General features: G+C 37.1%; 6 protein-coding genes and 1 long non-coding RNA gene across 11 annotated transcripts; 4 read left to right on the top strand and 3 right to left on the bottom strand.

The window, feature by feature from the left end:
- Positions 1-286: 286 nt before the first annotated feature.
- On the bottom strand, positions 287-119,022 carry LOC139977424 (uncharacterized). Of its 2 annotated transcripts, none has more exons than XM_071986740.1 (9): positions 118,940-119,022; positions 106,474-106,572; positions 105,251-105,562; positions 45,554-45,640; positions 42,121-42,453; positions 35,865-36,128; positions 23,824-23,922; positions 3,368-3,454; positions 287-2,017 (listed from the first exon to the last, which is right to left on the bottom strand). In XM_071986740.1, exons 2-9 carry the CDS (start codon positions 106,535-106,537, stop codon positions 1,938-1,940), a joined length of 1,326 nt encoding a protein of 441 aa, XP_071842841.1. In that variant the 5' UTR covers positions 106,538-106,572; positions 118,940-119,022; the 3' UTR covers positions 287-1,937. The 2 variants fall into 2 exon arrangements, with proteins under 2 accessions (XP_071842841.1, XP_071842842.1); XM_071986741.1 differs by having other exon boundaries at positions 118,874-118,993.
- On the top strand, positions 63,109-88,227 carry LOC139977272 (uncharacterized; the record flags this gene model as incomplete). Its single annotated transcript, XM_071986558.1, has 11 exons — positions 63,109-63,157; positions 64,740-64,902; positions 66,031-66,226; positions 67,154-67,231; positions 68,525-68,584; positions 77,090-77,149; positions 77,948-78,007; positions 79,114-80,986; positions 81,425-81,487; positions 82,023-82,100; positions 83,007-88,227. Coding segments are annotated over 11 exons (2,922 nt in total), but the record flags the coding sequence as incomplete, so codon positions are not given.
- A 14,959-nt stretch (positions 119,023-133,981) lies between the features above and the next one.
- LOC139977512 (uncharacterized) lies at positions 133,982-165,238 on the top strand. The gene is made up of 16 exons (XM_071986866.1): positions 133,982-134,072; positions 134,268-134,352; positions 135,241-135,555; positions 150,811-151,140; positions 156,134-156,184; positions 156,967-157,068; positions 157,781-157,805; positions 158,580-158,623; positions 160,487-160,657; positions 160,939-161,046; positions 161,267-161,469; positions 162,075-162,194; positions 162,399-162,507; positions 162,797-162,893; positions 162,993-163,092; positions 163,319-165,238. The coding sequence occupies exons 2-16, from the start codon at positions 134,277-134,279 to the stop codon at positions 163,337-163,339; spliced, it is 1,872 nt and encodes a 623-aa protein (XP_071842967.1). The 5' UTR covers positions 133,982-134,072; positions 134,268-134,276; the 3' UTR covers positions 163,340-165,238.
- On the bottom strand, positions 137,002-142,015 carry LOC139977513 (uncharacterized). Of its 2 annotated transcripts, none has more exons than XR_011796580.1 (4): positions 141,553-142,015; positions 140,289-140,439; positions 139,576-139,697; positions 137,002-138,754 (listed from the first exon to the last, which is right to left on the bottom strand). It is a non-coding gene; the product is annotated as an uncharacterized lncRNA (long non-coding RNA). The 2 variants fall into 2 exon arrangements; XR_011796581.1 differs by having other exon boundaries at positions 137,003-138,754; positions 139,576-139,654.
- An 8,563-nt stretch (positions 165,239-173,801) lies between the features above and the next one.
- On the top strand, positions 173,802-194,996 carry LOC139977569 (uncharacterized). 2 transcript variants are annotated; one of them, XM_071986968.1, is made up of 17 exons: positions 173,802-173,859; positions 178,067-178,408; positions 178,902-179,168; positions 180,039-180,226; positions 180,472-180,565; positions 182,464-182,757; positions 184,517-184,828; positions 185,483-185,730; positions 186,034-186,117; positions 186,776-186,947; positions 188,805-188,915; positions 190,851-191,038; positions 191,410-191,532; positions 192,056-192,167; positions 192,983-193,079; positions 194,025-194,124; positions 194,577-194,996. In XM_071986968.1, the coding sequence occupies exons 1-17, from the start codon at positions 173,817-173,819 to the stop codon at positions 194,640-194,642; spliced, it is 2,841 nt and encodes a 946-aa protein (XP_071843069.1). In that variant the 5' UTR covers positions 173,802-173,816; the 3' UTR covers positions 194,643-194,996. The 2 variants fall into 2 exon arrangements, with proteins under 2 accessions (XP_071843069.1, XP_071843070.1); XM_071986969.1 differs by having other exon boundaries at positions 190,851-190,948.
- A 1,802-nt stretch (positions 194,997-196,798) lies between these two features.
- Positions 196,799-202,491, top strand: LOC139977497 (ATP synthase-coupling factor 6, mitochondrial-like). Of its 2 annotated transcripts, none has more exons than XM_071986847.1 (4): positions 196,799-196,936; positions 199,096-199,263; positions 200,961-201,085; positions 201,705-202,491. In XM_071986847.1, the coding sequence occupies exons 2-4, from the start codon at positions 199,103-199,105 to the stop codon at positions 201,734-201,736; spliced, it is 318 nt and encodes a 105-aa protein (XP_071842948.1). In that variant the 5' UTR covers positions 196,799-196,936; positions 199,096-199,102; the 3' UTR covers positions 201,737-202,491. The 2 variants fall into 2 exon arrangements, with proteins under 2 accessions (XP_071842948.1, XP_071842949.1); XM_071986848.1 differs by having other exon boundaries at positions 196,894-196,912.
- A 4,205-nt stretch (positions 202,492-206,696) lies between these two features.
- On the bottom strand, positions 206,697-470,870 carry LOC139977004 (roundabout homolog 2-like). Its single transcript, XM_071985943.1, is given in 28 exon segments — positions 206,697-207,583; positions 208,367-208,522; positions 209,390-209,497; positions 210,162-210,890; positions 211,498-211,615; positions 212,685-212,724; positions 212,726-212,930; positions 217,001-217,227; positions 217,545-217,584; positions 217,929-218,072; positions 219,142-219,447; positions 219,927-220,143; positions 221,244-221,582; positions 222,784-222,890; positions 224,302-224,451; positions 224,985-225,179; positions 226,055-226,182; positions 226,658-226,811; positions 228,033-228,195; positions 229,866-229,987; positions 239,435-239,562; positions 246,928-247,066; positions 247,865-247,961; positions 251,507-251,694; positions 289,072-289,243; positions 292,892-293,025; positions 454,531-454,774; positions 470,650-470,870. Coding segments are annotated over 27 exon segments (4,611 nt in total). The 5' UTR covers positions 454,622-454,774; positions 470,650-470,870; the 3' UTR covers positions 206,697-207,569.
- Positions 470,871-509,355: the final 38,485 nt, after the last annotated feature.

Genomic DNA, 509,355 nt, shown 5'->3' on the forward strand with positions numbered 1-509,355 from the left:
GGCTGCCCTGATGGACTATACCAAACGTTAGGTACATTTTATACAAATAATAGGTAGGCAAGGAGGGAGTAGCTTTAGTGTCCTGGCTAGTTTGCTTATGTCTGAACGGCGGATTTTATCAGGGTCAAAAGGGGTTACTCCGGGTCGTGCTTGTTGAGCGGCTATCAATTTATCAATATATTTTAAAGAAAATCCACCTATCCTCCAAAAGAAAGTATAATATTAGAGAAAACCAGACAAATAAGATATGATTCATAATTGACAAACTAGGAGTATTTTTTTCAAAAAAATATATTACAAAATTAAATACATAATAGTAGACGCAATATAGTTTTTACATTCATCATAAAATTATGTAAAGTAGAAAAAAATTGAAATAATATTCATTATTAAAAATGTGACGTACAGGACAAAATGTGATGTACGGGAAATAGTGTGGGGAAAACCATGTATTTATACATAATAAACATGCATGAACTCCAATGGGGACCTCTACTGGGAACCTTCCAATGCTTACACACAATGCACCAAAATATATTATAAAATTAAATACATAATAGTAGACGCAATATAGTTTTTATATTCATCATAAAATTATGTAAAGTGAATATATAGTGTAAAGTAGAAAAAAATTGAAGTAATATTCACTGCAAATGTAATTATCAAATTTAAAAATGTGACGTACAGTTATGTTATGAGTATTTGATGTATGTGTAGAGTAGATTAATACTTTACGCATTCAATGTTTCATGTAGTGGAATAATCTCACAAGTACAGTCACTGCTATTTCTGTATCCCCGAAAGAAGGAAATATGGCATGAAATTACCAATGTCATTGTTCTGTCACACCATTAATGTTTTTATGTAGAAATCAGCTTGTTATGGTATATTCAGGAATAAAAATATGAGTTTTCATAGTCAATTTGTATATGCACAAATTGTCCTGTACGTCACATGTCCCATACATCACAGGGCATTTTCATTTGTGTAATCATTGTAATGGAATTACTTCATATTTTTTTCTAATATGTTACAGCTTAGCCCTTGGAAGGTTAGGCTATTCACTAGTTATCACAGCTTGATCACTGCCTTCCTAATTTCAGAGGGGTTTCAGCTTTGCTCTTTAGTAAAAAAAAAAAATTCTCTGGTCCCATACGTCACACTGTATATTAATTGGGATGGGACCTAATTAAAGCAAGTATAGGTAATCTTCATGAGTTTGTAATAAAGTAGCAGCAATAAAACATGAAAACCTGTAAAAGTTTCTGGAAAATAGAATTTTTATAACTTTGAGAAACACATTTAAGTCTCTGAAATATCCCGTACGTCACAGTGCAAATAGCTTGGACCTGCCCCATAGAGTACAAACAACACAGCCTGGTGCAGTCTTATCTTTCCATACATGGTCCATACTGGGCTATTCTCTGGAAAATGAAACTGTCATGCAAAACCTAAAGTGTTCATTAGGACCAAATGTTATATTTTGAGAAGGGTTCCCTCAAGTTTTCTATTTCATATTAATTTTATTGAAATTACAACCATACCATACTAATTTGCAAAAATTGCATACTATGGAATGAAAATTCAGAATGTCACACACATGACCCAACAGTGTCACACACGTGACTGGATTTTTTTTAGCCTATGGCAGATTTCACAGTAAAGGGGTCCAATTATACTTTTCAAATATGAGTTGAGGTAATGCAACATATTCAATTTAAAAAAAATTTTTCCATTTAAATTTTATGAGTTTTGTCCGTCCAAGTCCTTAAAAGTCTTCATGCTCCAGTAAATGGTAAACTTCAGCTGTACAGATAAATCTGATGTTGATATCAGATCCATAGTACTAATAGTCTCCTCTAATAACTAAACAATTATCAAAAGTTCCTCCTCAAACATGAAAAAGAAGAAAGTATGATTGTGCAAAAATGCCAGTTTCAGTTCAAGTGACCTCCATCCACTGACTTCCTTGTATTGAGGGGCTGGGTGGGGAGAGCCCCTTCGTCGCCTTGTTCATCTGAAAAATAACAAAGTAGGAACAAGTACTCAAGAATGCTCAACTATACATATGGTTAGAGAATTAAACAATGCTGTTCCTTTTGAAAACCATGTTTATGCAGAGGCTATGTTAAAAAATAGTACAAGTTTTCAAGTACTACCAAAGCATCCACATGGAATTTCTCCCCCTCATCCATCCAACACAATCATGAATTACCACCCACCCACTGAACCTACTAGCAACCACAAAAGTAAAGTTATAGAGATGGAGTTAAAGGAGCACTTTTACCCATATGACAGATGTTGGTAAAAATTTAAAAATCAGAATTACCAATTAAAAAAAAGAATGAATGTAAATAATGTCAACACTAATATGTGCATGAAGGCCTACCTAAATATGATGAAGACACTGCTGTTGCTGATAAAAAATATGATTTAATGGACAAATTCAACTATAATAGATCTAGTTGCATTGAAGACTCTGTTGTAGCCTCCGCTGCGGACAACAAGATATACTCGGGCCAGTGTGCCAACCATACATGTCATAATTTTTCCTGTGAGAGTCTTATGACTGACACTTTTGGAGGCAAAACAGTAACAATTCGCAGTTAACTCATCAAATTCCCATGCTATTGCTTTGTTTATTAATATCTGTACTGTCATAGATTACATAGTGGGGAACAATTAAAATTTAATCATAAACCTTCTTGTATTATTCTTTATAATTTGCAATGGTTGTTCAGAGATCTCAGTCAACTAAATGCCTTGATAGAAATACCAAATCTTACTTTGCTGTCTTCTGATAGATAGAATGTCCAAGCACTTGGTCACAGCTCACAAAATACATTAATTGTAATATCGCTGAAAAACCAAGTCTGCTGTTTCGACGCATATTTTCAAAAGACAAACTTTTTCATGGGCAAAAATAGGAGCAGCATACAAAACTGCTCACTACTGAGTCAAGTGGTTTGTTAACAAGTTTAGTTTCTCACAAGAAACAATGTGCATGGTCATAATACAGAAAATTGAGGGGGGGGGGGGCATGAATGGCCAACTTGTCAGCTATCCAATGATGGGTAGGGTTTAATAGCTACTGAGACCTACAAAAACTTGGAGACCACGATTTAGTGTGTACGTCAATGGGGCATTTAATTATATGGAGTATGTTGCCAAGAGGCATGATGTCAAAGGTCAACTGACGTTATAACTTTGGAGGGAAGAGGGCCATGCCATGAATCTAGTTTGCCATTGATTCACTGGATCTGCCTTCCTCTACATAAAAACCACTAATCCAGTGACATCCAATTAAATGTAACAAGTGTCCATATTTCAACTTCAACCATTCATAAATTTAAAAGTGATACAGTACCTGTTCCGATATGAGTAACTTCTGGTTGTTCTGCTCCATCAGTAGTAGGGTCCTGCATCTCATGTTTTTCAATTCCTGGTTCGTTTCCTTCAAAAGAATATGGTAGCAAAATAGCTTATTAAGAATTTTAACAAAACCAAACAAACCTTGATCTCGACTTACTTTACACACAAAGGTTGCAGTGGAGTCAACATATGGACAATTCAAATCGGAATATGGCCACGAAAATTCAAATTACTTGAAAGAAACTAATACAGGTCACTCGCGGTCAACCTGAGGTCAAAAGTCACCCTAATGCAGGTTGACTATTGGATTACAATAGCATACCTACCAACCTTGAAGGACATTTGTTCTCAAGTTATTGCAAAAAAACTACTTTGTGACTCCTAATTGACCTTTGTTGACCTTGGATAACATGAAAGTTATGTTAAAAACGATCCCTTACCCCCACCCCCATTCACAACTAGTCACAAAATACAGACCCTGTCAGTGGGAGTTTCACAAGTTATTACCAAAAACACATTTTGACCTATAATTGACCTTTTGTGACCCTGGATCACATAACGGTTATTTTCGAAAACGTGCCCCTAACTACATTTACAACTTGTCTCAATATATCAGCCATGTCAGACTTCGGGACTAGAAGTTGTTGCAAAAATTAGCAGTTTTTTGCACTGCATATAAGCAACCTTGGTTGACCTTGGATGTTGTTCCCCTCGATGATGTGAAATCTGTCCTAAATTTTTTATGTGCTCCAATGTACACACACAATGTTATTGCTAATAAGGTATCAGAACCAACCTTTGGCAAGTTTGGCCCCTCATAACTTGAGAACTGTGTGTCGGATTGAAGCAGGAGTTGGTTTCCTCTATAGAGCACAGGGAGCTCTATGGTATATCAAAATAGTGACCAACTTTTTTTGTTTTGCCCCGTATCTCCTAAAATGAGCATACTTTTCAAGATTAGACCTTTGACCTTGTGACCTCATGGTCAGATGCAGTTTAACATGCTGATTCCTAAAAGCAACATGAAAAGTCTGTACGACCATCCTTACTGTACTAATTTAAAAAAAAAAAAACTTGACCTCTGATAAATTTGCACACCATAGCATTACAGTAGCATAATTCACAACCTTGACGGACATTTGGTTCTCAAGTTATTGCAAAAATACTAGTTTTTGACCCATAATTGACCTTTGTTGACCTTGGATCACATTCGACCGTTACGTTTGGAAACAATCCCATACCCCATATGCACAGCCTGTCTCAAAATATTAACTCCATCAGACTTTCGCACTGGGAGTTGTTGCATTTTTAATATTTTGCATTTTTTTTACCCTAACTGACCTTTGGAGACCTTTGCGGGCACCAAAAACAATATTAGGGATCTCCACCCACCAAGTTTGATCATGATACATCATTTCCTTTTTGAGATATCGTGTACACAAGCCAAGCGTCACAAACACACATACACACACATACATACACACACACACACGCCAAGTTGAATGCAAAAAGCAAGGAACCAAAAATTAATACACCAATATCACCCCTTTCAACAGCCGCCTCTCTTTGCCCTCTATACCACCTCCCCGCATCGTATTCGACCCCATCCATGCCACCCAAGAAAACATACTAAAACACGTATACGGTTGATACCTGCGTATAACCCATGCAAATTCCTTGTCTATTTTATACATTGTAGTAAACCGTAGACATTCTTTTTTAAATCAATAAGACCAATGTTCCACCGTATCGATTATTTTCTTCTATCCATAAGGTTATCCCACCTAACAACCCCGCCCCCCCCCCCACCGCTTTTTTCTATTTGACAGTGAACATTCACGGTGTACCCTATGGCAACTACACACTTAAGTGACGAATACTAGTCTCTGAGAGGAACAAACATCAAAATTTAGTTCTAGCACTAGCTACGAATGTGTGACGAATGTCTAATACTAACTGAAAAGTGACATGTATGACATAAGGACGAATATATATATGTTTACACTAAAATTACTACTTTTTAAGAAATTTTTCAATGAGCAATGAATATGAGAACTCAAAGTTCTATTTGTTATATATTTAATATATTGACAACCTTCGGTAAAAAAGATCCTTTTTCAATTACAATATGGTCAATTCCATGATAAGGTTAACATCATACCCAAAAATTTAAAATCATTGTACATTAAAATTGTATAAGTTTCCAATAAATAGAATACTTGTAGACTTTACTAAAAATATTTGTTCACCCCCAAAAAAATCATTTGTTTGATTATGGGGGTCGGTAATAACAAATGGTTCCTGTAGTTACTAAATTATGAAAAGTACAGCGAAATTTCATTTTGTGCAGATTTGTACATAATAATCATAGATATCATCAGTTTTTTTGACTAATTATATTTGCTATAGCATAGTGCTTACTTAATAGCTTCAATTTTTTTTCAACATCACAAGTCACGTCAATTCAAGATAGTGCTTCTACCTATTTACTGTGTGAAAATTACAGGGGTGTTATAGTTTGATGAATGAATCACTGATTAAAGATATCATATGCATTCCCCTTTAATAAGGCAACTTGAATAATATGGGCAAACACAATTAAGCTAATTATAATAATTTCATTTGAAATATCAGAATTTAAATTCATGAATATTTATTGCAATATAATGCCTATTTTATCACCACAATTGGAAAGTTAGCACGTGTCATTGATTTTTTAGTAATATACAAAAACATAATCTATATTAGTATCTGGCAATGCCATGTGCTATGACTTGACAACCTTAAGGTTTAAACTGCTCAATCATTCCCAAAATCCTATGAGTGCATGTATCCTCTCAAATATTACACTTTTGGTTTATTCAAATATGACAAATGAGAATGGTAATTTGAATCACATTCTGATAGATGTTTCTTCGATAACTTTCAAATGAGTGACTTCAACAGACTAAATATTGTTATAAATATTAATTGACAAGATATATTGCCTGAACGACTGTACTACCTGTACAGTATATTACCTACTGTCTGCAGTCATGAGGGTAACCCGGTGACATTATTATCATCTGGACATTCCCAAGGGAAGAACCTTTTGGACACTTTCTAGACCAATGAATGTTATATTTCACTATGCAAGATTTATACCTTCGATTCACTACTGCATTTGGCCTAGAACTATCCGAAAAGTGAACTCGTCACGTTTTCTTGTCAAGAGAGTTACAATACATCTTTATCGTTATTTTCGTGCGTTACAACATTTCCTCAAAGTTGCATAGCAATTGAGGTAGAGGTGTTTCTCAACTGTGGTTAGATTATAAAAAGTTATTGGGAACATTTTAATAAGACATAAGAAATCAAACATTTGTGTGTGCATTCTGATTTTTACTAATAGTGCAGTAACTGTCACACGAGTCACGTTTAGTTTTTCGCCAATTTCATCCCCAATACTTGAGGTATAAATATTGTTGAATGCTTTCCGCCTCCCAGGTAATTTCTTTATTTGTTTAATGATATCAAATAAAGAGGAATTTTAGTAAAATTGTCACGAGAGTCACCACGAAATTGACAATATACTTCAGTCCAAATGTGAAAATCTTAACAGCGCGATTTCTCAAAACTCACATTTTGCACATTCGTCATAATGCCAGAATGGGAACGATGTGATAGCTAATGGCTTGGGATATCACAACACATTCAACTTTTGCCACCATGACCATTTAGATTTTGAGCTAGAAGATTTTCTAAAATACCTTAAATCACCTTCAATTTTCCAGATTTTTTAACAACTTAGAATGCTTAAAAAGAGGATTTGTGTGGTCCCGTGGTTTGGCATGTATTATATGGCGTACTACTCTCTTCTGTGTATTACAAATGGGATTTGTCTGATTGTAGTCTGATTGTTGTGATACCTAAAGATGTCCAATGGTTACATCCTCTGAATCTTAATTTTACCCCTATTATTTATGTACAAAGATTAGGCATTGAATAAAATGTGAAATTTACTGTGGAGATTGATGTGTGATTAATGTTAAGAAATGGACATGTTTGAATCATTGCATTTATACTGCATTGCATTATAACACAAATGGTAATGCAGGGAGTTGTTATGGAATGGAGTTGTGTCTTCCAACCTCCTTTGAACTCATGAAGTTGCTGACAAGGCCATACAAATAAAACCCGTCACTGCAGCACAGCAGGTGGACATCGCCTGCAGGCGTAATTTGCATAACTCGGCAATATTCGTGACCGGACTCGGCAAGGCCACTTCGGGTAACCAGGGAGTTGTAAACAAAAGCCTCATATACACACGCGTACAGACCAGGGAGTTGTTATGGAATCTCCTGTACAGACACAGCATTATACATCTTTACATACCAAAATGGACACCAAAGAAATACTAGAATCATTAGATTTAACTGAATTCTTCGATTGGGAAGAGTTTGAGAAGTTGTCTGTGACCAAAGATGACACAAATAGCGACACAGCATTTTCGGTTTGCAAGTGTAAACTTCCGTCCACTGAAAATTTGTTTCGGTGCAACCGTGAAACTTGCCAAACTAGCCTATATGGTTTCACACAACATGTATACTGAAGGTTAGGCTGGTGGACTGGGCACAGAAAACGCTGGAGGAGTGGATTTGTTCCTCAAGATTGCAAAGGTACGAGTAAAAAACAGGCATTGACAAAGTATTTGTAACTGCGATTGATAAGATCCAGCATGAATTATTCGCATTTTATGTGCATTGGCCTAGGTTTATCTTAGGCACAAATGCACCTTTCTGTCATTTCCTTGCCTCATTCATTGTTAGTGTTACTAGTACTAGGCCTATACACCACTGTATGTAGTTCGGCGTAGGATTAATGTTACTTGTTGTTAGTCCCGTTGTTCCTAAATTTAGCGAAATCCGAAGTTAGGCTATGCATTGTTATGGACTAGCCTACTCTTCTTTATGTGCGTGTGTAGCCTTTTATTCACTGAGGCCTAGACCCTGTCAGTTAACTTGGAATTGGAAATATGGTTTCCTTATTGGATAGGCCTACTGCTGGGCCATCAAAATATCTGTACAAAACATAGATTACAAGTTAATTGTGTAGCATGGTAGGCTTGTATTGTAACTCTGCTGCAAATAGTTTTGGTTGCCCGCTCTGTCCTTGCTATGTTAAAATTTAGTAATATCTGAAGGTGCAACAATTATGAAACCATTACTATATATGACAAAAAATAAGCCCCTAATTGAAGTTGTTAATATGACAGTGTAGCCTAATGTTGAATGTTGATATTTTAATCTGGGGGCGGAATATAATTTTCTTTGAAGAATATTTGTTTTATTATTTACATAATTTTTATTATGATACGTTAAGAAATTATTCGAATCACAATGTCCAGCACAGAATATATAGTGATGTTATTTCTTTCTTTCTACTATGAAATTCGAAGGGCTTTTTAGAAGCTCAATTTTAACTGAATCATGAAATGCATACTCGTGAATATGAATTCCCTTTCAAAGTTAAAAATTGCTGCAGATTCTTTTTTTTTTTTAAAGGGATGGAAAATACTCCTCACCAGTTACAAGTTATGTTATTTATGACTGGTGTTTCTTTAATATTGTGAAAAATAGCCTGTTCCTTGAAAACTGTCATAACTCTTTCATTTACAGGAATGCAGTATCCCGCAAAGAGCTTTTAGGAAGGCTGATGCTTCAGTGCTTGCCATGGATTTTTTTGAAGCTGCCATCAACAACATCTTTGAAGACGACCTATTCAAACTGAAGACCCCACTAACATCAAGTGTCATACATTTATCAAGAAGAGTAATGCTTCATATAAAAGATGAAAAATTTGGCAAGTTTGCTGCAGAAACAGTAGAACAATTGTGGTCGATAACTAAGAACATAAGAGGGACCACATTTTCTGATAAAGTGAAGCGTGAAATGTGGCATGAATTCCACAAGTATAGGTCAATGGATAAAACATTAAGAAGATGGCAGAAACTACTAAATGAGGTGGATATTCAAAGGGAAGCAGAAAAAGAAGTATTCATTTTACAGCATGCCATGGAAAAGATATTTTCCTCCCTATTAGCAACCTTGCTGGAAAGTGACATGCCAGCGACAACCTTAGACGTGACCCCTGAAGCAATGACTCAGACAGAGGACCAGGCATTGCGGTACTGTGCTGGTTATGTACCATATAAATTAATAAAAAAACACAATAAAAAGCAAAGCAATGAAGTTGCTGTTCAAGTGTTCAATATGTCCAAATTTTATCTAAGTGGTGTCAGGATGAAAGCCCAGCTGCAGACTCATTTCTGGCTTATTCAAATAAGTGGATTCAAATACAGAATAGAGGTGGCTTATTTCTAGTCAATGATAGTGTATTTATGTTTTTCAAACGTATGGAAGAAATTGTAAGGACAACCGTACAAACTAAAAATATTGTTTGCTTACAAGATGTAAACCTGCAAGGTTAATTAATGAAAAAAATGGAAGGTAATCGGCAACTGTTGTGTACGTGGAATACTGTTTGTGACGTTCTTTCTCAGGAAGCTACTTCTAAACTTCGTTCTGAAGTAATGAAATGTTACATCAACATGAGATGTAATCCTTTATGAAAGTATATGTAAATATTTATAAGCAACAACAGACAAAATATCAAAAAAATCCGACAAAGGACTTAGACAAAGTTTAGGGAAGTAGAGAAACCATTGTTCTAGTTGAAATGAATAGTGCTAGATTATGAAGGGAGGGAGGATGGCTGCATATGGCTTAACATTAAGTTTTGTTCTAATTATAACAGTTAATTTGTCATGCTGATACTTACACTACAAAGATTTGTGAAACCACTACTGATAATTTAACACTCAAGTTTGAAGGTTTACATCTCTTTCGAATTTTGAGTATGTGGTTTTAAGATGAAAAGCGACGTGGGGGGGGGGGGGAGGCAGGCTCTGAGGTTAACAAACCTAGGGACAGTAATAACTAACCCATAGTTTATCTCATTCCATATCATGTTATTCATTCCTTAAATTTCTTCTTTTGTCCATTTTGATAATTTTGTGTACAAGTTTTATGTTAACAATGAAGACTTTACAACAGTCATTGCAAATTCACATTCTTGTTTTGTGTACTTTTTTTCATTTAACCTCTTCATGCTCTAGTTCAAATCCAGCATAAAGCATGCATTTGTATCACTGTATGATGTTTTCACTACAAATTTAACAAAAAAGCGATGAAGATAGCATCGTGAATACTACTTCTTCAAGAATAATTTATACAGCATTCTGATCATACCCAAGGTGTACTCTACCTACAGATCAATATTGTGCACTTTCCAAAAATTTGTCATTTCTACATTTATTTGAATTGTTGAAGGAAATGCTGCTACATACAAAGAAAGGTGCCATTTACATCAGTACGAGTTTTAATCTGTGATGTATCAGTATAAAATCATTTTGGAGTGGACATAATGAAAATAAATCAGCGAAATGGTGACAATTCATTATCCTGAAAAACATATTGTCTTTTAGAAGCATTAGGCAAATAATCATAAGATATGATCAAATTCGCGGCTCACTTGCACGACTTATGGACCAAAATATAAGCAACTGTCTGAACTAAAGGCTTAAGTATTCAGAAAACAGTAGGCTATTCATTTAGCTAATTTTATCTATGTGTACACCTCAGTCTTGACTAGGGGGCCAAGCAGTAACCATTCTCTCGATTGAGACTTTCCGTGAATAATATCCTGTAAAAAGTACTAAATTCCCCAAATATACGAGTGAAATGTTGTAACAACTTAAAAATTTAGAACTAACATTAGTCCTAGCCCTACCACAGTACCACTACCACATAGTACCACAGTGTATCATTGTATCGTGAAACAAACTACACAAAGTAGGCTATACTGGTTTCGCCGTTATTGCCAACAAATGGCGCCAAAATTTTACCGATCGTGAAATTACCATGGTAACGGCCCACGAAATACTAAATTTTGACATTAGACTTTCCAGTTTTTCTCCAAATTGGCAGTAAGTGCCATGACTTTACGATCCAGTTTTGGGCAGCTAAGTGATTGATGTACACGACAACACAATAACAAAACGCCGAAACGATGCGCAAATTTACTAAAAAGTCACTTCTTTCTAGCCTAAAATTCCCAAAATTACATACAATATTCGACAAAAACATGGAGAACAATTTGGCATAACTTCTCGGAAAAAAATCGGCCGAATTTCGGGTTTTCACGAAGAAAAAGTTCACTGATTCTTCTTCAACTGCACATAAGTTTCGGCCATGACACTACAAGGAATAACTACTGCGCATGCGGTTTATATCAGGGGAAGCCCCATGAAGTAATCGGCTAGATACGGTCGAACGATAGAGGGCGTTTTGAACAAGTCGCCTGAGTCGGCAACTTCATATGGTTCAAAGGAAATCTGATCGCTCTCTGGGGATGCCTGACCTTCGTGTTTAGTCATAGGGTTTACATAGCCTGCGTGGTATATCCTGAGGTGGTTTTAAGGACATGGTGATAAAATATCTGAAGACAGAACTCCATTCCATAACAACTCCCTGGGTAATGTATACCGCAAGTCATACTGTGTGGAAAGGAGTACAACTTTACACAGTCGGCTGTAATACCAGCTTGTGTGTGTGTGACAGTGTAGAATACTCCCATGTAAACAAAGCTGTCCTTATGATGCAGTAGGATTTCTGCAGTGTGCATTGTGTTGTGCCATTGATGTTCATTCAATCAAGACAAGTCTGACTATAGAATCAATGAAAAAACTGGTTAGTCATTTAGAGCATACAATGGGTATAAATCCTGAGAACTTACTCAGGGTCACCCATTCACCAATATTTGCAATTTATGATTCAGAATTGACCAGACCTTAAAGCAGCATTTTGCATTTGGTCGCCGTTCTCTACTTTTTTGACATGTCCATCAAGTTTCTTACATGATCAATCTCAAAACAGCAAACTAAGATATTAGCCAAGTTTTTACCTGCCAACTACGTTAATATTGGCGAGTAATTAAGGATATTTGCAGATGATGAGAAAAATGTCCACGACAAATTCCACATTTAAAATTAATGGCATACAGTTCCCCTAAACCCACTAGTTAATTTGAATTCAACCAATCAGCGATGCAGGATTAGTTATGAGCCGTTGCTTAAAATAGATTCAAAACTTTATGTGTTGGTACAACCAGGGAGTTGTTATGGAACTCCCTAGTACAACTGCCATATAGACTGTACACAAATCTAGCATGGTGTTATATTACGTATTGGTCAACGACGTTCGTAGTGTTTAAATATTCATTTTATGGACAAGGCTTATTGGGAACCCAACATAAAATATCTTGGAGAAAAACAAAGCTGAAAGTTGCACATTTTTCGACTTTTATGCCACCATGCTCTTACAAACACGGCCGTAATTAACTTCATTATTTTACTTATACGCAAATATCTTGGTCTACAAGCATATAGGGCCGGGGCAATGTCTACTTGAAATACACATCAAAATTGTTTCTAGCTCTATAAAGCAACGTAGGAGAACGGATTGAAACAAGACGGCAAATCTCTCTGGTAGATTCTTTCGAAAACTGGAAAATGCTGAAGGAGGTAGGTGATTGCAATCCCCCAGTCGAAGTAGCTTAGGCCTAGGTAAGTCAATTAACTTTCATTACCGATTCAACTACAGTAAGGCTGTTGATCATCATAGCTACAAGCACTGTGGGATAAGCCTGTAACGACTTTAGGCTTTACAAGTTACATTCAGGTCATCTTAGTTAGTGTCACTGTCCGGACACATGGTAAAAGTATCTGTACTAATACCGTGACTATAGCCAAAGTATAAGTAGCGATCTTTATTTTCTGTTGGTTTCTGCTTACTTTGAAGAAAAGATAATGCCTGGCCCACATGCTTTATAAAAGCATAAAGAAAGTGGATAATTTTCAAGTGTTTCCAAGGAATATTTACTACATCAGGAGTCCTCATTTTGAAGGAAAACGATGCAGGCACTGTACATGTGGTTAATATGCATTCCTAGCTATGAGCAAACATTTGGGTGCTAAGTTAGGGAACATAGACTAGTAGTCTGTAGGATACTAAGGACAGGCCTAACTAGTATTACTAACCTGACTTCTTTTTTATTTCCTTCTGATTGATGTATAATTGACTCATGGCCCACTGAAAATTCAGAAATTATGATTGCTATACTGTATAATTGACACATTGCCTGCTGAAAATGCATGAAGTATGACCAAACTCAATGCAGCACTACTACTCACCCTTAGATATAAAGCACCTACTGTACAAAACTAATGGAAAGTAGATGGCGTTTTCTTGCCTTCTCCTACTCCCCAGGCGACTAACACTCTAAAATCAGAAAAAAGAAGTCCCAACAAAACAATGTTCCCAAAAATAGAAATTTTGGCGGTTAACTCCCGGCATATTATTCTGCCTATAAGGGTCCCTTTTGAAATAATAAGTAAGCAACAAGTAAGTTTTTAGCAGAATTTTTGCAAAAGCAAACTTAGAAAGTGTTCATAATGATGAAGAATAATTATCTGATTGCAAAAAATGGTTAAGCTAGTATATTACTATGGACATTATAGAATAATTTAACATACATGTGCATGAATTTAGGACAGTTGAAGATACTATAACCATGGAGCCATATTTTTTGCCCGTCATTTCGACTTCACCTTTTACAACATCTGCGTTGAGAGCATTGCCAGGAAGTCATCCTACATATGACAGTATTGAAAAGGCACACCACTTTCAACATTTATTATTTAACCCAAATCTAGGCCACTCACAAATTGGGGTATATAAATGTGGACGGAAAAAGTGATGTCCAAAAGACTGGTAGGATTTCGCAAACAACTTGCAAATTCATCGGTGAAATTTTCTAAAATATTTATGAGAGGGCACCTATAGCCACAATGATTGATCATGACATATTTGGAGTAACCCATTTTGGAGTTAAGAATAGCTCCAAGTTAAAATAACATAGTTTGAAAACGACAACATTTTCCGTCCACATTTTGGCAGCTCTGGGAGAATAGGATATATCTCAGGTAATTGTCTATGCTATGGTGGACTCTCTCCATGGGGATAATATTTGTAACTCTAGAATCTCTAATTCTTTTGTTACAATGCTCCTAATGCCTTGTATGCTAATTTGGGCACTTTAAACCCTATTAAACCCTTTAAACCCTATTATGATAAAGTACTGAAAGGACTGTTGAGTCATTCATATTGTAGAAATTAAATACCTAACTATTTCGTCTGCAAATGGTTGCTGTGCATCAGTTGTTTAGTTCAAAGGGCAGAGCTTATCCTTTGAATGTCTCTAATAACATGTGGTTTTATGCAGAGCATGCATAACCTTAATATACCTAACCCCCACCACACACACTGCATGGCATTCCTGAGGCAAATCACACTACTAACTGTGAAAATTCTGTGGATTGCCTAATATTGAACAAACAAGTGCACTGCACAACAACACCAGGTTGCACAAAAGATAATGCAGTAATATAGCTTAAAAGTTTTTTTACCAGCATAACAAAGGCACATTAACAGACAGAGCATGGGGGAAGTTTTTGAGGTTGTTAAGTTTCTGATAATTTTTGATGAAAATATTTATTTTTTATTCCAATCGATTAATTCAGCCACCTTGCAGAATACAGTCTCCATATAGGATCTTGCTAACTCAGTAAGTATTGACTCCAGGGAACCACAGATGCCCTATATTAGAAATACGGTCAACAATTCCAATGAACTGGTCCAGTAACAATACCTAGTATACTAGGTACGATAGTCTCCTGTTTTTAAATGCTTTTTTCTTTAAACAAAATTAATATCTGTCTATATATTTATGGAATTATGTAAAAGTAAAATAACAGACTGGAAAGGTCACAATGCAATGAAACTTCAATGGCAATGCCCCCAAATTAGGTTGCAAACGTATAGTCTAGTGGGGTAAAAAAAAACGGGGTACACCCCTCAGTTCGACAAGTTTTCAGTCCGAAAATAAAATACACGTTTTCAGTCCGAAAATGAAATACACGTTGTCAGTCCAAAAATGAAATACACGTTTTCAGTCCGAAAATAAAATACACGTTTTCAGTCCGAAAATGTATTCAGTTGGGGAATGAAAGCAGTTTTAATGCCATAATATCACCAATAAACCGCGACAGCCCGAACTGATAGTAAACAAATCGATTGAATCTTTCATATATACTCATAATTGACAAATAAGGAGTAAAGTTATGAAAATATATTGGAATTTTCGGTCCCCCTTGGACCTTCGTCAGCAATATTGGCAGTCGAATGAAAAGTAGAAAATGTAACACAATGGAAGTATGACGCTAGGTTTAAAGTGTAAATTGCATTGATGGAATTAGAACCAAACAAACTATGACTATACAGGAAGCTGATTAAGGAGCGAAGAACGGATTACATATGTTTGTAGAACTGATAGTTGTTAAGGGGTCCCAAGTCTTTGTGGTGGCCGGTGATGTGAGACTAAATTCAAAAGATCCAATCGATTTTTTTACTATCAGTTTGGGCTGACACTGTTTATTAGTGATATTATGGCATTAAAACTGCTTTCATTCCCTAAATGAAAACGTGTATCTCATTTTCGGACTGAAAACGTGTATTTCATTTTCGGACTGAAAACGTGTATTTCATTTTCGGACTGAAAACGTGTATTTCATTTTCGGACTGAAAACGTGTATTTTATTTTCGGACTAAAAACGTGTCGGACTGAAAACTTGTTTTTTCGGACTGAGAACGTGTATTTTATTTTCGGACTGAAAACGTGTCGGACTGAAAACGTGTACCCTAAAAAACAAGGGGTTATTTGGGGTGAAAAAAACAACCCCCTATAGGCCAGGAAGAGTGGAATTTAAACTTGTTGTGTGGTGTATATTATAACTACATGTCTGTAGTTGTTTGTAACATATTTTGTAGACCAATAACTACCCCCTCTGCTGCATGAGCACTGGTACTTTGAACCTGCAAACCCGGAAATCAACAATGTTGAACTTCGCACCACTCCTCCGAAACTTTTTATTTCATTAAACCTATATGCCAAGTTCCTAAATACATTTTTTTCACATTGGAAGATGTTTCTACAAGATGTAATAATGCAAATAACCTTAAGTGTTTGAATGGGGTAATAAAAAACTAGTTTTTATTTACCACACAGTTGTTTTCATTTATCCCAAATATCTGTCATCTAGCTACTGAAACAAGTGTTCAAGACACAGAATATCATTGTTGTAATTATTTTTTATTGATGTTTACCATTAAAATGTGGAGGGTCAGGCTAGACCCTAAAAGGCTCAATACATCATTAGCTCAGCATTTAGACTGGAGTAGCCTAAATTCTAGGAGTGTATAGGCCTAAGATAATTCTTAATAAGGCTGGTATATATTAGGAGGGTCTCCAGGACTGGAGTAGGGAGGCGGGAAGGGGGTGGAATTGATGATGGAAAACCTATAATCGTCATAAAATGTTGCCTTTTGGGGATGTCAGTGTCTGCCCTACTGAATTAAAACAATATACTAGAGCACCAATGGTGCAGAAGCTCATACCTTTTCGAGCTGAAAAATGTAGGGCCCACAAACCAATTTTGGGCCCGTGAGGGATAACCCCCCCCCCCTCCGTTAGCAGAATCCTGGCCACACCACTGGCTATAATTCCTATTTTCCCCTTTAAATCCTATTTTACCCACTCTCTCAAACAATACCACTGGCCTACCCTATTAAACTTTCTCCCCTCTACCTTAGCAGACATAACAAGCACTCCCTACAAGACATAACTTCACAAGCTGCCTACATACCTCAGGCTCAAAGACTTTTAAGAATCGGCAAGTGCTGATTGGCTATAGGGCTCTCATGCTTACAGTTCAACAGTTAATAACAACTCCCAGTCTTGCTTTAATTCCACTAACAGCCTCTGCAGAGCTTAACCACAAATGTAAACAAACACTGCAGGGATTGGGAGACAAATTAAAGGAGCTTTGGCAAAAAGTGAAGGCTCAGATTTTTTTAAACAATGGGGATTAATTGTAATTAATTAACTTTTGACCAAAATTTTTTAGGCATCATCTTATTCATACACAATCCAACAATCATCAGTTCAACTTTGAATATGATCCATCAAAATCTTGAGGAGATTGAGATATTTAAAAATATTACAAAGAATGACCCCCCATGACCCCCTAAATGACCTTTGACCTCAATTTGTCGAACACCCCTCGTAACTCTCATCCCGAGGAACATTGTGACCAAGTTTCATTATAATTGGCCATACACTGTACGAACAGGAGCAATTTGAAAATATAGGGCCGCGGCCCGGGCCACAAAAGACCCCTAGTTGATCTTTGATCTCAAATTCATGAACACCCTGAAGGTAAAACTACCATAGCACTATCGTGACAAACCCTCAACATTGTACCATGGAATCTGTAGGAGAAGAAGCATTTTGCGTATTTCCACAAAATGGCCCATTACAGCCCACAGGTGACCTTTGACCCCAAATTTTGGACCATCTCTGATGGCCCTATACCCAATGGTCCTTGTGTCCAAGTTTCATGAAATTCCATCAAACACTGTGCGAGTGGGAGCGGTTTTACCAATTGTTGACAGATAGAGTGATAGAGTGATAGACGCCGCACTGTAACAATAGCTCACACCAGCATGCTGGTATGAGCTAATAATCCATTTGCAACCCACATGTATCATATATAACAGACCACTTTAAAATGTATGTACATCAGTAAGGCTATATACAAGTAACTGTAGCCATGGAATGATAAACAGCTTTGGCCTATGGGTAATTATGAAAATCTATGGGTAATTATATCTGGTCGGTTTACAGTACTTAGCATATATGGTTTACAGCATTTTACAGACATTCATATTGTCAGAATACAAGGTTTCCTGTTTCCATGTTTATAATTATAACACTCACCTTGAAGAGGATGACCTTGTTATCATTTAATATACAGTCTAACGTTCAGATATTCCAACCCCTAACAATTTTATGAGGGAGAGCTTTAAAATTCATGCAGTTTGTCATTTACAGATCAACGATCGAGCTATAGACATTACAAATACCATAGACCTACAAATATCTAATATCAATGTTTTGACAATTTTTATATTGAGCATATGTTTATACACACATCAGTTGTATACCAAACATGGAAGGAAACCTACCACAAAAAGGTTGATGTTTCAAAGTTGACACCATACCATTTAGAGTGAAATGGCAAGGAACCATGCTGCAGAAAAGCAGTCTTTACAACATACCTTGAACTACACTGAAAGACCAGGAAAATGGATTTTCATTCATACAATTTGACTTGTTCAATTTTCTAGAACTATATTCTATTATAACAAAGTTTTTTTTTTACCCCCACAAAGTTTTTTTTGCCCAAAAAATGGGTAAATATGGGGGTAAAAAAAAACAATGTTTTTTTCAAATTTTGTATTTAAATTCTTTGCAAAAAACAAAATTTCTGCCAGTTATGTCAGAAGACGTTCCTACTTGCCAGTTGAAAAGAATAAAAAATGATGAAAATCATAAATGTATCTCTTGCTATATCAAACTTTAGGTAGACTGTTTTCTTTACCCCACCTGACTATATGTCAAAATCTTGTTAGTAGTTAATAATTTTCTGCAACCTTCAAAAATTCTTTTCCTTTTCTTATAGCTTCATATTAATTCACAATCCTCGATAAAAGAAGAACAATTTGAATGATCAGAGCCTGCATCTGGACTGATTTTAATGCTCAAATTTAGAGACAATATTGATAACCTTTAAACAATGCAAACACTGTGCCTATTCCAACATTAATCCAAGATTTTAGTTGGAATACTTTCACAAATACAGTCAGAGATAGCAGAAAGTCAGTGCCCACAACATCTCGAAAAGGGCAGTTCATATGAAATGCCACATTAACCTGGTCAAAATTAATCTTGTTAAAAAAAAAATCAGAATTCTTTGAATGTTATTTCTAAATATATTTGAAACAAACATGGGAGTCAAATTTCCTAACAGCAATGTCAAATAATGGATAATGTTTATGCATACTGGTAACTTGAAAGATTTCCAATGCAATGTGTATAGAGGATAGAAGTATACATGCTACTGTTCTTATAAAAAACTTGTAGATTAATTAATACTTTAGGCCAATGGATTTGTCATTCCTTGCTGCAGTTTGTACGGTAAGAGAAATTTCAAGTAACCTTCCAGACAAAGATTTTCATTATCGAGACTTCAAGACCCTGGTTCTAAGGGATCAGGCAGGTTCATGCAAAACAGTATATGCAGTAGTACTTAAGTGAGTTCATCAATGCATTACTCTTGCTATTATTAGATTGACAAAATTTTCAAAATTTGACCTTTCGCTGCTTTTCAGGGGCGACCAGGCCCACCCCTGCTTTTCGACCACCCTGCCGTTCCAATCCATTTTACCCCCAGCCCCCTCCTCCATCTGCCCTTCTACTTCCCAACTCGCCAACTCTGTAGTAGCTAGGGCTGTGAGTTTTCGTTTAAAGACCTAAACGTTTAAACGGCCGATTTTTTGTTTTTATACGTTTAAACGTTCGCAAATATCGCGAGAAAACACTGAGCATAAAGGCGTGGGGTCCAGGGGACCGCCCTAGGGCCCTGGTGGGGCGAAGACCCCGGAAAAGGAAAAGGAATTTTTTGCGTGTCTGGCGATAAAAAAATTCGCAGTTGAGGATGCAAAATACTGACAACTTTTTTAATTTAAATTGTCACGAAGCTGATGAAATATTTTAAATGACAAGTTACAGTAGCTGTATTATGTTATAAATAGAAAAGAGATTTAAAGCAGCATTTTGCGTCCTCGACTTTGGTATTTCTCAACCTCACTGACTCCACTATGCCATAACGACATACATAACTAGCTTATCTATTTATATTTTACTTCAAATGGTGGCATAAAAGTCGAAAAAATTGCAACTTTCAACTGTGTTGTTCTCCAAGATATTTTCCGTTGGGAACCCAATAAACCTCGCCCATAATATGAATATTTAAACACTACGAACGTCATTGACAGATACGTAATATAACAACACGCTTGATTTGTGTACAGTCTATATGGCAGTTGTACCAGGGAGTTGTACCAACGCAAAGTCTTGAATCTATTTTTAGCAACGGCTCATAACTAAACCTGCATCTCTGATTGGTTGAATTCAAACTAGTGGGTTTGGGAACTGAATGCGATTTAATTTTGTATGTGGAATACTCGCTAATTAACGTTTGTGGCAGGGAAAAACTTGGCTAATATCTTAATTTGCTGTTTTGTGATTTGATGTATGTAAAAAACTCGATGGACATGTCAAAAAAGTAGAAAACGGCGACCAAACGTAAAATGCTCATGAATAAACATACTATTCACTGATTGGTGGAATTCAAACTAGTGGATTTGGAGATATGAAAACTTTGTCGGGGACACTTTTACTCATTATCGATATAAATCGTTAATTACTCGCTAATTAACGCTCTTGGCAGGATGAAACTTGGATGGTATCTTAGTTTGCTGTTTTATAATTGATACATGTAAAAAAATCGATGCACATGTTAAAAAGGTGGAAAAAAGCGACCCAATGCAAAATGCTGCTTTAATCTGTTTTACAATCTTTAAAAAGTTTAACTTACAGAACCTCCGATATTATGAAACAAAAAACGTTCGGCAAAGGCCCGTTTCTAGAATGCCTAACAATGAATAGCGCGCACTAAACGTACATCAGTTTACCAACTGCAGTACGGTTTAACTTAACTTAAATACTACGGTAGGATACTGTAAATGTGCTCAGAATTTTCCCAGGTACCTTGCCAAACAACTGCGCGCTCATCTGTCTAACACCTGTTTGTTAACATTTTTGGCACGTTTCCAAGAAACGTTTCATGGAGTATTCCCCATGATACACGAGGCACAGTTCATACACGCAGCACACGATATCAAGCTATGGTCATCTTTATGAAGTAAACCTTGTAATAAAATGTTTTAGGCCACACGGCATGATTAACTAATGCTTAACATTATTTCCATGTTCTTGTAGAAAACGTCAAGTTCGCAAAATACGATTGGTTGTGTTTTTGTAGTTACGTGAGATCCGTTACAGACGAGGTGGTTAGGCTATTTGCTATACACTTAACTATGGTAGGACATTATTTTTCCGTATATTTGGAAATTCTAGAAAATACTTCCCCCCCCCCATAACACCAGATCTGGTATTACAGTTTATTCATAAATGGGTGTACTAGAGCCTTGTATACATGACATTAGTTGCATTTAGCACGATTTGCCAGTTTCGCGTGAATTTTTCGAAAGTGTTTTACTGAATCTTTCGTAAAATTTGAAAGGTGTACCAACTTAGTTTTCGTACACAATTGGTAATTTCTCTACTGATTTTCAGAGCTTTTTTTTACGATCTCCAATCGATACATTTCCTTTGATCATGTATTTGAACAACTATTACCAAGTCGAGTATTCCACCCGGTATTATCTGTTCGGAGAGTTCAACGTGATGGACAGGGATTGTAATCATTTCGATCGAGCATGCATTGACTGGATTATCTGCGCCGCCGCTGTCGGCTCGATATAAAGTACACTTGTGCCGCCAATCAGGAAGTTTTCACAAAAGGATAACAGCGTTCAAGTTTAAGCCATTCATATCGCCGGATACATCGGGGGGGGGGACAAAAGTAGGATTACGTTCGCGGTTTATGATTCGACTGATCGTAAGTTGTGTTGTTATTTCTCGTAGTAGACAAAATAAACACGGGAATTGATACGCGATTTTTGCCAATAATTTAATTTTCAGTTGATATCATAGTTTCGTTTAAACGTTCATAAGGTTTTATTAAACGTTTAAACGATGTTTCGTTCGTTTACACGTTTAAACGTGTAAACGGCACAGCACTAGTAGTAGCTCCATGCTTTGACCTTGCAGCGATTCCAACAACCAAATCTTCAAAAATACCAGTACCTACAGTGTGAATATATCATCTCTCGCTAAATTCCAGTTCACTGTACTACTGCATGTACATGCCTGTTCGAGCTTCATTTTCAACTACACATGCGCAAATCCTTAAAATCTGATCCAACATTTATCCTGGGCTCTTTGCAAGCAATCATCTATACGAAAATTACAGTAGGTCTATGTGAATAGCTTTTTACGCAACGTAGATTAAAACAAAAATCAGTTCAATGTTCCAAAGTACAGTAGTTTACACACGAATGCTGGGCCAAAATAACATTTACTGAAGCACATTGTCATATGACTGCAAGAAATGTTTGCAACAGAAACTACTGATGGTAAGAATGCACATTTTACATTAATTAGCAACTCTTAATGCTGAGAGAAGAAACATACTGTGAGCTGAAATATCCTGTTCAGGATCAGAGATGTTAGCTTCCCACACAATTCATAGATTTTCTCCACTCATTAACATTTTGTTATCAAAACAATGATTCAAATATTACGTGATAGTCTCAGAAACAATGCAAGTGCATCTTTGTTGTCAAAATGTTTACGTACTGTATGTGAAAAGGCCTAACGTTATGATATTGGAGTGCACACACATGATAGCCTTTACCGCAAACTTCACTATCTCTACACAGGGGAAAGTCAGTTGCAAGTAATGTTCATTGAGCACTACAGTTGCAAGTAATGTTCATTGAGCACTACAGGTGCAAGAATATTCAAAGACAATGGATGGGGACTATTAACCAATCAAATCACAGGAATTTTGGAAAAGCATCATTGTCTATTTTTAGCATGAAAATTTCTGTAATGGGGTGTTGTTAACCCTGTACCTTGCAGTTGATTGTTATGATATATTTATTTTCAAACAAATTCAATGATCTGTAGGAATAGGAGAACTTTTGATTCTTTTCAGAAGAAGTGTTTTTTATTAAAGAAATAATGAAAGATGTTCATTCAAAAATGTGTTTTGTTATGTTTTCCGTTGACCTAGTTGTGAGTGTGTATACTTGGGGTCTGTTTCTCAATAAAAAGTTTGCATCCCTGGCCAAACATTGCGTCCTGGACACAGAATCCTGAGTTCGTAACAATGCTGTACATGTCTTAAGGGTATATTGAATTTGTTTATATGATACTGTTTATATTATCCAAGACTTTTCTCCATGCATTTAGCGTCCAACACATTGCTTACATTCTGTAAATTATGTATATGGGGCATGTTTACCAAGAAAGGCACAAATAAATGGAAAAAAAGGAAAACTAAAATATATGAACAAAATTCAATTGAACGTTACACAAATTCAAACTTGTACTTTGAGCATTCCACTGATTCCTGTGTACATACATGAAAAGTTTCATTCCTTTAAATATATTTTCAAATGTAAATGTGAAAGACAAACTTACCACGCTTGCACGTCATCATTGCTATTACAAGGAAAACAACAACTACAATCACCGCAACAATAGTGCCAACAATGGCCCCTGTTGTTAAACCACCAGATTCTGCAATAAACAAGAAAAGAAAAGATGTTTACTGCTAAAGACAATTTCTTTTTGCTTCATTGTATACTGTAGTTCTAGAGTTACTTGAGTTTACAATCATATCCAGGCATATAGTGATATAACTTGCCATGGATCATATGAAGTTAAATACTTACTGTAAGGTAATAAACTTGTATGCCAGTCTGAGCTTAAAGCTTAGGAGATTGATTTTTCCTTCCATTAACTCCAGTTTTCCTCCCAAACTGCAATAACAACTAAGTACATATTGCTCCATGGGAACATTCCAATGGCACAATTTAATAATAAGTACAGTATGTCAAGTATGATGTATAAAAATATGGCAAATTAATCCCTGGGCTTGTGAAAAGATGCTGATGAAGACATAATATCAGTAGAATGGAAAGCTGAGTCATGAAAACTTTCCCATTCCACCTTCCCAACAAGGAATGGAAATTTGTGTGAAGGAACTGATTGTATACTCATTTAATTTGTGCAATGACATTTTCAGAACTGTGTATGATCTTCAAAATTATAGATACTTAATCTTGTAACTCATATTTTTGATTTCATAAAGGTAATGAACTTCAAACTGTTGTAGAATATGAATTTTTCATTGGAATCAAAATACAGTAAGTCTTACACAAAATGTTCTATATTCAAATGTTAATCCACAAACAAAGAAAATTATTTGCTTCACCGAGAATACAGGCAGCCATTGATTTACAAACAAGTGAATGAACACCACCTTAACAAACCAACAGAGAAAACAATACTTGGCTGAACATCAAACTAAGATGCCTGTACAAGAAATCAACTAAAATTATGAATAATAATACAGTGGATTTATATACCGCCAAATCTGAAACAAAAGTAGCTGCTCTACAAAACAAGCCAATTGCAGTAAGTAAAGAAATTAATCTTTTAGAGAACTCTTAAACCTATATGGACACAAATGGTTAAATTTAACCAGTAATTCACATGAATTCAAAATTATTAAAATCTTTACAAACCATTGAGTACTCAAGATTTACAAGAAAATGTGTATCCAAAATTAATGAACTACTTTAAGTTCTGTGATTGATCCTTGTCAGTAGTGCTCCAACAACAATTAAGTTTGTAAGATAATTATAAGTTAATTGTCACTATTTAGGTATCATATTCCGCATTACAGTAATTTTATACACCAAGATATGATTTCCTTAGATCTCCTTTCTCACAACTGCAGAATGGTGGGCAATTCTGCTAAATTTCAAAACAATATGATATGAAAACTAATTGCCCATATTATCTAAAAGGATTATGTTCATTTGACAGATAAAAGTTTAATCTTATTCCTGTTAACATCCTTTCCAAGATTTAAAGTATTTACAGATATTTTGCAGTGCATTCAAGACAAACAGACCTGTGTGATGTCACAGAAGTGCACTAACAAATGTTTTGTGTTTTTCTTCAATATCAAATGACCTTTTTTAACTACCTGTACAAGATTGGGATGCATATGAATATGACTCACAATATCACTATTGAACATGTTTAAGTTTCACATCACATATGTAAGTTCCAATCCAAGGAAAAAAGAAATAATAAAGCAGACCATACATTTCACTATCAGTGTATATGGAAATGGAAGCAACTTTCACCAGGACACTCAGAATGTGGTGTTCCTTGCATCAGTCAAAACTATCCAGCATTGTTGGTGAATTCCAGCGTGACTGATGGGACATTTGATAGAAAAGTTCAACAAAGAAAGTTATATTGTTGAGAAGTGGGAGAGGGCAGAAGGCTATAAATTGCAACATTCACTTGGGCAACCCCCAGTTGGTCCATCATTGAAGAACTGTTCACATACTGTAAGTGTGTTCCTTTTTGATAGGGAGCACTTAGAGTAGCCCTGTGACTGATGGGACATTTGAGGACCACCATTTTTAGGTACGTTTAGTTAACTTGTAAGCGCTATCTTAGAATGGAAAGAATGAGTTGGGTATATACCCCTCCTGGTAGCTACTTAATGTAGCTACTGTATATCAGAGCACCACCATTGAGAGACTATTGGCATTAACTATTTTACACAGTTGCGTTTCCCTTGTGACTGATGGGACAGAAGCTCTGTGACTGATGGGACGCTATCTCCTCCAAAATTATGGCAAATTTTGTTTTGCTCTAACTTCAGTTTGCATCCACATATGGTGCCAACTAGCATTAAACTTGGGTTATCTGGGCTCTAGCCAACCATAGTCATAACAGGTAGGGCCCACTTGAGTTGGCCCATGGGGGTATGGGTCCCCCATTGGTTTGCCATATGAGCATCCCATAGAAGCAACTGGCATATGTAGAACAGACACAGGCCCATGGGAAAATGCTGTTCCATTCCACACTTGCTGTTTCATATAGCCCCATATGACTGAGTCATGGGTGTGTGATTTGTTGGGGCCTCACTGGGAAAGCTGTTTGGGCCCATATTTGGTGAGGTATGTTGCCCATGTATGGGACTCATGTCATCCCACTTCTGTGTATCAAGTACTGACAACTGGAAAAATGAAACACAATCCATATGCATTTGAAACTTGCATTTTATTTATTAACAACAACAGAACGAGCTGAGCCTTGAAACATGCAAACATTGATAATGAACAGGATACTAATTATAACATTGATGAAGTCATTTAAGTCACATGAGCTTTTGACAATATGCTGAGCTTAACCCTGGGCAGCAAAAGTACCGAGATACTGTACTTTCAACTGTGGATTAGGGTCCAATCTGCCCATCATATAGTGAAAGTCTAATACAATTTTTTTTAGCCATGTTTCTCCATTTTCCCCAAAATACTAAAGTGATCAATATCCCATGAAGAAAGAGCCAAAACTAATAGGCAAAGGGGCATACATAGACTATAAAAAGGATCCACCTGGCCTTACCAATGATTGGATTGGACCTTACATTGACCATTGAAGTTACAGCCTAGTGGTTCTGTGGGTACTAATTCACTTGTGTGATGGGTACTCCTGTGGTGATACTGCCAACCAGGAGTGTGTTGTACAGTGCTTCAGGTTCTTTTTCCCCCTGATAGACCCACCAGTTCCTTCAACTCGGCCTCATTGTTCTGTGATCCAAGAACATTGCATTCCTCAAATTTTGGACAGAAGGGCCTGTATGCAGTGATCCAGCCCTCCTCACAAACCTCTGTGCATGTCACTGCTGTAGATGATAATAGTTGTTTTGTCATTTCTTTTTAGGAAATTAGGTATGAATGGAACGACACTATTCTTGTAGTACTACTACTTTTAGGCATTGCAAACTGTCCAATATAGGCTGTACTATCTGAACCTGTGACTGATGGGACAGTAAAATCTGAAAGAAGATCTGAAAAGTATACCAATCTTGATTCAGGATAACCGTCACAGGTCAATAAACACTTCATCATGTCACCATCATGTCAGTGACACAAGCTGCTTTCAATAACATGATCTAACAAATTAATTTGAAGAAATATACTGTACCTGTATTCTGATTTGCGTTTTCGTTCACGTTCTCGGCGCTCTTGTTTCTGTTGTGAAGACATCTCCCGCTTCTTCTTGTGGGCCCACTGTTTGCGGTATGCTGATTGTGTTTTTTTGTATGCATCATATTTCCCCTCTGCTTTCAAACGTTCCCTCCTGTTTCGCTGTCTTTCAGCACTGGATTTCCCCATTTTGCATTACACCACACATGCAGCCTAATTCTGTGACTGATGGGACAGAAGTTTCAGGTTGTCTAGCACATAACCCTAAACACAATTGAAATATCTCTGCTCATGCCAGATTAGGCCCTGAGTAGTACTAGATAGATATACCCCCAACAACAGCTGAAATCATTCTGTTGGCTTGTGACAAAAACAAATGTTAAAAAACTGTGACTGATGGGACATGTCCACACTCATTATTTCAAGAAATCACACAAAGACTTATATTCATATAGACACCTGTAACTTTGCAGAAGGTGAAAGGTCTCAAGGTGACTTCATACTCAGTACAAAGTTGGTCATTTCTGGAATCATGCCAACTATTAAAAGGGATATCTGAACTTTAGGACATTTTGCTAATTTTTCGTTCCCTGCAGCACTTGACGGTTAAATGCATGCTGCAGTAAGGAGAAACACGTTATAAGCCAGGTGAAACCTGTTTTGGGTAGTTTAACTGTCATGTATATCAAATATCTCCCTCAAGTGACTGCAACCTAAAGTTGATTTTTAGTGAAAAATGCATCAATTCCATGGAATTCACCTGTTACTAGAATTTTAAAACCTAAACTGTGTACCTGGCATTAGCAATAATAATAATGGGCATTTAGAAATATCCCCTACAATTTTTTAGTGACATGACTCCCATTGATTTCGGTTTCTTTGCAAAGAAGGCATTGCTTACAGTAGTACCATGTAATAAGTCAGATGCATAAACTGTGACTAAAGACACAGCAAAGAAATGTCAAATTCTGGACAATGTGCAATGTATGCATAATATGCAGTAGGATGCCCCACATAGCCTCTATAGGCAAATGGTAGGCATCTATGCACCCTGTGATGTAAGTTGCAAATCCATCCAAAAACAAGACCCATTCACATTTCAGAACGAGTAAGTTTCGTCCGCTTGCGTGATTAATATAATGCTCAGGTGTGAAAAGGTCATATCAGCTGTTTACATTCCCCCTGTGCTTTGCCATTGTCTTATGTTCTGTACTAGTATGTACTGTACTCCGTACACCACTGCACGGCAACGTACAATCATCGCACATAAACAGTATACTGTATTCAAACCATTCCGTACTGGCATTACCATAACATGTTAACCCAGATTTGAATTTCTTCCAAACCCTTCAAATTCATGAGCGAACGATCTTGCTAGTCACTGTTTTACTGCTGATGTCATATTTGAGGCTAATCCAACATCGAAGGCATTCAAAGATAGGTCTTAAGACCTAGTAAGGTCTATGCATATAGGCTATTGTAATTCCATTAGAGGCAAGGCCATATGGTTTGAGCCTTTTAGTAAACTGCCGTAGCAACCGATTTCTTCCGTTTTGAAATAAATATCAAATCACAGATGAGTTTGGCTTATAATGAATTCAAGTTTATTCGATAAGGTGGACTGTCATTCAGTTTTAGTCGAACAACCTTAACGGTGACTTTTCTGCAGTGTTGGTTGAATTGATGCAAAGAAAAATGAAATGGGTGCACTTATAGTGTCGCTAGGTAGTGTTGGTTAAGAAAGGCAATGGTCTAATACTTGAACAAATACAACATTGGTTTACCTCACTGATCTGGGCCCTATTTCATAAAGATTACTTATGAATCTTTTTTAATATTTCTTCGTAAGTCACTTGAGAAGTTTTAACGACAAATAGTTTGTATCTTACGAATGATTAATCTTCTTAAGTTACGAACGATTATTTAAGAATTTATTAAAAGTTTGTATCTTTTATAACTTTGAAAATGGCTAAATGTGACCTTTGACCTGTAGCGCCAACTTTGTCTGAAACTTTTTCTCTTAAACCAACCGTCTTGCTCACAAAAGAAAATAAGAAATGGTAAGTAAATGACTAAAGCTTTCCTTCTTTGCAGTTTTTTATCCAAAATAATGAAATACCCAATAAAACTGTTCACAGGTAGTTTTGTTCTTATTAAATACCATCAAAAAAGTGTTTTTTTAGAGCAGAAAGGTGTACTAAAACTGCTCGAGTGAAGCATCCATACGGTAACTGTGTGTAGGCTATGCCTACTGTAGTGTTACTGTTACTGTTAGACTACGCCTACTGTAGTGTTAGGGCTACGTATTATATGTAATAGAAGCTACGCATAGGGTCATTGTACTCACGGTAACAAATAGGCTAGGCCTAATGTTAGTTAGGCTTGGGCGTAAGTAATGATGCGCACCACTGACAAAATGAATACCGTAATCACGACTTGACAGTTGACATTTGTGATCTCTAAATGAGTCTTGAAGTGGAAATGTTCAAACCACCTCGACTTCACAACGAGAACAAAATAGAGGATATATGAATCATAATTACATATAGGCCATCTAGGCTAACTGTTGTTAGAGTTGACTAGGCTAGGCCAAATGAGGTAACCAATGTTGGACGATCACTTTAGTAGAAAAAAAGGAACAGGAGGGACACTCAAGTCCCTATCAAGGACCCCTGTAAGTTAAGCTAGGCTAATTCTTTTACTTTATATTATATTTTGTGCACCCAGATTTTTTGTCGGAGATCTTAGCCCCCTGTCGGAGACCTTAGCCCCCGTGTCTGAGACCTTGGCCCCTGTGTTGGGGAAATCTTGGCGCCACACCAGTTTTACCGATAACATAGATATATGAGGAAAAAAAATGTATGGAACTTAGAATGTTATCATCTTTTTTTCAGGAGCACAATGGTATAGGGACTTTCTGAAGAGATACCGGATTGTAGTGGAGAGAGTTGGGGAGACCCTGGGAAAAGAAAGAGCTATGATAACAGTGGAGCGACTAGAAAATGGTTCTGAGACCATAAGGCGTACATATCAGTTCCAAGGTGGTGGAAAACTGGAAAGCATTGAGAAAGTATTGGCCCCAAGAGAGACAAAGAACATAGATCTACCAGTTGAGCAACACGGACAAAAGGCAAATCACCGTCCTGGCCTGTATGAACGCTACAGGGTTTTTCTTGGAGCCTACGTTAATCTTCCCAAACAGCCGCTTCTGTTATGACCCCCTGTAGGGTGCTCCAGAGGAATGGTGAGTAGGACAATCCTCGAACGGCTGGATTAACACGGAAGTTTTTTACGAATGGTTCTACATTGGACACAACATTTTGAAAGATTTGGTAGTCCGACGTAATTTCTAGTCATTCCAGACGACCTTGAAAATCCTACACTGCGTTTATTTGAGTCATATATGGGACGAGAGGAATTACCCTTTAATATCTTTTAACGTGAATGCTAAATTGTAAAAGTCAACTTATGTTCATTACAATATAACAATTTTACAATTCACTTTAAAATTTCTATTCCAGTATCCAGTATTCCAGTATTAATTTGTAATGTTCTTGCCAAATAAAAATGAAGAAAATAAAAGATTTCCTTTAAAAAAAATCTGACAGAGCCGACAGGGGGGGGGGGCAAAGTTTATATATGTTAAAATATATTTATGTAGGGAAATCTATATATAGGGTGAAGCACACATAAACAATTTCGGAGCGATAATTGCATTTTTTTAGAGGGGTCCCCAACGATTTTTTTAATTGAAAAATCGTTGTGCAGAATTTCGTAAATTTAAGTATTTGCAAGTTTCAGTTAAAATTGACCAAAAATCGTCCATTTTTACCACGTTTCACTTTAATAAATTGTTCAGGGGGTTGGGGGGGTTGGCATTTGGCAAGAAAATAGTTTTTAAATTAATTTGCTTCAAAAGTTGCAATAGCACCAGATTATATCCCTATTATATCCTAGGACCCTTAATTATTCTCACAAAGTTGAGGGGAACACCCCTCCACTTAGATCACTCCCCCAGGGCGACGGTCTGAAGTTGGGCAACCTTTTGGGGTATTTTTTTTTTGTAGTTCAAGTTATAATTAGTTGCCTAAACAGCTATGATTCAGTTTGTGAAGGGAGGGTTATGGGCACAAATTTATCAACGAAACCACAAACGTACCGACCATAGGCGTACGAGGTGGGGGTGTCTGCCCCCCCACCCGCAAAATTCTGAAGACTTAAGATACAGGTAAAAAATCTGTGCAAATTAGGGCAAATGATAGCACCATTTTGCATATAATCCCTCATATATATAAACCAAAATTTTCAAAGGGGATGGGATCCATACCCCCTTAGACCCCTCCCCCAGGAAGACGGTCTGAAGTCTGGCAACAGTTCGACTTTCCGTCAAGAATCGTTCTTCCCCCTCCCCAACCTTGCGACTAGTAGTTCATCCCTTCCCCCTCCCTCCCAACCCAGTCATAAATGAACATTTCTATAGTTACCCCATTATAGTAGCTGTGATTGCCATCCCATCACCACCCCCACCAATATTATAGCCTATTCTATATTAAGTAGAGCATCTGTCGGTCTGTCCATTGATGTAGTGGGTTGGTTCTGTCCCTAAATACCCTTTCCCTTCGTAGAGCTCATTGGTTTTCTCTTTCAAGCAGCCCAAAAGCCATATACATAGCCATCACTGGCATCCACATTAAACACCTAAATAAGCAATGATGTGTTTGATTGAAATTTCCCGCCTAATTGACATGTGACACTTAAGAACACACTTTAGAATGATGCTGATCATTCTTAAAGTTAAGAACGATTTCAGGACAAAGATAAGAATGGATTCTTCTTAAGTTGCTTTATGAAATAGAAGATGAGAATGTTCTTAAAGTTAAGAACAATTACAGACTTAAGAAAGATTATTCTTCTAAAGTCCTAGATAAGAATGTTCTTAACTTTTATGGAATAGGGCCCTGTTCACTATGACATATCTGTGCCGTAGATCTACTCAGTGCACGTTCAAAACTACCTGTCATATTACAACTGGATAGAGCAGATATTACAACTTAACTGGAAATCTTGGGTCACCATAAGTCCGCAACAGTTCACATTACATTTATTAAGAACGCAAGAGGGATTAGAGAACCCCGGTAGGAGGATTATTTTAAGAAGGCACGCAGATTTGAAGTATGAGTACGCAGGCGTTCACACTAAGGAAATTAATTGCCATTGCGGACTTGAAGTAACGTTAGTTCGTAAGTGTAAACAAGGCCTACGAGACCATCTGGAGCAACAATCTTGAATTAAATGAGAGCTCACTCTATACACATCAGTTGTTTGTAATAGGTTGTTAAGAAAAGAGTGGCGAGTTCCCCTTTCAAGTTGCATGTAGTTTTGGGAAATCTCTTTTCAGACAGTTGGTACTGTGGTAAACTGTGGTAAACAACAGCCCATTAATAAGCAATAAAATACTTTGTATTTTGGTCCAGGAAAATACACACACAGCTTGTTAACGTCGGTGTATAGACACTAGTGTACAGTCAATACATACAGCTACAGTCAATACCCACAGCACAGTGTACAAACGATACAGCGATGGACATCTCAGGTCCAGCTAAAGATAACAATGTATCACGTTTCATTACTGTCTGCATTTTGTACCAACAAGCAGAAAACTTCTCTTTCAAGCAACGGAAAGTTAACTTTTTCAGAGCAGGGCACATGGTTTGGGGCGAGTCTTCAATGCCTTTAAGAAAACCACAACTTACAGAAGCTAAAAAGTGCCATCAACATTACAAAACTTTGCCCCATTAAGACAACATTTTTCAGTAAACTGTTTAGATAACAAGAGAACATTCTTATATTGGATTGCTCAGTTGCTTTCACGGAGCAATTGAACATTTTCCTACAAAATGTTTAATTGATAACTTACCATATCTCGTCAATTCAACATATTTCTGCAAGATATTAATTGTTCCCTTCATTCCAAGTGAGCACTTTTCTGTAAATGTTTAATTGGCAACTAATCATACCTCGTTAATTCAACATTTTTCTGCACAATGTTTTTTAATTAATTCTAATAAAAAACAACTTTCTGCAAAATGTTTAATTGACAACTAATCAGATCTCATTCAACATTTATCTGCAAAATGTTAAACTTATCAGCTTTGTCAACTTATGGGGCAAAGTTATTATGTTGATGGCACTTTTAAGCTTCTGTAACAACTTGTTCTGAAAAGAACCAAAATTTCTTCCAATCCTACCAATGATATTGAATTTGTTTGAAAACAAATAAATCACAACAATCAATGCAAGGTACAGGGTTAACAACATTTCCATGACCGATATTTTCATGCTAAATATAGTCAATGACATTGCATGTACAAATTTCCAGTGATTTGATTGGCTAATATTATTGTACCCATTGTCTGCAGACATATATGCATCTGAGGTGCTCAATGAACAAAGTTTGCAACTACTTGTAATGTTACTTTCCCCTCTGTAGAGGTCGCAAGTTTGTGGTGTAGGCTACTGTACATATCATATGTGTGTGCACTAAAATATCATAACTTTAGGCCCTGTCCTCACATACAGTAGGTACAGCATGTTTTGACAACGAGCGCTAATGTTAAGAACTTGATGGCCTTGAATTGTTTTTGAGACTATCATATAATATTTGAATCATTGTTTTGATCAGAAAATGTTATGAGTTGCAATTGAGACAATCTATGAATTTTGTGGGAAGCTATAAGTCTGCCCAATATATTGTGTAGAACATTGACATCTATAGTATAGGGAGTGATACCATCGCATCTTTACAACTACACTTGTAAAAGTAGGTCATACAATAAATGCAATTGGTGTTGGAAAAGGGACGCAAGCTTTAATAACGGGACTCAAACATTTTGGGAGACTTGCGTCCCTTGAACGCAAACTTTTTATCTCTAGTGACATTACTTCTAAACCCCATAAAACTGGCCCAAATTGTCACAAAAATATTGGGCCCCACAAGTTTGGGTCCGAAGAATGTGTCCTTAATGCATTTGAGGCGGAAATAAATCTGGGTCCACCTGCCCCACAAATGGGCCTGTGCATTTTGGGGCCCAGATGGCCTTCATGTACCAGTAACCAGTAACTGTATACCAAGTGTGGATTCAATCCGACTTAAAGTTGCAGAGTTATTGCAATGTAAACAAAAAGGGCCCAAATGGTCCCAAACATCTTGGGCCCACAAATTCGGCCCAACGAATGTGTCCCAAAATGCATTTGAGGTAGAAACTAGAGTAGCAAAGCTACAGCGGTTCGACCCATGGATCTGTGAAAGGAAAACCAATTCAGTAGAGGGCTGCCATGAGTCTAGATAGTAAGTGTTGTATACATTGGGGTCACCAGGGGACAAATTGTGAAGACCTTGTACTGTGATCACGATATCTCAATATTGGAAGCTTGGGCCGACTTCACATTTAGTGTGTAGAGGTAATGTATGCACTGTTAATGACCTAAACTACTGTATACATGTATCTCAATGCCGATGTGGTAGGCACTGGTTGAACAACACATGGGAATCAGGTTTCACTGACTAGCAAATTCTGCCCTGAAGTAATTCTAGCAAATTAATCATGGTCACAAAGCTAGCTTCTAGACCACTTCCCAGCTTAAACTGTGATGGCATCAAATATAAATTAAGGGTAATGCATGATACACCTTCACATACACACGTATATGTACTGTATGTATCAGGATCTGCCTTTATAATTAATAATATTTAATTTTTTCTCTTTTTTTTTATATTTGCTTTTAAGATATCTAGTGCTTTATACCAGCAATTAGGTCTCAAAGCGCTTTACAGACGTCATAATTACCCCTGGTCAATGATAACCGATCCCAGAGGCAAACCCTCCAGTCGGCAGCAGTTATATACTGCCCCCAATGACAAGTTACCTCACAGGTACCCATTTAACCCCTGGGTGGAGAGAGGCAAGTGAGGTAAACCATCTTGCCCAAGGACAACGTACAGGTAATGAACTAGGCAGGAGTCGAACCAGCAATCCTTGGATCACCAGTCTGACGCCTCAGCCAATATTGGCCACCACGCTCTCATTTCTGATATGCAATGGCTTATGACTTTTGGCTTTGCCACCATTGATGAGCTTCCTCCTTCCCTGATATTAAATGCACACAGATTGGTAAGCAATTGAAATTTGTTAATTTATCAATTAATTCCAATTTGAAGCTCCACCCAAATTTCTGGTAAAATACCTTGTTCTTGCCCATGCAAAACTGAACAAAAGTCTACATCTACTGCAGTCACTGTGCATTATAGCAACACTTCAAAATTGCCCTGCACATTAAAGAGAACCATAGCATTAGTGGTTTAATAACAAAATTTAACCCCATTACCAAATTGATAATTTTAAGGGCACCTGGGTAATTGTAGGATATCTTGTAAAGACTCACCTACAGGCATGCGACAATCATGATCCTTTGCATCTGCCTGAACACCAGGACCAATGTCATTGGTAGCACTACAAGAGAATTCAGATGAGGTTTCATAGGCAACAAGTACAGTCAACGTGTTGCTAGTTCCATCATTTCTATTATTACTTCCGTTGAAGAATGAATATTGAGTTATACCATCAGGTACAGCATCACATTCGCAAGTTAATGTGACTTCTCTACAGTCTTCCCAGTCCAGTATACTCATGTTACACACAGGTGCATCTTCAAAGGGAAAAAGATCAGAAGTTTTACATTACAATTGAATTAAGTACAAGGGTTAGCACCATGTGCCTGTGAACATTAGACCTCATTAGTAACATATATATAACTAACATATAATTATAATACATCTAACATCACAACTAGATTACAGAAATACAACATACTTTCTTGCCTATGTCCCCCTAAGTTAATTTTTTTTAATAAGGCAGGATTTATTTCTCCTCTGTTTTATCATAATTCGCACATGTAATTTATGTGACTTCACTGTAACTTTTCCAGTGGGTCGAATAGTTCTAGCATAGTTCTAGCAGAAAATATCCCAGGTTATTTTGTAATCATGTTTTATTTCAAAATAAAACTAGAAATATGGTCACATCGAATGTCCATTAAAAATACACATTTGCAAGTTAATTTCACTTCCCTGTAGTCATATTTACTTCAATGCTCAAGTTACACACAAGTGCATCAACAGAAACCAGCAAGCTATTAACAGTAGTGAATTCTTGCCAAGTTTTACACAATTTAGAAGATTCCATGTAACACTGCCACAAGAATCTGCACAACTAACTATGAATTCCATGCAAGCTTTCCTCTTGGCATTAGATATTTTCAGATGTCTGACCTCTGGTGATCTCAAATGTGTCAACTTTACAAGGTTTTACAGACTTTGACATTAATTACTGACCATTACCCTCTATAGAAAACAAAGGGCTATTGGACTCTGTAGGATGGAGAGATGAACTCGGCAAGTACAGAGTTAACAAAATATGTAATTCCAAAGTTATCAAAGGAAACAATCTTTTGAACTTTACACTAGCTGGTTACTTCAAAGGATGTTTGACCTCTACAGAGAAAACTAGGGTTCCAGTACTCAGTGACAGGACCTACATTGCCAGTAAGAGGTTGATCTCTTTGCTTTGAAGTCAAGATGTTAACTTACACAGCTCCACATAATGTACAGTAAATTATATCCTTCAAAGAATTGTCAGTGCAATAAATTATAAATTCAAACTTAAATACAAATATATAAGTTTCAAATGCACTTTTCACCCAGAATTTTATGAAATATCTTTCATCTGAGATTCACAAAATTCAGGGTGACAACCATGTTTTGTGAATGACAACATTGCAGTAGTCATGCAGAGACTTTGAAAATGTCAACATTTAAATAAGACATTAAATTCCTATGAGGTGCTGTACAGCAAGGGGTAAGGATAGCCCTTTGAGCTGGTAAGAAGGAGCCTTTGGGCTAGATGGAAAACAGACTAGATTAAGTCTCTAGAGTTTAGTAATCCCCAACAAAACTCTACAGTATGACAGACTCGCTCATCATGAAGGGAATTTATTTTAATTCCCCTTTTAGCTTGAAATGTGTCAGTAACCCCAACGCTTTATAAGGCAAAGACTTGGAAGAAATAAGAACTGTGAACAGTAAACGTTTAAGACAAGAGAGGGATATTCATGTGAGACTTCCCTACAGATTTTATACAGCAGTATGACACACATCAACTGTGCTAAACTTATCTGGTAGTTTGTACTGTGTGAAGAATAAGCTGGTTTCATCTGGATTGGAATGATAGGGTTCAATATGTCGCCATATACATGTATCAAAATAAATCTGGTCAAAGCTATAAATTGCTTTCAATAATATTTCAATAATATAGTCAGTAAATAATACATGTCATTGCAGGGATGGAATAATGGGCAACGGACATGTTAAGTTCCTTTTAAGATTGTCTCATCAAATAATGATCAAGTTACAAGACCTATTAACTTTTTATCATGATTCAATCGTTCTTCTATGTGTGAAAATATATTTCAAAACATGAAAGAAAGATGTTTTTTTAGGCTAACAAAGGTACCCCTTGTTGGTAAATATTATCTACCTAGTGTGTATGTGTGTGTGTTGGGGGGAAGGGGGTTGCAAATGTTTTTCATTTGAAGTTGATGAAGACAACTAGAATGTCAATTGAGCTTTGAGATTCCTTGCAACACTCTGTATGAAGGGTTTGGTTTCTTCCATTTTTTTTCTGTTAGAGATTAGAAACCAACTTTTCAGAAGACAATTTATAATGGGTACACACTATTACTGTCTCACTAGCTAGGAGGAGAAGTTTTATCCAGGAGTGGAAGTAGTAGCTCTCTGGAGACCTATTAAATTGATGACCACAACTGATGTCAGTTCTGGACAGAGTACTTGTAATGTCTTTTGGGGTCACAGTACAGTGGTGTTCCGTCGAGGTTGACCTAGTCGTCCGATTTCAAAACGTCCGAAAACGTCCGAAAACGTCTGAAAACGTCTGAAAGTGTCAGAAAGTGTCTGGTTCCGTCCAAGCGTCCGGTTAGAAAAAAACCCATCATACCCAGTATTCAAAGCCAAAAGCGTCCGAAAACGTCCGATGTAAAGTTTACTAGCCCAATAGTAACAAAAGAGTGAAGTGTTTATCTAGAGCATTTGCGGTCACACGGCCGCGACCATTCCTCAGCGTGATAACAATAGCCTGTAAGGATTACAAGTTCACTGAAAAAACTCTGTGCAGAAATATTTACTCACTATCATTTACTATTTTGAGACTTACAGCTACCAAGGAACATTTTTTCCTGTCATACGACAATTTAATATCGGTAAATACATACAGCACTTTTTGTTAACAAATATTATTAAAAGCGTGCTAAGTTCAAAGTTCGATTCCCCCGCGAGGTGGTACAGTACCGTCTCGTCCATTTTGACACGAGAGACGGACGAAGCTCTGTGTCTAAATTGAGATTGTAAAGGTTACTAGGAAAAATACTCAGGCCAGGAAAAAAAGAGGTAACATGGGAACATTGTTCCCGGGAAATTTTAGTGACCCGCGGGAAATTTTGGAGCAGAGATAAAAGAAAAATCTTCGTCACTCGCGGGAAATTTTGGAGCAGAGATAAAAAAAAAAATAAAACAACAGACAGCACATACATGGAGAGGGAGGAAAAAAGAAAGAAAGATGGGAAAGGGAAAAATGAAAAGAAATAAGATGTGTCCGACAATAAAACATCATATGTGAACCATTAAATTAGCACATTAAACTCTATTATTACCGATTTACCGTTAGCCATTATATCTGCGGGTCAATATAGGCCTACGTGCTCTATGTGACCTCGGCTACACCAAATATCGAACGTTACTTGGGCTCAGCATGTTACGGGACTTCAAAGTTATTCTGAAATTTTCGTTATTTATTTTTCCTTCAAACGATGATTGTGAAGGTTCCCATGTACAAAATCTTACCCTTATGCATTTCACCTCATTTTGTTATAATAATTATAACGATTTAATAAATTTTGAGCCAAAACCGCAGGGAGTATATCCAGTTTAAATCCATCTTCGCACGGGACTGTATATTATAATAGCCTAGGGAAGGGTACTGGTACACACTGCTTGCGGTACTTGAGAGTTGATGCTGTAATGAAATGGATTCGTGTATTATTGCGGGGGGTTCCACGATGTCATTTATAGTTATATTTCGCCACTTTTTTAAGTTTTAAGGTTTTTTGTACGAAAGATTGATATTGTACGTATTGAAAGTTTATTTTCTGGAGTAAACAACAGCCGATTAACGATATGAATAAATCTGTACTATTCTTATGAATGTAGTTTATAATCCCGTATTTACGTAGCCCCCATGTTACATTCTTATTGTCTGAAGTTCCAAACACGTGGTGACATTTAGGATCCACAGACTGACATGACAAAAGTGTTCGAGCACAGTTTAAAATGGCGCTAAAGATGCTTACCAGCTCCATTTAACTTGACATTGTAAGAACCAGTGGAAATCGAATACAGAAGAGTAAAATCCACGTAGTCCAACAGTAAGTTTCATTTGAGATTTTCGTTTTCCCATGTCATGCGTACAAAAAACGTGATCACTAAATATCCCAACTGCAGGTGCGCGCACAAAGTATTGACTACCCTGGAAATCTAGGTCATGTCCTGGTTTCTGGTCACAAGCCTGACACCTGTTAATTTGCATTCTATTCTGACCTAACAAGGAGTTGTTAAAACCCTGGCAAACTGCCAAGAAAACGTGCAACACTATATTAACCCGTGTCGTAAGAGAAGGGGTGGCCCAAGCAGTCTCCCAGGTACCTTGCTTAGCGCGTGTGAGCTCAACCTTTGCTGCAACGTGCTTTACCCTGGATTCCTGGAAGTAAAATTATGTGCGCGAGATTTTACGCCCTGGGGTTTGTTTCTCAAAATGTTCAAATTTTGCGAATAACATTTCCTCATCGTCCAAAAAACAAACTTCGATAAACATTGAAGAAAAAAAAAGGAAAATAACCGGACGATTGAACGGTGAGAAAAAATACACCGTAGTGGTAAAACTTTCGTAATATTTGCATATTACTAGTACTTTCAGATGTTTCCGACTTTTTAAACTGTTACATTTCGTGGCGCCTTGTGTGTCTGGTAATGAGGGTACGTTCGGCGTTACCAATAAAATGCTTAGCAACTTTGAAGGAGCTACGGGGGTGACATGTTACATCATTGAAATTATTTAAAAAAGTTTCAATACGTGTTACATATTAAACATTTTCGGTTGTGTCGGCAGGAGGAGGTAAACAATAAAGTAACGATGCTGTAGTGTATTTATATTCGTTATTCAGTCTGGGATTTATTGGATTACTTCATGTGTACCGTTGTTTTGAAAATGTTTTGGCCGACGTTTTGAGCCTAGAGGTAAAACGATATTTTTGTTGAACGGAAGCAACTCAGAACCAGGATAAGACATAGTGGGAATGGTTGGTTGTCGCCCAACACCGATGGGCATTATCATCAATATGTCGTTATTTCTCTTATTTCGTGTTACTGTTCCCCACTCATTCTGCTTGAATTTTTGTTTCAAAAGGTTAGTAAATAGTTGTTGTACATTGCATGCTTTTGTCAAAACATGACGTTACTTCAATATATTTCTTCGCAGTTATATTTTGTGTTCAAACTTGTATCACCTTTGACTTTGTTTGTAGCAGAAATACTACCCAGTACTGAAAGTTTATTCCGTCCGGATTATCGGACGGTTTCAGACGTTTTGCGGGCTGATAATAGAACTGCCTCTAAAATCGCTTTTGAATAGAAACATAGTTTAGCTTTAAGCGTCCGGATTATCGGACACATGACGCTTTTCTGAAATGAAAGGGTTCTTGCCTCTGTAATCCTTACTGTTTTGTTACTTTGAGTCGGGCTAAAAACGTCCGGATTATCGGACAGAATCGGACATATCACCATTGTAACTTCTATTGTAACAAACTGAGAAGATCGATTTAATCTGGTGTGAAAAAGTAGGCAGTAAACCGCATGTTCCGTCCGGATTAAAAGTGAATATTGTTGGAGTAAAATGTACAAAAGCGTCCGACCGTCCGGAGGTGTCAGAAAACGTCCTAAAGTGTCCTAAAGTGTCTGGAAACGTCTGAAAACGTCGCGTCCGGACGGTCGTGTCAACCTCGACGGAACACCACTGTAGGTGTAACCACTGTGGTTGTCCATGAAGGAAATCACTTTAACAATCTGTATTAAACAGCATGTACCTGATACTATGTTTTGATGCATGAAAATCCTACATCATTTTAAAAATGTTATCAGGATTAAAGTTTAAACCTGATTAAATTTTCTGAACATTGTGCTAACACACATGAAATTCTAAGTTTTCAAAGTTTACAAACTATGTCTAATGGTCAACTCAAATGCCCTTTGACCTCTGCACAAAACAAGAAGGGCTTGTACTCAATAAGGCACATGCACATACCAAATATGAAATATGGAACCATAGGCTGTCAAGTATGGAATTGATTAAAGTTTTAATTAAAAACACAAATAACAAACTAATCATGTCAATGTTTGCTGGTAACAATAATGCAGGCCGATAATCATGGGTACAAAAATAGATTCCTATATTTGTCTTTCAAAATGGAGAAACATTTCTAAGTAAAAATAGGAGAAATTCTAGAAATTTCTACTTACACTGAACATTAAGATTCACTGTATGTGATATATGTTCCATACGTTGGTCATTGATTTCATCTTGCATCACATATCCAGTAAGCTTACAGGTGATATTACTGTCGCCTCTCACTGCAGTATATGTAGATGTTATGCTGTAGTCTTTGTAGTCGTCACCATTAGGTGTAATGCTAAGAGGAGTTTTCACTACAAGTGAAGGATCCCACACCAAGCTTAAGTCACTCTCAGATCGAGCTCCAGTAGCAGAACAGGTTAGATCATACGATGTTCCAGCAATGACATTCAGTGCATCTACATCTTGTGAGCCATTCATGACTGTTGGTTTAGCAAGCACTGAAGAAAATAACACAGAAATCAAAATATTATGAGTTTTGAAATAACATCAGCTTGTGGTGCTTACTACAGATAAATGTTTGTGTGAGGTTGAGAGTGGGCAGGGAAGTTCAACCGAAGGGCTTGTCTAATTCTTCTCCAACTGAATGGCAGTTCCGTAAAGTCGGACGTACATTTCGGACAGTTTGTTGTTCCATATATCAGTGGCTATATAAAGAAGATTACTTTTCATTTCGGTTTTATGGATCATCTGCCTTTTACAATTCTTCTATGGAGTTTCAATCCTTGTCCATCCAAATAAGATACAAAAATACTGAAAAAATCCATGATGGACGTACCCAGAGAAATTTAATTTTTCAGATTGTATTAAATTGATTTTGCATATTTCTGTGAATAGTAATGCGATATACAATTAAACACTGTTGTCAAGAAGACTCTTAACTACACATATCAGTAACAAGCTGTTGAGACCTTTATCACTCGCAATTTTTTTTAAATTCGATTGTGACGAACGTACATTTTTTTGTGACGGACGTACATTTGTGCAATTATATAGTAAATCAAAATTGTTAGGAATGCAGGATTCTGTGTCCGAGACACAATAAATATCCAGGGGACGCAATTAAAATCCATTTTAAGGTTTTGAGAAAATGACTGTAAGGATTGTCATGTTTGGAAACGGGGGATCCAGCAACAGTATTTTAAGGATCCCACATCAAGCTTAAGTCACTCTCAGATCGAATTCTAGTAGCAGAACAGGTTGGATCATATGGGCATTTCCATGAAAAAGTGGACGTGGGCTCAAAATATAAATTCTGCAATGACATCTTGTCATTGGTTAAATGTTGTTGTAAACATATCCAAGTTTGTTGAATCAATATGATACCTTCCGAAATATTGATTTTTTTTGTAGAAATTTGCATATGAAGTGAAAGGATGCTGCAATGCAAATTTTGTACACAAATTATGAACAGAATTGTTTTTGTTCTCCTAAGAAATTAAATGGTGATACTTTACTGATTTGTTCATTTATTGCTTACATAGGGCACTAACTTCAGATATCACTACCAACCTTTTGAATATATTATCCAAAATAATCTATATTTTGCTTTATTCAAACCTCTATTAGGTGATGTAACGTGAGTTACCGTAATAATTATTTTTTCCCCATACATCAAATATGTGACTATTATAAATCTCATCATTGGATTTTGGTTTCTACTCATCATCCCAAAATGTAAATCAAGTAAGGAAATGTTGTGCACCCCACTATGTTAAGTAGGGGAGGTGATGCAAATTGTAACGTGAGTTACCATGTAACATGAGTTACCATGTAACGTGAGTTACCATACATACAATCATGCTTATAATGTAGACAATTATGCTACCAAGTCAAACTGAAGCACCAAATGTGGTGCATAAACATGGCTAGAATTGAATTGTTGGTTTTCACTGTTTTATAATAATTGTTAATATTAGTGTTTACAAGGGTCCAAAAATCAGGAACCTGGAACTGGAAAGCCGTTACCTGTCGGGTATCCGGGTATTGCGGGTAACCGGAAAAATATTACCCTTGTGTATTGCGATTTTCAGGAAACTACATATCGGATGCTATAATAAATGAATTATATTCTCCAATGACAATGTTTTCATGTCCAAATAGGTGTAAGATAAGGTATAAACCCTTCCTCAACAATTTCTATTTGCTTTTGTTTGTTTCATTAACTTGTTAATAAATTAACATCACTACTAACATCGCACTGCCGCCGCTGCTTATGTTTGCTCTCGCATATAAATATCCAATTTAGCTCTTAAACAGTTTTTACTAAGTACTACTATCTATTATGCAGGCCCAGTGTTCGCATTAGCTGCGTGATTGCTTGATTCCCACAATTTGATCCAATTTGGAATAAATGTTTAAACCACTTGCGATTATTAATTTTTAGTTATCCCGTCTATTATCCATTAGTAACATCTCGTAAATGTCAGTCTTTCCTTTTATGAAATGAACGAATGAAAAAATAGCAATTGTGAGGATTCTTTCAATTTCTTTTAACATGGTAGCCTAACACCACACTAAGTCAATGGGGTAATCTAGCCTAACCATCTGTTTACTCGCTGAAATTGTGACGCAGTTATAAGATATCTACAGTATGGAATACTAATATTATTGTTTTTATCTTCGACCACATGGTAGCCTCACACGTACTCTAAGTCAATGGGAAAATCTTGCCTAACCATCGGTATGCAAAAAAAAAGTCAAACTTTGCATACTGTAGGATTCGGGTAATAAGTTAGAAACCGGGTGGTATCGCGTCAGGTGGGTACCCGGGTACCCGGATACCAACGGTAGCAAGCTGTGTGTGTTTTTTCTGGGATCGATGGTGGTGTCTAACACTTCTGTTACACCTCATTCGAATCTAGGTCAGATTACCGGTATGAGACGTTTCTCTTTGCGCGAGTCTTGACACCCTTTAAAGGGAATTTTGATTTTTGTACATTAAGCTAGGCCAGATATAAGAAAACAGGGGCTGATAACGCTGTTAGACAGTGAAAGACCCCATTCTCATAATTACCCATAACCATATTGATACATCCATGAAATATTACTCTATACTATTACAGGGCCTTCAATGTCACACAATCTTCATCATTGATGTCAATTGTTTTGGCTGTTTCCGCCTGTGTTCATTATATTTTATGAACTGTTATGCGTGGACAAATTGTAACGTGAGTTACCGTAACGTGAGTTACCGAGTCTTGCATCATTTTTATGCAACTGGAGAATGATAAAGGATTTTTTTGGCAACCTATAAGTTTACTAGTAGGTAAGGTATAACTACCATATTTCACTTTTCTTTGTGTTCATTTAGTATGAGGACACTTTTTGAATAATATTTGTTTTCCAATTTTGGCGCTTTTAGAAATGTAACGTGAGTTACCGACTCTTTTTGCCTTATAAAATCTACAAGAAGCAAATTTTAATAAAAAAACTAAGCATTGTGGTAACTACTGTAGAAGAATTGATCAAACTCAAGTGTTAGTAAAATATATGGTACAAAGAGAAGACGAAAAACATCAAAAATATAACGTGATTTACCGTGGAAATGCTCATATGATGTTCCAACAATGCCATCCAGTACATCTACATCTTGTGATTCATACTGGACAGTTGGCTTAACAAGCACTGAAGAAATAAGACATAAATCAAAATATAATGAATTTTGAAGTACAGTAACATTGAGCTTGTGCTGCTAACCACAGATAAATTTTTGTGTGAGATTGGAAACGGGGCGGGGAGTTTTTTGCGGCAAAATCAGTGTACAATATGCATCGCGAACTACTATATCGCAATTACTGTACATGACAGTTCTTCAAACCTTCGCAATCGAAATATTCACTGTCAATACTCCACAAGTGGTTTAGAAAGGAATCCCCACGCTGTCTGTTAGATTTCAGACATGTTTGCTTCCACAGGCTACAGTGTACGTATGTATTGTTTGTGTGTATGTAAACAGGCCACACATGGGCAAGCTGATGTTCTTTAAGCACAGAACTTTATCCCAGAAGAGCTAATTTTTTAACAGGGTAAAAATCTAGTATCTTTGTTTGACTTGGAGGTGAATTACAGTATGTGAGTAAATGGGTCCATGGAGATGAATTAGTACATGAGTGGGCCAGGTTGTGGTTTACGATAAACTTGTTTTCTCACTTGGTCATTGTAAATCTACTTGCAAATCTTGTAACCAAGTTGTTTTGAAACTCTAAAAGTTTCACCTTTGCTTCATTATGGCTATTATGGGAACACTCACAGATTTCTTTAGCAAAAACAAAAAGAATCTTGAGTAACTTAGAAGGCGATATAAGTGAAAATACGATGGAAAACTTAAATGCTGTAAGATCTGCAGGAGAACAACAAGGGGATAGTTGTAGCACTTAGAACTGTATCAGAGAACTTGCAGTTGTTGCCACTGAGGCACCAAGGACCTTCCAAGCACTAAGGACCTTCCACTTCAAAGACTCTTGCTGCAGTTTCCACACTGAGAAAGTGTGATTGTTTTTGTGAGAAATGGTGCAAAGACTTTCCATGGCTTGAGCGCACCATAAACTCTAGTGGGAAAGGTGTTTCCTCTTGCAAACTTTGTTGAGATGGTCAGCAAACAAATACCCTTGCTAAAGGTTGCAACGGTCAGTTTCAGTACACTACTTTTACCAGACACGAGATAAGTAAGGAACACCTCATGATCGTCAGCAGCAGAGAGAAAGCAAAAGCAAAAATACCAGATCTGTATTTGAGCAGCAAGAAGGAAATCAGTTGGAGAGACAGAACTTAATGGAAGCAGAAATGAGAACTATGTTGTTCCTAATGAAAAACAGTTTGCCACTCTATAGTTGAAGCTGTTGAGTCTTTTGTTCTTCTTTGGGCGTGTGTGCATACATGTGTGTGTGTTTGTACCTTTTCTTACTATCACGATAAGTTTTAAACTATTTCTTAAAACTGCTAAGTTTTGTTTCTAATGATAAGTAACATCACAGTTGGGTGTCTGACCTCCCTATATGACCGTTATTGCAAAAATTTTGACAAGAGCTCTGTGACCCGGAAACTCCACAAAAATAGACGTCCAAGTCTGTGAATGGTTCTCTCAACGTAATGTCACCAAATATGCATACATATGCATATTCAAAATAGTTCCAAATTAAGCAAGGATACAACCAAATATGTATACTCTACATCGAACTTTGTTAAAAATGCAAGCCATGTCATGAATTATTAATTAACACCGTACTTCGTGCCTCTGTCAAAAATGTTGGAGACGGATCGCGGTAATTTTTGGGATTTTTGGAACTGTGACACTTACGTATTAGAACATATATTCTAGTAAATTGTATCTTTCTTTGTAGGGAATGGATGATTATACATGATCAGAAAGTTTCATTCTTGTTCATGAAGTAGAAAATATTGAAATAGAACTTTGTTTTTACATCAATTTTTGCATCATGCAAGTGTATGTGTAACTCCAGTGAAGTGCTTAGGCTACTACTACTACTTGTTGTGTCGGTGTGTCGGTGTGAACCATTAGCTGTGTCTTTAATCTTAAATATAGACTCAATAACAAAACGTTTATGATGACAAACTCAAGTATTTGTACTTCATGTCAATAGCTGGCAGTTAAACTTCACATCTCATGTAAATATGACTAGGCCTAAGTAGTATAACTACTGTACTTAGTAAGTTTGGCCAAACTAGCCTTTAGAGTGTAGATTACTATGTACTAAAAGTACTAGTAGTAGTACTGGGTCAGATCCAAAACCTGTCAACCTCAGGGCTAAAATTTAGATGATCATAGTTATCAATTTTGATATGGTTTTGTCCAAAAGAAGAACAATTTAAGCTTGCTTGGCAAAAAAATTAAAGTTTTATGTTCCTTTGTTAACGAGTACTGCTTAATTATATCGACAATGCACTTTTAAGCCAGCGTTATGGACGGAAACTCCAAAACTTACTGGTTTGGATATTTACGAGTGACGAGCTTACCTGTCTCCCCCCAACCTATGCACCTCATTTACCGCGCCTAGAATGTCCTGGTAACTTTTTAACACTGTGCACCCTCTGTGACCCGGCTTCACGGGTCACCAACCTTCCTTCTCATGAGACCAAAGCCCCTCCAAAGTGGTCTCTGCCTTGGAGTCGAGTAGTAGTCCTTCCCGACAAGTGGGAGGGCTACCCCCTCGACTCCTAGCCTAACATCAAATTTCTGACGCTTCCAACGGGAGGGGTAGTACTCCCCTTCCTGTGGGGAGGGGGGCTACCCTCTACGACCCCGTCCACGCCTGTACCCCTTAGCTCTAAAAAAGGTAGCCGAAGGTACTCTACAAGTTAGGCCCAAGGCCCTGAACACCGTAGTGTTTAATGGAGAAAGACAAAGGAAAGGAGTATCAACATTATAAAGGAAATATATATATAACGCTTCTCCATATATATATAAAACACTCTAAGACACTCTTCCCTAAGTCACTCATAGTGGCCCTCAGTTACTACGAGGTACTACAAGTTACTACCGATTACTACAAGTTACTACCAGTTACTACCGGTCAAGATAAAACTATCTTTGCAACAAACTCGCTGGTAACAATAGGTGATGGTACGGGGGCTCGTACGGTAGTGGAACCTCCTTTCCTCAGGTCTCTTGGCCTGTGCTAGAAGGTGTTTTGTTAAGTCAATGCGACCGCTCCTCCGTCCGGCTGTGTTCCACTCCCCTCGGGGGAGGGAGGCGGGAATGGAGACAGGTAAGCTCGTCACTCGTAAATATCCAAACCAGTAAGTTTTGGAGTATTTACTTCGTTCCTCGCTTACCTGTCTCCCCCCAACCTATGCACCGAGTGGCACTGCCCGATGGTGGGAGGACCGAGGGGTGGGACCTAGTACCCGCCGGATCTCGCATCCCCACGCTACAAAATGCCTCCTCAGCCTGTAATGAGTCTGAAAGGTAACAGGCGACGAACGTCGTTGGTGTCCGCCAAGCTGCTGCCTTAAGGATGACCTCTATTGGGACTCCTGCAAAAAGAGCTGTCGAGGCCGCTTTTCCTCTAATGTCATGGGCTCTCGTTAAAGTTGTGCCAACTGCGAAGGGGCGAATAATCTCCGTCAGCCACCGAGAGAGGGTGTCCTTAGACACCGTTGAAAAAGGTGCTCTGGGTAGTATGAACAAGGACATGGTTGTTCCTCTCAGGGGTTGAGTCTTGTTTAAGTACCATTTGAGAGCCCTGACTGGGCCCCACAGTTTGTCCTCTGCGACTGAGGAAAGCGTCTTTATTTCAGGGATAAAGATGTCCCCCGGCAGGAAGGAAAGGACCTGGTTCTTGGGTATGAAGGACGGATCGGGGACCATTCTCCCGTGGTTCTCAAACCTAATATGGTTCTGCTTTGTAGGCAGAGCATGGAGACAGCTCCTTCTTCTTGCTGACGCGAGGGTGATCAGGAAAAGGGTTTTCTTACTAAGGGCTGCCACAGGGCTGAAGCCAGTGGTTCGTATGGTGATTTAGTGAGTGCCTGCAGTGCTGCTGATGGACTCCACGAGGGGGCGAGCCGTCTGGTCCGAGGACGCCTGTTTGCCTTCCCCCTGATGGGCTGGGTGATGTCCCCGTTGTTGCCCGGGATGGACCCATCTGGAAAGCCGCAGTGGATAGCGGTAATTGCCAACCTGTAGTTCTTGATGGTTGACGCTTGCTTTCCCTCCTCGAAGAGGGAGTGAGGAAGTCTACCACTTGTGCCAGAGAGGTCTCGGCTGGCAGTAGACCTCTGTTCTGGCACCATTCCCCGCCTAACAAAATAACCCTGATCAGCGATAACCTGTCAAACATAGAGACAGATCCCTCCTCATTGCGGTAGCCAAAAAGCCCCCGACTGACAGTTTATCTTACAGGTCCCCCTTAAGAAAAAGACAACACACACACGTGAGGATATCAATCAACTCAATTCTATTATCAAACAATTATGAAGTAACAAAATTCTGTTCTGCACTCTGCTGTTGATGTACAAGTCGGTTGCCGAAACTTCGAGGCTGTCCTGTAAAAAAGTCTTACAGAATCTGATAAAAATTAATACACAACATGTGGTATATTTGTTTTCTTCTTTATGAATCAAATCATCTACTAAGAGAAAAGAGAGATGGATCAGTGTTAGTGAATGAAAATACTTTGTACAGGAAAAGAAGTCTGAAAGTATTTTGAAACATTCGATACGAAAATAGTTCATGAAGATTTCAACTCGTTCTTGAAATAAATCTCCTGCTACTGTGGTCAGAGTGCCATTGTTACGGAAAAACCACAGACCAGGAAAAGGCAAGTACCGCTTTTGTTTACAAACAATAGCAGCGCTTCTGTGTTGGGAGCTCAATGCTCATTACTTTCACGGAGTTACTGTGGGTGTGTGCACTCAAGCGTGAGCGATATGCAGGCTGGTTAAATTTGCGAGGCTTCCCTTATACACCTGAATGGAAAGACGCAATGGAGATAAAATGCCTTGCCCAAAGACACAACGGGATGATCTGGCCAGGACTCAAAATTGCAAGTCTTAGATCACCAGTCCACTGCCTTCACCATTTGACCACAGTGCTCTCGAAAAATGGGTACTGAATGGATAGTTTGCTTCATCAGAATCTTGGTCAATGCTACAACTGTTATACTGTATGTGACTCCTAAAACTATATATGTATTAATGTATACATATGTATTTTAGATCATCCTGCAAGCAGGGACTTGTGAAGAAACCTCATTGGCCTATCAAGGCCGCAAGTTGACCGAATTCAGTCTCTTACATTCGTATTTAATGTCCATGATAATGAATTGTCAACAACTCTGTGACTGGACGACATACATTAATCTTGGAGTAACTCCAACTCGGGACCTAATGATTGAAAGGCACCGGCCTTAACCACTGAGCCACAGTAACTGGGCTATAGATCTACTCATCCGAAACAAACTCCCAACAGGGACCGTGAAGTTGGTGAGAGGGTGGGTTTGTAGAAATTCCACCTCATAAATCCCTGGCTGCTTTAACCGAGCCCGGGGAGTTACTCATCGCACACAAACGCGTTATTAAACGCTTCGTCTTTTGTTATGATAACGTTATTTGCGGTGTAAAAAATATGTCACCGAAACGTTTTCAGGCTAGTAAATCCACACAAATTTCGTAAGGACATGAATATGACATTAATATAACATTAAAATCTCATAGACCGTTATGTCGACGTTTCAGCAACACCACATTTGATGTTATAAAACGTATTAAATGTTATGCTAACGTACCTGTTACTTCTCAAGTCTCTTCATGTCGAGATGAGAATTGTATCACTATCGTAGTACAGTGAAAGTTTCCAACTTCCTATTGAAACCAGCTAGCGCATGGTCACGGCCAGCCTATCAGGTGCTACGAAGTGCAACTCTGCTTAAAGTTTTGGAACATCGAACATTACTCATGGAGCGTATCCCGTATGTTCGGAGCGTGATAGCCCTTGTAGCTTTGATGGGGTTCTATCCCACCCCTTATTCAACTTACTAACGCGTATGTCTTGGTAATTCACCAGAGAAATAGAGAGGCTTATTCCATAGGATCGCTCACATAGTCGACAGCTCGTTGCAGCAAACGTTGAGCTCACACGTGGCAAGCCAGGTGACTGCCTGGCCCCGCCTCCTCTCTTAACAAATGTACTGCGTTATACACATTGCTGGCAGTTTGCCAAGGCTTAAGAAGTTTTCGTTTTCCTGGCACTTTGCCAATGTTTGAGATAGTCCTCTTTTTGGCAGTTTGCCAAGATATTAAAGCAGAGAGAGTACGTCACGAGAACCGTTTGAAACCATTCAGTCTTGCGCATTTTAACATATTCGGCTTGCGCTTTTTAACATGTTCTGAAAGTGGGTTCCACAAGTGTTCTAGAACACAAGTGAGGTTTTAAACCTAGATAAATGGCGATGAATTATAATTAGAGAGGAGTATAATTAGCGAGGAGGATCTGACCCACTATATCGACGAGGCTGGCCATGAGTCCCAGGGCCCGGAGCCATGTCCCCGTTGGTGACCCCCGGTGTGCCAAGATCTGTTGTGTGGTCGTCTTGACTGCCGCGACTCTTTCTTCTGAGGGTCGGGCTACCCCGGTGGTGAAGTCCAGTATGGCCCCGAGGAACTGGATCGTCTGGGAGGGTGATAGCCGTGATTTCTTCTGGTTCACGATCCAGCCCAGTTCTTGAAGGGTCTGGAGCGTTTTGTGGACATTGCTGGTTGCTTCCGATAGACTGTTCCCTACTACCAACCAGTCTTCTAGATATACGTAGAGGGTGACCCCTCTTTTTCTGAGGTAGGCGACTACTGCTCCCGCGACTCTCGTGAAGGTTCTGGGAGCCGTGGCTAGGCCGAATGGGAGCGCCCGGAACTGGTAGTCTTGTTCTGCGTACCGGAACGCTAGGAATCGTCGGTGTTCTTTGTGTATCAAGATGTGCAGGTAGGCGTCCCGTAAGTCTACGGTCGCCGCCCACATGCCCTTTCTGAGTAGGGGTAATATTAAGTTTAAGGTCTCCATACGGAAGTGTTTTGGTCTGATGTGTTTTGTGTTCAGGGGTTTCAGGTTTAGAATGGGACGCCAGGTGCCGTCCCGTTTTTTGGTCAGAAAAAAGGAGGACCGGAAGAGTGGTCCCGTCTCTTCCGGAACTCTTGTAATTGCCTGCTTGGCCAGCAGGGCCAGAATTTCCCCTTCTAGGGCTAAGCGTTTGACGGGGTCCGTGGGTGTGAGTGTCTGCCTTCCTCCGACCCGAAAGGTGGGCTGGAGGAGAATTCTATTTTGTACCCGTGTTTGACTGTGTCCAACACCCACTTGTCCCCGCCAATAAATTCCCATTGCTGGGAGAAGTTTGTTAGTCTCCCCCCCACCGGCGGAATGGCCGCGGTGAGGTGGGCACCCCTAGGGCTTGGCGGCGAATGCTGGTCGGGTGGAGGAGCGGTCACTGTCCCGTCTGGTCGACGTCGAACCTCTGCCTCCTCTGGGGGCCCAAGGGCGGGTCGGACGGAAGGCTGCCCCCCGGCTTCTGCCTCTGAGAGCTCCTCTGCTCATAGATTTGGCGGGTGCTGCTCTCGTTCCCCTAGGTGCTCTGCTCTCCCTCGGGCGGAAGGGTCTGGTTCTCTGGGTAGGTGGGGGTCGGAATTCTGATTTGGCCAGAGTCTCCCTTCGGGCCACCTCTTCCTGCAGTTTCTTTTGGAAGCAGCCCGCAAAAAGGTCTTCCCCGAGGATTGGTAGTTCCAGCATTCTGTCCTTCGCCTCCGTTGAAGGCCAATGGATGGCGGAGACGATGTTTTGTCTACGGGCCTTTACGGACCTGGTAGCGACCCTTGCAAATTGATCGTACGCGAGCATGACGAGGGGGCCCAGCAGCAGGAGGAGCTGGCCCGCTTCGTCCCTGGATACTTGGCTGCTGTCCTCAGGGAGCTGTTGGTGGTGTCGCATGAGGACTTCGGCTGATAGCATTAGTACCGATGCGAACTTCATGCCCGAACGGGCTGCCATGTCCACCTCTACCAAAAGCTCTTCTAGCTTCCTCTGGTCCGGGGTCTTGAACACGTGTGTGGATGAGGCCCCTTGTTCAGCTTTTAATCTCTCCTTGGCCTCCTGGGGGATGGTTGGGCATCTAAATAGATCCTTCCAGGCCTCGTCAGGTACCCTGACCGCTCTATCTGCCCTGGCCGGGAAGGCCGTCCACTTGGTCTTGTTGGCAATGGCCTCAAATCTGTCATAACAGGTTGCGTCTACTGGTATGGTAGTTTTGGGCTTATATGACGCTTCGCCGGTCGCCGTCAATTTTGATACCCGGCCCGCCTTCTGCGGTTGCGTCTCGGGTTCCTCGAACCCCAGGTGTCGTCTGAATATGTCTGCCGCCCGTGTTATCAGCTCCTGTGGGAGGGCTCCTCCTGTCACGGGCGCTTCCTCCGGTTCGTAATTGTGACCAAAGCTGTCCTCCATAGGATCGTAGTCGACAGGATCTGGATCTATGGGCTCCCCTTCGTCCTCCAAGCCAGAAAGATTCACCGACGCTCTGCAATCCAGAGCGTCCGGGTCAGGGGCCGGTTGCGGGGCCATGGTCGATACGGGGCTGGTAGGGCCCGGTGCCACGTCGGCTACCGTGGACGTCCTTTGCTCCAGCAGGGGCCGTAGCAGGCCGGTGAGTTTGGATAGCCAAGCTGGTTCCTCTTCCTGGCGCCGTCTCGGGGACCGGCGCCTCCTCTTGGATCTTCTGTATCCATCGTCGGAAGAGTCCGAGGACTCGTCGGAGATTGGAGAGTATCTCTTCCTCTCTCTCCGTCTTGGGGATCTTGTATGCGACCCCGATCTCTCCCTTCTGGGTCGGCGGGAGGACTCTCTCTCCCTACTTTCTCGGGCCGGGATCTCCGTCGGAACCCGCCTCTCCGGCTCCCTGTCCGGCTCCCTGGAACGGGACCGGCTCCGTCTCCGCGTCCCCTCGGTTGCTCTCTCTTTTGAACCCGAGCCTCCCACGGCCGGGGGGCCGCGCTCTGTGGGTCTGTTTAGCTGCGGCCTGGACTGAGACGGAGTCTCCAGCCCGGCCGAGCTGTGCCTCTGCTTTGGAGGTCTTTTCTTGGCAGGAGCCTTGCCTTTGCTCCTGCCCTTCCCTCTGGCCGTAACTGATCCGGACGTAGCCGGGGCCGTTAGGGGAATTCTTTCTCTTTCTCTTTCTCTTTCCTCTCTCTCTACCTCTTTCTCTCCTTCGGCCCTCTCCTGGCCACTCTCCTCCACCTCTCTCTCTACTACTCCCTCCTCCTCTCTATCTCCCGTTATTCCTCCGGCGCCCCGATTGCGCTCGGGATCGAGTCCAGCCTTCCCTGGAGCTTGCTACGTAAGCCCTCAAGCCACAGGTCGATGTCCTGCCACTGAACTGGTGTAAACTTAATACACACCAGGCAGGGGTCTTGTCGAGTGCAAGATCTGCATTTTGGACAAAGGTCGTGTTCGTCCCTGGCTCTGCCTGGGCGAAACATAGAGCAGTTGATGCACTTCAATGGATTGCGTGACATGCTAAATAACCGGATTAAGGAAGATTACTTCTTAGTGATAAATGAACAACAATAGGAGCTTAACGTAAGAAGGGAGAACTAGGGAGGGAATTAGGCTTAGGTGGAGCGTAGCGTAACCTAGCAACGGTAAACAAGGTAACGCTACGGGGTGGCCTAACAAGAAAATGCAAGCTGAAACGAAAATGAGAGAGCGAGAAATACATACGAAAAGAGTGAATATAAGTGAGCATTATGAATCCCCAAAAGGGGGACGAGAGAAACTAATTGGGGGAAAGAAAGCTAGTAAACAAGCTAAGAAAACACAATAATAACAACACGCTTTAGCGTGGGGAGGAATAGGGCGGGAACCTAGGCAGTTTCGCGGAACTGCTAACCCCGCCGCAAACCAACCCGAGGAGGAAACGCACTACGAAAACAGTCCCCAAAACCCTCCCTTTTTGACAAAAAGGATACTTATCGGTCAGGAAAGGACTGTCAAACTTCTAAAGATCCGAAGCTAAAAAACTTCCGGCGATCGTCGAAGAAAACCAAGACAATTTTCCAAGGGAACTATCCACAAGAAAAATATGCGTGTAGGCACTTGGAATGGTAGAATGAAAAAGGAGGAGGGACCGGAAGGGGGGTCCGGTCATAGAGGGCGCACAGTGTTATTTATTTACCAGGACTTTATAGGCACGGTAGAATGAGGTGCTAAGGTTGTGAGGAGACAGGTAAGCGAGGAGCGAAGTAAATACAGCAATTTGTGCCACTGAACTGCAAGGAATGATGGAATTCACAGGAATCTGCACCTGAATAATTGTTTATGGTACTGATCTCTCCAAAATAGTTTTTGGAACAAGAGCCCAAGGGCACTGTGGTTCCTTGCTTGGGGTATATATATGACAATACACATAATATTATGAAGCAAGATTGGGCTGGAAAAGTCCAAGTAATTGTGGTCCTACATGTTCCCATAAAGTAACCAACACTACAGCCAACACTTTTGTGATCACAAAATGTGATCGGATTTTTTTATCAAATGGCACTTTTGAGATCTAAATATGGCGTCGAAAGTGTAAGAAATATAAGACACCTACAAGCGTGTCAACAGATATGATAACAATGGTGACCTCAGATGACATGACCTTTAAGTTTCAAAATGTTCCACCACCCCATTCACAACTTGTCCCAAAATATCAACCATGTCACACCTTGGCATTGAGATTTAATTGCATTAAATGTCAAAAAATTAACTTTGAACTTGTATGTAACGTAAAACACAAAGGTCACCCTGAGGTCAACATGTTGACATTTTTGATCGGTGAGACGTGAATATAGCATCAAAATATAAAAATTTCAAACATTTTTTCTTTGCCCATTTTCTCCCCCCATAATACTACTTTTTTAACATTAGCTGACCTTTGGTGACCTTGGATCACATGACCGTTAAGTTTGAAAATATTCCCCTATACCATTTGCAACTTGTCCATAAAAATCAACCTTGTCACACCTTGGCACTGGGAGTTATTGCATTAAATGTCTGAAAATTAACTTTGACCTCAAATAACTTTGCACACGAAGGTCAAATGGGGGTCAACCCATTGACATTTATGATCAGAAGGTACCTTTAACATCTGAAAATAGCATCGAAACTGTAAAAATCCCCAAAACACGAAAAGGTCACCAGAGGTCAAATTGAGGTCAAGGGTCACCCAGATGCGGGTCGGCAATTGGATTACACTGAAGCAACTCCCAACCCTAACGGACAATTTGTTCTCAAGTTGTACCAAAAATACTAGTTTTTTATCATTAATTGACCTTTGGTGACCTTGTATCACATAACCGTTAAATTTGAAAATATTCCCCTATACCATTTGCAACTACTCCAAAAATATCAACCTTGTCACACCTTGGAACTGGGAGTTATTGCATTAAATGTCTGAAAATTAACTTTGACCTCATATAACTTCGCACACGAAGGTCACACGGGGGTCAACCAATTGACATTTATGATCAGAAGTTGCCTTTAACATCTGAAAATAGCATCGAAACTGTAAAAATCCACAAAACACTAAAAAGGTCACCAGAGGTCAAATTGAGGTCAAGGGTCACCCAGATGCGGGTCGACAATTGGATTACATTGAAGCAACTCCCAACCCTAACGGACAATTTGTTCTCAAGTTATCGTAAAAATACTAGTTTTTTATCATTAATTGACCTTTGGTGACCTCGGATCACATGACCGTTAAGTTTGAAAATATTCCCCTATACCATTTGCAACTTGTCTCAAAATATCAACTGTGTAACACCTTGGCACTGGGAGTTATTACACTAAATGTCTGAAAATTAACTTTGACCTCATATAACTTAACGTACAAAGGTCACCTTGGGTCAACTTATTGACATTTTTGATTGATGAGACCTAAATTAGAGCATCAAACTATAAAAATTCAAACATTTTTTTCTTTGCCCATTTTCTACCCCCAAAATACTAGTGTTTTGACATTAATTGACCTTTGGTGACCTCGGATCACATGACCGTTAAGTTTGAAAATATTCCCCTATACCATTTGCAACTTGTCCAAAAATATCAACCATGTCACACCTTGGAACTGGGAGTTATTGCATTAAATGTCTGAAAATTAACTTTGACCTCGTATAACTTCGCACACGAAGGTCACACGGGTGTCAACCAATTGACATTTTTGATCGGAAGGTACCTTTGATATCCAAATCTAGCATCAAAACCAAGCATTTTCTTTTTTGCTCGTTTCCTCACAAAATAAGCACATTTTTTCTAATGTGACCTTTGACCTTTTGACCTTGGTTTCAGATGTAGTTTAATCTCCTGATTCCAAAAAACAAAACGAAAAGTCTGTACAACCGTCCTAACTCCGACCGAAAAACTTTGACCTCATATAACTTCGCACATAAAGGTCACACAGGGTCAACCTATTGACATTTATGATCAGAAGGTACCTTTGACATCTGAAAATAGCATCGAAACTGTAAAAATCCCAAAAACACGAAAAGGTCACCAGAGGTCAAATTGAGGTCAAGGGTCACCAAGATGCGGGTCGACAATTGGATGACATTGAGGCAACTCCCAACCCAAACAGACAATTCGTTCTCAAGTTATCGCAAAAATACTAGTTCTTTATCATTAATTGACCTTTGGTGACCTCGGATCACATGACCGTTAAGTTTGAAAATGTTCCCCTAACCAGTTCACAACTTGTCCCAAAATATCAACCTTGTCGCACATTGGCACTGGGAGTTATTGCAGTTTTAATATTTTCGGTTTTTGGACCATAACTGACCTTTGGTGACCTTTGTGAGCACCAAAAACAATAGGGCACACCTTCTCCATATGGCGGATCTAAAGTCCAAGTTTGACCTCAATCCAACATTCCCTTATTGAGATAGAGCGTACCCAAGCGTCACAGACGCACACACACACACACATACACACACACACACACGCATACTTACAAGAGCTACCCTATGGAGTCATCTACTTGAAACATACTTCAGGATACACATTATGCCCAGCATAGCCTTGTGAATCATCCCTAATGGAGACGACATGGCATTTCATACAGCGCCCTCGATTTGTTTAACCATGTTAACCATCAACTGACTGTGCATCAACCTTACAGTGACATACCTGCAGTGACATTGTAGTCTTTGTAGGAGTCCATTCTTCAAAATGTAAGTACTTTCAAGATCTTGTTTACAATTTGGTCTTAGTAACGATAACTTCCTTAGATGATACACATTACATTGCTGCATGATTGTAGACCAGGTTAGTCCACTTTAGTTACACTTGATAATATAGGCCTAGCCTATAATAGGCCTGATGTATTACTAGGCATGATGAGTGTGCTCAAGCCTAGGTTAGGCTAGGCCTAGTCTGCTACTTTAGCACAGCCGCAGTACTTATACATCATGTTAGCCCTTCATTTTTCTGACAGTTGCGACCTTCATGAGTATATGTTTGTATCACGGTTAGCAGTAAGTTAAATACTACTATACTAGCTTGCAGCTAGATAAATTACTGAAGGCTACAGTAGATGTATGCCTAGGCCTAGGCTAGGTTATATATGCCTACCCTAAAATTGCATGGATCTAGGCTGATGCCAAGTCCAGCCTTTTCTCTAGCTAAGCTTGATAGGTATTCGTCGTAGTGACTCATAATCTACAGAAGGCACAAGTTAACTCCTTGTCTGGGCTTTCATTGTAAGTCTTCTAAGATAGGCTTTTAATGCATTGTGATGTAGCCTACTAAAACTTTAGTTTATAGGCCGTGGCTATTCTTACGACTAGTCGTAACAATTATTTATAAACTATTCTTACGACAAAGGCGAATTCAAGCGCAGTAAAGTAAATAAAGCAACTGGGCATGTAGTAGGGGTAACCCTTACCCTAAACATAACCCTAAACCTCAATCCTAACCCTAACCGAAAATTATTGTTACTCCTCGTCGTAAAAATAGTACTCCTGGTCATAAAAATAGCAACTGCGCATGCAAAGTCGGAAATTATTCTTACGACTAGTCGTAAGAATAGCCACTTTGTAGTTTATAAGCCATTGGCAAAGTTGATAAGGGGTATAATAGTGTAACTGTTGTTAGCCGTAGGTCAGTTATGCATCTTACATGTCATACTGGTGTATGCACATGATGGTGTAAGGATCAGGAACAGTCAGCTGTTAATGTGATGTGATTTAAGAGACTTCAGTTGAACAATAGTTCAATTCAAGCCTTTAGGCCTGTCATAGTTGTCCATTCTCCTAGGACTTTCAATTAAGTACAGCAGGCTATGCATATGTAACAGGTGGAGTACAAAGATAGTCTAAGACGCCATCTGTGGTGCTGTGATCTTTATTGTGGAACTTGACTTTGTTCCCCGAACAAACTCCTATTAAGAAATGAAAAGATGAAACACGACCATAAGCAAAAATAGAAAAATAGCTAATGTTAAAGGAATAAAAAAAAGAATATGAAATGCAAAATGGGACGGAATATCATACGTTAATTACAATGGAGTCAAAGGTCCTAGTAGAAAGCTCCTACTGTCATTACCTACATGTATGTCATACCCGTGAACTCAATATGAAGCTTATGAATCGACTATGAACCCAGAGTAATCTACGGTTTAATCACGGCCAACTAGGTATACACACTGAGCCCCCAACAACTAAGATTATACCGCACGCACTCTAGTGAACTGATGGCAACTCTTGAGGGACCCAAATAGGGCTACGAGGCATGCCACCTCCAGAGCAACCTATCACTTATACACTATAGAATGGGCAAATTATCTAATAAAGACTAGCATTACCGACTCAAGGAGAAATAATAATGCCTATCTGCCTGTAGGTTAATAACAACTCTCTCATATAAGGAACCCCCCACACAGCTCTGCTCCAAGCTTAAGGTTCTATGAGAGGTCTCATGATGAGTTTTGCTCTCACTCCCTTAATTATATACGTTAACAACTTGATTGTCTTGTAATCCACCTTAACTACATCACTAATAATTATAATGAAAACTTGAACCAAAGCTGTATCAAATACTGTAGCTATTCTACTTGCAATAGCCAAGATACAGTCAACCAAGCATGAAAATGAAAGTAAATGACTACAGGTACATATATAATGAGCCTAACTTCGCAATACATGTAAATACTGCTGTACAAGGAATCCCTGCATAAAAGCATGGCAATGATAAATAAGCTTAACCCTCTTCAAACTCCTTAAAACTAGATGATCAAGTCTTTCTGAATACACAGCTTGTTACCAGGTGATCATCTTCATTAAAATGTACCCTTAGAAGAGCAGGATACGGCAAAGTAGTTAAAGATAAATGTTTGCGATTTGTTTAGCACATGTGTTGTAATAAAAATACAATGAGATTCAGCTTTTACCCTAGGTTGAAGTTCCCCAAATCCCATCAGCATATTCAACTTGGTATTAAATATGGGTTGGTATTTACAATCTAGCATTCTGTGCCTGTCACACATAAGAGTAAGACTTTTGTTGCCAAGGATGTAAGATCTACAATGTTATAGAAAGCAAATGGTGTTCCATTTGCCACTTGTCAGTACACTATAGCTTCATGCCCACTATATTTATTTTCAAACAAACTAGCTAAATACATTTGCATTTTAATACAAAAATTCCAACTAAATTGGCAAAGGTCCTGAATCATTATATAATACAGTATAGGATTACCAAAACTTAATCTTTAGTTACCAACAGTGTTGGAATGTTTAATTCAGCTCTAAATACTGGTGGAAAGCACAACTATTTGCACAAGCAACATTGTAATATGATTGGAACATATAGATCACATCAGTATGATAAATGTATTTTTGGCTTTATTCTTATGAGGATCTGTTAAAATGTCTAGCCCAAGTACAATGAATATAGCAGAGCTGCTGGCGCTCTAATTTAGACAAGTTTGAAGGTAATGAAAGGGATGCTGGATATGGGGTTCTCGTCAGCAGCTAGCTGACCAGCACGCTTGTTGGGAATCCCCCTAGTGGTTACGAAGTGTGAAGACAGCTAACCACTATATGTTAAATACAACAGGCTAAATAAAGAATAAGAATTGAGCAAGATTCAGTATGTAACTATATAACCCCGCCACAATATTTAAGTAATTATGCAACGTGAGAAACTTGGCAAAGTACTCTTCATATGAATGCACTGTTATACAATTACAATTAAAACAGGTATCAATTTACACTTAATTGTGGGATAAAAGTTACAATTAACTAGGGAGTGTCAAGTGGCCACAAGACTAGTATATTGTGCACATTAATAAAATAAGAGATAGGCTTATCTGGGAGGGGGGTCTGTATCTTCCAGTAGCACTGTATTCCTATCAACTGTTTGATTTGTTGTTGCTGGCTAGAAACCTCTTGACCATGTGAATTAATCCAATAGAACATTTTATGTCCCAAAGTTATTACATTAAAGGGTAGACACCCTATGACTGGTATCCACCATAAAGGATAAAAAGGGTCAATGAATGTCCAGCAGATAACAGCAAGTATAAAAAGGTACCGTGGCTGATAGCGATAAATGAACTTCCAGTAAATACAAATCAGTTCGAATGATGTCCTTACCAACGAAAGTAGAAGATCCCGGTACAATAATATAAAAACAGCGACGACAGCTCTCAGTTCTATCAATTCCATTAGTGTGAATAGGCACAGTATCAAGATGTAAATACAATTTACAAATAATTCCTCCAACATATAATTCCTCCAGAAAAGTTAAGATACCTTTTCATCAGACAAGTTTGACAGCTTAGTTAACAACAATTCTATATATCTACATAGTGGACAGACTTTAACCTCAAGAGTGCCCAGATTCTACTCATGCCCTGTTGACTGGCTCACAAGAAACTGCAACTCTTCCTATAAGACTCCTGGAAAGGAGCTCCCAAACTACAGCATATAACCATGTCACCAACTTAACTTCTCTCATTGGCCCAACTACAACCACCAGTAGCAACACTATGAACCAATCAGGTTTAACCATCCAATACTACATTTGCATAAGAAGTTGGTAAGTTGTTTACTACAGACAAAGCAAACAGGCACAACTAAGAAAGTAACGTTTTCAAAGTCTAACAACTACTTATCAAGAGTAAAATGAACACAGCAGATGAAAGAGAGGAAGAAGCATAAATATATCTATTTACAGTAAGTCACTATTAAAATACCTCAATAGTCTTAGCTACGCCTGTTTCCAATGCAACCTAACCTTATGTGTTATTGTTTAAGTACTCTCGTTAAAGTTTTCCCGTACCACAAAAGTGTGCCCAATCCAATGCGAACAAGGTAATATTTGCAAGTGAAAAAAAAATTATTAATCAAAACAAAACCAGACGGTGCCATTATCAAAACATATAAAAATTCAGTCATAGCATGGTAATTTTTCTTATTTAGCTATGTTATTTCTATCTATAAGTTAACCTGTGAAAGGTTACTGGTATAATTTTGTTGCTCATATCACAGGAAGCGATGGCCACGTCGGTTGATGAAGAAGCCTGTGGAAGAAGCCACAAAGTTTTGTGAGCTTGGGGTTATGGGGTAGATAAAGCTGGATTTGATGTCCGCTACATAAATGATTTCATTGGTAAGGTACACTTGTCTTTCATAAATTGCTGTATTTACTATTCATAGCTTGTGACAAAAAACGAAAATGTTAATGAAATTTGATATTTTTCAGAGGTAACTCTGGATACAACACATTCCTAGATGTTGGAATTTTGCCCATATTACTAAACTTCCGTACCAACCTACAAGATGAATGATGTAATCCTAGTTACCTTTGTCAAATGCACCTGAATGAGCTGAACAAATAATATGTGACATGTGCATGAAGCAGGCCATATCATCTTGTGTAGCTACATGCACAAAACTAGTCAGCTAAACTTAGAACACAATTGACAGATTGGCATAGAGAACTAGGGGCATAGCAGCCCGCAATACATTTATTCAAGCAGGTAAAAGTATGACTTCACAGAATTGAATGAATGGAAGTGGCTGTGTACATCAGCTCTGCATAGGTTCCATAGTTCCTGTTTCTTCCTACAAATTAATTTTCTTAGCTGTTAACACCAATTAATTGAAAAAAGCAATGGCAACTATATGAACAATATGTAGGTACTTACAACTTAAGAAGTTTGTACCCCCCACCCCCCCCCCCTCGGTGCATGCCAGTAGCCAGTATTTAAAAAGTCAAGTAACATTCAGCTTTGGTGTAACCAGCAAGCATGACTCTGATCTTACATTTTCAATCGCTTCAAGTTTGTAAAATGGCAAAACTTCAACAAGAAGTATGGTAGGAGCTGCCTAATATAGTATGTATGTGAACACTCCTCACAGATGGTATAGCAATTACAGATGTACTGGTTAATGGTTATGTAACATTACTTTCCTTCGTCACTACTTGCCTTTCGATGGTAGAGAGCTCATTGGAAAGAAATTGCTAACTCATATACTATTGTGGTCTTGAGCTTGAAGGCTTGCACAGTTCATAGAGATACTGTGTCTATACAGGTCTGTATGACAATGCTGCTTTTGAGGATGTCCATATACATGTTTATAATTGTCATATTAACATAAAAACATATCATAGGCCTTCAGCTGCTATGATATGGTGGGCCATTGATCATCAGTGAAGACATTTTGCATATATGCAGGTGGCATACATATAAGTGAGTGTTCCATGTAGGAAATGCAAATTTATCTATTGATCTACATTTAATTTAATATACTGAAGTCAAGTACACCTCAGATAATATCCTATATATTGATATGTGATATGTCATATCGTTTTTGCTTACATTGCAAATGTAGTAAATGCCCTATACTGTAGCTTATAATGGAACACTTCAGATACCACAATCCACATAGATATAACCAAGGATTATCCCAAATTTCAGAGAAGGAACAGAAATGTAGCGAAAAAGGAATCTTTAATCATATACCACATTTTTCAGCCAGTAAATGCTCCAAAAAAAAAAAAGCACTATGTCAGGAAGATTAATTTGCTTTCACTGCTCACATCTATCAAAATTAGATAAGCAACATAGAGCCTGAAATAAATTACCATCATGATCTAAATAGATGCAAGTGCATTAGCAATAATTGTTTTAAAGTTAATGTTGCTGGCAAATAATGATGCACTGTCCTTTACACTTTTATATTGACAGGTTATGGTGTATTCACTTCCAGGGACTTCAGCCAGAAAGATTTTTTGCTGGAGTATCGGGGTGAACTAATTTCATCAGAAGAAGCAGTGAAGAGAGAAAAAACTTACCCACTTTCAAAGGGGAGTTTCCTTTACTTTTTTAAGGACAAAGGTGTTCTGAAATGGTGAGTTTTTACACATAAGTACAGTATCTTAGCTTAAACTAATTATTGTAAATAAATTTACAAGGGTGCAGTATCCTGCATTGAAACTTTGATAAATATTTCATGTGGCAGCTTGAAATCATTTGAATCAGTTTCTTTGCAATTCCATAATAACTATAGCTGTTCATGACAAGTTGAATAAAGGTGCTACACTAGATCCTGATCAGATCCACTGATGTTATTAGACGATTATCCCTGCATGTGGTAATAAAATGACTGATCCCGACACGTTCATACTTAGTTCATACTCTGATCCTCCTATACTTTATACTACTTAGTGTTGATGTGGTATGGAGCATTATGGAGGCTAGCAACTAACCTACAACTTAAAACAAACTGTTCACTATTCAGAGCTTTTGCTGTTGGGACAGCTTGTGTCGTATCACAAATGTCTATACAGTTACAAGCACCAGTATTCGAAATTCTTAATTAGTCAGGACATTGTCGATATAAAATGGCTTGCAATTCACTAAAGGTTCCTCTATATTCACAGTCTTAAGGCTATGAAACATACATATACCATTAACTATGTAGGCCTACCAGAATATGCAGCAGGCTATGACCAGGGAGTTGTTCACTAACAACTCCCTGCTATGACAAGGAAGGCTACTTCAACACAGTCACAGTTGATCCTGAAGGGTTAACACTACACACTTGATCTTGATATCAGGATAAAATCCTGGTCTCTGCCAGCATCAAAATAGGAGGATCAGGTCCGGATCTGAACTGCATTTACACTACAGCTGTGATGTCGATAGTCGCTGATCCTGACGTTGAGATCTAATCCAGATCTAGTGTTCAAGCACCCTGAACATTTTACTTGATTTTGCAACAAGTGACATATATATTGCAGTACTGCACTTGATCCTCATTACCAACTGTAATGTCAAACCACGTGAATTTTGTTAGACTACACTTCATTCCTGCATGTGCACTGACCTGTACACAGCTGCCTAACCATTTCTATAACCCCCTTAGTTTGTGATACATCTATTCTTGGTGCTGTCAGCTGAGGAATGTTATACTAACATAAATGTCTCTTCTTACATGCCTGTTTTTAAACTGTCTTTCTCTTACCTTTTTATTTAGTGTGGATGCTACTGATAAGCATGGGAAAGGAAGGCTGGTCAATGATAACCACATAGCCCCAAACTGCAAAATGATCATTGTTTGCAAACTACACCAGTCCAAACCCTACCTATGTCTGTTTGCTACTAAAGACATCCCAGCTGAGACAGAACTGCGGTTTGACTATGGTGTAGCCAATCTCCCATGGCGGAGAAAGGTAAAGATGTCCTCATTGCTAATAGCTATCCTCTTTTCAAATAAAGTAAAGTAAATTCTTCTTATCTCATTAAGAGAACAAAATGTGTGGCCACATGCAGCAACTTGCAATGACACGTTGTAAATAAGTTTGTATTACTGATAATATTATGCCTGTTTTAGGTTACAGTAATGCAAACAAATGCAGTTAATAGCTTATTTTAGCCAAGTGGAGCATCAACTAAGCCCAACCCATGCTGTTCCTTTGCACTTGTCTATCATAAAGTCTGATTATGGAAAGGAACGTTATTACAATGGTCAATAAATTCAATTAATTTCTTTCAGTGCTCATAAATACTATGTATACAAACACAAGATCCCAGTGATGTTCTTTCTTCGCAAAATTTTGACTAATCCATACACTAAGAGCAAACTTAAAAATATGAAAGCCATTTCTTTTTTTCATATGATGCAGACCAAGAAAAGAGTCCAAGAGGCCCTTAGGAAATGACCAAAAGGAAACGTCTTCAGGACACTTCTTTTCCTCTTAAATTGTGAAATGTTTTCAACTCACCTGCTAGCTGTTGTTTCATTGAAGAAACAAATATATAAATAAATGGTTACAGGCATGAACAAACAAAGACTTGTACGGTTACAAGCATGAAAATTCATTATTCTAATGTTATATATATACATGCTTGAAACTTTGTACCTCAATGGTTACGTTGGTAAATGAGAGCCCTATATGGTTTGCAAATAATGGGAATTATTGGTTGGTTGAGGGGGAGGGGGGGGGGGGGGTTATCAGGACTGGTAACAAATTCACCAAGTCTACCATTAACATTTACAACACCATACTCTCAATGTGGGGAGTGTGGACATAATATTTTGTTTGGATGTAACTGGTTAAAGGAAGAATATTAATAATTCCTGACAATTTGCTTTTCAGCCACTGGAAGGAAAAGAAAATAAGACAGTACCATTGCATCACAGCCTTGATGAACTTTCTTTCTGTGGTTTTAAAAAGGTTGGTCATTACTGATATTTCTTTAGCCAAAGATAATTTTTTCCATTAATAAAGCTTATCTGCAGTGGAAGATGGTCTGAAATTAGTATAGTTAAATTTTTTGAGGTAAAGGTAATGCCAGGATTTAGAGAATGCTATTAAAGTCTGTGCCTCTACTATGATTCTTCTCCACAAACTTCAAAAGAGAAACCATTGTGTAGTGTTTCTCTGGTATATGGTTATAGTCCTCAAATAAACTGTGATATTAGAAATGTCAGCTCCACGCTTCTTTCCTTTAGTTCTCAGGAAACCTACGATAATGGAGTAAAATGTTTGTGTGATGATATGGTTAGTCCTCAGATAACCGTTTTTGAAGAAATAATTCTGGTGTTTCTCTGGTTTGGCTGTCCTCAAGAAACTGTGATTTACAGAAATTCATAATTTTCCTGTTTTTCATAATAACTTAATTTTCATAACAATTAATCCTTCAGACAAAACTGTGAACAAAGAAATAGATCACTGCAGTGTCCAGAAAAAAAATTATGAATGAAAAATGTCATTGCAGTTTTCCTCTGGTATGAAGCATTCTCAGATACAGCATGTGGCCCTGAGGAAAACTGCTCAGTAAATATGTATGATTATCATGGTTTGCCATTTTTGTGTGATGAAATGTATTTAAAAGAAACACTATTTACCAGTCTATGTATCTGTGGTAATGTTGTCCTCAGGAAAATTGAAAGAGAAAATACATTATATCCATGTTTCTCTGAGAAGGTTATCCTCAGACCAGTTGCTGTGCATGAGCTGCGTTGTTACAGAGCTTCTGTGATGTGGTAGACCTCAGGAAACTATTTGTTAGCAGAAATACCCCATTACAGAACTCTGCTGATTTGGTAGTACTCAGGAAAACTGCTATGGAGAAAAACTATATGCCATTGTACTGTGATATAACTGTGATATAAGAAAAAATATCATGGAAATTCTTGTGTGCTCACTGCTGATATATAGTCATCCAGTTTACTTGATTTAAAGAAAACACTTTGTGCAATATTTTCCTGACATGGTGGTCCTCAAGAAAACTGTGATATCAGAAAAGGTCATGAAAACACCAATTTCTTTAGTGAGAATTATTTGTATCATCCTGTATCAATCTTTATGGGACCTTTACTATTGCATTAATGTCTATCTGAATGTTTCAACATCATTAATGTCTCTAAGAAATGTTTTAGTAAACTTATTATTATGAACTTATGTATAAACCCCCTTCATATAAAATAGGAATGCAACTACATTGATTTTGCTGTTCTGTTACAGTTGATTTCTGAACCCCAACCTGACGAAGTGACTAGTAATTCTGGAGAGCAGTCTGAAGTGGTATGTATAGGCCATTACATAATAATTTAGCCATGCAGTTTTATCATAGTTCAAAAGAGCTTTAAATCAACTAAGTGAACAAAGGAAACTCTCCATCAAGTGATATACATTCGGGAAATCAAAATGGTTCAACATTGGTTGCCAAGTGTTTCACGAATGAATAAGTTTTTTTTATATGACTAAATTGATGAAATTATTGGTATTTTCTTGTCAAAAGGAGGTGTTATAAAGCCTTCCTTAGTAATGGTTTTGGAATTGTGCTGTCCAGGCCTACACATGATGAAAAAACATCTTCCTTATTAACATAATATACCAACACACAACCAGTATTGTCTCCACAAGGCAAGGCATGTGTATTAAATCACAAGTCATCATATTTGTAGCAATGTTCATCCCTTCAGCAGCATCGTCAGTGAGTGTTCAGGAAACAATTCTAATGCATTCCTAGTGTCAGCTTGACCCAATGAGTCAAAATACGTATTGTCTCTGATGATAAAATGCCAATAGTGCTACACACACTTGTTCCCTATGGAGACAATATAGACACTGTATACAGTATTCACAAGGAATACACTTGTACATATCTACAAATGATTGACCAATTGGGGATCACAATAATGCCTCAAGTATTAGTGTTAATTGGAGGTTTGCTATTGTTCTAAAGTCTACTTTAATGTTTTACCTGTATTCATGTTTCTTGGAAAATTTCCAGCAATTGATAAACTGTATCGGAATCTTTAAAACCCCCTTCACATAAAAGTGGAATTAAACTACATTGATTTTGCTGTTCTGTTACAGTTGATTTCTGAACCCCAACCTGACGAAGTGACTAGTAATTCTGGAGAGCAGTCTGAAGTGGTACGTATAAGCCATTACATAATAATTTAGCCATGCAGTTTTATCATAGTTCAAAAGAGCTTTAAATCAACTAAGTGAACAAAGGAAACTCTCCATCAAGTGATATACATTAGGGAAATCAAAATGGTTCAACATTGGTTGCCAAGTGTTTCACAAATGAATAAGTTTTTTTTATATGACTATATTGATGAAATTATTGGTATTTTCTTGTCAAAAGTAGGTGTTACTTAGCCTTTCTTAGTAATGGTTTTGGAATTGTGCTGTCCAGGCCTACACATGATGAAAAAACATCTTCCCTATTAACATAATATACCAACACACAAACCAGTATTGTCTCCACAAGGCAAGACATGTGTATTAAATCACAAGTCATCATATTTGTAGCAATGTTCATCCCTTCAGCAGCATCGTCAGTGAGTGTTCAGGAAACAATTCTAATGCATTTCTAGTGTCAGCTTGACCCAATGAGTCAAAATATGTATTGTCTCTGATGATAAAATGCCAATAGTGCTACACACACTTGTTCCCTATGGAGACAATATAGACACTGTATACAGTATTCACAAGGAATACACTTGTACATATCTACAAATGATGACCAATTGGGGATCACAATAATGCCTCAAGTATTAGTGTTAATTGGAGGTTTGCTATTGTTCTAAAGTCTACTTAAATGTTTCACCTGTATTCATGTTTCTTAGAAAATTTCCAGTAATTGATAAACTGTACCGGAATCTTTAAAACCCCCTTCACATAAAAGAGGAATGCAACTACATTGATTTTGCTGTTCTGTTACAGTTGATTTCTGAACCCCAACCTGACGAAGTGACTAGTAATTCTGGAGAGCAGTCTGAAGTGGTACGTATAAGCCATTACATAATAATTTAGCCATGCAGTTTTATCATAGTTCAAAAAAGCTTTAACTCAACTAAGTGAACAAAGGAAACTCTCCATCAAGTGATATACATTCGGGAAATCAAAATGGTTCAACATTGGTTGCCAAGTGTTTCACGAATGAATAAGTTTTTTATACGACTAAATTGATGAAATTATTGGTATTTTCTTGTCAAAAGTAGGTGTTATTAAGCCTTTCTTAGTAATGGTTTTGGAATTGTGCTGTCCAGGCCTACACATGATGAAAAAACATCTTCCCTGTTAACATAATATACCAACACACAAACCAGTATTGTCTCCACAAGGCAAGGCATGTGTAATAAATCACAAGTCATCATATTTGTAGCAATGTTCATCCCTTCAGCAGCATCGTCAGTGAGTGTTCAGGAAACAATTCTAATGCATTCCTAGTGTTAGCTTGACCCAATGAGTCAAAATATGTATTGTCTCTGATGATAAAATGCCAATAGTGCTACACACACTTGTTCCCTATGGAGACAATATAGACACTGTATACAGTATTCACAAGGAATACACTTGTACATATCTACAAATGATGACCAATTGGGGATCACAATAATGCCTCAAGTATTAGTGTTAATTGGAGGTTTGCTATTGTTCTAAAGTCTACTTAAATGTTTCACCTGTATTCATGTTTCTTAGAAAATTTCCAGTAATTGATAAACTGTACCGGAATCTTTAAAACCCCCTTCACATAAAAGAGGAATGCAACTACATTGATTTTGCTGTTCTGTTACAGTTGATTTCTGAACCCCAACCTGACGAAGTGACTAGTAATTCTGGAGAGCAGTCTGAAGTGGTACGTATAAGCCATTACATAATAATTTAGCCATGCAGTTTTATCATAGTTCAAAAGAGCTTTAAATCAACTAAGTGAACAAAGGAAACTCTCCATCAAGTGATATACATTAGGGAAATCAAAATGGTTCAACATTGGTTGCCAAGTGTTTCACAAATGAATAAGTTTTTTTTATATGACTATATTGATGAAATTATTGGTATTTTCTTGTCAAAAGTAGGTGTTACTTAGCCTTTCTTAGTAATGGTTTTGGAATTGTGCTGTCCAGGCCTACACATGATGAAAAAACATCTTCCCTATTAACATAATATACCAACACACAAACCAGTATTGTCTCCACAAGGCAAGACATGTGTATTAAATCACAAGTCATCATATTTGTAGCAATGTTCATCCCTTCAGCAGCATCGTCAGTGAGTGTTCAGGAAACAATTCTAATGCATTCCTAGTGTCAGCTTGACCCAATGAGTCAAAATATGTATTGTCTCTGATGATAAAATGCCAATAGTGCTACACACACTTGTTCCTTATGGAGACAATATAGACACTGTATACAGTATTCACAAGGAATACACTTGTAAATATCTACAAATGATGACCAATTGGGGATCACAATAATGCCTCAAGTATTAGTGTTAATTGGAGGTTTGCTATTGTTCTAAAGTCTACTTAAATGTTTCACCTGTATTCATGTTTCTTAGAAAATTTCCAGTAATTGATAAACTGTACCGGAATCTTTAAAACCCCCTTCACATAAAAGAGGAATGCAACTACATTGATTTTGCTGTTCTGTTACAGTTGATTTCTGAACCCCAACCTGACGAAGTGACTAGTAATTCTGGAGAGCAGTCTGAAGTGGTACGTATAAGCCATTACATAATAATTTAGCCATGCAGTTTTATCATAGTTCAAAAGAGCTTTAAATCAACTAAGTGAACAAAGGAAACTCTCCATCAAGTGATACACATTCGGGAAATCAAAATGGTTCAACATTGGTTGCCAAGTGTTTCACGAATGAATAAGTTTTTTTATATGACTAAATTGATGAAATTATTGGTATTTTCTTGTCAAAAGTAGGTGTTACTTAGCCTTTCTTAGTAATGGTTTTGGAATTGTGCTGTCCAGGCCTACACATGATGAAAAAACATCTTCCCTATTAACATAATATACCAACACACAAACCAGTATTGTCTCCACAAGGCAAGGCATGTGTATTAAATCACAAGTCATCATATTTGTAGCAATGTTCCTCCCTTCAGCAGCATCGTCAGTGAGTGTTCAGGAAACAATTCTAATGCATTCCTAGTGTCAGCTTGACCCAATGAGTCAAAATATGTATTGTCTCTGATGATAAAATGCCAATAGTGCTACACACACTTGTTCCCTATGGAGACAATATAGACACTGTATACAGTATTCACAAGGAATACACTTGTACATATCTACAAATGATGACCAATTGGGGATCACAATAATGCCTCAAGTATTAGTGTTAATTGGAGGTTTGCTATTGTTCTAAAGTCTACTTTAATGTGTCACCTGTATTCATGTTTCTTAGAAAATTTCCAGTAATTGATAAACTGTACCGGAATCTTTAAAACCCCTTTCACATGAAAGTGGAATTCAACTACATTGATTTTGCTGTTCTGTTACAGTTGTTTTCTGAACCCCAACCTGACGAAGTGACTAGTAATTCTGGAGAGCAGTCTGAAATGGTAGGTATAAGCCATTACATAATAATTTAGCCATGCAGTTTTATCATAGTTCAAAAGAGCTTTAAATCAACTAAGTGAACAAAGGAAACTCTCCATCAAGTGATATACATTCGGGAAATCAAAATGGTTCAACATTGGTTGCCAAGTGTTTCACAAATGAATAAGTTTTTTTTTATATAACTAAATTGATGAAATTATTGGTATTTTCTTGTCAAAAGTAGGTGTTATTAAGCCTTTCTTAGTTATGGTTTTGGAATTGTGCTTTCCAGGCCTACGCATGATGAAAAAACATCTTCCTTATTAACATAATATACCAACACACAAACCAGTGTTGTCTCCACAAGGCAAGGCATGTGTATTAAATCGCAAGTCATCACATTTGTAGCAATGTTCATCCCTTCAGCAGCATCGTCAGTGAGTGTTCAGGAAACAATTCTGATGCATTTCTAGTGTCAGCTTGACCCAATGAGTCAAAGTATGTATTGTCTCTGATGATAAAATGCCAATAGTGCTACACACACTTGTTCCCTATGGAGACAATATAGACACTGTATACAGTATTCACAAGGAATACACTTGTACATATCTACAAATGATGACCAATTGGGGATCACAATAATGCCTCAAGTATTAGCGTTAATTGGAGGTTTGCTATTGTTCTAAAGTCTACTTAAATGTTTCACCTGTATTCATGTTTCTTAGAAAATTTCCAGTAATTGATAAACTGTACCGGAATCTTTAAAACCCCCTTCACATAAAAGAGGAATGCAACTACATTGATTTTGCTGTTCTGTTACAGTTGATTTCTGAACCCCAACCTGACGAAGTGACTAGTAATTCTGGAGAGCAGTCTGAAGTGGTACGTATAAGCCATTACATAATAATTTAGCCATGCAGTTTTATCATAGTTCAAAAGAGCTTTAAATCAACTAAGTGAACAAAGGAAACTCTCCATCAAGTGATACACATTCGGGAAATCAAAATGGTTCAACATTGGTTGCCAAGTGTTTCACGAATGAATAAGTTTTTTTTATATGACTATATTGATGAAATTATTGGTATTTTCTTGTCAAAAGTAGGTGTTACTTAGCCTTTCTTAGTAATGGTTTTGGAATTGTGCTGTCCAGGCCTACACATGATGAAAAAACATCTTCCCTATTAACATAATATACCAACACACAAACCAGTGTTGTCTCCACAAGGCAAGACATGTGTATAAATCACAAGTCACCATATTTGTAGCAATGTTCATCCCTTCAGCAGCATCGTCAGTGAGTGTTCAGGAAACAATTCTAATGCATTCCTAGTGTCAGCTTGACCCAATGAGTCAAAATATGTATTGTCTCTGATGATAAAATGCCAATAGTGCTACACACTTGTTCCTTATGGAGACAATATAGACACTGTACACAGTATTCACAAGGAATACACTTGTACATCTCAAAATGATGACCAATTGGGGATCACAATAATGCCTCAAGTATTAGGTTTAATTGGAGGTTTGCTTTTGTTCTAAAGTCTCCTTTAATGTTTCACCTGTATTCATGTTTCTTAGAAAATTTCCAGTAATTGATAAACTGTACCGGAATCTTTAAAACCCCTTTCACATGAAAGTGGAATTCAACTACATTGATTTTGCTGGTCTGTTACAGTTGATTTCTGAACCCCAACCTGACGAAGTGACTATTAATTCTGGAGAGCAGTCTGAAGTGGTACGTATAAGCCATTACATAATAATTTAGCCATGCAGTTTTATCATAGTTCAAAAGAGCTTTAAATCAACTAAGTGAACAAAGGAAACTCTCCATCAAGTGATACACATTCGGGAAATCAAAATGGTTCAACATTGGTTGCCAAGTGTTTCACGAATGAATAAGTTTTTTTATATGACTAAATTGATGAAATTATTGGTATTTCTTGTCAAAAGTAGGTGTTACTTAGCCTTTCTTAGTAATGGTTTTGGAATTGTGCTGTCCAGGCCTACACATGATGAAAAAACATCTTCCCTATTAACATAATATACCAACACACAAACCAGTATTGTCTCCACAAGGCAAGGCATGTGTATTAAATCACAAGTCATCATATTTGTAGCAATGTTCCTCCCTTCAGCAGCATCGTCAGTGAGTGTTCAGGAAACAATTCTAATGCATTCCTAGTGTCAGCTTGACCCAATGAGTCAAAATATGTATTGTCTCTGATGATAAAATGCCAATAGTGCTACACACACTTGTTCCCTATGGAGACAATATAGACACTGTATACAGTATTCACAAGGAATACACTTGTACATATCTACAAATGATGACCAATTGGGGATCACAATAATGCCTCAAGTATTAGTGTTAATTGGAGGTTTGCTATTGTTCTAAAGTCTACTTTAATGTGTCACCTGTATTCATGTTTCTTAGAAAATTTCCAGTAATTGATAAACTGTACCGGAATCTTTAAAACCCCTTTCACATGAAAGTGGAATTCAACTACATTGATTTTGCTGTTCTGTTACAGTTGTTTTCTGAACCCCAACCTGACGAAGTGACTAGTAATTCTGGAGAGCAGTCTGAAATGGTAGGTATAAGCCATTACATAATAATTTAGCCATGCAGTTTTATCATAGTTCAAAAGAGCTTTAAATCAACTAAGTGAACAAAGGAAACTCTCCATCAAGTGATATACATTCGGGAAATCAAAATGGTTCAACATTGGTTGCCAAGTGTTTCACAAATGAATAAGTTTTTTTTTATATAACTAAATTGATGAAATTATTGGTATTTTCTTGTCAAAAGTAGGTGTTATTAAGCCTTTCTTAGTTATGGTTTTGGAATTGTGCTTTCCAGGCCTACGCATGATGAAAAAACATCTTCCTTATTAACATAATATACCAACACACAAACCAGTGTTGTCTCCACAAGGCAAGGCATGTGTATTAAATCGCAAGTCATCATATTTGTAGCAATGTTCATCCCTTCAGCAGCATCGTCAGTGAGTGTTCAGGAAACAATTCTGATGCATTTCTAGTGTCAGCTTGACCCAATGAGTCAAAGTATGTATTGTCTCTGATGATAAAATGCCAATAGTGCTACACACACTTGTTCCCTATGGAGACAATATAGACACTGTATACAGTATTCACAAGGAATACACTTGTACATATCTACAAATGATGACCAATTGGGGATCACAATAATGCCTCAAGTATTAGCGTTAATTGGAGGTTTGCTATTGTTCTAAAGTCTACTTAAATGTTTCACCTGTATTCATGTTTCTTAGAAAATTTCCAGTAATTGATAAACTGTACCGGAATCTTTAAAACCCCTTTCACATGAAAGTGGAATTCAACTACATTGATTTTGCTGTTCTGTTACAGTTGATTTCTGAACCCCAACCTGACGAAGTGACTATTAATTCTGGAGAGCAGTCTGAAGTGGTACGTATAAGCCATTACATAATAATTTAGCCATGCAGTTTTATCATAGTTCAAAAGAGCTTTAAATCAACTAAGTGAACAAAGGAAACTCTCCATCAAGTGATACACATTCGGGAAATCAAAATGGTTCAACATTGGTTGCCAAGTGTTTCACGAATGAATAAGTTTTTTTTATATGACTATATTGATGAAATTATTGGTATTTTCTTGTCAAAAGTAGGTTACTAAGCCTTTCTTAGTAATGGTTTTGGAATTGTGCTGTCCAGGCCTACACATGATGAAAAAACATCTTCCCTATTAACATAATATATCAACACACAAACCAGTGTTGTCTCCACAAGGCAAGACATGTGTATAAATCACAAGTCATCATATTTGTAGCAATGTTCATCCCTTCAGCAGCATCGTCAGTGAGTGTTCAGGAAACAATTCTAATGCATTCCTAGTGTCAGCTTGACCCAATGAGTCAAAATATGTATTGTCTCTGATGATAAAATGCCAATAGTGCTACACACTTGTTCCTTATGGAGACAATATAGACACTGTACACAGTATTCACAAGGAATACACTTGTATATCTCAAAATGATGACCAATTGGGGATCACAATAATGCCTCAAGTATTAGGTTTAATTGGAGGTTTGCTATTGTTCTAAAGTCTCCTTTAATGTTTCACCTGTATTCATGTTTCTTAGAAAATTTCCAGTAATTGATAAACTGTACCGGAATCTTTAAAACCCCTTTCACATGAAAGTGGAATTCAACTACATTGATTTTGCTGGTCTGTTACAGTTGATTTCTGAACCCCAACCTGACGAAGTGACTAGTAATTCTGGAGAGCAGTCTGAAATGGTACGTATAAGCCATTACATAATAATTTAGCCATGCAGTTTTATCATAGTTCAAAAGAGCTTTAAATCAACTAAGTGAACAAAGGAAACTCTCCATCAAGTGATATACATTAGGGAAATCAAAATGGTTCAACATTGGTTGCCAAGTGTTTCACAAATGAATAAGTTTTTTTTATATGACTATATTGATGAAATTATTGGTATTTTCTTGTCAAAAGTAGGTGTTACTTAGCCTTTCTTAGTAATGGTTTTGGAATTGTGCTTTCCAGGCCTACACATGATGAAAAAACATCTTCCCTATTAACATAATATACCAACACACAAACCAGTATTGTCTCCACAAGGCAAGACATGTGTATTAAATCACAAGTCATCATATTTGTAGCAATGTTCATCCCTTCAGCAGCATCGTCAGTGAGTGTTCAGGAAACAATTCTAATGCATTCCTAGTGTCAGCTTGACCCAATGAGTCAAAATATGTATTGTCTCTGATGATAAAATGCCAATAGTGCTACACACACTTGTTCCCTATGGAGACAATATAGACACTGTATACAGTATTCACAAGGAATACACTTGTACATATCTACAAATGATGACCAATTGGGGATCACAATAATGCCTCAAGTATTAGTGTTAATTGGAGGTTTGCTATTGTTCTAAAGTCTCCTTTAATGTTTCACCTGTATTCATGTTTCTTAGAAAATTTCCAGTAATTGATAAACTGTGCCGGAATCTTTAAAACCCCCTTCACATAAAAGAGGAATGCAACTACATTGATTTTGCTGTTCTGTTACAGTTGATTTCTGAACCCCAACCTGACGAAGTGACTATTAATTCTGGAGAGCAGTCTGAAGTGGTATGTATAAGCCATTACATAATAATTTAGCCATGCAGTTTTATCATAGTTCAAAAGAGCTTTAAATCAACTAAGTGAGCAAAGGAAACTCTCCATCAAGTGATAAGTTTAGTGAAATCAATATGGTTCAACATGTACGTGTGTTTCTTAGAACAGTATCAGTTAACTTATTGCCTGTACCACAGTGTTTAATAACCCCTTAGTAATTTGTTTTGATTACCTGGATGAATTCATTGGTATATTCTTGTCAAAATCAAGTGTTCATTAGGCTTTGCACATAATGATTTAGCCATGCATGTTTAAACACAAGTCTAAAAATGAACTTTCAATCTACTAAATGAACAAAGAATAGATAACTCTCCATTAAGAGATTAGTTTATCTACAATATTATAAAACTTACTGGTTTATATATTTACGAGTGACCCACTTACCTGTCTCCCCACAACCTATGCACCACAGTCTACCGTGTCTAGAATGCCCTGGTAATCTTTTAACAAGTGGGGAACGAAGTAAATCTAGAATTAGTATGTATTAAAATCATCACATAATGATTCTAGCTTATCATTTTGCGGGGTATGTTAGCTGATGAAGGCATTTGAGTATCAACATCTTGAAACGGAACAACAAATGGTTAATGTACACTGATAGACATTTCCTGTTTTAGGTGATAGTGCTGTGCACTTGCTGTTTACACATGTACCGTTTAGGGACAACACTTCCATCTCCCCAACAATTGCAACAAAATGACTTTTTTACACCTAGATATCCTCCCCAAAAAACAATTGGGAATTAACTGTTACGACATTTTGTTCCCTATGAAGACACCATAGAAACTTGTGACATTACTGCAGGGCAGCTAAATGTGTGTAATTTTGTTGATGTATTTTGAATGATCACTGTTCATTACCATTATTTTGTTGACTCCTTATGTTGTCACATTAGTATTGTATATGCCAGCAAGACTCCTATTAAATGAGGGGCTTAAAAATCCCTCTGCTTTATCTAGTGTAAGTTGGTGGTACAAATAAATCTGTATCAAATGATGCAGCACCATATTGTTTGTAAGCTAAACATTTCAGCTTCATATCTACTATTATACTTTCAGATTATTCTGAAGCCTGAAGTAATGGCAGCTATTGAACAGATGATGGAGCAAGGGGGTATTGTGGAAAACAGTGATGATGACGATACCGCAACCAATAATCGCTTCGATAACTTGAATAACTTGAAGAGTGAAAGCAAAGGAATTTACATCAGCACTTACCAGAAAAAGAAAAAAAGAACTTACAACAAACAAAACGCCTGTGTCTTCTGTGGTTGTCTTGTGCAAGTTCTTATTGGTAGACACCTATTAGCAGTACACAAAGATGAGCCTGATGTTGCTGCAATACATGTCCTAAATGATCAAGCAGAGAGGAAAAGAAGGCTTGACCTCCTTCGCAACAGAGGCAACTTCCTTCACAATCAACAAGTAATTGATGCTGGTGTTGGGCAAATCATCTTAATGAGGCGGCCTCACACATTCCATGATCTGGATTATGAAGACTATGGACCATGCCCTCTGTGCCTTGGATATGTGCTTTTAAAAGACATCTGGAGGCACACTCACTACCGTTGCATTGCAAGGGACAGTGGTCAAGCACAAGGTGGGAGTGGAAAAGGGGAATTACAAATTCAGTCACAAATCCTTGCAAACAACAAAAAGATGTCCGGTGCAAGCGAGGAACTGAAGAGGCATGTATTAGCAAAGATGCGGAGTAGCAACATATCCAGAATTGCAAAAAGTGATGGTGCCATATTAGAATTGGGTAATGTTTGGTTAAAGAAAGTTGGAGGACAAAGGAAATCGATTGTCTCAAGTAAGATGTTATCATCATCAAGGATGGTGGATGAACTTCGCAAGCTTTGTCCAAATGAGGGTGAATTTATTAGTGATTTTCTGAAGCCAAAATGTTTTGATGCCATACTGGAAGCTGCCAACAACCTTGGTGGACAGGATATTACAGAAACAGGTAATTCCTCATACGAAAAGCCTTCAACAGTACTCAAGCTGGGCCATGATATGAAAAAACTTGCCACCATCAAGATGTGCAGGGCACTGAGAACAGGTGATCAAAACTTGGAGAAGGAGGCTAAAGACTACCTATTCTTGCATGAGAAAGAGTGGGGTGTAAAGATGTCTTGCACAGCACTGACGACACTGAGAGAAAGAAAGTTTAACAAAGGTCAAAATCTCCCCCAGACTTCAGATCTAGTGAAGCTTACAGAGCATGTGTCACAACAGTTGAAGCTGGCCATGGAAGAAATTGTAGAGAACGTGTCCAATCAAATCTATAAGAGGCTGCAAAAGTTGTGTCTGGTGCGGTTGCTTCTTTTCAATAAGCGTCGACCAGGTGAGTTGTCACAACTAACCATAAAAGCGTACAAAGAGCGACCAAACTGGGCAGATGCTGGAATTCAGGAAGTGAAGGACAGCTTTACCTCACTTGAGCAAAAGCTTTTGACTGCCATGGACTTGGTGTATATTCGGGGGAAACGGGGAACCCCAGTCCCAGTTATCATTCCAGAAGATTGCCAGCAGGTTTTCCAACAGCTAATCAAACTGCGAAGCAAAGTATCAATCGCCCATGAGAACTCATTTTTATTTGCTGCCATGGGAACATCATTGTCATTTATTCGTGCAAACGACTGTTTATCAGAAATTGTCAAGGACGTTGATCTGGCTGAGCCTGAGAAGATCAAATCTACCAACATGCGAAAGTACTTGGCAACTGTCTCCCAAGTACTCGCTTTGAAGAAAAATGAACTTGACTGGTTAGCGAGACATCTCGGACATGATGTCCAAGTTCATCGTCAGTACTACAGGCTCCATGAATCTGCCTTAGAACTAACCAAAGTCGCAAAGCTGCTTATGCTCACTGAGAAGGGAAAGGTGGGCAGATGGACTGGAAAGAGTTTAACTGAGCTTACTCTAGAAGGTAAACATGCCTTAATATTCAAATGCTTTGTCTTTTTGACATTAACTGTAGAAGTGTTAGTACATTTCACAATGTTGGTACTTGATAGCAGTTAAGTCTTAAAAGCTAAATGTCTACAAATTTGCAGCTAATGTAAATTATGGAGGGGGGGGGGGTTATATTAAAGACTCTGAGATACTTTTCTATTTTCTCATGTTTGCTCCAAGTGTTGGAAAACCTCACCAAACACTGAAGTATAAACCAGAAAATAATGTTATTAAATACCTACTGCAGTATTGGTCAAAGTTCGATACAAAACTATGTTTCACTCAGCCTTCTTTTATGTTGTCAGGAGTGCTTGTTTACACTCTGTAGAATTAAGTTACAAAACTTTCAGCAATTCTCTTAAACAAGTCAGCTTTCATAGCAGAATTAATTGATAACCCATTCATCTTGCAGATTTTCCAGAGGAACAATTGCTTGACCTTGAAGATAATGAAGATGAGGAGACAATATGCAATGGTATAAATTTTCCTACTATTACATATTCAAATCATGTTGCTAATGCCTGATTCAGATATAATTTGTTTGTTCGCAATGCAATACTTTCATAATTCTACTGTAGTATACAAGATTGACACCCAAGAATGAATTTAGGTGCCAACCCTTCAATCCTGTGAGAGGTATTATTTTTCACATTGAGGTTCTCAATAAAATGAGCTATTAATGATCATAGCATAAAATTAAGTACATGAAAAGAAAAAAAAATGTAGCTGATATGAGGTGGTCATGTGCAGACAACATTTAGTGCTATTGGTGGAATAACAATTTCTCATGAATTGAATTGATGATGGGACACATGAATTCAGTTCACATTTTAAGACAAAGTGTACCTAAGTCATCAGCCACACTGCACACATATCATGTGCTGGCACGTTTTTCCTGTGACAGCCTTCCTTGACTTTACAGCATGCAAAGCCTACAATTAAAAATAATTAAGAATAAATAATTAAGCATTAATGGCAAGAAACCTTTGCAATTTTCACATTTACTGTAGGTGAAGTTGATGAAGAAAATAGAAGTAAGCCAAGTTCTTCCAAGAGAGTAGCTGATGAAGACATCAGTGCTTCTTCATGTAAGTGTAATATTCATATCACTGGTTAGCATACTTTTAACTGGCTTGTCACAACACTGGGGCTCAACAGAAAGTGAAAGACAGAAACACTTAGAGCTACAAAAAGAGGGATGTCTTTGTGTTTAGGCATATTGTTTATGGATAGGAACAACAGAAGGGTCATGATGACAAATGATCAGGAATGTTTTATTGCCTTTGATTGCATGGCTGCTGAAGACTTTGGCAAAGCAAAAGGTGTAGCCACTAACATATTATAAAATCCAATTAAGGAACAAAAGAATGGACTTTCTCAAAACGTGTAGCAGACTTGTGAACTGCTAGCAATAATCACCATATCAGTAACTATTCAGAGAGCAGCGCAGAATAGTACCCTTGGATTATCAATTCTTTCTGATACTGGCATATCAAATTATATTGCAGTGGCAGGCTAATAAATTGTTTTTATATTAATTGTTACTATTTGGCAGATCCAGCAAATGCTAATTACTAAAAGGAAATAAGGAATGCTCATATTTCTAAACATAAGTGCATGATACTTATACACTATTATCATGCACAGTACTTGCATGTTTTATCCAAAGACTTGTCTATTTAATCCTACATAATATGTACTTTGTTTACACTGGCTTGTTACTTCTAACATTTAACTTTAATAGTCTTTTGTACTACACAAACTGGTCATATTCATTCAAATTTGCACCCAATGGAACTTCAAATGTAATGAGGTGCAGTGCCTTCCTTCTGTGTCAGTCCTGTTTGTCACAGTTATTGCAAATGTCAGTTCAAAGTTCAAGTGGTGACTTGTACAACTTATGTCCACAGACTGATCCTTAATAGAACTTAAGAATTCTTGGTGTGTAAAACATATTGTGCATTGAATTTCTATCTGTTTCTAATCCTAAACAGATCCCTGCAAGAAAGCTAAAGGTAAAACGTCCAAGACTTTGTGGACAAAACAGGAGAACCAGGCTGTGTGGAAACACCTTGGAACTTACATACGGGCCTCAGAAGTGCCTGGGAAGGATGCTTGTGAAGAGTGCATCAGATTAGCGGAAGGGAACTTACAAAATAGATCATGGAGGCAAATTAAATTTAAATGCTACAACATTATCAACAAAGTGAAAAAGCAAACACAAAATGAAACATAAATCTTACTTCTAAACACGATATCTCAAGAAGGGAAGCTAGGATCAATCTCATATTTAATTAGTAGGTGTATCACATTGAGTAGAAGAAGCCTATTGTTTGTAGAGGTCCAGGTCATTTGAGGGGTCAAATTGTGAAAACTTTGTAAACACATTATCTCAAGTAGGAAAGCTTGTATTAATCTTGTATTTCGTGTGAAGGAGTACCACATTAAGTAGAGGAAGTGAATGTTTATATGGAGGTTATTTTGGGTCAAAATGTGCAAACTTTGTATGCACGATACCTCAAGAAGGGAAGCTTGGACCAATCTCATATCTAGTATACAGTTGCGACACATTCATTATAAGCATATTTGTTTTTATGGAGGTCAATAGTCATTTGGAGTCACCAGAGGCCAAATTGTAGGGGTACTCAAAAACCGTGGGGGGGGGGGGTGGGAAGGGATCGCACCCATTATTCCTCCCTGGCCACATCTGCTACTGTGTTACTTAATTGGGTACACTGTATAACCATACAGTGCCTAGAGTATACTAGTGGAGCCCTAATGTAACAGGAGCCACCCTATCTTCGTTTTTTTTTTTCAAAATGTAATATTTTTATTTGTTTTCCTTAGGATGTAATGTCTATGTAAGTATTTTTGTAATCACTTCTTTGGTGAATTTTGCGTTTTGGCGAGTAGATGCTTAGTAATGATTGCCAAATAGCGAGTACATTTAAAAACATTTGTCGAGGCCTGAAAACCTTCAAAACATTATTTCTTATGGTAGAAATCACAGATACTTTTTATAGGCTACACGGTATATTGATTTTCCATATTGAGTACAAGAATCCTGATGCTTGTGAGGTCAAATCTCATTTGAGGTCAACAGAGGTCAAACTCTGAAAAGCCTTTTACATGATATCTAACAATTGGAATGATTATATTTCACATACTTGGTGTGTGGATGTATCACATTAAGTACAAGACCCCTATTGTTTTGGTGGAGGTGTGTATTGCCACGTACAGTGGAATGAACTGTGTTTACCATGCCATAGTGTATTTGTAAATCAACAAAGTGGTTCGGGCCATTATATTGTAACAGCTATTTCTGGTTCACAAGCAGAAGTCTAGTGCAATGAAGCCAGCAAAACCTCATTGTGTTTCTTATTCTGCTTGGATATGGACCTGCATATTCTGATTTTGAAACCTACTGAAACTTACTGAAAGTTATCCAGTGTACTAACACAAGCAAATGTCATGTACACTGTAGTGGAAAGACAGCTTATTAATTTGATTAGCCCTTTCAGTACGCCTACTGTAAGTTGCATAATATGCCAATTTCATGCAAGATATGCTCACCAAACAATGCCAAAATATGTTTAGGCACTCCAAATTAAATTATCTCAATACAGACCATATTAGTTGGCACTGAGACCTCTTTAGTGTATAAACTGTAACTCTTAAATTTACTTGTATGTGAATGAAAGTGTGTACATGTCCTTAAACGTGTTTCTTACAATAGGGGAATCAACTTGCAAACCATCTGTTATGTTGTTTGCAAATATCAGTGACTACCCACAAATGTATCAATAGAAAGTTCTTCATATAGTCAGCGCAGTCTGATTTGTGACCACAAGTGTCACATCCCCAGTTCACATTTTTCCAGCATTACACATTTCTGTTAGACTTACCAATATATGATAATGCATCTAAACTTGGATTGCTTGAGTTCAACAGAGTTAGTATCACTTTGAACTATACAGTTCTAAGATTTTCAAACTTAACAAGCTGTTATTTTCAGTTTGCCTTTTTGTACCTTTCAAACTTGTCAGTGAGAAAGATCACATGAATGTTCTGTGATTTTATGACTGAATTCTGAAATAAGCTGATGGTTACAAAATGTTAGATATTTTTTTAAATTTGATATATAAAATGTAGTGATTTACATTGTAACAGTCTTCAATGAAATATTTTGTATTACATAAAAACCTTGATATTCAATGGGTACAAAATAATTGTATTTGGGTAAAATTTTGCATTATTTGAAAACATTTTATTGTAACAAATTAGACTAATAAAGTACTATTGTTTATTGTACTAAGAATTTCAAAGTTAACAAGCTGTCATTTCCGGTTTGCCTTTTTGTACCTTTCAAACTTGTCAGTGAGAAAGATCATATGAATGTTCCTTGATTTCATGACTGAATTCTGAAATAAGCTGATGGTTACAAAATGTTAGATATTTTTTTAAATTTGAAATATAAAGTGTAGTGATTTACATTGTAACAGTCTTCAATGAAATATTTTGTATTACATAAAAACCTTGATATTCAATGGGTACAAAATAATTGTATTTGGGTAACATTTTGCATTATTTGAAAACATTTCTTTTGTAACAAATTAGACTGATAAAGTACTATTGTTTATTGAAGCTATTGTAAATATGAATTACTGAATAGAATTTTTGCTCTGTGAATGAATTTTAATACTGTTATGAATTGACAATTATTAACTTTTAAAAAGTAACCTTATTGGAATTATGTCCTCTATGAATCACGCATTGGATTTATCCATATATGATTTGCTGCTCTTTAAAGTCATCATCATAGCTACTTATAAACTGTATCTACAGCATTTGTACATTTCATTGCAACAGGTGTTTTGTGTGTTATTAGAATTGGGATATACTTGGTATATTTTCTGCTTTAAGCTTCTGTATACATAGGTCAACATCTGTTGTCCAGTGTATGTTCATAATGTGTTTGGTATTGCTGAATTCTTCCCATGGTTAAATATCTCTTTTCTCCCCTGTGTATCTTCATGTCACCATTATAATTCATGCTTACAGAATCCAATCATGGAGTACTGTAATACACAACATATTTCATAACATGTAGGTTATGTTTGGTTCAAGAAAATAACTTCAGACTGGCTAAAAATTTGTTACATTGTTTGGTTCTTACTTCGAATGAAATTAAATCAGCCACTTCTCAAAAATACCATTAAACCAGAATCCAGACTGCTAAATCACTTACGTAAACATGTTAGTTCAGACAAGTGAAGTACTTCTGGCCTAGTTAAGGACATCAAAACCCGCACTTGCATCATGATTGCATTTGCAGAAACTGATACACTACAGAATAGAGCATTATGAAATTGTTGAATTGATTGTATCATTTTAAAGATATTAAATACTATGAAATGCAGTTCAAACTCAAATATGTGATAAGCTTGTTTTACATAGAGGTGTTTGCAAATCAAAATGTATTCACATAATCAAAGTTGAACTTGTTACCATTACTGTTAATGGCTAAACTTACTGCCAACCAGAGTTGTTTCATTCTGTACAGCCAATTTCATTGTAATTAAATGTCACCAATTTGGAAAAATAAATTAGAATTGTGTTGATTTATATAAAATATTGTTCCTTATAAAATGTTCTTCCTTGAAGTTATTTCCTGATCATTTGAGATTCAAACTGAAATATGTGATAAGCTTGTTTTACATAGAGGTATTTGCAAATCAAAATGTATTCACATAATCAAAGTTGAACTTGTTACCATTACTGTTAATGGCTAAACTTACTGCCAACCAGAGTTGTTTCATTCTGTACAGCCAATTTCATTGTAATTAAATGTCACCAATTTGGAAAAATAAATTAGAATTGTGTTGATTTATATAAAATATTGTTCCTTATAAAATGTTTTTCCTTGAAGTTATTTCCTGATCATTTGAGATTCACAGAATAAATTGGGAAAGAAACATCATGAAAGCAATATTTGTGTATACTTGAGTTTGGTACCAAATGAAATGCATTCAAATTTTTATTGTAAGGAACTTTCAATAAAGTACTGTAGGTACAATCCTTGAAGTAGCTTTCAAAACAAAATCATGTTATCATACATAAGGATATTTAGATGAAAAGAATTGTTAGATCTGTAATGAAAATCAGGCATGACTAAAATATATTGGGGACACATCCATAACTGTTTCAATTAGTTGATTGACCTCCGTCTTCTTAGGCTGTATATCACCAAAGCTGCTAGGGCTACGGCATGGCTCAGAGTGGTGGCCTGTTAGTTGATCTCTCATGTATATTTTTTAATTAAATATGTACCTTTCTCCTGGCCCTGGGTATATTTGTATGTTCTCTAGACTGGTATGAAAATACTGGAATGCAAGGTCAAATACCAAACAGTGAAAGAGCTTAAGAAAGACAAACCAACTAACAGGCCCAGACAAGGGTATTAGAAGTGTTGGAAAACTAGCACAATCTGATATGGTCACTTATGAACCTCCTTTTGATATGGCTCTCATGACCTAGCAGGAGTCAAAAAAGTTCATATTCAGTGTTGCTGTGTCCTGGCAAAAAATTTGGTAAATGAATTGATTGTTTCAAATGTTAAACTCAAACAAAGAATTGTCAGCCACAAACGAGAACAAACAGTTAAAATTCATATTGGTGAAGTATTACACTTCCAAGTAAGCTCACCAAACGTGTCTCCATAAGGAAAGCTAAATTGAGGGCACTGTTCAATAACAATGGATTTAGAAATTTTCCAGCTGATACACAGATACACACTGATACACTCAAAGTCTCCATTAGGTTTGCCTACTGGAGACATTTTTTCAAATGCTTGTAACTAATGTCATTTCCAATATTTTAGCATCCCATAGGACTCAAAATGGTAAAGTACATCAAATATACATATTAATTACCTAAATATGCAAATTTCTTGTAAAACTGGCTTGATTATCGTCACTTTCCCTGTGGAGACGGCCAAAATGACTCCACAGGGAAATGTGTCTCCACAAGGCTATGTTAGGACACCTAACCGTCTCCATAAGGTAGCTGTTGTGAGAACACACACACACACACACACACACACACGCCAACCTGACTGCATAGGTTCCTTTTGCTAAAGCAAGGAACCAAAAATTAAGTAGGGCATCCCTAATTAAGATGCTAATCGAGACGAAAATCATTAATTCCGTCCATAACGCTACCTGATGTCATTAATCTCCTGGCAATTTTAATGTTCACTTCAGTGAAAAAATTTGCATGTAATCTTCTGAAGGTAATCAATGCCATTAAGCATGAAGTGAAAAATTACCAGATTTTTGCATATATAGATAAACTGGGGTTCAATGAAACATCTGTGTTATGGATGGAATTAGGAAAGCGTTATGGACGGAATGTGAATGTTATGGATTGAAACTACTATCTTTGGAAAAACTATGCAGAATGTTTTTTAATAAGTTAAATCAAAGTCATCAAATGTGAATGAATGTCATTTAGGATGGAAAACCCTTTTTTACATGTACATTACAGTATTTTTCTAGGCTTTCAGGTGATGTTTTCCCTAAATTAAAAAAAAAAGAAACAAAGAAATTATTGTAAAAATCCTAAACTTTGAGGATTTTTCATTTCAAAATAAGGCAAAACACCCTCCTGAAATCGTTTGTACAAGCAGGGTGGTACTATATCTCTCTTCCAGAAAAAATTATCAGATTTTTTCAACATGACGAGTTTTGAGTTATTGGCCGTCAAAGATGACCTCTTTTGTACATCGAGCAGCTTAACAACTTCATAAATTATTATTGAGAACAGCTAGAACCCTGAAATTTGTTTAGGTGTAAGAACTTTATACTTATAATTAAAGTATAAAACCCTGACAGCTCTAACATGGTTACTGTGGTAAAAAAATTGGCATCAAAACTTCTACCTCATGCTGAATCGCAGCATGAAATAGCAACTTTAGAGTTGCACAACTTGCAAACATATCATAGGAAAGCATTGTAATCATTATTTTGTAATGTTTGTACCAGACATAATAACCTCTGAAAGAATCAAGTACCCTGAAGCAATCGTTTAGGAGCAAAAAATAGCACATTTTTTAGTGAAAAGTACAAAAATCGAATATTTTGACAGGGTTTTTAAGTTGACCTAACTCCACAAGACAATATTTTTGTAGCCTAATTTTTATTTTCCTATTCTATGGGATAGACTCTATAGGCATCTGTAATAGAAAGGTAGTAGAATGGTTAATTTCTGAGAAATGAGACCTCAAAAGTCAAGAAAATGCCAAAATGCCATGGTGGCGACAAATTGCGGAATTTCAAAGTGTGATAAATCGGCCAATTGTAAAGCAATGCAACTGAAATTTTCAGAATATGCTTATTTCATGATGGTCCAATCATACAAAACAATTGGGAATTTTTGGAGAGGGTGCAGCAACAGCCATCCGTGATTTGACACAGAATGACCCTAATCCAAGTTGTCATCCTCATGCAATATGGTTTTTGTGTATGAAGGAGACTGATGGTTGGAAAAGGTGGACCAAATATCAGTTGACAATAATTAATGATGTCTATGTCTCCTTCTTACACCCTAATGGCTCTACCAATACTTTTTTTCTGGCCATCACCTGAAGACAAATCTTGGATCCCACTAGGAATGATCATGGGGAAACTAGAACAGCCTGTGCTCCCAATTTCAAGTACAGGTAGCAAAGTGGGAATTGCAACAAAGGTGGTTGAATACTGTATTAGGGACAAGTTTCAAAGAGATTGTGAGCCGTGATGGTGACGGAAAATTTTGACAAATATGAATCGATGTATTTTGTTAAGATTGCAAAGTCTATTTCAAATTTTCATGACTGTTCAACCATACGGGCCTCCCATGTCCACAGTTTTTGTGGTAATGTTAAAAGTGTTGAAAGTTTACTGATGTTCTCGTTCATGACCTTAATAAAATGTTTAAAAGAGGGCTATTGCTGTCCATGTACAGGTCCAAGGTTTAATTTTTTTTATGAACAATAAGGTCATCTTGTTCACTGTTACAGCTGAAAGTGTTTTGAATTAAAAAAATAAAAAATATTTGTGTTGTTTTCTTTGATACAAGTTTTGCAGACTGGTGAAACTTTGATTTCATTGGCATTGTTTGAAGGAGGTGAAGCCGCAAAAGTGAAAAAAACAAATGGGAAAAGTACTGACAGCCTCTGCTTATAGTGCTGAAAGCCACCTGATGAGTACCTTCAGCAAGAGTGAAACTTTTCATGTGCTATAGCAATTCATTTTGGGCTAATTCAATACTTTCCGTCCATAACATTCCGTCCATAACAATTCCTATTTCAGGACTAGCTCTTTCCCTTCTTATAATAAATTCAATTTTATTTGATATTATTACACATATTGGCCATAAGTATTAACTTATAACACACACTTCACAATTCAAGAGTTGATCCTAAATCAGGAAGAAACCTTCCGTCCATAACGTTGTACATTCCGTCCATAACACAGAATTTTGGTTTGGGGTAGCGGGTTAATAGAGGTACATTGAAGATTATGAGTGGGAGTACTGTATGATAAAGCTTAGGTACCAGGCCTGTGATGTAAAGTACCTTATACTTTGAAATCCTGAACACTTCACAGAGTTTTGACCCACTATGAAGGTTGGTGGGAATTGATCATTTTTCTGATTCCGTCCATAACAAACACCTAATTTGCATATTCAGACTAATATTGCACCACCCAATTAATTTTTTTCTGTTATATGGTAGAGGTACAGTATCCCAACTTAAATCAATCATGCATACCTCACCAAATACTAACTCTCACACTATTTTTGATGGGACTTTATCTCTGTGAATTCCATGCATAACATTGGCAGAGGTTTTGGATCTGACCCTATTATAACAGAGAGCATTTTACTGTTATCACAGGAGATCATCCACACTGTAACCTCCAGTGTAACTTTCTACAACCAAAACCCTACACCTGTTTGTGCACCTTTTATTATGTAATCTTCAGCAGGATGTGTGGTTAGCGTCACACTAGCTTAACCACTGTTTATGTAGACAGAGTAACATCCTGTCCCATCCTCTTGTAATCCATTGTTAAAGAGTATATAAGATGCAACTTTCACCATTTGTATTTAGTAGCATACATCCAGCCAAGGAAGATACAATATACTCTGCATTAAACTCAACTACTTGTTTGTGCCTTTATTTTCTTGTTCACATACCGCTGTGACAATTTGGTGGAGGAGCAAAAATTCCTATTTTAAGTTTTACATGACACGTTCTCCGTATTTCCTTCGTTCATCTACTCGTTTCACAATGGCTTCAACTGTTCCAGCAATTGCACCCACCCCTTATCATGGGTTATCTACAGAAAATGCCAAGCGTTGGCTGGCTCGCTTAACCCAGTTTGTAACACTTAAAGGCTGTAAAGATGAAGATGCCTTAGCTATGTTTGGACTACTCCTTAGAGATTCTGCTTTGGATTGGTTTACTTGTCTTGATGACTCTGTCAGGAAAGACTTCATACAAGTCAAAGCTGCGTTTTTGTTACGCTTTCAGGATGTGGTGCCCACTTGGCAAAGACTAAGCTCGTTTTTTACAGCTAAACAGGAACCAACTGAAACTGTTAATGATTTTACATCTAGGATGAGCATGAGGGGTTCAGATCTATCTCTCTCGTCAGAACAAATTGTCCAGGCTACTCTGGCAGGCCTACTTTCCCACATCAGGCCCTTTGTCCTACAAAAAGACCCTACCACTGTCGAGGAAATACGTAGGGCGGCAAACCAACTCGCCACTTCTGTGGATTCGTCACGACAGGAAGAAGTGTTGATGGCTGTCCAAGGATTAGCAGACCAGCTCCAACAGCTAACCACAACCCAGGAGAGCTTTGCAGATCGGTTACATTCCCTATCCACTACGGTAAATGCAGCCTCACTGGACCAGTCTCACAGTGGAAGGAGAGGTCAACCACCACCATCTCCGCAAAAACAGGGGAGACGGACCTGGCAGAAATCTTCCCCTCCATCACAGGATGGCCCGAGTCCTTGGCATCGTCAACCATCACAGACACAGCGTGCTTGTTCTGGGTGTGGTGAGTACGGTCACTTAAGGTCTTATTGTCATGCTCAAGATCTTAGCTGTTACAACTGTGGTAAACTAGGACATATAGCTCGAGTATGTAGGTCTAGCCGTTATGTACCCCCCTTTTACCCAACCAACCCCTTCCTCCAATCTTCTGGGCAGCACCAGAATGATCAACAGCCCCAATAGCAATTACTGTCACACAGGCCCTCCTCCCCTGTGAATAGTTACTGTTGTGAGGCATCTTGTAGGGACTCTGTAGCAGCCATTTCTACCACGCCCTCTGTGACTTTAGTGACCCCACTTCAAAAGAATTTGGTTAATGTGTCCCTAAATGGTTGTACTTCTAAAGCCCTTGTTGACACAGGAGCTTCCATTTCTTGTATATCTCTGTCTCTCATACAGAGATCTTGTATTCTCAAAGTGTCTACACTTGGTGACTCTACCATTAGTCATATTAAAGGGGTGTGTGGTGAAACTCACACTGTTCTTGGGACAATCAATCTGCCTGTTACTATTAACAAGCTGTGCTTATATCAGACATTCTATGTATTTCAAAGACTGCACCACCCACTTATACTAGGTCTAGATTTTCTAACGACAAATAAGGCTTCCATTGATCTTCACAACCATTGCCTATCTCTTCATGATGGTATGACCGAAGTGTCTTTCCTTCAGGCTGATCGTGAACGACATGAAGTTATAAGATTGCAGACTTCAGTTACTGTCCCAGCAAAAACTGAAGTTATTTGCCCTGTTAAGGTTATTAACCCTGACTTTTCCCATAGTGTTTGCCTTTTAGAGCCAGCATCGTCTTTAGCTAGTAAGTTCAATATTTTCACGGCCAGGTCTGTATGCTCGGTTGCCAATTCTAGTGTTATTGTTAAGCTTATGAATCCCACTAATTCTGCTGTGTGTATTCCTGTCAATACTACCGTTGCTTATGCACATGAATATGAGGACATTCGTGACTTTTCGGGTTCTGAGCCTGATCTGTCCGACTTTAATATTTCGTCATTGTTCGATAAGACTTCTCCTGATGATGATGACCAATACGTCACCATAGCTCAGGATATGGGTATAAATTTAGCAACTTCTGATCTCTCTGAGGTACAACAACGAGAGCTTCTTATTTTAATCGGCAAGAACCGTGATGTTTTTGCCACTGACCTGTCTGAACTTGGTGAAACTAATCTTTACCATCACAATATTGATACAGGGAGTGCACCTCCCCAACGACAGCGTTTTTACCGCACGACCCCTAAAATCAAAGACGAAATTGAAAAACAAGTCAATGATATGCTGCAAAATGGTATAATTGAGCCCAGCATTTCAGAGTGGCAGAGTCCTGTTGTTCTGGTCAAGAAAAAAGATGGCAGTTACAGGTTTGCTGTCGATTATAGGAAACTCAATAGCGTTACTAGGCCAATGCACTTTCCCTTACCTCTATTGGAGGATGTTTTTGATGCGGTGGGTGAATCTGAAGCACAAATCTTTTCTGTGTTAGACCTCTTTTCAGGGTTTTGGCAAGTCCCTATGGACCCTGACTCAAAACATAAGGCTGCATTTGTGACTCATCATGGGGTCTACCAATGGAAAAAGCTCCCATTTGGCTTAATGAATGCACCTGCCTCATTTCAATTGGTCATGGCAGAAGTACTAAGAGGCTTGAATTGGAAACATGCTCTTGTGTATGTTGATGACATCCTTATTCTAAGCAAAAATTTTCAGGATCATTTAGACCATCTTCAGGATGTTTTTCACCGCCTCCGAACTGCCAATATGAGACTCAAACCTTCTAAATGTGACTTTGCTGCACAGAAAGTTACTTATTTAGGACATGTCATCACAAAAGATGGCGTTCAGGCTGATCCCTCTAAAACTGAGGCCATTTCTCAATTTCCTTGTCCTCGGGATGTCTCTACTTTACGAGGTTTCCTTGGCCTTTGTAATTATTACCGTAGATTCGTACACGGTTTTGCCAAAATTGCTGCCCCACTAAACAACCTCCTAAAAAAGGATGTTCCCTTCACCTGGTCTGAACAATGTGAAGATGCCTTCGAAAGTCTCAAACATGCTTTAACCACCCCACCCATACTAGCTTATCCTAGTATGTCTAAACCTTTCATTGTTTCAACTGATGCCTCAGGGAGTGCCATCGGTTATATTCTTGGACAGCGTGATAGTTGTAACAGGGAACGTGTGATTGCCTATGGCGGACGATCTCTTAACAAAATGGAAAAGAAATGGTCTATATCAGAAAGAGAGTGCCTTGCTCTTATTGAAGCAATTCAGTCATTCCGTCCGTACTTAGCTAACAACAAATTTACTGTTTTGACTGATCATATAGCTCTTAAGTGGTTACATAAAATTTCACATGCGACTAATGGTCGTTTAGCCAGGTGGTCTATAGCGCTTCAAGGGTATGATTTCACTATTGAACACAAGGCAGGAAAACTACACCAAAATGCAGATGCCCTTTCTAGGAGAAGCTATGATTCACAACAAATTCCATCAAAGGCTGAGGGAATGTGCATTGAACAAACTAAGACCAGTCACCTTGATCAGGATACCACTGTAGAATATCACATTGAATATGCTAGCAATCCTAGTGTACCTTCTGTAGGAGCTGTTTCAGAGAAGCCAGATATTGATCCTGTGGCTGTTAAATCATTTCAGAGGGAGTGCTCAGACTTTTCTTATTTGGTTAAGTATTTAGAAACAGGTGAGCTACCTGAGGACCAGAAAGTAGCTAAAAAAGTTGTTGTTGAAGCTGAACAATATGTGTGTCTTGATGGCACTCTTTATCATTTATTTTACCGTCGAGCTAAAAATCTTTCACAGGCGGATAGGGTAATTAAGCAACTAGCTGTGCCTAAGGTCCTTCGACCTGACGTTTTATTGTCATATCATGACTCTATTGCGGGAGGGGGTCATCAAGGGTTTGATCGAACTTATCATTCGATTCGTTTAAAGTACTATTGGCCAAGAATGTATTCAGATATTTATGATTACGTTAAATCATGTGATGCCTGTCAAAGAGCTAAACGTCATTTTCATGGCCACCCTGCCCCACTGCACCCAATGCCTGTTGAGGATGCATTTAAACGGTGGCATATGGACATCCTTGGTCCACTTACCACCAGTTCAGACGGTCACAAGTATGTATTATTAGTTACAGACAGTTTTACTCGTTGGCCAGAAGCTTTTCCTCTTAAGTCTCAGGAAGCAACTGTCATTGCACAAGTATTGTACAAAGAAATTTTCTGTCGTTATGGTGCACCACATACCCTTATCTCAGATCGTGGAAAAAATTTCATGTCAAAGTTAATTCAAGCATTGTGTGAGTTGTTTGACATCACCCGTCACCATACTAGTTCCTATCACCCACAGACTAATTCGACATGTGAGAGGTTTAACTCAGTTATTGCACAATCCATGAGAGCCTATTGTGGGGGAAACGATTCCAAATGGCCAGATATGCTACCTGGTATTTTAATGGCTTATCGTATGTCCCCTGCGATCAACTCAACCCAATTTTCACCTTACTTTCTTTTGTTTGGTAAGGATATGCGTACTCCCTTGGATGTTAGTTTACACCCTACTGACACCATGGGTAGAGATGCAAAAGAGCATATCACTTCTGTTATGGACAAGTTAGACACCTTTCGTAAGGTTGCAAAGGAAAACATTGTTCAGGCACAACACAAGAACAAACAAACTTATGATGCTAATGCCAAGGAACCATCATTTCATTTGGGACAAAGTGTACTAGTTTTTAACCCTCAAGTACCACAGGGCCATTCATCCAAATTACATCGTAAATGGTGTGGGCCATATTATGTCTGTGAGTTAGGTCCTAATGACACCTTCAAACTCAGGAATTGCTCTGATAACAAGGAATTGCAATCTCTGGTTCATGCCAATCGGCTGAAGCCCTATCATGACCCGAGGGACAGGAAAGTGCCTACTGTGCCACACCCTACCCTGTCTTCTGAAACTAAAACAATTCCTGGGACTAGTCCTACTGGAGCTTCCCAAGAAACCCAACATATAAGAGAACAAAGTTCATGGAAAGATGTTGATCGAATTCTTCAGGCAAGTAAATATAATGGTGCTATGTATTACAAAGTTAAGTGGGCAGATAAAACACCATCTTCATGGGTTCTTAGTGGGGATTTATCTTCTAATCTTATTAGAGAATATCACATCACCCGTACTCTGCAAGGCAGAAAACGTAAACGTCCATTGAAACGACATAAGTTCTTCATTTAGAATACTGTGTACTATTAAAGTTGATCGTGTAAACAAATATGGTTAGTCTGTTGCTTCCATATTTATCAGACTCTAAGAGTAAACCTTCTTTCCATGTCAAAGGCTTTTTCATTGTTTATAATATATTCATTCCTTTGTTTTTATATCTTGAGCATGACATTATTTTAACAGTATGTGACCGTACTGCCACAATTTTCTATTTTGATCATCATTGATACATTGCTTTTGTTTTTTAATGTTGTGACAGTAAATGTATGTCATTATTTTCTTTCAGGTTTTCCTGTAATTTTTTTTTTCTTGCCTTTGTCGACAACATTTATAGATGTATATGTTATTATCATTTGTTTTTTTTTCTCAAACAGTGAGACATTACTGGTCATGTTTCTTTTATTGAGTTTCATCACTATTTTCATATATCAATGGTTCACCTTACCTTTGAAATTACATTCGAGCATTTTATATACGTTTTTGTTAACGTATTCTGTAAGGACTTTTACTTTCTGCAATTCTTAGTGTTTGCTGTTTCTTCATTCTTTCTTTTCCTTTCAAATTTGGGGACCAAACTTTTTAAGGGAGAGGCAATTATAACAGAGAGCATTTTACTGTTATCACAGGAGATCATCCACACTGTAACCTCCAGTGTAACTTTCTACAACCAAAACCCTACACCTGTTTGTGCACCTTTTATTATGTAATCTTCAGCAGGATGTGTGGTTAGCGTCACACTAGCTTAACCACTGTTTATGTAGACAGAGTAACATCCTGTCCCATCCTCTTGTAATCCATTGTAAAAGAGTATATAAGATGCAACTTTCACCATTTGTATTTAGTAGCATACATCCAGCCAAGGAAGATACAATATACTCTGCATTAAACTCAACTACTTGTTTGTGCCTTTATTTTCTTGTTCACATACCGCTGTGACACTACTATAGCCTAGAGGCTACCACAATATACCCATTTTTGTAGGTCTTCTGCCTGTATTAATATTTGGCCTACTATATTTGTAGGCTTATAGGCCAATTAGTCCTGAAGAGTGTTCTGCCCCAAATTTCCAAGATATTTAGCAGCAGAAAGTGAGGGGTGGGAACTACAGTAGTACCAGGGGGTTGGGGTAAAGTACAGAACTGTAACCCAGCTGTGCTACTACAGTACTAGTAGTAGTACTAATACGAAGTCACAGTTAGCTTATCGATCAATATGTCAGATTTTTTAGTATAAAGGAACTTGACTAGGCAAAGATTTTGTGGGCAACTTCTGTTCCATTGAATTTTGTGTAGCCTCCCCCCCCCCCCAAAAAAAAATTTGTGATCATTACATTTCTGAGGAACTAGGACCACAGTACACATGTATCACAAAAATAAATGCAGTGGGATGATTTGGGTTTTTCCTTGATCAAATCTCTAAGTGCATCAATTTTTAAAATGAGCCCTCCATGCTGCTAGAAGTTCAACTAGTAACAAGTAGTACCAGGCCTAGTAATAAATATGGTGGAATATTTGCAAGATTGGAGAAATTCTCATTATTCACTGGGGCTAGGCCAGCTACAGTATCTTTAACAGTATCAGTAAAAGGATAAGATGTTTAATCAGCCTTAAAATGATTGTATGCTATTTCTTTATCAATTGCCAAGACAGATCGGTACCAGAATATGTTACTGAAATAACTCTTCTACCAAGCACAACACCTACTGTAAGTGTGGCTGAAACATTTGATCCCAATGTGTGGGAAGATTGTTCAGATGACTCCTCTTGTTATTTAGGACATTTACCATGAAGAAGTTAATCTCCCTGCTGAGCATGAAATGTTTGATGATGAAGAATTGGTTGAAGTTGAATTGTAGTCATGATCATTTACTTCGTTATTTGCCAACAGATTTTTATGGTAGCTGTCCAGCATTTCAGCTTCCAACTTGGCATTCAAAATCTCAAAGTCCATTAAAATTGTATTAATTTGCATCCCCTGTCCTACATTTTCTCAATTGCAGTTTCCATACAACTCTACCTATATTTGAAAAGCCAGATTGATTGATCAGATTATTCCATTCTTACCAGGTTTTTCTAAAAAAGTGAACCCAACCTATGGGTATACATTCTTCAGCTAAGACTGCTACCTGCTTTATCACTCAGTCAAGGCAATGTTGTAGATTTGCAGAGTCAGAAGTTTAGCCAACCATGTAATTTGAATCAAAATTAGATTTACAGTAATGTGTCTTTAACATTACATTTCCATACACCCCAGCAATAAACAGGCGAGATGGTATGTTTAATTTGTGATGCTGGATGCCAAGTTGGAACTGTGTAAGTATTTTGAAGATTTTACCTGACATCTGTTATACAGGAATGTTATCCTACCATTGTAAGGTTAATGTTCATACTGCACATTAGGTGGTCCTGCTTATTTGAGACTGTGTTGCTAAATTGATGAAATTTCTTTTTTATTCGAGGGGGGGAGGGGGGTTGGTTGGTTATAAGCCTTGAAAGTATGTGAAACTAAAACTTAATTCTACCTTGATGATATGGGTGTGTCACCTGGCGCTATTAACATTCTCATGTTCTATTAACCATTGTGGTTAATTTGCAATTGGCAGCAAGTAACATGAATGCAATCCTGTTCATGGTTTGCTTGATAATATATTTTCATGTGAAAGGTACAGTATGTTTGTACTGTATGAATTTACCTTTGTGTGCATGTCATGTTCTACATTTAAAACATGGTGTATAACGATTCGGAAACTTGTTTGGATCTTGTACATAGAATGTCATTTCTCTAATGTTGTACAGTAACCCTATTGCGTTTGGTTCAGGTCACATTAAGTAAAAATGTGAAAGTCTAAAAATGTTGTCTCGTGTCCCGTAAGTTTATGTAAAGAGAATGTTCATCTAATGTAGGCTGCTTCAATTACACAGCAATAAGAAAAAAGAATCACCATATTCCAATTTACATGAATTCTGTAGTAGTTGGATTTGTACTGGGAAATCATTAACATCTCCGTAGAGGTATTCAAGAGCCAGTGTTTCTTTCATGACAATTCTGCTTTGAATTCTTTGTAAACAAGACCAAAGCTATATGAAAAAGCAGCTTTTGAAGCAAGTGTTTATTTTAAGGGAGTTAAATGCATTCTTTAATTATTTTTACATATTCCATCCTTCATATTCTTCTACCATTTCATTATAATTCTCTTACTCGCCTGATATGGAAAAATGTTAGTGCTCACAATGAATTTCCAAAGCAGTTTAAATCTTAAAATCACACAAAGATTGTTGCTTTCAATTTTGCACTTCCACCAAACCTTTCTTAGTACTGTGTGTACCTTGCCCATGACAGACATTTTCAATTCAAAGTGTTGTTGTATGTTGATGGTTCATTCTATTATTTGCTTTCATTTGCTTTATCAAATTCAAATATAAACACATATATACTTATCAATATATTTTTTGGTTGGGAGGAGGGGTGGGCTGTTGCGGGTTGATGAGAGGTGGCAATTCTGTTATCAGAGTATAACAGTGTTTCAAAGAAAGGAAGACAGTATTCATCAAAAATAACAAGAGCCCAAGGGCACTGTGGTTCCTTGCTTGGGGTATATGACAATACACATAATATTATCAAGCAAGATTGGGCTGAAATAGTCCAAGTAATTGTGGTCTTACATGTTCCCATAAAGTAACCAACACTATAGCCAACACTTTTGTGATCACAAAATGTGATCAGATTTTTTATTAAAAGCCACTTTTGAGATCTAAATACAAGCGTGTAAACAGATATGATAACAATGGTGACCTCAGATGACATGACCTTTAAGTTTCAAAATGTTCCACCACCCCATTCACAACTTGTCCCAAAATATCAACCATGTCACACCTTGGCATTGAGATTTAATTGCATTAAATGTCAAAAAATTAACTTTGAACTTGTATGTAACTTCACACAAAGGTCACCCGGAGGTCAACCAATTGACATTTTTGATCGGTGAGACCTAAATAGAGCATGACTGTAAAAATTCAAACATTTTTTCTTTGCCCATTTTCTCCCCCCATAATACTACTTTTTTAACATTAGCTGACCTTTTGTGACCTTGTATCACATGACCATTAAGTTTGAAAATATTCCCCTATACCATTTGCAACTACTCCAAATATATCAACCTTGTCACACTTTGGAACTGTGAGTTATTGCATTAAATGTGTGAAAATTAACTTTGACCTCATATAACTTCGCACACGAAGGTCACACAGGGGTCAACCTATTGACATTTATGATCAGAAGGTACCTTTAACATCTGAAAATAGCATCGAAACTGTAAAAAATCCACAAAACACGAAAAGGTCACCAGAGGTCAAATTGAGGTCAAGGGTCACCCAGATGCGGGTCGACAATTGGATTTCATTGAAGCAACTCCCAACTCTAACGGACAATTTGTTCTCAAGTTATCGCAAAAATACTAGTTTTTAATCATTAATTGACCTTTGGTGACCTCAGATCACATGACCATTAAGTTTGAAAATATTCCCCTATACCATTTGCAACTACTCCAAAAATATCAACCTTGTCACACCTTGGAACTGGGAGTTATTGCATTAAATGTCTGAAAATTAACTTTGACCTCATATAACTTCGCACACGAAGGTCACACGGGGGTCAACCTATTGACATTTATGATCAGAAGCTACCTTTAACATCTGAAAATAGCATCGAAACTGTAAAAATCCACAAAACACTAAAAAGGTCACCAGAGGTCAAATTGAGGTCAAGGGTCACCCAGATGCGGGTCGACAATTGGATTACATTGAAGCAACTCCCAACCCTAACGGACATATTGTTCTCAAGTTATCGCAAAAATACTAGTTTTTTTATCATTAATTGACCTTTGGTGACCTCGGATCACATGACCGTTAAGTTTGAAAATATTCCCCTATACCATTTGCAACTACTCCAAAAATATCAACCTTGTCACACCTTGGAACTGGGAGTTATTGCAGTTTTAATATGTTCGGTTTTTTGACCATAACTGACCTTTGGTGACCTTTGTGGGCACCAAAAACAATAGGGCACACCTTCTCCATATGGCGGATCTATAGTTCAAGTTTGGCCTCAATCCAACTTTCCCTTATTGAGATAGAGCGTACCCAAGAAAGTGTCACAGATGCACACACAGACACACACACGCACACACACACCCACGCCAACCTGACTGCATAGGTTCCTTTTGCTAAAGCAAGGAACCAAAAACAAATAAGAGAATATTTTTGGATTTTTTTTGTGTACAGTTTAGTCATTTGGCCCATGAAGTTCAGTTTTTTTATCAGCATTTGATACCTGTCAGGCTTTTTTGCTGTATTTAGTACCCCTCAGCAACCCCACCACTCCACCAACCTTTCTCCACTGCCCCGCCCACCCCACCACCACTACCCCTTCACCACCCCATATCTTAAACTCTGCTCCAGCCTGGTTCACTGAAATCTAAATATCTTTAAGAAGTGCCCTATACAGCTACACTGTCATTTTGACTCTCCAATTCAAAAGGCTACCATTTGAAAGGATTTGGGCATATTTTTGTGAATGTTCACCAATAGAGTTTACCAGACCAATATTTTGAGGGTCACGATAACGTGTTGTTTCTGTGTTTCAAAATCTCTACGTAAGTTTCGTTACTCATTTCTACGATGGTGTGAAACAGGAGATGTGTAGGGTTTCCTTGAAGTTAACTAGGTGTTTGATTCTGAAGGTTTATCTCAAAGAAATATCGTTTTGAAATTCATGTTCCAGTTTTCTGTTTAGCGGGCAAGATTTGAATTTTCGTAATGTCAGAAATCGGCAAGGTCACGGGGTCACATTCCCAACTGATCAGTAGGATGTAATGACAAATATTAGTGGCAATGCGGTGGTTGTTAATACCAAGAGTTAGTTGGTTGCAAATAAACATGCTTTAGCATTTTTAAGTGTGATGCTTTGGTGTGTGTGTGCTTTCAATGAAATTTAAACATAGTAATGAAGGGTGATGTTGTTTCTGTATGGACCAAATACATAGATTATTATAGGCTAGCTTTGAGGAATATCAATGTGCCTTCCTTTCAGAAACTAAATGGAGCCTTTGTGTTCGATGTTGACAGCAGTAAGCAGTACGTAAGCAGAAAAATTCAAACAAAAATGATGGATGCTATCAACACAACCATTGAGCGAGGGGTAGATAGAGAGATGAAAGAAAGTAAAATTGTTGGGATCATTGTGGATGAGAGCACAGACATCGCAATCAACAAGAAATTAACAGTCTTTGCACGAACTGCTTTGAGAGGCATCCTGGAAGTTATTTATGTTGACCGTGTGGACATAGAGGATGGCCGGGCTGTAACAATTGTTAAAGTTTTGCAGAAGCTATGAGAACAGAAGGGAACTATCAAAGGGCTTGTGTCATGACAGGCTGTCAGTATGGTGTTGGGGCAATATTGAAGTGGCTGTACAACCCCCGACTTGTCCATATCTATGTATTGTGTAGTGCATTGACTTGCACTTGCTGCAGGAGATGCTTGTCGAGTAGTAAGCAGCTTCGAGGACTACTTGGCGGTGGTACGACAGTTCTGTGTATAGGTTCACTACAACTCTTTGCAAACTTCAATTTAAAGTGTTGTTCAAATTGACCAATCAGTGTCCATGTGGGTATTTTCTGTCACGTCCAATTCATGATTGACAACAAGTTAAAGTCATTGCCGACTTTGAGCTTGAATTTTCCATTTAAACTAATGATGGTTTTTAAATTTAATACTTAACAGTAGTTTTCATTTTAAAATGATTGGTATGTGTTTGGAGTAGCGTAAGGATTTAACAATTAATGGTATACATGCTTCACTTTGGGGAGATCCTTAAACACAATATGCTTCTTTAACACAAACAATTCTGGCAATCTGCTAATCTTTTGAGCCTTAAGTGCACATGAACCAAAACGGGGCAAATATTATGCTTACATGAAGATAGTGGGCATGACCATGACAAATCAGCTTAAATGATTGGACTAGACCCAACAGATATATCTTGATGAACATGCCCAGGGTGAAATCAAGGGCAGCCTTAAGACATGTATGCAGAACTGTATAGCAGTGCATGCTGCGACTTAAATAACTGGTTGAATTTGCACACTTATAAAAGAGAAACAAATTGCAGAACAAGTACTTTACACACTAATGATCAGCAGAAAGTTTCTCAAGAGAACATTGAACATTGTAAACTAACTCAGGAATATCAAGGCTCTTGTGATTTTTATAATACAAGATCTTTAAACATCAGGGAAGTTATGTTGTTGCTAGAATAGAGACAATGAGTAATTTGCCATTTATATTGTACAGGATTTCTATTTGAATTTTCATTGCTGCGGTGAATCCTCCACTTAAATAATAAGCCTTGCAATGCCACTTGTTTGTTCTAGATACTTAAATTCTGTTATCACAGAATGAATCTAACGATCGTAATATTGGTTGTTGTGTTGTTTTAGAATATTCTTGAAATGAACAGCTGCCATCCACAATCTATGTTTCAGTTTAGTATTGATAAATGATTTTCAGCAATCTCTTAAAATGTGTAAATCTAGATGACCCCTTTCACCTCTTTGTAAGCTATGTATACCACAAACATCATATATACTTTTTTGTATGAAAACCTGATAGTTTGTACATTTGGTTCAATTTTTTCTACTGATTTCTATGACCGCATGGCTTAATTATGTTAAAATTTATATATATATTAGAAAGAGTTTCATGGAACTGGTACATGGAATTTTATCTTATTATCAGTTTAGTCCAGACAAACTTAGAAATGGGACAGGTAGGTAGATCTGATGAAATAACATTTTTGAAACCCTATATTACAGATAAGTGAACGATTTTGTAATATTTTTTGCTGAAAGAGAATCACACACTTCAATTTTTTTTAATATCTTTGACATAATTTAGTGATTCATTGTGTTCCTTGCATATATGCCTACAGTAGTCAAAACATTGCACACACGAACCACCCAGAAATACTGTATACAGGATGTCGGATGTTCAGGCAAAGAATGTGAGGTATAGACAAGCTTAAAAATACTCTTTTTTCTCATGCGGATGAAGTTTCCATGAAATTCTTCATTACATCAAATATGAGAAATTTCTGTATGCAAAATAAAATATATTATGCATCACATCTAGTCAATAGTTAAATTTGTTTGGAAAAATGGATTACATAGGAACTATTAATGGAATGGGTTCGTTTATTATTACGGAGGGTTCCATGATGTCATTTATATATAGCTATCTTTGGCTACGTTTTTAATTGTTAAGAACTTTTCGTACAAAAGATGGATATAGTACGTACTGAAAGTATATTTTCAGCAGAAAACAACAGCGGATGAACGTATGTCAGACTTTGGTTGCGGAGTTAAATAGCATTAGAAGATTATTACATTTGACCCTGTAACCTCATTATTATTCATGAGATGAGCACCAAAATCAATAGGGTTCTTCTACTCAGTATGACGCATCTATGTACTAAGTATGACTTCAATCCAACTTGGCATTGTTAAGTTTTCGTGTTTAACAAGGGCGTCACATACACACACTCACACATGCACACACACCCATACACACGCAATCACCATCCCATAGATCCTTTGAGCCTTCAGGCAAGGAATCAAAAAGGTTTAACTGGCCTTTTTTTATATCTCATTCCAACAAGCTGACCCCAAACACGTAACAACTCTATATTAAAAATCTCTGACTCAAGAGTGTGAAGTTGTTTAAACAATTAAAAATTTGGTCAGCAATGTTCTCAACATTTGCTTTATAAATTAAACTGCTGAAATAATGGGGCTTGTATTGGAGTAAGTGAGAATCTTACCTTCTACACTAACGTTGTACACATTTATGGTATTTGCTCCAACAGTATTACAAATATATTTCCCTTCATCCTCTGCTTCAACAGGCTGGATTTCTAAAGTGAATGATGTACTACTAACAGCATAATGGAAGTTGTCATGCTTGGAATCTGGTGGACCAAATTCAAAGTCAGATTTTTCTTGCCTATAACTTGCTAAGATATTCCCAGTGATTGCATCAGACCATGTAGCACTAACTGTCAGATGAGTTATTGGACATAGCAACTTTTCAGAATACTTGGAGCTGTAGGTAACCACAGTCTGACACGATGCATCTGGTAAAGAAAGAGGTATAATTAAATATTCAATACTGCTGTGTTGAAGTTAACACAAACCTCTGCTTAACATTGCATTTTGTTTTAATAATTCTGTTTTGTGTGGATTTGACATTATTAACTTGCTGGGAGGCAATGTTATACAATTACTGGAAAGGAGTTTATTAATAAATGTATTAGAATGACGGGACAGGTGATTAGTAAGGTACAGTACAGGAGGAGGTGGACTGTGTTTATCACTGCCTTGTTCGTAACAAGTTGGAGTCCTTTCAGTAACCACCCCCACCATGTCCAGCTTATGAGACAAGTAATCCTGAGCAGTGGTGGGCTCAGGCAGCCTTCTTCTGTTACCAAAGCTCGCTAACCTTTATCTTTCATTCCTCAGGCTAGTAAAACTCATATTAATTATATACATTAGGTTGTCTTGTCTTTTCTGTACTGCCTGCTGCTTTTTCATGTTTTCTTTGTTTTTAGTGTTATTTCTTACTCTTTTATGTTCTACAGTATTGCCATGCTATTACTGTAGTTTCCTTTTAACTTAAGGATGAATAAAGTTATTCTTACTCTTTTACTCTTCTTACTATTGCCACTGCTGAAAATGCCTTAAAACATCAACAAGTGCAACAATAGTGAAGTAACTCACACTGAGCTACCAAAAAGTACATGAGATAAAGTGGTTTTATTTCATATACATCTTACTGTACTTCCAAACCTTTCTTACAAATCAAATATTTCTTATAACACATAATTTAAGAGAATTACCATTATTATAGTTCTTTAAAAAACACTCAAACATGGCATTATTAGAATATGGTGTGATGCTTCAAACAGTATTGTGAAGGATATTATCACTTGGTTGTACTTATATACTTTTGGTAAGTATTCAGTTTGGGTTAAAAAATAGGCCTTACCACTTGCAAAAAGCAAAATCACAAGACTAAAGAACAACATTTCTGTTAGCTGGAAACCAGTCATTTTGCTTTTGGACCTTAAATGATCCAAATCTCAATCTGTAACAAAAGAAAATGGATAGTGGAGTATAAAAATATTTCAATCTTTGAAAACAAATCTGTCATTATTTAGGATAGATATTAAGCTGGGGTATTAAAAGATAAATTTCTGTCACAGATGGGAAATTCTTGTGACAGAATATTTATACTTTTTTTATTTTTTGCTGGATCTATCATTCATTGACTATTGGAATATCTTTGTTAATATGAAAGCAATAGGGTCATTCCGTGTCAAATCATGGATGGCTGTTGCTGCACCCTCTCCAAAAATTCCCAAACTTTTTGTATGATTGGACCACCATGAAATAAGCATATTCTGAAAATTTCAGTTGCATTGCTTTACAATTGGCCAATTAATCATACTTTGAAATTCCGCAATTTGTCGCCACCATGGCATTTTGGCTATTTCCTGACTTTTGAGGTCTCATTTCTCAGCAATTAAACATTCTACAACCTTTCTATTACAGATGCCTATAGAGTCTATCCCATAGAACAGGAAAATAAAAAATTAGGCTACAAAAATATTGTCTTGTGGAGTAAGGTCAACCTAAAAGTGTCAAAATATTCGATTTTTGTACTTTTCACTAAAAAATGGGCTATGTTTAGTGATGAATTGCTCCTACTGTAAACCATTGCTTCAGGGTTCTTGATTCTTTCAGAGGATAACACTAACACTAATATACACACTGTACATAAACACCCAGTACAGTGTATGTATTGTACACACTGTACATAGATGTATGTACTAGTTGAAATTCATTTTTTAGTAAAGTCTTCTAATTTAACCATATGTACAATGTGTATATTAGTGTTAGGTTTAAACGTAGTCTTCTGGCACTCATGGCACTCCGTACATATACACCCAGTACAGTGTATGTACTGTACACGCTGTACATGCATATGTATGTACTGGTTGAAATTCATCTTTTAAGTCTTCTAATTAAATGAATTCAACCAGGAGCAGACAAACTCATTGCATATATAGTATTTTTTTAATATGAAATTAAAAACTGCACAGTATTGAATTGAATGACCTTGAAGTACAGTACAATACCCAGGCTCGAAACACATGGAACAGGCAAAAACGTTTTTTGTAAAAATCCCAAACTTTGAGGATTTTTCATTTCAAAATAAGGCAAAACACCCTCCTGAAATTTTTTGTACAAACAGGGTGGTACTATATCTCTTCCAGAAAAAATTATCAGATTTTTTCAATTTGACGCGTTTTGAGTTATTGGCCGTCAAGGACGACCTCTTTTGTACATCGGAGCAACTTAACAACTTCATATAATATTGAGAAGTTGAGAACAGCTAGAACCCTGAAATTTGTTTAGGTGTAAGAACTTTATACTCGGGGAAAAGGTGACCCAAGATCAAGGCAAACGAACTACATAACACCATTGCTGTTTCAAGCACTATTAGGCAAAATAACCATGGACATATACAGTATCTATTAGCTTCAAACTATTTGTTTGTGTACAACATTGTTTCTTGTAGTTCTGCCATCTATTCTTCCCTCTGACCATGAGGTTTCCTTTCAATATCCAACATATATGGTCATTTTCACAATCAGTGGTGTAAATTCCAATATTGGCACTTATTGCTTTGTAACTCAGTGACCAAATACCAGAATTCTTAGATTTTTTGCCATTTGACTATCCTAAGTGATGTCTACAGTACCTTGGGTAGCTTAACGAACTTTCTCGGTTTCTTCAGGTGGATTTGGTGGCCATAAATGCTTAAAATATGCCAGTTCAGCCGTACACTCTCAACTACAGTTTTTGTCAGAGCCTGTACTTTTTGGTGGAGGGTATTTTCCAGTTCTTATTTGGTTGATATTATAAACAAGTGTCCAAGCTAAAATGCAATTGTGTTCCCCAGGTTTCCTCCCTTTCCTTCTCCAAGGACCGGTGGCTAGATTTTGTCGTTTCGGAGGTGACATTTTCCGTTAACAATTGGTACCTAAGTTTGACTGCAACTAAGTTCTAGTTAAGCAGTGTAAATTTTGTTAAGTAAGGTTGCATTATTACAATAACTAATGTGTCTAATATCTGGGCCCTAAAATATTTTTCATTTGGATTTCTTAAAAAACTTACGTAAATTTCAAATTTAATGTTAACTTTTCCGTCACCTCCAAAACAAAGCATTCTTCATGTTTTATGTAAACAATAGTATAGCCATACTATATAATATACTATATAATATAACTTATTAAAATATACCTCACCCCCTAACGTAATATTTGAGTAAAAGTTGTGACAACATGACCAGTCGTTTTAATTTCTGGGAGATTCTTAACTTTCCGTTAACATGCGTCACCTCCGAAACGCCTTGTCACCTCCGAAACAGGTTAGTTGGAATATGTGATCTCTACTTATCCAATAACATCTTCCTTGGCTAAAACTCATATTACAGTAATTCTGTACAGGTGTAACAACCAGTATGATAATTTTTGAAAGGTCCTTTATTATTTATGTTAAATTTGATTTAAACTGTAAATTAATGTTTCGGAGGTGACACAATATTGTTTACACTACATTTTTTACATTTCTGCTGTTTGCGTACCATCATACAGAATGATAATGGATGGCTTGATCTCCCTTAGAAAACACTGTAACAAACTGAAGAAAGTATTAATGAAACTCTCACATGCATACTGTAGTTGATGAATAAATTACAAATATGTGTTTTTTTGCCACTTTTTCCCCCTTCTGGACAAGAGATAGCGTAACCATTGCTTACATTAGTGCTATTAATATACTGGAATGAAATGATTGATTAGTAAAGAAGTTCTGTCCATAAAAGATCACAATCACCACACATGCAGTTTTTAAAACTTTATTAACATGGGACAAATTTATCAGATATTAGCTTTATCTGCCTGTGGTCTTTGCTATTGTTTCGGAGGTGACATGGATTGTTTACATGTAATATACTGAACTGTCCCTTTGTTTGAGCATACTGTATTTCTGAAATATTCTGCTAGTGCATAAATTTGTGCTGCAGTTGTATGTTACCTTCTGTGAGTTCTACAGTGCTGTTGAGTACATGTTCACAGGTTTAATCTTGCACCATGTTGACCTGTACCAGTATACACATTAATTTGCATGATTCCCACAATTACCACGAAGGGGTCTACTATTTGGTCCAGGTAAATATCCTACAAAGTTCAGAATATTTGTTTACAAAATGTAGACCTGCTTCTGTAGCATTTGCAGCAAAAAGAAAGTATCTTATTGCTTCTTTAATGAGCTTTTGTTATCACAGCAAATTGTCTGAAAAGAGATTTCCCAAAAATACATATTTGAACAGGGAATTCCCCTCCCTTTTCTTAAAGGGTGTGAAGACTGGCGCAAAAGAAACGTCTAATGCCGGGAATCTGACCTAGTTTCGATGAGGTGTAACAGAAGTGTTAGACACCAACATCGATCGCAGAAAATACACACACAGCTTGCTACCGTCGGTACTTAGACACTAGTGTACAGTCAGTACATACAGCTGCGGTCAATACCCACAGCACAGTGTACAAACGATACAGAGATGGACATCTCAGGTCCAGCTAAAGATAACAAGGTATCACGTTCCATTACTGTCTGCATTTTGTAGCGACACGAACAAACGTCACTGGCAAGCAACAGAAAGTTAACTTTTTCAGATGGCCGCACACGGTTTGGGGCGAGTCTTCAATTCCTTTAACAACCAATTACAAACAACTAACGTTTATAGAGTGAACACTCATTTAACTCTAGATTGTAGCTCCAGATGGTCTCTTAGGCCTTGTTCACATTTAGGAATGCAACCTGGGCGATTATTGTTATTATGTCCACGAGGAGGATCAACTAGTTAAGAAACAAGACCCATTCACATTTCAGAATGAGTAAGTTTCATCTGCTTGCAAGATTAATATACTGTGCAGGCGTGAAAAGGTCATATCAGCTGTTTACATTCCCCCTGTGCTTTGCCATTGTCTTATGTGCTGTACTAGTACGTACTACTCCAAACACCACTGTACGGCACCGTACAATCATGAGGATAAATTCTTAAGACTGCATACGGACTTGAAGTATGAGAAAAGGAGTGTTCACACTAAGGGAATTAATTGTCCTTGCGTACAGTACTTGAAGCATGGGTGCATTGTTAAATGTGAACAAGGCCATAGTAGCCAAGCTGCAGTTAGATGTTTTTAGCCCATCATTTATGCAGTTTTTGACAAGTGTTAACCTAACTTTTCACTGAAACTTTGATAGACTGTGGTTAGGTCATGTTAATGATGTGTTTTTTCCAGAATATTAGACTGAATGACTACTTCAAATTTGTAAACGGTTACAGGAATGTGACAGTAAGTTTCACTGCCAAAAGTGTAACCAACATAAATGATATTGTAACTAGCAGTCAGAATGGCTAATGGCTATAGATGCAATGTTATTCATTTCTTTGTGGTATAATATTTCATATGCAATTAGCCAAAACAGTGTGAATTTAACCAAATGATTTTGAATGGATACAGTATTGTCTCCAAGTTATCATGAATGGCAGCAAAAGCAGTCATAGTTCTAGTTTCATGAATGTCATTAAAATATTATCAACATATCCTTCTAATGTTTTTTCATACTTTCCAAGGTAAGTTCTATGTGTTTTAGCATAAATCAAGCCTTCTGGGTTGTGTAAACGTTTAGCGTCACCTCCAAAACAAAAGTGACTGATATATACAATATATATGTTGTATGTGAGATAATTATTTGCAATATGAGTGCTACAGTAAGAGACTTCAACCCAATGTTTACAATTGCTTTTTAAATGTCCATATTTGCTTTACCTGACATTTACCTATCTTTTATAACATAAAACTATTGTATTCTGTGTTCTGTATTCATTCACTTGTTTCACTAGTTGTACAGGTATAGTTGACGTACATTCTCTACTACTTGGCATAAATATTTTTATGTCAATCAGTGTTTGATTAAAGATGTTATAAATAAACATTGAGATGAAGTGTTTAATTCTTTGTTATTAGCAAAAAAGCCTTTACAACAACTTGTAAACATTTTTGTCACCTCCGAAATACACGTAAAATGTTAACGTCACCTCCGAAACGCATAAGTGGGAAAATTACAACTTTTGCAAAACTGCATGGATTTTTGTGCAACTTGGATTGGATATTAGCCCTCTGTGAGGAGACATTATTTAGGGTGTTTGACTTGACCTTATCTTTTTTTTAAATATTTTAAAGTTAAAATTAAGAAAAACAATCCTTGATTTCCAATAAATTTTTAGTTAACATGGAACTATCTGCAATAGTATTAAAAACTTTCTGCCAAATCCTTTTCATTTTTAAGTAACATATAATGATATATATAAGCATTTTAAAGTTTACTTGAATCAGAGTACTGTTTTAACACTGCTTAATTATGGTTGCTTAAAAATATATCTTTTTGCTTAAAGTTTCCTACAGTCATACAGTCACCGAAAAATTACACCCATAAATGTATATGTTTAAGCCCCGAAAAGTTGAAGTTCCAAAAACTTGAACCCTTTAACATGTGATGTTAGTAAAAATTTCAATATGGTGTTTGAAATTTTGGCTCTCAGTGTACAAAAGTTACACCACTGATTGTGAAAATGACCATATGGTCAATTCCATGATAAGGTCAACATCATACCAACAAATTTAAAATCATTGTACATTAAAATTGTATAAGTTTCCAATAAATAGAATACTTGTAGTTACTAAAAATAATTTTTTCACTCCTGAAACATCATTTGTTTGATTATGGGGTCTGTAATAACAAATGGTTCCCGTAGTAACTAAATTATGAAAAATACAGTGAAATTTCATTTTTGGCAGATTTGTTCATATTAATCATAGGTATCATCAGTGTTTTGGACTAATTATATTTGCTATAGCATAGTGCTCACTTAATAGCTTCAATTTTTTTTCTACATCAAGGCATTAGAAAATAGTGGTGAATTGAAAACACCCTCGATTTACTGTCACGCGAGTCACAAAATTTACTGTTTTTGTTTTTTTTCTCCTTGCCTGCACAATAGTTTTACTCCAAATAATGAATATCAAGTCTTCACATAGATACCAAATGGATTACTGAATTTTCCTTTCCAGAAGATATTCAAATTTTGCGGAAAATCACCCTTTACGAATGTCACGCGAGTCACGTCACGCGAGTCACGTCAATTCAAGATAGTGTTTCTACCTATTAACTGTGTGGTGGACTAATTATATTTGCTATAGCATAGTGCTTACTTTATAGCTTCAATTTTATTTTGACATCAAGACATTAGACAACAGTGGTAAATTGAAAACAGTAAACACCCTCGATTTATTGCCACGTGAGTCATAAAATTTACTGTTTTTGTTTTTTTCTCCTTGCCTGCACAATAGTTTTACTCCAAATAATGAATATCACGTCTTCACATAGATACCAAAAGGATTACTGAATTTTCCATTTCAGAAGATATTCAAATTTTGCAGAAAATCACCCTTTACGAATGTCACGCGAGTCACGTCACGCGAGTCACGTCAAATCAAGATAGTGTTTCTACCTATTTACTGTGTGAAATTTACAGGGATGTTATATTTTGATGAATAAATCACTCATTAAAGATATCATATATGCAATCCCCTTTAATTAGGCAACTTGAATAATATGGGCACACATAATGCAACTAATTATGATAATTTCATTTGAAATATCAGAATTTAAAATCATGAATATTTATTCGCAATATAATGCCTATTTTATCACCACATTTGGAAAGTTAACACTTGTCATTGATTTTTTAGTAGTATACAAAAACATAATCTATATTTGTATCTGGCAATGCCATGTGCTATGACTTGACAACCTTAAGGTTTTAACTGCTCAATCATTCCTAAAATCCTATGAGCGAATGTATCTTCTCAGTTATTACACTTTTTGTTTATTCAAATATGACATGTGAGATTGTTAATTTGATTCACATTTTGATAGATCTCTTTCTTCTATAACTCTCAAATGAGTGACTTCAACAGACTAAATGTTGTTACAAATATTAATTGACAAAATATGTTGCCTGAACAACTGTACTAACCGTACAGTATATTACCTGCTGTCTGCAGTCATGAAGGTAACTCGGGGACATAATATCATCTGGACATTCCCAAGGGAAGTACCTTTTGGACACTTTCTAGACCAATGAATGTTATATTTCACTATGCAAGATCTATACCTTTGATTCACTACTGCATTTGGTCTAGAACTATCCGAAAAGTGAACTTGTCACGCGAGTCACGTTTTCTTGTCACGCGAGTCACGATACATCTTCATCGTTATTTTCATGGGTTACAACATTTTTTCAAAGTTGCATAGCAATTTAGGTAGAGGTGTTTTTCAACTTCGGTATGATTACAAAAAGTGATTGGAAATATTTTAATAAGACATAAGAAATCGAACATTTGTGTGTGTATTCTGATTTTTGCTAATAGTATCTGTCACGCGAGTCACATTTAGTTTTTCGCCAATTTCACCCCCAATACTTGAGGTATAAATATTTTTTGTCTACTGTTGTAAGCATTAAGGCGTACCTTACTGACTACATGAATGCTTTTCTCCCAGGTAATTTCTTTATTTGTTTAATGATATCAAATAGAGAGGAATTTTAGTAAAAATGTCACGCGAGTCACCATGGAATTGACCATATATATATTACACTGTGTTCAACTTGTTTTGAGTAAATAATAAATCAGTTTTGGAAGGAAGATTTCTGAAAGTCATCAAGAACTGTTATTGCAATTGTTAGTATTTTGTTATTGCTGTAGTATGCATTTTATTGTTTGGATGTAAGTTGTTCTACATTTGCATTAGGTTCATTACCTTTTATGTTGGGTTTCAAGTATCATTATGTGGAAGAAAAGTTAATTTTGAAACCACATGTGCTCATAGTTTTATGTGTTGGTGGACAGTTACCAGATGGTTCTTCCTTAACTTCACAGTGTTTGTGTGTATTACCTTCATACATGTTTCATAGTTGCTATATACTAACCAAGGGTGTGCCGCTGTATCTCTGTATCTTGAAATGAGATATTTAACAACTACAATATTACCAGTAATTGCTCTCACTACTGAATAGCTATTTGTAGTATGCACACCCTGGTTAACACTGACTTCTTTCTCCCACTTTCACCTCAATCTTGAATACATTGCATGCAGAAGTTATAATAATATAATATAATATATACCATATATTAAAGTGCTGTTATCATGAAATAAAACATGCTCAAGAGCACTGTACAAAAGAACCAATACCTTGTATATAAAATTACCAAACTTAAGAAAACCTTAAAGTAATAACAACAGCAATAAAAGTAGAAGTAAAACATGCTCAAGAGCACTGTACAAAAGAACCAAATCTTGGAATATAAAATTACCAAACAAAAGAAAACCTAAATGTAATAACAACAGCAGTAAAAGTAGAAGTAAAACATGCTCAAGAGGACTGCACAAAAGAACCAAAACCTGGAATATAAAAATACCAAACTTAAGAAAACCTAAAAGTAAGTTAGTGACACTCATCCTTATTAGAAATTTGCCATACACTTTGTGCATTCGCACTTTTGTGAGGGTCACCCTACAAATATTGTAACTTCCTGTTCATTGACTCAGAGAGGGCAATCAGAGCTGGAGCATGAGTTCAAGTGTAAACACTATAGGAGATTTTGGTATAACATATTTGCGGTTAAATTGTCAACACAGGACCAAGAACTGGGAATCCAATGTGAACACAGCCTAAGAGCTCCTGAAGCAATGCAGCATACTGTATCACACATCTGAAATTCTTGTTTGCTGAAAAGTGCTGTTATATCATCCATACAGAAGCTTGCAGTACATGTATTTTAATAAACAAAAATTGTCAAGTAATTAAACAGGGTGTCAAGAAAAGTGAAAGAAAAATAGTTTGGTGCTCATACCATCTTAATGTTAATAAAGACCCATCATTCTGACCCGCTAGAGAACTTCAACACCCTAGGGGTTTAACATCTGTATTGTTTGAAATGATGCACACAAAATTTAAATGAGCTTACCATTATCATTTCAAGTGATGATTTGCATACAACTTAAAGTGAAATTTAGATTTTCAATGGAATAGAAATTTTGTGAGACTGTAAACCTTCTTTCCACTATTACTGTTACCTAAGTGTTTCCACAAGTAAATGCTGCATTATTGTGTACAGCTGTCAACAATGGAAACTCTGGGTGAAAATTGAAATTTTAGGGATACTTAGTAGCACTTTTGTTTGTGACGGACGTACATTTACCATATAATTTCCCACGTGTACATCCGTCACAAAGAATTGTACGTCCGTCACAGAGGAATTTTTGAAAATGTTGCAGTGGAGTGATAAAGGTTTCAACTGCTTGTTTACTGATATGTGTAGTTAAGAGTCTTCTCCATAACATGTATAGTTTTTAATTGTATCCCATTCCAATTCACAGAAATTTTCAAAAGAAAATACGATCTGAAAAAGTCACTTTCTCTGGGTACGTCCGTCACAGGGAGGTTTTTTGAGTAGTTTTGTAGTTTATTTGGATGGACAAGGAATGAAACTCCATACAAGAATAGTACAAGGTAGATGTTCCTTATAACCCAAATGAAAAGTTATCTCCTATATATAGCCATTGAGATATGGATCAACAAACTGTCCCAAATGTACATCCGACTTTACGGAATTGCCCTGAACCGAAACTGGTCGGTTGAGCATAAACAAAACCACCGTTATTAAGACCTTCATATGATTCACATTATCTCGAATGTTGATCCTGCTACTTAACTTCGTAGCGAAGCTTCTAGAATTTTGTGTCTTACAGTGCAAGGAAAATTTGACATTCTGTTACAGTGCAACCCTATAGTAGTACTGGTAACATGGCCCTAGACCTAACTAATAGACGTTGTATAACAGGCTAGCCCGTGTAATTGTATCATCCAACTGTTACGTAAAATCACAACAACGCCAGTTTAACCACAAAAGAAAACTTGCAGATCTAGAATTGATTGTTCTCAAACCAACTGGCTTTAGGTTATGTGCAAAATATTAGGTAACCAACAAAATATCGTCATTTGCTGTATCAAGGAGGCCTAGGCTATGGTCATAACAAGTAATTTGGCAACAGTATAGGCCTACAGGTACTCATAACGTTTTGTATGTGTAGTGTTTTGAGCGAGTCGTGTTCAAATTCTTCGATTTCTGTCATCTTTTGGAAAAGCTTGCAGTGGAAATTCGTCTTTACTTGTGGTGGAGCAACCTGATACCACATATCGGTTTTGCATATTTAACAGTAACGAGATAAATTTACGTAATAACAAAACTCCTAACACTAAATCTCAATTACTACGGAGCGCTGCAACAGTGTAATGTTGTGTGTTCTCAGATGTTTAAGAATGTAAACATAGCGTCTCGGAAGTGAGCTGAGTTCCTCGACTGACGTCACGCCGCATTACCGTAAATACAACAATTTTCGAAAGTTTTTATTACCCTCAAATTTTTTATCGTTTAATCCTCGAGGATGCAAGCTTCGTTTGACACAAATTGGGTATTATTGGAAAGCTACAAGTATACAGAATTCGATGAGAGAGAATTTTTTTTCCATTTCATAACCTCTTTAAGCTTCCGTTTTATCAGTTTTTCATGCTCGTTTTGTATGCGTTTGGCATACTGTATTTCTCCGTTAGTCTCTGGTTATTGCTATTGCTCACCGGATCATTAACGGACAAAGAACGGATGAAACTTAGAAGTACAGTACTGTACCTATACCAAATATTTGACGGACGCTAACGTAGAAATAACGGAAGTGTAAAGGAACATAACTGACAATGAACAGATACGTAATGACGTTACATGTAAAAAACGGAAGAAACTCAGGCCAGAAAAACTATAACAGTCCATATAAAAAGAAGATGCAGCGTACTTCCACCTTGTCCTCTCCAAGCCTCCCACTCCTCATTCTGCTCATATAATCTTTACCGTCAACACCTACATCATGGACCCTTCAGAAAGATTTAAGCTTCAGACCATGCGTGTCAGTTTTACAAGCACATTTGCTTATCATTGAAGCCAACATCAAGAACTATGAACAAGTCAAGAAGGGAAGGAAGAGACATGCTTGCCCCAAATGCTGGTCTAGGGCCTGGCTTGGTTCACAGAGAAGACGGCAGTTTGGTCTTTATGACCAACTAATGAAGGAGCTGCGAATGGAAGACCAAAAATCCTTCATCAACTTCATGAGGATGCCCCCTGATTTTGAGGCACTCCGGAGGCCCAGGTTTAGACCATTACTTCTCTGTTGCTAGTCTGTTTTTTTTTTTTTTTCGTTACTATTCGTTGATGTTCTTTAGTTCGTTCGTTGTTCTTCCGTTGTTCATCTGTTGTTTGTCCGTCCCTTGTACGTTTGTAATTCGTTTTCACTGTTAAACTACCAGTACTCTGCAAACCCCAGATGCATGCGCAACAACTTTTGCCAACGGAAATATCCGGAACTGGATGAATTTCCCACGTACTCTTGTCCATTCGTGCAATCCAGTGATATGTGACAGGGCCTTTACATCATGCACTGAGCTATGAATTATATTTTTACAAAGTGGCTATTCTTACGACTGTTCGTAAGAATAATTTCCGAATACGCATGCGCAGTTGCTATTTTTATGACAGGCGTACTATTTTTACAACCAGGAGTAACAATAATTTATCGGTTAGGGTTTGTCTTAGGGTTAGGATTGGGGTTTAGAGTTAAAGTTAGGGTTACCCATACTACATGTGCAGTTGCCTTATTTACTTTACTGCGCTTGAATTCGCCTTTGTCGTAAGAATAGTTTATAATTAATTGTTACGACTAGTCGTAAGAATAGCCACGGCCATATTTTTAATGCTACTGTCTAAGAACTATCTGATATCTCATTGACATTGGCTAAGGTCTAACAAATGCAATAAGACTACTAGGTACTATTGCCTAGACCTAGATTAAGTTTCAGAATGGAATAACCTAGGAATGACGCTTGAGTAATGAATGGGTCTGTAGTCCCCCCCCCCCCCCCCTCAAACGCTAACGCCCAAAAACTCCATCATCCATGACTAACAACCTAGGTTGTTACTTACAGTCCAGTAGGCTGCACTGTAGCGTAACTTACAGTGCAGTAGGCTGCTATCCTAACCGGTTACAGTTATTCACCTCACACACACACATATGGACACTGCGAAGTTCGGAAACCTTTGACTTAAAACACCCCAAAAACTCTACCTTATGGTATAAATCACCTGAAAATATACTTGAAATGGTGAAAGAAGTGTGTTGTTGTACGATACACAGCCAAACTTTATTACCTGCACAGTTTTCAGGTTGTATTCCAAGAGATGATTCGTGAGTGTGGACAGGTACTCCAAGTATTGTTCTAGAAAGTTCGGACACCACACAGTGTGGTGCACTGCTGGTAAAGAAATTGGTGGCGCAGTTGCTCTTTCAGTTATTATAACAGACTTAAAGGCGATATCGCTCGTAGACTTTTTTTTGAGGGCGCTGGCATTATCGAGGTTTCAGCGAGGTTTAATGGGACCCCTAAAACTCACGTGACCTCGGTGGCAAATTTAGATCAGTGAATAGCACAGGCAAGCGTATGCGTAACAAGCCCGTACCCATGCACACATAATGTTATAGCACAGCATTTCAGATTATTGTACTGTTTACCGCAAAGGATTTTCGTACGCGATAGTTTGTTGTTTGTGTGCCTTTTGAGTAAAGAATACTGTACGATTTTCGTACAAATACATTCGATTAGACTAGAGTATAGTGACAATCATGGAAAAGGGATCAGAGCAAGGAGAATCGGGCGAAAGAAAACGACCTTATCCTGGAACGAGCGTATAGGTTCAAGTGGAGGAAAGCCATTGTTGCATGGACCTGACAAAAACAGCAGTGCAAAGGAACAACAGCGACGAAGAGATGCCACGAAGATCTATCTTCTACGTTCCTACGTAAACTGGCAAATGGAGAAAGAACTCTACAAACATGTCCACGATTTGACTTCTGTTAGCAACGCAGATTTCGCAGAACATTTGCTTCAGGATCACACAAAAAGGTAATGATTTGCTAAGCTAGGCTAAAACTGTATAGGGTAATACTAGTACATAGTAGTACTACAGGGTATTGTCCTAGGTAACTGTCAGTATCTCCGTTAGGGGTAATGAGAAATTTTATGTTACAAAGTGATTAATCTTTGATTTTGAAAAAAAAAGAAGAAGCTTATTTTTCTTGAACTTTATAATCGAGGCAGTAAAACAGTTGGGAATGAGTTAGATCGGTTTTTGTTTTTTCGTGTAGAACTGGACCCAATAATGACAAGCACAGTACTGTGCCCAATCTACAAATTTTATTTCAGTTCCAAGAATATTTCTTATTTCTGGGGGTGAAAATCTACACACACAGCAATTTTCCTCTTCCGTGGAGTCATCTGTCATTTCTATTTCTGTAATTGGAGGGTTTACACCGAGACTAGGGTTATGAAGATGCATGGGCGGCGATCATGGGGGGGACGGGGGGACATGTCCCCCCCAATATTTTTGTTGGGGGGATATAGTATCTAATATCCCCCCCAATATTTGGTGGCATAATTTTTTGTAAGCATATGTTTTGTATTTTTTTATGATATCGCTAGTAATTTCAAAATAGAAAATGCTTAGATGCAACTTAAAAGGTCTGGGAAGTGCCATTTCCAGCAATCTGGGAGGCATTTTCGGCCAAAATTTTCTTTTGCGCTTCGCGCCAACTTATGGTGGCGCTACGCTTAGACAGTCTGTGTAAAAGCTTTGCCCCTCCCTTGGCAAATTCCTCACATGGCGCCTGTTTAACCGTGTCACAATTTGTTACTATATATGACCGAAAGTAGTTTTTACTTTTTTTCTCGAAATGAATAGCTAGACGGACCGCATCCGTAATGAAATTTGGTTGGCATCTTGTGTATGAGTGTAAGTACGTACAATCACACATATGATCCACATCGATATGGGTTCACTGGGTTTCCATTTGGCCTGTTTCCTACAAGATTTCTAACCGCAGGTGCTTAGCCAAGGGAGGGGGGGGTGAAGGGTGGAGACCGCCCTCCCCCTCGAGCATATTTTTTGGGTATTTTCTATGATATCGAAGTTTTATAGTAGCTGTTATAAGAGGTTTCAATATTTTTACACCAATAATTTAACTGTCTGAATTTTCGAAAATTCTTTGAACAACATTCTTCATCATACTTCCCTCTACTCGTGCAATTTTGACCGGTCTGTTAGGGGTTGAGGGGTTTTTCTATATTGGTTGTCCATAGATCAAATTTTGTGCAACATTATGGGTATGTTTTGAAGTGAATTTATTATTCAAATTCTGAACAAATAATGGGCTTAAAACCTTGAAAAGTGGGGCTGACGGGTATTGAGGGGCGTTATGTAGAATTATCTACAAAGCAATGATCCACAGGAGATGCAATGAGGTCGAACATGATGTGTGACTGGTGAAAATCTTGAAAAAAGGTTATGAATGAAGAAAAAAAACTATTAGGTAAAACTTGGTTCTCAGGCAAAAGTGTACATCTGGTTGGTCATTTTCAAGCCCGAGAAGTGCTATTTCCAGTGATCTGGGGGCTATCAAAACCAAAAATTTTCTTGTACGCTGCGCGCCAACCAATGGTGGCGCTCCGCTTTGATAGTAATTCGCCTGCATCCAAGCAAATGTCCCCCCCAATATTTGAAACAGATCGCCGCCCCTGTGAAGATGTATTACTGCGGGGTATCTGTGCTGGTGGTAGGGATGTCACTTGTTGTAATTAATGTACGGATAAAAGGGGGGATTAGAAGATAAACGCAAAGACACCGGGAAGAGAAAGAGGAACAGTAAAAATTTACAGCATTGATCCCTATTAACAGAGTAGCCAGTGACGGATCGAAGATTTCGGAAGGGGTGTGCGCCTCAGCTTACCCCTTACACCGACAATTCCATTTTTTACGTTTCCGTTTTCCTCTCTTACTAATGTATAAACTATATATATGGTCTATCATAACGCGTGTGTGTGTAATTGACGCCTTACAATTGTACGATTGTGCTATGAAACCAATTGTGGCTGGTCTCGAACTCGACCGAGTCGTCGGAGAACATGACGTATTTCGGTACAAGGATCTATATGCGAACTGCAATATATCTATTTCCTTCGATGCAACACTGCCATCCACGGATCAAATGTTATACACTCCGACCTGAATGCTAATTGTTACCCCAAACCTAGTACCGTAACACTTACAATGAATCTAAAAATAAATTCCACATGCGATTGGAGAATTGAGCACATCTCCTGTGAATATCATGTAGTGGACCCAAGGGCGTATCATGGGCGGGGAGAGGGGGTGGGGATGGACGCACTCATCACTTCTTGAGATTGTTCCCATCTGCATGAAAACGCGCACCCACAACCATACGCACCACACCTCTAATCGCTTCCCGATGAGTTACGAAACTTAATTAATGACCTTCGCCTTAGGACCAAGACCTTAACAAAATCCGCCATCACACCACTTTATCGATAACAATCGAGTTGTGTATTAGTGACGTCTAGAGGTCGTGCACTGACCTACATGGAGTGTGACCACTCCCGATTTTGCAATTTCCCAAGATCAAGCCCCGAAAAACCCAAGAAATCCCAAGGACACTGTTCTGTATGGATATCTAGCGATATCTTCCCGAAACTGAAGGCAGATAGAACTTACAATATTGTCACGTGATACGGATACGGTCATCATGATCATGGGCTCATTGGGTATTAATGTATGAATCGAGTTAGTTGTGTTATTTGTTATTATAATGAAAACAAAGTATGTAATTTAAAACCCAATTCCAGACAATGTTTTACTGAGTACAACATCGGGACATGAGTTTTAGAAAAATTCTAAACAATAACCAAACACTCCACAGACTTGTAACTGCGTTCATTTGGGGGGAAAAAGCAGGGCTTTCATATAAATATAAAAGGTAAAAATAAAGATGCCTTCGGTGTATCTGGTAAGTAAAAAGCACAGGAAATTCAGCTTAGATGGAGACAAAGTTCAATCGAAATAGGCCTATGCTTAAGGGTTGAAGGAGGTTTTTCTATATTGGTCGTCAATTGATAATATTTTGTGCATCATTATATGGGTAATTTTTTAAGTAAATATATTCACGAAAATTGTGAATTTTCAAATTCTGAACAAATAATGGGCTGAAAACCTTGAAAAGTGGGACTGAAGGGTATTGTGGGCCGCGACGTAGAATCACCTGTACTAAAAGCAATGATCCACATGAGATTCGATGAGGTCGAACATGATGTGTGACTGGTGACAATCTACAAAAAGGTTTTGGATGGAATAAAAAATATTAGGAAATTCTTGGTTCTCAGGCAAAAGTGTACATCTAGTTGGTCTTTTCAAGCCCGAGAAGTGCCGTTTCCGGTGATCAGGGGGGGGGGGGGTATCAAAATCAGAAAGTTTCTTGTACGCTGCGCGCCAACCGATGGTGGCGCTCCGCTTAGATAGCAATTCGTGCCTCCCGGGATGGAATTTTCCTGGACACGCGCCTGGATAATATTTCGGTTTGTTAGAAATATTCCTGTAGGCAGAGAAAAAGTTTGACGGTGAAATTGCGTTTTCATAACTACGCGAAATAAGTTTTGTCATGTTATATCGCGGAGTTATTTCTCCTGGGTTTCTCTCATATTCGGGGAATGCTCTTCAAGGTATGTCTGAAAAATATCGCTGTTGCTCCACCCGATTTCAGACATGTGGAATTTATTTCCAGGGTCATGACACAAAAATGTCAAAGTTCTATCTTTTGGAGATCCATCTAGAGCATGCTCTCTAGAACATATATCAACCATTCTGCCAGTTAAAACTTGATTTTTCCAGTCGAAAATTGTGAATGAATTGACCCTCTTCCGGCTTGAAAAGCTCGTTCGCCCGAAATTTTTCCTAATCTTATGACGTCATGTGACGTCTTAGGAATAAGATTTGCTCTCGCATTTGCCTCCGAACATGTAAACACATCAGTGGCGGCGGAACCGGGGGGGGGGGCTTGGGGCTGACCCCAATGAAAAAGTTGATGGGGAAATGCATGATAAGCCCCCCGTCCCCAATGTTTACCAAGGCTCCGAAAGGTGCATCTGCCCATTTTTCAATGCATACTTGTCGATCTGTCCGATGCACAGGTATACTATATAGGTGTAATAATTTTAGTAAATGCTGGGGGGGGGGGGGGACCCTCGGCGTTGATCGACGAGAGTGCTACTTCGGGAAACGTGAAAGTCTAAGGGATGACTAGATGACTATTTGGTATTTTGGACTTTTTGGTACCTTCTACATTGAGGAAATCTAATCTCTGTTCTGAAAGAATTGCAGTCGATACGAGGGTTAAAAACAATGGGATAGTGGGATCAGTGGCGGAGCGTCCACACAGTCAGAGGAGGCGAATGCCCCCTGACGGACTCAAATGGACTGCTGGCGCCCTTTTAAGCTTTCTACCACTTTTTACTTATTCGCGATTATTGATTTTTTTATTGCGCTGTCAAATACCTATCGACATTTGTCACAATTTGTTTGTGTAATTTTCTGACAAAATGGCGATGACACCTATTTATTCTTCGTTTATCTGCAAATTAGCAAGGCCCGGAAAGGGTCATTTCCGCCGATCTAGGGAGTGTCTTTACTCAAAAAAATTTCTGTACGCTCCGCACCAACCGGTGGCGGCGCTCCGCTAACATAGTAGGTCGAAAGCGCCCCTAGAGACCATTCTCGCCCCCCCCCCTGACCAATACCCCTAGCTCCGCCACTGAGTGGGATGGTGGTTGTCTGGGTAAGGAATCACAAAAGGGCTGAGTGGGAGTGGTGGGGAGCAGGGCGAACATGACGGGGGGGGGGGTAGGTGAGGATTATTGCAGCCAGAGCATTCAAATGATATGATAAATGATTTTCTGTATCATGCCTCATCGAAAATTAGTGTTTTAAATAAGAGTGTAATAAGCTAAACGCTTGCGTTTACACTACGAGTACACGCAAGGCGTGGAACATGGCTCTATGTTTAAACGAAATCAATTAACGACCAAAAACACAATATTAGCATTTCACCTGTACTGTATAGGGTAGATGCATTCGTGACAGAGACAGTGACAGTGCTTGGTTCATAGAAATTTGTTGGCAACTGCACATGGTTTTGGAATTACCCATTTGTTGACATGCTTTATGTTTTTTCTGATGACATATATTTAATTATTGCATTTACTTGCAAGTAGTAATTTACTACACTCAAAAACGTCTTTGCGAGTACACTACGAGTAATAGCTTCTCTCTTAAAACACCATCGAATATACAAATTACAATGTTTTTACAGATTTCTACGTTCAATCTGAGAAATTGCAGGCTTGAGACCCATATTTTAGAGCTAGGTAATCGCAGCATAAAACACTCGGGAAGTGCCGTTTCCGGCCATCTGGGGGTTTGAAAAACCCAAAATTTTCTTATACGCTCCGCGCCAACCGATGGTGGCGCTCCGCTTAGATAGTCTCCACACATTAGCCCCACCCCCCCCCCACCCCCACCCCCCAAGAAAATCATTTTCCCGTTCCGCAGCGCCTGAAACACATACTTACACTACGCCAAATCTACATAAATACACACCAAAAAAAAGGATATAAGTCAGCGCGAATCAAAATCTTAATTTCCCGTGGAATGGCAGATTTAGAACCAAATGCGGCAACCGAAGTTCAAAGTGATAGTGGTTCTTCACCAGGCAGTGCAATTGGGCTAGAATTAGGAAGCCCTTTCTCATAATCGAAGCAGAGAGTGAAGGCGATGATCATGCCCATATTGAACCGACGTTGAGGGTGGACCTGAGGTGTTACGGTTAGGCATAGGATCCTCTGCGATTGATATGGGGGAGGGTCTAAGAGGAGGGAGATTTTTTTGAACAATTGAAGGTCCTTAGATGCGATCTGGTGCAATGTTTTGCCAGTTTCATCATTAACATATGATATCATATTATCAGCAGATTTGTTTCCTGTTTGAATTCCCGTTTACATGTTCTTTTACATATTATATCAGGAAGAAAAACATAGTGCTATTTTTCAAATAGGATGATTCTTGTTTGTTGTCCAATGTCTGGACTTTAATACATTTGACGAACTTAACCGATGGACAATATAAACTTTCATATTTTGTAAGACGGCCAGATGTGCAGTGGCCTTTAAACAAATATCGTTATCGCAGTGTATTAGCAGTGTAATAATTAGCCTATTTATAGGAAGCGCGTATCACGTTTGCTAGCTTAGCTTCATAACATATGCTGTTCGTGCAACACCTTAATACGAATCATAGAAAGGATGAGAACGAACGCTGATGACGTCTTTGTGCATACGGTTCGTGACACTCCGTCGAGTGCGGTTAGGTAGGCAATATGTATTTTATTACGGAGTGGCCAACTGTAGGTTTGTAAAAGGCTATATAGGCTATATTAAAACTAAGTAAGTAGCTGCATCAGTAGGCCTGAATGTTACTACACTTATAACCAAGTTATCGGAGCTGACGAGTATTTAAGATTAAAAGAGCACTGACAAAATACCATGCTAGAAAACCAACAGTTTTTAACATTTTCCGACACTGACTAAGGTGGGGGGGTAGCGGTCGCTCCCCTTGCTCCCCCCTGGCTACGTCGATCCCTGGATCCACAACATATCGAAGAAGAAAACCGTTCGGAACTATTGCAAGGAACATACACCGTGGTGAGAATTTTGTAACGAAGAAAAATATTTAGAAAATCCAGTCCATGGACTGGATTTTCAGAATGCATTCTGTGCATTTGTCGTTGGAATTCGTGGAACTGCCTAAACCGTATTGTGCTTTGTGTTACCGTGACGAACAACCATAGAATCTTTACAACCCATATGTTTATACAGTGTGTTGGCTATATAATGTACTACTCGGTGCTGCACATGAGAGTACATCATACATGTACAGTATGCTGCGTATTACTACTAGTAGTAGGGTTGGTTGAATACTGAATGTTTGGCTCGGGATGTAAACTGCATTATGTAGCCACGTTAGGTAGGCATATGTGCCATTTTATACTCATTATTAGGCCAGTACTTAGGCCTGGAGTTTTGCAGATCAATTGTCTGAAACTAAATAACATTTCATGAAACATGGAGGGTGTAGGCTAAATTTACAACAAACGTAACCATAACTGTTCATTATATCACTGCTTGTTATTGTGGACATCATGGACCGACATTAATACATTTGAACTTTCATTTTTCTTTTCAGGCAGTACAGATACATAGCCTACCGTCAACAGGTTCAAATGGTGCTCGGGGTTCCTAGCAAGACATGTCAGGGCTGTGCTACCATCATGTGCAGTCTAAAGGATCAGAAGTGAGTTTCCAGCCAATGGTCAGTTCACTGGATTCAAGTTGCCAGGAGAACACTCAATTGTATAGGAAGCCTTGGTTGAGAAACCCCTTCAGAAACACCTCTTCTATTCTAAGGTTTTGTTGCATTGTGTCAGGATTCCCTCAGTGATATATTGAAATTCAAGACTTTTAATTAAGGATGAAATAGTTATTTTCCAGACCCAACATCAACAATGAAAAGAAAAGGCATGTTTTCAAGCATTTGGACACATGTATTGGCATGAACGTGATGTCATGTAATATGTGCCTAAGTGAACGGGTGTTGACCTTTTTCGGAGCATTTACCTCCCAGACATGTTTGATTCGTACCTTAAATCTGGAAGCCAAAATATCCATATATCAGATATTTGACAGAAAGTCATAATAAAGACCAATGGAGGCAGCAAAACTCTTGAATGTTTAGACTTTGTTTCTTCAGCAGCAGGTGGTTTGTTTTACAATCTTTCATCAGAAACTCAGCAGTACACCATGTTAATGGTCTCCGATTATTTTAATGTGTGATGCTGTGTTTCACGTTGCACGTCAGTGTTGTACGTGTCGTCGTGCGTGGGTAACATTGTTGCATGTGAGTTGCGTCTGCAGTGTGTCTTGATTTAAATTACCCCTTTTTTCTATTTCACAACAACGATTGATAGCGATGGACATGCATCTGTTTTGTAGGATTAAAGCCAAAAATTCCAGGTAAGTTGTTTTCCTTTAACCTCCTTTGCTGTCACACATTACATCAGTGTAATTTAAGGATGATATTGTCTATGGAAAGTACAGTTTAATTTTATGTCATATAATACAATGATAGTAGTTTACAGAGACTTTGATAAACAGTTAATAGAAATGGTACAGGAATTGTCTGCATATACTTAAGCGGTAACGCAGTTACGCACTTAGGAAGTTACGCAATTACGCACTTACGCAGTTAGGTAGTTACGCACTTACGCAGTTACACTAACTCGTGGAGGCATACCAGATATTTTGTTGGGACTCACTCAGCAACAGGCTTAAAGACTTAACAATTTTAGATTACTAAATAAAACATCTCTTTTCGAATCACAACCGAACCAGTACGTGGGTAAATGTATGTACAGATGAAGAATAATACTTGCGTTTGTTGACACTACTCTTTCTCACTACTTGCTTTGATTAAGAAAACATAAAAGATAAAATTGACGTTTTAACGAGATAACGGATCTCGTCAATGCAACAATTTTCTGCAAATTGGCGAGTTGCACACTTACTACCATCTCGACAAAACGACAAAATTCAGAAAATTGACGTTTTGACAAGATAACGGATCTCGTCAATGCATCAATTTTCTGAATTTTGTCATCTTGTCGAGATGGTATACGTAGTAAGTGTGCAACTCGTCAATTTGCAGAAAATTGTTGCATTGACGAGATCCGTTATCTCGTTAAAACGTCAACTTTCTGAATTTTTTCATCTTGTCGAGATGGTAGTAAGTGTGCAACTCGTCAATTTGCAGAAAATTGATGCATTGACGAGATCCGTTATCTCGTCAACTCGTCAATTTTCTGAATTTTGTCATTTTGTCGAGATGGTAGTAAGTGTGCAACTCGTCAATTTGCAGAAAATTGATACATTGACGAGATCCGTTATCTCGTCAAAATGTCAATTTTCTGAATTTTGTCACGTTACCATCTCGTCAACTCGTCAATTTGCAGATAATTGTCGTTTTGTCAAGTTGGTAACTCGTCAATGCAATGTCCCTTCTACGCTTCCGTACGGAATACCTCGTGAGCGTGGTGAGCTAAAACTAATTAAACAATCCGCGCTACCACTAACAACGGGGAAAATCTCCAAATTCGGGTGCTGATTCAACAAAGTTTATAAACAAAACAGGGGTAAGATTTTCATTGGCTGTCCCCACCTGCAACTCGCAACAGCTCTATACATATTTTGGGAAAGATACAATTACAGACTTCTGGGGGCCATCGACGGGTAGAACTGAGGGAACGCTCAATCCTAAAACGATCATATTACACTAACAAATTACTTAAAGGGATATATTTCCGTTACACTATCAAAGATATGGTCTCCATGCTGGTAAAGGGCTGTTCTGGAGAGATAATTAGAGGCACATAACCTTTGACATCTCAGTTGTTGCTATAACTGGAACAAGGTTACGACAGTAACGTAGGACAATGTTCAACCAAATGTACGCCCATTTAGTACTCTGCATTGTACCCCTCTGCACAACACAGTATAATCACTAGTCCCTCTATCAAGGATGTGACAGTCTCTGGGGGGGGGGGGGGGTGCTGGTTGTTCATCACCAGTAGTGCCAACATCTGCTACGGGGGAGGTAGAGGAATGAGCAGGTCTTCCTGGTAAGGTAAGCTTTAACACAAAACATATTTACTATACAAGGGGGGAGATGAGTTGGTTGAGCTTAGGCATTCTTTTTTATACACTTCCCATTGTTCTCATGATTTTCATGAATGTCAAATGTATCTAACTTAGGAAGAGTACACAAGGCCTATGGGGGTGAAGAGCCTGTAGACTGCAGCACTAGTTTTCATTTGTATGCATTGTGTGGACTGAAACACCAATTGCTCTTTTCCCTTCAGTTGCAACAGGGCAACAACCCAATCAACTTGATCATGAACTTTTTTAACAGTAGACCAACTATACGCTGATGATATCTCTTGGGCATCAACTGGTCAGCATATACTGCAAGATATCAAAAAACGTTTCTGAGAAACTGATAGGAAGGAATCTGAAAATCAATTGCAGAAAAACTGAGACATTTTGAATCACAAGAAAAGGAAATGAAAGTTGGAAGAATTGTAAATATGTTGGAAGCTTGTTGGGGACGAAGAAGATATATCAACCGAAGAATTGGTATAACCAACGGTGCTTTCAACACACTGTCAAGCATTTTCAAAAGCAAAAACATAAGCCGAAACATTAAGCTTAGGATTTTCGAGGCTTTATTGACGAGTATTTTTTTCGTTCAATTGCGAACTGTAGGGCACAACCATGGAGCTATAGCTCCATGGCACAACGAAGGATCTTGATCGCAAAATTGACACTTTTCAAGGAAGACTACTTCGTAATATTCTCAACATTAGATGGACCAATAACAATTGGTTATCAAACGATGAGCTCTACAATGAAACCAACCAAACACCTTGGTCATCCATAGTCGCACATAGAATATTGAGATTTTTCGGTCATGTAGCAAGACTCCTGGAGGACGTTCCAGCAAAGGTTGCCTTAAGAGAAACATTGAGACATATTGCTACACCAGTAGGAAGGCCCGTGACTACCTTGCTTTGAAAAATAAAGTCGCAATTTAAGGACGTTAACATTAACAATTTCGAGGAAGCAATAAACCTTGCGCAAGATCGTGATAAGTGGCGGAGGTTAAGCACTGAGCAAGTCGGAGAGACGAGACTGCACTTACTACTACGCGATCTCAACAATATAACTATATGCGATTTTACAAACTATATATATATTAATTACAGATTGGTCTACACAATGCAAGGGCGGCCTTATATGTTCTTGGGATCTTGCCAACAACATTTGAAATCATGCTCATAACTGTCATCGTGACAATGTAAGATCCTAGTTCATCTACATAGCAACTATTGAGCAAGAATTCAACAAACTTTGATATGACTCACAAAGAATCCATCAAATAATTAATGAAGGTTACCTGGACAGGCCTGACAATACTTATTATGTACAAAAAGAATAAGTTCAATTTCTGTTCTTGATCATAAATGCAAGTTAAACTAGATATTTTGTTTGTAACGCGATATGCTGTATGGTTGATCGAATATAACCTATTTTGCTAGGATTAAAGTCCCCTTGCTTCAAAGGGGGATCGCATTACTATAGGGAGGTCTGTGATATCACTGTGGCAGATATTCTTTAGAAACTATTCTTTCCTATTCCCATATCTCTAGGAAGATTATCTATCATAACTGTGATGCATTTCGGATGCTTGCTTAGCTGTCGACGTTTATTTAAAGAGTATATGTTTTTGTTAGAGGGTTTAACGTTCTTCCAGGTTTTCTTTGCACAGGTGAAATGGAACGAAAACATACTAAAAGAGGTATAAAGTAGACATGTGTCCTTGGTCGGTCATTTGTATCAGTTCCTCTAGAATCAGTAAGATCCAGATAGGAGAGACAATCTAAAGTTTATATTCTTCTACACAGGCCTAATCGAGTAGGTTGTCCGATTTTTTACAACTTGTTTGCCCCTGAACATTTATGATTTCATCAAACGCAGCGTTACTTAGAAATATTGTGTGATTTTTTTTTATCGTGGATGAGGGCTTAAATGATATAAAGAAAAGCATACAAATGTTCTATTTTAATTTCCATAATGACACCATACACAGTAGTGCTGCCAAATGCATTTACAAGGAAACACACACTTTGAAAACAATTATCTTCGCCGAATGATTCTTGGATAGCAGGCCAGCCTCTGGTCACGGCAACATCGACTCGGCAGTACTCTACCGTTTGCAGGCGCGTATCCAGGGGGCGTTGGGGGCGCGCCCCCCCCCCGGGTAAGAAAAAGAGGAGAGGGAAAAAAAGAGAAGAAAAAGGGGGAAAAGAGGGGAAAAAAGAGGAGGAGGGGGAGGAAGGAAGGAAAAAGAAGAAGGAGAGAAAGAAAGGGAAGAGAAAGAGGAACAGTGACATCATTACAGCACTGATCCCTATTATATACACATGGCCAGGTAGTCAGTGACGGATCGAGGATTTCGGAAGGGGCTTGCGCCTCACCCTACCCCTTACACCGACAACTTCATTTTTGATGTTTCCATTTTTCCTCTCTCACTAATGTATCTATATGGTCTATCATAACGCGTGTGTGTGTATGGACGCCTTAAACAATTTATTGTGCTATGAAACCAACTGTGGCTGGTCTCGAACTCGACCGAGTCGTCAGGGAAAATGACGCATTTCGGGAAGGGGGCAGCCCCCCCCCGAGCATATTTCTTTTATGATATCGCTAGTAATTTCAAAATGTAAAATGCTTAAATGCAACTTACAAGGCCTGAGAAGTGTCATTTCCAGCGATCTGGGAGGCAATTTCGGCCAAAATTTTCTCCTACGCTTCGCGCCAACTCAAGGTGGCGCTACGCTTAGATGGTTTGCCTACAGGCTTCGCCCCTCCCTTGGCAAATTATTCGCTACGCGCCGGTTCGAATTTGTAAAGCAAACAGAAGATTTCACATCATATCAGTGAGCATGAAAATGGCGGTTCCAGATTGAACCGCCTCAAAACTGTCGATGTGTGTAGTCATAGGAACCCAATTTCATTTTTTTTGTGGGGGGGGGGGGGGAGGCTGTAACGACTTGCTCGAAAAATATAACCTACATTTTTCGCGCGCTCCGCGCGCGTTCAACATTTTAATGTCAATATCATATAAGCAAGCATCGGTTATTACATCGCATGCCATCATGTACCGCACAGTCCGTGGAAATTACGCAGTATACCGCGGGGTGCTAATGTAAACAACGAAATGTCTTATGTAGATGGAGAAAAAGCATGGCGGTCCAATTATGTCAAATTCTCTTTTACATTAGTAATGGCGAATTAGTCGGCCAAGCTTAGAACTTCATTTTAGTTATCATGGAGATATTTATTAAACTATTCATTTCCTTTAGCTACATCATTGCAATTTATTTCTCTTTGAGTAAGAGCCCCCCCCCCCCCCCGCCTCCTACGCCTATGTGTGTAGTGTTCGGTTCCGAAAATATCTGGTATTTTCTCATTTCCTTCAACCAAGTTTTATAATAGACGTTATAAGAGGGTTTATTATTTGTACACCAATAAATTAACTGTGTCTGAATTTTCGAAAATTTCCTGACCAACATTCTTCCTCATAATTCCCTCTAGGTTTTTCTATATTGGTTATCCATAGATGACATTTTTGCAACATTATGGGTATGTTTTGAAGTGAGTTTATTCACGAGAAATGTGAATTTTCAAATTCTGAACAAATAATGGGCTGAAAACCTTGAAAAGTGGGGCTGTCGGGTATTGTGGGCCGTGACGTAGAATCACCTACAAAAGCAATGATCCACAGGACATGCGATGAGTTCGAACATGATGTGTGACTGGTGAAAATCTTCAAAAAGGTTATGGATGGAAAAAAAACTATTGGGAAATACTTGGTTCTCCGGCAAATGTGTACATATGGTTGGTCATTTTCAAGCCCGAGAAGTGCCATTTCCGGTGATTTGGGGGTATAAAAACCAGAAATTTTCTTGCACGCTGCGCGCCAATCGATGGTGGCGCTCCGCTTAGATAGTAATTCGCGCCCCGGGTTAGAAAATCCTGGACACGCCCCTGGTTGGACCAATAGCGTTCAACACACCGCATTCAATCCGCGGCAGAAAAGCGGCGTCCTTCTGCGTATTTAATCTGTTCATGTCACCGAGAAAGGCATTGGAGAAGTGACATGCCAATATCGGCTGTACAGAAGTATTACGCAGTTGTGGATATGCTGGCAACGTCACTGCGGGTTGTCCACTGTACCAGGGCATCGAATCACCAGTGGTATGCGCTGCTATCCGGGAATGTAAGTTAAGGGAACTAAAGCTACATTATTTTGCTTTTATAAAGTAACATTCATCTTACATGAATTAGCATATAGAACTACGTATATGCAGGGAGTTGTTATGGAAACAACTCCCTGGTATATGCATTTTAACTTAACTTGATGGTTGCTTCTGTTCCTAGTTCTTAACATGTCTCACTCTTAATGTGATAGTCCCTTACTGCTGGGGAAAATGTTACTGCAAGGCATACGCTTATTTAAATAAATACGATTCTCTGTAGCACTTTCTAAAATACATAATACCCCCTCTCTTTCAATCAATATGCCCAACGATAACGTATATGGACCTATTGCGTGTGACGAACTATTAGTAGCATTGCATTGTAGTTGTAGTGTCTTTCCCCCGAGCGAAGTAGCTGTATTTCTGTTTTATTTCCTAGGAAAAAACAAACTGAAGGTAAGAACAAGATTTCACAATTTGACTCTCTTAAACTAAGCAGTCTCAATGAGTTTGCTAGATGGTCACTGAAATGTTGGTTTTTCTATCTTTTTCATATACTTAATTTCAAAATAATTCACTTTGCCTTATTTCACTGGTACCTTACACTTTTTAATGAATTCACGTTTGCCTTTGCCTCACGTCTTTTCATAGAGTGTGAAGATGTCTGGCTCTGCAAGCAGTATTAAACTTCGCAAGTTAAGCCCGTTCCTGTTTATTCCACTTTGGTTTGCTATCGGTACGTTTGTTATTTTACAAGTCAAATATTTTACAATGGTCACAATATATATTTCTTATAACTTGCCAAGCGCTCATAGTATTACGAAGTAATGCTTATGCCGCTATTCAGTCACGTTGAAGAGTGAATGAACGGTCAATGAATGGATGGATGGATAAATATATACCATAAGCAGAATGATTGAAAGAAAGTTTTTATGAAGAAATTTATGAGGAACAACAAATTAGAAGACAGAACTTTTGCATAAGAGGTTTATGTTTTAAAGCTTATGGGTTTAAAGTAAGAAGTGTACTATCTAGAACAACTTATGTAATATTTTATGACAAAATGTTGAGTTGCGGATACAGCTACTAGTGCATCTTTTTTACAGCTCTGAATTTCAGCTTTTGCATGAGATAAGGTATCGGTGTATTAGAAAACTAAGTGTGTGTAGTTCGGCAAATCTGCCTACGTTACTTTGAATTGTAACGGTTAAATTACTATAATGCTGTGCATAGTGACTCCGACGAAACAAATTCATGAGAATGTTACAACAGGCGACATCAAAGTTACAGTGAATAAAAAACGCTATGTAAATGGTTTCAAATAGTGCACCAATAAGATGGGAAATACAATATTTGAATGTGAATTATTTGTTACTATCCTAATTATCTATATTTGCCATCAAATTAAGATCGTAAAATGATCAAAAGATCCTAATTTTTGGTAAATATTTTTACATGGTCTTGTCAACATCATGAAAAGGAATCCCAAACCAACTCAAAATGCAGCTTAATCAATGGGTTCGTCATTAACAGTTTCTACTTGTACTTTTTTTAGTAAGGAACAAAGGAATTATTTACCAATTTTAAACATAAATTAATTTTCAACACGAATCTTGATTTTTAGGTGCATCATGTCAGGCTGTGGTTACCTACAGCTCCAAGTCATCTGAAGAGTTGCTATGTCCATTAACCGATCAGACATTTACTGCTTCATGGACTGATGAAACTGCTGGGGATATCTTATCTACCTATCAGAGAGAAAAACCTGACATTGATATTGTACCGTCAGGCTCCAAACATATCAACTTTATGTATAATGTTAGTGCTTCATCATTCAGTATATTTATCCGGGATGTTGAAGCAGAGGATGGAGGAGAATATGTATGTATAACTGTTGGAGGAGGAGGCTCCAGAACTGAGCACACTGTTGTTGTAGAAGGTAAGATTCTCACTTACTCCAATACAAGCCCCATAATTTCAGCAGTTTATGAAGCAAATGTTGAGAACATTGCTGACCAAAGTTTTAATTGTTTCACACTCTTGAATCAGAGATTTTTAATATAGAGTTGTTACAGGTTTGGGATCAGCTTGTTGAAATACGATATAAAATATAGGCCATTTAAACCTTTGTTTGGTATTTACATAATGACAATAATGTACAATTATGCTGCGCCCCTATGACACAAGTGTCGTCAGAAGTGCCTAACAATCACAATAATACCCTGGTCGACGATAACCTGTCAAACATAGAGACAATCCCTCCACATGGCAGCAGCTAAATAGCGTTCAGCTGACAGTTTTATCTAACAGGTCCTTATTTATACACCTGGGTGAAGAGAGACAATAAGGATAAAGTGCCTTGCTCAAGGACACAACGCAATGATCTGGCCAGGACTCGAACCTGCAATCCTAAGATCACAAGTCCACTTCCTTAACCACTCGACCACAACGCTCTCTCAATTGCAGAACTGTGCTATTATTTAGTGATATTAGAATCCTTCTTCTTTATACTGCACGTTCCTTATATAAATTAATTAATATTCAACAACCTTAAGGATTTTGAACTTCACAGTCGTTCGTCACCTTCTAATAATGAACAAAATTTCAGTAATACCTAACAATAATAATAGTAACAATATACCCTAGCTACTTCAGTCAGCGGAGGTATCTGTTGTATAAAAATGAATTACATTATGCATAACATAGTCAATACTCTCTTAAATTTATAGACTGAAATTTCAGTCTAATAGACTGAAATTTCAGTCTAAGAGCGGACGAACTGAGGGACCAGTTCCTTCAGACTGAAATTCAGTCTAAGGAAGGACTGAAAATTTTCAGTCTGTAAAACGACTGATTTTTAGTCTAGCTAGACTTAATGATTTCAGTGTAACAGGACTGGAATTTACCCTTTCTTAGACTGAAATTAAGCCAAATTAGATTAGAATCCAGCCTATAAGGTTTAAATTATTTTATTCAATTAGACTTTAAAAAAAAAGTGGCTAGACAGAATATCGTCATTTTATACTTTTAATTCAGGGATTAATAGTCCAATATGCCAGTCAAAAAACTGCCCAAAGGCACTAAACTGGGACGATTACAGTCGCCCTCCAGGCAGGTTAAAGGAAATTTCCCCGTAAAATTGTAAAAATTCCTAAATGGAGTATAATTTTAGAAACAACTGGTTAAAAAAGCAGGTTGATAGTTACATGTTTTTAACTTAGATTTTGCTTTACAATATACAATGAAACAATAATTCATGGGAACATTCCATTAACTATGGAAATAAGAAAACAAAAAACCTGTTAAAAGTTTAAAAACTGTATTAAAACTGTCTTTATTTATTTTCTTGGATACATTAAAGAAATATAAACAAAAAATAGTACAAAAGCTAACTTTGTTCGCTTGGGTTTTATTTATGATATCTTAGGTCTAAATAATGGTTATTTACCTAAACTACAAAAATAAATTAAATGTAAAGTTTTAGTTATGAAATATTCCAAAAATTAAAGTTGCAATTCCAGTGCCGACGATTTGACATGCAAACTCTATAAATGTGGTCAAGTTTACCAGAAATTTCTAATTTGACCATAACTAATTTATTTTGTGTCCTAAAAATTTAAGGATTGAAACATTTATTTTTATAGTTTTATTTAGTTTTAATTTAGTTTTTATTTAGATTCATACCTTTAAGTGGAACCCATGTGCAGCAGTTGCTGCAAATATAATAATAACCAGAACCAATTATGACAGGGCAAGTTCGTTTATCATACAGATATCGATATAAAGAATATTAAAATGTAAAACTAAAATTGTACTTCAAGAAAAAATAATGGCAAAGGCCACTTGGAAAGTGACCAACAATGAACGGATGCTGGCATAGGCCACTTGGAAAGTGACCGACAATGGACGGATACTGGCAAAGGCCATTTGGAAAGTGACCGACAATGGACGGATACTGGCATAGGCCAATTGGAAAGTGACCGACACTGGACGAATACTGGAAAAGGCCACTTGGAAAGTGACCGACAATGAACGGATTACAATTGACGGATAACAGATTACACTCAACTTATGTACAGAGAAGGCAAGTTCCTAAATAAAAAATAATGTATATTAACAACTGGAATATTTTTATATAGTGTCCTAAAAATGTAAGGCTTGAAACATTAATTGTTATGTTTTAATTTAAATTCATACTTTTAAGTGAAACATATGTGCAGCAGTTGTAGCAAATATAATAATAACCCGAACCAATTATGACAGGGCAAGTTCTTTATTATACAGATATTGGTATAACGAAATTTAAAATATTAAACTAAATTGTACTTCAAGAAAAAATAATGGCAAAGGCCACTTGGAAAGTGACCAACAATGAACGGATGCTGGCATAGGCGACTTGGAAAGTGACCGACAATGGACGGATACTGGCAAAGGCCACTTGGAAAGTGACCGACAATGGACAAATACTGGAAAAGGCCATTTGGCCAAGCCCTTCTTCCAAGCTCCAGCCTCTTGTCACCCCAACATTTTTTATACTCCCAACCTCTCCACCTACCCTTCAGGGTTTTCATTTCTGCTGCTTATTCCCAACCCCATCTCTTACCAGCCCACACCATTCTGACACTCGTTTCTCATAATTGAACCATTTTTGGAAACTGACTGACCCGACAATGGATGGATTACAATTCAGAATTGTACCAAACTAAGTTATAATACCGATAGTACTGGTGTTTAAATAAACAAAACAATTGTTTACATGACACAACATCAAAATGAAAATACAGCATACAAATAAACACTTGCAACACCACTCTAAAAAGCTACTTAGGAGAAATTAATTTAATGTTAGATGCCAAGCTACGCAATGGTGCCTTTACTGACGTAGCAGGAATCACTCCATATAAAAAGGCAGCTAAGAATTCACAGAATTGATGAAGTGCCAAAGCATAATGCACATTAAATGTGTAATGTGCTTTAAATAATCTATCCACTTGTTACTTGTTCCTGCAGGAATTGGAATTCTATCCGCCAAAAATAAAGAACTGTGACGGATTTTGGGCAGGTCCGAGTGAAAGTATGTACAGTTGTACATACTTTCCATCTATTCCGGCAGAGGTAGCATCAATGCTGGTGTCAAGCTAGAAAGAAATGACAAAAAAATATGTATATTTTACTCCATACTATTAAATTAACATCTGAACATTAGGCAAACTGCCAATCTAAATATTCCATGAGACTTCCAGTTTATTCATACGAGAATAAAATTTTACATAAACTAAACTTCTTACATGATCTCCCTAGAATGTCGCTAAAAATTCACAAACCTTTGACAGACAACTTTACAAAATTTGGTTATTACAAACCCTGGACAGACTGGCAGAGTGTACCTTCAGTATCAATAATTGTACATCTCAGACACCTGAAGGGTTCATAAGTCAACCGTTTTTCCATCTCTATCTTTGTTATTCCTTACTAAAAATGGCATATATATTGGTTGGCTTTACATTTAAAAATATTATGTCACTTTACTACAATTGTGACCACAATGGGCATTCTCCCCCCAAACACCCCTATTAAATTCCCTTTTTGCCGGTTTTCCGCCTTGCTCCACATTCTTGTCAGTATTGCTGCCAATCAGACAGTGCTGAATAAATTATTCCTGCTTTACATTGCCATAATAAGTGTTTTTTCCTACTCTATACAAGTCACTTCCATTGAGCCATGATGATTATAGAGCCAGTGCCTATACCATTCAGTAGCACCAATGGAAAAGAGCCATAAGACCCAGTGGATATGATGCTAACCTTAATATACACCAGACAAACTTTTTTCCACATAACAAGCCAATTTTTGTTTAGCCAAGCAAATTTTGTAAAACCAAAACTTTTCCACTAAACGCAGGGGTGTTTATATAGCATTGAGCAAGGGAATAAACAGTATATTGTCATAAAATACTCACAGGTTTGTTCTGAAGGAAGTACAACAGTGCCCCTGCTCTGCTAGTGGACTGCTGCTTCTGCTTTAACATAGTCACTGACCTGTGCAGTATATATATTAATGTATATAAAGCACACATATCCTCTGAAAAGAAAATTGTGTTTGAAGTTTTAAACATAACCTCCAAGGCATAGTATGTGGCTAATTAAATGCAATAAATCATAGAACAAGTAAATGTGAACAAATGGCACATTCCATAAATAAACTTTTTGAATATAATCCAGATAAGTTATACATCCAAATAAATAATTCTGAATTTTCACAAACTATAAAGTTATTGATATATTGATTTTTTAAAGTTATAGTTCATTGAATTTTGGATGACAATCTGCTCAAATTAAATTGTGTCATATTTCTAATCGTAAACAGGAAAAAATGTTTATAGTACTTTAAGTGCTTGATTTCAAAGAATATTCACAGAAAATTTAACTATGATGTTTATTATTGCCTATATGGTAATAAGAAAAAATAAGAACAATTAAGTTTTCGGTCTTAATTTTAAACCTTTATCTATCAAGCGGCCACAATTTGCCCAAATTGAGAAAAAGAATAAAATTTAGAACTTTCCAGCTTCTTACCAAGGGGTAATGCCCAAAACGTTATTGATTGGTTAGCTAGAAAAAGGCATACAAAGAAAACTTTGAAATATGATAGCTATATACTAATTTAACTTACTACTATCAGTTTCCTCAAAAGCATCAATCATATTTGCGATAGCTGGTGAGGTTTTCTTTCTCACTTCTATGATGCGTTCTCTATATCCATCCCACTTTGTGATGAAGTTATCCCTGGATTCGGCAAACATTAATCGAAACTCCTCATTTATCTGAAAGAAATGTAAACATTTTATTACTGCAAATCAGAATGCTAGGAGATTTTTCTAGTATCACAATTATGAAACTTACTACATCAAATCTGAATTTTGCTTCTTCAGTTATCTTTTGACTGAAAAGAAGGTTATGATTATTAGAAATGCTTGATATAGCGCATTATACGTAAACCGGTCTCAATGCCCTTTACAATGGAAAAATGCCAAGCTAGCCTACAGATAACATACTTAACTGGCTGCAAAGCACATCTACCTGCAATAAAGCTACTGAAAAATCGCTGGCACAGGATTCAAACCTGCGACCTTCAGCATCTCAGTCTGGTGCTCTACCAACTGAGCTAACCCGTAAAAGGGCCAGCGGCCTGTCATGGACGATTTGATTACCCACGCCCCACTGGCTTGAATTAGCCAATAATGTCCAACACTCCTATTTTAGATGGGTATGGAAATGTGTTATTATTTTTGTTTGCTACTAATAGATGTGTTAGGCATTTATCTGAAACATATTCAAAGAAAAAGAAAGCATTTTCAGTACTTTTCTTTTAAATTACAATTAAAGAAGTAAAAATTCTAGTATTTCTCCATTGACTGTAATGATAAGTGACCCCACGAAGTGACCAAGTAGAAACCATACTGAACAGAGCCCTATAGCACCAGTGCCTAACGGCCGGGTAAATAGCCAATGCCTTTTCACTTAGGCTAAGTAAACTTGTATGCGCAGCCTGCAGGGTAGGAATAAATTTTCTTCAAAAAAAAAAATCATTTATTAAGGACTAACGTTAGGGGCCTAACGTTAGGCTAAGCCTTTTTTTTTTCGTTTTAACCGGTACCTATTAATTTCAGTTGGCACACTCTGAATAGGCTTGCCTAATTTAGTAATAATTAGTAAAATATCACTAGGCCTAGGCCAACACTAAATTACTCGTAACCAGTGACACAATAGACGTACATGTACGACAGTCTGACAGTACAGTGTATACCGGGCCATAGTATAACTATACTAGGCTATAGCCAACTGTACTACTACTGTACTAGGCATAGCATTGTTCATGTTAACGCTATGACTGCGTATGAGTATGAATCGATTAAAACGGCCTTTTTTAATATTACCTTCGAGCAATGATATTACTTCTTCTGCATATCCTTTACCTGCCAAACACGTTCTCAATGTTTCTGCCATTCTTATACCCTCGTGGAAAGCTTAAAAAGGTTAGTTTTTACCCATAAAACGAAGCGTAAATTCTCTCGGTATTCAAGGTAAGTTCAGCTAAGATGGCGAGTCGATTCAACGTTCGTACGTACCTACGTACGCGGCCGGGCATATGTAGATTAGAATACGTCATTAATTTGGACAGACCGGATTGGTTTAACTGTTCAGTCTTCGCATGGACTGAAATTAAAATGAGCACGTGACAAAATACAATGATTTTATTGGGTATTGCATTCAGTCTATTGTAGGCTGAATTTCGTTCGGAAACAATTCCAGTCTTAACGTCTGGAAATCGGTCTTATGGACTGAAATATATTTCAGTCGAACCTTAGACTGAATTTTTCAGTCTTCAAATTTAAGAGAGTAGTTCAAGTTGTTTAGAATAAACTATTTAACACAATAATTATATCTCATGGTTGATGTTATGAATGATTTCATATTAATTAACTTTAACAGAATGTTTTCTGATTATTTTTCAAATTAAATGAACGAATAAATACATTACCCAATCCTCAACACTTCAATAACAATTTGTCCACAATAGAGCGTTAAACAATTATTTTCTAAAGTTAAAGCAGCTCGAAATCTCGGAATTTTAACTTCTGATTTTATCCGTTGACAATTTTACTTATTTAAAGGGCAATTACAGACAGGCACGCCTTCCTTGTGGCAATATAAGTAAACCATTTTTTTCTGATAGAGGTTAAAAATGAAAAGAATATTCCGTCATATTCAAAACTCGGTGAACCTTTGGTAGAGTCAAGCATTCCACATACACATGACAGAGTGTCGTTCAGTACACTAGCATCATTCTGTAGAACCATTTGTGTTTGTTATTTGCACGAGATGTGAAAACAACTCAAAGTTGTCTCGTAGCCATTGAAGGTGAAGTGTTAAAGTCAAATTATTAAGTATTCAGTAACATTCTAAACTGCCAGTTTCATCAATTTGACCACTGCTAGTATCACAGAACATGGAATCCGATACAAAATTGCATCACGTAAAACTAATTAACGTACCGTAACATGGATGGTGACAATATTTCAGTTTTACAACAATGTAAATGGCTTGATCAGTTTATACTGTGAATAAGAGACATACCGTTAATCAGTATAAACTGCATATGCTACAGACGAATTCTTTATTAAATGGCTGTTTCAACTAAGACAGTTTATGAGTCTAAACAACTGTCCCTATGTTTGACTAGTAAATATAACTTGAAAAGATGGTTCAAATTGCAGATTTTAAGCGTTTTACAGTAAACTTTGCATCCACCTACTGTTAAAATGTGGACAAAGCTATTGGCGAAACATTTAGAGCATTCTGATTAGTCCAGCTTATCATTGTCCGTAGGATTGTTTTTGTCTGTATATGTTCTGTTTGTAAATCTTCAGTAGCAGCTGATCATAAATGTAACAAATGTTAAGAAATTATAACAGTGTCACATTGTTTTAACTGATAAACGGGTACTCACCCTTACTAGTTTTAACTGATAAAGCCAATAAAATTGGCTGAGTTATGAATTACAAATTGATATCGTTATGTACTGTAATGCCGATCACGTTGTCTCATTATGTATCTGCAATATACCATGATCATCCCGTTCATATACATTTAATGTACTAGGGATGAATATTGTAATCATTTTTATGTAAAACCCTATAAGTGCTCTAGCAATTCTGACAACAACAATTGCAATGGAGTATCGTGCCTTCACACCCGATTCACCTAGTCAGTACAGTAGAAACTGTTCAAACTATTGATAAATTTGCCAGTAGAAACTGTCGAAAACGACATATGTATTATATGCACGTATAGTATCTACTGTAATATTGCTTAGCAGTAAGCATGACAAAGCTTTGTTAGCCGGATTGTTTTATGGCTGGAAGGCGAAGTCACAGAAATTAATACTGGTACTCCGACCGACAGTGTTCAATGGTTACGCGTACGTAAAGTATAATTAAACTTTCACCAAAAATGTCTCAAACGAGAAGGGAAACACTACCCATCAAAGACGTGAAGCAAAATTTGTGCCTATCCTAGAGAATTCGCATAGGTTTAACATTCGCCGAATTAGCACAGAGAATACCATAACCACTGTAAAATCTTGAAAGTTTAGACCACAGTAAAACAAATAGTTCGCGATGATACCAAGATTAGAGGACTCAGTAGTCAGTAGGGCGAACAGCTGAAGAGAACTGTAATTCCAACGCCTGCATCAACGAAAGCTTAAATGTAAGTTACGATGCCCCAAGTCGTAAGTTCTGATTCATTTTAAAGTGACATTATATAACAAGGAATCAAATATGATGGTGGATCCATGCCTGGCCAATGCTTGGTAGATGTTGTCTAGCCAAACGTGAGGCCTAGCCTTGAATAGACATAGCTAACTTAGGACTTGCGTTAACGTAGCATATACCATAGCACGTTCTAACGTAGGCTAGGCTTGCTGTGGCACTGGTATAGGTTAGTCTAAGGCAGGACATAAACTTAAGTCAAGGCATATCTTGTCAATCTGTATGCTATAACCTAGCTTGTTCCTTTCAATCTAGAGTTTGTTAATGATAAATGGGCTTAGCCGAGGTTAAAAATTAAAATAGCCTAGCCTGTATAATAAACTAATACCTTTTTCTATATGCGACAAGAACTGCCTTTAAGTTTAGGTCCTAATATTAAGGTAGCCGTAGGCTAGGCTATTTTTATAAGGTTTGCAAAATGTTGGTCCCAAAGAGTAATGTTGAAAACGACACATTATCAAACATATCTGTGTAGCCAAATCAAACTGACTATCTCCAGCCCAAATTTGGTCAGAAAGTCACATAAAACCGTCAACGCCCAACAATGACTTGAATGACAACAATGGGAGACGATCCAATATTCCACGACACATATCAGTATGAAGGGAGAGGGGGAGAAGGACGTTACAGTAATTAATCAAATAATTGTTATTTTTAACAGCATGGCCCACAAACAGAAACCGTAAAAAAAAACTGTACAGCAAATGTTAAAAAATCACGCAATTGTGCAGAAAACCGGCCACTAGACAACACGACCATATATGTATCCATACATCGTGTGAAATCTAAAATTCAATAGCCTTATCCGCACAATAATAATATTAGAAAAAGATATGGTAACAAGATCTGACACATTAGTAGTCCTGTTACTTACTATATTTTCGTGCAGCCCTATTTTCATGCCGTACTTATATATGGCATTAATCCTACATCTAATTTTAACTGGAATAACTAATGGAATAGGTGTCCCTGTCATACTTATACTCAACAAACCAAATACTCACAGTTTGTGTAGTGAAGGCTTGAGACAAAGGTACAGTAGTATCACATATATATTCATTTCCAAATACAAAAGGTGTAGGCTAGACTTTATAGCCAATACAAGGGCGTAGGAACCGGGGGCTTGGGGGCACCGGCCCCCCAGTGAAAAATATGGGGGCGGAAGTATCATTCCGCCCTCCCCCCTCTTCGCAAGTCAGAAAACCCCTTTTTCATTTCCAAATGAGAAAAACAATCTCATTTGGAGCACCAAATTGCATCTAAGGCCAGGTGAAAATGCAAAATTATTTACAAAATGGAGTGGGTGTTGAAGTGTGCTATATTGCACCAAATTGCATCTGAGGCCATCAGTCTTCAGCTCCCACCCCCCCCCCCCCCTCAAAAGTACCTTCCTACGCCTTCTTCACTTACAATATTAAAGCCAGATAGTTCAGTCACTCGAGAGCCAAAAGATTATTTAAATCTTTCTGGTGCCTCAAAGGCAAGCAGAAGTGCAGAATTAAGAATGTGTTAGGAACAGTGTATCCCAGCCTGCCAAACAGCACCTGCAATGATCATGATGGGCGCATTGCAGTGGGGGACTTGGGCCAGAAGGATGAAGAAATCAACAATGGCAGGAATTCCGCCCAAAACTTTACCGTGTATTGTTGATGGCCTGAACATTGTTTCTTCATAAGACAATTGACAAGTTGTGAAAACCTGTCTTCACCACTTTTTCTTTTTGTTTGTAGTTTTTATGACTGAACCTTCATACCAGTGATGAGTCCGCAGTGCACGGTGGACCACCACAAAGGACTATGGTAAACGTGTTCTGATTGCATTTAAATTGTCACATCAATCTAAGTAAGATTTTTCTTTCATCTTCATTTTCCTAGCATAAAATATATTATATTGGTGTAGATCAAGTACTGAGGATATAACTGCTTTCATTGAGGGTAGTTCAGATTCTTTTTGAGTCGTATATGAGAAAATCTACACTATTTTCTTTTGCTGATGACGTCAAACTATTTGTAAGTTTAGATGTCATGTTTGGCCTTAAGATAGATTGAGATTCCACATTCTCTCCAGAGACCATTTTTATGCAGGCTTTAGATAGGATTCAATAGTTGGTCACCTAATTGCACTCAATTATCTAGGTAGATATATCCTAAATTGTTCATTTATGCAAAGCAAATATCATCCTTTTTCCAAAATGGGTGAAACATTATGTTGTTTAGTTGACCTAAAACGTGTAACCTTTCAGTTTGCAAATATGCAATGGAGCCTAACAGGACGATTCATGTCAAAATAATGATCTCTAACATCGTTTACATGTACTGACTTGTAGTTCTTTTCCTTTCCTTTCCTTTCACTTAGAAAAAAATGACACAAAACCTCAAGCAAGCAAAGGGACAGAACATGCACTGAAAGGAATGTTCATTACCAATTCTGTTTTACAAGTACCCCATAGTTTCATGCACGGTACAGTCATCAAACTGACATTTTCAACGTGTGGGTTGTCATTTCAAACACAAATCTGCAGTCCACTTCAAGCAAGATTGATGAGATGAGGCTGTTAGATGCCACTTATATACAGTGACTACAATGGCTGACTTTCATGTATATAAAGATCTCATACTACATGTAGTGGATCCTCATATCAAGTATGATGTTAATCCAAGCTTTACCGGTGCATTGTTACACCATGGACACCGCACAGTCTCTGGGAGAAAGAGGACAAATGCGATATATTGTGCAGAAAACAGTACTTATGTCGAAGGGGACAAGAATGGTATTGCCCCATTACACCATGATGTCACTGTGAATTTGTGTACCCTGGGAAGGGCAGACTCGGTTCCAATTGAGATTATTCGAACTCATGCAATCAGTTAACTACTTTGAATCTCTTTTAGACAATCTATAGGGGAAGGTTACGCTGCTTACAGTGCTATAAGTTTGGTGCAAATAGTATAATGGTGCAGACTAGTGACGTGGAATCATTGCACAGTTTAAGATTTTATCATTGAAATATAAACTGTTTGTTTTTTAAAGTTGTAGTTATTTTAAACCTTCTTAAATGGTACAAATGTTTCATTGTCCTACACAATTCATGTACTTATGTTTAAATAATTGTTGTAGCAAGTTTGAAAACTATTGTTCAGGCAGGCATTAACAGCTTAACAGGTGCATCTTGATCCATTGTTCACATTTGTTTGATATTTTGGTTAAGACGATTTCGCTACATTGAATGTCAATGGTTATAACCACTTCGGCAGTTAAAAAGGATTTACTGTGACACAAACTTGCTGCTCCATAAAATTGGTAATATACAATATAAATTGCTTAGTTTCTAAATCATGAATAAGAGCCCCATCGGGTGGCTATACCTGTGTATGTACTCTAGCACACCAGCCAATATCAGGTGTTATGTAATTTACGATGATGATAATTGTACAATACAGAAGGGATTTGGAAATATCAATACAGAATCAACTTACATATCATTAATGTTTCAGTGATGAGCTCTGATGGTATTGGTTCCTTTGTGTTTTATCCTTTTACACTGCATGTAACTTCTGTCGTAGACTTAGGTACTGTTGCTTTCAGGCGTAAGTCAAAGCGGTTACCATTCGTAATGCTTTAATTTTGCTGCACATTATAAGCAATGGAAATATCCAAGTATATTGTTCGTGGACGCACTACGTTAGCTCCACAGGTACAGATCAGCTCCGATGTAGGAATCTCATCTTGTTTTCAGGACAAGTGACATTAGGGGGAATGAAGCAATCCAGTGTAAATGGTCCTGGAAAAATTGAAAGCAAACCGAAATATAAATTAATTAAGAGCAAATTTCTGACTTTGTTACTTTGTTTAAAGTGAATATACCATTTTTAAAAAGTATGATTCAACCAAATTAAACAAATGCTGTATTACTTGTCAATGTAGAGTTAATTAATAATCAATGCTCAGCATGACACGAAATCTGGACCTTGATATACCTATATATATAAATCTGGAGTATATTTACTATTTTTGGTCAATTTCTTTGCCGAAACTACATACGTGGTATGCAGATCCAAAATAGTGAAGACAAGAAACCTTTTGAATTGGCAGAAGACGAAAAATATTGAATTAACATACATCAAAGTATGTAACGTTGCAAACGTATAAACTGCAATGTACCACTTAGATGAACATCATAATCATACTTGGTTCGTGGATTCACCATATTGCTTAAAAGGCCCCGATTGTTAACTGTCGAGTTCATCTAAAGTCAAGAAAGGTCATAGTCTGAAAACTTGTTAGCAAGATAAATCTACAAGTAGAGGTTGGATGAAGTTCGTACGTTAATATGGGAATCCACCTTTATGACTACAAATAAGCTTTACCTCCATGAACAAAACAGGATAAGTATACATGAATATACATATCAAGTATGAAGTTCATCATGATATTTAAGTGATCGTCTCTACAAAGATGTTTCAAAATTTGACCTCTAGACCCATCTACTCGCGAAGGTAATTCCACATTCTTAATAAGAACTTGTAATGGCTTGCCAAATTATACCATTGAAGCAATGAGTCTGATAAACTGCACTGTCTTGGTTTGTTGCAATCTTGTACAAAACTTCGAAGATGAATCATAATGCTATCATATGTATGTCACAGATCTTCATTGACTTTAAGCAACCTGTTGTGCGGTGCATATAATCAAATGGCTCTCTTATCACTAAAGATGTATCCATATATGAAGTATTGATCCAACCTTAGCCGTTGAAGTTAGAATCACTCAAACTCAAAGAAGATCGCATAGAATTCTTTCTCTTCCGACAGTAGAGCATAAGATAATATCCTCTTTCCTCTGTTTCAACATTTTAGATAAACTGAATATCGTGGCAGGACTTGGGTTATTCACGTTGTTAACACGTAGCTCGAGACACACGTTTATGCACTAATTCAGGAGGGTTTGACAATATATCTCCATTGATAACGTGACCTTTGGTCATTTAGTTTTCAAAATGCGTTGTAAACTAGTAGAGTTTGATATCCTACATCAAGAAGTTTCTTTTAGCAACGTTTAACAATTTTTTGTTAATGTAACACTCATGTTTTATAAACTAACATAGTATGAATTCCACAACGTTTTGAGGGTTTCGGCATATTTTACATTTTGGTATGCGCATGATGACAATACAATTGTTTGTTGTTGTTTTTGTTTTTTTTATATTTGACATATGATGTTCTTTTGTCCCTATGACATCTTAGGTCTTAAACCTCTTACATAAAAACTATTAAAGTTCAAAAGTACATATTTCATATTTTGGATGTTATCCTTGCTTTTGAGGTGAAACATGCCCACCAGAAATATCAATGGTATTCTTTTGACTACAATTAATTAATCTGAGATGAAGCAACATCTATAAGTATCTCTTTTATGATTGCTGCAATGGCTTAGTCCAGTTCACATAGAGTACAAGAAATGACACCTTATTTTTAATGCATTAACGTTTTACCAGTGATATGAAATATGATACACCAAACCCGATATATACATATATATATATATATATATATACATATATATATATACATATAAATACATATATTTATATAGGTATGTATATATATATATATATATATATATATATTTATATATAAATATACATGGTATCCATTTTACCTGGTTGTTCTAACGTCGGATACCCCATTCACTTAATTAGACAGGGTTTTAACTGGGCCGATAAGTTGAACCGTGAGTCCAAAAGTCCTAACACACGCATTCCGTTTGTTACCAATAACAACCCCCACATCGAATCTTTTATGAACTCTATCAAACAGGATCTTGCTGTGTTCCAAGTACCTCCATGCTAGCAATTCGTCAACCCCCCAACCTTAGATTTCTACTCACTTCCGCCAAACTCTCTTACTCAGTTTCCACCTCCGCAGCTTATTTATGTTGCAGTAAATCTCCATGCCAAGTTTGTCCCCATATTACCCCAGGCACCTTGGTCAAAATTCCCAATGTTGACTATAGTCTAAGATCCCCTTCCCTCTATTGTGATTCTAATAATGTTATTTATATTTTCTTCCTTGTACTTTGCAAAGAGAGCCATTATGTAATTGAAACAGGTTCCTGGTTCCGCTTACGTTTTAATAATCACAAACAAGTTATTCGTAATAATGTTGCTGGATCCCCTGTTTCCGAACATGACAATCTTTATAGTCATTCTCTCAAAAACCTAAAATGGATTTTAATTGCGTGCCCTGGATATTTATTGCGTCCCGGACACAGAATCCTGCATTCCTAACAATTTTTATTTACTATATAATTGCAAAAATGTACGTCCGTCACAAAAAAAATGTACGTTCGTCACAATCGAACTTTAAAAATATTGTGAGTGATAAAGGTCTCAACAGCTTGTTATTGATATGTGTAGTTAAGAGTCTTCTTGACAACATAGTAGTTTTTAATTGTATATCCCATTACTTTTCACAGAAATTTGCAAAAGCATAATACAATCTGAAAAATTCACTTTCTCTGGGTACGTCTGTAACAGGGATTTTTTTCAGTATTTTTGTACTTTATTTGGATGGACAAGGATTGAAACTCCATAGAAGAATTGTATAAGGCAGATGTTCCATACAACCGAAATGAAAAGTAATCTTCTTATATAGCCACTGATATATGGACCCACAAATTGTCCGAAATGTACGTCCGACTTTACGGAACTGCCATTCAGTTGGAGAAGAATTAGACAAGCCCTTAAGTTGAACTTCCTTGCCCTCTTTTGAACCTCACACAAACATTTATCTGTAGTAAGCAGCACAAGCTGATGTTACTTCAAAACTCATAATATTTTGATTTCTGTGGTATTTTCTTCAGTGCTTGCTAAACCAACAGTCATGAATGGCTCACAAGATGTAGATGCACTGGATGTTATTGTTGGAACATCATATGATCTAACCTGTTCTGCTACTGGAGCTCGATCTGTGAATAACTTAAGCCTCATGTGGGATCCTTTACTTGTAGAGAAAACTCCTCTTAGCGTTACAACTAATGGTGACTACAAGAACTACAGCATAACATCTACATATACTGCAGTGAGAGACATCAGTAGTGTCACCTGTCAGCTTACTGGATATGTGATGCAAGATGAAATCGATGACCAACGTATGGAAATTATATCACATACAGTGAATCTTAATGTTCGTAGTAAGTAGAACACAAAAACTGTATATCTCTTATATGAACTTACAAATATTTCTTTATTTTTATAGACAAGTACAGTAAAATCTCTTTTTGTACCCATTATCGGCCTGTATTCTTTTTACCGGCAAACATTAAACATTTCAGTTTGTTATCAGTGTTGGTACTTAAAAATTTCCATCTACTCCAACCTTGGTATCCTATGATTTTATATTCATATTTGGTACGTGAATGTGCCTAATTTAGTACAAACCCGTTTTGTTTTCTGCAGAGGTCAAAGGGCAATTGAGTTTACCAATTACCATAGTTTGACAAATTTGTAAACATGATAGCTCAAAAAGTAATGCGTTGATGGACTTTAAACTTGAATTGTGGCTCTATCTGATTGAGTATTTAAAAAGACTTACCTTTGTTTCCTTTTCTGTAGAGGTCAAAGTATGGAAAGGAAAACTATTGCATTTCATATGTGGTATATGGATCCCTCTTAGAGAGTGCAAGAGCCCTAAATAATAACAGCTGGGTTTGTGTTAACACATGTTCAGTAAATTTAATCAGATTTAAACTTAATCCTGATTAAAACAAAATTTAATCATACGACTTTTGTGCATCCAGACATAATATTAAGTACTTGCTGTTTAATACTATTGCTAAAGTGATTTCCTGGCAATGCAGGGGAGGAGGGGTAGTAGAATGATGGACGCAGTTGTCCAGAATTGTTGTCCAATATACATACTGTTGTTGTAATCCAGGGGAGTAGGGGTAAAGGAATATTGGACTCAGTTATCCAGAATTGTTGTGCAATACATTTCGTTGTGTAATGCGGGGGAGGAGCGGTAAAGGAATGATGGGCTCAGTCTCCAGAATTATTGTCCAATACATACCGTTGTTGTAATGCAGGGAACGAAGGGTAGGATAATGATGGACTCATTTGTTCCGAATTGTTGTCCAATTCATAATGTTGTTGTAATGCGGGGGAGCAGGGGTAGAAGTATGGTGGACTCAGTTATTTAGAATTGTTGTCCAATTCATACCCAGGGGCGGAGGGGCAGGGGAATGATGGTTTCAGATGTTCAGTATTGTTGTCCGATACATGTAATATGCAAAAAATCCAATATTGCTCCACTCCACAAGTGTACATAGATCACTACAATATTTTAACACATTCGAAATGTAAAAGTTTCTCAAGCTGTCACATTTTATCAAAAGTGAGAATCTGAATAGTCTTTTCAAAGAACAGCAGACAATAAAAGTAGAGTAGACAATGAAAGTTCTTAAATGGGCTCATTCGTTTTCACATTGTTCATGTAGTTTTCATCCTTAGACAATAAAGTTCTTATTGAATCGGCAAGGTTCTTGTCGGAGAGTTATAATTTCGGAATGAAAAAGTTTCTCAAGCTGTCACATTTTATCAAAAGTGAGAATCTGAATATTCTTTTCAAAGAACAGCAGACAATAAAAGTAGAGTAGAGAATGAAAGTTCTTAAATGGGCTCATTCGTTTTCACATTGTTCATCTAGTTTTCATCCTTAGACAATAAAGTTCTTATTGAATCGGCAAGGTTCTTGTCGGAGAGTTCTAATTTCGGAGGATGTGCAAGCTAGTGTATCTATTCATGTTAATTCCAAAGGTTTGTTCAGAGCAATACCAATCAATCGTTCGAAGATCGACTTTGTCACAGCGCTTTTACCATTTCCCCAATCTTTGTATTACAAAACGTGAGGAATTAAAAACAAACTGTTAGGGGCCGAAAGTCACTATAACCTCTTAATGGGTAGACAGTATCAATAGGGCAGGCATGGATAGGTCAGTACCATATGGAAATAAATAACAATACCATTTTTTTTTTTACTCCTGGCGGTGATGGTGTATGTATATATAGTGTGTATACATGTGTGTATAAGAGGGGGGTTGTGGTTGGGTTGGGGGAGGTGGGCGTGTGCGTACGTGACACTTGCTGGTAAACACCATTACTTGGATTAACCTGGTATTTGAATCCATCTTATTGATTACAAGAACAAAATTCCTTTTTATTAAGTTCACAAGTCATTTGATGTCAAAGGAGCTTAAAGTATGAAAACCTTGTAAAAACAATAACTCAAAAAAAAAACATCTCCATCGTACTCAAGGGTAAACATAAGCTTGTGAGGATTTCATGGAAAATTGGTTCTTCACTCGGCTATGGTAGAACTATCAGCCACTTTTCAGGGACCAAGAGCCAGTTTGTTATTTAAACGAAGATACTGTGTTTTTTTACCTTGACGATAGTGTAGGGCTTGTTCAGCCCACGAAGAACTTTCACAAGAAAGGCTACCAGATAAACTTGTCATGTATGAGAGCCTATTCATGAGCGAAGACTTGTTTTTAAATGAAAAAGACAATAACCACTATTTGGCGAGCGTAACCACGATTCAGTGCGCCATTACCATTTATTTACTTGTCACTAATAACGCTACATTGTAGTCTCTGTAAATGTAGCAGGTAGTACAACATATAAACACTAATATCCAACTTATTCTAGGCACATACATTCTGCATCGTAATGCACTTTGGAAAATGACAATTCTGTGCAATACAACATTTCTCATAAAAAAAGTGATGAATAACCTAAACTATATCACATAATCATTCAAATGCACTGCACCCATGTTGTCCGCAACAAATCCCAAAGAACATTAGCAAGTACTGATGCCACTGCTTTGGCTACAAAGGTAGCTTGTATACAAAAACTAAATAGCTAGCATGGGAGAACCTGCACTGTACCTCTGAGCTGTACCTAGCTCGAACACCTTTAAGTTAGCAGTCTATTTATCAAAAATATTGAATTGCCATCTTCATTGCAAATAATAGTTCTCCAAAATCTACTATGTCGCGTTTACGCAACTTATGTTTCGATGAGAATCTGAAATTGTTTGCACAAAATCACGATAACAAAAGTGTTCAAAACTCCTCAAATAGTGTAGATTGTGTGCAAAAAGTAACGTCAATCATGTAGGAAATACCCCGGTGAATCATTAATAAGATCTTTGACCACCTCTAATGTATTTGCGTTCTGACTCCAAACTTTTTTCTTCTTGACTTCTTCGTGTAACCAAACCAAATTATATTTTAACGTTGTAAGTTTATGTCACCAACGTGAAGATCCGATTCGAAAACTATTTAACTTTTATCATGTATATTGTCCTGTATGACAAAGATATTGGGTCCCAGTATTCCAATTCGAATTATTAATCATCCAAAAATTGAACGATTGTCAGATTACATATGTGAAAGTTAATACACTTGTCACTGGTTCAGTCCTTAATATTCAAAATCAAAATATGTTATAAAAGTATAAGATACAGTTATTCCCACAAAATATACCTACAAATTTGACTCGATCAAAAATTAGGAAAAAGAAGGTAAGACAAGTATGCACACTTACACATTGTAATGCATTTAATGTTTGATGAAAGTAATTGTATGAATTCACACATGGACCATAGGATATGAATCGTTAGTATATTTTTAACTTAAGAATAACCCACTTTCATATAGAGACTAGCCTGATTATCCTCATTACATATAAGAAATGCTGCTGCACTTATCGTCGGTACATGTATTAGTCGTTGAAGAAGTAAACAGATATTATTTTATGGACATGAACGCTGCATTAAGTAATTCAAGTCTCTTACATATCTTTGTGCATACATATCTTAAAAGTTGCTTGAAACAAAAACTGAATACATGAAACACAGGAGTACTTTTACAACACACTAATAATACTTCTGTTTAATCAGTAGCAAAGCAACGAGATGTGTAATTTGAAAGCAATTTCAATGCTGACACTTGTATGTTTTAACATTTCTTTATTTTTATTTCATTCTTTTAAATGTTATGAAAAGATAGCAACTTTAAGCAAATTATGTATTTCACTGTAAGTATTTTTATAGAAAAACTTATGATAACGTAGTAACTTACTGTGATTTTGTCTATGTATTTCCTAAATGCGCTACATGATATGTAAGGCCGACGTTTCATGGTTTCTTTAACTTTTAAGTTATGTTACTCAAGGGCGGCGGAACCGGGGGGCACAGGGGGCACGTGCCCCCCACTTTTCCTCAGATTAAAAATGTGCCCTTTTTCTACATAAACATTTCTAAATAAAAAAAAGAGTTTACAAAGCGAAACCCACGTCGAATGAAATATTTCGGGAAGTTTTAAATGTTTAGTACCACAGGCGTAGGAGCCCAATTTGATTTGGGGGGGGGGGGGGGCTGTAACGACTTGCCCTAAAAATATTACCAAAATTTTTCGCGCGCTACGCGCGCGTTCAACACCTTAATGTGCATATCGTATAGGCATGCGTTGGTTATTACATCGCATGCCAATAACATACAATCATTTGCCGTATTATAACCCTTCCAAATTGGTTATAATTATTCAAAAAAGTCGTTACAATAATAATGATCATAATCATATCAGTTTAACCATTGAAAAACACATAGAAAATTACTTTTCTTTCAGTATTTTGACATATTTCATTTGCTTTCATGCATGTATCGATCGCGTGTGCAGGGACTTAGACTTCATAATGATTTCACCTCATTTTGTCTTTTTCCTTGTTTCCCAATTTGCACATTAGATACTGCAGTGCTAGTATGCATTGTTTCCTTGAGGGGGGGGGGGGGGGGGGTGGCGTTGATGGAGTGATGTGTATACGCAAATAAGATAATACAATAAGAGTTATGAAGGGTACTAAATATCAGGCTGCATCAGTCCAATCGAATTTCTGCAAAGTGCCCTTCGACGTTGGTGCCCCCCCCCCCCAGATTAAAAGTGCTTCCGCCGCCCTTGATGTTACTTCTACAATACCGACATGAAATAAGGAAATATGCTTCTTAACGTTCTACTCCACAATTCGTGTTTTCTATACTGTTTATTATGACTTAGTCTACGCGAAAACATGCGAATTCACATATTCATATCATTTTTCATAAGTTGTCCATTCCAACACTTGCAGCTAACACATTTACAACTGAACGACCATCTACTACTGATCCTCAGTCTACAGGTATGTTTTTTTTTTAAGTATTTCATATTTAATTAGCTTTCATTGATAAGAATCGGGTTGGGAAATTAAACTCTCATCTGGTTTATCGGATTGGTATTGCAATGAGTATGTTATGTTTACAGAACTTCTGCCTCACTATGGACGGTTTGAATACCAGAATAATTTACTAATGTTAGGATGCAGAAAGAGGTTTTAAAGTTTTATCGGTATAGGTTGTTCGTGTTAACGGGGACGTGTTAGTGTACATATTTATTTCGATTTAGGAACTTAAAGACTCTTAAACATATCCCCGTGCTGTTCTGGGCCTTACAGTCACTATAAGTTAAGCAAATAAATTGAGGGTAGAGACATATGTTTCTGCATTATTACAAAAAGTACTCAAACAACCATCAATATCCCCGAAACAAATTTAAATATGCCTATTTGTATTCTATCATGAATTTCGATGATATCATGATAAAGATGAATAAAAGAAAGTATTAATAATTGAATTTCCCAAAAGGAATAATTTTTTTCTTGGCTGTTTCGGGACATTTTTCATCATTTGCATCATATAAATATATGATGATCATTGGAAACTAACTGTTACATAAGTGAGTAAAACCAATCACCACGTGACTTATACTCCGTCTTTGTGGAAGAAAACATACTTCAGTAATTTGTTTTAAATGGCAAAGTTTCAATATTGTAATGTGTAAATAAAGCAAATTATGTTTGTCAACTTTCTCAATGGTAGCGTGAATGTTGTTACAATCATAAAAGTATTCTTTGCTTAATTTCAGTATGCAACAATACGAGGCTGATGACAGTGTACATAGTGGAGGCTATCATCATCATGGTGTTAATCCTTGTAATAATTTATTTCATCGCACGCGACCGACTTGGTATGATGTTTACTTGTTGTCCTAAATACCTGTTTGTAGTCCTGACTAACATTTTCTAAGGTAACAAAATTATCACAGATCGTCACAGATATAAGGAAGGTGTCAACATTAAATATATTTGTTGAGTGTCTATTTTGTCTTTATTTAACATTGTTTTATATTGTTCAACGTAGATCGAAGCAATATATAAAACATGGAGCGATAGTAGAAGTTAAAACAACAAATATTTTTTTTAAATATCTTGCATAGAGAATCGGTTATTGAGCACTGATTCATCCGCTTGTGATAGGCGACTCAGAATAGTTTAGTAATCCTACATAAATAATGACAAAATATAATAAAACTATTAGTAAACAGTATCACATTTTATATATAACATGCAGTCTAAAAATAAATTATTAGGTTCTGGTAGATTTTCATCTATCACACTACCAAATTAGGTATCAATAATTCGAAACTATTATTGCAACTATTTTTTAATCTGCTCCTTGAAATCCGTACAAAATGTTGCGCCTGACAAACTGGCCGATTCGGATATTGAGCTCCAACGGGTGGCAGTAGAGCAATGTCTTGTTGTTTGAAATAAACCCATATGCATGTACATTCCCCTAAGTAGCAAACCCAATGCTTGGAGACATTTTATCTTGAAATAGTTTCAGATATTCAATGCACTAGCAGTTTCAATTTATTTTCTTGTATTTGTTTGATAAAGGACACGGAAAGAAACTAGAACCCAGGTAAGAATACTCTGTTCAATGTTATAACCCTTCCAACTATGCAGGGTAAGGACAGAACCACTAGTATGGGTTTAACCTCTCCGTCGCTCATCCCTTCCCCCTCCCTCCTTTTCAACCTCACACAAATATTTCTTAGCACAACCTTGAGGTTAGGGCTACTTATGTAAACCTACCCTAAATTCTAAATATGTCTTAGAATGTACCATCTGACATCATAGTTCTACATTTTCCTTCGGGGAGGGGGGTGGGGGCAAAGTCCTTCACAGGAGCTGACTTGAACGACCCCAGGGTAACACCCTTCTATTATAATAATTCATCCCGTCCACTATTCCTCGCTACCTAAATAAGTTGGGAGAATTTCGGAGTATTATTTATTAGTACAATATTTCGTTTAGAGCTACTTGTAAAGGCTTAAATGTATGGTGTCGGAATGCAACATTTGAGGTTTAATTCTTTATTTTTTTTTTCTGGGAGTGGACCCCCAGACACCCTGCATAGTGGTCGGCTGTAAGTGTAGCCCCCTGCTTTGTAAATGCCTTTATTCGCCTCTAGTCCTTCCACAAGAGTTCAGCCTCATACCTTAATCAGCTGGGGGAAAGTTCAAATTTGCCCATCCTCCCTACATTTAAAATCAGGTGCACGCATTTGATCGAAAAAGATCCTACAAAACCTTGGTTTGATTAATAGACATTGCACAAACTAGTGTTTGCTATACTATTAGTTTTCTTAAAACGGAAAAGGTCTATCAATCTGGATTACTTCTTTTGTTTTTAGATCTACTAATCAAATAGAGGAGTTGAAAGGAACTGAAAATAGAGGTATTTGTTTTTTATGAACAATGTTGAAATTCCGAGGATGTTTATGACTTAATATGACACTCTACTTGTTATTATGGCATTCCAGTTGCTGATGGACCCAAAATGAATGGTCCAGCACTTTCTCGGAAAGCGATCCTAGTTTGAAAATATGAAATGGGAAAGAAAAATGTACCTACTCCCAATATTTCACCTTTTTTACTGCATGTTGTACTGAACGTGCAACAATGTGGTTGTAACATATAAATTCAACCATTAAAAAGAAAAATGACGTAACCTGTAATCATACAATACACAAAACTGTGATCGTTAAAGCGGTATTGCATATGGTTAACGTTGATTAGTTATTAAAGTGCTGGATTTCTTCTGCATTTTTTATAGAAATATCATCCTAGATTATTGTAACGGGAAGATATTAGTTATATTTTATTGATTCATCTGACCAAAACAGATTGAATGATTTTATCATGGTAATTTAGCTGAGAATGTGTTTGCAACTGCTAGTAGAAAGGGTTATATATGCATACAAAATTTAAATTGTGTTTGCGTTATGCTCATTGATGATATTTAAATATAATATCCGACGACGTTTCTACAACCCCGTCAATTGATAAGCGGCAGATGTGTTTAAGAATCCATTCTTAAAACTCTTAAAATAAAAAGTAAAAGTAGATCGAACATACTGTGGATTGATAGCAGCGTTGCTTAATGATCAAAGAAGGTTATGATGCATTTTATGTTAATTCATCTGCCATCGGAATATCTCCTTACCGAGGTATAAAATGTAATCGCTGACATATATTACTGATTTTTGCAGATGGAAGAATTTTTGTAAAAAAAAAATGAATGATGGAAATTCTTTATGGAAGGTTAAGTTTAGAGAAGGTTAAGTTAGAGTGATGCGGTATCAAATTTTATTTACCTATATATATATATATATATATATATATATATATATATATATATATATATATATATATATATATATATATATATATATATATATATATATATATATATATATATATATATATATATATATATATATATATATATATAGACATGTCTGATGGCGTGTGTTGGAAAGTTAAGAATATCCAAAAGGGAAAAAATGGAAAAAAAATGATACTTTCAATTCCAACTTTATTACTTAGAACGTTAAATAGGTAACAAAATATTTTGAGCGTTTACACGGCTCTTCTTCAGTTGTACATTCATTAGTACAACTGAAGAAGAGCCGTGTAAACGCTCAAAATATTTTGTTACCTATTTAACGTTCTAAGTAGTAAAGTTGGAAATGAAAGTATCATTTTTTTCTTGTGGATATATATATATATATATATATATATATATATAAATGAAAATCGTAATGAGTTGGAAAATCAAGAACAGTGAAAAAACTTTCAGCCTCCACCGGGATTCGAACCACGGGCCTTCCGCTCTGTACGCGGACACCCTAACCACTAGGCTATGGACGCTGATTGTATGTCCAGAGGTTCGAAACCGGTAAGGAAGGTCGTAATTCCACTGTAGGCATTTGTCACCTGTATCGAACAATACTAGTTCTGTTTTTGGTGACATATTTTGCCTTACTCTAGAGATCAAACATGATGCTAACCAACTCGAAATCATTTGTGATTCCTAAAGCCGGATCTCGAAATATATATATATATATATATATATATATATATATATATATATATATATATATATATATATATATATATGTTTCCAATCATCATCGGTGTGACAAAACCCTGCGCGAATGACAATTTTTTCAAGAAGTCTTATACCAGAAAATGTCTTAAGCTTTTAATATTGTATTTGGCTCTGATATCACACAAAGTCATGCTCCCGTCTTTATAGCTAACATGGATCTACAGGAGTTTAAAGTTAATAAGAACAAGAATCTTGAAGTCCCGGAGAAGAATGTGCAATTAGTTTCACTTTTACCTGGAAAGGGAATGTTGCAATATCACAAGGCTTTAGTTATGAGAGCAGCAGGAAATCTAGAAGCTGTGGTCAGAACCTTGTCAGGTATGTAATTTGAATGATATGTTAGCATTCTAAACGGAAGTAACTACTTCAGTAATGTTTAACAATAAAATATAGAAAGCATAACGCGTGAAAACAGCATGGTATTGTAAGGATGATGACTTGTGTTAACTTTGTGTCCTACTCAATATAATGTTATATAATATTATGTGATTGAAGTAAACAGCAAACACGATAATTAACTCAACTGATCAAAGTGTATAGTAGATGAGACAGTGGTAACATTTGTGCGCTCTATACTCTATTCACTGATTGCTTTACAGGTGATTCATCTTTGAAGATGAATAAAGTTCAAAGTTCAGAGATTCAATACATATTAAATCTACCCAGCGATAACAGTATTGTGAAGCTTCTCGGATGGTGTGATACAGGTACGAATAGCCACGCTGGTCAAAATGTGGTATTAACTATCAACCTTAAAAATTCAAACCCTTTCTTTTTATATATGTTATATTTATTATAATAATGATAATTTTAGGTAAAGACATAACATAAATTGATTTAAAGGTGATTATGTCTGTTCTTTTAAACTAGCAACATAAAACTGAATTTCATTCAAGTAGCCTTCAATGGTTAACACTATATTTTCAGTACCGAATTATCTGATTTGTGAACGTGTAAGTGGAAGAAACCTCTCAGATCACCTAACTGAAGAGTTCAGTCCCCAGAAAGTACATATGTATGGCAATACTAAACAGAAGCGTTTTAATGTTGCTGAGAAGGGAAATGCTGAACATCTACCAAAGTATGCACTTCAGGTGGCGAGAGGATTACAGTTTTTGACCAAACATAGGGTAAGTTAATCCTATCCAAGTGTGCTTATTAATTGGAGGAAGATATGTAAATTTGCGGGGAAACTGTGTTCATATTAAATACAAGGATACGGAAATGAAACCAATGATTTCAAAGAGCATTGGTCAAATCAGCATCAGATGTAGACCGTGTTGGATTTACTTAACAAAGTTAAATGTCAGGCAATTAATATTTACTTCTGTTAGATGATATTGGTTGTCTTAATCTGAATGCTAGTTCCATTAACGACTGCAAATTAATCAAGAAGCAGGTGGCTGACTTTGTCAAAACGTGTAATAAAAAACGGACTGGCGATATTTTGTTTGCGTGAAGTGTAGGTTTCTATGGTATGATCTAAATTTAAACTGCTTAGACGACCTATTAAGAGCCATCTGGCGTGTAATTATTACTTCCAAATAATATTTTGTTCAAACCTTTAAGGGGCATTTGTCTGATAATTAATGACACTTTAGCATCTACTGAGAACATTGGGAAAGGTAGTAACAGATTAGCTTTTTTCGATGAAACTTAAATCTGAACGATTCCTTTAATAATCGATGTAATACTTAATCACTGTAATGAAAAACATTTGTTTAATCTTCAACAGTTCGTCAGCCCCGGTCTACGAAGTAAGAAAATCTTGCTGGATGCTGCTGGGAGGTGCAAGTTATACGACTTTGTGTCGATGGAAAACGCAAAAGAGTGGACTAAATTATTTTGGAATGAGGTCATTATTTGCTCCAAATGGTTGTTTATAAGATAACTATGAAATTAAGTTGCAAGAGCTATATATACAAAGAGACTTTCTGCTCCCTTATTAGCCAATTGAGGTCCTCATTTATCCATAGAAAATGATATTTTAATTCGAAGTATATAGTCATTTTAAATGTTACAGTTTTTATTAAAAAATCCATACGTTTCTATCGCACAGAACGTTCCCTTTCAATGGATGCCTCCAGAGTTTCTCTTTCTTGAAACAATTTCTTCAGCAGGAGATGTATGGTCCTTTGGTGTTCTCCTGTGGGAAATTTTCAGTTACGGTAAGCACAGTTGACTAATATAATCGAATTTTGTAGTCCACAAACGACTGATTTACAAGCAAAAAGTAATTCCTGCATTTTCTATCTAACTTTATTTCGCACAATTTTCTGATTGTAAAATGCTATACTTTTATTTTGTTGTGTCTTAACATCAGTACAAACGCGCATATCATGTTTTCCCTATATGTGATGTAGACAAATATTAACCAAATATATTTTTGTATTTTGAAATAATGGAAAAGGAGATAACTTATTCTCACGGGATATTAAATTATTTACCCATGTGTAGGATTGGAACCGTACAAAGGACAAAACCAATCTGATGTCGAGAAGAGCCTTCGCGCTAAACGGCAGCTCCCACTGCCCGATAACTGTCCAGGAGCCATGTAAGCAAACTTTATATGTCCTTCTACTTACTGTGCTATCTCTTAACTCCCTGTTTATGTTTGTCATGTTTACATTGAATCCATTTAATCTCATCTCAGCTGGCAGGTGATGATAACTTGTTGGGAACCAACTGTAGAAGAAAGACTTAATATTGATGATGTCACATATAAGCTGGCTGCAATCTGCCATGAGGATAGGGTAAGAACAACAAACTAATAAAGTTATGGTTAAAATTAAATAAATTTTGCTTCAACCAAGGATTGCTTGTAAAACGATTGAGTTCTATCCCACATGAAACTTTTCGTAAGTTAAACAAAGCTTTGTTATCAGCCCTGTAAAAAATGCACGTTTTCTTCCTAGATAAGATAAATACCTCTGTGGTTCAGTACATCATTTTTATCGACTTCCTAACTTTTTGTCAAAGGAATATCAGGAAATCAGATAAGAAGACCTTTCATAGACGCAGGCATTTATCGCCGACTATCAAACTTGAACGGTGCGTATTGAAACCTTATTTGGCGGAACAACTACCGAAAAGAAATACTTAATATTGACTGATATACTTTGCTATTTTCCATCGTTTTACTTGTCTTCCTTACATTAATGTATATATTGATTTAAAGTGTCCGTACTTGGTAAGATTAAGTTTTCATACAGTAACATTATAGTGAAGATTTCTTAGAAGAACATTTTGGTAAGTGGAATATGCAAATTATTTAAATATTTAATTTAAATAGAAATCAACTAATGTAATCAACTCTTATAGTGATAATCTCTGAAAAGCAAATATGACGAAAGAATATGTTCGCTTGTGAAATAAGTGATGTGAAATAACTAAGTCAAACTATGAAGTATTATTACATCATACTAGAAATTATGTGAGTAATTAAACTTAAATTGTAACAGTAAAAGATGATAATGTTTTTTATTGCAACTGCGTGTAAAGTGTTAATTTAAAAATTAAACACAATGTGTTACACAGTGCTCATACGGAAGAATAGTTCTTTGCTTTCTTTTGCCCTCGTGATGTTTTCTGCAGAGTATAAGGCTCAACGCTAGCGTTAGTCCATCATGGTGTACTTCCTCTTGTTAACCTCGCAGAGAAAGAAAAACAATTGACATGTTATCGAAACAAAACACTGCGATCGTTTAGCTGTTGTTATGCACGAGACTATCGGGTAAAGATTAGGGGATTCCCTTAAGTTGTCAAAGTCGTATAAACGAAACAATTTCATTACTTTCAAAGGGAACCAGTCTATGAATTCACTTGTACGAAAATAGTGTTCGTTGAAGAAAAAGTGTGTGGTGCCCTTTAACAAAGATTACTGTTGCAAATATGGTGTTTTGCTGGAGCTGTTGGTGCTTACCCGATATCAAAATATCCATAAATTCAGATATATGATTGTTAATCATATATAAAATTTTGGTTTACTTTTTCAATACGAATTGGTTTCCGATTTCATCCAGCTTTAAATTGTTTGTTTTAATGGTATATTTAATTGATGGTAGCTAACAGCTCATAAAAAACGACATAAGTGGAGACACTCTGTATAACAACAAGAAATAAACATATGAAAATGTCCTTTTACTTAAATCGGTATGTAAATAACGAACTCAAAGTGTGATGAATGTCAGGCAGATAATCTGTCAGCCAGGTTAATATCCAATCAGAGTCACGGATATTGTTATATGAGCAACAAAGACAAGTAGTTGTATGTTTAACGAACAGTTGCATATGATTGTAGATGTCTCTGTGTGTTTACTTTATATAGGCCTACTTGATATATAGTTTTACGTAGTGTCATGTCGGCTAGGTATGGTAAGATGCACCTCAAGTTCAATCTGTATGAGATGACCAAATTGCATATGCCAGATCACTGGTTTTACGTCACCTATAGTTATTATCTTTGTGTATTTCTACATGCATTAAATAACAGGGTCTACCCATGCCAAATTGGGCTTGTATATATTAAAGCATATTTCCTACTTATTTTACTTTTACTTGTTAATTTGTTTACTTATTGCGGGAGATTGTTGACCCATTGTCATGGTTTATATCATTTATAATTATTATGTGTTGTCAATCCTATCAATGTGTGGTGACCATTCACAGGATGCTCCAAACTGCTTTACATCTGCAGCAGAGACGTGTTGAAAGAGATATTTTGAAATTAATTGTATTAATTCCCACAAAGTATATACTAAGGTTATGTTAATGTAGTCGACATCTTAGTGTGGGGCTGGTCGATGTCTGCACTAGGCGACGCCCGTAGGAGAGGTTGATAAACGCCGAAAAACCCAACTCATGTCCATCGATCCGATGGAAGATGTGATACGATGACGACGGTGATAATGATGAATAAATGAAAATTAATTTAAGTCTGTTAACAAGAAATAAATTGTCTTTAAATGTCTATAAAACTAGTATATGATATTTCCCCCTTACATAACAGATATAATATCATTTCTTCATGGATTACACTTAAATATCGTGAATTAAGAGAACCTATCCATTGTGGTATTGCGATTACTTCACAGCAGTTGTACGATAAAACGTATCATACAACAGCTTTGTGACAATTAATATGTAAAGTCAGTCAAAGAAGTTTTAAGAACGGGTTACAATTATTAACATTCAGTCACCTATAGTCGTAAGCCTACAGTACTACCCTTTTCCTTTATTTACTTTACATTTGCATTTGTTATTGCCTATTTACCAAGGTCTTGGGTAGCATCTTCTGTGGTTTACCTTAACTTTAACTTAACGTAGGTTGTAAAGTGCAATGATGAAAACATTCACATTTGGAAGGGATCTTGCTGGAAGATGACACATGAGACCATGTGTACCAAGAAAAAAGGGCAAAACCAGGGTATTGAAAATAGACGCAACACATTTTTTCCAAAGCCACAATCGATTCGGTATGTGTCTTGGAAGTGTCAGTCACTAATGGAAATCCTGATATGGGTATACGAAATGCTTGGACGACAGGTTGGATCAAACATTCTTTTCAGAGGGTATTGTTTTGAGCGAGGGTGGAAGTGAGAGGCAGCTGGAGAGAGGATGAGGGCGCAATGTTTATTAAGCTGTATGTTTACTGATCTTGGTGAACGTTTGTGTGAAACAGCAGCCTTCTGTTTGTATCCGAAACCTTTGTCAAGTATGTAATTAATAGGAGCACAAAATATGTTCGCTTACATTCGTTAATGAAGAAACTATTGTTATTATGACCAGTGGGGAACTTATACCGCATTGGAAATTCATAGTTACAAAATTTTTTGACGCCCGTCGATTTTTGAAGAGCCCTAACTACAGTTTTTAGTTTGCACGTTAGCGAAAAATTCTTGTAAGGTATTGCAAAGTAATATCTCAATATTTCATGCAACACGTTCTTCATCTGATGACCTGCAGAATAATGTATCTGCATGTCGCACAGAAATACCGTGGAACAGGAAGCCAAACCAAACAAATTGTCAGTTCAAGTCAATGAGAATAATTTTGAAACAACCAGTGTCTAGTTAGAAAACGTTCGAATAAATTTAGATTAAATTAGAATAATTCAATATCATTTAAGATAGATGGATGGATGGATGGATGGATGGATGGATGGATGGATGGATGGATGGATGGATGGATGGATGGATGGATGGATGGATGGATGGATGGATGGATGGATGGATGGATGGATGGATGGATGGATGGATGGATGGATGGATGGATGGATGGATGGATGGATGGATGGATGGACGGATGGACGGATGGACGGATGGACGGATGGACGGATGGACGGATGGACGGATGGACGGATGGACGGATGGACGGATGGACGGATGGACGGATCGACGGATCGACGGATCGACGGATCGACGGATCGATCGATCGATCGATGGATCGATGGATAGATCGATAGAGATTGATTTCGTCCATAAGATATGGAAATGTGTCGCCCTGCAGCAAAACACATGAAAAAAAAAGTTTTAAAGTTTCATACAGAATACAGTTAAATAGTAGTATTAACAAAACACAATGAAGTTGAATGAAAAGGTAAGAATATCAATAGCAACAATATCCATACATGTGAGAAAATATACACATATATACATATATATACAAATAATTTAAAAAAAACAAGATTATAAAACAAAAGAATCCTATCTAACAACCCTTAGGTTGAAAAGAGAAACAGAATTGGGTACAAAAGAAAACCTGAATCTGTTATGTTTAGACCGTGGCATGCGAAGTCTGCTGCCTGAACGGCAGAATACATAGTTCTGGAAAAGAGGATGTGTATGGTCTTTTAATATTCCATGGGTTTTCTGGTGCACCATATCAATGTAGAGTTCATAATATAAACAGTTTTCAAACAAATATCCCTACCAATAGTACGGCTGGCAGCCCTTACAACCTTCTCTAATTTAAACGAAGAATCCTTTGTAAGCAGCCCGTAAAAACAAATAATACTAGAACAACTAGAACAAGTCTAGAACAATTTAGAATACTAAGCATTAACATGCTTAGCATTCATATGGACTATTCTGTGTTAATGCACCATTGCATGATATCACCGTACCCTGCACATTGTTCAGAAATATCAATACAGCTTCGCTTTTAATTGCAGGCGCCTCATCAAAATTGATTGGGTTAATCAACAGTCAACCGTGCGTTTATCGCAGGATAATGCACGAACGGGGTTATATAATTCCAGTGATGCACGAGGTTTTCGAATGAGTACATCCAGCGATAGGCTTATACGCCCCCCCCCCCCAGTGAGTAATGTGGTTAACAAATCATCTCTAAAACCAAACACCCCTCTAACGTACTTTACTGAAGAAAATGTCATGGCATTGTTTTTCATTGTTGTATCATTTTGAAATCTTACGTCCAAAGCCAAAAATCATCTACCAATATTAGAACGAATAAAGCCATCCTGAGACCATTTGAGAAACATTTTGACCAATGTAATGCTCATTGTGTGACAACTGACCAAGGCAATTTATGGTTAAGTCACCCACCAAAAGGATATTAACTATGATGTTACTTCCATTTACTTACTGAATGAACATGCATTCTTCAAGAATACGTAGACATATTTTATATTGAGCCCCTTAAAAAGCTGCGGTGACCAAAGTTTGTTCATACAAAAATTAAATTGCAACGGATGTCTCACCATGAGACACGGTCACACTAAGTATGAGGTTTTTCCAAGCTTCACCTTTGGAGTTCTCTTGTTTACAAGGTTTTCAAGCTTGAACCTTAATCCCTCTTAAGTAACCTTTAACCCCTTCAAAAGCAATACAGTTCATGTAAAGAAATGAAGGTGGAATAACATTCGGAGTATGATGGTAATCTCTGCGTTACTGTCGTTTGCAAGTTTTGGAAAATTTTCTTACATGTTAATTACAGTTGGTCGAAACGTTATATTTTGACCACAGTTGACTTCAAATGACTTTTGACCTCGCTTAATAGCGAACGCACGGAATAAAAACTATCCAATATCACTTCAATATACTTTTACTACATTTTTTCAGCTCAGAGTTCTACGAGTTCAAAAGCTTTGCAATTATTTTTTTTCGGATTTATTACTTTTCGATCAGCTGCGGGTATCAACGACACAGGGGCGTCAATCCGTAGTAACAGGTAGGCGGGACCGAAACTATACATACAAACGCACACGCACACACACGTACACACCCATGCGCCATCATGAATGCAAAGGTTACGATTATAATCGAAACCAAAAACGAGGGCGTGTGAATACTTTCAAATATGATGAGTACTGAAATTTACAGTACACGTAAATCAAGTTTGTAATACTCGTTCTAAACAACCAGGATGAGTACAGTAAAATTTACTAGACTACGAGTACCATTACATAAAGGAATTATTTGCCACAAATATAGCACCAATAAAAACACCATGTAGTTATCAGCCACCGCGAAGACTTCTGGCAATTAATTTCAGCGAGTTCAAGACCCAAATAATGGCAATTTTATGAAATTCTCTTCAACAACTCTTTCTGTTTACGATATAATATCAAAGTAAGATGTATAAGATTACTCTTTTAGGACACATATACTCTGTCGATCTATGCATTACCTGTTAGTACGATAGCGATGACGAGTTAGGCCGTGGTTACTAAAAGAAACCAAAATCCTATAATTAACATTACCATCATACCTTTGGGACCGGAAGATTCCAATGTGCATGGAACGTCTGTAAAAAGAAAGGAAACTCATCTTTACTCCAAGTGATCACTTTGAATTGAATTAGCGAACAATTCATTAAAAAACTTCCATTCAGCTATTACATATTCTTTTTGCTCTTTGACCACTATAGTTCATATGGTGAGGCAAATAGTTGCACTGCTTGGTAGGTCCACATCAAAAGGAGTTATTTTGAAAGCGAGAATTTTTAGCTGGGTAAGAAAGGGTAAAGAAGACACAGACCCAACCATTATCGTTGGTTCATGTGATGGAGATAAATTTCATGAATTCCGTCTCCAAACTGCTAAAAATATTGGTATGTGTTTTAGAGATAACATAGGTTTAATCTTCCTCCACTAACAATACAACTATCCTGCTGATTGTGCATCTCTGAGGAGCGGGATGTGCGGAGGGAAATGAGAAAACGATTAGCAGATTCCAGCTGATGCAACCACCGGTATGTCCAAAGACTAATCTTAAATGATACATGGTATCGTATTGGTGGCCATTACAATCCTCGCGTAAAGGTGTTATATCGTCCTTTTGTGGTTCCTTGCAAGACTCAGCGAATAGGGTCCGAATAGGGTTTGCTTTATAAAGAGTGGTAATCGCCATCTGGAGAGCAAGGCATTTTCATAGTCAAGACGGTTTTGATAAAAACATGAATTCATTCAATACAAAAAAAATCTTAATCTAACAAGAACAGTGTTGTCTATAGACTTATTGTTGATTGTCTATAGGCTTATCGTTCAAAGCGGAAAAATAGAAACTATCTACAGGAATGTTGACTTAATTCTTCCATTGTTTATCTGGTAGCAGCAGAGACGTGACGTTGAGAGCAGAACACTAATAATGATTCACTGAGTGATTTCTGGTCAAGTTTTCAGGATGAAGAAAGACAAGTTGCAACTTATTTATATGAAAATATAATTGAGAAACTACGATATAATTCTACATACCTGTTTTCCAGAGTGACATAGAATATTGACAGTATGACGTTTACAATTATTTCATGCTTGGTATTCAACAAGTATAATTACTTGATGTAATTTTCACTCCGGTATATGTTATAAAATGTGTGGGAATCCGGTCCATTAGCAACACATCGTAAGCCACTATATTCATGGCAATGTGGGGCACGTGTGATCTCATCATCCACAGTCACTCTAATATCAACGACCGTGTCTTTCTGCATAATATGTCTCGAACGTTTGTTAGTTCAATCGACGTGGTTTCTTCACATGTCCAATACAAATTGGTTACTGGTCTAACTCCAACGAGTAATCATTCCAGAGACCCATGGTTTCTATAGACCGTGTATATGGCAGCATATAAGTGTAACTGGACACAAAGTAGAAATGTTGCATTGCGGTATTAAAATATGTAAGATGCTTTGAAATTCTAACATTAAACTGAATATACATCTCCCAAACTAAACATACGCCCTCTCATTCTAACAAAATGCAGACAAAATAACAAACATGATTCAACTAATGATTCTTAACACTCATAGAGTAGATCTAAATATTTTTTTTCTTGAATTTGAACAAGTTAATTCTTATTCAATAATTCAGCAATTAAATGCTCTTCTTTTTAAATTTCGTTGTAATTTCACGGTTACTTTGCCGCTCATTTTGTACTTAGTCACTTAAGGGTATTAGTTGAAACTGTGGATGTGATAGCATAGCAAGCAGCTAATGGAAAGTTACAACTAAAATCAGATCTACCTTATACATTTTAATCATAATCAGGCAGTTATTTTTAGGATGCTAAACAAGTACTTCCTTATGGCTTCCTTATATTGTGGTTTTTAACAGAAACTGCTGCACCAACTGAATCGTACTTAACTTAACTGAACTGAAGCGTATTTCCCAAATGTGCAATAACTCTAATGGTCTGTAACAAGTTATATATGTGTAAACGAAACGTGCTGAATAGTGGATTTAACTTCATCGCCCTTCGTGTATGAAAATGAAATATTTTAACATTTTGAGGTGATATATGGCAATTTTAATAGTAAATTGTGAAAATGTTGGTTCTAATTATTTTGGTGAACAGTGAATGCTACAGAACAATTTGCCAAGGCATTCCTTCTTTAATTCGTTAAACATAAAGTCTCAAAGAAATTAAAACATAAATGTGGCTGGATATTGTGAATGTTTACTCCTCAGGGTCAACTAAAGCGATCCTTCTGTAGAGATCCTTTTAGCTTATCTTTATAGTGAGTAGAGTTGTAAAGGGAAGCAAGATACGTCACAACCGCTTAGTCTACTTTTCTTGGGAAGGACAGGTGCTGCTTAGGGAAAATAATATATCAAGATAAACGATGGCACAAACTATGCCTCATTGGTTTCCTCCTGCCTTCCCATCATCACTTCTCCCACCCCGGCCCTCTCTAACGCAGACAACGCACACTCATTGCCTTGAGGCACTCCATAATGAATACCAGGGCTTAACAAAACATGTGTGACACAATTTCCTCAAAAGGTGATTTGAAGGTTTAAAATATACGATTATCAATCCAGTAGGTAAAATAATAATTTTCAATATGTTGGTTGATCAACGTTGGCTTGGGTTAGTATCGGTATGAAATGAGCTATATCTTCTATAAAAAAAAATTCCCAGTGGAGTGCCTACTGAATAAATGCACTTAATAAAAACACCAAATTACACAAATGATAATACACTAATATGGATTAAAAGTGTTTTTTACTAGCACAACAACTCGGGCACATTAACAGAAAGAGCATGGGGGGTGTTTGAGAGTTACACTTAAGTTTCAGATTTTTTTGAGGTTGTAAGTTTCTGATAAATATTGATGAGTATATGGTTTTTAATATTCCAAAAGATAAATTCAGCCACCTTGCAATTGTTGCAATTTACATCTGGTACACAAGTCTAACTTCCTTCTTTAGTATCGTACAGCTAGTTTTCATTGGAGAACAGATTATCATGATCAGCCAATTTTTTACAAACGGAAGATTGAAGAACTTTGATTTAACAGCTCAGTCTAAACAAACACCTGACAGAGCCATAGCAAATATGGCAACCAGGGTCTCCAACTGGAGAAGAGATGAATGCTTGTATAGCCATAATATTCGCCAGCATATGAGCCAGAATTCTCTGTTCCCCCTCTTTAACCCCGTAATGCTTAGCAATAAGATATTTCGTGCCAATGTGTGAAGGAATAAGAGAGCTTGATTCCCAATGGGTTAAGCCTGTAATAATTCACTGTTTTATTAGTACATGCATGGCAGCAAGGCAACATATAATGGTAGATAACTTACTCTGACATGCGTTATTGCACATATACTGTACATAAACCTGATGGTTTTGTTCATGGTGAAAAGCACCCAAATAGTTGTTCACCATTGCACATTGAATAGGAGTAAGCAATCAAGCATAGATCTCAGTTGCTTTGTCAATAATACGAGTCACTGCGTCTGGCTTTTGGGTGTTTGTGCAACAAAACAATAGAACTAGAAGTGCAGTCAGTTAATACGCCTAGTCAGGTGTGGCCAGTATCAGCGCTCTGTAATATCCAGTATGGCTAAGTAGTAGCAGAGACCCCATAGTAAACATTTGTTGGGGTCCTTACCAAGCTTAAAGAAAAACCGTCTGGGAGGAGGTTTTTTCACAAAATTATGCAGGCAAACAAACATTTAATCTTTGACCTCAGTTACCACGATAACTACATATTTTGATGGACCGTGTGCATTAAAATTGTGCATGTGATGGTTGCATGTTAATTCAATACTTCCCACATGGATTGATAGCATAAAATCACTTTTCACTTAATAGACATTTGACCTCTGATTACTTGAGCTTTCGGTTCTAAGAGTTGGCTGGTTCCCAGGACATTCCTGTTCTCTAAGAATTCCCTCAGTAAACAACAATCACTGTGACTTCTTGGTATGAAATCGCAGTTGTTGAAAGCAATGTAACTATTAAAAGGAAAGTCCATGGGTGTATGTTTGGCTTTTTACTGATGAAAGCGAAACATTTCTGGGAAATTTTCCCTCAATCCGTAGTTGCTGAAATTCTGCGTCGACAATTTTTGTAATAAAAATAGACTTGAAGCAATCAAGTGTGATGTCATAGAAGTTCAAAATTGTTGTATCACAATATGACTTCATCCCATTCATTATTTTGCCTTCATATTCCCATAAATTAAAATCTAAACCTACATAATTAAAGATCAAAGGCAATATCAAAACAAATAAAGCGTACAATTTACCGTTTTCAGCGTGTAATTACTGTAACATCACACATGTTTGCTTCATCTTCACGCGTGGAACAAACTGTGACAATGTCAACCATATATCTCAAACAGATGGGTACAACATGAATGCGATCTTTTATCCAATGCTTGGATTTCGTTCCATTTTCACTTAAAATCATCATCACTTAAAATCATCATCGGGAGACAAATATGCAGCGTATTTATGTACGCAGTGACTCGAAGTGTCGAGACTTCTATAGTGACGAAGCAAAGGCGTTTTGAGGTCTTGCTACTGATATGTTATAAACCATTACCTCTTTGAATTACCATTTCCTACGACACATTAAAAAGCCCTGGGAATTGTCTGCGAGAAGCGACAGCACAGGGTCGTCTGATACAGACAAAGGAAGTTCTTAATTAGCTTAGAATGGAGTTGAATAATTGCTTCTCCTAACACTACTTTAATCATTCAGTGTAGTAGGAACAAAGTTTTGACGCCATGCTTTGGATACTTGGAATAACAATACTATGTGCCAGAAGAGGTAAGAATTTATAAGTATTTTAAATGCCAGAATAAGAAGCGAGTGTCGCTGAATACTTCGACAAGTAGGAGACAACTTAATATATTGTTAAAAGTACATTGCATAAAGTACAATAACTACGTGGTACATGTTTTTGTCCACATATATATGTATTGAAGGCAGACCGAGAGTAACTTGTGTCGCTTACTATATCACTTTGTATGAGCTATTTTAATTCGTATTATCAAATGAGTAGCCAGAGACGGAACGAGGTGTACGTATATGGGTCAACACACTTGTATTTACAGCAAAGTGCGTCAGCAAATACATATCCCAGGAATTAGAGGTTTTACGTTGTGTTCTATATCATGGATATGCTATTTCTATATCAGCAAGGGAAGTATATCACAGTATCTTTATCTCGGTTAATCTCTATAGTGGTCTATGCACTTTGTTTGGGTTGGCGTGTTGATTGAACGCCTGTTTCGCTCTCATTTAATGTCTTTAGCCAACATGTTAGTCTATCCTGGTTTTTGAGATATTGTCCTTCAAACATTTAAATATGTTAAATACTTAGAAAAAAGTAAGGTTTTTGATGAGTCATGTCTCAAAACTTATATAGCTATAATAAAAATTTCGCTTGTGTAATACCTTACAGTGGTACCTACAAACACGATCGAAATGATGGCTCTTTGAAGGATGCTATTATAGTAAAGGGCGTGACCAGATCATTCTACATGGGTGGGGGGTTGTGCCATGTTTTGCCGACAGAAAGAAAAAATATCGCCTGGAAGTGCTGATAGACGACTGCGACGGGGAAGGGGATCCAGTGGACAGGGGTAAGCTAAACCTTTAGGGCAGGGACGTAGCCAGGGGGGAGCAGGGGGAGCGACTGCTCCCCCCCTTTCAGTGTCGATTTTTTTTTTTAAGCTGTCGTTTTTTTAGCATGGTATTTTGTCAGTGCTCTTTTGATCTTGAATACTCGCAAGCTCCGTTAAGTCGATTGTAATCGTAGTAACATTCACGCCTACTGATTCAGCACTTCCTTAGTTTGGCAGATGCAATTAGCTAAATTTAGCCTATAGCCTATTACAAGTATACAGTTGGCCACTGCGTAATAAAATACATATTGCCTACCTAACCGCACTCTATGGAATGTCACGAACCGTATGCACAACAACGTCGACAACGTTCGTTCTCATCCTTTCTATGATTCGTCCTAAGTTGTTGCACGAACAGCATATTATGAAGCTAGCTAGCAATCGTACGTGATACGCACTTCCTATAATAATTATTACACTGCTAATACACTGCGATAACGATATTTGTTTTTAGGCCACTGCATATCTGGCTATATTACAAAATATGAAAGTTTATATTGTCCATCAGTTAAGTTCGTAAAATGTATTAAAGTCCAGACATTGGACAATAAACTAGAATCATCCTACTGGAAAAATTGTAAAAGAGCGCTATGTTTGTCTTTCTGATATATTATGCAAAAGAACATGTAAAAGAATTCAAACAGGATACAAAATCTGCTGATAATGATATCATATGATCAGGGGCGTAGCCAGTATGTAGCACTGTAGGCCCGGGCCTACATTTGTTTTGGCCAAGTTATCTTTTTTTTTAAAACACCCATAATTCAAATCCATAAGCTTGCTGGACGAGTTTAAGAGTCTATAGACAGGAAAAACTATTGAAATGAACGTAGCAAGAACATGGCTAAATTAGGTGACCTATTCTTCTGTCATCTAGGCTGTCATTTCTATCGCGTGCTGTTTCATTCAACACTCTAACCGCCGAAAAAGACTAGGATCCGATCTTGTCAGTTTTTTAACATGTAGTTAAGAACCCGTTTACGCAGATAATACGTCAGTTGAGAAAACAGTTGAGAAATTTGCATCAGATGGCAATCGTCGGATAGCTCTCGCCTTCTCTTATTAGGCTAACTTAAACATTTACTAGCTACAGTTGTATCAAAGACAATTACTGGCTATAGTTGTATCAAAGACATTTCTGGCCTATCTTTGTATCTACAAGTATCAGAAGTTGAAAAGTAAGACATACTCTGTACATGTACCTTGCTAATTTTAATACATTATGTAGTATTGAATTACGTACTATTTTCAATCGTTTGTTTTTTGGGTTTACAAGTGATATTGAATGAGGTGTCTCAAGTTAGCAAGAGGCCAGGGAACCAGAATGAACACTCGGGAAGGGCTGTTTCCGGCCATCTGCGGGGTTTGTAAAACCAAAAATTTTCTTGTACGCTCCGCGCCAACCGATGGTGGCGCTCCGCTCAGATAGTCTTGCATACAACTTTGTAAATCCATATCAATCGCAAAAAGTGCTCCCCCCCCCTTTCAAATTCCTGGCTACGTCGCTGCTTTAGGGTCCTCTAGTTATCCACAGAAAATACTGAGGTTTACTGTTTTTTGCGCTAAAATGGCGCTATACTTTGACCTGTAATATAGCATGTAAGATTAAGGTAATAGAGTGTTGTCTACAGTGTAAATTATAACTTCCTCTCCTAACTGCACCCCACCCCCTCTTTCGTCATTCTCCATCTCCCTCCTAGTCTTCAGTGGCGGACCTAGAATGGTTGGCACCCGGAACGGATCCTTCCTTGGCTACCCCGTGAGGGGATAGGGACTTGAGATGTGCCTCTCCCCTTTGAGGATCTTTGTTATGCAAGTTGGCTGAGATGCAAAATAATGCTATCTTTGGCTAAGCTATGAACTCATTATACGTTTAGGAATACTCATTTTTTAGTATTTTTTTTTTCTTTAATTTTTCCTATTGCTTGTTCAAAGTATTCATTTTAGTTGACAATTTAGATGCATGCATAAACCACTACCGTGATTTACGAAAATAAGGTGAATTCCGTCCTTTCTTCTAAAGCTTGCCGCCACTAGTATCCCCATGAATAATAAATGCTTTGGAGGGGGGCTGTTGCATGGAATGTCCTGACTGGTAACCGGGCAGACCTACCCCTGCCCCCGCTCCCGCCCGCTTAGTACGCCACTGCCTTTCTCTTCTCTCTTCTCTCTTCTCTCTTCAGTCCTCGTTTTATTATTTCTTCCTCTTTTACTTTCGTTCTTTCTCTTCTTTACTCTCTTCTTCCCTCTTTGTTTTCCCTTATTTTCTTCTTTCCTTCAGTTTGCCGACTGGAGTAGAATTTTGCCGACTGCATGGGTGAACGGGTGGTGAAACACTCGCCCCTCCCCAAAAGCAAACATATACCCCTCTATATACTGCCGTAGTTGTGGTAATTTTGTTTCTTTTTCTCTGCGATGTCATTTCGCATTGTGCTATAAAAGTCTAGTATATGATGATGATCACAACATGACAATTGATTCGACAAGCTAGATATTTCTTAGAAACAGAAAAGTTTCCCTTCTAGTGCAACATAAACACACTTACACTACCCGCTTTACAGTGACCTCGCATAGTAAACTACTAATGGAAATAAACATACACCTTGTAAATTTAACTATGAGTAACTTCCTAAGGGAAGTTTAGGAAATTGATTGAGAGTCCAAGGAGAACAGCAGCTGCACTAGTATTTATTATACTCATCAGTTAATAGTCTGAATGATTGGCTTGGAGGCCTTTCCTTGCACTATATGGATATAAATACTACTTGTCATATAACGAACATAGCAACAACAACTAGATGCCTACCGTTTAATCGAATGCAGAAAAATTGTTTTAACAATGTTTATCTCTTGCATGTCTCCGTTCTAGATATGTACACAAATCTACATAGCTTATAAACGTTCGTAACATATAAGCAATGTGCCCTGACTGACCTGACTGACACAAATAAATGTAATATTCAACATTATTTTCTGTAATGTAAACCCTTTGTTGCTTATACTGTATTTGATAAAGTGAAACAAAGTAGATGGTTTGTGATTTCTTCGAGGTAGATGTTTTTGAAATATTTATTGAGGTAATAAAATTTTCTTGTTGATGTTTTTTGAATCCTGACATCTTTTATATGGAATAATTAATTATATAGCTGTCAATGTTCTCTGTAGCTGTAAATTTCATCAATATGAAAAACTTCCAAAGAAATATTAATTTCCTCTGTGGATAAATGATTTGAAATATTGTAAGGAAAAGGAAAGATAATTTCTATGACGCTGTAGTTTTTATATCTCTCAATCAATTAGAGCAAATTTTATTGTATCGTTCTCATTGATTCTTCATTTTCTCTCAGGTTATGCGCAGTCACATGTTGCTATCCAGGCATCTCCAGACGGTGCTGTATCATCGGGCACACCTGTTAGTATTAAATGTAAATTTTTCAACACCACCATAGAACCAGCATCCATGAAATGGAGTCATGATGGCGTTGAAGTTGAGTCCAACCTTAACAATGCCAAATACAATATCGTGCTACAACCAAAAGAACCACCAGGAACAATAATAACAATACCTTATTGTGACGAAGGAGACGCAGGCATTTGGCAATGCACAGCAACTTTCACAAATGGACGAATGATTGGCGTGCCAAGATCGTCCTACACTGCCGAGAGTCGATATCATCTTAAAGTTGGAGGTGACAAAAACTGCTACCATAGTAGCTATAATATGTTTGCTATAAAGTCTAAAAGTTTAAAATTATAACCTTTTATTCAATAAAGTTGATTAATAACTACACAATGATCTACTAGATAAGCATTAGTGTCCTAAAATTTGGTGTTGCTATTTGTTTATTACATAATTATGTGATCATAGACAGAGTGCGGTTAGTAGCCTACATAATTATACGAACGAAGTGTTGCAGGGAAAATGAGAAATCAGAAGTGGGATACTTTTCAGGTTTTTACCCCTTACTTCATGTAAAATCATTTTTTGGTGGAACTACACAAATGGAAGTTCAAGTGTTATACTTATCATCAAGTGAATTTCAGAGTTTGACCCCTTGTTCATACTTTTCATTACAATTTTTTTCTTTGTTTGTAATTGTATTTGTTTGGTACTAGAAAAAAATCGGTTAGAAAGGAAAGTGGTAATGACCTTTAGCTGATATATTTTTCCCACGCCCCTAGTTCCCCGGATCCAGAACATATCCAGAGAATTGGTTACTTCCGTTGGACAATTGGTAAACCTACAATGTAATGCTACCGGTGACCCCGAACCAAGAGTAAGCTGGACGACGTCATCATCCAGTAGCAACCATCCGTCAGGGAACCTGACCGTTCCCGACGAGGAGTTGTCTTTTAAGGTGATGGAAGTTTCCGATGGAGGGATTTACCTGTGCACTGCTGTTAATATCTTAGGGAGAGACAACGCCACTGTACGAGTCAATGTAAACCGTGAGTAGGGTGTAATTAATGTGCAAAAGACAAAAATATATGTAGCCCCTCTCCAACCGGTGAGATGCTTAGTCCCTGGTATACATGAAATATCATAAACATGTAACATTTCACTAAGATGTGGATTTAATCGGGCGAAGGAGTGACGTGGCACAAACTTCAGAAGGTAATGGGACATCCTACTTTGATTTACACTCACCTACAAAACGAGCTGATAATCTCATGTAAAGAAAATCACGTTTACCGACATGTTGTATATTCTATAATTAGCATGGGAACAAACACAAGTGTCGTAAAATTGGTTTGAGTCCTGTTGTAGCCTTTTCCTTTGTTCGAATGCTGTTTATTATTTTTTTTACTAATTTATGACCTACAAATCAAATAAAATTACGAAGTTCACAAATTTGAAAAGTATTATGCATATTTAAATATGTTCTATCACTAATAGCAATATCAATATTTTGTATCTGCCGTAAAGCAATAACAGAGTAACTTCCAACTTACCATATACTGCTGTGCCAAAGCTAGAAGGATTTTGAATTCCTTGTACATTCCTGTCTTTCTAAGCATAATACAAGTAATGTACCGCGAAAGGTAACAAGATATTTGCATTTCTGATTAACAGCTTTGTAATAGCAGAGAATGAACGAATCGTTGAATATGTAATCTATTAGTACAGGCTATACTGGCCATTGTAGTTGTATTCATATCTTAATATGAAGCTATTTTTTATGAAATGGTCTATTACTGATGAACAGCATTTTGTGAGGGGAGCGGGTTTCGTTAAAATAAAACTTATTACAAAATGCCTAAATACATAGTATTCCAGCACCGGTGTCTTTCTCTTCCATATTTTTGTTCTTTATACAGATGCTCCCACATTCCCTGCCTCCCAACAGCCATCAGTTATCCGGGGCAGGGTAGGAGTACTCGTGACACTCTCGGTGACTGTTAGCGCCTATCCATATCCTTCGGTTACTTGGTACAAAGAAGGAGTGCCGATCACGGACGCAAGTTTACTTACTTCAAATAAAGTAGAGGGCATCTATTCCTTACAGGTAAATTCAGTTGCAACATTGACAGTTGTGCGCATATAACATGCAAGCGAGTGTATACTCAAAAAAAGCTTGGGCGAGACAAGAGGTTCAACTTTATATTATTTTATGTGACATCATTATTACTTCATAAACTAACTAAACGTAAACCCTTCTCCAAATCTGTTTAACTTTAAAGGTAGTTTTGATTTATAATTTCTTTAGAATACAAATATATCATTCTCCCGACAATCCTCTGTTTGTTACAGTTTGTACCAGATGATACCAATTTCGGTCGTTATTCCTGTACCTTAGAGAACAAATTTGGCAGAATTAAGCAATCGATCTTACTCATCCCAGCTGGTAAGTAATTTAAGCAGCATGTTGAGTTGAAATACTTTTGTACCTGGAATTACCTATAATATACTTTCTATAGTTGCATACACGTCATTCTTACTTAGGTAACTGCGTGGCTACAGCTTTGAGCTGTTTCTACCGAGTTTATGGAAGGATAGTCCAAAAAATACATTATTTTGGATTTAGGGAAGATGAAAACATTGAAAATATCCTAATGGTGTTTGAGTTCGCTTCATGTACCGTTTCTTTTTCTTCCTTTTCCCCTTCCTTTTCTATTTTAAGGTGGGTGGGGGGGGGGTATGGATGAATTGCCATAATTTTTTTACCTTTTCATCATAAAAATAGATTAATTTTTTATGGGCAAATAACTTTGTAAGAGTTGTACAATTTCAGTATTGTTTTAAGACAAAATAAGAAATTTCGATGAAAAGACAGTGAAATGAATATATGTCTTTCTCAAAACAAACAAAATACGTTCTCTTGGGGTGGTTCGGGTGTGACCGCCAATATGTTTAAGTGCAATAATGTCCATGGTGATGTCTGCATTGCTCAGCATTGATCTGGCTCCTGCCCTTACTCCTACGCCATAGCAAACATTTGTTGGGGTCACTACCTAGTTTGAAAAGAAGCGGCACAGTCGTTTAGGAATTTTCACACAATAGCAGGCAAAATATGTATTTGATCTTTGACCTTAGTCACCGATAACTACATAATTTGATAGACTTGACATTCCAGGTGCACATGTGAAGGTTACATTTCAATTCAATATTTCCACATGGAGTTATAGAATAAAATCACTATATCACTTTATAGAAGTTTGACCTCTGATTAGTTGCCTTTTTTTCTGAGGGTTGGCGAAACACAAAATCCCAGCAAGTTCTTAACAAGTTTGGAGAAAAAAATTCATGCACGAATGAAGCTGTCACTTATCCATTCCACCTTCGAAGGTGATATCTCTAGTCCCTCGTACACAGAAATCCGATAAATTCAGAACATTCACTAAACACTAAAACTTAAACACTGTAAATTCATTTTCACAGAAATTATGACCGTCATAACTCAATCTTATCCGCCTTGCTCCCCCCCCCCATCCCCCACCCCTTCTTCACCTTCTCACATCAGTTTCCTGCAGCACCGACTGAGGTGAATAACACAGACCTGTACATGTTTGGGTAAAGTTCGAACAAATAGCTATACAGTGTTTTTACCATGAGCCCGAGTTGCTTGTATACCTCGTGGGAACAGGCTGTGGGTATGCGACAATGACTCACATCCTGTATAGTAAAGCATCCTGATGAAATTGAATTCGCTTCTGTGAATGGTATTCTTTTCTCTCTTTTTTTGGGGGGAGGGGGGGTTATTGATAAATGTTCACGGTTTGTAACTTTTCATGAAAAGGAGATTCATTTTTTTATCGGCAGGATGCACAATTTAATTGTAAGAGGTTGTAAACAATTACAATTTCTCTTTATGGCAAATGATGTATTCCGATGAAATGAAAACAACTTAAAATGAATATGTTTTTTTTCTCAAATGTTTCTTCCAGTCTCCTTTAAAAGGTTCTCGAAAGTGTCGGAACGGTTGGGGTATTTCCCCAATGTTTTATAAGAGCAATCATGTACATGTGGACGTCCCAATCCCCCGCCCTGGTCGCGATTTTTTTCCCAAACAGGTTTGCAACTATGTGAAAATAGTCGCTCATGATTGGTCGGAAAATTACGTCATACCATAGAAACCTTCACTTCGAGGTTACCAAAATTCGTTCGTTGCAACGAAGATATACCCGTCATATTCGCGTCCCGTTCCCCTTCCCAACTTTATAGAAAAACTGTTTTGTGGATCTCTGTTACAAAAGTCACATACTTTATCATTGATGACCTTCTCTTATCTTTCTTCGTTTCCAGGACCTCCATTAACCCCCTTATCTGTTACCTCGTCAAGTGTGACCCTTACCTCAATAATATTGCACGTGGACAGTCCGGTTATAGCCGGTGGTAATCCAACGACTATGTTTAAGATTGTATACCGTGAGATTGGGAGAGTGACAATGGTATTGAAGCAGTTCCCAGCTACCCAAGAGATTTTACTCACTGGGCTTCGAGAGACGACGACATACGCCGTCTCTGTTTCCGCTGGTAATCAAGCCGGATGGAGCGATTATTCCGAAGTATTTTTCGTTTCAACGCGAATGGCATCAGGTTGGTGCTATTTACATATATTAAGTGTCATTTGGGGATGACCTGAATAAGTTTACATACATGGGTATCAAGTCATGGTAAGTCATTGTAAGCTCTTTGCAAGCCTTTAAAATGCACGAAGCCATGATTTATTGTGGTCCTTTCTTTTCCCGGTCCCACTGTTACTGGGTAGTGGGGAATGATTGGATGGATGATTTCCAGGAATATTTTGAAAGTCATTGAGGTGAGAACAACATCTCATGCACGGGAGATACAATATATGTTCGGTATTATTAATTACATATGACAGAGAACAGTTGATTAATGTCGAAATAATTTATAACTTTCAATTTATTATTATGCTTGTATTTAAAATGTGTGTGTGTGCGGGCTTCTTGCAGTTTGCATTTAATGGGGCACTCCAATCCAATACAAAATCATCAAAGGATTCTCTAATATATAGATTTTTTTAACATTTTGCGTAGTTTCAAGTCAGAATAATTATGTTAATTACTTTAACACGTGTATGCATACGCGTTTTTGTGCGCTTTCAGCGCTTTTGTGCGATCAATATTACTGTGGTTCAGTGATATGTAAAAAGCAGTAAAAATAATGCGCATTAATACCGATATGAAAGTGCCCTCTGCCAAAGCTGGAGAGTGCCATCGAGTATTTATTTGTACAGTAACTGTAGCTCAATAAGTATATTTTATTATTTTAAGTATATCTTTACGTACCCTAACGATAATAGTCATATTGACATATACTGAAGTGCAAAAACCTATGTAGAAGTGTATTAGCGTTTGGACATACTCAGGATATAGCTTGTCAGTTTGTCTTATAAATTGACAGAAACATCTGTCCTTACGTCATCGGTGATGAAGAGTATTCTGACATAGATAGCTTCCGATATTGTATTCCTTATGTGTAGCTAACGTAGCCTACCATACTCGGGTGCATATCATGACGTACCCTAGTTTTATGTTTTCCTGCGTATTACATATCGTTATATTGGGTCCCCAAAGAGAGATACTAGGGCCTAGCTAGGATTCGTAAAAATAAAACGGATGACAATAATACATATTGGTAAATCATGCAAGTATATTGTATTAAATTGATCAGCATAAAAGCTTACTTTAATGGTCACGAAGCGAATACCTTCCTATACCACGAAACAGAACCAAATATTACAGAGAAAAACTGAAGTTCAAAGAATTAAAATAATATTTGACCGTCAAGTTACGTAACTGAAATAATAAACAGGTGTAGTTAAAGAAATATATGCATGCCTATATGAATACATGCATCATAAAAAAAAATGTTTCTAACTTGGTACATTCAAGCTGATGTTGTTGTAACAGGGAAGTTAATTTTTGTTATGAATTTATCTTATAACTTGTAGAAACGTTGACACAACTTTTATTCATTACCTTCCGAGCGCCCCTTTTTAACGTCTCGTCACATTTCACCATGTTTCGTGTCTAAGCCTGTCAGTCGAGGCAACACTTTATGTGTTGTTGTTAGTGGTGGAATATTTTCTTATGTTTCTTAGTGTTATTGTTTTCGCTGCTATTGTTGATATTCATATTGTATTCAGTTTGAATTTTTGTTGGCCATACAACAAAAAATGGAACATTCAAATGCGCTTTCTGAAATATCATTTCCACATGTCGTATTTGGTTTGTCTATTTAATAATGTTACGAAATATATGCCCTAAGACAGTTTTCTTCACTACATCAGACATGATTATTGATTTCATTCACATTGAATCTCTTTCAGTGGTAACAACATCATCGCCAAGAAACGTACCCACCACCTTATCACAAGGTCCGTCACTGAATAATACGGACACCAACAACACTCTTCCAACAGCACCATCTGCCGATTTCACTTCAGTCGTCAACCCTCCAGCCACCCAATCAAGCAACCCAACGACCCTTCCTGTCCGACCAGGCAAACATAATGAATCATTCACTCAGACGTCTGCGCCCGGTCAGACTGTTGGCAGAATGACTTCCAAAGCCGTCGTCATAGTAACCAAATATCCACTCAATACCAGACGACATAGCACAAACGGTGACAGCAATCAAGGTAGGAATAAGTCACTTTTATTGTTCTTCGTTGTTTACCATTTGTGTTTACCGTTATTTTATTTCCTTCTTCTATATTGTTCTTCTTCATTTTAAGTAAACAATATGGTGATGACATTGATTTAAAATTGTTTGCAAACTTAAGCAATAATATTATATCTTAAATGTTTGTGGATTGTAAAATGAGGAGATTATACCATTGTAGTAGGCCTAATAAATGGGAAACAGTGTATTATGTTTTGAAATACATACCAAGGTATAAACTGCTCTCCTTTTCGATTCGTATATAAACAGTTACTCTTGGTCGTGGGGGAAGCAGAGGGGTGGAAGTTTTAATGACTAGCTGTAAAAGTATTAAGGACACCCGAGGTCTAAACGAGGTATTCCTTTCCCTCAATGTCGTACGGTACTACGGGATCACAACAATTCATAGAATATCAAATGTGTATGTATTTAAATATCACTTGTCTTTATCTACTTACAAATGATATTCACTATAATCACAATCTCCGAATAAAAATATAAATATATTGATGAACAATCATATTTGGTGTGGACACGTACCAATGCACTGATTGTATTTGTGAATAACCTGCTATAAAACTACCTATAATATAGCCTAGGTTAATATTCAGATTTTACTCATCTATAAAAGGTCAAACTGCGTTGATTGAAGTTATACCTGATGTGAATGCCTCACTACCAAACTCCAGTAATTCACAAGACAACGTAACCGAAGGTGACTTGACACCGTCTCGTCCTGCCTCTCAGAAGTCAGCCATCGTCATCATTTGTCTAGTGTTGGTATCTATCGTTTGTATGATGATAGTGGGATTCTGCCTCTTCATGGCCTCTACTCTACCAGTGAATCGATGGTTGAAAAGACGGAGAAAACCAAATGATGTTAGTACTACTTTAACGCATGCAGTTAACATTTGGATCTCACGATATGGGAAATGATTGCAATATTGGTATTATGGATGAGGGTTGGAAGGGTTGACGCATTTCATTCTATCAGGTTTTTTTTCAAAATAGAACTTCATTATTATTTTCGATAATTCATGTTTTGGGCATTGAACCACGAAGTTAAGAAAAAATATGGTTTTCTGTGGATACCTTTAACACTCATGTAGAAGTCTTTTGAGTTCGGTGTTTGTCACAGTTTTGTTGTGCAATGATCAATTGACAACTACTTTCCCGTTATAGAATATGAGAGATTCTTTGTACGAGAGACCAACTTCCCTTACCAGCGATTGCTCCATACAATACAGAATTAGACCTCTCCCGTCCGTAAGTTTACTCTCCTTTTCTTTCCAAGCATTTATTATTATTTTTATGGGAAGGGGAGGGGAGGGCAGGGGGAGGGGGCATGAGAGCGGGAGGGAGGACTTGTTCATTTTCTTTTTCCTCTTTCTCTTTGTTTTGGATTACTTTCTCTTTTACTTTCTCTTTTCCGTTGTACAATGAAGTTTTACTAACAATATTGCAAAGTTGTTTACACTCGCTAAGCAACTATTTGGTCTTCTCGGTGATCCAAGGGGACCAATTGGCCTATTAACATTACACGTATAAGGACCTTGGCATCTCCCTGCACGAATTGAGATAACGGTAAGGTCCCCATCGGTTTCCAAATCGACGTAAATTGTAAGTATAAGCCATTAGGCTTTCCACTTTTAGACTCACTGTTGTCGCAAGTTTGTTTTGTTTGGAAGTATAATGGTACAAACTGCCATGGTTCATCCATTTCGATGCCTCACGAAACCTTCTCCTTTAATATCCCTTCTCTGCCACATATTGCCTGACCCCACCAACCAACCCCCCCCCCATCCTTCCCCGGTCGGATACCTCCCCTTTTTTGCGTCTTAAACTCTAGAAAGAAACTTGATTTTGAGAAGTTTTATGTAGGCCTCAGTAAACATTTATTTTCTTGTTTTTCAATCTTCCACAGCTTATTAGTTCTTTCTTTATGACGCCTCCTGTAAACATTGAGTTTCCTCGTGAACGACTCCATCTTAAAAATTTGATAGGTCAAGGGTCATTTGGCGTGGTCTACCAAGCGGAAGCCGTGGGTATCGTCCAGTCGAATGTTTCCACTAGCGTTGCAGTCAAAATGTTAAAAGGTCAGAATCACGATATTTGAAAGACACCTTCACGAGTGAAACAGCTTCAATACAAACCAGGGGCGCTGTCGTACTACCGTTTGTTTCTGTCATAAACTAAACAGTTAACCTTTTAGCACTCAAAAATATGGTTAATAATAAATTGCACTACAGGTTATTACTTATGAACATTGAACAAAGTTGAATTTTGTTCATAACGATAACAGAGCAACATTATCTTAGTTTTTGGGGCAACATACCTTCTTGGTATTTTTTCGATGATTGCAGCGTCCATACAGCTTTCACCGTAAAGGTGTCATGTCACACTAAAAACTACAAACATATAAGTTTGTGACTTAGTAGGCCTATTGGATATCCATGTTCGTTGTGGTGGCATTTAAGTTAGGAACAGTCGGTTCATTTAAACGAACATAAGGTGTTATATGTCGACCCTAACCGAATGTGTGATAACATGTAAAATACGTTAGCTCCTTGTTTTTCATTTTTGAAATATTATGAGTTATAATAGGCCTTTGTATGGGCGCAGAACAAAAAGCTTCGTTTTCTGTAAGAAACAAGATTTGTGGCCATACGACAACTGAACATTTCAACACCTTTTTCACCTGTTCAGATGATGTGCACTGATGATCTTTTAAAAGTTGAGTTCATACCGGTCGTACAAAACAAGGTTCATGTTTGCCAAACACCCCGGTAAAGAAGCTCGGGTAGTTCAAAGTCGAATCCCAAATATAGGTTTTGAAGCTCATATCATACAGAGAGATATTGAAACACCGAGGTTTGTGTTGGACTTGAGATTGCTATTTCAATTTATGACGTAAATGTAAACTATAAACTGAAACTATCAAGAACAATCAAGCACACTGTGTAAACTTGTGACAAAGTACAGTCATAAAACTATATCTGGGGCGTCGGGAGCTATTTGGGATTGGTACGGCAGATCAGTGTTTGGCCATCTATGATAATTATCGGGGGGGCGTTTGGTAGGTGAAACTACGCTTCGCGCTACCATGGTTGGCGCGTAGCGCAACGGAGAAAATTTTGAAAACAAATGCCTTCCAGATTGCAGGAAATGGCACTTCTCGAGCTTTAAAACAAGACCCTGCCACTTACAACTTTGGTCCTCATAAACAAATAAAACAGATTCACGAATTGCGCGTAAAAGCACTGCTGTACCGCATATTTATGCATTGCGAACTGGTGTTATACACTGATCTATATATACTAGATCAAAGGCGCTATACCGTAATTATCAATAGAGGTGTCCGGTAGATCAATCAGCGAATGCGTTGCTGGTGTAGGCTTTTCTTCTGTGCTCTTTGTCTGTTTTTGTACCCGATTAATCTTCTGAAACACATTTTTGAAGTATGTTTCATTTTGGTTCTTTATTTTATGCCATTTTTTTCTCAGTCCTACTTTTTTTTCTTTTTTTTGGCGCCGTGAATATGGTCCGGCGTTCTCCGGACCTGCGGTACCGGCTCCGACGCTCCTGTATATATGCATATGTGATTGACTTATTGATCGGTGAAATATTTCAACATACGCATGTATCATAAACAGTGATTAATCATTAAGCTGACATGCCTGATAAATTTGTTTTCACTAATCGATCACTATCAATAAGCCAATCGGTTAGCACAACACTCCACCAGACCACTCCAACAGACAGAAATCATTAATTGCAACAATTGTTTTTGTTTTGTTTTTTTCATTTCTTAAACAAACACGTCACCACACTCATGCTGTGTTTCTTGGTAAGTATTTTGTTATTGATGTTGTTGTTGTTGTCTTTCCTCTTTTCTGCTTGTTTCTTTCTTTGTTAATTGCTTGTTTATTTTTGATTGCTTGTTTGCTTTGCAGAGGATTACAATGAGATTCATGAAGTCGGTTTCCAGAAAGAGCTTGAGGTGATGATGAGACTGAAACCTCATCCTTTTATTGTTACCCTTTTTGGATGTTGCACGACATCAGGTAAAGTGCAAAGTCTGATCATTATCCAATTAAAAGTTTAAATAATAGTTATAGGTTAATTAAAGCAATTGCGAGTTTCAACGTGTTACACATATCTACCTCCATCAGTTACATAGACACACACTTTGTGTAATTAGATTGTCTTTCAGAATGAACTAATCTAACTAAAAAAAGGAAATCTGTTCTTTTTCTAACAAAGGGTTAACATTTATGATTTTAAGAAACTAATGCGATTTCAGCTCGTACTGCATATCTACCGCTTCAAAAACATGAAGAGAAAATAGGTAAATTTAGAAGTTAGCTATTACAGAACGAACAACACGGGACTGTTCGTGTCTGCAATGATATTCTCGTTTAAAATAATGTTGTGAATCAAATTAGCACAAAGTTTGTGAATTAATTAAGGCCACCAAATAAAAGTATATTAAAATCGATATGAGTATGTCGAAATTGAAATGATAAGTATTAATATAAATATAACAAAACCCATTATAACTTTCAAATTTTTATTTCAGTAAGATCATAGTATAATTACTTTTTTTTATGATATTCACTTTGTCGTTATTTTGAAGAACTATAATATCAAAAGTTGCAAAATTATGTCTCCAAAATGAAACCAGAATTATATTGTAATGTCACTTCCCTGTTTGGTGGTGCAGTCTTTAAAGCTGGGGTTGGCGAAAGAGTCGCGAAAAAAAATATGCCAATGGAGAAGACATTGAAGTGTCCGTGGCACAGTGGTACCATTTATTCAAACCTCCTGAAGCTTACAAGGGTCACAAAATATTGTGCTTACAATATACGGCTCTGATTGTTTATCCTTACATTACGCAGAACGTAATGCCGCAACGCAGCGCCCAACGTAGGCTTGGTCTAAAACTAAGGACGCACTTCCACAAAGCTGCTTGAATTGTCAGGGAAATTAGGCATAAATGTTCGAAAGAGGATGTGAGGGCGCATTCATATTAACTGTAACAAGCCAAGAAATAGCAGAACGCCAGGGTCTTGAACAAGACTACGGCCAATGCAGCGTACAACGCGGTTCCAAACGCAGCGTACAAAGATAAAATCAGATTCAGGGCTACATAGATAATTTTACGATGTCAACAACGCCGTTAACCGAAGTAACTATACATGAAACAATCGATGGACTAAATGACTGTCATGTGGATCATTTAACCTATATAGCTTCATTTCTGATAGCTTAACTAGCACTAATGCAATAATGCAGCTTATTACGGACTTTACTGAACTTTATCCATTCACTGCAGTTGACTGATACTTACGACATACAGTTCACGCAGTTCAGTGAACAAATAAGTTACGCTAATAACGTGCACGTGTAAATCGGTTAAAAAAGTTAATCCTAAATAACTAGGCGTAATCTCTATCAGTGCAGTTTGCTGCCAATTATTCATACGACTCACAAATGTATCATTAATTAATATTCTGAGCACTTAAAATTAGACACGTTGCCGTGGTGTGAGAAATATTTACCAACTTGGTTGATAGAAATGATAAGAAAATGCATCGTTCGTAGACTTGTAGCTTGTCTAGTGAGAAATTTTGTCAAAGGTTACCGCCTTGCACGTTACCAACAGCTCATTTTATACTAGCCTGGATATGAGCCTAAGTTTACGCGCGTGAGAATTTGCTACTTCAAAGAACACCGCCTCTGAGTGGTGATCACAAGTCTTCCGGAGACCGGAAAGTTCAACACTTCGAACAAAGGCCAGGTGCACGATTGCTTACGTCATAGTTAACAACTTACGGGGAAAACAGGGCTTCTCGGCAACTTGAAAGAATTGCAACATTACTTCAAGCTTAAACAGTTCATACAGCGTAACTTGTGGCATTCCAAAGTTAACGTCACTTTGGTTTCTGAATAAAATTTATTAACATTATAATATCCTTGCATTGTCCCTTTTTTTAAAGAACCACAGATGATTATAATGGAATATCTTTCCCTGGGGAATCTTCTCACTCATCTTCGTCAAAGCAGACAACACGTGACCAATCAGATAACCCAAAGAGTAAGCTTAAGAACAACTCTCTCGCCGACGGATCTGATAAGATATGGATATGAAATTGCTAATGGAATGTCATATCTTGCTTCAATGAAAGTAAGCCAAACTTTTGTAAGAGAGTTAATTTTTTGGCGTAAAAAACTTAGACTATGCATATTGAGATGTTAATGACCGGTTGACTAAGAGGTCAGACTAAAACTATGGATATATAACCGACTTTTCTCAACATTTTTTCTTACTTTCCTAAAAATGTTAGTGGATGAGCGCCCTCTTTACAAACAGCACTGCCAACACTTTACTGACACAAAATTTGGTACTTGAGCACTTCATTCACTATCAGACGAGCTATATGTAGATCTCATCCAACCCCCCCCCCCCCCCAACCAAAATATCCTTAACAGACCAAAGAACAATTCATAACAATCCAGAGCAAAAACAAAAGTTTTGTTTTGTTTCCTTCCACACAGTGCATTCACAGAGATCTGGCAGCTAGAAATATTCTACGTTCGGGAGAAGACGTTTGCAAGTTATCGAATTTTAGTCATTCTCGTGACGTCATTAAGGATGGCATTGCCCACAGGAAGACCCAGGTGCGTCTCAAAATATCCGTAAAATAATTTACTAATTAATCGCAAAATTTCGAAGTACTGCTGGTCCTCGTGAGAGAGGTGGTGGGTAGCAGGAGGGCGTTAAAGGGAATGATTATAGTTTGTGTATTATCCAGATATAAGATAGGATGGTAAGATTGCAGAGCCCTTCAGAGGGCGCAGAATGGAAGGAGGGTATGGGGAACAAAATCTCCTACGTAGGCTATAATGCCCCTATCAGTATATTATATCTAAACGTAAGCCATTTCTCGATTCCACGCCATTGATCGCACTATGCAACTAAAACAAAATTCTGCGGGTAGCTGTGTGTGACGTGTGTATTGATTGAAGATTCCTTAGTTCATAGAAATTTTTTAAACATTGCGATTTTTTTATTCTAGAATCTCTCGTTATTTTTCTACTGACCATCGAAATATAAAATTATACTTTACTAATATAATTTTAAAAGCATAATTGTTATGATTATATTTGTTTTATTATTATTTTATTTGTTTTTGCTGTGTAGGGTCGGTCGTCCATCAGGTGGATGGCTACAGAGTCACTTCTCGAGAATGCCTTTACGATCAGAAGTAACGTTTGGTCCTTCGGTGTTCTACTCTGGGAGATTGTTACGATAGGTAAATGGTTACGGGACGATCACAGTTAATTTTGATGTAGATGCCATTCATAAAAACACTGTTAACTGGATGGGCAGTTATGCCCTCTAACACTGTGTTCAAACTAAGAACAAACATATAAAATATGTTAGTCTAATCTTTTCTAATATATTTGTCACAAGTAAGGTTTCCAATCTCATTGCCTTTGCTAACTTTCTTAACTATAGTCTCTCTTTCAAGCCGGATGCCATCGAATTTGTTTGTTTGTTTGTTTGTTATGTTTTAATTTTTGTTTTGCTTCTTTATTCCTATCTTTCTTTTTCGTTTCTATTGTTTATATGCTAGTCAGTTCTTCTTCTCCATCCCCCCCTTCCTTCCCCGCCCCCTTGGAATTACTGCTGATTACAGTTCCGTCTGACTGGAGTCGTTTTGTCAATTTTGTACAGAAATTGAGAATCCTTCTTTACATGACATTAATAGCTTGTCATATTTCACAATATTTCACATATCGTCAAACAACATCTAGTGAACCAGGGAATTTCTTCTGTAGCAACTTCCTGGTGGAACTAATTTTTAAAAAAATGTCATCACTCATAGTTCACAGCTGGTACCACTAATATATTGTCATGAGCAAAGTTATTTAGAGTATCCACAATAAGCTGAAAAAACTAAAACAAATACGATTTGGCCGGGGCTTTGTTAGTTCTAAGTTAGTCAAATGAAGTCAACTTCCTATAACTTTCTACTTCTCTCCAGAATTATACATTGGCCTACTGAATCAACTTCAAGTTCGCTACTTCATTACGTCACTTCCGTCTAATGCATATACATTTCAGGTTCATATCCGTATGCCGGCATTACAAGTGGGAAACTAACAAGATTCTTACAAGATGGGAAGAGAATGACCAAACCAGATCACTGTAGTAACGAAATGTAAGTATACCGTACCAAGTACTAGACTTATAGTGAGTACGTATTGGTACTTATATTCAAGTCGAGTTACCTGTGTACCTAGTGGAGTTGTACTTGTATTCGTACTCGCGACATTTCGGAAACCTAGTACATAAACTAGTGAAATAACAAGTACTCGTACTCGGGACATTTCGGTAAACTAGAACATAATACTAGTACAATAACACGTACCCGTACTCGGGACATTTCGGAAACCTAGAACATAATACTAGTGCGTTAACACGTACTCGTACTCGGGACATTTCGGAAACCTAGTACATATACTAGTGCATATAACACGTATACTCGCGCTTAGAGCCTTGTACTCGTTCTTGTACTCACACCAAGTGGAATCCTATACTCGCACTCATCCTTATGTACTCATACTTCCAGTCTACCAAGTACTCTGTCATGACTAAATCAACTGGTTGCAAGTTTCAGTATTCAATAAAGTTCTTTCATCATTAAAAAAGGCTCCATTATAAACTTTACTAATTATCTGTTGCAGTTGAATGTCACAACATGCAGATCATTGAATTATGTAGATAGCATGAGTCTGCGTTTCAAAACGAACATCATTAACACATTCACATAAACTCTCACAGGTGTGTTTTACATTCAGGCTGAGGACCCCATTGTTTTTCCGATTGTTCAAAACCTACTACCCCTAACCACAATACCCCTGAACAAAGAATTCATCTGAGGAAGTGAGAATTCTTTTGAATTGAAGCCCGAGGACTTGGAATTCCTTTGTCCAAGTCCTCAATAAGAATACAAAACAAGTACACCGTAAACACACCAACATCCACTTCATGATACAGAGGGTTAATTTACTAATCGCTTATACTGTTTATGTGGCAGTTATTTGTTCAGTAAATATGCCTTTGACATTGTTAAATTTTTAATTGTTGATTTTTTTGAACACAGATATTCCCTAATGATGCAATGCTGGCAAACAGACCCGAGGAAAAGACCAACATTCGAAGATTTGAGCCGGAGACTAGAAGCCGTATTAAGCGAAAGCAGGGTGAGCAACACAACATAATATGTAGAAAAAAGGGTAATTTTGTTGTTGTCCCTCGTATAGTTTTTTTTTTTTGTCATTCAGTCTCTGAAGAAGATCACGCTAGGATCGAAACGTCAGACCAACTTACTTTTACACAAAAATTAAATTTATAAAAAATAAAAAAATGCTTAACAATTATTCCATGAATTTTTTGGGAGTCAGAGCGGAGGGGTGGGGCTTTAAAAGAGAAACTTTAAAAGAAAAACTAGTCTAAAAATTCTGGTTATATTCAATGAGTATACTCTACACCCTGAGTTTTATACGAACATATATAAGCAGACGCCCATGCACGCCCAAGCACAATTATATTTTCTGGGTTTAATTGCTTTAGGTTCAATTGAATGAAATATGATCTAATCTGAACTGCAGTTAAATAACAAATACTTCTGTTTCTTTTATTTTTCTATTTACAGAATTATCTGGTACTGGAAGGTTTTGAAGATTGTATTTATGAATGTGCGGAAAACCTACCAAAATAGGAGTGATGAAACAGTCTAAGAACCTAGCAAGATATGAGTAAAGAATGAGTCTATATAAGAACTGAACATATCGAGGAATGTTAGCTCAGTGGTTATAACGCCGGTTCCTTTCCATCATAGGGTCACGAGTTCGAGTCACTCCAAGATTAAAGTATGTCGTCCAATTACAGAGTTGCTAACAATTGACAATTCATAATCATGAAAATATATGAAAATAAAAGACTGACCTCGGTCAGCTTTCAGCTTTGATAAGTCAATGATGTTTTGGTGACATATTTGTCTTGATCTAGAGATCAAACATGATGCTAACCAACTCGAAATCATTTGTGATTCCTAAGGCCGGATCTCCAAAGAGATACTTTGAACAAACTTGTAAACTATATATATATATATATATATATATATATATATATATATATATATATATATATATATATATATATATATATATATATATATATATATACCTATTTCCTTGCATTTGGGGCTCCCCGAAACTTTTTAAAATTAAATACCTATAGATGGGGTTCCTGGCACCTGACACCCAGCAAAAGTACATAAGTGCCATCCTCAGTGACCCCCTCCCCCTTAGCCGCGCCACTGCACATAACTACAAACAACCTTTTTCGTATTTACCGTATTACATTATTTTATACCTCCAAACCTGGGGAGCTCCCCCTCCCTGGCGCCCCTTGCCTCCAGTTCTTACGCCTATGGGAAGTAAACTTTTACAAGAAAAGTAGCAATTTCTGGCAAATTTCTTGCCATATATCGTCAGTCAACAATAAATGTTTTACAAACTTTTCAATTTAATGCAAGGAATTCTATTTATTTCCTTAAAAGTTGATTTGAAATTATTGTTATTTGTTATGGTATTACTTGCAAAATTAGCTCACCATGATTGAAACTGGAATACATGTAAAAAACGTAAATCTTATGAAATGCGTGCATTATGTTTTTTGTGTGAGTATTTGTTGACGCAGCATCATCCTGATAAAGTTTACGATGCGGATTAGTTTGTTGATCGCAAAAGTTTACTCTTATGTGAGTACCATGTGCCATCTTCTCATTCCAGAAATATCCTTTAGTTGATAACTAAATAAAAAGAAGTTGGCGACTGAAACTGTGCAATTCTTTTGGTGACCGATCAAATACGTAATATTTAAGTAGGTTTTGTGTGGATCCACTTTGTTGGAAACTTTTGAAGTAACTTTGTGGTTTGCCTATATGCAAATCAAAATCACAAGTCCCATCACTGCCTCTCCATGTAAATACCCTTTCAGGGTGAACCTTATGAAGCCAGGGCCCTTGGGGTGGGCTTGGAGCGCTTTTTGGAGACCTTGTCACAACAGAACCTTCCCCTCCTTCCGGTCCTTTAAATATTTCGTTAATACTATAGCCCGCAAAACAACACACAAACAAGTTAAAAAACGGCAACTCATTGATTAGAACACCTTTTCTTAATGTACGCATTCGGAAGACTTTGAAAGTCCTCTGGAAGGGCGCAGAGAGAATAAATTTCCCGTTGGCAGCGTGGTTTGCCCAACTGTGTTGAATCAATCCCTGAAAGGACTCCATGTTATAACTGTCCCCTCCTCAGTAAAAAAAACACCCTTTGAGAAGCAAATCGACCCAAATGAAACCAGCTAATTCATTAATCTTCTAGAGATACATTTCACGAATAGGCCGGATAGTACCGGAATACTCCTGCTACGATCATTTAGTCTTTTGAATTCTTTCTCATGGGTTCAAATGAACCCTACCACTTTAGGCACGACGACCACCAATAAACTGACTTCAATCCCCTTCAGGTATATACCCCTTTTCGTTTTTTTAAACCAGGACTGTGTGAAAGAAATATTGACTTCTACCTCGAATTTACCAAAACCATTATCATTTCTCCATTGAGATATTCCATGCCTTGCATGAAAAGAAAGTGCAACTCAGCAAGTAACATGTGGTTGATTTTCCATTTTTAAATTTTGTTTTAATTTATAAAGCAACCAGGCGTTCTCTGAATAGTCATGGCGATCGCAACCAAGTTTGGGCGATAGAATTTTCACCAACTTAATTGGGTGCCATTTGTCTATGTAAATATAATTATTATCATAATTTCACATGGGATTGTAAGTTTGGATTGTTGAATTTCGAATACCGCCACCTATTTATCTCAATGACTGTATTCTAAGCACATCGTGAAGTAGCCTACCATTGTAATACTACATAACTTTAGCTTAGGCCCAGCTGTACGTGAATTACTAGCTTTCACGGTGCGTCGTTCATAGGGTCCTATTGTAAGTGGATATTTTGTCTGTTTGGACATATAATAATCAGTAATGGTTGATACATTTTAGCTGTTCATGTCATTGTGTTATTCTCATTCATGCAATCCCGATAAAATTAGCGAACTGTCCCATCGAGCTTCAGATGGACTCGAGTGTGTGCCCTTCATAGCTTGTGTAGCCTAACGCTAAGTTTTAAGTAAATGTTATAAAGGCTAGGCCGAGCCTAAGCCTTACATTAGTTGCATGGTTACATTCTCAAACCTACGTTTTTTCCTGTTATATAAGTTCCTAGTCAAAGGTAGTCTACACCGTTTGCAACAAATTTAAGCATTATCTGTTGAGTGTTGGGCTAGGCTTGATTGAAGAGGAAATTTGGCTAGGCTACAGTCATGCTAACACCAGGATAACAAAAGTTTAAACCAAAAGTTATTAGAAGAATGCAAATGGTCAGTTTCTTCTGTGTCAAACTTGATCAGTGAATCAGGAAGAAAAATACTTACTGTGCAACCAAAATTTTCAGAAATTTCCATCAAACTTGGTTCAGAGTAAAACCATAGCAGCTTGATTTAGGCCTAACTGTTGGTTTTCTAAATACATCACAGGAATGAACTTGCCACTAATTTTTGGTGTTAGTTAGACCCTGTCATTCTCAGTTCTTACCTATCATCATAATTTTTTTCTAAATGATTCTCGATCCCAGTCAAAAATCAAGGTACTAATCAAGAATCTGTACCATTCCTAAACCCTACTTCCTAACCCTATTCCCTACTTCCTAACCCTAATTCCTAGCCCCTAGTAAGCTTTCCCATTCATATGGTACGGATTCTAAAGTTAGGCCAAAATAAAAAATCATGTGGGATATTTGTGAAACAACTATAGGGATAATTCCAATTGGCATTGTGAGCATCAGTAAGGTTATTGGTGTTGTTAATTTTTGGTTCAGTAATTAGTAGTAGCATGGTGACTTCGAAGTTCGGACACTTAAGACTTAAAACACCCCAAAACTAAATCTTCTGGTATAATTCACCAGAAAATATACTTCATATGGTGGGAGAATTGTGTTATAGTACGATACACGGCCAAACTTTCTTTCCTGCAAACTGTTTTCACGTTGTTTTCCAAGAAGATTCTTCGTGATTGTGGAACTGGTATTTCTTTGCTAGAGTATTGCGAAGTTCGGACGCGCAACCCACAGTGTGGCGCTGGTGATAAAATTGGTGGCGCAGTTGCTCTTTCAGTAATTATAACAGACTTCATAGATCTTCGTCATTTTGTTGACAAATATGTCAGTAATTTCTTGCACACGGGTCATTTTGGAGAGAAAATAACTGTAGCTTCGTACTTTTTGGTGAAATTTGGCTCTTCCTGTAGTTTTTCATGGTGAAATCGTGTATTTCTTAGGGTGTCCGAAACTTTGCAGTATGCCGAACTTCGCAATACTGACTATATAACTACCCAGCTAAGTATGCAGGTCTTGTAGTCAATAATTTACCTGATTGTGGTGACTTTATCATTGTAATTCCAGTAGGGTAATGACATTTCAAATCACTTATTGTTGATTTTATTATTAGACTTACTGATGCTTATTGTTTAAGACATTTTTTACATGGTTGTAATTTTGACCACCCGTCCATTGATTCAATTTCACTAACAGCAGACACATAGGCCTACATTGATTGCTGGCAGTACTATTTTGTGTTAAGTAGCTTAAAGTATTTGAAAATTGATGGTGAGCAATGCACCTGTTCTGACACATCATCAAGCTGTAAAATCTGTGAAAATTCTTCAAATAGGATTTCTATTGAATTGCAAAACCGTTCCAACATCAAACATGTAGTTTGCAGAACTCTTAAAAGCTAAAACAGGTCACAGAATTAATATTAAAAGATGGACATTTCATGAAAAATTAGTCATGGGCTCAACAAACACCATTGTAGACGGGTATACCATAAATTATGAAGGAGTGTTATTACTGAGAGAAGCGGTTAGTACTTCATAGACTGTGACTATGTGAAGAGTACATGCCTCCTAAAACTAATATTGTATTGAAAAAATGTTCTTTGTTTTCTTTTACGAGCTTGGTAACTGATGCAGATGTGGCAGTCTGGATAAACAATTGATAATGCATTATAATTAATTCCAAATTTAATGTTATTTATTTCACATAGATTCACCATGCAGAACATCACCAGAGTGGCACCATGTGCCAAGACACTAATCAGCCACAGTTTAAGAAGAAATATAGGTGTTACAAGTGTTGCCATGGCTAAAACAAATGCTCCTACAGATAGTGTGCAGAAGCTCTACATTGACAAGATTAGGGAATATGCAAAATTGTAAGTATATACAGTACAGAGGTTCATTAACGTTTCAGATTCTTGTATCAGACCCTGTGGCAGTGATGGTTTATTAGCATCTATTGATAGGATACTGTAGTATACAGAAATTCTATGTGGAGAAGATCAGGGAATATGCAAAATAGTAAGTATGCAGTGCAGAGGTTGATTTTACATTATTCAAAATTAGTGTGATGAGACCTTGTAGCAATGATGGTAGTTAAGCTTGTCTCTATAGATAATATTGCATTCAGAAATTTTCTGTGGAGAACATCAGGAAATTGAAGCAAACTTGTAAGTAAGCAGTGCAGAAGTTCTTTTAACATGTTCAATATTTGTGTATGAGACCTTTCGGCAGTTTAAGCATGTATCTGTAGGATATTGCAAACAGAAATGCTATGTGGAAAGATCAGGGAATAGTGTACATACATAACTGATTGTGTACTGTACAGGGGTCACTGTCCATTATAAGTTACATGTAGTATAGACCTATGGTATTTTGGCATGCATATTTATTAGACTTGTAGTTGAGTTCAGCAACATAAGTACAAGCAGAGGTTCCCTTTGCATGGATTAGACTACAGGCACATGGCACTAAGAGAGAGTAAGAGAAATAAATCTTGAAGTATAAGGTAAATACTAGATTTCAAAAATGCCTCAGTACGATTATGGGTACAATCCATGAAGGCAAGTATGTGTACAGGTACTTTATATGATGGAGTACAAGTACCAACTCGCTGCAAAGCCTGTAGGAAATTAAAGCATACAGAAATGCAATCGGACAAAGGTCATTTTATATATGCATTTATAATTGTGATTCTACAGTATGTTATTCACTGATTGTTTGAGATGTTTTAGACAGGTTTAGATGTTTTAGACATGTTTTAGACAGGAGATCATATTACTGTAAATTTTAATTTGTAAAGAACCCAAATGTGGACAAGAGCAGCTAATACTCTTTGCTAAACCATACTGTATATAAATATCATTGTTAACTAACAAAATGAAATGCATATACAGGGATGTGCACAGGATTTCCTGAGTGCTGGGTATACTGATCGCCGTCCGATTTTTGAAGGTGCTCAGATGCCAAATGCTGGCACTTGTGTAGCTTTATAAGCACTTACACTAGTTTTGCCAACAATTTACAATTTTTTATATTTTATATTTTTTTAGTGACATATATTCCGTACCTGGTAAAAGTTATTAGTTTCTTTCAAAGAGATTTTACAAGGGACTGATTGAGAGCCATAAGTAATGCATTATTAGTCTGTATGATTTTGGCATAGGCTAGGCCCAATTTATGTTGAAGATATGAATATATTGTTAGGAATGTCAGGATTTTAGGTGAAAAAACTGCTGGGCGGGATTCACAATTTTTAAGACACTGCTGGGCGGTAATTTTTAGTGCTGGGCGGGGCTGCCATGTGCCGCCCAGCGTGGGCACATCCCTGCATATATATATATTATATATATATATGCCTTTCATTATTGTTAGTTAACCATGATGTTTTAAAGGTTTGTTGAGATCTGGTAAGGATCCCATCAGACTGAGGAGTATCCAGGTATTGTAATCGTAAACATTACACAAGCTTGGTCAGCTTGAGGTAAAACATAACACATTCAGCAGTTATGTAATTTGATATATATTGATTTATATATTTGTTTGACATTTCTGACATTTGTTTTCCCTGTAGGAGTGCTGCTGGTAAAATTCAGATGGATGCACAGAGCCAGAAAGACTTTGAAGCTGAATCAGCTAAGTTAAAAAAACTATATGGAGGAGGAGACTTAACAAAATTTCCAGAATTTCAGTTCAAAGGTGAGATTTCACGTAAATTGTGTTTAAATCCCTATGTCACTTAAGTAAAGGCAGTTAGGCTGTGAAGAAAAACCTCATTTTCCTTCTTGGTCCCATTTCCTCCTTTTTCTTCTCAAAATAACTACTTCTTCCTACCATTTGGTTTTTCTTTGTTCTCTACCATTATATTATTTCAAAATGCAGCAAATTGCTGGGAAAGTGTATTTTAAATATCACATGTGTGAGTGATTATGATAGTCGTTAACTAGAGAACATTAATCTGCTTAAATTGTAAACTTTGTGTGTAGCATTGTGGCCAGTTTGCATCTAGGATGCCATACCAGATCAAGTTAGCTTTGGGTGAGTATACCTACTTTAAACGAAAGACAATAACACCTAGTTTGAGTTAACAACTGGATGTGTGGTGTCTGTTAGCCTGCCATATCTGTGTGTGGCAGTGTAAAAAAAAAATTCTGTTCTGTTTTGTAACCCTCCATTCATACATATTGGGAAAAGTAAAAAAGAAAAGAAAAAGGAAACAGCTTCCCTTTATTTCTAAAGGAGGACTGAGTAAATATATATGTTTATGCTCATTGTTTCTTTATTTATTTATATATATTTATTTATCCATATTTTTCAGAAATTGACTTTGAGGCCAAGAAGGATGCCTAAACTGCCTCAGAATGGAGAATGATGTGATCAATATTCATGGACACTTTTAAAATCTATATCTAGGTTGAAAAGAGAAAGAAAAAATACCAAATGTCTAAATATAGTTTGTTGAGTTCTCTCTTTTACTCACCACGCCTGGCCGAGAAGAATGACAAGATTGAGAATAGAGTGCACAACGATCGAAACACCTGACCCCTGATCTGTATGACCCCTGTACCTACCTACTGAAGATCAAGAAGTTTATAGTAAAGGAGTTCCAATTTGAAGAACAGAATATTATAGCAAGAACTTTTGATTTAGGCCGCATTAAGTGTGTACAAAAGCTATGATCATAGCTTGCTGGAGCATTATCTTCTTATGTTAATGATTAATATGGAGAATGAACTTGTACAAGGTGCTGTTGGCATGTCTAGTATAGATAACCAGAGACATAGAGATCAAGTTGGGATTTGTTTGTATGTATAATATTTTCATATCTTGCTTCAAAGAATCTGTACTGACACTTTGAACAGTTTAAATATTGTTGTTGTTTATATTTGATAACAGTACAGATGGGTATCAGCATTGAAGAATTGTCCTAACTGGTAGGATTCGAGCATCATTCAGTAATTGCCCTATCCTTTCTGAAGACTCATTAGTGTATAGGAAAAGTTGGTGGTGACAATGTCAATATTTACCGTAATAGGAAACTTCTTGGACAGATTGCAAACACTTTATATTGTAGCTTCAGTTGATGAATAAAAGAGAGAATAAAAGTCTGTATGTGTTGTCTATTCTTTGGGATATGTATTTAAACTATTCTTCTTTACACTCATCATTCAAGTGCCAGGTTGTACCAGTTGATGAATCGGAGTGACCAATAGGCCTGTCCGCAAGAGTAAGTGGTGCAGTTTCAGCATCAGCCCAATAGCTGTTTCCTTGTAATGCAACATAAAGGATGAATTATAAATCTACAAGAAAAGTCAGTAATCTTGCTATAGTTAATCTGGTCTTCAGGATAATCTCCTTTTAAATGTTACATATTTGGCAAGCTCGTTAATGGCTAAATCGAAGACGACATCAACAACTTGGTGCAGACCTAAATTGTGAAGTTGATCCATTGTTTAAATAAACTCTAAGAACCAAGACAAGTTCTCTTTAGATAAACTTTAAACCACAAAGCATCCTTGTATGCCACTCATCCCCATTTGTCCTTGACATCTGACCACAGCCAACCCTACCCCCTCCCCCTTACAAAATAATTTGGTCAAAGTATGAAAATTCTCAAATTTGATTTTGGATGTCCACTACGGATTTCTAGTGCTTAAGTTCAGTCACTTCTATGGAACTAAATTTTAAAATATTTACTATATTTTCATTAAATTTTGTCTATCATTTAATAGGGACTAAAAGATTGTTATTGAGTAGCAGGTAATCAGAACTTGGGCGCCACTGACCCCACGCATGGTTTGGAAACAAAAACGAACACGACTTTGGCTTAACTTCCGAATATTAAGTCATGATGTTGGAGAAAAAAATATCAGTTTTAGTACAGCGAAGGAGTAACCCCATGAGGGAAGAAGGTTGGATTCCACTGATGTATAACTTCTGTTTTCACAAGTTAAAGTTCTTCATTTATCTATCATACAGAAAAATAACGGCTAACCTGTCAGCTACCCAAATAAGCAGTGGCGGAGCTAGGGGTATTGGTCAGGGGGGGGGGGGTCGAGAATGTTCTGTAGGGGCACGTTCGACACTATCTGAGCGGAGCACCGTCACAGGTTGGCGCGGAGCGTACAGAATTTTTGTTTAAAGATACTCCCTAGATCGCCGGAAATGACCCTTTCGGGCCTTGCTAATTTGCAGATAAACGAAGAATAAATAGGTGTCATCACCATTTTGTCAGAAATTTGACAAATGTCAATAGGTAGATGATAGCCCAATAACAAAGTCAATAATCGTGAATAAGTAAAAAAGTGGTAAAAAGCTGAAAAGGGCACCAGCAGTCCATTCAAGTCTGTCAGGGGGAGGGGGGGGGCTCCGCCATTGCAAATTAGTTTGAAGATCTTATGGATAGGCCAATGGGGAAATTATGTGGACCGTGAAACCTTAAAGGGAGGGAATGTAAAATGGCATAGTATGGCCTAGTAAAAAGTCAGTTTATTTTTAAGGAAAAATTCAGACAAATACCAAACAAAAGACAAACAATTGGATATATTTTTCATGGATACTCATTTACATTTTAATATTTCCATCAGGTAAATTTGATACAACCCCAATCATATACAACATACAAAAAGCTGCAAAAACTTTTTAACTTTTTTTTTTATTAAATATTTTACATACTTTTGCTCAAACTCTACTTTTTTTAATTAAGCAAATACAAAAAAGAAAAAAAAATATATAATGAACAGAGACAAACACTTTTTTTCTTTCAAAAACAGAATGCACAAAAGCAATAATTAAATAAGAGATTGTGCATAAACTTGTGCTGTAGAATTTAAAAACTTTTCTCTTTTAATATAACCCTATACCTATATATCATAAATGCAGGTAGAAATATTCGGTAGGTGACAAGTGCTTAATAATATAATATCGGTTTTTAAAAGTTTTATAACTTTTCTTTGGATAGCATCTGACTAGATATATATTGGAAGCATAACCTTGCTTGATAGAAAGCAAAATATAAATTATTCATATTTTTTGGCATTCCAGTATCTTCAAATAGCTAGGACACCCCATTCACTAGGACACCACACCCCTCCTAAAGATGACATGGCAGAATATCATGTTGTTAAGGTTTTTTACAGATAATACCACACTTTAGTTTCAAAGTATTCTGTCCCATTTCGATTCCTTTCCAGCATTGCTGGTGTTTGGTTGTTCGGTCACTCAGGACCGCAACTATTTTAATTCAGTTTTTCTCCATTATTTAGACTTCCATGGTATTTTTTAACGAGGCAGTGTCTGTAACAAATCGTTTCATCCTTTACTAACTCAGAAAAATAAAAAGAATCAACCCCCCCCCCCCCACCCTTGAACATTTGTTTGAAATAATTTTGCAATTTGTGACCATTTTTCTCATGGTTTACAATACAAGACTTAAAATAAAGAGTAAAGGCCAGCCCACTCTGTATATCTGTTCTCACAAAAAAAAAGATCTCCCTCAGGCCCACCCTTGCTTGATCCTCAGTTTATAAATAAAACTCTGTTTACTTCATCAACATAACAGGTGATTACTACATTGCTCCCTAAATTTAGAATGGGGCAAAATGCAAACAACCTCTCCAGTATGGGTAGCACTCATTTATAATTATTTCATCGTTCAAACTACATCTAAATGTGTAGCGAAGAATTTAAATATGTTCAGAGTTTCATCTATTTTACCATATTTTGAAGGTATTACTGCATTCCTTTTAATCTTGTGAAATCAGTGGATACAGATAAATTTAAGCACATTCATTCCTCTACTACACTTTACGACTAGCCCAGTCTGTAAAACAAAGCATCATCGCTAAGCACATCTTTTCTCTACAATTTAAGACTACCGCAAGCTCAACATTTTAAATTTAATCACGCTCAATAATCTCCTACCAAATGTTATGGATAGGTAAAACTTAACTTAATCTGATCTTGGTAAGCAAGAACCCATTTCAGTACGACTTCTTAAAAGCAGGAAGCATATGGAATATAATGATACCTGGGTGTAATACAAACAATATTTAACTTGCTCTGCTCTCTTCTCCCAACAAAGCAAAACATCGACAACGTAATCACTCTTTTATTGTACTTCTGGTTTTTTTTGGTCTTTTTCTTGTCAAAATCTAAGATGAACTGTGTGAAAGAGACATCAATGGTGCGTATTACACGATAAAACATTGCTCTACGCACCTAGACTCCTCTCATCAAGGCAACGATTTAAAATTTAAAAAAAGTTAACGAAAAAGTGACATCAAAGTGCATCAAAGAAACCGTTCAAAATTATGCAAGTAGCACCTGCAAAATCACTAGACTAAAAGAGGCGTGTTACATACATATCAAAAACAAATAAACAGATGGAACATATTAAAATAACTTGTCTTTTAAAATATTATTTGTTGGTAATGGCAAGTGAAGAAATAACTTTTATTTTTTCTCTCTCTTCTCCTAAAATTTCTCTACAAACGCTTCACAAAAATATAGTTAATACAGGCAACGGCAGCATAACATTATTTGTTTTTTATTCATCTTGTCCGTTCTTCGTCGTTCACACTTTTAATACTGCTTTTTATCGTTAAAGACGCTCTCAACATCCCAAGACTACGATTTAACGTTATCTTTATACCCTTAACACTAGGCTATACTAAAGGGAGAGGTACAGAAAAGTAAAGTATGTATCCTAACATACACGGTTAACACAGTACAACATACTTTGATGCAGCCTACACTGATCTTGATAGAAAAGAAAAAAAAAGATGCGAAAACCGCCTTTCCAACAAAAGCGGCCATTTGTAGCTACTCGTGGAATTGACAGATACTCAAGGCTGTCAGATGAAAGAAAAATACTGAGGCAGGGTGAAAGGTCATTTTGAACATAGCCTGCACATTAACTTTTAAAAATAAATATCTCGTTTTCTAAGTTTCCTTTAAATAATAAGAAGTTTATAATGGTCCCTGATGTGACCAGATACATTCTCCTCACAAATTAAAGACAACTAAAACACTTAACATGATAGTAAACACAATTAATATGCTGTCATGTATGCAGAGTATTATGAAATTCCTTTTCATGAAATGTATTCTTTGCTTGTTATGGCTACGAAAATATGCTAGAAAGAATATTAATAGCACAAGCACTGCTTTTCATGTTTGCATGTCCCAATCGTACAGACATCTTGGTCAGAAGTCACTATAAACTTTTATTTATCGCAAAGAGCCTCTTCACAAAATGTTATGAAAGAGGTAGCCAGCTTGACTTGTGCCTTAACTAAACTAGGATTTATTTATATACAGATATATCATTTTTTGTCACTTTTCAACCCAATCTTTGATTAATGCCACATTTAAGCACTCTACGTTACTTGTGTAACTCTTTCTTTTAAGAAAAAAAGATTTTGAATGTGCTATGTTTGTACCTCCTTCTCTTCCAACTGACACCCCCCCCCACCCCCTCAGCGCCCTCCCCAAAAATCAATTGATGAAAATTACATTTTCATTCAACTAGTATAAAAAACAGAAGCTCAAAATGCATGGCTGAAGTAGATTTCCCATGTTCAACAGCAATATGATACACATGTAATAGGCGCAGATGCAATTGAAATCCCCACTTTTTCCTACATGCACTTTAAGTAACTGTGATTTCTGACTAGTATATAATAACACTACGTAAGGAACTCAAAGTTACTCAGAGTGCTGCTGTTAGGAGGAAGGTGATGGATTAATAAATAATTATCTTTGGTCAACAGCACATTCTGTATCATGTATATATACCCATGTGATCTACATCAAATATTTAATTTCACTTGGCATATGTACAGGCGAACAAAAATTTTAAAAAAAAGTCAAAAAAATAAAAATGGAGAAAGAAAAAGAACGATTCAATCCTGTTTTGTGATGTATTTTCAAAGAGACATTTTTTATAAAGGAAGGAAAATGAAAACAAAAAATAAACAGAATAACGGAAAACATTGGATTTAAATAACATTTCGCTTGCATAACTCTTCTTTGTATCTGCCAAAACTTGAAAATGAGAAACAAGAAACTTCAATATATATATGTGTTGTCCTATGCAGATGCCGACAGCGTAGGGAGATACCTGGGGTGGGGGAGGGTGGGGGGCTTTAGATGAATACATCATTGCACAAAGACGAAAGGTTCAGACCTGGCTACCTGGAAAAGAGAAAAGAAATGAAAAGGAATTTACGACTTGGATTCACACATTTGTCTTGTCTATGGTGAACAAAAAAAATAGTTTCACACTTATTTTAGGTTAATTTCACAGATACTTGAATTTCAAAAAAATACAATTTCACAAGTTATCAAATAATTTCCATACATTATTTGGTCAAAAATTTAGGGTCCAGACTCAGGGTTTGAAATACATCAAAGCATGGAATGGCAGATGTTTCACTGACCACCTTATTCTTCCCTTGAACTAGCACCATCCCCTCCCTTCTCTCCCCTCCCTCACCCTTCCCCTCACCTTACTTGCAATGAACCAGTTTTGTTATTTTTCACGACAGCTCTGTCATAGGCTACAGTAAGTTCCGAAATTTGCAAGTGTTAGCATTGCTTTCATCGTCCTTTCTCCCACCCACCCAACCACCCCCCCCCCCCAAATCCACTCATGCTAGTTGAAAAAGAATCATGCTCTGAAGCTTTTCTAAACATTTATGTTAAATAAATTGTTGTGAAAATGTTCTCAAAGTGTGAACTCAACAATTCAAAAATTCCAGAGAGAGTTTTCAAAACATTTTATTCTAGGTCTGCATGTGAGCCACAGCTACGAAGTTTGAACAACCATTGGATTGGCAGAAATCACAAATCTTGTCTGATTTGATATGCGTGATACATTCAGTGATCAAAAGGATAAATATATTTGCCAAGACAAGAAAACTGATGGTACCGTTGTCGTAGCTAGCTTTGTTTATCTGTCTGGTTTCACCGACTCACCTACTTGTATACCATTACCAATGGTGACCATTGGAAGACTGTTGGTAGGGTGCGTAGGGTACCCATTAAGGAATCTCTCGCCCTCCTCTGACCCCTCAGAGGCCTCATCTTCTGCGCAGCTTCCACCGATTGAGAGACCAGAAGCCATTAGTGAACCTGGATGTGGGGGAAAGAAAGAGAGAATTGTTTCATTTAAAAGAGTTTATTGCTTAATTTTAAATTTGAACATCCCCATGCAAGATAAATTAACAAGGTAATTTTGCTTGTGTGATTTTTTCTATGCCTTTTGATGACCAAAAAGATGCTTTATCACATCTATTTGTACTGACCTGCCAATGTCTGGAAATTAATAAGCAAATCTTTCAAGAATTAATTCTCAAATTAAAATAAAATAAAATAAAAGTTATTCAATGCGTTCCATTCAATTTAAAATGAACAACAAATTTCACCCACCCACAAAAGTTTTCCCGCAAAGATGTCAACCAAACTTGTAAACCAGACAACTAGCAAAAGAAATTTCTTTTTTTCCTTTATTTAAACTGAATTTTTTTTCCCTCTCTTTTCTATACCATTGAAACGTTTGATTGAAGATTTGGAAATTTGAGTAAAACTTTTTTTTTTTTTTTTTTTTTTACAAAATCTTTCAAGAATTAATTCTCAAATTAATATAAAATAAAAGTTAATGAATGTGTTGCATTCAATTTAAAATGAACAAACAATTTCACCCACCCACAAGTTTTTTGTCTGGCAAAGATGTCAACCAAAATTGTAAACCAGACAACTAGCAAAAGAGTTTTTTTTCCTTTTTTAAAACTGATTTTTCTTTTTTGTTTCTTTCTTACACCATTGAAACTTTTGATTGAAGATTTGGAAATTTGAGTAATTTTTTTTTCTTCTTTTGAAAAAAACTTTTTTGTTTAATTTTTTTTCATTTTTTTTGGATAGAAATTCCTTGAAATGGAATGTGACAAGTCATTCTTAAATGAGGACTGCATATCTACCTATATGGTTAACAACACTCACCTGTACAGTAGCTACTGCCATCAAAGTCTGTATCTACCTCTCCCCTGACTGTATCTAGATCAGATAGTTCTGATACCGCTGGCATGGATCCACCTTGTTCAGAAATCCCTGCAACAATGGCCAAGATGACAAACAAATTAGATCCACCATTGTGAATGAAGAAGACATTTTTTGAAATGAAGAATGGATCACTTGGTTAATTTTAAATTTTTATTATTTTCTTTCTTGGCAGAAGTTTCAAATCATTCCAAGTCATTAATGCATCAGTATTGCCTTTTCTTTTTCCAAGAGGGTGAAGTGGTGGGGTGGGTGGGTAGAGTGGGTGGGTGGCAGTTGGCGATGATTTTGTTTAGAGTACATGATTGAGGTGGGATCAGCGCTTTGTTTGCTTTTTTCTTTCTCTCTTTTTTCAATTCAAGCGTTTCTAATGAGCACAAGAACAGATATCAAGAGAAAAAACTGCTTGTCACAGAAAGTGATCTATAAACTGGAAAACATTAAATAATTTATTTATTGGGATTAAATTCTCCACCTTTGATTCTTTGATTGATAAAAAGCATATTTTTGTTGGTATTTAGCAAAATTTGTTCAAATTTTGCTGCAAAACCAGAGATCATGTGCAAAACATGTTGCTTTGAGCCTGAGAAAGAAGCAAGAGGAAGTGTATGTTTAATGGTATGATGATTCACACTAATTTTGATATTAAGCACCTCTATGGGAGGGGAGGGGGGAGGGGAGGGGGGGTGGGACGGTGACATGTACATATTTATACCTGGAGTTATCCTTGGTAGCATAGGGTGACCCTCTTCATTATCTGAGGGTGCTTCGCTCTGAGACATTAAGTCATTGTACTGTAAGAGTTCTTGTCCTATTTCAGCGTGCCTGGGATCCTCAAAGACCTGTTTCGGTGCTAGATGGTGGCCACCGTTCTCCGACGGGTGGTGGCCGCCGTTCTGCGGGTAGTGGACCCCTTCCTGCGGGTACTGTCCGTTAGGCCTGGCGATGGGCTGAAATACCCTCCCCGAGGTAGGGTCTATCCTGGTGCCGGGCGGGAGACCCACGGGTCCTCCTCCACCCCTGTACGCATCGACATGCGGGAAAGTTCTTTGGTTGTAATGCATGGAGGATGGGTACTGAGGAGGGGGGTAATGCATTGCGGGTAGCGTCATGTTTTCTTGCGATTTTTGCATGCACTCGTGGCAAGTTACTGGCTGTGAAGGAGGAGGAGGAGTAGGGTACTGCTGCTGCTGCTGCTGTTGTTGGTGAGGGTGCTGATGATGGTGCGGATGGCTGTGGTGAGATGACTTACTCCCGTTGGATGACCCTGTGTGGTAGTTATATGGTGGAGTTTGCATATGTGGTGGTACCCTGTTGTCAGTGGGCGGTTCCTCTGGGGGAGGGGGCAGTAAATCTGACCAGGTGTTTGCTGGCCTCTGCTGGTGTTGTTGTGGCTGCTGTAGACGCTGTGATCTCTTCTTCCTGTGCGGTTTACTTTTGGCTCCTGCGAAGAAAGAAAATCGATATAAAAAATAATCAGTTTTGAGTCAAAAATTTACATCGATCGAAGAAATTAGGATACTGTACGTATTCAGGTTAGATAACGTTTGATAATCTGATAGGAATTGGCCAATTACCCGTGATTACGCAAACGAATTCCAACAAAACTGACTTTGTTTATCTAACGGCCTACACGCTTGACAAATCTCATAATAAGTCCATTCCATTCAGAATTTCATTCTGTTTTCTTCTTTCCATTTCTGTTTTTCAAACAGAGAAACATGTCTATAAATCAATATGACAATTCTTCTTCTTTTTTTCACTTTTACAACATTTTACAATTTTCATGTTACTCCACTAGGTGTCCAATGTTTCCATACAGATAATACATGTATTCAATTGATGTTGCTCAACAGAAACTTTAATATACATTGCATGAGGGCAGATATGACAAATGCCTTCTTGTCTTCCACGGTAATCATCACTTCAACTTGCTAAACCAATCCATCCACTATTGATTACACATTTCTTTCTTTTATTATTATCTTATTATTATCTTCATTTCTATCAAACAGCATGAGTGAACCACATGCCTTGTTGGTTAGACTCACTGCTTGGTTTACTGGCAGTTCCATTGGGGCAGGGTTGTGATCCAGATGTGCCCGAAGAACACCCTGTGTCGTTGCTACTGCTACCACATGTGCACTTAGGAGCCGTCGCAAAATGAGTCTGGAAAGAATATAAACAAAGTAAATCAATTAATCGATCAATCAATACAGCTATTTGTGATTGACCGCAGACGTCCAAACCATTGCAGAGTTACTCAGAATAAATTGTACAATCGATCACACTAAGATATCAATCTCTCCTATTAAACTATCAAGTGATTATTATTAATATTGAATAATTCCACTTACAGGAAAGGAAACATGCCAGCAATTCCAGCGTAATAAGGTTTAACTAATCTTTCATATAACATAAAATGTGGACAAAAGTTGTTTTAAATTCTGCTTTATACCAGCAGTACAAACTCAAGCACATAAATCACCACAATGATAAACTCCAAAAGTCACAAAATAGGATTAATATTCTGCATAACTTTTTTTCTAAATAGGATTGTGAATGAGTGGAACGGTTTGCCTGAGAAAGTTGTACATGCAAGTAGTGTGAATGGATTTAAGAATGCTTTGGACAAGCACTTTCAGCAGTGTAATCGGGTCGGAGTGTTTGTGTCTTCAGTGTTTTTTTCCTCTTCTATAGGGTCCTTGATGGGGACTTGTGTTTCCCTCCTCAACCTTTTTTTTCTACTACTATAAACTAAACAAGTATACCATTTTAAAAAAGTTCTTTTTGAATGAAAACAGGAACAGACCAAGCAAACATGGTAGAGGTATCACAAGTAAGTTGGGCCTTGTAATAAAGCCCAAAACTTTTTCAGTTTGGAAACAGACTTGGGCATAACAGAAGTCACAGGAAAAGAATGACCAGATTGTTGCAACGGTCCTAGCAAGAGGTGGGCTAGGCCGGGTTCTACATGATTCATATAACTATTTTTTTGGTGGTAAGCTTCTGGTAGTTGGGGGCAGACAGGAAAATGCTTAAGTAAATTATTCACAGCAGGTAAGGAGTTCCCAATGTAAGACAAAAAAAAAACTTTAATAACATTTTCTTTTTTCTTTCCATTTTACCCCAGAGGCACAGATCTCAGTAAATTTGAAGGTCTTTTAAGATTTTCTTTTCTAAGATTTTTCATCTTAAGATTTAAGATCTTCATATTGTAGAAGGATTTCTGACTTACATTTTGTGGAGGACACAATTGCGTAGATGCGTACGGCTGAGGGGGGTAGCGTGTTGACGGCCGGGTTACTGACGATGGTACACTGGTGCATGGGGAGGGTGTGGGGACAATGTGGGTCCTGGGTGAGGTCCTCTTCGTCCACCACTGCGTAGACAGGCGATCGTGCTCTATGGCCGCTCAGCGTGCTGCTCCCGGAGCTAAGGGTGGCTTGGTTGTGCATCCCTCCCTGGGAGGCATACGAAGGATCTGAAACGACAAATTTGTTGATAGAACGATGAAATTTAAGAATATTCTGTTTCAAGAATTGAGTGGATGGGACTGTATTATCCAAGTGCTGTATTATCCACAGGCTTATGGTACAGTCTGATGGTTTGTATGAAATACCAGGAGATGTTATTATTAAAGGCATGATTCTGCGGGTATGAGAAAGTTTTTCTTAAGGTGTGCCAAGTTTGGTAGGATCATGATAATCTATATAGTACAGAATGTGTTATATCATGACGTTACTGAACCAGCTAAATATTGAAAAAGAAATAAATTTAAAAAAAAAATAAAGCAAAGTGTGCAACACTCTTGTACAAATGAACAGGAAGATAGAATAATATGAACAATACGATGCAAGAGAAGAGGAACTGATTTAACAACAATGACAAGAGGGTTAGAGAAGATTTTAAATTTCAAGATTTTTCTGTGATTAAATCTGTGAATGACATGGAATGAAGAAGATATAAAGAAGTGATTTTAAAATTCAAGCCATAAGTTCACTTTTGTTTTACACCAAGTTTGTCACAAAGTCAGTAAATTTGCTTCCACCAAGGGCGGCGGAACCGGGGGGGCACAGGGGGCACGTGCCCCCCCACTTTTCCTCAGGTTAAAAATGTGCCCTTTTTCTACATAAAAATTGAGGTGTCTCAAGTTAGCAAGAGGCCAGGGAACCAGAATGAACACTCGGGAAGGGCCGTTTCCGGCCATCTGAGGGGTTTGTAAAACCAAAAAATTTTCTTGTACGCTCCGCGCCAACTGATGGTGGCGCTCCGCTCAGATAGTCGTGCATACAACTTTTCAAATCCTGGCTACACCCCTGACTGTTTAATGAGTTTCTGTGGGTCAAACTCAAAGCTATTTCGAATGGAAACAATTTGTTAAGATATTAACAAGAAATAAACTCTAATTCGGAAGATTCCTATACATTAGCAACTTGTATGATTTCACCTCAGTTTGTCTCAAAAGAAAACTTGTTCCTTGTTTCCCAATTTGAACATTGGATATTGCAGTGCTAGTATGCATATTTTCCTTCAGGGGGGGGGGGGGGGGGTGGGCGTTGATGGAGTGATGTGTATACGCAAATAAGATAATACAATAAGAGTTATAAAGGGTACTAAATATAAGGCTGCATCAGTCCAATTGAATTTCTGCAAAGTGCCCTTTGATGTCGGTGCCCCCCCAGATTAAAAGTGCTTCCGCCGCCCTTGGCTTCCACACACTGGTAAAATTCTGAGAAATTGATTTTGCATCAAGATTGATGCTGTTTACATTTCCATTATAGAGAGGGTTGTGGTCAATTGGTGAAGGCAGTGGACTTGTGATATAAGGTTTGCTCAGTACTCTGTGTCTTCGGGCAAGGCACTTTAATATCCATTGCCTCTCTTCACCCAGGTGCATAAATGGGGACTTGCTAGGTAACTTGTCAATATTGTTGTGTGCGCCGGTTTGTGGCTGCACCCTATTGGAAGTCCCCCATGGGACACATGGATGTGGTGCACTGTCTTGCCCCAGGAGAGATCGTTTTAATTGTGCACACTTTCGTGTGTGGATTTCACACATTGCCAAAAACCAGGGATTAAAAGTTGTAAAAGGAGGGCCTTGGCCTCAAGCAAGACTTCAAGTTTAACTTTAATGGTGATAATAGCAACTGTTGTTTCAATCTATGAAGAAAGATCCAAATTAAAACAGCATATATCTGAAATCTCAATAGCAAAATCGAATTTGAACTCACTGCAGATGAGAACTGAATGTTCCATAACAGATTAAAATACTTGCCAACCTACAGTCTATATCAAACCATATCAACAGGTTAAATAAGAAGGAACAAAGGCAACACAGCATACTGAGAATGTAAATGTGTCTTGAACCAAACCCCACCCAATCCCCCCAACCCCCCCACCCCGAACAATCAAACTCAATTCAAGGCATAATTAATGACTACCTTATGCAACCACAGTATATGTTCTCTCCATTCCATTATTCCAAAACCACTGCTCATAATGTTTTTGTTTTTTATCCACAAGGCAATAACACAGTATTCAAATAAGTTATGGTAGACATTAGATTATTAATCACTATAGCCTAAAAATATGCTAGATGTCAGATAATGGTCACATATTTTTTTACTGCCACTCACAAAGTAGTTATCCATGCTGAGATATTTAATTACCTATTTCAAAACTCCTAGATGGCTAGGACTAATTTAGAGAATTAGCCAAACGGGAAAGTACTCTAGTAAAACTTCTAGCAAATTGTTAGCTACAATTGTGGTCAATACTGATGACCCTATAAATTGCTCAAGAAAAGAACACGGTTCGTTTGTAAAAAAAATAATCTCTGGAAATAGAGAATAAAGTATTCTGCAAGGTCAGTGTACCCTATCAGTTTTACTACACATGTCATTCACCAAAATATTACGACACCAAAAAAACAAAAACAAAATATAAAAATTAATTTAAAAAAAAATATATATATTTATGCAGTACACAATATGCTAGTGGAACAGGAGATGTAACTCTACACATGGTATTGGAAAGTGTAATCTAGCTAACGATACAAGCACTAACTACATTCTTTCCTACTTCTTCATCATTTTGCTTTCAAGGTTAGGGTTCGTTATTTTTTTTATTGCTAAAGAAGCATTTGGAGGATGGTGGAAGCAAAATTTCATGCACGCCCTCAGCTATCGGACGATTGAATTTCATCGTCGGCCTGCGGGCCATTTTCTCAACAAGTATCTAATGACTGGGCTTAGAGCTAAGCCAGTAAACAACTCAGTTGAGAATTAATTACATGGAATAATTTTTCTTTCAATTGCTGCGAGTTTCAGAAAGCTTGAAGGTGATTTTATAATGACGCTTGAATTTCTTTTTCTTTTTCCTTTTTCTCTTCCTTTAGGAAGTGAAAGATCTTTTAAAATAATTTCATGAATGTTCAAAACTTTTTTGTTTCCGTTCAGCTGCCAGCCTTTTGAGTTGATGGGGGAGGATATGCAAAAAAATTCAAAAACACGAATCATTTCAGGTTTTAACCTGGGGATGGATTCCGGCGATGAGTAGCTAAAGCTTACTATTAGTCTAGTAGGATGAGGATATGTCTTCAGGATTTGGAATTCAATAGATGCAACTAAAGAAAGATAAGAAACGGGATGTACTTCCCTTCTTCTCACTTCAATCGACTACAAATTAGCAGGATTACCGAGGGGAGGGGGTGGGGGAGAGGTGATGCCAATTATGACGACACAGCAAAGCGGTACACTGGAAATGGAAATCATACACTTGCAAGAGGAAATGATTTTCTTGGTTGGTTGGAGATGGTTTGATTTAAATGACATGCTCGCAAAGAACTGCAATATCATGAAGTTGCCTAATTTATCCACAAATTTAAGGTGGCATGGTTTTATGGGGTGATGTATTCTCTCCAAGAATGGAGTTCTTGCTACCACGTTTCTCAATTAACCCCTCCCTGCCAGAGATCAATCTTTCTCCTCACTACCTCATGTCAACCACCAACTCCTCACCCATCAACGATCTCTCTACTGCCTTTCTAGAAATGCAAACTGGAGAACACGAAAGATACTATATTCATTGAGTTCCCCTCCCCCCACCCCCCACCCCCAACTTTAGGACATTTTTGTCAGTAGGTTCTAAGTTTATGATAAACTTAGAAAGGAGGGGGGTAAAAAGGGATAAAAGTTTCAATGTTGACTGCTACAGAACATGTTAATTCTGTGGAATTTAAATACTATACTTTAGGAGTTATTGAAAGTGAAATGCCAACTCCACCCCCAACCCTCCCCTCCCCTGCCCTTCCTTACATTTATTCCTTCCTTCCAAAGGAAAGCAAAAGTCCTGTTGTAAGGGAGCCTTTTTTCACCCATTTTATACAAATACAAAAGACAAGAGAGAAGACTACAATTTTGTGAAAATGTCCATAAATGTCTGCTGATTCTAACTTTTCACAATAAAAATAAATAAATAAAAAAAGTGGAAAAAGCTAAGGAAAATGAGTGAATGTGTTAGTAGGATGATGATGAAAAGCTGTTAGCTAACCCTGTTGCTCTAAGAGCCAATAGGCAGGACCAGCCTGATCATGGTTTAGTGGTGTATGTGCTGCTGGCCAATATCTGCCAACGGTTGAGCTGAGGGTGCCATTAGTGGTGGAGAAGGTCGTCAAGAGGGAGATGTTACCGTGACATGACTCCGCGTCGTCTGTCGGGATGGGAGGGAGGGGCTGCTGGGCTCCTTTCTGGTGGCTGTGAAGGTGCGGTGCTAGGGTCCTGTTTAAAAGAAGCAGAGAAATTTAATAGGATAATCTTTTTCGCAAACTTGACATCTATTAACGTGATTTAAATCAAACTGAAGAGGAATCAAGTCTGTCCAAACTTAATTCAAAGATGTTCGTACAATGTGTCTTCAATTTTGCCAAGGAACACATCGTAGGCAGGTATGTTCTTGTGCTCTCTTTAAATCATACCCAACCAACACTCGGTTAGACCAAAATGAGTTAAATTGAATTTTGAATGAGCCAGTTTTGTCAATTTGAAGACCCATTCGCTCCAGGAATCAAATTCGAATAATAAAAAGTTTCACTTACAAGCCGATGCCTTCTGATGTTGGTTCGTAATGTAACGATCCTACGGAGAGAGGGAGACAATGAGATGAATTTGAGATATGTCACCATAAGTTATTACTTGTAAATCTTCAAGCAACTACTGAAGAAGATTGAAATACTTGTGATGTAACCATCCCACAGTTGAAAATTCAATGATCATTGCTTGTGTGATAAAACATTTATAAATTTATAACGGATCTAGTATTTTCCAATCTCATATCCCCATTTCACACCACCCACCCCCCTTGCCCCCCCCCCTGCCAAGTGCTATTTTAAGTCATCAGGTGCATCACGTTACCTAGGTACTGTCAAATCTTTCCAGCAGTAACTCCCTATTTATGGTTTTCATTCATCAAGCAGTATTACCTTTTGTAACAACCACAGACTTCTCGTGCCGTTTCCTACAGAAGACCACCAGTAGAATCACTGCACCGATAAAAGCAATGAGAGTTACGATTCCGACTACCTTGATAATTAGCCCGTTCTCGTCATCACCGGTCGGAGGTCGTACTGAGGAAGAAGGATCAAAAACAGAGAGAAGGTGAAAATAAAGACTAATGGCAAGGTCACTATGTGTCATGAATATGCGCATATGTAAATTACCAGCCACCCATTGATTTGAAAATTGAAATCAATAGGGTTAAAAGAACTAAGAATCAGAATGGCCTTGATAACCTTTAGCATCTAACGATTTTTGTCCTGAAGTGAAGTGTCGTTATTGGCACGGGGACAGGGACAGGGGCGATGAGTAAATTAATGACCGAACCCGATAAAGGCTGTAGGGTTGATCAATCATCAAAGGTTGATCAGTCATCTCCCTTTGTGACTTTCACACCCAGTTTACTGCATAGTATTAAACTCCAATTTTTGAAGAGTCATCTTGACATACTGACAAAAACTACTAACACTGCATGTGCAGCATTGAACCTGTCTTTTATATGATGAAGTGGTAATAACTAAATGTTTTCAAGAAGTCCATCCACGATACAGCTTACAAAAGAAGACTATTAAAAGCAAACTGTCAAAGGACTGCTAATGTTCTGACGTGCTGTGTTCCATGCATCGTTGTTCCTGAAAGTGTCTTCAGAATTTAAGAGTCACAGAGATAACTTCCCAAACAAAATCCTAAGAATTATCTGATTTTCATGATAGAGGATGGCTGAATTATGTAATAACAAATGGACTGGGTAGGATGTGTTCTGCTTCCTATGTTCTAACTTCCCTTAACTGTATTTGTATATATTCTCTCTCGACTTATTCCACACCATTGCACCTGTTCAACACCATCCTTGCAATTTCTTCCCTTAACTGGATTTGTATATATTCTCTCTCTAATTATTGAACACCATTGTACCTGCTCAACACCATCCTTGCACTTTCTTCCCTTAACTGGATTTGTATATATTCTCTCTTGACTTATTCAACACCATTGCACCTACTCAACACCATTGCACCTACTCAACACCACACTTGCACCCCAAAATAACACTTCCCTGTTAACTATATTCAAGCCTTTAATCACATGTACACATCAATTACACCCTTATTGTATCCTTTTGGTTATATGACCACAACTTACTTGGGGTACTTGGTGGCATCTGTATGACATAAGGTGCACTGAGAGGTCCCATGCCAGCTGAGGTGTGGGCAGCCACAGATACTCTGTACCATGCAGATGGTGTCAGTTGGGTGATACGGGTCACCACCACGATGGGGTCGTTAATGGTCTTATTCTGGCCTGCATTGCTGCTGTTACTCAAGCAGAAGACAGAGTACCCGGTCACGATACCCTTGACCCGACTGGCAGAGGGAGGGGTCCAACTGACGATGAGGGATGTGGACCCATTAGGGCTGACCTGGACAGAACTTGGTGATACCCTGGGAACTGTCAAGTGAGGTAATCCAATGTTCATTTTAGAATACATGTATGAATGACATCTTTGCATTGAATTTACAACTTATAGCTATACTAGGGATAAATGTAACCCTCCAATAGAAGCACACATTATGTCCTTCTTTCATCACAGACAGATCAAAGGAGCAGTGCAGCCCTGGGTTTGTTGAAAGCAACTCTCATGTAATGGGAGGGGGAGGGGGAGGGGGAGGGGGGTGGTCTGGGATACTCTTACCCAAGGAAAGTAGAATTTTAAAAAGGGGAAAGGCTGCATCCTGAGACATATTTCGACTATAAGCTTAGGACTACAGCTAGGTCTTCACCTAAGGTTGTGCTATACTTTAGAATTTTTAGGTGACAGAGGTTGAAGAAGGGATATGCACCACCACCCTGGACCCACCCCTCGCCTACCAACTGATTCAGGCTTCCCCATTCATCAATTACCTTACAGCACATCACTTAGTACTTACTATCTTCAGCTGTTACTCCAATGAGAGGGTCGCTCTCTGTACCCTTATAGAGGCCATTGAAGGGTGTAACTACGATGGTATATGAATTCCAGGGATCAAGGTCTGTAAGGACCAGACTGCGACTATCTGTGACTGTCATGATCTTTTTCTTGGTAATCTGGTAAGTTGGATAGTAAGAGATGTGGTACCCGTCGATGTAGGCTGCGTAACGGTTCACCTGCGTGATTAAAGAAGAAAACGATCACGTATGAAAACAAACTAAAATACGGACAGATATCCGGAAAAATGAAGATATGTCAGTGTTATACGGACAGATATCCGGAACAATAAAGATATGTCAGTCAAGGTAATACCAACTAAAATACGGACAGATATCCGACACAATAAAGAATGTCAGTCAAGGTAATACCAACTAAAATACGGACAGATATCCGACACAATAAAGAATGTCAGTCAAGGTAATACCAACTAAAATACGGACTGATATCCGGAACAATAGAGATATGTCAGTCAAGGTAATACCAACTAAAATACGGACTGATATCCGACACAATAAAGAATGTCAGTCAAGGTAATACCAACTAAAATACGGACAGATATCCGACACAATAAAGAATGTCAGTCAAGGTAATACCAACTAAAATACGGACTGATATCCGGAACAATAGAGATATGTCAGTCAAGGTAATACCAACTAAAATACGGACTGATATCCGACACAATAAAGAATGTCAGTCAAGGTAATACCAACTAAAATACGGACAGATATCCGACACAATAAAGAATGTCAGTCAAGGTAATACCAACTAAAATACGGACTGATATCCGGAACAATAGAGATATGTCAGTCAAGGTAATACCAATTAAAATACGGACAGATATACAGTGGGTCACATGATTTTTCCTTGCATGGATTTTATTTTCCTTACAGTTCTTTTGTTACATGCTCATCAAGCCCACAGCCTAAGTTAGCTCCTGTGGATTTTGAGCATTACTTCTGAGGGAGGTGTGTGTGTGTGGGGTGGGGGGTGGGGATATGGTGTGTCTGGTGGCTCAGTCTTCATGGAAGATCCTGGGCCATGGTCCTTAAATGTTCCTGGCAGACGATGATTTTCATGAGCATAATCTTATTTTACTAGAAAAATCGTTAGTGTTTATCTTCTATACATACACTATGAAGTACTACTACATGCACAAAAACTTCATAAGAAAATTATCAATTTTAATTATCATCAATTCCATTTCATCTTTTACAAAAAACGACGGAAAATTTCCAAACATTAGAAAATTGTTTAAATTTTTCTGTAGAAAACTTACACTCCATGTGAGTTGAAGTTTAGTAGCACTGACTGGATAGGCACCAGTGACGGCCAGTCCACACAAGTTCAATTTGCTCTCCAACAGGGAATTGGGGATGGACGGAGGGGGTGCCAGATGGCCCTCTGGTAACGTCCTCACCGCCTCTAGTGAGGACTCGGTGCCGTCTCTCTCCCTGTGAAACGGCTGCACCGACACTGTGTAGTCTTCGTCTGGTATCAGACCTGTCACGATGTGAGAACTGTCTCCCATCACTGTCTTGAGGATGGAGTTTCCCTGCCCGGAACTTGGACGGCATTTGATTTTAAACCCGTCCAACGTCACATCGGAGCGTGAAATCTAGGAAATATAAATATTTGTGTTTACTAGTTATCTGCGGACAGAATTACACCTTGGTTTGACGCGAAGTACTCACGAACTGCGAGTCAAATAAAAAGAGCCTGGTTTTCTTTAAGGGAGAAAGAAAGGCTTATGATCGGATGCGTCGAAGCAAACCCTACATAGAAAGTAAAGCAATTTCACAAGAAAAATAATTTACTCAAAGGTTGACTTGCAATAAATAAAAGATAATGTCCATTAAGGTCGACTCTGCTCTGATGCCTGAGAGAGTGAAAGCTACATGTCATTAAGATGCCATAGTTAATTGCACTCTTGGCAAGGGAAGGCTAAAAGTGAGAACATTTTTCAACATTTGTAGAATGACCTTGAGACACACATCCTCTCTAAACCTTGAATCTGCTCTAAATAACATCCTGTCAGAAACACTGACGAGGAAACCACTTAGTTTACTCTCATAGCAAAATAAATATTGAGGAGGGCTGTGGAGGGGGGAAGGAAGAAGGGGAGGGAGGGATGGGAAAGGGGAATATTTTGACCATCTAACTTCCACAGGCAACTCACACATCCTCTAATTTCTTCCATGGACACTACCTTCAAACACACTCAAGATTGTTTAACCAAATCAAGATTTTATCACTATCCATACCAACAAAGAGCATTTTATTTTCAAAATTAAATGGTATATGGTTCTTCCATAGAAAGGGCCATTACTTGTGGAACTAGTCCAGAAGATCAAAGAAGTCGCACATTGTTGCAACAAACCATTGGCTCCATACAAATGTGACCTATAACCTTTGGTGGTGACTATGTGTACACAATACAAACTTATCATTCCCCACAAGAATGAGGGATTGATACAAATTGGATAGTGTCTGTTGATGTATCTAGAACAGATCTATCCTTTGACCTCAGAGTGGTAAAACTCTTACTATTAAATTCAACAGGGGCACTTGCTGGCCCTCTATGGAATGAACAGCAGTAGGGAACAGTAAAGCATGCAGGTTTTTTTTTTTTTTTTAAAGGAAACAAAATGAACTAATGTTTCAAACATCCAATTGGGGGGATTGCTAATGATTATGCATTATTTTGTTAATGCAAATGCATGTCCCTGTGAATACACCCTTAAATTGATGCCTAACTACATGTGACGTCAGGTGACGATAATAAATAGTCCTAAGACCGATGTTTCCGACTTGCTTACCTCCCACTGTAGAAGGATGGACGTTGGACTCAGAGGGACAGCTTTGGTGATGTCCACAGAAACTGAATCGATGAAGGCTGTTCCTTGGTCATCCCCTGTATAAGCAGCTGTTAAAACAAGAAAAATAATATAATGATTGATAGCAGGAAACAAAATAGCAAAACAAATAAAACAGCACAACCTCCCAGGGCTCCTTTCCTCCCAAAAATGACAACAAGTCGATCGTGTTTACGTACATAACATGACTGAAGAATGGAAAACGTGTGCTTGTATCTTTACAGCTGATGAACAGTTCTCCCTTCTCCACCCAACCCCCCCCTCCCCAGCCTCCTCCCCCATCATCTAGCTATCCCCTATGGAGTATTATAAGCAATGCAAGTTCTCCAAGAGTAAAGAAATGTAATACACTCTATTAGTTTAGCTGCAAACTTTTGTCAGCTTTCTATAAAAACTGACTCAAAAACTTTTCTGCCAATTCTAACAAGACTTTAACAAATATTGTCCACCTTCAACGAGCACATTTCAAAATTTGTTGTAGAGAGACTGACAGTCCTACGGTCAGTAAAATTTGAATGAAATCTTTTCTTTCATTAATGTGATCACCTCCCATGAGTATTCCCATGCTGCAACGTATATCTAAGAGGGACTGATTTTATGTTAAAAACTTTTTCTTTTTTTATTCTTGAAAAGTATCTCCTTCTGATTTCTGTCGTACTTAAGTGGCTTGCTTGCCCCAAGGATCAGATTGTGAATATTCTTTCTCCGAAGAGGAGATATTTAATCAAGAGGGGGAAAAGATCTTATCTCTCTCTCTCTCTCAAGCTTACACGTAGATGCAAACTAAGATACTACTTTTTATCTCTGTATTTAATGCTGCTGTTGTCTTTATATTGCTGGAGTATGCTGAGAAATTTATTTCATTTCGTTCCAAACCTGTTCTTTGAAAGTCATCTGCGATGGCAAATGCAATTCAGACTAAATCACAGAATATAATCAACTGCTCTCTGTTTGTATTAAGTAGTAAGTGCCCTTAAAAATTGCTAATTTATGATTGAACTTGCCTATAAAGTTTCATACATGAAAAATATATTTCCGAAATAGAATTCCGATAGGTATTACAATCTTCAAAAGTCTGGATAATATGCCAAAGAACAATCTATAATTATTTTGTACTTCAGAATAGGCCAGTTCATCTTGCAAAAGGAGTTTGAGGTGATGTCAATTCCAACATGGCCATCTACCTACACCTGTCAATTAACCCATACCCCCACCCATACCCCCCACCCCACCCCCCCACACACATATTAATGAAATGTTTGAATTTTATTACTTAATATCACCTCAGTCCACTGTCAGTTATTCTGTTATTTGGTGGACTACATTAACTAATTACATTGCCATCTTCCATTTTATCTTCCTGTCTTAAAAGTCAACTTGGGGGGCACTATCAGACTTTGAAAATATCTATGCAAAATTTGCTGCTTCTGAGCATGCTCAGTAAGTTAACTCTCAACTCACCCAATGTCACGACAGGACTGCTGACTCTACTTGGAATGCCGACGCCATTAGAGTTAATACCCCTCGCTAAGAAGACATACGGTGTCCCTGACTGCAGTCCAGTCACTACATGAGTTGTAGCTGCTATGATGCTATCCACCTTCACCCATCCTATCATGAAACAGAAAATATACAATACATTCTTAAGCAAAAGCAATGTGTGATGGGAATGACTTGACGATTTGCTTCAAAATACCCAAAAGATGGGGGGGGGGAGGTAATTCAATATACAAATGGACAACTATTAAAGACAAGTAAACACTTTTAGTATCATTATCAATTTATTCACCTGTGATTCACATACCCCCCTCCCCCTCCCCGGCCCCCACCTGCTCTCTACTCGAGATAATAAAAAATAATGACATAATCACTGTGGCTTCTTGTTGTCTCTAACATTCCCAAGTACAATATCTAAATACATGCATCAAATCAACAGTAACAGGCAACTTTAGACGCAACAGACAGTAGCTTATAGAGACAGGGGAGCGGATGATTTCAAAATTCTTACAAACCACAGAGGTCCGTCTATTAATTCGTTACATTCTATTTTTAAATAAAAAATAAAATAAGAACCAAACAGAATAGGAAAGGAAAGAAAATGTCAAAGGATTCCTGAGGACAGGTGTTGGGTGTTATATATATACCTAATGCTGTGTTAGGTGTAAAGTACTCTAGCCTGTACGATGTAACCGGTGGCCTTCCCGCAACGCCAGCGGCAGGACTCTCCCAACTAAGCTGGACAGAGTTCCGGGTGACGTTGATGGCCGATAAGGATGAAGGGGCCCCCGGAAGATCAGGGATGTTGGGAGGTGGTTGAACCAATGAGGGCTGGTTGTTTCCTAGGTAGAAATAACAGGGGAAAAAAAAACATATAACAAGTTGAAAAGAGAAAGACCGAAATCATTACCAGCTCTAATAGTAGTAGGCCCTGAAAATGAGATATTTGTTCATCACATGGGATATCCAAACTTTGAGTGAGGCATTACAAAGGTTTTAAGCACATAGAGCAAGAATTAGCAAAATAAATTCCAATTTTTCTGAAAGGTACACACCAAACCGAAAAGTACAGAAATAGAACAATAGCTATAAATGGCTTCTAAATAATTCCTTACCTGCAGGAGATATTTGTTCTAAGTATAATAAAATCGCTAAACCGGTGAGATCAAAATGATGTGTGCTTGTTATCCTCTGGTCATTCGTATTTTTAGATTTTGACTTTTATCTTTTTACTTTCCAAAATACTTTGAAGAGTTCTTTCTCCTGGAGGTCGTGACCTATTCTTTGAATTATTCCCAGGCTTACAGGAAAGATTAAACATGAGCATAGAATGTATCTGCGATGGCAAAACACTTGTTTGATTATACAAGTACCTCTTACTGTTTGAATGTAAGTGACCTTTTCTTTTACATTTTATTATTACACTATTACTTTATTTATGGCCAGCGATAATCTGATGCTGGGTTTTACCCTTCCCTTCCCTTCCGCCGCCCCCCCTCCTTTCGAAAGTTTTCTAAAATACATTTATGTGCACTCCTTTAAGACTTTAACACCCCCCCCCCACACCCATATGCAAGTTGACCAGATTTAAGTTTCATTCTTGATAACACAGCTTTAACTTTTGCATGCAAGATTTTGGAACCACCCCTCCTTGAGTATAAATTATTGAAATTGTTGAAATTAAATTGAAAAGATAAATTGCAGGCCAAACACTTACTGATGACTGTCAAGGAGGCAGACCAACTGCTCTCCCCGCTAGCGTTTGTTACCATGCAGCTGTAAGAGGCGGTGTCCGCAGGCTGGACCGACAGGATTCGCAAAGTATGCGAACCATCCACCGAAAATCTGACACAAAGAAACAAGACAGGAATCAGGAGAGATCGACGCTAAAGACATATTCAAACACATCTGATAAATTTATGAGAATATGAAATTTATTTTGTTCTAGTTTTAAAACTTCCCTTGGCACATGTGCAAGACCACCGGGCGACACACAATGTATCTTCCCTTTAGTGTCAGTTACTTCATAGTTCTGCAAGTTTATATAAATATCGTTTGAGGTTAAAACTAATGTGCTTTGTGAATATTTTAGAATGTTCCATATTTGGAGTATTAATACTTCCGAGAATTGGTTAATACACTCGTTGAGATTTTGGTGAAACTCTTTGATAGATTGGTAAAGTCGTAATACCTTTTACTGTAAGAACAAAATAATAATAGTAATATATACTTTGAAAAAATTGTACAAATTGTTGACTTCTCATACTGCAAAAATCTGTTATTCCAGAGATGGAAGATTGGAATCTAAGAGGTTTATTACCTGTTCCTTTCTTGGATGGGTTCCCCCTCCTTGGTCCACTGGACTTCACCTACATCGTCCACTAACAAGCAATAGAAGACAGCAGTTGACCCTTCCATTAATGTCTGGTCAAACGGTCCTGTTCTTATAACTGGCGGTGGAGAGAGACTTGACCCTACCAAAGTGAGAACCAAAACCAAGATATTGTTTCTCGTGTTATCAAGTAGAAAATGTGATCCAAATGCCTACATCGTATTAGGTTCTTCCAAATTTTAGAGAGACGGATGAGGGCAGGGGTAATGAATGACGGATGGAGGGAGGGGTAAAAATGATGGATAGAGGGAGTTCGGGTAAGAATGACATATGGATCGAGGGAGGGGTAAGAATGAGTCAGATAACGGTAGAGGCACAGAGGCAGAGTAGTGGGGGGGGTATGGAAACTCTTGTGCAAACCTATAAAAGTGAGGGAGAGTGACTGTTAGAGGGAGTAACATTTATATTCTGTTAATTAACCTTGAGATAAAAATTCTAAACTGTTTTCCTACGACAACAGAGACGGTAACTGTAACTTTGAGACACGTTATTGACAATTTGATGATAACATCGCAATTAGCACTACTCAGTGTTCGGTTCCTCGAGTGTATCTGTTATCTCGTAATTGCTGCGTCTCTATTACAGCTGTTAGATTTTATTATATCCAAATGTGAATATCATCCGACGACAGAATGAGACTCGTGACACATTGCTATCTCCTCCGACAATTACCCCAGGGTTTATTCGGCTTAACGAAACAAGCTTTTAAGAGGATGCGTTTCTCTGTTCTGCAGGATTCCATTTCAATTTTTCTTATTTCTTTTCTTTTGTTTGAATAACATGAGAAACCTGAGTCATTCAAGATTCATCCTATTAACCTTCACATCAGAAGTGTACCGTTACTCCAAAACAGATGGAGGGTCCCTTCTAACGTCTGTTCTTTATCATTAGAACATGATGCAATTACTGACGACTCCAATGGTTCTATTTTAAAACAAATCTTTTGTTTCTTGGTCTAGACTTTACTCATTAAATGTAAAATAAATAAAGGACTTTCCAAGGTCTTCCAAACCATTCGTACACAAAACAAACAGAATGTGTCGGACTAGAGAGAAACCTTTTGTGTGAAATGATCAAAAGTAAACCTTGAAACTTTCGAAGCAAGAAAAAAATAAAAAATAAATAAACAAACAGTATTGTAGAATACTGAGTTATCTAAACTCTGCACATTCTTCTATTTTCCCCATTTTTGGAATTATTTTTCACACTGAATGGTTACGTAACAGATGTACGACATTGTCCGTTCTTACCAGGAAATATAAAACTTAAATATTTTACCACATGGGGGGAGGGTCTGACTCACCTATGACCCTGACAAGAGCACTAGCTTGGACGTTCCCCGACCCACTGTTGGTGGAACAGACGTAGGTCCCCTCGTCATCCTCCTGCGCTCCAGAGATGTGTAAGGTACCCTGGCTGTCCACCCTGAAACGACCCCTCGATTCCCCCGACTGCAGTGTTAAACCCTGGAAGAAGAAAAGTTTTAAAACAAAACAGTTATTACTGATATCCTTTACGTTTGATCCCTGTTGATATACATACCAAACCCCAGTCCGGGCAATTAAGAGTTGGCTGACTTAGCATGTTAATTTATTTATCTGCTCGTTAACTTTCACCCCAACGAAATCATCTTAAAATGGTGTATTAATTTGATTGGATATCAATTATGTTATTCTCAGTCGCGCTACGGACCTGGCAAAATCATCAAATGGACGCAGATACAGACAGAAAGATACAAATTTCTCCACACAGCGACGAATGATTTCAAGTAATTTCAACCACTCGTGTCGTTTTATTGGTCGATGGAAGACCTGAAGAAGATTACTTTTTTTTTCAACCTGAGAGTAAAATTCCTTCCTCAACTTTTGCCAGAGCTACTACTACTACCGACCACTATTTTATCCAAACCATTCGATACGGAGGGACGGTCACGTTCTCCTTTTGAAGTTCTCCAATTTTCTAACACTTGAGGTTTTAAGTAGTCCTTGTATCCAGCTTCCTTCCTCATGACCTAGTTTCCTTTCAAAATACCCTTTAAAATACAAAAATACTTTGTCCCTCCTAACAAGAACAACAAATCAATTCTCTATCTATTTTCTTACAAAACAGTCCTCTTTTTTCTTTTTTCCTATTTTTTTTCTTTCTCCTTATTTCATTCATCCTGCTGTCTTTACATATCAAACACAGTAAGAGCTTAAAGACTCTTTCCCGGGACTCAAGTTTTCCTCGAAAATCAATTCTTCTCCAGTTGTGTTTATTTTTAGACCTTTCCCCATAACTAGGCATAATGTCTCTCGCTGTACAAGTATCTTTGGTTTCTTCACCGTCACCTTTTTTTTATTGCGCGATAAAAGTTCTAACCGTACACTGAACACCTGAAAAATCGATCGTGTTAAACGCTTGGAAGACTAGTACAACAAAAACATGAATAAAAAAATATTATGGATTCCTTTTATATCAGATATGAATTTATATCACCAAAAATTTATACATTACATTAACCCTGCAAAGGTTTGGATAGGTGGTCAATAATGGATGGGTGGGTTGGCCAATGTTTAACCATCGCAAATGAATTTTGAATAAACAGGATAAGACTGGCATATATTTGTGCTTCTTTACGTGCTACAACTCAAATTGGCTTAGTCCAGAAAGCACAAATTGACAAAGACAAACTTTAAAGTGTTTTTAACTTTAACAGGTGTGCAAGTGCTTTTAAACAGTTTCAGATAAATTCATATTATTTTATGGGGAGGAGAATAAAAAGACTGGCATATGTAAGTTAAGTGCTCTACAACTTCAATTGACCAAGAATCGGCTGAATAAGCCATGAAATTATGGAAAATGACAAAATATTTCAATGTTTTTTTTTTCTAGCCTTGACAGGTATCAGATTTTATTAAATATTACTATTATTTATTGTCATTATAACGAAAACACTGCAAAGTATATGTATGTATATATGAAGTCCCTATACTCATACTTGTATTCGTACTTTTAGTACTCAAGGCATTGTAGTATATAGTGGTAACGACTAGTACTAATGATGCACCCTTACTTGTGTTTAGAACATTGTACTCATTTTACAACTCACACCGATTAATTACAATTGTACTTGTACTCATGCTGTTGTACTCACCACTTCATCATTCTGCCAGAAGACATCAGGAGGTGGGTTTCCTCCTGCCTCACAGTGAAGTGCGACGTTATCATCTACGGACACGGTCTGGTCCCTGGGAAGGACATTGAAGGCAGGATCATCTACAGAAGAAGAAGAAGAGAAGGTAGTGTTTAACAATGTGCATATTATTCTGATTGGTGGAACCAGCATCAGAGATGCCTTGGGAAGAGGAGAAGGGGGAGGAGGAGGAGGAGGAGGAGGAGGGGAGGAGAGGAGGGGGTGGAGGAGGGGAGGAGGAGCGGTGGAGGTGGGGGAGGGGGTAGTTGAAGAGGGCCTAGGGGAGGGGATAGTTGGGTAGTAGTAGGAGTAGGGAGGTTGGCGGTAAGGTAAAGTCTAACTTTTGGGGAAGGATTATTATAGGAGCAACCATTTCAATTTGCTTGCTTAAGATTGTACTGTTGCTCTCGTTCCATAATTGAGGGCCAGGTGAGACAAGAAAACCAATTCCCGATAGTTTACCTTCCCCTCCCCCTTTTACCTGCCTGTAGCCTTTTGTATGAATCAAATAAATCCATTCCATAAAAACTTTGTCTTCAAGTCCTTGTCCATTGATCAAGTTTTCTGATTAATATGTTCTCTTGTACACACAGATTTTGATCTACGTACTAATCAGGCCATTAGGACTTCAACCTGGTTATCCCTCGCTTGGTTTATACCTGGAACAAAATGCCCATTTTCCGGGTATCACATAATCAATGAAGTAACCTAAGCTGTTTTCCTTATCTTAGCTAATGAAGCAGCTGCAGCAGGAAAAAACTTCACAAAAGAACTTGATGAGTAAGACAAGGAAGAAAGTCTCGGTTACTTCTTAAATCACGTGGTACCCAGAACATCGCCGTTTTTGTTCCCGGGTATAAACCCAGCGGGGGCTTTACCAGGTTGAACTTGTAATGGTGGCTTTGCATTAAGAACCAACAGATAATCTCTCTTAACAAGAAAAATAAATAAATAGATAAATAAAGCTTGCAACTTTGCAGGTAGCTCTAACTTTGACAGCCAGTGGTATACCGTCATCAAATTGCACTCAAATTTGTTGTCACGTGTGGTGCATGCACATGGCTAATAACTGTCATGGATGTACATAAAACACGGATGCCTTTCAGTGCGCTGCGAGCCACGCGGCATAATTAAGCAAGAAAACATCTTATTACGTTTCCCACGAGCTCTTGCTCTTCTCTGGAAGGAAATTGTTGTATTGTATTAAACTAGCCCCCTTTCAAAATGCCACCTGTAATGGACTGTGTTTTAATGCACTTTTAACGTCATCAAACTGTTCTCTCTTCTGTTCTTTCTTCATCTTCTTCTTCTCCTACTTAGTCTTGTCTACTCTTTTCATCCTGCTGCGCATGTAGTCAAAGGAATTGAAGCTCCATCAGAAACCTGTGCCAAAGTGATCTAACAATTAAAGGATTTTGCAGAAGATTACCTTTGACAAGTCTGTTTCCATTATAGTCTACTAATGATTTCCTGAGAAGATCTTAGGGAAGTTATCATTCAGCTTGATAAGTACCCCCCTGGTGATGTTTCGACTTTAATGTATCCTCTCATTCGCAGAGTTTATATATATATTTGAAGACTTAATCTGTAAATGGGGGCAACTTAATGAATTTGAGGACAAGCATTATTACCACCTGTTACATAACAAGGAATAGACTAATGCTCTCCAGGGTAACAAAGAATATGTAACTGTTCTCTTAGCTACAACCTGCCGCATATGAACAGGGTTGTGCAAATGTTCAAAGCCATAGGCTGACATGGGTGGAATAAATACAAGAAATTCCCAGAAAGATATTTCCAACGCGAAATGAAAATTGCTCCATCACTAACGGTCGATAAGGAACAAGATTTATCCGTAAACTGTCCAACATGAGAAATTTATAATGTAGGTATGAGTGGTTAATACTACAGTTCTGTGAACAAATTATATATTAATATATAATATATTAATCACATTAATTAATCGAAGGGGAGATACAATTTTTGAAGCCTGTCAAATTTCCTGCATATCAATACAAACTGTAAGCCTGTTCCTACTGTAAGCTACAAATATGACCCTAACTGAAGCATTGGTACGAGAGGTCGTGTTCTTATCGTCTTGAGTATATATTGTACATTACAATTATCCCCAACCTGATGTACAGTGAAAGCCATACTCACACAGTGTGGGTTCATCAGTATTCAACACTTAAATGACCAACTGATCATGTTAAACTGAGCTATAGTTAAAAAACGTAGACAATTCATGCTTGGAGCTGCCTCAATATACCCCCAAACCTATAGCTTAATGAATTTAAGAAGTTAAGAACAATCCCTCCCCCAGCCCCCCCCCCCCAATACAGTCATTAAGTATACTGAATTATAACAACCTGTCTTATTATTTAGTGTGTAATCAATTCACAGTCCAGACAGCCAAAAGAGGGCCAAACTTTTTTGGGATAAAATGGATAAAACAATTAAATGAGAATGCAAGAGCAGCGCTGTGCACCCACAGTCAGACTTATTGCATAGATTGAGAATAAGTCCTTTGTCAGAACAGTTAATGTTGAAAGCCATGTCCATTCAGAAAGTCTACACAACCTACGTCTGAATAATGAGTTCATATCTTCAACCAACAGTGAAGAATTCTTGCATTCAAAGTACAGTATCTCTACAAAATGCAAACGTCTACATAAATATGATTCACATATCGAATGTTAAAATGAGTGCTCTTAAAATGAAGAAGCGAGGGAGCCTAGTTTATCTCATTACTATGACATTTAAATATATATTAAAATTGACTATGCCAACATAGAATTTTATTTTTTTTAAATACAAGAAAAACATTCCATTTTACTTTGACAACAGTACGGTAAGCTGTATTAATTCTCAGTTTAAAAGTATATGCAGAAACAACTGCTGTCAGCTTTGGTTGGTTTTTGACAGTTCTCGATCAATTCCCGGGGTGTGAACAAGTGAAACAGGAGTGGCAAATTACATTAAATATTCAAGCTATGATAATAAATCAGATGACAATGCATTGACTTCTCTCAAAGGTTTATAAAGGAAATGTGAAAATCTTTGTATCTCGGACTAGTGTATGTACACGCAGATGTCTACACATCTGCTACAACATCAGGTGTCAGAATCGAGCCGGCCAGCCGGCCGACAGACCCACCGGAGGCAAGAATGAAAAGTACCTTCACATTTGAAAATAAAACTCAAAACATATAACATCACCATGGGCAAAAAACTGAATTTCTTTCATGAGTAAAACAAAAACTCTACAGAGATAAGTCTTTGATATTTGAGAGAATCACACGAGAGTCAGATGTACTTTGGATGGCTGGACGGTGCGTGCACTATTGAAATGTCTTTTTATTTATTTATTTATTTTTTTATAAGTTGGTTTGCGGTGGAGGAGGAGGAGGTGTAAGAGGAAGAAGTATTAAATGATGTGTGATCAATGCCATACGTACTGTTGTACTGCAGAACCGTTTAAACTTTGATTGACATATTATTTATTTTTTTTGCACCAGAAATGATTACTTGAGTGAAAGGAAGTGCGTCAATGTGCTGCAAAGAACAGCATGTTCCATCCCGTCGTCCTCGGTCGGAGGAGGAGAGAATAATGTACTTTTACTTTGGTGTGCGCGTGAGGCCTTGGCCTCGCAGTCACCACGGATAGTCACATGACCACCGTGGTCACGCTGCTGGGAAGAAGTTAGTTTTTAAACAGAGACACTTTACAGCTGCGATGGTATGAAATGTATAATTACATTTTGTTATCAGTTCTGTCTTTCCTTTGTGCAAAATAAAAGAAGTTAAAGCTATATCAATTTCTACATGTTATGTTACATGCTAAAATTCCCCCACATGCATGCAACCAAAGTGAATTCTCTCCAATAGTGCACAAGAACAAAACTCTCTCTTTCTCAACACTAACCGGATAAATCCGAACCCCTTCTGAATTTATAAAAATAAACCTGATGTAAAATTCCTACCATGTAAAGGTAATAATGCTCAAAATCCCATCATGTCTTTGTAATGTCATTGTACAGCGCAGTTCAGTATTTTTATTACTTCAAGCAGTCTATTATACTATATTATACTATACTATACTACTATACTAGTCTATACTATAATAGATACTATACTATACTATACTTTACTATACTATACTACACTACACTACACTACACTATACTATACTATACTGTACTATACTATACTTTACTATACTACTATATTATACTTTACTATACTATACTGTACTATACTTTACTATACTATACTACACTATACTACACTATACTATACTGTACTATACTATACTGTACTATACTATACTTTACTATACTATACTATACTATACTGTACTATACTTTACTATACTATACTATACTATACTTTACTATACTATACTATAGTACAGTATACTATACTATCGTCCTCCTTTGAGTTCAACATCACTTCCAAATTCTCCACCTGCCCTCACTTCCAAAAACTTGAACCCTTGACTGCAAGATGAACCTGCCAGTCTCTTCTCCAAGCAAGGATGATTCCTACTGATCCTATTGGTTTACCCCCTGATAAGCCCCTGATGAGCCCCCTTGCTATAGGGATCAATGATTCTGGTCATGCTTTGATACCCCCAAACAAGGTGAATATATGAGATCATCTTTGCCAGCTAGTAAGGTCTCAGAGCTTAACAAGTAAGTAGAGTGGTAGGTGTATTTCAAGTGCTGTGTTTATCATCACAACTAGAATGGACTTCATGAGAGAGGTAGTGAGTGATACATCATACCTATATAACACTTCTAATACCAACTTGAAATATTACCCTTTTTTGAAATTTTTAGGTGCAAGATATCTTATCAACTTAGTAGTTGCCATGGTAATAAACAATTATCACAAGCTGGTACCAAGTTATTAGTCATTAGATTAGACTCTTTGTAACTTATTGATAATTTTCTCCTTCCACATATTCAACCATATCCCTCTCTCTTCATTTTGGTTTCCCCTGAAAGGAAAAACTATGGAGTGACTCTCGTCGACCCCGCAAAAGTTTGAGGGGGACAGCGGATTTTCAAAATCTGCAAAGTACTCTTATGGTTCGATTCATCCAACACTGTAGCATACAGAAACATTGTACTCAAAGCTGAAGCCAAAGTGAATAAATCAGGTCAAACATCAGGAGTCTAATGCATGCTATTAGTTCCTCAATACCGCCCTCTCTACCTTTCGGGAAACATTTCATAGTTTTGTAGTTTCGATAAAATGTATTACCTTTTTCTATCTCCTTCAATCTTTCTTTTTTTTCCCCAAACAAATTATGTCCTAAAACATTCATTGGCTGCTTGATTGAAGTTCCATTAGCAATTAAGAATAACATTTACAGGATTCACAAAAACATCATTTTAATTTAAGAAATTTGCAAACTGTTTATCACAATTTGCTGCCAGAGGAAAAGGTCATCACTTTCACCTCAGTGCTTTTCCACTGTATAAAAGCAATTTTTATCAAACGAAAATAAAATAGGGAAAAAATGGACCTATATATTGGCACATTTTTAGTCATTTCGACATATATCTAAGAGTTACGAATCGGGCAGAGCTATTGCAATAGCCAGACAAGAAACCAGGTCAGAATATTTTGACCTACTTCCTGTTTATGTATCAGTTAAGGTCTTCTCAGTTTCATGTCCTAATTTTTCTACTTTTTTTTTTTTTTTTGGCTTCACTTTAAAAGACCAGCAAAACCTCCAGTAATTACAAGGGCTGCCGATTGCTCACGCCTTACCTTAACCTCCTTTTCAATCACAATAACTTTGATTTTTCTTCTTTTTTTTTTTCTTCTTTTTTATGAACTTAACTCCTTATCATTACTACACACACGAAGTATGACCTTTTCCCTTGGTACCAACACCCACCCAAACAACAAACACATTGTGAACTGCGATTCCACCTCTGCTAAATAGATTAAATGCGGGCTAAAGCAAATCTCCTCGGGGCTTTGACCTACGAACATAATTTCGACCTCGCCCTCAAAACGCAACCCAGAAATTTACCAGAGCTGTCGCACTGGATGTGTCCTCCAAATCGCGCCCCCCGCGGGGACTCTTGTGATCAGGTGAGAAGCTGCACCCTGCGACATGTTTTGGTAACAAATCACTTCATAATTTGAAGCAGCTGAAAATTAATTTTCAGAGAAAATACTCCGTAGATTGGTCACGTCTTGGTATAACGCCTCCCATTGACTTAGATGTTCAAGTCACGGAAGGTAACCATAATTAGATTCACAACTTTCTAAACACTGACCTATGAAATCAGCTGTTTTATATACATATATTCCGGTTATATCATATTGCGGTTCAATGGTAACTAACCGACCGGCTCTTGCTCTGTCATCTTATTTTCTTTCAGATAAGTTAATTTGCATATCAGTTTTTAATTGTGGGGTCAAATAAACAGAGGGGGTGGGGGGTGACTTCTTTAATAAGGAACATATGCATGGAAATTTCGTATTATATAGTTACAAAGTAATCAACAAGTTTCAAATATTTGTAAGTTCCGATTATTAAAGCTTCTATTTGAGAAATTCACATGTTAAATTGCTTAGTTTGCAAAAAGCACAAAAACCTCATTCCAAAATTACTTATAAACCACAGGGTGGTTATTTCCCGTCCTTGTGCAAAAGTATTACAAGTGCTTGTCCAAAATAATGTATTATGACTCTGTTTAAAACACATGGAGATCGTTCAAGTCACAAATAATTAACGATTCTGTTTTATAATCGTGTATCACAAAAAGTTTTTTTTGCCAAAGACTATCAACTTCTTGCATATTAGTGCATTAAAATCGGGAATCACATTTTTCAAAACAATTGAGCAAATATGCAAGTCTTTTCTTCTCCCGTGCAAATTGAAATCAAATGTTGGTTAAATATATAGCTAAATGTAAGTCAAGGTAGTGAACTTCATTCACGGCCGTATGTTGTCGACTGGATGGAGACTTTATGTAATGGACGCAGCAATCTGCTAGTTTGAAGCACCTGATTGCATGGCATGCCACACGTGTCCATCATGAACTTCAAAAAGCACCGTAATTAGTCCACATATGTCTTTCTGATTATCTCTCCGAGGAAAATAAACCCATTCCTATGTAAATGACCTATCGGTAAACGCAACAAAGTAATCACTTGGCTCTCTCTCTGATACCGGTAATCAGTTAAACTGTTTAGCTAGGAGAGAAATGAAGACCACCGAAAAAAAAACGACACAAAAACAAATACCAAAGACAGATGATCAGAGAAGATGAGTAGAGTACATTTCTTTTTCAAAAACCTCAAAAGCTGTGAGAAATGAGGCTAACTAAGGTTGACCCATAAATCTAATGGGATTCCATCGAAGTACGACCGAGATCCGTTAATTGCTACAATTGGCTGCAATCTCTGATGGTTGCAAGCTCTAGTTAATAACATGTGTAACTTTGACGTTGATAACGAACCAGTCCCCAGGGTCGTCCCTCTCTTGCCTAGGTTACTCTCTTTCATTTCGTCCATCTTTTATGATCCCTGTTCCATCTTTCAGACCGAGGGAGGCTTGGTGTAATCCGATACGCTGTGCACTGACGTTCATTTTATCGAAAACGGTCATCGTCTCAATTGTTTTGGGGTACTCGTCCCAAAAATATCGTGCAAAACCTTAAGATTGTTCCGTGAAGCATTCACATCTAGTTACATTGTTTTTAGCATGTTTAAGTTATTTTTATGCCTGTCTCGAGTAAAATGTTGGATTGCTTTCAGTCCTTCTGGCACCATCTTGACAAGGATACACAATGTCATACAGGATAAGGGCCCCACACACCCCCAACCCCAAAATATATTTTCCACATTTCAAGCAATGTTATCCTCTAAGTAGGCTTTCGTCTCCCTTAACAGTACTCCAACCTTTGCTCATTTACTTCTACTTCGTTCAACTTTCACATATTCTATCTCCATCTTGCAATTCAGCAATCCTTAGACTGTCGATGATCTTTTGTCACAGAATATTTCATTTCTTCTCCTGTCACCATCTGGTCCCATCCTCTTGCCTAGTCTCTTCCTCCTGGATCTCCTGCCTCCTCCCTCCTCCTCCCGCCTCCTCTACGCCAGCGAACATCTTTCCTCACTCCCTACCAGATCGTTCGGTGAATCACAGAGTTGCGCAATTCTTTTTCACATTCCTGACTCTAAGGTAATGACAAACCCTCCCTCCCTTTGGACAGAATGCAATTTTAAGCCTGACTAGTTTTAATAACTATCATAGTCCGTGAGTCCTCATAAATCACTGCCCGTAATTTGACAACAATAATAATTTCGAGCCAAATAAATGACGACACTCTCCTTGATGCGATATCGACGACTGCCGATTCTGCACGAACTTTGCTGAAACTTACACTGCCCTCCCTAGACCACCGGATGGTGCAATTGGAAAACATTAGACGTTTTTTAATTCTCAAACCGGAGAGGACCTATTCTGGCGAGATTGAGTTTCGTCCGAACTGTCGTTTTTCAACTCCCCCTTGTAGATCAGAATCGCCTCACGCTGATTGTCCCCAGAAATGATTCGATGGATTTTTCTCTCCTCTTTCGTAAAGATTTTGATAAAAGCAGTGAGTTACCCGATATGCCCATCAATGCCTTCCACCAATGTTTGTCCATTTGATCTCCGGAATGAAAGCAGCCAGCGTACACCAGGGACTGCATGCAAAGACCCGGGCTCAAGAGTAAAATCAATATTGATTTTGAGGTATGCAACAGCATCTTTACCTCTCTATATCTATCTCTCTCTCTCATGTTTGTGCCAAAATGTTGAATAAGAAGACACAAGGTGGATGGATCTCAGAAAACTGTAAACCATTTGGCCATGAGATTTGTTGTTTAAAGTGATGAAGAATCGGAGAATCGCTGCTGCTGTAGAGATGTTTTACACAATTTTTTTATCTTTCTCTCTCTCTAAAGAAAAACCTCCACGAATAAGGAAATACGACAGACACGCCGAAATCATTTAGTATGAAAGCACCTTGGGGTTTCAGGATATCAAAGGGAGAAGTATGTTGATAAGACAGTCACAGGTGAAAACGGAGAATGCGGGATTGGAGTTGGCTGTCGTAGGTGGGGTGGGGGAGTGGAGCAGTGGGGTGGGGGAGTGGAACAGGGGTGGGAAGGCTGAGGATATGGTTCTCAGGGACACCATTCAGCATTTGTCCAAAGCTGAGTCCTGACACCTAAGTTGGCTTGTTTTCCACTGCAGATAAACTTAGCATCTTCATCCTCCTTTAATCCTCCCCATGTTCCTGAACACCATCCCCTCCCCTCTCTCCCTCCTCCCCCCTCCCGTCCATCCCCTTACTCATCTTGTGTATATAGTTACTTCTTCACCTATCATTAACCAATCACAAAAAATTCCATCGACATTATCAAAGATCCCAACCAAACCCTACCCTGGACACCCTACAACCCCCTCCCACCCTCCTCCTCTTTTCAAGAAAAGGACATAAATAGCTTACCACCAATCCTCAAGGTTGCAGCCTCCTGGTAGACACCATGATCTTTCTTCACCACACAGTGGTAATTTCCTGCATCTTGAATGTGAACGTTCCTGATTTCAAGAGAACCGTCATCTTTTATCTCATGTCTGAAAAAAACAGAAACATTACACAACATTTGTATTGACCTCTAATGAATAAAAGCATACTTGAAGGAAAAACATGCAAGAATATTGTTCCCTATCCCTCCTTGCCATCTCCCCCACCCCTACCCTCCTTTCCCTATCCCTATCCCCTCCCCTCCCCCTTGCTAGGGTACTAGTAAGGCCATGCAACCATTTTACAGACATAGCCTAAAGCAAACTGTTAACCACTGAAGCTTACAGCATAAACTCTGTGTTTTCTTCTTTCAAGTGAATTATGCCATGATTATTTTGTGTCCCAGCTTCAAAGTTTATACTTCATATAATTATACTCTGTGTACAACAAAAAGTTTTGTCAGCCTTGTTTTTAGCCTCATGCATGGTGTAGCAATTGACACAAATTGCAGAATATTCTGTTATCGGTACCTAATGTTTATTGAGAATTAACACACGCTGCACATTTTATTCAAATACGTTTCCAAATTCTCCCTTTCTCATGTTTATTCATTGAAGCTGAACATTTTCTTCACATCATTCGGTTGAGTTTGATAAACTGTTATAAGTAGTAAAACAGTGTTTACTATGAAACTCAGACTAACTCAGGTTAAAAGTAGAAAATACCTGGAAAGTATTTTCACACCAGCTATCACGACCGACGGAGCTGTCGATATAGGTCAAACACCGTTGCCGCTCACAGTTTAAATATTCAAATCTCGGCAACTTTGTCAAAACTAGGACGGTCAGTTACCTGTCGTTGACGATAGAGTTACTGCTAGTTTATACCAATCTGCCTTTTTAACTTTTCTATTAAGAGCACAGCCTCCATATGATGTGCTACTGAATACATTGACCAAGTTTAAAGTCTCCAGAAATACAGAAAGCCTATCAAAGGGTCATTGTAAAGTAATCCTGTCTTTTGCTTAAATTTCCTTCCGATGATCAATGCTGCTGTTAGAGTGTGCCGATTAGAATGATGGAAGAACATGTTTGTTGCCGATAATTTTTTTTTTTTAAGTAGCTGTGTCAAAACTCGAAACTGCTCAAACTTGCCACGAAAATAAAGTCGATGCAAACGATTGCACAACAGAAAAATCAATCGCTTTGGCAGTTTGCCTTGATTAAATATAAAACAAAACGAATCATTTAAATTTGGAGGGGAACAGAGTCATTTCCTAAAATATTTGTGATGTTGGTTTGAAAAATACTTCAGGAAATGTGTTGTTCTTGTTGACATATATACAATACTGGTATGCATTACATTTTCACTTACGTGTGCCCTTTTCCTCGATTCCCCTCCCCCCTTCCCCGCCCCCTTCTTCAAACTATACCATCAATAAGTAAAATCTTTTTTGATCAATTTTCAGACTACAATACAAATTATAAACTACAACTCCTTTATGCTTCTAATTTGGTACAAACTGTTACAACGAGAGCAAAATCTAACAAAAAACTTTGCAGAATTAACGTAACTTTTGTTTTTACTGAATTTAGTCCACCCCACATCACAGAAAAAGACATACTTATGTAAATCATTTAAGAAGCCAAAACGTTTTCAGAATGCAATTAAAAATAGTAAAACTTTCTTGGGAAACAAAATGCAGTCATCAGCTCAATCTCCATGCCTACTGTATCCTCTAGACGAACAGCCTATTCATTTCGACGGTTATCTCATCAAATATATCTGCTCGACCTCCAAAACGCCTGAAATTAATTTGACAAAATCACACCGCAAAACTTTCATTCCCATGATTGGCTGTCATAGCATATATATAGCTTGTCGTTTCTGAAAACTTGATCGTTTCACAATTATCAAAGATTTCCTCGAATTTCAAATCCATTTAACGAGATTAACATTTCACTATAGAATTAACTTAATCAGATTCTCGGCCCATAATACCCCTTCTTTCTTTTATCAGTTTTGACGTCTTATGAAACTTTCCCCCGTCAGACTTTGGGAGATATGAGAGAAAAATTTACTGAAAACAAGAGGTGTCCATGTTTGGCCATAAGCGATCTCCTTGGGTGGAATTTCAGTTATTTTTGGCAATGCTGGCTGTGACTAAGCAATGCTATCCCTCGCCCACATGACGGGATGGCGACAGAAGTCCGACTCCACAGCCAATGACTTTAATTGCACCAGAAATTATAGCGTAAAATTAATCCTGGGTGCCTGGCGCCGACGCCGCGAGGGGAAAACAATGGGCAGGTTGCAATAACACACAGGAAAAGTATTTAATCAATCGGTTCGTAACTTTGGCTAAGATTCTTCCACTCTTGGGAAAGAAAACCACCCCAGTAGCAGGAATAGAACACTCATGCATAACATCTGTTGAGCTAATCTCAAACAGCATCTCGTGGGACGGGGTCGTTTCCTCAGTCTCCTGGGAAGAAGATGTTACCAGATGCGGAGAGAGGACAGGAGAGGGAAGAGGGGAAGGGGAGCTAGGAGAGGCAAGAGCATTCATAAATAGTTAGCTGTAACCGGTTCTGTCTGAAACATCTGGTCAAGTGTCACAACAACAAAAAATAATGCAGAAGCACGGAGATGGTGAATCATCCGAATTGATTTACTGAGGTGTGCTACATTCAATCTGCTAATTGTTTTCTCGCAACCTCCTTTCTCCTTCTGCATTTTCATCTGAGCTAAAGATCATCTCCAGTCAAAACAAATTCCAGCAGAAAGTGTAGTCTGACCTAGTTGCTCTGGTTCAAACAATTTTTGGAATGATGGAGAGAGGGTTTGCCAAACTTATTACCACCCCATAAATGAATTTTTTTTTTAAATTATATATTAAAATACAGGGCAAATTCTACACACTGATACACACTGCCGTTAAGTTTAAAATCGCCCCTAGACTTTATAGAGAGGGTACAATTATTATCATTATTAAAGACCAAACAAAACTTTTATTTTTATGAGTTTCATCTTCCAAATTGTCAGTGATTTGTTTTACCATCCCACACCCTTCTAGTTGGCCTTTCTTTCTTTTCTTAAAAGTTGTCTCAGTTCTTGTAATTATTTTTTTTCAAAAGGTGGCAAAAAAAAGGGGAATGAGTAATGCATTTGTTTACTTAAGGGAGGGAAACCATTTGCCAAGTCCATCATGTAAACTAGCCCTCCTCTCTTAAGTCTAAAAATCAAAGATGCTGAAAATAGTTCTTTTATTTACATAAACCTTTGTACATTTAAGTCTGATGATAAACAGAACATGAAAATAAAAAAAATAAGTGAAATTCACTGTTTAAAAGAGAAAACAGGAAAATTTATGGGAGAACCTGACGGGCTACTCGTTAAGCCCCTCTTCCCGCACCCCTGAGAGGCAAGAGAGAGACGTGAAATGTCGATTCGTTAGAGAAGATGAGAGTAAGGAACATTTTACTGTTTTCTCTCTTTTTACGATCATTCTGTGTGAACACATTGTATGTTTAGTGTTGGGAATAAACAAGATAAATAACAGCCCCAAAACCTTATGTCGGCCAAACATCGCGAACGCCATCAATCACCACTTTTTGTTTTACATTCTAGTTCACCGAGAGAGTCGACTGGACTGTGCGACCCGCAGATTAAATCAAAACCCCCTCTCCTCCTCACATTTTAATACAGCTTATTAAGTCTGTCGTTTTTCTTCTTTTACTGCCTCGTGTTTATTTAGAGGGACACGTCGGGGAGGGAGAGAGCTTCATAATAGCAATTGCCTTTCTTTGTTTACAGAGATCATTAACGGGCTGACTCTGGCCTGTCCCTTCCCGTTTCCAAACCATGCATCACTATTAGCTCCTACAAACAATGTTCTGTCAAAAATGAAAAACTTACACTTAACTTTTTTAATGGTAGCATTAAAAAGAAAAGAGCAACAACATCGGCTATTCGAAGATTAGGCCGGTACTAACAATTTCTTGTGCGTGATGGGCTAATTCATCTTATCACGAGGAGTTTTCCACCGCATCAAAACACTCGTAGACGTCGGTAGTAAAAGTAAGAGAGGTACGCATTAGGTGAGCAAAGAGAGGAGGAGGAGGGGGAGGGAGACACGAAAAAACGTTTTGCTAGAAAGCCTAGAAGCCTGTTCCGTGCAGAATCACCAGAAGTATTGCCATCTGATTCATATAATATAATTCCCAGCAGCCTTCAGAATATAAACCAAGGTGTGTATAGTCAACGTAGATTGATGTACGATTCTACATGTGTTGTTGCCCCCATACTGGAGGTTACAGAAACATTCACATGCTACTTGTATATAACTACTACAACAGCAGGAGTACAACTGAATGAGTAGAACATCATCAGAACAACATTGTAAGTACACAACTTAATGAGTACAAACTAAGAAGCATTCCCCCTTGGTATTGGTACTGGTACAGGTCTGTAAGTGCAAGAACATGTAAGAGTGCAGAGCCTGACTGAAAGTTGGACTATAGGTTATGGAAGGCCAATCAGCTACCTTCAAAGACATCCCTCCCTTACCCCCCTGCAGGATACCGGTTTGCTCTATCTTTCCATTCCTAACAGGTTCAAATCTGCAAAATTGTCATATACCACTTAGAACGCGGACAGAATAGCATTCACCAGGGGAGGCTGACAGTTCTGACGGTTAAATCAAACATTTTTATGAATTATTCCACAATTCATGACAAAAATATATGTGCAAAATACAGAAAAAAAGTTGCAAGATTACCTTTGTTATTTGAAACTTAGACAAGACAAAATTAACTCTGACGCTAGGACTGATGACAACCTGAATTCAAAATAACTTATACTGTTTTTTCTACTCTTCGTTTTATTAATAAATTTTATGGCTTTTCCTTCTTCTTCCTTTGCTAATGATCTACAATTATCTCTTGTGATATGGAAAAGAGGGTCTCAGAGCTGCTGCAAGTAAGTGAGCAGAAATCGTCAGTTTCTCTTTCTAACTTTATGATGTGGAGGCCAAAAGGATCCCAGTCTGAATTACTTAATCGCAGCAAGATAAGTATCTCCTTTTTTCCCCGGATAGAATAGAAAAATTTCTCCGCCAAGCATCGCTAATGAAAATGGGATGTTTTTTCGACAAAATCAATGATTCTTAGAAGCCTGAGTTTTCATTCATCAATCAAGTTGAAAATAAGATTGATGGTTGCCATGGGGACATATATTTCCATGTCCCTACAAGTCAGGTGACGTGCTCTCTGTTAATAGTCTGCCCAGTAATCATCACTTAAAAAGCTAACAGCCCTGGATGATCATATGATCCCTTGCGTTTAGACATCTCTGATCTTTTTCATCGCCGTTTGTTTGTTCAAGTTCTGTTAAGTTTCAAGACTCATATTAACTAAGTATGAGTCCTCACTACGATCCAGCCGTCGTCAAAGGCTCAAGAATGCAGTCCATAAAGACACTATTTATTCAGTGTAACCCAGATATTACTCTTGTCGGCTCGATGGGATTCCTAACTCGAGATCTTGTCCCGTAAACCTTTCTCATTGCATATCATTCATCGGGATTCTGATTGCTTGTACAGGGACAAACTGTTAATTGTTACCAGAGCTCCCACATGCTGGATGCAGAGACAACTTTAAGGAACAGGTTCAGGTTTGGAATAGAATTTCCTCCTGTTTTCTAGCTCGGCCCAAGATGTCAAAATCAGTCAAGAATATAAACTCAAGATGGGAAAGTAGTTCAAACATTGTACAAAGCTGAGGATATTTAAGGAAAATTTAGTTGATCAACTGTAACAAAAGTTAGAATAATGCAGTTTCACCACACCTTTGCAAACCAAGTTTTACCCTCAACTATTAGGGGGAAAAGGCCACAATGTTGGAAAAAAACAGACATATATATATATATAATTCTGTTTTTAGCAGTTGCAGTTGCTATGTGTTTAATTTAATACTGAATTGTCAGATTTCTATGGTATCAGTACCTATACTTCCAATTAACAAGAATTTGGGCATATTCTGGTAAATTAAGAGCAATTCCATAATCTAGTGGGATGTCCTAAGTTTGCCTAAGTGCAATCTGAGTAATATACTTTTGTTTGGTCTGGATCAAATTTGTGAATATTAGAAGAGAAGTCGTTCCTGTTGACTATACAATGATAAATATATCCTTCCATATTGCCTGCATCTTAGGTTGTTCACCCACAATCCTAAACACTTTGCCTATTGACATAGATCTAAGACGCACAGCCTTAACAGCTCTGACATCATCAAGCCTTCCTGTAACACCTACCACAAGGAGATTGGTTTGTAATAAAAGACTAAAAATAGAGAAATGTGAAAAAATTCTCAATTTAGGGATCCTCTAAGAGGACAGCCATCCTTCTAGCATCCCCAATGTTGTAGATTAAAATCGATGAAAGGAGAAGTTTTAAAGCCGCTATTTTTGCATAATTGCTGACCTGTTGGACTCTACACCAAACGTACAATCGCAATTAGTAGTTTGCTAACCGGATTCAAAATTCATTTCAAAAATCACAAAAAGAAAAAGTTTCAAGATTTTCAAAACTTTCAGTAATGGTTTTGAGAAAGCTGCTGGGAAAACAAAAGGACTTTTAACAATCGAAAATTATGTCTTCAATTATTGCTAATAAAAATTTAAAAAGAGTAACGGCAGGGTCAACCACTATTTGAGTACAAAATTTGAGTGATACCTAAAATGTTTGATGAATTCGTTGGGAGATAATGGCGTACCACCGAATGCAAGACGGCAGCTTTAAGCAGGAGTGCGTGTGTTGCGGTTTACATTTCCACCACTCGTCATTCAATACTTTTCAATTTCATGGTAAACACATGCTGCTGATGGAATCCTTTGCCGTTAACCAAACATTAACACATCAGGCTCTCACCGTCATTGATTTTTTTTTTTTTTTTTTTCCCCGTTCTTATTTTCCACCCCTATTTTTCTTTTTTCTCGAGCCATGACTCTCAAAAGATGTTAATGAAATGTTAAAAGAGCTGGTATTGATCTTCAATATCTTTATATTTATCGAGAGTAAAGAAATCATGAGAATTAGACCGTGGGCGTTTCGATCGTACAAGGTTATGAAAGGGACTCGTTTCCATACATATTGTACACTGCAGTTTGTCGGAAACGTATGAATCCTAGCTAGGAGGAAAAACCTGTTAAATGACAACTAACTTGGAGATGAAAGGACCCAGCCACCATTGGAAATGAAATATATCTGATGTGCATACACAGGCTATGAACCACCACCCTGAGGTGTCTGTGTTTCATAAAGAAATTAATTGCCAAATGAGCTCAATTTGAAAGGGGTTTGCTGAGAGCTATTCCACACTGACATATCGTACATCAATGTTTAGGATAGGAAATACGATTGTACAAATTCCTTATAAATTAGAAACACGTTTTATATTTGCAAACTGCAATCTTACCTTCCGACAGGGAGTTCCCCGGTCTGCTTCTTCCAACTCAAGTCAGGGGGTGGATCTCCCGCCACTTCACATCTGAACAGGACCGTCTCGCCTGGTTCAGCGATGATATCTTCTGGTACCACAAGGAATGTTGGTGTAGCTATACGATCAAATGACAACATGATATCACAGATTATGAAGGGTACAAATTTAATTCAAGCATTCATGTTCAGCAATGACAAGGGGGTTTGGGGTGTGGGGGGTGGTGGTTTATGGGACTGCAGCCCCAGTGTCTGGGTCAACTAGGGAATGTGAGACAAAGATTAAGATATTCTCATTTTCATATAATGCACTTTAAAAGGGGGCCGGACGACCTTGTCGATGTCATTTAAAGTCTTGAATATTCATCAGACCTAACACTAAGGACAATTGAGATAATCTTCCCACCCCCGCAAAATGTTTCAGTTGAGTACAATATAAATTAATACATTTTCATGCAGAGTATACAGTGATGTATGCGGATGGCTGACCACCCCCACCTGCCCACAAAAGAAATGTTGGTGGGTCCTGGCATGATGCATTCACATTCACAATTCACCAGGAGTAATCATCACAGTTATATACAGTACTCACAACTTGTTGCCCACCCTCATGAGAACTAATTTCAACAGGCAAATTAGCCAGTAAATACATGTCCAGGTGGTCTTGAGAAGTAATGACTCATTTAAGCCCACCCATTAAGTAGATAGCATATAAGTGGGACATAAGTGGGACAAACAAGTCAACTTTAATGATTCCCCCCACCAACTCTTTACCGCTACATCTTAAACATATGCGACTGAGAATATGTGTGATGTTTCTCGATCCCACCTACATACATGCAGCATTTAAGTGGGTTTAACTCCAGATGACAGTCACCGAATGAATTGCAATATGTTAAACAATTAAATACAATTACCTCTGACAGTAAGATTTGCCGGGCTGCTCTTCACAGGATCATCCACAGCCACATTGAATGCAGTACAGACGTAAGACCCAGCATCTTCCAATCTCACCTTAAATGAAAGAAAACATACAATTGATAATTCTGAATTAATTATTACCCAACTCACTTTATATCTCAGATCATCACAATATGATGAGCTGATATAACATGATTACTAAATCACCTTAATAAAAAATAATAATAATAAATGAGACTTATATAGTGCCAAATCAGTATACAAAGGCCACTGCTCAAGGTGCTTTACAAAGAAAGCAGATTAATTTACAAAAGACCAAATGAAATGATGGGTCTTAAGAAGACTTTTGACAGTTATTTGCAGGGTCCATGCACAGCCATCTAATTCTACGATCAGATTCTGCAGGTCCAGAATGGTTCAATTAGCAATAATTAAACATGAACATAATTATTGAATTGTCCATAATCCATACAAATATGAATTAATATTTTTACACAACAAAGTAGATACATATGTGTTAATGTTTCTAATGTGACATACCCCTTTAATGTAGTTGCAAATTCTTTTTTTTTTCAACTGATCCAAATGAGAGATGCTCCTTTAAAGGGAGTTACCAATCTTTTAATGTTTCAAATTGACATATATATACATACTATATTAAGAAAGGTTTTTTTTTTTTTTTTTTGTCTTTCCCATGATCATGGAGTTGGGGAAGCATATCTGCTCATCCGTGATACATTACATATATTAAAAGTGGAATCCAAGATATACAGTATATACAAAAGAAAAATATGAAAAAATAAATATATAGTATTAATTCTATCTTCTCATCAGTGATACACTCCATTTATTAAAAGTTGAATCCAAAATATATATATATATATAGATACAAAAAAAAATATGAAAAAATCTATACATAGTATTAATTAATTTTCCTCTACATAGCTAGCTCTTGATTTATCAGTTTACATTACATCATAATGTCAACACATGAATCATACTGTATACAAGGTAATACAACATTTAGCAAATTGCCATATCAGGGCTGCTATGACTTTGTGCTTCATTCATCCAATTGTCACAAAGTAGGCCTGTAATTAAATCAAAATGAATTAATCATTTTAATGCTCACGGATTTTTTTTTTTTTCATTCGGTTACCGAAAAGTATTTGACAGTGTTTGGACAGTGGGGTTTCATCACTGCAAATTGGCACCAAACTCAGGAGAAATATTGTTCTGCTAGATTTGTAAGGGAAGCTATAATTTATCTAGCATCTTCAGGTCTTGTATACACAAACATATCCTGAGAGAAGGAAAGTTTAGATGGATATTTGGGGGGGGGGGGAGGAGACAGAGACACAGATATAAAGAAGATTTAGCTAAGTCAAAGAAGTTTAACTGCTGTGCATCGACCAATTCAATTTTTAAAGTCAGCAAACACTTCTTGCAATTTCTTTTGGAGGAGAGAGACTTGTGTAAGCAACCGATTCATCATAAGATTGGCTCACAGCTGCAGTAGTCTGCGGGGTAATACTGTACAAATAAACATGGCGAGATGGATGTGAGACTGTGGTGCGAAATTTGTTTTAAAATGGCCAAAGATTGATGATCGCAAGACCCAGTTTTTAGAGTCTGATCTGGTAAGCTGTGAAGATGGATGGTGAAAGAATGGTGTCTGCGGTTCCAAGACATTTACATCATAAAAATGATTCCATTGCCAGAATTTACATCTATACAGGACGAAACATGTCACCATCAACTATCTAGTCAAGAAATCTCTACTGCAAGATATTTGTCATCATCATGATCATGATGGACCAAAATATAATTTTCAACCAACCAATCATCTCCTCCCTACTATAATCTTTTCATTTCGTCGTAATGACTTTAACTACAACTTCAACAGGGCAAGAGTTTAATGTTTACCTGGACACACAGCAGACTGCAAACAAGTGAAGAGCACTACGTGCCCGCAGCCAATCTTCACCACTGTGACCCTCTTGACCACTCCCCCTACCCCCTCCCCTCTCCCAACCGTCACAGATCATTTGAGAATATATTAGATCCAACGCCATTGGAGAAAAATTGTCCTATCCCTTCCTCCTACAGGTGTATATGATATTTTTCTCCACTTTACAGACACTCTTGTTCTTTCTCATCAATGTTTTAAATTCCATGCAAATTTAACTTCAAGCTCGATTCAAAAGTTTTTCCTCGAAACTGCAACATGGAAATAAACAAATTTAGGACACCCGACCGTCCGTAAAATAACCGGGTAGAAACACCAGTTCACTTCCGATCATCAAAACAGATCACCAGATAAAAACTTAGAATGTTCAACGCTAAGTGGATTAGGAAGAAACATTATCACACCCCAAATTTAGAAGCATAACTGCCAAGGATAATTCCCTGAGTTGTTTCACAATCGCATAAACCATTTTCTCTTCGTAATTTCCGATTCTCTGTTTTGCTTTGGAGTGAACTTATTTTGGACCCAGCAATATTAACGTACAGGATCTCCATGTCTTTCTTATTCTCTCTTTACTTTTCTGCCCTTATTTTTTTTTTTTACTTTTTCCTTTCTTTTATTTCCCCCCCCCCCCCCCTTCCTTCTTCAAGGGATGCATCATGATTCCTGCTGGATGACAAATTCTCTGGTATGACAAACCCTCGAATTACTTCTGACAGCTTTATCATACATTTCATTTGGCCTGTCTCTTCCCATACTTGTCTATTGTAAAGTATGGATCACAACATTAAAACCAAAGTCTTTTAAAGCCAACATCAAAGGTTGAATACCCTGCAGAACAGAAAACATTTTACGCTACATTTAATCACGATCCGGCAGGGAGTATCGGAAAGACGACTGTTGTCATATCTTCTTTCCATATTCGTAAGGGTTGGAAAAGACCAAAAAAAAAAGAAAAAAAAGGAAAAATGCTCTACGGAGTAAGGAGAAGCATTCTCGCAGCAGAAATGGGTTATGAGCAGCTCTGATATCACAAATCACATTCACTACTACAAGTTAGACCTAGTATCCGACTTTATTATTAGAGAACCGATGGACGACACGAGGCCGACGTAAAACAATTTTCAGAAGTCCGAATGCTGGGTTCATCCATCCGTTACCTCGCGGGGTGTATAACGTCAAAGTGGGGAGCCCTCCTGTGATGGCCGTTGTCGTGGCAATGAAATCCACTTTACTGGCACTACTACTAGACTGGAAAATGTGTCAGAGGCTTGACTGGGATTTGAAGGTTTGCCTATTTGCTCTCTAAGCATGTAGCGAGTGATTTGTCCTCGTTTAATCACGTTGAGGCTTTCTAAAAATTAACACTACCAAAAGTTGGAGCTCAAAGTTAGATCACGATATTCAAAATGTTAATGCTTTGTTTTGTTATTGAAAGTCATCTCGATCATGGCATGGCACAGCATCCTGCTAGATGGAAGTTCTCTTGGATGACCTTTGACCTTCAGGGTCCTCCTTTGACCTTCTGGGTCACGAGAGACTTGCCTCACTTGCCTATGGGATAATCCTACAACCGTGTCAGAAAGCAAATTTACGTCTTTCTGATTCTACCTACGTCGTCGTCTCAAAAATTTAAATTTTTATAAACTAAGATGATGTTTAGACTCACAGATGAGATCATTAGATTGTAGTCCTCCATAATCTGTAACCTGTCCGTTTCTTCAATTGGTTCGTCGTCCTTCTCCCATCCCACTTCCGGTATCGGATTACCCTTAGGTGGGATGCACTCCAATACCACATCGTTTCCCAGGATAGCAACCGTTGAAGATGGCCCTGGACGAAAATCTGGTCGTAGGTCTGCCAAAGAAAAAGAAAAAGAAAGAATGTTGACTATCATGATACAGAAGACTGACTTATACGTTTCATTCCTGAGCAAAAATGGATCATTTTTCATCTTATTGGTTAGGCCAGGCCGTTTACTGAGTATCTTCGAATTACTATGTAGTTATATGCAGCTGAGATAAACAGTATCAGCCTATCAGGGTCACCATGCTAACAAATGGAATAACTTTAGACAATTAGCTATTGTGGCATGAGTCACAAAACCTTTTGTACAGCTCTGTATCAATTAAATCTACAATTGCTGAGCAGCTTCCTGAATATACTGTATTATACCACCCTCCCGCCAGCTTGGATCGAAACTAGGTCATTTCTGGCTTGTGCATTAGTATTGGGTCATATCAGGAATGCAACTTGGATATATCTAGAGGGCCTTACAGCTAGCTAAATAATTAGTTTCTCATATTGCACCCTTCCATTTCTCACTTTTCCCTCTCCCATCCTATCCCTGCCCCTTCCCTTCCGCCTCCTCTCTCCCCTCCTTCCACATCAAATTCTACCTAAAAATCATTTTTAAATAGGCTGTATTACTCATTTTGCAAGGATCTGTACATCATAATGATACCTGCAAGGTAGCCAATCCCTGATGGTACAAGGATGCAATAAAGAGGTAGTGTGATCAGTGATGTGATCAGTGATGTGAGAGTTAAAATTCCTTTTCAAATACATCATAACCCTATTCTCTTACTGGAAAGCCTTTATGGGAAAGATCAATTTTCTGATATTCCCTTAGGTTATGACCTTTGCTAACCATGTTGCCCCAAACTAATCTTTAAGTGAATTCTAAAATGATAAACTTTCAGCCTTAAGTGGTTCTGAAGGGTGTATATACAATACTTGCTCTCCCCCTACCCTACTCATTATGATTCAGCTTGACCTATGACCTCACATAAATTGATATGAAACAAGCTCAATATTACACTATGTATATATACTTTGCGTGGTAATGAATGAATGAGCGCTATGTATGATCTGAAACTGAACAAAGTGCTGAACCTAAGTCTCCTATATGCATGCATGCATCGGTTCAGCTAGTTTTCACCACTGATCATCCACTGTGCAATACGCAGACCCATACATAAACAGTTCTTTAGTATGTATATTACAGAAGACTTAAAATATCTAAAGAGACAAAATGTTAACTGGACAATCTCATATATTAAACTTGACCTTTCTTTTTCCTTTACATACAATCCTCCCATGGTACCCCCCCCCCCCCTTCCCTCCCTCTAAGTTAAGGAACAATTCATTTCCTGTCTAAGTATCAAGTAAACTAAAAGACCAGATCAGACCATGCATGCATAAGTACTGTTAAACTAGACACCCTGTGGTATTTAGTTAAATTATCATCCTACAAACTGCATATTATAATCAAATCAATCACAGCGAGCGACCCAGCTCTCTCCCTCTGGGGAACTTCCCCTTACTTCTTCAGAACCATCCTGTGTTATAATCCAGTGTTGCCCAAAGCATGGTATGCACAAGGCAACATGTTGGGATATACCAAGATATGGTGGAATTCAACATAGCTTAATATTAACACTGGATGCATTATGTATACCTAACATTGCTACTGGGAGTAACTGAGACACCTATGTATACATTACATTGCCACTCAGACACCTATGGAAACATTATATTGCCACTATGAATACATAACATTGCCACTATGACCCCTATGTATGTACATTGCCACTATGAAACCTATGTATACAGTACATTGCCACAATGACATCTACAGGTATACATTACATTGCCACTATGAATACATAACATTGCCACTATGACCCCTATGTATGTACATTGCCACTATGAAACCTATGTATACATTACATTGCCACAATGACATCTACATGGTATACATTACATTGCCACTATGACACCCATGTATAGGGCACAAATTATCAAACTCATCTGTGGCTATTCCACACAAATTATTAATAAAAAGAAATGAACAATTATAAGAATATGTAATTTTTACACACATACCGTGAAATATTTAAAGGACTTAAATGAACCAGTTTTCGGGGGGGGGGGGGGGGCTGTTTTCTAGTATATTTGAGGTCAAATACAGATTTGAGCAAATTTGGTCATGCACTCTCAAAGTTGTAATAAATTTTTCCCTAACTTAATTTCAGGAAATTCAATAATGTTACAATCAGTTCCCACGTAAAGGTCCCTCTGTACTTTTCTGGTGGTACCCATGGTTCACCCATGGTATACCCAGAGTAGCCATAAATATCTCAAGATTATTAATCTAAATGCAGTCTGCCAACCTGGGACAATCTCTTAGTCATCAGACAAAAGGGGTCCAGACCTTTTTACGACCTTCTGCTGGTAGGGAGGAGGCTTATGGTTTTAAAAATCCAAGTATGTAACTAACTTGGATATTTATGTTTCCCAACAGTATTAATTTGACATGCCACTATGGGTCTTGGCTACACTGATCATAAGAGAAGCTTGTCTTTTAATGATGCTTAAAAATCAAACATATTTTGGAAAGGAATTTCTCTTTGGTAACCTTGACCCAAGGGATCTTGGTTTCTGTCCATGAGCATATCACAGCCAAAAATGACTAATTTATGATATAATGACTTTTACATATTACAATATGACTGGGGAGCTAAGCAAAGGATCAGAGTTCACATGCAAATACCATAATAATATAGATCACTCATAACACAGTGAGAGTTACTATCAATTCCCTACACTCAGAAGTAGTTATTAACACACAGTTAATGCCTACAGTATGCAGAAAGCAATAGCTGCTACCAATGTTGATGTGGACACATATTTGGGCTCTTGATGGCAATTTGACCAAACCGTGTGGAATGTTACTCAACATACAGTTTGAAACATCGAATTAAGAGGCAATCCTTGACTATTAGTGAATGAATATTAAAACTATGATATTTCCTCCACATATTTGTGGGGGGAGGGGGAAGGTGGGGGAGGGGTGGTTCTTAGCTGTTTGGGGATGTAATTCATTACAAATATCTCTCACACATATTGCGCACAGACCAATGATGATGGCTGGGGTGATTCGCCCTTTAGCTAAATTTAGTAACCTTACATGGATATTAGTACCAGTTCAGGAAGTAATAAGTATACCTTTCCAACGACAAAGTCTAAATGAATATATCCCACAGCCGTAAAAGTGCAGGAAATATATTTCAATGAGAGCAAAATGGCTCACAGCTCTATTTCAAATACATGTTTAATAACATCTGTAGAATTAAAACAATTATATGTATACATGTGAAGTGGAATTTTTCGGGTATGTTATTCTTTATTTATTTACTATATATATATATAGTTACCATATAATTGTCAAGTAATGACTGTTTCATGTCTGATGTCTCAGTAATACTAACATGTGGCTGTCTAACCCTTGGACTCCTAACATAAATTTTCACATTCTTCACAATATATTAGATTCATGATCCTGTTTTCCACAACCTTCAAATACTTGTTCTTCCTCTAGCTGGTATATCAATGAAATTTAACAGACCCGCTTTACGGGCTACAAAACAACTTTACTTACTTACCCATTATCAGAAAACCCCACCACCACTTATAGACCCTATCAAATCATAAATCTAGGAGCCCATTAGTGGATTCTTTCTTATCCTTCAAACCAGGCCCCTATTAACTAAAAGTCTAAAACCAAATTCTTTTACCCTCTTGTATTGTCTTACACAATTAATTAGTCACATGACCCACTCCATAAATAAATAAAACCCAGAATTGGGGGATGTTCAAATGTTTGTCTGTTAAGTAACTGTCCCTGCAGATGCTCACAATGCCAATAAAACACTCCCTGATACAAACACTTGTGCTAATTTAGTGTAACCGATGTTTTGATACCGGTAACTAGTACCAGGAGTAAACTTGGACCAATGCAGGTATTCACCCATACAATAGAACATGTTTGAAGTCCTGGTTTACTGGGGGTCAACAGTGACAAGCTATTGATGGATTCAAGATATAAACAAAAGTAGAGTCTTGCTCTTCCTCCAGTATTTCTGATGAGCCAAGGTCAAGGGAACATCTCAGCAGGTTTATTTTTTAAGTGAGTTGGGGGAGCTAGAAGCCAGTATGCAAGCCTGCTTCATATAGGTAATTCTTTTAGGTTAAAGGTCAACAGACAACCATCACTTTCATGAAGAATTAACACTATAACTGCAGAAAAGCTGTTGGAGAGAAATTCATATGAAAACATTTACACCCCTTTAAGACAATTAACTCCCCTAAAGTTGGGAGAGGAGGAGGGAAGACAAGGGTAGGATAGGAAAGGCAAAGAGTGCAAGGATTTGACCATGGGGGTGAAGCAGTTAATTTATGAATTGCATCAACAATACATATGTAAGCTGTATTGTGCCTATTACAGGACTGATTTACTGCATGGCTGTAACAGTGTTGCACTATAAAAGTGATTTTTCACTAAATTAAGAGGGAGACAAAGTATTTCCTCAGCTTCCTCCCCCTCCCCTCCCCCCCCCCCCATCCTTTCTCCCCCACCTATCCTCACCGATAATTTGATTCCAGCACCATCCCCTTTGTTACAAAAGATATTCAATTATTGCTTCATGTTACAAACAACACTTGATTTATGTAAAATTCTTTCACGAGACGAAAGAAAAATGTGTGTGAGAAGTGCCGACTGCATATATATGAAACAATCAACAAGAAAGAACTAGTACTACTCAAGTCAAAGAACAAACCACAGATTGCAAGGCATTCCAGATCAACTACTTCCCTGATAGAGTGCAAGAATAATTTATAGCCTTCACCTTTAAAAAAATCTTAATTCAATATTGATTTGGTTCCTATCCAATGAGCATAAAATTACCAATGCCATCCCAACTGGGCCATAAAAATTTGTCTCCTAGCGATGAAAACACAAGAGTTTAGAATCCTTCGAAAGTTTTTAACACGTCCTGTCTTCCTAGGGAGTTAATAGCCTCTTGTCAGCTATATCCCTACTGGAGAAAAAAAAACATTTCTGTGGGTTTTGAGTCCTTCGTTGACCAACATATACCATGGGAATACAACACATATGGACAGCACACTGTTTTGTCCTAACTTGAAACGAATCAATATATTTGTTTCTATCCTGTATCTTTCCATCACTTTTGATCATCTCAATCCAGACGTAAATTTAAGAGTCCTAACCTACTATCATAATCATCAATTTTTTGTTTTTTCTAGATTTGGTTGAAATGGTCAATCTCTGAGGAATAAAGTCATATCTTGTTCAGAAAGAAAAAAAAAGTGTCATTTATGTATTTATTTTATAGTCCAAAGATTTAGGAGGTGGTCAATATTTAGTATACCCTATGGAGTAAACAATATACACAGTTTATAATCTCAATTTGCTTACAACTAATGTTCTTTCCACAGAAAGCCACAATTAAAATTTAAAAATCATTTCCATTCCATACAGGTTTTAAGTTTAGTACAGTTGTGTTTGTATATAATTTGTGACAAACAAACAAAATTAGAGCCTGATGGAAAAAGTCCTCTAATGTAAACAGAAGACCATGCAGTCCAGTGAGTAGCTACTGTATCTCCCTAATTACCTAGTACAGAGTGTAAACAGACCACTATGTAGAGAAATGTGTGAAACTGTCACTGAAGCCTGAATACAGTATCCCATTGTTGATCCTTTGATCCTCCCATGCCTGATCTTATACACTACATGAGACCCTTGAAAGTACACAGTGTATACAGACCACTATACAAACTGTCACTGAAGCCTGTATACAGTATCACATTGTTGATCCTTTGATCCTCTCATCAATACTTGATCCGATACACTATATACACTTGAAAGTACACAGGGTATACAGACCACTATGTAAAACTATGTAAAACTGTCACTGAAGCCTGTATACAGTATCACATTGTTGATCCTTTGATCATCTCAATAATACCTGATCATATACACTATATACACTTGAAAGTACACAGGGTATACAGACCACTATGTAAAACTATGTAAAACTGTCACTGAAGCCTGTATACGGTATCCCATTGTTGATCCTTTGATCCTCTCATCAATACTTGATCCGATACACTATATACACTTGAAAGTACACAGGGTATACAGACCACTATGTAAAACTATGTAAAACTGTCACTGAAGCCTGTATACGGTATCCCATTGTTGATCCTGTGATCCTCTCATCAATACCTGATCCTATACACTATATACACTTGAAAGTACACAGGGTATACAGACCACTATGTAAAACTATGTAAAACTGTCACTGAAGCCTGTATACAGTATCACATTGTTGATCCTTTGATCCTCTCATCAATACCTGATCCTATACACTATATACCCTTGAAAGTATCTCCCTAATTACCCAGTACACAGTGTATACAGACCACTGAAGCCTGTATACAGTATCCCATTGCTGATCCTTTGATCCCCTCATCAATACCTGATATTCGACACTATATACACTTGAAAGTTGAACTTGCTCATATCAAAGGCAGTTTTATTTGATACTCACACCTGTTTAGCATACTAAAAATTCTATTACCCAACCCCCCTCCCCCCCCCCCCCATCAGGCATACAACGTATAAAAGTTTGAACTATATGTGATACAAATTGCCATCAATTTGACCTGTCTTCCAAGGCTTCCAAGGCACTCTTACCCTAGTAGTAGTCCAAGCATTACATCACAGGTTCACCAACTATACACTATCCATACTTGAGATAGCTCACTATATATATATGCCGCTAAGTATGCTACTTAAAAAGACCTCAAAAAGGTCAATTACTTCTCATTCTTTATTTTCCTCCCCCTCTTCTTTGTATCCCTCTAACAGTTTTTAATATGCAACAATTATTTTGGGGCAATGCCTTCTGATGACCTTTCAGTCAGAACATCACTCAGACAAATCCACCTGGATAAAGGTAGATATGTAATTAGGAAGAAAAAAACCTAGGCTGTTTCATGACAATCTTAAATTCAAAGTAGGTTCAGGTTGTTGGACTATCCTCGACTACTTTTAACATTTCTTCATAATTTTGAGTTCCATCTGCAATGATCATTATAAATTGATTATTAACTTTTTCACATTTCAAACCCCTCCTTTGTCATAGTTAGTACAACTGTATCAAGACAATATAAATGACACATGCTAAGCCCTGTGACCTTTTGTTGAGATAAAATTTTATTTAATTTAATCATTATTATTCATGGGATGTGATGGGGGGGGCCCTCAATCTGGTCACATGCTCTATGGTTACAACTCACAATCCCAGGTTTGTATCAAAGAATTCACCTGTAATATTTCTGCCCTAGTTGTCAAAGATCCCTCAAGTTACACTCTGTCATTGTAACTAGCTTTGCAATGGGATATATATTATAACAGCCCCAAGGCACTGAATCCTCCAAGCTGAAGGTGAGAATTTACAAGTTAATAATATGTGGTCCCTCTTGCAGACCTCAGGTCACTCTCTGTACCCTAAATACTTCAAGATAGTAAGGAAGAAGTGCCTCTTCTATATGAGAGGAGGCTTTTAAATACATCAATCACATATTTTGTAATATTCAGTTTCGTCTGTTTACTCTTAACTGAAGAAATGGTCATTCATCTTGTTATTTTAATTCAACAAAATGCACTGACTACTTAACTATATTTTCCCCCTCCACCCCCCCCCCCCACCATTAATAACAATTTTACAAAGAAAGGGATGATGTTATGAAGCCCTGTGACAATGATAATAAGGAAATCCCATAAGAATGATTTACTTTAAACCAGTTGTTCTGGTCAGGAGAAAATCATAACAAGCTGTCAGTCTGTTAGCATTGTCATTCCTGCTGTAATACTGTTGTCTTTGCAGCACAATTCAAATTTCAGCGGGTGATACTTATCTGATTCAAACTTCGTACTGATGGTCTCTCTATTATAACTCTACCAATTAAACTCTTGTTATGATAGATAGAAACAGAGTCCCATATATAATTCTAGAGAAAAGTTTCACTCAAATACCAACAATTCTTCATTATTTGAGGCAAAAAGAATTATCCTGAAATACCCAGGCCAAAGGTTTTCTAATCATATCGTCATATGAGATATGAAATCAAAAGCTCTTTAGGCTAACTGTAAATATTTTACTTTAATGCAATTGCAGATTGGCAAGAAGGGGGAGGGGAGGGGGTGTGGGTGTGGTAGGGCACTGATCGACATAGTATCATACAATAATATTGTATCATAATGATATCATGTAAACATCCACAATAATATTGTTGCATATAGTATTATCGGTTTCCCATAGGATCATACAATGATGTTATATTATGATAATATAATATAAAACATCCACAATAATATTGTTGCATATATTATCGGTTTCCCATAGGATCATACAATGATGTTATATTATGATAATATAATATAAAACATCCACAATAATATTGCTGCATATATTATCTGTTTCCCATAGGATCATACAATAATGTTATATTATAATAATATAATATAAAACATCCACAATAATATTGTTGCATATATTATCGGTTTCCCATAGGATCATACAATAATGTTATATTATAATAATATAATATAAAACATCCACAATAATATTGTTGCATATATTATCCGTTTCCCATAGGATCATACAATAATGTTATATTATAATAATATAATATAAAACATCCACAATAATATTCTTGCATACATTATCCGTTTCCCATAGGATCATACAATAATGTTCTATTATAATAATATAGTACAAAACATCCACAATAATATTGTTGCATATATTATCTGTTTCCCATAGGATCATACAATAATGTTCTATTATGATAATATAATATAAAACATCCACAATAATATTGTTGCATATATTATCTGTTTTCCCATAGGATCATACAATAATGTTATATTATAATAATATAATATAAAACATCCACAATAATATTCTTGCAGATAATATTACATGGTACTATGATATCTTATGATAACAATTGTATTGTTAGTTTTCGTAATATTACAGTTCTTAATAGTATCATATACTAGCATGTGATTGGCTATGCAGGGTGTGGAAGGGTCATTGAAGGGTCATTGGAGGGTCATTGAAGGGTCCAAGAACAATTGAACTGTCTGGGAGCTGATTGTATAAAGAAATCCAATATTTGAGGGGGGGGGGGGGGAGAAACTCATGTCCGTATCACTAGCAAAGTTGTTTTTCCTCCAAAACCATTCACAATCTATTACCAATTATCATTTAATCTGATTTTGAATTACGAGGAAAGGAAAAAATTTGCTCCCTGGCTAAATGGTGACGATGATAGCCAAGTTCAAATCCTGCTCCGAGGCATCTTAAGCTTGTAGGAATTATTATTAATCCTTGCAATGGACGTTTAACTTGCTGCGATTTAAGTCGAATTGTTAATTCACTGCAATGCACTAATGTACAGGATTTACATAAATGATTTGCATAATGAATATTCGGCGGTGATAGAAATATGCAAATCAGGGAGCAAATCAGGGGCAATGTTACTCGAGTTACAAAATACCTAATCGCCATTTTGGTGGAAATTTGAGAGAGTTCGGGGGTCGTGGAGGAGCAGCTAGGGGTATCTTTTCGAAAGGATCAAATATGAATAAAAAGTTTCACCCCTACCATTGATAAATATTAATGATAATATCATGATAAATATTTTCATAATTTTCATTAATTCCTATTAAATAACTGCATGACAGGAACATGGTGGTTTAATAGAGGCAATGGAGATAAAGTGCCTCCTTGCCCAAGGACACAATGTAATGATCTGGCCAGGACTTTAACCTGCAAACCTTAGATCACAAATCCACTGCCTTAACCACTTGAACACAATACTCTCACATTTTAGCACATCATCGGAAATCAGTCTTCTTCTTTTCAAACCTGCAGCAATCAACTCTTTGAAACATATCCTTTGTTTGTTTGCTGCGCTGTAAACATGTCATTTGAATAACTCATATAGTTATACTGATCAAGATTTCGTACTATATATAATATTTGAAAGAATTCCACTGTACAAAAAAAAAAACAACCCGCATTACTTCTTCAGAGAGGGATCTGAACATTTCTTGTAAAGTTAAAAAAAAAACAAATGAGGCAAATTTCTTTATTTATATACATCTGCATATAAGAGAACTTTCCAAGTAAGTGATAACAATTAATCTGCAAAACACAGCTGAAACTTTAGCTCATCCAGAGAGGTTCTTCTCGATCAAATGGGTATTCTGAGAGAGATAACCGATCACCTTCATGAATATTTTAAACGGTACACGGTGCTCAACCTCATACGGATCTTATCAATATTCACGGCGACTTAACGCGATACTTTTAGCTCACACCCAGAGAGAGGTAAATGCCAGCACCATTACCTTACACCATCTTAAAATAAAGCGGCTTGCAATGCCGAAGATTTCAAAACGATTTCCTCCCAATTTGGTAGCAGAAAATAAAACGAACAAGTTAAAGGAAGATCCTTCAAATATCCCTACAGCCACTTTGAAGGGAAACCATAGACGGCTGGAAACCTGTAAACAAACACTCGCTGTGACATTTACGTAAATTATTTTGCATCGAATGTAACATTTTTGCCCGAGCAGCTGTATATCCTAATATCTCACCTCATCACTGGGGAGTACGGCTGGTGTTGTGAGCGTCAATCTTAATGAGGGGCCTACTATCAGACAACTTTGTGGCTAAACATGTTTTTTTTTTTGGCGGTTTTAAAATAAACTGCGGATAGAATATGTATGATGGTCGTATCACACACCACACGGATCATGCATGAAAATTGAAAACCCTGCGAGTAGACATTGTATGCATAAGTGTACAGTATACATTCGATGCATAAGTGTTAGCTCATTATCCGGTTGGTGGCACAATATATGAGAGCGATCAACTGTAAGCAATAGATACGGTATATAGCTATTAATGGTTGTAGATGGAGATATCACCACTGTGTGTCCACAGTGTACTTTTGTGTTACACACATCTACATAGAAGAAGCTGATAAGATCTCCCTTGTATATGGAATACACTTATTGTTACTTCTTCAGTAGAAACCACATTATAGAATGAGTGGAAGGGTGAGGAAGAGGAAGGGCATGAGAGGAGGGAGAGGGAGAGGAGGGAGGTTGCAGAAGAGGGAGGGAGGGAGGGAGGAGAGGGAGGAGAGGGAGGAATGCCAAGGGAGGGGAGGGATAGGGCAGGAGAGGACAAGAGAGGACAGGTAAGGAGGGAGAGGGATGGAGAGAAGGGAAGGGAAGGGAGGGTGGGGATGAGATGGGATAAGAGAAAATGAGATGACAATACAAGCTGGTGGGAGAAGGAATGGATACAGGTGCTAGGGTTTAATTGATTAACAAACTTGTTTATCAGTCAGACCTCTACCACACCCCCTGCCCACCCAGTTACCACCCCCCCCCCCCCACCTTCATATATATGTGAGATACTGCTACTTTAGATATTAAAACACAATTAGGACAGAGTGAAAAAAATATGCCACTTTTGATATTTGTTAGCTTAAGAATGATTATATCATATTGAAAGTGACAGGTTAGGGTGGAGAAACCTTTAACCTACAGTATACCATACAGTCTTCTCACTTTCATTGAATGTTCAAATTGGTTGCCTTTTGAATTTTCCTGCAAAGCGATAAGAATTTTTTCTTGATTAAAAGTTTCTATAAAAAGTCTGGCTCATGTCACTCACAATTTCATTCACAGATCAAAAAACTATAAAAGCCTACATGCCCTGCCTATCATCCTAGGTTTCTGAATAATAAAGGGCAAGACCTGAAAAAGATTTGATAAAAACATGAATTCCTAGGCCTCGATTCCAAAACTCCCGGCCTGGTGGCGATCCGTTCCGTGAGAGAAAATCCTCTCCACGGTGTCTCAAAATGAAATTCAAAGATTGCTATAGAGTTACATTGATCAGGTGTCTCGGAGTCTACCTCAACCATCTAGGTTTGACTGTTAACTTTACAAGACCCCGGTGGGAGGGACGTGACACAGCAGACCCACCTCCAGCTGGGCGCGTTAATGCCCAGCGTTGAGAAATACAGAAGGTCTATTGCCAATGGTATGACAGAGGGGATGCCAAATAGTATTATGTTTCTAGCAGAGTTCTGGTTTGAAAGACCACGCTAGCAGCTAACGGATGATCAGGAATGTTGGTTGTTTGTGACTGTGAGGATGGTTACAACTGATTAAGTGTGATACCGATATGAAATCATAAAACTGCTGTGAGTGATATATATATATAGCGTCTTATAATTATGCCTAACAGACAAATCACTTAAAGTCACGTTTTATTAGCAACACTTATATAAGTTTTCTTTTTATTTTGAGCTGTTTTTATTCCATTTTTCTATTTATGTATATGATAACTCTTCATTCCATCCCACTCCCCCCCCCCCCCCGGTCCACCCCACTTTTTTGTTTTTGATGTTAGTGAGAGTTAATTGGTTTTGCCAGTAACCTTTCGGTTTAAAGTTCAAAGATCCATCGTGTGATGTTACAACAAAAAAAAATCAAATTTAATTTTTTTAAGAAGAATTCCACGATCCCAGAAATAATCTCAACGACATATCTAGATCTTTGCAGAAGATGGACAAAATTTCATATTTGAAAAGCCGGACATAAAAAAAATTTAAAAAATCACTGGCAAACATAACTACAGAATGAAAGTGTAAACATGGACGATGTTACATCTTTGTAATTATGTTTGCTTTAATAAACACACACACACACAGTGCATGTCACCAATTATAATTTTTCACTTTTCTCTCTATATAAATATTTCGAGATCTACGAGAAAAGAAAACTTGGGACTTCGCAGAACTTATAATGAGAGAGAAAAGAACAAGATCGAGAGACAGAGAAGAGGGAAAAGAAGAGAAAAGTTTTCACGAAAATATTCTAGCATTCTCTCACGGCCCGATGGGATGAGGTGATGAGATGGGGAGCCGGAGTTTTACCGTCACCTGTCAGAATATTTGCCTTTATCCTGATGAAATGTAAAGATGTGTGTGTTTCTGACTGACTGATTCCATAATGGGGAATCTTTTACTTCTGTACACCAGGGATCGGCATCGTCGGATGTCAAGAAAGATTTTCAGGCAGAAATGATACCCTTTACAGAGGCAGCTGCTGTATTTACGCAAATTGAAATGGATAATTCAAGATTGGAAGAGATAGGAGTAGGTTTTGGATTTGTGGAAACGATTCCTTCATTCTGAGCCAAATTTGTTATCCTTATTTTCGCTAGTACTTTTTCTTCCTTTTTCTATTTCATGATGGCGGGCAGGGGTGGGGGGGGGGAGGAATTGTCGTCCTTGAACTATGATTTAGCAAGATGGTGTTCATCAAGCCTAAAAGCTAGTCATTTGATTTGAATTAAAGGGATATTCTAGTGGTAGAAATTATGAAACACTTTTCTTAAAGGGCAAAATATTCCAAAGAGTAGTTAACTAGGAAACCAACCTCATCTCAATATCTTCTCCTGAATCTGGAGATTTAGTTTTGACTAACCCCCCACCCCCACCCCACCCCCCACCCTTACTTCAATAAAAGCTGATCACATGGTATATGATATTATATCACAACAGATTATTCTCCAAAAATTCAACACATTAATTTGGAAGCTAGCTGAATTTATCTGGTCAAAATTCTCACATTTATTTATTTTTCTTTCCCTCTAGTACTTCCTGCTTCACTAACATACAGTATCTCTCTCCACATCACATCCCTCCCTACCTCCCTACCTACCAGTCAACCTCCATTGACCGGTAGAACCATTACTGATTTTTGTTTTCCTCTGCAAGATGATCTCTCACATAACTGATTTAAAATCCGCTGAACTTGGAAAGCCAAAGTAATAACACTTAAATGCCTTTATGGGACAAGACCACCCTCCATCCGTTAATTGTACAAAAACAATTTGTCGTCAATTGCTTTACCAGGCATATAGACCAGTCTAACTAGGGCCCATATTGGTGGTAACAGCATCAACAGCAGCAGCTATACAGAAGCTAGTATTTTGATTTTAGTCAAGGGTGACAGGATGAGCTATTCAAAACAACACTGTTAATGATAAAATGGAGCGTGGCTAAGTGTGATTGGGTTACCGTTACATTCTAATTTCAGAGCTCAATGTCAGAGCTATATATAGCTATATATATATATATAAATATATATATATATATATATATATATATATATAAATATATATACATATATATATATATACATATACATATATATATATATATATATATATATACATTTATATATGTATATATATATATATATATATACATTTATATATGTATATATATATATATATATATATATATATATATATAGGTTAACACATGTATATGAGAATATCCCATTTATCGATGTCGGCTTATAATGACTTATCACTTTTCCAATCAGTTTTGTTTTGTTTTGTGCCATTTTCTTTTTCTTTTAAAGAGACACACAATTCAGGAGATGACTCCAATTTGACATAATAATCTAATTTAAGACCCTAATGACATTTTCAGATCTATTATTGTAAAGTTAAATGAAGACTTGAATATTGTTTTTTTTATTCCAATTATGGAAATATTTCTCCAAGTGATTTACATTCATCGAGTCTGCTGTTTAGTTATTAGGTTTTCGGTAACTTATTCTGACCTATTTGTCGCTGAGGTATTTGGGCTATTTTCACCTCTTTTATGTTCACAAACATTTAACCGCTATCTCTTACTTTAAAACCTCAAAAGTCTTTATTTGAATTCACATGTTATCACTTTGAAAAAAAAGAATCTTCAAGTCTTCTTCAAAACTTAACTGCTGATATATCATGAACAAGAACATGCAGGAAGTGATAGTTGATGGAGCTCTCTGAATTGGCATTTATCAAAAGAAAAAGGGGGGAAAAAATAATGCAAGAACAACAAAAAAATATTAATGAATATTCAAAAGCTGTCGAGGGACTATTAACAAAACTGTGGAAAGAGTGTGAATATGAATAATTTAAGGAAATTTGATGGGAAGCAAGCCAAGATGTTCAAATAAATTGAGAGAAAATTAAATTGATTTGACAGACAGTGTTGTAATTGTTGTCATACGTATCTCTGCAACCCCCCCCCCCCCCACGCAAAATGGAATCGGGGTTATCGGAATGACCGAACATTGGTCTCGAGATAAACTTGACGTGACAAGCAGCACAGCTGATGGGTTCTCCCGGTGCTTATACAGTTATACTTCACCGGTCACCAAAGTACATATTTTAGAGCATGTCAAAAAGTTGACATAACTGGTTTAACATTCAAGCATGGCAGGCGCTCCCCTGGGATTTCAAAATCGCCTGATACTTATTTATTCCACTTGTTTTTCTCTCGTCTTTTTCTCTAATTTCTTGTTTCTCCCTGTTACGTACGTATGTGTGACAACTGACTGGATATGTGATGAAAGAGGTACCGACAAGAATCAAACTGGAAATGTCAGTTACTTCGACACCTCGCTATGCCCACAGAGATATAAATATATATAATATAAAAAACAGTAAAGACATATATAGGAATGGAGTGGTGAAAAAATTAAGGAGTCGTTCAACAAACTCGTCCAGCAGAAGTTTAACAAAATGTTTTTGTTTTCTGTTCTTTTAATAATGACGCTAATTATGCTGAATTCCCCAATGGCCATTCTAAATCAAACAACAAACTTTTTTTCTTTCTTTTTTTAAAAAATGCATAAATTTTTCATTAATTACTAATTACCCCATCAACATTTTAGAAGTTTGGACACATAATTAAAAAAATGGTTTTCTGCTTCCTTAAATGTTTCAGACCACCTGAAAAATAGTAAATTACCTATTTTAACTTTCTACAGTTGTCATGCTGTCCTATATGCATGTGCCAATGTTCAACAGTGCAGAGTATACTAACTACCCTTATTTGCTATAGGCCTGTGACCTGCAAGGTCCATGTATGTTTTCAAGCTACAATTGTGCGATACCATACCATATCAGTCATGTCATTGAGCTACTTTTGAGAGGAAGGGAAATAAATCCACAATCTTAACTTAATCCTGATCATAAATTGAAACCAAATTGTTTCAAAACAAGAGGCTAGCTCTCTTCTAAAAGATCTTCTGTTCATAAAAACATTTTTTTTTGATAAAGCAATAAACTTTCTTTATTCTGGGTCATATTCTGTTTTATGGTTTTATTATGTATTTATATGAAAAGCTCCTACAGTCTGGTATTACCACAATAAATACCTCCAAGTCCTGGTTTATCCATCAAGATCTCAGTTCCTGTTTTCAAAAGATTTAAGGATGTTGGTTTAGCAACTTTTTTCATTACATGCTGGCTGGAAGAAACTGACACAAAGTGTTCATCTTCCTTTCCTTTTTTGCCTCCCACAGACAGATATTCAATTTTGTCACCACTTGGGGCATTTAGCAGCTCAGATCCAGCCTGACATACACACATAACACACACACGTCCTTTCATTTCAAACAAAGAAAGCTCGTGTTCGGTTTACTTTTTATGTAAATAAACCTTCAAGTAATAATATGGTGAGTAAATATCATCTTAACCTGGAATTTCAAAAACGCCCAATACTTAATTGTCTAATTATCGGTCTGAATAATGTCTGATAATCTCAAATGCATGAACCGTCAACTTCCCTCGGCTCCCCTGCAAACTCTCTTTCCATCCTATCAAAAAACCCTTGTACAAAAAAGAAATCACGAGTGCTTACGCTTTTCCCATCAATAACCCACCAAGTTTTTCCCTTCCCCCCCCCAACCCCTGCTTCTCGTTCAACCCCCTACTTCCATTTCCTTCCCCCTTTCTGTTTCAGTGACATTTGTAACAAATTTTGCAGTAAACTGAACGAAATTCAAGCAATTCAGACTTATCGCCATCGACCAAAAATAAACATCTTCCTCCCTTGCCTGCTGCATGTTATTTGCTCTGAAAAAGACAACTTTACCAGAATTTACACAAAATGATGAAAAGGCTTGTTAACCTAAAAAGATAATTTGTTGCTTTATCTTCTTCCTGTCTTCGGTGAAGATTTCATTTGTCGTTGCCGTCGGATACCTTTCTTGTTGTAGCTGCTAATTTTGCGCAAATCTAATTTTTAAAGTGTGTCTGGTTGCATTCTCTTTGTTCTTATTTTTTCTTCATTTAAAGAAAACTTTCTTATTTAACAGTAATTGCCCTAAAGCTGCAGCAGGTCACAAAGGGACAAGAAACAGTTCTGCACATCTTTTCTCTTCAATTACTGCATCTTCTTTATTCTCTCATCTCTTTCTTGTAATGTTTGTTTTTTTTTTCCCCTACCTTTTTTTCTTTCTTCCCTTTTTTTAATTTTTTTTTTATTCCAAAGACAAAATTTTAAGGTGATTGAGAAAGAAAGGGAATTATTTTAGTATCATCCGAGTTCTCAAATGTCACGACGTTGTCTAATGGTTTTACGTCGGAAGCCGACCAATCTTGGCCATAATTTGATTACGTTTTCGTCCAATCTAATTGAAAAAAAAAAAAACACTTTTCATGGGGAAATGGACTACGGAGAAGAGACCGGGTTGCCTCACGGCAGCCTAGATCTCAAAAAAGTAAATGTCACAACGACATGTAGCTGATGAATGATGATCTACCGAAACAAACAAAATTTCAAAATGGGCCCCGAAATTTGATCGTCTCAAAACCTGCCAATCGCTCTAGTCCAGATGTATCGTTGTCCTGCTTTCTTAATGGATCTGACCATGTAATTATTCGTTTATTTATGTGTTTACATATTTTTTATAGCGGTCTGTCAGTCTGTATGTCTGTCTCGTCTACGGAAGGGAAGGGGGTAGGAGAGAGGCGATTACATCCTATTCACAAATCGGCAAACATTCATATTGTCCAGTTGTCATACACACTGGGCTATTCAATCCTTATACTGCCAATCGCCTTGACGACGCATTATCCTGCATATATAAATAATGATTGATAACACCCTACATGATTATATTTTGACTATTTTTTTTCTCTCCAATTTTTCATGCAAACATGAACTTGTTGTTTGATATTGCCATTTCTAACACAGCATGACATCCTGATCAATATTCTTCTTTCGAAAAAAAAAAAAATTTCATAAAGAAATATAATATTTTTGGGGAAGATGCACACATGTCCACATGATTTCTGATTCACACCTGTTTCATCCTGTCAATTTGCCCCAGCCACATTGTTGATATGTTTGCCAGTCTAACCATACAGCTACACACAATAACCCTTCAAATCAAACTGTGTACCCCAGTAACTAGGCGCCCTCCAAGACACAGCACCAATAAAATGTCAGCATGGTCCTAATATTTGCAATAAAAATTCCAATCAACCTTGGGTATTTCCAATATATTCAGGGCTTCTCTTTTCCCGGCCAAAGCGGAGAGATTCCGCTATTTTTACGTTAACCTATTAATGTCAAGCGGGTAACACTAGACCTTTTTTTTTGCATGCATGTCTCGGTAGCTGAAGTCATACCGATATCCTAGACAGTTTGTCACATTATTCGGCGAGTAGACAAAGTCTACGGATCGTGGAAACGGAGAATCATAAAAGATAGACAGCGGAGGATAATTCTGGTCGATGACAGCCGGTTTAGCGATATAGGAAAGGCAGAGAACAGGGAGAACAGAGTGTTACCTGAGAGCCAGTAGGTTTCATCTCCAACCGTTTTCTAACCTAGATCTGAGAAACTTGAGGATCAGATCATTTTACCTTTCTTTCTTTTGCTGCTGTCTAAGTCAATTCATTTTATAGTTTCTTTCTCGCATGCATACTCATAGGTTTTGTTTGCTTTGTCCCCTCGCCCCCACCTTTGTGCCATCCCCTCCAGGGGGATGTTGATGTGTAGTATATAACAAAAGAAATGATCATATGCATTAATTTGGACAACAAAATAGATACGTATATTGGGAACAAAAAACAAAAAAATCATAAAAAAAAAATTTAAAAAGGTTGCGACAAAAAAAAAACTCAGTTGATGATGCATCGTGCATCATGGGTTTTGAAAAACATGTAAATTAATGTACTGAAATTATGAAAGAATATAATTATGGACAAAACAGGCAACTCTTATTGATGAGCGGTGAAAGCTTGGGGCAAGGGATGAGATTGGGATGGCAAGATGAGGGTGAGAGGATGAGGGGAAACAGAACTGGTGAGGGTGATGGAGAGGGCAAAGCGTGGGAGAGGAAAAAGTGTGGGGAGGGAGAGAGCCTGGGAGATGAGATGGGAAGCATGGGAGAGGGAGGCAGAGAGGGAAAGTGAAGGAGAGGGAGAGGAATGGGATGAAGGGCAGAAGTGGCTTTGACTGTATGTTCATACATTACTTTATGATACACAGTGATTTGTTTCACTGTGAGCGCTCAACTACGTAAGGCACTCAGTTACCCTCATCCGATTTCTCCTTCTCATCCCAGTCCGCCCTGCACCCCCTCCCGACCTCTCCCAGCTCCCACACTTAGTGTATGGCCAGACACTCACATATGCATACACAGACACGCACACATACATACATTACATATGTTATATCCATTTACATCAAGTTGTTATCTCGTCTGAACCGGCAAATGCAGATCAAAAGCTTTCAACTTTCACCGTTCTCCCACAACACATCAAATAATCGCTGTAGTTCTTCTCCTGTCCTTTTAACTCTTTTCACACCCTAGCTGGCTCGACCATCAAATTTATTCCCGAGCCATTTTCCAGAGAAATTGAGATACCGAGTAAAAATGTGCCGATATCTATATGTATATAAATACATTTAATCACTCCACTATGTTCTTTGATTGAGCAACTTTTACGAGCAACTAAAAGCCTAGACAAATTCAGATGATAGCAACCCATGGCTGCAAAGTGACTGAAATAGGTCGTTTCCATATAATGTTCCCTAATTTATTCTCTTATTATTCATAGCCCCTATTCTATCTTTCATTCCTCCTCGCCTCCATTACCAATCATTCTTTCCCACCGATTGCAACTCCAGGCTCTTACCACTCTCAAATATCACTCGTCATTTCGTCCAAAAACACAACAACAGGGAAGACTTAATTACGATATTTTGACTTATGCTGTCAATTTATTTTTCTCACTTTTTCCTCTTCTCCATCTCTCACTTTCTCTCTCTCTCTCTGTCATTTTTACTTTCGTTTTTTTTTTTCAGTTTGCAAAGATTTTTTTTTTCTTTCTATATCTTTTGGCTAAATGCCTCAAGGCAATGTTCTCATTTTGCGTAAATTTCTTCATTTATAGTAAATGCACTGATAAACCAAAGCAAAAAAATAGAAAAGAAAATTTATTCCAAAAACTTCTTTCGCAATTTCGCTCAAGTGACTTTGATACGATCATCGGCACAGATGATTTCCCTAGGCTCTGCTTTCTTTTCTCGTCCTTTCTCTTTCTCTTTCTCCTGTTTCTTCTTTAAAACAAAATTTTGGGTGAATTTTAAAATTTGTGCCAAAAATTGATCCAGAAAGTAACCACAGGACAAAAAGTTAAAAGGCGTTTTTTTTTTTTTCGTTTTTTTTTCGTTTTCGTCTTTCTGATCAAAGATGAGGAGAATGGTATCTGTTAATGTAAGTAAATCTGGAGACAAAACCAATAGGTGATAAAAATGGTCTCAAATTAATGTGATTGACACAAAAAAAAACTTGTGAGGGTATATGAATGAACATTTGATTCAAGAATTGGTTTTAGGTTTCTTTATGTGCATATCAAACTCTGTCTGAACTACAGTAGCCAATGGGATGACAAAAGGTTGTACAGAATATTTATTGTACAAACTGTATACAGCAAAATATTGGTGAGTGTAATGTGTCATACAGGGAGGTAGAAGGTAAGAAGAGATTGAAGAGGAGGACAGGGATTGGAAGGGGGACTTTAGGCGGGGGGGGGGGGGGGTGAGATGAGATATGGGTGGATTGTAGTAGTAGCAATAGGCAATGGTGATAGACACCTCTGGTGGTGGGTGGGGAGTGGGAGGGGAAAGGATGGAAATTGGTAAGTAGAAAAGAATCCTGTATTTACAGGTCTTCCATACAGTTAAGAATAGTCTGCTTCTTCCCCCCCCCCCCACCCAAGAATTAACCCTCCAACATAATGTTGCATCAGGAAGCCATTCCATCCTCCTGAAGAAATGTTTGCAGCCATTGATGAGTCAATATTAATTATGTCGTATCTGACTCCATTCCAGAGTGTGTGTACTACTGATATGCAATTCATATTTCCAGCATCGGGTAGGTTAATTGCAGAGGTCTCAATATTTCACACATCCCAGGTTCTTGTATGCGTGACTTCTAAACACATATATCCAGCCGCACTGACGTTTATGGCAGGACTCTGTAACAATCTAATCCTGCCGAGGCCGGCTTTCATATGAACACAGAATGCAGTTTTAGGATGAATGATTAACTATTTAATTGATGGATGAGCGAGACCCTCGGAAATTAAACAACCGTAGAAACATGTGAGATAGAAAGTTGTAAAAGTCTATAGCAAGAAAATAAATAAATAAAAACGAGTCCTTAAGCATAGAAAAGCCCAAAAAAAAAAAAAAAAGTATCAAAAAGGATGTAGAAAAAAAGATTTACTCCTTTCTTGATTTTGAAAGCGTGAATATTTCTTGAAGATTTATGACAGCAAATGAATCAGTTTTTTTTTTATATCCAGTGAACTTGGTGACTAGATGATGGTTAAGTAAAGACACAGAAGGATGTTTATGAATAATAAAAACTATTTATATTTGAACTTTTTTATTTTCGGCCACTCCGATGATAAACAAGCAAGTTAAAGGGCAGCATTGTGCAGAGAAGGAACTAAGCCCATCAGAACTGAGCTTAAATTGTATAGCTAGGGTTCTTTACCAGCATGGGTTCCATTCTTTATTTGCCAATAAAAACTTCTTACCATTGAATAGAGCTAGGGTTCTATACTTGCATGGGTTCCACTCTCTGTCAATTAAAACATCTTCTTGCCACTGTATAGAGCTAGGGTTCTATACCAGCATGGGTTCCACTCCTTGCCAATTGAAACATCTTCTTGCCCTTGCACTGTCCTGATAATATGAACATAGCCTACATAACACCTCACAACAAATTTAAATAGGAAGTACATGAGCGAAACATTCCCAGTTAACTTGCAGATACACTGTACGTTCATTACATTAATTTTGAGGGATGCAAAATATTCATTGTTAGAAAAGACGCTTAATGACTTGTTAACAAGCAATTAGCCAAGCATGGACGAGAAGCCATGTACGAATCCTTTAGTTACATAAAAGAAGAGTTTATCCAGGTTATTATTTGAACGATGGCTTGCTCATAATGATCAATTGCAAAAACTTGTACATTATTGGGCGCAAGACATATATACTGTTTAACTACAGTGAACAGTATACACGTACATGACCATTTGCTGACTGCCTAGCATATTCCACAGAATTGAGTAAGTCTGAGTGATGTCATCACTTTAAGAGCCTGTGACAAAATTCAGAGAAATTTGGGAAGTCACCATCAAAATGCATTCCTTCGGTAGCTGACGAAAAGGGAATAGCGGTTACAGATTTAAATACTATTTTGTTGACTGCGGACCTAAACTGTTCCACCACATAATTAAGTCATTATTCTTTGTGACCATCTATCAATCCACACAACTAGCTGACTTACATTGCATCTATAGTCTTTAGAACTTGAGCATTCTTGTCATTTTGCCAAAGAGTTATTTTTATAAAGTACATAAGGTTTATTTTTCTTTTGCCAGTTCAAAAGTTCTCCCTTTTCTTTTATCTATCTTTTTTTCTTTCTTTCTTTTTTGGCTGTCAGTCCAAATGCATTTCAAGGTGTATATGTGTTTAGATAAGGAGATCTGCCAGTCTATTCTTGTCTAAGACAGATAGCTAAACCATTATTCAAATCCCTGCAAAAAAGTTTATAGTCATATCAATGTTGATAATAAAAAGTAGAAGAGCTCCCCCCCTCCCCCCCTCGTGAAAAATGTTCCCTGGTCTGTCTACCTCACTTCAACACTGATCTCTCAATCTGAAGACAACCCAGGAACAATTTACAACTTTTGTCATTCCATAACTCTGGTGAGCTGATTTGATTTATAATGAGAGAGGAGTTATCTTCTTCGCTTTCTGCTGGATTATATCACACTTGATTTACTAACCAAAGACAACAGTTAGCACTGCTGAGTTTGGTGGTTTAGCTTTGTCATTTCACAAATGGATCAAATATATCAAGAGCTATTAAAACACTATCTCCACGACGACAACGACGGCCAAAATGACGACTGTATTAACAGCCAGCAGCGGGCGGAGGTATAACTCTGGGAGAGAGATAACGTATGCATACGTTATCCTGGGAGAGATAACGTATGTATACGTTATCCTGGGAGATTTATGTAAATTATTATTATTTCCGTGCGTACCTTGTTCAAAACCACCACACGGTAATAAGACTGTACATGCCGCATACATCCTGCAGATTTTACCAGACGGGGTACACAGTCCGGGGGAAATAAATAAATCCATTCAAAATATGCCTCCACCTATATGGAACACTTATAAATGTATCATATGACATGCTGTGCGGTTTTAATAAAAAAAAACAACAGCATATTTTAAATTCATAAAATATAGTGCCCTTTCCGTTAAGGTTTGTTTGATTCTGATGAGTAAAAACTTTGACAAAGAGAAATTGTTGGGCCCACAAAAAACAGAGAGGCTCTTGGTTCAAGATAATGTTCAGATACAAATCTGAAAACACATATCTCTGATATACAATACCAATTGCTATTTTATAATTTATTTGTTCAAACTTCTTGCACATGTTGAAATCTCTTGGGATCGACCTCCCTTCTAAATCATGGTAAGAAATCGGTTCAACGACCTACACCAGAAAGATATCGCCCGCCCGCATAAAACTATTTCAAGGTTATTGCCTTTGGCTCTCAGTACAAACCCTAATCCTTCAATAATATTATTTACACTTGTTTATAAATATCAAAATGCAAAGTGTAGTTTTCAATCTTCTTCCTTTCCTTTTCTTCTTTCTCTGAGCAACCCTCATCCTATCCCATCATATTTACCGACCCCCCCCCCATCCCCCAACTTTTTCTTTTCCTTAATTTTATTTTGTTCTCTTTAATTTTATCGTTTCTATTGATATATTCTTCCTTTCTTTTCTTGCCTGTGTTCTCATGTGGCACTAGGCACGGAAGGAATCTAACTTAAGTTTGTACGTGTGTATACAGAATATCTAGATCTACATACCTATATATATCTACCTATACTCTGTTACAATTTTCAAACAAGCTTCAGGAATTGATTATGACACATTTGCTTATGGGTATGAATATAAAACTTCTTTACATTTCAAGGAAACGATTCACTATATCATTTTTCTCTCGCTTCGAGCATTTTCTTTTCGTCATTTTTCTTTCTTTTATGTCTCATTCAAAAAGAAATTATACCAAAAGCATATAAAAGGGACAAAAAAGAAGACTGACTGACTGATCGACGATAACTTCAAAGCCGAGTGTAGGCTTCTCACGTTTTGTCACGAAAAACTATTGCAGTGATTGAGTTAGAAACCTACTCTATCAAAACCAAGTAACCAGATCTCCGGTGATAACCGATACTCCAGGAGTAATGCATGAGATGCGGCGGCCGTTATGCAAGGCAAGGCCGCCGACGATGTAGGGATAACTACCAACCCAAAATGGATTTACCAAAAGATGCATGGAAAATTCCCCATCCTCTGATTACTTTGCCAAAGGGGCGGGATTAAAAATATTGGTGAGTGGTAAAAAGAGTAAACTTTTAAAGTCCAAACAAAATCCGGATTTTGATATCAAGTGCGGAGCTTCGGGGTGGCTAATTTCGGATAATTGAGCAAATGGTTACACAAACAATGGCCAGGGGGCACGGGATATAAAATTGATATTTCTATGCAAATAAAAGTTTGCAGCTCCAAGGCGTTCTCTCTCTTGGAAGTGATTGTATGTGCACAGTTACGAGGCGTTCAGATTTTCAATTGCAAAATAAGCCCCGAAGTGACGACCCGATGAAATGTGTGGGAGATATTAAAAACTGTAACAATTATTAAAAGCAATTCTTCCAATGGGCTGCTGGTTCAGAATTGGATAAGTGATTATTGAATATAGAGAAGCAGTTTTACTGAAACTTCATGGGATGGTGTTTGCGAGTTCTCACAGTTACACACAGCCACCTCCCAAAACACATTCCATTCCCCTGACAGCAGCAGAGTGGTGATCATGTGTTTAGTCCTTTCACCACAAAATTACTTCTACTGGCCCTGAGGGCATGGCTTGTCCCAAGATAAAAGACAGCTTTGTGCTGTTTTATGTGAAAAAGGGGTTCTGAGGATAGGCGGGTGGGGGGGAGGGGTTGCCACATTTAAGGAGTTAAAAAACTCAAACATCATCATCCTCACTGGCTTATATTTTATCGGGTGCAGGGGCCGAGTGGATAAAGGCGGTGGCATATGAAGCAATGAGGCTTAGCAATCAAGAGGTTCCGGGTCCCATACCCAGCCAGGTCGGATACCCGGCCGGGTCATAGTAAGGTGGGTTTTTCATCAAAGAGCAATCTACAATTTTTCCCATCTGAATTGACTTTCTAAAATTGAAAAGATCCAATTTGAGTTAAAATGTTGAATTAGAAGCCACCCGAAGTGTAATAAGATTTGATAAAGATCTGAAATAAGCTGATATGATCTGATAAGATTTGATAAGATCTGATAAAATTTGATAAATGATAAGATATGAATGATTTGATAAGATAAGATCTGATCTGATAAGATTTGATATAAGATCTGATCTGATCTGATAAGATCTGATATGATCTGATAAGATTTGATATAAGATCTGATCTGATCTGATAAGATCTGATATGATCTGATAAGATCTGATAAGATTTGATACTATCTGATAAGATTTGATATGATAAGATCTGAAATAATCTGATATGATCTGATAAGATATGATAAGATTTGATTAGATCTGATAAGATTTGATATGATAAGATATGAAATGAGCTGATCTGATCTGCCGCTATCTGATAAGATTTGATCTGATATGAGATTCCTAAAAAATTACTACTCAGATTTTCCAGCCACAGTACCTTTCCAAAAGGGAACCCCATTCACAAGAGTCACAGCTGGTCGATACATCTCATATGGATCATTTTCCAAAGGAGAAACTCCAAAAGGAATATCCATTACTAGACCCTAGCCGACATATTAAGTTAACATTTATCCATCAGTACAGTAATTCCAACGAAAAGCTGTTGGAAATCATTGATACATTTTGCAAATTGCAGGCCGATTCTGGAAAAGGGTAGTACTACTAAAAATATTTGCAAAATGTAATTTATAGATCCACTTGAAGTGTGTGACATTTAAAATTCCCTCAACTTCCCCTTCAAAGTAAGTTTTTCTCTGTGCATGCTTGTAACATCATCCTACTTCAATGGCCTCTCACTAGAAACGGTCAATTATGCATTCATATTTCCTCTTGCAAACCCCAGAAAGGAAAGTGGACCAAATTCCGTAAGAGGTCAAAATTAAGACACAAGGAATCCACAACCACCTGCCCATCTTAAAATGTTTCTAAATTATACAAAACAGGAAGAAAAAAAACAGAATTATCTTTTTTCCAGTGAATTTGACATTTTATTATCTTATTTTTTTAATTCATTTTCTTGCCCGTTTCTTTGTTTCTCTCTGGTTTGGCCTCCCCGGATTTCTGCTGTTGAATATTTTGTTTGAGAAGGAGATACAGCTGCCCTAGTGCATCGATTCACATTCTGTGGGCGATCACAGCAAAAGTACATTTCACTTACAAAACTGTCAATTTTCTAGTTAAATGCCAAAAAACATCTCTGTATCACTTTAGCCTATTTCCACAGGGTAAGTTGAGGTTCATGGGAAAATGCACTTAGACGAGCCAATCAAACCAGTCTGAGCGGTGTATACCAGGGTTTGTGCATAAAGTTCAAAACATCGGCGAAGGCGTTCAGACGTCTGACACGTACAGTACACCAACTGGATACACATCTCTCATAACCGAACGTATCGCGAATGACCAGCTACTTCGATCTCCATCCTCCTCCATTTTTACAAGACGATTTTTAAGACCGAATTAGGGGTAGGAGGAAAGAGGTTTTTAATATAACACTTGATTGCTTGGAATGGCTCAGTAATATAACTTGTTAAGTTCTCCAGTGGTGATATTACACTTTAAAAAGTAGATTTCAGGGAAAGGGGTTCCACTGCTTATATGGAATTTATATGTATCTATATGTATGTGTGAGGTTAATGCACCAGCAAATTCCTATAGCCCGAAAACTTCTCATGAAGTGTCAACCCTGTTGAGCAGATAAGTTTACAGATGTTGTGATGGCAGGTGAGTTTTTCCTAATGAGAGGGTTAGGGTTCCTGCAAATCTAGACTGCTGTGTAAATGCCAAGCAAAGTTATGGACTGAGAAATATCTTTTAAGGAAGTAGAAGCCCCGGATCACATCAAGACTCAGTTTAGTGATGGCCTATACACTATATAAACATGGGAGCTTACTTTCATTTTTTTTAATAGGATATAAAATGGCAACTTTGTTAGAACTCAACCAAGGTTGATAACAAATTACTTACCTTCATCTCACCTCAAGGTACATGTATTCCACAGACATACCTCTGTTAGTATCAGTTTGAAACTTTCTGTGTCCTAAACAGGGGATGTGGGGACCAGTGGAAGGCCCGGGAGGGGGGAGAGGGGGAGTATTACTGTACATGAGGTAAAGAAGCTAAGACAGGCATTTAATGTATGCCATATAGACATCTACAATGGATTCCAATAAGAAGTGTTAAAATATCATAGTTCCGGAATCCATCCTCCCGTCTCATTCCAGGTTTAACACGTACCTAGGTTCTACATTGAGCCGTTTCACGTACCTAGGTTCTACATTGAGCTGTCACGTACCTAGGTTCTACATTGAGCCGTTCCACGTACCTAGGTTCTACATTGAGCCGTTTCACGTACCTAGGTTCTACATTGAGCCGTTTCACGTACCCAGGTTCCCAGGTTCTACATTGAGCCGTTTCACGTACCCAGGTTCTACATTGAGCCGTTTCACGTACCCAGGTTCTACATTGAGCCGTTTCACGTACCCAGGTTCTACATTGAGCCATTTCACGTACCCAGGTTCTACATTGAGCCGTTTCACGTACCTAGGTTCTACATTGAGCCGTTTCACGTACCCAGGTTCTACATTGAGCCGTTTCACATACCTAGGTTCTACATTGAGCCGTTTCACGTACCTAGGTTCTACATTGAGGCGTTTCACGTACCTAGGTTCTACATTGAGCCGTTTCACGTACCTAGGTTCTACATTGAGCCGTTTCACGTACCTAGGTTCTACATTGAGCCGTTTCACGTACCTAGGTTCTACATTGAGCCGTTTCACGTACCTAGGTTCTACATTGAGCCGTTTCAATAAAGTGTAGTTGATTGGGGTTGGGCATCCCTGTGTATACAGTACAAAACCCACGATCGATTAGTAATATTACGAAGGATAAAAACAGAATAGTACATCCACAAGAGACTTGCAGCTGTTACACCCTGGAGGTAAGTCGCGGTAAAACCGGCTGAACGATTCCATTGCCGGAATATTCTAACTAACCTCACTTTTTACAAATTATCTTGTGTTAACTTGCATACAGCCCTCCATCCTGTGCAGACTTCCTGAAAACACTCGAGATAAACAAAATTATAACAAAAAAACTTGTTTAACTTGTGCAGATATATCCTTTTTAAACTTTAGTCTACACTGCACAGCTTTCCACCTCAATAATTATGAAGAAACATCAGGTATTTCGGACTGTCTTTTTTTTCCTTTTTGAAAACTTGTATTTTAAAGCACCTGGATGGTAAAATAATGGGTTTTTTTTTATCGAATCAAGGTATCACTTGATGTGGGGATTAGGCTGGTTGTAAAAAACTTTGCATTCATCTATATACATACAAGGTTTTGTAAGTTAGAAATATGCCTAGAGCATAGGGGAGGGGATGGGATAGGGAAGGGAGGTGTGGGTGGGGTGGGTGGGATTTGGTGGGATGGGGTGTTGAGAGCTAATCCATTGACAAACTTGTTGATACAGTATCACTGCCAGAGTCACAAGGGACCATTACTTACTTAACTGTTTTTAATTGTTATAAATCCCATACTGTACTGTATATGTTTTCAATACATCAGTGGCACAAGCATTAGGGCACAGAAAATGTAACCAAATCCTTCTAGAGCTCAATTTTGTAAGTTTACAGAATTCACTTTGGCTGGCCAACAAACACCTTTTGGGACTTTTAATAATACTGTATCCTTCTTTGACCTACCCTGTCATTAAGTGATAAAAAGCTAGACTTAGAGGCCAAACAAGTGCTCTCAGTCCACCAAACTCTGACTATTTTCTTCCAACTAATACCTTTTCTTCAGTAAAACACCCAAAAGAAAAAGAATTAAAGAAACGGCCTTTCTTCCACATTCAACATTCCCACTAAAAGATGAAATGTACAAAACACATGTTGAATGTGTTGTGTTAGTTGATGTTTTCTTACTCTTTGTGTAATTTAAATGAAATGGTAAGATTCTTGAAGTAAATTAGGTCCAAACTATGTTGAATGGGATGACATTTTGAGGTCATTTACGCATGCGGGCGGGCGGCAGGTGGGCGGGCGGGCGGGCGGTCGGGCGGTCGGGCGGTCGGGCGGATGGGTGGGCGGGCGGACGGACGGAAGAAAGAATATAAGAAAGAAAGAACATGATAATAATCAGTTCAAATTACAAACTTCATTGGCTGCAACAGTTGACACATGTACACTGTATCTACACATTTAATGAAGCGAAGAGCTATTCAGGGACATTATACTAAAAGTCAAACTACCTCCATTGACAGACAATTGCTTAAAGTACAATAGTCAAATATAAGATCAATACTTTTCACTGCTACCGTACGAATGTGAAAACCCTGAGCACTGCATATAGAGAGATTTTACCGTACAGACCGAGGCCATACACGTCCAAACCAAGGATGACATCGGGAAAAGGTTTCACTTTGACACCCTCTTTTGACCTTCTAAGCTGCTAAGAATTGTAATTCTTTAATTCTGATATATAATATATAATTATATTCAGTTAGAAATCAATTAAAAACTGTTTAAAGTGTTATCACATCGGACAACCCATAAATTACCAACAAAGGCCGGAAAAAGAAAAAAAAAATTGATTCCCTCTCGAGCGAACACATTTCAAAGCTAGATCAAACAAATAAGGCAAATCCATTTGGTTGAGAACTTTGGCCTTCGATCTATTCTGAAGGAAAGGTCGACGGCGACAACGGAACAGAGCAGGGTATGTACGGAGATTAGAATTAATCTCAAACATTTGCAAAGTTTAGCCATTTTATGTAGTAAAACTGACATTTTTGTCTCAAGGTTACCTGTTTCCATGTAGTTAGTTATATTGATGAATGCAGCACCTTAATTTAGGTAAAAGGGATTCTTGGAGGCCAAAATTGTTTGAACAAGATGCCTCCTCGGATCAGTCACTCTCGAAAATGGGAGTGAGTACAAAAGGGATATATATGGAATGACTTTTTGGAGACAAATATTACAGTCGAAATGTTCCAATATCTAGTGAATTACTATGTACACAATACTTGCTGATACTACACTGACATATATATTGTGTAGTCTACGCATACCTGGGCCTTTAATAGGTTGTTAAAGCTTTAATAAATTGGAGGGGTGGGGGGAGGGATATTGAAATCGAATATATTCCTCTATGATTGTTAAGGTTGATATGTACCCCTTTCATGTTGTATAATCTTTGTAACCAAATTTATGTACAGATCTGTAGATCTGCATACAACATGAAATTTGTGTACAGGTCTGGTTAAATCTATTATTCATTTTATATAAATGTTTCCTTTTATTCCTCCCCCCCCCCCTTCCCAATCCCTTTCTTAGTGAGTGTGTGTGTTTTTTATTTGTGCTTTTGATATTTATACCAAACACGTTGATAATTTTTTCATACACTTTATAGGTCTACATTATTTCAGAGACATATTGATTTATAGATTACAAATTGAAAGCTTTAACCAGTCCTACATAACACACCATGCACTTCAACGTAAGTGTGATGGAATTATAAAGAACTGGTTCATCCTTCTTGTTGTGGGATCGAGGCCACCCTCCACCCCTCTCTCTGCTGTCAGCTACAGACTCTGGCCAATAATTCAATAGAAAATCTGTTAAACCAATTTATCTCGCTTTTCACTTTAGGACCGCCTGACAAATTGAATGGAACTCAAAGAATGACCTGATCATCTAGCATGGAATGACCATCCAATGGGGGGTTAAGAGGAGATGACTATTTAAAATAAAAACTCCCATGACCTACCAAACAGAGCCAAATTTATCATCGGTCATTGGGCCCACTGTCCAGCGGTCCGTCCATACAATAGGAGCAGGATAATTGGTGCAGAGAATAGATTTAAAGGAGGAGGAAAATGGCTCTTACGGAAGCAAAAGAAAGAGTTTGTTTTGCCTCCCATTGTTGACTGATGTGCCATTGTTTGGTTAAGTCCTTGGAATGGGCAAGCTGTTATTCTGTATCTTCTTGAGAACTTCATGTGTGATAAATTGTGGCAGTTTAATTCAAAGAGAAGTATTTGGGCAGCAAGTACTAAGGGTTCAGTCTCTTGAATGGAAGGTATTAAAATGTTTTGTAAATAGCAGCGATTGCTTGAATAACCATCACACTGAAAGACCAGGGGGAGCAGCGTACATGTTGTATGCAAATGATTGCCAAATGTTGAATACAAATGAAGTATTTAAAACCTACTCTATGATCAAGCTCCCAGACATACAAAACAGAAGACAATACCAAACAAAGAAAGCAACAACAAAAGAAAGAAATAACAAAAGAAAGAAACAACAAAAGAAAGAAACAAAAGGAAGAAAGAAAGAATGGACAGCACCTAGTAACTGGAAAGATGGAGGATTCTGTAAGATTTGAAAACAAAATTCAGACCTAAAGAAAACATGAGCTGCAAGGTTATCCAATGTCACTTCATTTATTAATTGGCTTCTTTGCAGATTTTAAAACTGGTCGATGATCTTAAAGCATATCATTAATTAAAACTAGAGCACCCAAAAAGGCACATGTAGTACTGTAGCTCACACCAGATCTATCGTTTGGACAAGTGTGTCTCCATGAATGAACCTATTTGGGACCTAAATTTAGGCGCCAGCAGCTTTTATGACTCTACCTGACACTATACCTGAAACAACCGAATGTGTTAGGCTGGACGGTGCATTCTGAGTAGTATCCTATTTTTAAAGTGCAAAAACTCTTTTTGTGCAATACACACATATATACAGTGTTAAGCCTACATCTAATTTAGGCTAGTCTGTAAAGGAAAGGTGAGTATGCAGCTAACCATATCACTTTAACTAAGCTCAACAGAGGGCTGGCAATTCCCTCCCAATTGATACAGAAATAAACAATGGTGTCATGTGCAAAAAACTATATTGTTTCATCACTTCATGAATGATCTCTCTTGAGCAAAAAGGAAAAGTTTTAATCCCCCAAAACAAGCACAAAATTTCAAAGGCATAGAGTAAGAAACAAAGTCGCTGAAAAAATTGGAAAAGTTTGACATCTGGAACTCCATATAAATGTGTGTGAGCTGTCTTCATATATTCCTGTGTTAGTTGTAACACTATTTGCAGATATACAGATAGCATATTCTAAGGACATCACATCACAGTCAGACTCAACATTTATGACTGCCCCTGTTAATTACACACTGTGAAAACTCTGTCTGACCCAATGTATCCACCTTATACTTGAATACTTGACACGTCATTTACACAATCTAATACCCCCTCCCCTCCCCCTTCCCCCCCCTCTTGGTAAACATCATTAAAATTTGTCACTACAGTGGCCCCTGTCTAATGCAACTAAGGTCTAAGCAGGGAGCTGCTAGAGTAGCAGCTCCCTGGTCTAAGTACCACCATCAGCTCATCACAGGTGATAAACACTATGTTACTCTTTCATCCACCATGACCCTATTGTAGCTATAACAGCTCCATCGCTCCTCCCTCTCGTATCCAAGGGAACTCAGGACTGCATCCTGTACCAACCAATATTGCATCTCTGCCTCATCTCTGTAACACACAAAGACCTCTTATACACATGTATATAGAGCTCTAGATAACATGTACAGTAGTTAATTTTTTAACATGTCAGTAAATTTCCCATCAATTGCTACACCAACCATCCGATAATTGCCTGCCTCAAATTCATCACATTCTTTGAGCTAGACTAAGCATGTACTGGAAAAAGCGCCTGGTGTTTCCACGGTTTTATAACCCAGTCTGTATCTCAATTAGAGGCCTAGCTGATAAGATCTAAATACACAATTTAGATAAAACTCCAATTCACACTGTTTACAGTAGAGGCCTTTTCTTTCCATTTTTTTTTCTTTCTTTTTTTTCTTTACATTGTAACAAAATGATTGTTGAAGAGTGGGGAGGGGGTAACAATGTGAGTATTGAATGGGATAGGCTGAAGATGGGACTGACAATTACTTGCCAAGTGGATCATTTATTAGCTAGGATTTACTGATTTGGCCAAAAGGTTGGTGGGCCTGTCATCACCAGACCTCTTGTTAATGTAGCATGGAACTCAAGGGGTAAGAACATACCACAAATCAAAGGGATTTGATTTTAAGATCTAAAGGAGGAGAGAGAATGCTCGAGGAATAGAAGAAGAAGAAGACCTTTCATAAAAAGCTATCTGTGCAACAAATTGAAAGAGGAATTTCTAATATCTGAAAGTGTTTAAATGGGACATAATGGCAAGAAGCACCCAACCGTTGCTAACAATCAAGGAGTTACAATGTTCACTGCAAGGACCGCATGCTAGGACCGCATGCTAGGACCCGGTCAGTCGACGACCGAGGGTCAAGCAAAGTCAGACCGTGTTCTGGTCCTATAGATGTCTCTGCTCATCTTTTCTGCTTGCATCTCAATCTACCTATTTAATTTCAATCACACTTCCTTAGTTGCCCATATGAAGACATATTTTATCTTTATTCCTCATCGGTTTTAATGGCTTCAATTTCCAGAATTTTTCTTCTCCTTCTTAGTTTTTTCTTTTTAATGTTAATATTTGTTTTTTATTTCTGTATTGTTTTTTTGGTAACCTTCCCTATAGAAGTACATTTATTTCCCCAAAACCAAGGATGGTAGCCACGTAGAAGATAGGAATAACGTTTCCCAAGGGTCAAAACCTTAATGCTATCGATATGATGAAAATTGGACCAATTTTGCGTGACTTACTGGTCATACGAATGGTCACAAGAAGGAGTAGTCAGGGCCTGGATAGATGGTAGCCACACCCCCTATTTAAAGACTTGGTCAATTAGAACGTAAGATAATGCAAATTTGAATATGAGGTAAGAGCGTGTTATAAATTTAAGTTGGATTCCCTTTTCCCCTTTTTTCATCAATCTCCCCTTTTAACTCTCGCAGTATCTCTCCATCCTTCTTTCCCCCTCTTTTTTTCTTTTTTTAATATTTCTTTCTTTCACCTTTCCCTCATATATTCTGTAATATATATCTATGATATCTTATCCCTGTTTAAATTCCTTTAGGATACAATATATTATATATATATATATATATATATATTTGATCTCAATATAACAATATGATCATTCTATTTATTGCCATTGGGTTCTTGCTTCCTAAACGAGCTCCTTCCTCTTACAGAGTGACTTCTTCGCCTCTACGAAATTAATGAAGGAACAAAATGAACGAGCAAAAGAGGGGTCTCAATCAACGTGACCAAAGGGCCAGAAAGAAGAGATGAAATTGGAGGGAAAAAACAAAATTCAATCACAGACCAACATTAAAAAAATATATGGAAATACCTCCAACCAACACAGAGAAACAAGCTAAGAACCATTGTACATTTGTTTTTCTTTTCTTGAAACAAACATTTAATGGTTACCATGGAGATGATAAAGTTTTTGGCCTTAAGATACAGAGGATCATGTGTGGAATTATGAAGTAAAGGTTAATCACTGCTTTGCAAAGATAACCTACCATCCCTATAGAAAAGACCCACAGCAGCACAATCCTGTATAATTTAGGCTAATTGTCCGAGTGACAACACAAACACACACACGCACACACGATACACACACAAACACACACAATACGTGCATGGTCTCTCTAATGATTTTCATACCATGCAATATATTATAGATATATATGGAATATCTTTTTTCAATTAAGGGTGTCTCTTCATGTCTCCTTCTTGATACAAAACAAACTATCTTACAAATGGGAGATGTCAGCACTTAATTCTCATGGTGTATGTCAACCAGAACAACTATTAATGTCCTGATTCACCACCCCTTCCCCTTTCCTTTCCCTCTCCCTTCCCCTCTCCCCCCACCCCTCCCAACCATGTGCACACTACCCATAACTCCCTTGATTTGTTTCTAGACCTAAGATGTTCAAAGCATTCCAACTGGACATATATAAGTGCATGCCCACCTTTCCCCCCCCTTTATCCATCCCAACCTGGCTGTAAGAAGATATTCATTAAAATATTCATTAATTGGACACCTTCTCTTTCAACATCCCCCCCCCTTCCCCCTCCTCCTATGATAATGTAACTACCTGTAATTACTAGGACACCCACAAGGAATCTACAAAACCTCCCTCATCACAAAAGCATCCCATTTTCAGATGTAACCATAGTAATGTTTTCTGGGGCTTCTAGCGAGAAAGTTATTAGGGGAAGGAAAGAGAGAAAGAAAAAATTCTGCCTAAAAGACTGCAAACAAGGTTAGTTGTATAGAGGAAAGATACCATGCTGTCCCCTATGGCCAATAGTACGTCGTAGGGTTTCACTGAAACAGCCTATTAACCAACTGAGAAAATAGCGTTTTAATTTACTTCTATTTTTTTTTTCTCTTTTTTTCTGTTTTCTTCTTCTTCTCCTTTATTCAGTTTTACTCTTATTCCCTGTTTGTTTTTTCCTACATGCTCTTGTTAAATGTAGTGTAGCTGTGCCTGACCGCAAACAATGGTGGAAAAGAGAAATCGCTCTCAGGCGACCGGTTGAAGAAAAGAGGAATTGAGGGAGAAACTTCCAGGAATGTAAATTCAATTTGGGTGAACTCCTAACTTGATTTAGATGGCAGCTTTTCATTGGGAAGAAGGAGAAAAGATCGCTGCTGCTCAGGCCAGCTAGGGAAACAGGGCTGTAATACAAACAAGATGGTTCAGGGATATCAAGGGATCGCTCAGGCCAGGGAATGACATGGGGGGTCCAATCAAATTTCCTAATTTCCTATTTTAACAGATTTATTAGCGACGAGACGTGAATACTGCAGGTACGCAGTAACAACATTATACTATGTTATATAGAAGCAGCTGTTTTACAGTAATGTTCTGCAAATTTTCCACAGTTCAATAAACACATCGCTTCAAAACATTGATTGTTCTTTTTCTTTTTGAAATAGTACTTCTACAATGTACCACAAGGCATAACATAAATGGCATCTTATCAAGGAGAATTAATTTACCGTAGAGTCTGTATTTGGGCACAGATGCTAGCATAGTTGCATCAACTGCATGCCAGCCTACATAGATTTGTACATATATGTACGTATGGTTATCTCACCTTAGCCATTTTGGACATCTTGTGCCAAAAAAATTACTTGCCAGAGTACTTTATCACAGAATGGAACTAGGCCAAAGGGTTCTTCAAAGCTCTGGAAATATTCAATTCGGCTCGCAATAGAGAATGTAGCCAAGATCTTGCACTTAACCAGGTATAGCGACGGACGATCCTATGAGCTAGTTTTGCGCTAGAGCCCAATCTACCCACAATGCATGCTGCTCAATCTAGATAACAGGCTCGAGATGTTGATACTACCAGGCCCCAACAAGCTTTGCGCCAACCGATGTTCCCTCCCTTGTTGGAAATGAATTGAGAACTCTAGACAATTTGATTGAGTACCCTGGTTATGTAGAGCCCTGTGTTCAATTTATACTCACTCAAAAGAAGAATCCTACTAGTACTGTACATCACACTCATGCCGTCATACTCGTACTACAAGGCTGTTATATAATCGAGGGAATTTGTATTACTGTACTTACATGCTATCTGCAGAGTGGCATTTCTGCCTCGCACTGTTCCGACACTATTGGTAGCCTGACACTGGTAGACCCCTGCATGTGCGATACCGACATCCAGGAAAAAGAGAGTCCCTGCTCTATCCGAAAATCCACAGCCCTGGCATTCTACTAAAGGTTCATTATTTTTCAGCCACTGAAAGAAGGAAATAAGGGAAATAAAATATAAACTAAAGCGATGGAAGGATTCATTAACTTTAAAAGGGTTCCAATAAACTTTCCACTTTTAATGTTTACCGAAAGGGAAAACTGTCTAGTCACTCTTACCGACCTTGCAAAATTGTGAGATGGACGGGGATTGCAAAGTCGGCCATGTCTACAGTGTGGATCGCAAAGTCGGTAACTACTAATACCGTTAGATTCGTCCAACATGCCAGCATACAGATTTGTTGTACTCAATGCCGAAGCCAAAGTGAACTAATCAGGTCAAACATCCGGATTTTATGCATGCTAAGTTCTTCAATACTGCCCTCATTTCCTTTTGGGAAACATATTTCACACTTTTATGATTGAGCAAATTACTTACAACAATAGTCTGTTTCTTCTTCTCCCTTGTTATAATTTATATATTTTTTCTCATTTATAAATCTTATTTCTCGACACGTTTTCTTCTGTGGGAGCCTGGGAGGCTAGAGGAACTGGGTAGGGTATAGTAGAGGGGTGAGGGTGGTCAAGCTTGCCTTTCAACAAAGTATTGCTAATATAGTGTTGCCCAACCTTTAAAAACTAACACTTTCTTGGTAATATACTCAGCAGGGTTTGATATAAAAACTTGTTGACAAACCACAGAAAGCAAAGTAGCTTTCAACAGCATTGTGACACTAATCCTTAAACAGAATAAAAACACAGTTATCTGTGCTGGTGACATGTTCCTAGTTGTATGAATTGTTGACCTTGTAATTAACCTAACTTGTAGACATGTTGCCTAGGTTAATACAGTACTAACTTCTTGATTGTTCAGAAAGTACAGAAATCTAGTTATTTGTTCCAATTGCCACAAAAGGGAGTCATTAGCACCTACTTGTGTTTGATTTACAACTTAACCAGACACTCTGTAGAGAGGAGAATCATTCAAAGGGATGAATTTGAAATTATTGGTCACAAACTGGGACATCCTTCCTCGATGTGGTTTACTTAAGTAAAACATAACAATTGTGTTCATCAATGAAAGTGACAGGATTCTCAATTATCTTATCACAGACACTCTCTATAAAAACATTTAATCACCTGCAATATTTTTTTTTTTCCTTTTTTATTTGCATTCATCTCTTCGGCACAACAAATTATGTTAAAAGAGAAAGATCAATCTATTTCATGACATAAAAATAAATAAATTTAAAAAAAACTTCATTTCTTTAATCAATTAGTGCAAAGAATCTCTTAGCAGTTTAATTTCTTTGTGCTCTTTGTCATGAATAATTAATCAACTGCAATATAAGAACTTCAAAAACTAACTTCTTTTATTTTCCTTTTTTCAAGTTTGGATTTGTTTGTTGATTTTTTTTTCATATTTTTCTAAAAAATGTTGTTAATTTGAAATGAAACTTGTCACAGGTAGCCAAAGATTTATATTTTTTAAATTGGGTTTTCATTAAGATTGTCATCAAGGATAATCAAAACCAAAGTCGGAAAGCTGTTCTAATGTTCCTCATCTTTCAATAGATCTTTTACCTTTTTATAGACTTGATATACCAAACTCTGCCTAGCCTCCTAGGTATATAGATTGACACACTAAAACTCCATGGGGCAGCCTAAAGCCTAAGCCTACAAGCTGGATACAAGAATTAATTACAGCAGAATATATTTATAACCGTTAAGGAAGAAACATGAGTGCACACTAACACTCAACAAAAGAAATCACAGAACTTTGCAAAAATTGCGGTATAGGCTCCAGTTTGCGTATGCTACAGTGTGCTAGGATAATAGTTTTTATCTCCGAGGTAGAAAGAAATCACGGATATTCCGCGAATTCGCGGAATAAACTCATGCCTGAACACTTCACCTTAATTCCTACAATACCAAAAACTCAGCAAGATGTAATTGCAGACAATTTATTTAAATATGTATTTGTAAATAACTGATAACTTAGAGTATCTAGGTTGAGATTAAGTGGAATATTGTTATGGAATGTATAAAAAGTATGCTTTAAACATTCACTAGCATTTAGGACATACTGTACATAAATAAAACTTGTCTTATAACTAGTACTTCTATATCTGTCACCCGATTTCTTTCTGCTTCTGTCCATTTTTTGCTACTTTATCATCGGTGCTTGACAACTTGGCCTCTGCTGTACACTTTCGTCAAGAAGACCCCCGAGGAGATTTTTGAGCGAGGGGGGGATTGTTTCCACTAGGCTGCCCGCTGTATCATGTGCATTTTCCCGTTTTATAGGGGTCAGGCTAGTGAAGCCCCCAGCCACAATTTGGCCAATTTACCGGCCAGTTTTGATTCAAAATTAGATTTTCCGGCATTGCTATGACCTAGATGTGTCATTTACTGATAATGTAATGAAGTGCATACTTTAATCTAATGTAAAACTGGATACAAAGAAAAAAGAAGAGAAAATAAAAACATAGAAGAATAAAGAGGAAAAGAGGAGAAGAAGAAGAAGATGAAGATAAAGTGGGAAAAAAAGAGAAGAAATTCTAGTCTCCTCGTGCTGATGAAAAATAAGCATGTACCTGTCAAGTAAACATGCTAAGGGCAATGCCTACCACCTAAACAACGTCTCAAAAGATATTGTTCACGGAGGAAATGCAGAAGATATGAAAACAAACAGACAGACAGACAGAAACACACTTTCTGAATGTGGACTAAGCTGAATGTGGATTGAAGAAGCAGGTCAGAACACTGGCTCCTACACGCTTCCTATGTTGTATTTTCTATATGGGGGGTGGGAGGGGGACGGGGGGGTTCTTTACACATGTTTAATTAACACTGTCCTGTATAAACAGTACATACCAATGCCTAATTGTGTGAACTATTGGTCAGCCTCAAATCACATCCACTTTCACAATTACACGTTTGTTACATTTTAATGGATGTATATCCACAAGTCTCATCTTTTACAACATACAACATATGTTATGCTGCCATCGTTTGACAAAGATCACTCTACTGTACATCCCAACAAAGATGGGGACGTCGGGAAAATTGTCAGAATAGAAAAGCCGAGACTTTCAAAAATAAATACGGATGCATCTTCTGATGTAATTTTCATGAAAGTAAATGGAAAAGTTTTAAGCAAAAATGTCATGCCAAAGTTTGGTCCAAACTATACAGAGAGCTATGCCTTTACATTCTTATCGGGTATCTTCTCCTCCTCCTTGTTTGTACCTTCAGGACAATCAAATTTTCATCTGTTACAATCGAGTGTTTGTCAAATTTAACCTTCAAAATACAGCCAAATGATTCGAGTGTAAGGGGCCTAACTGTCTGCAAGACACACACAATGTACCACACTGTGTAACATCCATGGTTGGATGTCTAATCCTCCTGAATCTTGAAAAGTCCACACCAAGAAAATCTGGGATTGACGGCCTTGATTCCTAGCTCTTACTAATTTACAGAGCTTGCTCTTTCCCTCCCCCCCCCCCCTCCTGTCACTCCAACCTCCTTCCCCCCAAAAGTTTGGCATGATGAAACTACTTTAAAAATATGCCATGCATTCTCATGAATATATTTATTAGGAGTCCCTTACTGATAACCTTGGAGGGACGAAACTATTTTGAAAAATTTCCCATGCATTCTCATGAGTATTAATTAATTAGGAGTCACTTACTGATATCCTTGGGGGAGGGTTACCCTCTGCTCTACAATTCAGCTGTGTGGGAGAATCTTTCGGAACCACCTTATCGAGGACGTCTTCTGTTATTGTGGGGAGGGTGAAATCTTTCTTGCCAGGCTCTCCGATAGCTGTAAAGAAAACGTGAAATCATGGTTATATCGACCGACTATGAAGTTAATGTGCTTGTATACACTACAAATATAATAAATATATATACAATTATAGATATTAATTAATTATCTATTAATGATAGAATCAGGTACATGTTCAGATCTAAGATGGTGGTTGCGGTTGCTTCTCTGCAGTATTGACATTGCAGGCCATTTTTCGTTCTTCATCTTAAAATAAAATGGCCGCCAAGTAGGTCATCTGAAGAGACAAAGGTTAACCACACCATTTTGAGAAACCCACAAGACAATTAAACTGCTGAATCCCATTGGCTCCACCCCCCCCCCCCCCACCCCCACCCACTGATCAAACAATGGCTTAGTTTAGAGGTCACTTCATGGCTTTACGGAGGTGTTTTCTACGAATATCAAATAGAAATAAAGAAATGAACCCTTTGTCCTTTGAATATTCCAACTGCCCAGTCCATTACCCTTGTCTTCAGCTTCTCTTCTGCCTTCCCTTCCCAGCAGCTTACCCCTGGTCCCAAAGTAATGCCCCTTCTCAAGCCCCAATCCCAAACCCTACCTGGCCTGACACTGAAATGCTTCTGACTATAAAGTTAACATACATCATCCATACCCCCTTTTCCTGAAACGAATAATAAATGGTAAAATTTCAGCCGTTTGGTTTACTTAAGTCTGTAGTTTGGAAAAAACCTTTGCAAGAACACCCCATCGGTCAAACTCCACATGTAAGGAGACCATCAGACAGAGCCAATCAGAGGATTGAAATCTGACCCTTGAAATACAAAACAGGGGAACACCTGAGGATCCCTCCTCACTGGAAAACCACAAAAGTCATGTTTAATTAAAATACCTCCTAATTGAGAACCAAATTTGGGATCTCGACAAGGTCTTAAACCCTTCAAGTTGTTGGTAACATATTTTATATGTCAATAAATAAATCAATATTCCTGTTTGTCTTTATGTTGTTATAGGGGGGGGGGGGGAGAGATGGGCCAGTGAATGGGAGAGTTTTGAAGAAAAAAGATTGGTCGTGACTATTTCAAGTGAATTCCTCCCCTTGTAAGTGGCTATTTGGATGCTTCTTGAACTACTTTTGCCAATTAGTCAGCAAGCCGTTGGTGAAATTTCAAATTGGGCTACAGAGCTAATTTGTTGAGAAGAAACTGTGACGAGAAGGGAAACGAAGGGGGGGGGGGGGAGGAGGGTGGGGGTGGAGAGAATGGGAGGGAGGAATAAGGTGGGGGTGGGAAGAGGCCTCTCTCTCAGGACAAAGCAAATAATGTTCAAAAAAAATATCCTGATAATGTTCAAGGTAAGATCAAACTCTTCTCGTACCAAAGAGATGAAAATTCGAACAGAACTGACAAAATGGTCTAAAATTTTGAATAAATTAGTATTATGATACCATACAAGTCATCTTTTATAATTATTCATCACTCGATGACGAATGCAACTGTGCAGCAGTCTTCTCACAAATTATCATTTTTTTGGGGACAATTCACAGACATATTTGATCCACGTTGCCAAACATATAACTTGAATAAAATTATACTGTACTGATATAGTCATAAACAACATTAAAAGCAGCACACTGGGAAATAATTCGCTAAGCTTAATCTTATAATACAATTAATCATCACTCAAAATGACAAAATACTAACAAACTATCCCTCACAGATATCAGTTTACAACTCACACACACACACACATTAGATCCATGGTGCCTACTATAATTGGACAATTCAAAACCATGATCAAATTGACTTCAAAGACAAACAACTTATAAGCAACTATTTCTTGGAAATTTCACTAGCTCAATATAAAAGGCATCTTCATGCCAGGCTGTCAATATATCTTCAATCGTTTTGTGAATCACTGAGCTGTCGAAAATTTCCTGCAGAGTTTGGAGGAAAAGGCCGTGTGGAGGCTTCCTAGGACCTCTGTGAATTACACAAAAGGTTAGACGTAGTATCATAATGAACAATCCCAATGTTTTGAACTAGGACACTTCCCCCCCCCCCCTCCCCTTCTCTCTCTCTCTGTTGGGTCTATGATACAATGTTTAACATTTGACACAACATGCATAACAGACGATCATTTTATCAGAAGAATCTTTCACAAATTACAGGATGGACCATACCATTCGAAGCTCTAACAAACAAGAAGAGTACAAATTTGTACAAAATATTACCCATGCTGTAATTTTTAAATATTATTTTGGAGTTTTTCCATGAATTTCTCCATCGCTTCTCCATAACTTGAACCACCCACCAAATTGTAACTAGAAAGAAAGATTAGATATCAATTGATCAAATTGTAGGACAAAACTAATAAGTTTCTCTATAAATGAAATGAGCTTCCTTTAATTACTAAACTGCAATTGTAATATAATATGTATAACATCAAACTTTTTTTTAAAATTTTTCTATGATTAAGACTGATATAAAAATGTGCATTTCTTTGTCCGTCAGTCGGTCTGTCTGTCTGTCTGGAATAAAAGTGATCCAGCAAACACATAGCCCTTTGTTGAATCCACTGACAATCACCAACATTTCTTAATTTATTTCCAGCTGCTTTTCTAATATGGAAAGTTAACGATACCGCCGCCCCCCCGCCGGCCCCCCCCCTGGCCCCCTTCCAAAGAAAATAGAAAGTGACACACTGACAGGAAAGTACAACGACTAAAACTTGTAAAATTTGTGTTTCAGTAGGAAGTTCACGAGCTTAGAGACGACAAAACATCTCTGGGCAAAGTCGACATGTCTGAAGATCTCTGCACAATGCGAGACGGAGAGGAAACGAGATGATAACAACGAGGTTAAGTCGTGTTTGTCGTATCCTCTCAGACAGCCCAAAAGAAATAAAAAACAGAAATAATTTGTGCCATGAAGGATTTCGATGATTTAATTTCCTATATTCTGCGCAAATATGCCGAAGCATATTTCCAGTCGGTTTGAAGAAAAGCTAAACCCCCCAACCCACCTCCTCCCTAATGTTGGTAAATCGTGTTATCATCGATCCGATCAATACCAATGAGAAAGACTCTCTACTCTCCAGTTAGGGCTTGCCGTGACGGCTGTTATCGATTCGCTGTTATACTGCTGTCTGGGTTAATGTGCAAGCCAGTGCATAATGTCATCAATTTATAAGGATCCCATGGTAATCCCGATGGGGGGATGGGAGCATGGGGGGGACTATTGCATTTGGCATGCCATGTACGATGTAAAACAATATGTTAAATACAAAAAAAAATCAAGAAATGAAAATAACAAGTTAAAAGCAAGATGAAGATTTAACTTAAAAGCTTTATAAGAAGGAAAAAAGTTGAAAATGGGGATGAGAAACAAGGACGTACAGTGATGAGGTTGGAATTTTGGTTTAGGCAGCACCTCATGAATATTCAAAGCTCAAACCTGCCATGAATATTCAATATTTGGCTGTATAAGCAAGATTGAGAGCTAGTACAGGTTGAGAACAAGGAATGTAAGTATGTAATTTTGGTTACTCATTCAAAAGATAGGTCAAATCTAATTACAAAATTTAGGAGCTCTGTTAATATCCTGGGAAGGATCATCTCCCGCAGGTATTAAAAGGAACTTCATGTATTTTATTCCTCTACATTTCGCGTCACCATATCCACGATCCCTCCTCCATCCTTCCCTATTCCACCTCCCTCCCTTTCCCACCTCTCTCTTCCTCCCTAAATTTCCTGCTTCTCAATTTCCACCCCCTCCCAACTTCTTTCGTTACTACATTTCCCTGTTGTTCTTCCGATCACAACAATTATCTATCTCCCTATATCAGAGCTTGCAAGAGCTACAGAAGATTGTTTTTTTTACCTATGCATATGATACAACCTACAGCTTAACAGTCTAGTATGAAGTCAGTCACTGTACACTGACTGAAGACACATTTATTGACACTGGTTTACTGACTGCATGGACCATCAACTACTCTATATTCTACATGAATGCATCAAAAGATTAACCAAAAAAAAGTTAGCACTTTCATAAAAAAAATTTAAAAGACTTTTGTTGATAAATCCATTACCAGATTGGCATTTGTTATCATAATAGCTTCACCTAATCTCATATCCGATAATTATAAAACCAAACTTGGTAACGAAAAGAAATACGCTCATATAGAAAAGCAAATCCAATTGCCTTAATACGTCCCCCTAGGGCACAAGCTTTCATTCGTCACTCACCCTCAGAAAAGAAACACAACCTCACGAAATGAAAATAAAACTTGTGTTTGATCACTTCATCTTAAGCATATTTACAGAGTGACTGGACAGAGCTGGAAGACCGAAACCCAGTTTCTTTCAAAACTCTCAGCCAATTTTTTTTCTTGAACTAACATTATTTCACAAAAACATGAAAAAGCTGACCAAACTTGAATAGTTCTGATAACCTCAATTTCACCGAGCAATTTTACCAATTATCCATCTAAATTTTCTTAGCTTGGACCTACTTAACCAAAGAGAGCAGCCTATCCAGCTTTTTACTCTTCGCTTTTGTTTGAATTCTCTCTCCGTTTCTTTTTCTTTCCTATTTGTTTTACTTTCTTGAAGAGAAAAAAAAAAGAGAAAAAAGTTCAAAGATTTTGGTACAAGACTGATTGATGTCTGATTAGTTCATCGCAAACAATTCCGAATCGCCGAGGAGGGAGCGTGCATTTGATCGGCTTTGATCGAGAGGTTGGGTAAATATTTGGTCAGAGTACTTGTGGGGCTTTACTCTGTGTATTTAACTGTAAGACCCAACAATTAGAATGCTTTAAGAACCTTATAAGGTAAAGTCTTTTGAAGTTCTTCAAATCTTATAACACGAAGAGAGGATTTTATAAACCAGCAAATCGGGGAGACCTGTAAGTTCTGATAATATGCAAGTAACTTAACTAGCAAAGATAATATTGATGTGACTGAGGTAATACAAGACTCAAGGGTTGTGTGCGACAGATTTGAAACGCTCGCTGCTTGTGTGTTATGAACAGTAAATATCTCAACACTTTGAAGCCGAGTTTTCTGTTGAAAACTTGTCTCGTTTCTGGTGGTACAGGAAGCAATAAACAGACCATTAAGGGAAAAGCAAACAAAGTACGCTTGGAGAGGCACCTAAATGAAACTATAAAAACATGACATTTAATTTGTTTTTTGGGTAGAAAATTGACTGTTTGAAGCTCAACTATTCCTAATCACAAATTCTGCGGCGAGTTTTAATGTTTAAAAATGTTATCAAGGATTATATTCATTTCTGTTCGTTTCTATTTCTGTTTATTACTCTAAATATTGCTGATTCTTTAACAGCACTTTTAGTTGATTTTTATCAATTTTTTTTTTTCGAGACGCCATCCAATAATTCCACAACAATGGAACCTACAGCTCAAATTAGCTTAATTAGTCAAGTGACATTTCAAATATTGGAGTAGATTAGTCTAAGACTTTTGCAAACTTGAAAATTGCTTTTTTTTTTAAGTTTGATTATAGTATTAAAAGCATCTGGCATCTCAACAACAAAATATTGAAAAGTGGATCAATTCAACTGATGGATAATTCTTACCTTTTACATTCATTTAGTGAAGAAAAGGAAGCATATTTCCTTAATAGGTTCAAAAGAAGAGATTTAAGGGAATTGCCTAAATGGAAGCAATTACTCCACATACTTTTACTCCTGATAAATAGATCAGCTGCAAACACATATCTAACTTGAAAAGGAGGATTTCAATAGAACAAGGAATAGATGTAAATAGCTCTATTTCTGTTTCTTGTTCTCTCCTTCCTAGTGGTTATGTAATAGGTATGCCTTTACTCTTCCACAACCTGTGCTCATTTTCCCTTGTATAATTAGTAGTGAGCCAGTGGCAACAGTACTTTCTTTGTTCTGCCAAAGTTGCTGGTTGCAGTAAACATCTTCTCTTCTTACTTTCTTTTCTTAGATAAGGGATGCCTTGTCTTGGTTGTTTCAGTTTTAGTGTAAGCATTTGTATGCAGATTAGCCTGTGTAATTAGCTCTGATTGGTTCTAAGTGTTACTCTTGGTATCTAGGGTGTGTATAGACCAATCAGAGGTGTTAAAAGGGTCACATGTTGTTACCCTGTGGTTTAGGAGCTTCCTCCAAGGTGTTTTAGGAGAGAGAGGCAGTTTGGTTGTCAGCCAGTCAACAGGGCCTGTTTGTATATTAGCCACCCTTGATATCATAGTCTGTACACTACAGTATACATATATATAAAAATAGTTAGAGAAGTTGTCTATCTTGTGCTTAAAGAATACATATTATCTACATAAATATAACTTTACTGGAGGATTTAATTGTTAATTATTGATTTGCTGTACGTTTGTGAACATTATTCCATCGTTTATTTAATGGATTATATGGAACTGAGAGCTGTGTCCTGCTAGTTGCCATTTTGTACTTACATATCTTTACTGGGACTTCACCTATTCTTTAACTTATCTTTTACCGGGACTTCACCTACTCTTTTACCTGGACGTCACCTAGTCTTCTACCTACTGTATCTTGTACCTGGACTTTACCTACTCTCCTTGGGAAGAACATTTCTTTGAACATATATTATTTATTGGAGTATTCCTGGAATCTCACTCATATCTATTTTCACTGTCCAAGTATATTCGCGGAACTCTTACAACTCACCTTGTATTTCGTAACTTCCTGTTATCGGACATTTATCATTAAACCTGTCTTCACCGTGCCTACCAGTCAACTACATTGCTGTGCCGTGCTGCTGGAGTATACAGACCCCCCCGCCAGATAAGCTCTATCTCTTTTTTTTATTAATGTGCACATACATGTATTAGTCTTGTGGCCACTTGACACCCTAGTTGTTTATATTCAATATCTCTTGTTTTAATTGTTGATACAAGTGTAATTGTGTAACAGTAAAGAGTACTTTCCCAAGATTCTTTATGCTGCACACTTTCATGTGTGACCAAGCAATATAACTATTTTCTGTACCTAACAGCCAGTCTTATTCTTGTTTTTTTAGCCTGTTGTATTTGAAATACAGTGGTCAGCTGTCTTCACACATCGTGACCACTAGGGGAATTCCCAATAATCCTGTTGTACAGCTAGCTGCTGTCAAGAACCCCATATCCCGCAACTCTTACATAAACAACAGTGATCTTAAAAAGTGAGAAGAAAAAAAATAATACTCTGTACAATTACAATATATGCATCATTCAAAATTAATACAGACAATTTTTTTTTAAGTCACTCCCCCAAACCCCCCCCCCCCCTATTTCTCTGAATTAATATATCTTTTTTTCATATTTTTTTTTAGTTTTGCCTATCAGAGATCCCTCACACATATTTGGAGAACTCCTAGAAATGACATCATTTATAACATGACAAAATTTTAGTCCTTTTTTTTTTTACTTCTCAATTCTTTTTGTTGCACCTTAATTTGTTTCTTCTGTTTTTTGGGAGGGCTTTTTTTTCCTTTCTTAGGAAGTCTATTCTGCCCTACTGTGTTTTTTGTTCTTTTTTTGCAGGCTTTTCTGACAGTTTTTTCATCATATTCCCATTCTCCTCTGTATTGGTTGTCAGTATCCAGAATTAAAGTAGGACTTTCAGATAGATCATCTACGTGTAATTTGTGACAAACTCAGAAAGACAAACCCTAACTGACAGGTCTCTCAGTGCACCATAATCAGCTATTCACAACTACTGAACACGGAAACAAAGAATGCATACTTTTCAATATATATATATATATATATGCTGTACATGTGTGTGTGTGTTTGTTGATACAAAAATACTTATGTTTGGATGGAAAGGTTTAATTTGTTAAAAGCTACAACCTTGGGTTAGCTGACTTTGAAATCAGGACGGTAGTATCTACCGGATGAAGACGATCTACATCCTCTCACTAGATCATCAATCATTCCAGACTCGCATCCCTCAACGAACCATCTGAATCTATCTGTCGCTGTTTCCTGTTTTAAAGGAGCACGTACACCTCGATTCAAACATCTGGCCGGCGAGCAACCCGACAAAGTTGTAGTTGTTTACAGTAGATTTATACCATCTTATAGTGTTTGTGTTGCATTCATTTTGTTAATTGTGTAATTTACAGAAGTTAAATACATTTCATTCCTTCTGGTTCTTTTTTGCTGACTTTCCTGTCCCGGAGCTAGTGTTCTACTTTGTTAGGACACACGTAAGGCTTCTTAGAATGATTCCTGTCAAAACTATGAGGACTTGAACTTTAATCATCAATTATATGTATAGTATATTGTATATATTGTTGTGGAGAAAAAAATAAATTAAATGAAATGAAAATCCTCGGTTACAATCAATATGTGTTGTCAGGTCTGTGTTAAATTTGTCATTTACCAGTACATGTTGTACACATGTATATAAACACTAAGGTACAAGGTATCTTGAGACATAATCAGTGATTTTTGTCCAACAAAATCATGCATTAGGGACAAAAAAATTATGGTACGGATTTGAAAGATTTGCGAATTAAATATTACATTACATCAAATTTATTTTGGGGATCCTAAACTTTCTTCATTGGGTAATTATACCAAGTAAATGACTAATTGACTAGTAAGTTAAAAGTCAGCAGTTGCATATAGAGCAGTTTCAGGGGCCCCGTGTCAGGAGTAGTTACAAGTTTGGGCCCTTCACTTTAGGTAAGACATTAATATAAAACCTGAACTGAACTGCCTACCGCTATGCCTATATGGAACACAGCTAAATGGTTGAGATTGAGGGCCCTGTGTATTCATTTATGGGTATTAAATACTAAATATACAAATATGGCTATTTGTCAGAATGACACAAAACTTGGCCCTACTTTAAGTCAAAATGGAGCCTTAAAATTCAGAAATTTAGATTTCAGTCTCAGTTCCGCACCGAAAGCTTAATACACTTCTGTTATCTTCCAAGACCTCATTCACAAACCAGACCAGGATTCCATATATTTTTGTCAATTCAGGAAATGACCATGCACATATGAATTTAGTAAAATAACTTGCAGCAGGGTTCCTTTAAACCAGTGTTTATACATACTCGATCTTAACACAAAAATACATAAACCTACTGGAAAGGGAATTATATTAAGCCAACGTTGAACTAAAACCTGTAAAACAAGTGAATCATAAATTTGTTGCATTAATTGATCGAGGGAACCGGATAACATACTCAGTATGGCGTCGTAATGTACTAGATTCCGAGCCACTATTTCGGATGAAGGATCTGCCGGAGGTGTGCTATCAGTCAGAAAAATTTTCTCCTCATCTCTTAATCGCGGCCTGACCTACATCCTCAAGATGGCTCTGGGACAAATGACACCTCCCCTTTTTTTTTTAGCAACTTTGACAGGCCTGCTTAAGTTTTATCTCGAAAAAACGATATACGTACGTACGATATATCTATATATATGAGCAATCCCTCACATAGCCCAAAAATATGACGAGGAATAATTCTTATCTAGATCCGTACTTATTGTTTGTGATAATTAAGTCACAAGTCGGTAACATGTTTACAAATCACTCCATGCGAGTCTCCTTAGTTAATAAAGACAACTGGTCACTTTGAATCGACTAATGAGAATTAGGCACTGTTTGTAAAATTGCAACCAGAGATCAGAGATAAACACCAACTGATAAAGTATCTCAACATCTGATTGGCTAATTTTATAATTAAGCCAAGCATTTTCTCCATGAAGGTGCTATCATATCCCATCGATATCTGTTTATACAGTAAACTTTTCTTATCAGAGCACACATCATATGGAATTTAATAATTATTTATATTCTATTATATTATATTATTAGAATATTGGTCAGGAACAGAAACCTTTTGCAAAAGATCACTTCCGCGAGCTTATAGACTTAGATGTTTTTTTATTGGTACTTAATTTGTATTCCACAACACGGTTAAGTTAATTCGACTGTCATAGCGTGTGACTGAAGCTTGGCCAATTGAGCAGTTAATTACAGTTTGAAGTCAACCAAATCTCTGTCAATTATGAGACGTTATTTGCATCAGAGTAAGTATATAAACTGGTCAATTGTTTTTCATCAAGAAATCGACGCCATGTAAGGTAAATTTAGTATTATTTACAAGTGTCAGAATGAGTTTTTTCGAATAATGTAATAAAAGGCTCATTAATATTCATAAAAGAGGGCATTCAACTGTAGCACAAACTAAAAAAAAAATAATTTAGAGGAATGATTAAGTGATTTTTATTCGGTATTAGTATAAATATAGCACAGGTACGCATGTTTCCAATTACTGTAATTATAATCGTGTTCCAGATGTTTGCTCAGCTTGACAAGTCTGCATAAATTTGTTTATTGTTTGTTTTTGTTATTGTTTATCTTAAACTTTAAAGGGATCACACTCAGTATACTGGGGATCGAGGGAACATACGGATATATAGTTCGTGGGGGAGGGTTATCAATTTGCAAAATATGGAAATAAGTACTTAATCAATGTACCTTTTCATAATATTTATACATCATATAAATAGCAAATTGGAATTTCAGTGTTCTACTGTTTTCTGCATCAATGCAATGAAGTGAGATTGGCGTTATATGTTGACAGGCTGGAAGAACGTCACATTTGCTGTTAGATTTTAGGACTGAAAATTGGAACAGTGAGGTCATCTCATGGACAGAGCACTGCAATCGGTTAATTAATATGATTCACAAATAACGCAGCAAGCTTAAATTTGTACCATATCAAAAGGTAACCATCATCTGCATCAATGAATTAGTCAAAACCCAAAACATATTTGCACTTATTATCCTTCCATGGGGATTGGGGGGGGGGGGGGGAGGGGGGAGTGCTGAGCAACTAAAAGTTTACACCTCTGTCAGGTCTTTGAGCAATCAACCCATCCTGTATATGAACCGAAAACCGCATCTATTCTGCGAATCTACTTAATTCCTGACAGAGAATGAAGATCCCAGCTGAGCTTAATGACTTCACCGAGACATTAAACTGACTGATCGGGGCAGATATAGACATAACCCTACGACCTTACTGCCTCCCTACGTAGTAGTCTACCGGCCTCTGCTTCCAAAGTTTACTACGATCAAACTCTATATGTTGGCACAAAAGTTTTTATAAGGGGGTGCTTAATTGATGCGGTGAGTTTGCCAGCTGTTTGGTGATATTAGGTCTTGAACACACAGAAGAAAGAGAAATCATTGAGAAAGGGAGCTGGGTGATAAAGTTACGATGACAGAAATGGCAGACACTAAAAAAATAATTGACTGCCAATTGTGAACTGAAAAGTAGAAACAGCATCATCATCGTCAGGCCAGTGATGTGTGACGGCAGGTGGCGCTGCTTATGTCAGGATTAGTATATATATATATATATATATACAGTAGCGTTACCAAGGTAACATTTACCTTAGCCAGAAAACTACATGGCACTTGTAGACTTGGTAGAGCTCTGTTAATAACAACATTTACAAAACCTCCTCACTGGTGGAGAATTGCAAGTAGAGCTATAGGATATACAGATCGGCTACAATAGGGACTACAATTTAACATTCCTAGCTGGAACAAAGGTGTATGTAATATCTAGTGTTTAGTAAGAATTAATGTATACTTGTATAGAGTAGGGGTAATTAACATGAAACTAACTGTGGTGTGAATTGTACACTGTGGATGATAATACATAAAGCACTGGTCTGTTAAGTCAAACATTGTACATAGTTGTTACTCATAGCAATAATTCATGGAGTATACTACCTACATCAGCTGCACGCAAGCCTTCTGATAGCCTATATAACTTATATATCTATGAAGAGGTGTTATGGTACTCTTTTTTTCCCCGAAAAGTCACCCAAGATGGTCTGGATGCCACCAACCAAACAACTTGATTCATTGTCAAAGTTAATCAAACAATTCTTTATATATATGATAGATATATAGATATATGTATATATATATATATATATATATATATATATCTATATATATATATATATATATCTATATATATATATATATATAGATATATAGAAATGTATACAACTTTACCGAAAATATATCTGTCACTCATCACCGGAGGCTTACTACCATAATGACTAAGCTACTGTACCAAAGCACAAATTTGATTTTTTTTTTTTTTACGGTAACATAAATCACTATGGAACGCTTCACGCAAAATATCAAGAATTTACAAGAAGAAAAAAATTCTCTGCTCCAGAAAACATGACCGACACTCGAGTGCTGAAAGCATCCTGGTTTCGTTACGAATTAATCTCGATCAAGTTGGGACATCCTATACCATAAAACATCCCTTTGGTCACATAGAGAAAATTGTCTGCTCTAATTTCGACCGTAAAGGGGGGAAAGGAAAAAATGTAGCATTTTCTCCAATTTTCTGGGCCATTTTCAATCACTAGGACTTGACAAAATGCAATATCACTTGAGGACGGCATCATCCTCATTCAGGTATTTTAAAGTGTCGAATCTATCCGCGACGAGATTCCGTCACCTCGGGCCTCGGCAATCTCGCACTTGAGTCGCGATGGGAATTCCATACGAGGATTGTTTAAGTGCAAGATTTTCAATTCCGTACCCCTTGGCTATAAAATGATGTAACACTTTAAGACATAATCAAAGTCATACAAATTTCGTACGGTATAATTGGGTAAAATAAAAAATAAAAATAAGGAGTCTGCGATCCTATATTATGTTAATTAAGACACTACTTTGCAAACACTTCTCAGATATGAGTTAACAATGAATAAATATACTGTATGCAATAAAATCAAATCTTCAAACATAAAGATTCAAAGACATTGTAAATGAGATACGGTTAGGGTTTATTAAGTACTGAAAGAAGTCATTTTAACAACTAACAGCTCTAATCTATGTTAGTGTGTGTCCTTGATCTTTCCAAGAGAGAAAAAAACATGAGCCAAAACTTTGTGTTCACAAAGAACATAATTATCCTTAAAATCTCACAAATGGTGCATGAGATTGTAAATATTTACCAAGTTTATAATTTCATTATTTTAAAAGATACTTTAATAAAGCCCTGGATAATCTCAATCACCTTCAAACTTCTGTTTAGTCTTAAAATTATGCCAACAGTATCTCCAGAGTCCTGTTTGAAACCGAGGCATCTGAATTTTTTATTTTTTTTTGGCATTTATTGATAAATTTATAAATATGCTTCCTGTGTGTTGCATGGAACTGACTTACCATCTGAATAACGGCCAATCAAGTTAATCAACACTTTAAAATAAATGTGTGCATGTGTTTACATACATATGTTTATATATTGATAAATTGATATTTACTCAATGATATAAATTGTGTTTCCATATATAATATACCAGCGAACGCATGTATTAGATACATGAAACAATGTGAAACATAAATCATGCATTTACAGCAACTTACAACCATAAACATATCGAGAAAGGCTAATTGCCATAGCTACAATTGAGATATCAGCCATGATTCAGCATATATAGCTTTAAGATTTATGGTTACTGCTGCGATGTTTTACGTGATTTGATATGCATAGTTACCAATGTGTGCATCCAGTAAGGTTTCTACTAAATTTCTACAAAAGCATTCTTAACTCATTTCGAAACTGATGGAAGCTACATAGTGCAAGATGGAATTGCTCCACAATATGATATGATATTTTATATTAGTATGATAATCATAACATAGACAGGAAGCCACATTTTCAGCAGTCATTATAACTTTGATCCTCATGCATCAAAGATTGCCAATAAGAGATATTACATTCAAGCAGGGATGAGACAGATAACGAAAATCATGATATCTTAATAAACTGTACTTTGAACAGCAAGACATTCTTAAGATCCATCCAGTTTTGTTACTATGGTAACCTTTACACCGGCAAGATTTACCATCTCTTTGCAGTACGTGGTTGTAAAAACTTTTCATTAAATTTTAACAGCGTTTCTTTTGACATTTATTCTGCAGAAAGTAATCACGATAAAAAGTTATTAGCCACTTGAACCATAGACAATATAGACATAAAGAAACATTTCTTCATATCACAGTAATAATAATAATAATCATCATGTGGAAAAATTATTACTCGCAAACGGCAGTTTCTCGGGCACGTACAGGTATATGCTATAGAACAGTGCGTGATGTATAGTCAGACTTATAGCTACTGTATAGTTGTATTTACTACTGATGGGGAAAAAAATTTATGTACCATTTTTACTTTACAGTAATTTGCTTGTGAGCCGTTGAGAAACAAGGTTTTCGCCAGGTGTTCCAGAATGCTTGTCTTGATGGTTCAGTTAATTTCTGACAAACTGAATTAAACTGAATTAACACACAAACCTTGTAATGAAACTAAAATGCATACTGAGGTGTTGCTGTTTAGAATTAGGTTCAAATTCACAATGTTATTTGCTCATATTTGTCCCAATACGGATGTTCACATGCCAACTATGTGTTTTTTTTCTCTTTTTGCAAAGGACGTATCCACCTAGTTCACCTAAAGTACGGCATGTTACCACTTTCCCAAAATACAAATGTATTAAATAGTATTAATTAAATAAAGTCATTTAATACCAGCTTAATACATGCTTATTCTCTTCAACAAATGTTAACATACACTTTACTCAAGAAGTGAACTGTCGATGATCTTAAACAGATTGTTGGAAACTTTTCACAGAGCGTATTCGTCACCAGCGATCTGCTTCTACCTATATCGACATCCGATCAATTCCAAATCCTAAGATCCATCTCCAACCCATTTAATATGCAGCATAAAAATCATTCCTCTCTCATTTTCCACAATTTAAAACTCATTTTTCAAACTGCCTAGATTTCTGTTTAATTTGACATAGAAACTGTTGCTATCCTATCATTTTTATTACTTTTAATATAAAGCCACCAGTCAGGGCCAGTGAGTACTTTTATTTCAATCTGTATAGCGCTGCGGATATTAATACACAGGTCTATTACTCCCTCATGAGACTCGTTCTTGTCAAATGACTCATATGTCACAATCGCACAGTGTAATCAAACCTAAACAGTTCCCATCAAAACAAATCTCTCTAAACTGTTATATAACATATCTTGTCTTTACTCGTCTCTGCCGTAATTTTCCTCAGAGGCATTTCAAAGGAATTATTCCCAGGTATTTGTATCCCCCTATCTCTTCTTTTCAAATTATAAAAGTTACGACATAGAAGTAAAAAAACTCATGCCAATGTCGGTTGGCTGTTATTCCTTGCCATCCTCTGACACCAACACCTCCCCGGGGTGACGTATCTTTCCACATCCCCTCACCCGGCCCACCTAACTACCTGTCAGACCGCTGATGAGAGCAGTCCGCAGAGAGGAAACCCAACCATCCAGGAGAACACAAAACAGTCATCGATATTTGCTGGGATAAGTTGGGCAGAGTAATTACCAGTTTGCGAGCGAGGCGTCTGAAATTTCCGTCTGATTTCCGAGGAGAAGGATCGAGAATCATTCGATGACAACAACCTGCACATGGAGTAGTTTTAAACATTCTTTTACTGCCGTGTAAAACTTTTCAACAATTTGAAAGAAAGTTGAAACTTGAAAACTGTATGTTGTTGTCCCTTTTTTTTCTTTCTTTTTCTTCTCTTTTTTCTCTAATGCATGAGCCCTTTGAAGTCCTTATTAATTATAGTATAAAGCTCTCCTTGAATGAAGCTATTGCTTTTTAAGTCTATCATAAATATATCACAAACCTTTGAAAAATTTCTCTCTGCATAAAAATTGTTTACTTTACAACAAATGAAACCTGTGTACCTAAGAAAAGTTTAAACGAGGGATCTACTTTTCGCTAATCTCTCCTAATTTTTTTTTTTTTTTTCATTTCCAGTAAAAACCTTGTTTTCAAAAGTTAATGTTCCTGAAATGTTCAGCCATATCATACTGTTATATACAGAAGAATAATTAATTATACATAATGCATATTCATGAAAACATTCTTTTCTTCTATGAATCATTTCATCCACTATTTTAAATACATGATCTCCTCTCTGCTACGTACAGTATATAAGTAGACATTACCCCAGATTGTGAATTGATTTACCAATGCTCTGAAACACTTAGTGCACACTCACTCTATGGTCTATTTTTATTATCTGTCCGAAAGAGGAAGTCATTAAATCCCAAATAAAGAAAACCCTCACCACTATCACTTCATCCGTGAAATCAAAACAAGAAAACCCTCTTCAAACTTGGGAGAAAACACATTTTCCAGATTGCTTTACTACTAAGAGATAATCAACATTCCCAGACGCTTTTCCTATTAATCAACGGAAACCCTTAGATAACCCTTTTTTCTTCCTTTACATATTTTCCCATTTTTGCCCTTCCCATTTTTATACAGATCAAAAAATATGAAAACGATTACTTTTCTCATCATAAGTTCACCCATCCGAAGGTCACCTAAGCTTTTGTTACTCGCAGCAATACGCAAAACCGGAAGAAAATAGGGGTGGACTGGGAAGAAAATTGGCCGGCAATATCCTAAAAGATTCTACAAGCCAGGCGGAACGGAGTTACAGCCAAATATGGCACCAATATGTCTGCAATATTAAACAGAACTTTGATAAAAAAAGTTGAAACCCCCTGCCATATTGCAGCAACTATGGGTAACATCAACCCAAGCCCCATTTCACGGTTATTAGCTGTAACCGGCCGAGAATAAGTTACTCATGGCTGCTGAGAAATTGCTTGCGGGGCTTGCTGCGTGTGCTCTTATTCTCCGATGATCCCGTGGAGAATTTCTCTGTCAGAATTATCCGCCTCTTAGAGGGAGGAGGGAGAGAGATGATCAGGCCATGCTTGACTTTAAATATAGTTTATGAAGTCCTTTTTTCAAAGCTAACTTTTGTCCAAACTTGTCCTTGATTACAGATCCATTAACGTGTAGAAGAACACGGATAATCAAAAAACATATGGAAGAAAGAAAATGGGTAAGAATATGTGCCATGTTTGTTTTGAATGTCTGCCTGTAAATTAGTTCTCAGTGGTGGTACTTCCCTGGAGAGACTGGTTTATCATAATATTAACATATGACTAATTACCAACTGTACAACAAATATTATAAATGAAAAATTCTTAAAATTTGTGATTGCAGATGAACTCAGCGGTTGCTGATAATATATTTCACTGATAAGATTAGGTGATGGTAAATTTGTCGTTGAAAACAATTAATAGCAGTGGGTTTATATTAAACAGCCCGATCCATTCTCACATATGACAAAGATATCATTTAATCATTTTACTTGTCATTGATAACAATTCATAGCAGTGGGTATATATTAAACACACTTCCATTCTCACATATGAAGATATCATTTAACTAGTAATGGGAACTGGGTACCCAGGAACCAGGGTAACCGCTCATTCAGGGTAACCGCTCATCCATGAAAAGTTACTACCCGGTCTATCTAACCGTCAAAAAATTTGTAATGTTCACTCACATCATTCTCCATTATCAGTCACTGACAAACATTTGATACCAGTGCATAATTATATTCCCAAATATGATAGTTACATTTTACACATATTAACCACCATAACATCTGAATATTCATAGCTGATAATACAATATTTCCCTGTAACTGATGGATCATATCGGCAAAAAATTATGTTTTCGGCTTGTATAGTGATAAATCTACAGTAACTCCCAATGGCTGAGCAGTCCCTAGATGTAAGTTTATCTACCACATGAGGTCTGTCATTTTAAAAAAAAAATTTAATGTCATAATTTCAAAAAGTAAAATTAAAAGCTTGAATATAAATCATGTTGTACCTTGAATTTCAATGTTGCTAATGATCTTCATATATGACAGGGTACTGTACATTTCAACCAGATGCTACAAAAAGATCTAAATTTTCTATCCCGCTCATTCATTGTCATCAGCAAGATGAATATTCATGAGATTAAGAATCATTCCAACGGTCACCAATTGTAGGAAAACCTTGACTATCTGTAAAATGCTTTCAACCTTGCCATACTGATATTGGACGACCACCACCATACGATGACCAGCACTACTGCATATGGACTGTCTGCCCTGTAGCATATACAAACTTTCTACTGACCGTGATTATCATGGAACCGTGATAACTCCATTATAACCCCCCCTGCTCCCCCCTCTCCCCCCCCCCAACAATGAATCACTCTAGAGTTTGTCGCAGCAAATTTTCCAGTGATTCAGGCTAGGTTTCCTTCAATCTGTCAAAATTACCTTGGATTGCCAAAGAGTGGACAGAAAGAAGAAAAAAAAAACCTGAAATAAAATCAATTCCTGTTATCTAGGCTGGAGTGAACTCAACCTTATAATCAACTTTTCAGTTTAGTGATGAAAATCTAGATACGCACAACCAAGGCACAGAATAAAAAGAAGATAAATAAAAAAAAATACTTGTTGTCAGATGCAGAAATGAGCTCTTATCTTGTTTGTCCTTTCTTTCTCCCTCTCTTTTTTTTTTTTTTTTTTTTTTTTTTTTTGTTGCTTGTTGATTTATCTTAGGCAAAAGGTTTGATGTGTCTCGCAAACTACACGTAGAAAATTAAACATCAATTCTGCTGGGAGCAAAGCCTATAGGAGGATAACTATGGATTCCCAATATATATGTGCGATGGCAAATTGCTGCAGGAATTGTTTCCCTGCCTATTTTTTTGTTTTGTAGGTGAAAAAAGTCAATGTTTGTACAACTATTGTGTGAGACTCTGTATGTATGTATTGCCGGTCTAGGTGATTGGGAATTTGTTAAAACACAGACTGCAAAGAGTACATCCTATAATTAACAGCTGTCTGAAGAAACAAAAGAGATTCCAATCAAAGTCTGAGAAAGCCTTAGGGCAAATTTCTCTTCTTTGTGGGTTTTTTTTTTTTTCCGGAGTATCTTTTATCTAATGAAATACAACAAAACAGATTTATTTTCTATCTGCGTCTATATAATATCATGACAAAACTTAACTGTGCCAAAAAACAAAATAAAAAAAAGCCCTAAAACGGCCAAGATTTTATAGCTGCAGGGGGAAATCCTCTGGTTAAATATGAACGAGACTGATTGTCAGAGCAGATAAAGGCTGTATTTGAACTGAGACAGATTTGATTCAAAGTCTGTACACCGGGGAGGCAAGGAGTCAACCACTTAACGAGGGTCACCAATGTACTCATCATGTTGACATAGTTTGATTGCAAATCCTTCCCCTTGTAAGCTTAGTCATTAGCGGAATTGCTTGGTATCGAAGGTGGCAAAGCCGATGACGACAATGAAAAAGAAGAAGAAGAAGAAGAAGAAGAAGAAGAAGAAGGAGAAGGAGGAGGAGGAGGAGGAGAAGAAATCAGGGTTTGCCGAAAGACGCAGCAATGAGCCAAGCACATGACTGCGACATGGTTTATGGGGGAGTAAATATAGACGAGACCTAATATCAGGAGGGAGTGCAGGGTTTGTTAGGATCGTCTACAACGATTTGTATACTACGATGTAGAATTGGTATGAATATGTAATATACATCAAACAGTGAGCAGATTCTGTCATTATGTGACAATTAAGATTAAAGAATGTCACTAAACATGTTAACTGCACGTACTGCAAGATAATTATATTTAGAGTTCGCAGTCCCGAGCAAAAGTACATTTACATACGTCCGCTATATATGTGCTGGGCGGCTGGTGAAATTTCAACAAGGTCATTGCATGAGGTTTCAGGTTGAAGAGTATAAACTGAATACATGATAAGTGACTGTTTCAAGGAGAGTGGGTATGTGTATATATGTATGTTTGCTTAAATGTACGTCTCTATGTATGTAGGTATGTTATGCATATGATGCATCGGTATAACTTGAAGAAACATATACTGTATATAGTCATATCTGCATACATGACTGACTGGATATAATTCAATTCACAAATGTCTGCAGACTATATAATAGTTAATACCTAAATGTTATCAAGAGTTTGATTATACATTGTTATACTTAGTTAATATTGTTCTCCCTATACACTATGTAGTTAACAGTCGACTGTCCATTCACATTCTAGGCCTCCACCATATAGCATTGGTCAGGCAGGATATGCAGTATATTTGTGGTTAAATGAGAGGGGCTATAATCTGCCTGACTCCCTCATGCCCTTCAAGGTCCATCCATTTTACCACCTGATGACAGGTCCAGATTTCATCCCTTAGGTGATGTTTCAACCACTTCCTTTTCTAAAAACTTCAACTGGGAGTACCTTTCAGTGAAAGCAAGTTTTGTTTTGACATTTTTTTTTTTAATCCTAACAGAAATTAAGGACCATACATACTAGACTCTTGGAGGAAGATGTTTGTTTTTCCAGAATGTGCAAAGTAGGAGACCACACATGGGTGTGGATGGTCCCTAAGGGGGTAACCTTATTCATGTCAGGACATGCCTTTTGGCAGAGTCTGTTGCACAGTTTGTTGGTTTCGGGTACAGACTTAGGACTATACCATCTGAACGAACATATTTGGTGTAGAGTTATCAATTACTGAGGAAGAGAGCTTTTAATGAAAAGAATAACTGGTTGGAAAATGTTGGAGTATTATCAAGCAAACTATTTAGCTGAGCTATCAAGTTTTGGTCACCAAAATAGTTTAACAGCTTTTATCAAATATGTAGCAGGTTGACTATTTAATTTCCAGAAATAAAGTTGAAAACTGTTCTTTCTTTCTTTCTTTCTTTCTTTTTTTAATTAACCAGCGCAGCCAATCGGCAAGAAAGGCTATAAACCCTCTACCCAATAAAACCAAAACAATTTCCTGTTCAAATCCCAGCTGCTTGTAAAATCTCATAAAACTTTGTAAAACTTCTTTGTTCTTTGTCAAAACAAGGATTTCACAGTGTAATTGACCAAAGGGACAATTAAAATTATGATCTGACCCCAAGGCCAAAAGTGAAAGAAAAAAAAGAGGAAAAATCTTTTTCCAGAAGAAGTAAATTTCATCAAAAGGTTTGACTTGCGCCTTCATTTCAACCTCCATTTTGTTCTGCCGATCTTGTAACTGACCGCCTTTTTCATTTGTTCTGTCATTTGTCCGGAGTAACCACAAAAGAATGGCTACCTCATCAACCGGACACCTGTTTAGTTTAATCACTCACCCAGTCCTTGCAGGGTGTTGAAAACCCTTTCTAATACCCTTAATAACAATCAGATCTTCTGAAAACCTCTTTCTTCTTTTCAAGCAAACCTCTTTATATGGATCTTAATTCTTTATATTCTATTTCTTTTAGTGTATTTGTCTGCAGGCCTCCCATTTTTTCTGGGTCAACAAATTTTATGACAAAGTCAATAAAAAAAAAGAGATATTCTAAGATGATATATGTTTGGTTCGGAAAAGTTGAACAAGGCTTATATTGGATATTGGTCAAAGAATCCAAATGGATATGTGGGTAGGGTAGATTGGGGGGGGAGGGGTGACAACCTTCATCACAGACACAATCGCTCCATTCTCTACTGCAAAATAAAATTCATGTCCCTGTGAGACATCCACAAGGAAAGTTAATTATTTTCAAATATGGACCACTAGATTAAGTAGCAACAAATATGCTATAAACTAGTTTAAAGAGAGATACAAACTGGTCATGTACAGTCTAGATGCACCAACATGTATCCTGAGCTTTGTGTCATTGAGCTAAAAATTCTGAGGAGTTCTTTGACTGAAACATCAACAACTAACAAATTGAGCCCATATATGGATTTCAATACATAAGAAATGATATAATAAAATGGACTTAAATCTGATGGTAGGGACTTAAACATTAGGACAGTCTCTGAGGGCTTATGGTTATTGTTATTAATGTTGTAGTGTATTTGTGTCTTTGTTTCTGTGAGTTTTTTTTTCTTGGGTAGCTTCCATCATTTTCAGATCTAAAATATTTCCTAACATTCTCTGTTTCTGAAAATCTGTCAGGTACTGCGATTGCTACAAATTTGGACCCTCTTGTTACATCATCATAGCTATAACACTATATCATTGGGGTATATAATATATCCTAAGAATTCTTCACCCCTTTGTATGAATTCGTCTCTACACCAATCAATCCAGCCAAGATGGCCTTCGAATGAAGGCAGGGTAGGTAAACTGACTCCAAACCCCTGCAGGTACCATTCTCTCTGAAGACAGAAATCCTGGAGAAGTTATGTAAGAATCGAGAGTTTTATCAGCTTCCTGGTAAATGAATCTACCTCCCATAGGAGTCATAAATTTCAAGTACAGTAGTTGACCAGTGGAGAACACAGATAAAGGCTCACACCAGATATCCAAAGGATATTCTTGGTCCTAATTGTATCATAGAATGACCTTTACACAGCAGTGATAGGAGATAGTTTAATTAGAATATCATGTATCCTCCATGAGTGTGCTAGTTCCCAAGGTCTCTGTGGTAGAGGAGTTGTTAGGAAAGAGTAAAGGGATTGCCTATAATTACATATACCTTGGAAGTACAATTACCCTTGGTAGTACTTTCAAAAGATGGGTTATATATAACCATTTGCCCAAAGTTCTAAGGAATATGAAGTAAATTAATACCTTAAAACTAAAATGCACCATTCCTTGAGTCTGTGGCTTACTCCAACTGTTTTTAATGTTCCTTCATCATTTCTAAATATTTTTTTTTTTTTTTTTTATAAAAGGAAAACCCCGAAACAGTAGATACATGTTACATGTTTATGTGAGCTGCCTTATAAATTCTCATTATGCCAAACAAATAATATATGCATTCACTCATCTTGCAGAGTGGACGAATATTCAAATTGTTTTGACCAATCTCACTGGTGTATTCAAGTAATTAATTTATATTTAATTAATTTAATTTTTTTAATTTTTTTCAAATTTTATTTAATAATTATATTTAATTAATTTAATATAAAACAATGTACATAAATAACATACCCTTACATCCTTTGTTATTTACGTAACTGGAAATCAAATACGATTATTCGTGGCAATAAACCTCTAGACAACATAAGGTACTGTATATAGAAGATGGTCTCTACTCAATTAGGCAATGCTGATCACCTTTCTCTACACATGATAGCTCAATTCTTGAGGTCTGTGTTATATATCTTAATGTTAGCAGACCTAACCTGACCACAAATTTATTGCACAGAACTTTTCAACACTGAGAAACCAAAATGTCTACCAGAGCTTACAACTGGAACCACAATAGGTCTGGCCAAATAGTTAAGAAATGAAAAAGAATCCCTATTTACTTTTATTTCCCCACCTTACCTTTATTTTCACTCCAATTCCTTTTCCTGATAAACATCGAATCTTGTTTTAAATGGTGTCTTAATACCTTTACTTACTACTGATCTCCACAGATTATCTACACTATGTCAACATCCTCAATCCTCCAATCATTGAACCATAAGCCATGTCCCTCTAATTCCCTTTACAATTAAATCCTAACATTTCACCTTTTTTATTCCTCATTTTATTCTGCCATTTTTTTTTCCACTCTTTATTTCGGTTTGGGTAAACCTGTTTTTTTTTTTTTTTTTTTTTTTTGGCCAAACGAGCTCTTTCATCAAGGGAGTCACAATATTTTTCAAAGGAAAGAAAGCACACATGTAGAATAATAAAATCAAAGTGAATTATTTGCAACACAAGGCTAGCCTTTGTATAGTCCTTGGGATCATGAGGTCATAGGAATACATAAACTCACACACATAGCATTTATACCAAAACAGGTTTGAAGTTGATGGAAGTCAACACATAGACTATACACTACTACTCACTACTGTGCATGATATATGATTGGTTTATCCCCAACATGAAAGGAAGTCCACTTACACACAGGCCTTGGTAAACAAAATAAAATATGCTGTACATTAGATGTGTAAAGTACTACATTTGGATGCCATTCAACAGTGAATGAGGCTCATCCCACCCAAAGTGAACATTCATGATACACAACAATACACACTACCAGTGATTCAATGACTTGGTGACTAAATTCTCAACATTTTGTCATCCAAAAAAATTTGACATGATGATATTCAACCGCTGATGAGAGACTTGATTATAGTTAAGATAAATATAATTGTAAAAAAGTCTTTGTTATGTATCAAAATGCTAGTTCACATGAAATGTTGGTAACATGATAGCAATAAATTTAACTTTAAATCACAATTGGGACATTCCCACCAACCCTTCCTACCCACCTACAAACCCCTCCCCTAAACCACCCTTCTCCACCCGAGAGGATGGGAGATTTTAGAGTAAAAAATTTAACAGTTATTTGGGCATTTTCAACTTTTAAATACTAACAGCATTGTAAATTTACACAGAAAATAACATGAACATATTTTTGCTATTTGAGAGGACGGGCAAAGTGTCCCGTAGTTGTCCCTGATTTCCTCAGGTTAAATACCCAATAATCAGTTCTTTAAAAGACTTGAATACTTGAATCCAGTTTTATGACCGTATTTATCCAAACACAGACTGTAATATTTGGCCTTATTTATTGACACCTTTTACTAGAAATCGATACATTATCAACATACATGTACCTATCCTCACAGTCACATCGATGATAATGCTGTGCCCCAACCATATCTTCATCTCTCTCTCCCTCTCTCTCAATATTTCTTGCCGTCCATGCGGTTCCAGGTAAGGTTGCAACATCTGATATTTTAAACGCTCATAAAGAGCTAAAAAGGGTTTATAACAAACACGACTGGCAGTCAAAGAATTCCCTTTTGCATTACAGTTCGGAAAATAAGAAAAGAACAGAAAAGGAGTTCCACAATTTTCTCCTGCCACGAGACCGGAGAGCCTTGAAAATTGGCCCCCTAAAATTAACGCATGTGAAATCGGAGAATTAGGTGATAGGATCAATCAGGGTATCTGAGAGGCGTCTTGGGATCAATTTTTAAGGCTGATAGGGGAAATACAACCTTCCTTCCGTCCGAGGTTCTGGGTTCCTCTGAACTTACTCTCATGTTCTGAACGGCCTGCAAAGCTTCTTCTTATGCATCGAGAGCTCTTACCCTTGAACTTAAGTAGTTGTTGTTTCTAGAGAGGCTGGGAAAAGTTTGCAACGCAATGTTTTCTCGTCAACTTTCTGCCGTCGTTGTTTTCGTGGACGTACTTCTCCACTGTTATAGGGTTGTGATATAACTCAAAACGTTTACAGGGATTCTGGTATCGATGGATATTTGACGCGGTCTAGTACGTATTGACGTGAGGCACGGAGGAAAAAGAGATGGCCGGCACGTTATTTTTTCCGTGAAGACGGATACCGGGGTACATTGAACGCAAGTTCGGTTCATGATGTAATCAAAGTATGTATGGCATTTTATTTATAGAGAACTGATTAGATGTACAGAAATTGGAACAGTTTAATACAAACCATGTGGCTATCAAATTTTCCCAAAGTGTTTACACGTTATACCAGGGACTTGCAATGGACATCTATAAAAGATGTGTCCACTAAAATCTAGCCATCATTTATGGCCCTTTTTACGTACAACCCCAATCCCCGGATACCCCCTCCCCTTTCCTCACCCCCTCCCTGCCTCCTCTCCGGAAAATTACAATTTACCCTCTCATCGTCCATTTTCCTTGCAAGTTTTGATAAAAAACAAACGGTCAAATATTAGGAGTACATTGATACAGATCACAAAATTGGTATTCCTGAGATCACAATACTTACCCCCATTCTTTCAATATAATTTGCTTAATTTGTTAGAGCATTTTTCAGATTTAATTGTTTTAGCAGCCAGTCTCTTCCGGGGAAACATTTCATACTGTAGTTTTAATTTTACATTTTCTCTTTTTGAAGTAAAGTCATTCCATGCAATTCTCTTCATGTTCATCATCCATTCCATCTTGATGCATCAGCTTTCACACTATCTTCTCACCATCTCCAAGTCATTATCCACTAATACTAGCACAGACCTTTAACTTCACAACCTTCACAACCACACACTAATTCCTACCCTTTTGAAGTACATCCAAAGTGCTAATACAGCCTCACCCCTTCCTCCTTCACAACTTTTCCATCTATAAAAGCAATAACTACCTGTGAAAGCTGATTAGCAATTCCATCCTCAATTCTAAGTCAGCTGTCAGGACAGGCAAAAGTCTAAGTGGTAAGTAAGCTAGGCCTACCAATTAATGCCCATCAGTGACACAGTAGTACTATGCCTACCCTAAAAAGTTCCGCTAAGCTACATTTACTCTGTAAAATGTGGGGTAATTATTTCAAGATATTTAATTTCCCTTCCTCATTGTACTCCACTTTGGCCTTTTAACAGCTTGCAATTAACACAAGAAAAGTTTAAAACTTCTTTTTATTGACTCCCAACAGAATACTACACAATAGAAGTACTCAAATTCTTCCCAAAAGTAAAACCATCAAGAAATGGGAAGGACCTTTTTATTTTGTTTAAGCTTTGGACTATACTATTTGGTTAAACTTGAGTGCTGTTTCAACAACTCCTTTTATAAATCTTTTGTGCACGCAACAGGCCATACAATACTACGGTCCTATACATGGGCCCTATATGCCAACAGACAATGTCTTATGGATTATACTGGGCTGATCTGAATAAAGTCACTTCACTTGGTAAGATCTGAAGAGAATTGTAAGGCAAAGAGGAAAACTTGAAAAGGCTAGTCAGTTATATAGCTTGCTTTGTTACATCTCAGTGACACCATTTAAGCACATACAACTGGTTCATCCATACATGTTCATTGTTTCCATGCTTTAAAGTTGATATAAACCCATCCCACCAGCAGTATATTTCCTTCCCCCAATCTATGATTCATAAGCTAGTTTGACATTCCCCTTCACTAACGTCATCCCTCATTTATTCCACCCCCCTCCACACAACCCCTCCCCATCCCTAACCCCTCCCCATCCATATTCCCTCCCCATCCCTACTCCCCTCTCCGTCCCTACTCCCCCTCCCCGTCCCTACTCACCTCCCTGTCCCTACTCCCTTACCTTCTTTATAACATAACTTTTCTGCCATTTGTTATATACTGTACATAGTTCTTTCACCCTACAAGAAACAAATCAATTTTTCTTTCAGCCAGCCATATATATTTGAAAAACAATACAGATATATATACATTTAAAAGTCTTCAGCAACTGAATCTGATGAAAAACAAAATTTGAATAATTTTTGATCACATGTCTGTTTATATCAAGTGACAGTATTTTATACCTCTTCATTTTCCTGAAACATCTTTTTGAAAAATAAGGGGGAAAAAATTACTTATAAAACTTATTACATTTGTACTTTTGGTTCTTAGAGAGTTCAACAGCTATCGGTATTTTTTTCCCCTCTTTTCTCTGATGAAAAATGCTGCAAAATGTTATGAAAAAATGTTGGGGAATCTTGGGGATGAGAGAATAAGAGAAAGAAAGTTAGGAAAAAAAGCTGGATTCGAAAAAGAATCGTTGAAAGAGGATGCTCACAAGTCCTTCCACAAAATAATGAGAGAGAAAAACGTTTTCAGGCAGCTGGCATTTCTAAAATTAGTCCTCGTGATCTCGACTGTTACAAGCTCCGACAAGAGAGCCTCTTCCGAAACATGCTCTCACTGCTGGGAAACAAATTTTCAAGGATAAGAACGAGGTAGGGATGGAGAATGTGATCACGATACTGAAGCACGTAACATAATCGCAATTTTCTATCATTTCAAAACCAAAAAAATTGGGGTGTTTTTTAAGTGGGGAGGCTTCTGTTAGAAGCCTACGTGGATAAGAGAGTTTTAGCCGGGAACACTTTCCCACGAATATTTAATTTAGATTAAAATACATTTGGGTTCTCCAGAGGACGGTGAAGGATCTTTATTAAACCACTCCAACTCGGATATCCCTAACCTGACAGGGATGTGAGAGCTTTCGACAGGTCAGGGAATTTAGAGCTCGGATAAGGCAGAAAAACAGGTTTCTCAAATTCTGTAGGAAAAGGAGTTTAATCAATAAGTTGTTGAAAGATGCCAGCAGGGACTGATCCTTGAGTGTAGCAAATTGTGAGGATGAGAGCGCAGTTGAAAGAAGAAGAAGATGAAGAAGAAGAAGGAGAAGAAGGAGGAGGTTTTTTCTCTTTCTTTCTCTATTCTCTTTTTGCAGTCTTTTTTTTCTTGTTTCGCATAGAAGAGAAATTTGCTACAGAGGTGAAGTAAGATTAAGAGCTAGAGTAAGTTTACAACCTGGACATTGTAAACAAAATCAAGTTAACATAAAGACTAGAGAAGATTGGTGCAGTGCAGTGTCCTGACACAGTTTTTATTTTCAGCTTTTCAGATAAGTTTAATATATTGGGTCTAAAATCATTTGCATGTTAACTTCTATATCTATTGTGTGTTATTCTACAATATAGTATGCCACTGTATTATCGTCAATGAATGGACCGTAAGTGTAGTTCATTGCTTCGTTGCAGGCGGGACCTCTTCACATTTGAATGGTCTGAACAGGAAATAGCAAACGACGTGAAGCAAGAAGAAGAGAAAACAGTCTGCAAAATGAGTTTATATAAATTTGTCCCCCTAGAAAAACTGTCCAAAGGATCCAGTCAATTTACTTAAAACCAACGCCATTTTCTGTTTCTATTACATTAAAAAACATAATAGTCGTTTGAATTGGACCAGTGGACCTCCAGATTCAAATCCAAACTGAGTCATGATTTGACCCAAGGTCAGTCACAAACTATTATTTGGGTTTACCTGTACCAACCTCTTAAATGTACATTTAACAGTGTGAGTATATATGTACAGACAGATCTATGCTACAGCATTAACCCTCCTCAAATTATTGCACTGATAGTAAAAATTTGGAAGGTAAAACTTGATTATTGTTTGAAGTCCATTGAAGAAGCTGAAATTGTTTAACCTTGATGTAGCAGGATGAGTAACTGTTCCAGAGTTGATAACCTTGATTATCTTTTACCGTCCCCTGTGGAGTACTAAACCTGAGAAAACCGAACTCCATCTCAGGTTGTATAGTACTGCCAACTGGGCTGCTAGCCTTCATAAAAAACACAGACAACAACTTGACTGAAATAATACCAAGATTTTACCTGCAGTCTCTCCTGCCCTGCCCTTGGAAATGCAAAATTTAATTGGCTCTTTTTCTCCTATTTTATGGCTGGCCTTGTACTGATGGGTATTATAACAGCACAGCACATGTAAAGAGCTAGAGCATATATATGGTTAAACATGGTAGGAGAAATAGACGTTTGTAATTATTTTACGTCTGTGAGCTGTATTAAATAGTCCATCATCTGTACATAGTGGGTAACATGCAATTAATTGTGTATATCAACCCATGTACCTAAATGATACAATCTTGTATACTATGTTAGACCAATCAAAATTAAATTAGGAGCAATGATAAAAGAGTTTCCAAAAGATTTCACTGAATAATTTTAAAACTAAATGAATTTAGAACAGATTCTGGATTTGACTTGGAAACCTATTTCAGTTATTATCTATTAGAGACTTAAATTCCATGAGATTGTAGAATGTTCAATATAGGCACATATTTAGGCATATTTCATCTTGATATCAATGAAGTCAATTTCTTTCTTTTTTCAACCTTCCTAATCACTTCTGGTCTTTAGTGATTAGTTGCATTCATGACCAAATGTCAGTATATTTATTTAAAAAAGATTAAAAAATTGCACTTCATTGCCAGTTTCGTCCTTTTTGGGACTCATCAGGCGAAGGTAGGAATCGAACACCAGACCTTTGTGTCACAGAACGAAGTCCGTACCACTCGACCACACAGGATTCTTCTGGTGTGTGAATCCGTATAATCTGGCTTTATATATTGGTTTGATATATATCTTTGTATATTGTATGCTTAAGTACCTATGTGATTGGCTTGACTGATTTAAGCTTGAAAACCTTTCAAGTTCCATCCATAATCAACAAGGACATAATAAATATTCTGACAATTATTAATAACAGTTTTAAAAGTTGGATATGTTCAAGTTGAAAGAAATAAAAAATCTCTTGATGACATTCTGGAAGCAGATGTTGAATATTGACATTTTAGCTGATTTCCTCAAAATGTTTTTTTTTCACCCTAGTCCCTCCTCCCTGTGCCTAATGCACCATGTTCAACCCAGACTGTATTGAAGTCGTAAATGAAACGGAATGACCAGTAATCGGCAAAACGTCACATCCCAGGGGCCAAAGAGACCTGACAAACTAGTCAGAGCTATCGTGTTCGGCAAAGTACTGGAAAAGTAAATGGCAAAGTTGAATCCCTAGGGGGGGAATGATATATATATATATATAGTCTTCATCTACACAGCAAATGTATCCTAGATGTTAACGATCCCAGGATAATTTACTCTACGGAATAGTTGGCACATCTTGCCTTGACAGTGAATATGGTGGTAGAGACAAAACTATACATATGATTGGAGGCCCATCATCACGCAGTAATGTGGATCGTGTAAAATATCTACTCCGCGACAAAAGATTTAACGTTCGCCGCTGCGAGATCAAACCCAACAGTAACGCTCGACTGTAATACAATTATCCAGTACTGCATGCAGCTAGGCACTGTATGCTATTAGAATTTTGTACGTGGGATTAATGGTCACTGAATATGCTAGTAAGTCAAAGAAATGGTCACTCATGGTTAAATTTGGACACACATTCAATTCACCATATTGTACTTTATATGTGCTTCAATACAAATTCCTTTAGTATACATTAATGTGCTATGGAAGATTACATAGGAATTTTCAATTGTAAAATCATTTGTGTGTAAATATACTTTTTATCTTTACTAAATATTTTTAAGCACATATTCCCTAGTGTACAGTATATTAAACAATGTTACATATTATTTCTGGGAAGATGAAAGGGCAGTCACCTATGCACCGCTGAAATATTAGAGTATCAACCTGTTTGGCCCAGTGAAAACCTGTTGGAATGTATTAATTCTACTAAGGTCTAGATTATCTCACATGTAGTTTAGTATTACAATGGAATCAGCTGTCTACTACATCAGAGCCCATATATGACTAACAGATGACATACAATGATGTGGCAATTAACTGAGAAAGTTCATAATCAAACGGATTTATATTTTTCTTGCTAATAAGCAATACGCTGAATACAATGAAGAATTGCTTTGGGTATAGGGGGATACAGTAGGGGAGGGATATGGGAGGGGTAGGAGAGGGATAATGTAGGGGAGGGGTAGAGGAGAGGTAGGGAACCTAGTCAAATGTACTAGGTCTAGATTATCTAACAATGTCTGTTATGTAGTGGAATCCGAAATGTGTTACAATTGCAAATTAGATTAAAAGATGCATAATGTTATGAGACAATTATGCATTTCCAAAGCAAATAGATTTGTAAATTAACTGTACAGTTCATTAGTTGAACACAAGAAGAATGCTTTGTAGATGGGTGAGGGGAAGAGGGGGGTTGGGAAGGGGAGGGGATGTCTTATGTTGATCATATTTACTCACAGGTCTGACCAGTATACTATACTTGTAAGTAGATACATCTGATAGGCTAGTACATTGCTACGAACTAACAGTCAGATGCACCATGACCACTACAGGTTTAAAAACCAAACTAAAGGAACTTACTCAGATTAAATTTAATCAATAAATGAAAATACTAAGATAAATTATTCATGTTTGGCATGTCTCAATCATTACAATAAATGTTTTCATATTTATAACTACACAGCAGGCAACATCTGATGTGTACAGACATATATATATATCCAACACACACAATCGACTCGCAAATCACGGTATGAGCAGCTGTGCTGATGCCCAAAAATTGCATTATAAATAAAATGGCAGAGCTAGGAAAAACTAAACCAGCGGGAGATGTGACACCTTTATCAGTCAATACCATCTCCACCATGTCAGTTTTGAAGGCAATTGGTAAAAACCTAATTCTGATAAAAAAATATTAATAGTCCCTATTGCAAGTAATATATGTTTTTGGGCTTTAAAGTAAAAATTGCACATATTTACAAGAATGAAAATCGTTGCCATGTTATTACTGAAGACTCATTTTTTTCTGTCCTGCATTTCAGTGTTGATGCTTTCAACTAAAATGTGGAGCGCCATGGGCAGTTACTCATTTCCTGGAGTGCCGTTATATAAATCGACATTATTACTATATTATTATTACCAAAACCTCAAAACATGCATTAAAATGCACAGCTTTATTAGCTTTTGGTTATCAGTATACTGGATCTGCTGATATGTTAAATCCAAAAGCTCTCTTACGGATATATCAAATAATTGAAGAGCCTCAAGATAGGAGAGGATTTGAGAAGCAAAAGGAAAAGCAATTCCTTCCAAATTTTTGTTCCGTATAGATACTTCTCAGTACTATTAAAATATACCTTCAAAAGTCAGTGCACCCACCAATAAAATAAGTTCGTTATACAAATAGTACAATTAGTTATGGGTACCTGAGAGCTGGAAGAAGAAATGGATGAGTGGGAGGGAGGGGGGAAGAGTGGGGAAAGAGGAAAATCAAACACATCCAGTAAATAGGACACCATCAAATAAACCGCTGGAAACAAATATTGCTACTGAAATCTTAAGAGGATATAATCCGTTAAATGTTGTCGCATGCATTTTTGATGCTATTGATGTGTATTTTAATTAGGTCTGTACAATATGTTGTAAGTTTGTGTTGCGTTTCGATCATGAATTAATGCATTTTGAAAATCATAATGAAATATTCATGGATTATATTCAAGAGTTATACTACTGAAAAACGTCTCACTTATTTTACGTAACTTCCTAATCCATGCAAATCATATAGTTTACAACTAGATCCTGTGAAATATCAATAAACAAAGTTGGGTTTCGATGCTCGATTGTTCCTGATATTCTTTGAAAAAAAGATAGTCCAAAAAGTTTCTGTGGGGGAGGGGGGGTTCAGGAGGGATGGGGATTAAGAATGTTTCCAATTTCAATTGCAAGAGTGTATCTTAAATTCTTAGTTCCAAAAAGAGAAAATAATAATTTTGTAAAATATGTATCCTTGCAATGAAAAACTTAAATCATCTAAGTAAACAGTTAAAATCTAAGCAGCAAGAGTGAATTTTTCTCGTGCACATGCGTTCGGTTAAACACATCACCTGCTACAAGCCGCTTGCATCTTCTGTACACAAGTGGGACAGCCTCACAGAGGTACCTCTGTCTGGCCTTTGACACTTGGACAGAGAGCATGGACACTATTTTTTATATAAAAAGCCAAAAAGAAATATATTCATTTTTTTTTTCTTACCAGCTAAGACAAGTAACTGAAATATAATCCTGTAAATAATCCACAGATATTTCATCCTGAAGGGGACAAGATCCTGTCCGTCATGTACCATTCACTCCTTCCAAAAAAGTTTTCCACGAGAAATCAACTGTACACACATTCCCCTCTGCACACTCCACTGTATAAAACTAGATAATAATACACTCAGATTCTACGATGGTCTGTTCTCTGTAGTTTTGTAAGCAGGTTCAGTAGTAGTGTTTCAATCTCTCTTTATTGTGTATCCTGTGTGCTGCAGTTTCTCTGACTGAACAAGAACTGAGAATGGAGTGCTCTGATTGGCCAAAACACATAGATCATAGGACACTACCATTTACTGATATAGGGTAGATAGAAAAAGTCTCTGATACTTCTGCCAACTCTTGTTGACTTTAATAAGCAAATATTTCTCTATAACCACAATAGAAGATGATTAAATAACTTAAATTGTCTGGTAGGTAAAATCAAGCAAAGGTGTGGAGGTTTTGTCACTACAAGAAAGCATACAGATTAAAGTTTCTGACATGGTCACCACCCCTGACTATAATGAAAAACTTTTAGCTTATTCTATTTAGTTCAAAGGGAAACTTCTGATAACATTATTCCTTAGGTGATCTGGAAAGGGTGACCCAATGGATTGTTTGTGAATTTAAACTCTGTCTGCGTGTATGTGTATGTGTGTGCGTATGGGAGTATGTATGTATGTACATGGATAGCCAAATCATACATCATAGATTATTAAAAAGGGAACCAATATTAAAGGATAACTTTATAGATACAAGAATAAAATTTGAAATGCTGAAAAAACACTGGTATTAGTGCAAGTTGGATTTCTGTGACAATTAACATTGGAGGAATGACCCTTTAAATAGCAGAGCTTAAACAAATAAAGTGATTGGACAATATAGTCAATATAAAGACCATTGGTCAGTTGCAACACAAAACTCAATGGAGGGGGGAAAAGGGGGGAAGAACAAACATTTCATGGCCTTAAAGGGGCATTCCAGACATGTTGAAGTCGGAATATCTAGAAAAAATTTTACTGGCTGAAATGTTTCATCGTTCATCGCTTTTGAAGATTTTAATCACATCTGACAAGAAACATTTATATCTAACTTTTCTAGGATTCTATTCCTAAGTCTCCAGGAATATAGCTTTTGCATAATTATTTTAGTAAAAATGATCAAACAATGTATCTGATAATATTTTACTACTGAAATCTCTTTGTGCAAGTAGTTATTGATATTTTAAGAAAATTTGTAGAAAATAGGGGGGAAAATGGTTTTTTCCACAACTGTGTTCCCATGGACCAATTGAAATACCCCCCCCCCCCAGACTTCCATTTCTTGCCATTTGGAGTTGGACAGTATAGTTTACATAGCAACCAAAGCCCTCTCCATCTCTCCTCCTCCTCCCCCCTCCTCCTCCCCTCCCTCCTCCTCCTCCCCCCCCAAATATGACTATATGATTATGACGACAAGGAACAGAGAAAGCCTTATTCATAATTGATAAACATTTCTGGTAATTAGGGATAAACATCCCTGGATTTCTCAGATTTCGCTTCCAGCCATTATTTACAGAGTCAACATTTAGTGCTGCCATCCATAATTATTTTTCCTCAATTTTTTTTTACATCTGTATTTTCTGCCAACATTTTTTTTTGCCCTCAATGCAACTAATTGACATAACATGTGATGTGTCAGACTTGAACTTTATACACAACTATGTATTTTTTGCCCCTATTTCAATAAAAATCCTTACAAATCCATTCAATTTAGGTAAAGATCTTGGTGGGAAAAAAACAAAAAACGGAAAGGAGCCAAAAAAAAGTAGGTACTCCTGGTATGTCGTTCTGGCAAAGAGATCGAGCAGGAAGAAATAATATCCGTAGGACAATACCAACACATTGTAACTGACGGGGTTATTTGCTCTGATCCTTCGCTCCAAAATGGTTTATTGTGAAACCAGACGACCGTATATGCCCATCATCACATCTAGCCAGAGGGATCAAACCCAACAACAGAAACATCGCAACCGGACTTACTTTAGATGGAAAAACTCCCTACTTAGACAGTGGATAAGGGCTCTGGAAGAGCAAAAAAAGAAAAATACCTTCCTTGGCAAATGCTAGGGAAGCAGGAGGGAGAGAGAGAGAGAGAGGAGAGAGGAAACATAGAAACCCAAAGACTGGTAGTTTTTGTAAAAACAGCTTATAAGGGTTGAAGCAATGGATACATAGAAAATTTATCCCAGTCTCTGTCAATAACATCCCAGCTGTACATTGTTTTCTGAGCGAGTGCGTAGACTAAACTCCGCCACTGGGGAGGAAAACGGACAACAAAAAACGAGAGGCTAAGCAAATGGATGCCCAGGGGGCAGAACCCTTTGTCCTCTACGGCACAATGGGGTCTCCAAAAGGGAGAGGAAATTTGCCGCTAGAGTAAGCTTTTTGACGGAGATACAAAAGGCGGGGAGCACAAGAGGGAAAAAGAAAAACCTCACTGGTTAGGGGATTATCTCTGAGGGAATCGTTTGTTCGGGGTATTAAGGCCCACGGTACGATGTAGCTTTTAAGAAATGGTTTCTGACAGGGTTTTGGGGGGGGGGGGAATACATTGATGGTGTGTATGTGTTGGCAGACCTTTAGGGATTAGCTGTGCACAAATGAGTAATAACACCTGCTAATCAGACTAAACTAAGAAAATCTTTCTCCACAAAGGAGTAGAGTATTGATCTGATATATACATATGTATGTAGTATATATATGTATGTCAGTGACTGACTATAGCCCCTATACCTATATGATGTCATCTGGAATGGAAAATCTACATGGAACTGTCTAAGAGTACTAGTGAAGAATATAAGTTATATACAATACCATGTATATGTGTGGCAGTGCTTAAATATACTATGTAATAATTGCATGTGTGCAACCTTGGAGACCGAGGCACAATCTTTCAATAATGCATGTTGCGTTTAGCATCGATTATATGCATGAATTCATATTTTATTTTCTTCTAAATATGACAAACAGAACAGATTGATAGTGTAGGACAGCATGGGGGAGGGAAGGAGGGGGAGGGGAGGAGGGGGAGGAGGGGGAGGGGAGGAGGGGGCGGGAGGATGGGGAGGGAGATGGAAGAGGGAGGGGACATAGTGACTAAAATTACATCACTTCATAGCTGTGTTTTACTATCACAAGAACTGGTGATTATACTGTCAATTAGTTGTGTTATACTCTACCAATGTCACATACCAGTGTCACATACCAGTGTGCACATACCAGTGTGCACATATACCAGTGTTACATATATACCAGTGTTACATATACCAGTGTTTCATATACCAGTGTTACATATACCAGTGTCACATACCAGTGTCACATACCAGTGTGCAGATACCAGTGTTACATACCAGTGTTACATACCAGTGTCACATACCAGTGTCACATACCAGTGTACACATACCAGTGTTACATATATCAGTGTTACATATACCAGTGTTACATATATACCAGTGTTACATATATACCAGTGTTACATATACCAGTGTTACATATACCAGTGTCACATACCAGTGTCACATGCTAGTGTCACATACCAGTGTCACATACCAGTGTGCACATACCAGTGTTACATATACCAGTGCAGGGAGACTCTCCCTGGAATTTCACTGCACAAACTTTAAATAACATATATATGCATGTTGGGTTAAAATTTGATAAAAATTCTAGTATCCACCTTCAAAGTGAGGCACAGACTGACAGACAGACTGAATTGATGGAGTGACATTAATATATAGTGATAATCCGTTAATGAAATTAATTAATCAGGAGATATGAGGGGAATCTGTGACAATGTCTTAGATGTGTACCTTGATAGAAAAGTACTCCACATATCAGCACATACATGTAAGTGAGGGCGCTCTGATAAAATAAAGTCCCCTTGAACAATTGTAGGAGCAAAAGATGTAAATTAAGAGAAGTGCAGAATGTTCTGCTGTATTTCACTCGAATGTATAACTCTCTTATTTTTTTACATTATTTTATTTTTTACTTTGTTAAATTTCATACTCTTATTACGGTTAAAATGTGCTTCTAATTGAATAAGTTGTGATAATTACCAGTGTTGAAGAGGGAGGAAAAATGGAGAGAAGAGAAGAGGAGGGAAGGGAATGGAAGGGAAGGGAAGGGAAGGGGGAAGAAGGGAGAAGATGAAAGGAGAGAGGATGTACACAGATGCAGAAGGAATTGTTTCTTTTCTTTAAAAGTTATCAAAAGTACCTGTAATTTGAATCATCTATCTTGTTACTCTTACGATGTTAGCCAGCGAAGCCGATAACAATATAATTTCCTTAAATTCACTACGTCACTCTCCCTAACTGCAAATTGACTACAAATTGACTGCAACTTCACTCCTCTGATGAGATTAAAAACCAAAGTGTCAATTAGTGTATTAATTTATGCCTGAGCCATAACCAGGTTTCTTTCAATTGCAGCGGTTTCTTTTTTATCTTCATTGTCTCCGCAGCTTTGTTTAAATGTCACGTCATCCTCTCCTGGCTCTTAAACCTATCTCTCTACCTCTACGTCTTCGCCCCGAAACTCCCGAGAGATTCGGGGAGCAACGTCCTATCTGTCAGTTTAGCCTCATCCTTCTGCATAAGTGTATAGTCAAAACAGAACAGGTTCAGCGTACTGTTCCCAGGAGAAACAAACACATACCACGTCAATCTCGATATTCCCCCCAAAAATAAAACCAAACAAAAACAGCCAAAATATATATATATTTTTTTTTTAACTTACCTAGAGGAAAAACCAGATCCAAAAGAAATGATAAGATGCATGAAAAGAGAGAGAGAGAAAAGCAAATGTTAAGAATAATGCAAAATTAATATAAAATGAGATATACATATATATATATACATTTCAATGTATTCTAGAAATAAAATGTATACATAACATCTACACAAATATGTATTTGGAAGATGTAAAAAAAACGGTTGTTAAGCTAGCTGACTTTTTCATCATCCCAACTGAGCCTAAAGCATCCATTAACCGAATATTATGGACGGATAGATTTGGACGTGACGTCCATCGCGCCGTTATAAATTGAGCTGAAATATTTCTCTGCGTGCAGGGATAAACAGATGACATTACTTTCGCACCCAATTTACGAGAATCATCTTGTTTTGTTACCCTGAAGATGGAAAACGAATGTAAACTTTATACCAAGAAGAATTGCTAAAATAGTTGGTAGAAGTGATCGCATTTCCATGGAAACGGTGACGTCACATGGCCGTGGAAGGAGACACACAACACCGTAGTAACATGCAGTGTGACCGCTCAAGGACCTAGAGAAACATCTCATCGACCAATTTCATGAAAGTACTTCAAAGTTGAAGAATTTGAGTTGTCAATAAATGGAGAGATATTACATGCAGAAACGAAAGGTATATATATATATTTATTTAGTTTAAGTAAAATGAAAGTAATTTTGCCAAGTTATGCTCAAAGCCATTTTTTTTTTTTTTGGATGGGGCAATAATATAGATGTCTAGCGTTTAATCTTTAACCATTGATGTGACAGAAAATGCTTTAATGATGATTAACAATCATTTTTCCCAAAGAAAAGTTTGATTCTGTTGGAAAGTCGGATAGGGGAATTATATTTTCAAAAGATTCTTCATATGATAATTTTAAGAATGACATCATCGCCCATTCATTTTTTCCCTTATTCATTACAATATTTTCTTTGGTAACATTTAGGGTAGTACAAAAACTAAAATCTTTTGGAATTACACGCAAAGGTGCAACTAAAAATTGTCCTCACTATTAGTAAAGGAATCCACCAACCTATTAAAATTTCTATAAATTCAGTCCTCTCTCACATAATATGTAAATTAGCCATTGCATATCTTGATAACATTTTGTAACCTTGCCATAAATGCGTAATTTAAGGCAATTCGACCATATTACTTCAATTTACTAAATATCACAACATATACCATTTTTATATATCAGACATTAAAAAAAAAAAAAACTTGCCTGACATTTAAAAACTCAAAATGTTTTTCATAATACTACTGCATGATTAGATCTCAAAATCAAAATTGGATACCCTCTCTATGGAATAATTTACCCACGAAGAGCTGTGATTATTTCACGCTGTAAATCAAAAAAAATAAACAATAAAAAAGGAGGTTTGACAGATGTCAGTGAAAGTGGTTTACCTGTAGCAGGTAATGAGTTATGAAGAAATGAATAAATTCAAACAAACCCTGTAAATATTTACATCAAAAACAGTGAAAATAAAACAAATTGAAGACATTAATACTTTCAATGTCAACAAAAAAGATAGCTTTATGCAAGATGGTCATGATATCATCGAATGCAGATGAAAGGGGGGGGGGGGGGGAGGGATTACTTGATGAGTGCTTAACAGTATATAGGAGTCAACAGACCTGTGGTACGAGGACACCAGCAGGATCAGCACAAGTACAACAATAATCTCCTTGGTATGCTGATACCATGAGTACAATCAAGGTTCTAGGAGCAAGTACCGGTACTTTAATATTGCACAGCTCAGAGTCTCTGCTAAATATCCAAAATATCTCAATCGAGTACCAACGTGAGTACAAATCCATGATTGCAGAAGGGTCAGTGTACAGTCCTGAAAACACATTATATGGGGTTAATTTGATGAGTACTCAAAGAGTACAGTTAGAAGTCACCAGACCTGCGATGTGAGTAAAACAGCATTCGTTACGAGTACAAGAATCCTCCCTGGTATGATATCAAATGCAGTTAAGGCTCTATAAGCACATCAACAATTGCTTCATCTTGCATCAGATCCATACTAGATTTCAAAGATGCCCCTACTACGGGTGTACAGATCCACGTACGTGTACAGATCCACAATGGCGAGGACCTGTGCGCAGGCAACTCTGGAGCAAAGACACACATTTTCTTTTCTTTTTTTCTATTGTTTTGCACTGTGATATATCAGGAGTTGGGATGCATTGCTGGGTGTCTGGTATATAGCCTGATTATCCTTAAAATCAGCTATGTAGCATCCCTACATTGTTCCAATGTTGTTATATCAGTTGATTTAATTGGCCAGCCATAACACACCGATAAGAAACTAATACAGCTTATTCTTCATGTTACCTCTGTCAATTAATTTGCCAGTATTGTATAAGCACGTCTACAATATCTTGTAAAGTTACTCTTTGGGCCCTTATTTGTTTTCCTCATTTGACCTCTAGATCAGGTGGGCCTGGCCCACTTTGCCTATAACATATAATATTTAATGGAGGCCTTCATGTATGTTTCAACATTATGTCAAATGTTTCTTCGAGCTGTGAGAGTTACAAGTTGCCATCCTCATAACGCGATTAAACAGAAAAGAAGAAAGTAAATATATATATATATATAAATATAAATAATGCATCCATCGAATAAAATACCAATTTATTGTATGATTCATTCAAAGAACCCATAAACTCAGCAAAAAGACCAACGCAAATTTGCACGAAACGATCCTAATTAATGCAAATTCTGGTCCCTATCAAGATTAACTCTGGGCAAACAAACTAACTCTTGATGTAATTCTGTCTCTATCTCTCTTAATCGCAGTTGATCTCTCTCCAGCCTTCTCAGTCCATGTAAATAGCAAGTAATTTCTTCATCTTCTCTTTGTGACACAAGTAATTTCACCATCCTCATCATCACCTTCAGCATCATCATCGTCATCGTCATCTCATCAACAGACCTATAGGTCTAAGAGTTTGATCTCCCTGTCTCTCTCTATATATCTATCTCCTTGTCAATCTCCTCGTTAATATCGAGTGTATATTTAACCGATCACATTGTTCAATATTTCTCCGAGCATGAAATCAAGCTCTGAGGGCATATTCAATATAACTATATCGTTGTTTGAGAAGGATTGTTTTTGGCATAACAATCAGAGTGTTGGAGACTGTGACTCAAAGGTGAGGTTTGAAAACTCCTAATTAAACCACTCATCTTCGAGATTCCATGCAAAATCTTCGAAACGGTGACTCAACGGGCACAATAATCACGATTCATTTAACACCCAAGGCTTTCCTATATATCTATCTATCTACATACACATATATATATATATATATATCGCTCAGATTACGTAAGGAAACTTCCCGGTATAATTTTCGGCTTGACTGGTTTCATCACCGAACAACGGTATGAGTAAATTTAGAGTACAACTGTCGAGACTGACCACTGTCATCTGGAGCAAAAACCTCTGGAGGATATGAGAAATCCACTTTTTTTTTTTATTCCTTTTTCGCCTTCGGATTTGGTTCTGGCTTTCCCTCTTAATATATTTACACTTGCGTGAATTTAAATTGAAAGGCCTGAGAGGGTATATTGAGGGAGATTAAATAAAGAACCGAGTAAGTCATGTCGCCGGCAATTATACCTTGACGATATTATGGAAACAGCTCGCAGCATGTACGACCTGATTTCTACCCTACATCCCTATACTGACACCCAGCTCCCGTTTGATGACGTGTCAATGTCCAAGAGAGGAAATATAGAAAGAGTGCTCAACCCCCCTCCCCTCCCCCCCCCCTGCGTATTTGTTGGACGAAACAATTTTATCACCAATGCATAATCTTGACAGGAAAGAAATGGTATATGGTCAAGAATTTGCGCGGTACGCTTTATTTTTTTTATTTTAGGACGGCCGGCGGCGTTCGTAGAATGTGGGAATTATGTTATTTAGGACTATTGCTCTACGCTTCTCTTTCACCTAGTGCTATATTTCACTCTTTCAACAAATTCACACTTTAAAGTTATTTGAGAAATATTTTTTTTACAATTATTCTAATTATGAAATCTATGTGCAGTTATTTATTTTTTGTTTCCCTTTTCTGTCCAAAGTTGAAATCAGCCATTGGCCGATAGCTCTCAGTAGTTTTATGACAATACTTAATAAATTCATGCATGCAGCCCCACTATGCAAAGCAGCCCCTCATTACGCATGCAAGGTGACCATTTTCTTCCCACCATGCCTGATATCAAAGATCAGTTTCCTACACGGTTCGTTCAAAAGTACAGGTTGAATTCTGAGGTCATCCCTCTGTGTTCTGGTGGTTTCTATAATGTTTCAAGTAGGATCATGTTAATATTTTTCATATACAACACATACTTTGTCCAAGAAAGAAATCCAAAATCCCCCACCCTTTCCCCCCCCCCCCAAATTCAAAAGTACAGATTGAATTCTGAGGTCGTCCCTCTGTGTTCTGGTGGTTTCTATAATGTTTCAAGTAGGATCATGTTAATATTTTTCATAAACAACACATACTTTGTCCAAGAAAGAAATCCTAAATCCCCCAACCCCTCCCCCCCCAAAAAAAACTGTTTTGGATTAGTCTCATTATTTTATCACTAACTTCAAAAACATGTTTTCAGTTGTATTACAACAGGCTATTATCAAAACCATTGACTGATTTAGGGTGCTTGTAGTTATATAATATCACACACAGCTTACATTCTAGCTGTTTCTACAAGGAACCAAAGCAGATTGTAAGATTGTAAAATTCAAATTGAATCCTGTGACATTACATACAATCTGGGCACATTTCCAGGGTTACTTTTAATCCAGGGACAGCACATATGATATCCTGCTATGTCTGGTGGTCCTTAGTATGAACCTAAGTGTGGTTTTGTTTCAAGTTTATTAAAAATCCAGTATAAATACATGAAAGTACATATTTATAAATAGGATATGAAAAACAGTTAAGGAGTTATAAATCTTAAAATAGCATGTGCTGTATGTACAAATAATAAATCAAAAGTTAATAAATAAATTAAAGTAGGTTTCGTTGAACAACACCCTGAATAAATATGGCAGCCCTATAAACGAAAGAATTTTTAAAACGTACAGTTCAAAATTTTGGCGTGATTGCCCTATTTCTCAAATTATTACTAGTCTGTTGATGAAGTGACTTCAGCTCGTTGGAAGAGGAGCAGCCTTTTCGTTTCAAGATTTTAATCACAATTACATTTTAACATTGATTGATTTTTAAAACAATAAGAGTGTTGACAAGGAAATGGTTTCTGTTGTAAGTTAATGAACTGTGTGGTGTTATTTATAATTCAAGTACCTCCTAATATTTTTATTCACATAGTTACCAGAAGTCAGGCATACTAAAGTTGCTACAAAGTGCTCCCACACAAGAGGATTTTATTTTTATCAGAGCTTTCTTGAAAATGTCCTCACCCTAAAGAGTCCAACTGGATGAAGATCGATTACTCATGACATTCTCAAAAAGACTATCTGGTTCTCAATCTATCTTTCTCTCCTTCTTACCCATCATAAAATATCAGAACTCAATTTTGCACAAAATGTTCTTTTTGTTCTATTTTTGCCCATTCCCCACCCCCCCCCCTTCCATCTGGTTTCAACTGTCTTCCATAACGATAAATTTATCCACGAGACAGGAATTAATATCGATGTAAATCACTGCTGATAAAATAACCCAGATACAAGACTAAATCCAAAACAGATTGCCAGGATCATAGTAAAAATTTTACAAATTGTGAGGTGTTTAGTACATTTTGAGTGTGTGTGGGCTGGCAAACTATAATAAGGCAAAAAAGTATCGACCTTTAGGAGTATGCATGTATGTCTGTCTGTCTGTCTGTCTGCCTGTCTGTCTGTGTGTGTGCACTCTGGAATGTATATCTGTGTGCCTCCTTGGCTTGTAAACACAGGAACTCCAAAGAAAATGGTAAACTATTACTTTATGGAAGTGAGTATGAGCATGGAAGCTATAAGCCTCCATATTGTGCAAGAACCTACACTGGTTAATATCAAGATCAAAGGTCATTTGAGGTCATATGCACTCATTAAAGATAACAACCCTCTTGCAACCACTATAATTTGAAAAGTAAAACATGGAAGTACGATGCAGATCCAGCTGAGCTACTATATGCAACCTATTGTTTCTGTGGATATAAAAGGTCATTTGAGGTCACTGTAGACAAACACAGATTGAGTGGTGCATGTAACAATAAGAATATCCAATGAACACTGCATAAACATATGCGATGAATTCATAACTAAAAGCTGCAGCTGAATGAATATATTCAATAAATCTATCACCAGGAAACAGGACTTAAAACAAAGAGTAAAGCAACCAGGAAACAGGACTTACAATAAGTAATAAGCAACAAGTCCACAATTAATATTCAATAAATCGATTACCAGGGAAACAGGACTTATTGTAAAACAAAGAGTAAAGCAACAAGTCCACAATTAATATTCAATAAATTGATCACCAGGAAACAGGACTTAACATAAAGAGTTAACAATGAGTCCACAATTCAAATGCTTTTTTGTGATTGCAATTATTATAACAGACCTGAGATAAAATCACCCTAGTGTTAGCCTCTTACGTTTATTACTGCTGCTTTAATAATCCGGGGCGCTGCAACAACCATGCTTGCAAATTCTGACAAAAACAGATTAAATTCAAATATCAAATAGTTAAGGGAAAAGCAGAAGAAGAAGCCAGTCTGGGGGACCTTGTTTAGCATCTCCGAACTTTATTGGAAAATTCTAACCTGTACTTGACATGAGCCACAGTTAGCTATACAAAGGCAGTATTCATAGGCATACATATATTAAAACCATGATTGGGGGTATAAAATTCTTATCTGATCTCCATACAAATAGGTACAGAAAGGGGTTTTCACAGAACATTTTATATTGTGTGGGGTGTAATTGTGTATGTCTCACAGTTGGGACAATTCTTTATTGACTTCAATTTTGCATGTCCCGCTTACAGGCAATCGTGTTCACTGTATGAGTAGATATTGTATATATACATCCACTGTCTCTAGCAGATAAACTAGGTTAGGAACTGTTCATACTGTCAGTACAAGTGCTTTGAAGCATGATATGAGATGACAGTACACAGTGGTATAAGCACTGCAAAATTGTCCTTTTCTATGGTATATGTGTGAACAAATCCCCCCCCCCCCTCCCCCCATGCTCGACTATGCACTGCAGCATTTCCTCAACCAGATAAACACATTGAACACTTTAATATAAGGTATTATAAAGTTTGGGAGAAATGATGCAAATAACACAGTAAACAGATGAATCACCAAGCTGACAAACATTACAACCTGTGAGCATTTTGTGCTTTCCACTTTTTATGGAAAAGATCACTTAATCATCCATGAGTGTACAACTTCCAAATTACAGGTTTGTATTTTCTGATAAACTCCTCTGACCATCCATAGTTTCAATAATGGCTTTAATTTGGAAATCAAAAATACAAAATGATGTGGTTGGATGAAGGGATTGGGTGGGGGAGGGGGATGGGGGTGATATAGCTATATTGTAAGATGAACTTACAAAAACTCAATTATGATGCTGTGAAAGTAAAATTTATGATATCATAAATTCTTGGCCTGTTTCTAATTTCCGCCACAAACATTGCAACAGGAGTAAGGATATTATGAATCTATAAACTTCAAAAGTTTGTAAATGAATATATAATTTAATTTCATATTCATTTTTGTGGGACACACAATTTTTCTGTGGGTCACAAAGTTTTCTGTTTAGGGTTTAGTGGGTAAATACGTACCTAAACTAATTGCCAAAAATAGGAGCAGCCTAAATGGATGATCATTTGCTACATTAAAAATAAAATAAAAAAGAATTTTATTCAAATTTATATAACTTGGCTTTCTCCAACATGCAGGATAGGGAAACTCAATGCTTTAAATTTTGCTACATTCAATTTCAAAACCATATTTGATCCTTGTCTGTCAGCGTGGATGGAAAACAAATTAGAAAACCTAATTCACACATTTTATGATGCAAAACACAGTAATGCCAGAAGCTAAATAAAAAAATTGAAAATTTGATTTGTATAGGTTTTTGTGGTTCTTTACAACCATAACAAGGACCAAATCCATGGATTTATTGGTAACAAAATGGAATGCTTGTGGTTAGCTTGACAGGAAACTAAAATGTTTTCTGTTTGAAAAGTAACAGGGAAGAAAGAAACTACTTTGTTAAAGAGACAAATTGTCCTATTTTTGATGAGGGGCAAAGGTGAGCTACTATTCAGTGGTTGGAGTATAATTTGTTTTGACTGTAAGTGAATTGCAAAAGGGTACAAAAATAGGATCAATATTGCAGAGTTGGTAATAAGGAAAATATAGTGTGGGTGTGTGGGAGAGAGGTGTGGGTGGGGGGGGGGGAGACTTTTATGAGTTACTCCAAAAGAAAATATCAGGAGATTTGTCATAATTCCATAGAGGCATGTAATCTTGGAAAAGTTGTTATCCTATTAAGCCTACTGAAGAGGAAATTTGAATTAAGATCACACAAGGCAAAAAGTATTGTCCGACTATGAAATGTTTGATGAGGAAAAGGTGTGGATGATGGACAAGTTTCAGATACTGTATGAGTCATGTCAGGACACTTGGGAGAAGGGAGGGCACAAAGGGAGAATAATTAGGTTTACTATATACCATCGTACAGATCCCAAATGTTTTCTCATTAGTCAATTTACCTTTTTTATCCTATATTATGAATTCCTCCATTGTTTTTACCTTCTGAATTAGACCCCCCCCCCCTCCACAAAATCCCAGTTAAGACTACAGAAAACAGCAGACAAACAGAAGGGTTCTACATCAAAAAGTACAAAACCTCAGAACATGACAGCCGCTCTCAGGTAAATTTAACCTCTAGGATAAAGCCAGCGCTATCGCACCCCATCAATTTATTTTTGAAGTGGACCATTAATCCCTGTCAAACAAAAACCCAGAAACTCCAGGGGTGCTCAGGAAATAAATAAATTGGAATACCAGAAACTGGGCCAGAAATTAATCAGACATGGCTAGAAGTGGGCCAAAAAAAATCAAAGGGTACCCTTTGTAGTTTTATCTCCCTTTTTACATTCCTCTTTCTTTCTTTTTTTCTTTGCTATAAATTTATCTTAAATGAATAGTAGCTAATCATAAAAATTTGTCAGGTTTTCTAGTCATGGGGGTCAAAGACATGAAAACCTAGTCAGTCCACCTGTTGAAAAATCACTGCAAGTCACTGAAACTTAATCTATGGTGGTATCCTGTAACCGTATCAGAGTTGTACTACACCCCAGTAGCTGTGGCAGGTAAAAACCAACGTTGACCTTTGACACTTCCCAGATCTCCAAACTACACAGGGCTCAGTAGGGTAACATCAACTCCCAGAATGATACCATGGCAAAAGTGAAAGTAACTGTGTAAGCTCAACTCTGCAGGGAAACATAGGTACTATATGATTGAGATGGGGTTAGTGACACCACACAGCTTCCACCAGGTAATTATATAGGACCCCCTTGTTACCTATACCCTTCTCCTATGTCACAAATAGAATGTTGCCAGGTCCTTTATGTGACATAGGAAACAATATATCTTTGTTGTTCAAAATTACCACATGTAAAGTCATAGACAACCAATTCCTAGTAACAACAGTTAGGCTTAGCAAGGCCATTCATTCTATACTGGTAGAGGAGTAAGAAGTTGTTTTTAGGCTTTATTTTCTTGACATTCTAAGAAATCCCTTCCCATATCTATTCAATTAGTGAACATATTTCAAATCAAATCCTTTCCTCACAAGACTGTTTAATAATTACAAACCACTCAACACATTTCAGAATTCACAACATTTTCATCACAAACATTATCAACATTGTCTCTTGTGTTCTTTGCTAAGATCAAAATCGCATTGCTTACTTGAAAGCAGTTTTTTGTTGTGTCCTTTTCTATGATTTCTCAACCTCATTTACTGTACGATGCCATCATACGACATATATAACTAGCTTATCTATTCAAATCTAACTTCAAACAGTGGAATGAAAGTCGAAAAATGTACAACTTTGAACGTTGTTTTTCTCGAAGATATTTTCTGTTAGACCGCCCATAATATGAATATTTAAACTTCATGAACCTCATTGACTTTGCCAGCGTCGTAAGCAATACAATACACCGATATGTAATACAACACCATGCTTTATTTGTGTACATTGTGTATGGGTGTGATACCAGTGCAACGTTTCGGTTTGCTGTGAATAAATTTATTTTAAGCAACAGCTCATAAATAAACATGTTAGCTATTCACTGATTGGTTGATTTAAAACTAGTGGATTTCGGGAACTGTAGATGCGATTCATTTTAAATGAGGACTTTGTTGGAAGACACTCTACTCATTATCTGCAAAAGTCCTTAATTACTCGCCAATTAATACTCTTGGCAGGGAAAACATTAGGATAATATCTTAGTTTGCTGTTTTGTGATGAATACATGTAAAAACTCCATGGACATGTCAAAAGCGTGGGAAAGGCAGACAAAATGCAAAAAGCTGACCCATTCTCATAACTCACCCATTCACGTATCTCACTCATTCCCATATCTCACACATGATCCCCATATCTCACACATGATTCCCATATCTCACACATGATTCCCATATCTCACACATGATTCCCATATCTCACACATGATTCCCGTATCTCACACATGATTCCTATATCTCACACATGATTCCCATATCTTGAACATTCCCATATCTCACACATGATTCCCATATCTCACACACATTCCCACATCTCACACATGATTCCCATATCTCACACATGATTCCCATATCTGACGCATTCCCAAGCCTTCTCTTTCCATCCTCTCCATCACATCAAACCAAGCCTCTCAAGCACTGCACAACACTTACCACTTGCTTATACATCATCAAAACTCAAAATCTAATTCATACTCATAAATCACAATTAAACTGATCAAAATTCAACAGTCTCATTTTACATAAAAGTTTGCACATAACAATTTTTTTTTTCAAAACAAATGGACATGTAAAAAGGCTGAAATAAATTTGGGATCGTATTTCCAGAGTTCGTCTTCAAGTCAGCCACAAAAAAAAACTTGTAGAGCTGACTGCATTCTATATATATATATTTATACAAAACATGTATTATATATCCACTACTAGATGGAACACATCTGACCGTAAGACTTCCCTCACAAATTAGGCCAAAGCTCCCGGCTTAAAATGATGAGGATCTTGACAAGGAGATCAAATTTTCAGACGCTGGTTTTTGAATTGATTCTTGACATTTTTTTCCGAGTGCAACTGAATCCTAACATTTCATATCAACTTTAGCCAGAAGTGTATGCCGTGCATCTCCGGGACATAAAATATTCTATTTCGATTAAAAGTGATGTTGAGCTTCTTTTATTTTCTTCTTTTTTTCTATTTTCTTTCTTTCTTTCTTCTTCTAAAGATCACAAAATTTGCCTGAAGATCTCTATCATTCAAAATAACTTTCTTTCATTCTTGTTTTCTGATTGACTGTATATCTTTATGAATTTTTATTTTTAGTCCAAACTTTAAGTGGGACAAAACGTTGTAGAAAATACAAAGAAGTGCAAATTCAGTACAAATAAGATCGAGTTTGACATTTAATGAAGTTGAGAAGATTGTCAAAAAGTTGGGCCGGATGAAACAGATAGGAAACACGATTCATGTCATTTTCTTGCACATTTTCAGCGTCGCATTTATTTCCTGCCTCTGTTTTGGCGTTTCACTATTTTTGAGGAGTGGCAGAGAGGTATTTTTTTCTGGGGGCGGGTGGGGGAAGGGTTGGGAAAGGTGAGGATAGATCTATGGAACAAACTACAATGGACAATATTGAGATTCACAGGAAACCTTTTTATGTAAGACCAATACTTTTTCTTTACATATGCTTTGATTTCTTTTGGTGTTAACTTAGATTCTCTTTATGTTGTAGGGTTTTTTTTTATGAGTGGGGGGGCTGGGGAAGGAAGGAGGAGGGGCCACTAGGAAGGCAAGGACAAAGGATTCTCAACTTATTGCTAAATGAAGATGTAACTGTTCGGTCTACATTCATCTTACAACTTTCCACCTCTGGATGGCATGGAATTTTCAAAATGCTCTAGCAAACTTGCAATAACAACAATCTTAAAAACATGAATATATATTACCAACCTGACAGATACACAAACACTGGATTCGTCATTAGTTATATTTAGGTCCATAGAAAGCTGGCAATTTCAAATAGAGGGCGCCCTGCATGAAATAACAAGAGGCTAAACTGCTAAAGTAATAAGCATCCTGCTAAACCAATGTAGAAATGAACTATATGCAGGAGAGTGCCCTTCACTGATTGAATCTGTTAGTTTTCTCTACGATGTGTAAATACAGAGTTGGTGCTGAGAATTATGCATTATTACTTTGATTCGACCGATATCCATATGCACAAAAGGCATGAATAATTGGCAATCAATTGTTTGAGAGGAGTTGCAACCTAAACCTATATATATGTATATGTATATGTGTATGTATGTATATGTATATATATATATTTACGAATACAAAAATTTCTTAAAAGAGGCAAACTGACAGGATCAAGCAGTGTTGTGCAAGTTACTAAATCCTGAAATACAAGAAACGCAGGACAATTTGTAAGACTGGAAGTTGGAATATTACAACCATGCTGGATTTAAGAACGGATGTAAGTGATTAGACCTGTACAAGCCTGCCGTAGATATATATATATATAGGCTGGATGTATTGAAATATTTTCTTTTTTCGGAAAATTAAAAATGGAACTATCGGATATATACAAGGTCATGTAAGGTCACTCTGTCTGCCGGGGGGCATGTAACAACACACAGTCCCCACCTCTAATCTTCATGTTCGTGCACTTTTTAGCAGTAATCTTCTTTCTATTGCGCGGAGTCTGTGACTTTGTTCCGGCAGGCAAAACAATAAATGACCAATATCATAACATCTGACTCATATTTGGTAATCTTTCAAAATCCTATATTTCTTCTTTGAGTTTTAGATTTTTGGATGATCCTCGCACAAATCCCCCACCATGGCTGGCAGTCATGCATGGCGGGCGATCACTCCCCGATGCTCGTAACCAATTAGTTTGGAATTTAACGATATTTTTCCTCCAATGATGAGGCCAGAATTCTGGTGTCCAGGGACATTCATCCTGCAATCTTTATTAATTAACAGATCAGTGAAAGTTTTCGGCTGGACAGTTGAGTAGAAGTGAGAATGAATGTGGATGTGTGGTGGTGGGGGGGGGGGGGGGGGTGGGGGGAGGGAGGGAGGGAGGGAGTGAAATGTATTCGTTCAACGGTGGTATATGGCTGCGTGATCAGATCAAAGACAGAATGGACGATGACCACAAAGACCGTTGAGAGTGAAAGGAAAAATATAGATGGAAAGATGGATGGTGAAATGTTTGCTTCAAGCTAAAGAGGAAATGAATTTATTAAATTTGTCAAAATGGTGGACGGTCAAACTGGTTGGAAGTACGTGGCTGCTGCGGTGCGGCTTTGAAGGTGTTGGACTGAAACCGTAATTAATGCTGACCGTTGGTAAAGTTATCCAAGTCAATGTCCTCTCATGAACTAATCCTAGTTGACAGAGACCATTATGTAAGGTAATAACAGGAGTATATTGTTATGTGCTGCATTGAAGAAGGAGAAATAGGGAAAGAGGGTGAGGGGATCAGGGGATCAGGAGGAACTTTAAATAGCAAGGGGCAGAGAAATATGCATTAGACTGTACAATATGTTCCATTGGCTAAGGGTGGTGGTAAAAGACTAGTTAAAGGGTAAAACTTGATAATTTTTGTTTGGAGAAAACCACATGTTAGGGGGAGGGATCCTCAGGGGGGATCAGAGGAGGAGGAGGAGGAGGAGGAGGAGGAGGAGGAGGAGGAGGAGGAGGAGGAGGAGGAGGAGGAGGAGGAGGAGGAGGAGGAGGAGGAGGAGGAGGAGGAGGAGGAGGAGGATAGAGAGGAAGGTGATGGAACTGGTGGGGTGAGAATTGAATGGGAAGAAGGGAAGAGAAGGACAAGAATGAGAATTGGTTTACCTACTAGTGTCTGATAAACTAGGCCTGATAAACATGTCTGATAAACTAGGCCTGATGAAAATTTGTTGGACAGAGTGGTTTAAGGAAGGGGCATAAAGGAGACTTACTTAGCTGATTAAATAATCTGAACTTTGCACTAACAATAGGAGGGTATTACATGGGGAGGGGGAGAGGGTGAGAGAGGGAGGGAGGTAGAGGGGGAGGGAGGTGGAGAGGAAGGGAAGGAATGACCTTTATATTGGTATGTATGACATTTTGGTGTCCATCAAGTTAACATACAAATATCTAACGTAATACTTTAGGGTTGGGTCTGGGATAACATGGGTGTGGAGAAGTAGGGAAGAAATTGTTGTCTCTAGTAGTGATCAAGTGCCTGCAGTTAACTTCAAAGCACCCTCTTCACACTTAACTGTATTATGATATGTTAATTACAGTCCAAGGTACATCTATATCACATGATCGCATCAGTCCAATGCTCAACTAATGTCAGCATCTAGTATCTCCCTGTTTCTACTGTAGAGCTCTATTTAACCTTCCAAATAATTGACAAACATGACTGACCTATTGCCCCCTATCATCTGATGCTTCCTCACTCAGACAAATCATTACCATTTAACATTGTTTTCATGACCCTTAATAAATATTACATCCACATTGGTACTTGCCAAAACAAGATCTCTTATAACCTGCTATAGGTTGACAAATATGTTATCCAGTTTCAATGCATTCACTATATAAGACCCTAACTAGTGTAGCAGGATATTAATGGGCCAAATGGGGAACAATTAATTACTCTGCTAAATGATCAACAGCCATGCGCCTGACTCTTTACCAGTCATCAGCAATTATAATTAACAACGTTGTTTTGCATGGCACATGCTGCATACCAGACCAGGTTTCTCAATGACTGCACAAATAACAAATTAACAACCGGTTGGAGAAAGAAAGAAAAGAAAAAAATCTCCCCCATCCTTTAGGCCTCAGAGCGTCAAGAATGCCAAAGGATCAATAAAATTAACCAGGTAGAAACGTTAAGACAGGAAAAACTTTTTCATCCCAAAATGTCACTAAAAATCGAGAAGCTGAAAAGCTGAAACAATAACGGCAATCAATATCTACGAAGGTAAACGAGCTACAGGAATTAGACAAAGATGTACAGGGACGAAGGAATTAGAAATAGATTATCAATGTACGAGCATGTTTTCAATTATTAAAGCGACATTCGAATTGCATCCATGCTAATCATTTTATTGTTATGTTTTATCATAAATATCGACATTAATATCGACACGGTAATTTAACTTAAGATCTGCGGCATTGGTCAGGATTGACTTCTTTGTTTTCTTCATTAATTTCTGCCGTTATTAAAAGTAGCAACATTGGATGGATCCAACCCAAAAGAAATAAAAGTTTGAAATGAAACTTATCATATAAATAAAAAATATCGTGCTACAGATAAACTTTTGCAGGTATAAGTTACTGTCCAAAGTAAGACCGACCAAAATAAATTGATTTTTTTCTCTTCAAACTTAACATCCATGCATCATTCCGTCTGTATATTGGTTTGTCTTCACGTCTGTCCATCCTCCTGTCTGCCTCTCTCTGAGTGACATCTGAGGAAAACTGGTGCACACATAAGCATGCATGCATGTACATGCATCTGAAATTTGTGCTTTAATTTGTACATGTATGCCATGTGACAGGTGGCCTCTTACCCCAAGTTACAAATCACCCCTTTCTTCCCAATATCTCATAATTACATTTCAGCATCTCAAGAGTTTTCTCCCCTTAAAATTCATAAAATAACTCCCCAATTCCAACAAACTTCCTGCCGGTTGATTAAGACACGTTCCCCAAACGTTCCTTCAAACCACATTGGAATACGACCAAATTATGTAAGTGCCCTCGATCCTCAGCTACCCTTAATCATTCTGCATGGTTCTTGAGTCTGTGACTCTAATTAGGATCAGATCTGGCGGGGGAGGGGGGGGAGGGAGGGGCGACTATGGGTTTGGATTCTTTTGGTGGGGTGCTTTGTTTGACCCAATAATGACTTCTGTCTTTTCTCATCTCTGCTCTGTCAGGTGTGTAATTGTCCAAGATTTGAATGGTGGTGATTTTTCTCACACCTCGCTAATTCTGTTCCCCTCCCAAATGAAAATAAGTCCCCTGATAGACATCTTCTTCGTCTGCTCTCGATGGCCCTGGAGCAAAAGGCCTAACTCAATTCAGGATGCAGGGTTGGATGCATCGTTGGGTGATGCAACTTAAAGTAATGTAGGCGGCCGAGCCAAACTTGGGAAGACGATTTAAACTTCTGGTTATAACATCAGCTAGTTACTCACCCTGGCATTATGCAAATAACAAGGGATAAAATATACCGTACCCTGTTGAAGATATCAAAAGGGGTCATACTACGGCTGCATTGCATTGACTTATTTAAGAAGTACAAGGTTCTACATGAGGTAACTAGGTAGAGAACCTCAACCCATAAACTCTAGATGCAAATGTTAAGCTAGGCTATTGACCCTGTTAAATCTTCTATGAACTTGTGACTATACATACTAATAGGTTCTGTATGAGGTTTTTTCTTTACGCCGAAAAAAAAAAGGATACCAAAAAGATTTGTTAAAGTCATACGTATATAGTGCCATAAGGTTACTTAAATATAACAACTTCAGCTCTGATTCTTAAATGGTATTAGGAAGGCTAGGCTGGTAGTGACTGAATAGTATGCAGTTCTATATGAAGCTTAGTTTCTTTGAGCTCTTACAAGTAGGAGCAAAGTCATGTGGTAAATATGCGTCAACTGGTCTATATCGATATAACGACTAAGCTTCAGCCCCGATTCTTAAATGCAAAGAAGGCTCTACGTACTATAGATCCCTGAATCAAATACATTTGTGTGACTGTAAACTTAAACACTGATCATACTGAGATTACTTACAAAATGTCTGTCTATTCCAACTGCCCAAAATTTTGTGTCCCACAAATTTTATGCTTGCTTTATTCTTTCATCATTTAAAAACCATTAAAAAAAGATGATGCATGTATAGCCTTTACCACCAGACTGTGGAAACTTCAACCAAAATGCAGTTTTGTGAATAATCGTTGCATTTTTTATATCTTTCTAGTTGTGACTTATACCTGCTGCAATCACTTTCCCTCTCCCATCTCCTCCAACAATCTTTATTACAAAATCAACTTCATCTTCCCTCCTTTGTCCAAACACATTAGTCTTCATCTCCTTTCACTTCCATTCTCATAAAACATTTGACCGTTTCATAATTTAAGGACGATCCGTACACTCACAGGTACATCGCACAGCTTCGGAGACTTCGCTCAGAGGAGGAAAAAGCTATTTAAGAAACATCGGATCTTATTCAGCCTGCCAGTGATAACCATTAAGCAGTGTGGTCAGAAATTGTTACCGAGAGGAAGTTTATTCCTCCAATTTTTCTAACAGGATAATCAAGCCTGACAGATGCCTTTTGAAAATGCAGCATTATAAAGTCAAAAGTTTTCCGTCAAACCCACGATCCTCGCCGTTCACTGCCTTCGGATATAAGCTCAAAATGGAAGACAAAAAAACTTTCTACAAGCCACAAATTAATTCTGCCTGGTTGGGTGCCAAAAAATTGACCCTTTCTGCATTATAATCAGAGAAATATCTTGCTATGCTTCCAAGATGCATTTTCCCCCTGAGGTGTGCAAATCCCCTTGAATGGGGGGGACTGGAGTGGAGTTAGATGCTTGGAAAATGTGGAGAACCTCAGAGGGAAGGTATTTAAGCCGGCTTTTTTGCCATCATGGTAAGGACCTAATCATACCCTCGAGGTTGAAAACACCGGAGCGGGAATATCTGGCGGAGATGTACCATGTTTTGCTAACCTTTGGATGAGGGAAGGCTGTTAAAGTGTGAAGGCAAGAAAAAAAGGTGATTGTAAAATTGTAAAAAAATCTGGATAACAGGGCTGTTACAGGCCACAACGCACGTCTCGGAAAAGCTTTTTAATGGGACCCTTGCCTGGTAATTCAATCAGAGGTGCAAATGAAGTTTGGCGGCTCAAAGAGGGAAGAGAGGAGCCACGACAACATGAGATCTCGCCACAGCGGGGGAGTTTACACGCAAACAAAAAATCATTATATCATTACTGAATCAAGATGTGGTACGTGACGTCCTTAACGTGATAATTCGAGCTGTCGGTAAAGATGGAGATGTATTCCCACAGTCTCGGAATTACCGTATTTCCCTCCTCTTGCGAGCAGGGAGTCGCAAATAGAGAAGAAGAGGAAAAACACAAATTTGGCCAATTTTTTGACAGATATTTAAAAGTTTGCATCCAACTGTGAACACATAATACAATTATATCCCAAACAACAGGAGAGTTTGATCCGGGTTGCTTTCAAACCTACACCTGTAGGGATATTTCTTCATCAACAACAAACCTTGACACAGTTGGTGCTCTTACGAGACTTAAAAGCGATAAAAGGAACAACTCAACAAATTAGGAGACAAATAAAGGTTCAAGGCTACAGATATACTGCCTTTTACTTTTCTTGTCTGTGTGTGTGTGTGTATGTAACAGTATGTGTACATGACTGTTTTGTGTGGGTATTATCCTGAAGGTGGGGCAGGGATGGGGGGGAGGGGAGCATGTACATGTATCTGTAGGGGATAATTTATCAGCTGATATCACACAGCCAAAATGTTTTGCAAAATGAAGGTAATTTTGCTATACAAATGTAAAGGTGGGTTTTGTACACTGAAGCATATATACTTTTCACTCTATATTTTATATCTGATTTGAGAACTTGCAATGCTGCTACCAAAAAATGTGAATATATACTTATTCCCAGATATGCTACAGTAATTTGCTATATTAGAAAGTGTGGAAGTACACATAAAATTTGTATATAAAGTTGCATGCATGTATACCCATAAACTCTATATATGTACATATAGTTGCATTTTTGCATACACATAAGCTTTATGCACATAGTCCCATGCATATATAAACATAAAATGTATATGGCCTCATGCATGCATGCACATAAACTCCATACATATGTAGCTGCATGCATGCATACACATATACTGATCACAATTCAGTATACATCCTGAGCTGAACTAATCCAATCCTGCCTCATTCCTCAATCCTACAATTAAAACATGTTTATTGAAGCTTATAACCTTTTCTAGGAAACATAGTTCAATGTAATGATTATGGCAACATGAATAGGAATTGTGTAGTTATTGCAACATATCACCCACATTTTATGTGTATGTTAATTAATACTGCCAATCCCCCCCCCCCCCAACCCCACACCTAAAATGCTGAATCTCCTAAATCTCGCAACACCTTTAATTCCCTTCTCATTAGTATCTGTACTCATCTAGCCTCCCCTACTTCAATTCCTTTGCACATATCCTATCAGTTGATCCCCCCTATCCAATCTCCACTTCTCCTGCTTATCTATATCCCAGTCTAACCTCTCCTCCTATTCCTACATTTTATATTCCCTCTCTCTCCCTCTCTCCCCTCTCCCATCCCTTCTCCCTCTCCCCACTCCCTTGCCCTCTTCCTTGCCCTCTACCTCTCCTCCACTCTCTCCCTCTCTTCCCCCTCTCTTCCTCTTCCCTCTTCCCCTCCCTCTTTCCTCTCCCTTTCTCCCCTCTCCCCTCTGTCCCCTCACATCTTCCCTCCCCTCTTCTCTCTTCAGTATTTTCTCTCTTCTTTGGTGTCTATTATTTGTCATTTTGTCATACCTTTGACATTCCATTAAACCCCCTCCTCCTTCCATGCAACAGGAAGCAGGTCCATTATAACTTATCTCAATATTTGACCATTATAACCTCATCACAGAGTTTCTGCTGCTGGTGAGTTGCACCGCCTCCTATTCTTCTTCCTGACAATATTACACATCCTCCTCATATTAAACAGGAAAGAGGAGATCACGGAGACAGATTGAACGAGTGGACATTCTTCCTCTCTTCTCGGTGGTGGACGACGCAGCCTTCTTTTGGCGCCAGTTTATTTTGCTTGTCAATATTTCTTCCTTAGAGCCAAAGATTTGTGCCGCTGCGATAGGCAAGGCAGAAAATAGGCGGCTTAGAGAATAAGCTAAGCTAATAATAACGGGCCAATAACTGCAGGCGCGTGGCAGCGACACCGAGCCGATTGAGCATGCTCAGGCAACCGTGCTGGCTAATCGAAAAATTATTAATAAATCACCGCTGATATTTGTGAAAATTAACTCCCGCGTTGCTAAAAAAAAAAAAAAAAAAGTCCACACCCCACTTAAATTGACCCACTCATCCCAGTACTGATTACACTTAAACACTTCAAATCATTTTCTTTTTCCTTTTTCTATTCTCTTTTGAGAAAGAGTCCACCGATTGGTGACCTAAAATAGTGATCCGTTGTTTGTAGGTATAGATATGTATATAAACTGCTCGGGACTATTGATTATAGGGCAGCACACACTAGGAAGAATCGTTACGAGCCAATGTCTTCAGGTTGTCTGATCAAAGGCGGGCTTTGCGTCTTTATTTATTGTGCGGCAAAGAACAAGAAGAGAGACCAACTTGAAAGGGGAGGGAGTAAATTAACGAGAGATTTAACCTTAGCTGATGGAGGGACACTTTAACCAATCTCTCTATTAGTGTAGGGGATATAATTTATTACTGCAATAAAGATGTGTATCCTTACAACCTAGATACAGTGACATCAGAGGGTTACGTTACTAGATAGCAAAACCAATTAATGCAGTGTATTACAACTAACCAGTCTGATGATGTGATAGGATAAGAGACCTATACATTCACTTGTGTTCTATTTATCACCTAATTACATGTCATTATGAAGTCGTCAGACTATATTTCCCCCCATTAATCTGCTCAGATGTTTTTTAAATTGGATCAAATAATCAATAAAAGGCATCGAGGTAAAAACATTTACATCGCCACATAACAACATTAATCAGTAAATAGTTATTACAACACATTTTGAGTCAGTCTATATTTCCCCCAATTAATCTGCTCAGATGTTTTTAAAATCGGATCAAATAATCAATAAAAGGCAACAAAGTAAACACATTTGACATCCCGCATAACAACATTAATCAGCGCAGTTATTACAACACATTTTGAGTGTGTAGGACCTGTTCAGTAGATGCGTTAAGACTTGGAGTACAGTTAAACACTGTCCGCAAGTTTGAAACTTACTTTAACATGGAAACTGCTTCCTCAATTTAGTTTAATGAACTGTTGACGTTATCATAACATCTTCAAAATAAGTTTACCTGAACTGTCATCTCATTATTTGTGGGCAAAGCAAAAATAGGAACTACATCATCGATGAATATCTGTAAAATTAGCAACATTTTGGGACCTGGAAATGAGAACTATTTACACTCATAATTCAGGCATATTAACAACAATCTCCTTACCAGAAGTTGGCATGTCAATTTCAGTCACTCTGGATGAGCATAACTGGCACATAATGAATTTATACATACATCCATGCTAAAGGTGAACCAACTTGAGGGAGGGAGAAGGGAAAGGGAGGGGGAGGGAGGGGGAGGGGTTACTGAATAACATGGGACAGTGATCATACATCAATGTTTCCTTAATTTAATTGACTGGTTGATTGTAATTAGTGAATGCTCTTGTATGGCAACATATTCAATCAACTGATGGGAATAAAAATTGCAAGCTAAGCTATTTCTTAAATTACTTTCAATTCACAGGGCATTTGGTATCTGGCAAAATTGTCTATTCATCAAGACGTGTCTGGGGTACGCAAGCATTCCAACCCAATTTCATTTCACATTCTATTAATTAAGTCCTTTAGCTGGGTTGACCTTTGGTCTATATTAAATTGTTTAAAATAGCAAACTGCTCAATTAGATGGCCATCATATGATAAGGCTCATGCTGCCGAAATCCATCCTGCCACATCATTCACACCATCACATCATCCCTGCCTCTCACCTCTCTGCCAGTTAAATTAAGGCTTTCTGTCAAAAATAATTCTGCAGAAAATTACTTCACATAGATCTTCAATTTACTACTTCAGCTTCAACGTTGGTTCAATTTCTGGATTCAATGATGGTATGAGAAGAGGTTTGTTAATTGTTGCTGAAACTATGTTAGCTATATTAATGTATATCAATGACATAACTAATTTGGACTAGTCGCAATGATTGGCCAAATGGATTTTTAAAATCTCAGAAGTATGTATGATACTGCTTTATTTCACCATTAAAGCAATGCATCCATGGGTTGTTGCACTGGTCTTGATTTTTCATATAATTTTCATATAATCCTACTACAGGTAACTTTATGTAACTAATTACAATATGTATTCAACTTTCTCATTCAAATAATTCAGATAAGAAAATAAGAAAACTGGAGAAATAGACATTTAAGTTGATACAAATTTAAAATAAATTTGTGGAATCATTACAAAATACAGAAAATATCAGAATGTGAAAGTGAATCCATAGTTTTTCCTTTAGGGAAACAAAAAAACTTGTAATTCACTACTTCTTATTTGGTAGAGCACAGGGCTTTGTAATACATGAGGTCACTGTTTTGAACCTAGTTCCACCGCCCCCACCCCACTCCCCCCCCCCCTTTGTTCCTATCAAATGAATTTTTCATTCTCCACATGAATATGTATGATAAGAGACTATAAGAAACTATAATGAACACATAGCCTGCTGTTTTATCTATAAGATATCATAATTAAGAATCTGATTGAGAATTTGTTTCAATCGTTTTCCATCTGTGATTTAATCACCCCGTCAAACAAAATTCTGTCAAAATTCATTTGTATCCTTCAGATTACTTCCAGGTATTTCCTTAATTTTATATTATGACCCACGGTACTTTTACAGATTCAATTAATCGGCACGACAAGGGGTAACAACCTACAATTTTTAATCTTTATCATTTTGGTTGATGAAAAAACAGTTAAGTTTGATAAATACATAGTTCAAATTCTTTCATAAAAAAAAAATTTTAAATACTGTCATGGTCATTTCTACCAGTATCAGCAAGATGCCATTGACCTGCTGGAACATTTTCTTTATTTTGAATAAGGTTCTCTCTAATCAAATAGGTGAGTACACAAGGTCACCCCAAATTTTGGTTTGCATTTTAAAGAGTATGGAACCTGCAACTGTCAGTGGAAGAATTGAAACAAAGGGATGAGAGAGGACCCCCAGATTAAAATGAGGTAATGAGGGGTGGAGGTGGAGGGAGGAGATGGAGGAGGGGGGAATATGCAGCTGGTCCTCTCATGGTCTACCCAATGTAGCTGTTTTAATGGTCAAGGAAACCCAACAGAAAACTAATCTGATATTATAGAGATCACCACCACCAATCATCACCATCACCATCACCATCACCATCACCATCACCATCACCATCACCATCACCATCACCATCACCATCACCATCACCATCACCATCACCATCACCATCACCATCACCATCACCATCATCATCATCATCATCATCATCATCATCATCATCATCATCATCATCATCATCATCATCATCATCATCATCATCATCATCATCATCATCATCATCATCATCATTACTGTCATCACCATCATCAGCATCATCTCCATCATCACCATCATCACCATCACCATCATTACCATCATCATCACTATTGTCAGTCATCACCACCATCATCATTACCATTATCATACCACCATCATCATCACCACCACCACAACTACCATCACCATTATCATCACCATCATCATCACCATCATCATCACACAAATTATATAGCTGCCAAACAATTGTCCCCTTTTCTTGTCCTGTTTGTGCTGGGTAATACGACTTTCGTCACTATAGCTAGGAGTGATTCTGATTTACCGACATTAGTCCTACATTTCCTATTGACAAACAGTAAATTTCATGTGTAGAACTATAACAGATGACCAGAACCATGTCTTTCTTCCCAACTATAAAACGGTGCTAAACTTTGTACTTCCCATCATCAGGATAGTCATACTCATTTTTTTTCCCCCATTTTCACCAATCATCATCATGGTCAGAGAGATATCTTCAAAGTTAACTTCTTTTAGAAAAAAAAAATGATCTTTCCAAACTAACTTGAAGATAGCAAAGACGCCAAGTTCTTAATTTACTATTTTATCCTGGGATTCTGATTTTGGCCCTTTACATAGCCCACAGCACAATTTTCAATGATCTAGTTTAAATTGGAATAAACTTAGCTTCGTAGCAACCTAGATTTCTTTCACCATCAACCTCCCAGCTCTCTTCCTCTTCCTCCTTCTTCTTTAACTCTTTGCTTTCATTTTCCCAATTTATCCATTTAGTTTTTCCTCCTTAGTAAATTATTAACTGCGCCGTACCCTAACGTGTAAAAATTCTCAGGAGTCCAGCGATATATAGCTCAATCCCCTCTTCTCTCTTTTTTGACGTACGTTCGCACGTTACCGGCCCGGATGAAGACGTATATATCTCTAGATGCAACCTGCAGTGACTGTCTAATCACCGCTGCACCTCCCACTTTATTTATTTCTTGGCTTCCAACGGCCCCTCAGGATAAACGTAACCAATACCGTAATCAATTTTAGAGTAAAGAGAAGAGGATGAAATTCCTCTTCTTCTTCTGTATTGCCTTGCAAATATCATAAGCTAATTTGTACAGGTATCTGGGTAATGAGATAAGCACACACAGCCTTCCCCACCGTTACAGTAATAGTACTCTCAGCAACAGACCAACGGGACTTGATATAGGAAATCCTAAAAATAAACTGAACATTTCGAAAGTCATGTCGATAATGTAAGGGCTGCACCTCAAAAAAATAAAAATAAAAATTGGCTACAAAAACTAAATCAAATTTTCACTGTAGATATGCAAATTGGTTGCTGAAGTTGGGTGCAAACATTTGCATGCACGGCTATGCATAACAGTTAAAATGTTTACTCTATATATATTTTTTATAAATGTTACTTTTTACTTCCTGCTTCAACTCATACATATTCATATATATATATATGCAAATGAAGTATTGATCCACTGTTTATTCCTACTCTGCATTATTTAAATTCACGTCACAGTGCGATGTCAAATGGTGACGTTCCATCCACGTGGTCATTGGTACGTAACACGAGGTAAGTATTAAGGCTATACAAGATCCACCACCATGGAGAGGAGTTAAAACACTGCTAGCTCAATCAATTGTTATACAAACCTTGTACCTACCAAATGATAAACATTCTAATGGTAACATGGTATAAAGACACTTTTTCTTAATCTCATAACTGAGCATTAGATAATAGAATAGGGGGTACATTATAATCAGCGGGAAAATGTCCTAACAAAATCAACAGAGGGCACTGTCATATCTAGTCTCCAAAATTGACAAAACTGTTGCTATGAGATTTAGTACCTTCGACATGGAATCTCCTGCAGTGAGCAGTATGGCAGTATGGTGAGTTGAACCCATCTGTTCCTAGTTATTTATAGTAATTAATATTCAACTAATTAATATTCAACTAATTAATACTCAACTTATTAATTGAGCAGCAGAGCTGCTGAATCTCAACACTCTGGTAACAGTACATTGATGTCCCATATTTTATCAGGTAGGCCTACAAATTGTGTCTTATATAAGGACACTTTAATGAAATATACAATGAATAGTAAAAACAAAATATGGAAATAAGTTATAAATTGTCAATTAATATGCTTTGAAGTTTTCCCCACGAGACAACAAAGTTAAAAACTAGACAAAACTTTTAGCATCCACAAATATATGCTAATACATCATTCCAAAGTTATATCTTCTATGCAAAAGATGTAAAAATAATGTATTAATTCAAAATTAACTTTCAAATCTCAAGCAAAAAGATAAACTAACAATAGGTGACGTAATGCGTCCATCGGGGAAACTTGCGAAACAAAGATATTTGACGAAAACATTCTCGGACAACTTGATTTGGTTTCATTTGAGAAGAATCTGCACAATCATTTATAGATAATGTAACATAGCAAAACATCTTCAATTTTCATTACCACATGCTCCAATTGGCAACAACTGCCTCTAAACATTTCTCTCTCATGTGTTAAAGGACATCATCAAGTACTTCAAACTTTTCCAGTTTTGCAAACAACTTTTTTTCCTTCCTCTTTATCAAAAACCTGCTTGGGCAACTTTGAAAACCTGGCAGAAAGTCGATGGAGGGAGATAGAGAGAAAGGGTTTTCTCCTCTCTGTCTAGGAGAAAACGACGACGGACGACGACGAGTGTCAAATAAAACTGGGTCAAGCAGCCCCAGATTGTAACATTACTTTACATGAGGCGTGAGTAAATCAAAAATGTAATTCGCTAGGGCATAGGGTTCCCCCTAAATCTAGTTTTAATCGTAAGCCAAGCGTATATGCCAAATCTATCTTGAGATGACAAGTGTCTTACAGGACAAGACGGCCGTGGAAGTGACGTACTGTGTTCACCCCGAGTTGCAAGTCGATAGTGACACCTAGGTGAGGGAATAACATGTACGCTTGTTGATTTTGGGTTGGCCAGATGACAAATATAGGATTGGTAACTTGTACGTTTCTCTCTCGTTGTGTGTTCTTTAAGAAATGAGACTGTACTGACGTCTCTTGCTTAAAGGGGAAAGTTGGAGAAAACTATAAAACATCTGTCTTGCTTTCCTGAACATATTGCTTTCTTGTTTACTTTCATTTGGCTCTACGACGGCTTACTCATTTTTCAAAATTCGCGTGCAAGATTAAAAGGACAGATTTAATATTGTCATGTGAGGTCGTCGCAGGTTCATGTTCCCCTATATCTCCCAAACACCTTTCTTTCCTTCGTTTTGAGAACCCGGCCTGGAACATCTTGAGTTTTTGTTTACTTTTATTTCGCTCTACAACGGCATACTCATTTTTCAAAATTCATGTGCAAGATTAAAAGGAGAGATTTAATATTGTCATGTGAGGTCGTCGCAGGTTCATGTTCCCCTGTATCTCACCAAACACCTTTCTTCCCTTCGTTTTGAGAACCCGGACTGGAACATCTTGATTTGTTGTTTACTTTAATTCCACATTTCAGATTCTTGTTTATTCTGTTAACATGAATTCATAATTTCTTCGCACTTGCTGTTATCATTTTTCACTCCGTTCACAATTTTCACTTATCGTTTTTTTTTCGTCCTCGGCAATTTCTAGCTGACGGACCCGTCGGTATTTTTTCAGTCGGAGAGCGGTGACTTTAAACAGAGATATCGAACAATGCTTCAGGCGGGCAGAAGATCAGCTAAAAGCCCAAATTGGCTTAAGTCCTTTTTTCTCAAGGGTGCTCCCAATTCCCCATCCGCCCGACAGATCTCTCGGCCGGGAGAGTTTTTTGGTGTAAAGCAAAAACTTCAGAGCTAGTCTAAAAGAAGCTGTTTTTTTGTTTTCTTATTTCTTTTCTCTCTCTCCTCTTAAGAGGATTCTTTCACTGCAGAACACTGAACAGAATTAAGTAACTCAGTGAATATACCAATTCTTTTATTCAAATCAATGTTTTTGGTACTGCTGGCCGTGTATGGCCTTGAATCACTTTTCTCTATTTTTTCCCCCCATTAATCCTTACTCGGAGATTACCATCTTGCGTTCGTTCAAATTTTCCAACGTATTTACTGCTTGACGGCAGAAACTTTCGTAAAAACTTGGCCCCGAGCGATGAAAAAATAAAATAATAAAGAAATAAACTGAATATCTCTGTCAAACTTTCAACTTTGTTTGGTTCCAGAAATAAGATAAAAAAGGAAAAGAGAGAAGAAAAAAAAGACATGGAAGGGGAAAAAAAGAAATAAATAACAGCTGAAATTTCTCTTCCGTCAACAGAATTCCAACAAATTGGCTTAAGAAACTGCAACCGAAGATCAACGTAGTTGCCCGGTTTCAAATCCACCTGGTGCCCAGTCATTGATTTTCCTATAAAATTTCTTGAAAAACCGATTAGAATTTGATTAAAGCTAGTTTGGAGAAAACCAAAAGTAGAAACTGGGAGTTGAATTTACTTAAAGGATCAGTGTTAAGTAAAGGTATCATACAGGTACATACATATAGTGTACAGGATCCATATAAATTTAAGGTATCGTACAGGTACATACATATAGTTTATAGGATCCATGAAAAGGTATCATACAGGTACATACATATAGTGTACAGGATCCGTCTAAAGTAAAGGTATCGTACAGGTACATACACATAGTGTACAGGATCCATGTAACGGTAACATACAGGTACATACATGATAGTGTACAGGATCTGTCTAAAGTAAAGATATATCATACAGGTACATGCACATAGTGTACAGGATCCATGTAACGGTATCATACAGGTACATACATGATAGTGTACAATTAGAGCTGTGTAAAGTAAAGGTATCATGCAGGTACATACATATAGTGTACAAGATCTGTGTCAATTAAAGGTATCGTTCAGGTACATACATATAGTGTACAGGATCTGTGTAAAGTGAAGGTATTGTACAGGTACATACATATAATGCACAGGATCCATGTAACGGTATCATACAGGTACATACATGATAGTGTACAATTAGAGCTGTGTAAAGTAAAGATATATCATACAGGTACATACATATAGTGTACAGCATCCCTCTAAAGTGAAGTTATTGTACAGGTACATACATATAGTGCATGACAGCTTGCCATTACTGTGATGACACAGAATATTACGACATATAACAAACAAGGCTGGTAGCAGACTACTATATATCATATAGAGCTGGGATGACAACTAACAGAGCACTGTCTATATGATGACAGTTTGCCATTACTGTGATGACACAGAAAATTACAAAGGGCAACTAAACAACAGTCTGGTGGCAGTTTCATATTTTTGCTGGCAGTTGTGATGGCAACAGACAGACCAGTTTATCTGATGACAAATTGTTATATTGCTGGTACAGCATATTACAAAAGAACAAATTATGTATAACAACAGTCTAAAGACAAATCTTTATAAATCATCATAGAGCTTTTTGGATTGCATGGAGTCTTAAAGGTGTTCAACTGATACCAGTACTTTACTATCATGGGTGGGTCATGAAGAGAATTTAACCAGACAGATCACAGTCTGTCCTAGCTATGGCAGAATGCTATGTAGCTATAATGACAAAGAATATCAAAAGAGAGCACCACCATTAATGGTCTCTTGGCAGCTCATCATGGTTGTGATATGGCATTAAATTGAGAGATAATCACACTCTTATTTGATGGCAGATTGTATTAAACCCAAAAGTCTTTTTAACAGCAGATACTGATTAATGCAAATACGTGTATAATTTTGAGGATTTTGTTCCAAAAAAAACAAGGAAGTTAACAGGAAAGGGGTGATAAGTCTGGGAGAAATGGCTATTATAAAAAAGGAGTGAACCTTTGGAAAAAAATCTACTCTGAATCTAAAAAGTGAAACACATGACTTGAAAAGGTGTTAAATGTGGGAGCAGTTTTTGATGTGTTCCACCTAAGTCACTTTATCACTACTCAGCCAAACTAATCGTCTAAATGCACAAAATATCTCAAACTGAAACATAATTGGAATGACTAATTCGTACCAAGATATTCTTGTAAACCGTGTCTCTAACGATCAGCAGCCATAACCAGTCAACCTCCAAAAAAAAAAGGACTTTTTTTTGGAAATTTTCTGGACACGTTGAGCCTCATTGTCATCGACGAGGCATTAAAGTTGTTGCAAAGTTTCAATCGAAATTCTTATAGCGTTTTTTTTCTTCAAATATTTCTTCTAATATTAGTCACGCACCTCCAGCCAAACGTATTCTGTTTTGATTTGGACGAGAACGCAACTTATTTCTTGTTTTCTCCCAAACTTTCCGTTAATATAATATCCTCCGAAACGGAGCACAAAAAAAACCAAAAAGGAGAGAGGGAACCCGATCTGGTGGGGTGCCTGGGGGGTCCTCCCTTTGTATCCTTACACACCTTGAGGTGCCACTGGCTGAAACTAGGATATCGCAGAGGGTTCTTTTATTGACATTCTCGGATCGGTTTGCAGGGATTGCGATGGAATTTGTCGTCTCTGCTGAGCGACTAGGAGACAGGTGGCACTCCTTCTGCCGGGATTTGAACCGAGCCACTCTGAAATCCTCAATTGGTCAGCCGTTAATTGCATTTGCGATGGAAAAAGAAGGAGGGAGCTCTCCAAACTGCTATACAGCTTGACAGAGTTCAGGTTACCGTGGCTTCATTCCCATTATTCGGGCATTGTCGTCATCCCTGGCAGGGGTAACAGAATCTTGCTACTATTTTTGGCGAGCTCGTCGTCGGCGAATCGGTCCGAGAAGATACATGAATCGAGACGGGGATTTATTGAGCACACGGAGGAAAAGAAATAGCTTTACAGTTGGATTTTGCAGTGAATTTGCTACGATTCTTCTGGTTTTCCATAATCCCCAATTTAAGGAAAGAACAGGTTTATCCAAAAATAAGCGTAATCCGTCGCTTTGGCCAATCAAAATCTTGTAATTTGGGAAGGATGAATATTCAAAGCCAGAAAATCCACAGGTTTTGTTAATTTCGTAATAAAATAAAACCGATTAAAATTTGTGGAATACAATGTGATTTTAGACTAAAACTAAACAGTTCATATCTAGATAATATCTAGATAATTCATATGTAGATAATAAGTCACAGTTGACTGTGACCATGGGGGGGGGGCCTGGGATCAGTAGTTTTTAGGCTATAAAATTAGGTCTATAATTAGTTAAATGTATTTTTATCTAGTTATTTCTATTTCTGTAACACCGATGTCTCCAAGACAATCTTTCAACTTTCAACAAAACAAAAGCAACAATTAATTTTCAAAAAACTGTTGGTGAGTAAAAACATGGACTTATTCAATTTATTCAATCCATCAACATATATGCAGAAAATTAGTACAATAGAAAAATATTATTTTTGACTTATTTTTTAGTATATTTGCTACTTTTGAGAGAAAGAAAAAAGGTTAAAATATAACATACCTGAGATGGTTGAGATTCCCATTAGAATATCGAACAGAACATGTGAGGGAAGGAAAGAAAGAAAGAGAACGATTGTTTGTTATAGCTGGTTTCATATTTGCAGATTACAAATAAAAGCTTTTAAAAACATCTTAGCAAAATACATCCATAGGTAAGAAAGTACATTGGCAGTAAAAGATGTATTAAGGTAGGAGAAGATTAAATGGCGTTACTGAAGCTAAAATTGATGCTAAAAGCAATTATAATGATGCAGCGTTCTCTGATTCTCTCAATGTTTTCCTTATTCTTTCCCATTTCTTCACGACATGAAGGTTAATGAGCCAGTTAATTGATAAATTTGATTCACCCTGTTACATTTCTCGCTAGGAGAGTGTACTAATGCACAGAATTTAGTAAGTTTAACATATATATTTGAAATACAACTTGCTTGAAAGCATCTTGATTTTTACTCTGAACACTTTTTGCATGGTATATTGTTTACCTCAAACCTATAAGCCCCTCACTTCTTAATATATATTTTTTGGAACACCCCTATCATGAAAAATGAAGTCCTACAACATGAGTTGAAGAAATTGTTTACAGAGTTGGCATTCTGCTAAGTATTTGTGAGGCTTCTTTTACCATTTTTTTTATATAAATAGGAAGTGAAAAAATGCAACAATTCTGTATACAATATTTGCGAAAAAATAATTCCATTTCTGCCAAACACGTTGGTGGTCATTTGGCATTGCCATAGCAGATAAATTATTTGCAAAGAAGATAGTTTTGTGTAATCAATCCTCATAATTACCTTCATCTTTGTTTTTCTTTCTTTTCCCTTAAATTTTAGGTTGTCATAGTTACAACATTTGCTTCAATTTTCCTTACACCCCCCCCCCCCCCCCAAGAATGTGATTTTTGTGGCAATAAAATGACATCTTTATCTTCTCTCTGATAACAACTAATTTATTTTTAATTTTATCCTGTAGATTTGGAGAATAAAATGCTTGATTAAACTTGAATTCTTAATAATTCTCCTTTTCATTTAAATCACACCATTGTTCAAGAGAACCCAAGATACCTCGTAAATTATTTAATGTCAGCAAATTTGTCAAAAATTTTGTTAATTTTCATCAAATAAGTGGTACCTGATATTAGAAACCAATTATATGTATAGATTCTTCCTATTTAACCTCGATTTTGAAAAGAAATATTCATAAATTTTCCAGCTGACTCCTTACATACGGCTACAGTTATTGACCACTAGTATGTTTATCGCCAGCATCGATAAAGGTGTGAGGCTTATATCCCTCAAAATCACTAAATTATTCAAAATTTCACATATTTGCCCGAGAGTATATAAATTGAGCGAAGGTTATATCAAATCAATAATTCAATATATGAATATTTATGAGGCTTTTCCCAATTCCGTAGACTGGATTATTTGTCGTTTTCTAACAGACTTTTGACAGATGATGACACATACAGAAAGTCTAAATGAATATAAAGAGAAATAAAATATAATTACCAAAATTAAAACCACCTTGAGCAAAATATAAAAGGGGGGAAAAAAGATAGGAAATGCTTCTGAAAGCATCTGTTGCATAATTTGCAACAACCAAAAATTAATAAATGATCAAAACTGGTGCATCAAGGGTGCTTTTTAGTTTATTGAGTCATATAATGATATTTGATGAAGAATAAACAACATATTTTCATCAAGAGAAATGTTTCTAGCTTTAATTAACATGTGACCAAGATTCATACTATATGGATGGATAGGGTTATAAATGCAGATAAGGTCAAAAGGTCATAAGACATGCATAGTCCCCTAATTATGCAAAAATAAAAGGTCAAAAGCTGGTCACTTGTGTTCACTTAATTAATATCATAAGCTTTGCTAATTTCAATCTAATTTAAGACAAAAAAAATTACATTTCTTTTGAATTTTATGATAACAGACTTCTTATCTGTTACTAAACTTCACTGAAGTTGTGCACTTTTTCTATAACATGTCTGCGATGACCAACTCTTAGAAATCGGTGTTATTTATATATGTAATACATCTCTATCGCACTTTATTTAAAAAATTTCCATTATACATATTCTTTCCTTCCCATTTGTTTTCTTGTCTTTGTTTTGTTAATTTCTCTTCCTTCTTATTCTTCTTCCATTTTCTTTTTAGTAATTTCCTCCAAAAGCATCAATTAAATGTGAATAATTATAAATGAAACTCTGTACTATGTTCAGTAAAGATTGGATTGTATGTAGATCACACTTTTACAATCAGATTGGATGTGGCAAGGTCTCACTTACTGTTACAGGCTCGATGGAACAGAAGTGAGGGCACTATACCACATTACAGGTCTTACAAGATATGATCGAGGGCGCTATGCTGAAACTAACCAGGAAAAATTCTTGAAGCATGATTAACATCATATATTTTGTATGTACAGCTCTTTCACGTTCAAGTTACTTAGTCTGCTTTTGTAAACATGAATGGATAATTGTACTTTCATAGACACTATAGTTCATTGACAGATAAATACAAATATGGCTGGGAAAAAGTTTTCCTGTTTGACAAATTAAGAGTGATTTTATCCTGATATTACAGAATAGATATCGTTTTTTGTTTAAATATAAACTTGATTGTTTTCTATGCTTATTTTTTTTGTAATATTTGGTTCTTTTTTCTTCGATGGGTTTGCATCTACATTTTACTTATTTGCTAAACATAACCAGTTTATTATACATACTGACTTGTTTGCTACACATAACTGGTTTATTATACATACTGGTTAGATATATTGATTGGATAAGATTAGGAATATCTTTGACATGTTTACATTAGAGATTAGACCCTGTACTCTGTGTTCAACATTAAAAGTTACCTCTGAGGGTTTTACATTAGACCCCCACCTAGCCAAATCAGACCCAGCCCTCTTAATCAACAAGCAGGCATTTGAGTTTCTTTTATATAGAGAAAGGGATGAAACAATAAAAGTTATGTGATGTGCAGAGCTGGTCTTAATGCATACTACTCTTGTGTCAACATTGAGGTCAAATGTCACTGCTGATCTTGGGTCAGCCATTAGCTGTGTTTACAAATTTAACACTGAGAGAATGGTCTGACCCTCACTGGACCATACAAGGTCTAAATCATGGGGCCTGGTTCCATGGTGACACCAAATATTGGACCCCAATTAGGTGTTAGGTTCAACACCACATCGACTTAAGCGATGATTCTGAAGACAGTAGGCCTATGCACACAGTGGATGGTAACAATAACAGTAATACTAACGATAGTACTAGGAGTAAGAAAAGGCCTAACGTTACACAGTATCAAGGCAGTGACATTCGGCCCAAGTTTACCACCAGTATTGGGACCACAATATGGTAACATGTCTGCATAACTTATGGTCAGGATGTCAAGGCCCATGTAAAATTCAAGGTTAAATTCAATTTAAAAGTTGCTATAGCTATTGGAATTAAATTGTGATGATTGTTGTAGGTAGATGAACATTAAATCATGATGTGCAATATTAGCTCAAGAAAATGATATCTTGGAGTATTAGTGTAAAAGTTTCTAAATAGCTTTTCCACTTTTCAATATATTTAACCTTAAATATACCACACCTCAGGATTGTTCTATTAAGGCTAAATTGGTGATGATGTCTGTCCCCATTCGTGCAGGCCTAAAATGTTTAAGTGAATCCAATAGTTTATATATTCTATCAACCAAAGTTCTTTAAATTGAATGTCATGTGAACAACATAACACCCATTCTACACCACAAACTTGTTACACATTATAAACATGTCATTTTAGGCCATAAGTTGTATGTTTTCTTATTTAGGTCTGAGTTGCATCTTATTAGGAACATGTCCTAAAGGTCTTGTGTGTTAGTCCAGTAGTGTAGCCATTGTCATTAATAAGCCTCCGATATCTAAATGAAAATGATATTTTTCAAAACTTCTATAACAGGCAAAATATACTATATAGCACTTTTTAACAGTCTACAACAATTGTCAAAATTAATTTCATGCCCAGAAGTTATCTTTAAATCATTAAATTAAAAAAGACCAACCAGTTTGTCTTCAAGTGGGAACTGACGCTGATTATCTGTATATTGTAACACAGTGAACCAAATGCAACTTTCACACAGATGTTCACTGCTATTATTGTATGCTGCCACCACATTTTGTGATATAACTGCTCTAAGTTTTGGTTCTGATGTACTGCCACTACTTTTACTTCAAAACGCAACTTTCTTGCTCTGGTGTCATAATCAAACAATTCAACTGATTGTACCAATATCTGTTCTTGTTTTGCCTTCTGCAGAACAGCCATTGCATACCTTAGTAAAAGAGCTCTCTATATTTTTTTTTTTTTTTTTTTGACTGTTTACTTCTTATCACACTGATTCAAGTATTAATACATAATTGAAAATGCCTCAATCAAATGTAAGGTATACGATGCTTAGTTCAAATCAAAACAATCATTGTCTTCATATTCCAGCATGTTTTCCATACCAATAACAACCAGCAAATACAGGGTCATAGTCAAATGATTCTAGCAAATTATACACAACGCTCAAACTTGCAAAGTGTTCGGTAATGTTAATGCATGTTTCCATTATAAAGTATGGCACATAGATTCTGGCAATTCATATAGTACAAGGCTTTGAGAGCTATTAACATGTATGTTAATGGAGATAATTGCTGTATATGCATTAAACATTAGGTTCATTAATCAAAGTCAGTCCACAGGGCGCTGGTAATCAAGGTATAGCTAAGGATAAGTTCTACCACTAAAGATTGAATAAAATGTGAGTTATGTTAACTTTAAAATTTACATGCCTTTAGTACCGCCGTTCAAGTAATAAAACATAATGAAATGTTTCATAAAAAAATATGCTTTGAAGTAAAATTCCTTTCAGCCCAAATATATTATACATAAACTTTTACCTTGATGATGATAATTCAAGCCATAATTACTCAAAATTTTATATAATTTTGCAAATATTGAAGATAATTTACTCAATTTTTTTTTTAAATATTACAAATATTTAGTAATAATGCTACATGTATGCATGGGCCCAATCAATCTCCATCTGTTATTAGGGAAACGTAATAAGACATGAATGCTGTTACCCAGATGAAGCGTACCATGCACAGTACCCTATACACTGTACAGGAAATAATTAAAATAGTGTTCAAACTTTGTATAGCATTTTTGAAGGATCTGAGCTTTGTCTCTGTGGTTCATGTGTGCAAAAACTGATATGCCTTTGCACTTGTATGGCAGTTTGAAATTATGCACTGTATTTTGCGATGCGATACCGAATAAATTATTCCTTGTACACACTTGAGTGTTTACTTCTATAGCTTTTACTTATAGCTTTACTTATAGTTTACTTATAGCTTTACAAGAACCGTTTACAGTGACATATATGCTTAGGTGGCCACCATATTTCATACTTTTAAAAAAAAAAACTGACACAGCACATTAGTTAAACTGTAATTTGATGCACAGAATAAGCTTAGATCCCACACAGTGTACCACAATTTGAAATCCTAGCAAACACAGTTTACACATTTCAAAAGTGCACCCACCAATATGGGGTGTGTGTCAACAGATATTTGTGAGAAATGTTGAAAACGGCACATATTTTTCGAACACAGGAAAGATCGGAGGCCTTAATTATACTGTTCAAATCACTCAAGCCTTATTCAGTTTTTAGTGCAAAGAATTACCCCTTTATTGGGGCATATTTCTCAATATGATTTACATGACCCAGATTTTCATTGCTTACTGAGAAACATTCCACTCAAGTTGACAATGTTGTACCAGAGGCGGCAATCTGCAAGACATCCAGACAAGACAGTATCTACAAAAGTCACAAATAAAATGCTTCACTTCAAGAGCTAAAGCATGAACTGTATTCACTGAGGTTCAACAAAATATCTTTGATTCCTGGAGCTGACTGAAAAACTTTAAGAAATTCTTTCAAATGAGTAGTAAAAGCAACCAGAAATCACAGATATATAAGGTTTGTCATCAAATATATGCCAATAAACAGGCAGCTCACTGGGATGGACTTTGGTGTGTGTGTGGGAGTGGGGTTCAAGGGGTGGGGAGGGGGGTGAAGGGACTGGAGGAGGGTGACGATGACACTGGTTATAAAATAAAGTAACACCATCTTCCCACAAGTGCTGGTTATAAGAATAAAACCCAATCGAAAGATGCTGCAGTCAAAATAAACTAATATGGCTTTCAAGTCATAATTATAACAAATTCATACTCCATCAAAGTCACAATTGGTTAACTATTCTGTCTACATGACATCATCAACCAACCCTGAGTAACATGAAGGGGGTTAGGGGAGACAGGCACAAAAAAACATCATCTTTGGCTTATATCACAGAGTTCTTTGTGAAGAGCAAGAAAATACTTTTCCAAGATGAACAAGATTTTTCTTGATTGTTTGGGCAAGTTGTTCATGACAAAGTTATATCTCTATCACACATAGACCAAATAATAACGGTTGGCTTTGTGTCTGAATTTATGCTGCTGAATTCAGAGATATACCAAACTAATCATACTCCTTCAAAATCCAAATTTTGGTTAACAAATTGTTTCGTCTATATGATGAGACGTTTCATCAACTGACTGAGGGGGAATTCATATATTATAATCTAGTTTATACAGTTGCAGTCCAAACAATCCTCTTGGCAGCCATAACAAACCACCTAACAAATTTAAACACAGGATTTTAAGGGTACAAGTGGCGACTAGTTTTTTTTTATTAAACTTAAACAGGCCGAGGAATCAAGTCTTGAACTGCCCTGATTTTCTGGCTAAACTCATCATCCCTTAAGTGTGTTAATGGATTCACAAATGTCATCTTAAAGCTCTCCGAGAGTGTGATTCCACATCTCTTAAGAGCCCTGACGGAGTTTAGCCCTCCAAACCATTTTCAGTAATCAGGGCTAAAAATGTACAAACATCATCATGATTGGGGGGAAACCCAAGTTCTTTTTACTGCAAGAATAAACTCGAGAGGTTAACATCAATATGCAGAGCGAATCAAATTGAATTCTAATCTGGTTGATCTAGCCCCTGTTATGTGGTAACATCCCTTGTTTCTTACATAGTTTCTGTTATGTGGTAACATTCAATGATAGTTGCATAGCCCGTTACGTGGTAACATTCAATGATAGTTACATAGCACCTATTATGTGGTAACATCCCATGATAGGTACATAGCCCCTGTTATGTGGTAACATCCCATAAATTTTGTAACTGTATTTTTTACTGCACCTGCAGTGTCAGAGTTATTCTTTTTAAACAGGGGTAGGGTAAATGGAGATACACAGATGAACATAAAAGTGATGTCCCTGGACAGTTAGAACTTTAATCCAGCGGAGTCGCACGATGAGCGATACAGTTACACAAATTCTATAATTTATATCAACTTTGCCAATAAAGTGATAGTGGCATTACCTTACATGAATGGGTAACTACAAAAATTTCTTTATCAGATTAAAGATATAACATCTCATTAAATAAAGGGGTTTATCATCTTATGGTTTTGTTAAACTTTTCCGAGGCAGAATTGTAGTACCCTGGAGTACAACATCATGAGTGTGAGTACAAACATAACTATGATATAGACCAGACTACGATGGAGTACAAAGTTCTAAGGGTGAGGACCGGTACTTAATCTTACATCTGTATCTATTAATCCCAAAAGAAGAGCAGAGTACAAATCTACAAACCTAAGTGAGATTACAGCAATTATATGCTAGCACGCAAGTAATACAAATATGAACCGATTACCAACTTTAGGGTACACGAATCTGTGTGAATTATTCTTCAGAGTGACATAAAGTTACAAATTTTACTCCAAATTATAGCTTTAATATCTGATCTGTGAACACACAATCTCATTCACAGTCGTATTTACATAAGTCACCATCTGACAAATAGGTCTGTAAACACAGACTGATAATAAGAATCAGCTACTTATTCGCACACCTTACAAGTCTGATGACATTGTGCTGGTATTTACTCTGTAAGCAAAGGTAAGTAGTCTTGAACCTTTACGCAAACACTTCCAGTTTCCTCTCGGCTTGGTTTGAGTCATTTGTTGGGGGTGGAACAGGTTACAAATTTCAACTCTGATAGAAGAAGTTGCTTCTTAATGAGATTGTTATGAATGTTTGAGATGTATTTTCTTCCTGCTGTTACCCCATGGCCCTGTTTTACACCCCCATTCCTTTACACTACCCCCAACTGTCAGAACTTGGGGTCTACAATACATGTCTACTGTATTAATAGGGCTGTGTAACATCAGTAAATTATAAAGGTTAAGAGCAGGCTTGACATTATTGCAATGAAACTGAACCCGCAGAGTTAGTCACTGTACAATTTAAAGCAGCATACTAAAGCTTGGTCACTAACTTTCAACAATTTACCAGACTTACTCATTGTTTTTACCATCACAACTGAACGCTATGAAAAATCCTCCCTAAATACCTAACTCATAGAAGCAGGTAGAAAACAGTAAATTTTCCTTCCCTTTTTATCCTTTATTTTGCTACAACTAACACCAAGTAAATGGCTACTACTAATTGCATTATTGTTACCAACTTGATTAAGATTTACTTAAATTCCCGAAGCTGTTCATTATATAAGTATACCTGAGTGAAAACAAACACTAGGGACATGATTAATTTACTGTTCAAATATTGCGTAGCAGTTTTGAAACTTCTGAAGTTTGTCTCTTATAAAATACTATGTGTTCCTGTGTAAAAGACTGCTTTGGACTTATATATTGCAATTTGCCCATTTTGCAATGCATTTGCATACCATTTTGTATAGCATCTTACATAACATTTTGCATACCATTTTGCCTACCATATTGCATACCATTTTGCAAAACAGTTTGCATACCATTTTGCATACCATTTTGCAAAACAGTTTGCATACCATTTTGCATAACATTTTGCATACAATTTTGCATAACATTTTGCGTAGCATTTTGCGTAGCATTTTGCGAAGCGATACTGAATAAATGATATCCTGAATACTGGACAGAGATAAAGATTATATTATAGTTGCTGTTATGAACTAAAGTGTAACTTAAAAAGCAAATCCATATCAATAAACAAAGACATGTATTCAAACTTGACAGACAGACAGACAGACAGACAAATAGATGGACAGATCTAAAATGTTTTCTGCCAACAACCTCACTAAAACTGAATGATGGAACCTCCATATTTTGTTTTTCCCACAATATTATTATTGAATTTTTTTCAGTTTTCGTCCAGTTTTCCAAACCCCTGTCTTTTGCTAATGGAAAACCTATATTTCCTGACTAAATTTGTCAAATCCATCAGGCCCACTCGGATAAGCAAATATTATTACCTTCAGCAGCCATTCAAGATCAGTGGAGATCCCTAGGGACTGTCCCTGAACACGATTTTATTGGTTTTAATTGGGAAGGCTATCAGAAAGCCAAAAATAAAGAGGGAAAAAAACAAAATTCACCAGTCCGTACCTCTCAAATAAGTAGTCTGCAGAGAGATGTTCAAGAACTGATGAGCTATGTTGGTTTGTAATATCCAGAGAATTAACAAATTATTCTAAACAAAAATATTACCAGTCAAAAACCTCTGCTTTTATATGTCCTCTCTGGATAGGTTAACACTGAAAGGTATTGTACATTTCTGGCTAGTAAACCTTGCTTGAAATCATGGGTATTTATCTGCATTTCATTGAATTCTTAAATAACAAAATCAACATGCCAGGAACGTAAACACAATTCCCGAGAGAAGTTTTCTTATCAAATTGGTGGTTAAAGTTTAACAACATTAATTAACTTCTTCAACGATCTATAGTGCTTTTTCTTTTCTTTTTGGCTCAGCTGGAGAAATAACAACCTTGATGTTGAACTGGTAGTTGCAATTAGGTGCAGTTGGAGCCAATGGAACACAAAGTAAAATCAATTGTAAGGAAATATTCTATAGGGTGAAGAAAATCTCAGCTTTTCATGGAAATGTGTATAAGAAACAAGTCTGGGGTATAAGATAGACAGTATACATAAAATACTTCACCTAGAATGTCCACACATGGCTATGTGTATTATAGCAAGAAAGGAGTATGTCCACAGTAGTATGTCCACAGTAGTATGTCCACAGGATAATGTCCACAGGACAGCATTTTCAGGAGTAGTGTACTTGAATAACGACTACCAAAGTATTGTTGATTACTATCAACTAATTCTTTTTTGCTTTTTAATAAAAAATCCTTTTTTTCTTTCTTTTTTAATTTAATTCTATCAGCTCTTAGCAAAATTGTCCCCTAAAAAATTCCCCTTATATTTACATTTGCTGCAATTTTATAGGACTGGCTCCATCTCAACCCCTTGCCAACTCACCCTTGTCCCCCCCCCCCCTTCCATACCATCACCATTTTGGCTGTAATAGTCAATAGCCAAACTGGGAGGCCAAATTGGGTGGGAAAAAATGCCAAATACTAATTTGCTGTTATTCTATAACAATCAATTGACACTCTACATGTACGAAATGTGTGAGTTCAAATTTTTTTTTTTTTTTTTTGGCGAACTGGGAGTCTCTTTGATAAATGAACGTTAGGGAGTGACAAGCGGTAACAAACATCCCGTTGTAAAAGTATCTAACGATATTACTGCCGCAATGAGTCGATCTGAACATCATGAAACAATTGAAACGAATGTTCTGAACCGAGAAATTAAACAATTCTCAGTCACAATTTCTCTTAAAATTGGATAGGTTTCATTTTTGTAAAGCTGATGAAATTTGAGAAATGCCAAATTTGTTCTGAGTTTCTTTGTGTGTATGCTAAGAACGCCAATCTGACAAGGCTGACTCCGAGCAAAGAGTTTTGTGATCTAGCTCTGAACTGTCCTAACAGAAGCAATATAAATATCTCCGTGACTGTATCACCATGCAGCAACAACAACAGATTTCAGTCATTCCCTGATCTGCCGGAGGTGCTGTTTCACCAAAACTGAGATAGAAAACACTGAACTGAAAGTTCTCAAAAATGTGACTGGAATTTTGCCTGACAGGCAGACAGGACACAGCCAAACCATTTAGGAGCAATTGTCACCCAAACCCAAACACCTGCAGTCACAGCATAGGCAATTATTGTCAGTTTATCATAACACATCTGGGTTGAAACTAAAAAAAACTCAAAATATTGATCTCTGTTTAACCCAAGCCTTCCATGGAAAGAAGGTTTTAAGTTGGCAAGGAAATCAAAATTTGAGTAATCTTATTGTCACAGATCACAAATATGAGGACTGTTTATCTGTAGTATTCCAAATGTTTAGAAAGGATGAAAGTATCAGATATGATCTAAAATGGCATTTACCAGAAAGTGTGTGTATATGTGTATGTTTTCTTACATGTGTATACATATATATATATATATATATATATTAGTGTTTACACGGGTCCAAAAATCGGGAACCGGGTACCCGAGGGCCGTTACCCGTCGGGTATCCGGGTACCCGGAAAAAATTTGTTTACCCTCGTATATCACGATTTTCAAGTAATAACATATTGGATGCTGTAATAAATGCATTATATTATTTTCCTTCTTTGAAATAAACGAATGAATGAATAAATAATAATTTCTTCCACATGGTAGCCTAACACCACACTAAGTCAATGAGAAATCTGCCTAACCGTCGGTTTGCCAATTTTTTTTTTTTTTAAATAACACTTTGCTTAGGATTCGGGTAATAAATTAGGAACCGGGTAGTATCGCGCCGGGCGGGTACCCGGGTACCTGGATAACCCGTGCAAACACTAATATATATATATATATATATATGTATACACCTTTCATGCACCGAGGAGATTTAACGTTGAGAGGTTTCCATCTACGGTTCTTGATAGCAGTTTTCAAACTAATTCTGCATAATGGTATCAACCACATTCAAACCTTTAAGCACCATTTTATGCTTTCACTTTTAAAGTTAAATCCCCCCCCCCCCCCTCTTCCTTTATAAGGTCATTGGGAGATTCTTGATCTTTAATGGAAAATAAAATGTTATCAATTTTTAGCAGACAATTTGGTGGCTATATTGATGACAGACCAGCTGTAATCCTGCAAAGATTTGTTTTTACCTACTGTATTCTGTCTCTGCTCACAGAGATGTTCTGTAATATAGGTCAATATGTTATACCTGGCTAAGTTCTTATTCATATAATATAACAGAATAGAAAGCTTATCAGGGGAAAAAATCAGAAATGGAAACTTTATTGGTCTAAGAATCTGTGGTTCTGTCACATACTTGTCACCATAAAGAGCTTTATAATGAGCCAAAAATTGTTTCCATCTGGCACATTATTTTATATCAAAGACTTGCTTCATCTCGGTCCCTGGAGCTAGAGGAATACTTGCTTCCTCCATCCCGATCCTGACCCAGAAGCGGGGCGACAGGCTTCTCATACCACCGATCTCCCATTACTGACATCCCCCAAGATTTATGGCTGTTTTTTTTTTTTGTACGACTATTAGGCTCTGCTAACTTAATTACAGCAAATTAGCACCAAGTGTAGAGGGGGCGAAGGGAGGGGGGAAATAAAAAGCCCAATTGGTTATCTCTACATCTTTTGCCAGTTACACAAGGCAGGCGCTACGATTGAACTGTTGGGTAATATTCCTTGCTCATCCCTCCTAAATCTCTCGAGCTGAGACAACATCTTGACATAAATTGGAGGGAATCTGTCACCAGCACATCTTCGAACATGAAATGACATCGGTCGTAAATTTCGGCAGCTGCATGGAATATATGGGGTTGGCTGCCACCCAAACACTGTGATAAAAACAATTTGTAGATGATAGGAGAGGCTGGGGTAAGAGACTCTAGGTATTACAGAGACCGGGTCATAAATGCTTTATGATCAAGTATTATTATCTAGAAAGGGGTCAGGAGCTAAGGCTGAACTGGTGAGAACCTCCTTTCTATAATTTATACTGACAGCGGAATTTCCAGGGAAGAATGAGACAGGGACAGAAAAGCTGGCTGGCAAGGAAAGAAAAAGTTTTTGGATGGTTTGACGAAATGGTGGTGGAAGTCATTTTAACATACTGTTTGTAAAGTTAACAATGATCGTGAGAAAGTTTGTGTATTTTGGTTGGTCGTTGAAAGAAGAAAACTAGGTTATAAAGGCAGGTTGGGGATAGGAAGTTAAATGCATTAGCGACTCTATATCCATTCCACCGAAAAATGAACGGAAAAAACCTCTGAAAGAAGCTTAAATACGTATAGAGGCATGTGTTCAAAGTTGTGTGGAAAATAGTCACTGACAAATCTAGAACGAGAATGACATCAAAGTTGCAAGATATAATAACAGCAGTTTGAAACAAAACACCCTGAATAATGTAATGCATTTCTCAAAGGTATGGAGAGGGGGTGGGGGGGGCGATGTCCTCCTCGTAGGCCCCTGTCCAAGGCCACAAACAGCCAACACTAGAGGGTCGATGCCAAGGTGACGACGGTGAAAATTGGGGTCGACAAGCAAAACAAAGTTTGAATGGTATATTGTTCCGGCAGTCAGGAGCTTGATAAATTAATTGATCTCATTATATTAATAGAGAAGAATGAACTTGTACATTTAGGTCAAAAGATAATCGATTTGGAACCAACAATTCCATAACTTCATGAAACACCTTCCAAAGCACTGATTTCTATTTCCTATTTCAATTTCCATAGGTCAAGTATCACGAGAGAGACCGACTGGAATCGTACATTGAAAGTAGGATGCTGGAGTTGCAGCCTCACTGCAGCCCCGATGCAGCCCCGATGCAGCATCACTGCAGCCAGGCTGTGTAGCACTACACATATATATTGAATGGTATATTGTTCCGGCAGTCAGGAGCTTGATAAATTAATTGATCTCATTATATTAATAGAGAAGAATGAACTTGTACATTTAGGTCAAAAGATAATCGATTTGGAACCAACAATTCCATAACTTCATGAAACACCTTCCAAAGCACTGATTTCTATTTCCTATTTCAATTTCCATAGGTCAAGTATCACGAGAGAGACCGACTGGAATCGTACATTGAAAGTAGGATGCTGGAGTTGCAGCCTCACTGCAGCCCCGATGCAGCCCGATGCAGCATCACTGCAGCCAGGCTGTGTAGCACTACAAGCACCACTGGTTTGCAATGATCATCTCTTGTTGTATATAGTGTAACGCTAACTCAGTCTAAGATTCTGGGGCGTCCAAATATTCCCTGCTGAGGACTGGTGGTGGTATGGAAACAAATGCGGCTTGGATGGTTGTATGTTAGTAACGACGAGCCTTAAATCTCGCTATTACATGCAAAAGATATAACACATAGATAAACGAGTAAAGAACAAGCGCTGTGTAGATTTTGCAATCTATTACTATAACCAGCCACGGTACAAACAATACATCGGCACGAAGCCCTCAATAATAGGTAGAAAACATGCACTTAACGATAATGGTCACAAACGAGGTCTCAATACCGAAGTAGAGTCCTATAACAATACATACAAAAGTGTATAAAAGACGAATACAAGACAGATACAAGTACGACTACGATGGTCGGAGCCAGGGCTACTACCGAACCAAACGATTCAGATCGGGAGCGAAGACTGGTCACAATTCTTGAGGTCTGCTTCAGCTGAGCTGGTGAGCAGACATCACGTGACCTGTAATTATTACGTAATGTAGCCTACGACAAATAGAGGGCGACATATACGATGACCAACAGCATCACAATAGAATCAGGAGATTTGTAATTACTGCTACAGATTTTCTGTTTGACACAGTGCCTTTTAAGATATATTTTGTGAGGCTTTATCAGACAGGCTAAAATACCCCCCCCCCCCAATGTATAAAGTCCACGACGAAAAAATTTCCAACTTTTAAGGTTTGCAGTATTTGAATCATCATGAGGCAGAAATAGATGACCTACCTAGCCTGACATATAATTCCTGCACAAACAGTGCAGCAGGGATTCAAACTTGCTCCCTGGTCGTCTGTATCACAATGTAGGCCATTTTGCTCTGCTTTGAAAAACCTGAATCGATTTGTGGATGAAAATCAATTCCTGTTGTCCTTTTAAAACTGACGGCTGAGGAGATTTAAAATGGGGCCCCGATTCCGAACCACACGACTTGGAGAAACTATATACATATCCACCACAGCATACTTTAAGCTGAGCTACATCAAAAAAATCACACGAGGGATGCTTTCTTTAATGTCGTAAAATCAAGCTGGTCACAGGTTGGAGCGTCAAGCAGAGAAACACACACAATTATGAGGACACATACATAGTGAGGCAGAGGAACACACACGAATATGAGGACACATATAGTCAGGCAGAGAAACACACACAAAATTATGAGAACACATATATAGTCAAGCAGAGAAACACACACCATTATGAGGACACATATAGTCAAGCAGAGAAACACACACCATTATGAGGACACATATAGTCAAGCATAGAAACACACACCATTATGAAGACACATATAGTCAAGCAGAGAACACACACCATTATGAAGACACATATAGTCAAGAAGAGAAACACACACCATTATGAAGACACATATAGTCAAGAGACTCAAGCAGAGAACACACACAATTATGAGGACACAAATGTACTGTAATATACCAAACAGTAACATTTTCTGTATAATGAAACTCCAAATTGACAGAAATGTTGTCAAAATTAAGTGTAAAATTGATATTGCAGGATTTATACACTGTACATGTTTTGTTTTGAATTTATTTCCTAGTTTGTTCCTAAGGTGATGAACTCGGAAGGTCTTAAAAAAATCCTAATTTGTCACATTCCATTAGATCTCCTAACAACTTCAAAACAGAAAAAACACATTTAATTCAATCATCTGCATAAAAAGTCGGCTACAACTTTGAACCACAATGAACTAAAATGGCGATACTGTACCTCTTTCAAAGACTTATATCAAATTCTCAAACTGACAGAACAGTCGATTTTTTAGTAGAACATCTTTTAAAAATGAGGTAAGGATAATATTTCCACTTTTTCTTTATCATAAGAATTAGAGAATACTGCTCTCTACCAACTATTTCCAGTGAAGTCAAAAGTATCAATTTCTGCTTGCAATTGAATGTTGAACAAAGATGGAAATTGTCCTGGTTTGACTGCTGAATTAACCACTTTTCTTCTCCTTCTCTGTTGGCCAACCCTCTTCCCTAGTGGGGTGCCATTATCCTCACAGTGGGAACACACATAAGATCATTTAGATGAAACGGATAGTCCCTGTTTTCTAAATGGAATCTTCCAAATAGAGGCAAAAACTGATGGATGGGATATTGGTTGACAACTGACTGCAGAAACAGAAAACTGACCATTGATTGTATAATATTACTCTTAAGATATCTAATTACAACTAATTAACGCATTAGGTAAGTGATCACATCCAAAGTGAAGATAAAACTTTAATAGATCATTGTCTGATTTTTTCGTTCTCCAAACAACTTCTGAAATGGTAGTTTAACTGTTCATAACAGTTCTGGTTTAAGTGCAATATCTCTCCTACCTTCTACCCCCCCCCCCCTCTCTCCCAGCCCTTCCAACCAAAAAAACATCACTTAGTGCCTTAAGAATAATGATACTAACAAAAACAAAACCTGTTTATGAAGAACTAAGAATCACGTTTCAGAAATTATAACCCACGGCAAAAAGGAGGTGTTATGAATGCATCGACCAGGAATGTTCCATCGTTCCTGTAGGGGTATGGATCGTTTAGCCCTGACACCAGAATTGGCACCCATGGTCACGTAATTGGAATTCATAACATGTACAGGTGTAAGCCATATCTTAGTGATTCGCTGTACCAACAGAAACCGCGGAAAATGGCAACTCAATACAGTAACTTGGTAAATTATGCCTACCATGGTATGCTTGGGTGTGTGCTCTTGAATGTAACAGTGCGAACAACATGATGACAGGATGACGCACGACATTCCAGAATGTGGAAAATTAACCTCTTTTTACTCAAAGAATATTTATTGAATGAAACATTATAATTTCTTTTCGTTATAGACAGATCAGGATTGTATAAGTTCATGCTTATCAACATTTAAGTAAAATTGCAAACACTTTTTCACTTTCAAAATTATTGATAAACTGCATTCTTTCAAGGTTTTTCAGTTCAGTTGTAAATGTTTGTTTTCATTTCCTAGTTCAAGAGTTTCTTTCATGCTAATTGCTGGCAAGAGGCAATTAAATGTCTTGATCATCAACATATCAAGCCACCAAGGTTACAGGTTTATCTCACATGCTAATTGATAGCAAGAGACAATTAAATGCCTCGATCATTGACACACTAAGCCATGAAGGTTACAAGATTATCTCACAAGAAATTGAAAGCTGCTGTTCTTGTGTATCATGAGATATTTCTATAAACCCTAACGCAGACAATTAGACAGACTATACATGTCATGTACAGTAAATTAATAAAATTTTACAAATTCCTACAATCTCCTATAAATTTCATCCCAAATATCGCTCCAACGAAACGATGTTGCTTGAAATATTTTAATTCCGAGAGTCTATTTAGAGATACTGAATAGGCATCTCACAAACCAAACAGTTAATTAACAATAATTATCACGGCCTTCAACGGTATCGAGTCCAGAACCTTACGGGGACAGCCAATGAGAATCAAGTGTTCCGTTCGTGAGGTACCCCCTCCCCCTTCCCCCCCCTGGCCCCAATAGAAGAGGTTCAACCCAGACTTTGTATCCTGACATGGATGTCTCTCAGCACAATGAAGAAGCCACGACAGATGAAGAACCCTTCACACAGTAATGAAATTAGAATGCCGGTACAGTAATACATCAGAGGAGCACACTTAGCACTGTATACCCTCCAGCACTCACCCACCCCCCCCCCGCCATCCCCCTTCCACTTTTATCACATGACTATAAAATACTTAAAATATCAAGACATTACTACTCAAGACTTTACTTCTTTTCTTTTCTATTTCTTGGACCATTATTTTTCTTTTAAGTGCTTCCTTTCCGACCAATTCGTATTGTCATCTCGCTTAACGAAAGACCGTCGCGTCCTTGACGCAAAAATCCGAGCGGATCCTTATTTTGCGAGTGTCTGCAGACGACGACGATTCGTCCTCAGCCCGGCGTTTGATCAAGTTTCTCTTCAGCTTAATATAACCTGCCCGAGGGGGGGGTTTAAGCAAACCGTGATAATCCACATCGTAGAGCACATATGACTCACAGAAACATGAAGGACCCTCCCCCCAGGGAGTTGCTTTCAAAAAAAAATTTTGTCTTAAGATACAGTCCGTTTTGTGATGACGAGCGGATATGATCATCGGAGACTACTGTTAGACCACAGACGTCCACGAACGGAATTTATGCAGCGAGATGCGGAGATGCAACCTCTCCATCTCGCTGTCACTCTCCGAAGACAAAAGATTATACCATCGGAAAATCTCATTTTCCTTTCTGACTTTTTGTAACATTCCGATATCTTTTTGTGATTGGCATTTGCGAAAATCAGGTGGAATCGTGTTTCAAAACGAAACTTGTCACTTTAAATGAGCGAGGGAAACATTATAGCTTATTCTCCCGGGGGTAAACTATGTGTCATGAATAACACATGACAGAAATGTTCTCATAGAATAGCAACTTTAACTGGATTTCATATCTCGAGTATGATTTTTGAAGTCCTCCTCTTCAGGAGATTGAGTGGCTTTTGTCGGTTGTAGCCACATCTTCGAAATTTGAGAATTCTGGGTTTTTTTGGTGAGAAAAGTGAAAATTAAAACATATTAGATACGGTAGATGATCTTCCCTTAAGCTACAGGAAAGAAACTGAATACTGTTCAAGTGTTTCACGAGAGAAAATGTCTTTCAACTTGGAAAAACAAATAACTGAAAATCTCGACGAATCTTTAGTTGAGGGACACGAAGGGGGAAAATATGGATAAGTATCTGTAACTTGTAACCATATATATATGGTTCTCCCAATCTACAGACTAACTGTTGAACCTGCAAAGTGTTAGAGAGGTGTGTCTTAAATCTTTGACGACAAATTACCTCTTGAATGGTGGACGGGGGGGGGGGACAAAAGTCCCATCAAATTTGTCTCAGTATACAGGAATATGGATTAGATGAAGAGTTTGCAAATACAGTGCATGCAATGTGCACTGGGAATGAACCATACAAACATCTATACAAAAAGCCCTACAAAGAAAGACTTAGAAGAGGCTTTAATATTCCAATTTGCTCAACAATATTAATTCAAATTTTTCTACCCAAACAGCAAACTTACAAACACACATATACACAGACTATAACCTGGACTGCATAATACCTTACACATGCCTATAACTCAGCACGGAATCAGCACATTGTTGTTACATAATTAACTTTTCATATTCAGTTTACTACCCTATGCTTAACTTCTTTTTTTTTGCACAAAACTGATCTATTGCCTAGTTTAATAGTCTGGAAAAGGCTGGATATTGTTTCAAACCTTGACAGAATAATTTACCTTTCCCAACCCGGAACGTATTTGTTCTAATCAAGCATGTGCAGGTGCAGAGATTCACCTGCAGGGTGCTGGTATCACATTCTAACATATGAAGTCATTGGCCAGCTTATATTAGCAATTTGTCACATGGTTAAATGAATAGCAAGGAATTTCAATTTAAATCCTACTGAAATTATTGATTTTTTTAATACAAAATTACAAAGTTAAACAAATTTGCTAATTTCCAAATTTAATCTCTGTCGTCACAGCCACATCCTCAAGGAGTATTTTTTTCTTCTCCTTCTTTTACCATGGCGTTAAGGTTTCAAGGACAAAGAAAAAATCCTGTACTATTAAACAAGGCATAGTGAAAAAAGAGAAAACATAACATGGGGAGGGGGAGGGGGAGGGGGGAGGGGGTACACTGTCAACTTCATACAATATTTCACTCATGTCACAATCAATACTTCTTTATGGTTACTACTATAAAATCCTCTCATCGCTCTGGTCTTTCACCTTAGGTCTCTTACCGTTGTTGTGTCTAATAATCTTGCTCTATTCATTGCTCATTTGTCCAATTTAATTTAACTGTTCTGTCCGTCCATCTGTGTCTCTTAATGTGTTCTTAGTTTGTTTTCATTTCAGTTAGCCTCTGAAGAAGATCCTGGCTAGGAATCGAAACGTCAGTCCCTCTAACTTTAAACAGGCTATAAAAAAATCTGTAGATATATTCTTTCATTACTCCTTTCTTGAACCTTGGAAGAAATATTAAATTGTGAAGGCTCCCGAGAAAGCCTCAGAATAAACTTTCTCAAATGTCCTAATTTATTCCATTCAATCATGTAAATTTTACATACTTTTGGCATGTGGAGGTCTTCGGGGAAGGAAGAAAAAACTATGTTGATATTTGAAATGAACCAATTCGACTTCAAAAGAAATAACTAAATTTAAAATTTCCCTTTAAATTGGTTGACTTCTACAAACGCAGATATTTTAGAGGTTAAAAACGTACCACACAATGTTATATATAGCTATAGCTGGGGTTGTTGACTGTTGGCATCTACATCAACAATCTTTCTTCCTTTCCTAACAGGAAATTACACTTTCACTGGATGAAATTTAAAGTTGTATTTTGTGTTGGGTAATGCAACCTTTTTGTACTTTTGAAAGAGCCTTGTAATGTTCAAATATCTGAATGCATGTGTACATCTTGTCATGTTCTGATCTCCCTCCCCACCCCCCCCCCCATCCATATACTTTTCCCACTTGTGTTCTACAGCAAAAGGCCACAGATTTGCATTTGGGTCGTAGAATTTTTCCAGATTAAAAATTAATCTAGTTTTAGTAGCTAATCAATCCCCTTGTTCTACAGTGGGTAGGTTTTCCTGCATTTTGAGAATCGGTTCTAGGTCATGGTTCAATCAATCGTGGGTCTTGAGTCATGGGTCTTAGGTCGTGGGTCGAAAGTCTTAAACTTTGCATCTGACTGCTGTTCTATAGCTTGCAATTACTCTTCATCAATAAAACTAGTCACTAACAGACCCCATACAAACAGATATACCAATTAATAGAAGTTTGATGAAGCGAATTAACTTCCTTCTGGTTTCCAAGAATCCACCGAAAATGTAAATACCAAGTTCGATTCGAATCGATAAACAATTCTGGTAAAGTCACACTAGATTCAGGAGGAGGAGGGGTGTGACCTTAAGAGGAATATTGTGGGCACATGAGGGGGGGGGGGGTGTAACAGGTTCATAGACTAGGATCGATCATTGTGCGTATGAGTAACTATATGAAGAACGAGACTGGATATTTCAGACGGACAAAAAGTCTGCAAATATACATGTCACTTGTAAGACAACAATAATCAATGGTACTTATACTGTATAGTTATCTATAAGTCTGCTTTATATACATGTCACTTGTAACACAACAATAATCAATGGTACTTATACTGTATAGTTATCTTAAAGTCTGCATATATATACATATCACTTGTAAGACAGCAATTATCAATGGTACTAGTTATACAGTATAGCTATCTTAAAGTCTGCATATACACATGTCACTTGTAAGACAACAATTATCAATGGTACTTATACTGTATAGTTATCTTAAAGTCTGCATATACACATGTCACTTGTAAGACAACAATAATCAATGGTACTTATACTGTATAGTTATCTTAAAGTCTGCATCATCATACATATCACTTGTAAGACAACAATTATCAATGGTACTTATACTATATAGTTATCTTAAAGTCTGCATATATATACATATCACTTGTAAGACAGCAATTATCAATGGTACTAGTTATACAGTATAGTTACCTTAAAGTCTGCATATACACATGTCACTTGTAAGACAACAATTATCAATGGTACTTATACTGTATAGTTATCTTAAAGTCTGCATCATATTGTCACTTGTAAGACAACAATAATCAATGGTACTTATAATGTATAGTTATCTTAAAGTCTGCATATACACATGTCACTTGTAAGACAACAATTATCAATGGTACTTATACTGTATAGTTATCTTAAAGTCTGCATATACACATGTCACTTGTAAGACAACAATAATCAATGGTACTTATACTGTATAGTTATCTTAAAGTCTGCATATGTCACTTGTAAGACAACAATTATCAATGGTACTAATACTGTATAGTTATCTTAAAGTCTGCCTATATACATATCACTTGTAAGACAATAATAATCAATGGTATTCTATACTGTATAGTTATATTCTTTGACAAACAAAACATCCAAATTATCTCTCTGTCAATTGATAGCAACTCAATTAATCGCTGCTGACAACAATGTCGCCTGAGTTACTGAAATCCACCGATGTGCCTGGATGACATACGATAGTAAAATCAAAGATGTGATCAGTGACACTTTCAAGTTGACACAAGTTCCTTGCAAACAAGTTCAATGACACTGTAAATTTGACTTTAAATAACCAAAAAAAATATATCAAAGTAAATCATCAAAAGGTATCATCAAAACAAGTAAAATTGATATAAACCACAGGGATACAAAAATAATAATGATAATAATATCAAAACTAGACCGTGAATCAACAACCTGGAAGAAGGAAGTTTCTTTCACCCCTTAGTGGTATTTTTTTTATATGGTTAGGTTATTCACATGTACGTATCAAGGAAACATATTTGCAAATTTAATTTCTCAAATGCTTTAATTCATTCTAGCTGCCACCTGACAAAATAAAACAAAACACACAAAAAACAGAAAAACACCTCCATATCTGGGTCTACATGTGTTGTTTCCAAATTTTAAAATTATATGAGATATTCACGCTATAGGTCTGAAAGCAAAACCCGAAATCTGATGCCGGGTTAACCGCGAGGCACGTCATAAGTTACCCCTCTCGGTCGAATTACGAGAGACTCCGATAAGCCCTCAGCCATAAACCACGGAAGGCTGCAGTATTAGAGAAGGGGAGGACCAAATTAAAAAACCTGGCAAATCACTGGGAGTAACCAATGATCTAATCGTCCTCTAGTCACAAAACTAATAATCTGTTTCAACGTCAAACAAAAGAGTCAAACGAACAGACTCGCAGGCATCATTACGGACCAGCGAATCTTTCGCCGAAACACGCCCAGAGGTGATGCAGATTCTTGAAGATGAGAAGAAAGAGAGAACAGGAAAGGGGAGAGGAAAAGACGCCTCTTCTGATATGCCCATGTGTGAGGCGTTCGTTCTCAAATTGAGAGTTAAGAGCTGGGAAAACTCAAATTCAAAAGCTGAAGGGGCTTGAAAACACACCTTCGAGAGGGGAAAGATTTACATTAAATTCGCGTGCATGCATAACATGTACTGAAAGAGGAAACAGTCGGGCTGGTGAAGGTCTGAATTTAACAACTTGGATGCAAAAAAAACTGATTGGCTGGAAGCTATTTAGTCTGTATGGTGATGAATCAGAGTTTTTGAATGGAATGGGTGAATCATAGCTTAGATGATACTTCTACAAACGCCGCATTCCGTCAATATCTTGCGATGCCTAACATAAAGCTACAGAGTCGAAAATATTTCTACGAGTAATTTCCTCTGATAGGATCATTCCTTCCATTCTACATGCTTTTGTGATGTCCATAGAAAAATGAGTTGTGCAATGATGTGTGCTCTTTGGACCACTATGCTCTCACTATCTATTGAAACTTGATTAAAAGACTAAGACTAAGTTCTATTTAACCGAATCCAAAACAACTGAAATTGGGTAAATAATATATAACAAACAGTCAACAGATTTAGCCCCAAAAGTTAGTGTAATTGCAAAAGATATGAACCTGGATCAAAATATGACTGACACTTGCCCTATTAACCTCCCCCCTCCTGTTTCCCTTCCCCTTCCCCCAATATAGCAGTAACATTTCACCCTGTTTGGGAATAAGGTTGTGCAAAACATGCAGTTACAGTGTAAAATTAACTTTTCAAGATGTCATAAAGGGAAATGAGAATATTCCCTCCAACACTCGGCATGAATAAACTTTGGTCTAACCATCTATAATAATACATTACTGATATGTGCCTCTTACCAGAGCAGACTTTAATTCTTAACAGATATTATATCTACAACAAATGATCCTTCTGATATTCAAATGTTATGCTGACATCCCCCTCCCGAGCAAAGTAGACCCCCCACTTGCCGACACAGAGATGCAACACAACTACGAAGAGTTAATTTAAATGTCCGATAAGAAAATATTTCAACAATTTTTTTCTTTCACCTCCTTTACACAGCTAGTGATGGCGACACTGAATAATTGTGCCAGAAATCAGTTGGTGTTTTTTAACTTAAAAGCTGTAAAAAATTATTTTAAAAAACCGAGTTATCTTCTTCATAATATATGATAACTATCTTTTACATAGTAATGTCTGGTTGTTGTACCAATCATTATTTATTAATGCCCCAAAAAACAAGCCAAGATTCAAACACCCGGGATGATCAACTTGTTGATCGACTCAAAAGCGTCTCAAAATTGTGATTCTAGACTGCCTCGACATGGACGGCAAATTAACTCACAGAGTTTTAGTTTTCCAAGTTGCTAATTTATTCATGGAGAGACCCAAAAAATACCAAAGCATGCACATCGACCCTATTTCAGTTGGTTCGTTATGGATTGTAAAAACAGATAACGACATAACGAAAAATATTCTTCATTTTCTCGTTTAATAGTAAAGCAATGTAAGCAGCCGCAGCAGTAGAAAGCTTGGGCGAACGGGCAAACAAAAATGGAAAATGAACAGACAACAACCTTAGAAGTAAATGCTCAAATTGTTGCAAATATTTCTCGAGTATGAAATATGAAGCACTATTTTTTTTCTCTTTTTGAACAATTATAAAGAACTAACGAATTACAAATAACTTTTCATTGTGAGGGTTTAGAAAACACTAAATTGTAAAACCTTTATAAGCAACAGGCCACTTTTAAAAGTATCGTTTAGATCCTAAGTCCGCTTCTATTTTGTCCGTATAAATTCTCTTCTCAGAAGAGATCGTCAGATTGTCAGCTGACTCATGCTAATCATATGGTGATCAGACACGGATAAAGGTGTCCGACCTATCTCTCTAAGGAGTATCCCGTATTCCTCCCATTCATATTTACCGGTGAAATTTGATCAAGTATGAAAGTTTATGGCCTATTACTTCCCTCTCAAAATAAAAAAATTTATAAAAAAGCTTACTTCACACCCTACTTCACACCCCAAATATTTGTTTTTCCCCCTCACTCTTCCATTACGTTTATTGCTTCAAAGTCTTGCCGATTTTTCGTCCAATTACGGAGAGGTGTATTAATGTGCATATTTTACGTCGTACTAACAACTCATCCGTGGATAATTTTGGGGGTTGGTAAAGTCTTTGACGGAAATTTGATATCATTTCACGAAACGGTTACTAAAACTGATAAAATTACATGTTATATTTACACTTTTTCGTCTTCGTGTAATGTTACTTTATATACATCCCTCGACTCAAATGTAATTCAGCCAAATCATGCCTAACACTTGTTTAAGTGTGCTGTGTTAACTTTCTGGGGCCTAGAGGATGTTATCCGTATATTTGGCCGCTTTTAACAAGTACTTGGAAGTATCCGAGACGTATAAGAACAGCGTGTACTCTTTAGGGAGATTTACACGCGTTGAATTTCCAAAAAAAATATTAATGTACAAGAAAAACAACAACATTAAACCTCTGATCCTGCATTTTTAAATTCATCATATTTAATTGGATGGCATAACGAACCGTAAGGGATTGTAGAGAAGTTTCAACGGAATGGTGAAATGTAACCGGTCAGTCGGTCACAAGGTTTTTTTTTTGTTTTGGTTTTTCCAGTTATATGTTATTGCAAGGTTGATTGAACATGCAAACGGTCAAGCATTGCTTCTTACCAGTACTTACGAGCAGAGCGAAGAATGGTAACCTTTCTTGGGCCGTACTTTGAGGGCCTTTAATTTCAGCGATCTACATGAGCTAATTAATGTTTGGATACCGAAAACGATCCTTCAAGACCTAGTAGTCCAACTGATGGTCAGCATATATCATGACCAGATTATTTTGAGTAAAAGAAAAACAGTAACATTAAGCTTTTGGAAAACCAACCTTGCTTGTTTAAATGGACAATTTCACAAGAAAATCCAAATTTTGTCTTTTAACAACACTTTTTGAGTTTATTTTTAAACTATTTTCAAACTATTTTGATATAATGATTTAATATAGAAATCTGTTAACATCGCAATTTGTAACAAATCCACTTGGATTTCACACATTGAATATCTTTAAAAAAAAAATCCCATATAATCGTTTAAAATTAATATAGTTAACTTCCTTATCCTATGGGTCTCTCTATGGACACAGCTAGGATTGGCAGGGGGAGGGTAGGGGGAGGGGAGGGGCATGTCTAAGCTTGATAAACAGCTTATCTTATATCAGAGTGATATACTCTGTAGTTCTGGGTGTAATTGGTGACCAATTACCCAGCCTGACTTCATGTCATAATAAATAGCTATAAAACCTCGAGGATAGCGGTACATACGAAACACTTAATATCCAAGACCTAGATCACAGGGCAGATTCTGGATGTGTGTTATGTGTCATACATAAATGTTTTGCCAATCGAAATTTGCTTGCTTAGATAATTCTCAATTTCAGTTTTAAGTTGAACAAACCCATCTCACAGTTTCTCTGACAAAGCTATCATTTCTCAACCGAGTGGTATCGACAGTCTTTCCTAACCCTCGGTTTGTTTCTACTAGCTGTCCTTTTCTAGTTTCATATTTAGACATATTTCTCTTTCAAAATGAATGTGAAGTACCATATTTATTTCTTGGCAGATATTGATACATCCAAACAATTCTATTCCATCTGGCTTTGGCTTTCAAAGCAGATACTTTCTTTCCTTCTTTATACAAAACATGCCTGTTGTTTTCTGTATCATTTAACATGCTGTTGTCATGGTGATTTGGCTTACCAAAGCAGTTTGTTATTGCATAAATCGGTAGAGGAACTGTCAATCACCGCACCAGATGACTGTGTTCATCCAGTGCTGATCTAGTGTGTGTGCGAGTGACTTATAAATGTGAGCTTGAGTGCGGTAAAACATTCAGGTAGCTTAACAGGTCTTACTTTAAATTGCTGTACTTAGTGCTGAAACTTAAAACAAAACAATTTATTCAGCTGCACATACACGTAGGCTCGTTAAAGCTAAAGGAAAACAACATTTCCATGGCTAGATGAACCTTAATTGAGAGGCGAGACAGAACCAGACTAACGGTGTATCTGTTATCAATTCAGCCCATCAGAACCTTTTCCCTATTGTTCCCTATTTCAGAGTTAATATCGTATGGATACGAGTATCTTCTTTCGAGGTTGTCGTATTTTTATAGCCGATTGTCTTAATCTTGCCTGAATTAAAATTTGAGTTTGCGTGCCAAAGTCCGCTCTGGTGGCCTCTCGGGCTGAGCATCCTGCAAGGCAAATAGGGGGCTCCTGTCAGGGGGGCTTACGCGAGTGCCTGAACCAGTCGTATTAAAATTACGGAATCATTGCCCGGAGAGGTTTTCGACCCAGACAGGTAATTACCTTCTCTCTCGACACGAGGAATTAGGCTGTGCTTGAAACAGCTGTGATGGCGTTGTCCGCATTCTCCTATCTTTACTGTTTATTTCTTTCTATTTTTGGATTTTTTTTTTTTTTTTTTTTCGCATTTGGGTTTTAGTCTTCTTGTGTTAAAATGCAAAATATGTAAATTAGGATGTAAGTAGTGAAGACTTCATTGCCTGGAGAAATCATTATTGCACGCCAATGCTTAATTTTGAGTCACCCGTTCACAGTAAAGGGCAGGACTATACTTGGTTAGTGCACTAGTAATATTTTTAATTAAGTGGTTACAAAAAATGTATTTCAATTATTCCAGAAGGGGAGGGGGGAGGGGGAAGAACCAAATAAGAGAACAACAGTTCAAAGGTTAGTGATAAAGGAAAAAGCAGGAGTGGCCGTAATGTTTTCTTAAAAGAATTCATAATTATCTTAATTATTAGCAGTCTTACTTATAACTACAATTTTTTTATTATTATTATTATTATGAAGGCAAAAAGAAATCTAGGAGGATGTTTAATTATTCAAGTTGCTTGATCAACAACAAAATTATAAATATGATATAATTATATTTTCATAGTTAAATTTTCTAGAATCACCAATAACTAAATGTGAGGGCCCACTTGCCTTACCATATATATGGTATAATAAAACTGCTGGAGAGAGATGTTGAAATGTCTGCAATGTTTAACACTCCTCACATTTTCCAGTAAATTTGTACTCGGTGCTGATTGAACGTATGCACAAAGTAACATAAAGCACAAAACTGGTAATTTTTGTATGCACACAAGATAAATTGATTAATAAAAATCTAAGTGGTTTTAAAAACCATACTATACCATCATTTTAAGGTACAAAATTGCCAATTATTGCTTGCATACAAGGTTTTTATTTTTTTTATTTTTAACGGAAATAAGAAGAAATGGCAAGGTTAATTTTCATCAATGGAGTGAGTCATATATATGTAGTTTAAATGAGAACTTGAATAATTTCATTCCACTTCCAATCCAATCTGCATTGATCACCGAAAATGGAATGAATTTACCCCAATATCTGTTCAAAAACTCAAATAAGAGAAAAGTTTAAGAAATGGCTTTACAACCAGATGAACACTTTAACCATTGGAGCCTTCTATGGCAACGTCTCAGAGCTCTTCGTAGCAAGAGAGATGCATGGTAATGAATCCCCTTGAGGCATATTATTTTTGATTGCAAAAAGTCAAAACAAATTCATTTAATATGGACCATGAAAAAATATTTTTCTTAATTTAATTTCTTTTTTCCTTTCTAAGCTTTCCTTTCCCATTATCATTGTTTGCTCGATTTCAACAAAAAGTCAACCTTGAATATTTTAGATTTTTTTTTTTTTTAAAGTTTTTTTTCACAATCTTCCAAATATTTGGGAGAAAAGGCAAAATTAGTCAAAGTTGTTCTCCTTCTTTTTTTTAAACAATTTTGTCAGTTTCATGATGGTGGGTGGATCTAGGATCTTCAAATGGAGCTGGTCTGGAAATGGGTTGTTGAAGCAAACTCCAAATTGGTGCATTAGGAGATACAAAGTATGAGGCTAAGAATTAGGTCTACTCACAAGGCTGTACTTATATACTATTAGAAAAATACCTTTGATTTTAAGGAGTTGAAGAAGAGTGAGAGTTCACCAAACATCCCCACCTCCACCCCCCTCCCCGACCCCCCCATCCTCAGATCCTGGTCTAACATTGTATGTCTATAGATGAAATAAGGAAGATTTAGTGAGATGTAGAAGTTATAAAAGAGATGTTTTATGCTCTTATGAGATTGAGATTATGTTTACTATTATTGTTTACTGTTTACTATTTACTATTATTGTTTACTGTTCACAGTAGCATAGTTAACTGGTAATATTGAACTACAACTGTCAGTGTGGATAACAAGTTTTCCTTCTTCATTCCTCTTTCTTACCATCAGCTCCCTCCCCCTGTCCCTCCCAAACCCATCTTTGATCAATAGAAAAAAAATTGTAACATACCTGCACAAAAGTCCAAAGGAAAGCCAACATGAAATATAGAAAGAGAAAAGAGAGAAAATAAGCATTTTTAATTCAAGTTAAATAACAGTTGTAGCACAAACATGATGATGAACACTCACAACACAAGTGTAGTAATTTATGCATGTTCTATGTATACTTAAAAACCAATATATGCATTTAAATAGTCACTTTCGATAGGGTCAAAATTTCCCTTGGGGAAGGGGAAGAAGTAGCAAGACCCTTCCCTTGGGCTAGGGGAATAAATAGACCAAACTTTAACCAAATAGGGGAAGGGGAGGGGTGGCCATGAAGTGTCAAGATTGAACCCAACGTGAGCACAGAGGGTAATGGCGACTGAAAAACGGGAAAGATATTCAACAATTTTGATTCATGGATGAAGGAGGGGACTTACATCAACGTAACAGTTATGTCTTTCATTGCCAGGTCTGGAGTACCAGGCATTTCCTTCGCTTGTAATTCCGTTAATACCGTTGAGTTCGTACAAAAATTTTGCTTCAAGCAGACAACTTCCATCCCCCCCACCCCCTTGGTGAGTCAAGATTAATGACCTCTGCACAGACAGCATGGCTTGTAAACAAACACATAAGGTGGCATAGCCTTAAAACACACTCATCAGTTCATATACACAGAGGAAACCCCCCCCCCCCCAAAAAAAATAAACTCTGACAATTTGATTAAAGCATGAATCTTTAACAAACTAAGAACAAAACTTGAATACCATCCCTCCACCACAAGTTAAAACATATCTTACACTTGGGTAGACAAGTCCGTGAGCTAAAGAATTATTTCTGACACCAACAGTCACCAGCCTCTGTGTCCTCCAGGGAGAGATTTCCTTGGCTCGGTAGACAAGCTGATGGATGCCTTTGTACTACTCATACAGTGTTTCTATATTTTTACTAATGTTTAAGTACAATACATCATTGCAAAGATTGTTGTTGCCAAAATTTTCTGAATTTCTTTCGCTGTTCTAGGTTTGTTATTTCTTGTTTTGTTTTCTTTTGGGGGGGGGAGGTTCGTTAGAGTATCTTATTCTTCATTTTTAGTTGCGTGTACATGTGTTGTATGTCTGTGTGTGAGTAACCTTCAGTTATAGCAAAACGTGTGATTTTATGACTCATACGAAACTAACAAGTCGTACATGTTCGCAAAGTATACTTGTATACATGTGTACACCCTTGAAGTTTGCTCTCAGCAAATAAGAGTTGGTTGATTTTTCCAAGGTTACTCTAAGAAATCCCTTGCATTTATCCCGATGGCAACTCCGGTGAGATTCAATTTGGATGGAGATACAGCCCGGACAGTGACCTTCGACAACACACATAGTAAGTATAGCTATATTAAACAACCTTTAAGTAAGGTAAATCAACAACAGAAAACTCACTGGGAATTATTCAATAAACTTGTTCTCTGTTGAACATAAATAAATGAATAAATAATCAGCAGTTATTTTTATGACTCTTAAGCGACCACAAATGTGGGAGAAGCCCGCAAGGGCTTATAGATTACAACTTACATGTCCGGTGGCTTCCAATTCAACAATTTAACTCAAATTTGGAATCTTTTCAATTAAGGGAGTCATTTCAGATGGGAAAACCGTAGATTGCTCTTGGATGAAAAAGCCACCTTACTATGACCCGGCCGGGTATCGAACTCGGAACCTCACAATTGTTAAGCCTCATTGCTTCAAAATGCCACTGCCTTTATCCACTCGGCCACAGCACCAGTTGGTTTAAAAGCACATGTGGTTGAAAAAAATATGGCGATAGCAAATCTTACTTTGTCCTCGGTTGGTACTTGGCAACTTGAGGGCAGTGTTATCAGGAGGTGAGGGCAGTCTTCAAAGTCAACTCAAAGAGTTTTACACTTCTTCATCACTGCTGTTCCCACGTATATATCAAACAGTGTTCAGCCTTGACAATCAAGGTCAACAACAGTTGGCCAGATTCTCATATGCAAATCAGGCTAGGCTTATGTCAGTCGGTCATTAGGGTAAAATGTTGATGTTTTTAACGAACAGCAACAGAAATGATTTATCTGTCTACGGCTAATAAGTGTACAGAGTGTTTTGTATTCTAGTTTTCCATGTAGATTACAGACAGGTTAATGAGAGGAGTGAATTAAAAGACTAGAATGACGAGTGGTGTGTCATGCCCGAAACACACGCAATTGCATGCTTAAAGTTTACCACGCATTTTATCAATTAATTCACAAATTCCGTGCGGAGTATTAACAAATACCACCTTGAAACTTTGACGAACGGCCTAATCCTGCTGGCTCTCTACGGAACCTTCAAACGCCTCCAGCAAAGAGAATAAATAACAACATGATGACAAAGTTAAGTAGTTTGGGACTTTCGTGCTCCCATTAATTCATTACTAAACACAATACATTACTCTCTCACAATGAAAGCTGAAGAGAAAAAAGAAGAAGAAGAATAAGAATAAATGCAATCTCACGATCAAGTCACACGCTCTGACGCTGTGTATTTCCCAACCTGACTCATTCTCCGTTCAAAGTCTTGACCTCAAAAAAAGTACAATATTAATCATCAAAGTTAAAAATAAAATTCATATTGACAATAAAATATTTTGTGATTTGTTTTCCTTTTTTTTCTTGTTAATCATTTTTCTATTTTCTTTTGGCTTCTGTTAGTTAGTTGTGATTCCATTCACATGGTGGAATATATATATCACTTTGATGTCATTAGGTACACATATTTAGAGGATAAAGGCCTTAATATGGAGATGTAAGTATTCCCACGCTACAGCTTAGGAACTGATTAAAGAACGGTTTTACTGGTCCAAAATCCTGTTGTATTTCGTCATTTTCTTTTATTGTCATCTTTATTTTAATTATGAGTCATAGGATCTACGATTTTCAAGGTCACAGAAAGAAGTCTTTGGAATTAGAAATGCTTTGACTTGATGGCAGAAGACGAAGTTATTGACGATGTATACATTTTTAATGTGCTGATTTTTTCTGTCTTATTTTGTCTTTTTTTGGGGGGGGGGTTGTTTAAGAGGAGGGGTGGGGGAGTGAGGAAGCTTCTTTTTTTTTATGCGATTAAGTTCATAACTAAGATGATTATGGTAAGCATCTTCCCTGAGGCACTGACAAAAGTCTTAAATTATGCAAATATTCACTGACAAACATACAGCATCACAGTGACCTAGAAACAGAAGGAGTTTAGCGGTAGAAACCTTTCGGTGCACGCTTTATTGAACATCTAACATTACTAACGAGATCAGCCCAAGCTTATGTGAGCTTTATTGTAGGTCAATTCATTATACTATGCTGCAATGTGTACGTACGTCAAGGCATAATCAATCGAGTTTGGTTACCGAATGAAATGAATGCTCGCTTAGTTAAACACCGCCAGCACATATCATCAACTGATAGGACGAATTCAGCTGGCACTAACACTTACACCTAACTGTAGCTATATTAACCAATCAAAAAGCAACATAGATGGCCTGGTAAGAAAGTTAACCAAATTTTATTACGGGGAAGTAAAATCGATACTTGATCAGTTAAATTCCGCAGCACATATTGACTGATAGGGCCAATCCAGCTGACATTGAAGATTACATCTCACTGTATCATTGACCAATGGACATGGTATTAAGAAAGGTGAACAGAATAAGCAAACTAAGTCAGCGCTTCGCTTTATAATTTACATTGTCCGGGTGTGCTAAATTAAACTATAGCACATTCATAGCATGGAGGATCCAAAGCAGAATACATAGATAAGACAGCAAAAAGATTTTAAAAAATACAAAATGTCAAAAAACATCTCACCTAAAACTAAATGAAATTAACGCTCGCTTAGTTTTTAAGTTGTTGACATTATGAACTTCTCATTTTCAAGAATTCAAAGCAACATCGATGACACACACAAACTCCAAAGCCAAAAAAATAGCTATATAATACTATTAATCAAGCAAACTTAATGCTCGCTTTAATAGTTCAAACCTCTGACAATTACTAACAGACAGCTAATGAATTATTAATGAGATGCAGATATACCGTGATAAATCATATTTGCTCTCACTTCTGGTGCGTTCCTATTGGGAACGTTCGAGTTGATGAATGTGAACATGTGAAAAACAGAATAACCATAAGCCATGCCAAGATATTAGATTGACAAGTAAAACTCCCTCAAGTCAGATGTGAACATACATACTTAAAGCTTGCTAAAACACAAATAGATCTATTCATCATAAATCTACGTACAGCCATCTAGGTGGAACAATAAAAGCTTACATGTTAATAATTCACTTCACTTTATAATGATGGAGTACCTATGTTGAAAAGTTGAAACACATGCACCAGATTTTTTTTTTCCTCTTTTTTTTATGTCCACAAAGGGAGGAAAGGCGGGCTTGAAAGCCCTCTTCATTTAAATTTAAATAACAACGAGTACTGCTTATGTCACACCTGCCACAGTTCCAGGTCAAACATTATAAAGATAATCTACAAACACACGCACACCTATTTTTGCATTAATTTAATAGTGAATGAATGAAACTGTGAAAAAACCTGAAACTAACAGTAACTTTCTTGCTTTCCGTGAGAGATTTGCTTCATTGAAATTGTTCGTTTAGAAGCTACTTCTCAAGTCATTCTTATCATTGGGAATGGCTTATAGTCAACTTCATCGGATTGTATTTGCCAATTGACAGGAGTGCATATCTTTACAGAAACAACCTCCCCTTCTCCCAGGCTTCTCCAGGCTTCTCTCAGGCATATCCATGGCTTCCCCCAGGATTTATCCAGGCTCTTCCCAGGATTTATCCCAGCTAGGCACGGCAGAACCAGAGTGCTAAGGTTGTTGGGAAACAGGTAAGCCAAGTAAATTCTAGCCAGTTAAACAGACTGCACAGTGATTACACTAAGCATTGCCATAGATATCCTCAAATGGTCACAATAAAGTATTGAATCCATACAACCTTTTTTCTTGGACAGTTTTGGCAGATCGCTACTTGCACATCTTTTCATATTTTTTTTTTTTTTTTTCCTTCTCACAAATGCTTTTTTGTGTTCACATAGGTATCACGGGCAACAAAAATAAAAGCAAAATGATCGGACACTGAGTTTTGATACCATCACATTATTATCCCTTTGAGCCAGTTTCCATATCAATTTAAACGGAAACCATTTTTAAAGGTGCAAGGGCAAACAGCAGGCCGCTATCACCAGACAAGTCCTCAGTAGATGAAAACAACTCATACCTCTCAATTCTTATTCTTAGACATGTTCTCACACCAGCCGGCATCGAATATAAGCGAACCACATTTGAATGTGACTGACCAGATGAAGACATCCCACGAGGGTGGTAATTTTGGGAGGTCATTAAGGTACATTACGACCTTCTCATTGTTTACCTGTGACCTCCGATAGCCACAGGGTGCTTGTCAGAGAGACATCCTTATCACACAAAAGACCCCCAAAAAATGTGACGTTTTAAGGTCAAAGGTTAAAGTTTCTTCAGTAAGTAGATCACTTGACAAAATTATTGTTGCAATTTGAGCTTTCTTTAATGGTCATGGTACATGGACCATGGAGGACGTTTCATGTCAGACACACTGTAGGCAAGGATGAAGAATACATCTAGATAAACAATTTGAAAGTATTAAAACAAACCAGCTAAATTAATGGGGGGGGGGGGTTTCAGGCAGTCAGTGAAATTATATAGTAGGTGAGGTACATAAATACTAGATCAAGAAATTCATCAAGTGGGTTATCCAGGCAGAAAGTGAAACTTTATGTATAGTAAGTGAAGCTAAAGATCAAGAAACTCATCTACGTTCACAGTGATGTACTGATGTACACTCTTTATCAAAAAACTACATAATCTATGTACTTACCCAAGAAAACATGGGGGAGGGGAGGGGAGGGGAGGGGAGGGGGATTTACTACTGTTTGAATGGTTCAGTGAGCTTAATAGAGAACTTAACAGAGAGTTTCAAAACCAAAGTATCCAGTAAAATATTCAAAAAGCATCTAACCAAAGAAGTAATATCCAGTTATTAATAAGTCATCCATTCATTGGCACGATAACAAATTATTATTGTACATATTATTACCATATATAGTATTCTTTGATTGTCGAATTATTTTATTTTATATTGATATGTAAATACTTTTCTTCTTTTCTTTATACAGGGAGTCTTCTACTTTGTTAAGCTGTTGTGCGCTTTTTGGAAGACTTCCTTCACACTGTAAATTTACACGTGAAAAACAAATAAATCAAATCAAATCAAATTAATATTATATTAGGGAACACTACAGTTACTATGTACCCATGCATGGAGACATAGTGTACCTTTATTGATATATGCGTCTCAATGCATGTACTGTACACCTTTTCTTCGTGAAACAGTCGAATGGAAATCTTTTAAAGTCTCTGTTCATGATTTGATGACACTGTTAACGAGCAACTTGCACTAGGAGTGTTACGGAGTTGTTAGCTCAGTGGTTAAAGCCGGTGCCTTTCAATCATAAGGTCCCCCGGTTCGAGTCACTCCAAGATTAATGTATGTCGTCCAGTTACAGAGTTGTTGACAATTGGCAATTCATAATCATGGACATTAAATATGAATCTAAGAGACAGACTTCGATCAGCTTGCGGCTTTGATAAGCCAATGAGGCATCTTTGTGAGTTCCTGCTTGCAGGAGGATCTAAAATACAACAATACAATACTAGGAGAGACTAAAACATGGGATACTCTACAACAAGATTGTTTACTCTCCTTGTTATTAGAAAGTTTACTTTTGATGGCTCAGATATTTTGGTAAATCAGGATACACAGAAGAGCATATATATATATATATATATATATATATATATATATATATATATATATATATATATATATATATATATATATATATATATATATATATATCTTAAATGTACAGTATATATACCATACATGTACAATAACCTTAATGCTGCCAAATTTCATACAGGGTCTGGGCCATAACACTTGCCACAGTCAGTGCAGGAAATTTGCAACAAAAATTCAACACCATACCACCGTCTGCCAACGGAAAAGATTCCGTTAATAGCAAGACATGTGTCAAGGTATGTACGAAACTGGTCGACCGACTCTCAAGTTCACAACCCCGAAACTAGAATGCTTGGTTGATCGAAACACGCTGGTTTAAGTCTTAGCTAATATTACTACAAATAGATGAACCCTCTGGAGGCCATTTAAGGCAATCATGTGTTAACTTAGTTACCAAACAACCTGTGAAGAAAATAAAATACTTGAATGACACCTGACACCAAAGCCAATCTTATCAAGGTATGAATTTTCTTTCCTTCTTAAATTTAAAAAACAAAACACCACCTCTTTAGATTTTTTTCTTTATTTGACAACTTCACTTCTAATTCTTTCTTATTACTATAATTCTCAAGTTAAGTTTGTTTTTGTTTTTTTCTTCCTTTTACTTTTTCCCAAGGAATTAAAAGTTACTTAACAAGACATTATGTACCAGAGGCCACTATAGAGGGTGATGTGTTTCGGTTGTAGAAATCACACATGTCTCTCATCACTGACCTAGAATTTCACAACCTGGGTGATAAAATACTGAATACCCTGGAGATACATATGAACATCTACAACAGAGAATGTCCATGTTCAAAACATGAGCAACTCAAAAAGGAAGGTTCCAAATATAAATATTTGATTGGAAAGCAACTTTTCATAGCAAAACGTTAGGTAGAAAGGTTTAAAACACCCATCCAATCCCACTCAGCAGTAGATGCAGTGCTCCCACCCTCCCTATCCCCCCTCCACCATCCCTCCCCTCCACCTCCCCCCCCCATGCAAAGTCGGGTTAGGAAAATTGGAAGATGGAATATAAATGTGTAACAATAGCAAAGTCTGGTCAATAGACCTTATCACTGGGAATATGAAAGTAGGGATAAGATGGGAGGGGAAGGGGAGGGGGTGGGGTGGGGATAGGGGTGGGGTGGGGTGGGGATGGGATAGCTGGGAACATGGATTGTATAGCCAGCTACAAGTAATCTGTAATCTTTGTTTTGTTTTGCCTTTGAAATCACTGAGGAGCCCTTTCCACTGATGAAAGCTTAAAGCAAGAAACCTAGAATTTCCCGATTTTAGCTAGCCTCTTGCTAAAAAATCGCTAGTGCTTTAAAAATCCCCCTGGCTAAAATGAAGTACTCAGTAGCATTTTCCTGCAACACCATAAACCTTCTGATCAACCAAATGAAAGAATGTGAATAATGAATTATTAGATTAATTGAGTCTATATAATATGTTGACAGGAATTACTAACCTTCTCTCTCTCAATTCTCCTAAGGTTACAGGTACTTTGGTGACACTACCATTAATTATACATTTAATTAGATCCTATGACACATTATATACATATGCACATGGATATATAGACCTAAGGTACATGCCTTCAACTTGTACAGTCATGTAACCATGGAGACCCCCTGTCCCTTTGGCACACTACACAATATACAATATAGTAACTCTGGTATGTTCAGTACATAATAGCAACAAAACAATTTTATGAGGTTGAGTAATCCTGAGGAATGACAATAAATTCCCACAAGAAATGTCATTATAATTTACAACAATTCATCTAGAACCACCCCCCCCCCCCCCAACCAAATCATAAATTAGAAACTGTCTAAAAGGGAGTCGTCTAGCTGCTAGTTTCGAATCCCACATTAAATGTCAAGAAAAGAATGGATACTATGAGAGACAATTTACCCGCTGAGTGACTTGACTCTGGGGTTCAGCTCTATAGCCCTCTATTTGATGGACAGGTCTACTTTAGAGCTTACCAACATGACTAGATTACACAACCATCAATTTGTACTCGAGAAAACCTCAAACTTTCTAATTTACTGTACAGTTAATCCACAAATGCACTATAATAACAAATGCCTATATTTTTTTATGTTTATGGTCAATGGGAAGCCTCTATCAATTTTTAACAACTCTTCCCTCTTCTGTGGTTCTGGTCTCCAAACCAATTCCCTTGCTCAATAAATAATTATACATGTATGACTACTACCCTATAAAAAATAATAATCTACCTGCAGTTAAACAGGGTATTACACCAGTCATATAGGGGATATATTGTGCACCCAATACTGAAGGATGGGTGAAGACTTTTCAAACAATTTGATCAATGGCTGGTGTTGTGTTGTGCGATATATTCTAGCCAGATGTATAGAGTAACTGTATAGAGTAAATGGATCTAGAGTAAATGGATCTAGAGTAACTGTATAGAGTAATGTATAGAGTAAATGTGGAGCCAATACCATGCATAATGACCTTGTAAAAGGCAGCATTAAGTCATCAACACCCCAGACCTTACTGGTGTGGGTATTTACAATGTTACTTACAGGTCTGTCTGCTACATGTAGCCTACATATTAGCTTGTGTTATACCTAATTGTAGCCCACCAATTAGCTTACAGTAGCCTACATGTTAGCTGTGATAGCATACAAGATGTTACATTTAAGTAAAGGTATATAGCTCTAGACTACTGTCTTTGAACCTTGTACAGTAGAATATTAAGGTTATTCATACCAAGCCACCATGAAAATATTGCAATATACCGTTGTAGTACATATAGGTGTAACATAACACAGACAATGTTAACTTTTCATGCTGGTTTCAAAGCCGGTACAACAGCGTTACCACCGGTAACCGCCATCATCATTTCTTAGATCTTCTTGGAAGTAAATCTAGAAGCCTCTCCTGCTGTGCCATGTAACACTTACTGGTTTATGCAGTGTGTGTGTGTGTGTGGAAAGAAATTACCAATGAAGGACATTTTCTCTTTCAAGGATGTTTACAAAAACCACAAAATTTTAGATTATTCGCTGCAGTAACAAAATTGACAGAGAGAGATGTTTGTCTGTGTATGGTTGTGGGGGGGGGGGGGGGGAGTTAATGAGGGAAATTGTCCCCGAAGAACAATGACTAGCAAAGGCGTCTCATTAATGAAAAGTTTGATAAATGAAAAGATAAAGTACCATGTTGTAAGGACTGCCTACAGTTAATATATTGTTATTGTTAATATATTGTAATATACAGTTATATTGTAGTATACAGTTATATTGTAGTATACAGTATACATATTGTAGTATACAGTTAATATATTGTATATAATAATATGTTGTGATTGGTGTGGAGGGGCACAGTGTTAATACTGTGTGTCAATTCTGCACACGTAGTAGTGCATTGGACAGCAAATGGAAAATGATGTATGCACAGCCAATCGAAAAGAATAAATACAAGTTACACTCGATACATGTCGCATTCAACAATCCTCTTTTGGTCATTTTTAAATACATGTACTGGTCATCTATAGGCTAAATACTCACAGGTTGAAAAAGAGATTCATTTCATTTCCACAGTGACCTTTAGATATAAGGTAGGCCTACCTGTTGTTGCAAAACTGGTAGAACATAAAGAAACCTCCCTCTCCTTCCATTTTCCTCTCCTTCCTTTCTGTGCACATATTCCCTCCTCTCCCCTATCTCTCCTTGCAAATACTTCCACTCCTCTGACCCCTAACTAGACTCCTCGTTGACTCCTCCTAGACTCCCTCCTGGACTCCCTCCTGGACTCCCTCCTGGACTCCCTCCTGGACCCTCCATCCCCTCCTCTCCCCTCCTCTGCCCTCCTCTGACCCTTCCTGGACTCCTCCTGGACCCCTCCTCTGCCCTCCTCTGACCCTTCCTGGACTCCTCCTGGACCCCTCCTCTCCCCTCCTCTGACCCTTCCTGGACTCCTCCTGGACCCCTCCTTCCCCTCCTCTCCCCTCCTCTGACCCTTCCTGGACTCCTCCTGGATCCCTCCTTCCCCTCCTCTCCCCTCCTCTGACCCTTCCTGGACTCCTCCTGGACCCCTCCTTCCCCTCCTCTGACCCTTCATGGACTCCTCCTGGACCCCTCCTTCCCCTCCTCTGACCCTTCCTGGACTCCTCCTGGACCCCTCCTTCCCCTCCTCTGACCCTTCCTGGACTCCTCATGGACTCCTCCTTCCCATGCTATCTGCTCATCTCTCTTCATCTTCTTTCCCTTCCCATATTCCCTCCTCTCCTCTCCTGCTTTGTTCTGAATCCTCTAGCCGAAACAGTAAGTAAATAAACATTGGTTGACAATGGAAGTTGGTCAAAACTGAGCCTTTTATCAGTCTTTCTTTAAAATGGTAAATTGTTTTCAGAAACTCTTCAAGTAGAAAGAATATGTTGGTAATAAAATAGGTTTGTATACAATAATGCTGTCAATCCAGTCAAGATAAGCTAAAAGGTCTCCAAAAAAAAAAACACCTCAAAGACTTTCTGCAAATCTGACAATAAATTCAGTCTCTGAAGGTTGTTGCACAGGGCTATTGTTCCAAACACCAGTCCCAACTCCCAATCTAACTGTTCAAGTAAAGGGTACAATGTTTGTATTGGCAATGAAACACACTTAAAGGGTCATACCAGTCATATTATTTGAGACCTTTTCTGTGAAATTACTGCCAGCAAGTAATGTGAAATTTCTCCAAGTAGATGCAAAGTTGGGTTAGGAAAATTGGAAGAGGGAATATAAATGTGTAACAATAGCAAAGTCTGGTCAATAGACCTTATCACTGGGAATATGAAAGTAGGGATAAGATGGGAGGGGAAGGGGAGGGGGAGGGGTGGGGATGGGGGTGGGGATGGGATAGCTGGGAACATGGATTTTAAAGCCAGCTACCAGTAACCTGTTATCTTTTGTTTTTTGCCTTGAAATCACTGAAGAGCCTTTTCCACTGATGAAAGCTTAAACCAAGCAACCTAGAACTTCCCGATTTTAGCTAGCCTCTTGCTATAAAAAAAAACGTTAGTGTTTTAAACATCCCCCTGGCTGAAATAAAGTATTCAGTGGCATTTGCCTGAATCACAACACACACATCAGTTACATGTTTCTAGGCTATTGTGAGTAGCCTAACAATATTAATCACTGGTTATAAAACCAGTATAAATTCTTTCTGTATCCAACTATTCAAAACTGTTGTCTATAATTAGTTATCCTAGGTCTTCATTTGGGTCTATTATCTTTAATGATACATACATAACATTTTAGCTACTTTAACTGTATACATAAACAAATATAGACCTTTCAATAAGTCAAACAACCAAGATAAAGATTAAACAATACAAAAGAGGGAAATAACAAAGTTCTAATAGATAACTATCTGTAATCTATTTATATCCTTCACTGAACACCTCCCACCATCACATCCACCATCACAATTTTATAAGATCTGATATTTACAAAGTTTGCTGGTCCTCGGATGTACATGCACATGTTTTCTTTGGTTAATACGCGTAGCTCCATCTGGACAGTAACAACTGTTAATTAATTAGTCAACTAATTTCTACTGAGAGGCATCATTAGTACTATATACACAATACAGTATTAACTGGAAGTAAGTGGTCTCAACCTGAACCAACACTTGACCCTTTAAGAATATGTGCTTGTGAAGTGAATTGCTAGAACTCTTTCCTGATGTAGCAGAAGACAAGCTTCACAAACGGAAATTTGTTCAACTTTTTCGTAGCATGTTCTTCAAAGAAATGAGGATGGAACTCAGCTTTAACTTGGTAAATCCAGGGAATCCTACACAGACACAGTCATAAAACCATCAGCAGCTATAAATCAAGAAATTTGTGGGTGAAAGGAAGAGGTCCCCTTCAGAGACCCAGAGGGCTAACCAGGTGAGGAGTGACATGCCTTCAAAATGATGTCATGAAGGACATGGTGTTGAAAGAAGTACTTCCCACAGTACACCCTGATCAGGGGTATGAACAAACTCCATGTGACCTTAATCTGTGCAGCAGAGTATACTTGGTAACAGTGTATGATAATGGAAGTGGAACCATGAGCTCTTTACAGAGAATTTAAACTCCCTGCCAGCTCCATGACTATGTGTATGATGATACTGTACTTATGGTATATAATGTATAGATACATGTATCACAGTGTTGGTAGGGAGTTGTGGTAAGTGGAGAGAGAGTGGTGGAGGGTGGAGGGAGTACATCCACAGTGTAATGTACTTGTATAGCATGTGCAATAAAGTTACCTGTAGGTCCCTTTATCAGCATTGTATGTGAGCTCTCAAATTGCAGCATGGGTAACATTGTATATAAAATCTGTAATAACTGTTACTTGTCAATTGTGCTAGAAGGACCCCAAATGTTCTGCTTAACATGATCTTACAAGTGTGGGGGGCATATCATGAGATGTGTAGTAAATTCAAAGGAGTAACTTTCAAGTATATACCTTGATTTTCCAAGCACTGGGCTGATTTCCACTGGATACCAGGCAGAGCATCCTATGGAATCTATACACAATGTAAAGTCCCTCTGCAATTTCATGCTGTTCTTAAACATACACATTAAATAACAAGTAATAAGTTATACTTGGTACAAAAAGTTACTGCAGAAACTATTCTATTCTTTCCTTCTTTTTTCCTTTTCCATTTTTTCTAGGGAGGGGGGGGGGGGGGTGGCCCCTGTAACATGTTTCTTTCATTAATGTATAGTTAAGAATGATCACTCAACTAATGTGAGAAAGAAGAAAGTAAAATAAATATGCTGAACTTGAAAATATTCTCCCTGATACACAGGCTCATCAAAAAGAAATTGAGAACAAGTTTAAAACTCAATGACTAAATTGACTTCACAAATAATTAATACTCTTTTTTCTTTGTATAGGAGCACCCCTCCATCCCCCCCCCCCCATTCCCCCATCCATGAATGGTTAAGAATGATCACCCGAGTGACACGGGAATGGCCTAAATAGATTGAACTTGAATCGTTTCCCGAAGCAAAAACGAAGAAACCCTTTCTTTTCCTTTTGACTGAGGGGACTATGAACCTGTGCTTATCCGAGCGCAAGCTGATGACCTCTGGCAAGACGACAGGGTCTCGGCTAAAGAAATCCATCCTTAGCGACGACGCCGTGTGAATCCCAACGCATCAGTCTTGTGAAATAATGCATGTAGGTTTTAACAGTTTTCAAGCCGAGGCAGCTGACAGAATATCAGTCTAGCCTGCTCTTCTCCTCAAGCGAAGGCATATAATGAGACAAATATCTCCTATCCAATTGACGAAGTGATTGCTTTTGTTGCCAGAAAGAATATTGCTATTAACTGTCACTATATATAAAGGCATATTGATGGAGATTTAAATCAATGACATTATAAATAATTTGCTTGATATTTCTATTCACAGAAATTCAAAAGATCAGAATAAAGTCTTAAATGTCACTTCCTCAAGCAGGATAACAGTCCGAGATGACTATTCCTTCTGTTCACCCAAAGTTCATTTTTTTTTTTCCTGTGTCCATTTCAATTTGACAAGAATAAGATTTTGACTTTTTGAATTTTGAAATGAAAAAATCAGATCCAATACCAATTACTGCACTAAATGTATACATGGGTACATGGATTTTACTAAAGTGTACACATCGTAAATCTGATCTTGCCTCATCAAACGATTACAGTGAGTTCCACCAAATCTTTCCCACTTAGCTTATAAACCCCTCCCCCCACCCTCTTCTTCCTTAAATGTCATTGTCATGATGGTGCTTATATTTTGGTGTACTTTTTACTGGTAATATATTACCTCTCATTTTGTACCCCATTCTTCAACCTTTCTGAACACCCTACTGTGGTAATAGAACCTCCTGTTTTTTGTTTGTTTTTTTATTAAACTGGACACTCACGCCATGATTACTTAACACCACGTTAACTTTCTCTCCATATCTGTACCCCCTCCCTTTCCCCTTCCAATTATCTATCAGATCCTTCCCCAATTTCAAACAAACATCTAAACACTTTTAAGACAAAAACAAGCCAAGACCATGGAGTTAGAAGAGACTCCACGCTGAGACTTACCACAGTATGTATTACAAAGGCAAAAGGGATACAGTACAGTAGCAGATTTCATGAGCTGGGGATCAGAAACTAACTGCACATCTATTTTGGAATTTATTTACCCTTGCTTGGAGTCAGGCATTAAACCATCTTAAGGTCAGGTACGAAAGACTATAAGATGCTGCCAAAAAGTTTCCAGAGGTCATAAGGTCGCAGTACATCAAACTGTAAGACAACAGGCTGTAAATTGAATTCTTAGGTCAACATGATATGTTTGGTTCCTACCAACTCCACTCAAGTGAAAAAAATTTTTTTTTTTCCCTCCTCTTCAAGTAAAGGGCAGTCAGATGCATACAGCTTACATTGACTTTGTACATGTACATGGTAAGTTATATACTCGGTGCAGCATCATGTGTGTGTGTGGGGAGGAGGAGGAGGAGTTTGATATTCCTGCCTAGTTTTGTTCAAGTTTCAGGTATGATCTACAAGCAAAGGAATGGCAAAATTCCTGTTGCCATGGTAACTGAATGTTCTAGATCACACAAAGGAGCAACAGAAACAATAAACTAAGGCATGAGTAACATGAAAAGTTATGATAAGTAAGCGGTCTGCTGAATATTTTGTCCCGTGGAAATGTCGGTTAGATTTTAATGCTTTAAATAACAACAGCGGGGGAAAAAAATATACTCTCACAGTACCGAAGGTATAAATGACCACACTTGGGCCTGTGAATCATACCTAACATAAACAGTGGCAATAACTAACCACAAGACTCTCAAAATCTTTCTGATAGTCGAGGAAAGATCCTGTTTTTTTGTTCGCTTGTAAAATTTAGTTAATTATATGACATATTCCTTAAGATCCCTTCCCTGCCTCCCCCCCCCCCCATTCTCCTCCTGAACCAGCAAGGAAGAATTTTCTAATGCTGTGAGCTGATTCCCTCTTTGAATACTTTAGTTCCTATCATGTAAAAAACTGCTATATATACATCTTTACAATTGTATTATAGCAACTTGACCATTTGGTATGTAGCATTTTGTGATGGATACTGGATAAATTATTATTGACAGCCTGGAAGAAAGACTTTTCCATATCTTTGCAGTAATATTCTTTGAATAATGGTTTTCACCATCTTTTTACATTCCAGTTATAATCCTGGGACATGCAGGCTTATCCCATCACTCGTACATTAAAGGAGCGATTAAAACCCAACCACCATCATGGGCTCAATCATAACAGAAAGATTAGATCACTCTTGCGGTTAATTAATTGTCCAAGATTGAACTCTATATTTAAAACTTGTTGGTGACGGGACCAATGAAGCATCCCTTGGCATTTGGTTAACTGTTTGAATTATATCTAAATTGGGATTCAATTTTACCCAAAACCGACAAGTCACCAATTAATTGTTTAATTCTCTCGCCGTCACACCTTCTTTCATACTTTTGGTGATCTTTTGCAATCATGGTAAGTTCATTTCCCCCAAATGAGGTAACTGTAATTTCTGTCTGTCCCAGAAGGTCAAGCTTGACCCACTATCAGACTCAAGGTCACTCGGATTAAATTTATTCCTTGACCATGAAAGCAGTCCTGATATTGTCAGGAGCTGAATATCCAAGAACCACAACAAAGTCACGCTAAAATAGGAGAAATATTGCTTTTAGATAAGATTTAAGTCCCTGTCACAAACTCCTGACAACCTTTTAAGATAAAGAAACTGCAAATGGGAAAGATTTAGGAGGCAAAGACCAACCTTTTTGAGGCTTCTTTTCTGGAATGATTTTCCTATGTATTCCAGAGATCATATTTTTCCTTGTTCGTGTCCGATACCGACCGCAGAATGTTTCTGTCTTTGCATCGCAGAGTGTCCTTATCAATCTGACAGTCTAACAAGCATGTGTTTTTTGCGATATTCTGGTTTAATTATTTGGGACTTGATCTTGTAAAGTTATTAAGTACCATGTATGTACTAAAGATCTCAGAAATTCTTAAGTTTGAAGTAGACAACGAACAACAGAATCAAATGCTATTTTCCATGTAATCTACATACATGAATGTGGTGTACAAATACATGCCAATAATTTGTAACAATTTATGATTATGAATTAAGTGTTTAAGTCTAAACAGAGCTTGTCCCACTACTATTACTGCAACTTTCTGAGACTTTGAGACAATAGCACTTAAATCTTCACACCCATACATCTTCTAATTTTTGCTGGTATTTTAATCTTCGGATCACAGGTTCTTCTTATAGGCCTATCTATTTATATATCCATATTACAGAAAATTTAAAAAAAAACTAATCTACATTTTAATTTGAAAGTAGTCTGAAATATTTTTGCAAAAAAGAATAGTGTGGCTGGCAATGTGTGCTATGAATTGGTCCTGTTAAAGTTCTACATTGAAGTAATGTATTGGACTAGACAATTAATAAATTAGATGATAAGATGATGTCAAACCAGATCTCTTTAATAGTAACAGTGAAAAGTAGCCATTAATGTGTGAATATAAGATATCACTACACGATCAGAACTTCACAGAAGTTACAATTAAGTTAAACCCAACAGAGAATGTGATCCAGCTGTATCCAGTATCTTCTAACAATATACAAGCATCAATTACAGTTATCAAAGCATCAATTGTAAGAATTAATGATCTTTTTTTTTTATTGTTAGCCTACTCCAACTTCCTGCCTTTCCTCTCACTGTCCCTTCACTGTCTCCAGTAAACCTCCCATGTGTGCCATCCAGACATCCTTAAAGGGAATCTTGAACCCTCCCTTGCCTATTTAAAATGCAACATCAAAGACCCAGTCCAGCCCAATGTCCTTCAGAAACAGGAAATGATGATTGTGGACAAACTCTCAAGGAGAACATGTGTCTTCCTATCTACCTCAGACAAACAGTTAGTATTATTATTATTATTATTATACAACTTGATAAAAGAAAGGAGTCCTCTGCACTGAGTTTTATCTTGCTGATCTTTCAAAAAACAAGAGTATTAAACATCACTGAATTCATTGATTAATTTAATACAAAACAAAATACTTGTTTCCTTTGTTGTGTGTTGTCTGAGAAGGACATTTAACAACTTGTACACAATAATGTTTCATTGATACAGAGTAGTAATACCATCTAATCAGGACATGTTTGCCCCCCCCCCTGGGGTTTACATCTGAAAGAAATTTAGCAAGAAGCCTTGTGACACAAAAACTTGCATGTCCAATGTCCAACACTTTCATATCACTATGTTTGTAATCTGGATAAGCTAGTAGTTCATCAATAAAGTTGGCCACACATTTAATTTTTTTTTAACAGTTGAATGTACTCTCCTCGGACTGCTAGGATCTTCATCATGTTGGAATACCAACTTCAATATGCTGGCAAACTCTTTAACAATATTGGAAAAACCCCTAGATATAACTCTTGCATTTATACTTATCTTGATGATCTTTGGCGGACCAAGAAATTAAAGAGAAAGGAAAGAAAGACAAATTCAGCCCATGCTGATAGATGTTTAGGTCATTGATTCTGCCATTTTGCAAACCAGCTGCTTCCAATATTTAAATCTTGTCTGTTTACCATTTTAAAAAGCCACATTTAGCAGATCTGTAGTTTTGTCTATTTTTTTCCCATCTGACGGAGCTTGAATGAGATTGTCCTCCCTCCCTCCCACCCCCTCCCCACCCAAACAATCCCCACCGACCCCTTTCCCACCCACACCATCCCCATCCACCCCCTCCCCACCCCTCCCCACCCCATCCCCACCCACACCCTACCTCACCGCTATGCTAATGTGCACAAACTATCACAATACTCAATTCTGGACAGCCCTCAAAATGAATGATGGCATGCATGACCTCTTCGAGGGTATATTTTGTTCTTTTGTCTTTAAAATGTTATGATTGTCTGTGAAATAAATTATGTGTGTTCCAAACTACATATAAGTACATGCTGGAAACTAATTAGCACTTTTAACCTGCTAAAATATTAAAGGCCTATGATGATATACCTTTGTATCTCACCGTTGTTTATCTCTTTGACAATTATGTCGCCTTACAATGTCATATGTTTTAGTTTAATCCGGCTCGCAAGCGCCGAGACACAATTCACCACGACGATACTGCGCTACATATTCCTCCTTTCCAAAGCTTGTGTCGTCAAACTCATTGGAGCGCAAACCAACAGGGTGAGTGAGCTAGTGTTAGCCGCTAGCTGCCAAAGCTATATTGTCCTGGGTGAGAAGTTGACCGTGAAAAAATAAAAGACGACTCGTGCATCCTTTTCATTATTAACGTGCCCGCAACTGGGGTGGGTGTCATTGACCCAGCTTTAAACATGCAGGCCATTCCCACCAGCAATATATGTAACCAATGTAAATATAGGCTACGTGATTCAACCATTAATAGAGTAATACTTTACAACCTTTTTCTGAGGACGATTTTACTGTCTCTCTCTTTTTCGTCGGTCGTGATTTATCTTCTGGCAGTGAAGTAATTCCTCACAATCAAATTGAAGACCTAGTATTGTAGATATTAATACTGACTTGTACTATGTATACTGTATATGCCAGCTAGTACAGGACTGCCTGAAGTCAAATTCATGGAACTGGATTCCACTCGTAACTTTCAAAATCAGACTTAACTTTCTGCAAATTACTGTCTTTCTTTCGAATTACGTTCAAATCGATCAATTTCGTGGGCCTCAATTTTTTATCTCAAGTAAATCTCAAATTGTTTGAGAGCTTGAGATGGAGGAACCTACCAAAACTTTCAATTTTTTTAAAACAAAATTGAGAAATTTAAAATTAATTTATTCCAAAGTGGTTTTAGTTTTTTGCATCCGACAACCTGGACTTCTTTTCAACCACTCCAGAGATTAAACATATTTTAGAGTTGCGATTTTTTTTTTCACCTTTCAAAATTAGACTACATGTAGTAGCTGTAGAAACATTACTAGGCTCGCTCACCAAACTCTTGCATTTTTTCTTGAACTATTCAAGACCAAACTTCAAAGGGAAAAAAGAGATATTTTCAAGGTGAGGAAACAAAAACACTATCACTCCTGCCCCCACCCCCACCCTGTTGATCTTCTTTTCATTTTTTTCATTTAATAAGGTTTTGATCTTGGCCTTGGTCAAATTATCAATTTATTTAAAGATCTCACTGACAGCATTAATGTCACAGCCAGTCAATTCTCCAAGAAACTATTAAACCGATAATTCTGAATCTTTCTCAAGATTGCCTCTCAGGAATAAATCCTGTTCCTCGTCGACGAGAAGCGATCTGTCATCCTCTCGTATCAGTAGGATCTTCCTCTGAGCCAAATTTGTACTCCTAGCACATTATATCGCAGCCTACATAAATACAGTAAAACTAGTTCGTAAGAGCTTTTATTAATGTCTTCTAGGTACCAGTCATAAATTTATAATGAAATTTGGGATTTTGAGACCATGTATTGTTTTTTTTTTTTCCTTTGTGAGTTTAATCAGATTAGTTATACTTTAAGAGCATTATACACAAACTAACAGAGGCTTGTGGAAAACATACATGTGTATACATTGTTAAAGGAACACAATGTTGCCAGGAATTTACCGAAATGGCGTTCAATGAAATTAGCTAACAATTATAGATAACCGTACTTCAATATTTTAGATTCAATATTTCCCAAAACTCATCTCCATTACAGAAAATAAACATGTAAAATAAATAAATTAAATAAAATAAATAAATTAAAATAAGTAAAATAACAAATTCAATAAACTAAATAAATTTTAAATATTCAATATACTTTAAATAATTAAAATTAATCAAAATAATAAAATATATGAAACATAAAAAGAAATGTGCACAGGTGATTCCATACTTAGACTTGATGATGTCATTAATAGTAGTATCTAGCCTTGCAGTGTGAAGGAACATTGAATCCCAAATGAAGCCTTTCTCTTAGCTGTTTGGAGAAGAACTTATCTCCATCACATCATATCAATGATGATGTTTGGTGTTTGTGAGATCCACAGACCTCTTTTAAAATTACCATGTTTAAATCTATTCTTCACAGACAACACAAAACTTATTGGTTTTCATTGTTTTACAATTCATTGAATGCACTCTGATATACCTACTGTATGTAGATAGATACCAAGCAATTGGTAACATTTTAAAATTTTACACTGCACCCCACTTGATCCATTCAGGGTCATTGCCTCTCCACCTTCCCCATCTACCCTTTTATATTTTATATTTATACAAAGTTCTGTAAAAAAAAAAAGTCTCAAAACTCTCAACATAATGTTGTGCAATATGAATCTAAACATTTATTCATGTGTGTTATATATACCCCGGTTTACTGAATAAATAAAATGTTTTCATGACTACAACAACCATGAGCCTCTATCATTTTGGGGTATGAGGGGGGGAATGTTTCAACAACCTTCTCCTTTTCATAATAAACATCGATTCCATGTCAAAAACGCTTGAGACATTAACTTTGACAACGGAACGGTAAAAATAAACTCGCCCCAAAAAAAAATAAGGCAAACCTGTTTGTTGAAAAAACTCATCTCTAGCATGTTTTAATCGCTCCATTTACAAGTTACATTAGAGTACGCACAGCTTAACACGGTTTACTGGATTTCAAAAGCTTGTGTTAAATGCAACATGATAATTGTGTTCAAGCAACAGAGTTAAAAACTCCCAAAAAAGCCTTTTTTTTTTAGAAGGTAAATCTCTGGGATGGATTTGGCGATGAAGGCAAGCAAGCATCCTTAGATATAGTGCCAGTGAAAGAGAGAGAGAGAGATATAAGAAAAATCTAAAAGGAAAGATTGCAACAATGTATAAAGAAAAGCTTATAAAGAAAGGCACTGATCAGTTCTAAGTGGATTTTGGATATTTGCTGCCAATTTTTTTTTTTTTTTTTTTTTTTGAAGTGCCATCGTTATATATTATCTCTCCAAACTTAATTTTGAGGAGTTAAAATAACACAGAAAACCGCCAAATTTGACTGGTTTGGTGTCAATAAATTACTACTAATGATACCTACCTGTCTCCTCCATTAGACAACTGCACTCTAACCTATACTTACAGTCTATACAAATTAGTAAACCTGTTAGTACTGCACCCCACTGACGCACTACAGGGTCAACCACTGACACCCACTTCCAGATGAAGCTGTCACCCATCTGCATATTTCATTTCATTTATTTGTTTCTTCACAATTTAAATAGTACAGAGAAGTTAACTAAGTGACAAAACATTTCAACAACAGGGAAAATTGTGAAATATGAAGCGCTGACATCTGAAATTAAATGTTCCTTTTGGACTTACTGTCCTGTACATGTAGGAGGAATAAGCAACTGCAATCCATGTTTTACAAATGGATAAAATATTTGTCTTAATGGGTTTGGGGGAGTTGTTGACCTCAGAAGTATAATAATCACATCACATGTAAAGCTACAGTATGTTGGGCTTCCTTTTAAAAGTATCACTCACAGTCCAATTTTTTACTTTCTTTCGATCTTTAAATATTTCCTGGTTTCCTGGTTTCCTAGATTTGCAATCTTTGTGTCTGTCTCCATCAACAAAATACACTCCGGTCAAACGTATCTTTTTTTTCTGATAGTCGGATTCTCTAGGAATGTTGTAGACAAATAAATCTACAGAAATTATTTAGTAGAAAGGTCAACTCTTTCTCAATTCTAAATAGGTCACATTAATCCATATAATTAATTGCAGAAGCAATCAACTTAAATCTGGACAGATCTTCATTATCTCTCGGATTCGAGAATAACCCTGGCAAGATTTCCAGTCGACTTGAGTCTGTGAGACAAGTTGACAAGGACCTTGTCACAGGGATACATTCTCTACAGTTTAACAGTCACGACAGACAGCTTATAAAGTGGCAATTCTTTCTTCAAAATTGCTGCAACTTTTTCCTTAAAGGATTCTTCCGTCGTCCTCTTCTATCAGAACCCGACTAATGGTACCTGCTGAATGCATAAAGACTTTCAAGTGAAGGCTGCCATAACCAGCTTCAAAGAATATTTTACTAAGAGCATAATGCCTTCAAGATTTAAATCCCAAAATTGAGCAGTATCATTCTTTCATTCATTCACTCGTGTATCAACATATGTAGCTACGATGGCTCACCTTTTGGAGTTTGCTCATCACAATCATGTACATGTGATGACTGCTTTAATACATACAGGCTGTTTTTGTCTCAATTTTATATGAACATGGGCAAAACTACACTGCACCTAAACTCCCCCCCCCCAATTAAACGTATTACCACCCCTCCCAATCCCACACCCCCACCCCTAAACATTGCTCTTCACCTAATGTTAAAACCTCACCCCAGCTTTTTCGACCTATTGCTGAAATGTTCCATCTGAAGAGAAAGGTTAGGACAGTTTTTTTTTTCTGACTGTTTCTCTAGTATACAATTTTTGCGGTTTTATTTTTCTTTCTTTTTTGTCAAGTCCAGGGCAATTTCAAATCCTTTACACATCGTGACCAATAAATATATATATTCACACATATGACACCGCAATATCTCCTTCACGGCCACAGACGTCGGGTTTTCTTTTCCATCTCTCTGTCATTTTCGGGAATCAAAATTTCAACTCCCTGGAGCCTAATCTCGCCTTGCTATAAAAAAACCTGCAATAATCTCCCACCAGACAAACACCTAACCTTGAGTACATATAATATAATCCTCTCGAAATATTAAACTTGGACTATTTTCGTCTTATTTTCCATTCCTGTTTTCTTTTCTTCTTTTTTTTCTCTTTGAAAAGTCTATGTGGATTTTCTTGACTTTGGGGAATAATCAAGCTATGAAGTAATTAACAAATGCTCGACTGGGTTTTTTTTAAAGGTTTTTCCTTCCCTCTCTTATATTTCTGTTTTCATTCTGAAGGACTGCATTCAATTATAAGGCTTATATTCTATGTTTTTCCTCCGTCTTTATAGATGACGATGACGATAAAGAACAAGGAAAGTCTCTGAATGAGGTTATTGTGACTCACTCTTCAAGCTTATTGGAAAAGAAATCGAAGCAGCTCCGATCTGGAGGAAACTAAAAAGAACGTGTAAAACTAATGATAACGATGAAGGCAGGAAAACAAGACTTTCATGTGGTGGTCATAAAGCGATAAATAGGACATTTCTTTCATGTGATATATATACACTATATATATGTAAACTAAAGTGTGTGACTTTGGCTTGTGTGCTATTTGCAACATGTATATGTCTTTCACAGAACGTACATTTCCAGCTGGAAAACAAATATTCCCATCACCCAGCTGTAAATACCAGTATGCTAAATTGCAACTTAGATGTTTTGTACATGCAAGTTTAGAGAAAAAAAGATAAAATAATTGAGTAAATTAAGAATGTCCAATTTGTTTAAAATAGTTTGTTTTACAGAGGGCACCTCAAATGTTGGTGACATATTAATGTAGTATCCCCGCACCCTCACCCACCAATCCACAACCCCCCCCCCAAAGAAAAAGTACAAATGTACTCTCTGAAAGCATTATATGTGTGTCATTCGTTTGTTTGGCAGTAACACCATTGTAGTTAAGGGTTCTACATGGCGATAACTTTTACCTCAATCTGTAGGTAGAATATTAATTAGCTACAGGATTTCATCTATGGTCTGCCACTGCAAGTTTAAGTACTACATTTCAAACAAGTTTAACTTACATCAATTTCCTTTCTACAAATGCAAAACAAATTCTTGACCCATCCAATTAATATCTTTAATCATCAAGTGTCACTTAGCTTTCCAGAATTTACATAACGCATACCTGCACATCTCCCAATAAAACTGCATCACAGTTTGTTAGGGAAAACAAATATTGGATTATTCTCCAGAATAACTAAATGTTCTGCCTATAGCTGCATGACTTTGGCTTAAAACTATTTTTGCCCTGAATAGTCAACTAATTTCAGATAGACAGATATGCACCACCCCCCACCTTCCCCACCCCTCTTCTATTTTTTACTTCATTCCAAGGTTTCTTTATTTTTCAACATACCAAATTTCTGAACCATGAAATAATTTCTAGACATATAGTCTCCAATTTTAATAATCTCATTTGGAGGATTCACACAATTCATAGCCAGACTTTTTTCAGCCCTGTTGATGTAGCAAAACAAATTTAGAAATTAAGCGGATGTCAACTTTAAAACGGAGTATTCTGTTTGAAGTTCGTAGCAATTGGTATCAAATATGAACTGGTATTAAAGGAATCATATTTAGTAAGTTTCTTCTTTATTTTTATTTTCCATTTTTTCAATTTAACTTGCAATTGTGTTGTCACAAATTCTGCCAGAAAGTCGATCAAGGTCGATCAAGTAAACATAACACTTTTTTTCACCGCTGAATTTTTATAGTATCATCAGTGCCCAAAAGAAATATTATCCAAAATGCTAGAAAGTTACAATATTATGCAATTATATGAAATTAGCTATGTACAGTATATTAATTCCTTTGGAACAGGTTACAGTGTTAAAGGTTAAAAGGTTACCAATTTTAATTCTAGGCACGGATATAACGAGGTGCTTAGGTTATGGGGAGACAGGTAAGCGAGGCAGCAAACTAAATTAACATTTTTATTCTTAAATTTCCAAAGTAATTCAACCAAGAGTCAAGGCCACATATGTATACATACTCTCCTCTTTTTCCAAAATCAGTATTCCTCCCCTTCCCCAGGTTTCATATCCTTAAACTACCTTGGCCCCCCCCCCCCACCTCCTGCTCCATCCATCCCCATTTCCTCCGCAGATCTAACCATCTTCACCTCAGAAATCAGATCATACAAATTCCTAATTACTCTCTAGTTAGACTAATTAATAATCAATAACTAAACCATACATATTGACATACCTACCAATTAATAGCATGGGCATGTATTCAGTATGACTTCTCACAATTCAATTCATGATGTTATCTCCAATTTTAGCCTACATGAACTAATACTCCCCCAACCCCCCATCCCCTCCCCGTCTCCTAATTGTCACCCCATTTCTTTCAAGTCACACATATATATGATACTGTCATCCGACCCTCCCTTGATTCATCTGTGTATGTAAGTAGCACCCAGGTGAGAAGAAGGTCAATTCTCATCTGCTGCCTCTCGATTTTTTTTCTTTTTTCTCTCCTGTCTCAACTCTGATGCAGTCTTTGCTGTTACATCAGTGGATCGATGTAGCATATCCCAGGACTTTGAGAAGAATCCTGTCATGAAATCAATTTGTTAGACAGCGTGTGTGATCTGGTTAAAGCCTCTAGATCAAGCCGCCCGAGGGTTGAACGCACTAATGCTTAATAAATACAAAACATTCCCAAAGTTTTACTTTCTCTCTCTCTATCTATTTTTTTATCTTTTACTCCGAGAATGAAAGAAATTTGCCTCCGAAAAATTTCTCTATGTATCGACTCTTAATTTTCCAGCGAATTGTAAAGTACTGTAGGCCTTTATTCGTGGGGGAAAAAAAAGGGTTATTGCTGATGTATATCTCAAAGTCTTATTAGACAAACGGTTGCTTTGGGTGCCCCCCGTGGGAACATTACAAAACCCCCTTGCAAAAAGCAAGAAATATATATTTGTTCAAGTGTTTTGAGAAAGACTTCCCCTAAATCCTTAACACCTGCTAACTGCATAAATCCCTTAAATAATCAACCTTCTTGAATGTGACATGAATTATGAGAGACCTACAGCATATATGCCCACGACAACGACGACAGAAATTACTCAATTTTGTTAGCAAAGTTAATGACATACAAACCTCAAGCCAATCTCTGTTCTAGTCTCCCATCATAATTGAACGTACATTTACAAAGTTAACGCATGATCGATTGGCTTACATTTTGTGAATAAAATTTCACAATTTTAGTCACATTTTGCGAGGGGAAAAAAGGGCATGCATGTGGTGCTTAAAAGAACTACCAGGGGTCGAAATTTACGCTATTCCGCTATCCCGAGATAGTGAAATCATGAACGGAATACCAAGTTGCTTGGGTTCACTATTCCGTATGGATAGTGCTAAAAGTGATAGCTAACAACAAACTTTGACAAATCCATCTAAATTTACTTGCCTGTCACTAGTCAGGCAACGATTCTAACTTTATTTGTTTCCCGGGCGTAAAAACTTGCCCAAAAATACAAAAGAAACACGTGAGTTGCAGTTACGTACAGTACATACATGTTCCGTAGCCAACTACACTTGCACAGTATAGCAAGCCTTACATTTTCCTCCGATTTGTTGCACTTTACACGTTCCGTATACCATCGCGTATGTAGGGTATGTATGCTTGTGGGTGTCCAGGGGCGAAGGCCCCCGGAAAATATTGGTAATTTTGCGTGTCTGGCGATAAAAAATTGGCAGTTGAAGATGCAAAATAATAACAAATTTTGGAATTTAAATTGTCACGAAACTGATGAAAATTTTAAAATGACAAGTTGGAGACTGTACGTTGCAATATTATGTTATGAAAAGAGATTTAAAATGTCTTACAATCTTTAAGAAGTTTAACTTACAAAACTTCCGATATTATGAAACAAATAACGTTCGGCAAAGCCCCGTTTCTAGACTGCCTAACAATGAATATACACGTACATAAGTTTACAACTGCAGTGTTTAACCCTACTTAAATACTTTGTTAGGCTATACGATGTGTTGCGAATTTTCCCAGGTACCTTGCCAAACAACTGTGAGCTCATCCCCTGTCTAACACCTGTTTGTTAAGATTTTTTGGCACGTTTCCAAGAAACGTTACATGGAGTTAAACTGTTTTGGCTCCATTCTAGAATTAATTAGATGTGGTCTTCCGTTTTATTCATAGATGGGTGTACTACAGCCTTGTTAACATGACATTAGTTGCATTTAGCAGGATATGCCAGATTCGCGTGAATTTTTCGAAAGTGTTTTGTTCAATCTTTTCGTAAAATTTGAAAGGTGTACTAACTTACTTTTCGTACACAATAGGTAATTTCTCTACTGATTTTCGTTTTTCCCCTCTATACAGTGAAGTGAATACGTTGTGCATTGAGTTTAAACTTAACGCGAATGCAAGAAAACGATGCGGGAATTTCCAGCAGACAAATGTTTTCTTTGCAGTTGAAGGGAATCCCGCACCTTAGAGGGAACACTGAATTGAAGTCAAATTCATACGAAAGAAAATGTTTACTAACTAACATACAATATAAATTTTAAAAAAAATGTGGAATGGCAATATTGTTCAAAACATTTCCCGCGAGGCTGATTTATTACAGCAACCTTCCCGCGCTGGGCCGTGGGTGTCCGTGTGACCCATATACCCTGAAGTGTGCGAAACTACAGTAGCCAGTGACATTGCCCTTGTGAGTGGGTGTTACAACCTGCGTCCTGGGTTACCTGCTTTCTTGCCTCAGTACACAAAACACTAATGATTATCAATAACCCAACATAAGACTCAACATATAATTTTGTTATGTTATTTTTTTTTTTTTTTATAGTTTCAAAGGAAATTAAGGAATAGTGGAAAATGAGACGGAATAGTGTATTTTCAAACCCACTATTCCGCTGGAATAGTGGATAATATTCTAAATTTCGACCCCTGACTACTGGCTAAAGTCAAGTTTAAAATCAAGGTATTTTTGAATTTCAGTTAATACTATATTATAGGCTTTTTGAGAGCAGCCTAATACTGCTTTGCTGATCATATGCAGTGATACTGAGCTTATGTTCGATACTCTGACCGACTTATATGTTACACTGTGTTAGAGTTCTAGTGCAAGTTCTTGAATGTGTACTGAACGGGATAAAATTGGGTTTTTTTGTTCTACAGCTGGCAAACAGCAAAATCTATCAGGCATTTATAGCCAGGAAATAAGCCCAAATTTCAATCTACATACTCAGCATCATCTTCTATACTTGTCTTTCTATTTCTTCACCCTTCACCCTGCTCCCCCCTCCCCCCTTCCCCTCCCCCTTTTAACTCTCTTTCTCTCATGAATATCGATCATGCTGCATTCATGGCTTCCTGCAGGTCTTTCATTAACCAATGTAATTTTCCCTTCACAAAAACGAACAAAGTGGAAGCTGGCTTAACACAGGCTGATTGAGACAACAGCAGAAAAGTAAAGTGGGTTGTGTCATCCAACAATAAGGACTGGCGCATTCACTCTCGCATGTACACGATGTGAAAAGAGATTCAAAAACAGTTTGTTTGATTGGTTTTGTTGAATATTAATCGTGGAACTTCCAGGTTCATGGTTGCATCTCCTTGACAAATTTTAACTAGATGGCATTATAACCACAAATTGAATTGTCGAGTGCACAGCATGTTGCTGTTGTTTACGTGAGCGATATATTATTATGCCATGCCATGCCATGCCATGCCATGCCATGCCATGCCATGCCATGCCATGCCATGCCATGCCATGCCATGCCATGCCATGCCATGCCATGCCATGCCATGCCATGCCATTCTATTCTATTCTATTCTATTCTATTCTATTCTATTCATTTCTTTTTTTTTGCTTTTTTCCTCATGGGTTAGGTAACTAGTTCAAATACTTTTTTGATAACAGGTGAGCTGTAAATTATATCAAATTATCAATTCTGGCTCGTTACGTTACGTAAGAAAAAACGAACGCATGGGCGAGAGTGTACACTAAAAACAGCCCCCAAAAACACCCTTCCCTACAAGAAAAGGATACTTATCAGGCTGGAAAAGATCCTTGGAAGTGCAGAAGTCCTGATAGGAAACTTCTAGAGTATAAATCCAAGGTAATCCGGGCGAATTTCGCGAAAATTTTTCTAACTCCGAAAAACACAGTGAGACACTTTGTGGGTAGAAAAATGAAGGAAGGCCATTAGGGCCAGTGAGGGTGTACAGTGTTAAAAGATTACCAGGGCATACTAGACACGGTAGAATGCGGTGCATAGGTTGTGGGGAGACAGGTAAGTGGGGAACGAAGTAAATTATCAATTCTGGCTTCGAAGTTATAATCATTTGTACATGTAGACATTAGTACATGTATACATTGCATACATACACATGTACATGTACACATTATTACCTACACATCCACAGGCAGACAGACATATAGACAGACAGACCAATAATTACCCTGGAATGATATTAAACGGTTGATAGACTGGTATAAACCTCTGTGCAAAGGCTTTGTTTCATTTCTCTGCAAAGGCTTCGTTTCGTTTCAATTCAAGGTGTAAAATAATTTACCAATGTTTGGTTTCTCAGAATCAGTGAATTATCACAATTTTCGAGATATATAGCTGATTATTCGTCTTCAAAACTATTGTACCGTGCCAATATGCAAATTTCAACTTCCATGCTTACAGGAATTTGAAATACAGAGTATGATATGGGCAGTATATCCTTATTAATTATTAATTATGAAATTGTTGAAGGCCCAGCTAGCCATATTAGTTGATCAATGTAGGTTTCGAAAAATAATTGACTTTCATTCGAACGGTTCAAAATTTCTGTTGTGACAAGAAGTACTCATAATTAATTTAACAAAGTGAAAATATACAGTATTTTTGGCCTCGAAGGCATGTTTCCACAGAAAGATATGTTGTAATTAGTTACAATTTAAACTATAGCACAAACATACATGCTTTCTTCCAATAAACTGCAGTCTCTCTTCCTGTGAAGATACCTAGCCCACAAGTCAAGGACATTTTGTCACTTGTATTTCATCAGAACACTGAAACTGTGATACACCTCCTCAGTACATATATACGTATGAGGCCACAAATAATCACACACACAAAGTATCAAAACACTTCTGTGCACAATATATATATATGTCATATTTTTTTATGAAAATACTAAGCTATTATAACCTTCCTACTATAGTGCCAGAGACAACTGAAATATTGCCTGTGCATAATAACTGCAGATGGAAAGGCCTAAGGTTATTTTGGTAAGCTTGGCATGCAAAGGCTAACAGTAAGTAATTAAAATATCAGATATACACCCAAGGTGCCATTTGGTGTTTTTCTAATGCGAAAGAGATATTACTTTTCTTGGACCTATCGTGAAGTTGTCTTTACGGAAACCGTCAGATAAAGAAGTGATACGCACAGTAGATCGACACTGTCCAATGTACATTTCACTGTGTGAGCCTATAGGAAGTAGGAAGAATAGTGATATATAGGTATAGTGTATAGCAGACTTGTGTATACAGTACTATGAGTACACAGGATGAGTGAGTACAACAATATGAGTATGAGTACAAGTAGAAGTACGGTCCAGACTGTGTGTTATTAGTACAAGTGTGGGTACAATGCTAAACAGTTCACTGTGTGAGCCTATAGGAAGTAGGAAGAATAGTGATATAGGAATAGTGTATATAGCGGACTTGTGTATACGGTACTATGAGTACACAGGATGAGTGAGTACAACAATATGAGTATGAGTACAAGTAGAAGTATGGTCCAGACTGTGTGTTATTAGTACAAGTGTGGGTACAAGGCTAAACAGTTCACTGTGTGAGCCTATAGGAAGTAGGAAGAATAGTGATATAGGAATAGTGTATAGCGGACTTGTGTATACGGTACTATGAGTACACAGGATGAGTGAGTACAACAATATGAGTATAAGTACAAGTAGAAGTACGGTCCAGACTGTGTGTTATTAGTACAAGTGTGGGTACAAGGCTAAACAGTTCACTGTGTGAGCCTATAGGAAGTAGGAAGAATAGTGATATAGGAATAGTGTATAGCGGACTTGTGTATACGGTACTATGAGTACACAGGATGAGTGAGTACAACAATAAGAGTATGAGTACAAGTAGAAGTATGGTCCAGACTGTGTGTTATTAGTACAAGTGTGGGTACAAGGCTAAACAGTTCACTGTGTGAGCCTATAGGAAGTAGGAAGAATAGTGATATAGGAATAGTGTATAGCGGACTTGTGTATACGGTACTATGAGTACACAGGATGAGTGAGTACAACAATATGAGTATAAGTACAAGTAGAAGTACGGTCCAGACTGTGTGTTATTAGTACAAGTGTGGGTACAAGGCTAAACAGTTCACTGTGTGAGCCTATAGGAAGTAGGAAGAATAGTGATATAGGAATAGTGTATAGCAGACTTGTGTTACATATATATAGTACAACAGGATGAGTGTGCATGAGTTCAAAAGGATGAGTACATACATTACATTTATTTCTTTGTTTTACAGAGCTTTGAAAATCTAAAAATATGCATTTTGCTTGTGTTTCAATCAATTTCCTATTCTAAAATCCAGGGTGGGTTCATTGGTAGAGGTGTGATTAAGGTGGGGTGATGTTTGGGTAGGGTGATGTTAAGGTGAGATGATGTTAGGGTGAGGTGATATTAGGGTGGGCTGATGTTGGGGTGGGCTGATGTTAGGGTGGGCTGATATTAGGGTGGGCTGAGTAAGCGAGATAACTCATCATAATATATTATCAGTAACTGCCCACCATATGTAGGTGAAGATTGGTGAAAACATTTTAGCATTTGACCAGCAAAATTCCAGCCATTTTTCTTTAAAAACTATACTCACAATGATGAAGGTCATATAATGGTCACTCACTCCTGCTCAATTTACTTAATGCCACCTTCATTAGAAACATTTTAACTCTCTTTAAAACTCTAGTTTTCAATGCTGAAATAACTAGGATGGTCCGAATAGAACTTAATTTTGAAAACTTGTAAACATGTACAGCAAGATGTTCAGTCCATTACTTTTTACAGCCATACCGACGACCCAATCAGATTATTGCTTATATCTCTTTTCTTTCTAATTTTCTTGTTTTCTTTGTAATTGTCATGTTTTCTTTGTAATGATCTTTTTTGTTTCTAGTTGTTTTTTCCTTCTAATTATCTTTTTTCTTTGTAATTGTCTTTTTCTCTTTCTAACTGTTTTTTTTTCTCTCTAACTGTCTTGTCTTCTTTCTAATTGTTTTTGTTCTCTCTAATTGTTTTTGTTCTTTCTTATTGTTTTTGTTCTTTCTTATTGTTTTTGTTCTTTCTTATTGTTTTTGTTCTTTCTTATTGTTTTTGTTCTTTCTTATTGTTTTTGTTCTTTCTTATTGTTTTTGTTCTTTCTTATTGTTTTTGTTCTTTCTTATTGTTTTTGTTCTTTCTTATTGTTTTTGTTCTTTCTTATTGTTTTTGTTCTTTCTTATTGTTTTTGTTCTTTCTTATTGTTTTTGTTCTTTCTTATTGTTTTTGTTCTTTCTCATTGTTTTTGTTCTTTCTCATTGTTTTTGTTCTTTCTCATTGTTTTTGTTCTTTCTAATTGTTTTGTTCTTTCTAATTGTCTTTGTTCTTTCTAGTTATCTTTGTTCTTTCTAATTGTTTTTATTATTTCTAATTGTTTTTATTCTTTCTAATTGGCTTCTTTCCTTTCTAACTCTCTATCTTTATGTAAGCCAGCTAGATATCTTCTGTGCTCTTAACCAATTCAACTTTAAATCCACCCTACTATGATTCTATTTTTATTGAGTTTACGGATAAACGATCTTAGCACTATCTACTAGCTTTACAACCTGTACCCATCTTAATCTAAATACCACGCCACTGTTCATTCTCCTCCGGACTTGCCCAAGTCTTCTCTCCGTCATCAATTCCTTCATGGCCCAATCTCATATCAATCAACACCACTGTTTTAGCCTCAATAAAATCTGTTTGAACCCAAACATCCTATTTTTGAGTACATACTGATTTATTCCAACAAGAGTCTACAGGAGGCAGTCATGAATACAAACATTTTTTTTAAGTGTGTGTTAAGATACAGAGCCATACGTCTGTCAACACATCATTAAGAAGATCAGCAAACCTGTCAACGAATTGGTGATAAAAACAGCTTGATGGAGTAGGGAAGCGGGTGATTCCCCTTACTGGGTGTTTTTTTTTTTTTTATAAAGATGGATGATGGCGTTTGACTTCAACTTTTCAACGGTGAAGACTGAAGACAGACTAGCGGCCAGTGTTGCGGTGGTTGCTCCAGCCAATGTAGAGAAGTATAGGAGATAGTGTTTGATTTGCCAGTACAACAGTTTAACAAGAACGTGTTTTTTTTTTTTTTATAAAGATGGATGATGGCGTTTGACTTCAACTTTTCAACGGTGAAGACTGAAGACAGACTAGCGGCCAGTGTTGCGGTGGTTGCTCCAGCCAATGTAGAGAAGTATAGGAGATAGTGTTTGATTTGCCAGTACAACAGTTTAACAAGAACATACATGTATATATTTTCACAAATGAGTGAAAAAAGATGTGATTGATTGAACAAAAAGTCAAGGTGAAACAACACTCCATGTTAATAATCCAGAATAAGCAAGTGTTAATGTTTGTTGAGCAGGCAAAAATTGGAAAAGTGGGGATTATTTTGCTCCGTGAGCACATCGCAGCGTGTATTTTAGTAACAATTAATGATGGCGATATCAAACAAGCTTTACACGCAACAAATGAATATTTGAAATTTAATGACAGAAATTGTGCACAAAATGAGTGAAATGAGAATTTATAAAAACCTTCAGGAAAAGACATGTATCTCAGTGTGCAATTAATAATTACCAAATTGTTAAGGTTTTCTGGGTCAGCAAAAGTTAACAACCACAGTGTTCATTTCCTTTTGTATAGCTAAAGCTATAGCTCTCCTTCTTCCCCCCTCCCCTTCCCCCTCCCCCACCCCACAAGTCTCAAACAAAACCATAATTTAACAGGTGTCTGAAGTAATATGAAAATCACCAGCATACTGTACTCTAGTGGTTTAGTTAGATCTCATTATATACCGTAATAATGCAGAAACCTGCCACAGAAACAGCATCAATAGAATGCAACCCTGTAACCTACTTTAAAATGCAAAATATCCAAAATAAATTGGAATTTTTATTGGTTTGCATGTCCAAGGTCTGTTTCACCCCCCCCCCTTTCTTAATGTATTACTTAACAATCCCTGGAAAAAACTAGGTCAGAAATTTCCAAAGAAATGAGCAAAGGCGACCATCTTCTTTCTCAGTCAGATGTATGTCAGAACACAAGAATATGGATTTTTTTTCCCCCTACTTCATACTGCCATGTGGAAGATATTTTGTGGAAGACACTATACACACTTTACAATCTTCTAAACCTTAGTGTACCTTTAATTCAAAGAGTCATATATGGAACCTGATTTTAAACCAACTTTTATTGCTTTTCCAAAAACAATTGTAAAGTCAATTTTATTTCACTCAATCTTCGAACATAAGTGCAGCACATATCCACTAATAACGCACGGTACCTACTGGCTGTAAGAAATTTCAAATACGTCCTCAGGTCACTGCTAATGTGTCTTTATAACAGACAAAATACATTACATGCCATTCAAGATATCTGGTATGTTCCCATAGAGACTGAATTCATTGCATTTTCAATAAATAGGTCATCTAATAAAAACTAGAAAATGGACAAAATTAGAGGAACAAAACAAAAACATGCAAAATCTCTGAAAAGATGACTCAGCAATTCCAGGGAGGAACTTGATTATAAATACATGCCGAGCAGACATACAATTTTTTAATCATCGACCTTATTCCATTTTTTCTATTTTCTCTCTCTCCCTCTTTTAAAATGAATCTTTTTTTCTGATCTATTGATTGACTTATTTCTCTCTTTTCTTCACTTTTCTTTCCCTTTGATTTCTTTCTCCATGATCTTCTTTTAAATTTTATCATTCTCTTTCTTTTTTTTCTCTCTCTTTCACTCTCCCTCTCTCTCCACTGGAGCACTGAGCTGCATATTGGGTTACCGCGGTTACTCATCGCAAAAATAGGTAAATAATCTCCTAAAATATAAAAGGTTTAAGAAACGAAAGATGAACCAGATTCATGACTTTCGGTCACCGATGCACCACTAATACTGTATCAAAGTAGGGCAAAACCATCCAGAGTCAAAAAAATAAAATGTCATTTCCTAGTCTGCAGGTAACTCTTAACACAGTCGGGGAGGGAGGTGGGAGGGGGAGGGAGGTGGTAGGCTAGGGGGAGGAAGGAGGTGGGAGGTGGGAGGGGGAGGGCACGTGTGTCGGTGACGTAAGATATGTTCATCACAAAACAATCCCAGACAAAAATCATTTCATCACATATTTTGCATTCAGAGTCAAAACCGGAGAGTCAAAGCCCTGAGCAAGTTATGGTTGGCTCAATTTACTTACGTAGTAAGTATATTCCAAGAAGAATTTCTGAAAAATAATTCTGGGAATGATTTCTAACTGGGTCTTTAACACAGGTAGGAGATTGGGCAGCTAGTTAATGGTCAAACCATTATTCACTGATGTTAAAATTTGTGGCATAAAACTCCCTCCTTTGTTTGAGGGACCATCTACCAGGCCCATATTATCAGGGATCATCCACCCTTCCTCCCTCCCTTCCTCCCTCCATGCCCTCTTCCCACCCCACCTTGGCAGTGTCAATTAATAGAAAGTTCTGCCTGACATGGACGGCCAAAACTGTGTCATAATCCATAAGAAACGCACTACAGCCTTTATATCAAGTCTTGCCAAGATTCTTCAACTTGTAAATAAAAATTGTCATCCATCTTGATAATTCCTCTTCTTTTTTTTCTTTCCTTTATATTAATTCTTGTTTTTCATTTACAATACACTCTGGTTCCCTCCCACCCCCCCCCCCACTTATATGTCTCTTGTCTTATTTCCATCATATTAACATGTCAAACTGTTTTAACACTACCCATGAATCTTTAAATTAATGTTTGATTCACAAAGACACATCCATCATTTCAAGGTTATAACGTTCAATATTTAACAAATGTTCTTTTGAAGGATCGAGGCACAAAACAGGCCTACAATCACTCACATTAAGTTACAATCTCCTTTTTTTTATTCTGACACAATCAAAATTGAAACAAGTTCATTTCGAGGGAACAAAAACCCCTTCGAAAAAGTCAATTCCCTCCTTTGACACTACATCTGTCGTATACTGAAACATCTCATCAGGAATGATTGATCTTTTGAAATTTGTGCTTTAAATACATTGACCTAGCTGGCAACTTTATTGATGTACATGACTTCAAAACAAAGCAGTTTTCATTTCTGTTCTTGGAAATTTTAAACTTAAAAAACCTAGAATTTCACAAGGTGTAATAGCCACAAATAGTTTACAAGAAATCCAAGTGCTTCAAAAACTCTAACTGGCTAAATTTAAGTCCTCACTAGCATTTCCCTGGGTTTACAGCACGTATCAGTTAACTACATGTACAGGCTTTCAACTGTACAGGCTTATGTGGGAGCAGTCCAATCATAATAATAAGCAGTAAACGGGGCTTATTTGGGGTATGATAAAACCATTCCAAACCTGTACTGACGATTATGAACAGACTTACTCTATCATGTGTGGATATGATGTTCTTAAAGTTTACTGGCAGAAACAAAAAGCCATTACCAGTATGTTTTGTCTAGTACTGGCAAATGACAGAATCCACTGGCTTAAATAAGAAGTTAAATACCACAAATTCTGAGGCATAATAGCCTAATTGCCATGCCGACCATTGGGTATATATTAGATTCGTATAGTTCCCTGTGTAGAGTGAATTTCTAAAACCTTTCTATTTTACTGGCTATGGATGACCTCCCCAAAACATTCTGGTTACGCCATTTACGATAGAAGAGGGATGCTTACACAAGAGGATGGCGATTACAGAAGGGAGGGAGACGGCCATACACACATACAAACAATTGCCAGATGCTAAAGCGAGGTAAATATGGTAATGCATAAGGTAAATATGAGGTGAGGGAGTACGCGCTGTGAGTTTACCTGTCTCCATCCAATCTACATAGATGCACTTTCCCTATCTACCTAAACTACCATGACTGGAATGTTTGAGCACATCTTCCTTTGCTAAATCTATCATACTGAAGTTGAAACTATGCGATTTTCACGCCCTTCTCGTCCGAGGAGTTCTTCACGTTGTTACATCTTTGTGATCTTGGAATTTTCAACATCCGCATCATTGGTAAGGGCTGAGGATCGAGCAAAGTCAATCAATTTGTCCTGCTCGACGAGAACTAGTTGCATAGTACTTGAACCGTATAGTCAACTATTGATCGCAGACATTATGTCTTGCCTGGTACTGTGTAACACATATATATATATGGACTCAAACAGGGAAACACACAACATTGACTCAGGACTAAAACACAGATCAATTCCAAACTTCTTATTGCACAGAGTATCTTGTGAATGTCAATGACCTGGTTACCCTAAGACATGTTTTACTTTTAATGTCAAAAAGAAAGGGGGGGGGGGGGGACTGAAGTCGATTGTTGTCGGGCATGCCGTCAGGAACCGATAGTGGGAGGAGTTGAGGGGAGAAAGGTGGGAACTTATGCACCTCTTGGAGATACAAATTTATACAGAAAGAAAGAAGACAATTGTTACATAGTGGACTCCTGTTGTTCTATTTCATTTTACTCTAAATTCGTTTACAGTATGCGGTTCGAAACATTGAATAACAAATCCCAAATTTCCTAATCTTTCTTTGCTAGCATAAAAGCAAGTGAGCATTTTATGAAGTATCCCTTCCTCTTCTTCCCCCCCCCCCCAACCCCTGCTCTATTTCCCTCTTCCCCCCTCCCCTTCACACTGAATATTCATATCTCATATAACATACAAGACTGCACAGCGGGTAATACATCCGTGTGTGACTAACAGTAAATCCCCGTTCTGAAAAGAGTCCATCTTTTAGGACAGAGAATTGAACCAGTTAATTCGATCCATTCATGACCTACTAAAATGCTGGTACCTGACCCGACAAGTGTTGCCACCGCCGATCTGTAAAACAAAATCGCCAAAGAAGAAAATATACGTAAGAAAGGGGGGAAAAGAAACCTTCCGAGCTTTCTAAAGATCAAAAAAGAAGAACGATCTTAATATGACATCATGGTTTAATGTCAATTTAAGAGGCCCGTTTGAATAGCATGTACTTACATGAACCTGCTTTGTTATGTATCTAGGCCAACTTATCTCCATCGCTGCTTCCAACGTTCTAGTCTGTCTTTTCTTATCTGGTTCGAAATTGACCAATCACTTTATTCTTCCCTGCATCTATGTGTCATTTGATGGTGAATGCGCCGCACCATCAACCTACAATATCAGGACTATGAGACATAGACGACAATCAGCTTAAGATCAGATCTAGAAGTACCAAGGGATTTCAACTTCCTCATTAAATTTAACAAGAAAAAATCAGCCAAATTTTCTTCTTGCGCTCAACTCGTTCCCGAAGATGGAAACCAGCAGCTTGTGCACTTACTGTAATATACATGTTCAATATAATGTCCATGTATAGAGAATGTTTTAGAAGCTTGTAAGCTCATTGTTCCTATAGTAAATTGAAAGCCATAAACAATTCCAGACAGAAAACATAAAAGGTGAAAAAAGGTAACATTTTACGGACGATTTTAAATAGGAAATGAAGAGTCCATGTTTATGATGTCTCTAACATTATCTGTTGGCCAAAGTTTTGGAAACTGTCAGAAATTTAATTGTTCTCATTATATTTTTCCAGGTCCATAAAACATCTATTATGGTACAAGGAATACGGAATATTCGAAAAAAAGGGAATATAAACTTTGAGATGAACTTACTAGGCTGACAAATTCAACTGTCCAATTGCAGGTATTCTTCATCTGTCCATATTATGCATTCTACCAATTCAACCCTCACACAATCCATCAGACTTCCCCCTCCACCCCAAGACCTTCCCCTCGGCCTCCCCCTCCATCCCCCAGATCCGCCCAACCTAAATGAAAATGATTATGACCTTTGATATCATCAACTATCAGCATACATGTAAATCCATCAAATTCACCTCAGAGTTACCACATTTTTTAAACTTTGGGGGAAAAAAGGCCGGCGGAGGTGATTACCACCCCCGGCGTCTTTTCTCCAACCTCTTTCGAACAATTTTTCTCAACTTATTTTGAATCGTTCTATTTTCCAGCCGCACTTAGATGATGACGACAAAGCATGACCTTTCAAGATTACTTTTCCTCTCAAAAAGGCTCTTCCATCATCCAGCATAAAAAGCTTCCCCTTGGGCCATAATCTATATTTGCTGTATTTTAGATTATCCCATCGAAAAGTTCAGACATGCCAACATGCCACAATGTCTTCATCCTTTCTTATTCTGCTCCTCTCCGTATGCTTGCTTCCTCTCTGTTTATTAACTTCCTCCCACCGAAGGAATTCCGAAGGGCAGATAACTGGCTTCCCCCCCCCCCTAACCCCTTCCAAATCCTACTGATGAACATGTTGTTTTGCGAGATGGTTTATGCCTCGTGTGTCATTCCATTAAAATCAATAGCCCTTTTGGGAAAACTCGCGAAAAAACCTGCGTCTTCATTAGCCAACTTGTCCCATTTCCAAATCTAAAAGGATTGTGTTTTTTTTTCCCTCTCACTCTCTCTCTCCCTTCTCCCTTCTCACTTTTTTTTTTTTCTTTTATTCTTTTTCTCTCCGGTTGGGCTGATGAATATTCCGACCGTTGGATTCGCTTGCGTAAGTGTCATCCGATTCGACCAGAATAAAGAGAGACGGCTTTAAACGGATCGGATAAGAAAGCGGGATACTTTGACCCGGTGACAAGTGGGAGTGACAGTCGATCATCAGCTGACGAGAATCGAATCGGAGAGAGAAATGACAAGGGTTCTCAGAGACGGTGAGAGCAAAAAGCCCTTCAAGACGACAAAATAACTGACACCTTTTGGTTAGTTGTTATTGGTGACTGACCTGCCAGTCTTTGATTCCTGGCCGCTCGATTCAAGTATGCGAGATGTTTTTTTTTTCGGAAGCAAGAAATATTCTCATAATTCATGCGAGCTCATTCTTCCCAAAGTGACTTATGACAATTTTACATAACAGTGTTTAAGTTTCAAATGTCAAATTAATTGACGTGCATGAAATTTCAGCATATTCTTCTTCCTTTACACCTTACTGGTGCATTGTGGGAGGACAGAAAAGAAACGTGTAGGGGTACAAAATCTGATGTGAGAAAAAAGTGAGAAGAAAAAGTTAACTTTGATCACATTTTGATCGATCTGATCATTTTTCCGCATTGAGATAATTTTTATAATTTCACCTACAACCTAATTTTGGAGTGAAAAATTCACTGCTGGACTAAAACAATTTTTTTTAAATTTCTAAACCCGCTTGTAGCATTTAGAATGTAATATAAAATTATGCATTCATTTCCTATCTTTTTTTCCAGGAACAGCAAAATATTCCCAATATGGACCCCAGAGCCCTCTATCCTCTTTCTGTAATTACATTTCTAGACTTTGGCAAAGTTTTGGTGATGTACAGACTTATAACTCCTTGTGGCCGTACCAAACGTCTGTGTTCACTCAGCTGACAGGAGTCGATCACAAAATTTAATTTAACGCGGCGGAAATATCCAATCTAATATTCACAAGATTTTTTACCCTTTTTTGGATTTTCTTTTGGACAATGATGAAACAAAGAGAAAGAAAAAATTAAATGTATTCACCCCAAAGCGTTTCCTCTCTCTATCTATCTCTCTCTCTTCAGAACCATGTCGTTCACTATGTCTGGCTAGTCGCATAATAATTTAGATCACATTTTGTTTCATTCTTTCCTCTCTGCATGTATCAAGAGTTTTGTTTGTTTCCATCATTTTGACTATAGGTTATATAGAGGTTAAAATTATACAACAAGGATTATAAAGAACTGAGATGTGATGGGGTTGGTGGCCATTGGGGGTGGGGGCAGTTGGGGGTGGGTGTCAGTTGGGGGTGGGGGTCAATGTTCATACATCCCATCTTGACTGCATCCATTCCTGATCAATTATAATACTGTTGTGCATCGGAAAACACAAAATATAAAATGTGTGTAAACACATATGGCAAAGTACAGGTACAGGTATTAGTGAGGAGTGAAGTACATCAATTCAGTATTCATATACCATAGTTTTGTCCTCTAGGATTAAGAATCAACTGCCTACATAGTACTTGGATGTATGTATACCTTTCTCCTCTAATCCAGAGAGTGCTAAACCCACCCTGCGCCCTCCCCCCCCCCTCAACACACCTGCATATTTCCCATGTGACAGTACAATCCTATTGTCAAACATGAAACTTACCCATTCAGTGGGTATAATCCTATCAACCCATACAGCATGTCAAGAGCCTCAGCTAATCTTTTGTCAGTAAAGAGGGGGACTAGAGGGGGACAAAAGAGAGAAGTTAGAGGTGGAAAAAGACAAGGGTTTGATTGACACAATACAGTGTTTGTTGTACACAAAGTTACAAACTTTTCTGTACTTAATACAGTGTGTAATGGACGAGAGCTTAGTGCACACAGTGTTCAGTGGCCCTCATATATTACTGTAGTTTAATGTCCAATTTGGTATTTATTTTATTTGTAGTTGTTTTATTTTATTTACTGTTATTTTATTGTAATTATCTTATTGTCCAATTTCAGATAACTTGGTACTAACACATTCAATACTATTCTTTAGATTATTTTTATGCAACTCCCAAATGCAATTTGACTGCTGAAGTCCCATAACAATGTAGTTCAGCATCTAAACTTTAAAGTTTCATCTCAAAAATAGTGAAGTAAGTTAATACTTATTAGCCAAAAGTGTCTGTTACGTGGTTGAGGAAATGCTGAAATCCAAATGGATTTGGTTAATTTAACTTAAATGCTAACCTTAAATGCTAGCCTGCACCTGTTATTCTGTGATCTTACCTAAAAATATGTGCAGTTCTGTATAAATGCAGCATTATATAATCATATATGCAGCATAGCATCAATTATCTCCACCAGGCCATTAACTAACTGGTAATAATTATTCCATAGGATGCTAGCATACACTCATGCACACTGTCCTTGTCGATCAGATTTTTTCATTCATTCCTTGTTTTAATATGTCTACCGATTTTTCTTTCAATCGGAATAGGAACTGGGTCTTAGCAAACAGGGAATTCCCCTATGGGACCATCTTATGCATTACTCATATCTAAGTATATATTTATTGGAGTTTCAACTCAAATGATTTCTACAATATAGAGAGACTCATACAGCCCTCAGCTATAGATAGTCACCAACTGTAAAAATGCTTAAATGCCAATTCAAACAAGAATATTTAGATAAACTTTCCGGGGTCTCCACCAGACCTTTCGTGGGAGATTAATTTTGGTTGAATGTAATGCAGAGGCGGGTGGGGGGGGGGAGATTCAACTATTGACAAGGAAGGAATTTTACAGCTGGAAGGGCAGGTGAACAAACACGAAGAAACCAATAGAAACTATACAGACTTAGCTAGCAGATGTGATATGAAGCGAATTATAACAGCATTCATAAAAGTTCTAAAGGACAGGCATTTCAGAATCTACTGAAATCCGTGAACTCCACACGCCAGTCAAAAAATTTGCATACAGTAAGATCTCCTTTACTCAGGACTGCAAACCTGCCTTGAATTGCTTGCAAGATCTTCCGATCCTAGTTCATGAATGCGGATCTGAAATGAACGACTCAAAATCGCAAAATAAAGTTAAAATTAGGGCTTATACCTGTTCCACTGGCATGTACTTGTGACATGCGCAGGTAGGGAAGATAAAGCGCAGGTAGGGAAGATAAAGGTAAAGGTGATAGTTACAAGAAAGGAATGCTGGCAATGTTTATCTTGATCAGACTTTATCTTATTAGACTGCATGTACATATATATGCATGTACATCACTTTACACAGGGGTAGCACTTGGTGTTAAAGGCATTATCTCTTCACATATATACCATCACATACACCATATGTAAATTCTTCAGAGACAATATAGTCCCACCCCCCCCTCCCCCCCCAAATAAAATGCTATAGAAATGCTTAACTGGTCACAACTTTTGTAACATTACGAAGTCATAGGCCTACAATGCACTCGTCAAGGTCATCACTATTAGCCGCAAACTTTAGCATGCTAAAAACTTGCTACAAGTTCGTAGACTTGTGTTAATTTTCTTGTGGTAATTAATGCATAAATTACTTGCAGATATTGAAGAGCTTTATATTAGACAATAAAATGTGTCAGTGAGGATATGTGTACATACTTTAAGGGTGGCCTCGTTAGATGCCTATTGAAGTTGGAGCATAGGTGACCATTATATGACTTCTAGCATATTTGGGGCCAGCACTATGTCAGTAAGTACTGATCTTTTAAGCAGTCTCATTTTCTGAAAATTTTGAAGATAAGTTGCACATATTTGTGGTATCGTAAGGTTTTTCAAGGGGTTCAGTACATTCGGGTGAGATTTCCCCTTTTTCATTAAGGCAGACTCTCTGGTTGAAGTAATTGACACTAATTAATTCATTCATTCATTTATAAGGAATTAAGACTTAACAAGCAATTCATTTGTCAAATCTGGTCATACAATCTGACAAATACATCCAGCCATTCCATTCTATTCCATTCTTAGTCATTAATTATCTATAATTCTTTTCTAATTACAAATTTACTTGTAAACAAATAAATCTCAATTACTGTGTGCATTCTACCTAAAGCCTATAGATACTATTAATACTGATATAGTAACTATACCCTCCATCTGCAAACAAGAGACAATTGCAGAGATCAAAGAGAATCAACACCTTCTACATTATAATGTACACACACAGACACACTCACTACCATGCCGGCCTACCATGTATATTTGTACACACTTTATTACAAACAGATTCCATGAGACTAGACCTTAAAGGGATATGAGTCACAGTTACAGACTGGGGAAAAAAGTTGTTGATTGTCTCTAGACTTCAGCGATTGCAAACATGCAGTGAACTTATATAGTATAATTATAATATGATTGACAATATAGATACCAAATAAGTGTACTATTTATCTTACCATGCAGTGTCTAAAAACTAAGATTCTTGGCTACAGTTCCGTACGAAAAAAGAACAGGGAAAAAACACCAGATGAAAAACGCACGATGCTGGGACTTTGGGCTATAGAATGAGAAGGACATTGACCGGGGTAGCCGGTCATAGCGGGTGAGCAGTGTTAAACGGTGACCAACTTACCAGTTCATTCTAGGCACGGTAGAACAAGGTGTTGGGGAGACAGGTAAGAGAGGAGCCAAGTAAATAAATCCTATCAATATTAATTTTAAATATAATTGGTATCCAGGGTGAACATGTACACCGTTGAAAAGGTTACCAGCTTTGCTCGACATGTCAACTTTTAGCTTAAGAGATAAAGTTGTGAGAAGACAAGTAAAGCAGCTTAGAAATTAATTAATTAATTAATGAGTTAACTCAGTGCAGTCCTTACCTTCTGAACATAACTACACCTGCAGTAAAGTGATTGCAAATACCACATTTATCTACCTACATTAGTGATTCTTCCAGCTTTTTGATTCCAGACCCAGGATTCCCATACCCTACCTCCCCCTCCCCCCCTTCCCCCCTTCCCCCCAACCTGAGTACTTAGTGAGCCACCTCCAGGTTCCCACCCCACAGAATCTATGCTCGCTCAGAGTGCATGAATGCTAAGCTTGAACTGTGGATTGATTTGACTTGATAAATAAACTTCATTGATATTCATCAGCAAGCTATGAAAACTGTACATAGATGAATTTTCTGACGTCTGGCAAATCCAGCCAACGATGCAACAGGAGGGAGGGCCTCATATTTTGCAGACCATTGGTCTACATGAATTAAACAGATTCTTAACCATGCAACAGCCCTACTTTATGCGGTTGTGGGGGGGGGGGAGAGTACTCTGAACCCATCAAGCTTTACAAGAGAGAAATTTGTAATGTTAATCTACTACATAATGCTCCAATTTGTTTCAAGTAATTTTAATCTATCATCCCCCCGTACCAGTATATTTTTCAAAATAACTCAATCACCCAATCTGTGAGATAATACAATCAACTCACTAGACTACAAAGTAGTTTAGGTGTACTTTCAGAAGTTTTATGAACTGCATCTGCACTGATATTGTTTTAATGTCAGTAAAACATTTTGCAAACTATTGCTCTTTTTGTGTCATGTGATCTGAAATTCCTGGGTGATAAAATATAGAGAAAAGAATGGAAATCACTCAGTGGGATATTCATAACAGGAGACACCTCCCCCCCCCCCCCAAACCATCATCTTTGGCTTATTTGACAGACATCTTACTCCCCTAAACAGCTAAGAAAAGTCTTTTTCTGTTTGATGAGAGATCTCCTAGTCTTATTTAGTACTACCATATATGCCTGAGAGATGTTACATAGAATTATCTGTGATGTCATAGCATCACAAGGATCATGTGAAACCTAAATTATTTTTCTGTTCTTCTTTTCATATATATATTCAAGCTGTAGAGATGTTAAAACCGTGTTGACAATAAAACCAATGGCATCATTAGGTCTTGTCAAGAACTTAAATATTTGAGACTCAGTAATATCCCTTGCAAAAAAACTCATCTCCATTACCGAAAAATAAACATCGTAGTCAATAAGAGCATAAAATATTCAAGCGCATCCCGGTAATGTCATATTTAGACTTAATCAAGTATTTCAACAGTCTGTGTAAAGGAACATTAAATTCCAATGTTACAGATCACTATCGCGCTATTGGCAAGAATTCAGACAGTTATCTCTATCACACAGATTAATAATGATAGTTTGGCTTGTGTCGTCTCCTTATACTTCACTCGGTGGATAATTGTATCTCAGATTTTGATCAATCTTATTTTCAGTACTCCTAAAAATAATTTCCAAAACAAACGCAAAACGATGTCACTTCCTTGAGAACTGAAAGTATAGCCCATAAACTTGTTGATCAAATGTCACCATCAAGTTGTACAATAAGGAAGCTGCCATGTATACAAGTTTCTGCATTAACGAACAGATCCAATACTATTAATTTTTACTGTACATATTATCTACAGGCCTACAAAACCGACACCAAGATCCATGAAGTCACACGAATAGACTTAGAACGTTGGTCAAGGGTAAGCAGATAACAAGACTGTTAAATAACTGGTTCGACTGAATCCCTCATGAATTAATTAACAGGCATTAATCAACATATTGAAATTGATTTAGTGCAAACTTAAAATTTATGGCATTTATCCCAAAACGTGCTTGACTTAATTCTGAACCACAGCCTATGATCAACTTATTTTGAACAACTTTGGATGTCACCTCAAAGTCCCAGGTTTTTAACAATATAGTGATTAGTTAATTAAACTAAGTACAGTATGTGGACATTTTCAAACTAGCTATATCCCTTTAACTAAAGAAACAAGTACAGTTCTGGTCTCCTCAACTTAGACAGGATTCCAAGACAGCATTGGCAGCTTTCAATTTCAGCAGCCTGTAGCTCCAGTGTTAGCTCAATATATTAACGGCACATCTCACTTGGAATTAGGGCACATACATGTGCACACTACATGAAATGAAACTACCGATGATAAAGGACAATTTTTTTTTTCCTTTTTTTTTTCCTTTCTTTCTTGAAATACAATGAGAAATGGAGGACTGCAAGGTGTTTAATTAAGTATCTCTTTACAGTTTGTTGACGGTGAATGACATTTCAGTGACAAGTCTTTAAAGTAGCCTATAGATAGTTTTGGTCGTTGACAGTATTTGACACCATCACTATTGTTCCATAAAGTACTTTAAATGTCAAAAATCAAATCAAAATTCAAACAAGCAGCTCGGGAACTGGGTCCAATACATGATCATTCAGTCTAAGCAAGTGTCCCCACCCCTCTCCCCTTTCTCTCACTACAGGTACTGTACCTCTCCCCCCCCCACCCTCCAGGACCCAGTGTGAACTGATGACTTCTAAGGGGATACCAAATCTAAGGTTACATCTGGTAGTTGAAACCTGACTGCTTGACTCCTTCCGGTCTTTTTAGAAATGTTTTTACGACATCACTGAACGGAAGTTTAAAGTGTCTGTTTGTTTCATACTTTACATTGCTTCAAAGGAGACACAGATCTCGGCTTTATATGGCTGAGGATACCGAGATCAGTAATCGACAATTTCTCTTTCATTCAGTCCATAATTTTTTTTTTTCCTTTCTTATTGCCAGCTACTTGTAAACTGTATTCATTTTTTTTTCTTCTCTCTCTTTTACGAAAGAAAAACAAGGTACTTCTAAAAGCTTTAATGGGAAAATTAATATCTTTAAAGTGAGCTCAAGAACCCACGGAGGGCTTCTTGATCCTCTCGAGTAAAATTTTGTTAAGAAATACTACATGTTGATATACCCGGACACTTAAATGCTGCATTTAGCATTGAATGAGATTCAGTCTGGAGAGATTACCATGTTCTATTAAACTTCCAGGGTATATAAGTATTTTTTTTATATTTTTTTTTCAATAGCTTTAAAATCATACATGCAACCTTCTTCCAGACAGTGGCGGAGCGTCCATACAGTCAGGGGGGGGGGCGGATGCCCCCCCTGACGGACTCAAATGGACTGCTGGCGCCCTTTTCAGCTATTCACCACTTTTTACTTATTCGCGATTATCTACTTTTTTATTATTGCGCTCTCATCTACCTACTGACATTTGTCACATTTGTTGGCGATGACACCTATTTATTCTTGGTTTATCTGCAAATTAGCAAGGCCCGGAAAGGGTCATTTCCAGCGATCTAGGGAGTATCTTTACTCAAAAAATTTCTGTACGCTCTGCGCCAACCTGCGGTGGCGCTCCGCTTAGATAAAGTCGAAAGCGCCCCTACAGACCATTCTTGCCCCCCCCCTCTGACCAATACCCCTAGCTCCGCCACTGCCTCCAGATTATCGATTTGTTTCGCATAAAATTATGAATATAGTTCAATATATCAATGTTCAGAAAGCTAAATGTACAATCAAACCATCTACCCTCCCCCCCCCCCACCCCATTAAACTTTCCCACTTTTATGTTAAAATTTAAGCCTATTACAATATTTCTCTTTCTGTATTTACAAGAAAGAAAAAAAGAAAATGGAGTATCTAAATTTACCAAAATACCAAAAGAAAAATGTTACCCTGAAGAAACTTTGAACCAGGGCATCCTTTTCCAAGAACATGGCCCAGCCCTCTATGAAGGAACCTACAAGGACTAATGCACACCTGTTGGGCAAATACTTTTAAAGAGTCATCCAAAATCAGCCTTGCAGGAAATGGAGGACTAGTTATTTACATCAAATTCAGATTACAAAATATAGCTGAATCCTCCCAAATAGGTAAAATGATCAATTTGTGTCACCCTCCATCACCCTCCATCGCTTTAACAGATCCACTGGAAGCTAGGGAGTTTTACTGGCCCACAAGATTGGCTACGGTCAGCTTGCGAGTCTATAAGCCTCCATGGCTTCTTTCGCGAGTTCCTGCTTGCGGGAAGATCACTATACATACATACATACATACATACAAGCTGGTGTTTTTATTCGCCAATGGGGCTCACCCCCTCCTACAGAGTACATGTCTGTAATTATTGCTCATTATTTGCTATTTTGATACAATTTTTTGGTCACAACACCAAATTTCCTGTTTGGATATGAAAACCAAAAGATGTGACCTGGCTGACGACAATAAAAAACATCAAAATCATTAAAAGCTTGGTCTTCCTAATTAGCATATCAAATTTGAATAGAGCTGTACAGACACAGTACATATAGCAATAAATGCACAAGTTTCTTCAAACTGTACTCTGTACCATCTTGTTAGCTGTACAAAGCTAGTACTATAGTAGTAATAATAATTATCTCCCTTGTCTTCATCAAGGTTTTTAATTAGTTTATCCAGCCCCGACATTACCGTTTGATGTAATCATTATTCAGACATGGTAGCACCTCTGCACAATAATCCTTTGTGTATGGCTGTGAATACCGACAAGGCTCATTTATAATATTACTGTAAGTATCTTTGCCAGTCAAAACCTTATTGATTTACTTTAAAATGATACAAACCAACTATAGTATGTGTAGTAGTAAGTACAAGAAGAAGTAGTACTTGGTCGGTTGAACTGTTTTTAATGGTAAGAGTGCAGGCCATTAGCTAATATAGCCACAGGCATGGAAATCCATTTTGTTCATTAGAAGTAATGTACATTTATAAATTTGAACTTAGAGATCATTTGGCTACGTTGTATTAGATGAAAATTTAAGGTCATTAGTTTCCACATTTCAGAGTGCTTTAAAAATTACGTTCCATAAATTCCTGCGAGTGCTCAAATTTCTGGAGGTTCACAGTACAGGCCAATTGCAACCCAAGCAAGAGTTTAATATAGAAATGATAGATATGAGGAATAAAGAATACTGAAGGGATGGCTATGCATTTATATCACTAGTTTCACTTCGGACATATTTTAGAATTGAATGTTCAGTCATATAGAATCACAATTGAAGACTTGAGCAACTTCAAAATTGATCGATCGATTTTCTTAACTTTACTAGTGTACATCTGATTATAACGTATATATATTTTCACTGTTCTTGATTTTCCAACTCATTACGATTTTCATTATATATAGAGATATATAGACATATATATAGCCATATATATATATAAACATGCTCAGGATTGAGTTTGAAAGTTAGCTAAATCCCCCCATGTCGCAACGTATTACTCATTAACCAAAAAAAAAAATCTTTTGTAGACACTAGTTGTAATATAGTAATAAATAATAATAGTTGTAATAAATTGTAAATTTGCACAAAGTGCTAAATGAGGGTATGTGAATGTGTACAACATTCAAAGTACTACAGTAGCATATATATACATTAATAGTACATTGAAACTCAACATCCTACAGCAACCAGATCATCAACTATATTGAAACTCTGCCAACTGAAAGTGTGCACTTTTCTAATATATGTCTACTATTCAGGTAGGATATCTGATGTAGGGCCTAGCATACTCTATTACGTAGAAATTATTCCTCTGAATAGCCCGTACATGCAGACAGCAGTTATGACTTAATATTATGTACGTTAATTGACTGAGATCTTGAGGAGAACAGTTAGTTTTATTAAAGTAACAATTTAAAAAAAAAAAATTCTCATGTTAATTACATCTCAAACAAATGTGGAATTTAATTCAACCAGTCTTCCGCAAGACTCGAGTTAACCATGTAGGTACATTTAACACACAATCAACTGTGGGTTTTTTTTTGTTTTTTTTGTTTTTTTTTCATGAAGTTGAAACTGTGCATTGCGTTATAGATTTCAATATGTCACCCTTGTAATATAACAGATTTCAAATTATCACCCTTGTAATAAATCAAGAAAACAATTCAAAACTTGAAACACAGGTGGATTTGATGATATCATATTTTGAGACTTGTTTGAACAGTCAGTCATCAGCCTTTTGTGTGACAAAACATTTTACTGTAACCTGTTATATCTCCAAATGTAATAGGAATTTTCTTAATACATAGCTACTGTATTTTGGGGAAGATGTTTATCACAGTTATCTCTATCACAAACAACAACTGGTGGTGATGGTTGTGGTTTGTGTCCTCCTTTAACTAAAAATTGTGACATCTCAAATAAATTTGAGATTCTGGAGACTAAGGTGAAAGGTCATATAATTACTTTTTGACATATGATTCATCCTTCTCAAGCTATGAAATTGATACAAACTTTTGTGGCTAGCATATAGCTTTCTGAAGGGGTTTCATCTGACCCCTGAAGTCCTTAAAACTCTGCTTTCAGGTTTCGCCCCAAAAAAAGAGAAAAGAATGGAAGATATGTGCTTGCCACTGGTGAAGACCGAGAATTTGATACTACATGTATAAACAACAGTACTGTATACAATACAAATTCACTGTGTACTGGTGTATGCAGCTCAGACATCTTCACAAAAGACTCACAAAAAGGCTGTAATAAACTTCCCACAAATATGCAACCACACATTATTTGTACAAGATTTGAATTTCTAACCCCTAAAGCACAAATTTGTGAGATGACAAGTGTCAAAGATGTATGACATAATGCGAAAGAAATTTTTAGGAAATTTTGTTTTAAGATGTTGTTTCGAGGACTTCATGCAGACGTAAGACGCCATTTCAATTCTTGTAAATTACCGTTTAGAGCAGTGTACCTCTATGTTAAGAGGATTGATACATGGTTATAACACTGAACTTAAAGGGATATGTGCATATATATACGGAATACTAAATTAGGGGTTTTAGGCAATGTGTTGCAGGTCTATTTCAGTTGACTTTGTAGCTAGTCAGGTTAAAGGTCATCAGTTATGCTAGAAAATATGCTAGAAAGTTAAATAATGGTCACTCATACTCAAACCTCAATGTTCAACTATTTATTGCTACCTTCCTTCCTCAAAGTGTTTTATCTTTCTTTTTGGCTCACACAGACATTTAATTCTCTAATTGGACACTTATCAATCATGTCTGTGAATAAAATATCAGGAGACAGAACCTCCAAGGAAATACTTGGGGGAGGGGAGGGGAGGGGGAGGGGGATGGGAAAGTGCAACTTGCTAAAACTAATCCTGTAGCTTACAGTAAGTAGGCTACTATACAGAGGAACACTTGTGCATATATTGTAGAGTTGGTGACAAACTTGAATCAAAATGCAAATTCTTTGTAAGAAATACTTTCCTCTGTAGATAAATCATTTGTGCATCAAAACAAAATTTTGTTTAAAAAATTAAGAACATTTTGGTTTGGCTCCATGGCTACAACATTGTGATGTCATGATCATGTTTGCAGATCCACAGATAGAAAACTATGGTCCAATGGTATATAAACCACTAACTGAACTTCATGCACAAGAGTATCCTTGTCGAGAAGAAGCCGTGAAAACGGAGAAATTGATGCCAAACAATGACCCTTTCAGACCTGCCTTTGTGTTGTTCCTGAGTTGTATTTAAGGGTCTTTAAATAAACCTGTAGACACAGATTTTAGCAATTTGTAAATTGTTCTTACAATAAATTATGTAAAGTGATGTATTGACTATTAGTAAAGGGCAAAAAAAAAGGTAAAGATGAATTTTATGGAAATATAGGGCTCTAAGTTTGAGATGCTGTATATATACAAGTTGCCTGTGTCAGTTATAGTTAAGAAGCTTGTATGTAAAAAACAAATTTATCTCTCATCTCATGTTGACATTTTAAGTTTTAAAGACCCATTCAGTTAATCCATCAATGTGGTATATATATTATCTCCAAAGTTTTACCATTAAATTCTTCAAATTTTGCTCAACTTTGATGATCAATATATATTAATGTGAGAAAAAAAACAACAGTTTAGTTCAAATGCTAGCTTTTACTAATTAGTCAAACCAATTAGCATACCAACTATAATTGATCCCAAAATATGTCAAATTTCTCACATTTGTTTGAAGATTTCATGTACATTCATGAATAGAATTGTGAAGATTTCAGGTGGGAAATTCTCTTGAGCCAGAAGGTGTGTTGTACAAAACCATATTGCATTTTAGCTGTAAGTGTACAAAGTATTTTAAAAGTTTAAATTCCTATAAGGTTAATTTTTCAATCTCACAGGTACTGCAGACAACTTTGCCAGGTTGTTAAGTTTTAAGTAGAAATCAAGACGGTGAAAAATGAACACAAACTGCCATATTTTTTCGAAAGTAGGAACCAAATTCTGAATGCCAAGTGCTTGAAAGCACTTCAGAGATGAAACTTTAACTGACTTCAGAGGTTATAATTGGCCAATGATATAGAGAAACTGTTCTCACAGTAAGTACAATGGCCTTCCATGATTTCTAGCAATTTGTCAAACTGGAATTGAATGCACAGATCTATATTATTCTCATTTCTAATTTAAAAACAAGTGCAGTATGACTTTTGGCGACTTACTGTACTTTAGCAAATGCAGTGGAGATTGCAATACTCTGTTAAAGTCGCCGCACCTTGTCTTGAAGTTGCTAGAATCTGCTAAATGGTAACAAACTCATCTTATTATGGGTAGGGTTATGCTCATGCCTAGCGGCGGCAGGGGTCTGGGCCCAGCAGTTCTGAATGCCACCCAGCACAGACAGTATTTTAAACATTTTCGCCCAGCACTATTGTTGATGATTAATTTTAAAAAAATTACCATTACCAAAATATGGGTGAATACTTGGCACAGAGGTTAACTCCAGAATAGGAAAAAGACATTTGTCATCTAAGCATATTTCATTTTCATTAATTTTCCAAAGGGGAGGGGGACAACCCTACACCTTAGGCCACTCCCCCAGGACGTGGATCACAAATTTGTCCAGCACTGAAATATTCTTGAGTACATCCCTGTATGGGATTTGGAAATGAAACAAAAATAGATTATATTAAAACACAATGTTGTATATATATAGCAAGTAACATATAATTTGATGCAAACGGTAAACGGCAAATTTCTAACAGTTGTCCAATCCTCAGAGATGAGCAAATTTCTGATCGGACAACCAAAGTCAGCTTTGATGGTATTCAGTCTACAAGTTGTTCACATTACATTCAGATTACATTGTGACTTAAAAGTATTGTTCCTACAAACAGATCAAACGGTAAATTGTTATCATCCCAACGTTGGTGTTCTATTCACTAAACCTACACCTCTCTCTCCCAACGTTGGTGTTCTATTCACTAAACCTACACCTTCTCTCTCTCCTACGTGTACATAAATTGGCTTTGGTAGTTTGCAACGATGTTTCGCACTGTAACCAAATTAGTGGTTCCGAAAACCAAAAAGTAAGGCCTGGTGGTTTAAAACACGCCATTGACATCATGTGTGTCTGGGGTACTATGTAACATCTCCGATAATTGGTTTAATTCTGGTCATTCAGTGACATGTGTGTTTGAAGAATAATTTAAGCCTTAGTTAATACTAACCCAACACTCTTAGTTAGGAATAGGTAAATCAAGTGTTAACCTCCCAATTACAAGAGGTCAAAATTAATTCTATTTAAAGAAAATCCTATTAACCTCTGTCTAAATAAACTTCTTCTTTTTTTTTCCTTTTTTTCTTTTGTCTTTTTTTAATCTTTTTTTTGAGCAAATGACACAAAATGAAAAACACATTACAACTGGATTTTTTAAGTCTTTCAAAGTTCTACACTTTCAATTTAAAGGGTGAGCACTGAATAGTTGTTGTCTAGCCCTAGACATCTAGTCTCCTATCAGACAATTGGACATATAGTGGTCTAAAGTTTAGCTTGCCTATTCAAAACTTTCAGACTTAAATACTAAATCCCTTCAACAGCATACATCTGTGCTTCTAGCTGTTTCACACTATATTAGCTTTTTTTTTTAATTTCCTTTCACACTGCTTCAGGCCATCCCTCATTATCTTTTATCTGCAAGTTTCATTTTCCACTAAATACCAAAGCTCTAACAGTATTTTCTCTCTCTTTCTTCTGAGGGTACCCTGTAGACTTCTCCATGGCTAAATGGAATTGGGGGGATTATAAAGCTGCCAACCATAAAATCTAAAGAATGGGGAAAAAGTTTAAGAGAGGTATTTGAATGAATGAATAAAACCTGTTGGTTCAATATATGCCAAAGGGTGTACAAAGGTCTCCCTCTTTGATCGTTGGGGTCAGTTATTCTTTTAAAAGGGCTTTGGGAATGTCTTTTCAAAACTAACTGGACTGGACAGGCCACACTACCTATAATTGTTAAGTTGATCAAAAATAGAGGACTTGTGTGCCTCAAAATGCACCTTTTGTGTACCTTTTTTGCTGTATCTTGTGATACAGTCAGTGTGTCTTATAAGTAGGAGAGTTGACTTAACAGGGTTGAAAATGACAGTTGGATCTGTTACTGAAGTAATTAAAGCTTTCAAGTGAAGAGAAAGATGCAGTGAAGTTCAGTGTATGATATGCAGACATCCCTTTCCAAATGGGACCCTGTGATACTTACTTTGAGGTAAAACCGCCATGGTCATATATATATGGTTATGGGACTTGTAGCATGTAAGTGAGACTAAGCTTGAGAGTGCATCAAGTTGTTTGATTTACGTGCCCAGGCTTTTTTAGTTTAACTTCACTATAGTGTATCTGCACATCCATTAAAACGGGGGAGGGGAGGGGGAGGGGAGGGAGAGGGGCATTAAATCATTGTCTGGAGTTACAGATGTTGACATCCTGGAATTTCCGTTTTGTTTTCTCTCAAACATATTTATGAAAAGTAATGTAATATTAACCTAATATTAATTATTTTGAGCAACTCATAGCCTAGATATAGTTTGACCAATGCCTTGTAAGGTAGCAGCATTAATTCAAACAAATTATATGTTGCCTCAAGTAACAGAGTGCCATACAAATCTCAGGACTTACTTTCCTTGCTGTACATACAGTGTAAACCAAAAACAAAATTATAAAAATAAAAATATGAAAAAAAAAAGGACAAACACAAGCCATGTATCGCAGCTCTTACGGTTAGCAGCAGAGTCCTTGAAATGTAATTTTATGAAGCACCCGGTAATTAAATTTAGTAAAAGATGATTTAATAATTAAAGTTTATATGTCAACTTGACAGACGTTTTTACGTACACGTTCATAAAAATTTCTCTCGGTTCTAGCAGCTGTTTTAATGTTCCATCCAAATGTGCAAAATCTGTGCGGTGGATCCTTAAACCATGTACATGTTACAGATCTCATCACTGAAGTATCTTTTTTAGGTTTATTAGCATAATTGCCAGTGCTAATTAATCATACCGGTTCTAGCAGCTGTTTTAATGTTCCATCCAAATGTGCAAAATCTGTGCGGTGGATCCTTAAACCATGTACATGTTACAGATCTCATCACTGAAGTATCTTTTTTAGGTTTATTAGCATAATTGCCAGTGCTAATTAATCATACCAGCAAATAATTCAAAGGACTGTTCTTGTATGTTATGAGTGGACATCACACTGTGTTTTCTTGATAAACAGACCACAGGGGTCCCTTACAATTTTTGAAGTATGTGTACTCCAGTGCAGTGAGTATAGATGGCTCTCCCCGTACTTAAAACCGTTTCAATGGTATTAAGCTGTCTAGTGTCTAGTATGTATCCAAAGCATTTTGACAAATGTCAAAAACAAAAACAAAATTTTTTATTTTTTTTTCCTTTCCTATTTTTTTTTCCTTTTCTTTTTTTTTTCCTTTTCTTTTTTTTTTCTTTTTTTTTTCTTTTTTTTTCCTTTTTTTTCTGTTTTTGTCTTTCTTTTTTTTGTCTTCTTTTTTTTCTTTTTTTTAAAACACAGTTTGCATCAACTTGAGTGGGGGTTGAAATTTTCATAGAATACATAGAAAATTAGAAATCATGTCTAACAATTAGTTAGTGGATTTAAGGGGAGAACATCTGAAAAACTTATCATGCTTAAATTTCATACTTTCTGCTAGTTGCACTGCACCCTTCCGAGCACTTTACATCCTCGATCGGTAAGACAATTTGATGATTTCAATTACCGAAAAATGGGTTAATCACTCCAGTTAATCTCCACGGTCTTTGAAAGTAACAAGTTTTAGAGCTCTAAACTTTTCTAGGAACAATGCTCTCTATTTCTTCACTTAAAATTTTTCCTTCTTCTTCTCTTTTCCTTCTTATCTTTTTTTTTCTTTCTCCCACCTTGCTTTGATGTTTTAATTAATGAAACCAGGTTATGCTGGCAGCGCAGTTTGTTGACAAACTTGAACTGACATTTACTTTTTGTCAAAGTGTCCAGATCAGGTTTCAGAGATAACAAAATTCAATGGTGTGACTGAATTACACTCTCCTGTATACTGTATGTTCTGGAAATAGAGTTCCCGAGTAGAAAGTGAGGGGAAAAAAAGTTGTTCAGAGAGGGAATGGATTCTGAATTAATTTGAAATTGAGAAGAAAGCTTGGTTTCATTAAAATTCTTAAGGATCGCAACTCTGCATGTTCTATGAGGTTGACGACAGGTTGGTGCGCAAGTTTCTGCCACAGTAACGGCTGGGTGTGCACACCTAATAGTGCAGAATTAGATGAGAGAGATAAGCATTTAGTTTTGAATTAAGAAATTGGCTGGAACTGAACCCTCCACCATTTTATCACAGTCTGACACCTTTCCCATGAAGAGGCAAACTGCATGACCGCTCAACTGGAAAGCTGGCTTTAATAAAAGGGAGCTTATCATGAGTACTTAGTACTACATTTAAACCCAACCATGGAGGAGAAGGCTGTTTCATTTAGAGATCTATTAATATCGAGGGTAAAAAAATGCCCAGGGTAGCATACAATATATGCCTCAGATCTGTATACGAAGGCAACGAATTCTGAAGACATCATCGCAGATACATTATTTCCAAATTTATCCCCAGATTGTTTAAATCCTTCTTAAAATGACTATTTCATGGTAATCTCTGTCAATTTGTCTTGTTATAATATAGGATGGTTACATCTTGTTGCAATGAAAGTGCATTAGTTTGAACAGGCCTGAGTGATATTTCTGGCTAACCTACCGGACTTAATGCCTGTGGAGATGATTTTGCCGTTTGCCGGCGGGTAAAAGGGCACTTTGTTTTGTCTATCAGTAAACATTGATGTATAATGAATTGTTTAGTAATCATCAGTTGACAAATCTGCATGATTTCGCTTCCTAGGATAACATATAAGCCGTTTCTTTTCTAAAATCCCGCAGTGATGTGGGTCATTCTTCCTAGGGGTTCATTTCTAAAATTGGAATACTGTGCAAGCTGAAAAGTTTTTTCTTTTCTTTTTAAACTGTATCCAAATTCAACATTTGAATGTGTTTACATGAAACATTATCAGTGAGTACATAAAGTTTGTCCAGTCAATGACACCTTGAGGATCAAGTCAAATCTTGAGGATCAAATCAAATCTTGAGGATCAAATCAAAATTCATGAATTATATACTCACAGTTAAACTGTTCCTTTTGTTGTGCCAGAAAAATCTGGTGTTTTAGTTTCCATGTCACTGGATGCACACTTAGTTAGAGTAATAAGTTGTATAATTTTTTGGAACACTGACCCAATGCAAGCAGACTTTGCTTGAAAGTACTAATTAATGTATATTTTAACAGGTAATGTGACATTTTGAATGGATTGGTGAATTCCAATTTAACGTTTAATCACGGTCAGCTTAAAGTTGGAACAGTTTATTATTCTTTTCGTACTTAACAACCAACTTTACATTCAGAAACCTGTACCCTACTGAAGGCCTTCACGACAAAAGAGATGATTATTCCTGCCGACTAATCTGCAAGTTTCCCACCATTTCTTACCGCATAAAACTCAAGCATCTTGACAAAATCAGCAATTTAGAAACATTTCTTATTTATAAACAGAAAAAACTATCTACCCCAGCGGCAGTTTGGATTTTCAAGACAAAATTCTCCAGTGAGCCTTTTGTTGAAATTGAAACTATTTTTACAGTCAGGCAGTCCAATGAATGACGTAAATTGCATGAATCTCATCAGCAAGAATTTAACTTGCAGGTCTGTAGAAGCTTCAAGACAAATTATCTTATAACTATGTAAATAGTCATTTTACATAGACTTACCGTACTATACTGCACACTGTGCACAGTAAGTCACTCGTTCATCAGACGATACACCTGATATGTTCCATTCCAATTCAACTTCAAATGGTTCCCTTTGGATTTCATTCTTTTTTTTCTTCTGACAGTTTACATTTAACATTTGAAACAATTTTGATTACTGATCTTAAGGGAATAAGCCAAAAATGCATATATATATCTAAAATATCATGAAACTGTTGAAACACATGAATACTTAAAAGATTGCAAGAAAGGTCAACACTGCTTATATTTGATTAGTTTTAAGATAAATGTGATGTGTGGTACAGAGAAAGCTGGTAAGAGAGAACTTGTACATTGTGAACTGGTATTGGCATGTGACATATTACATATTATGTGACATATTACATGAACAAAAGAGCTTATCCACCTTAAAATTATTTGAACCACAAATTTTGTTTGGATAATCAGGAAGAAAATAATACATATATGTACAGCATATGTATAGAATATTAATAAGTACTGTTGCCTTTAAGCCATTTTTTTTTTTTTTTTGGCCAAAGTTCAAATGACAGATGACCCCGAAGTACCGGGCAGTGCAGGCACCGACCATAGGGCCTACTGTTCAAAATTTCTAAAGTTGTTTTAATCAGATTTAATTGAAGACTGCAAGCAGCCACTTGACTGGAAACTAAGTTACTACACAGTACATAGCTCTCTCACTTTTTAGGTCACCCATAAATTTGCATAATTTACCTCTCGAATGATCTACTATTGAAGCATCTCTCAATTTACTCAACAGCCAAAACAGAAAAAAAATAGTTTTAGAACTGCCAGATGACTAATTTATAATGATCCATGTTTTAGGACATGTGGTAAACATGTGTATGCTGTAAATACACTTTAGGGTTCAGCCTTGAATTGCCTTCACACACCGACACAGTGTAAATGGACCCTGAATCACAGGTTCTGTCGATGCAAACTCTCACAGGAAGGTAATCAAAAGCTTTCTTCGGGGTATGAAGCGTTTATTAGATTATAAGGCCGACAATCCGGGTGCAAATTTCATTTTCTTGGTGTATTCTTTTACGCTTAGTCACATCTCGCCACCAAATTATTGGACGGCACGTCACGTGACTCCTGTGACAGTGTTAGTTTACAAGTGCTGTCGAGACTGTTGTTAAAGGTTCTAAGGTCACATATCTGAGCTGGTGACGGGATTGAAGCAGAATCGATGAGCCTTGGACCTCTATGACACTTAATTAAGAAACTGCCATCTGAGCAGATCTACGATTGATTTTGCAAGAAGATGATCTAATGTGCAAAATATTTTGTGTTACAAAACAAACTTTTCTCACTCGTTCTCCGGAGCGTAACCATAAGCTACAACAGATATAATGCAATTGTTGTGCAAGTACAGGTTCTAGATGAACAAGCTGTATAAAACAAAATGCTACAATTTCCCTTTAATAAGAATGATTTCCCCAAATTCTTGCCTTCACCTCATCTTTGTGATATTTATCACATTTTCTACTGCACAGTTGAACTACAAAAACCATAGTTTTTATTCAAAATTATTCATCTCCATGGTCAAATTTCTGAATAATGCAGCCTGTTAATTTGGATTTAACATGATCTTCTCATTGAATTCAAGGTCTATTTCTTCATCCCATATACTCTGAATTACGATTACTTAACTTTATCTTTGAACCACATTTTTCCAACTCTAAACTAGAATAAAAACAGATATCACAAGAGCTACCAAGTTATTTCACACTTTTAACAACTCATTAAATTCAGACTCACAGCAAGTTTTTAAGCCAAAGTGTCAAAAATTTATACATTTCTGCAGGGAGGAATTTTCTTCTGATCTTTTCCTGTGGCATGAAGGAATTTATAATTTTCCTCCCGTAATACGTTTTCTCTGATGTTCTTGTCAGTTCTTAATGATGTATCTATTTCTGTATTTATGTAAATGACACTGTTGCCTAGCAACCAATGGTAACTCTTTTGGATACGTCCATAGATTAAGATGACATACCTTCTGGGCAAAACAAGATGGCTCCAAAGCAAGGCTGCCGGATCAATCAACATTTATGAATAGGCCAAAAGAAAAGAGAACAAAAATCTACAACTTAGTTTGATCTATTGTTTCGGCTTTATCTTCATACACAGGGCAAAGCGATTGCAAGCCACCGCCATGACAACAACCGATGGCAACAAGTTTCTAACCTTTCAAAAGTAATTATGTAAATCAGCTCAATGGATATGAAGAGCAAAGATAAAAGTAAAGGCAAGGAAAAAGACTTTTATTCTTTGTCAAATCTGAGAGAGCAATAAAACTGTGAAGATGGAAAACACTTGTTGCTAAATGTAATATCACTGTCTGTGTTATATATATGTTGTTGATCTTGCTGTATATGTTGTTGGTGTTAAATTGTTGATTTCCAGCAATTTAAATTAGTCCACTGAATATTCATGTATAATCAAAATATAATTGTAGTACAGTAAATTAATGATAGACCCTGAATCTTGCTTTAAAGAAACTTTTTGTGTTAATATTGGTAATTTTTTATAAAAAATTTGGGTAACTGATAATAAATTCCCAGTTATTCCTTTCATTCTCGACTTGGTTAGAGGTACTAAAGTCGTGAGGAGACATGTAAGCAAGGAAGCGAAGTAAATTCTAAGAACCCATGAAATGTCCTTTCATCAGCAAGAAAAGGAAAGTCCAAAATTGTTGAAATTGTCTGATTTGTTCTTTGCACACGTGACTTCAAAGTTGGTTACCAATCATTGAATTTGGTGAACATCACGCAAAAGGGATGAAAATGAAACGCTACAAAATTTCAATACAATTAGGGATACCTGATCACATTTAACAGAAAATGTCTTCGCTGACAAGTTACTATCACTAGTTCGTAGGTTAATTTTATCGTGCTACACAACGGAACAAACAATGCGAAGAGTTTGATGAATAAACGTATGAGGATATCAACGTCCACTTCATCACCTGTTTGGGTTTTTCAAACCATTCCTACTCCCCGGAAATAAAAATATGAAAAGAGTTGCCTTTACCTTGACTGTTGGTTAGATGAAAGCAAACGATGGCTAGGAATGTGAACACCGAGGAGAGGTGATGAGAGTTTGTCCGAGTCAAACTCTTCATGGTATCATCTTCTTCTCCTTCCTCCAAAATGAAATAAAAAATCAAAACTGTTCCCTGCTCGCAGATAAAACGGGGTCTTATCTACCGAGTTGTTACCGTGTGTCGCACGCACTCTCTGACGAAAGCTTCCATCCAATGAAGGTATACTGTAATCTGATGAGAGAAGGAGAAATATTTGTTTTTAAAACTCCTCACCTACCAAGGCTACTATTTTAATAGATCTGTGTCAATTCAAGAAGGATCATTGATAGAAATATTCCATTCTCAATTTTTCTGGTGCCCAACATTGATACAATGGTCAAGCCTGATGATGGGGAGGGGTGGGGGAGGGGTGGGGAGGGTGGGGAGGGGTGGGGGAGGGGGATAACTGACCTGTCTCACAAAGCCCCTGTATTACCTGTGTACCTGTCACAACTTCTCTTGCCATATATATACTCCAACTCGCACACTTCGTTCCTCCAACAAACTGTATATAACTGTTCCAAAACCACGATTGAAGAGGTCTATGGTTACAGAAGCTTCCAATACTCTGGGTCTTATCTCTGGAACAAGTTACCAGATCACATTCAAACATGCTATAAACTTTCTACTTTCAAAAGTCTACTTAAGACCCATTTTTTCACTTGTTCTTTTGTAAATTAATTTACTTTCTTTGTAAAGCGCCTTGAGCAGTGACTTTTGTTTACTGATTTAGCGCTATATAAGTCTCATTTATTATTATTATTATTAGCTAATAGCTTAAGTTTGTGGTTTGATGTAAAGGAAAAAAATAAAGGTGAAGCTTTACAGTCTTGTACCTTTGAGGCAATGGCTTCTCACATGACAACACTTGACCCCAGGTCACTGGTAACTAGTAACAACCATACACTCAAAGTGTGGACAATTCATACAGTGCTCGCAGGACACTTACATTCTATAGGGTACAACCACAAACCAGCTATTCAACTACATTTACAAGTTACTCTGATCAGGTCCCCATTTATACAAAGTCCTGGGTGAAGATAGGCAATGAAGATTAAGCTTGCCTCGCCCAAGGACATACAGTAACGCAACCCCCTTATTAGCTAATATTTATTCATAAATAAAACTGTAATTAAGAAGAGACTTGTAAACTGGTCAATCTTTGGTGGATTTTGATTTTTGATGGGAGTTGTTCAGCTATTTTCATGATTTCTAATGCCTATATTAGAGTGATTAGGACAATGGTGTGCATAAGTGTCAGAACTAGACCTCTAAGCAAGCCTGTATGGTGTAGGTACTACGGTACGCCTACTTCCACCATTCCTGACCAGACTTCATCGGTGGAGATCAAATAAGAGATTATATATATCTAAGGTAATCTGATCTTCCCTTAAATATTAAATATTCAATCATGGCTCTGATAGATTCTAGTATAAATATCTATTGCAAAATCAGCTTGAGTTTGGTTGTGTTTGCAACATACAGTAAATCATATCTAAACGACATGGTAAACCAAGAGTGATGAGGTTGGTTGTGAGGTGATAGGTAAGTGTGGAATGAAGTCAATGCCACCCACCCACCTACAGGTACTGTACCACCTGCCCCACCCCTCCTCCTCACTCCCCCCTCCCAGGTTCATTTACTTCACACCCTCCTCAAGATGCCTACATGGTAGAACAATAGAGATGAGGTTGTGAGGAGACTGGTAAGTGAGGAACAAAATCGATGCCACCCACCCACCTACTGTACCACCTGCCCCACCCCTCCTTCTCACTCCCCCCAGGTTCATTTACTTCACACCCTCCTCAAGATGCCTAGGTGGTGAGATTCAGAGCATATATGTTCCACAGACTACAGTCAATGTTCTCCAAACCATTATACATGTTAATTATCATTTACTGCAGTATATGTAATTACTCCATAATTATTCAATTTCGATAAGTATCTCACTGTAACTAAGGAAATTAAATATATATAAACCAAATTCGAAAGGAGAATAGAGAAGACTGTTCACTGTTCTACATCTACAGTTATTGCCCATTATATCTTAAAAGATACTACTACTAGTACAGACGCTGGCCGCCTGAAGTGGTTAGATTTGCAGTCCGTCAGAACTCGACAGAATTGAAGAGGATATTAACCGCTGAGTCAAATGATGAAATAATACTCCCGGAAGACCGACATCCTAGCAGCGAGAATTATCAATTGATATTTAGCCGAGTGTACTGTTCCCACAATGTCTGAGCATACAAAGCCGTCCCTCGACCCGCTCGTCGATATGACCGGCCGTAGCTACGTTATATGTTACCGTGACTTTTGAAACATATTTATCGCATCCACTGGGAGAGAGAGAGGTTATCGCTGACAAGGATTGGGTTTTGATTTTTTTTTTTTTTTAAACATTCGCGAACACCTCGTCGAGATGTAGCCTACATCCATGTAACTATGTACGCTGTGATGTTTTGACATCTTCTGCAGAAGGTTGACGACCGAAATGTACCGTTATGATCCAAGCTTGCAACCCTCGAGGTAATGGTCCTTAAGGGCCTCTGTGGTGCCCTCCACCGCCTTGTCAATGGTCTTAATGCCTCCAGAAGCACTCACTCCTCGCTGTAAGAGGAATCTGATACCCCCCGAATACTGCGGAGATATGTAATGCGCGTGAAACAGTATCCGGCCATAGAATGTCGATATCATATGAGAAACCTTCTCAGCGGTGGTCTAATCCAATTCAATCCAATTAATACCTATTAATTAGTACAATCTCTGTGAAAAGCCCATTCCCTGTTCCGAGATGTAAAAGGATGCTGGAAGTTTCAAGATCAACGATTAAAGTTCAATGCCAGTTCAAAACGGAATGATAAAACTTGTGAGGAATGTGTCTATACATGAAGAGTGCTGGGTATATCACCTGGCTATATATGCTGCTAATATTATAAGAGATACAAGAGCTTGGCAGATGCTTAGATCATGTAATACTGTTTAGAATTTATAAGTATCTTCCACTTACTAGGATACTCAACTTGACATTCAGGAAATAATTAAGCACAATAGTCACATATTTTATTGTACTTTTGAGATTTATGAAAATTTAGTTCACATAAAATACTGAAACTTAGCATGGCTTTGTGGAAAAAACTTCAACTAAAATAAAATACAGGTCTATTATAGATGCAAAAATTTGTGTAGCACTTTGCACTTAACGAAAAAAAATTCTAAGTTATTCCCTGACTGTTATGGAATTATTGCTCAAAAATGAGCAAATATGTAATCATATTAAAAGTTAAGACAGTATGTTAGCTTGGTTCACCAACCACACTTCACTATATAACATGTATACGTAGTTAAAAAAAATTCTTTTGGTAAGTTTATTTGTAGAATTAAAGAAGTTTGTAACCTCGCCCGATCTGGTACTGCACATGATTGCTACATAACCCATGACGATCAAAGTTAAGATCAAAATTTAGCTAATATCTGCTAAATGTTACAAAACATCTAATTGTGTCAATGTTAACAAGACCTAGTACATGTTTGTGCAGTCCCTGTATTACTTCTCTCAAGATGTGCTATTGGAGTAATCTTATTGAGTTGAATGTTTATTTTTCTGATCTCTATATTATCTTTCACAAGGATCAAAACACACTCTACATAGGCAGTCGTTTATCCATCTCTCTCTCTCTCTCTAACTATCTCGCTTTCATGGCAGTTTAAGGAAGACGGCTCCATTTACATGCAGTAGCTTGAGACTGTCATTTTATAACTTTGCTCATATTTTTGACAATTTTAAACCTAATAATGTCTCTCGTTCTGGAGCCATGCCACTCTAATTGATGTCTTTACGCTTTTCCCTTTAGACTTTACAAGACAGCCTCAAGACTGAAAAAGTAAAAAAAAAAAAAGAGCGATTAACTAGCTTTAATTTTACGTCAAATCTATCACGGGAAGAAAAAAAAAGGAAAACAACATTGTTTTAGCTACATCTTTTGCACTTAATCTACACCCCCTAGAAAGATCTCCTTTCCGATTTTTTTTTTTTTTTTTTTATAATCTTTTTTCTGCAGCAACAAAATTAAAGTTCCCTAGGCGCTGATAAACGACAATGCCCCTGAATAATATTGCAGATTGCAAGGAAACATCAGAACAAGGAATTTTCCTCGTAAAAAACCTGCTGTAAGTCAGAGAACGAGACTGTGCGAGAGATACTTGAAGTATACAGCCAACAGTCACATATATATAGTACTACACACTGACTATACCTACAGTACTGGACATGTGTACAGCACAATCACCCAGTATTTATTGATGACCACAATCATTTTAGATACTAGTCAACCAACCCCTCTTATTGTTCCCTCTAAATGGGTCATAAAGGGCTGCGATTGTGACCTGCCTTTTCAACTTTATATATGTCAGGGAATCCCTCTCAGCAGATGGTGACATAGAATTTGTCTTGTTATGACTGTAAAACCCAAGGGAAAGGAGGCAACATCTGGAGATTTCTGACAAGTTCTAGACTATATATATTAGTAGGATTTCATTTTACTGACTATTGGTAAAGAGCAAATCTCTAGCATAGTTGTCTGTACTAATTGTACTCTGAAACTATATGTACTCCAGTTTGTATTCGGGACAGTGAATTGTAATCTAAATACTAAATGTTAGATTAGAGTAAGTACTCACATAGTCTCATACTGGCACTTTGAGTCATTTACTTGACACTTGTACTCATACCAAGAACCCAAGGGGAACTCTGTACTCCTGCTCATACTGTTGTTACCCTTAGAACACACACTCCCCACCCACCTTCAATGACTCCCTCACGACCCCCCCCCTCCCCCCTCCAAATCCTGTATCGTGCATTCAACATACTGTTTGTACTGTCTTTCACTAATAACGTGAAAAATATTTTATTGAAATCATAGCTATATTTACTGTGAGATATGACATAACAGAATAAAATATAGTATACTGCACATTCACAAGTTTCAGCACCCATCCCCACCCCCCCCTCCAGCATCTACACTGAGGGTAAAGTCCTCTCCACCCCCCCCCCATATTTTGCAGAGTAATGATTTTCATGCAGTCCTGTCTACTGAACATTGGTCTTACTCCTTCCCCACCCCTATCTCAAACCATATAGTCTCTGAGCCTTCAAAACGTCTGCTTCCAACCAATTTGTTAAATTTAATATCATGTGACAAAGAGAAATCTACACATAAGTTTCCCAAAACTTACTGGTTTGGGGATTTACAAGTGACAATACTTACCTGTCTCCAAACTACATTTGCACTCTGCAATCTAGTACCTATATGCTACATGACTGGAAACGGTTATAATATAGCAATGCACCCTTTTATTCCTACTTCTGGGACGAGGCCCAATTTCTCCTCCTTCCGAATCTACCCTGTAATGAACTATGTCAGGTTGCAATGCTAAGTCTTTTTACTTTTTCAAATTTCAAGCAAGTTTTTAGGTCATCCCAAGTTGAGAATTTACATACAAACTTTACCATCTCTCCTTTATCCTCACATTGACATCCTCTCCCATAATGTAAGCAGTTTCTCATTTCTTACCACTTCTCTGTTTACTGCCCGGGATTTGTTTTTTTTTCCTCTGCTAGACTCTATAGCTGATATTTCTTTGCTAGATATGACAATTCCAACCCTTCCCACACGTCCAGCATGATGGATTGCATACGTGCAACCACATTTTCACAGCAATGAATTTTAAACAAATAATCTACAATTTAATTCCTTATCCAGGGTAGCCAAGACCCTCAGCTGGGATTCTTGTTTTGCTGTATAAATTTTACTGCTCTCAATTTATATTCACTGAATTTTAGAAATAATTTGATCTGACTGATTCTTAAAGCAATATTTTTGCAGCAAAGTTGCAACAATCTGAGGTACAATTTTTGTTCAACTGTTAAACGAAAGGGCAGGAGTACTGTCCACAGTGACCTGAAATATATGATTATCTGACATTACTGTAATTTAGTCTATTAAAAATTCACACCACAAAATATAAAATTAGGTATAAGCCTAAGGTTTGAAAATGAAGCAGAAACATTATTTTTGAATGGGAGTACTATATATATATATGAGACACCAAATTTACTGTACAAACTTAATAAATGGTTAGTAAAACGATCCCATTCTTCAATGATTACTGTAAACAAAATACCTATGTGTAAAAGTAAGTTGGCCTGACGTTTCGATCCTAGCAGGTCTTCTTCAGAGGCAGAAGGACGAGTAATGTCATTCCGCCTCTGAAGAAGATCCTGCTAGGATCAAAACATCTGGCACTCAAGTCATTCAGCCTCTGAAGAAGATCCTACTATAGGATCAAAACGTCAGGCCCACTTAATTTAACACATTCTCTTACACAGGCTCTTTAATGGGTAAGCAGATTTGCCAGCAGTTTTTGTTTTATTTTAAAATATATTTATAACGATTAACTCACGGTACCATTATGATCTGCAGACAGAGATGGCAGCTAGGATCCATACATATGACAGGACCCTCTATTCAATTTGGGGCTATAGGCTTCAAAATTCTGATTTAGCATAAATTTCCTTATACAGCTCGGTCTTTTCCATGGCATATATCTATTTTGTATCACCCTCGTCAGTCGTCACATTACAATAATACATTTGATACTTTAATTACAGTAGCTTCATTAAACTTTCAACATTTGCTCTTTGCAAAACTGGTGCAACTTATAAGTTCATGTTTCAATTTACGATCATGCAAGGCATAAAATGTCTTTTGAGACCTACTGATCATGTATTTCTGTGTAACCAAATGTTAGCTTAAAGACAACACAAAATTAGGATACAATGAAAACTTTAAAGAGCATATATCTATTGCCAAACGGAGACCTACTTTGTTTAGGTTATGGAGATTGTCAAAACGAATTTCAAACTCAAAACATGACATGGTACAACACCCCTTGTCCTTTGGGCCCAGAGAAGATGAGGACCCAATCGCTTCCCATCCACAAAATGAATCTTCCGAATCGACCCTGCAGTGGATGTTATTTGGTACTAGTTGATCAAGCTTAAACTACCACCTATATCTTTCATCAAATGAATAATGAATTCAACATATTGTAGGGAGCAATTTATTTTCCTTTCCAATTCGAAAAAAAAGTTTGATTGCCCAAACTATTCCCTAGCTCCCTTCACATGTATATTACTATTGATCACACACAAAACAAATTCATTTTTTTTGGGGGGGGGGGGGGGAATATGATATTCTGAAGGTAATAAACAATGTATTATGAGATTTTAGCAATGATCAATATATGTTTTCAAACACAGTCCACATGAAGGTTAACCCTGGTTGTAACTCCATGGTTTACCTAAATCAATTAACAGAACCAGTTGCTTTCACAGGTTAATGACTTAAGCACTGCACTGTACACCCTGACTGTCACACTGACAAAGAATAATTACATCACTCTGTGTTTTATACTTGCCTACAGTATTCTACAGATATATACTGTACATATGGAGCTCTAATATGCATGCAGGGGTGGGCATGATTGCTCACAGGTCATTATTATGCAATGGATTTTTCTTCAAACTATGAATTCCTCTTTGGGGAAAAATTCAATGACTTCGTTCCACTTCCTGAGTGAAGTATCAAAGCTCAAAACAAAAGCTCTCCATCAGGGTGGAACTAATGAGGCATAAATAGGCTCATTATGGACAGCCATTCTAGACTAAATTATTCACAGTCAACAAACAGTCATTGCTCAGTGAGAATCAAAATAGAGTTAGAGAAAGATATGGGATTAGTGCAGGATATATTCCAGTACCAGACAGTGTAATAACACTTGCATATATATCTGAGAAGAGAAAGATGATTGAATGTAACCTATTTTGATTGGATAAACCCTCCATACTTCCAGCAAGGGGGATATATAGAGGTTTTGACCTAAATATCAGGCGCGTAGCCAAGGGGGGGCGAAGGGGGCAGCTGCCCCCCCCCTTGAGCATATTTTTAAATTATTTTTTTAATGTTTTTATGATATCGCTAGTATTTTCAAAAGAGAAAATGCTAAGATGCAACTTACAAGGCCTGGGAAGTGCCTTTTCCAGCGATCTGGGAGGCATTTTCAGCCAAAATTTTCTTGTACGCTTCGCGCCAATCATGGTGGCGCTACGCTTAGATAGTTTGCAATGCCGAATCTACAGTTTCCCCCCTCCCTTGGCAAATTCCTGGCTACGCGCCTGCTAAACATACAGCAAAAATATATATTTATTATTTACCCTTTTATGATACTATAAAGTTGAATATATGTATCTAAAGATGAAAGTTAACAAATGATAATTTTACCTTGTCTTAAATCAACACTTGCCCAAACGTGTTAACAAAAGTCTAAGTGACCACTATATATACTGTATGACAACACTCTCGAACACTGTGAGCGGCAGAATTAAGGAAGGAGGCGGGGCCACTGTAAGTTTGTGTTCGACCGCAAAGGGTGTTCATTACTAAAAAGGTTACCCGTTCACTCTAGACACGGTAGAGCAGCGAGAGTAGTAATGTTGTGAGGGGACAGGTAAGTAAGAAAGCAAAATTTATTCAATACTTCCATAAATGATTTCCTCTCTTATATAGCCACATTATATCTCTAGTGCCCTGAATTTCAAAAACATTGTGAAGAAAACTTGTCTGGTTTTCTAATAAATGTACATAATAAAAGCCATATTGACTTACCTGTAGCTGACCTCTACAGAAGGATCTACAGTATATAAAGCGAGTGCTTGTGATTGATCGTCTTTTTCAAGCTATTTAACAAACTTTATGGCCTATTACTTATAATAAGATTTAAGCATATTAACTTAAAACAAGATTTAAGCCTATTATTTAAAATATGAAGTTTCAAACTAAAGGGAATCTCAATAGATTTAGATATTTACACCATGTTCTAAACAGAGATAAACTTGGGCAGAATTATTAATAATTCCATCAAATTTAATGTCTAAGACAAGTTTTCATGGTACAGGTACAGTAGTACTTATATCATTTATATTAAATAATAAATTTTCATTCTTTTTTCTCCTTCCTTAGTTGAAATGTCAGGTAATTATTTTAAGTAAAAACTTAGTGCAATACTACTAGGGAGGGGATCAATTGTACATCAAATTGTTGTGAATTTTGTTTTTTAAATCAATGTATGAATAGCAGTAGGTAAAATGATAAAAAAATTGGTATCACGCCCAAAATTGTTATTCTATTTTAACATCAAACCTGTACATCTCTCCTACAATGGACATATCGGTCAGACAACCATATACGCTGTTCGGACAACCAATTTACCCAGAAAAAAAACCAACAACTGACGAACCTTAGTTAACTTAGGGATAATTTCTCAAATATTTAAAGACGTGGTATTTAATACAACTTGTACTGATAACAGTGTTATATAGGTGTGTGCAACATATAATCAAAATTTATTTTGTGCCTAAATAGTCCTCCTTTAAGTAGTAACGTTTTTTGTCGATCCTGAAAAAATATAACCAGCGTCCAAGCTTATCAAATTCAGTCATTCTCATATTGTAAACCTTGCTGAATTGATTGTAATATCTATGCATAAAATGGGGATTGGGATTAAAACATCCCACAAGGATCAATCTATTTTCGGAACGAAAACAACACTGTAGTTTGCATGCATATTGAATCATTTTTTTTATGAAGAATGAGTTAAAATGCAATATACAGTTAAAACAGTTATATTGCAATATGTATAGAAATGGGTACAAACTGTACAGTGCTGACAGCTGTACCCACTGTGAGCTGAACATATAAAGTAGGACATTTATAGAGACAGAGAACTTAAGTTGTCATATTTTAAGATGTTTTGTTACACTTCAGGTCTTCTTCAGTATATTCTCGGCAGTTTATTTACCAAACCAAACTGTATAATTTATGAACACAAACTGTGTCCATCTCATACAGTACCAATCTTTGAGCATATATTAATGCACTGTGCATAATGGAGCCTATACAGAATGCACACATTCAACATTAATTTAATACAAAACCATGGCAATGTATACAAAAGAAGTATTCATTTACTATTCTTAGATTAATGCAAAAGTAATCAAACCAGAGAAGAAAGCTTCTTGGAAAATACTACAGTACAATGCTCTAATGTTCTAAAATACAGTATATATGTAAGTATGCAAGTGAATGGCTTCAGGTCAGGTCAAATGATGCACAAACACCATAAGGCACCTACCTGTAGTACTGTGAATCACTTGTATATGTATACTTTATACTGATTTGATATACCATGCACAGGAAGGAGTCATTTGCTGTAAACATATTAAATGAGTACTAGTTCTGTAGAACGTAGGCTTTCAGCATTTATCTTTTCTAATTTAATTAATGGCATCACTAATTTGCCAATTTGCCAATTTTGTTGCTGAATGCGACAGGAATTATCTCCATCTTAACGTCAGCAAGACGAAGGAACTCATTATAGACTTCCGGAGAGCGAACAAGATAGTGCCTGAACCTGTGGTCATTGACAGTAAGACAGTGGATAGGGTAACTGAGTACAAATATTTGGGTGTAGTTATGGATGATCAGCTAAAGTGGGATGCACATGTTGAGTATGTTGCCAAACGTTTGAAACCACGAATGTATTGCTTGAGGAAATTAGTCTCTTTCGACGTGATCCAGAACATTTTATCCATTTTTTACAACTCTATTATTAGTAGTGTTTGGTCATACTGCATAACTTCTTGGGTTGGTAACATAAATAAGACATCCAAGAAAGTGTTAGATGATACTGTTAAACAAGCAGGTAGAGCTGTTGGGAAACGCTTGCCAATGGTTGACGAGGTCTTTGATAGTCGGGTTGACGATAAGCTTCATTCAGTTCTCAAGGATATCGATCACCCTCTCCACGCTCCATTAAATAATTGTATTATCCCTCGTAGTGGGAGGATGAGACCTCCGAAGGCTCATACTAATCGTTACCCCTCATCTTTCATGGGACAAGCTGTTAGAATTTTTAATGCATCTTTTAATCGTTAATCTCTTGCCTTTGTCTTTCCTTCTTTCATTGGGTTCTTATCATATTTACCGTTTGTGATTTGTTTATACTTTTTATTCCTTGCCATTCTGTGAGCTTCGGCGCATCTGTTCCCGTTCCTTGTTATTAGCATTTCTTATGCTTTTATTGTCCTACTGTTTGTTCTCTTATTGTTGTATAGTATCGTTTTTATATCTTACTGTTTTATCTGCAAGCATGTGAATTTCCCTATCGGATGCAATAAAGTTTATCTTATCTTATCTTATCTTAATTTATGTATGTTAATTACTTTTACTCGGTGTATCATTTTGGGAGGCTGTACTTGTGCTTTTTATGTTGACAAAATGTATGCAAATACTTTAGCTGCTTCACTATAGAGCAAAGGATAAAAAGTTAAAGTTAAAAAATTCTATCCTATATTTCATCATTCATAGTCCTGAATTAAAGTTTAAGTCCCAGCTCAAAACTTCTCAAGAGTCAGGCAAAATATCTGTTGGTCTGCCTTAGATAGAATTTCATTTTGTGCATTACAATAAATTTAAGCATGCCGGACAGTTGGTTAGAATTACAAGTAGTCTTGGAAGCGTTGCAATGTCAGTACTGTATTCCGAGGTTCAGAGAGTACACTTGTTCAGATTGTCCTTCTGTTGACCATTATTTATTACAATATAATACAATCATGCTAATGGCCCGGAACTTATAGAGCTCTTCACTTATAATACGATAGTTTCTAAAAAGACTGAGAAAGGTCAAAAAAATTCTGTCAGAACACTCTGTAACTATATATTCTTTCATATGGTCAGTTTCATTTCCCTATACACCGTATTTTATACTGATTTTCACTCAGCTGAGGTCACTGACTATAAAACTGCGCATAAATTGGGATCAAATGGAATTTTTTACCCCAAAGCAAGTCCTCATGTGTTAACATGTTCAAGACAAACTGAGGCAACTCAAGGCAGACAAGTGTCAATTCAGTTCCAACTTTCCAGCTCATAAAACCATGAAGCGTTCTAGGCATGAAAATCCATCAACTATTTGGATTTTGTTGTTTTCCCTTGTAAAAAAATACTTGAGAAAAACTTTTACTGTAAGTAAAAACAAAAAGACAGGGTGGGCCTCCTTGATGTGTCTAAGAGAACAAGGGAGAGCCGTGGGCTTTAATTTACATCTAACTGACAAATATAACACCTTTGAAAGCGAAAGTAGGAGAAAGGCTTTTTCCATTTTCTTTTAAGCGAATGTAGCCATGACCATGGGATAATAAATCAATTAACTATAAATGGAAAATTTAAGATAAACTGAGAGATTGCAAGATTGTCTCTGATTTGTAATACAATTTGTTAAAAAGGATTTTACCCTGTTGTTGAAGGGCACAGACAAGTTTTCCCTTTTCCCTCTTTTTTTTTTTTTTTGGAAGCAAAACATTTCCCAATTTTCAGCAAATAACTGTAATTTATGTTACATGGATACAATTTAATGATTCAATGTTAATTTGGTAATTTGAGCACTGCTTGGGGAATATTGACTCATTAGAATTTTGTTGACATCAAATTCAAGGACAGGGAAGAAACCTGAGACCAGACATCCACCAAGCTTATTATTAACCTAACAATGCACTCTAATTTATGATATCAATTGTTGACTTCAAATTATCAAGATATTGAGAACTTCCATATCACTGTGTTTTAGAATATAATTTGGGATACACTCCAGGCTCAAAACCACAATTTGTGCAATTAGGCAAGTACTGGGTTAATCATCCAAAACTATGCCTAGTCTAGCCAGCATTCTCAGCATGATATCTATATGCAGCACCTCACTCAACAATGGGATTAACTTAATGCCTGGCATGGAAGCTGGACCTAGGCCATGTAACATATTTCAAGCCTAACTTAGGCCTAGACCTACTATAAGTTCAATTTAAGCCTGCAAGTGAAGACTACTCTCGTCTCAACTATCCTGAGCCCTTACTAGTTACTCTATATTAAGTTTTTGTGTTTTTTCCTGTTGAACAATTTAGTTAGGGCCTATAGCCTAACGATGCCTATGGCCAGCAATGTATGTATCTGGTATTGCATCGCAAAATGCAATGGAAAGGCAGTTGCTATACAACTGCAAGTTTAAAGATGTGGGCCCTAATGTAGTTAGATCACGTTCTAGGTGTGCCCTCCTCAAAAAGTGTATATCATACTTCATCGGCATAATGTGTCATTTAGTGATATTATCATTGGTTTTGACTTAAAGTTTTGTTTATTTGATATTTGTAATTCTACGACAAGAAAGGAGGCCTAACGTTACGCCGTTAAGATAGGTTACGTTAGCAATCTGCACTTCGTGCAAAGTTTCAAAACAGTAGCCAATTTCCCAGACTGAAAAGTTTACCTAACGAGGGATGGCACGCGTTCCCCCAGCGCAAAAGAAGTGGCTCGGTTTTCTATCCGCGCAAATTTCAGTATTTTTATTAAAATTCGGGCATATTTGATCACTGGTTAGTAAGGGCGGTCAAAGCACAAAGTTCTTTATTAGGCGAAGTTTACAACCTCCAGATGCTCTTGTGGGAGCTTCAGCTTCAGATCAGGTATCCGATCTATGTATCGGCTGCTTTAGGATATGTTACAAGGAGCATTTATAGCACGCCTACATGTAGACTCACTCCTGTGCGATGTATGTTACTTAATCTTGTAAAATTTTGCAATGACTAATTCATATATCCACTGTGCCATTTACAAAGCTGAGATAACGCAAAAAGCAAAGAGCGTATACAATGTGCGTTTACACTATCCACAACAACGCATAATCCAGCAAGCGCATGCTGGACTGTACCGTTAGTGTTAGTAAACATCAAGTGTAATTCATTTGCATATCTAGACAAGGCCCGCTGTACTAGCATCGCTTTGTGGCCGCATGAGTTTATGAAGTGAGTTTTCTCAAATTGGAACATGGATCATCAAAAAATGACCTCAGCTATTCATTCCTTTTCTTTAATGATACTAAATAGGCTAAGCACAGCTGTTCATCTACATTCTACAAAACACAATACCCAACGTTACAGGATTAAAGTGCAGCAATATTTTAATACCCAGTACACGTATAAAATCCCCATAATTGTATACGCTGAATATTTTTAATATTCATTTCTGGTTTATTTTGATATATCTGTACGGCATAATTACAGCGCCAGGAAAGAATATAATTGATGATTAAATATCAGGCGCGAATATGATATAAATATGAGAGCTTTTGCATAATTTGACAGGAGGATGCCTTGGGCAGATCTTGGGCAGAATAAATTAAATAGAATTGGTAAGTCTATATGCTGATAGGTTAAAAAACGTTCCACGGTGAGGAAAATTGTATTTAACGCAAAGGTCAAACAAATTGCCTTATATTGTAACATCATTTATATTTACTTTATAGCCTACATTGAGCCAGTTCTATCATTTTCCAAACATTCGATAAAACTACTCCCCCTTTGCTTAGAGAAAGTTAACTGGAAATGTAGTGGATAATAAAGGAAACTGGGTTAAGATGTACAAGTTTAACATCTTTTGAGTCTATCGTGCAGAGAGTACTTGTTTTAGTGCATTTGGTCTTCACATTTCGCCTCGATACCTCTATAGGCATTCATGCACATGTTGCTTGAAGGTTTTGGTGCCTTCCACGAAATGTAACGTCCTTGGTTAAACTTCGGCCTTAAAGTCGGCTGTTTTGCTCAATTTCACAGTCGAATCATTCATTCTTGGTCAAATTCCCTCATATTCAAAGAGAATCAAACAGGCTACGAGCTTTCCTTACTGTAGCTGACGTACAATTTTAAATTATAGCCGTTATCCTTGGCCTCAACAGTTAATTTAAATAAGCCAGTTTCAGTTCTGTCTAATTGTATAGGCCATGATGCAAAGTAGGTTATATATATGTACTTCTACTATTAATATTTGGTAAACGGCTCATTAAAGTTGCAATTTGAATTATGTACCTTGTTCAGGGTCACTCTAATCAAATAATAAATCACGTTATATGACATAATTTGGCATTGAAAGCTATGAAATTTGTGCGGCCAAAAACGTTTGGCTGAAGGCTTAATTATACCAGCGAGAGGATGGGTGTCATCCAAAAGAGAAGATTAATAATTAAGTGTCCCACAAATTTAGTGCAATACAAGTTTGCTTATTTATCATTTCTATGGTATTTTTTTTTGGGTGGTCTAAAGAAATACATTTGTTTGAATTTATCTTCTCTTTAAAAGTGGAGCTGTTACCATCAAATTGTGGCAATTTTTAACGCAAAATGCATCTCTTAAGATTGAATTTTATATTTTGAAGAGCCTGTCATACAGACTGTCACAAACCGCTATGCCTGTATATTATGTGCCAATAAGCAGTTTTATAAATACCGACTAATTTCCATAGAGTGTAAGTTTCAGGCTCAGCCAACTAAAATAAATTTAAACTATGATCATCATTTTTCAGGGGATAAAACTGAACTTAACCGAAATAAAATCAAATTGTGCTGATACTCTGATAATTATAATTATTTGAATGATACATTGGATGTATGATTATTGGATAAAATTACAAATTTCCGCACCACGACAATTTAGTTAAAACATATTTTTTTCGTGTTTAATTTCTCGTGCACACAATGATAAAAACAATAACAAACTTCACAGTACTGTCTATATATACTTAATTCAGAAAACATTCATTTATAACCACTGAATTCTTTCAGTTAGTCTTTCGCCGACGAAATCACAATTCTTACATTTCTGTAAGTACAAATTACGGTTCATGATCATTCGATTTGTCTTCAACAGTTGACAACGAACAGAATTATACCAGCCTAAAGTTGAATGACTCAAGTACACTGAACTCATTCCGTTCGTTTAAAACTCAGGCCGAACTGACTGTACTATAACCCCCATAATATATCATACAGGCTAACACAATTAACGCAAAACATGCACTGTGCAGCAAAGCTGAAATGCTCGAGAAAAATCATTTTAAAAAACTCACCGTGTATCCCTTAGAAATAATATCTCAAACAAGAAAAGAGAATAACACATATAATTCCTTCTATTATCCAAATATTTCAGGTATTAAGTTCCGCAAAGACTGGAAAAAAAGTGAAAGTGGAAACTGTTCCTTGTTAACTAACTTTAGTGCACGTACTCCGCTAACGTTACTATGCATCACCATGTGTAACGAGTGTAATCACTTTTTTTACCAGTGTGTAAGTATTGGAGTCGCGATCAAAACATTCCACCAACACTTGTTGTGCAAAAGATGAAACAGGTGAAACGGCCATGCGCGGATTGATCTATTACTTGACAGGGGGGTAGAATTTCTCCGCAGTTAAAAATGAAAGGTTGTAAAAACAAATCGCGTGAGTCAAAGAAAAACAGAGATACGGGGGAAAAAATCATGTGGTAAACTGCAGAGTTCATATCATGGTTTGATTCGGCTCAAAGAAAGAGGAAAATCCATTTATATAAGTGTCAATTTATACACAAGCTTTAGAAAGATCTTGTCGCCAAACTTCGGTATGATTAACGACTGGCGTTTTGGCTAACATCATGTGTAGGTCACTGTTCGTTTTAATAAATGATGATAGGACAACAACAATAGGCAGATGAAAGATAAAGAGAGAGAAAGGTTAAGTGGATACAGCCCAGGCTCGGGTTCAATCAGGGCGCCCGGGAAAAATGGGGTAAAATAATTGTGTATCAGTTGTCTTTCAGAAATGACAAAATCTTAATACGTCCATATACACGTATATCATGAGGATTTGTGAGGACTTCAAAGAGGGACCCGTAACACAATTGTCCAGGGGACCGACATAGCTATCGAGACCCCTGGACACAGTGCTGATACGGGAGATGGCTTCTGGGAATGGAGGAACATTGACGATATTTTGCCTGCATTGACTACTTTATTAACAAAATTAAAATGTCCCACAAAGTCCTGTATCAGCGATTAAATTTAAAATCTTTCACCGTGAGAATTCATTCCTTTTCTCTTTGTTTCCTTAAGTTTGTTATATAAATATATATATATATATATATATATATATATATATATATATATATATATATATATATATATATATATATATATATATATATATATATATATATATATATATATATATGTATATGTATATGTATATATATATATAGAGAGTTGGTTGGTTGGCGTCTATCTTGGCGCAGAGTGCTCTATGTCCAGTGGACAGAGCGGAATATATGTTGATACTAGTTGAGACTAGTGGAACACTAGTAGTTGTAACTCGGAGTTTCACGCGTTATAGCGATCGTCAGACAACTCTGAGTAAAACTCCGAATTACAACTACTAGTGTTCCACTAGTCTCAACTAGTATCAACATATATATATATATATATATATATATATATATATATATAAATATATATATAAATATATATATATATAATATATATATATATATATATATATATATATATATATATATATATATAATATAATATTAGTTGAGTAGATAAAGTGCAGTTTACAAGTTCATTCCTTGAGAAAATATCATTGCAGTAAAGAAATCAAATATGGCGACACGATGTCTTGGCGATTGTGTCCAAAAAGGACGAAGAAATTTATTGTGCGTTAAAAATACGTCCAAGGATAGAAAACGATTTCAAGGTCAACGGTACAGAACGTTATTAGCCCTAAAGCGAGATCCACAGTAAAATATAAGAATTTATTTATTGTTGAATAAATGCATTCCACTCTGCAGTTAAAACATCTTTCGCAGGGTTGCTGCATCAAGTCACACGCGTATATAATAATGTTTTCGATTGTAAATTGATAAAAAAAATGTCTTCATCCTTTCTCATTAGTTCATTTTTCTTTATATTTTTTTAATTATTTTTATATATATATATATATATATATTTTTATCTATTCCATATATTTTCCCGCATCTTCATATAATGGTGTCACGAAACCTTTCACAATAACTTTGTTGTACTAATAATCCCATCGAAATTTTAAGAAACGAAACCATTGTAAAGATAGAGATAAGCTAATGTAGAAATTATAAAAAGTAAGTTTGGAGGAGACAAGCTTTGTTATTATATTAGAGAGGGGGTGGGTGTATGGATAGATACTGAGGGCAGTGTGTTATTTAGCTTGCATGAGAAAGGTCTCCGTGCATTCCTGGATGTTCGGATTGTATACACTGTGGGTCGTAACGTGTTAACTCTACATCCATGACATCCGACCTCACATCTCAAGCTACCAGCTCCCCCTTCCCCTTCCCCTTCAACTTCGTCCCGACACAGAAACAAAACGACCAATATCGGGACCATATATGCTTTCGGCGAGACATTAGGCAAGAGATTAGGCTGGACTAAGTGACCAACATCACCATCGATTAAGCCTTAAAGGAGCATTCTAGACATAGATCATAACAAACCATACAAGGGTGAATATCTTGAAAATCGGGATAGCTGTAAGGCAAGACCCTATAGTAACGGGCTCTATTTTTTAGGGGGGGGGGGAGGTGTGGTGTTTTATTGGTTCTTCTTTTCTTCTTTTTTTCTACTTTTTCTGGGCGTATTCCTTCTTTTTTTCCTTTTTTTTTTTTTTTGCACTACGACATAATTATCAGCACTATAAAATTTGCCTTAAGTCATCCTTTTAAAATTGTTCAAAAAATAAACTAGGTTATTCAGCTCACATTTATTTATATTACAGGTTCAATCACGTGTCCCAAATCACTTCGCTGACATGACCGTCAAGAGAGAGTGGATTTCTTGATCTTGTTATAACATGCTGACATTCATCAGTCTGCAGGCTTAGTGTAAATATATAACGAAATAATATTCAGCAATATTAAAGAATTTTCTAGAGCGAAATAATTGCCATTTCAAATGCACAGACATAACGTCGTCAGGGCATATATGACAACCCTCTATATATAGGCTGGTTTTAAATACTTAAATTAACGGAAAATACAACAAAGATAAGTCTGATGACTTTCAGTGGAGGAGGGGGGGGGGGGGTAAACGGAGTGAGATTGGTGGAAGTCTGTGAGTATAAACTGAAGTAAAGAAATGGCCTATAGTTGATTTCAAGACTCGGATATGATTTTAAGTTAAAATTATCCTCGTAATTTAGTTACGAAACATAGTTTGCCGCATGTCTCTAAATATCGCGTTCACCTTTCGTAAAAATAAAATAAATAAATAAAAACAGAACCTAATGGAACACCTTTTTCCATTTTGATTCAAAGAACGATTATTGCAAAGATCTTACCAATTCTGTAACTCGGTTATTATTATTATTATTTATTTATTCTTTTAAGGTTGGAAAAAGCGACGAGGAGAAGTTTAATTAAATTCTATTTCCCATAGAAAAAACCCGTCGTAGCCCCCAGACATGAGCTATTGATAGAGTTCAGTCGAAACTAAATTTAGAGGACAAAACTGAATAGGTTTAATTCCGGCAAACAATTTTCACCGACATGAATACGTCATCAACTGCAATATTTTCTTAGCCTTGACCTCAAAGATCTCAGCTCAGATTTTCACCATCTGCAGAACAAGAAAAATATATAAATGTGTGATAAGTACCGACGCCCATTCATAAAAGATATATATGATATATGTATGATATAGAATATATATATATATATATATATATATCGTTAGATATGTATAATAACGAAGCTGTGAAGAGCACGCGTGCAACATATAAATGCGTAGAATTATTGCACGTGTTTCTATTTAGTATACACGATATAAAAGTATATATGTATATTAATATCTTTAGGGTAAGAAGTAAAAGGTGTGAGAAATTGTCAATTTCCAATATGTTCAGAGCAGGCTTGAGGGTTTGAGACAGACGTGAAGAACGAGTAAAACATAATCCGAACAGAGTACAAATCCAAACTTCACTTCGTGTGAGTGAAAGAGTATAAATAATTAACCTCGAATTTACCAATACGTACTACTGGTACTCTATAGTACCATACAGGGGGCTGTAGCTTGTTAGCTCTAATAGCAGCTCTCTGATAAAACACACTAGAAAATGTCCCGACTGTGAGTACAAATCCAGTAGGGAGAGTACAAATCCAGTATGGAGAGTACAAATCTAGAAGGGAGAGTACAAATCTAGTATGGAGAGTACAAATCCAGTAGGGAGAGTACAAATCCAATAGGGAGAGAACAAATCCAATAGGGAGAGTACAAATCCAATAGGGAGATTACAAATCCAGTAGGGAGAGTACAAATCCAATAGGGAGAGTACTAATCCAATAGGGAGAGTACAAATCCAGTAGGGAGAGTACAAATCCAATAGGGAGAGTACAGTTCCAATAGGGAGAGTACAAATCTAAAGGAGAGTACACAATCCAATAGGGAGAGTACAAATCCAATAGGGAGAGTACAGTTCCAGTAGGGAGAGTACAAATCCAATAGGGAGAGTACAAATCCAATAGGGAGAGTACAGTTCCAATAGGGAGAGTACAAATCCAATAGGGAGAGTACAGTTCCAATAGGGAGAGTACAAATCCAATAGGGAGAGTACAGTTCCAATAGGGAGAGTACAAATCCAATAGGGAGAGTACAGTTCCAATAGGGAGAGTACAAATCCAGTAGAGGAGTACAAATCCAATAGGGAGAGTACAAATCCAGTGGGGGAGTACAAAATCAATAGGGAGAGTACAAATAACAATGGAGCAAGGTGTCCTAAATTACTGGTTTTGTATCATTGGATTTCCTGAATTGTCTCGAAGTTAAAGTATTTATCTTTTCTTGTTTATTTCGTGTACTACTTTGTCACGGCTTAATCATTGTGAATGTATCATTAATCCCCCCCCCCCCCCCCATCCCCTAACATTTCACGAAAGATTACTTATGAACAAGTTAACATCAAATCTTTTCATTCATTTAAATTCCATGCTTAAAGAAATTTATTTTACCAAACAGAAGCTGTAAGTCTAACAAAGAGCTTTGTTTAGGGATAATCAATGAAAAAAGCAAAGATTTAAAAAAAAATACTAGTAAACTCAAACAGATATACCATGTGTGTTGTCGCTAAGCAGTCGGTCTATTATGTGCGAGGCGGGCTCTTGGTCATGAAATTATACGTTTTATACATTAAAAAAAAAACGGATAATGATCTATATAATCACGACTTTTGAGCAGCAAATTTCACACCATTCACTAATTTCAAGTCCATGAACTTTGAAAGGTACACCGAAACACCTCTTCCCCGTAGTATATGCGATTCAATTTCTAACTGTGTCGACACCACATCCCCGCGCTAAATAATGGAACAGTCCATTGCTTTGTCAATAATAGTGCAACTTGACTTGCCGCGATATGTGGTGGATTAAAAACAGAAGAAGGTAGTTCATGCAACCCCCAATGAGTGTGTATAGGTGAGTCATGGAACTTCAATGAACCGTTCACAGTATACGGCCACCTATCGAGCCGATAATAACTGGATTAACTAAAAATCGAAGACTGCTGACGGAAAAGACACCGATGAATAACTTTTTGAAAACCTTTAAGAATGGATTCAATTATCGCCGTCAGAATCTTAGAGAGGATTGACAAAAGTCAATGCGTTAACCAGAAATAAACTGCCCGGGGGAGGTTGCGCGTTAGCGGGCTTCCCTAACCTGCTAAGTGCAGCATGGCAGAAGTGTCGGGGTATATGCTAAAATGTAATGGAATCACAATTGTGTACAAACAATCATGGAACTAAACCTAACTTTGTGGTTAAAAGTCAGTTGAAATTCGGTGTCATGTTTAAGGCGAACCGGTGTCTTAATAAGCATGACTAATAATATTTAAAAAAATGTAAAATAAAAAAGGAAGTTAAAGAAACTAACGAAAAACAGATCAGGTGGTTTTAGGAAAAGTAAAGTGTGACGTAAAAATCGATGTCTGGTAATCCAAGTTTACTATACCAAGAAGTTTGCACAAGCTAGGAATTTTCTTATCGAAAAAAAATTGTTTTCTTCTGCACCATGTTTACGTGTTTTTGTACTGTTTTTGTATCTTCTAGCTCTGTAGGTATTGTTCAAAATACCTTTTTGTTATTTATGTTTGGTTGCTTTAATATCGTTACCCCCCCCTTCCCCTTCCCCCTTCCCCCTGCTTCAGCTTGTTGAAACTTGCTAAAGGTTTATTCTGCAGGGTGTATTTTGGGGCGAGGGTAATTTTATTCGTTTAATTTATTTATTTATTTCCAGCAAATAACAACATTTTACAGAATTATCATAGACAAAGTGAAATACATACGGTATGCAATATTTACTCGCTACTTCTATCATTATTTATATATACCTTCGTTGTACGAGAAAAGAGAAAACAGCAGTGCAATTGACTTATTAAATTGATTTCCGTTGGTTTTTCTCAAGATTTTTCTAACTCTCTCAATTTCAATTTTACTTTTTCTTTGTCGCTTGTACTGAAATTATGAGCTGTGTGGATATCCTGTGTCTATTTGCCTCTTTGTGACATGTAAGGGAACTGTTGATATTTGCACTGCAGTATATACGATCGATTGAATGCGTGATATTAAAGTACCACTGTTAGGTGGTAATGTATAAGTCTTAAACAATCTTTCCAACTGGACTATATGGATTTATGGTTATATCTCTGCTATATGAAAGTGTACGGTATAGCCTGGTCAAAAATGTGGTACTCAAGTCTGTATTTGACTTCGAATACATTTATCTATAATCGTATACTCATGGCCTTGCATACAACCAAACAACAAGAAGGCCTATGTATGCATGTTTATTTTCAAAAGTGTAATAACCTGTTTTTTTTTTTTTTAATTTAAAGCATCCTTTATTACATTAATGAATTAAAGAAGTAACGAAATAATTTGCATTCAAGAGATTATATACTGGAAGTAACCAACCCTTGACTGCTTTAATATTCGACTCTCTTTGAAGACCGATTGAAGGGGTTTGAGAAATTAGAATTCACAGCAGGGTAGTTTTGACAACAAAAACAAGTTGCGAATAATGCATATATCCTCTACAATGATTCACAATAGACGGTCGCATCCGTAAATAGCCTACACTATAGAATAGACTAGCCTATACAATCGAGGAAAACGCATTAAAATTAGAGAACGTTTCCATCACTGATTTGGTTTCCGACAACTTTTGTAGGCTTCATAATTTGCCACCGCCAGCAATTGTAATCTTTTGATGACGTAAGATGATGTCACCAGCTGATGAAACCGCGTCACGGTTGGTAGCGTATCCGAGCACAATAATAGATCAATGACCCCTTTATTATTTCGCTGAATTGTTAGGGCACCCACCTTTAACTGTATTACACGCCATTAAAAGAATCCTACCAACTGAATTATGCAACAATACCAGTGTAAATCGAACCGCAATAATTTCCAAGAGAACAAACACTCCAATAAGTAAGATAAGTTCATTACAAACTAGCTCATCGGATGATTCTAAATCCACTCCGTTCATCGTTCGCAGTAACGTTGCCTTTAATTAAGCTTGGTATATGCAAACCGTATGTATACATTAAATTTACGTGGGAGGAAATGGGCGCAATATGAAATCCATCAGAGATAAAAATCATACCCAGAAGATTAAACTTAATCAGACAATTTGCATTCTCAAAATGTGCGACCTAGTTAATACAGCTCTTTGAAAATGATTTTCCTCTTTGAAACACGAATCAATCAAATCAAATTATTCTCTCTCTATTCAAAACAAATTATCAGTGCTGAAGTTTTTTAATCGTTCTGAACTGAGTGCAGTCTTCGTATTCCTCCCCCACCCCACCCCCTCCTCCCCACTGCAAGTAGTTTGTCTTCATTTCTCAGTTTTAGCTTATTTTAGACAGTCACCCTTCGGTAACGGTCCCAGAAGACCTACTACACGGCTCGATGTAAATCAACTGAACGCCATGTGACTCTCATTTAGGAAGCTATATCATTTTTCCAAAATTTTTCTAAAACATTATTGTCATGATGACATTTATCAAATGTCACCATCGCCTGTTTGAATCTAAATTATTCGACGTGTAGTTTAATGTGGGCGAAGTTATATAGACATCGTAGTTCATAATCAGTTCAATGTGGCTCGCCGAAGAAGCAGAAAAGCGAAAGAGAGAGGTGGGTGGAGAGAGAGAGAGAATACGCCCACGAATAGTAAAGGCAAAAGTTTCCATTTGCAGCTAAAAGTGTCAGCATTACAATGAATATTTCAATTGCACAATCTAGCAAACACGAAACGTTATCATAACATTTTAAAAAGAGCCTCTAAAATATTTTTTTATAACGTTAAATGTGGTGTTATAAACGGCATAACGTTTTATGAGATACTAATGTTATATTAATGTTTTAACGAAAAAATGTTTTGAAATAATAGCCTGAAAACGTTTTCGTGACATATTTATTACACCACAAATAACGTTATCAAAACAAAAGACGAAACGTTTTTAATAACGATTTAAAAACGTTTTTGTGTTAGCTGGGAGATCTCAGACCATCCCCTCCAACTTCCCACCCTCGGGCAAACCTTTTTGTATTTATGTTTAATTTAATCTTCTTTTCTGTAATTTTCTACAAATATCATTAATGAGTAACTCATAGACCTTATACATTCAATGTTAACATATTAAATGGGCAGACGTGATTTTCTTGGGTAGTCCTATGCCTACATGTCACATTTTTAGTGCATTATGTTTTTTGTATACTTTACAACATTATTCGCATAGAAACCGATATAACAGGGGATTTTTAAGTCATTTTCTAAGAAAAACGAGGTAGATACATTCCCTTGGAGCAACTCGGCCACAGTGAAACAAAAGTCTGACTTTAATTTACATAAATTGAGCTGGCAGGCAGGAAATGTATATATGTATACGCATATTAGTAAGGTACCCAAGTTTAAGACATTGATTACTTGTTGGACCGATTTTTTTCGCGGGCCGGATTGAAAACTTTTGCAGGCCGTGTTTGGCCCTTGGGCCGCTAATTGAGATCCCCTGTCATAAATGGAAGTAACGGATTCAAGTGTTTCGTGGGATGCTTCAAACATTCGAAGTATGCATTTATTTGCATATTTTGTGTCACATGACAGACCACACAAAAGTATGTTGTAAAATGAAATAATACCAATGTTGTTTTACACGCTATAAGATTCAGAAAACCTGACATGACGCTGCAAAATTTTCATGCAATTCGATAAATTTAAAATGTGAACCCAATTATATTGCAACATTTTGGAATAAATTACAGGAGTGTGCATGAGAAACAATATAGGTTTATCTATAGACATAGGCTCATTAACTGTAAATATAAGTCTCATATGATTCCAATCAATTTGAGTCTTTGTTTTATTTATTTCTTCTATTCGAATGTGTCTTGTCTAGCTCTGTTTGGTCATGAAACCAAAACAAAGGGTCAATTACTAGTCCGTCAATTGAGAATCCCAATAAGGAATACCCTTACATAGACTAGGGAGTTGTTATCCCTGCATAGACATAATATAAATTCACAGTAGAACATAGAATGTATAGAACGAAGAAAACAATGAAATAATTGAAGCAGAACTATATAACAGTAAAGTTTGGGAATCTAAACCTAAATCCTGCCTGCAATAGCAGAATTTTTGAATTTGGTATGGGGGCACTTTTAGTAAATATGTACAATTATAACTCAATAAAAAAAAATATATAAGAATTGATGAAAATAAATGGAAATCCTTGAACAGCAGATTGGCAGGAAATTAAGGCCACAGTTGTACGTTGCTATAAAACCACCTGTGAAAATGCAAACTGATAAACAGAAGTGATGGGGTGGGGGGTGGGGGGGGTCGAATTTTTACGTCAATTATTTGAAACAAACACTTGACTATGCAAGTCATAGCAACGCACGGTGTCCTACATTGGTATGCGATGTATGGATGAATTAAGTCAACTCCATTAAATGTAAAGCCTCTTTGAGATTGATTTAAACAAAAATATTCCTTAAATTATAGATTCCATAGAAATCAATTGATACATCATTTTGCTTACCTTAACATCCACCCCTCCTCTACATCCTTGATGTAAAGAAATAATAATAATAAAAATTGAAAAAAAAAAAACACTCACACACACGAATCGATCCAAACTGTGTCACAATATATTTCCATCTGCAGTGATTCCTAAATACATGTACTGAAGCTTCGGTCACTAATGACCCTAATGGCGTTCATTGATCGTTAAACTATGCCGAACCTAATGACCGTATATGCCTAATATGTGTTTATGAGAGTTTAACAGACGATCAATCCATTATACGGAGAGACATTAATTAATAGCACAATGATGCATGGTGAAGCAAAAGGAAACATTAAATGCGAGTTCCAAAATGCTATGAAGATTGCAGATGACGTGCTCACTTTATCACTAACCATGCATACTTGAAGCGTTTTATATATGAGTACCGACGGCGTGAGAATGGGTACAATTAGGATTCCCTTAATTTGTACTAATGTGGAGTACAAGACTGTTTATAAGTCTCTGCATGAGTACTTAATTCATTACCAAATCCATAAGGGAAAAGTATATCTGAACCGCAACGCGATTTTAAATATCGAAAGAAAGCATTAATTTCACAATATGGCAGACTATATATATAATTACATTCACTGTATGAGCGACAAAAATCTACCGACATTTTCAGTCGTCTATTATTTTGTATGATTCTCGATAGGTTTGGTAAACATAACCATAAATGCTCCTGACAGTACAAAGTATATGCGTAATAGTCAAGATTAGGTGGCTGAAAAATATAGCATTATATTACAAAAAAACGTTTCGCATCCAATATCCCTCCAAAGGTTGAATGAAATTACAACTTTACCCCACACGCGGGAAGTTTCTGAAATGTTAGAATATAAAGCTTAGCCTAGTATACATTAAATTTTGTCAAACACACGATTTTCTTCATTGGATTACAGCAAGGAATTGTAGGCTAACAACTCACTGATTAAAGGGTGAATAACTTATTAATTAGACAGAAGATAAATTGTTTTAACCAGGTGTGTTAGATTTAGGTGTATCCAATTAATTAATAAAGGAAGGCAGGTGAAAGATATCAACTCCCGGAGGCACTGTCCTTAATAAAGAGATTACAGACTCAGGCTGTGGGGGCAAGGAAAGATGTACCGGTATATATATATTGCGCATGTGTATGAGTGCGTGTGTTTGTGTATGTGTGATAGAGGTGGTGTGCTTGAACTGCCTGGGAATAGGGTTCCAGTGCCATTTCAAGTTTCGCCGAGACCTTGCTCGGCTGCATCTGTGGCAGATCCTTCTAGGTATAAATGTTAATGAGACACACTTATTACTATATATATCTTACAGAGTTCTTTGTGAAGAATGACTCCTCCAAGCAGATAAGAGAATATTGAAGCTTTACATACGTTAAGGAGATATCTTAGTTTGCAAGTCGTCTTTCAGAGCTGTCACTCTTGGAATTTGTGACGTCACATTTCACCAAGATCTGAAACGTTTTACTTTCTCTTTTGGTTTATATTTTATTTATTTATTTTTTATTTTCAGGGTATTTCAAATATTAACATTGTTGACACTGAAACCAATGTCATCATTAGGTCACTTTAATAGCTCCAATAATTTAAATTTATCATTTGCGAAAGGGGGGCAACGTTGTGCATGGCTCGATGATAATGTCATATTTAGACTTGATCAAGTCTTCAGCCTTGTGTGTGAATGAACATTAAATCTGTGATATCTCTCAAATGGAATAAGATTCATCACATTTAGTTGTTCGGAGAAGTTGTTTTCATCACATTTAGGCTATCTCTATATCACATGCATGGACCAATTGTGATGGTAGGATCAAGTTTGTGGCTCCTTTAAAATAAAATTGATAATTTTAGGTATGATTAACAGGCACGGCGTCAAACCCACCCCAACGAAGAAATGGTTAAATAAATAGCATTGCTACCACCTTAATTAAGAGTACTGCTGGAGCTCGGTAGGTAGAACACGTGACGTATACAGTTACGCGAAGGTTCGCAGTCGTCGCATGGGTCGAATCCCGGTCAGTTAGTCAATTTCCAAATCTGGGTTTTTATAAATGAAGCTTTCCATCCTGTTGTTCAATTGCTTATATACTTATTTATATAAATACATATATATACAATATTCATAATAAACAGTCGTTTCGCCAATTAGCAACAAGATTTAATTTTCACTCATTTGTGAAACTGATTCGAACAAGTTTGGTTCCTTACATGCATTGAGATAAACAGAGGATTCGAATCGAGTCAGACACATGATAGACAAGAATCATCATTGTATTGAAGCCAGCTTCTTTTCTTTAGCTCTTTTGGGAGAGTTGTTGGAGACATGGCTCTGAGGGATGGTGGGTCAGGGGTTTCTGTCACCTTTAAAGTTAAGTGACTGATTCAAAGTCGGTCTTCTTATTATAGTGTACGGGACTGATGAGAACATCAATCCAATCAACTATTGGCATGTTTTGCGAAGTATGTGCACTTAGTCTATTAGCCTATAGGCTAAAGTCTCACTTGCTATGTGACTTAGTATGGAAGTTAGTACACATTATGGTTCATTGATGAAATGGTGTTTCTGAATGAAACTATGTGGGTGGTCTATTAACTTGCTGCTCTCATTTGCATATAGACTAATTACTTGAGAGTATATTCTGACCTCTTTCCGAGACCTAGACTAGATTAAAGGAATGTTCCGTTGGTTGAAGTTGGTCGCGTTATAAAATTGTTTGAAATTTTCCCGCATTTTTAGATCAAAACTACATTCTCATAGCATTTTTCTTTTCTGTCGAAGATATGAATTTTGTTCAAATTTGGTGGTGATTGGTAAATGCATCTGGCAACAGTAAGTTATGATGTTATCACGGCAGTTCAACTGAAAATGGTTTTGATTTCCTTTAAATGATATTTAAACTCACTTATTCACAGAGGAAAATAATATTTCTGCCCCCCCAAAAAGGTTGAAGTTTGATGAAATTCCAAAATATAAAGAGCCTCCGTAGCATAAGAAGTCATTCCATTCCAATTGTATCAAGTCCCAAGGAGAAAACAACAAGAAGATTATATGATACGAAAGTATAAAGCTTTTGAAAACAAACAATTGCAGTTATGACATCACAGAATACTTACTATGATCCACTCAAGAGAAGAATGGTGGTTTTATCCAGGTGCATCATGAAAATGAACAACATCTGGGGATGGGGTTTTTCAACTAACAGTGTGGTATATTTTTCTCTTTTCCATACAAATAAGTGTGGAATATGTGTTTCTTTTCCATAAACAAAAGTGTGGAATATTTGTTTGTTTTCCATACACAAAAGTGTGGAATATTTGTTTCTTTTCCATATATATAAGTGTGGAATGTGTGTTTATTTTCCATACATATAAGTGTGGAATATTTGTTTCTTTTCCATACATATAAGTGTGGAATATGTGTTTATTTTCCATACATATAAGTGTGGAATATTTGTTTCTTTTCCATACATATAAGTGTGGAATATGTGTTTATTTTCCATACATATAAGTGTGGAATATGTGTTTCTTTTCCATAAACAAAAGTGTGGAATATTTGTTTCTTTTCCATACATATAAGTGTGGAATATTTGTCTCTTTTTCCATACATATAAGTGTGGAATATGTGATTATTTTCCATACACAAAAGTGTGGAATATTTGTTTCTTTTCCATACATATAAGTGTGGAATATGTATTTCTTTTCCATAAACAAAAGTGTGGAATATTTGTTTGTTTTCCATACACAAAAGTGTGGAATATTTGTTTCTTTTCCATATATATAAGTGTGGAATGTGTGTTTATTTTCCATACATATAAGTGTGGAATATTTGTTTCTTTTCCATACATATAAGTGTGGAATGTGTGTTTATTTTCCATACATATAAATGTGGAATATTTGTTTCTTTTCCATAAACAAAAGTGTGGAATATTTGTTTGTTTTCCATACACAAAAGTGTGGAATATTTGTTTCTTTTCCATACATATAAGTGTGGAATATGTGTTTATTTTCCATACATATAAGTGTGGAATATGTGTTTCTTTTCCATAAACAAAAGTGTGGAATATTTGTTTCTTTTCCATACATTTAAGTTTGGAATATGTGTTCTATTCCATACATATAAGTGTGGAATATTTGTTTCTTTTCCATACATATAAGTGTGGAATATGTGATTATTTTCCATAAACAAAAGTGTGGAATATTTGTTTCTTTTCCATACATATAAGTTTGGAATATGTGTTCTATTCCATACATATATAAGTGTGGAATATGTGTTATTTTCCATACATATAAGTGTGGAATATTCGTTTCTTTTCCAAACATATAAGTGTGGAGTATGTGCTTCTTTCCCATACATATAAGTGTGGAATATTTGTTTCTTCTCCATACATATAAGTGTGGAATATGTGTTTCTTTTCCATACATACAAGTGTTGAATATGTGTTTCTTTATATAAGTGTCACATTGTCTGCTATACCGGAATACCCATTTAACACTTAGCTTTGGTCTGTGCTATTTAAGTAGGACAAGTATACTACATATATATATATATGTACAGAATACCCTACATTGAGTACCACTGGTTGCTTATACCTTTAGGATATTAGATTAATGAGAAATGTAATCACATTGCCATACAAAGCCATCTGACAGCCGCGGGGAACTAGAGGTCCTAATGCGGGTGAAGAAAATAGAAAGGGTGACGTCGTGAATGAAAAACAGGAACGAACGAATAATTGAGCGAACGAACGAACGAACGAATGAATGAACGAATGAAGGGATGAATAACAAACGAATGAACGAATAATTGAGCGAACGAACGAACGAACAAACGAACAAACGAAGGAACGAAGGAACGAAGGAACGAAGGAACGAAGGAACGAAGGAACGAAGGAACGAAGGAACGAAGGAACGAAGGAACGAAGGAACGAAGGAACGAAGGAACGAAGGAACGAACGAACGAACGAACGAACGAACGAACGAACGAACGAACGAACGAACGAACGAACGAACGAACGAACGAACGAACGAACGAACGAACGAACGAACGAACGAACGAACGAACGAACGAACGAACGAACGAACAAACGAACGAACGAATGAATGAATGAATAAACGATTAAATGTATGAATAAATGAATGAATAAATAAATGAATACATAAATAAATGAACCAATGAATGTATGAATAAATGAATGAATAAATAAATGAATACAAACATAAATGAATGAACGAATGAATGAATAAATGAATACATATATGAAGGAACGAATGAATGAATGAATGCCTAAAATATATTCTGATTTTATACTTTGAACAGTATATCAAAACAGATATCCTATATCGATGGATAATTATGAATTTCATTGGAACTTTGTTTATTACTTAAAGCCCAGTCACATCTCACCGGATTGCAATAACGGAGAGGGAACGAAGACAAAAAATGGCACTCCGTTGATGTACGTTAGTATCCGTTTAGTATGCGGTTCTCCCCCGTCCATCTACGTTTCATTACCGGAAGGGTCCGGTTTGTCCGGTGTCGATTTTGAACATGCATAAAACTTGGAACGGACATCCACCGAAAAATGTCTCCGTTATTTATTCGTTACTAATCCGTTACGCTTCCGTTTTATCAGTTTCTCAAGCGTTTTGTTCGTTCTGTATGCGTTTGGCATACTGTATTTCTCCGTTCGTCTCTGGTTATTGCTATTGCTCACCGGATCATTAACGGACAAAGAACGGATGAAACGTAGAAGTGCAGTACATATACCGTATATTCGACGGACGCTAACGTAGAAATAACGGAAGTGCAAAGGAACAGAACTGACAATGAACAGATAGGTAACGGACGTTAAACGGAAGAAACGGAAGAACTCAGGCCAGGAAAGTATAACAGACGGACATAGAACGGAGATGCAGCGTCACCTCCACCTTGTCCACTCCAAGCGTCCCACGCCTCATTCTGCTCCTATAACCTCTACCGTCAACACATACATCATGGACCCTTCAGAAAGATTCAAGCTTTAGACCACCGTGTCAGCTTTACAAGCACAGATGCTTATCATTGAAGCCAACATCAAGACCAATGAACAAGTCAAGAAGAGAAGGAAAAGACGTGCTCGGCTGAAATGCTGGTCTAGAGCCTTGCTAGGTTCACAGAGAAGACGGGGGTGTGGTCTTTATGACCAACTAGTGCAGGAGCTGCGAATGGAAGACCAAAATCTTTCATCAACTTCATGAGGATACCCCCTGATTTCAAGGCACTCCGGAGGCCCAGGTTTTAGGCCGTTTCTTCTCCGTTGCTAGTCCGGTATGTCCGTTACTTTTCCGGTACTCCTACGTTTTGTATGTTCTTTATCCGTTAATTTTCCGTTGTAAATTCGTTACTATCCGTTGGTGTTCGTTAGTTCGTTCGTTGTTGCTCCGTTGTTCATCCGTTGTTCGTCCGTTGCTGTCCGTCCCTTGTACGTTTGTAATCCGTTTTCGCCGTTGAACGTCCGGTACGTTGCAACCCCCAGATGCATGCGCGACAACTTTTGCCAACGGAAATAACCGGATGACTGTTTTTCGCGCGTACTCTTGTCCGTTCGTGCAATCCGGTGAGATGTGACTGGGCCTTTATCGTTTGATACAGTAATATGTTTCGTAAAGCATCAACGTATCAGTACATGCAAATGTGACTATAGAGTTGAAAATGACATGTCAAAATCCTAAACCTCCCAAATCCGCTCCTGTCCTACCCTCCCCAATCTTACCCTTCCCAAAAATATATTTGTAGAGGTCCTTGCATTGCAGATGATATTCATATTTAGCATACATCTCCTTACATGCACCACCTCAACAGACATACTACCAAAAATAAGTTTCCATCGTGTAGGTTTAAAAATCTTTCCTTACTGCAAAAGATGTACGAGTACATATTGGGGCTGCATCCTTCAATAATTTTAACGCGGGCGTGGCACCGCCACATGTATCAACTTGAACAATGCTGATGAAAACGTGCATGTATTTACAGAGGGAGCGAGAATACCCAAAAGAACAGCGGCAAGTTCCCAGCATAGCCAATACGTACACAGGTATATAGAAATATTCACATAAAGAGACTTGACAGAGGTCTACAATGACAGAGAGCAGCTATAAGTACTGGTATAGGTACCCCCCCCAACACCCCGACACCTGGGGAACCCCCTCAAACTTTTAACGTGGCCGTCTTGCCGCCACATGTATACATATAAATTTGAACACAACTGAATGTTGTCGGACTCCTGACCTCGCCTCTCCTCTCCCTAAGCCCAGTGGCGGAGCTAGGGGTATTGGTCAGAGGGGGCGAGAATGGTCTGTAGGGGCGCTTTCGACACTATCTAAGCGGAGCGCCACCACAGGTTGGCGCGGAGCGTACAGCATTTTTTGAGTAAAGATACTCCCTAGATCGCCGGAAATGACCCTTTCCGGGCCTTGCTAATTTGCATAAACGAAGAATAAATAGCCGTTAGAGCATTTTGTCAGAAAATTACACCAAAAAATGTGACAAATGTCAATAGGTAGATGAGAGCGCAGTAAAACTGTCAATAATCGCGAATAAGTTAAAAGTGGTAAAAAGCTGAAAAGGGCGCCAGCAGTCGATTTGAGTCCGTCAGGGGGGGGGGGGGCATCCGCCCCTGACTGTATGGACGCTCCGCCACTGCCTAAGCCACCCCCACCCCTCCAATTATCTCAATCTTGTGTAGAGGTCCATATGGAGTAGGATTTTATACTCTCAGCCCTGACAGCCGTGCAGAAAGAAAGATGAACAGACAATAAAGACATTTAGAAATGAACAACGTACAGTTATCTTTTATTTCAATCGGTGTTATATATACATATACGTAGATAGGCCTACAACACATAACGATGGAGTAGTTTCTATGGTTATCTGTCTCGAAGTTGTGTCACACATTACCCATTAGTGGAATGAATACGTTGCTTCTGTGGTATTCAATCTACACATACAACTCTTTCTGCCGAAAAAAAGGATTTTTTTTGTAAGAAAGACAAAGAAACACCAGAAAGGAGAGAGAGAGAAAGAGAGCAACAACGATAAACACAAAAGCAAGAAATGTAATCAACTTATAAATGTTCATTGCCTGAGATTCAAAGATAAAGAAAACAGGTCACATATTGTAACTGCGTCATTAATATGCAAAGTAATGCGTGCGTGTTTGAGTTGATAATTCTAAAAGAGCGATGAGTTATAAACCGTGCGTCTTAAATGGCAAAGGAAAAAAAACCCACCAGAACAGGTTTAAACTGCATCATCCTTTCAGTAAAAGTGAAGAGAGTTTGTTAATAAAGGAGACGTAACTTCATCATCACCATAGCCACCACCATCATCATCATCTTTACATCACGTAATTTTCAAAATAAGAGATCGCTTCTTCAGTGTTATGTAGTTGACGTTTTCTTTCAATGGATGTTCCACTACATAATACAGGAGCGGGTATACAGAACGGAGACCAGGACCAGCTCCGGGCACCCTTCTGAAACCTTCGTTCAGTGTTGTTGCAGTATTTCTATAATAATTAGATATCTACCAATATATGACTCCCTTCCCATTCTTTTCCGCTTTCTAGAAATATTTGATCCGCCAATGAACTGTCTGGACTTCCAAGACTACCGTTATACTATAAACACGTTATCGTCGTGATCACATGGTCACATGATAACATGGTCACAGTCACGGGTTTTAAGATCTCCGATTACTTGTTTTTCATACCTGTTGGATGTATAGGAACAGTTGCTGTAAAATGTCCTGGACAAACACCCGAAAATGAAGACCTTTGCAAAGAATGAGAGGGAAATGATTATACTAATTTCAAATACATATGTGCCCCACATGACACTATTATTGATTGTTCAGCCCGGCCCCGATGAGCCTCGCTGATCAGCTGGTACAGCCTATGGTTTGTCTTGGTTAATCATGCGGATGTAACAACCTATAACTGTATAGGATATTATCATAATCAAGCCTCAATTCAGTAAGAACAACATGAAACAAATCAACACAAAAACAAGAAATCCAAATAAAAAGTATATAAAAGAAGACGTTTGGTACTTGCATACCGATGTATCTTTAAGTTATCGTGTCCGAATGAGCTGGTGAAATTACAATCAAGGTGTTTTTTTTTACTTCCTACCCGAACAAACATCTTTTTACCCGTACCTGTGATACTAATGATACTTTGTTATCGTACCTGTAGCCGATAGGCATTTTCATTGTACTGGTACTCCTGTAAGCACTCCGTCGTATTGGTTGCAAATCACCGAAAATGCATATGAGCTATACCTGCATTAAAGATATATATTTGCATTAGACTTTGAACTAATCTTGTGTCATTCTTACCAATCCCCCCCCCCCGGCCTCCCCTCTCAACGCATTAATACAAATGTAACAACCGATACAACAAACAAGCACAAAGGGAGAGAGACCCTCCCCAACCCTCCCCCACCCCCAATACACAACGATGACGTGAGAAAACTATGCCCCCAGCAAACCCTGTATACCCACCGACACTAGGATCTTCACTCACCATGACTAGCCAATACGTCATTCTACGACACATGCTTTAGCGACTTCCTTGATTCCCGCTCACCAACTCAGACGTCTTGTAAACAAGCACAAATGGAGAGGGACCTCCCCCCCCCACACACACAATGATGACGTGAGAAAACCCTACCCCCCAGCAAACCCTGTATACCCACCCACACTAGGATCTACACTCACCATGACTAGCCAATACGTCATTCTACAGCACGTGCTTTAGAGACTTCTTGATTCCCTTTCACCAACTCAGACGTCTTGTTGGGTCTACAAAACAAATTATTTGGGATCTGTCTAATCTGATGACGACTTTATCAAAGCTTCACTCACTTTTGATGATTTTCTGTCAACGGATGACTTTTTGGAGGATGTATTGACAGATCAACCTTGTACGGTATAGAAAATCAGTCATTTGTGTTATGTATACGTGGAAGGCTGAAAAGCTTAGAAGTGAAGAGGCGGCGTCACGAAAGAGATTCTTAGTTGGTATCCATGGAAACGGTTACAATATATTCAGGCAGATGGCCAGCCAGTGTGTTTAAAACTTAGCCCATCTTCTCATGCAACGACACTGTCTGTCATCTTCAGAACAAGTTGGATTTTCTGGGTAGAAACTGTCACAATTTCAAATATGTAAGACTGCAGATGGGGGAAATAAATGGATCTCGTGAGCCACACGGTACTACGATGTTTAATCAGCGGCCACAACACGAAAGAATGTATACCTAAAAACTCCTGTGAAATTGGAATCTTACATTACATGGTCAAATAACCGATAAGAATTAAGAGAGTTCTCCATGAATTCACATTGTCCATCTTTTATCTTGAAATATGCCATATCACAAATCGGCTTTAATCCTCTATACATACTCGCCATCCAACACCCAACCCCTCCCCTTCCCCTCTTGGCGCGCGCACGCCACTGGCACGTGTCTTGAAACCAGTAAAATTTCTATAGACATCTTAAGTATACAAAGCAAAAGGGATAGTCACTGACGTGGGCAAAAGGGTTGGGGTAAGGGGAGGGGGGACGGCCCCACCTTTCATCGTCAGAGGGAGGAAAATGGTTCACTCGGGGGATTTTTAAATCAGTGCTTCTGGTATACACTTCCGCGCTTTCAGCTTCAGACAAATCTGATAGAATCTTATATATAGTCTTACTATGCCTCACACTCAATGCACCATTTATTGTTTTGTTCTCTTTGGACCATCAGACACCCTGACATGGGAGATGGCATCAACGACTCCAGGTGTCGCACTCACTCCTTAGAAATGTTGATATTATTCCCACACCACGCCACCTACCACCCCACTCAGCTACCCACCCCCACCCCATCCTTTGAAATCCTGCACACGCCATTGAGTATAGTTCTACGTTGCACCTTTGAAATTAATCATTAAGCCCCGATACAGCTTTAAATTGATTTGATAATAGTCTCAACGTTTTTACGAAATATTCTGAGTGACGATTAGCGATAAAGACCCCACCCCTAATGCATCTAGTTTCCTTAATGGCCCGTCTGACTTTCGATTAGGCTTTCGATATAGGCTATATAGTATATATATATTCTGAACGTTCCACTCGGAAGAATATCCATTTTATTCTAAAGAATAATCAAGTATCGGCCTTTTTCCCCATAAAGGTTCAGAGAGTTCCTCTTCATCGTTTTACTTCTTTTTTTTTGACAAATTCTACAATTTTGACGTGTTGATAATTTTCTCGTTATCCATGGCGCCACCGACTATCACTCGTAATGTTCCCTTCTGAATATTTGAAACAACCCTGTAGTACATAACATATAAGCATTACGTTAGGTTCAACTATACGATAGATAGTGTGGCTATACTAATAAAGTTATTCTAACAAGGCAACATTGCTTTTATATTATACGTTGTATAATATATACTGTAGTGCATGTATTGTCAAGATGTGCCAAGTGAAATATTCCTCACGGTGAGGAATGTCTATTTCGGCTAAGTAATGGCACGTCTGTATAGACATTGAGCTAAAGTAGATGAAGGAAAAAAGGCGGTAAAATAAACGAACCTCGCCTCGTGACTACTGCTTCAGACATGAATATTATTAACTTTAAAGGAATGCAATAAAGTGACCGAATACCGTGGCTTAAATAACGTCATAGTGTAAATAGGTGTTTCCTGTATAACCATATGGTAGATATAATATGGAAGTCTTCTTCAAACCGTAGGGTACAACATGACGTGCAATGAGACGTTGCTACAACGTCGTCTGACGTCGTCGTATGTGCGCACAGTTTGTTAAACGGTAACATGCCGCGTCTGATGATCTGCCATAGCTGTGTACGGAAACACAACACAATGAAATAATTTGGCTATGTTGATAAACGTTACTTAAGCCTTGGGGGGGGGGGGGGGAACGTTATCATTGTGATGTTCAACGCCCTAAATGCACAACTCCTAATTCGACGATTCTGTTACTGTCTTTCTTACAGCAGTGTGTAGTGAGTGATGGTCGCATTCCATCGTGGCTTTACGTTGAGCCACAGTGGCCTACATGACTGCAGTAACTGACTGCATGTCACTGCAGTATAACTGTATAAACTAAGTAGCCGAGCCAGGATCCCGCCAAAACTAACATACAATAAAGAAACAAATAAACAATAGGTTACATGCACGAAGTTCAAGTAGAATGTATGTACGGTCATTTTGAGGCGCAATATATGTCAAACCGTTATGTGAACACCAATGTGGAATTCGATATGACACAAAGGTATTTCGAGAGGTCTCGTTATACCGGTCATCGGTATCTTTACGGTTCCAAATATATTAACATGTTAAAATAGCTGAAATTTGCCAAAATTTTTGTCTTGGAAACTGAACCTCACACATTATTCACAGACACACTGAGTCTATTAACAAACAAATCTAGGGAGAAAGGAATGCTATAGTATCGCACGTGGCAGTAAAAACAGTTATGATATTTCAGCATCGGTGACCATTATTGGATTGTCTGGCATATTTGGGGTCAATACTGTTGACCTTAAATTTCTGAAAATATTTGTTGTCAATCGATTTGTGATCACGTTCATAAAAACGACAATCCTCTCTCTTTATAGGTCTTGTTCGTAACATATAAAAAAACAAAACACATAGAAGCAGACGTCATTTTATGTGTAGGCCTCTAAGTTAATGGCAATGGAAAAGAAAAGGATAGGCTATAGTATGTCCACACTAAGATTTTCCAATTTTTGATGGAATAACACATTATTTCCTGATCATAATATCTTCTATGTATAATCTGACACATACAAGCAAACTAAACACAAACAGCTTTAACAGAATAAAAAAAGAGGGGGTGAGGGGGGGGGGGGGGTAAAGGAAATTAAGAAAAGACAAGAGAAGTGAGTTTACTAGCCTTAGCAACCATCTTGTGAATTATTTACAGGAAGACTGATTGCATTCGTGCGCAGCAGAATATATGGATTGTTACTTGGCGCGGGAAAGTACCGTATATAGGCCTATATCAGTAAAAAATTCATGCAATGGGCTTGGGTATATAAAAAAGTATCAATGCTTTGATCCAATGTTAATGTTAGCTTAATATAGGCGTGCATCTTTAATGCTATATTCACCATGAAGACATTTAATGGCTATTTTACCATTCTCATTATCTGTAATAAAACACCCAGTGTGAGGCGCTCACAGTATAGTTACACAGAATAAAACTCTGGATCTTGAGATCGTGCTTCGAATCACCATATGCCATTGTCGCCGATATGTCTCTGATCTGGCATGCAGATCTCTGTGGCGGAAAATTTGCCTCTTAAAAGTCGAGAGGGTTGTTAATTTAATTTTTTTTTCTCTTCTCCATTATAGTGTAGATGAAACTTATAAGCTTGACGCTATCCAGCAAACTTAGCCTTATCCAGCGAGAATTTAACGGAAAATTTTCTCTTGTTTTCAGTTATTAATGCAATAAGTACGTAATTAATTTGCTGCTGGATTGATTGGTTGTGTTTATTTAATCTGCACAATTTTGCATTCGACTTGCCTAATAATCTGATGACACGACATCTACTTGATGTGTGTTAAACATTTCGCACCGTTACAAATGTATTTCAATACATACGGGTTAGAACTTCATTATTATGCATAGGACAATGCCTTGACACCTTTAAAACGAACATTTTTTGGAATATGCTAATTTGGTAATTTATATTACTACTTTCACACTCATTCTTTATACTCTCGTATTGGCCTTCTTTAAATTTGCTAATAATATGGCTATTAAAACGCGACCCCAGACGTTAGGAAAGGTAATGTTTTTTACATTATAATCCGTTTCTTTATTCGCAAAAACTCCCCCCCCCCCCCATGTAATATTTCACAGAAAGGCAGCAGGAATCAATACAATAGTTAAATTTACATTTTTGTTTTGGTGATAGAAACATTTCGGGATTATATGGATTAATTAGTTCAGTATGGGTATAAAGAGGGCCTTGTATATCGTCTATCGTCTATCGTCTATCGTTCTGTTGCAAAAGCAATGAGCCATTTTAATCGTTAAATCATACATGCCTTAGTATGCTGCGATCCGGTACAACGAATCTCTCGAGAGAGCAAATTTTAATACAAGACAACGGTGGCTGATAACATTCACCGTGTAATCAATCAGAAAACAACCGGAACTAAGAAACGGGGCAAGGGGGGGGGGGGCAGGGGAAAGTCCCACAGTTTTGTGGCAAACCTCTTAGGTGCCCCTTTAATATTTAATTTCCCGTTTTATACCGGTAAACATTTTGCTATTGAAAAGTGCTTTCTATATATATCATAGAAAAGGTGACATTGGCTTGAGAAACATGCAAATAGGCCTATTGTTTTGTTTGGTACGGATTATAGCATTGCTTCCATGACCCATTTTGAATTGAATGAATTTGAATTTATTGTCCACAATCTGAAATTCGGCTTACACAGGTCGTAAACGAAAAAAGAAAAGAAAAAAAAGAAAAGCAATAGTATAAGTATCGATAGGCTGCAATACACATACAGTAATACAACAAATATACAGCAAGTCCTACAAATAAGAAACTTATCTTCTCACAAGTGAATTAAATATATGGATAGAGTTAGGCACAAATGAGTATGGTATCTGTAGCGGCCCCTAAGTGTACGTGGTGGGCATAAACGCACACTGACGAGAGATACGATAACTTTGTGGTTTATCCCGTCCAACCAAAGTCACATGTCCGAATACCCCTCAAAGTTTGTGCCCCCCCCCACCCCCCAGAATGAGCCCTCTTCCTCCGTCCATGCATAACAAATATCGTTGTCTATAGATTATTGGTTGGCAGTACTGAATATATATATATATATATATATATATATATATATATATATATATATATATATATATATATATATATATATATATATATATATATCTATATCTATATCTATATATATATATATATATATATATATATATATATAAATATATATATATATATATATATATATATATAAATATATATATATATATATTTATATATATATATATATATATATATATATTTATATATATATATATATATATATATATATATATATATATATATATGTATTAAACAATAGGCTACTTCGTTGTGTATTTTAGTTGCAATTTATGGATTTTTTTTATAACTATTTAGGATATATAGCCTCATAACAATCTCATAACAACCGGACATTAATTGGAGAAGTGTTCATGTTTTACATGAGATTAATACTAACATCGATTTGTTTTAAAGTTTTATCTGCGAACGGAATCTTGAGAAGCAAATTGCTGGAATCAATTGTTTGGTTCTCCTACATTTAACCTTGAATTGATTAAGCAAACTATTCAGGAGGATAAAGGCATATCATGTTTCATAAATTATAATCTTACTCTCAGATATGTTTTGATTTTGGTTTTGTTGCTTTCTATGTTTTATTTTGGGTAAAATTTCCCTTGATACGCTTGACAATATGGCAAACGCAAGTAGGTTGCAACACGAAACGCAAAAGGATTGGTTGACACGTGCACCAGGACGTTATGCAAGTCGCTCATTAAAATTGTTACAGTTGTATTTATTTTATCCAACTTCTTCGTTCCTTCACAGCCCCCTAAAAGAAGCAGGTCTGTATTCATGAACTTAATCGCCAAAAGCTATACAAATACGCACCATGCGGAGGCCGAATGGCTCACGTGACGTCTTGCAATCAGATAAAAAATAACGTATAGCGTTGACTGTCGATCAAATAATATGATAAAACATATTGTCCCAAAATCGATATTTCAAGACAGATTGGTTGGTTCGGGGCGCAATACGTCGTGTATCGACATCTTGTATACAATCCTTGTGGGCAATTTTGTTGTCAAAAAGGATGAAAGTTGAAAAAACAACAGACAACGGAGAAAGTGTTTATTTATAATGTTACGTTATAACTACATATGTCTATAATCATAAAATACCCTATGAATACTGTCCAAGCAACTGTATCTTCTTACTTTCCAAACGGAAATGTCTCCCGTAAGATTCTTGTAGCGCTATTGTTGCTAAGCAACCATGTTACTACCCTTGCGTCAAAGTGTCATGGAATGCGCTAAATTGAGCGTTGGACTTACATTTTGAGGGATTCTTTATTATGTTATGTAGAAATAATGCAACTGAAAGCCCCAAAATTGTTTTTCCCAATTTGACAAGACAATGTCGTCAACCAAATTATATTTTTTTAGGCATGTATAAAATAATGTACGGCTGCAGTAACATGTATACCATTCTGTAAGAGATCTCGAAGCTTGTGGAAACATGTTACTTGAACAATTTCAAAGTCATTCCTTTCTGCGTTTTCCCTGGCTTTTCTTTTAATTATCCGAAATATACCATACGGTGCTCGATGTTTCCATGGTTACAATTATCACGATACTCTTATGAGTACTTTATCCCTTTCACTTTGCATCTCGAGTAAAACTGTCTTCATTGAACTGTTCATGATATGAGCTCGCAGTTGCTATTGACTCGGGTAAGGGACTTTTCGAGCGGACAGAGGACAATAGATCCTGCTACTATAGGGTTGGGGTGATGGGAAGGGGGGCGGGGGAGTCTTTTGTACTCCGTGTGGAGCTGGAATTGAGGGAGGGGAGGGATCCGTCGAAAATGTAGGCGTCCTGGGAAGTTGAACATAATTGCTCCTTTTTTACATATTTTGCTCTAGATAAAAAAAAAAAACCCATGTGAAATGTGGGCGGGGGAGTGAAGGGGGATGGAAGTGTGAGTAGGATAATTGTGGGGGGGGGGGGTGGCAGGGGTGAAGAAGAAGCGGTGGGGAGTAGGGAAAACTGTCCTCTACTTATAACTCCAGTCACTCACTCATACCGATGTACTTAACTTAACACGTTTCATATGTAGAGGGGTTGTAAGTCCAACGTGCTCTATACACCACTGTATGCATGAAACAGGGTATAAAGTCAGTATTCCCTTTGGTATGAATCCGAATACATAGGCTCGTAACACGTGTTCGTACGGATAAGTCAATTCAAACTGGTACCCTATACAAGATACCTGGAACACAAGTACCGGAGTACATGGCATCTCGCGACTACCAGTACGAGTACGGTGCTAAATATGTACGAAAGTTAACTGTCTGTATAGAACGTTGCTGCTTGCAGAAGGCTCTCACCCGGTTTCAAGGTCACCAGTTTTGACCCTAAATATGCTAGATAGTCATGACTTGGCCACTCAATGCTCAAACTCCAACAAACAGTTTACTAATATATATTACCCTCACGCAATGCTTTCAGCACTGAGACCCTAAATACTCTCTTTAAACATGTTTGGATATCTGGAAATAATTTGAAGAGAAAATCGGAGAATTTATAAGGAATGTACTTTTGAAAGTTTGTCAGTAATTGTTAGAGTGCAGCTAACATTTGGGTTCATTACTGACGACTTTTAAAGCTTCCGCATTTTGTGTGGTATTTCCAACAGTCTGATACGGTTGTATCGTTATACAACGTGTTAGGAAAAGTCACGTGTGTCTGACTCTGACAACATTATTAAATAACATAAATCTACCAAACCCAAACATGGGACGATATATACATAAGGTATGAAGAAGAAATAAGAGAGTATATTAAAATTTATGGGGACAACAAAATATACTGTACTGCTATATGGAATGGTTGGTTACTCGCTTATTAAGAGCGATCTGGTTTAAACCACAATCCTATGGATCACTGAGTTAAAATTATGTTTATATGAATATTCATGAAAACACAAAGTTAGAAGAAAATGCAAATAACAGCTTAAATTAATACATTAAAGGGGCTGAGAAGAATGATTAACTGATGAACTGATTATTAACATTATGTTTATCTAATCAGGGAGTTGTTAGGGATACTCCTTCCAATCAAATTCAATCTTCGAAGTTGTCATTCTAGTCTTTATTTAATTTATAATGAAGGATTTAAACAGCTTCTTGAGTATCTTCGCACCCCACCCCTCCCCCGAAAACTACCAAGTAGGGCCAGGCGCGTAGCCAAGGGGGGGAGCGAAGGGGGCAGCTCCCCCCCCCCTTGAGCATATTTTTTTTTAATGCTTTTATGATATCGCTAGTATTTTCAAAAGAGAAAATGCTAAGATGCAACTTACAAGGCCTGGGAAGTGCCATTTCCAGCGATCTGGGAGGCATTTTCAGCCAAAATTTTCTTGTACGCTTCGCGCCAACTCATAGTGGCGCTACGCTAAGATAGTTTGCAATGCCGAATCTACAGTTTCGCCCCTCCCTTGGCAAGTTCCTGGCTACGCGCCTGAGCAGGGCTAATGTACTCAAACTAAGACCGCAATTGGTCAACCTAAGACCCCAGGTTAAAGGCCATCACTAGTTGACCCCAAATATGCTAGAATGGCCAAATAACGGTCACCCATTTTACTCCCCCATCCCTCCCCCTTGGGTTATTCGTTTCTCTCTTAGACCATTAATTATCTAATTGAGCTTCCCTCTGTGTCTTCAAATCTGGGAATAACCCTCCTAGAACTTCCTGGAACTGACTTCTGAAGAGTGACGTGCACCGAAATGGAGGTGGGGTGGGGGAGGGGGTGGGGTGGGGAGGTCATGCGCAGAGTGGCATCTAAATAAACTAATCAGTGTGACTGAGAAAAAAAACAATGTTTGGCAAAGTAATGTTTATCAGAATTTCCCATATTTAGGAAACTTTATTAACATATTGCGATGCAATCCAAGAGTCACCACTGAAGAAAATAGTCTAATACATTCCATGGTATTACATAATGTTTAAATACTATATAATGAGAGGCCTTTCGCTGCTTTAGCGTTATTACACACCTCATCAGAGAAATGTTGAACCTTTCAAATCTACTCCAAACACCAGCTCTCTATAATAAATACACAAAATTGTGTACTTACTGTGGAAGGCGTAATTGAAAAGACGCGCGACCGCGGAAGGGTCATTGCACATTTCTCCTATTTTACATCCAGCTTGTTTGAAAAGACCCGTGCACCTAACAAATTAGTTTTGAACCTGTGCGTTTTCATGTCACATCACAGTTAATATGGCTATAGTGCGTGTCCAAACTACGTACTTTAATTATCCACAAACCACAGAGAGAAGAAAAAGGGGGGGGGGTGGGAAATGAAAAAAAAATGCTTCGAGACGACGGAGATTTTGTAAGACAAAAGAGGAGAAAATGAAGAATCAGTCATTCGCGGGTATTGTGTGATGAGATTAGCGTGGATAGTGAGTTAATGGTTTGGGTTTATTTTCTTAGGATTATTGGTGTTTAATTTTCTTCAATTGGTACGCCTCGGTCATTAATTTGTCTTCAACATTATAATGATCACATCTGCATGATCACGCCTATAGAAAACTAACCAGACGGTAGGGAAATTTCAGGGATTCGGTTGATATTTTATGGATTACGGTTTATGGGTTATAATTATACGCGGGGAAATGGTCTTCAAAAAATGCAAAGGATTGTGATAAGCAACTCTGTTTAAGTGTGTGTATATACATACACTGCAAGTGGTTATGCGGAGACTATAGTGAGGTGCTTATACGTGCGGTTCATGTATATGATATATCAGAACAGTGTATATAATGGTGAGGAGTAGACAATTCTGTATGAAGTGCTATCACGCATACACGCGTAGAGCCAAGACCAAAAAATTAAAAACGGACACGGTCCATGATGTCTATACAAAGGAATGGGCTACGTTTAAGCTCATATATCATAACATCATTACTGTCGGTTCGATGTATAGACAAGCCCGTAAATACCGAATGACGTTTCGCACCGTAGTACCGCACTGCATTTTTAATATGAGACATGCCGAGGATATAATCTAACCAGCTTTTGAAACGAAAGTTTGTCGGAGAATATACTTAGGCCTATCTTGTGGTAAATTAATATGGCTAGTACTTTCCGCACTTATCCTTTACACTCAAATATGTTATTTTCTCAGTCCGTCCGAGAGGAGGCTGATTCGTGATATAATTCCCATCTTCAAGAACTGAATTGGTTAACTCTGCACTGACTATACTTTCTTTGTTATCGGACGCGACACAAAACTGATAAGATGTATATGCAATCACATCAGTTTTGATTTAAATACTTGCGCAACTTTCATAAAGCATATATATACTCAACAAGGATAGAATTCGTAGAACGTGTTCTATAACAGGATACAAAGCACCCCCCCTCCCCACACACATCTGTTCCCCTACCAGAACATTTCCCTCACCCCTCCGAAAACAGAGGCGCCGAGAGTCAGTTGTAAACAAAACACTTTAAGTTTATTTTGGTTATTGTCACAGTCCAGCGCAATCCTAAGAAATCTTACAGACCGCGGAAAGTGAAATAGAGGACGCTGTTTATAAATTGTGGTCAGAGCCGTATACGGCTCTGATTGTGGTTGTAATCTGTTCAAGACAGCCTTCTTACACAAACAGCTTTTGGAGTTGACCGATCATTTTTTCCATACTGTTTATTATATTAAAAACGTGATAAGTCAAGATTCATTTAAAATAATTAAGCAAAATCGAACATTTGGGATTTTTTGTTCTTTTTCAAATATTACATTTCGTCGACCAGTTTCTTTTAATTACATTAATGATAACTTGTTCACAGTGAACATAGCAAACCAGAAACCTTTCAAAATAATGTTGTATCGTCAATTCATCAATAACTTCACAAGAAGCCTTTTTCGCATGCAAAGAGCAGAAGACTAAAAAGCGAGGTTTCGCGGATTTAAGTGACAAAGAAACATATATTATGTACAACACAATTTTTTTTTCTTCAAATTTTGGCTAAATAAAATATTATAAATATGAAACAAATGCGATAAATTGTGACGTTTTCAGTAAGCCTACATGCTTTTCTGAATCTGCCGTCTCCAGGCAACATGTGGTGTTGAGCTGTTATGATTTATTAATGACAATACATAAACCATGTCACGTGATAATGGATTAATTGTTTAAGAAGATAAACCTCGGAAGTATAGACTTTAGATTATCCTGTATAAAAAAAAATGTCACGATTTTCTTTCTCCGTTGTTCAATAAATCTAATAACTTATTCATGAAAATGACAAATTGTAAGCATATGTTAAAGTGTCATGTACGACAATTAAATCATTTTATAATTTAAGCTGACATGGCAGGGCTTACGCATGAGAAAGACACGTAAGTTTTGTAAAACATACGTAACACAGATGTACGAAAAGGGTTCACGTGGTTATAATTTCGGTCAGTGTATAGCTACTAAAGTGCTATGTACCAAAAATATCATCAAAATATTTCTCTTTTTTCTTCTTCTTTTCTTGTGTATGGAAATATTACTTTCCTCTGTGGATAGGATAAATAATTGACAGAATATTAAGAAAATTAAAGATATTTTCAGCTGAAGTACCATGATGACATCATCCATTCTGTTGTTGCCAGATGCAATTACAAAAATATCAAAAGAATTGACAAATTAATATCTTCGCGAAGCAAAATTATATAAGGCTGTGACATTCGCCCTAAGAGATACAGAATGTTAATCTTAATGTGCTAAGCAATAAACTTCAGCCACCAGGTAATTTTTTAAAAAGTGTTATGAGATTTGACCATCCATCATGTAACAGTGGAAACTTTCTGAAAATCAATTAAAACAAAAATCTGTCTTCATTTCCCATTTGTTCATTTTCAAAGATCTTGAGAATCGCTTGCTACTCACTAGAAACCTGTTTAATAGTACTTTTTCTGAAACTTGTCTAGTTCGAAACATGATTTTCTGAAATTTTATCACTGGATATTATTTAGTTAGGACAACGTATTCTGTTGACCTTCAAGTGACACAATGTGTTAATATGATCCTGGAATGTTATTTTTATTAACCGAATGTCCCAACACGCTTATGTAGTTAGAATTGTGTTTTAGTAATGGTAGATTACATTAACCCTTTGGAGGGCCTCGTAACTCCCTTCACGACGAATAGGAAGAAAGAATGGTACAAATATTTATTCAAAACAAGTTTACATTGTTATATTAGAATATTGTTTCTGGCAACGCTTGTATAAAGTTTCTAATCCTTAGCTCGAGTATATATTTTTTTATATTAACAATATTCTTTTCCCCTTACACGTTCCAATCTTCCAGTCCGAGATTTTAGAAAATAAAAGAAATATCCAATTTTTACAATTGACTCTCTGTTTATCTAAAATATGAGAGATGCCGCCTTTGAAATTCTATCCGTCGATACTACAAGCTGTATCCGATGGTTCCCCCCCCCCCCCAAAAAAAAAATCATGAAGTATGATTTCTACGGGTCAACTGTTTTTCAGACCCATGGAGACGCCATCTTGTCAAATTTAGCCTATAGGGTAGTGTGTTTTGTTGAAAATTATTCATGAAATTACATAAAATAAACTGAAGCGATTGATTATGGGAGGCCGAGTTGACGATGTTATACATATATGCGGTCGATGCACTGGGTGGCTGCAAGGGTGATGTTTTGATATACTAGCGTTAGACTATAGTCTAGAAATGGCTGAAGTTTGCGACGTTTGTAGACTCAGTGAACTCTTTTCACTCAAGCGTATACAGATAAGTTTCCAACAAATTCATTCGATGTAAATGCATCAGAACCAATGTTTAATACGCCTACACATACTTCGCGAAATGTACCACGTTTTTTTTTTTAATAACATGAACAGTGTAGGCCTTCATGATACGTTTACTTATAACCTGTTAGGCAGAGGCAACTCTGAATGGTGGGAGGAGGTGGCCGAGTAGGTGGCTGGCGAGGCGGGGCGGGGGTATTTGAGACTCAACCACCTAAAATTCTACACTTTTGAGACGTTTATCTATACAAAATACGAATGGCCCTCGAAGGTTTTAAGGTACACCTGCTATCTGACCAGATTATATTGCTATAGCATTGATTGTTATAAACATCCGAGGTTCATCAGTAAAAGTGACTGGATTTATTGTATTTATTTTATCCAACTTCTTCGTTCCTTCACAGCCCCCCAAAAGAAGCAGGTCTGTATTCATGAACTTAATCGCCAAAAGCTATACAAACTAGTGGACTATTACGTCTAATACAAAGACCATTAGATGGGGAACTTGTTTACAATGTGTTTAAATATAATTCAAGAAGAAATGATATTGATTGACATTCAAAATAATGTGCTCCGTTGTGTATGTGAGGTTATGGTATTAACATTTGTTAAGTAGTGGATTAACATTAATATTAAGGCCTGCATTGAGAAGCAGACGTCAGTATTAATTTATACTTAAAGGAGCATTCCTATCCTTAAGTATATTTTAAAGGTGATTATCTTGAAAACCTATTAGCACTCAACTTGTTCTGTTTCGCTTGGACTATACAATATCGAGACTAAACTTCCGCCTAAGCTGCCGCCTATTTCGTCTCCCGAACACTTGGTTAGGCTACTATATTATCCGAACCTTTACGAAAAGGAATTAAAAAAATAATCATTCGTTTCTATCACGTGGAATCTATAGCTAGCCTATTGCTTAAACTTAACATTGCATTGAATTTACTGTGTACACTAAAAACTGACACTGAATTTGGACTGAAACACATACGCAATGCAGAAGGGTTGACCTGTGGTTGACCTACATATATCGTCCACCTCGAACACTCCCCCCCCCCCAACACACACACACACCATTCTAACACTGACTGTTAACTTTCAGAAGATCATCAGCACCAACAGTGTTGATGAATTAGATATGTTGAACCTTTCTCCAATTACTAATATGTATATTTTAACACGTCGTGCGGTTTCACTGAGTCAACCCTCTAGGCCCTCTATACTGCAGCTTTGTAATGTCTGACGCATCTTTCTACTTCTAAATCTAGGGTAATATTTCTAAACAACTTGAAATTGTTCGAATTCTCTGGGCATAAACACAGGGATAAACGACGCGTTTTCTGTTTTCGAAATGCCTTTTATCATCTGTTCAAATCTGTGTGCTGGGTTGGGGGGGGGGGTGGTGGCTTTCCACGCCTGTAGTGTAGATGCTCATAATCTTTGATAATGTTCTGTAATGTGTTGTATGGTAATGTGCTATGGAAGTGCTGTAAAAAAGTGTGGAAAACTAATCCATGTTACACAACCCCGAAATGAGCTATTTTCGTATGCAATACTTAACTATCCATCGAACAGGAGACCTTGATTCCGAAATTGCAAACATACCGTGCTGTGGTGCGTTCAGAAGGTAGTATGTTTCTGAAATGAATATGCAAGTTATTAAGGGTTTACGGTATGTCCTATATAATGGCAATCCTGTAGTAAAGCTATGATTTACGTCACTTGGACAAAACATGTCTAAATCATTTATATTTCACGTATAATCGGATATTCATTATGTAATATCATGCAATACCGTAAGTTCTTGAGGCAATGTATACCTAGCCACATTATAACTTGTCTTGAGAGATGAAAAAATTGAGGTCTTGGTGGTTTACGGTATGTCCTATATAATACGTCACTTGGATAAAAAACATGTCTAAATTATTTATTTTGCACGTATAATCGGATTTTAATTATAAACAGTAGCATAGAAGAAAGAAAGAAAGAAAGAACTCAAAACACTAAAAATATGCAAGGTTTTGCCCTCATTTCACAATGCGGTTACATTTTGGCGATGTTGTCATAATCTAAGAATGCCGGCCAAATGCATTCCTGTGACACATTACTGACTAAATTTACGTTTAAACTTGAACCTGTTCAGACAAATCTCACAGACTTTATTCTTCTTTCTTGTGTCTAATTATTCGAAAGTGAATGAATATATATCACGTAACCTGTTGTATCAAGCCCTGGAGTGTCGAAACTTATTCATCCTGTTTATTTTTTTATATTTTGGCCCACAAACGCAATGACATAAACCAAACTGTGATTGCATTTGCCAAAAAAACAACCTGACTTTTTCCACAACTTGACTCAACGTATTGTTGTGGTAATTGGAAACACTAGATAGTTTTGTCATAATGTAAGCCAACGGTAAATTGCAACCGCATAATCAGAAGAAGTTTCAACCGAACACGACCGTTGCATTCGTTGCTATATAAACTGCCAAGCACGTTCCTCAAATTCACTCACAGCAGCATGTCTTACCAACACCGAGTCGTTTCTTCCAAATCTGGCACGATCCCTTAAATGTTTCCTTTACTTTCCAACACCGGAGGAAGGTGACATTATAAGGACAATATGCCAGATTTTTCAAATCAGAAAGGCGAAGGAGGTTGTCAGTTATTGGGGGTTTAGCACGTTTTCGAGGTCACCCATCTTCTGCCGGGTTTTATATATATTGGTTATGATAGAAGTTATTCTCCCCTACTAGCATGGTATACATCCCCTCGCCTGGGGCGTAATATCTCACAGGCCCCTATATCATTGCCATGCAATGCTCTCTGTCGAAGTACTGAAGCCATGTCATGTATACATCATTATATGGCGATATTTTGAAGAAAAGAAAAACAATATATGAGAATGTTTTCCTGTGATTTGGACCAGGTTATAGAATTATCTGTCACTCATGCATCGAATTCTTTTCAATGAGAATGATTTGACGGAAGGACAAAAAGCAAAAAGTACAGTTTAAAGGAGGCGCATTTAAAATCATACCCCCCCCCCATCTCACTGCCTACTCCCCAAGCCCTTCAAGTTACCCAACATTCTGCTTCTGTACAGGATACGTTGGCCGAAGTGGGTAGCCTATATTTAGAAAATGACGTCAACGTGAAAAGGCATCATAACTCCTAGCAAGATCTTCTCCAGAGACAAACTGACGACTAAACTGTAATCACTTGAATCACCATAGTAACGAGCTTCCATGTATTAGATCTTCAGTGGAATTTTGACCATACATCATCATTCGATGAACACCAAATTCCCGGCTACAACCTGCCGGGATACCTTTCAAGAAAAGTCACCCAAGAAACAACCTGGACACGAAAAAACAAACAATCGAACGACTGATCCGTTCTCAACCCCCAGTCCCTTTGTATCGAGACTGTGTGGTCATCTTCAGTTGTGTATATATCATGATTACACTGCTAGGGGAACATAATGCTACCCATGATCTTAACCAACAGGCCGAGCAGCGGTAGGGTCATTTAATAAACACACTGCGTTTATGCTCGTATATAGATAGGTGTAGTTCGATAACTGTCAGTATTTCTTTCAGCTACTTACATTGATACTGATAGTTTGACATATACATACCGTATATTATGTAGTACAACCCCTTTAAGTTACCTACAGACAATCAACAATCAACAAAACACACATGTCGCAGACTTTTCGAGTGCACAAAACTACACAATACACAAGATTAATTAGAAACATGCATTTGTTAATTATTTACAGGTTTTGATTAAAGACTTAACTCATGTTTTACATAACCACGCCCATCACTTGAATAGTAATGAGAATATGTAATGAATGTACACACACACCCACACAAAACCTTTCAAATCAAACCAATTTAAAGCTATATAATTGGACAACATGCCTTACATATACCTTACACAAACGAATGATCAAATTCTGCAGCATTTAATGTTGTTTTCTCATTATCAACACAGACACAGTATATCTATCTATACAAGACAGATCGAAGATTTGATGAAAACCGGACCCCAGACAAATTGTGATAAACTTGGCATTTTATAAAGAAGATCGTGACCATGGCAGAATATCTTCTACAAAACCCTGCAGCACTGCACAATTTTATGAGAATGCAAAACAAAACCAAAAAAAGAAGAAAAAGAAAAGGAAAAACAATTCTCCAAGGGTCCCAGCTGAATGAAAAAATATTTTAAAATAGGCCCCTGGCATTTTTTTTACATTGCATACTTGACTTTTTCTTCTTGTCGTTAAGTACGTATATTGAGCTCGCGAACCAGAAAATGAACTATACTATAGTACTTTGACATCAATATTATAATCCGTCGATGCATGTTGAAAAAATTCTTATCTTTGTTTTTTTCTGAAGTTTAATAAAGTTTAAATAAATAAATAAATGCAGTTTGCAAATTAACGAAAGTCTTCACCGTGAAGATGTATGGAGTGTCGTTGGGCAAATCGATTTTGTAAATTAAACCTTTAATAGAAAATGTTAAAAACTTGTGGTTAAATTTACCAGATAATATGATTTGCCAAAATTCCACATGGTAACAGATTGACAAAGACCTATCAAAGAGCTTCAAGTATATACAGCATTTACCAGTGCGCTATATATTCTAACGTATTAACACAGCACTTAGTCATAGTACAATCAGGATATTATACCATTAACCCGTATAGATCAGTTAAAGATGATATTGGTATTCCGCAATTTTTTTTTGGTGCGTAATGCCTGGGGTACCCCCCCCCCCCTTATCCTACACACAGGGCATCTTGAAACTATATATATATATATATATATATATATATATATATATATATATATATATATATATATATATATATATATATATATATATATATATATATATAAGTTTATATATATATAAGTTTATATATATATAAGTTTATATATATATATATATATATATATATATATATATATATATGTGTGTGTGTGTGTGTTTCAACGCGAAAATAAAACGAAAAAAAAGAAAAAAAAGAAGAAAATGCAAATGCAAGGTTTTAACAAAATGTCCTTGTGATAGCTCACGGTCGAAAGTGGCTTCTGGCAAATAGCTCTAGGGAATCTTCGGATATTTACAGACAAAATACGACAAGGTCAATCCTAAAGTGTTCCAGGCGTGAAAAAGTAAAGTAAAATAAAAAAGGAGGAAAGAAAATAATTGTAACATATGAACATGGAGTAATTTGCGCATCTTGAAGATCAATCTAAGTTCCCAATGATATGATCACTGAACTTCCCTTCTCTCCTGGGAAGTGAAGGTCTCACCTTGAACACTCGCTATTAAATGTTAGTAAAGTTTGCAAGAACATATGGTTCCATTACACGGGTGATAGCATGCATGAATAAAAAAAACTTTTTTCCTTTGCCCTCCCGCCCTCCGCAAGTACCCCGACACATTGGTAACTCTCTGTCACAGTACGGTACGGTACAAAGTGCTGTCACAAATCGATCAGTGCAAGATTTTTAAATGAAAGCAAGATTTAATTAAAGAAAAAAGAGTTATTCATATATATATTTTTTAAATGCCATATAACAATTATAAGCACCGTTAAATGATAGTAAAATAACTATAAACAACATTAAATACTATTAAATAATTATAAATAATATCAAATAAATGCAAGCACCGGTTATCTATTATTCAGTGACTGCAAATAGCATTAAAATGTAACTAAAATGACTACAGACACTATAACATGCCATTAAAAGACTACAAAACACTATTAAATGCTATTGAATATTTATAAAACACTATTAAATGCTATTAAGTTACTATAAAGCTATTAAATGCTATTGCATATATATAAAGCACTATTGAATTTTATTTAGTGACTATAAAACAAGATGCAATTAAATAACGGTACACACTATTAAATGCAATTAAATACA

Source organism: Apostichopus japonicus, chromosome 12 (assembly GCF_037975245.1).
Source record: "Apostichopus japonicus isolate 1M-3 chromosome 12, ASM3797524v1, whole genome shotgun sequence".
Lineage (NCBI taxonomy): Eukaryota > Metazoa > Echinodermata > Holothuroidea > Aspidochirotida > Stichopodidae > Apostichopus > Apostichopus japonicus.

Bases quoted from the DNA above. Each gene is read 5' to 3' on its own strand.
- LOC139977424 (XM_071986740.1), bottom strand. From the start codon at position 106,537: ATGACTGGTTTCCAGCTAACAGAAATGTTGTTCTTTAGTCTTGTGATT. The intron at 42,454-45,553 runs GTAAATCACGTT...TATTTTCTTCAG, and splicing joins ATCATATGAGCATTTCCACG to TGCTTGCTAAACCAACAGTC. The intron at 3,455-23,823 runs GTAAGTTTGTCT...ATTCTTTTGAAG, and splicing joins AATGATGACGTGCAAGCGTG to GAAACGAACCAGGAATTGAA.
- LOC139977512 (XM_071986866.1), top strand. From the start codon at position 134,277: ATGTCTGGCTCTGCAAGCAGTATTAAACTTCGCAAGTTAAGCCCGTTC. The intron at 156,185-156,966 runs GTATGTTTTTTT...GCTTAATTTCAG, and splicing joins TACTGATCCTCAGTCTACAG to TATGCAACAATACGAGGCTG. The intron at 161,047-161,266 runs GTACGAATAGCC...CTATATTTTCAG, and splicing joins TCTCGGATGGTGTGATACAG to TACCGAATTATCTGATTTGT.
- LOC139977569 (XM_071986968.1), top strand. From the start codon at position 173,817: ATGCTTTGGATACTTGGAATAACAATACTATGTGCCAGAAGAG. The intron at 180,227-180,471 runs GTAAATTCAGTT...TGTTTGTTACAG, and splicing joins AGGGCATCTATTCCTTACAG to TTTGTACCAGATGATACCAA. The intron at 186,948-188,804 runs GTCAGAATCACG...TTTGCTTTGCAG, and splicing joins TGCAGTCAAAATGTTAAAAG to AGGATTACAATGAGATTCAT.
- LOC139977497 (XM_071986847.1), top strand. From the start codon at position 199,103: ATGCAGAACATCACCAGAGTGGCACCATGTGCCAAGACACTAATCAGC. The intron at 199,264-200,960 runs GTAAGTATATAC...TTTTCCCTGTAG, and splicing joins ATTAGGGAATATGCAAAATT to GAGTGCTGCTGGTAAAATTC. The intron at 201,086-201,704 runs GTGAGATTTCAC...CATATTTTTCAG, and splicing joins TCCAGAATTTCAGTTCAAAG to AAATTGACTTTGAGGCCAAG.